Here is a 563,859-nt window from a genome sequence, read left to right as displayed (position 1 = left end):
TCGCTCACAGAGCGGGGGCCAGCGCTCTAACCAGTGTAAGTCATATTCCTGATACCAAATAGTCCGTGAACGTCTCGGGGCCATGATTACACTGGTTCACTTCAGGTAAGTAATGTGTAAACGATTGGAGTACAGAACCAGATAACATCTATATTGGCACTTGTGTCGCTTTGTTGATAGCGATCCGGTCGGAAAGTCGAACGCTCTCGACGGGGGTTGATGAGATGAAAACTAGCAAGCACGTGTCGACAGCTTTTTTAAAACTTGTTAGAATTAATCGCTCGTGTGTCAATCTGTATCTATCTGATACTGATTGATAGAGATTAGAAATATTAGAACAGAGACAACAATTTAGTAAGTAGGTAGTATTCTTTGATCACAAAAGAACAATTCAGTTCTGTTAAACATACAGGCATACCCAGAGGGGAAACTAGGCTATATAGGTATGTATTCCTTCAACGAAAAGCTCTCCGGCTAATACGTATAACCTTCGGTTTGAAAGTCGCAGGCTTCACCGCTAGTTTTCGTCATTGCGTTACTTATCGAACTGAGGATCTGTCAATCTGAAGGCAATCAGCCGCCGCGGGGTAAAGTTATTGCAGTTTGGGCGGGGTGGAGTTAAGCGTATCCCTTCTGTATGAAATATGTAGGTAGGTACCAATTCTGTGCCGCTAGGTCGCCAGTGTTTTTTTTAAGTTAATTATACAAAGTAGCAAAATTTAACAGCAGATATCAAAATAGAATGGGTATGGACAGAAACGGTCGATTAACAATGAGAAAAAGTCACTTGGTGATTTATAAACAATGAAATCGTTATCAACTGCGTTCTATGCGCTTTGTCAAATACGGTGCGAAATTGCGTTTTCTGTTTACCTTGGGGCCGAAGATAGCGATAAACAAATATAAAACATTCCGATTATTGATACAGGTGTTATCATAACATTGTTTGGAAATAAATGTTATACATATATATGTGTGTTTCTGTTCGTAGCATTGAGTTAATGTCTAATTACGAAGCTGGGTTTTACATTGTTTTTTGAAAGACCACTAGCTTTTTTCCGCGACTTCGGTGGCTTATGATAATGCCACACATCATCCAAGCGCGATTTGAAGTATGTAGTCGCGCAAGCTATGCTAGGGGATGAGAACCATTTACCCTAGACCAAGACCAGTTTTTAAACTTTTAACGCACATGTGAACGATCGCACCAAAGGTAAGGTAAACGTACAGGGGGCCGATTTTTTAATTTCGACCGCTCGATTTCATGTATTTCGTTTAATAATATCTCCACTACTAGGCATTTAAATTCTACTAATAGAATTGAAAACGAGTGGTCAATACCACTCGATTCCAAATTTCCATCGCTCGTATTCCAAAAATTAGCATTTCGCCGTTTTCCACTGATTTTCGAGTGACGTAATCGAGCGCACGAATTTCAAAAATCGGCCCCCTGGTGCTCGACGCGGTCCCAGTACATGTCATCTTGAAACTTAAGTCATTGTCAATAGACGTGACAGCAAGGTGTCATCTATTGGGCATTAGCATGTCGAGAACTAGTACGTTTACCTTATGGATAATTACCTATAATTTAGTGTATGTTTTTACCATTGTATGTATGTATCAAATATAGAAAGAGAAAAATTAAATACATAAAAGGATTAAATTCACGTTTTGATGTAGTTGGCAGTGTTATTCACTGCCGTGCTACGCTCGTAGACCTACATACACACATCGTAGCTGATTGCATGATCTTCCTCCAATGTAGCGAAAATGCTGCGTATTATAGAGAAGTAAAAACGACAATTTGTCGTGATTTAGTGTTTAAGTAGGTACTTACTTGTGAGGAACAAGAGAAGGTAACAAATGTGTGTTAGTAGTCACACAAACCCGACGCCAAAACGTCGTTGCTGAAAATTGTTATAAAGAAAATAGAGCGAGTAGAAGTTTTATATGTAAAAATTCATGTTCATAATGTATGGTGGCGGCTAGGTTCATGTGACTCTTAATAAAAAATAAGGACCATGATGATGAATTGAAGGGATGTTTACAAAAACAACATAACTGCTTATTGTAGAGCGGTTGAGACTTTTTTAAGAACATTGTTAATCGTTTCAGGTGTCAACCAGTGTAGTCAGTTATGTTGTTTTTGTAAACATCCCTTCAATTGTTCTCTCTCAATTCGTCTGTGCAACAGTTTAGGCATAAGTACTATTATTTAATATATGCTGTAGATGGCGTTGGTTAAGTCATGAACAATGTTCTTGCCAAATCCATCGATCTTGTAAGTCTTGTAACATTCGATGACAGTGATAGGGAGGCAGATGGACCATTTTACAATTTCAGTACAAAAAAAAGTACACGTCGATGTAGTATTAGGTTACGGGCATAACTAAATAGTTGGTACATAATATGTACAAACTACGTTTAACGGCGCGATTCGGGAAATGAATTAGAGATTAACTAGATACGAGAATAATATTAGACCTTTTCAGGTGGTTTCTGTTGATTTACTTGGACCTTTGCCACGGTCTCAATCTGGATATACGATTTTACTATTTTTTTTTAGATATGTGACGTCCCAGGGGTAAAGGTACCTTATGGCGGTTGGCGCTTACGCTATTATTAACGACGCTCCAATATTATTGCGGCGCTATGCGACGTAAGTGCCAGCCATAAGGTATCTTTTGCCGTGGAACGTCACATATCTTTACTATATCGTATCTAGTTAATCTCTAATTCATTTCCCGAATCTAGCCGTATCTCAAGCACAGATTTAATTTTTCATTACTGACAAATAAATAACAAATCCGAAACCGGCGAAATCGCAAAGTCGAAACAAAAATAAGTAATATTATTGTTCCCAGGGCCGAGTTTGTGACATGATACAGTGAATTGATTGCGAAGGCAACAACAATAAGTTAACATCCCACGGGCTGCAATAAACGCAGGCCGTAGCCGGTGTGCAAACACGGGGCGCAGAGGAGCGGCTTATCAATCGCTCGATTTGACGTTTAGTGGCGCGGGCGACGGCGGGCGGCTCACGGGCGCGTGCGCGCCGCGGGCGGCACGCGCCGCACGCCGCCCGATTCCGAAACACCCTTTACGAACTAATATCAATAAGCGGTATAACTGTAACTAGGTATTTAAAGTTTTACATTATGAATTCATTTGGGGCTTCCTACAAGCGAGTAAGTAAGTCTGCCCGATTCAAACTTTAAGATACGTCAATTAATAGATCTAGAAACGATATGGATTAGATGTGTCAGTGTCAAAAGTGACGTTTTTGTTTGAAGAACTGACGCATCTTAAAGTTCGAATCGGGCCGATGTGAGGCGCCGTGCTAATTCATAAGAAAATTTTAATTACTTACTACTTAAACTGGAACGTTCGATACGAGTGAAGCAAATAACGTTTCTGAAACTGAGAAGCAAATTAAATTGATCTGAACGGAACCATTTGGCACATATGATTGAAGTTGCTATGTAATACATTCTATCATAGTGGTGTTGTAAAACGGCATGGAATTTTCAAGCGAGGAATTTGCAATAACTGCGCGCAGACCAATTATTACTCCGTATATGGGTAGTCAATTGTTTAATTATGTAAATTTAAAAATATGCGGTTAGTCGCAATGTTGAGTGATATTGCATTTTTCCAAGGTTGATTTAAAATATAATAATTTAACTCGGGCAAATCCTAAATGACGGAGATTACTACGCGTGGCGTATTAATTCGGGTAGAGCCGAGACGTCATTATTGGAGGGAGTTGGCACCCGCCGCAAATTAAATATGTAGTATCTGCGGGTCTTTATACGCAGCTATATGAATTTATTATCGAACTATTAAATGTGTATGAGTAGCACACCACTATATATAATATATCAATAACTGAGCGTCGAGCCTTTACAGAAACTGCTGCATTTTGGGCAGTTTGTTTTTTAACAAGCTTTTATTAGGTCGACCTGGATGTAACTAACTATGTAATGGAATCTAAGGTAACTAATTTAACCATCTTCCAAGGATCATAGCGTCATGAAAATTGGCAGCTGTATGTAGTTCTGATGACAATACAATAATATGGTACTGTCGAACTGATCTGATGATGGAGACAGGAGGTGGCCATAGGAACTCTCGACCTGTATGTAACTAACTGTAATGGAATCTAAGGTAACTAATTTAACTATCTTCCAAGGATCGTAGCGTCATGAAAATTTACAGCTGTATGTAGTTCTGATGACAATACAATAATATGGTACTGTCGATCTGATCTGATGATGGAGACAGGAGGTGGCCATAGGAACTCTGTGATGAAGCAACGCAACCTAATTGTGTTAGGGGTTTTTAGAATTGTCTCGATGAGTATTAGTTGTCTGTCGTAAGAAAAGTACAGTCAGCGATAAAAGCTTGTACCAAAAATGAAATTTTTGCCAAAAACTTATTTATTGTTCACGGCATGAAAACAAGAGAAAATTGGGCTTGTAGCTGGCGCAGGTCGCAGGTTACCAGATTATACATAAATATTCAAATATTGCTGGAAAGGTTCCTTGTAATCAGTAGATATTAGGAAACTTTCCATTTCCCTGGAAACATAATATTATTCAGTGTTAAATTAAAGGCATAGCTTTGTCTATTAGTGCTGTTAGCGTTAAATATTTTTTCATTTCCCTTAAAATGTAGATCACTGTAAATTAAATGTAAGTTTTAGTAAGTATATTTCTTTCATTTTGTTCTAATTATACAACTAGAACAAAATTTCCAGTATCTACTCGGGTTCACAAAGTTCCCCTTGATTTTTTCTGTTTGTGTCAAGCTTCAACAAAAGTTCAATCGTTGTTTTTACTTTTCCGGAAGGGAATTTTTCTCCCTCGTTGAAAAGCAAAGTGCTGAAGGGCCAAAGGTACATTGAAAATCAAAAATTGTACCGTCTGTTTTTGTAATTTAAGAATCCCGAAGCTTAGTCTTGGGCTTTTATATACAACTGAAAAATATGTACCTACGCTACGCATGTGTTTACTATGATACTATCTAAGCGTGGTGCAGAATTTATAAATCCGGAATGAATATAAGGCTTTCGGCCCGATTCGAACTTTAAGATAAGTGAATTAATAGATCTAGAAACGATATGGATTAGATGTGTCAGTGTCAAATGTGACGTTTCTTCAAACAAAAACGTCACTTTTGACACTGACACATCGAATCCGTATCGTTTCTAGATCTAATTGACCTATATATTCAAGTGCGCTGGGCTATAAACGTATTCGAACGTATTTACGAAAGGCGCTATGAAATACAAAGCTTTTAAAACATACGAGATACGAGTAAATCGTCGAGTAAAAATAAATTAAATAAAGTCGTCGAAGCATTATCAAACATAGCTCGAAATAGAAGTGCTTGATTTCGTATTTCATTTCACTACTTTGGTTCTATTGCGATGTCACACCATTTGTTTTTAAAAAACAATGTTTAATAGAGGTCCTGTACTTCGCATAGGTCCACCCCGTTGGATGTCAAGCTGTGCAGCATAAGCTGCAGTGGGGTGTCTTTGCCTGGCATGCGCAGCTCACAGACTGTCAGACTGTCACCCTGCTAATCCGATTACGGTTGCATCTGTGCACAACGCTATATCAAAAACAAATCTGTGACTTTAAACATGTATCATTGTCATTGCATTATTGAGTATCACTTAGGACGCTATCCTTTATAACCCAAGCAAATAGATCCGAAAAAACAAAACATACAAAATAATCTTGATAACAATTAATAACCTCCTCCTTTGGGATTTGGAAGTAGGTTAAAAAGGGGTCATATTCGGAATACACTCGTATACACCTTCAATGGCCTTCTAAGGTTGTTTTAAATGTAACAGAAAATCTCGTGTGCTCGTCGGAAGTTATTCAAGGTCAAAGTTCACACAAGACGGTTTTTTGCGAATATCAAGGGTAGGGACAAGTTTGTATTGTACATATGTATATCCCATACATGCCATATGCCTAGTGTCTAGACTTTGAAATTTTGCCCCCTTCTCATATTGGGCATTTGCCATAGTGAATAAGAAAAACTCTTTTCACCACACCAGCTCGGAAAGGCTTACTTTGCACTTCAAAAACTGATAGCAAAGTATCATTTTATTCACATGTGAGGCAAAGTAATCAAATGCAAATTTTGAGTTGTTTTCTTATGTTTGTTGGTAGAATTGACTTTTAAATGATGATTTTGGATGATAAATATTAAAAACATTCATTTGGATTTGATTTTGTTTGATATTTTACATTAAATATTTGCTTCGGGTTGGTGTGGTGAAAAATGTTGTGTTTCACTCGGAGGCAAATTTTGTTTAACCCTCGTGCTTTGAAACCCTCGCAACGCTCAAGATTCCATTTTCGAACCACTCGCTACGCTCGTGGTTCAACTTTGGGATCTTTCGCTTGCTCGGGTATCAATATTAGCACGAGCGGTTAAACAACAACTTTGCCCCCTTGTAAAACAAATAACTTTCAATGCGTCCGTTCCCGAGATATTTAGCGATGTGACAGACAGGCAAAAGGACAGAGTCGCACCATAAGGGTTTCTTTTTACCTTTTTGGTAGGGAACCCTAAAAACGAATCGACATTATGACCATTACCTACTTTATATACCTACCTACGTGTAAAATCAAAAAGCACCTAAAATGTTTGCTAAAAGGCCGAATTAAGTCTCATCTAATCAGGATTAATAAAATTTACTTTACTTGTCCCAAAGACTTCATTTTAATATTTCAATAGTCAAATTTAAAAGGAAAAAATACTACGTCTCAAATCTTGGAAGTTCGTGAGGTGACCCGCGGGTTATTAAATAAAACCATTTAATTTTATTTCAATAAATTAACTCCAAGGATTAATAAAATGGTAATCGACCACTCACTTTAGGAGCCCCAGCGTTCATTTATTTAATATTCAGAAAAACGGTAGCACAGACAATTCTCGAGAAATTATATTACTTACCTTAAAATTTAATTCACAATCTTAGCTAATTACCTACACTACCTATAGAGTTGCTTTGTATGTATAAGTAGGTAGGTATGTACTAGTATTCAGAATTCTTGCGTCCATACCGTAATCTAAAGGGGCCCAATGATTAACAGTCCGCCGGACGGTATCGGCCTGTCAGTTAGAACAAAATTTTGACAGTTCCGAACAACTGACAGGCCGACATACCGTCCGGCGGACTGTTAATCAGTGGGCCCCTTAATAGGGGTTTTTTTATAGGTACATTTTCAGCAGGTACCGGCGTGTGTGCGATATGCGTAGGTATGACGTACCTCCTGCAAATTTCATAATAAAGAATCGTTATTACAATTAAATATAAGTGATGTATAAGTATCTATTTATGTCTGTAAAAGGTTGGGGGTGTAAAATGTCTGTAAAGGGGTTTAAGAGGGTCCAATCGCCTTGGGACCATTTGAGTAAAAATGTTCCAGTGGTAACTCCGATAGACATGAATAAATATCTATAATGGGGCTAAGCGAGCATATTGTAAAGGCGTTAAGCCCGGGCTTATCCCGCCAGCGATAGTGGTGTGTGCGCGTTATCCAGGGATTTAGGCGGTCTCTGCCAGTCAAATCCGTGGGAAACTTGCTTCAAGCCACTGCTAGAATACTCGCGTTATTATACATATATACGATCAAGATACTTAATCTTTTTCTAAACTATTAAGTTTAAATTCTAAACTATAAATTCATGTAGATGTACTGTTATGTACGAGAATGTAGTTTTGCAAGCTCATTAACCCCTAAAATGGCTTGACAGATTTTTACACCCGTTTGTTTACACATAAGAAAAAAACCGGCCAAGTGCGAGTCGGACTCGCAAACGAAGGGTTCCGTACCATTATCTATAAAAACGGTCACCCATCCAAGTACTGACCCCGCCCGACGTTGCTTAACTTCGGTCAAAAATCACGTTTGTTGTATGGGAGCCCCACTTAAATCTTTATTTTATTCTGTTTTTAGTATTTGTTGTTATAGCGGCAAAAGAAATACATCATCTGTGAAAATGTCAACTGTCTAGCTATCACGGTCCGTGAGATACAGCCTGGTGACAGACAGACGGACGGACGGACGGACGGACGGACGGACGGACGGACAGCGGAGTCTTAGTAATAGGGTCCCGTTTTTACCCTTTGGGTACGGAACCCTAAAAAGATCCAGTTTGGCAATGTGATGACATTAATGATGTTAATGTCATCAAAGATAGCTTAGACGGACTCTCGTAGTTGTACCTATAGTATTTTTAATTTTATGCAAGATCTTCCGTGGATTATATCGTGGATGCGATACCCGTCTTATAATCTCAAATAAGCTGGTTAGAGGCAACTGAAAGCAGGTCACGGTTTAGGGTGGCAGACAATGCGGCGTGACAGTAATTCGGCGCCGAGTAATTGATGACAGCATTCGCGAGCACGTTCGGTGCACTTGCAGCGCAGCGCAGCAAGGGTTGGATTATTAATTTCCTGTCACATTTGGCGTTAACCATGCTTTATTGCTATCACGAACGCTTGGAACAAATGAGTCCTAGAATGTGCTTTTATAGAATGTCACCTAAAAGCCAATCTATCTTGAATTTTCAATTATAATCTTCTGTGTCTATTTACTAACTTGCGAAAAGAGAAGAGTAGTGGAATGTATGGGGCCCCATACATTCTGCGACTCTTCTCTTTCCGCACAGACTCGAACATTTAAACATTAGGTAAACGTACTAGTGCTCGCTATGCTAATGCCCAATAGATGACACCTTGCTTTCACCTCTGTTGACAATGACTTAAGTTTCAAGAGGACATGTACTGGGACAGAACTAAATAGTTTTTTTTTCTATTGTCACGTGTTATAAAGGTTTCAACTTCAACAAAGCACGTACAGACACGTCTTTCAATATCGTTACGGACTAAGTGCCAAAATTTTGTATAGGTACACGACCTTATTGCCCATATATTAATGTAGGGCGGACGGCGGAGTAGAAAGCTAGAAAGGATGTAGGTAAAAATTTAGAATGCTTTATTTGATCAACACATTGTACGGTGTGCGTACCTTTCTAATGATGCTTTAAATCCTATTAGTAGGATTTAATAAAAATAAACAAATACTAGAAATAGTCAGTATATGAGTTTAATGCATGTTGTTTGGATTTAGGGTACAATTTTGCCCGTCAGTGTATAATAATATAGCGTTGTAAAGCCAATAGGGGTTGTTCTCCGGGGCGTTGTAACAGGTGCTGTAATGCTGCCCGGGACTGATTACCCTTAATGTTTGGGGATGAGTTGTAGTTATGGATTGCATTAATAAAAATGTAGTTAAAATGTCTATGCAGATTACATATTGATCTGTATGCGTATAGTTGTTAGCGTATGTTAGGCATTAGAAGAAAGATGCATATAGCCAGAAATTAAACAGTCACCAGCTTCTGCCCGCAACTATATCGGCGTAGGATGATGATGATGAGTGATAAAAACTACCCTATGTCCTTTCTCAGGGCCTAAAGTCCTAAACTGTATCCATATAAAATTTTGACAAAACGGTTCAGTAGTTTAAGCGTGAAGAGGTAACAGACACACTTTCGCATTTATATTATTATTAGCTTTTGCCCGCGACTTAGTCTGCGTGGAATTAGTAATTTGGATAGCTTAATTTTTATTCAAATCTGGTTTTTATTCCACCCTTCTTTTCACCCCCAAAAGGAATGACTAAGTAATTGGTATTTTTGATTGGTACGTAATGAAAGGTCCCATATTTAAGAAATTATTGTTTTCTTTTATTTCCACTTCTTCCACGTCCACGTCTACTCCCACTCATTGCACGTTGAGGCGAGCATTTAATTTTAAACAACTTTGCCCTAATAAGGTAGTCTTATAAAAAGTTCGTCAATTTAGGTTTTGCCTATTTGAGAATCCTACTGGGATGAGATTCGAGACACCATTCTCACAAACGTGAGCTTGGGCGTTGTTTCAATTACGTATTCTAGTCGCAGCGCATTCTAGTCAAACGCTAAGGTAAATTAGGTATATAAACGCGCTTTCATAGTAGTTGCTACGCATCTCGCGGTACACTGGTTCACTGAAACGTTCGATTTGCCTAAGCAAAGAGAACAGTCAGCCTAGTTTGTGTTGGTGTGTCCAGGTCACACGCACGTCGGGCTGCGTCTGTGTGCGCCCCGGCGGCGTATCTTTGCGCACGTGGCGCCCGTGTCGTCGTCGCGCGATATTAAACTAGCTGCTGTGGCTCTCAAACTGTAGCATAAATGCTTAAGACATTGGAGTCTTTTATATCTGTACCTTTACATAAAATTATGTTCATATTTTACTAGACGGGCCCGCAGCTCCGCTCGCGTAAATGAAATAAAGAGTTCGTCTTATGTTTAGTTAAATACCGACATTATTATGTATTCAACCCTGCCATGGTTTAAAACTGTGATAGGGATTTCTTATTTGTAGCCGTTATTTGGATAACTCTATCGCAAATTTGACAAAAAATGATGTGATTTGATAAAAGGCAAGATTGTATTTTTTCATCTACACGTATTTATTTAAAACTTGTTTCAAGATAAAATTATTATTTGTTCTTATAAACCTAGTTGCAAAAACCGTTCATTAGATTAATTTTCGCCTTAAGACGAATATGGACGACCACCGCCCTTAAATCGCCTTTTCATACAAACATAGGTAGTCTAGTCCTCTCGGTTTTGCGATAGCTCTCGCCAGTCGCCATGGCCGAGGTTGAGCAGGTCTTGAGCAACTACGTCGCTTCAGCGGTACCTAGGACGTCCACTCGGGCGTCTCCCATTTTGTTGTCCCAAGTACCTGCGCTCTCTTCACGGCACGATCCTCTCCCATTCTCTCTAAGTGTCCGAGCCACCACTGAATGTAGCCGCTTTTATCTCTCAATATTTCGCCACTATATCGGACCACATCCTTATTTCTATGGCAACAAAATTATATTACGATATTTGGCTGACTGCTGACTGTACATTTGCTTATTTTTATCAGGTCGCTCAATAATATCTGAACATGCACTTTAATCTACCTACATAACTTACTATCAACTTTGTATTTTTGGCCCATCTCAGCATTCTTAGCCCGTTCCCCGGACTAATGGCAATGTTTACCGAAGCCGTGAAAGTCAATCTGAATAATATCACTGAAAAATAAATTTAAAACAACAAAATACAAATTGATAATAATAATATAGTAATTACTTTGATTGATAAGAATGATAAGTCATATATGACATAAATCACTCGTATGGGCTCTATAGACTAAGGTTGAGGTTGACAGCACTTTTTATTTTACTTCGTGTAAAAAAACTCAGAAATACCTGTATACCAACATGACAAACATAATTTAGTTTACTTTAACTTACGGATTATTTGGTCTAATCTGTAGCACCGCCAAACGAAAGCAACCGAGAGTTGCCGAGAAATGGCCGATGTCGTAAAATGAAGATTGTTATGAAAATTTCTTTTCCTTATTGTAAATTAAATACGCATCGGAAGCGATAGTTTTTATGCTCTAGTTCTATTCCCATATGTAGATAATTTATTTGAACAGGTTTTTCTTATCATACGTGCGTCGTATTCGAGAAACGTGTCAAAAACTTTTTTAGAAATTTGTAAGGCGCCATCTCGCTTCTTCCCTCGTTTTTTATCCCGTTCTGGTTTTTCAATTTTATATATATGATGATTATTAACCTACCTATTCGAATTTAGGGACGTTGATTAACAAAATTCCTTGACGCTTGCCACTGCCAATAAATGGCTCGTAGTTTTATCAGTTTGTATTACCTAAATAAAAAGTTGACTTACCGCTATATTATTATTATTTTCATACAATTTGACAATAGTCAATGATCACGACTGTCGGTTAACTAAATAATTATGCTCACAGCCACTCATAGAGCTAAATTCGTGCTAAAGACTGACTAGTTTGTTGTGTGGAATGTCGTTAACAAGATTTCTTGACTATTTAGTACCCGTACCATGAGTCACTGTATGACAGTGTCAACACTGATACGTTATAGTCTAGTAAATTACTAATATTTATATCAGTACGAGCGAGATGCATAGAAAGTAAGTTACCTACGTAGATGTTAGCGTATACATTATACGAGTATGTCAGTTTTGTTTGACACTGTCAATAACTCGTGGTAAGGGTATATAAGGCAAAATCGTGCCGACAACTTCGCACAGTTGCAGCATCTTTGGTCCTCTCCCCCAGCCGCGTAGCTTGGCGTACACGCTCGGTGAGATCGCGCCAGAAAAATTTAATTGTGAAATACGAGCTCCACCCCCGATCCGGACCGAAGTGGACCCAAAAATCTGCGGAGTGCCAGGTGGGCGGGCATACACTTTAATCACGACCCGCGAACTCGGATTTAAAATATCATCCTCCGAAGTTGCTGAAAGTCTTCAGGCGGACCAAAAACGGAGGAAGTACCATATCGTGACGCATCCATAATGACGACATCTTTGAATAAGATGTGTCCACCCATTTTTATAATTGACTGTATAATTTGGTATAATGAATGCCTACACTTATCTACTCATAAACTAGTGAGTAGTGATGAATATCGTTCCCTACAAAATAATTAAAATCAACTAATATCTGAGATCTAGAAATCATCAGTTTAAAAGTGTTTCATTTAGTAAAGAAACCCGGTGGCGTATCCTGATTGTAATATCAGGTTTGTTATGAATATGATCTTGATCTGTTAGTGTCAAAATTGACGTTTCATTTTGAAGAAATGTCCAGATCAAGTCAAATTCATAACCTACCCGTAAACAGGTAGGTAGCCATATACGTATATATTGTGTACTTCAAAATGAGGCTCCCCTCTGACTGGTAACCTAAGCAACCTGAGCCTTACATTGGGGTAAGGTTTGGAGCCAAGTATTATGAGCACGTGGCGGCTGTAAGCTTTATTATGCCCCACTATAAAATGAGCAGTTTTTAAGAAATAGTTAACTTATGGTTAATAGTAAGGCGTTAAGTACAGGGCCTACAGGCAAATAAGCATGTGGCGCATGAGGTGGATGAAGAGCATTAAACTGTCCGCTTCGTATCGAATTATTGGGTCATACTCGTACTGTCACCTGCAATAATATGTTACTCTTCGAAGGCCGCAAAAATATCTGACACGATCTTATTTGTAGAGCCATAAGAGTGTGTCACATATTTTTGCGGTCTTCGAAGAGCAATAACATATTATTGCAGGTGACTACACATATTGTTGTTCTCGTTCGCGTCCTTTCTGTAGACGTCGCAAATTTAAGAAATTCAAAAGCAAGTACCTAGTTACAATATACTTGTTTCACACAATGTTACATGCAGGTAATTGACCGAGCGCGCGAGAAACGCGAGCTAAGCGTCTAGCTGTGTTTCAGCTTCGCCAAGAATGTCCAGTATTGCATTTTGTCAACCGATTTTCGTAAAATCTTGTAAGCAAGTTCTATAACTAGATAAATGAACCTATAGATAAAGTTTTTGTTGATTGGCGGATTTGAATTCGCTAGGTCTAGAGTCACTACTAGTAGCTAGTCTACTTTTATAATATAAAAAAAATATCCTACCTAACATTTATTTTCGTCATATACCATTATTCAGGATTGTATGGAAAATCATTGGATGATTTTTTGGGATTAATCGATGACCAAAGCTAAGATTGTTTAAACATAATATGTGGGGATCGTTATCTATCTACGATTATATGTATTTTGAATTATGTTTCTTGTGTTTGTGAATATCATAAATTCTCGTTGGATGACTAGTAGGCACCTAGATTTTAATTATCCACATTAAAGCAGACGAGGAGACAGGCATATTGTTAGGGACGACCACACGTGTGCCTAGGAATGCATCCGTGGCATACACAGCCGCAGCGTAGGGTGCAGCCGTAGGGTGCATAACAATAACCTAAATTCACCCCAGTAACATATTGCGACGCTGCTCGCAATATTAATTCAATCTTAGTCCACGTGATTACGATTTTTCGGTAATTTAATTAAGGTCCTGCCAGCGGAGTTTTTCATAAATCGTAGCGCTTTTTAGGTCATAAACATCATAATAAATTCATTTTTAGATCATAAACATCAACATAAGTTGCTAAAAAATGGAATAGCAAACTTGAGGCCTTTCTCTCGTAACTTTATCGAATCGAAACCTGATTAAACAACATCCTCTCGATAGAAAAAAGTCACGAACGTGGGTCTTAAACGCACCATTAAAAGTAACGATTTTTAACAAAAAAAGTTAAATACATACATTAAAATTAAGAATGATAATCAATAAATTGCCGACTGTCTTTAGACGATTCTAACAAGCCTAAACTCAGTGAGGTTATGTTCTTATATTACAGAGCTCCTATAGTATCATGAATAGTATAGAATTAAGTTTAAGTGTAAGTATTAATTTGTTACGGTTTTGTGTAACCCGTGCGAAGCCGGGACGGGTTGCTAGTAGGAGGATTTGATTTTGATAAGAACCAGATTATTATTTATGTTGTACCTACAGGTCTACCGTTTAACTGATGAGGCGGTTGGTAAGAAGTTATGATGATCAGCTATGTAAGTACCTGGGTGAAGCCTTGCCTGTATGAAGCTGATTTGTTAAGTAGTAAAAATGTACAGAATATTATTATTATTTAAAGAAATGTACCAGTTTTAGTCCCAAGATGTTTATACTAACCACTGCGAAACCTCTTTATCAACCGCCTGAGATACGCGGTAGAACCATAGCAACCCATAGTAAGTTTACATATGACCCAGTCCCAGTTTCTGTGCCGTTGTGCAAGTGTTTGTCAAAAATATAAACATAGTTACGCTTATTATACACATCGACTTATCCAATAGCAGCGTGACATCACCTTTGAATCGTGTATCGGGTGTCACATTTCGTTTTTATTATGTGTACCTTCAGGGCTCTAAATTAGTCAAGGGCTATCAGTCACGGCGGAGGCCAGGGGCGCGGAGGGGTGGTAACTAGGCGTGACGTATTATACGCAATGTCACGGGTTGACAGGCGATTTGCGACGCGCACGCGCACTCGGTGCAATGCAACTTGCCACAGCCGGTGCGTGTACAGTCCGCCTCGAACTATGTTAGAGCAAGGAACAAGTTGCAGAATAATTAAGTAAGTAGGTAGGTAAGTAAGAAGAATAATAACCTAATAGGTTTCTATAAAACATGTCGCGCATCAGTGTCTAAATAAAATCCAATTAAGTACCCCACGGTAAAGTTAAACCCGAACAAGAAGTCTTTTTTTTGTAATCTTATTTATTTTATAAGCCATACATCTTATGATTAAGTCGGCAAGAACAAGAAGTCTTGATTTTGCATATTTCAATAGGTAGTAGTGGTAGAAGTAGTAAGAACACCCAATCTCCACTGTTATTGTAAAGCCAAAGTATTTTTTTCTATATTATGTGTATGTTATTTCTTAGCGCTTAAACCGCTGAACCGAGTTTGAATCCCGGAAAACGGCATGGAATAGTTTTTAAGAGGAATTTATTACGTACGTGAATTCGCGGGCCGTTACTATTAGTTTAATTACTTATATAATTACATGTGCATATAATCCTCACAAACATTCCATTTGTAGTCCTGATATGTAATATTAAACATTAATATTAGGTATTATCGAACGAGCGAGCGAAGCGAAGCGAAGCGAAGCGAAGTTCTTACATTCGACTTTGAACACGCGGCTGGCTAGCGGCACGTCCCGGCATTTCGATGTTTTTAAGCTGAACTGTCAGAAGATAGTTTGATACTCAAGAACTTAAGCAAATTTGTTCTAATTTAAATGAAGTTGGGTAAACGTGTAGTCGAGGGCATTATATTTTAGTCATTAAATTATGAGCAGGCCCGATCAAGGGGTTATTGAGCTAGAAGAGCTTAGAAGGCCAAAAAGCTGTTTGTAAGAGGTCTTGCTATTCTGGTCATTTTTTTGCAAGAAACATGGTCGAGTTTAGTATCAAATGAAAGTGCTCGACATACACTTTTATAATATCGTTTTTAAATTTACCATTTATAAATAATTAGCAAGATAAAATAACATAGAATAAACATAATATATGTATTTGACATTTGACAGGAAATATTTCGGCTTAGCACAGATACAGTTTATTTTAATCTCTATGGTGGTGACTTAAATCCAGGGGAGGGACAGCCATATACGAAGCCCTTTATTCGAAAAAATAGCGCCATCTATATTACTTAACGCTAAACTTGTAAATGGCGCTTCAAAATTGATCCAAAAAAGTAAATCTTGTCGGTAGAAAAAGGCGCGAAACTCAAATTTTTTATGAGACCATATCCCTTCGCGCCTACATTTTTTCTACTGACAAGATCTGCTTGGCCAACTATATTATACATACTATTCTTTGCTTAAATCTATCAGTTAAGGGCTCCACAGACCTTGCAATAAATCCACGCGATCTTTGATCCATTGCCGCCTATAGAGCGACATAAAATAGTAGAAATTAAATAAAATGGAACTCAAAAATGTCCATACTAAATTGTTGCCATGTGTAAGCATTTTACGTCAAAAATGTGACAGTTACGTAGAAAGTGGCGCCCTCATTTATTTTCTATTATTTTATGTCGCACTATACGAGTACCTAAGTAGGTGCAACAAAGTCAATCGCTATATAATTTTTGGTTAACCGCGAGTTCTCAGTTCGGGGCGAACTACTAGTTAGATTACTTTTAAGTCAAACTGGTATATGCGAGGGCATAAGCGATTTCGAGCTCGACTGTATTTATTCTCAGTTGCACGCAGTATTAGGGAGGGTGTCTGATATATGCGTAAGGTACTTATACGACGGCACTTCCAAGCCTAACAGGGCCTGAAAAGGCTGTATTATCTACATCAGTCTCTACACGGACTTCGGAACAGAAATTACCTGCATGACACACTAAAGGCGCGATTCCACCAGTGTGCGGCACTGTACGACAAGCATTTTTATGCTGAATATGCTTGTGCCGCACACTGGTGGAATCCCGCATTTACGAGTATACATGAAAATTACATCGAGGACGTTTTCTATTTGCTAACTCACAGTCGCGAGCAAATACAGAAATACTAAATTTTTCCTCCCAGGGGGCTATTCATAAATTACGTAATTTCAAATTAGGGGGGGGGGGGGGGTCTAGACATCGGATGATGGTAGCATGACGTAGGAGGAAACGGGGTCATTCGAAGCATGATTTTTGGATGATGTTGGTCAAAAATCGATGACGTAATTTTTGGACAGCCCCCAGGTGCAATATAAGTACAATACGCATGTATAGTACAAGCTATGTAGTATGTATAAAATAGGTAATAAAGTCATAGTATTTATTTCTATATTCTATTTCTTAATAGTGTCAAACTATGCAATATTTATTAAATTAGAATCCTACGAAACGCACGTGTGCCACCCTATATGAGTAGTAGACGCATACTCGTAAAATTTCGCCATTGTGTCATTACGTCACGTGTCCCGTGTCCCCCACCCTCGCTGAAAAGAATATGGCATAAACTATTAGGGCATCCGGAACACAAGACGCAAAGGAATGCGTCAAAATTCCAGCTGATTCAACGGGTTTTAATCAAGGCATACGGTAACTTACGGCGGTAGCATTCTAAATGAGCTTACATCCTCTGATAAATCCTGTTTCAAATTTTTTTTACCGATAATATAAACAAAACACCCAATTCATCCGGTATTTTGTTTATATTATTTTATTTGAAACTTATCTCCTCAAATACAAGTTATTAGCTATTTGAGGAACAAGCAATTATTATGGGGTCCCTTTGTATGACATAATTATTGAAAGTCATAATGTAATGATTGTCAGATTATCATTAGTCATAATTGACCATAGTTATGCAGAAAGCGACCAAAGCCATTTTTTGCTGAAGTGTGTTAGCTAGTCTGTCATAAAATAGATTTTTTGAACTATATTCTGCTCAACCCGACTAATTTTTAGCAAATGATTACACAGATTTATAAGAAAATGCTCAAAACAATCAACAACAAAAATGTGTGTTCAAACTGGTTGAAAGCAGCCAACTTGGTCGAGTTGGTCTAATTTTTCCACTAACATATCTATGTTTTAATCTGCAGAACACAGCCAAACCACTCACGGCAATCTGGCCGGTTTCAACAGTACCAATGTTCACAATATTTAATTCTGCTTAAAACGACTAGGTAGACGGTCGCTTTCATAAAATATAGGTTTTGCGTCTTAGCCGCGAATTGGTCTTTTTCTTGTTTTGATATGAACAGGTAGACCAAGAAATAGAAGACGATATATATGAATACAATGTGCAAAATTTAGATTTTAAAATAACAAATGATTAATGATATCCTTATTAAAAATGCCATCTAAAGAACTAGGTAAGCATGTGAGTGTTTCACGTTATTTACATACAATCATTTTGTTTCAAGAAATGATTATGGTAATAAAAGTTATACTAACCAGTTTTTTTTACAGGTGAGTAGTTCATTGATTGCTTGGCAACATAGATATTATTATTTTGATTTATTTGATTTTATACAAAGGCCATAGTCGGTTTTCCATAGTAAGTTGACCCTTAAATCAATTTGATTCGGGTTTTTTTTGTGAGTACCTCTTATGGTGAAGGATATTTTTGCTGAGTATCAACATCCTACTCGTGACAGTTTTTGACTTATGATTTTATTAATTTATTTCTTTAATGTGTTGTTTTTCGGGATGTATTCAAGCGATTTGCTTAATTCTTTTACGTAATGTTTTTTATTTAGGTATGGATCGATACTCAAAAAACGAATACCAGTTGTCATATAAATAAACCGGGCAAGTGCGAGTCGGACTCGCGCACGAAGGGTTCCGTACCATAATGCAAAAAAAAAGAAAAAAAAAAACAAACAAAAAACGGTCACCCATCCAAGTACTGACCACTCCCGACGTTGCTTAACTTTGGTCAAAAATCACGTTTGTTGTATGGGAGCCCCATTTAAATCTTTATTTTATTCTGTTTTTAGTATTTGTTGTTATAGCGGCAACAGAAATACATCATCTGTGAAAATTTCAACTGTCTAACTATCACGGTTCGTGAGATACAGCCTGGTGACAGACCGACGGACGGACGGACGGACGGACGGACGGACGGACAGTGAAGTCTTAGTAATAGGGTCCCGTTTTACCCTTTGGGTTTAATGTCGTTATGAAGGAGTGACACCTCTAATTTTGTATACTACATTGAAAAACACCGATTGAGTACAGAACTTGACCACACACATTGCTAATTTTTGACAGGAAGTACCGTTTGGAAAATTTTGATATTAAGGCAAGTAGTAGGCCAATGTCTGGCCTACAACTAGAAAAAAATTAGAGGTTATTTTATTTTTACTTCATTTTTCTTTTTTTTTATATGACAACTGGTATTCGTTTTTTGAGTATCGATGCATAGGTACCTAAATAAAGAACACTATTTAAAAAAATTAAGCAAATCGCTTGATTACATCCCGAAAAACAATACATTAAAGAAAAAAAATAATAAAATCATAAGTCAAAAACTGTCACTATAGTAGGATGTTGATACTCAGCAAAAATATCCTTCACCATAAGAGGTACTCACAAAAAAAACCCGAATCAAATTGATTTAACTTACTATGGAAAACCGACTATGGCCTTTGTTAGCGGTCTTTGCCAAATTAAGATTAGGTGTAATGATAGTTTACAAAGAATTTCTTTTTTTTGCATTTTTTGTTTAAAATATATTACTTATTAAACTTCGATGATTTACTGAATACAGCCACCTATAACCGTTTCTATAAAAATACTAAATCTATAACATTCATTTCTATAAAAATAAATTGAAAGTCTCATATCGTACCTAATTTAGCAGACATCGACTACAGTTATGGTCGTTTTCAGTGAGTAACGATATTATAAGGATATATTCTGCAGAAAACGACCAACTCTTTTGTAATCAAGTTTTTTCCATGAAAAGTCACACTAATGTTTGTGAAATCTGTTTAATATCCTGCATTATGTTGATATCTGTCAATGGACATCATTTATTTCCAGGCAAATACTAAGGGAACTTAAAAAATAAATAAACTGAAAACGTCCATAATTCGAACCTGATTTTTTATTATTGGTCTCTTTTTGCATCATCATCATCATCATCTCAGCCTATATACGTCCCACTGCTGGGCACAGGCCTCCTCTCATGCGCGAGAGGGCTTGGGCTATAGTCCCCACGCTAGCCCAATGCGGATTGGGGACTTCACATACACCTTTGAATTTCTTCGCAGATGTATGCAGGTTTCCTCACGATGTTTTCCTTCACCGAAAAGCTAGTGGTAAATATCAAATGATATTTCGTACATAAGTTTCGAAAAACTCATTGGTACGAGCCAGGATTTGAACCCGCGACCTCGGGATTGAAAGTCAGCCGTCATATCCACTCGGCCACCGCTGCTCTTTTTGCATAACTACGGTCAATTCTGAAACCGTTAACTTATCAGGATTTTTGTAGGATCACCTATAGATATGTTAGGTTAGGTTTGTTTTATTGCTATCCTGAAAAGTTACGCGTTTCTGAGAAAAACCAAATTATGACTTACGAAAATATGGACAAACAATACATTATGACTTAAAACTTTATGGGAAACAAAAGAGACCCAAATATTGTACATAGGTACGAGTAGGTAGTAAATAAAAAAATGCTAAAAAAAAGCATTTAATATATATATCCTATTACTTATTGACATCCCACACCGATTGTTACATATTTAAGGGTCAATTTCACCAAACGAGCATTTTTGTCTAATTCCCATGGAATTTTAAAATACCAACATTACACAAAAAAAAATATGCTGATAATTTGATAAAAAATATAATAAACTTTAATTTTCTTATGGGGTAAAAATATTCATAAAACTATAAAAGTTATTTCAATTTAAAATTTTGGTCAGGGCACGGGAATTAGTGTGTCCATGGGAATTAGATTTTACTAGCACGGAAATTAGAACATGGCCCCGGAATTGTTTTCTTAACTTATTTTGGTAGTTAAAACTATTATTTATGTATATTTTAATCTACAATAATATACTGCAACCATACTGAAGCGGCATCGAACATATTTACCTTCTTTAATTTTAGTTTCGGACGACAAATCTACGAAAGTATGATACACTAAAAACTACGTATTTGACTAATCGTTTCCTTTATTTTAATGGCAACTAATCTCTCTTTCTTAGTAAAATGTACATATTTCAAAACAATACTTTGAGTAGTTGCGTAAACTTGTCCGCCTTACATACAAAACTATTAATTAAAAAGTGTCATTATGTATCTGCATGTAGATAGGTACAAAGTGTATGATCTGGTATATGACCGTATAGGAAATGATACTAAGAAATAAATAGGGGCACAGTGAGAAGAAGTTATTGTGTAAGTTAATCTGAAGAAATCGAATATGCTGCCTTCATAAATTCATAACACAAAAAATTGTTTGACCACATATGAGGTAAGGTGGGGTAAACTATCTCCATGCCAAATATCATCAAGATGATATTGGTTCAGCGGTTTAAGCGTGACAAGATAACAGACAGACAGACAGAGATACTTTCGGATTTATAATATAGTAAGAATAGGATATATTTAATTATTCTTGTATTAGAAAAGCTAATTTATAAAAGCTAATCTATTAAACGAGTAATTCTTGTATATATTTCGGGGATCTCGGAAACGGCTCTAACGATTTCGATGAAATTTGATCATATATGAGGGTTTTCTGGGGTGAAAAATCGATCTAGCTAGGTGTTATCTCTGGGAAAACGCGCATTTTTAGTTTTTAGGTAGGTATATGTTTTCCGAGCAAAGCTCGGTCTCCCAGATGTTCAAACTTTATACGGCATACGCTGTCAGCTGTCTAATTTACAAAAAAGAACATTGCAAATTTGATTCATTTTGTTTTATGTAACCTTAGGTACAGTTATTATAATATGTAATAATTCCAAAAATAGTTTTATGTTTATATAATATTTAAATTTTATAATATGATCAATGAATAAGGTAAGGTGGGACAAGACTAACAGTACGAGGATTCCATACAAGTGAGTCTTACCCCGGTGTCGTCTTACCCCACCTGACCTTACGTATTGCCCGGGTTATTCGGGTCCACCCTGTATGTACTATAGTACTTATACTAAAAACCGTTCACAGATGTTTGTGCATTCTTTAAGATTTCCTTAAATGTAAAATACAAAGATATACGTCATATTGTTATTACATATAATGTACATATATTCAATGCCAATATACATATATATGTAATAATAATATGACGTAAACATTGCCAATTAACTTACAGTGCCCCCAATAAAAGATTTGTTGACAATATATGTAATACTTTCTAATTCCCGTGCCACTTAATCAGCTGTTTTAGGTAAATATTCCATGGGAATTAGGGCACGGAAATTAGAATTCGTAATAAAAAAATTCGCCAAAAATTTAAATCGTGTTTGACAAAACTGTTATGTTATCGCTTACATAAAGATACAAAAAGGGCTCCTAAATATGACAATTGTTATTGAAAAGCTATGTGGGAAATAAAATTTATAAGGGGCATCGAAATTAGAAAAAAATTTTCGCCCACCCGGATTCCGAAATAATTACGCGATTTGCTCGAACACGCCGCGGCTTGACGTACATCCGCTTGCTTTGAGAGACAGCCGAATACTGCCAGTACAGGTGAGGCGGGACACGAGGCGGTTCAAATACAAACGTCGGCTGTCAGAGCCCTTTGAGTTTTGCCGACGAAATTGTACTCGCGCGCTCGGACAAAATTTAAACATCGATCACGAGCTATTTACCACAATGAAGTTAATAGTGTATGTGCTCAGTGATAGTAAATATCATCTAGTTTAAGTATTTGATACGAAATTAGTGATACTATGTACAATTTTTCGTAGGATTTTTCATTATGCTCAAAAGTAGATTCCGGACAGGGCACGGGAGTAGTAATTTGAGCCTTTATGTATTTTTAAGTGTACTCTATAAACCAATTAATCAGTGAATTCATATGGAACTCGGTGTGAAAGTGTGACTTCTTTATGTAAAAAAAAAATGGTAAGTATTATCTGATGCTAACCCCCGATTTTCATCACGGACAGAAAAAAAATCGTGTTCAGAAATTGACCCTTAAGATTTGTAGGCTAGGCCTTCAAAAACGAACATTTTACTACGATGCCTTAAGTAGCAAGGCGTCTGTAAAATATTTCACACAAATGCCTCAGTGGTCCGGCAAACTGGAGAACGGGCATTTCTGCTATGAATTCACTTTCCTTTTCACAACTGACCGAGAGTACGCAGGACAATAGTCTCCATAGCGCTAATAACTTAATAAGTAGGTACAGCCAAATTATATTATTATATGCCCAGTGAAAGTTCCTGTTTAATATTTTAGTTGTAGTGTTAATAATAAGCCTTTTAAAAATATTGAGGCAATTAATAATTCAATGTTTCCAACCGACCAAAATCTCGAAAACTATTTGAAAATGACTCAAGTTATAAAATCATGCAATATCTAAATCTAGTTATTTACTTAGTTATTTACAAGTATGTATGTACCGTCTAGTCTTAGTATACCAATATTATGTACCTACGTCTGAAGTCTAAGTATAATACAGAGTATGTAAGTAAGTAGGTAGGTTTTGATTATTTGTACGATAATGTCAATAAACGCAATAGCAACGATATTTCGTATTATCAATGGCTAACCAAACTCGATATCGGTGTTTATCTAACTTTATCGCGGGCACTCGAAAGTTGATCGCGATAAAATCGCTCCAATTGATTTTTCCGGCGCAATCGAGCTTTCCACGCAGCCGGCTAATCCAATCATGGTTTTGTTTCCATTAGGTTTCATTGTGCCTTACCCATTCTGATCGCGCGCACTATCCTCTAGTCACCCAGAGACCTATAAAAAGCCTTTTATTCCATCGTATTTATGCAGCTTTTTTGATCATGAAAATCATGGTCAATATTGAAAAAATATATTAATACCAAAAAATATCCTAAAATACGAGAAAGTTTAATTCGACGTTCGTTACTTAAGTATAGTTACACTCAACAATTTTTATTTCTAATAGTCGTTTACCCTGTAATAGTATTTTATAAGAAGTTAATAAAAGTTTCAGCTGGTAATGTGTCAGTAACGACACTGTCGAAAGAGTTATTGGGCGTCAATAAGCTCCCGTGAGTGAATAAACATTTGGGTAACGGAGACGCCGTTTGACACGTCATCGGTTCCTAAAATTAGTCATTTACTTAAAATATACATTAAACTAAGTTTATAATACCGGCAGCGATTCACTGTCGTATATCGCTGCCTTAAAATATTACAAAGAAAAACCGGCCAAGAGCATTTAATGGAATATGCTCAGTTGCTTAACTCTTAACTTAACTCAATAACTAACGACATCTACTAACTCTGGATAATAAATACCCTTCGAGCAACACCGGCTTCCGACACATCGGAAGGGAGGGGCCCAAGCGATATCTTACCGTACAAATCTTTCTGCCATTTTTTGCGGGGGGAAAGGTGCACACAGTCGCACTTCAGACACACTTACATACAAAATCCAATCTGTAATGACGACACGAATACATAAAAAATGACACACGTCAAAGACAAATCTTGCAAACCTCGATCTCTTTTTGTGTACGGACGAGTCACAAGTGTCACAACACGCACACTAACACATTTTCGTCGTAGTGTTCTGACAGATGAGAAGTCGGATTTGTCGCTCGACCGATCCGCAATTTGTACTGAGCGAGCAAAATCAATAAATCGAACAATTACATGAGACTAAAATATAATAGTCGATGGTGGAAGCCCTAAACGACGGCGTTGCATAAACAAAAGATTTCCTTTAGCAGGATTGGTCCTTAGGACCCAAGGATGGATTTAAGAAGTGGAGCCACCGAGATTTTTGATGTTAATTTTTAGGGGGGGGGGGGGGGGGGGCTCTCAACTTTATCTTGATATCTATATCATTTTAGTTACTAGGCCAAGTTTGGTATCGTTTTTGTATAAATCGGGGATGCCAAATTCATTTATGATATCATTACGGCACCATTCCGAAGTAAAAACACATAAAATATGAAAAAAATACATTTTTTGAAGTGAAAACTTCTTTAGCGGCGCTGAGCACTTTTTGAGGTGGGGAAAAAATGATAAACTCGATTCGAACGCGTAACGTAACGCTGACGTCATGTGTCACGGACAATGTTATTCACCAAAGAACTTTAGTCATAACGTATCATAATCAGGTCAATTATTTAAAACTGGACTTTTATATTAAGCAATAAAGCTCAATGTTCTAATCTTGTACGGGCTGAAATACAAGGATCTCACAGTTACATAACTTTATATCACTCCAATATAATTCAATAAAGCTATATCTTGATGAAATATCTAATAAAAGTGAACTCTAGTACTGGTGAATAAAACTCAAAATATCATGACCAAATAAATATATTTAGATGCGAGGTCTGCAAGGTAACTTTACAATTTCTATTCGAATTTTTACACACAATTACAATTAACGCTACAATTTTAAGCTCACTGGCCAGCAATTTTGGAACTAAAGTTTTTCAATAGAAAGGAGGATGGGTCAATTATACATAGTGCTGCAGTCATTTTGGACTAGTCATTGAGTTTTCACTTCTGTCGGCACTCCCGGAGTGCAACCCGTTGTTTTTTTTTATTCCTTTTCACGCTCAAACTGCTGAACCAATTTAGTTGAAATTTGGTATAGAGATGGTTTTAGTTCCAGGGAAGAACATAGGATACTTTTAATCTCAAAAATAATCCGTAAAGGGTGTAAAAAGGGAGGTGGAAATTTGTATGGGGATTCAATAACCGCTGAACCGATTTAGATAAAATTTGCTATAGAGATAGTTTAAGTCCCGGGTGAAGTGGATTATGTATTATGTATGTTGAATTAAACACATATTTCGCACTGGTTCTTTATTTATATAAAATACGTGTTTTTGGTACAAATCTAAATCGAAAAGTCATCTTATTTTTATATGTCATTGTTTAAATGTCGAAAATCAATAAAACTAAATCAAATAAGGTTTTAATACCGAACATTCTCGGCCCTTTTAACAGAAAATTAACTTAAATTATACTAGCTATTCTAGCTAATTAATAGGTAACAAAATAATTTTGTTTATTGGCCTAATGAAAACACCTTTCTGGGTTCTGACTTGGACAGACCGTACTAAATTGTCCGATGTATTTTTATTAATAGATATTATTTTACCCAGCGGCCAACAAGCAGGTGGAGTAGCTTCATCTTTTAATAAAACAATTTGTCCAATATCTAAATTGGTCCTTCTCTGCAGCCACTTGCTTCTTGGTTGCAGCTCACTCAAATAATTATTATAAAACTGTACCCAAAACTTTTGTTTTATTTGAGAAATTTTTTGATACATATTTAATCTATTTTCCGCTTTATGAACAATACTAGGCTCAGGAATATCTGAAATTGGAGATCCAATTAAAAAATGAGCCGGTGTTAGGCAAACAATATTGTCGTTATCAGGAATGTCAAAAACTGAGCATAAAGGCCTTGAATTCAGAATACCCTCAATCTGAACAAGAACTGTGTAAAAAAATTCATAAGTCAATCTGACATTACCTAAATATCTTTTCAATAAACTTTTAACAGACTTAATTCCAGCCTCGTAAATTCCACCCATGTGGCTGGCAAGAGGAATTGTGAATTTCCACTCTATGCAACTGACATTACAATAGTCTATTACTTGACTATATGAAGTATCATTTTTAAATAACTGATACAATTCATGAAGCTCGTTATTTGCTCCTTTAAAATTTGTAGCATTATCCGAGTACAAATGTGTACAGTAACCTCTGCGACTAATAAATCGTTTCAAGGCGCAAATAAAGGCTTGTGAAGACAATTCTGTAACTAGCTCTAGGTGTATTGCCTTAGTTGACAGACATATAAACAAGCATATATATCCTTTAGTGTACTTACAATTTCGAACCATAGAATTTCGAATATATACTGCTCCGCTAAAATCAACACCAACATGTAAGAAAGCTCGTGTTAAAGTGACTCTTGGAGCGGGTAAGCTAGCCATCTGCTGCTCACAGGCTTCAGCATTGTATCTGACACAGCGAACGCATCTGATGTATGACTTTTCTGACTTCCATACGACCGTTAATTGGCCAATATTTTAACCTTAGTCCGAAAAGCGTGCCTTGTATGCCTATGTGCAACAAACGAAGGTGAAACTGTTCTATTAACAGAGTTGTCACGTGTTCTTTACCTGGTAACACTATCGGGTGTGCTTGACTGTAGGGTATGTTAGAATTTTGAATACGACCACCCGTACGAATAATATTATCGTCATCAAGAAAAGGGTTGAGCTTACGTAGAGGGCTTGACTTGTAAGTGTGTAAGGTACGAACGTCAGTGTGTTTATTCTCACTAGTAGTACTATTCGAGTTTATGTTATTTGTGGACTGTATAATATGTGATTTCAATGTGTGTAACTCTTGGTACTCCTTAGAGAAATGTACGCGCTGAATCGTTTGAATTATGAAGTTGTGTGCACTTTTCAGTTCCTGTGTTGTGAGAAAAGACACAACTTTAGTCAAATTACGCATGGTATAATAATATACTCCGCCTGGTACTCCATTCCCGTCTTTTCTAGGTCACCTAACTGACACGGGCTTACGTCATCATGCGACAGCGCTATATGATAATATGCGATAGCGCTATATATAGCGGCCATGTTGTTGTGACGTAGCCCCGTGTCACTCTGGGAATGGAAGACCATGTTTTATTAGACTATGAAATTACGTAAGTTATTTATAAACCTAAACATGTAAGCTAATACTCTAGTCAGTTTGTTAAAGTTAGAATGTTTCTGAAAGTATGTATAGAAATCATCCTGTATATTTTGTTGAGTACACACAGTATGAGCGGTGCGTGGCTCGATCACTTCATCTTCTGCTCATCGTCAGTAATCACAGGTGATGATGTCATTGGCCATGTACTAGGATCTCGAAGCAGCCAATCTGGACCGTTCCACCAGAGTGAGTTGCTCTGTAAGTTCTGTGGGTAAACTCCTCGTGTGAGTAAATCAGCAGCGTTCTCTTTGGTATTGACGTAATTCCACATTTCAGACTTAGTCAATTCTATAATCTCCATTAGTCTATGAGACACAAATGTGTGTAGTTTTTTGTATGGCGACTTAATCCAGTGTAATACAATCTGTGAATCTGTGAATAATACAATGTCATGTATTTTAAATTTGTCTTTGAATGCTCTTCTCAGCTTGTCAACTAGGTGTGCTAACAATAAGCATCCAGATAGTTCAAGTCTTGGCAATGATTGAACACGAATTGGACTGACTCTTGTCTTCGCCATAACAAGACTGCAGGTGGGTTCTTTGTTAGGATATGTAGCTCTGAAATAAACAACAGCACCGAAGGCTTTCGCAGAAGCATCACTGAACCCTATCAAGGTTATCCACGTTGGTATCCACTTCACTCCCAACGTCTTGACAGCTGCGCTAGGGGTAAAATCATATACTGTGTCATCATTTGTAGATACAGCATTTGTAAGTAGTTGAGGCTCATTCGTAGTCCATTTATGAAGAACGAAGTTTCCCTTTTGTAAAACTTCTATGAGTTGACTACAAACTTGTTGCGCCTGGTCAAGAGTGTCTGCTCCAGATAGGAAGTCGTCCATGTAACATTCAGACTCAATAATGTCAGCGGCTTCTGGATATTCTTCTTTATGTTGTCCAGCTAACATGCGCAGAGTCCGGCATGCTAGATAAGGCGCGCATTTTGTACCGTATGTTACAGTTTTTAACTGAATGCATTTTAAAGGCTCGGACTTCGAATCTCGCCATAATATTCTTTGTAGCGGCCTTTGCTCTTCTTTGACCAAAATAGTCCTAAACATCTTGACTATGTCGCAAGTGAACGCATATTTGTACATTCGAAATCTGAGTATTATGTCAAGTACGTCATTGTATATGTTCGGTCCGTCTAACATTATGTCATTGAGAGACAATCCCGACGACGTCTTGCTACTCGCATTGAAAACCGTCCTTAATTTTGTAGATCGACTTTCTGGCCTTAAAATACCTAAATGTGGCAAAAAGCACTGTGGCACTTGTGTGTGTTGAAAGTCATCAATATACTCAGCATGACCTAGCTCAATGTATTCATAAATGAACGCCTTGTATAATGTGTAGAGCGTGGGGTCTTTTTGAAACTTAGACTCAAGACTTAATAAACATCGATAGGCTTTTTGAAACGAATTACCTAAATCTTGAACCTTTTCGTTTTGTATAGGCATTTCGACTACGAAATGTCCAGTCTCAGCTTGCACTGTTGTGTCAAGAAATAACTGTTCGCAATATTTTTGCTCAGGTGTAAACACGACCTTAGGACTTACCTCTTCCTGCTGCCAAAACCTAACTAATAAATCATCAGTCGTAGGAGAGTCAACAATGTGTAAAGCAATATGAGCGCTATGTGTCTTATGTGTGCCCGATATGCATTCTTTGAGAGGACCTCCAACGACCCAACCAAAAACCGTTTCGATCAGTAAAGGTTTGTTATGTCCAAGGCTAATCTTATTGTTTAGCAACAACGAATAGAAATATTCAGCTCCTATAAGAAGGTCTATCTCGTCAGGTTCGTAAAATGTAGGGTCTGCAAGCAATTTGTTAATTTTTGCAGGAATGTTCCATGTACTTGTGTTTATGTGTACATGAGGTAGAGGAAGGGTTATTTTATCCATGACAATAAATTCAAGACTCGTTGTAAAGTCAGAATGTCTAGAGGCTATGTTCGCTTTCATACATAATTGCGTTTGCTTACCTGTCACGCCAACGCCGTATATATGGTGGCTATCGTGATATAGCTTACTGTTCATCCTCTTGAGAAGCCTGTGAGCAACCATATGGATTTCGCTTCCATTGTCCAACATGGCACGCGCAGGATGCCATGATCCTGTCTCATCTTGTATATTTATTATCGCTGTAGACAAAAGAATCTGTTTATTAGTGTTTACCACATGCATTGCAGTAGGCGTCACTATATTTTTTTGATATTGTGTATGTGTAACGTCATTGACAGTTGTCGGTTTCGTTAATGTATGTGTATTGTGTGTCAGCTGTTGCTGTGGTAGCTGTTGCTGTGGCAGTAGTTGCTGTGACAGCTGTTGCTGTGACAACTGTTGCTGAGTCTGCTGTTGCAGGGAATGCTGTTGCATTGAAGTCGTAGCTGACTGTTGCTGCTGTTGAGCTGTAGATTCTGTAGCGATAGCAATGTTCGCACGTTTAGGGGGAGGGTTAGCTAGGTGAATCAAACTATGATGCTTACCGTGGCATGTAGAGCACGACTTTTTGGAGCATTTATGTTTGGCAGTGTAAGGCTGTAAGCAATTGTAGCACAAAAACTTGGATTTTATGTAGTGTATACGTTTGTCAACTGGCATTTCCAAAAATTGTACACATTTGGCTATATTATGTTGCCCTTGACAAAGAGTACATATTTCATTACAGTCATCAGATGTAGAGACGTGTACGAGCTTGGGGGTTGATTTGGATTGAGGAAACTTGTCAGATTTATTGTCATTCATAAGCTCGAATGCTGTTGCACGCAGCTTAAGGAAATCTAAAAGCTCCTTTATTGTAGGAATTGAAGTCTCTTTCCTTGTCAACTCCCATGCCGCCCTCAGAGAATTGTCTAATTTCTGAGTAATTATATAAACTAAAAGTACATCCCATTGTTGCACTGGCAGGTTTAAAGCACTTAGAGAATCAAGACTTTGTTGTAATACATTTAAGAACTCTTTTATGTTAGATCTGTTAAGTATAGGAAAACTCATAAAGCTCTTTAAGTGAAAGTTTACAATAATAGTTTGGTTTTCATACCTGTTTTCTAGTATACTCATAGCTTTACCGAAATTTCCGTCGAGAATCAGAAGAGAGTTAATCAAACCCGCAGCTTCGCCCTTCAAGCAGCTCTTCAGATACTGCATGCGTTGCAGCTCCGGCACGTTTCCTCCGTCCATGGCACACTGGAACAGGTTTTTAAACGCAGGCCACTCGCGTATGTCACCGCTGTATGTCGGAAGCTCTAATTTTGGGAGTTTGTACACCGGTTGACTTTTTGCTTTGATGTCCTCTTCTTTTTTCTCCAACAGTTTGTTAATGAGCGCTCTAGTTTGGTAATATCTGGACTCCATGATCGATCGTTCCTCGTCGGCTTTCTTCTCGTCTTGTTCTAAGAGCTCAATTGCCTGTTGAACTTGATCGAATTTCTCCATTTGTGTAGATAAGTCGGCACATCGCAACTTTATCTCATCTATGTTCAAACTATCTTTGTCGGATGAATTCAATCCAGTAACGTAGTTAACGATTCTGGTCACCTTACCTTTTATTATACTTCTTGTACTTTTTAACGTTTTATATTCTTCCGTGTCCGTCATTATGTGTGTAACTGTTGTTACGTATTTCGGCACGAAATATTCTTATTTATGCACTGTTGGCTCAAGTAGGACCAAAAATGAAGTGGATTATGTATTATGTATGTTGAATTAAACACATATTTCGCACTGGTTCTTTATTTATATAAAATACGTGTTTTTGGTACAAATCTAAATCGAAAAGTCATCTTATTTTTATATGTCATTGTTTAAATGTCGAAAATCAATAAAACTAAATCAAATAAGGTTTTAATACCGAACACCGGGGAAGAACAAAGGATAGTTTTTATTTCAAAAATAATCCCTTAAAAATTAAAGGTAAGGTGTAGGATTGTATGGGAAATCAATAAACGCTGAACCGATTTGGATGAAATCTATGTCTACATCTTTGATTTAGTCGAAAATGATACTAAAATTGACTTAGAACCTAAACTTAAAGAATTATAACCTCAGACGTCGCAAACGCTTAACGCCGTGGTTGACCTTTTTATGCTCTGAGCACCATCAACTATAATAATTGTGTTTAAATGTAATTAAACGTATGATATGTAAAAAAAACATTACAAGTGAAATGTAACACCTTCTTTTTGTAAATTTGATGTCCCCGACCTCTTTTTACGACAAAAAACCGAGCAATTAGGCATTTTTTCTGCTGCTGTGTTCACGCGCGCGTCTGGACTCGGTCTAGTGAAAAATCCGAGCGCAACTAGTTTTATTACCCGCGCTAGATCAATTGATCTTGTACCTAGGCAGAGGGGAAATAGTGTGAATGCCGCCTCCCTTCCGTTTTGCTCGAAGATAATACCTATTATATGATATGTAACTTCGCCATACTTAAATACTGCTAAAGCTTCCAAAAAAGGCTTATTTTCCTTTGTAGGTTAAAAGGGCAGTTGGCAATCGCTGTCGTAAAAACTATAGGTGCCTATTTGTAATATAATAACTTCAGTAATGGACTAAAATTACCCACTGATATTTGTAATAAACTAATATGGCACCTTCCGGAACTCGCGACCCTCGGTGCCAAACGTCACACTCGCTGCTTTACCGCTTTTTAAATCGTAACGGACAGCCTTTGCATCAGGATATATAAGTAAAATATACACATACACGGGTGCATTTCTGAGCTCAAATTAAGTAACTTCCCCAAAGAAATTTTGGAGACAATCAATAATTTATTTTTATCTGATATAGCTCCTACGAGCGTGTACATCTTAGGTCCTGTTTACATATTGATTAGTGTTTAGTAAGAGTTAATACAATACATCTCCAATGATCGATGTTCGAAATGATATTGATAGTTATACTCGTAGTTTTCAATTGTTTGGTTGAGTTAAATCCGCTTCGCGGGGTTCCTATTTCTGGGCGGTTTGCCCTTCGGGCATCTGAAGCTACCTAACGAACCTAACCTACCTACACTTTTTTCCCCAAAGTGTAATGTTGTCATGGACGTCACACGAAGTTAATAGGTTAGGTTCGTTAGGTAGCTTCAGATGCCCGAAGGGCAAACCGCCCAGAAATAGGTGCCCCACGAAGCGGGGTTCCGTCTAGCTAAGTTGTGAACTAAATGTTTTTTGAAATGAAACAGTGCGGTGAGACCACATGGTAATATTATCGCCTAAAAAATAAAAAGAATGCGAAAAAAACGACTTGGAAAGTATTACAATGTTAAGGACCTATGCAGTCTGAAATAAATATATTGAATTGAATTTAATTAATTATAGAGAAAGGAACGCCGGTGAACACATGATAATGGTGACATCTATGAACGAAAACAAACTCTAGTGGGGAAAAATGCGACCGGGAATAATGCTACGCGGAACTAACGCTAGTGGGGAAAATGCGACCGGGAATAATGCTACGCGGAACTAACGCGTCTGGGGCACTGATCTAAATTCTCGCTGTGTGTACCTTCAGTTACATGAATGGAGCGATGGCTACGAAAACCTTAAAATGAGACTCAAAACTTCAGTAACGGACTAAAATTACCCACTGATATTTAAACTGATCTTAAAGATGGCTAAATCTATCGTAATATTTTATTGTATTGTTATTGCCCGGCAATTTAACGGGTACTTTTATTGAATCGCAATTCGAAGAGATCCCAATAGGTGTCAGGACATCCGACGAATTGTAAACAAATTCTGAAGATACAAACTTTACGTGAGATTACGTACTGGTTCATAAAGCGCAACTGGAAGGAGCGAATATTTTGACATGTTTTGATACTTTTGATATTTATTTAAACATTTCTAACCTTATTAGTGTGGTGAGGTCAAACACAAAACGGTGACAACGTCTTTCCTGTAGACATACCCAACAGTTAAGGCCTATAACAGCATTTTTTTTTATTTATCCCTTATCTACATGATATGGTATGTACTCCTTTTATTTGGATAAGTATGATAAAATCATTACCTACATACCCACAAGCTGTTAACTACAGTCCACAGGAGAGTAAACTTGTGTGTTCGTCAGTACTGTACAGTTTTCTCTCCTTAACACAATTGGTACTAAATTAGGTTGACGTGTTTTGTTTTTTAACAGACATAGTGTAAAATTACTAAATAATTCGTCACCAAACAGGATTTAATAAATTTTTCTATACTTGTAACTAGGTATTGGTACCGAAATAAAGCAATTGACTTTGAAGTGTCACGTTCTAGTAACTTCTATAGCTTGGTCTAAGCAAGTAAGTACCTACTTGGAAAAGTTTCAGTCGGCTGTACCGGGCTCCATGAAATTCATTCAATTTCCGTCAACAAGAGTGAATGACAAGGACCGCACTGGAAGGGTTCAATATTTGAGGGAAATGCGAAATGGCGTTTCGAACAAACATAGGTAACAGTGTGGTGTATGTACCTACTCGTATTTTTCTTATGAGAATGAATTGTGGTCACCACAATTACCAAAATCAGCTCAGTAGTAGTACTCACTAGTAGTAGTAAATAAGGGTCGTGTCATTGATGAGTTCCTTTCAACTTGTAAGTAAGGTATGTTGGGGTAATTACGGATATAAGGTAAGTGCAAATATTTCAGTTACGTATCTATAAGGCTAACGTTTATTTTCTATTGAAAGCCATTGGTACACCTTCCAACACTATATTTCTTGGCTGCTATAAACACACTTATTAGTTAGTCGCATATATTTTAAGGGTTAGGGTTCTTCGTAATAGTAGGTAAAATATTTCAAAACTTAGGTATATTTTTCACAAGTTAGCCTGATTAGCGTTTATTGTAAATATTATTGATTTAATACTAGGTACTTGTTTTATATAGGTTTGTCTAATTTCAAGTGCAAACATCAACATTTATTCAGCAAATAGGCCACAAGGGCACTTTTACACGTCAAAATTGAATTTACATACAAGCAAAAATAATAACAATACATCAACAATTTTATAAAATACAACTAACGATTACATAGAGATGTATATGGTCTCTTCATGTCCAATTACATAAAAAATACAGATACAAAACACAAAATCATCTAAAAAAAAACGATTCGGATGAAAATATTTATCGGCACTAACAATTTAATATTAATGGTTCTCAAACATGATTCTTTTTACATTCTTTTGATATACATACTTTCATTGGTTTATCTGTTTATATATAAAAAAATATCCCAATTTACCTTAATACTGATACTGCTGGTTTGTTAATAAACATATTAAAATATAAAATCGATATTAACAAATATTTTATACCTAATTTTCTATATTTATAGATACTATGGTATAAGTAAATATTATAAGTCTTGCTGTAATTTACAATTCTACCGTTGTGTAGAGTGGCTTGAACTATCGTCGAGGGGGAGAGAGGGGTAGTAATAAAACCTGCCCTCGGGCATCGGCAATCGTTTAATTTGTCGTCGGCGAATCGTTACTAAACAAACACGATAAATTGACGATGAAGCTGGGCGGGGGTGTCTCGAAATGTCAGACTATGCCGAAAACCAAGCACCGAGACGAGATTTACATCTGACATTGTGAATATCGGGTGGAACAGAATGAGGGACTTTTATGCAAACGGGGAATTGTTTAGGCCACTTTGGATTAAGTTTGTTTGAGTTAAACCAAGAAAAGTCTGCAACGATTTTGATAGCACACGCAGTACAAGTGTTATTTTAAACGTCAAACTTCTATGAAATTATTCTGTATGTTTCAACCCTAGCCAGTAGATCTAATATACTCTTTGAAGAGTTTGAAGTAGATCCTATGAATGACATGACATGTGTCAATCTTTGTAGGGATATCACTGATACTATTTTAGTTTTTAATACAGCTTAGATCACTTTAGATAACACTATCCTTTCAGCTAAGTCTCTAGAAATGTATCATCCTGTACTTAATGTACACTCGCGTGCAAAAGTATTGCATCACTTTGCATTTTTTCGTCCGCACCCAATATATTTGTAAACTGGTTAATTTCTCTAAATTATTTTAATGTAATCATGTTCCTTGAAGTTTTAGCTTTACGAAAAGTAAAAAAACATGGAAATCGGCCCAGTATTTTTCAAATTATCGGCATTTTCCCGATTTGTGAGCGGTTTCACGTTATCACGCGCACGAGTTGCGTTACCCTTGACCCTTAAAACGGGGGTAGAGAAGGGGTTGTTATCAGTCACTTATCAGAAGTCAATGGTTACATATCTCCGCGTATTTTCCCGTGAAAAAGACCTGGAAAAATGGAAACCACTGAAGCTGAAGTCCGCCAAATCATCCAGCCCCTGCAAGCGGGGCCAACGTTCAGTAGCTGCCGAGCTGAATTTAAGCCAATCTGCAGTTTGCAGAGTTTACCAGAGGTTCCAGGGGACTGGATCCTTTACTTCAAGACCAAGAAGCGGCCGCCGAGAGTGTACATCAGAGAGGGACGACCGCTTCTTTGACACAACATCTCTCCGAGATCGACACCAGACCAGCATTGCCATCCAGCAGCGTCTGCGTGAGGTACGAGGAGTGGCTGCCAGTGAGTAGACAATAAGAAGAAGACTTAAGAAAGCGAACTTGACACCCAGGAGGCCCGCAGCGGTGCCCAGATTGCTGGCGCGACACCGTACAGCCTAAAGAGAGTTTGCTGAAAATCACAAGGACTGGACCATTGAGCAATGAACCCCAGTTCTCTTCTTGAAAGAGTGCAGAATGTGTTTGAATGGGTGTGACCGAAAAGGAAGAGTCTACAGAAGGCCAGAAGAACAGTTCGCTCAATGTTTCTTCTCCGAAAGGGTCGCCTATGGCGGTGGATCCGTAATGTTCTGGGGCGGCATTTCCTACGACGGGCGGACAGAACTGGTTTTCGTGCCTGGCGGGGGCCGTGACAGTGGATTGACCGCTGCCAAGTACATCACTGATATCCTGGAGGAACATGTTGTTCCTTATGCCGGTATTTTTGATGAGGGGTTCATCCTAATGCAGGATAATGTCCCGTGTCATACCGCTAGGGCCACCGCAGCCTACCTTCTCGAAGTGGGCATCGACACAATGGACTGGCCAGCGATGAGCCCGGACCTTAACCCCATTGAACACGTGTGGGACTTCCTAAAAAGGAGGGTTCGAAAGCGGAATTCTGCCCTGGTCAATGTTGAGGAGTTGAAGGGAGCCTTGCTGGAGGAGTGGGACGCTATTCCTCATGTTCACATTAGAAAATTAATTACGTCTATGAAAAACCACTTGGTTTGTGAAAGGAGGCCTGTGGGTGGCAATACCAAGTATTAATTTAATAATAATAAACGATATTGTATTAAAAAAATGACTTTTATTCTCAAGTTTCCGGATTTATTTTTGGAGCATTATGCGACTACTTTCAGTTTTATGATTTTTTATAGTCTTCAGATTCGAAATTTCATTGAATTTACCATTTTTCTAATGCGTTACATTATAAGCTTTCAGTTGATACCAAAATTTTCAGAATCGGGTATAGAATTACAAAGATATTGTGTGCGGACGAAAAAATGCAAAGTGATGCAATACTTTTGCACGCGAGTGTACTTATACTTTTTTACTAAAAAGTTAATCAGTATGCACCATTACGCACCACGATTGTTGGGCCATTTAGGGTCCTAGTTAAATTAGTTGTTCAATACTTACGCTATAGAATTTCCATTTAGCAAGAACCCTAAATGGCATAACAGTCCCGTGTGGTGGCAGTATGTATGTAGCACTTTTTTTTTTTAATTACTGATGTCATGATAGTTGAACGATGTATTAATTACAGCAAAAAGAATAGATAGTATAGAGGGGTCATGTCATTGTAAATTTTGTAGTCACTGTAAATTTACTGCCATCTATCGACACACGACTAAAACTCAAAATGAAAACGTATAAAGTTATCAAAAAATGTATATATATGGATAAATGATTTTATTATTTTTATATCATTTTGATCGATGTTCATTCACTGATATCTATGTGTTAAAATTGTTAAATATGAAACAGTGTCGTCACGCCATCTAGCCGAGGATAGGCTAAAGGTGTGTGCGCCATCCATTCGAGAATGACTTTTACTTGAATTCCGAGGCACGTTTTTTCCTTAGACTTTATTCGTCTTATACGAAGTTACATATGTCTTTGATTACAGTTATGACTACTTATGACAGAACGCAGATGTTAGTTATGGTTGTTCCATAATTTTGAATATTTTAAAAGCTATTTGATACCTACTCTCACAATGATCCCTTTCACACGATGTTGGCAAATTTTAATATTTTTTAGTGTAGTGGCCGTCGTGTATAAAATAAATTTATTTACGTCAACTTTCGCCTTCGGTTTACACTTACAATTTTTACTTTATTCTTTACCTACTGGTGTTTATACGTTTGTTTGATAGTTTATTTTTTATATGTAGGTACCTACACCTGTGTACACATATTTAAGCATTTTTAATAGTCATTTAATCTTTATTTTTACTAACTTCTAGTTCGGATCATGCCGAATTTGGCCTACGATTCGATAAGCATACTATATATACGATAAATTTAATCATATTTCTTACAATCTCATACATATATTAGATTCCAACGGACACTTCTTAGTAAAGAAAATAAGTTAAAGAGTAATTAAACCAAATCAACACATTCCACGCCATTACATAGAATCAATGACATTTCATAAATGGACGTCCAGAGCCAAACAAAAAAGTATGGCAGCAAAATACTTTTCTACGATGTTCCTGTCGATGCTAATAATGCTCACTTCACAGAAAAACATTCATACTACTAACGACATACTGTTTTAAGCACTAAGGCCAAGCGCGCACCACGATTTTAATTTTTGCGACACGATTTTAGAATCGCGCTGTAATATATCGCAGAAAATTCACTGCGCGCACTGCGATAAAAAAGTCGACGATTTGTTCATTCTCAACATGGATTTCGTACCAGTCGTTTGTCATGAAACGTGTCTTTAATATGCGTTCGCCGTATAACTTTGAGTATTTATACCACAAAGGTGATCTCCTTCTATTTCCATAATTAAATGGTCAACATCTAGCGTCTCATCTTGAGACTCCATCGTAGAAGCAGTTTCCGACATGATGAGGCTTGGAGAGCGAAGTGCCGACTGAGGTCCGGGGTGCGATTTTATTATCGCAGTGCGCGCAGGGCCATACAACTCCGTATGCTGCAATTCACTTTGCGACAATCGCGTCGCGAGCAGTCGCGGAAAAATGTGACAAATCACAATTTTAAAATCGCTGCGATTTTTTTGTCGCATATGCGCGCACTGCCATATAAACACATACGTTACATTTCTGCGACTAAATTATCGCGCGACAAAAAGTCGTGGTGCGCGCTTGGCCTAAGTATCAAAATTGTAAAAATAACTGCGATACAGTACAGTAAAAACTTTTTATTCCAATGACTTTAATTGTAACATACCCAAATGACCTACGTCAAAAGTGAATAGCGAACGAATATGGAACGAATAGAGTTGCTATGTGTTTTCATATTAATTATTACATATTTATTTTATAGTATTGTATGAAATCTACAAGAGCACCAATCCATCCATCCAGGAGCAGAGCATCCAGCGGGCTTAGCAAGGTTGTACGACAAGGTAGTTATCACGCAATAGGTGTGGATAAAACGGCCGTTATCGTCGGTTTTATCATCCATACTATGGTTGCAGACGATATATGGAGTTATCCACATTTGACAGCGGTAGATGATAGAAGACAATTTGCATAACATGGTCGTTGGATAAGATGTGGATAATTTGACAGATTGACCCATTTTGACAGTTCAACTTAGTTAATTTTAACTACGTGCTTCTTAGATGACGATAAGCCTTGTCGTGAAAGCAAAAGTAGTGAATAATCATATTTTAAGGTATAAATTACAGGTAAATATCAGTTTTTCTATGATTATATTGAGAGTTATTAGTTACAATGTTCCGCTGTATATAATATTGTCAATATTTTCTTCGCAGGGAAGTCAAATTTTATTATTCCTACTCGCGGCTGCTGTTGAAGAAAAATATCGTAAACAGCTTTAAGAAACACTTGCAGCCCATTTGATATGACGGACGAAGAGTTTCGGCATATTTACAGAGTGCGTAAGGAGTGTGCAGTGCATTTACTTATGTGCCGAATTTAACGCCGAGCTTCAAAACGGTGATGGGTTACCTACCAAAACATCTCAAAGGTAAAGCTATAAAATTGCAGTGTTTCTTATAAAGTTAATATGTATTCTATGCATAGACCCTATTATATTTGAAATCATTGATTCTATGTAAAACAGACGTCTTAATGACAATGCTACTAAACTCTTCAATACTAGGTACCGGCCTCATTATTATATGTAAAAGTTAGTATGTTAAGATATCTGTTGTACAATCTCTTACTTATGCTACTAACCTACTAACAGAGGTTACTTAAGCTACTATTTACTTCAACATTCATATCCTAACCTCCAGGGGGAAAATCTACTTGACAAAATTAGATTTACAGTACCGGTCAATAACATATCACCTTTGTGTGTTTTTGTATGAACTTGTAGTAGGTTAGTTTGTAGATTTCATATTTTACTAGTCATTTTATATAAATATGCATGTTTTTCCAGAGATGAGACCTAGCTAGATTGATTTTTCGCCCCCGAAAACCCCCATATAGCAAATTTCATCGAAATCGTTGGAGCCGTTTCCGATATCCCCGAAATATATATACATATAAATAAATAAATATACAAGAATTGCTCGTTTAAAGGTATAAGATATTATGAATACTGAAATACTGTGAACTACAATAAGAGACTCAGCATATTACTAAAAAAGCTCTTTAAAAATAATGAAGTTGACCATACATTAAAACAAAAAACCTCTATGAAAAAATCATTACATAGACCAATTTTTCTCATCGCTGGACAAGGAATACTACTAAACTACCTAAAGCTGTGGAAGTCACTCACAAATATAAAAAAAAGTTATACCGTAAAAGCATGGAGGTGATATATTATTGGCCGGTACTGTAATTAGGTACTTATTTGTTTTAGGTTCTAACAGTATACACCACACCAGCAGCACACCTACACCAGCAGCAGCAGCAGCAGCTGCTGGTGTGTAACAGTTACACCTGCTAGCTGATGGCAATTAACTACCAACGTGGGACTAGTCAAGATCATGGCTTGTCCATTGGAGCACTACTGACTGGATTGGCCACACTACTGTAAGCCTGAACCTCGAGCAGTTCGTAGATGCTGTAAACAGAAGGTAAGTTCTTTTGAGCACTGAATTAAGTATTAGACATAAAAAACTGTGACTTTCCACAAGGACTGTCTTAGTAACTTTTCCTTTTTTGAATAAGTATGAGTGCGGCTGTATTATGCATTGAGATATGTACCTACCCATTGTTTGATAGTTATGTATGATAAGTAGTTATCTCTGGGATATATAATCTGGGAATGCAATACTTATTAGGTTTAACTAAGGCACCTAGTTCTAATGTGCTGCCTTGTTTAATGGATATTATTCCTGGCGATTGTTTAGTATATATCTTGAGTGCACTAGACTGCACTCATGTGAAAATACTTACTCCATCGCTGCCACATGAACCTACTTTTACTTATTTCCTTCTCTTTCTTCCAGAAAACTTCTCGTGGATCAAGGGAAAAATTAGAGAAGACGCTCCTAAAAAACTTCCTAAGCATGCAAGCATGCACAAAACCGGCTCTTAATAAGCTTAATAAATACATATTTCGCCTATTACTATGTTTTACTATCACACAAATACCTACCTAATTTACCTATATTTCTATACAAGTAGAGACTAGTAAACATTCAAGACGGATAATCTTCACACAGAACACCATTCCCGGGCATGCTTCAATGTAGGTGTCACTTATTCTTATTTTTCATTTTAGCCTTATGCGTACAAAATTTGTGATATTATAGCTTCTAAATGTAAAATCCGACTCATATGCAGTATAGTACAATGAAAGCATAGGTAATAAAAACATTTTAGGCACGTTCTTACTTAAGAGGAAAGGGAGATGGCCGCTTCCGCTTCTCCATACAAACGTAGTCCTCATTTTCCTCTCTGGATATTGACATTATGGAAAATATTTTTACATAATTTAATGTATATTAACCATATAGCTATGCCCCTACGTTCGAATTTTTGATTATTGTAAAAATTAGGAGCGGAAGACAGATTACATACAAATTTTTAAATTCTTCTAACTCTTATAATAATTAAAAATTTAAAAAAAAGAACAACCGTAGGGGCATGGCTGTAGTTGATGTTGATATGATATACAACAAATTGTATCAAAATATTTAATGTTATTATCCAGAGAGAAAAATGTGGACTACGTTTGTATGAAAAGACGCGTCTTAAGGACGCGTCTAGTGAGTCTGGCGGTGAAAAGGTCAAATAAGAATATTCCTAAATGCTCTATTATGCTAATTAATAAGTCTACTTTAGTGACTATAACTGCGGTCAGACTCAATACGCCAATAACTAATGTTGAATATTAAAAACTATGTTAAATTCCATTTAGGTAGATATAAGAATGACAATTCTCGTCACTTGTGGTGTTGTCAAGTCTTTTTTGTTTACTAAACTCTATAGATAAGTTAACAATTTCGGCTCTGTGCTAGAGAGAATATTATAAATGGGTAAATAAAACAACTATTGCCAAAAAATTAAACAAAGTTTATTTACACATTAAATGTAGGTGTACAAACAAATCATTGGCTGCCGTACCCGGTGTGAAAGTGCCCATCATGCCAGCAGCTTTATCGCTGGATTACTATGAAGTATGAACAGCTTTTGTACCAGGAACGTCATATGGCGCCCGGGGCAGGCACCAAATTTGCGCCTCCCCCCCCCCTCTCCGAAACGAAATGGGACCAACCCCTAAGTCGCGAAAAAAAATTTGGCTGTTTCATACATTTTGGCTGGTTCAATTTCTATGGGAGGGTAAACTATTTTTTTCGCGATTTCGAGGTTGGTCCCGTAGCAAAAGTTACTCAGTATAATCCCAAAACCTCCCTGGCAACGGGAATGTAGTTATTTTTTAGCCATCCTGTATAGTGTATAGGAAGCCTCAGTAGTCCACATATCGATGAATGTCGTCGATAGACAACATGTCACAGATATGCAGCAGCAGCTATTGAAGCAGGTTCCGTCAACTACGGCTCATATGCGCCTGCCGGACAAAGGGCTATCGATCCACTTGCATAATAGGTAGTCTATTGGACAGTCCATAAGATGGTAACTTCGACAGGAGACCCCTAACGTAAGACGCGCTAACACTGGACACAACTCTGAAGCACTTGGCCCGCTCGCCTTATAAAACGAAAGCATAGCAACTCCCGCCGAATATCCCTCTGCTTGATAGAAGTTTCTGGCATAGAGTATTCACACTACGGGATGGTGGGCGGTAGGGCGCTACCGTCGTCTTTCAAGGTCGAGTTCGATGCAAAAAGAGTTCCTAAAAGATCGTCTTTCTCTTTTGCGCTGTGGGCCAGATTACCATCCGCATTTCACACTTCACAGTGGTGGTAAATACGACTGACAAAAGTTTCCCTGCTGCCTCAGTTTCGCCACTGAGCGGGGGCCCTTACCATTCTGTCTGATTCGACGGCCTAACTTACGTTGTAAAACGCTTAATGATAATACTAATGAACTGAAAAGGTTGTTTGTTGTTTTATTTGTGGATAGGTATGACACATATATATATTTTTGGAATGGTCTTCTCACTAGCTTTTATTTGATATCCATATTATTGTAGTATTGCTATTTCATAACTGCTCATCTATAAGTTTCGTTTCCAATATAAATAGAATGCTTAACGGCGCAGAAAAGATCAACATTCCTCTCAGACCTCCAACAAAAAGGGGCCAAACTGAAAACCAGCGCTGGACGCCAGTCTAGCACATGCTGAGCTTGGTACCCACGGCCAACATGTCTTGCTAAGTGTAATTACCTATGTATAGAGTAGACAATAAGTTAGTACTTAACCTAGAATAACTTAGTACATACTTATCATAGAATTTATATGTAGGTACATATGGTTTGTATTCCTAATATTTTTTCTACCATCAACTTATCATGTTTTGGCAATGGAGCATTCCATGCAATTGTCTACCGTTTGTCCCGTAGAAATGCAGATTTTCTGGAGATTTGCAGGTATAAGAGTTTCCTTTTCTATGACAAATGGTCAAACATGCACGGAAAATTAATCGCTTGCTTTAAATGGCGAAAAAAAAAGTCGCAACACAGGAAATAAAATGCGTTTGTACGGGACAGCTCGTGGAATGCTCCAATAAAGTGATTTCATTTCATATCATAAACTGATGAGGGCATTCAGAGTGTAGCCTTGAGGTTGCCAAGCCAAGCAACCAAGTCAGGTGTCACGGTCTTCAGGTCCTCAACAGGCCCAGGAGTGGAGGAGGAGTGGAGTAGGCAGCGTTGGAAGATATGCTAAGTGGTCTGCATTCTGCATTCGCAAAGTGGGAAAGCCGTCTACCTCCATTTGTGTGGCTGAATTGCAGCGGCCATGTCCGGTTCTCAGGCGGCACCAGATTTTCCGAGGAAGGTCAAACCCTTTTGGTTTTTTAGTTGGGTCAGATATACAGCAACTCCGAGCTGCCGAAGCTGACCATTCCGCTATCCACCTATCCGAAATATTAAAGCTGCTCAGGCTCCCAGCTGTAGCACAGGGTCGGCGGGCAGTCGGGCGGCAGAATTCCTCGTGGACAGGCATTGTGGGGTTATTCGTGATATTCTCAGCCTCCCTCTTCAACGCCTTGAGTCGTCGGATGTGAGGAGGGGCAATGTGACTCAATGCCGGCAGCCAGTGGCGGTTGTAGATCGGATAGTGCCTGAGATGCATCGCATGGTCTCGTTGAGCTTAACGTCCAATCTATGGGTATGTGCACTTTCAAGCCTCCAATATGTTATGACTGAAACAGAAACAAATTATATTAGATGAGGTCAGGCGCAGGCTAGTACTTACAGCGGTTCATTGGCAAATTATGTGAAATTAATGTCACTTTTAGAAAGCTCTCGTTTTTAAGCCAGGGGGATTTTTTTGTTACAGTTGTCCAAATTATCGATTGAAAATAAATTGAATTTTGTTCTAGTAATTATTTATCCGTTATTAAAGTTGTATTATGTATCAAGTGTAGTTCTGTACCACTTGCGTCATAAAAACAAACCAACCAACACCTTATTTATCAAAATGTATCTCAGATATTCTATGCTAGGGTAATATACGACACAAACATACCCACACACATACATAGGCTGCTAAAATCATTCCCATAGTCAGGTATAGGTACAATAGACCACTTTACCAAACACAAAAAAAATATTCCAGCTGCCAGCAGTAAAGAAACCAGCTTCTACTCCCAAGCCCTAACAATATAAATAAGTTTTTGGCAAAAATATAATTTTTGGTACAAGCTTTTATCGCTGACTGTACTTTTCTTTCAACAGGCAACTAATACTCCATGAGTCCATTCTAACAACACCAAGCACAATTAGTTTGCGTTGTTTTATCACAGTGTTCCCATGGCCACCTCATGTCTCCATCATCAGATCAGCTCCATGTCATCATAATATTGCAATTGTCATCCGATTTACATATTGTTATGTATGCAAAATTTCAGCTCAATCGGAAATTGGGAAGTGGGTCAAACTTAGCTGTCAAATGTATATGGCCAGCTTTAGTGCTAACATAACTGTTCCTAGTATTCCTATATTACCTACATGTTATAAGTAAGAATATTGTACGAGTAGGTATTATATTTTTTATAATCTTAGTAGAATAGGTACTAATACAATTTATTTGTATTGAATAAGGCCGGCGCCCCACTGCTGCGCACGCTACATCCACGGCCCACGTTTTAATACAAACCGTGGGCAAGCCCACGAAATTTTGTATAGGAACGTGGGTCGTGTACATAGCGTGGGCAGCAGTGAGGCGCCGGCCTAACTCTTGCAGGGAATTTGTAAGTTACTTGTGGGTATGGCTACTTTATTTATTTAATTTATAAACTTTATTGCACAAAAATATAGAATTACGTAAAAATGGCGAACTTAATGCCAAAAGGCATTATCTATCACCTACTAGTCAACCATAGAAACAAATATGTGACGTTCCACGGCAAAAGGTACCTTATGGCGGCTGGCGCTTACGTCGCATAGCGCCGCAATAATATTGGAGCGGCGTTAATAGTTAATAGCGTAAGCGCCAACCGCCATAAGGTACCTTTACCCGTGGGACGTCACATATAAACACTAAAGGTTGGTGCAAAAACCAATCAAAAAGCAAATGCAGTAGGTATATCTTAGATATACATACTAACATAAACATACATATATGTTATAAAAATAAATGTACTAATATGTATATGGGATGATAGACACTAGACGAGACATTTAGCAGATAACTACCGAGCATGACTACTCAAAAAACAAATTTTCTTGGGGCTTGTCTTACAGGTAGAGGGAGTGCATTCCATAGATAGGTTGCCTGAACGGCAAAACAATCATACATAAAACGGTTATGAAGAGGAAGGACTTAAAGTTTAAGTGAGCGGGACATCCGGAACGGGCATAAAAACTAAATACTTATTAATAATATTTTATCTTTATGTCTTAGATTTATGGCATAAAGTGTGTCTTTTTCTTTTTCAATAAACTTTTATTCTTGCTACAAAACCAGCTTCTAGAATATACAAACAGAGTAAAAAAATATATAAGTTTTTAAAGTGAGGTCTATGGGTTTCAAAGATTTTAATATTTGTTAGAACCCTTAAGTATGCACTTTTTATGCAGTGTGAATAAATGTACTTATGCATAGGTACTGTTGTAGTGTAACTTTTACACATCCTTGTTGCCAAATCAACTTCCTGCAATTATAGTAGTGATAGAACAGGTTTTTAACAAACTTTTGTCACTTAGTAGAACATAATAGATAGAATGAGAAGAAATAGATATTAAGTGTCAATAATATTAAAAGGCACCAGAAACTTTTCATGATTTTAGTTTAAGAAAGGTGTACTTACATCTTCAATCCTTTCTTCTAGATCTTAGAACTTGTGTGCACTGTGCAGCATTGCATTTTGTATCTCTGGGTTCCGAGAGGCTCATGAATCTCCCTGTAGGTGTAGGCGAACAGGGGATGCTGAGTTATATATTTGGCTAGCATTTTCTTGTGCGCCGAAGCATCGACTGAAATTAAACATATTCATGACAAAACCAGTTAATGATCAAACGAACTATAACTTTTTCTATAAATAAATTAGAGAAACTTACATTTTGGGTGGCATTTCCTTTAGTTTACACAGCAAATCAGTATTTTTCTTCGACTTGGTTTGTATTTTCACTAAATTCACTGAATCATGCGCGTACGCGATGCTTGTCAATGTCAAGTGAATTGTCAGTTGAGAAAACACGATTATCCGTGCATGTTATAATGTAAGTCAATTTGTATAAAGCTGTCACTCATTTAAACATTTTTCAATTTGGAAGTGTAGTAATAAAACTAACTATTCGTTTTCAAACATCGTCCGACACACGTCCGACATTTTAATAAAGCCAGGCATTAAATGGATTTTTCATAAACTCTAGGCATAGACAATCGTGGTCACTTACGAATGATAGTGGATAACTTTATACGATATCGACGTGGTATTCTTATCGTAACCCGTAACCATGTTCAGCAAAACGATAAAAATACGACTATCGTTAAAAGACGACAGTAGATTCCACGCGCAATATGATATAACCTTGCTAAGCCCGCAGGGATACAATTAGCTTTCACCGGCTTTCCCCACTGAAGTCGTTTTTTACTTCTTTAAAATTGATTAACTTTTTTAATAAAACCTTATTTGATATCAGGGTATGAATATGAATAACACGAAAATAGGTTAAAACTTAAAAATACATAAAAGTAAAGGGAAAAATATATATCTATCTTTTTTTTATAAATTACCTAAGTATATGATTAACCTACAAAAAAGGAATTCTAACTTTTTTGAAATAAATTAAGTTTATTACCCCTTATTTAGTTTATTTGCCTTTTAGGCAAACATTTGTTTTTAAAACATTCATTTTTGGAATGAGTTACTTATCGAATTCATTATAACAATCCTGTGATTGTTACTGCATTTCTTCTCTCTGGAATTGAAGTACTTAAGTAAATATGTTTACTTAAAGTGATTTGTTTTACATTTGATACTATAACAATTTTTACTATAAAAAAGCTCTAGTTGTTATAGTCTATTCCGGTTCGCATGCTATGTCTTATTCATTTAAGGAAGTCGTATAAAATATATTATTTTATTAAAAAAAAATGTATTAACCTAATACCAACTCATTCGATTGTTGTTCCTTGACAGCCTTTAAACGCCCAATACTCGTATCATCGATATGTTTACACTATTTACGGAACCTTATTTCCTTGTAATAAGGCATAATAATATTCAACATGGCCCGATTGTATCAGCAGAATTCCTAACCTCAAAATCGTAGAGAGTTTCCGCTTTTATAATGTTCTGTGAAGTGTCCGTGAATTTCTAATAACTATCGGGACTTTCATTTCATGTTTGGAGCCTAACAATATATCACCATGTTTAGCGAGTGTTGGGCCAAACTTGTATGGGAGCGGAACATCATCAATAATTGATTCGAGAATTGAATAGATGACTAGTCTCACCTTTATCTCGATTTGGTTATATACGCCAGGAGAACCGAGAGCGTCCGTGTCAAAAGTGCCAATCCAATTACTATTCCATTTTCAGCTTTACATGAACAGATGCCCTAAAACGATACAATTAAAACACAGTCACCTACACCACCCAATAATATCGAGAAGCAACAATCAAAGCGGTTCTTCTTTCATATGTATTTAATTACGTATCTCAAAATATTTACCTATTCTCCGTCAGTTCGCAGGGGTTTATAGGGAGCGTGCTTGAACTATTAGGGGGCAGCACAGAAGCCGTCAGATTATTGGAGCGAGGCGTAAATTTGAAATTTATGCTGCCGATGTAGCCTAGATGTAGCCCACAAGATGTCAGAACCTACTATGCACAAGAAAACGTACGAGAACGGTAGATGGTAGCACTTGCTTTGGCATTGTACAATTGTACATGTTTATGTTTCCGATTTAGGCCATAAGATGGCAGACCCTCCAACGTGCACGGTCCCTTATAGCGCGATAATAAAATAATAAGCAGAGTTTCGCGTAATATTTCCTATTTAGAATACCAACTAAACAGTCCTTTGTTTTTTAAGTTGTAAGCATATACTTACTATTCTCTTTGGTTGTAAGTAATGGCTAAGCATAATTGAATAGAAAAAAAAACTTCTTTCAAGTCATTTGTCATTACATACTAGACAAGTTGTATTTTATTGTTGGGTGTTAACATTATTTTCACAAATAGACTACATTGGATTTTTAAATGAATTATTTTTAAATTTTATTACCAAAATGTTAAAAAACAGAAAAATTATTAAACCCTAGATGCATGTGTAGTCGTACTGCATCCCGTTAAAGGAACCTCCGAAAATGTCAAGGTAAGTATGTTTATTAAAATACGTATAAAATTTTATGGATTTTTTGTCAATGTCGCTTAATGGTATGTAGCCCATAACACCTAGAGTCTGCATTAAAACATTTGAATTTTAAATGCACATGCACCGATTATGCAGCGACTTAAGTGTTGAGTGCCAAATATAAACGTCATAATTTATCCTCTTTCCTTCGTGAAAATATGCTTATGCTTAATTGCTTATTGATTGCTCATTGATAACTCGTGATGACTTGACTCCCGCGATACAGGCCATACATAGTGCGGGGTTCACTGCAATGTGCCTAATGGCGGCACTTTCGCACTGTCACTTGCTAAGTTGGTGCATGGTTACCTTCATCATTATAATTATCACCGGCCAGCCAGTCCCAGTCTCTCAGCCACTTTCAATGATGCACTCAGTCCTGTTAGTGCCGCTGCACTCTTACGCCGTTTTTTGTGTAGTTGCTGCAAGTGCGAGAGTCATGGCCGCAACGGCAGCGGCACCGGCGCCGGCGGACGGCCGCTGATCTGCCTGGTGCCCCGCGATGGCCCCGGCCCGGCCCAGGCCGGTGTCTCCAAACCTCCAACTTCTGGACCCTCCGGACACAATAGCGACTTCCGGCTGCTTGATGATGATTATATTAAGAAAAACTTTAAGCTGCCGCAGAGAGCGCTATATTTGGATCCGTTTAGGTAATAAAGGAGCTACTTTGAAACTAATAATCCTATTTAGTTAAGATAAAATTACTAGGTAATAAATCTTAAATAGCTGGGTTCACACAGAGCGAACATACGCGCGAGGCAATTTCCTCTCGCACAAAACGGCCACTGTAGACGTACCTCGGCCGAGGCGGCGCGCGCGAGGCACGTCGTACACTGGCCGTTTTGTGCGAGAGGAAATTGAATCGCGCGTATTGCTCGCTCTGTGTGGACCCGGCTAATGATATTTCTTAAGACGAAACAGGAGCTGAGTTTTAAATATTTTAGGTAAATATACCCGTCTCGCTAACGGAAGCGGCACCTAAAAGTAGTGCGATAAGGACAAGGCGAAAAATCCTGCGTAAAAATCTCAAAAATCGAGGTTTCGTACTCCTCTGTTTCCTCCTCCAAAACTTAACCAATCGTAACCAAATTTGGAAATCTAAATGATTATGAAATTATCTGTGTCGGACCGTTTTGCTTTTTTGGCTAATTGATATCAGTTTTGAATGCCACGCCTCTCATTGCGGCACAGTCAATTAGGCCATTTTGGCCATTTTTGAAGGGCTCTAGCGCCTTAAAAAACAAAAATATCAAAAAAAGCAAAACGGTTCGACACAGATATTGACAATATTAATCTGTGTTGAAAAAATCATTGCTCTAGCTTCAAAAACCACGGAGGAAAACGAGGAGTACGTTTGTATGGAGAAATGACCACTCCCGTTGGCTCTTAAGGATAGTCGATGCATGAAATAATAGTAAGAGAAATAGTAACATATTATATTGTTAGAATCGAAATCTAGAAGTCCTTCACTTGCGCTGTTTTGAGCTACTTTGTGCAAATTAAAATACAATTATGTAAACATGCTTGCACTTATATTTCAGGAAACCTCTTATCACGTTCCCAATTGGAGGCCCGCCCAAGAACTTCAACATGGCACGGAAGAATAAAATCAATCAAATGATCTTGGATGGATTTTTGGATCCAAGCGAGGCTATATCGGCTCCTAGTGTATTTGTAAGTACACTCAACCAAATAGAACTCTGGGTTGCATATGATTAAAATCAAATTAGATTATCAGACGAGTGGTTACAACAATAGGTAGGTACTTACCTAATGGTTTTTCCGAGTTGAACTCCGTTCTGCTACCGGGCATCTGGGATCTCAGAGCTTAGATATTTACGACCACCTTGGCCGCTCCGTTATATCTGATGCCGATGTATAATAGGTACAAAGTAAATAAAATTGAATAGAAATTGAACAAAATAAATGGCATCTACCATTGTCATAGTGAAACACTTTCACGCCCACCTGTACATTTACATTATTTTATAATCATTTTGTCAGATTTTGACTTGTATTTTGTTGTGAAATTTAAATGGATCGACCAAATTAGTTAATGTACAGTCAAGTGTAAAAATGTGGGTGCGTGCAACTACTCAAAAATATGTCCCATAGTTCTTAATTCGCTGACATAAGAGCTATGGGACATATTTTTGAGTATGATGAGATTGATGAGTGCATCCATAGTTTTACACTTGACTGTACCTATACTATAATTTGTATTTGTAACCCAGCCTTACGCAACATCGCATGCTAAGAAAAACAAGGCCGCAGAAGAAGAAGAGGAAATCATCTACATCTTGCAACTGCCAGATATAGAATCTCGCTGCCCTGCACATAATCAGACTATACGAACTCCCAGGTAATGTACCTACCTACACATTACGAAAATCCACTCCGATCCTACGTCCAAACACCTTAACGTGCCGTAGGTTCAACCAGCAGAGTTTTTGAGAAATCGTGGCGGTTTTTAGGGTTCCGTACCCGAAGGGTAAAAACGCGACCCGCATGCACGTGCAACGCGCATGAATCGTGATAGCGTGAAACTAGCCAAGACAAATCCTTTATAGTATCCAGATATTCTACACAGCACAGAACTTGACACCCATATAGATCTAAATTTTTGCACTAGTGCGATAATTTGCATATTACGTTACTATGTAGAAAATACTGTAAATACTGTATTACTGTAAAACGTTGTACGATACATGTGCGAATAGGTAATTCGCAACTCGTGTCGATTTAAAATAATCCCGTCGGTCGTGTTTTAATTTATCGCCACTTCTTGCGAATTTCCTATTTTTCGCCCTTGTATCGTAATGTACTATAAGAGAACTGGACGAAAGATAAGCAAACAGGGGGTAGATGCAAATATGGCACATTATAAAGTCATTTTATATTTTTAGCTTATAGGTAGGTAGCACTGGCAAAGTTTTCAAAACGACACAAAATAAATCACTCATAAAACAAATGCATTTCTTTCATTTACTTCTTATTCTTTCTTTTCTTTTTCTTTTATTTTATTTTGGGTAGTCATTGCCATCTAGCTGTAACACATGTCGTCAGCAATAATACAGCAAGCTTGCGTGATTCGCGTTGCGCCATGGTTGCACCTCGTATTCTACTCGACTGCCATCTACCGGACGATTTTGATTCTACTACGGCCTTTTAATGATAATAAACGCGCAAACTTCAACGCAGATGACACTATAATCGTTTTGTTTTCGACGTTTGTGAAGAAACGGAAAGCGAAAAACATATTTTCACCACACCATCTCGGAAAGGCTTACTTTGCACTTATACTGATAGCAAAGTTGCATTTCATTCACATGTGAGGCAAAGTAATCAAATGAAAATTTTAAGCTGTTTTCTTATGTTTGCTGGTAGAATTGACTTTTAAATGATGCTTTTGGATGATAAATATTTAATAACATTCATTTGGATTTGATTTGGTTTGATTTTCTTTGATATTTTACATTTAATATTTGCTTCGGGTTGGTGTGGTGAAAAATTGTATGTTTCACTCGGGGGCAAATTTTGTTTAACCCTCGTGCTTTGAAACCCTTGCAACGCTCAAGATTCCATTATTCGAACCACTCGCTACGCTCGTGGTTCAATTTTGGTATCTTTCGCTTGCTCGGGTATCAATATTAGCACGAGCTGTTAAACAACAACTTTGCCCCCTTGTAAAACAAATAACTATTGTTCATGGTTTTTGTTCATTCATTCTTATTGATCTTACTTTTATTTATTATAGGTTTATTTGGCATTCCTGCAAGAAATCAAAAAAATCAGTCCACGTCGGTGACATGAAACAAGGCGGCGGACCTTTGAACAGACCAAAGCCTTGGTTACTTAGCAGACACACAGACTTCGATTTACTATCCCAATGGTAGTTATTTGTGAAAAAATGTAAATAAATGAACAATAAAATATATTTTACAATATAATAAATGTTTTTTATTATTGTAAGTTCATGTATTCTTTGGTTCACCTATTCCTACTCAGAATCAAGAGCGGCATTGATTCCACTAAGAAAAAGTTTACCAGCACAGATTTTTATTAACGGTTTCACAGATAAGTAGACGGTTTACAGAGGTGGTACGGTCACATCACATTAATTGTTGATCCATCTAAGGTTCTAGCTACTCGTAATTTGGTTATCAATACTAACGGTATGAAATGTCGAATGTAAAGTAAACCCTAAATGGCCGAACAACTGTCCGTGACTGTACAGTCAAGGAAATAAAATGTAGATACGGACAAAGTGCCAATAATATTATGTACACACTACCTTTATGTATTGTATGGGCAATATGGTCGTGTAGACATATATTTGGCACTTTGTCCGTGTCGATATTTAATACCTTGACTGTCCACTAATTGGTACCTACAATGTTTTACTACATACTATAGTGCGGTCCAATGCAAGATTTCATAGGTCCGCCCGCCATACTGACATCGGAGTGCCTACCGCGAAAACCAAAATTCGCAAATTGCGGGGATCTTTCTCATTTAGGTACTCCAATTAAGGCGTAATTAGAGTGACAGAGAAAGATGCCCGCAATTTGCGAAATTCGATTTTCGCTGTCATAGCCCAGAATAGAATGGCCAGTGGCACTTTATTTTACAGCTCACCACACCAGCTCAACTCAGTTGTCCGAAAATTCTAACTACTTACCATCCGAACAGACTGAGGTACTCAAAAGGTAATAGTATGTTTATAATTTTTATAAATATTTGGTTGAAATTCGTTGAGATCCACCTGCCATCCAGACGCTCATGATTTTATATTTTTGTGACTGTACTCGAGTAGGTACAGTCAGTATCAAATAGATAGTGACGGCCAAAGTGGCCAAATTATATCGTAACACACCTTTGTTACCTTAGGAGGATTTGTTCCAAATTATTTGGCCACTAATTATATATTTGATGCTGACTCTACAGCTCCTAGTGAGTATTATATTCTTTGCTCTACAGTAAGTAGGCGTGACTAATATGAGAAGACCAATATTCCAATAGTGGCAAGTCCGTTTACTTATATCCGATCAGTAGGTAGACCTTGTGGATTTATCGCCTCTAAAAACCCGTATATAATTTCATCGAAATCGTTAGAGCCGTTTCTGAGATCCCAGAAATATACAAAATTTGCTCTCGTTATCTGCCTCTCTGTCGCTCACCCTAAGAGGACCTCTTTATCTGCAGTCTCTGCACTCTAATTAAGCCTTAATTGGAGTTAAAGAGAAAGATGCCCTCAAAAATTGCGACTTTCGGTGTTCGGTAGGCGCTCTGGTGCTGCCTCCTGCAGTATACGCACGGTACTGACCTACTAACCTTTTTATTATAACTGACATGAGATATTCATACTTTTCAGTTCATTATTCAAATATCACATGACGCGCATGACCCCATAAAAATTCAGTTGTTAAAGAAAATGACATAAAATTTGGTGTTCGTGATAGAAAATTTTCAAAATTTAATTATTTAAATCATTAAACATATTAATTTAAAACTTTTAAGTAAAAATCCTCTGCTTTTTAATCTCATAATGGCAACAAAAGAACTATTAGCGAAACTTCCAGATATGTAAGTATGAATTTCCGTAGACCGGGGTGACTTTGGAAAATTTGGGGTTACTTTGATAGATTTAAAACGGCCATAGAATAGGGAGTATTACTGCAATGTTCTGCCGCCAGAGTGCAGCACTAAACATAGAGTAAAAGCATAGACTAACTTATACATACTAGGCCTTAAACAGTTTTTGACAAGTTTTCACTATGACATTGATGCATCAAGGCGGTTTGTTTACAGGTGGCCTACCGCGAAACGCGAAAATCGAAATTTCGTTATCTGCCTCTCTATCGATCGAATAAGCAAGAGTGATAGAGAGGCAGAAAGGGGCTATTCATAAATTACGTCATTTCAAATTAGGGGGGGGGGGGGGTCTGGACATCGGATGACGGTAGCACGACGTAGGAGGAAACGGGGTCATTCGAAGCATGATTTTTGGATGATTTTAGGGGGGGGGGTCCAAAATTGACAAAAATCGATGACGTAATTTATGGACAGCCCCAAACCGAATTTTCGATTTTCGTGTTTTAGCGGCAAAGCAGGGGACTCCTTGAAATTAAGATTAGATAAGGTACCGAAGACAAAAAATGCTTACGTTGAAACTAATTACCTTAATGAATGACCCTTAATTAGTTAGGTTGTGTCGCCGAAGGCAACCTGACGTGACCCCTACCCCAAGAAAAGATAAGATAAGGTAACGAAGACAAATAAAGCCCACGAAGATACTAAAATGACATAAACAAACCGATTAATGGTCACGTACGCTAGGTCAAGTCTTCCGCCTGCTCTGCTATTATTATTATTTTTTTAAGTTTAAGAAAAACTGTCGACATTCGTACTTTTTTGGAAAGCTGAGGAACTGAGGAACTCATTTCTGTATTTTGTACGCGAAGTGTCATACTTTTTTTTTAAAGTATTGCCTTAAAATGTTACAAAGTTTGGGGAAAATTACAAAAAATTGTGACTTCAAAGCCTTTTTTTTGGAAAATTTTGGAAAGTTTTGGCAATCTTTTTTTATTTCACGTAATCAGTAGTTTATTGGCTATTAGATGAATGCTTTTTTTAATTCCAAATTTGAGTAGTTTTTTCACATTTACCACTTTTTAGTCAAAGGCGGGTTTTTTAAACAAAAACTATAAACTCAAATAACTTGAAAACCAATGAGTTTTGACCCCTGGTTGACTGGACTTAAATCATTGCAAATGACCCACAGAATAACCCCTTTCAAGGAATACGGCGATACCTACTGTAAAAAATCTCGCATAAATATATATTATGGCTTAAAACTAGAATTTTAAAGTCGCCCCTGCATTTGAAAGTCACCCCGGTCAATGGTACTTGCTCAACATTGCATACCATGCCAAACAAAACTACTGTAATACTGTTTGTTCAAGTCAGGCAGTGTTTGGCCTGGCAGGCAATGTTCAGGGGGTTTAAAGAGTTCTGTTAATGAAACGGATGTATGATGCATCTTACAGTATGTAGCCCGCCCGGCTCGATCCTATAAAACGCGTTTAAGACTAAGTAGTCATTAAATCTCGGGCCATATTTCTGGAGTCATACCTACCTTGCCTCTCCTCCCTGTACCTACTCCCTAAGTGCACTAACTTTTATTACACCGCCCTAACCGAGAAATTAATAGTGTCTAAAACGCGTTTGATAACTAGGTAAGTATGTATATAAGATATGAATTATTGTAATTATTTTAATTCTTATTTAGAAAGTTATACTTAAATATAATTTACTTTTAGTCCTGCGGGCGCAGCACGGTTCCATTTTTATCGACTATCACTATGCGCGTCCCTTTCGCACTTACATACTTTTTAGAACGTGACAGGCATGGCGACAAGGGATAAAAACGCGACCGTGCTACGCCGCCTGGTTTCCTTATAATAATAATCGTAGATATTTATCGACGTGACAGGGTGACAAGGACAGCGTCTGTCTTTTTTAATTGCACTGTGATAGAAAGTGACGTTTTGCTTTATTACCTATCGCCTATCAATATCATCAACATGCATTATAGCCTGGTTCACACATGACACAGAACGAGGATACGCGGGAGGCAATTTCCTGGCGCGTATGCTCGCTCTGTGTGGACCCGGCTAATGGAAAGCCCCGGAAAATTGTACATGATAATGTCAGCAACGAAACTTGTTTGCTATATTATATTATTGAAATCAGGAGTCTTGTAACTGTTCATCGATGGAGGTCATAAAATGTTACTAGAGGACAGGTTGTGGGTCTCGGTTTGATTGTACAGAATCGTTATTAGATTTTTATCGGAGCAGCCAAGGCGTTCATAGATATCTAGACGTGACAGTGTATGTACAATGTTGTTCAAAAGTACCTAAGTATATGACTTTTGAACAACTTGGACGCTCCAATACTTCTGATTCCGAGTGTAGTTAGTACCTATTTAAATTAGAATAAAGCTTGCGGAAACAAGTGCTATGTGATGTCTAACATTGTTCATATCAAGGCGGGATTCCACCAGTGTGCGGCACTGTACGGCATATTCAGTACAAAAATGCTTGTGCCGCACAGTGCCGCATACTGGTGGAATCTTGCCCCTTTATAAATGAGACAACTTTGGCACTTTTCATGTTAGTAATTTGGCATTCCTTTTTCTTTAAAGTTTTTCTGGCCTGTCACTTTACCTACACCGATGTACAGCTGAAAAAAGACGCCTGTATCTATTTAGATTCCGTTGCTCATGAAATCATTGACCATTTTTTAGGGTTAGCCCTACTACTAAAGTAAGGACGCTAAGCACAAAGAAATTCAATGGAACAGGCGGGTCAATGGACGAAATACTTCGTGCTTGGCGACCATATTTTATGGCTCCTCTACACGTTGGGCCAGCGCCGGCCACTCCAAGGGACGCATTCATGCGTTAGAGGGAGCAAGTGATAGAGGAGCCATTAGACCATTCATCAAGAATATTGTAGAGGAGCCATTAGACCATTCATCAAGAATATTGTAGAGGAGCCATTAGACCATTCATCAAGAATATTAACTGTAACACTTTTTTGGCGGCAGACCATTGGCAAAACCTGGTTTTGATGCTCTGAATATGACAGCGCCAGTATTAATATCGATGAACCCAGATGGCAATTGGCAGAAAAGTAAACCAGACTGTTTAGACGAGGAACAATTGAAAGCTGTAGTGGCATACTTAGTTAAGTCTAAAGCTGTAACCGCAGCTCAAAGCTATTGCTGCCAATGCGCTTCTGAAGAGGTAAGTGATATTTTTTGCCTAGACCCCTTACTGATTTATTAGACAAAATTCACGTATGTTTCACGCTAACATTCATTCAGTAAAAATATTGTCTCCTTAATCGTCATACATATTTCCCAAAAATATACAAAACGAAAAACGTTGCGCTAGAAAAGTTAGAAAAAGTGTTTAATGTAATTTTCTTGTGTGTATGAATAAAAAAATAAACTTAAAGTTACCTCTAGTGTTGAGTGTGCTCAGAGCATAAAAAGGTCAACCACGGCGTTGCATGAACAAGAGATTTCCTTTGGCAGGATTGGCCCTTAGGACCCAAGGATGGATTTAGAAGTGGAGCCACCCAGATTTTTGATGCAGGGGGGGGGGGGGGGTTTAAGCGTCGGCGACGTCTGATGTTAATAATTGTTTAAGTTTAGGTTCTATGTCAAGTTTAGTATCATTTTCAAGTAAATCAAAGATGTAGGAAAACATAGATTTCATCTAAATCGGCTCAGCCGTTATTGATTCCCCATAAAATCTTACACCTTCCTTTTCACTTTAAAGAGATTTTTTTCTTGAATAAAAACTATCCTATGTTCTTCCCCGGGACTCAAAATATCTCTATAAGTACCAAATTTTATCTAAATCGGTTCAGCGGTTATTGAATCCCCATACAAATTTCCACCTCCCTTTTCACACCCTTAAAGGATGATTTTTGAATTTTGAATTTAAAGTAGGCTATGTTTATTCCCTGGAACTCAAACTATCTCTGTACCAAATTTTAACTAAATTGGTTTAGCGGTTTAAGCGTGAAGAGGAATTTAAAAAAAAAGTATTTTTTTCATATTTTATGTGTTTTACTTCTGAATGGTGTCATTATGATATCAGAAATGAATTCGGCATCTACGATTTATACGAAAACGATACCAAACTTGGCCTAGTAGCTTAAATGATATAGATATCAAGATCAAGTTGAGAGCCCCCCCCCCCCCCCTCTAAAAATTTACATCAAAAATCTCGGTGGCTCCACTTCTTAAATCCATCCTTGGGTCCTAAGGACCAATCCTGCCAAAGGAAATCTCTTGTTCACGCAACGCCGTTTTTTAGGCCCAGCACCATCCGCTATAACTAGAACATGCCATTTGGAGGACGAATTTTTCGTAGTCTTTGAGAAACAAAGATGGGTGGTAGGTGTAGTAGTTATGATAGTTAGATAGTTTTTTTTTTAAACAAGAAATTGGTCCTATAAATAACCTAATTTTATTTTTGAAGGAAAAAGTTGCGCCAAAAAAGACCTTTTATTGATTTTTATGTTTTAAATGATACTCATTGCTGTAGCGAACCGTCACCAATGACAGATGATGATAACAATAAAACATTGTAGTAGTGGTGGTTCAGGTGCAAGTGATAAAAAAAGTAAAAAAGGCGGGATCGGAAAATACTCACTGAATTGGATAGTGTTAATTGTGTTTGACTAAAAAATACAAGAAACACGTAGGTATCTACGCTCGCTATAAAAAACCGGCCAAGTGCGAGTCGGACTAGCACACGAAGGGTTCCGTACCATTATCTATAAAAACGGTCACCCATCCAAGTACTGACCCCGCCCGACGTTGCTTAACTTCGGTCAAAAATCACGTTTGTTGTATGGGAGCCCCACTTAAATCTTTATATTATTCTTTTTTTAGTATTTGTTGTTATAGCGGCAACAGAAATACATCATCTGTGAAAATTTCAACTGTCTAGCTATCACAGATCACAAGATACAGCCCGGTGACAGACGGACGGACGGACGGACGGACGGACGGACGGACAGCGGAGTCTTAGTAATAGGGTCCCGTTTTACCCTTTGGGTACGGATCCCTAAAAATGAGTTCTTCTAGTGAAGAAAATGATATTCTTACGCTGACGCCTACCGAAATTCAAGAGACAGCACAGGCAGTGGCTAGTAATTTGCGACCAGAGAAATCGCGGGCTATTACTGTATTTTATTAGTAATGCAAATCCCACCAAAAACATAAATGCAAAAAGGAGAGCCAAGTTCAATACAAAAATTATGCTTGGCTGTGGGGTTCGCCGCAAAAAGAATGGAGATCTAAATGAGTGCCAAGTTCTATGCAAAATCCAAATATGTATTTATAGGAACAAAATAACATTATAAACAAGTATTGAACTCTATTTCTTTGCTTTATTGGATGCCTATAACAATTGCTGTTATTTAAAAAAAATGTGAGATCTTAAAGTAGGTTAGATTTGACTTGGCCAGTTTTCATTACATCAATCATTTTATAAAGTTATTCAACATATATATATATATATTGTAATTGTCATAAAATCTGGCCAAGCCAAATCTAACCTACTTTAAGAACTCACATTTTTTTAAATAACAGCAATTGTTATAGGTATCCAATAAAGCAAAGAAATAGAGTTTAATACTTGTTTATAATGTTATTTTGTTCCTATAAATACATATTTGGATTTTGCATAGAACTTGGCACTCATTTAGATCTCCATTCTTTTTGCGGCGAACCCCACAGCCAAGCATAATTTTTGTATTGAACTTGGCTCTCCTTTTTTACATTTATGTTTTTGGTGGGATATCAATACTTTTTGTAAAGAAAACTAGGCAGGTATTGAGATTTAATGTTTTTTCTTGTGTTTCCGCTCTATGGTTTTTACTTCTGTTCTTTGTATAATTATGTGGTGCCGCGCGCCGCCGACGACTCACCGTTGGCTGGTTGTTTAGAGTGTATTACAAGTTTTTTGTATGGGGACAGCACTCATTTTTCGACTTAACTTTATTTCTATATAGCAAATATAATAATACATATATTGGGGTAGTTTCAAAAATCTGCTTGTAACGGTTCCAACGCTACAATAAAAAAAATATTTTTTTGCATGGGGACCCCCCCCTATTTTTTAACTTTTTTTATTTTTAGATTTTTCCCTACGCTCACACACAATTACCGAGCTGGATTCCAAATTTCATCCTTTTAGGTCATCTGGAAGTAGGTTAGGTTTAGGTACTATATGTCAGTCAAAATAAAAATTGTATGGGGACCCCCTCTATTTTTAAACTTTTTTTTATTTTTAGATTTTTTCCTACGCTTACACACAATAACCGAGCTGGATTCCAAATTTCATCCTTCTAGGTCACCTGGAAGTAGGTTAGGTTTAGGTACTTATATGTCAGTCCCAATAAAAAATGTTTCTTTTTGTATGGGGAACCCCCTATTTTTTAACTTTATTTTATTTTTAGATTTTTTCCTACAGTTACACACAATAACCGAGCTGGATTCCAAATTTCATCCTTCTAGGTCATCTGGAAGTAGGTTAGGTTTAGGTACTATAAGTCAGTCAGTCAGTCTTAAAATTTACGACTTTTTGACCTTCATATCTTTATAACCGTTTGAGCTAGCTTCATGAAATTTGGGCTTCTAGATGTCCTTATGGATATAATTAAACACACGTAGTTTTATGTGTTTACGTTAAAGATGTTTTGAGTTATAGAAGAGTCAAAAGTGGCACCAAGTGGTTCGTGTAATAGTACACTCGGCGCTGGCTAGCCAGTTCCTTTGCTTGAACTTGGCTTGACACGCTACCGCGTGTCTAGATGTTTTCTTATTTCCTCGTAGTAGTCGTGAAAAGCACTATGTAATGCCTCGGCCGGAAACGCTAAAGATAAACTCACTCGTCCATCTTTTAGCGGTTTTCCGTCCTCTCCTACAATGTACTATTTCAGCTGTAGCACCTGAACCAGGGTGGATTTCAAAATCCTGCGAAAACTTATGGTTCGGTCTTTATAAAAAAAAAACCGGCCAAGTGCGAGTCGGACTCGTGTTGCAAGGGTTCCGTATATTACACAATTTTTAACAGGGTTCCCCTCTTCTGGCATAATATTGTTTGTCAGAAATACACTTCGCATAACATGTATCGCAGAAACACTTTTAGTAGAATGATAATTAGGTATAAATATTACTTTGCATTATTATTACTAAGCATACAATACATTTTGCAGCATATTATTTAGCAGAAGATTACTTTTGCTGACTTTGGTTTAGCATTGTTTTATGTACCATAATCATCCTGCAGCATACTTTCGTTATGGCATAATGTTTTTCTACTTGCAGAAAAGTGGATTACGTTAAGTAAGAACTGTGACCCCCAAACAAAATTGAACCTGTGCCAGATAAGAAGATTATGTTAGGTTGTAACTGCGGCCTCCTGTATAAAACGAACAGCTCCCAGAAAAGTGGGTTAGGTTAGGTTAGAACTGCGACCTCATACAAAACGAACGGCCACCAGAAAAGTGGGTTAGGTTAGGTTATGTGATTAACTTTAAAGCATTTTGATAACTTTATGCTACCTAAATATTATGCAATACATTTATCTGCGAACTCGTTTAAAAGACAATTATGATCATCAACAGTATGCCAAAATATGGTTCTGGATTTTACAACTCTGCGAAATGATTGTATGCTGAATGATACATGGGAAAGGTAATTCTGCCAAACGACATTTCTGCCAAGTAACGTTATGCAATACAAAAATATGTCAAAAATCATTCTGCAACACATTAGTAAACCTTTTTAACAATGTATTTTTTATGTGAAACGTGAGTGAAATCTCTTTAAAAAATCCGTAGGGGTCGGATCAAAAACTAACTTAAGTCCGACTCACGCTTGACTGTACATTTCTAATAGGTTTTCCTGTCATCTATAGGTATAGACCTATTTTATTTTTTTTTTTCAAAATTTTAGACCTAGTAGTTTCGGAAATAAGGGGGGCGGGGGGGAATGCTCATTTTTTGCCTATTTTCTTGAATTACTTCTAAACTGTTTATTCGAAAATTATAAAAAAAATATTTTTGAGATCCTTATAATAAGCTCTTTCATTTGATATGTAACATGATATAGTTTGAAAAATTTTATTTTAAAATTTTCTCATTTACCCCCCAAAAGTGGCCCCTATGTTTAAAATTCATTTGTTTACGTTACATGTCCGTATTTGGGTAACAAACTTACATATGTGTACCAAATTTCAACTTAATTGGTCCAGTAGTTCCGGAGAAAATCGGCTGTGACAGACGGACAGACAGACAGACAGACAGACAGACGCACGAGTGATCCTATAAGGGTTCCGTTTTTTCCTTTTGAGGTACGGAACCCTAAAAACTAGTAGGTTGTGCGAGTTGCAACTTTTTTATATGTTTTAAGAACTATTAATCTTCATGTTCCTTCAATTACCATCTCCAATAACTTAATAGTTATTTTTATATAAAATGTTTTATGTGTCTAAAATCATCACCGTCTACCGGAAAAATCTAAACCTTATTGTTTGCAGTGAAAATTATAGCATACCTATCGTACGATTGCGATTTTTCTTTTACTTATATCTTTTCCATGTTGTTGTTTAACACATGGGAAAATATGCAATAATTCCTTCACCGAGAAAGTACATTTAAAAATATTTAAAATTTTGTCACGAATATTCGTCAACACCGTCATGGTAATGTCAATGTGAGCTTATCTCCGTGTATGAACAACGAAATACCGCTAAAGCTCCTTGCCCTATTTTTCACTTTAATATAGAATGCCAAAAATGATTTCACTATAAAGTCACATCATTGAATCGTGAGAAATATTACAAACAAATTTGTAAAACGTAGTTTGTCACAACAGAGCATCATCACCGTTATGCTTTGGTTTAAAAAAGTTACAAATGATATATTAGAAATAATTATTGAAATGAATGGCAAACTACATGAAGTTTATTGTGTAGCATAGACATTAACTACTATTATTCGTATTCTAGAAATAAAAACAAGAAACTCTCAAATCGTCAACACCATACCCATCATCACCGGGAAAAAATGACGACCGGTGATGATTTCATGTGTATGGTGATGACGGTTCTCAGAAACTTTTCTAGTTATTTTGCTATAATTCATTATGATATTAAGCTGTATGTTTGAAAAACGTTCTCTATGTCTTCTAACACTATATAATGTCTACCTTATAAATGTAGAATACATTTAGAAGAAGATATGACTATTTTTTTCACACTAGAGGATGGTTAGTTTTAAATAACATTTTGACTGAAGTAGGCAAAATTTAGGTCACTTAGAACTTAGAACATACAAATGTTTATTTTTTATTATCTAATAATGTAAATCGTGCAACTTAGAGTCTGTAATTGCATGTTAGTCGTGTTAAAACAAAGTATTTAAACAAGCAACATATATTAAGTTTTAAGCGACCATAGGCTACGATACTGGCTCACTATCGTAATGGCCTTATGTTTTTTGATAATATTATATTAATTGATGTATATAATTACAGCAATTAATAATTATACCATTGGGTAGTCACCGGACCTAATACCCAATACCCAATACCCATTTTGTAACTTATGACATGCATTACAAGTAGGGGTCTTGCAACTTATAAAACACTGATTATTTATTAAAGTTTAGCTATTAAACAATATATATATGGATTTAACTCATTATAGCTATTTTTAAAGTTAATTTATAAAACAACAAAAATACAAACTTATGCAATGAATCAAATTATCAAAAAAAAAAGTAATATATCATAAAAATTAAGCTCACTGGTAAGCCAGCAATTTTATAATATGATATAAATAAGTACCAAGTTATGCAGTACATAAAAGAAGATGCGGGTTTAAACTGATAATAAGAGTACAATATTGTTAATATGATTAAACATTGAAAAAACCCAAAAAAATAAATGAATACATAAATTGCCTATTTCGGAATATTTTACTTTCTTTTTGTTCAATAATATAAATTATTTAAAATTATAAAATAAAAATACTTGTTATATATTTATTTATATGAATAAAATAAATGTATTTTTTATAATTTACTAAAAATAATTTATGTAGCTAGTCTTATGTTCAAAAACATGTTATTTGTAATGTTTATTAAAGTTCTAAAGCTTTACAATTAAAAAAAGTTTTTGTTTTTTTAATACGTTTTTAATACATATATAAATTAGTTCCCAAATCGTCATTACCGTACATGCAGTGACATTACCGTCTATAAAAGAGTCATTACCATACCATGATTGTCATCACCATCTTGCATTTTTATTTTCCGAAAGCGATAACTTCAAATATAAGCCACAAATGATTGTATAAATACCATAAATATCCTCAATATACAGCCCCCTATTACTTTACCCAGCTAGAATCGTGTTAAATTAAACATTAAAAAAAAATATTTTTTTGTATGGTGAAATTTTTGGTGATGAAATCCACCCACCACCACTACTACAATGTTTCATTGTTATCATCATCTGTCATTGGTGACGGTTCGCTACAGCAATGAGTATCATTTAAAACATAAAAAACCGGCCAAGTGCGAGTCGGACTCGCGTTGCAAGGGTTCCGTATATTACACAATTTTTAACAGGGTTCCCCCTCTTCTGGCATAATATTGTTTGTCAGAAATACACTTCGCATAACATGTATCGCAGAAACACTTTTAGTAGAATGATAATTAGGTATAAATATTACTTTGCATTATTATTACTAAGCATACAATACATTTTGCAGCATATTATTTAGCAGAAGATTACTTTTGCTGACTTTGGTTTAGCATTCTTTTATGTACCATAATCATCCTGCAGCATACTTTCGTTATGGCATAATGTTTTTCTACTTGCAGAAAAGTGGATTACGTTAAGTAAGAACTGTGACCCCCAAACAAAATTGAACCTGTGCCAGATAAGAAGATTATGTTAGGTTGTAACTGCGGCCTCCTGTATAAAACGAACAGCTCCCAGAAAAGTGGGTTAGGTTAGGTTAGAACTGCGACCTCATACAAAACGAACGGCCACCAGAAAAGTGGGTTAGGTTAGGTTATGTGATTAACTTTAAAGCATTTTGATAACTTTATGCTACCTAAATATTATGCAATACATTTATCTGCGAACTCGTTTAAAAGACTATTATGATCATCAACAGTATGCCAAAATATGGTTCTGGATTTTACAACTCTGCGAAATGATTGTATGCTGAATGATATATGGGAAAGGTAATTCTGCCAAACGACATTTCTGCCAAGTAACGTTATGCAATACAAAAATATGTCAAAAATCATTCTGCAACACATTAGTAAACCTTTTTAACAATGTATTTTATATGTGAAACGTGAGTGAAATCTCTTTAAAAAATCCGTAGGGGTCGGATCAAAAACTAACTTAAGTCCGACTCACGCTTGACTGTACATTTCTAATAGGTTTTCCTGTCATCTATAGGTATAGACCTATTTTATGTATTTTTTTCAAAATTTTAGACCTAGTAGTTTCGGAAATAAGGGGGGGGGGGGGGGAATGCTCATTTTTTGCCTATTTTCTTGAATTACTTCTAAACTGTTTATTCGAAAATTATAAAAAAAATATTTTTGAGATCCTTATAATAAGCTCTTTCATTTGATATGTAACATGATATAGTTTGAAAAATTTTATTTTAAAATTTTCTCATTTACCCCCCAAAAGTGGCCCCTATGTTTAAAATTCATTTGTTTACGTTACATGTCCGTATTTGGGTAACAAACTTACATATGTGTACCAAATTTCAACTTAATTGGTCCAGTAGTTCCGGAGAAAATCGGCTGTGACAGACGGACAGACAGACAGACAGACAGACAGACGCACGAGTGATCCTATAAGGGTTCCGTTTTTTCCTTTTGAGGTACGGAACCCTAAAAACTAGTAGGTTGTGCGAGTTGCAACTTTTTTATATGTTTTAAGAACTATTAATCTTCATGTTCCTTCAATTACCATCTCCAATAACTTAATAGTTATTTTTATATAAAATGTTTTATGTGTCTAAAATCATCACCGTCTACCGGAAAAATCTAAACCTTATTGTTTGCAGTGAAAATTATAGCATACCTATCGTACGATTGCGATTTTTCTTTTACTTATATCTTTTCCATGTTGTTGTTTAACACATGGGAAAATATGCAATAATTCCTTCACCGAGAAAGTACATTTAAAAATATTTAAAATTTTGTCACGAATATTCGTCAACACCGTCATGGTAATGTCAATGTGAGCTTATCTCCGTGTATGAACAACGAAATACCGCTAAAGCTCCTTGCCCTATTTTTCACTTTAATATAGAATGCCAAAAATGATTTCACTATAAAGTCACATCATTGAATCGTGAGAAATATTACAAACAAATTTGTAAAACGTAGTTTGTCACAACAGAGCATCATCACCGTTATGCTTTGGTTTAAAAAAGTTACAAATGATATATTAGAAATAATTATTGAAATGAATGGCAAACTACATGAAGTTTATTGTGTAGCATAGACATTAACTACTATTATTCGTATTCTAGAAATAAAAACAAGAAACTCTCAAATCGTCAACACCATACCCATCATCACCGGGAAAAAATGACGACCGGTGATGATTTCATGTGTATGGTGATGACGGTTCTCAGAAACTTTTCTAGTTATTTTGCTATAATTCATTATGATATTAAGCTGTATGTTTGAAAAACGTTCTCTATGTCTTCTAACACTATATAATGTCTACCTTATAAATGTAGAATACATTTAGAAGAAGATATGACTATTTTTTTCACACTAGAGGATGGTTAGTTTTAAATAACATTTTGACTGAAGTAGGCAAAATTTAGGTCACTTAGAACTTAGAACATACAAATGTTTATTTTTTATTATCTAATAATGTAAATCGTGCAACTTAGAGTCTGTAATTGCATGTTAGTCGTGTTAAAACAAAGTATTTAAACAAGCAACATATATTAAGTTTTAAGCGACCATAGGCTACGATACTGGCTCACTATCGTAATGGCCTTATGTTTTTTGATAATATTATATTAATTGATGTATATAATTACAGCAATTAATAATTATACCATTGGGTAGTCACCGGACCTAATACCCAATACCCAATACCCATTTTGTAACTTATGACATGCATTACAAGTAGGGGTCTTGCAACTTATAAAACACTGATTATTTATTAAAGTTTAGCTATTAAACAATATATATATGGATTTAACTCATTATAGCTATTTTTAAAGTTAATTTATAAAACAACAAAAATACAAACTTATGCAATGAATCAAATTATCAAAAAAAAAAGTAATATATCATAAAAATTAAGCTCACTGGTAAGCCAGCAATTTTATAATATGATATAAATAAGTACCAAGTTATGCAGTACATAAAAGAAGATGCGGGTTTAAACTGATAATAAGAGTACAATATTGTTAATATGATTAAACATTGAAAAAACCCAAAAAAATAAATGAATACATAAATTGCCTATTTCGGAATATTTTACTTTCTTTTTGTTCAATAATATAAATTATTTAAAATTATAAAATGAAAATACTTGTTATATATTTATTTATATGAATAAAATAAATGTATTTTTTATAATTTACTAAAAATAATTTATGTAGCTAGTCTTATGTTCAAAAACATGTTATTTGTAATGTTTATTAAAGTTCTAAAGCTTTACAATTAAAAAAAGTTTTTGTTTTTTTAATACGTTTTTAATACATATATAAATTAGTTCCCAAATCGTCATTACCGTACATGCAGTGACATTACCGTCTATAAAAGAGTCATTACCATACCATGATTGTCATCACCATCTTGCATTTTTATTTTCCGAAAGCGATAACTTCAAATATAAGCCACAAATGATTGTATAAATACCATAAATATCCTCAATATACAGCCCCCTATTACTTTACCCAGCTAGTAATCGTGTTAAATTAAACATTAAAAAAAAATATTTTTTTGTATGGTGAAATTTTTGGTGATGAAATCCACCCACCACCACTACTACAATGTTTCATTGTTATCATCATCTGTCATTGGTGACGGTTCGCTACAGCAATGAGTATCATTTAAAACATAAAAAACCGGCCAAGTGCGAGTCGGACTCGCGTTGCAAGGGTTCCGTATATTACACAATTTTTAACAGGGTTCCCCCTCTTCTGGCATAATATTGTTTGTCAGAAATACACTTCGCATAACATGTATCGCAGAAACACTTTTAGTAGAATGATAATTAGGTATAAATATTACTTTGCATTATTATTACTAAGCATACAATACATTTTGCAGCATATTATTTAGCAGAAGATTACTTTTGCTGACTTTGGTTTAGCATTCTTTTATGTACCATAATCATCCTGCAGCATACTTTCGTTATGGCATAATGTTTTTCTACTTGCAGAAAAGTGGATTACGTTAAGTAAGAACTGTGACCCCCAAACAAAATTGAACCTGTGCCAGATAAGAAGATTATGTTAGGTTGTAACTGCGGCCTCCTGTATAAAACGAACAGCTCCCAGAAAAGTGGGTTAGGTTAGGTTAGAACTGCGACCTCATACAAAACGAACGGCCACCAGAAAAGTGGGTTAGGTTAGGTTATGTGATTAACTTTAAAGCATTTTGATAACTTTATGCTACCTAAATATTATGCAATACATTTATCTGCGAACTCGTTTAAAAGACTATTATGATCATCAACAGTATGCCAAAATATGGTTCTGGATTTTACAACTCTGCGAAATGATTGTATGCTGAATGATATATGGGAAAGGTAATTCTGCCAAACGACATTTCTGCCAAGTAACGTTATGCAATACAAAAATATGTCAAAAATCATTCTGCAACACATTAGTAAACCTTTTTAACAATGTATTTTATATGTGAAACGTGAGTGAAATCTCTTTAAAAAATCCGTAGGGGTCGGATCAAAAACTAACTTAAGTCCGACTCACGCTTGACTGTACATTTCTAATAGGTTTTCCTGTCATCTATAGGTATAGACCTATTTTATGTATTTTTTTCAAAATTTTAGACCTAGTAGTTTCGGAAATAAGGGGGGGGGGGGGGGGGAATGCTCATTTTTTGCCTATTTTCTTGAATTACTTCTAAACTGTTTATTCGAAAATTATAAAAAAAATATTTTTGAGATCCTTATAATAAGCTCTTTCATTTGATATGTAACATGATATAGTTTGAAAAATTTTATTTTTTAATTTTCTCATTTACCCCCCAAAAGTGGCCCCTATGTTTAAAATTCATTTGTTTACGTTACATGTCCGTATTTGGGTAACAAACTTACATATATGTACCAAATTTCAACTTAATTGGTCCAGTAGTTCCGGAGAAAATCGGCTGTGACAGACGGACAGACAGACAGACGCACGAGTGATCCTATAAGGGTTCCATTTTTTCCTTTTGAGGTACGGAACCCTAAAAATCAATAAAAGGTCTTTATTGGCGCAACTTTTTCCTTCAAAAATAAAATTAGGTTATTTATAGCACCAATTTCTTGTTAAAAAAAAATGTCCAAACCATTCATTCATTCAGTCAGTTCATTCGATTCACGCTTAAGGCGTTTTTTACTTTTGTAGTTGTTTGTGGTTTTTTAGCAAAAAGGCTTCTAAGTTTAGAGTCAGTTTAAAGCAAACAACAGAAAAACGCCTCTTAAAAGTGATAAAAAAGTAAAAAAAGGCGGGATCGGAAAATACTCACTGAATTGGATAGTGTAAATTGTGTTTGACTAAAAAATACAAGAAACACGTATCTACGCTCGCTATAAAAATTAGTTCTAGTGAAGAAAATGATATTCTTACGTTGACGCCTACCAAACTTCAAGAGACAGCACAGGCAGTGGCTGTAATTTGCGACCAGAGAAATCGCGGGCTGTTACTTATAGTTATGCAAATGTTTTCTTATTTCCTCGCAGTAGTCGTGAAAAGCACTATGTAATGCCTCGGCCGGAAACGTTAAAGATGGACTCGTATTATTTGAGGGCCTCCACTAACGTGTCGGCCCTCAAACTCACTCGTCCATCTTTTAGCGGTTTTCCGTCCTCTCCTACAGTGTGTGTACTATTTTGGACCACTTTACTAAGCACTATTAGGTATTTGTATAATTTCTAATATCAGTTATATCCATTTAATTTTAATATATAGATAAACGGAGGTGCATCTAACTACGTACCGGTTATAATGATGCCACTCTATCCAGCTGACCAATGTCCATTCGATATGGATTGTGAAATCCAGAAAATGAAAGAATCAGAACCTAAGAAAAAAACGAAAGCTAAGGCTGTCGCTGAAGCGGAAAAAGATGACAAAGAGGGTAAAAAGAAAAAGAAACGGGGATATGTAATGCAGCGACTCAATGATTTCGATTTGCTATCACAGTGGTAATTTTTATATGGTGTTGTCATGTAAGTATGTCATGAGAAAATATTCAGGAGTTATGAAATAAAAATGTTGATGTTTTATCTTTTCAATCCTTGTGTATCCTCATCCTCTTCCTAGGACTGTCCCGCTGTCCCTGCATTTTGCCATGGCTCAGCTTAGGAGCTCTGGAATTCCTCGTTATAGGTACCTACACCGTGGGAACGAGTAACCCGACAGATTTTAAACATGTATTCCTGATCGCATATAGATAATAAATAGTACATTATAATCGAGGCTCAGAAGTAGCTACTTGCAGGCTGAGGATTCGTTTTAAACGGACGACCTTGAATCCGAAGCCAGCAAGTACCTTCCATTCCAGGCGAGTCATATACATTTATAGTGCTTTTCTCAAAAATGGTGCAAGAAATATAAATATATTTGAAATATTTTACACAAGCAACGTTCTTACGTTTATAATATAGATGGCCAATCAAATCTTATCAGTAGAAAAAGGCGCGAAATTCAAATTTTCTATGAGACAATAATATCCCTTCGCGTCTACATTTTTAAAATTGGCCCCTTTTTCTACTGACAAGATCTGCTGTGAGAGTCAGGATCGCGGGTGTACCTAAATAAAAATAAACAAAAAGCATACCATATTTTAGTACCTAATTTGTACTATTTGGTACCTCCTTTAAAAAAATTAGTACCTCACGGTATTAAAAGTTATTACCAAAAAACATTACACCCGCCATTCTGACAGTCAGAATGGCGGGTGTATTTTATTACGCAATGATCCCGCGATTATTGATAAATTCTTTAAAAGCCAAATTTTAGTACCTTTTTAGTACTTTCATTTTCAATTATAAATTGAGCCATTTTATTTGTGGTTTCCGAGTTTTACTCATTTTACACTTTACATTGCTATTACAATTTTGCAGGCGCTGTAATTTTCCACCGTATCGATTTCGTTTTTAAGAAAAAACGCTACGCTACAACTATTGTTATTACGCCAGGATTTAGTACCTTTTACGTTTAATTTGTTACCTTTTCACGATTAATCTGTTAAGTTCTATTAACTATGAAAATTACGTCTTACAAATGGCCAGGCGCCATGTCATAGAATTCTTCATATGAAAAAATTCTGCTCTTCATTGTGCTTGTAATTGTGTACCTAATACCTACTTTTAAGTATATGGTGATTAATGAAATAAAACCCGCAAATTATGTCTGTTTGTCGGTATATGACTTCTCGTCCCGTCGATGTCCTTTTTAGGGTTTCGTACCAAAAAAGTACAAAAGGAACCCTCATGGTGCGACTCTGTCCGTCTGTCCGTCCGTATGTCACATCGCTAAATATATCGAAAACTACGGAAGCTATCGATTTAAAATTTGGAATGATTATTTGTTTATGAATTTTTAATAATTATGGAAAATGCCCAATATAAAGAGGGGGCAAAATTTACAAGTCTATAGTTACTAGGTCGAGTAGGATATCATTTGAAAGCGCTCGAATTGAACATTACAAAACATTTCTTTTACACACTGAAAAATAAATTTATATTTGAAGGAAAAATGTGAAAAACAAAACTATTAAGTCAATGTGGCCAAATCCGTCAGAGGAGTAAATCCGTCCAACAACATTTGCGACTATTCTAACAACAGTATACACTTGCTGACTCGATCGCTAAAGCAGAGAGCATATTTAATACCAGTAGTCAAAAACAAGATCACAACAGTAGTCAGAAACAGCGCTCAGTCGCCAGTAAATGAAAAAAAATAACGCTATTAAAGTTCAGGTGCGCTCCGAACTTGATATCGAGCTAAGTGTGCTGCTCTGTTTTGTGAAGTTGGGATGAGACGATGTAAGTTAGGCCTTAATAATGGCTTATTTAGAATTTTAGACGATGCGAGAACTCGCATGCGAGTTTCATTACACTGCGGTTTTTGATCGGTCGGTTGAATTGGACGTAACCAACAGTCCGCAATGTAACTAAAATGCATGCGAGTTCGCGCGCAGTCTAAATCAGCCCTTAGTATGTTTATTATTGTTCGATATGCATGTTTATCGGTCTTTTTATCCATTTTACATTATAATCTCTTGGTGAGAAACCATGGGTGGTTAAAATTTGTGTTTACAAAACTATCGAGCGGACAAATCCGTCAATTACGAAACGGGAAAAATCGTCATGTGCCGGAATTTCCCTATTGCCAACCTTTTTTGATTTGACTCACTTAGGTAAGTATAACTCATATCATACTCATGCAGTGATGCGAGATTTTTACTGAATTGTCAAATTCCTCATATAAATTCGTGGTAGCTTTCGTACATCAATCTAAGATATCTGTGCTGTATTATTTAAAATTAAAACGTAGATTTTATTTTTAAACTTTTTTTAAAGGTTTAATTTAAAAATAGAACGGATTTGCCCCAAGAATATATTTGGGAATAAAATCTAAATTTAACCTTAAATTGAGTTCACTAAGGTTTAGTTTCGATTAAGGGTATAGTGGTATTTATGTTCACTTGACGTAAGTACCTACATGTTTGTAATACGTCACGATACAAGAAAAATCGTTGGTTGACAGAAATGCCCCAAACCCTAGGGAAAATCCGTCAACTGACATGTCTTTAAAAAAAATCATATTTAAATAACCAGCAGTACTAGGAGTTTAATATGAGTACCTTTATATAAATAAATAAAATATATAAATAATTAATATTGGGGACATCTTGCACAGATCAACCTAGCCCCAAACTAAGCAAAGCTTGTACTATGGGTGCTAGGCGACGATATACATACTTATATAGATAAATACATACTTATATACATAGAAAACACCCATGACTCAGGAACAAATATTAGTGTTCATCACACAAATAAATGCCCTTACTGGGATTCGAACCCAGGACCATCGGCTTCGCAGGCAGGGTCACTACCCACTAGGCCAGACTGGTCGTCTATATCTCATAGGTTAAATAAATGCTTAATCTATTACAGTGATAAGGTTTATTAAAAAGTTAATATCATCATAGTTATGACCGGCCAAAGTGAACTTAAACTATGACGGAAATGCTCTCATTGACCTTAAACCCCCCCCCCCCCTAAGTATCCCCGAAAAACCAACATACATACAGTGAGTATTTTAGTTACTAAACGTGTCTGAACACCAAAAATTTAGTCGAGAAGACTAGTAAGTAGGGAATGCAAATCGGTTATTTTCGGTTATTTTTTGTATGGAAATTATCGGTTATTAACCGATTTCGGTTTTCATACAAAAAATAACCGATTTGCATTCCCTACTAGTAAGAGTGGTGGAGTGAGGCCACGGGGAGGCTCACTCGCCAGAAAAAATAGAACAAAATGGATCCATTCGACTAATTTACTGACTAATCTACTCGACTAAATTGTTGGTTTTCAGACACGTAATACTCGCAACTCGCCACTCGACTATGTAGTCCGAACTAGGCTAGACATTGATACTCAAGGCGGTTTGTGTACAAGTGGCTTAACCGCGAAACGCAAAAATCGAAACTTCGTTATCTGCCTCTCTATCGATCGAATATGCAAGAGTGATAGAGAGGCAGAAACCGAACTTTTGATTTTCGTGTTTCGCGGTAGGCCCTGTGTTGGTGCTAGTGACGCCCTCTACGCAGAGTTTTGCGTAATATTCCCTGTGGGGTCGCTTTCCGTGCCATATTCATACTCAGACACAGCGACCTTGTCAGAAGAAAAACTGTACCAAGACGATAGAAAAACATCATGTAATAGTTAAATGAAATAATTGCTTGTATTTCTAAAAGGTATGTATTTCAATCGTATGTCTTAGCAAAATCAACGGGATCCCACAAAGAAGTATATTCATCACACTAATATACCGACAAACAGACATAATTTGCGGGTTTTATTTGATTAATCAGTAATCACGATATACTTAAGAGTAGGTATAAGTACACGGTACGCGGAATTTTTTCATAGGAAGAATTCTTTGACATCGCGCCTGGCCATTTGTAAGAGGTAATTTTCATAGTTAATTGAACTTAACAGATTAAACGTGAAAAGGTAACAAATTAAACGTAAAAGGTACTAAATCCTGGCGTAATAACAATAGTTGTAGCGTAGCGTTTTTTCTTAAAAACGAAATCGATACGGTGAAAAATCGAAGCGCCTGTAAAATTGTAATAGCAATGTAAAGTGTAAAATGAGTAAAACTCGGAAACCACAAATAATGTGGCTCAATTTATAAATGAATATGAAAGTACTAAAAAGGTACTAAAATTTGTCTTTTATAGAATTTATCAATAATCGCGGGATCATTGCGTAATAAAATACACCCGCCATTCTGACTGTCACAATGGCGGGTGTAATGTTATTTGGTGATAACTTTTAATACCGTGAGGTACTAATTTTTTTAAAGGAGGTACCAAATAGTACAAATTAGGTACTAAAATATGGTATGCTTTTTGTTTATTTTTATCTAGGTACACCCGCCATCCTGACTCTCACGATCTGCTTGACCAACTATATATTCACAGAAAAAAGAAACAATTGAAAAAATTTGCTTTGCCGCCTGTTTTTTTTGTTATAAATAAAATAAAGTGTATTTTTCTGCCGCAAATACGCCAACCTTTATTATTATTTGAGACCATAGACCTGTTTCATATTTCAGTGTTTGAGACAGCTAAATAGGCGCGGTACCAACATTATAATAATAAGTAAAATCTGACAAAAAAGAGTAGAAATTAAAAAGTGGCAATACTGTAGTGTCGTCCCTTTCTAATCAATATATATTATATAAGAAAACGGGACGCCACTACAGTATTGCCACTTTTTAATTTCTACTCTTTTTCTGTCCGACTATACTAATATCGGTCATTATCGGCGGTTGAATTCGGCGAGCCAAATTGGCGTTTGCGTCCGCACGTCCTGATTCGATCGGGCAATTTAATCAGATTGGGAAAAATTGACTAGTCGGGATACGCCTTTAATCTAATTGAGCGTGCGGACGGTTTCAAGACTTTCAAGCTATACCCCTAAACGAAAATACTAGAGTCGGACCAAAAAAAGTCTGCAGCGGATTTGATAGCCCACGCAGTTCAAGTGTCATTTATACGTCATAATTTCATAAAAGTTTGACGTAACACTTGCACTGCGTGGGCTATCAAATCCGCTGCAGACTATTCTTGGTCCAATTTTAGATTTATGGTGATATTAGAGCCCTCTAAATTGAAAAAAATGCCGCAGAACGAAAATACTGGCCTCACAAATTGGTATTCTTGCGTTCGCACCTCCATTATTTTATCGGTAATATCGGTCATAATCTTTGCTTCCATAGACAAAATCGTTGTCGTATGCATATCGTGTCGTGTATGCCTGGTTTTTATTTAAAGCTCATTTTGTTTATGCTTCCATAGACAAATGAAGCAAAAATTTGTAACGTCTATGGTTCAAGGCAGACAACAAAAAAACAAAATGATTATGGTCGATGGCCGACCACGGTGTTTGAAGTCGAAGAAATTAATTGGTGCACATTGCATATTTTTAGTTTAGTAATACATTGAATTATGTTGTTTCAAAGAAAATGAAGTAAAACTTATGAGATTACCGGCAGTGTATTCAGGTATGTTTTAGTGAGTTGGACATGTGGATGTGTGATTGGGAGTGCAGTTTCTCAACCCACTTTATGTTTTTACACCATTATCGTATCAAAATCCCAGACAGAGCTATTTTGCTCAGGATGCGTTTCTGCGCATGCAATTTATCCCGATACCTATAGCATATTCTTAAGCATCCGGGAGCGGCCCTGTTTTTCTAATCGAATGCCTAGGTTGTTCGAATTGAACTTAAAACCAAGAAATTGTCCACACGTTATTTAGACCCTGTGCACGTGAATCCTGTGCTCGTAAAAAAAAAAAGTTCTCACGGTCGTTTCAGAGTCCTTTAGAGATTTTTTTGGTGGAATAGTGAAACGTGATTTATTTCCTGTGTTCTCGTAGTAGGAATGTGCAGCGTTGTAATATGGAGTGACAGTCACGTACAGACATGTAATATTATGAAATATAAAATTTGCACAATTTCGTTTCTTACGTTCTTGCTTTTTTCTTGTGAAATTATTGTTTGTAGCTGCATTTGTTGTCTTGAGGCATAATGTATGACTAGATTAGCCTTGATTCTGACATTGAGCCTACTTAAGAAACATTCTGTTAGTCCTGCCTGCAATGGCCTTGCAATGCATGGTCTTGTTTCTTTTTTCATAATGCACAGCTGTAGTAACAAAACCAAACAGTATTATAGACATGATAACAACAGATATTGGAATTTAATTAAACAGTTAAGTGCATTGCATTTAAACACTTTAGTTTTCTTAATGTAAGTGCTACTACTACAATTGTTATTGTTATTATTTGAAATTAGAACACCTAATAAATGATAGTGAAACAATATTGTTTGTTTATAAGTTAGTTACAGCTTTTTATGTCTTGATTTTAACTACCTGGCTATTATATACACTGGTTGCATTAGAATAGATGTTGATATGAGTGGAGGAAATAATATCTGTTAATTACTTTTTCAGCACAATTGCTGGCATGGCAATTTACCGCCAATAGAGTTATGAATTTAGGAAATTATTTCATTATTTCAAGTAAACTATAGCATTAAAAGTAAAGTACTTTTGGACAACAATACATATTCAGATTTATTGTATACCATTTATTTACAGTTTATTTATTAGCCTTTCACGTTTTTCAGTCCTTTGCCATCATTATGTCCAAAGTGGCCACGCAATCCCTCTGATGTCATCTGAATTTACCATCTGTATGTTGGTTTTCCACTTCTGCTATTGAAGTTAATCCACTCTGTCACATCCTTGGTCTACTGTCTATTTAGGCTCTCAATATATCACCTAACCATTACCATTTTATTACAATTTAGTTAGCCGATACTACATGATGATTAAACATTAAATACCTTGACACAATAAGAAGATTATTTTTTTTAGAAAAAATACTTGTTTTTCCTTTATACTTTTCAGGATTAGAACTATCATGTCATTCTTTTATCTCGTTCGCACTTGCGCCAGTATCATTGTGAACCTCTCGTGAATGACTTCTCAGTCATTCACGAGATTTCATCCTTAACAGTTCTTAGTTCATGACTTTGGAAATTGTATTTCTGTAACATGGGAGATTCGAATATTTTAAAATGAAGTCAATTTTGGCAAAATTGTAAGGAATACTTGTTAGCACATTGGCTCAATTATTTTATTGGTTCTTAATAGAAAACACCTTTTCACCTCAGTAGCTCCAATGAGGATACTTCGCTGCTTAAAAACAGTAAGCATAATGAGATTTTGTTCACTCCATGAGACAAAATGACATTGGATTGACCTTTACATTTGAATATCATTCATAGTGCGGGGTCAACAAGTGCGAAATACTTGGATTCTATTTGATATGTCACTTTCACATTGTTAGCAAAAAGAAAAGTTATTTACATCTCGTGTTTTTGATTCTCTTAAGAATTAAATTAGAATTGTTCGCTTGCATGGGACTCAAACTAACTACTCGAAGAAATATCGAACTTTGCTCTTTTGTTGCACAAATAACTTTTTTCTTATCATTGCTATTTTTGTGTTTACTGTTTACTAAGTACATGTCTGAATTCAAGTAGGTATAAACATCACTACACCTTATAAAACAAAGTCCCCCGCCGTGTCTGTCTGTTTGTGTGTTTGTATGTTTGTTCACGATGAACTCAAAAACTACTGAACGGATTTTAATGCGGTTTTCACATATCAATAGAGTGGTTCTTGAGGAAGGTTTAAGTGTATAATTTGTTAACCCGTGCGAAGCCGTCGGGCAGTCGCTAGTATGTATTAGCTACTCATCATTTAGCTGTATTATTTTGTACGGAGACGGTCACTATAGGGACCGTGCGCGTTGTAGGGTCTGCCATCTTGTGGCCTGAATCGGAAACATAAACATATACTCACGCCAAAAACCTGTTAACTCCTGTGCTGCCTGCCTGCCCTATACTTCATACACGCTCCCTATCTTACGAAACCAGAGCTCTTAATTAGTATTGTTTAATTCAAGGATGAGTCACGTTTGTTATTATGATTTAGAAATTGCTTGCTATCCGTTTACCCCCTAAAAACCTTCAAGGATGAGTCACATTTGTTATTATGATATAGAAATTGCTTGCTATCTGTTTTGCCCCCTAAAAACCTTCAAGGATGAGTCACATTCGTTATTATGATTTAGAAATTGCTTGCTATGCGTGTTCATAACACTTAAGTCGATATTTATTTAAACACTAGCACTGGTACGCTTTTGCCTCCAAAAACCGGGCTATGCATATTACATAAACACTAATAACTACCATCTATCCATGTTGTTCCCAGCAATCTTGCTAAATAAACATAATAGGGTTGTTAACACATGTTGAATTGTATAACTAAATCTAGTTAAATAGATAGAAAATATGGATAGAATAGAAAATTTATCACAATAAATTGGAAACTTAAATAATATATGGGGATAATAATAAATAAAATATTTCCTTAACAACGAGTGTGGGATGCATCGTGATGTGGTGGCAGTAGACAGGAACCTCACGCCACTCTCCTTGGCAAACGAGAACTGGCGCAAACCTGTGGTATTAAGTACTGCGGATCGCAAGGCGGCATGGGAGAGTAAGGTGCCCGTGTAGCACTACAAGGCCCTCACGGGACCCGACGTGGACCTGCTCGCATCGGTGAACTGGTTACGATTCGGGGACCTCTTCGGAGAAACCGAGGGTTTTGCCTGTGCAATTGCGGACGAAGTGATGATGACGAACAACTATCGGAAATATATCCTGAAGGACGGTACGGTCGACATTTGTCGGGCATGCCGCCGTCCCGGAGAGTCACTCAGGCATATTATTTCCGGTTGTTCTCATCTTGCTAACGGCGAGTACTTGCACAGACATAATCTCGTAGCCAGGATTATTCACCAGCAACTTGCTCTTCTATACGGCCTTGTGGACCGCGAAGTACCATACTACAAGTACTTACCTGCGCCTGTTCTCGAGAATGGTCGTGCCACGCTCTATTGGGATCGATCTATCATCACTGTCAGGACTATTGTAGCTAATAAGCCTGACATTGTGATAATAGATCGACCGCAACGTCGGGCCGTGCTCGTTGACATCACCATCCCCCATTATGAGAATCTCGTGAAAGGCGAGAAGGACAAGTCCAGTAAGTACCTAGACTTGGCTCACGAGATAACCGCCATGTGGGATGTTGATTCGACGATCATTGTCCCGATAGTCGTTTCAGTAAACGGTCTAATAGCGAAGAGTCTCGACCAACACCTTGAGAGACTCTCGCTAGGTGGTTGGATCAAGGGTCAGATGCAGAAGGCGGTGATCTTGGACACGGCGCGGATAGTCCGCCGGTTCCTCTCTCTGCAGCCCTGACCACCGGTAGCTTGGGCCTTGCCCCGCTGCTGGCGGCACCCTAGGTTAGGTTTTTTATAATGTGTTTATATTATTTTTTATTGTTTTGTAAGTGTTTTTATATTTTACTTTTATATTCATATTATAAATAACCTAACTTAAGATGAGAAATAAATAAAGAAAATAAAATACAAGACCTCAAAGTTAAAAAAAAAAAATATTTTTATTCAACTTCTAAAGAGGAAAAAAGTGATGGTACTATTCGAATCCTTACATTTTATTAAAAAAAATATTGTAATGCAACAATATACATAAACGCAATATTTCACCGACAAAATCGCAATTTCCTTGTTTTCCATACATCGAAACGGCTTCTAACGTTACGTGGTGACGTCACGATGTATTGCCATTTTGTTCGAAGCGTTTCGTCAGTAAAGTGCGGGTGCCAGAATTTGACAATCATTTGTGACTTTTGTATTGCTTTAAGACAATGGGTCCCATACAGACATTTGATCCTCAAAAGAAACCTGATCGATTGATACCATTCATAAAAAAAATGACAAATACACTATTGTGTTCGCTATTGTGTTTTCAGGGTTTCTATTTTTGTAAGGTTTACTATACAAACGTAATAACATTTTTCAATATAATTGTTTCAGGTTGCTTCGGATGTCCTGAAAGAATTGTAAGAACCATGTGAGTTTAGATACGAATAATATTGTAATTAAATATTATATACCCAGAAGGGGATAAAACATAATTTAACTAAATCAGGCCCGTAAAGTTTTTTAAATAAGGGGGTAACTAATTTACTGTTTCCTTTGCAGAGCTCACGTAATACTCTAGAATGGATCCAACATGTTCTCATTTTAATTTTGAAGCATATGAAGGGGTTAATAATGTCTCCTTTGACACAGAAAATAAGACTGACAGTGAAGCCTGTGTGGTTGACAATGAAGCTACATCTCAAGATAATTCCAAGCATAAGATAGATGATATAGAGCGCCAGGACTTCGATGAGGAGAATAGAATAATAAATCATTGTTCTAGTATGATTGTGGATGGCAAAATAGCCGCGAGTCCACATTACTCTGGCAACCTGTCCAGTGCGAGCTCCAGTCTGGCGTCCAGCTCGGAGACCATATCCGCCTTCCCAAATATTATATCCAATGACTACAGTTTACCTGGTTGTAGCAAAACAGAAGATTGTGAAGATAGTAATGCGACAATAAAAAATATGATACATTCTCGAAAACCTGCAAGCACAGTCGAGGAGCCTCCGAGGAAAGAAGCCTACAAGCCTGACTTTATGCAAAAACTTCTTAGTAGTGGTGTCCAAGAGAAGAAGGACTTTCCCAAAGGAAAGCTGTATAAAGCGGAGCAGATGGGTGAGAGTTCTTGCGACAACCATACACCCGACGTGAGCGACCTGGAAGCGACTGGCGGGCCCTCGGGGCGCACCAGCTCCAACGCGTCCAGCATCGGCAGCACCGGCTCGGACACCAACAAGGAGTTCACCGTGCCGTCCACCTCCAACGCCGACAAGTTGCTAGGCCTCAACGACACCAGGAAGAATGAGCCGGGGAGCTCCAAGTCATCTGTAAGTTTAATGAACATCGCTCGTCTCATTCGTTTATTTCTTATTTATTATCATTTTGAATTTGTCAGTGGTTCTTTGTTCATCTTTTGACATTATATTTTCTGTCCAAATTCTGTATACTTGTCTCTCTCTCTTAACCTTTTCGCCGTCATTGACTTGATATAAAGTAAGTACATTTCGTGCCCCACACGCCACGACTTGACACGTTGAAGACACTTTATTACTTCATTGACGTGGCGGCGAAAAGGTTAATATGTCTTATTTGTCGTATATCGTATCATTCGCAGGTTATAGATTATTATAAGATGAACAAAGAACCACTGACAAATTAAAAATGATAATTAATAAGAAATAAACGAAAATTGAATAAGACGAGCAGTGATGATACAAATGTTGGTACAATTAAACCACAGTTATTATATTAAGTACAATATTGATTACATTCTAATTACGTATTGTTTTCAGCCCTACATGCAGCCATTTTGCGATGGGGATGATGACTCAGATGACGACGTAATTGAAGAAACGTGGTGTACTTGTTTATCATCTCATGAGGTATTTCGTTGCTCTGTATAAATCAAATAAGTAATAAGCTTAAAGCATACTCGGTCAGCTTTCAATCACTGATCTGAATTATAGATAATCGTAATATACCTATATTATAAGTAACACATATGACTTCCTCCTAGCCTAGTCGGTAATGACAATGACCCTACCAACTACGAAGGGGTCATCCATTAATTACATCACACGTTTAGGGGGAGGGAGGGGTCAAGAAAATGTGACATGTTGTGACAAGGGGGAGGGGGGAGTCACAAATTTTGTGACGTTACTTTAACTTCATCAGTAACCGAAAATTTATTTAAATTATTTTATTCGCTATACAGTTAAATAACAAGATAATCGTTTTTATTCGTTCAATTTTATTTCTTAATCAGTTTTGGATGATAAAATTACTTATATTTCTTTTGTCAAAAATATGTTGATATAATATTAAATAAATATTTGCCGATTTCGTTGAAGAAATGTGACGTCACACCAGGGGGGGAGGGGTTTGCCAAATGTGACCAAGTGTGACAAGGAGGGGGGGAGGGGTCAAAAAACCTAGAAATTCGTGTGACGTAATTAATGGATGACCCCGAAGCAGGAGGTCCCCGGTTCGAATCCTATAGATGTGTTCTAAGTATATAAGTATTTATATGTATCTATACGTATACATCGTCGAGTACGTACAACACAAGCCGTAGTGAGCTTATTGTGGGATTAGCTCAATCTGTGTAAAATTGTCCAATAATATTTATAACAAATAAAACGCTTTCGCGAGCAACATAAACATTAAAAAAACCGGAATCATCATAACGCAGAAAAAAATCACGTTTGTTGTATGGGAGCCCCACTTAAATATTTATATTATTATGTTTTTAGTACCTATTTGTTGTTATAGCGGCAACAGAAATACATCATCTGTGAAAATTTCAACCTAGCTATCACGGTTCTTGAGTTACAGCCTGGTGACAGACAGACGCCCAAACGAAATGAACTAACGAAAGGGCTACTTTTTTACTTAGGTACTAAAGTTTACTTTTAATTTAGACAAATACAGTGTATATGCGTTTTTGTAGTACATCGGTGGCTAACAAGCTTACGACCCACCTGATGGTAAGCGGTCACCGCATCCTATGGACGTCTACACTCCAGGGGTGTTACATGCGCGTTGCCGACCATTTTAAAACTTATACACTTCTTTTTTTGGAGATCTCCCTACTGTAGCCTCTCCTTGTGCCTACGAGCGGTAGAGAACACAGACAAGGAGGCAGTCTCCTTAGACTTAAAGGTTCAATATCGCGAGTGAGTTTGGGATCGTAGACTATTCATAGGTACTTACAGCGCGCCTTTGGACTGATTCAAAGGGTCCAAGATGGCATCCTGGTGCTCCTGCCCAAAGGTGACAGCAGTACTCAATATATGGGATCAGACTTGCTTTGCGACTTACATAAAATACATATAGCAGTCTACCCCAGAGTAAAGTATCGCCTCCCTTTATTGAGCACACCGAGTTTTTTTGGATACGAGCGCAGCCTACCCTGCAAGGTGGCTACGAAATTATTGGACGTCACTGATGGAGATGTCAACACCGAGGCTCCCAATACTCCCTGACATGGGAAGGGTTGTGCCTTGAAAAATGGGGTTTTCTTAGCGGTAAACGCGCAAAATTGAGTCTTGGTGGGATTGAATTGGACTAAATTGTGCCGATCCCACACCGAAACTCTGGATAGAATCCTCTCTATAACTGACACAGGTTTTTCACGACATTCTAGTATCACAGAACGAGGGATGTTGGTATAATCCCAAAACCTCCCTGGCAACGGGAATGTAGTTATTTTTTACCCATTCTGTATAGGAATCCCCAGTACTGTCGTCCGCATATCGATGAATGTCGTCGTTAGACAACATGTCACAGATATGCAGCAGCAGTTATTGGAGCAGGTTCCGTCTATTACGGCTCATATGCGCCTGCCGGACAAAGGGCTAGCGATCCACTTGCATAGGTAGTCTCTTGGACAGTCCATAAGATGGTAACTTCGACAGGAAACCCCTAACGGACAAGACGCGCTAACACGGGACACAACTATGAAGCACTCGGCCCGCTCGCTTTATAAAACGAAAACATAGCAACTCCCGCCGAATATCCCTCTGCTTGATAGAAGTTTCTGGCATAGAGTATTCGCACTGCGGGATGGTGGGCGCTAGGGCGCTACCGTCGTCTTTAAAGGTCGAGTTCGAGGCAAAAAGAGTACCTAAAAGATCAGCTTTCTCTTTTGCGCTGTGGGCCAGATTACCATCCGCATTTCACACTTCACAGTGGTGGTAAATACGACAGACAAAAGTTTCCCTGCTGTGCCTTTGGCAAGGCGGAGAGGTAATCTAATAAAAGGTAATTTGCCCATTTTGGCGCCCCCCCTTGGACGGCGCCCGGGGCACGTGCCCCCTCCAACCCCCCCTAGTTACGCCACTGCGGACAGCGGAGTCTTAGTAATAGGGTCCCGTTTTTACCCTTTGGGAACGGAACCCTAAGAATGAATGTAGTAAACACATTGTAGGTAATAAATAAACCTGTCTCTTTCCAGGACGACGAGGATGACGAAGAGCCAGAAATTGATGAGAGACTTTGGGTAAGTTAATGAGATAGCTTTTAAAATGAAGATGCTACAAATGACTATGCGTCAAAATAGTCCAAAAACCAACAGAGTTGAGAGTTATCTCATTTAATAGGTCTTCTTATCTACTATATTTTATACATTAAGTTGAATTACATTGCAGAACTGAAATAATCAAGTTTTAATATAGAAATGCGCATATACTGTTTCCTTCGATCGGTCAAACCATTCGGCCGGCGCGGTGCGCGAACACCTGCAGCAATTCATTTACTTACTTGGACTCTATTGCCTAGGTAATAAGGGTGACGACATTTTGACTAAAATACCAATATCTCACTTCTGCAATGGAATTCCGCTTGGTGCCCACGGAATGAAGTACATAGAAATGCCTATCGAATGACATAACTCTCATCTCTGTTGGTTTTTGGACCAGGATCCATACAAAGTTGCACATGGTCCTTGGTTTGCATTCGCTGCTTTTGTTTTCCATTATGCGAGCGAGAGTGTAGCACGTATATACATTATACAATTATACATACCACTAAGGTTTTGAAGTCATCTAAGCATGAATATAAATTATGGGGGTTTTGAAAACGTAATATTGCAGTCTTATAGGCAATAAACTAGAGTCGGACCAAGCTAACTCTGCATGGCAATTGCAATGAATAAGTGTGGAAATGTCATCATTAATATCAAACATCTATGAAAATACGACGTTTATAATGACACTCCTTCACTTTGTTATGTTCAATTTGGTGCAAAGTTAGCTTGGACGAACTCAACTCATTATGGAATATTGTTTACAGTAGGTAAGTTCATCTGATATAATTTTACAATAGTTTTTGGAAGAAATTAAAAAAAAAGTATGATTTACTTAATTTTCAAGAATTCTGCAGCTTGTATATACATCCGGTCCGCTATTCTTATAGTGAAGCGTTTAACCCGACTACATTTACAAGCACCTATAATAAAATATCTCTCAATATTGTAATGTTTCGGAACAAAAAAATAATAGACACCGGAATCTATAGTAGTCATTATTAGGCATTTGGTTACTTTGGCTCTATTCGAACAAGCTACAAGTAAATACCGTATTGTTAATTATAGGGACAACTTTACTTAGCCGTTTTTTTTGGTATTATATTTTTATTTCAAAATTACGCATGTGTTTAATTAGTGCTTTAATAAGGAACACATTTCGTCCTGGGACCTCGACGTAAAGCATATGGTTTGGACAAAATTTACCTAATCCTCTCGAGTAACAATTACGACTGCTGACAAATACTACAAGAAAATTTGCGGTTTGCGAACAAGACAATATCACACAAAAAAAAATCGTACTATGTAAACAGCAATTACACAAACATCTGGACATAGTCTAAGCATTTCTTTTCGTAAAAAGAAAAGTTTAGGATCTGTGCATGGTGGCCTTTTAGAGAATATGGCATGCTACTTACGACAACTATGACTTTGACATCTAATATAACTATCATGGAGTGTTTCTATCGACCAGCTCTAGCGATGGATCAACGCCATGAATGTCCGTTAGGCTTTGATTTTAAGCTTATTCTTCTAGCTATCTCCGTCATTACGCTTGCATCAGAAATTGAAGGGATTCCAAAACGTGGGGTGAAAAATCGTTTTTATGTAAATAAAAATTCACCACATTTATTCCGCAGCTGCTCAATTGAACAGTCATGAATAACATAACATAACTTAGATAACATATTTTGGCAGCCTATTAACCTGTTGTTACTAGTGATGTGCCGTTACCGGTAAAATACTGAAGGTGGGAAAATTCCCAGTAATGTTACCAGTAAGATTCCCAAGAATCAGTAATTTACGGTAATATTCAAATTAAGTAAATGTCAACATAAGTTGTTTTACATTAAATCATTACTTGTCAACAAATGCATCATACGAAGTGCAAAAAATCAACATAGGTTTACTTTTCTAGTAAATTCCCAATACTACTGGGAATATTCCCAATGTTACTCGGTATTTTACCAATATTACCAGGAAGTATCCCCCTTGTCTGGGCAAGTGGGCATAGTCAAAACCAGTTACCTACTCATTGAATAATACCAGAATTTAAGTAAAACTAAAACGAAAATGTAAAAATCACATTGATTTAATAATAATCGTCACATTTTTATTATGAGTAGGTACAGTACAATGACATTGTTTTTATACGTTAAGTGGTAATTTTTTATAGCTTAATAACAATGATATAATAATATTCTTAAATATTTTCTTATTGTTTTCTTGTTTATATTTATTTATTTCGTTTATTTCATTTATCTCATTTATTTCCTTTATTTCATTTATTTTATTTGTTTCGTTTATTTTGTTTCATTTATTTTATTTGTTTCATTTATTTTAGTGACAGAAAAACGCCCGCAATTGACGAACTTGCGGTTATAGCCCAGTACGGGATACAGCGTAATACTACATTGCTTCGCAACTCCGCTAAGATTGAGTGAAAGAGATAGCTGATGCTACGAGTGGAAGAGACGTAAAGATAATTAAGCCATTTCTACATGTTTAATTAAATTAATTCAATTATAACGTAAGCGTTCAAGTACGAGTATACCCGCTTTTGGGAATATTACCGGGAAGAATGGTAATTTACTGGTAATATTCCCAAATGGTAAAATACCGGTAATGGTATTTTACTCTCGGCACATCACTAGTTGTTACTTTAAATCGTACCAAAGAGTCGGTAGGCCTGTCCGGACTGTATTTGCTATACGGTATTAAAATCATCATAAAGTACCTAAAATATCAAAAATTAGCAATGTGTGTGGTCAAGTTCTGTACTCAATCGGTGTTTTTCAATGTAGTATACAAACTCTTCGATTATGTTTGCGTTTTCTTATCAGGTTGTCGTATTTAAGAGTTAAACGCCAATGACAACTTAATGTATGTATACTACATTGAAAAACACCGATTGAGTACAGAACTTGACCACACATATTGCTAATTTTTGACAGGAAGTACCGTTTGGAAAATTTTGATATTTAGGCAAGTAGTAGGCCAATGTCTGGCCTACAACTAGGAAAAAAATTAGAGGTGTCACTACTTCACAACGACATTAAAAAATGATTTATTTTTTGTTTAGTTCATTTTTCTTTTTTTTTATATGCCAACTGGTATTCGTTTTTTGAGTATCGATGCATACCTAAATAAAGAACACTATTTAAAAAATTTAAGCAAGTCGCTTGAACATCCCGAAAAACAACACATTAAAGAAAAAAAAAAAACATAAGTCAAAAACTGTCACTAGTAGGATGTTGATACTCAGCAAAAATATCCTTCACCATAAGAGGTACTCATAAAAAAAACCCGAATCAAATTGATTTAAGGGCCAACTTACTATGGAAAACCGACTATGGCCTTTGGACAATGTTGGTAATTCCTGATGTCCATCCTTTACTACTTAAATATTTAACACTTTAAACTCCAGCGTTTTGTACCCGTTTGTGTAATTAAATATTTAAGACTTAGATTACCTACTTAAACAGATAAGGCCACTAATATGCGAAATGTCAATACTTAAATAATATTATAGTTGTATCGACATTAAGCCTTCAAATATGGTGTTAAGGCCGTTAATATAGTGAATATTTGGCAGAGAAAGAGGCGTTACGAGCCGCCCCCGCCTCAGTACGCGAAGAAGTTCTGCCCGGACGGCAGCACGAGCGCGCCGCCCGACGGCACCTGGCTGCAGGCGCTGCCGCCCTCCTCCATACCCGCCACTCTTCAAGGACCACCTGAAATTAAGAATTGGCTCAACAGGTACACCCGGCCGCTAAATTGCATGGCCACTTTATGAATTCATTCATTTTGTAGCTTGCTGTACATATACCTATACTGACTAGATATGAGCGCCGCGCCGGCGCGCCGCCGCCGCCGACAAAATTTTCGCGCCGCCGCCGCCGACGATGCGCTATCGGCGTGGCATCGGCGTGACCTTGTTAGATACTACTACTTGCAAAATCAAAAAATATATTATACAGTTATTGAGTTTAGATCTTTAACGGCGCCACTCCGAATAGTTTATAGACATTCAAAAGGCATTTTAGGTCCATATAATTCAAAAATATCGATGAGAAATGCAAACTTTTCTTGCTGGTAGCCGCGCTAGCGCTACTAGTCTTAGGGTAACGACACTAATATCAATAGATATGGGACTTTGTTTAAACTGAATACGATGGTCAGTTGTTGATGGATTCGGGAACTTATAGATTTAATTAATTGTAACATTTCAAATAATTTTTTTTTTTTTTAATTGTAATATGTATAAAAATAAGAAACATCTTCAATGTTGTGAGTCCGTCTTTTGTAATTTTTTTGATGTGTAATAAAGTTTAAAATAAATAATTAAATAAATGTTCATTATGGCGCTCAGCGGCGGCCTTTGGGAGTGGCGAAAGGAGCAATCGCCCGAGGCTTGCAAAATAAGCCGAGCAATTTTTCTTAATATTTTTGATCTGGAATTAAGCATGGTTTAACGTTTTTAAAAGGTCTAAAAAGGAGTTAAATTTTTGCCTCGCCTTTTAAAACCCTTGGTAATTGGTTCTTGTCCGATCTTAGCTCCACTCCACCTCGGCCTTTGGCCTCGCACGAATGCGCCCGCAGGAAAGCTCCATTTCTTCAATATGGCCTCGGACTTTATCGGCCTTTGGCCTCGCTTACGCTGGACCCCTAGTTCAATTCCAAGCTCTGGTCTCTTGCAGCTTGGCCTTCGGCCTCACACAGAAGCGCGCCTCAATTGGCGCTCCAGGCTGACCCCATCTTTGCAGAGTTCAACCGTCACCCAAGCTCACACTTGGCATTCGATTCTAAGCTTTATGCCTGCAGCTGATGCAGCTCAACCTCTGGCCTCGCATGGGGAGGTGTCGGAATCAGGTCTTCCGAGCTAGGTGGTGCTCGGCTTTGTCCACGCTTTTAGACATAAATCGGTTTTGTTGGATCGATATTGGTTAATGACGGAGCTCGATTTTCCTCACTCCGGCTCTTTGGACTGTCAAAGTTTCCCTGATACAGTCTATCCTTATTTTTTACTTAGCACAAAGGATAAGGGCCTCGCAAAGATCTTTTGGCCGGAGCATCGCCAAGATTAAGACCGCCTCTGATACCGTTTATCTACAGTTTATGCGATATAAAAATTTTTTTCGTACGGTCAGCCAAGAAAGTGTTAAACCACTTTCTAGGCTGACTGTACCATTATTTAATAAATTTTCCTTGAAATTAAAAAATGCACCCGTTTTATAACGTTCTTATGGCAAAAACGTGTTTTTTCGGTAAATTTTGGTTTAAATTTTTTTTTCATTAAACAAAAGTCTTTCAAGGCCACGCCGCCGATACGCCGCCGCCGCCGTACAGGGGTTTTTTAAGAGTTTTTTTTTAAACTTAACACATTCAGTGCCAGCGCGAGCTACGCGCTCTGAGCGTATAGTCAATAATATGGGAAAACCCGTATGTAGCGAAAAGCGCCTACGAACACCCGCGAGAGAGAACCCGCCTAGCGGGTCGCTGGTAGTGAATGTGTTAACCAAACTGCTCGAGTTGTAAGAAGCCATGGAATAGGACCAATCTCGGTTTTTTTTATTAGTTATCCAGTTAACATTCATTCAATTTGTGAGAGATGATTTGAAATTAACGTTGATCATAATTATTATCCTTGAATCATTCAGCCTTGGTGAATAAATAACTAACTAACAGCCAATAGGAACCGTCAATAAAAAAATTAACTTTTATAATTGGAATTGTATATTTTATAGATTCCAATCGTGGTCGAATGCCGAGAAAATTCAAGCGATAGACGCTCTGATCGGGCGCTGCGCCGCGAGCCACGTGCGGCACATGATGAAGGCCATCGAGCCGCTGTTCCAGCGGGACTTCATCTCGCTGCTGCCCAAGGAGCTGGCGCTGACGGTGCTGGGCTACCTGCAGCCCAAAGACCTGAGGCGTGCCGCGCAAACTTGCCGATACTGGAGGTAACAGCTTCTACTTGCTAGTTTACTTTTGGCGGCGTGACTCGGTTGTCACAGCTTTGCTATTGGCCGCATGCCGCATGATGTGCGCCTTTTTCCCCAGGGATCCTATTGAGATATTTAGTACACCCCATTATGGGATTCGAGATCGACCACGTAGTTTCTAGTCTAAATTTAATTCTAGTTCCGACTATTCAATCGCTACATATCCAATTTCGGAAATGTCATACCTGTGGTATAGGAGGAGCCGAGGCCGAAAAATCGAAAAGGCCGCATTACCGCTTTCACATATTATAATATGTTAAGACTGACGTGGTCTCTTCTAGGTTCCTTGCCGACGACAATCTACTATGGAAGGAGCAGTGCCGTCGCATAGGCATTACGACACTCAAGAAGATGCCTCGGTCGCTGCCGCGCTGCGTCAGCCCCTGGAAAGCGGCCTACATGCGCCAATACCTGATCGAGAACAACTGGCTGCACAAACCGGTCAACAACCCCATCATGATGAGAGGACATGATGATCACGTCATCACTTGCTTGCAGTTCTACGGAAATCGCATTCTTAGCGGCAGCGACGACACTACGCTGAAAGTGTGGTCGGCTATTACGGGAAAGGTAAGTTTCCATTTGCATACGTCAGTAACTTTCAAATGTGCTTGAGTGTTCACAGAAGTCACGTTTGTACTAGTTGAAGCCACTTTAGATGTAGAGTAGCACAAAACATATGGGCAAATACAATAAAAAGTTAGATGCATTTTTGTACGCGAAATCATCATGACAATTACTTAGGTACATAGCCTGGGCTCTAGGGCGGAACTGATATACCCCGGGATCTCTTAGGTTGCTATTGGGAATCACTTAAAATGGGGATTTAATTGACAGTTAGCTTGTACACAATTGGTTATGCACCACACACAATCAACCAACTGATTAACGTTACAACACACGGCGGTTGCCATTGAGAATCGTCTAACTTTATAAGCAAGCAAATTTTGATAACGTTATTATATTGACAGACGGTTCGGCTTGAGGCGTACAAAAGAACTGACAGTAGTAGTCAAGTTTAGAACTGTTTCTGAATGTTCCGGTTCCTGAGATTGGGAGGTGACATCGGGACGATAATGTTGAAATCTGGCGACGTGCTGCGTGTACATAAAACGTGATAATGAGTATAATATGTGTCCTATTTCAGTGCCTGCGCACGCTGGTGGGGCACTCGGGCGGCGTGTGGTCGTCGCAGATGGTGGGCGACCTGGTGATCAGCGGGTCCACGGACCGCACGCTGCGAGTGTGGGACGCCAAGACCGGCCAGTGCCAGAAGGTGCTCGCCGGGCACACCTCCACGGTGCGCTGCATGCATCTCTACAACAACAGGTCAGTTTACAACTACAACTACACCCAATTATATGGATTACCCATGTGTTGATTTTAATATAGAAAAAGACTGTATACATATTTTAAAATTACATCAAGGATCGGCTTATTCTGTCAAAGAGCCTGGCTTGATCAACAAAGAAATGAAGCATTATATTACATTTTTTACTTTGAGTTGAGATACAAATATAATTTCATTTTGTCATGCTCATGAACTTGTAATTTTATTTTGTCATACTAAAAATTAGTTCTATTTGCAATATACTTAGAAATCAAGATTTATTCGCGTATGGTGTGCAGTATACAAAAAAATATGTTTATGACAGTCTGGTCAACGAGGAAAACTGCACTCTATTGGTTTTTTTTTGAAGTTTGCCATTTTCCATTACTTATCCCTTGTGACCCTTATATACATATAACACATACTCACTATTTTTTTTATATATTCCTATATGTATACTTAAAATACACAATCTATATTTAGTGCATAGTAAAGTTAATGAGCTAAATGCGAATGTATACGTATCGTAAAATAGGGTAAATTTAGGAAAAATCGGGTTACTTTGATAATTTTAAAATGTCTACAATTATACAATTTGTAATAATTTTTATTTACTCGAACTGTTCGAATAACTAGTTCATCATCATCATATTATTTAAGAGTAAGACTTGTCGGTAGAGCAATTTCCACGGTTGCCGGTACGCTGCCTTCTCAGGGCCGTCTTAAACTATGCTGGGGCCCTTGGGCACATAAGAATTTGGGGCCCTTTTGGAAAGTAAAGAAAGCGAATTAAACTTACATTTTTCTACTATGATCTTCTATTTATTATGGGTAATCAAATATACTCTTACTATCTGATCTCAGGGCCCCCTGAGGATGGGAGCCCTGGGCACGGGCCCCGTGTGCCCTTATGGTAAAGACGGTACTGTGCCTTCTCTTTGACAGCCTGATACTACTACTTTAACTGATATACAATATGCTGATAAGCGAACTTCTTACAGTAATACATACTTGGTCTTGCAATTCTCAGAGAGGCGAATGTTACACGAGTAATGCATTAATGCTTTCGAGAATATGCCATTATCTCTGAATCTATGCTGATTCAGAATATTTTATATGACATACTAGTCATTATAATACTGCTTTTGCGAGTGTTCACATTATACGCGATACGCCCTCGCTTTTCTGTTATTTGTTGCGCTATAAAGTTGGTATTGAGAGTGATTGTTTGTGTGGCAGGGTGGTGTCCGGGTCGCGCGACGCCACGCTGCGCGTGTGGTCCATCCCCGAGGGCCGCTGTCTGCGCGTGCTGGTGGGGCACCTGGCGGCCGTGCGCTGCGTGCAGTACGACGGCAAGGTGGTCGTGTCCGGCGCCTATGACTACTTCGTCAAGGTGTGGAACCCCGACACCGGCGAGTGCCTGCACACGCTAGCGGGACACACCAACCGCGTCTACAGTCTACAGGTAACGTTATATTAAACCTATTTATGACGTTCCAGATGTAACGGTATCTAATGGTGGTTGGCGCTTACGCTATTATTAACAACGCACCATTATTAAAGCGGTGTTACGCGACGTAAGCGCCAATCGCTCCCCGTGGAACGTCACATTTTATTGCAGACACATTATTTTCACTCATCATTCTGTTTCCTCCTCTTGAGCTACTATAATCTGTGTCCTCTCATGAGACTTTCAGCTGTATTTTGATTGTTGCTTATTCCTACGGTCTCAGTACGTAACATATGTCCCATCCTCATTATTTAGACACATATAGTTACTCTAGCTGGCCTAACCTTTGAATTATTTTACGCTTTAACTGTCGCACTTTATCGTTGTTTTCCATTAGTGACCGAGCTAGGGTGTTTGGATGACATTCAATGCGTTCTTTATAGAATTTAGTATGGCGGACAATTTTCTGCCTCCTGGTATTCTTAGGTGGTATTGAGACAGCAAATGTAATTCGTACGGCACGGACCAGGAAGCGTTACTATATGCGCAGTCCTTTATTTTGGAACCTCTTTTGGAGTGGCATACGAAACCCCATATACCCCCCCTAGTAAGTCTACGTGCAGAATCTAACTAATATACAACAAATTGCGTACAAATATTTTCCATAACGTTAATATCCAGAGAGAACAATTAGTACTCTCTTAAACCACGAATGATAACTACTTATATTATCATTGTTTTTAATTCACTTAAAAGGCTTATACCACAAACTTTAATTATACTAGTATTGTAATTTTTTGATATTGATTGAATGAATGCGGTGCAGTTTGACGGCGTGCACGTGGTGAGCGGGTCGCTAGACACGTCGATCCGCGTGTGGGACGTGGAGTCGGGCCAGCTGAAGCACACGCTGACGGGCCACCAGTCGCTCACCTCCGGCATGGAGCTGCACTCCAACATACTCGTCTCCGGCAACGCGGACTCCACCGTCAAGGTGTGGGACATCACCACCGGCCACTGCCTTCACACGCTCTCAGGTTAGTGTTACTCTCACATGTTCTTGGATATCACATTTTTAAACGAGTTATATGTTAACGATTGCGAATCCCATATTGACATGCACTGTTGTAAAAATATTTGATATCATCTAGTGAAATGTTTGAGGTAGATGATTTTAATTTGCATCACCTGGCAATTTTCTCACTTCCAGTTATTTCAAGCCGTTTGTAAACTCTGACTCCATTAAGTGTTATAAATATTCATATCAGATTCCGTATCCCTTATTTAGACCCATTTTCTTGGTTGGCATCTAAATATTTGGATATCATATACATGTTAAAATTGATAAGTAGGGCTTAAATTTTACAGGGTATTAAATGTAATATGTATTTGGTGTGTGTAGGTCCTAACAAACACCAATCGGCGGTGACGTGCCTGCAGTCGAGCAACCGGTTCGTGATAACGTCGTCGGACGACGGCACGGTGAAGCTGTGGGACGTGCGCACCGGCGAGTTCATCCGCAACCTCGTGGAGCTCAGCTCGGGCGGCTCCGGCGGCGTGGTGTGGCGCATCCGCGCCTCCGCCACCAAGCTCATCTGCGCCGTGGGCTCGCGTAACGGCACCGAAGAGACTAAACTGCTCGTCCTCGACTTTGACGTGCCCGGCGCTTGTCGCAAGTGCGACGAATAGCATCGACTCAACCGACGCTTGATGCGTCGCTACGTCAACCTGTACGCGCCGTGGAACTTCTAAACGCGTCGTCTGTGTCACCCTGTTTTGTCCGTGCATGGGACGGCGAAAGCGACTCGTGTTATGCGGGTGGTTATTCATGCTTACAATTTTAACCGTCGCCACACTCGCCACGAAACAACCATCATTCCTATAATAATAAATAAATAACGCCAGGCAATCATACACAAATGGACTAGGTCCCGAATCATGACCTAGAGATATAGTATAAGAAATTAATGACACAATATACGTACAAGTTGCATTTATTCCTCGAGTAATTATTAATTTGTTTATTGTTATATAGTTTCCTCCGTATGCAATTATGTTAGTTTAAAATCAATCATGCACTAAAGTGATTTAAACTTATAATTTGAAATAATGTATATTTACAAAAACACTTGTATTTTGAATATTTGTCATGGGTTTAGAGAGGCATAAGTTTAGATTTCACGTTTTGGCCGATCCATGCATGTGTACAAACAACACTTAAGATGTCATCACTGTCAAATTAACAGGCCTGTGATGTGTTCTCGTTGTATCTGTGGAGTGTGGACGATGCACCGTTTTATACAAAGCTACCCACCGGCCGGCTCTGCGTGCGAGTCTCAGTAGTCTAGCGCGGACGGGTCGCCTGTTCGCGGAACTCAAGTATCCATGTACTCAACTGGTAAACTAATTCAACATTATTACATTATGTAACAAGTATAGTCCTTAATATTAATCATTAAATTTGTTCACTCGATCAACATGATGGCTTAATGCCATCATTATTGCCAAATTTCAAATGTATGCTTCATTATCCCAAAGAATTATAAAAGCATTGGGTAGGTATTAAGTTAATTACTATGCATAATTAAAAATATTTGACGACGGTTCTGTTACAAATACTGCTCTATAGTACCGCCTCGTTTAACAATTTTTGGTTTTAGTTAGCATTGAACTGTTACAAGATTTTTTTTTATAAGTTCACTATTCTGCGCGTTGTAGGTAATTTATTGGAATGCCAGTCTTATTATGCCCTGTGGATTAACGCAGTGTCCATGCCACTACACTTTTCAGAAGTGGTAGGGTGAATATTTTATGTTAGTGTTTTATTTTTTGACAAATATATTTGAAAAAACTTTTTCATTTCTAAGCGACTACTACTGTAACAACATTATTTCTAATTACGTCTTCTATAATGACACCATGCATATTAAGTTTCTTACTGACAAAACAATGACAATATAATATGCCACAATAAATAATAAAATAGCACAGCTGTACTATTACGAATATACGAATTTCCACTGCTTGCGTTCAGTAAAATTTATGTGTACTTTAGCACGTTTGAAATATGGTTATCAGAAATATTCTTTTAATGGTTATCAGAAATTCACGTTGTTGTAACGACTTAAGCATAAATCAGAATAAAGCGTGCTGCTTATATGGTAATTTCGTTAGATGGCGTTTAGATAATGCCCATTTCTGTAGGTCCAACACATCTTGCTTCGTCTAGCACAATTTCCTACTCGTACATCAAGCGCGTCTCGACAGAAAGTCGCGCGCTACAACTTGTCCTAGGCGTGCAGGTCTAAGCCGGGCCCACACAGAGACTGGCAGTGTAGACGTGCCTCGCCTGAGGAAATGCCGTCGAGGCACGTTCGTCGTGCACGAGGAAATTGCCTCGCGCTTATGCTTGCTCTGTGTGGACCCGGCTAATGTGAAATGATTACATTCAATTGTTAATGACATATTAACTCACATTTATAGACGGGTCTAACGCGAAATTTATTCAATTGTTAATGAGTTGGGGAATTTGATATACATTGGCACAAATGTGGTAGTAGTCGCAAGGAACTTATCGATCAGCATAATAGTATTCGGCACGCCAGTTGTTGTAAAATTGTATTCTTGTTCTGTTGTATTTACTTCTATACTAATACAACAGTATTTCATTGGTAATCGTCCCTTATCTATATTTTCGTAATTTATTACACCGTAGGTAATAAATTACTTGTCTTTTAATATTGACCCTTTAATAGGTTGTTTATGTCACTGCTACATAATAAAAGGCATTAACATACGAGTGTGGGTTTATGTAAAGGGGCCCACTGACAAGGGGGAATCGGCCTGTCAGTTAGAACAAAAAGTTGACAGTTCCGAACAACTGACAGGCAGATACCATCCGGCGGACTGTTAATCAGTGGGCCCATTAACGAGCTAAAAGCCAGTTTCATAAAACATCACACGTGTGCTGTAATGCCTGATTATGTAAAGTTACATACACTGCTTTGTCTTCACACATATTATAAGCTCTCTATGATGTGTTCAGGTACCGCATGTAACGACCGCCACTGCAGCATTTAATGACACTGTTTGCAATAGACATTTCATTTCGAATAAAATGTCATTAATAGTAATGAGGTCAAATCAAATTCCTTTAATTATCAGAGTTGTTCAAAATTTTAATGTAATTATCAAATCGATATCGATGTAGAGTTAGAAAAGACCAAGAAAAGTCTGCAACGATTTTGATAGCATACGCAGTGCAAGTGTTATTTATACGTCATAATTTCATAGAAGTTTGACATTTAATACAACACTTACGCGCGTGTGCTATCATAATCGTTGCAGACTTATCTTGGTCTAAATCTAACAACATTATCGCAATAATAACATTTTCACAGATAATTAATATGTTCTATCAGAACAGTGATATTTTATGCTGGCTGGATTTTGCGGTTTTTGTATGCACGATAGAGGGTTTATGATACGAGTATGTGTGTGGATAGAGTATCATATTTTCCATCGTTGATATTTTATTGCGAATTTCTTTTGACATGTCATGTGTTAAATGTTTTTTTTCTTATTTCAATTGACTTTGTATGATTGTTTAAATTTTAGTTTGTAGCTATAATACGTTAATAATGCTAATGCGATGTGTTAAATATTATTATTTTCCCTTTAATTGATGGCCAGCAATTTTTATTATTTAAAATCCTAAACATAGTCTGGTAAGATAAAATAATAATGTATGTCTAATTGTAAACTTGATAAACAATTCCGACTCATAATAATAATACCGAATTAAGCTGTAAACAATGTTGAATAGTATCGGTGTCAGCCGCACCGTGCACCGTGCTCCGCGGCACGGCAACCGCTGTTGCCGCCCGCTCGGCGCCCGCAGCCGTGTATTGTTGTGTATATAAATTATAATCATAAAGTAATGTGATCATTGGAGGGCGAAGTCAACGCCTCGGTTCTATGATGGCTGATTTAATTAATAATTAAACAAAGACTGAAGCATAGGTATAGCGTAATATTTAAAGTATTAATGTAGTTACTCCTATGTACTACCGATCATCACACTGGGTATACCTTTGTTGACTCTCGTCATCATTTTGTTCAAACGTGTTTCGGTTTAGTTTTGAATAAAAATGTATGTATATTATTATGTTATATGTTGTTAAGCTTTCGCGGGGCCGTGACTCCACTTTGGTAATTATTGAAAATGTCACCTAGTTATGTCTTAGATTTAGTTTCTTTTGCATTCTTTCTCTGCCCAGGTACTGCGCAATAACTTATGTAAAATGAATAAAAGTGATATCGACGATAAAGCGCCTGTATATCGCGGTGGTAGATCTGTCTGTAGGTTTGCATAAGTAATCACCATCATCATATAGTCGCCGCGCGGCGGCCGCCGGTCGTACGTACACTCATTGGTGTCGTACCTTTTACCAAATGAGTTAACGACATAAGAAATGATTCTTCTCCGCCAGATTTCACTCGGTCCCCGGTTACTTGTGAACCCCCTTTCTTTAACAATCATTTCCATCTTTAATTTGTCTTTTGGTTACGATGAAAACGATTGTGTACCATTAATATTTAGCTGCGTACGACGGCAATTAACATCGCCTTGTTGTTATATTTCTTTTGTCTTCACTACTTTGCTTTTATTGTACGATTATTAAATAAATCTTATTGTTTTCAACACTTATTTAGTATTATTTCGTGCACCCTTTACCTCGTTTATGCTAGAAAAAGTTCTAGGTATACTCGTGGCATTGCCACGTATGGCAATGCTGATCCGCTGTGCCAGATATGACCCAGCCTTCTGGTCACGCGTCAATTCCACTAACCTGCCCCAGTGCCCCAGAGTTTCAACCCCAAACGGCTCAAATATGCAACCACTAGCATACTTGCGCCGCTTGAGGAGCTCAGCCGAATTGGCAGCTGAGCCATCCTTCACTGCGGTGTCATGGAGATAGATGAGGGTAGATATTCCATATAACGTATCTTTAGACCATATAGGTACTCGCAACATGTCTGAGAGCACGGCGGTACACGATTTTCTCCAAGCCATTCACGGTATTATACGATTCCATTTAGCTGTACTACATAGTGCTGCCACCTAGATACAATACAGTGAACAAAACTTGTGCTAGTTAAATTTTATTCTTGAACATAGCTTTATCAGCTCTGTTTGTATCGTCTGGTGGCGATAGATGGCACAATGGGTGCCGATTAGTTGTTAAGTTGTTAACCAATGATAGACACGCGGCCACTAGATGTCGCTTTAAACTAGAATTTGAGACTCCCGCGTGTTGTTTATAGATGGATTACCACCAAAAATACCACCCTAATACGAAATTGTTACCATTAAGCCCGCTCCAAACTCGTGCGCGAATCGCGGCGCGAAGCCGCGAACGCGAGTGTAGAGTCTTAATTCGCGGATGTGCGAATTAAGACTCCACACTGCGGGAGCTTTATAAATACCTACTAATATTTATTATAAATGCGAAAGTTACTCTTATCTGTTTCTTTTTACGCTTAAACCACCGACCCAATTTATCGATGAAATGATATTGGTACATTATGGAGATAGTTTATGTCCGAGGAAAGGAAACAAAATAATTTGATCACGGAAATCATCATATAGGGGCCGTGCGCGTTGAAGGGTCTGCCATCTTGTGGCCTGAATCGGAAATTGTTTGGAAGATTATATTTAATATAAATAAATAAAAAATAAATAAATAAACATGTACCTACTCGTATCTACATCGACACTTGCACGCCAAAACAAGTGCACCCCTGTACAGTTCTCGTACGTTTTCTTGTGCATAGCGATCTTGTGCTTCTGCCATCTCGTGGGCTACATTGGAAGCATAAACTTCACATGTATGCCTCGCGCCAAAAATCTGACGGCTCCTGTGCTGCCTCCTACAGGGCTATAACCGCGAAAATCGAAGTTCGCAAATTGCGGGCATTTTTCTCTGTCATTCTAATTACGCCTTCATTGGAGTAAAAGAGAAAGATCCCCGCAATTTGCGAATTTCGGTTTTCGCGGTAGCCCCTCAGTTCATACACGCATACCTATAGGACGTAGACGAAGTTGCTGGCAGAAGGTTTATATTATAATTTGCTTGGTTTGGTTAATTAAGGAGGTATATACAGGGTGTCCAGTGGCAAATTTCCGATTTCAAATCCAAATAATTTTCGAACGCGTAGTGCCAAGGAGACGCAGAGGTTTAGTTTCGTGAGTGTTGCGGATTAATTAGTGACAATGGATCGCTGGCCAGCAGAGCAGCGTGCTCGTGCTATTGAGGCGTATCTAAAAACGGCTTTTTATTCAGTACTGCAAGACCCTGATTTTATTTTTTTCTTCTAAAACTGTTACGGATTTAATCTGTCAGCTGACCGTAGTAATTTTTCTGGACCAAAAAATTCAAAACAATAAATTATAATCAGAATGGGGCTCCTAGGCGTAAGTTGCCATATTAATTTTAATATACGCCATACTGCGATGCACCGTCAGCTAATCTTATTGAAAGCTCGGTAGAAAATATGAGATTCAAAAAATGTTATCCGCATTCATCAACTTTTTATATAAGTATACAGTTTTGGTTTATATATTTTAGTTTTTTTTTATCAAATCTGAAATCGGAAATCTGCCACTGGCCACCCTGTATTATAATTTGGGTTTCCGTTATGATACGAAGATTCAAGAAAAACTTATGTTTTAAAACATACTTATATGTATTTCGGACTTTTGTCAAACGTGAATCTTAGAAATTTATCTATGTTTGAAAAAGTTATCTGGGATGTCAGATACTTTAGGCGGCTTGTTTTAGCCGCTCCATGCTGACTGTAAGTACCTCAGGGCGGGACAGGTAGGCTACTCATATATTGGAAATGAAACTATATTATTTTGCTCTATTTTTATGTATTCATTCAGACAACGGTACACGGTGACAATAACGAACTTAAACATTTTACATCACTAAAAGTAATCGTTTGAGACAGTTAAGATAGGTACAGTTTGAAATTTATGAATGATCTGATCACTAAAAGACTGAACGTTGTTACACGGCGAAATTGTGAACTACATCGATTTATATAAACTGTTAAACACCAATATTTATTAATAATTGTACTTGACACAGATACCGATAAAAATTTGGTTAAGATTGTGTCTGGCCGAAGGAACAAACCCAAATCTATACAATATCTGAAAAATATTGTATAAGGTACATACAGCCCGATTTGAACTTTAAGATACGTCAATTAATAGATCTAGAAACGATATGGGTTAGATACGTCAGTGTCAAAAGTGATGTTTTTGTTTGAAGAAACATCACATTTGACACTGACATATCTAATCCATATCGTTTCTAGATCTATTAACTGACGTATCTTAAAATTTGAATCGGGCCGTAAATGAGAGTAATGAACAAAAAGCTTAGGATAGGTGCCTCTTCTATACACGACATAAAACTTAGCAGTCTCGTTACAATTAGTACCTACGACTGTGGCACAAATCTGAGTACCTATAATAAACAGACGGCCTCGCCAAGATGCCAATCGTTAACGCCCCAATGAACGAAACGCTAATGTCTCTCTGTCGCACTTATATGGAAGAGTGATAGAGAGACATTACCGTTTCGTTCACTACGGCGCAAACAATTTGGCATCCTGGCTATGGCGTCTGTTTATTATACTCAGATTTGTGTGTGTAGAAGTTAATAACTGAGGTAATATTTCACAGAAAAAAAATGTAAAACGTCTATTCCGTTCGGTCAACACAACTCTGGTTAGCAACTGCAATACATTCTATACTCATCGATAGTAACTAAGCCGTTAATAAAGATATTTTGTAAAATAATAAACATAATAGAAAACTAATTAATAAGGAACACAGGCGTTGAAAATAAGAAAAATCTTAACAACTTTTAATTGAAACCGTAACATAATTTCTATAACGACGATAATTATAGCGACCTATATCATCTTCTATATTACAATAATAAATGAACAAAGACGTATTTGTTTCTTTTAAAGTGACGATACCATTTTTAAAACATCAGTGTCTCGGTGTGGATTCTCCTGTGACATGAGGTAGGGTAGGGACTATGAATACTAGTAATATTACACTGGGTGAACTAGCTGGAAATTAAACATGGAGGCTCCTCTTCACGTTGGGCCAACGCCAACGCCAACGAGGGACGCAGCCATGCGGTAGAATGAGATAGCAATATCACTTGCTCCCTCTAACGCATAAATGCGTCCCTCGTTGGCGTTGGCGTTGGCCCAACGTGAAGAGGAGCCTTGACGGCCGGCTGACCGGCCTGTGCTGCCATGGGCACGGTGAAGGGCAAAGGCCAGTCAATTTTCGATACTTGTACGGGGCAATATCGGCAGCTACGACATTCCACCAAAGAAGAAACACTTTGCTCTATCACAGCTTGCACCAATGATTATAAGAAGGTTTATATTAACATCACAGGAGAACCCAATATTTATTTGTAATGATATGCAATCTAAAATCTTTTGTTGCACTGAAAGCAATAATGGTAAGACTTAAGAAGGTTTTGATACCTACCATCAACGTCACTACTTAATCTAAGCAGATCATATTGATCGAGAAATAGGATAGGAAATATGTAATATCTGATTCAATCTTGTTACATTTTGGTAAATTTCCATGTTTGATTGTGTATGTTTAGCAACATAGGTAGGTATCAAGTTTAATGATAAAATAACTATTTATTTTGAGCCCACAACGGCTTAAAACATTATGTTATTATAAACTAAAGAAATAAATAATAAATTGTGATATACAGTTTAAACTTAGCAATAGTGTCCTTTACAAAGGGAACATTTTGAGAAAGGGTAATTGTTCTTTATATTAAAAATATTTTAGTTTTTATTATCACAAATCAGATAAGAAGGGATAATAATAGTATCATGTTGTCATGTAGCGCCAGCAGCGGAGCTTCGCTCGCTGGTGCTTTGCTAGTCATCGTATTCATCATGGATATTTTAAATTATAAATTAATGTCTAACATGTATACATTGTATATTCTAACCAAAACCGCCCTTCGTACAGGGAACGTAAATGTGCTCGGGAGAGTGACTAGCGCTCCGTTAGGGCCCGTGGAGCCAGCGAGCCGGGCCGCGGAGTGACCTTTGCCAGCTGCAGGTTTGGGGGCTAATAATATCAAACGTAAATACTACACCAATCCTTTATCTTAACAAACCTTAAATGATTGAATGAATACCAAACGAGAATGGGATCCATCTCTTACTCGCAGCTTATGTACAAGTTTAACAAGTGCACATACTACTATACTTATACATACAATAGACTGGAAATCTCGGTACTTAAAGACTGGCTACATCACGCTGGTTTTGCGTTACGAATTTCTGCTAGTCTATGTGACTGAGAAATAATATTTATTAGAGACAGTTAAAATATCAAAGAAACCGGTTCTGAGTTCTGACAAATAGCACCAGGGAGGTACGTTGGTTACCTATATGAAACGCATGCGAGTAGGATCACAAAAGCGAGAAGCCACGCCGAGACGCGACACGGGCTCGGCTCGACGCCGGCGTCGGCGGCAGCTGCGCGCACATTTACGTTCACTGTTCGTCAACTGTGTACAATAATACTACATACCAGTAAATTTTACTTATCTATCACGAAAATAACATAGTTACTTATTTATGTAATCGAAATGTATATACTTTTACCAGTACAATAAATTAATTAAAGTTTAATTATAACTACAGAATCCACGTGATACGAAATGAACCTTTAAAGATTCAGTTCAAACGAATGGCACTTTGCTATGTCTGCATTGTTTCTCAATGGAATCAGGTGATTGTATACAAAGAAAAATATAGAATTAATTTTGATGCCGAATATTCAGCTAACGCTTGCCTGTCAGGGTATTACCACATCGGCCAAATATATAATTTTATTTATATTTTTCTATAATAATAGTCATATGTATTTATTTTTTATATAATAATTTTGAATTTTTATTAGTCTAACGTTTTTATAGTTAAGCACGTGAGAGCGCGCGGCTCGCGACGGGCGCGCACCGAGGCGCAGCGCGCGCCGCGATCCGCGCGCCTCGTCCGATCTTCGCCGCACCCGTCCCGACACTTACTGTGGTCAAAAATTTGGAAGGCACTTTCTACTTTTTTCAAAAATTTTAAATTACTTTTTGAACACATTAGCCTAGACTTAGACAATAGAAAATATGCGTAGTAACATTTACCAAAATTTACGCAATTCATCCGAAACGTATAGGCCATTATATAACTTTCTTTTTTCCTATATTAAACGTTATTTCCAAAAGGATAGCCAAATAGTTTCAACACTAGATCTGAATCGCAAATGTACTTTTTAATAATTTGGTCTTTTTTATACACTAATTCCAAACTTGAACCGAATCGATAATCCAAATCCCAAATAATAGTGAAGTATCAAGGCCACTTGGAGACTTATTTTACATGCTTACGCGTCCGCGCCGGGGTCGAAGCCGCCCCGCCGAACGCCTCGAAGGTCCGCCAACGAACGTTTCTAAATCATGGTATACCCTTGCGGCAAGAAGGTCCGTACTCTAACAATTTCCCACCAAAACTATGAAACAAAGCAACTTTGCGTCCAGGAAGTTATCGATAAAACAAAATTTGTACATATACACCTCAGAGCAGTCGAGTCGCTCCGGCGCAGCCGAAGGGCCAACTCCACTGGCGAATCAATTCAAGATCGTAAGTAGATTAAATATGTCGTCGCCGTTATTTTAATTTATTCTGACTGATCGCTACTAATAGTCACATACATTAAGTAAGCTAATCTAAGAAAATTGAAATGTTTAATCTAGCTACACATAGGTAGGTCATCAGCAGACGCTCGAATTGTTTAACATCCAATGCTTGGCGATTGTGCTCTTACAACTAATCGGGCTCCTGCCTCCGCACGTTAACTGACGCAAATCAAGCTGAAATATAACGCGGAATGGACATTGCCCAATGTGAAAACGATAACGGTGAGTGAACAAGCGGCCCCGAGGGGCGTTAATGTGAGGAGATGTACGGAGCCCTGCACGTCTAAGTTAGCCTAACATTTGGAACGTCACTACTTGCTAATCATACATCTATTTTACATTTGGCGATCACTAAGTCTACCGCGCCGCTCGCCCGCTCGGCCGGAGAGAGTAAAATGCCACCCGCCATACTTCCATTTTAACAACTATTTTAACTTTGTAGGATTATTCTACACACAGTATACATTATAAAATAAAATATGTAGGCATCCACCGGTAGTCACTTCCTGGACTAGTATTACCTATATACTCTTACTGACCAACAAGTATTACTTCGTTATGAGTCTATTCTACCATTTTGTTACTGACAACATGAATGAATAATAGTGTCTTGTTTAATGAAATGTGAGGAAGCCCGCTTAAGTCGACTGAAGAAAGGAATAAAACGCGCGTGTGTACACTCCCAGAAAACGTGTGTGGTTTCGTTACACTTGTCACTGGGCAACAGAGTATAGGACTTAGAGCCGGAATTCTTTACCTCAAAACCGTTAGAGTTAGACCAAGAAAAGTCTGCAACGATTTTGATAGCACACGCAGTGCAAATGTTATTTTAAACGTCAAACTTCTATGAAATGATGACGTATAAATAACACTTGCAATGCGTATACATGCTATCAAAATCGTAGCAGACTTTTCTTGGTCTAACTCTAATATAATCGAAATAATTACAATAATTGCTATGTAATGTAGTATCTAATAAAAGTTTCATCTTGCTTTAATGTGGAAATTAGCCCTGTAATACCAGTTTTTTTGTTTTACCTCTAAAACTCAAAATCTTGTTAAAACTCGTCCGTTCACACCTTTTTCTGGCGTTTCGCTTGGGATTAGATTCGAGCTATATAGGAAGTGAATAAAATAAAAATGTATAACTAAAGCAAAGGAGATGGCATAACATAAGCTTATGGGCAAGCCGAGCATGGGCAAGCTGAGCGGCGAGCGAGAGTGCGCGGGCGGCGGCGCCGGGCGGCAGGCCCGGCCACCGCCGCGGTGCCCGCTACCACTGCTAGTTGATAAATTGACATCGAACTGACGACGAAAGGATACATCTAGATTTCTTGTAACATTATCTCTAATACTATTTAATTTTTGTCTTACACATATTTTGATGAATAGGTATACCGAACAGTCTTTTTTGAATCGGGCCAAATATTTAAAATTTTGATTTCCCTACACTCATGATTGCGTCTAATTTGTATTGATAAATAGTAAATTTAAGCTTACACAGTACGTTTGACATTCTACTTATGAGTAGATAATAATAAAACAGTGAGGTGGAGCCGCGACCGAGACAGTTGTCACTTCAACTGCACTTCTGCCTGCCACTTCGAATTACTGCGGCGTCTTCGGCCTGTGACCCACCTTTACAGATATTGACAAAACTTTATTTCAAAATATCACTGGAACACAACTTTTTAAACCACAAAGTAAACAAAATAAGTTTAAACTAAAATAATCTTAATAGAAAATTGAATAACTAAACAACAAGCATTATATTGCACAGCGAGTCCACTTGAAAATAAATATGAATCAACATAATTCCGTTACTCTCGATCGGTCGGATGGTCTCATGCCTCAAGACATGGAATGCGCAGCCACATCTAGAATACCTAGAAGTATCCGACAGAGTTGCGGTTCGGAACGAAATACGGATAAGCGGGCAGCGGCGGCGGCACGCCGACCGGTGCGGTCGGCGGCGTCTGCGGGGCCGCGCCCGCCGCCTCGCTTCAGATATTCTCCGCTCGCGCCTCCGCGGGCGGTGGCTCCATCTTCACCGGCACCGGTGACGACAGCTCTTTGCCGTTTTTCGCGATCGGGATGGGGGTCTTCGGAGGACCCATCTCTGTAATCTCTGCCACGTCGCGGTCGTAGCGGCTATCAGGTCTCGGTGAAGCGAAGGGTCGGAATGGATCGGTCGGTTTTGGAGGTTCCAACGCGTGCCCAGGAGGGGGCGGAGAGCACAGCGGCGACTCGAGACCGGCCGACAGCGGTGACGGAAGCCGCGGCGACTGCAGTGGCAGCGGGGGCATGCCCAGGTGCGGCGGGTGGTCGGGCGGCCGCTGCGCTGCCACCACCATGTTGCACATCTGCCGGCGCAGGCCGTGCGCCACGGCGGCCACGGCGGCGGCGGCGGCCGCGTTCGGGGACACGCCCCCCTCTCGCCCGTTACCGCACGCTACAGGGCCGTAAGCATTTGGCACCGTGATTCCATCCTGAAATGCACATACATCAACGCTGTAACATTTTGTCCATTTCAGTACTGTTCAAAGAAATTACAACAAACGTTAGTGTACAACTAGGGTCACACGCTAATCATTATAAAAGGTAATACAATAATGCATTTGCGCAATGCCTAGCTTAAAACAACACAATACCGTCGCATAGCGGAATTAGTTTGATAAGATTAAGGCGCCGGGAGTCGCAATGATCGATACTGACCGTGATTGCGGGATAGACAGGCAATGTCTCCTCCTTGATGTGGTGGGTGGTGTGCGCGTGAGTGTCGCGGAAGACTACGGCGCGGATGACGCCGCGGATGTGCTCGTCGGGCCACACGCCAAGCAGGATGCGCTGCGGCCGCCCGCGCCCCTTTGGCCTCAAATCTGCAACGGCACCCAATAGTAAAAGGTGAACAGACCAAATACCATTACAACCCCCAATACCAGGACTCCCTGACCACGCGGATGTACTTAAAGAACTAGTTAGGCTAAGTGACTGTGCGATAGATATAGATAGGACTAACTAAATGTACATAGATATAGGACGCATGTTCTCCCGTTTGTGACTTTTCTAGTGCCCTTAACCTAGGTCATCAGATAATATAGTTTGTCATAATTTACGATTTTGTAGCCGACTGTACCTAACTTTTTTAAGTCAAAATAATTGTAAATTGAACAGTTAGGGCAGGTTTTCTAGACCATTTTGGCGTAGCATTATGAATCTGGTAGCCGTGGCAAGGTAATACCAGTGGTCAGCCTATTAAGGGTCACACGAACCCCGATACAATAAAGTATGTATTTCCATAATTATCTTTACCCAGACGGTAAAAAATGATTTTTTGTTCTTACTTCAGTTCAGAACTAAATCTCCACTAGTTGTATAATTAATGTTGTGAATACTATCAGGCGGTCTAGCATGAGTTGCGTTGTCCCGCGCGACTCCATACATCAAGCGCGACTTCAAGTATATATAGACTCGCGCGCGAGAACGCAACTTATGCTGGACCGCCAGATATAACTAAATCTTATTTTAGGAACAGCAAACAATAGTTTACTTTTTAAAGACCTCTGTGCACAGAATGTCGTCACATTTAAAGGGCTCACTTAAAACAAACAAGGGACCAATGGTCAGCCATTTCAAAAAATTACTGAAATAGTGGTTTAATCATATTTAAATGAAAAAAGTTCATATTGATAAAAACTTTACAAGTCCTTGATTTGATCGTAAAAAAACGCCTGTATACCTTCCTCTGAGTGGGTCGTTGACGGTTTTAGCATCAAAGAAACGAAACGTTAACGTCGAATTCCTCAACTAGTTCAATAATTAGTAGATTTGTCAACCAGTTTATTTCGTAAACTTAGTTAAACTAAGAGTCCAAACGGGTTTATTGGTTACTATACTGGTTAATTACTTATTTTGCGCACACCGCAAAATTTCAACAAAACGCTTGATATTGGCTTGGCGTTAGTTTCATTTAATTTTACGTTAAAATTAAACTAGTTAAAGCAGTCTCATGAAAGGTTTCGTTCCTTCACGAGCGATCTACGGTTGAATCAACTAGTTCGTTGAACCAACGACCACAACTAGATTAAGGATTATCTTAATTTCTCCGCTTTGGATGTTCAGCCGGGGGATACTAAGCATTGGACTTGTATAAAAAAGTAGTTCGTGACAGTCACCCGCCTCATTATTATAATTTTGGTAAGAAATGCAATTTTTGACATTTTTCAGATTGATCAAGTATTCACTGTGTAAGTACTAAGTATACAAATAGAATAGAAAACAAAAAACCGTCAAAGAAAGTTCTAAAAATATTTGCGCACATTACGTTACCGATCATGTCAGAAAAAAATACTAGTTTTAATTATTTTATTGCCTCATGACTAGCTATTTCTGAACAGACTTCAAAGTATTTAGAGGAGGATCTTAAAGAGGTTTATGTTTTTTTGTGATTAATGCTATCGTTTATTCAAAATCAATCCAAAGACCAATATTACTAACTTTAGAAATAAGAATTCAAAAGTTGTCAAAACTTTATTTCCTTTACCTACAAAAAACAGGAAACAATACAAAAGAAAGTTTGACCTCCGATCACTGGCTGACGACTTGTACTCATTTCTTTAGTTTAACCTATATCTAAACCAATGTTTAGAAAATTAAAAAAAAAACAACAGTTGGATCAAGTACAGTCACGTGAATCAGCGGACAGATTTAAGGACTTGAAAGATGCTGTAAAATCAATTAAAATGTTAGCAGTCGCTTGATTAATATGTTTTAAATAATTGGTGTATTCCCATTTGTCCCCGCCCCACGTGACCACCACCATACATGAGGTGGGGACAAATGGGAATGTTTTGTATAAAAATACCTATTGCCATCTGTGCCCGGCGGGACAAATGGGAATACACCAATTATTTAAAACTTATTAATCAAGGGACTGCTAACCATAAATAAATATGACACAAATTTTACGAGTATAATGAGGACGATTAAGAATTTAAAGCCTGGGCCTTTAACGGCAGGCCTTAAATTTTTTTAAAAGTCAGGTGAGGTACGAACTCCGGGGTAAGAGGAACACTTGAATGGAATCTTCACACCGTTCCTCTCGCCTGGGTAAAATAAACTTAGTAGGTTCCCTTACCCTACCTGACTTTAAACACATTGCCTTATCGCCTTTAATTCACAATGTTATAATAAAAAAATCATCATTTAACCTTAACCGATTCGCATAGCACGCTATTTCGCTAGGCTTAGATTAATCAATATTATAATGAATGAAATAGTTCATTGAAATTCGCACTTAGCTCATTGTAATTACAATACCACCTATAAAATATCATTCTGAACAACAGGCAAATAATAGTACAAACACGATTTTAATAGTACTAGATATAACCAAGATATAACCAATCAAAGCGTCTCAGTATCTTTACGGTAGGCAGGTATATTTATTATACTGATTATAATTAGGCAAGTCGACAAAAATTTCGAAAACAGCACGGTATTCGAAATTGATTAATAGGTACCTATTTGATAATGCAGACCTATCCTAGCAGGGCTAGGCGTGCCTGTAAAGACATGAGACGCTTGATAACTTAATTCCTTCTCAAATCCCAAACACGACTAAAAAACTCTAATTCTATATCTTAGATGCGAAAATTGCTGTTCGTCAAATTTACAAATAAGTAACAGGTTACCTACCTAGTGTCGTCATACGATACTGGTCTCAGAAAGCACATATCTAGATCAAGATGAAATTATCGATTATTTTATAAGAACCTCGATAGTAGGTAATCATATTTCTAATTTTAACATCTATAATGTCCATTAAACAGCCCAATTATAACTAAACTTCAAAGACACGTCGTAGCATACAACAACACTATTACAGAAATGAAAAAAAAAAAACCGTCTAAATAAAACACGAAATACCATTTTAGTATCTGCGATATAGAAATAGAGTTTTATTACTTTTCATGTTTTACTATCATTCGATTTTTATGTAGGTATGCCTATCTGTCGTATTTACCCCAAATTAAAAAAAAAAACAAGTATCACGATAATGGATGCCCATCGGCTACGCAAATTGACCGCTCAATTTTATTTACTATATTATTTATTTATTTCACTGTTTTAATTATATATATTTTGGCTGATAGGTACTTTGTTTAATTATATAAATTTATAAAATGTATAAGCCATCTTTTATATTAGGGTTCCTTTTTTTTAAATGCCATTAATGGTGCCATTTTCTGCTAAGTTCATGTTAATTGTACTCAGAATTACGAGCTCTTTGCTTAATAGGAAAAAAAGTTTATAAACAAACCTGAGTTAACTCGGGGCACATTCTAGGTATTTGATATCGATAAAAAAGATGTCGATATATAAGACTATGACTTAAGGTAAGTTTTACTTTTTATGTACTTTCAGCAATAAATGAAGATGGAGTAATATTTAAGAAATAATAAATAACGATATAAAATGATTAGAATAAAATATTTAGTGCCAATGTAGAAATACTGACATTGTTTAAAAATTAAATAAATTCTTCGAAAAAACACCTTTTTCGAATTTAAGAAGTAGCCAAAGTATACAAAGCGATTTTGCATAAATATATTTATTTTGTAGAACATTTATGTTGACAGTAACATCGATATATTTACTTGTCGATGAAATATTTTGCTACGTCACTTTAGTATAAGTGCCCCGAGTTATCTCAGGTTTGTTTATAAATGTTTCTCCTATTGTGTTACATTTTTCCATAATTATACTAACTAAGTACATTATTATATTATACAGTGTACCTAATGTATGTAACATAGGTATGATCCGTATGATATTAACGTAAATCAGGTTTAAATATGCAAGTTATGGAAATATTGAGACACCCTTTTCTCGTATTTTCATTTAAGCTGTGAATTTGATTAGATTTAATAGAAAAGTTGCAGAAAACACACATAATAAAATTGGCAGTATTTATAACGGATCCTACACGTGACAAAATTATTTTTGTGTTACTTTTATGGTATCCTAAAAAATGCATGTTTTAAAAAATGCATGTTTTTAATCGTGAAACATGAACGGAGGAATAGTTTGCGTAGCCGGTGGTGCAGTGGGGCAGAGGAGGCGGACTGACCTGCGCCGCCGTCGGCACTGGGCCCCAGCATGTTGTGCACGCGGTTGGCGTACAGCACGAAGGTGGGGTAGGGGATGTCGTACTTCCGCGCCGCCTGCGACAGCGACAGGCCCTCCTTCAGCACGGAGAAGATGGCCTCGGCCATGGTCTCTGGCCGCCAGGACTTGAGGGGCCCGCGCTCGCGGAACCGCAGGTTGTGCACCAGGCTCTGGTTCGTGTTCCAACACTTCTGCCACATCGACTGAAGTTGGTACTGGTAGCTGTCTGCTGGAAAAACAAACGGACGATATAAGGATTTGGATTATGAGGTTGCTAACACTTGCGGGCTTGCCTAGCACAAAGATTTTGTGGACTAGTTAATATTAACTATCATAACGAAAACACAAGAAATCTGGAGGGAATAATGGGCCAGTTGCACAAACCATACTTGTCTGAATCACCAATGGTTTGGTGCTGCTGGCCCTATAGATGAATAAGGTAGGTACCTAGGTATGCATTTTTATTGGTAATGTAATTATATCTGAGACGTAAATACTTAGTACAGTATACGCATTCCACAAAATAGTAAAGTGATAAGTATACACCATAGTCTAATAAAACATGGTCTTCCATTCCCAGAGTGACACGGGCCTACGTCACAACAACATGGCCGCTATATATAGCGCTATCGCATATTATCATGTAGCGCTGTCGCATGATGACGTAGGCCCGTGTCAGTTAGGTGACCTAGAAAAGACGGGAATGGAGTACCAGGCGGAGTATATTATTATACCATGGTATACACTAAATACAAGCAATAAGCAATATATTTATTTCATGCCCTAAGGAATTCGAATTGTATTTAATTGAGAAACATTACTATGGTACTAAACCAATCATAAAAGTTAAAAAAAATTACTTTAACTACGGCACGTTAACTACTAATAAAAATACTTTGACTTTTATTAGTAGTTAACGTGCCGTACAAAGGTCCTCACTTAAAATATTATCAACTAAGAAGAAACACCATGAAGCATACATTATTTATTAATTCCCTATACATACATATAAACTGACCTTTCGGAGAAACCTGTGAAAAAAAGAGAAGCTCATTTGTTAACTTAAGTCAAAATAAATAAAACTCCTGGTTCCATGCCATTTATTGTCTTTTATCACAATTCAAATTAAATACATGTATCAAAAGACTAGGTACAATACATAAAGCAAAAGGGGCTTAAATTGTATAACCCAAGCCCCTTGGACGGTAAATTTGTATGTTCTTTTTCTACATAGGTACACATACTTCTTATACTGCTACAATTAAGTCGTCGATATTTGACAAAACTTTGTTGGTATAGTAGACAAAATAGGATTTTATTTTTCAATAGCAATATATAACACTTTAAACTCTCGCGTTTATACACATATTTAATTACACAAACGCTTTCCGTGACCACAGCTGGTGCAACATATCTGAAACGTCAGAATTTAAGGTAAAAACAATGAAAGTATATCGCGGTAGACCCGTTTGTGTAATAAAATAAGAGCAATATAATTTAAAATGTAACCCTTTATATTCCTGGAGCTCTTGCAACCTGAATCAGGAAATGAACATTTAAATCACTGCCTTTTCAGCATTATGGGATATTTCTTGCAGTTACTCGCATATCTTTTTTTATTTATTTCTCGACGAAGCAAATATGATTGATACACTTAACAAAGGTAGCGGTCGATTTAAATTTAAATTTATACCTATATGGTCCATTCTGTATATATATACAGAAGTGAACAATCTTAATTATTAAATACCTAATACAGTACCCTTATCCTAAATTTATAAGCATGCAAACTTTTACTGACTGACATTAGCATCAACCCTGTCACGTAAGTAACTACCCAGTAACTAGTGTTACAACTGCAGTAACATCTACAGCGATGATTTTTAATCGGTGATCGGGAGTAGAATATTATTAATATCTGACCCAAATTAAACAGGTCTAGGTCTAGGTCTCACGCAATTATCTCATTGTTTAATTAATTAAAAGTTAAAACAATTAAAACCACTAAATACATGGTTATCCTTATCCTACGTGAAGTAACTAGGTACGATACGTTAAGTGCCATCGATATGGCGGGAAATTTGACGGATCTAAACTTTGTCTATGCATATGACAATGACAAGTTATTACTCATAAATTATCAATTGCCATTAAGTTTGTAAAGAGGCTATAACTCATAGATACCGATTAGTAGAGTGACAAGGATTTTAGGATAACATTGATCTCAAAATTAAAACTATGATTAAAAAAAACAAGTTTGTTTACATGTAATTACGACTTCGACGTGATCTACATCAATTACTGAATTAGAAAAAAATGTTCCTGATCACCGATTAAAAACCATCGTGTATATATAATAAGCAAAAGCAAGTAATAGAACTAGCTTATATAAAATGCAAATAACACATAATTCAGTCTCTTTCTTATAAATAAATAGTATATCATTATTTCGATAAAGATAAAATTGTTGTTAATAGTACCTCCTGTGCATTTTTATTATTTTTAACCGACGTCGAAAAAGGAGGATGTTATCAATAGGGGATATTACTGCAATGTTCTGCCGCCAGAGTGCAGCACTACCGACTCAGTAAATTCATAGACTAACTTATACATACTGTGCCTTAAACTGTTTTTTGACAAGTTTTCACAGACAATAAAATATGACATTGATGCATCAAGGCGGTTTGTTAACGAGGGCCTACCGGTAAACGCGAAAATCGAAATTTAGTTATCTGCCTCTTTATCGCTCGAATACGCAAGAGCGATAGAGAGATTAGATAACGAAATTTCGATTACCTTGTTTCGCGGTAGGCCATGTGATTGACGTGACGTGTGTCAATGTGGTTTGTTTACCATACTAATGTAGGTATGTGCCACAAAGGTGCCACCTACGCAGAGCTTTGCCTAATATTCCCTATTCGACCGTATTTTTTTATTATAACTAGGTATATTAAGTAGATGGATCGAAGTTCTTCAAATAATCGATTAATTAACCATTCAATAGTAAAATAGAACACAAAAGTTTGTCATGGATACCAAGTCAGGGAGGTAAGCAAGTAATTAGAATTGACAATCATAATGCGCAAGAGGTGCGCTTCACTGATGCGTCGCCTGCGCGGCAGCCCCAACAGCATTCTGAGCGTGTTTATGGAGCGCGAAAACGGCCCCATGCTCAGCCGTTGGCAGAGACTGCATGCAGTTATTGTTTAGTTTTTAGTTTTACTTTAGTCTATTTTTATGTTATACTAACACTAGTAATAAGGTTTTAATGTTCACTAACAATGTATGGACCTTTAGTCTGAAATAAATGATTTTTATTTTATTTATTTTTTTATTTATAATACTAATAAGCGTAGGCTGCATATGCAAATATTTACAAAACTATGTTCATACAATGTCGTCCGCCAAATCATGAAATGTATAGGCATATCATGTAACGCCGCCATTTCTAGAGATGCCTAAGGTTTGCTCTGGGCCCTCTTTAATAAACATTACGAATTGTAAATTGTAGATTGTACCTGACAGGTTACAATTCTACAAGTTTCTGTTTAATAAAAAATTTAAGTTACAAATTTGTATTAGTGGAAAATTTACAAAATTGTATAATTGTAGCTACAATTTTACATAATTCTGTTTAATAAACATTTTCACCTTACAGGTGATTGTTTACAATTTTGTATGGAAATGTACTTTATTAAACACATAATTGTATTGACAAGTTTACATATTTTGTAAATTGTAATATAATTACGACAGGTGTTTAAAGCTGTGTCAAAACTTGATTTGAAGTGTGCTTTACGATCTGAATAAGAAAAAAACATGGTTCTAACAACAAGTAGTGACAGTAATAGTGAGGATAGTGATAACGAATACGTAATTCAACGGAATCGGCGAGTTTTTCGTAAAAGGATACATTTTACTTTTGATGTAACGGATTTTTCGTTCAACGTTAAATTTCGGGAGAGCAAGACTACTGTCGAATATTTACTTTTAAAAATAGGGCATGATCTTGAACAATTTTTGTGTTTTGGACTGGATGGGCTATCTTTGTTATAAATACTCAACGATTTTAGTTGTTAGACAACTTCGTGATTTTCATTATCATGGGTTAATTTTTCGCTAAACCGGCCGAATAATATATCTTTATTCTCGTATATTAGAGATAAAATTGTAATATTGTTGTTGTTCTCCATGATTTCAATAGGTAAACCAATTTAATTATTTCTTAATGAGTAACAAATAAGTCTACCCTCATTTATTAAGAACTTGTAGAAAAAACTTACATTTTAAGTAAATTGTACCTCACAATTACAATTTTGTAAGGACAATATTGTCATTGGAAGCGACAGGCGTTTTTTACATATGTAAACGTTTATTAAACAATGTTCACAATGGTAATAAATGTAAGTTATTTACTTGTAAGTTTCTTACTTATTTGTAGGATTTATTAAACAGTACTTCTAGATAAGTTTAACAAATATGTTACTTTTTTACAAAATTGTCGAATTGTAACGTTTATGAAATAGGGCCCTGACATATCATGATGTGCATTATAATTCATACGGCAGATCGATGAGATCAATGCATTTGTCGATATTCCTAGTTATAAATATTTATCGTAAAATACATAGTTGCATGATGTTAGCCGTGTTTTCAGCATGAAAAATGCTGGCGTCACAAAAAAACTTCTATGCAAAATAATGAAGAAATAACTATTAACTACATTATAAGTGAAATTTAAATAAATTCTAATAACTATAAGTTATTACGCTTGACAATTTTGTTGCAAGGTAATTTATGAGGTTGGCTTCACCATAAAGATTTTTATTTTTATTTTATATGTAAGTATTAAATATTTTACCTATTTTTTTTTGCTGTAATCTTAGATACCCTATTTATGAGATATGCCTAAACGTCGCTAAGCAAATCGTCATGGCGAGCGATATGGCGGGTGGTCGCTAGCCAGGTCACATGAAATGGCGACGGTAATTGACAAGCGTAGGAATTTCATGATCTGGCGGACTTTACGATCGGCCGACGACATATACAACTCTCCTAAGACTCATCGTCGGTACCATGATGGGATTTAAATTTAACTACCTTTGTTGAATTTGATCCTTCGTAGTAAAGAGACACTATTGAATGCTTTTTACAGAAGGCCCACCACCATCTAAAGCCAGTAAGGCCGACAAATGCAAAACCAGGTTCTCTACTTCTTCGCAACTTTTCTACAAATGCTAATATATCTGCTAATGATTTCTTTGTTCTTCTATTGTAGGGAGAGACACTGGTTTCGCAACAGTAATCTAGAACGGCTCTCTCCTCGCTGGCCCACAGGCCCGCTTCGTCGAGGACGGCCATTCGTTTTGATTTTCCTAAAATATTGTCATAAAGAGTCCCTTTCGGTATTCCATAGTGCGTGGCGGCTTGTGTGAAGCGCATCTTCTGGGTGACGACTGCTTGAATGGCTTCTTGGAGCTGAGCTTGAGACCACGTCGGCGCCTTCAACTTGACTGTATGACCGTGGAATTCTAGTCGACAGATAAAGCAACAACACTGACATAAAATCCCCATCCTACAACCCATACCGATTCAGTTATAATATATTTGCGGGCTTTATTTTAAATCAATATTATAATTTGCATAGGTGCACAAATACTACTGTGATTTCCATTGTAGGTATATTGTTACTTATGCTACATTATGTTAAAGTATAAACTATCTGTTCATATATCTTAACAACATGTCAGTGTTTTCAAAGAAATTCATTTGAGTTTCCCTGCGTGCGGAATTTTTCCCACGCCGTTACGACAATACAATCACAACAACAAAGTACTACACTTATCGTGTTTGAATACGAAGTGTGCTATGTATGCCATCGTTCTCGGTACGGATTATAGATATAGGGAAAGCAAGCAAATTATTCACACAAACTATTTATAAACAACCTAAATGTGTATAACGGTCACTATTCGATCACTTTCGTCCATGAATTCCACTGGTTAGCAAAGTTATAAGAAAACACTTTAAATTCTATATTGATATATACATATACCGTAAAAATCCTTTGGAGATTTTATACAAAATGTCCAAACAGTGGTTACCTTGAGGGCAGGATAAGGAGGTGGATGAAACTCTCGTATAATGACCGTATTGGCACTGGCGTAAATATTTGAGTAATTAATGATGGACGTATCGTTGACGGAGATAAAAAAAATAGCGAATCTCACACACTCCAGCGCAAAATCTCAAGTGACAATTACGTAGGTAATTATTTGCATGCTAGTAGTAGGTACTACATCCATAGAGTTACAAAGGATATTAACTGACCTGCGATGGATGACGTGGAGGCCCCGAGCCATGCGTGCGAACTCTCGAGTAACTTAGCCTGCGGACAAAAAAAAAACATTATCTACTATATTGCCACGGCGATGAAATCATAGTGCTTTCACATACTTTCAATTTAACAACATAAATAAATGAGGAGTCAGGATTATTGTGAACCTCGCCATTAGCTACCTACCATTTTAATAGGTAACTAACATAATAATAACATCAACGGCCCGCAGGGCAGCTTGTGGCGAGCTGTTGGGGAGTAACGACCCCACGGACCCGAGTGCTCCCGAGAGTCGGTCAGGGTCTCCGCCTCCGGCGTGTCTTCGTCGGTCGGAGTGGACCCCAAGGGGACCCGCAGGACTCTCAGCTCTGGCTTGCCTTCATTGGCCGTCCAGAGAGGAGTCGCTAGAGAGATGGAGTGTCGCTCCAGGGGTGGAAGTGAAAGACGCATAAGACGCGAGTTGGCACAGTGGCTGGTAACAGCCACTGGGTAGAAAGCGGCGCACACCTCTCGACACCCCTGAGCCGCTCACACCGATGTTGCTCCTGGTCGTCTTCGCGACGGCAGTTTCAGGGGCCCCATCTAGTCAGCGGCAACTCACCACCTGCCTCGATAACGTGTTTTAGCATTGTTATGGCAGGTGTCCGGACTTCTCTACAATAGCCCAGTCTCATTGTCCACCCAAACTTCAATCAATAGACCAGTATAACTATTCACTTTTTCTACAATAGTCCCAATGCCTGCTGAGACCCGTTCATGGGTGTCTATTGTTGCGCCTGTGAACGGGTTCCAGCAGGCGTTCTATATGACATTAAAGCTCTCCAAAGGGCCTCTACGTGTTGGGTCTATATCCCCACGCAAGCCTATCAAAAGACCGGGATTTATAGGGTCGTGATATCTAAGGATATCAGCGTATCGATGTTCGATTAACCTTTCGTAATGCCTTGTCCCATATACATACGTATCACACAATTTGGACTGTAATTTACAGTTTCGAGGTTATTAATTCAGTAGCAAATATTTGAAAAAGGCATACGAAGGGTTAAGTGAGACTTATTTAAGTATATACTAAGTGCTGCGATGCCAGCTAGCACTAGCAGCTACCCCGCTAAACGAACAGTTTTTCAGTATTATTTATTTTAGGTCGTATTTATATGTACGCTCTCGCTACGCTCTCTGTTTTTATCGCACACGGCAGGCACTATTTATTTTTTGGCCTTTGCACCTTAAATATACCTAATGTTAAAAAATCAATTTCCTAAATAGCATTCATTCAATGTCATCTCTAATAATGTCACTGTTATTCGAGGCTAGTTGGATTTGAAATACAGAAATCCAATGCAGACAAAAACCGCAGGCATTTTTAAATATGTCTGTTTGTCACTTTGGCGCGGGCACAACAAAAAATTCCGTTTCAACGACATCTGGCGGCGCCCGGCGATGTCACTGTGGTCATATTTTCGATAATTCCATTTGTTTGACGCGTGACAGGCTGTTGTGTAAATTGTAAATACTTTAATATTTTTAACGTGTATCGGTCAGTATTGGTTAACGACCGGTTTCGTGCGTAACGCAAATGACGCAGCAACATTGTAGTGTAGAACTTGTGGAGGTGCAAAATGAGTTTCTTAGTTGAACATTGGTACATTTTTTTTAAAGTTTAGTTTCAGGTTTGGCGATGAATTTTTCGTGTGTGTTTTAAGTGTTTCGTGTTCCATGTATGCATAATACTTAAGCTTTCATAACAATGAAACAATGAAAGCTTAAGTATGGTGCATAATAATTAATATATTTTTTTACATTCTTATTGCATACTACCTACAATGGGAAATACTATTTAAACCGCTCATTGATTAGGATTACGTATGTATACCGGTCAGATGAAAAAGAACAATTGGATAGTTAATTTACATCTCCTCGTCGTATAGAGGAAGTTTACGATTGCGTATTTTATCGATAGCTACTGTATTCCCGCCGAATGCTGCGCGCGCGTTTATTTACCTTTACTCGCAGTAATTGTTAGAGCAAAGAGCGGCATTTCTTTGTGCTCCGCGTTACAACTAAACTTTATCGAAGTTTTAATTGTGAACGCAGACAAAGGACGGTAGTAAAATAGCTGTTATAATACAGTACGAACTGAAGATAAAATGTTTTATTAAGTTGGGCAGGCGACGCCGGGCGCGTCATTAGTCTCTCGTGTTTACGAAACGCGCACGTGCACTGAGTACCGGTCGGAGCGCTGCGATGAATTGTTTGTTTACCCGAATAAAACACTAAAATCCAATTCAATAACAAAGAATTAAAGATCCCGAAATAAAATTTATTGTTCGAGTACGATAAAATCGATTTATTACGCACGGCGCGAGCTCGCGACCGCCTTGCCGATAATATTAGGTACACTCGCCTGCGTCAATATAAACTGAAACAATACGCCGCTGCTCATTACACGAGGGTGTGTAAAATTAATTGTTTCCAAACACCACCGCGACGGGTTACTGAACTATCGACTTGAGATATCTTCGTGCGGTGCCTGTACTTCATACAATTAAGGATCAGTCTAGACCCAAATTTTTGACAGGTGGTAATGAGCATGGTTAGCCAAAATGCCCAAACCATATACCTAAGTAAGTAGGTATACCTCAGCTTTCCATGAACTATTCCAAATATATACCCTGTAAGTATGTGGTGATTGTTAGTCGAACATTGTTTCTGAACTAGTATCCCCGCATTAAATAAATTGCGACCTAATAAACAACGTATAACGTATTATGCCATCAGCACTAGAAAAATAAATAAAAATATCAGTAGTTTTAGTTCGGGTTAAGTCGGAAGTCCTGCACGGCTCCGCCGAGAGTCATGTTCATGTCAAAGGTCACTCGAGTCACTTTTCCATTATACTAAAAGCGTGGAAGCGTTCGTGTCAAAGAATGCACTCCTGTTTAGCACAGTTCGTAACTCTGGATAGCTTTGAATTGATTTTTCATTTAAGCTACGTTTGATTTACGTAATGCAGAATTTTACAGGCATAATAATGTTTCATCTAAGTTGACAATATTCCAAAAATGAGACTTATAAAAACAATTTATATTGATTGAAATTATTGTAAAAACGAAATTCTTGTAAGTAAAATCGTAAATGAGTTTGAGTCACATATCAATAGTACTTGGATGATTATATCAATAGTTTCATTCTATTAATAGTAGTTTATGTGACTGCTACATCATGAAAGGCATTAAAATACGAGTGTGGGTTTAAGGAACGAACGAAGTGAGTTTCTTGAAAGGAGTACACGAGTGTTTTAATGCCTAATTATGTACAGTTACATATCTAACTATACTATTTTATCTACACACATATTATAAATTCTCTATGATATGCTATGCTATGATATATTATATTCACTAACCGTATGTTACAGCCGGCATTGGGGCATCGTTGATCTCTTACGAGTCCAAAATATTTTTATCGCTCATTACACACGAAAGTTTTGCTATAATTAGTTAAAAAAAAATTATACTTACAAACTAGGTCTGGCTACTGAAATATTACACAAATGTTTGGCGGGCAATTCAAATAATCTTGGGCTGGTCACTTTGTGTAGTAGGAATTATAGTTTTGATACTAGAAAATATTTTTAATTTCTGTGCACACGTAAGGTACCTAAGGATATACGTTAAATATACGTTGACGTGCACTCAAAGTCAGCTCACATAATTTCTACCACTATGTAAAGTACAGTCAACGATAAACACATATGTTAACACTTTCTCACCATTTACCTACCATTGTAACAAAGCGAAAAATGAAATGTAGTGTAAATAAGACCTAGCTCGATAATACCGTAATATGAATCCATCACCAAAAAAAAAATACATAAGTACTATGCCAAATATGCTAAATGCTAAGTATCAAAATATTTATCTTAGAGCACCAACCTCCTAATTTGTTTACATTTCTTTTGGAGTTGTAAACATTGCAGTTTTTCGTTATACAACGCTACACGTCGACTTCGCACATTGTCGTAATTATTTACGAGCTTTAGTACATTGTAGGAGAGGACGGAATACCGCTAAAAGATGGACGAGTGCGTTTGAGGGCCGACACGTTAGTGGAGGCCCTCAAATAATACGAGTCCATCTTTAGCGTTTCTGGCCGAGGCATTTACATAGTGCTTTTCACGACTACTGCGAGGAAATAAGAAAGCATTTGCATAACTATAAGTACTAGCCCGCGATTTCTCTGGTAGCAAATTACTAGCCACTGCCTGTGCTGTCTCTTGAATTTCGGTAGGCGTCAGCGTAAGAATATCATTTTCTTCACTAGAAGAACTCATTTTTATAGCGAGCGTAGATAGGTGTTTCTTGTATTTTTTAGTCAAAATTCCGTAAGTATTTTCAGATCCCGCCTTTTTACTTGTTTTATCACTTTTAAGAGGCGTTTTTCTGTTATTTGCTTCAAACCGACTCTAAACTTAGAAGCGTTTTTGCTAAAAAAACCACAAACAGCTACAAAAGTAAAAAACGCCTTAAGAGTGAACTGAATAGATAATTGTTTAAAAAATATGATCTGAATGGATTGGACATTTCTTTTTTTTTAAACAAGAAATTGGTTCTATAAATAACCTAGTTTTATTTTTGAAGGAAAAAGTTACGCCAAAAAAGACCTTTTATTGATTTTTATGTTTTAAATGATACTCATTGCTGTAGCGAACCGTCATCAATGACAGATGATGATAACAATGAAACATTGTAGTAGTGGTGGTTCAGGTGCTACAGCTATTGCCTACTTACCAGCTTGGTTTTAGACCATCTATTGCCACATATCCGAACAGTGGCGTGAAAAAATAATAGTTTGCGGACCTCACTCAGTATAGACATTATTAATATTATTTAAAATAAACCCCAAACAATTTGAATGAATGACATAAATTGACAACTGACTTTTACCTTTTTTTAAACCATAGACAATTGGTGATACAACAACGAAATATCTGTCAACAATTTTTGGCTAGCCAGACTCTAATTAAAAGATTTACGTCAAATGGCGGTATATGAAAACTTTTTTCAAGCATGTCACGCATCCTAGTGGCTTTTTTAATTCAGAGACAAAGTCGGGGGCCGACTGCCATATCGTTCGGTAACAAGCGAGATTTGGCAAAATTGTTTGCAATCATTGACAATTCATTACGAATGAAACGTCATCTCGACTGATATTGAGTAGAAGCCAATTCAAATAGAAGTTAGACCAAGAAAAGTCTGCAGAGATTTTGATAGCCCACGCAGTGCAAGTGTTAGGTATTTTAATATTTTAAACGTCAAACTTTTATGAAATTATGATGTATAAATAACACTTGCACTGCGCGGGCTATCAAAATCGCTGCAGACTTTTCTAGGTCTAACTCTACCTTTTTTCTCAGAGATGTTATAATTTGATTGTAATTATAAAATCGATTTCCATATTATTATTACGCTACAATAACATTTCCATGGATAAGAAATGTGTTGTAACAAAATAGTTTATCTTAATGTTGGCCGTTATTTGCGGATTTTGACAGCATCATAGAGGGTTTATGATATGTGTGCAGGAAACCTAAAATAAGGAGCACTGAGCCATGTCACTATTAAGTGAAACAAAACAAATTCAGTATAGTTTAAAAGCACCAATTTACAATTCCCCGTGCCGTTACCGCTCCGTTTCGTGTGGATATTAGTACGCGGGGCAGGGTATCAGTTAGTAGGCGCTTAGGATATTAATAAAGGGGACGCTAGGGGAGTCGACTGGCGCCGGCCTTATGCAAACTAAATAAAAAAATCATATTCGTAAATAACTATTCCATCACCGCAGTGAAGACTGACCGACAATTATCAATTCTTTAATGGGTTCAACAATCGCGTCTTCCAAATACGGGACTTCGTCCGACGTGATTTAAAGTTGAGCATTGTTTGTGTGTACTTGCAGGCGTACTCTATCGACGGCAGGTAAACCAATTAACTACAGGATTTTTAGAATGTCTGCGCAAAATTGAAGGTTAATTTCGGTCCTTTCGGCTTTTCAGTTTGGGAACATTCACAAACAGAAGAGCGGCTGGAAAATGACCGTTGATTACGAATCAACGGTTAAGTACGTATGTACATGTACTCTCTTTATGGAGGAGAAGGTTGCGGGGCTCGGTAATGCGGCCGGAGTCCACATGTGGCGGCATTACGCGGAATGCAGAGGCAAGTGTTAAAGTGCACGGCGGGTAACTTCCTCGTGGTAAATGAGTGCAATCCGCGGCTATTCGGTCATTATTTATCTTATTCCGCGCCGCGGCCTCTAATCGAAACTATGCTGCGCATGAAGCGCAATAAACTTCCGCATCGGACCGCAATTACGCGGATATGTGCGCAATAACTTCAACTTAATGCTGCCCGCCCTGTACTCTAATTATTTTATTCAATCACTTTAATTTATGGAAAAATAAGAAATTAATAAAATAATATTTATGTAGTTATTTGTTTTACAAAGTTGTTGTATAACCTCTTGTGCTAATATTGATGACCGTGACCGTAGCTAGTAGTTCGTAATGTGGAATATAATATATATAATTAACAAAAAAAACGAGGCTGCCGATCATTTCAAGCAGATCAAATCTTTGTGGTAGTACTAAATTAAATCTTTGTGGTGAGAAAGACCACATATGTACTTATTTGCAAAATAATTTAAATAGAAAAACTTGCGAAAGTTAAATGATTTATTATAATAGTTGCGCGATTTATTTGTGCTGCGAGAGGCGAAGAGTGCGCCGGCGGGCCGGGGCGCGGCGCTAAGGGGTGAAGGATAAAACTAATCACACATCCTCTCCGCCCGCAGGCCCGCGGCATGGTGCGAGCGTAGGCGGGAAAACCAATACCGAACCAGGAGGCCAATTGAAAAAACTTACAAAATTATGCCTTTTTAGTATCTTTCGCCTGTGCGTCTCGCTCGTGCCAATACATGTGGGTATCTACCGATCATTTGTTTATCATTTTGACATAGAAACGTAAGCTCGAATTGATCTCTTGTTAAATTTTTATTTAAGTCACAAGATCATACAATCTAATCCAAGTTACGCTCTCATTTTAAAACGACATCCTAATAACACACATAGTATCTATTCTAGATAATATGTTTGCGTTGCTTCTACAAATTGTCAAGTCACCTGTGAATAAAATCAAATGACAAAAGTGGCTATGTGGTTGCCAGTACGGCTACCACCAGTTTTGACATTGACATAACGCTCACGTTTACGTAACTTACTTTCTATGCATCTCGCTCGTACTCGCATATGCGAGCAATAGTGCAAGCGAGATGTACAGAAAGTAAATTACGTAGACGTGAGCGTTATGTCAATGTTAAAACTGATGGTAGAGGCTCAGGTCACGTTGCTGCTATTTATTAATAACCGAATTCGAATACCGACTATTTTTAGGATTAAGCACTGACAGTTACAGTTGACAGTAAGATATGTGGTAGAGTAAGTACGTTTAATATAAAAAAATACAATCGGGGGAATGAGGTGGCAAACTGACATTTTATCACGCCAGGTGTCGCCTCCATAATGTAGTTGCTGTCACTGCCAAATGACATACATTTTTTCAAATAAATTGTATAATATATTCTCCTTTTTCTCCAAAATACTCCAATATTGTGCGACAAATTGTGGAAATATAGGATCTCCCTTTTTTCCCAAGGACCCGATATGCATAAATCGGTGAGAAAAAGCGTTGAGTACCTATCAAAAACTAAGGCAAATGACAAATACCGTTTTTATAGGCTGCATTTTAAGGACGATAAATATTTTGGAAAGAGTAAATACACAGGTAAACTAAGTTTTAATGAAGTAGTAGATAATTTAGGGCATAATGGCTGCCACCCATGCTGTACTCCATACGCATCACGACTTTGTGTACCTATCTGATGTGTCGTAGGGCTTCTTGTACATCCAGGTGATCCAGGTGATTCAGGTATGCACCAAAGCTTTGTTTTCGATTGAACACTTGTAATACGTATAAGAGGAAAAACTGCACGTGAGCGGCGTGAGCCTTCGAAAATTTGAATAAACGGTAAAATACACAAGATAACCTCAAATATATTAAGTGATTATCTTTGTATCAAATCAGCCTTTTTTCCACCAACTGTAGCAATTCTCCTTCGAAGCTCGGTTTGCAGTTCCCGTACAGTCATAAATTAATACATTTTTCTTGATAAATCGCAAGTATTAGTAAAAAATTCGCAACCATACGCTTGTCACAAATCGTAAATAATGACGGATTGCTGGGGCGACATCTGTCCTAACCTTTCAGTGTGCCTCCTCATTAGGAAATTCAGACATTTATACTTAGAAATTAAATTGTACAAACAAAACAGTAAATACTTTGTTTTACTTATTTATACTCCGTCAATAAATAAGTAAATCAATATAAATATGTTATCGAGTCATTAACTTCAATAAGAATATGGCATTGACGTTGGGTACGAAGAGTTCCAGGCTTGAGCTTGCAGTTAAGGGGCCCACTGATTAACAGTCCGCCGGACGGTATCGGCCTGTCAGTTGTTCGGAACTGTCAAAATTTTGTTCTAACTGACAGGCTGATACCGTCCGGCGGACTGTTAATCAGTGGGCCCCTTCAGACTCCATCCCGCCGCCCTCTCCGCTCGTGTCCGCGCGCGCTCCCCGCCCACGTCGCTTCTGCATTATCCATTTCCACATTACTGTCTTTTTGTTCTCCGTTTGATTGTTTAAACGTGCGTCGATGTGGTATCCACTGGTCGTTATTTTTTCCATAGAGCTTTCACTTGAAATGGCTTCAGTCAATTGTGGAAAAATGTTACTCTTATTGTTTCTGAAGAACAATAACTGCCTTCATTTTATATGTTTACAGCGTCTGAAGGGTCGATAGCCACTTTGCCTCTCTATTACACATTTTTCCCATTGTTCATAGTCCAACGGATTTGCTTTTGTTGTTAGATCGGTATTTAAATACGTATTAGACGGTTTCCGCTCCATTTCTTTTGTTCTTTATTGTCTTTTTCTTATTTAGGGTTTTGTGATTCCGGTAGTTTGCTAAAGCTATTAATGTATTGGTGCTAATTGTACCGATAATTAATGATGATTCAGTAAGATATATTTTCTATTGCTGTATTTACGAATCTTGACCGTGCATTTAAGGAGTCAGCTACGTATTTGCTTACATCTACATCTAGTCCAGATCCCAGACTAATGCATCCTTACCTATTCGGAACAGTGGCCTACGCCACGCTCGGGACGTGAGTCTTTCGGCATTCTTGGCGTCGGCAGTTGGGCTTTTAGAACTTTTCTCTAAAAAATTATAATTTGATGGAGACAATGCTAGTATACCCTTTGACATCGGCCTGGGTGGCTCTCAACCAGGGTGCGTCTGTACCCGAAAAGCCGTTCCTCCAACGGTAAAATTTTCCTTGGGAAAGGGGCCATGACCCGCACTCCGGGCTATTCCTGGTACAAATACAAAGGTTGTCAATTGAAATTTAACGCGGTAACGCGGCGAGTGTGATGGACACCTTTGCACCAGGTGTTGCGCGGGGAGGCGTCTTTCAGTAGTTTTAAGTATATGTGTGTATGTATATTTCATTTTGGAGGTATTCATATTTCTTAGATTTTATTTAGTTTTCATTAAGTATAGGTATATTTAGTTAATAATTTATTTGTGTTTTTTTTTTGCAAATAAATACTACCTTAGCGTTTAAGTATTATGTATATACGTAATGATATATATATCTGCAAATGAATTCAAATCCAAGGCTGAAACCACATTAAAACGTTATAGCTATTAAGAAATGGAAACATGCATATTTAAAAACGTCACAAAATTCATTGTTTATGGGGACAGGTATAATTTTCCGCTATTCATACTGTAATACACTATGGTTTGACTCGTCGGACATGTTATTAAATAATTTCGATACAAAAAAGACGTCTTATTTGAAATAACACCATAATCGTTTTACTTGAAAAATATACCTCTTGTGTATTTTATTAACTAGTAGGTATAATGATGGTATGTGAAATCATTTTCAAGGTACACTGTATATTTAAATAATCAAAAATTGTATGTTGACTAAGCCAGGTAGTATAAAGTATTTATGTATATGGTTTTAATGGTAACGTTACTGTCGTTATAATAGTGAATTTAATACACAAGTGTTTGAAGTGTTGATTTGTAACTTATGGATTACCTAATAACTAGAGGTTTGTTTGAGAAAAACACGAACATCTATGTCACCAATGTAGGTATTGTAGGTTGCAGAAGACAACCATAAAAAGACCACTACTTACTCTGTACTCCCTGTACGTATAGAGTGTTGTATTCTCCTGTATGGCAACAGTGAGTAAGATTGGCACTCCCGATGTTGCACTGTAACATACATATACGTTTAAAGGGTCGGCAGAGCGCATGTGACACCTCTGAAAGCTTCTATAGGCTACGGTGTCCGCTTACCATGGCGAGGGCGGCCCGTACCGTAAGCTTGTTTACCACCGCCGGAGTATAAACCTCGAGTGAGCAGGGCAGAAAGGCTGCGAGGAGGTACCGATATGTTAATTGCCGGCGCAGCCGCCGACGCGGGACAATATTTAAGTCAAACATTAGTAACGCGTACTTATGCAAAACGACTTGGAATTTATTTGACTTGGGCGCAGTTTCGGTGTTAGCGACGATGTAAGCAAGACAAACATGTTAATTTTCACCCCGGTTCGCTCCACCCCCGCCCCCGCCCGACGCCTCGGCCCGCCCGACTATAACTTCGCCCTGAGAAGGTGAATTGGCTCAATTATTCAATACAAACTTAGGCCAGTGTTTGTTTTGACAGTTAAAAATGTAGGTATGTCTGCTTAATTAACGTATAGATGAGCTTTCCGGTAACGACACAGGGATTGCGGTATAGGTAGTGGTATTTAATACAACCAAAACACGTAAGTAGTTACGCGATGGGAACATATCGTTCAGATAATCTCACGCCTTTAATAATATCCGTAGGTAACTGAGATTTGGGGGCTGCGGTTTGGGTGCGGTAGCTCGATGTATTACGAGGACTGCAAGGAGCTCAAGGCAGCGCGGGAGCTGCCGGTACAGGCCGGTACCAGTTAAGCAGGCCACTGACGAGCCTTCCAAATGGATGCCGTTACAATGGATTCATCCAAATGGACGGCATCCTAATATTAAACATTGTACGTTTTTGACATTTACGGACCGATTTTGGATTGCAGCCACCTATTTGGACTGTTGGAAGGATCGTCAGTGGCCACCTTAGCGTCTGCAGTTAGCTCGAGGCAGCTCAGCGAGGACAGGCATGCCTAATACCTCAAATTGAACGTAACACAATTACTAATCGGCCGCACGACGCGAACCGTCAAATGTTCCGCCCGCGCATGTTTATAATTAATTTAGAACATTAGTAGCACGCGTACGAACGACTCACTGTCTATTGTGTTGTGTTTCCATATTGTTCGCGAGAACGCCCCGTTCGCTCCCTGTTATGTTTAAATCGTCCTCGTATTTTCCTTAGCAAACGAACTGCGCCGTCTCGGTATTTCATCCAGATCCATCACGCGCCTAATGAGATGTGGAGGTAATTTATAATATCTTCTGTTTTTCAACATGATCGGGAGGGGCCCTTATTCTGTATGTAGGTATTCATATATTCATACTAGTTAAAACGTTGCTCGCAGTCGTAAAAATACAATAACAAAAATCTTTAAACGATAGGTTCTTAAATAAATTAAATTTATATCATATGCACATTTCTAAAAATGTGTAATGATATTATGGAATTTATACCTACCATTAGTATGCATAAGTTCAGTTTGCGTTCGGTATTCCTGTGTTATAAAAAAATAATAAGTACACACCATTATCTAAATATACATATAATGGGAAAGCAGTAAAAATAAACAATAATAGGGTAAAAAGTGAGCAACACAAACGTGCAAAAGTTAAGCGGCAACTAATTAAAAAACAAAACGAGAAAGCTTCACTTTGGCGTCGGGAACTGGCTTTCCCGCATTAAACTCGTTCTTTTTCGTGCGCTTTCGCTTTCGTCCAGTTAATGAGGGTGAAGGACCTTCATGTGTTTTTGACGCTATAGCGCTCTATTTTACTTAAAATTCATTCATTCAGGATTGACATTGTCATACAGCGAACGTTTGTGCTAAGACACATGATGCCGATTTGTTGTTATTTTAAATTAAGCGAACTAAGTACCTTAGTATGCTTAGCGGCTATTAGCATAATCCGCTGACATATTTGCCCAGCAACAAAGTAGGGTACAACAAAAGGCATGAATGGCATGATAATTTAATGAAAACATCGTAAGCCCGTCCGTCGCCAAAAAAGTCTGAGAATTGCTGTATTGCAAGTATACGTACTTAAATGAAATGAGATACTGTCTGTATGTACGCGGCGCGAGCGAAGCGGAGCGGTGGCGGTGCACGCGAGCGTAGTGGAGAGGGTGTCGCGACACACGCGTCTACGACTCGCGTAGTCGTCATCTCAACAATACCGCCCTGTTTATATTCCCGGCCCATTCCTTTGAACTCGCATGTGGGCCCGAGGAAACGTAAAATAAACAGAACTTTCTCGTAATGTTTAATTAAATTAATCAGTCGGTTGATTAGTCGATGGTTCGCCGGCGCTGGCGTAAACAAAGCGCGGCGCGGCACCGCGTCGCCGGGCTTTGATCTCGGGAGACTCCTCGCGCCGTCGCACCGGCCCGCCGTATTGTTGTGCGCTACGTACGGCCGGGCCCGACCGCCGACACCGACGCATCATACTTACTACTACTTTTATTATGCTCGAGCAACTGTCCACGGCTTCGTCCGCGTGGAACTCATTGAGCACACCTATGATATTAGGTACCTACTATTGACTCAACGTATCATAGTTATATCACTATGTATGTAAATACTACTATTTTATGGGAGATTTGTAGGTGTATTCCTACGCGACCATCTTACTGCGACAGGTGTAGGTATTACTTAGTTAAATATATAGAGATCAGTCAGCAATACTATCCGCGAAGTGCTCAAAAAATAATAACTAATCCTCATATTTATTACTGCTAAAAAACGAAATATAAACATACAATCTGTGAGCGAATCTGCAAGCATTTTGGTTTTGGCCGTTTGGGTCAACATTTTCCCACGTTTCTTCCCACCAACCACAACGGGAAGAAGCACATCAACTTTGATCTCACTAGAGTCTAAACTAAAAGTTCACTATACATATTTATCCAAACCGTCACATTTTTAATATTATGTATTAGCAGGATAATCGTTTGCAATCATATGAAATAACTGTTTTAACCCCATTGTAGTGAATTTATTATAGATCCGTGTCGGGTGTGGGTGATTGACGCCGGAGCAAACGGCCGACAGTTGCAACGACACTGCGAGCAAAACGTTTCGGTCGCGCTCACACACCGCCTGAACTTTACACTTCCCTCTGACATTTTTAGTTGTTCAAATTATTAATTGCATCATATTTTTCACGAACTTTGTTAATTGGAACGTTGAAGCATGTTTAATGAATTTTGCGATTAGCTGTCTATTTTATAAAGTTAATTTTAAAATAAATTCTCGCCTGAACTTCTTTATTTTTGAATGTTGAAATTATAAATTATCTAAAACCTATTCAGTAATGTGTTTCTTCATCAACTTTATGAAGTTGTTGAGCACTTTAAAAAGTGTCAGTTTATCTCGTTAATAATGTACACATAAACGTATTACGTGTACAGTCAGAATCATTAGTAGCATATGAAAGAACGCGCCAAAAGTATTTGCCATCCTGGAATTCTTTTCCAAATAGAGATATATCTCTACCAGTTCCCGATCGTTAAGCTGTTAAAGGATGGTAGATTCTTTTGACGCGTAGTCCGATCCGCTAGGTTACTTTTAATGCTCACTTTACAGGGAGCTGCGAAATTGCGTGGAGAAATTATGAATGAATTCATTGATAAATTCGCCATGCCCTTTTATGGCTGATGGTACAAATGGCGAGTTTTCTTTGAGACTTTCATTAAATATAAAGAATCGATTGACAAATGGGAAACATTTAAATTATTTAGCCAGTGGATTTAATAAAAACATGTATGGTGAACACTCCTAAGTATAATGGGCGTCTAACCGATAAAAGGACATAATAATATGAAAATGAAAGCGGCACAGTCCGCAGAGGCAGCAGATAATCTCACATTTGTTGTGTATTACGGACAAATTAAACAAAATGTATTATTAGCGGACAGTAGAGACGAGGCGCCGCGGCGGCGCGGCCCATGTTCCCAAATACATATTATACTTCTAACAGACTTCTAATTATTTGAGAACTTTTTTTTAAACATATAATTCAACTTTACTTTGTCGGCAAAAACATTCAAATTGTAAAAACACTTGATGTGCGATATTACTTGTTATTAGAAAACCAACTACATACTCGTATACCTACATTATGCCTTTTTTTCTTAAAATATAGCTTTTTTTGCCTTTTTCTGATCTGTTGATAATGTAGGTGGGCATCGGATTGTGTTCGAAAATTTACATAATAGCGACTTGGGGTGGAGATTTTCGTATTAACAAAAATAACTAAAAATATTTTTCTAAGCTTATTAAAACATCCATTTCTTCATACTAAGCAAATCTCTCAAGTAAATTGCGTAGGTTCATCTTTTTTGGAAGAAGGCGTAGTTCTGACCTACTTGTTAGAGGCTGACATTCTTTTCTTATCCTTCTGTAAGGCACAAGCGTTTGTACCGTCAACATCAATGAAATGGATGCGGATGGAACAATGAGCCAAAAGTATCTGCCATCCTGGAATACTCTTCCAAATAGAGCTCTACAGTTCGCGTTCAACAGTATCTGTCACAGTCTAATTATTGTACATAAATTAAATAGAGATATATGATAATGGTTGATAGTTTTGACTCGTATAGTTTGATCCGTTACTTTTGATGCTGACTGTATCACTGCGAACAGTGTTGATGTAGTTATCGCCACCTACTGTAATTCTCGGTCTATAGTCCTGTGAGTTTCATCCGATCTGAGGAACCTCGTCCTTAGGAACTGGAGGCCTAGCCAAGATGGGCAAACACTGATTGAATAGAAAAAAACCGGTCAAGTGCGAGTCAAACTCGCGTCCCAAGGGTTCCATACTGCACACATTTTCGAAAGAGCGAGCAATTTCTTACAACTTGGAACACACGGCTGGCTAGGGGCACGGCTCATTTCCATGTTTTTAACTGATCTATCAGACTAGTTACGCAATAACTTTAGTAAATTTGTTCTAAACTAACCATTTTTTTTTAAATTAGTTCAAATATTATGTTAAACATAGTGCCTACATTCTTTTTGCTTTGGTTAGGTGTATCTCTGTTATTTCAAGATAACCGATATACGTCTGACACAGCCGAGCAGTTCCGCCTTCTCATTTAGCTACTTAAACCAATTATTTGTTCTACGAGTATGTTTGAGCACTAACCTCCTATAGCTCATCCTTTGACCTTGCGTGGAGGCGCACCTCTCTCGGATGCTTCAGGCCTTCGGCCCCACGCAAAGCTTGGCCTTCGACCTTCGCACTAGTTGTCCATACCACGTTTCACGTAAACAATTGCGGTTGTGACCTGTGGCCCTGATACAGCCTACCCGCAATTTCTATTCTTAAGTCCGCTTCACGCTTGTCTGCAGACTTCTTATAGGTTTTCCAGTAATCTATAGGTAAAGACTAAAGAACTATTTTTCGTGCTTTATTAAAATTATAAACTAACTAGTTATTATAAAAGGGTGTGTAATGCTTAATATAATTATAGAAAAACTATCATACATTTGTTATAACGCCATTTGATATATTATTGTATGTTATAATGTAATTTTTATTATACGTTTCCTTTATTATATTGTGATTTCATCTAAACTGTCATTGATATAATGACTAATGTAATATAATTTTCAAATAGTATATAGACATGTTTTATAATGACATTTGTTATATTATATTTTTGTATAACGTAATACTTCATACAATTTTATCAAGTATAAATACATATATTGTATAACATTTTTTGTCATATTTCATTTACTGATAACGTAAAGTATGTAACTTTTTATAATTAGTACGCAGGCCTACTGCTTTTACTAGCTATTTTATTCTAGGGAGGTCGCAGTTCTAACCTAACCTAACCAATTTTTTTACGGTTTTCGTTCTGCGGGGGCTGCAGTTCAAACCTAACCTAAACCACTTTTTTGCTAGAGTATTTTATTCTACGGAGTGTCAAAGTTCTAACCTAACCTAACCCTCGTTTTGTTAGGTAGTTATTCGTTTGTGCGGAGTGGCAATTCCAACCTAACCTAACCCATTTATGTCATGCAACTATTATGCCACACAAATAATTATGTGATGTTACTTGTTATAACAAATAATATGCTTTAGAATATGTAATAATTATGGGAATGTATATTAGACGAAGTGTAAATATACCTTATGACCATTAAATACCAATAATAATATTATGTATACCGTTCATTAGGTATTACGGTAGTATGCCATTTATAACGTTATTCAAAATAACGATATACCCATTATAAAAACCTTTTTCTCTGGTTTTAGTTTTAACTCAGGATTTACCAAAATTCCCGTTATATAGTGATTCTGTTCTGTTTTCACCTTAATAATCCAAGAAATGATAACGATTAGTTTCATAATATATTAAATGTGCGTCCGATTTCATAGAGCGGGCCCAATCGCTTAACAGAAGATAAATAGATAGAACAAAATCGACGATATTCTTTGCAGGAAGCATGCACATGTCGGAGACTCCGGGCCTTCAGGGCCTTCGACCTTCGCATTCAGACACTTGTTCTCTGTTTGAGCACTAACCTCCCGCAACTCGGCCTTCGGCCGCGCGTTTCAATGAGCCTCTGCGGGACGCTTCGGGCCTTCGGCCCTTCGCGTAGCTCGGCCTTCGGCCTTCGTAATAGCTGTCCACACCACGTTTCACGTAAACGGCTGTGTCCCTAAACACGTCCGACTCACGCTTGACTGTAGTTTTCTAATAGGTTTTCCTGTCACCTAGAGGTGAAGAACTATTATGTGTATTTTTTTCAAAATTTTAGCCCCAGTAGTATCGGAGTTAAGGGGGGGAATGGTCATTTTTTGCATATATTCTTAAATAACTTCTAAATTATTTATTATAAAATTATAAAAAATATATATTTGAGATCCTTAAAATAAGCCCTTTCATTTAATATGTAACACGATATGGTTTGCAAAAGTTTGTTTTATTAATTTTCTCATTTTGCCCCCAAAAGTACCCCCTATATTTAAAATTCATTTGTTTTCATTACATATGTCCGTCTTTGGGTCACAGACTTGCATATGTGTACCAAATTTCAACTTAATTGCTCCAGTAGTTTTGGAGAAAATAGGCTGTGACAGACGGACAGACGGACAGATAGACGCACGAGTGATCCTATAAGGGTTCCGTTTTTTTCCTTTTGAGGTACGGAACCCTAAAAATATCGTTTTGACAGGTGCAAAGATAATTAACTCAATTGATCATTTCCTTATATATTATTTCACTTTTGATTGGCGTTTTTATCAACGATTGTCACTTGCCTAGGCTTAGGGCCCCTGATAATATAGTAGCGAGGTGGCAAAACAATGCTGACGACAGCTTACGATCCTCTCATGCATCGATTAAGGTACCCGTGTGACAGCAAAGCTAATCATTAGCCACGCCACCATAATATGTGCGTTCGCTTCTCAAAGAAATACGAGTATGTGAAGTTTTCCCAAAGGGACCCATTCATGTTCTTCCGGTGTTATTCGTATGGGTACATATCAATTCGTACAATTTTCCAAGTAAGTAATTTATTCAATACACTTCTGATTCTAACAAACAGTAAGCCATGTTGCATATTTATTAACACATTCAACACCAAGAACCCGACTGTCGGGTACACTGTTCGTAGCGACTACGCGCTACATACGACGAAACCGTGGCTACGCGCTACGAGCGTAACCCGTAGCACTTAGTGGTATTGAATGTGTTAAGCGAGCTTATTCTCAAATGAGCTTTAGCTGGTATAGATAGACGCATCGAGGTGACATAAAACGTAAGTATTTCAGAATATCGAAAGAGAAACTATAGATTGGTGAGGAAATGTTGAAGGACAACAACTGTATCAAACATTAAGTGATTGACAGGCCTATTCGGATTTCGAGATAATCAGAAGATCTTGAGACGATTTAGAGATCAACTAGATCTACATTAGATATCGACTAGATGTGACTTGGATATCTAAGTCATAACTTGTCGAAATCGTTCAAGAGGACCTCCAGAATCGCGGAAACGTCAAATTTGACGTATCTATCTTACAAATATCTTTAAATTATCCGTATCGTTACTTGTTGAAGTCTAGTAGAAATCTAATTCATTTTCCGAATCGAGCCGTATAACTTTATGAGATAATATAACGTTAGTTGATATAATTGCACCAAAAACTTCATAGGTACCTATTATGAAGAGATTAAATACATATATACCTATGTATCGTGCATAACAGTGTCGGAGCGGACGGAGCGGACACCGCACCGGTGGAAGCATGGCCTTATTTATAAGGCAACAGCCGACCCTCGCGACAGTACGTGTTCAATGTGCGAATCAGAACCCAATCTAATTCTGTAATCCGGGTGTTTCCAATCTGTCGAAAGATTGATCAAAACCTGAATAGGAAATGACCGCTCCATCGTCGGTGCTAAAGAGGGTACGAGCATGAAATGGATTGTGCAGAACATAATCATGTATGTTTTATGAGAGCAATCTCGGGCGACGGTTTAGGTGGCAGAGTCGACCGCGAAATCCGATTTGAGGTTTTGAAACGCGAGGCGGTTGCCTGTGAAATTATCTGGTCGTTTATTCAAATTAGGACACGCGTGACGTGTGATGTAATTGGAGAAACGGCGAGGGTCTTCCTGGCGTTCGGGTGAGCGCGTCGGCCGCGGCAGACGCCGCGCGCGCCCAGCCGCGCGGAAAATTGCCGAGAGAACAGTGAAAATTGTGGATATGTCGGACCACGGCAGGTACTCAACAATGAAACATATTTGCGTAAGTAGGCTATTGAAATCAATTGCGTATCGTTAAAAAGATCTGCTGCCGGAGTAACGGAACACATGATCAAATCTCGAAACTCTGTATCCGCTACAATGCCTATAGGTAAATACGTACAGTCAGCTGCAGAGAAAAGTGAGGGGGAGGGGGGCAGCATAGAAGTTTGTATGCAAATGTACTAAGCGAATAGTATTGCTGATACTACGTAAATGCTAGTTTGTTACAAAAAGAGATGCCTCTGCCTGCAGAGATACTAAGCTAATAATTTTTCTTACCGTAGGTACATATTTAGTTACATATATATGCGCCAAACGTCAACTAAAACTATGTATATCAGATCGATACAGAAGTTCCAGTATTCTTAATCGAGAAAAGAGGCAGAAGTGGTATATGATTTTTCAGATTTACTAATACATAATTACGAATATTAGGTATAAATAAATAGGTAGGTACTTACACGCTAAATCTAATTAATATTATTTATGTGAGCTTAATAAATGTTTTTTGATTCGAGCACCAGGATTACATACTACTAATTATGCAAGTAATTATGGCGATGGATGCAATATTAACAGCATTGTGTTCATCGTTTCACAGCGAACAAAAAGAAACTTGTACTAGCCAGTCTTTGTGAACATTCTATTGGAAAGTAACAATCATTAACATCGTTAAAAAGGAAAACATCTAAAAAGGCCAACAAGTAGTCGAGAGCAAGCGAGATACTTGCACTAGTTTGCATAAATGCATTAAGCAAAGGACGGGCGCAGCAATCGCTGCGGCACGTACGTACGGTCGGCACCGTAAGTGCCATTTAAATCCTGAGAAAATACTCCATTACTCACTCTGCACGAATCTTTGGAGTTGCCCCAATATGCATAAGGCAAACGTACTAGTGCCCGACATGCTAATGCCCAATAGATGACACCTTGCTGTCACTTCTATTGACAATGACTTAAGTTTCAAGATTACATGTACTGGGACCGCGTCGAGCACCAGTACGTTTATCTTATTAACCAGGCTTTTTAACCAGCTTAAAATTTTTGAAAGAGTCGTTCCTCAATTATGAAGTGTGAGTTTTTTCTTCAGTATCCCCGATTTCTCAAAGACGGGTAGACCGATTGTTTGTTTGAAAATGACGTACGGTGCCAGATGTTATTATTATAATTTCATCATGTTTAATTTAATTCACCTACTCTCTAATTGTTTACTTAATGTAGGTACTGTTTTTTGTCTATTAATAGTTTAAACTCACTTTCTCCCGCATGTTAGCTTGGTTTTTTTCTATTTTATTTTTATTGTATTTTCTCTGGTTGCCCTGAAAACCAGCGCCATGACTAAGTATCTTAGTCATCGGCATATGCTGAGTGGCATCCATTTTGGTGTTAGAATATATTAGAATAAGATGTATTACCTATATCTAGTCCATATTCATACCATCCTTGGCTCCCACTATGTTTGAAAACAGATCGTTTTGTTTCTTAAAAATACCTCCAATGTAGGAACAGACACTATTTAGGCTATTCCTCGGTTGCGTATATATTTCCGAAACAAAATGTAGGTAGTCCATGTCAGCCCGACTATAAACTATCTCTGTGCAAAAATCACTTTGATCCGTAGCTGCAATAGGAAAAACGAACGCACAAAAACACCAAGATAGAGATTTTTATTTGGCTTGAAATATCCTCTTTTAACACCTAACAACTAGACAGTAGCGCGTATCAACTAATTTGTTTGAGTTTGGTGTAGTAACTACCTATTAGTAGATCTTGAACACTTTCTTCTATTCCAGTTCATGAAAGGAAATTAACGTACCTAATATAACTGTTGAAGGTGTTCATGTTTTTGTAGTTTGTATAAGCACTTATGTCACATTGTCCTCATCGATGGTCAAGGATCGAATAAGACTAACAGCTGTAAATTAGGTACCTATGTAGTAGTTACGATTAGGGTGTTAGTTAAGTATTTAGCTTAACAACTTGCGAATAATTTTAAATAATTATACGCCCGCTTGCTTACTTATGTCACATCTCAAAGCATTAAATTTTAAGTAAAAAGTCCCATCGTCCGATAGTATAAAAATAAAATTGGTACGTAGTTGAACAGTGATCACTTGTTCAAGCTCAATCTTGGGCGTATTCATATAATATTAATTAGAGATGCAACGGATAGTTGTTCGGCCGGATACCGGATACCGGATATTCGACCTGACCATCGGCCGAATATCCGGTATCCGGCCGCCGAATATTCGGCCAGCGGAACTATACCTACATTGCGGTTTTTCAGGTGCGCATTCTGCAGGTTTTACCTGTTTCCTAGTGAACGTTCGCGCGGACTCATTTCTAGGTTCGAAATGAGTGCGCGTGCAAGTCAGTGGAATGATTAAATTGTTTTAAAATAATAATCAAGTACGATTATGACCGTGTCTCTTTCTTAAATCCCTATTATTTACTCCCAAATCAAGCATTGTTACTATCCGGTATCCGGCCGGATACTAAGTCACTATCCGGTATCCGGCCGGATAGTAAAATAATGGCCGGATAGGCCGGATACCGGATAGTAACCGAATATCCGGTGCATCTCTAATATTAATCCAAGAATGACGTGAGTTATGCACGCTGCGGCCCCCGCGCAGGCTGAACAATTTCAAACCAATAAATGCTACCGAACAATGAATGGTTTGATCACGAAAAAATCATCTACAAGACAGTCGTGCCCCGGCGTTTCACGAGCGAATACGGTAGTCGTGTACGCGGATCAGGCCGGGTGGGAGTTCATTTTATTTTATTGGCACGCTTCGAGCGCCGACAGGCCCTGTTTTACGGTTCTGTCACTCGCCGTCGACGGCTCGAGATGCCCACTCTTCACTTACCTAAATCAATACATACTTCAAGCGACAATCACGCCCGCTGGTCGAGTTAGATACCCTGCGGCTGACTATTGCTTATTCGTAGCAAGATAGTTACTCATACTAGGGATTCATTATATGTACGAGTATGATTAAGGGGACGTGAAGGAGGTTTTAACATATCATTTTTATATTAAACAATATTAACAATAAAAGGAATGATTCGGATGACACTATGCTTTATATATATGCGAGCTAGATGTATAAGAAAGTAACTTACGTAGACGTTAGCGTATATGTCAGTTTTGACACTGTCAGTGACTCATGGTACGGGTACTGCTCTACATTAACATGCGTTGTTACAAATACCGTGCGTGTATTATGTTTTGTTCAAAACACAAGGGCAATATTTTATAAAATATACAACAGTTTAAATGATAATTTATACTCCATTGTTATTCATTGATGTTATTATATGTATATTTTGCCATTGTTTCAAATCAGAGCATATTTCATGCAATTTAATGTTTAAAGCTGTGTTCCAGCACATGCGATAGATTTATTCTTAATACTCTAGACGATGAGTTATTCTTTTCTTTTAGTACTTAAAGTTGCTAAAGTTAAATAAATCATATAATACACTTAGCTGGTGTAATGAATTAAGAAGTGTCAACAAATAAAATTTAAGGAAATTCAACAATGCTAAACTTTTCCTAAACGTATATTTAGAACACGATGCATAACCGATCGCTTGTATAAATAATTCAATGTACAGTTTATAACGTTACTCTAGAATCCACTTATATAGATACATTATTTAAATTTATTGCGTCGATTTGAATTTTATACAGTTCGCATAACACATGCAATCGATACGTTGACGTTCATCCCGCGTTGTTTATCATTTCAAATGATATCACGACCGGCTACATAAACATAAGTGAGCCATATGGAGACTTACGAATAGGCCACAGAATTAGCGAGACATCTTCAGACGGATAGTTGTAACATTTTATATGAATGTAGATATTGAAGAAAGAAAATAGGCGAGAAATTAGTACATGATTCGGACATGACTGTGTGTGAAGCTGAAGGGGATACATTTCCTGGACGTTCGGTTGTTTCCAGGTAAGGTAATGATGGCGTGGCATGGTATTGACGAGTAGCTTGCGATAGCGCGGCGCGGCGTGGTGGACGTGCGCGCCGCGCGCTCATATTGTTCGCCCGCCTCGCCTGTGATCCATGCATTGTAAACGCACACAAATCGCGTACGCACACATCGACTCCGCTTGTTTATACTAAGGACAGAGGTCGCGTGTCGACGGTATCATGCAACGACAAACGACAAAATAATACAGAATCGCCCTCGATGAAAACATGCTCAAGACGCACTGTCAACTCAAACGTAGGGGCTAGAACGGTGGCTAAATTATAGGCATGATTTATAAAATGTGACATTATAAAGTGCTCGTCCGGTGAGGTACAATTCGAAAGGTTGTGGGTGTCAGCGGGAACTCTCAATCACCTGCCAGTTTGGATAGACTGCTAACTAGTGTGACAGTTTAAGTTTCGTGCGCGCGGCGGAACGACATTGCTAACATGTCGTTAAATGTCATGTCATTTTACATTTGGAACGTTTTGACTTCCTCTGGGAACATTCCGGACTTCCGGTTGACATGTCGCGTACGATTGCTAAAGTTAGACCAAGACAAGTCTGCAACGATTATGTTATTTTAAACGTCAAACTTATATGAAATTATGACGTATACAATAACACTTGCACTGCGTATGCTATCAAAATCTATGCAGACTTTACTTGGTCTAACTGTACAAGCCTTCTTCATTTGTTATCTAACTACCTATATACCTCGTATTTTTAGCATCACAAAAAGACTACGCGATCTTGATGTATCTATTTATTGAAAAACACTTTTGAAAAATAAGTTACAGCAAATAAATTTAAACAATTATAAAGCAGATATGTTATATACATTATTTTGGTTTCCTAAGTAATAGGTACTATTTTTTAAAGCGTTATTCAATAAAAAGACACGTCAAGATCGTGTAGTCTTTTCTATACCGTTTCTACGCGTTACTAGCCAAATCTAGGTAGTTCCTTAAATAAAACCTTCAATAATTATAACGGCTATAACGCGTAAGTAATAAATGATGAGCTACTTAAAACTAATATCACTACAAAAATAATGTTACACTACAGTCAGTAATTATGTTTTAATAAGTACCTACCTATATTTTAAGTTAGCACTTTATTAATACTAGCACTTTTAGGAATGAAGAAATTAAAATCGACCTACAACCCACAAGACATCTCAATTATGAATAATTTCATATTGAAATAAACTAATAAAGAAGAATAATTGTTGGTTTGGAAGAAACAGGTGTTCAATGTTCCTCGATAATTATAAAAATAGCAGCGCCTTCTTAGCTCATTACGGCGATAGTAGGGTGCCGTAAGAACACGCCGAATATTATAAGTATTCAAAACACCTTCCACGAGTAGCCGCCGTAAACAATAAAGCAAAAACAATAAGAGAAGCCGTTATACCAAAATGAATAGTTAGCAAGCAACCGAAGCATACGTATTAGTCGAGTAGAACGAAACGAAACATATTGGATTACAACAAACGATAAATAAAGGCTCCAAAATAATGTTTTATATGTAAATACGGGGTATTGTTATAGTAACGAGACTTGCTAAATCACAATATGAAGTTGATTTATATCTCTCCGCTCGGCTTGCTGCCTACATGGGAGGGCCATAAAAACCCTACCGAAACGAAATGCACACCTACACCTACCTCGAAAATCTATAAGCACTGCAGTTCCTTTGTACTTTGTAGGTCGGTTAATTGGGCATTTTACAACGCCACAGCTAAAGCCGATTTTATGCGACTATTACAATTCCTATGTGTGAACGACATTGATGCAAAGAGGCGATAACAGGCGATGTCCTATTCTAGTTTTAATTAAATTCTTCCATTATATTGCTCCAATTAAAATTATAAGGTAAACATTATTTGTGAATAACGTGATTATGAACGAAACATAAATAAGTAGATATCTTCTTCTAGGATTCTTCAATATAGGTAAGTACCTAGAGAATGAAGATGTAGGTCAATATATAAGTCACCTACTAGTTTAGGGCTCAGGCATGAACACCAAAGTAAATACTAAGTTGTCCCTTTACATCACAAAATACCTAATTGTAGTGCTAAAGTTTCTTGCTCATGCTATTAATTATGAATTTTACTTACGTATTCAATCTAATTGTATGTTAATATTGTCCGCCTCGTAATTGCTTCTCAGAAATATTTCCGCACAGAACATTTTTGTACCCATGTGGCGCAGAAGAAAAGGTAAAGCTTTTTGAGTAGTAGGTAACTAGGTAGCTTTATAGGTTGGGATGGGATAAGATAAATATACAGGATAATTTGACTGCCTCAAGTCGGCTGATTGAATCATGTTGTACATACTCCATTGCAATGCGTTGCATGTCCATTACTGCCCATATCAGTCTCATAAATTTCGCTTTTGACAAAGCGTGTGTAGAAATGTGATGTGCTGATGTGTGAAGCGACACTAGCGGAACATTTTATTAGGCGGGCGGGCTGTAATCATGTCGCTTCGAAGTACTAGTAAACAATAGCGGCGACCCGTAGGAGGTAGCTAATCATATTACCGAACTAATCACGCGCCGCGCGCCCGAGGAAATTCACTAATATCCTGCTCCAACTGGCGACCGACGTGAAAAACTGGTTGCGCTGCCTAACGTGTGTGCGCGCCTCGCGGACCTTCTGTAGACCACGTGCATGCATGTCATTGTGCTCATACTGCTCATCCACTTTTCCCTAAGGTATTTTTGAGAGCTCCTATGTCTAAGAAGTTTGGCATTTAAGTAATGGTTAAATAATATCATTTAGGTTTGTTTAAAACAATTTAACGCCAGAGATGTGCGTTCCACATTTAGAGGATCTTGATCAGCTGTTGATGTCAAATAAAAAAATTGCTACCTCGCACAACGTATCAGCATTGCGATACAGCGAGGAAATGCCGCCAGCATCCTTGGTACAATGCCTCAAGGGCCTATTTTAGATTTAAGCTAGTTATTAATTTCGTTTAGTAGTACCACTGTATATATATTGTAAATAAAAAAATAAACCTTTTATATGATATTTATGTATGTGACTTTTTCATGTAAAGGAGTAGGTATGTTGGTGGTAATGAGGTGATATTGATATACAGAATTAATGAGAAATCAATCTTATCTAAGACCAACGATGTTGACACGCTATATGCTTAGCTATTTCCAGCTAGTGATAGTGCTGACTGTATCACATTACTCACCCGTCGTTGAGTTTGTTTAGAATAGGTACATAATATCCCATTTTAGTATCTAAGGAAATAAAGCATCGAAGACGTACAACTGCATGTGCATTATGTAGTAAAGGCAAAAGTACTAATATTAATCATATGAGGAAAGTTCTGCATAAAATAGCAACTAATCGAGTTAGCAGCTGGCACTCAGTCGGAAAAACGGTCGGGAAATAATCGGGAGACAAATCGATGCGGAAATTGCGCCATTGGACGCTATGGTAAACGGCCGGTGACGTGTCAGCCGGAGATGAGGACCGTAATTACTAACACCGACTTGTAATAAAAATGTGCACAAGGCGCTTTGTACGCTTCCACAGCAGAGCTTCACTTCATTCTCAAGCGGCTTTTGTTTTCTACTCACTTCTAGTTTTCTAGGCAAAACGACGCATGAAGGCTAGACATGCTAGCTGCTTTGTTAACGTCTACATCTTGTATACTTAGTTTGTATGCACGCGAATAAATAGACGTCCGCGGTACTTCTTATAAAAAGCTATTAGCGTCTCGCGCTTGCAACTTACACTTGAGCAGTGAGACTGCATCCGCCGCTCACATAACTAAAATGGCGAACGGTTATTTGTATATTGCTCGAAAGATATCTGCACAAAATTACTAACGCGGAGGTTCATTGCACCCTCGAAATAAATTCCGGTGCTGGGAGTTTCCCGCGGAAGGTAACATTGAACGAGGTGAACGCAAGTAATTCCAATAGTAGGTAACAAAACATTACCTTCCTCGTTTGTTCGCGGCCGAAAGGGGCGCTCGGGTGGCCACGAGGGTTTGGGGAAGGGGATAGACCCGGCTATCGCACACTTGATGCTATCATAATGATTATTAACATGTGAAGCTCCGTACCAGGCACCAAGGCTCACTTCGCCCTAGATGTTTGACATCCCTCAGTTATTTTAATACAGGCAATTAAAGGTTCCCGCTGGATACAAAGTTCGCTTAGCAAAGTTTTCGATTAGCAGTCTGCGGTTGTCTTTAAGTGGATTTAAAATTGCTTGCTGGATTCGTGGCAGAACTCAAATTTACCTATAAACTGTTTAGTTTTGAACAGGCACGATGGGGCTAGTTCTACCGTTTTTTTTGTTTAGTACCAATTCCTTGATTGGTTGGAGGTTTAAATGTCGATAGATTCATAAATTTACTTAATAGATACCTTAAGTCTAAAAACAGAAACTATGACAATATGTTTAACAAAATATGTATATGTATTAAAGATGATCGCTTCCCTTTTTGATATTGATTTGTTATTACTTAATCAATTACTATTTAAATCACTAGATACTTAAGAGGTGTTAAGAGATCCTGTACCCTTACCATGAGTCACTGACAGTGCTAACACGGACATATACCTACGCTAACGTCTGACGTAATTTACTTTCTATACGTCTCGCTCGCACTTTGCCGGCGAAGTCAACAACGACGCATATATTCTTAATATTGAACTTTGCTCTCATTTCACATTTATGTTTTTGATGGGACATCGTTACTTTATGTACAGAAATTATAAGCATTCACCCTGAATACATTGTTATTTGTTTAATTACTCCATTATTCACCTATAGGTACTTTCGTACTTCACTTTGTTGATACTAATTATCAATAATTTTCTGTTTTCATATTTTCCTTTATATACCTACGCGTAACTGTCTACCTTGATGCCAAAAATTAAGCTTTTAGCCATCTGGAAGTGGGTTAGGTTTTTTATCTTTAAGTCGGGTCAGTCTTAAAAGTACTGGTTTTTAAACGTTAATTATATCAATCACTGTTTGAGCTACATTTATAAAATTTTAGATTCTACTAAGGGACTGTAAAGAAACGTGCCAAATTTCACGTATGTAGCTTTAATATAGGGTTCGATTTGTGGAGGGGTTCAAAAGTAGCTCAAAGTGGTTCGTGTAATATTTACACACGGCTGCTGCGACGCCAGTTCCTTTTTCTTTGAACTTCGCTGGACGCGCTGCCGCGTATCTCGAACGGTATTTCAAAAAGTCAGTACTGTCATAAAGAATAATAATTACAAATCGACCATCGATGATGATGTTGACACCTTTCGCCTGAAGATGCCACGGATCATTCAGTTACTTATGATTGGTCATTGGGTATCTATAAAGGTACCAATTACGAGTACAAATTATGTAATATAGGTTAATGTAATAATATTATGTAGGGCACGTAATGAAATTAGTATAACTATTAAGGTCATTAATAAAACTCTATTTTTCAATAAATAATTATGTATAATTTCATAAAATATTTTGCTAAACATCAATTTAATTTCTTAAAATGTGAGTTTGTTGCTTCTTAGTCTGAGGTAGGTACCTTCGAGTATTATAGAATAGCGTCGCTGGTGTGATACGAGTATGTCCGGGCCCACTGTAACAATGTTTTCATTGCGTCCGCGGCAATGCCAACCACAACACGCACCCCGAGCAGATGAATGACGAGCTTTTAGTTATCAGGTAGATTATACTTCTTTTATATGTATTATAAAAATTTCCTTAATTTAAATTGATTATTAATATTTGATAAAGCGCCAAAAAATGCATTTAGTCTTAATGGCTCTTTATTTTTTAGAGACAACCTTCGGCAAGAATCTCCATTTAGCGATATAGGTAGCTAAAATTGTAAGGACCATGTATCGGATCACATCTACTCTCCACTTTACACTTTTAAGGGAAGTATATGATTACTTAAAGCAGTATGTATGTACGACAACGTGGGTATGTCTGTATCGTGTGATCCACCGCAGCATCAAACTACTACTGAGCCGATTTTAGTGACCGACTTTGTCAATCGATTATCGATTTATTTTTTGACGTGGGTGACTGGCAATATATTTTTTTTAAATTGCCTAAGTATCTTGTGTCCCATTGCTGGGGAAAGGCCGCCCCTTTCTTCCGCCACTGTTTGATGCATTCACAGTTCGGTAATATTTTAACCGACTTAAAAGAGGAGTCACTTTTATAATTAATTTAAAGTTTTTATACATGCTACAGATACCTAAGTATAGAGATTGGATTTAAATTTATCAATCCTATGGAGACCTCATTCAGTATCCAGCAATTCAATTTATTATTATTACTGTTATTAGTATTTTTAAAGATTTATAATTTAGGTTTTTTATTCGTTTATCTTGACCCCATAATGTCATTTGATTTTTCTATGTATACTATAAATAAGGAAAATATAGGATTAATTAGAAGTACCACATGAAAACTCGAGAAATAATACTGTCCAATTTTGATGTACACGATCCATTGTGCGGCAGATCGTGTGCGAAGTAGAGCGAATATCAGAGGGAAATCTTTACTAAGTGCGTCAGGCTATCCATTAACGTGCCACCGCAAGCTATTACAAGTTGTGAGCTCCGGTTTCTTCCCTCTGCCTTTATTATATACGTCAACCCTTGTAAGACAAACTGGCGAGACCGCTAACCTTGTTCTTCATTTTAAATTGCTAATAACGTAAAATATAAGTATAAATAATTTTTAATTCCCATCATGATCCTTGAGATGTTTTACAGATGAAGCTACAATAAGAACCTACCGTAATAAATCATTTCATCCCAGCTTAATTTCTTAATAGAATTGTCCACATCAAATTACATCAACTAAACGTAAAAAAATTGTCTAAAAATTTTTCATGAGGTATATATTTGCTAACATGAAATGTGTGCTGATGTTTTGAGTCAGACTTGGTGTCAATGTGAGACATGGATCTCGCAATTAAGCATGATTATATAAAAATATTTTAATAACTAGTGGTTATTGAAATGAGTTCGGGCTTGGATGTTTTGAAGAGCAGGATGATGGCTTGTCCCCGCTGACGTTAATATTCATATAGAAAATATTAGGCGAGGGGGGAGGGAGCGTAGGTGCTAAGGGTGGGCGTAAGGGGGGGTGGTGGCGATTGTGGCCCCTCGCGCCACGCCAGCCAGCATCCACTCTAACACGCTCTGCGCGCCTTTAATGAACTTTATGTCACTGTTCCCCAATACGAGTACACTTTTCTTTGCCGCTATCGTATCGTATGTTAGTTTGAACAAAGCCCAGTGTGAAGTCGCTCGGAAGGGGTAAACGCGAGCCGGCACTTTTGCCTTTTCTTATTGTTCGGGCGACGCTTTTTGCAGAGTCAAATGGGTCGCTGAAAAAATGGTTGACGCGCCGCCGTTGCCGCCGTAACCCGTTGTGGGGCGTAAACATCCTAACTTTTCACGCGTACGTACCTAGGTACCTACACGGTTGATGCAGTCTAGGAGACGTTTGCGGTTCGACATACTATGTTCCCTAATTTAATCCTATTCCGGCAGTCAAGAGGATCGACTGGTCATCTAAATAAATACTCATCACAGATTTCAACAAAAAAATTTGAGTTTAATTATTATGTAATTTACACCCACATTCAAATCATACATTGGTTGTATGTATTTTACAACTGTGGGTATATTTTAATTAACATCTTAACATTGTTCGTGCGATCAAATCCATCATCGTGGTGAACAAGGCAAACCTATCTGCATTCAGTGACAACCAATTTATTTACAACTAATTCTTAAAAAAATATACATCGTTTTAATGCGTTTCCGCGTGTATAAAACGTGATTAACCAATTAATATGTTGCCATAAATATACTCTGTTTGCTTCAATTCTTTATAGTATATGTATGTATATAACCCTTAACCCTGGCTGGCGCAAGTGGCGCTAAGTGATTTATAAGATAACACAGTACCTATCTGATAAGTAAGTAATTGATTATTGAAATGATTACATCCTAGTATTAATAGGTCAAGTTTTACTCATTAATTTACTATTAAATTGCATTACCCTTAGGTACTTTCTATTAAATTATTTTTGAACGCGTATAATTTAAACATGTAAACTGTGCTGACGTTGGTCTAATAAATAATATTTGGGCGCAATACTTTCTGCGCAGTAAGTATATAATGATTTAATGATGTTTTTGGTTTGATTCCCTATTTTTGACACGCAGTTAAAAAAACTGACTTATAGGTGAAAGTAATTATGAAACGAAATTCGAGGTGTAACGGAAAATAGTGTGACTTAGCACAAATCATGTCATGTAGTACGGTTTGTTTGGCATGCACTGGCAGGGGGAGCGGAACTAGGGGGAAGGGGTACCGCAGTTAGATCGATTCCTATCTGTGGTAATTAGAATCCGCGTTAGGTATACTACTGACTAAGCGAATACAAGAGTTCATTATAATATATTTTACTAGTTACTTCCGTAATCTGTCTGTTGAAAGTAAGTACTATTAGGTCAATTTGTCCCAATATCGGCCATCACAATTATTACGACAAATAAGTGCCTGATGTTAAGACAGATTGCGTTTTTTACATAGAAACATAAAATAAAACGTTACCAAAATATACAAGACTACACATAAACATAAATAAAACTGACAATTTGCAAAACCTGAAGCCGACACAGGCGTATAAGAGCTCTTTTCAATGTAACTTCAATAAAGTATATCTTATAAATTGAAATTGAAATTATTTATTTCAGGCACAAATCCCATATAGTGTTAGTACAAATAATATAATTTAACTACCTATATCTATGTTAGTGTACAATATGGTAAAGAATAAATACCTAAAACTACTTAATACTATTTATTTCGACGATTTATTTGACATGTGTAGCTTCCTCATGGATAGCTCACGTCAAAATTGCTTAACCTTTGTAATACTATATCTGTGTCTGTACCTGAGGAGAGTAGTCTGTGCCGGGCGACCTTGACCTATCCAGTATTTTGATCATTGGACGCTAGTGCAGAAACTCGAACTACGTATAGGTATATGTACCTATAGTGTGGCGCATGTACCTAGTGCATAGAGTTGGGCACAAGACCGTTAATCCGTTAGTTAACAAAGTTAATTTTTCGAGTGACGGATTAACTTTAAGTTAGATTTAAAAAATGTTAATCGATATGCCGTAAGTTCACAGGATCGAGATAGTTTTAAGTGTTGCGTACGATCGCTGAGCGTCTGAAACGCTTTCTTCGAGATACTCAGCATCGACAATAAAACGACCGTATCATCGGTGTAAATTAAGGGGCTACCCGAGGTTTTCATCGATTTTTGACAAGTTTTGAATAGTATCTCCTTTTTTGCAATACAGATAGAATTATAAGACAAACGGTTATCGGTTCTTCAATCTTTTATCTCCGGTTTTGTCCATCGGATTTTGAAAGAAATCAATACTTATTTTTTTATGAATTTTTTAAACTTTGTCTATAAAAACACTTTTTTCGTATCTAGTTTTCTGTAAAGGATCTTACATGTACGAAATCTATATATTTGGGTTCGTCTTTGACGTCTCGAAAAACGTGTCCAGGGTTTTAATATTAAACTGATTAACACAAAAGTTATGGCCAGAAAACCAGTTTTTTAGCCTAAAATTGTTCAACTTCGATGCCAAATATCTCGAAGACAATGAACTTTGAAGTAAATATGGGATATTATATTGCTTAGTCGTTGCTGTTAATACAATAAGCTACAAAAAACATTAGAAAACTAACGGATTCAGATCGAAGGTAGCCCCTTAAAGTCAATTTGTAAAATTTGGAAGTAGAAATTTATTGTTACCTACATGATCGTGACTGCTGTGTATAGTCATGAAAGTAATGCGAAAAAGAAACACTCAAAAGGATGTAATAAAAATTAATAGACTAGCAATACCGAACTCGGGTGTCGAAATCGTCTTACAACAGATTAAAAAAAAATATTTACACTCACGACGTGTATTTATTAGATTGAATATTAACTCGCGCTCAATTGGTTTCAAATGTAAGCAGTTCTTAAAACATTTATTTACATACAATATATATACAGTGGTACTACTAAACGAAATTAATAACTAGCTTAAATCTAAAATAGGCCCTTGAGCAGTTCTTGAAAATCTAGCGTCTTTCTATCACTTCTTCCATTTTATTACATATCCATAAGTATTATTGATCCATACTTTAGTTTTTATCCCCTTTTATTAACCGACTTCAATTTCATGGAAGGAGGAGGTTCTGTATTCGGTTGTGGCTATCCGACATCCGTAGTCCGATTTGAGTAATTCTTTTTTTGTTTGAAAGCAGCTACCTCCGAGTTGGTCCCATTTTAATTTGGTTCTGTTCTGATGATGGGATCCATGAGGAATTGAGGGAACTCCTCAATTTTTAAAGGCACATGCATGGTGTTTTGGGCGTTTTCTTAAGCAACTCGAGCATTTTCTCCCGAAAACCACCAATTTGATGAAGTAGACCTGATGATGATGATTATTTTGATGATAATGATGATGATTTCTTTAAATTTAAGTATGTTCAGCGATTACTCCGGCACCTGTGATCCGATTTGAGTAATTCTTTTTTTGTTTGGAAGAAGTTACCTCCAAGGTGTTTCCGTATTATTTTTGGTTCTGGTCTGATGATGGAATCCATGAGGAATTGAGGGAACTCCTCAATTTTTAAAGGCACGTGTTAAGTGATTTCGGGGTTTTCTAAAGTAACTCGAGCAATTGCTTCCGAAAACCACCAATTTGATGTACTGCAACTGTAGCCTTACCACGAGTTTGCCATTGACACATTCGCTAACGTCTTATGCATCTAAATGTAACTTTTTATGCATCTCGCTCACACTAAGGTTAGTACGAGCGAGATGCATAGGAAGTAAGTTACAAACATGCTAGCGAATATATCAATGTCAAACTCGTGGTAAGCTGGTAAGGCTACTGATCGGGGATTAGGGTTAGGAGTTAAGGGGTCAGGGATTAAGGGGTCGGGGAACGGCGGTTGAAGGGTTGCTGGTTCAGGATCGAGGGGTTCCTGGATCAGAGGTTGATGTGCTGTGAGGTTGAGTGATCGGGGGGCAGAGGGATTGGGTCAGTGGCGGGGCGGGCGGATGGATTTAGTTGACAGGAATTATAATTCCCTAGACGGACTCGAGAAAATTTCTGGTTCAGGGTCGAGGGGTTCCTGGATCAGGGGTTGATGCGCTGTGAGGTTGAGTGATCGGGGCGTTGAGGGATTGGGTCAGTGGCGGGGCGGAGGATGGATTTAGTGTAGTAGTGACAGGAATTATAATTTCCCAGACGGACTCGAGAAAATTCCTGATTACATATTTATTAAAGAAATAGGTAGGTACACGAATTTAGTGTTAAACATGATCTTGTTTTTCATTCATGCGTCGCGCTCTTAACAATGCGTTAAAACTAAAAATGGAAAAATAAAAACTTTTTACAAAAAAAAGCAAACCGACTTCAAAAAGGACGAAATAAAATATTATCCTTTTTGAAGTCTATGCGTTACCAACTGATATGTTTGAAGTCGGTGCCAAGCCAAGTAGTAACAATACCAGTCAAAAATAATCAGCTTTATGGCTATAAATATCCATTAGAACTGTACTAATAACTATTACAAATGTGTAAGTAATTCTGTCTGCCTCTTTGTCGCCTTTTCATGGCTAAACAACTGAACCGCTTTAGGTGAAATTTGGCAAGAAGGTAAATTTCTTGAATTGTTTTATATTTTGAAATGTAGTCCTCTGGATAAGGGACGGGAAATTACTCAGTCCCAATCTCACACTTGCGTGCTATAGACTGTTGGAGCATTAGTAAGAAATGCTCTTTAAAAAATACGACGGAAAAAAATGCATTGGATTTCCACTAATGTGCCGACAAACATGGTACAAACTGCGCCAAGAAGGTTTGATCGTGTGTTCTGAGGTGTGTTCTTAGATACAATCTACGTCAAAGATATGTTTACACTTTTGCACCTTACTCCTTTGTAATAAGGCGAAAAGTGTAAACATATTTTTAACGTCGACTGTACCTACAGAAAGTACGTTCATTGTCGTCGTGTAAGGCAATCCAACGTAGGTACATCCTTATCGAATCGCACCAAAATCATGGTATGCTTCAAAATTTGACTTGGCACCGACTTCAAACATATCAGTTGGTAACGCATAGACTTCAAAAAGGATAATATTTTATTTCGTCCTTTTTGAAGTCGGTTTGCTTTTTTTTGTAAAAAGTTTTTTTTATATCGGTACGTTTAGTGTACATAATATAATTATCTTAACATTTTAAACTGTCTATTTCAATTGTTCATGATTCCACAATAGGTTTGCCAATAAACATCTCATATGTATACTAATATAAATGCTATGCAAATAATTATGTTAATAGTAGTCCTTTTCTAAAACAATTGATTGCAGAATTCGAACATGTACCTATTCATTGATTTCAGTGCGTTGAATATTTGTGTGAATGCTGCGGGTAATTATATTGCAGCGCGCGGTCAAAAGCCCACCGGGCGGTCCGTGCGCTTGCTGCGAGTACAAAGTCCGGACGAACTCAATGATGTTCCAAATCCCAAGCAAGACATTTTCCGTCAACTGTGTCTCTTTGTACGGCATGCAATCAGCCGCCGGCGTACCCAGCAATTATTCAAAATACATCAGGCAATATTAGATAGGTGGGCGGCCGATGCGTTTTGCATTGCGAATCCGACGGTCTTTGTGCTAGCGGCAACCCTAGGGAGTGGTCGTGTTTATGCGCCGACGTCGCCGGCAGATTGTGGAACCGGCCTTTTGCTGAATTGTCTGTACTCTTGGGGATAAGCCACAGCACTTCGGTCACATCGTTAATGATCGCTAGCAAAACTACGTTACGTCCGGGCTTAAGTCGCAGTCGCTTGGCTCTCCTCGGCTGCTGTCGACTACTTGTCGGCCAATCAAATTCGTTTCATTAAGTTACATTGGTTTGAACCAACGTAACGTAGTGCACGTAACATAGGTCTTACATGAAATAATGTAATACAAGATAATTTAGACTATTTGAGACTTTATACTAAGTTCTTAGGTTCATTATATTATCTTATCGTGTGACAGTGATGATTACCTAATTGATATTATTTCACGTATCTTCACAGGTGAGACTTATAACCAATTTTTACAAAGTGAGACAAGCATAATATTTTTTTTTAATCCTCCGTATTAAAACGATCGTAGCGTAATAGGAAAATCACACGACATACGTCCGTTCAGAAAAGGAAGGCTGCTTCTCGGCGATAACTCGATGCGACTTCCCGATATTGTCTAGAAATCTATTTAAGTACGAGTAGGTATTCGAGCGAGTGTTCCAAGTCAGTTACAAATTACATATTTTTGTGAAAATGAATTTCAATGGCCGTACTTTATCTGGCAGAAAATATGACCTCAATCAAATAACCGGTAATGCCAAGAGAATGTAGAGTGTATTTGTCAAAATTGCCCATGAAAACGAAACGGTTCAAACAGCCTAAAAATTACGAATTACTAAGGAACTAGACATCGGCGTTACTCCCAATTCTGTACAATATTAATTTTGCACTTCAGAAATTTACTGCATTCGTATTTCTTCACTTTAGGTGTTTTTGACATTGGAAATGTCTTTTCGTTCGCTTCAGTATAGGGTCCGATTTCACGAAAAAGTGCGATCCCCTTATATCTCGGAAAGTTGTGAAGATATGATATTAAAAAATAAGCTCAAAAGACGCATAATCACGAGAGCTGTAAGGTGCAAAAATAATTATTCGAGAAAGTCAAAAACGAAAAAAGTTATGGTCGAAATAGTGAAAATAAAATTCAATTTTTTCCGAATTTTAGATTTTGGTGCTCGATAATTTGGAAACAAAGATGATATCAAAAATTTGAGAATAACGGCTCAAACACAATGGAAGCAAACAAAGACGATCGGGTTAAGGGTTTGCCCTGTAGCCTAACCTTAAAATAGTCAAAAAGTCAGAACGCACTATTCGACAATCTATGCATTCTTGTGGTGGTGGAAATAGAAATAGAGATAGAGGTAGAGGTAGAGGTAGAGGTAGATGTAGAGGTAGAGGTAGAGGTAGAAATAGAAATAGAAATAGAAATAGAAATAATTTTATTCGTGAGCACAAACACAAAATAAAAACTTATACAGAGAAACATAAAAAAGAAAAAGTGCCACGAAATGGTCTCACCTCAGCATGTTGCTGGCGGCTGCTAGCAGATAGCTGATGCTGAACCCTGACAGTACCTAGTGGAGCTCGGGTTTAATACAACATAAGCACACGCTGTTTTGGTCATCGGACTCGTCTCGATGAGCACTTAGGAGAGTAGTACCCAAGATAGAGCTGATGCTGAACCCTGGCTGTACCTAAAGGAACTCAGGTTTGTTGCAACATAGGCACACGCTGTTTTGGTCATCCGACTCGTCTTGATGAGCACTTAGGAGAGTAGTACCTAAGATAGAGCTGATGCTGAACCCTGGTTGTACCTAGCGGAACTCAGGTTTGGTGCAACATAGGCACGCGCTGTTTTGGACATCCGATTCGTCATGATGATCACATGGTAGAGCATTACCCAAGATAGCTGATGCTGAACCCTGGTAGTACCTATTGGAACTCAGGTTTGGTGCAACATAGACAAACGCTGTTATGGTCATCTCTCGTCGCGTCAAACTGCTGTCAAGAAAATTTCATATCTTGTAGCAAATGGGCCGCTGCCGATCAAGACTCGAGTGACGATAACGGCGATGTGGCTACCACTTCTCGAGTTGACTACGGATTTGCCGTGTAATAATTTTCTTGTACTTTGAACATTAATATATCCTGCTTATTAATCGAAAAATGAAATATTGTACTTATACTTAGGGGTCATCCATTAATTACGTCACACGTTTAGGGGGAGGGAGGGGGTCAAGAAAATGTGACATATTGTATCATGGGGGAGGGGGGAGACACAAACTTTGTGACGTCACTTTAACTTCATCAGTAACCGAATTTTTTTTTTTAATTATTTTATTCGCTGTACATTTAAATAACAAGTTTTTAAAAAATTATGACCATATTGTGATTCAAGATGGTGGATATGCACTTTTTCTTAAAAGTCTTTATGGTAGGTACTCGTTCCCGAAGTTTTTAGGGGTGCTGATTTCGAAATTGATGACTAATTTCAAATCCAAGATGGTGGACACTTTTTCGTTAAAATCGTTCAAAAGATCTCTTGAAAGACAAAAATAGTGTTGGATCCAGAGCAACAAGAAAATAGAATCTTAAGCGTCGTGAGAGGTTCTATCTAGCATTGATTCTTGAGAATAGGAAGGTATCTGAGCGCCTTACCCGACATAAAGTTAATATTGCTATCAATGCTCTAGTTTTGTTCTTCACAAAAGAATAGTATAAAATCTGCAGTAAATATGTATACTGTTTTACCAAAATGTTTGATGAATGAGTTGTAAATAAACTCATTCATCAAACATTTACGTATATACTATGCTCGATATTAAAAAATAAGAAAAATATTACTCAATGACATTAAATCTTAGTAGGTACGACCTACCACGAGCTTGACACTGTTCTGTAAATAGTTATTTAATTTTATCTTTTGCCTCACCCCAAGGGGTTTCTTATACAGTCAACTGTAAAAATATGGGTGTACATAACTCTTATGTCAGTGAATTAAGAACTATGGGACATATTTTTGAGTAAGTTGTCTAGACCCATATTTTTACAGTTGACTGTTGTATATAATTGATACTACACATTACATAAATTTGAATGCAAATAAAGAAATGAAACGAAAAACTGACCTGACACTGACATAATCGCTAGCGTGTGCGGAACTCACTTTCCAATCTTTTGATGCAGCTAACTCGTACGGGCATTAGTGCGAGCCCTTAGCTTAGTAGGTAACTACTTAATTAACGCAGAGGTTAGCTGTTTCGGTCTCGCGGCTCAATGCGTAGCTCGCCCTCTGGCCTTCGCAAAACATCCAAACTCACACCACACACACCATGGCGGTATGCAGGCTCAACGGTTCACCTTAACACATCCATTCGTTCGTGTCAGATCTCGACCAGTTTTGTACTTAAGGTCCGCATGTCAAATCTTTGCAATAACACACAACAACATAATCTGCAATAACTACAACACAACTCCATAATTTGTAATAGATGCACCATTGTCCGGTCGTCGATTGTCAAAATTATGTATAGGTAGCACTACATATTTACAAAATAACTAATATGTGAGATGTCATAAAATTTATTTTCTGTTCGTAGAAACCAATGTATTGATTAGTATTTAATAATAATAATTTCAGCCTGAATATATACATCCCACTGCTGGGCACAGGCCTCCTCTCAGGCGCGAGAGGGCTGGGGCTATAGTCCCCACGCTAGCCTAATAAAAAATAAAAAAGATATTCTACTAATTAAAATACGCAAAATTTACTTCAGACAATCAAATGAAACAGTTGGTATCTAAAAAGAACTACGTACTTATGCAGGAATAAATGCATTATACTGTTTGTGGTAAAATCGAAAGGTTCTAAAATACACGTACCTATTTAAAGGTATTTAAAAGCGAGAGAAAGTGCTGGGTGAAAACAAGGAAGTATAATAGACTCAGCCAATATAAAAGAGTTCGCGCGCTTGCTAGATATGAGTTGCCTCCCGACCCTACAGCGGTGTGTGCCTATTCCTCCTAGATTGCACGCTTATTCGGATATGAATGATCATTGGGAAATGTTTGATTTAACTTTAGGTCGGCGTTGGCTGCTTACATTAGTATTCCCTTTGCGCAGTTTGTAGCCGTACCGCACATTATTTGTATACACTAAGCATGAAATGTTGCCAAGCAAACGTGTACTATTTGCGTGGAGGTTTAGAAAGCAGGCGCGGGGTGGGTTGTCGGCGGGTCGCCCTCGCTTTGTGCACACCCTCACCCCCATGCGTACACAGATGAGGAATACCCGCATCACCCACTCTGAGGTTTCAATATTCCATACCGAAATGCATTCAATTGCATCGTTTTTGGACAAATAGAAGAACAGACCATTTCCATAAAGAAATATTTCTTAAGATAATTTTTTTATAGCCTACCTATTGTCACTTATTTACTAATAATGATGTTCACTCACACTGAACACTTGTTTGGTTATAAAAGCAAAATAAGACTCAAATAAAAAAAAAACATGTATATTCACGGGGTAGCTTTAGTTTAGATATATCGAAAAGTATCAGGCACTCTGTTAACGCGTATCGTGCGCCCGTAAGCGACTTAATGTTGAATTTTTAACGAGTGAAATGGCCGTGGATAAGCGTGTTTGCAATAAATTCTGTATTATTAACGTTTGTATTTAAATAGCAATACGGCTTGTTTTTGCCGGAAACTGGCTCATAAAGTATGAGCTACACCGTTGAACAATTCATGCGATAAAATTGTACACCAAACGTCTGCACTACGAGTGCTAAATTAACAAGTATATCGTTAATAACCGGAAGAGAACGAAAGAACAGCGCGGCGCGTTCAATATTATAAAACTTTCATACTTTTAATACTTATCTAATCTGACAATATCTAATTATCATTTCGCTTTACAAATAACTTCTCTTAATATAAAGCGTATTAATGCAGACTAAGTACCTTACAAGTGTCTAATGTTTATTTGAAGTATCATGTACAACGAGCTGCAAAAGTGCACTTTTAAGACATAGGTATACAATTTCTTTTTAATTTAATACTAATAATACCACCACCAATATTAGTTTGCCCGTCCGTGAGTAGGTATACCATAGTATTACATGATGTTGATGACTGTACAAAAATTGAAGTTAATAATTATCAAAGATTAAATAAATAAAAAAGCTATAGGTACCAGTATTAATAGTAAATTAAAGACAAGTTTGTATTAAACAAACATAACTAAATTAATCTATCTGGAGAAATCAGATTAATTTAGTTAAGTTTGTAGTTATTATCTAATCTAAAGTATTAGAAGCAGAACGCGAGTTTAACCAATTGTCTATATATAATTTATTTAGCGGTAAAACTCTCGTGATCTAGTAAATAATAGCAGGCCTGTCCGTCTGACAGGACTTTACATCGGGAACGGCTAATTATGCAAGGCTGAATAATTTATAATGATTTATATGACAAATAGGGAAATTACGGCGGCGACAGGATTGTACAACTATTAAGCAATTTGTCTACTATTAGACACTGGGTTGCATAGTGGATCAATTGAGATAGGTACAATAAAAAAAAATAGGCCAGATACAACTATACATAGATTTATAAGTAAGAAAGTCGAAACTATGAAGAAACTCAATCTTACCTTTTTCAGCTAGGTAAGAAATATTCTAAACCTATCTAAGGTCAAAGATAGATTGAGTAAGATGATGACGAGATGGCGCTGTACAGCTCAATCAGGTAAATCTGATTGTCAAAAGTTGACGTTTGACAATTCAGTGACCGCAAAACCAATGTTGCAGTACAGCGCCATCTGTTTTGGTGTCAAATTAAGGGGCACGTTTTTTCTTAGACTCTACCTCTCTATTAAAATCAATTCTCTTTGCTAAAGTTAAACGTTATAAATAAATATAATAGATACATTTCAGCCTAAAAGCGTAGAAGAAATCGTAGTTACTTCGCTACCGATGACTTATACTTACAAAAGTGTTTATTAGCCGTTCATACCTAATAACGGTCATTATAAAAGCACAAATGCGTGATGTATGCAGAGAAAGCCATACCATAATACAACCATGTTTAGGTTTGATTGCACGCATAAGAATGTGGGGACTAGCGAATATTGTAATCTGCCAGAGAGAGAAATTCGCTCGCGGGAGGAAGCGAGACCACTACATTGCAATTACCTTGCGAGATTGTTGAATACATTTACATTCAGTTGATTGAAATAATAATGAAATTGCTACGGCACACTCCGTAGGATCGTACGCGATATTTAAATTAATAATAAAATCATAATATTACATCAATCGTGCATGCGAGCGGAGCCGCCAGTTGTTACAATGTTATTTTGATTTTTACATTTTAATTTAATTTGTTATGATATATCAGATATTTATGAATACAGGGTACATGAGTGGTTATTTAAACCAATTAGTATAGTGTTCAGATAGTGATATTTGATTAGGGCTAGCCGTTATTAGCTAGCATGGCATCTCTCCCACACCTTCGGTAAAAGACAAAAACGAATGTAAATAATTCAATGCCCGTATTAACAACTGCTTGCGGTGTTTATACGAAGCCAGATATTACGGTTTTTATTCTCGCACATCGGACCTACAATGGTCGTATAAATGGCGCGATAAAGACAAGATAACGTATTCGTTAACTTCTGATGCGAATTGACGGTTATGGGTGCTAAATCGTAATAGATGCGACTAACAATATAGCAAATATAGCAATAATGAAGTATACATTATGAAATTTTCTTAGCACCATAATAACGTGTATCTTCCTACCTATACTAACTAATTAACCTATACAATATGCTAATTTAGTACTAATTAATTTACTTATTTTGCATGATATGATTATGTTTATATTTGTGCTTGTGGTCTCGACGGTCTTGTCTCTCTTGTGTTTGCTCTCGTAAAATGTGAATTCGATTTCCATTCATATTAAATCAAATCAAATATCATTTATTATCAGGCAACTAAGGCCATAGGCCGTTGTTTGCATACTTAAATTACAATTACGAGTACGTTCTTCTTAGAGTATGAGGTCTGTACTTATCTTGTATAAACGAATCGCAAAACGTGCCATTTTCCGGATGAATTATAATTTTGAGTCGAGCACACAAAAATAATATAAGAAAATGGTGGGCTACATTTTTTACATATTTGATACATGTCAACTGTAAATTAACTGATGTAGCTAATACCCGATAGGCCGGCGCCACTGTCGTGCACATAGTCAAATTAGCCAATAAAACAAAACGGTATTATAGACACTTATGTCCGAATGAAACTTTTTGGAGATATCACTTTGTTATTTACACGTAAATTTTGTAAAACCGCATGGTCTTGCGCAACTCGACACGACTTTCCCGAACTTTATAGGTACATTCATTTGAAGATTCCCAGTATTACAAGCTTTTTAATTTCAATTACACTACTTTTACGTGATGAGTAAGTTTTTCGTCCCTGACCTTGGTTAAGAAGGTCAACAAACCTGACCCATCGGACGTATCAAAAACTATTCGAACGGAAAAATCGGGTGAGTCGCCGACGGGATGGCGAGATGTGGCCACTCGGGGTAGAGCCGGGGGAAGAGCGCGGGAGCTCGCGCCGAGGGAGCCGAGCTCGTCGGCGCGATGTCGCGAGCGACCGTGACCTAGCTCAAGTGTTGGGCGGGTCACGCCGTCACGTGGTCGGGCGGGCGGCTTCAAGTAACTGCGGCCGTTCACCCTCACGTGGAACCGAGCACAGGCGACGGCGGAAGCGCACGCGGATACCCGATCCAAATATAACAATAACTCCACCCCTTAGGCAGTATCTGGTCATCACATCCTACCACAAATAAACTAAATACATTCTGATTTATCGTTATAAATTAGCCTAAATAGACAATCAATTACCGACAACAAGATAACATTTAATGCGTGATTGTGTTTAAATATTGAATTATCACGTATAATCGTGTTTGTGTAAGCGTGAAGTGGTGAAAGCAGTTGTTTCCGATTGGGCCGTGCCGCTACAGACAGGCCTTGACCCGCGCGCAGACACCATACATACACGCATTAGAATAACCCGGTGTCGCCCGACTGGGTAAAGCTTTTCCGGCAAACATTGTACTAGTTCTGAAACTAAGTAGTTATCACTTTGGACTATGTGTACCTTACCTATTTTATTTCCTTTCTTGGATAATACTTGGATTTCTTACAATTCATCGTGACTTATATGGTACGTTATTGTTGTTTTCTTCTTTTATTTTGCCTCGAATAAACGCTCTCTACTCTACTCTACTTATAATTTTAGATTACGTTTCAAACGAAGGCTCATAAGACGTTAAGAGTAAAAGGGATGATAGTCCTCATTTTCCTCCCTCGATATTGACATTTTGGAAAATAGGTATATTTACAGAGTTTTATGTATTTCAGTCATAGCTATAGGTCGCGCCATTTGATTTTTTGTGTTTTTAATTATTGTAAAAGTTAAGAGTGAAAAACAGGTTTCATATACATTTTCAAATGCTCCAAACTCTTATAATAGGTAATGGAAAATCAAACGGTCGGGCATAGCTATGATTAAAATACATCAACTTGTGTAAAAATATTTTCAATAATGTTAATATCCAGAGACGAAAATGGGGACTACGTTTGTATGGAGAAACGGTCGTAACCTTTCGTCTTAATTAGAGAGAGACAATGCTTGATCGTGTTGGCTTACCCAATAGGTAGCTAATCTATAAAATGCTGAACCCATAAACTTCTTGGATAAGTACTAATTGTGTCATTCAATAAATTAAAAGTCAAATAAGTCCTTTGAACAATTATAGGTATTTATGCAAACACTATCAAACGTACAAACAAGTTAAATATTATAAACTTATTCAGCGAGCCAGGAGTCAGACAATGTACTTAATAAAAAAGAAGGTTGAATAAATTGTATGCAACTAAGCAGCGTAACACAGTATAGGGAAAAACTATTATAGTAACTAAGGCGAATATTTATTTTAAGGATTTGTTAGAAATATATCTCCGGATATTAAATTCTATAAGTATTATTGCGACTCGGAAACTGAAACCAAATAGCATATAATTTCACGTTTCTGCTTACATACCCACATAAAAAGCATTGTCCTTCCGTACTGAAGCGACAAGCAACAATGCGACAAAAACAGCCTCTGTCGTGTTGCGTAGATTAGTTTGTCATCTCGTGGTCGTGCGACGCATTGCGATGTCGCGTGGCCGCGTCGTTTAGGACAATGAGCCAGGAGAATATGGCTGGACAAGGCCTTATGCTATTTAATAGAATACCTTGTAAGAGATGATAATTATTTATCTGTTTAATTGTTCGAGTCACGAAGGAACACCTAACACTAAACAATCTTTACATTAATTAAACCTATTTCAAAATGTATATAAAAGTATGCAAACGAACTTTGGAATCTAAGTTTGATCCCGTTCGAAACTAAGTACAGTTTTTATTTTTAAATATTTCTGTGTATAATGAGTTTTCTTTCAAAGAAAATAATAAATAAGCATTAAAATAAATTACGCAAAACGTAGTGCACTTCAGAAGTTAGCATAAAACGTGTTTTAAAGGCGTTTGGCCATAATTTCAAGTTGGCGTTGGATTGTGATAATTATGATTTCAAGACGTTTATGAATGATCTGCTGATATAACGGGTAAGTATCTCTTATATATATATATATATATACATAACTTTATTTGTACAGATGTAGTGTATGATTATATTCCATCGTATTTTTACGGAAAATATGAACCTGTATTGATATTACAGTCAGTCTCGGTACAAAAAGTACCGAGGTTGACTTAAGTAGCATGACAAATACGAACGTCTCCGAGAAAATACGATGGAAAAACAATTATGCACTACATCTGTATAGATAAACCAAGGCATCGATGTACAATTATTGATGAAATACGTAGTATTTTGTTCTATTTAACTATTGTTAAGTTTTTACACTATGTTGCATGGAAATATTCAATAGAATAGAAAAGAGAAGAGAGAGCGTTTATTTGAGGCAAAATAAAAGAAGAAAACAACATGTAACATAACTTAACATATAAGCCACGAAATTCGTTCAGGCTAACGTAGGGTTGTCATAAGTGTAGGGACGTCGACCAGGACAAATATTATTACACACGGGGACATTGCCCGGTGTACGGGAACGTATGCCAACCTGCAACCTTAGGCTAACGCCAAACGTCAAATGTCAAACAACAAACGTAAAGGACGCACTTATTGGGCAGAAGGAGATGGATATAAGGATGTTTGCCTCATCTGTTGCCTGTGGCACAGTGGCGCCCTCAATAAATTTCTACAATTTTATGTACCACTATTATGAGGTAACTAGAGTAAAGGCATCAATGGCGACACATTGCTTGTTACGGTCATGTGTCGGTCGTAGAGTCGCATCCGGATGCTCCGATATCCGGAGGCAAGCCGCGAGTCCCGCCAGCGCCTGGTGCCTGGCTACGAGACGACGGCCAACTTAGAAACCTATTTATACGTGTAGAAAGATAAAGACGAGGATGGCACGGAACGCTAACCACTAATAAAATTGTCGGGGCGCTATTTGTATTGGGCTAAATATATCCTAATTTGGGTAACATTTAAAGCATAAATACATTTATAAGATCTTAATTAAATGCATATGGCCAATGCCTTTCAATACCAATACAAACATGAATATTAAGTAAGAAATGACACATAGAAGACATAATAAGAATAAGTTATGCCAAACAAACTGCAAAAACTGGATTTTATCTCGGGTAGTCAGGAGGTCTCTCCAATCCAGAGATTAGATTCGAGAGACCTCCTGACTACCGTGACTCCTGACTGACTGAGGTTTTTCTATTGGAGACAAATTTCTGTATAAATGGCAAATACACAAAAGTGGAAATTCCATGTAACCTCAAAGTGAAGTCAAATAAAAAAATCTTAAAATATTGAATAATAGAGAAATTAACAAGGTATTAAGTAGCTTATCAAACTAAAAGAAAAAAACTATGTTAACGAGAAACACCTCATAAATTCTCTCAAAAGACGCTGTCCAAAATGTGTTAGGAGATATATAATATAAAAGGCGTAAACTTAAATCCACCCTTTTATTATAAATACGATTGTATTTCATTTTAGAGAATACAGATTACTTTCAAAAGGCACTGCTTAAAAATTATCACAAAGTAAAATGGAAAAGCCACATAATGTGCTCCCACTTTTTTTCCGAGCCACTCCTTGTGTCATTGTTATAAATAAAATGGTGGAAATGACATGCGGTAAATTAAATATTATTCATCTCTAGATATATTTTATACATTTTGTTGTTCTGACTATGAATTACACGGAATTACATTCGTACCTACGAAATAAATTAGGTATGTCAGACAATAATAATTATATTTGTTTAATAATATCAAACGTGCACCCGTAACTGGGTAAATAGCAAAAAAAATAAGGACCTGCAATTAATATTAACTTAAGTTAAGCAGTTTCTATTTACCTAAATTACATGCATGGAAGTGTGTTGGTGTATGCTATAAACTTATATGTGAATAAAGTACAAGTGTGTAGGTAAGTACCTACATATATATTTATAGAACTAGTATTAAGTTTTAGTACGACATAGCAAACGATAGAAGTTATGCAAAGGCACTTATATGTAAGTAATTAATTTAATAGCGTAGCGTGTTACCTGGAGTACATAGAGAGAAAATCTTCTCCGGCGCAGGAATGTAACTTAAGATGGGAGTAAATATATAATATAACAGGTTTGATAAGTCTAGTGAAGTATATAATAATATTCCTAAAAGATGTAGTAAGTCACTCAAAAACATAATCTCGCTCGGGCGGTAGGTAATTGAAAATGAAAACATATTGATTGCGTAATAAACAACCCCTACGCTGCATTAAATATGTGTAGTTAGATACATAATATTTATTACATCTGTTGGTTAATTATTAAAACAGGTAACACCAATCTGTCCCGACACCTTTCAAGATTGCTCTGAACGTTCCGCGAACCTCTCAAAGCTAATTCCTTGAAGGGTTCCCGTTGGCGCCGCTGACGCCTTCCCGTCATCCAGCCCGAAAAGCACTTCCCAAGCGCGTCAAGCACTCGAGTCGGGGGCTGTGGGGGGGAGACCTCCTGCCGCCCCTTCACGCCCCACCCGAGTTCGAAAAAAGGCGATGCACTTCGAATTGTTCTTTTTGTGTCGACGATCGATCGTTTCGGTAAAGGAGTGAGTTTTTATCTGTCCGTCCTGCAGTAGGCTACTTCACACGTGGCGAGCTAATTGGGGGTGCGTTCTGGAACGTTCTATCAGAAAATAGGCTGACACGACGCGGATTGGTGCAATTCTGGCAGTAAGATGCGGCTAATAGAGTGTTAAAAGTGTCTACCTATCGTTATTTTAAAACTTGGAAATTACGTAACCGTATGAGTGACGCTGATATCGTAGTATTTTATCTACTTTCTTATACTTCAGTACTTACAACATGTATAGTTCGATCCGGTATAAAAGAGAGACCAGCAATATCCTTACCTGAAAAATAAGAAAAAAACATAGTCAGTTTAAGTCGTTGCAATAAAATTATACAAAGATATGTACGTAGGTATTAAATAAGAAACAATAACTAGTCAATAAATCGTGTATTTATTATGTAAATATTAGGTTTTACTTTGCAATGTATATTCCAATAACTACTAAAAATTGTTGTTTTAAACGAAACACATGACTTAAGTGCATTAAGTAAAAAAGTAGATACGCATCGGTGCACCACACAAAGTAGGTAGTTATAAGAGAGACTCACAATAATATGTAAGAGTGTAGTGGCAATAAAAATAACTTGGACTCACAGCGCCAGTAAACTATATCGCGTGTAAAGGACGCTACATTCCGTTACTGCTTACAGATAGTATATTTAATATTAACATTTCCGGTTTGAACGTATGTGTACAGTCAGAATTGAAAATACCTAGCGGATTAGACTACACGTCAAAAGTACATGTTTGCAGATACTTTTGAACGCGAACTGTAGAGATATATATCTATTTGGAAAAGTATTTCTGGGTGGCAAATACTTTTGGTTACCTAGTTTCATCCGCTACTATTGATGGTGACTGTATTTTTCATTTGTATAGCGTTTATAGATTTAGAGAAAGCATTCGACAAGATAGATTGGATAAAAATGATGAACATTATGAAAAAAATAGGCATAGATTATAAAGACAGACGAATATACACGCATTATACAAGGAACAGGAAACTATAGTAGAAAAGGGACAGCAAAAAGGAAAGGCGAAAGTAAAACAGCACTCCCTGTCTTACTCGGGGTTACATCAGGGTTCTACACTCACGATTAATTGTTAATATATTTATTGAAATTGCCATCAGAAAGATTGTTGATTCAAGAAAGGGGGGTGTAAAAATTAACGGGGAAAGGTCTAATTTTGTTAGGTTCGGAGATGACATAGCAGCGATAGCAGAAAATTCTATAGAATTAGAACAGCTTGTAACGGAAATGGACAACATATTTACAGTATTTGGACTTAAGATCAAGATCAATAAAACAAAAATATTAATAACATCCAAAAACAAATACAAAATAGATCCTATATAAATCACAAATACAGTAATTGAACAAGTAAAAAATCGTAAATCATCCAAATCGGATATCATCACACGTATAGCCATGGCTAAAAATGCTTTAAACACTAAAAACACATATTTAAAGTGAAGATATCCCGAAACAACAGAAGTGATTTATCAAGACCTACGTCTGGAGTATAGCGTTATAGTATGAAGCGTCCTGGACATTAACCCAGCGAGATAGAGACTGATTGAGCGTTTTTGAAATGTGGACATGGAGAAGAATGGAAGGTATATAAGCTCGAAAGAGAGGAAAACAAACACGGAAGTACTAGATTTGGTCCAGAAGAGATCTCTGCTGAAAACGATTGAAAATAGAAGAGGAAACATGTTGGGGCACCTGATACGGCACGATACTTACATACATAAAGTCTATAATTGAAGGGAGAATAGCAAAAAAGAGAGGCAGGGGAAGACCGAGACGTGCGTTTTTGGACTAAGCTAAAGAAAAAATCTACGTAGTGTCGTATCAGGAGCTAACGAATAGTGGCAGAGCTCATGCACGAGAGGGATTCGGCTATAATATGTAGTCTTCACGCTGACCCAAAATATCTGTCCTATATGAACATTGTTTTTATACAAAATTAATTCCTTAGCTTCGAGAATGTACTCGCTGCCATGTATTCTACCTCTGTTTATAATAATTTATTATTTAACACATGTAAATCTAGGATTTACGTAATAAATACAATCTTTATTTTTTGCTTATTTTGCAAACTTACTACTACTAGATACTCGACAATATTCTAAATACTGCCCAGAATATGCACGAAATAAATATACATAACTGTTCATGCTGTTACATGCAAAACTGCATATCCCTTTATAAATCTTAAAACTTATCAGTGCATGGGTCACAAATTGGTTTATCTTATTGTTTTTCTCGAGAACACTAAATACCTACCGTATTATAAAAAAAAGCTATAAAACAATGCAATGAATCGATCAGTATGCAACTTTGTTCGCAATAGCTTGGTCAATTAATTACATTGTTGCAAGTTGCAATCCGGCTTCTCTAATTATAATTAATGTCGGCAGTAGCATTAATTCACTATAAATTAATTATAATCGACAAAAAATCTAGCTTGTTGCGTAGTCAGCCAATGTTTCTCTAGAAATAATAAATAGCGTGACTGTTTTGCGGCGCACGGTTCTCGCTTCTTACACACTACACTCGCAGTTTCAATTTGATCCGCTAATTCATTATAAAGTAGTCAGACACGAATATCTACGCTAACATCATTTAAATATAATAGAAAAACTATATAGGTTTATATAATGAAATGCTTCAATTTATATTATACTCGTATCAGATAAAATATATGTGACGTTCTCAATCAAAAAGTACCACCTTGTCGCTTACTATAAGGACGCTCAGACAGGTTATTCGTATACAAGATACAAGCAAAATTCGTCTTTATGGTAAGCGACAAAGTGATACCTTTTGATTGAGAATGTCACATAGGTATGTAAATAGCTATCTTAACGAATCAAATACAAGCAACCTTAATATTCCGAAAGAAAAAGAAACAACATAACATAAGATACCTATACAATATCCATATACTTATCCCAATCTATAACTAATAAAATAAAATAAACTGTGTCACCTTCTTTGTCTTGGTGAGAATATATTAAATTCATCATATAGGTATATGGTATCTATTAGGTATTCAAAATACTATTACCGCAAGAACTTAAATTGACTTAGAAACGCATCATCGCTAGGTATCACTATCGTAACGATATTAAATTTAAAATGCATTACATGAATGTGTGCAAAATCATTGTTGTGAATAAATATTTCCCGAACCTCCAGAGGCACCATAATGGGAGACGGTGGCGCCATGCTTTCCAGTTTAATTAAATGTGGAAACTTGGTGATCTTTCTATAGCTAAGCAGAATTTAAAGCACTTGTAGGCAACGACTTTATTTTTGGGACCAAATTCGGGATCGATCTGTGTAAATGCCTAAACATTTCGTAGTTTGGCTTGAACATAACTCGCCCCAACACGTTGACCGACTTGGTTGATAAGGACATATACCTTACTGTTATATGCGTGATAAAGCGGCCAGACAATAATTTTACCTACGTAGTATTTTTGTCTATAAGTAGTTTTAGTTTTAAAATTACACTAGATACCGGAACACTTTTGTTAAGGTCGATGACCTGAATACAAGCGAAGGAAAGATAGCAAATACACATTATCATTTTCATGTGTTATTCATGCATTTCCAAATACCCATGAATAAATACGCTACAGGGTGTAACAATGCTTCGTCATCAGCGCATTACGAAATAGAGGAAGGAATACAGAATATAAATAAAATAAGTTTCAGGCCGTCAGACTGAGGCTGATTTATCGTTCGTAAATTACAATTTGGTGTTCCTACTAACGCTACGTCTTACGTAGGCGAACAACGCGCGAACGCGGCGCGGCGCGGCGCGGCGAAAGCGGCCGCCGCCGCGCCGCGCCGCGCCGCGCCGCCTGACATTCGCGTGCAAATCGCGCCGCACCGCGTTCGCAACGAGATCGCTTACGTAGGACACTTCTATGGGCATCAAAGGATTGATTTCGCCGCGCCGCGCCGCGCCGCGTTCGCGCGTTGTTCGCCTACGTAAGACGTAGCGTTACTCGTAATATAATGTTAACTACGTGTTACGTTTACAATGAACAATAATATTGGTTGACACTTGATACTCAAAATTATGAAATTACCGTCCATTTTCATCATGGTTTATTTAAGTTTGTAACCATAACTACTTTAACAGGAATAAAACTAAAAAAAAGTAAAATTATATGGTCCCGATATAACAAAATGTACAGGTTTTTAGGTATTTTCAAAAATAAATAACGCCATTGACAAGAATAAAAGGGTGGTGAGCAACTTATTTTTTCTAAATATGCTACCAAACTTTTGAATAAATCCCATTACAATTCGTCCTTTAATAGTAGTTTATATGACTGTTACATAAAGCTGTTAATAAGTACCTCAGTAATACCTCCATACGAGTTTTGTATTAAGTAGAGATCACGCAAGTAATTTGTAGGGACCTTCGCGATATGTCAATATGTTCGTCGCAGGTCGCCACATTTTATGAATTTTGAACAAAAGTAAGGTAAGTTACTATTAAAGAAAGTCGTAAAAAGCCGTTAACGGAGTATAGGGCTTACAGAGCACTTGTCAACTGCACGAATTAGGTACGTGGCCACTTCCGCCGTGGCGTGTTTGCCTCCGCTCCTAGCTGGTTAATTGCCGAAACAATTAAACCATTTATCAACAGTACGAATTTTAAGCGTCCGATTTCATTCGACATACGCACCACGCCTACGCGTCCTTAATTATGTCACGTGGCCATGGTTCTCATAGGACTTTTTGGTACATGATTATATTGATTACTTGATTAATAAGCTTTTACAATTTTCGCACTTTTTTAAAGGAGACGGTACATAATCGCGATAATTAGCGATATTAAATATATAAGAACGGGTCACGTAAAAACGCTCGACATGTTTCACTCCGTACCGAGGAGTGTCATCAGGAGCTTGCCCGTTCTTAATATATTTAATATGTCTGTGTCTCACGGAAATTTGTTATTATAATTAGCAATTTTTTATTTAATTGATGAAGAATGACAGTAATGAACAACACACGGGTTATTTGAACTAAAGTCAGGACGTTAAGCACGAAGGATTTCGTACATTCACCCGCCTAATATTTACTACGTATCTCCATCGCACGCGCATAATGATTTAATGATATTATTGCTATGCAGGTTCTTGCTTCCTGCGTGACAAATTAAATTGCGCATTTGTAGTAGCAATTTTCATATTTTTAGTTTTTTTGCAAAAATTGTTACAAATTTTTAATGGTGCGTTGGCATAGCTCTAAAAGCTATGTCGTGATATTTCTCTATCGAGGGAAAGATGTTTAATTAGGTTCTAGTTGATGAAGTTACTAGAAAAACGCATCAAGATTGCTATTCATATTTTTTGGCAACCGTAGTAAGATCTAAAACAGCGCTACCATATTTCAAAAACTCTGCTGGCTGAATGCACTGCACCTTAAGAAACAAAACAAAAATATCTTCATCTAATAAGTAGGTATGTATCCATATCAAGAGTGTAACATAAATTGCTCAAAGTATTCGAAGTAAATCGCGTGAAAACATTTGTCTATCGAGTTTGCACTTTAGTAGCGGCTGCAGTAGGATGACGCACAATGTCCGGAGGTAAAGGCATTTTTTGGGTGGTGCACGGAGGGCGAGTGTAAACTAACAGTGATACAGGTTGCGCAATAATTGGCCACAGCAATTAACAGTGTCGCGGTCGCCCGCTGCGACCACCGATCGGATGGTTTGATTCGCGCGAGTTTTTAACCGCACAAGCACCTGCGGGGTTAGTATCGTCCGATACCTCGCCGATAAACGGATACACGTGTGGAAGAAATGATTCAGCCTGAATTGTTTTTAGACGATTTCAATCATATTTCGTAACAATAAGGCTAGCTTTATTAACTAGCTAATGGCTAAAAATGTGCTGTAATTTGGCCATGTAGTTTTTTTATTAATAAAAATATGATAATAATCTAGGTATTTATGTCTTTTCGTGTAGGCTTTGAATCGAGCACCGAAACAGTAGCGATTGAGATTTTGGTAACGTTTCAACATTTAAATGATACAATAAATTCGCATTATCGCCTTCGCGCGAACGTAATTATTTCGGGCGGGACGCTTGATTAATTAACTGGATATTGTTAAAGTGATAAAAACCAACAAGCTACAGCATGTACCTATTATAAACGAAATTGATTTTGGTTTTTAGCACAGGTTTCATTAGAGTAATACCAGATTATTTAATTATTTTATACAAATATCAACATTCGAGTCCAAGTAAAGTGTCAATGCCGTTTACTAATAATCGGCTACACAAGCTATAATGTTATTATTTATATTACGTTTTGACAAAACTAATTTAGTCTTGTCAAGTTTTATAAATAAGAGAGGAGTGTAAGTAAGTAGCGTGTTCAGTAACTCAATCTGATTGAGACCACAGAAGGCGAGTTCATACAAATGCACGGTTGAGCTGGTCGCATACGAGCCACTGGTCGCCTCTTGCCACTCGTATACCCCGTCAACGTCATGTTACTGTAGATATGTCAGGGAAGATCTGCGTAATTGAACTAATTGATTTGCTTTATTGCGGTGATTGGCCAAAAAACGCATTGCCTAGCACCACAGGCACTCGCAGAGAGGGAAGTAACCTTGGGACACTTGTAATAGTGGGACTCAAATTACGTAAGTATAGTTCAAACGCTTTGCATTGGACAAACGAGTAATATTACCTAAGAATAATAAATGAACGTAAAGCCATAATTTAGGTGGGGAATCAATTGTCAGCCGGAATAACCAGCTACGCTGGGAACGGCGGGTGGAAAACTATTCAAACTATCAGAATTCATTGCACCACCGCACTTAACGAGGCGAGTAATAAAATGAAATCTATTCGTTGTTGTGGAAATGTATACAGCGGGACATCGAGTTGATTGCTGCCATATTTCACGTTTCACCGGGAGCCGCTGATGCCGTGGCCGCGCCGCTGCTGTCACGGAATTCCATCAGCTGTTTCATCACCCGTTGCGCTGGTGGACGGAGCTTATATTCGGGCGCGGCCTAATATCAGAAATATCCTTGTCTTGATACCAACTTAACACAATGTTTACTATTCCATACTTACCTATGTAGGGTAGACCGGGGGCAATAGTACCATTTTTTGGATAATGGTTCCTAGTTCAGAATGTATATGAGCTGAACCAAAACTGTACGTACATATGAAATAGTAGGTTATTGATTTACGTATTTTGAGGGTAATTGTTAATAAACGGTAACAGTATGGTAGAAAATCCCGTTTTTCGTCAATGATTCCTTGTGGTACAATTGACCCTTCGTGCGGGTCAATAGTAACATAAATAATTGGAACGTAAATAAAACCCAAATTGTTTATTATATAAAGGTTTATTTATTATTTTAGAGCTTAACTGTAATCAATATTTTCAGTTAAGAATGAGAATATTCAAATACCAATCTAACTCTAGGATTATTTAGTTTTGAATAATATGACAAAATATTTCTCGTAAATACTTACTTTGATCACTCGAAAACAAAAATGGTCTCTTAGCACCTCCGTTCCCCGTCGTAGCGAGCGGCCGACTACTGAGCGAGTCCAGACAAGTATTGGGCTTTATCGTATACCCACATATTCATATTTCGTTGTAATTGTGAAGATAATAACGATGGTACTATTGCCCCGTGGTACTATTGCTCCCGATCTACCCTACCTATTAAGGACCATTCGGAATGATACAATACAGCTACGTAAGTTAAATCACGTTAAATAGACCAGTGAAAACTGATAATGAAATCATATTTAAATAATGCGCACGACCAAAAGTGGCTGAACTTCGGAGCTTTTCAACACCGTTCGGGATCAAATATTGACCTCGACTCAACACGTTACATTTTCCCGCGAAAAACATTCACACACGAAATGATGACAAGCTGTGCCCGAACAGGAACCGAATAGCGCACGGTTTAGTTCACAAATTAGTTTGGCAGCTGGAAAAAATTAATTGGATCACCAATCCGGCTGGCCGCGTTTTTGCCGTTGATGTATTAACATTATTTTATTGGGACATCGCCCGCCGATTGCTACGATATTGTTTTTCGAATTTCTCGTAAACAATATTCCCATTCGTGAATTAAAAAGCTGGTAAACCGTGGCGGCAATATTTAATGATAGTGCAGCTATACAATTATGATAACAATAAGTGTGGAAATATATGTATGTACGTATTGTGTAAATTGTTTTTAGGAAGTACAGTGGAAACTGGATAAGTGGAATCGCGAGGGACCGGCTGTTTAGTTCCGCTTATCCAGGTTTTCCATTTATCCAGTTTTCCACTAAACCAGGTTCAAATAAAACGTTTTCTCACTCACAGAGGCTCTCGCTAACAGAGGTTGTGGATGCTAGTAATGTCGCTTATAGAGGTCACGTATGGTATGATCAAGACTTAAATAATCATCTTTTATTAAATATATATGTAGATATGTATGTATTAACAAAAATAGGTATGTAATCCTGACTTTAAAAAAAGCAATACTGTAAATAATCCACAGTACCTACTCGTATACAATTTTCAAAATTACAAAAACTAAATCACTCCTAATATTTATTTATGCAAGAGAAACCAGTATGGTTAAATAAATCAATGTACCGATTGTACTTTAATGCAAAAAAAACTGAACGATGTGTGATCTCATACAAAATACGTAGTTAAAACACGAACCATAATGTTAACGAAACAAACTACCCTCCTTGTGACGGTTTATTAAAAATACAAATTTTATAACACCGAGCTATTCCACTCATAGAGGTTTCGGAGACGGCTGCTTCCAGTTACAGAGGTAAAAATAAGAAATTTTCGAAATAATGGATTCCGCTTATAGAGGTCCCAAAATTCCACTTATAGAGGTAATTCGTTGCCAAGGGACTGGAACCGAGAACTTGGGTCCACTTAAAGAGGTTTTCCACTAACCCAGGTTCCACTTATCCAGTTTCCACTGTATAGGTGGTATTTTTGAAACTAACATTCTAAACGTGAAGAGGATAGTGGACGACCACTTCTGCGTAGTAGTATAAACGTAGTCCCCATTTTCCTCTCTGGATATTGACATTATGGAAAATGTTATTTACACAATTTATTGTATATTAATCAAAGCCATGTTCGCTTGATTTTTTTAAATATTATAAAGGCTCCGTCACATTGACGCGGAAGCGTTCCGGGGCGGTCGTGGAGCGGAGCGGTAGCAAGGCGGTGATCTCACATTGAGCGCGGTCGGCGGATTGAAAGCATTTTGATCGTGGACCCGCGTTGCAACCGCGTTGTAAGTAACCTACGGCTACGGGTAGACAGGTATTCTGTAATATTAGTGTCTTAAATCATTATAGAATAACACACTCAATCAGTTTCTCCGTAACATCCGTCATTGCAAACGATATTGTTATTTAATTCGTTCCGAATAACCGCTCCGCCTCCGATCTGCGCTCAATGTGACGGGCGAGTGGCCGCTTCCGCTCCGCGTCGGTTCCGCATACGGTCGGCGGCACAAGGGCGGATTGAACAGGATGCCGCGCCTCGGCAATATGGCATAGCTCATAATGCTCTGTGCATTCCGAGTTGCACAGTACCACCCGCAATCCGTGTCGATCCGCTACCGCGTCAATGTGACGGAGCCTTAAGAGTTAGGAGCGTTAAACAAATTCCATGCAAATCTTTAAAAGCTCCTAACTTAAAATGTACATTAACTTGCGAAAAATAGTTTCTGTAATATTAATATCCAGATAGGAAAACGAGGAGTTTGTATTGAGACCCAGTCACGTGACTTCATCCCCTTTCACTACATTTTATAAAACAAAGTCCCCCGCCGCATCTATCTGTGCGTATGTAGGTTCGCAATAAACTCAAAAACTACATAACAAATTTTCTCGCGGTTTTCACCTATCAATAGTGATTCTTGAGGAAGGTTTAAGTGTATAACTTGTTAAGGTTTTACAACCCGTGCGAAGCTGAGTCGGAGTCTTAAATAATGAAATAGTGTCATACCCAACTTATTACTTAAATGCAAATAAACAAATCGTTCCACAGGCAAGTATCACCAATCCATAAAATACCTACATAAATAACAGACACATAAACAAGAACAAAACATTCATTCATGAAGGTACAAGTTCTATAAAACACAGGTCAAATATGTAAAAATGCATGTATTAATAATTAGAAATGTTTCAGGTACAATGTTATTTCCGATTCTCGTCTCGATGCACAGACAGCCAATAACGGAAAACTGGGCTATCCGGGTCTCTGAAAATAGTTTTTATAATAGGAATAGGTAAACAGCAACCACAACTACAGATGTGCAAGTTGCGGATAGTTTCTAAAAACTTGGCAACTTCAAGAAAATTTCACAGGAAACAAAGAAAACTTTCATTTTGGAAATGGAAAATTTTGATTACTGTACAAAATTATGAAAAGTTTCCGAAACTTTTACAAGTGGAAATTTTGCAAGTTTGTTATCTTTCGAATGGCACAGCAATAACAACAACCAAGGCATTTAAACATTTTGAGCGATTTTTACAATCTTTAATTCATTTTGAAAGCGCTGGACTAGGCCTTGAATCTTTACCTATATGATCAGCAAGTGTATTTAAACGTCAGCGAGCCGCTTACAAACCAAAGTTGATTTTAACTCCAATCCAGTTTACGCGCAGTAAACGTTTGCAAATGACATATCAATTTCTCAGTGAATTCAGTTGTACCTAATTCGATTTAAGCCCGTGTATCTTATTCATAGCCGAACTCGAGTAGTATTTAGAACGCGGGCAAGAATAACATTTGGACATTTCCCTTATTCTACAACACAAGCCTTCTTGAGCTTACCGTGGGACTTAGTCAATTTGTGTAAGAATGTTCCTATAATATTTATTTATTTATTCTGGTCCAACGTCCAACTAATTCGACAATAATAATTATCTAATTCTGCAAAATACTTCACACAGATATTGATGTAAACTAAAGCGACGTCAGACTTATTTTATAATTTTTTTATTGCTATTTAGTATAACCTATGCGTTAGTATACTTAGGTCTTTTCTAGTGCCCTTTCTTTTTATAATATATAATAATAGGGCAATAAAAAACTTATTCGGTTCGCTATATTTGTTTAAAGCGTTATTGTGTTAATTCATTTTTTTATAAACAGTTAATACAGTCGGAATACCCAATTGGCGTGAAGTGGCCCAGAATAGGGTGCTCTCTTGTGGCAGAGGGCAAAATCCTTTTTGGGTCACTGAGCCAGTGATGTATGTATGTATGTAATACGAGAGCTCGTACAACTAAAATCAAAAGTTTACCTAAGCATTCAGAGCATACTCGTGGCTTAAGTAGGATTTTTTGTCAGACTATTACCTTTACTAGGCGACGATCTTTCGTAGGCACAGCTACGAAGTCTACGCCGTAGCCCAGGGCAAGAAATTCCCGTATGTAGTGAAAGTTTGCTCTCTGCGCGTGGACGAAGCTAATGAGGCATAAATATGATATGGGGCCTGTCTTACTGCCTTAGTCTCTAAATATATGTAACATTAACATGGAGTTGTCAGGGGAGCTTGTTTAAGATTGATTGTAGTTATTCGATATGTTTCCAATATGATACTGATCTGTCAGTGTCAAAAGTGATGATCAAATAACTTAAATTTGAATACGCCTGTCATAGAAGATCATCGTTTACTGATAGATTTTCTGGAGTCCTGCTAGAAGAACTTTGCGCCTAGAGGAACACAACACAACATAAACTTTTATCGGCCGCAATTTGTTATTTAATATCCAGTTAAAATTTTTGTTTTAAACGACATATTTAAGTTTTAAACGAAAAACTTAAATGGTTATTCCTTTCCAACCACTAAAAAAACAATAAAAAATTTAATTACATAAACGAAATCAAAATAACTTAATTTCATTTATTTTTTAATAAAGGGAACCGCCTTCAATAAACCTATCCATTGAAAAGCACAGAATAATACATACAAACATACGGGTCAAACTGAGAACCTCTTTTTTTGAAGGCGGTTAATGAGTCACGTTAACACGGTCGAACATCAATTAGGTTACAATGACATAATTATGTGTATGAACTCGCCATAGGAAAATAGGTGCAAAGTCAAAATATCACGATTTGCCATTAAAACAAGTTAAATTGCCTTGTTGTATTAAATACAATAGCCATGTCGAGAGACATTTGTAGGTGAGGTGGAGGTCAGTACTGCAATAGTAATGTCACCGATCGTTAATACAGAACCCATAAAACATTTTGCCCGGGTCCCGCCACCGGGCCAATGTCGACTGTCAACTGGAAAACGCAATATACAGCGAGCAATACAGTCGCAATTGTGTCGACCACGGAAAAAATCTCGCGCTGCTAAAGTGAAAAAGCCACAACGAATTGGAATAACGAATTTCAAATCCAATAACTCGATCCCGTGGCGGGATTCTTTTGCTATCAGCAAGCGACGAAAACGAGAAACTAGGCTTGCCAATGTTTCGCGTAGGTATACGCTGGCGCCGCCTTGCACGTCTAAATGTAAGCATGAAAATTAATCAGGAAACTGAAATTTTACGTATGAAAAAACAATTAATCAATATTAGAAAACGGAAGGTACGTTAAGCAAAGCAATCGAGGTAGATAAATACGTTTAAAAAAATGGCAAAGTAGTATAGTTGGCATGCATTTATTTTAATGAAGGAAATTGTGGCTGTGTATGTACGAAAATTGTCTAAATGAGTGATTGAAACCACACCCGTTAAACATAGAAATGCTTTTGTCCAGGAGGCAATTTTAACCAATTATTGACAAAGTGCAATTTATGGTTAATTTTATTCACTGTTTTAAAGTTTGTATATAATTGGCAGGCCAATTCGAATTTTAATTACCTATAGATCTGTTTCCAATATGAAACTGATATGATACTGATCGTCAGTATCATATTGGAAACAGATCTAATAAATAAAACTAGAATTGTCCTGTAATTCAAAGGCCTATAGTTGAATAAAATATCAGAAACATTAGCTACCTAAAAAAAAACACATACACCCGAGGGCCTAGCCAAGATGACAATCGTACATTGAACAACACCAAACAAAAATTAAAAAGAATCGGGATAACAGATGCTACGAAAAGTCACATGACTATTTCCTTACCTAATTACATTATTTAAATTTCGATTGGCGTTTTCTATCAACAAATGTTATCTTGGCTAGACCTCCCCACGTCTTTGATGTCGCCAACCATTTTATCATAATATCATATAATAATTAGTCTAAGTACTTAGACTAATTAGTCTGCCATGCAGTCACAGTGGACGACACTTTTGTATGGAGATTTAGACAGACACGGTTGCACGGTCAATGGGGTTGGCCGGTCGAAGTATTTAGCAGATGGCGCCATCATAGCTTGCCATGTCAATCCCTAGAATTGTCTATTTTTTTTTGTTTTTTAATGCCCTGGATACCAGTCCTTTAAGCCAAATCTCATAGAAAAATGGGCCAGCTATGATGGCGTCATCTATGCAAACCGTTGACAGTTGCCAACCCCATTCCGTTTGACGGTAACAATCTCTATCTCTCCTCTCTCTCCGAAAATACCTGTGTGTACCTACAAGTATTTTATGTATAATTAAAGTCCGTGCAGCCGTGTTGCAATTTATTTTAATACATAGTATATTATGTACTTATTGGTGGCGATATTAATGGAATTGCGGACGATATAATCTATTATAGTTCGTTTTTTTTAGCGTTAGAAAGAACTTGAAAGAAGGTAAGCGATCTTGACATGTCTTATAATTGAAAAACGCTTTTTAAAAATCAGTAACTATTACTTATGAAAGCAGAATAATATAAATGATCGTATTAGATTCATAATTGTTACATATTTGCCGTAACTTATTTTTAAAATGTGTTTTTCAATAAAAAGACACATCAAGATTGTTTACCTTATTTCTAATGCTAAAAAAACGAACTATAGGGTTTTGGTAACTCGGGTTAAAATTTCTTTAATTGATATCATATTTGTCTATTGCGACGAAATTTTCAATTCGGAAATAAATTACACTACACTTTCATACCTGATATACAATCAGCAATCCGATATTCGTGTCTCATGGAACGAACAGAAAACGACCAAGATCAATTAAAACGTGCCCGTTGTACATACTCTACATACGTACACTACGAACGGATCGTGCATTCTCATTGCTAACAAAGCGTAGGCAAATCATCCGCACAGGTAAACTAGTATAACTGTGACCCCCAATACACATGACATCTACTCGCAGTAGGAGAGCGCACGTGTATGTAGGAACTGGTTCATCGGAGTGCTCGGCTAGCCTGCGCTTGGCCTGCGAATGGAATGACACCCCAGGGCGCGAAATTAAAAGCTAGGGAACTTCGTTATAGTTTTGTCGTGTGAATTGAAAGAAACTTGTTACGTCGTCGATATGATTCCAATTTCAAAAGCGTATCCGACACCTTGATTGGATCCCGATGTATACAAGGCTCAATCGGTCGCTACGTGATTCTTTCCTTTTACCCATTACACAGATAGGTGCAAAACTGAATGTATTGCTCGAATGAATCCCATCTTCATCGTCCATCCCCCTCTCCAAAATAATTCATATAATGCACACAAGATTCACAATTTAAAAAATGTACATCATACATACTTAACTCACTAATAGCTTCAACTTTTTCTTGTAGCATTTGCCTAATTGTCCATGTGCGATATGATACATACATACGTCCTATTACGAGAGTTTTGACAGCATAAAATACTAGAACTAACAAAATATACACATGTGAAGCAACTTAATATGTGAGTGACACATCTTATTATCCCAAATTACATTGAAAATAGCTACAAGTATTTCAAATGTCCCAAATTATTAATTACAGTGTTGTTAGTCTTGTTTAACTGTCCTTCGTAGTAATAAACGCCCTTAGCACAACCTACATACACGATATTGAATTAAAAATGATTGGAATACATAACAAAATGTCACGCTCTACTGAATGTTTCCATTGCACAGTACCTACCGTTGCAATATAACAATAAGATCAATAAGGTTTTAGAATGTTTTAGAATTTGACGGCCTCCTAGCCTAGTCGGTAGTGACCCTGCCTAAGAAGCAGGAAGTCCCGGGTTCGAATTTTCGTAACGGCATTAATTTGTCCACGGCATCAAGTCCGCAAACACCCATATGCCTTAATGCGACGTTTATGACAATGTTAAAAATGTTGGTGTTTCTTCAATGTCGGTACATATTTGAATTATAGGTTTGACATAGTAAAATTGGACAATGTCACATAAGTCTATAACATTCATAAATAACCTATGAATCGAAGCTTGATGTTGTTTGACAGAAGCACTGCCGTATTCGAACTTCAAGATATTCACAAGAGACGACACGTACTAGATCCATTCTAGATACGTTATAGTTTAGATATCAACTAGTTCTCTGTTGCAGCGCAATTCGGGCAACCAATGTCATCTTACGTTAAATAGAGTAAGATATCTATTAGATGTGAATTGGATCTCTAAGTCATATCCTGTGGAAATCGTTCAATAGTATCTCCAGAATCGCGCAAATGTCAAATTTGACAGGTAAGATCTTAAACATATCGTTATCGTATCTTGGTGATGTATAAAAGATGTCTATTTCAAAATCCGAATCGGGCCCGCAGTATCGTGCTGACCTGGTAGTGTGGGAACGCGTCGTAACGGGAGGTAAACACATTGTCCTAGTCATTAACATTTATCCGAGCTAACACCGCGCTACACAAATAGCGGGAAAACAAAGTTTGTTGAGTAACGTGGTTATTACGACAAGTTTATTAAATAAAATATCGGCCCCTACTTAGCGAGCACGCCCGCGCCGCCCGACGCGACCCCGCGCGCCGCGCCGCCCGCCGCCCGCGGAGGCGTCCAACTTACACAAAACTATTGCATATTTTAGTGAAACGCGCCGTGGATCATAATTTATTCAGATTCACATTTCCTAGTCTTGGAGCGCGATATTGACTCTACTTACATAATGCATATAAAACAACCTCCAGGTACGTAGCTGACAAAGGGATCATACTATAGCGCTAAAAGTGTCACGTGAATGAACATGAGTTTCATATCTCGACTGCATAATTTGTCACCTGCCATGTTAAGCTTGGTAACGACGATCTCCCTTAAATTATTATTAATGAACTGTTAGATAATATCATAACGTTACTTACTAAAAGGAATAGTGACGCAATATATGTAGTTGGTTAAAATGAATTTGAGTGTGACGCGAATGTAATTTATTTGTTTAAACTATATTGCACGAAATATAATTGTATAAATGGCGGACTTAATGCCTTAAGGAATTCTCTACCAGTCAACCATTGGGTCAAACAGGAACTTATAGTTAGTGCAGGATTGTAAATATCGAGATTGAAATCAGTTTTTCTTCACCCTCGTTAATTATCAAATTAATTTGGGGGGCGCATGTTCGCATCCGCAGCGAATAAGACGGAACCAGCAGGCAGGGCAGTAAGAGGCGAACGGGGAGCAGCAGTCGGTCGGCGTCAGCGTACATTTTGCATGACGCCGTGTGCGCCGACGGTACGTTGGAGGGAGAGGCAAGAGCGAAAGAGACACGCTCTGGATCTACATTTAAAGCGCATTGTAAGCAAACGCATTATTAATGTAACAGTTTTAGTTGTCGGAGAGCAGCGGCGCGCCCGGCCGCCAAGAGCGGCCCGGGTTCTACATGTATCATGCATACGCTATTCATATTTGATTCCTTTTAATTCCAGACGACTTTCGTTACGAAAACGCTTCATGTCGGCGTTTCATTTAGCTCCACCACGTCGCTATGCAGCTCCGGACCATACTCGATTTCGATTAGTTGTAGGGGAGGCATTGCATGAGATGTACAAGTATAAGCGTATACTGTGTTCAAGTTCGTACTGAATGTTTCGTCCATTTATGAAAGTGCATTATTATCTGAATCTAACTACCTACTACTTATATTATTTCACGTACCTACCTACAAATTTTACGGATACCTTATTTTATATAGCAGCAACTGTCTAAGAAAGATAATGTTTGTATCCGCGTTATTCTGGAGCTACGTATCTTGTTATTTTTAGTACATTGATTGATATTTTCATAAGCAACGTATACAACAATTTATATACAAAAAGTAATACTAATAAAAATTAGGATATTTATAGCCTATTAAAAGCTACACAAGTAATTCCACTAAGCAGACTGACTTCACTTACTGTAACTAAAATATTTTTTTGTACCAAGTCATACACTTGTATTAAATTAACCATGAATTGAAATATAACAAGCAGGATAAAGCTACTACACGTCTTTGAAGTTATACTTAGTGCAGCGGTCGGCAACCTTTTAGCAACCAAGGGCCACATAGCAGTTAACGAAGTGGACGCGGGCCGCACTTTGTTAATATTTATGACTTTATCAGACATTGTCATTTGTCAATATTACATACAAAATAGCCAGGGAGGCTCGCGGGCCGCAAGTGAGAGGTTCGCGGGCCGCTGGTTGCCGACCGCTGCTTTAGTGTGTATTAAATATGTATATTTACCCGTTCTTAATATATTTAATATAATATGTCTGTGTCTCACGGAAGTTTTGTTATTAAAATTACTTTAGTGGGTAATTGAACAACTATTAAGCATAAATATACTACAACCTAATTATTATTAGGTTGTAGTATACTATTTCTATACGGTCGACTAATAGTCGACCGTATAGAAATAATAGGTACTTACTTACATAAACGACCCTATGATGAACTTGCCACCAATAATGGGATGTATACCATAAATCTTGTAATAAGCTTTTAGACACTGGCAATATTTTACCATAAATAAGAGCCATACAGCCGTATTCGAACAATGAGATACGTCAAATACTAGATATTGAAACGATATGGATCGGATATGTCAGTGTCATATCCAATCCATATCGTTTCAATATCTAGTATTTGACGTATCTCATTGTTCGAATACGGCCGATAGAGCTGCTTAAGTTTGATGTTTCATAAATTTTCTTCTGTTTTAAAATAAATGGCGCCATACTCGTACTGACCATGACTTCAGAAAAAAAAACATACATAGTTTTATAGTTTGGCCCAGGCCTGTTGCATTTCAAACATAGACAGAGAGAAACATACTTTCCGTGTCTTACGCTAGTATTAGCACCCAAAAGAATGGGTTAATCATCGGCTATCAGGTATAATTTTCTGGTTCTCACTGACTGACAAGTTGTGTTTGCGAAACCCAGACTATTATATAGTTTGTTAATTATATTGAAACCAATTGCAGTATAAGAAGTAACACGTCGAAAACATAGAGGACGAATAGGAATTTTAACTTTTAACCCGCAACGCGGTGGAAAAATTACAGGTACAGTCAATTAATTTAATTTCCGACCCATTTCGTATCATGTCACAGTGACATTCAATATGAAAGTCGCTGGAGACCTCATACTACTGTCATTGTGACAAGGTACAAAATGGGTCGGAAATTAAATTCTTTGACTGTACCTATCAGTGAAAACATCAAAAATACTCCAATTTTTCTCTTAAATATCTCATGATTGTTGTCGTTACTATAATACCTACTAATGGGAATAGATCCAAAAACAAACGGGCCCGGTTATGGGGTTAGTATTTAAGTACGGTAGAACGGAGTGACTTTCAAATACAGGGGCGATTTTAAAATTCTAGTTTTTGAGCCATAATATATTTTTATGCGAGATTTTTTACAGTAGGTGAATAAGAATATATAGTAATCTAACTTGTTACAGGAACATTTTCTGTAAATAATGAATAATGGTAATTCTATGGCCGTTTATCAAAGTAACCCCAAATTTTCCAAAGTCACCCCGTTCTACGGTAGTTCTCAATTGCATCTATTACTTTATCGCAAACATGGTCTGTGGGTATGACGGCGCGGCGATCGGTCTCGCTTCAATTACACCTGCTAATTCCTCCCGTTTAATCTGGCCGGGCGCGCCCTCTGCCGAACGGATCCGCAACATGCACTCCTGCCTTAATCGTCGCCGCATTAAATATTACATTAGGCGTCGCATAGCGCAGGCGCGGGCTCGTCTCAAGATGACAAAGTTCAGACGTACACTCGACTCGGCACTTATCAATATTTAAGGTTAAGAGCAATTCAAAACGATAGTAATGCATGCGAAGGTTTTAATGAAAAGTATAGGTTACCTATGCTGATTGAGACTTCCCTAAACACGATCATATTTTCTCAAAAAATATTGTTATCTGAATTCTGTTTATTATGGTCAGCGCGTAAAATTGGTATACAATTTTCGGATGATCTCAAACACACGATCCAGCCAATTAGCAAAACTAATTAGTTGTTAATGGATAGTAAAATGAGGCTCGATATGCGAAGATAGTTTTAGCGCTCCACGAGGCACATTGCAAGCAGGTCCTCCCGCTCCCGCAAGCCTACGTGCACAAAGCACCGCACTTCACAATATACTCAAAAACAAATCGCGGCCGAAGTGCGAACTACGCCGGAGTGCAGTTCAAATGACTCGACCCGCACCTACGTACCTACATAAGTTATTAAAAAAGTGTGCCTTTGCCGTAGGTTTTAATAAAAATAGGCGTCTCGCGCTACCCTTTGTCAGAACATCAGAGGAGCTTGCACCATACCTCTATTAATGTGAGGGCTGCCTCCAAGACGTAGGCAGGGCCGCATCCAGACTATTAATTAATAATTAGCACCTCTGCTGGATTCTGCAGCTTATGGTACGTTGGTATATTGTCCCGCCCAAGGATATTAGGCGCTACCATAATGTTAATTGCGTATTTTTACTTTCGTATGTACACTTATCTAAAAGGGACGTTTAATGTTAAGGAAGGTAAAGTAGGCATTATATGTGTGTACGTAAAACAAACCATTAAATAAGACTAATATAATAAAGTGCCCTGTATGCAAAGGGCTTGTGCACAAATCACGCGAGGATCGATAGCGGGGGTCGGGGTCACGAAAAAATCACGACAGATCACGTTGGGGGAGGGGGGTATAAGAAGACCTCTCGTGTATTTTTCTACAGTGAACGAAACTGAGAAAAAATACCTTCCACATGAGAAGATACTTTTTCTCGGTTTCGTTAAACATAAATTTTCACTCCGCACTTCAAAATAGCGCGTCTATTTTACGAAATTTTGCAGCGCGTGTACTGGACCGGTCGGATAGAAAAATTTCACAAAAATACACGTGAGGTTATGTGGGGGAGGGGGGGTTGCCAAATACCTCACGAAATATCACTAAGGGGGAGGGAGGGGTCAAAAGGTAGCGAAAACACCTCACGTGATTTGTGCACAACCCCAAATTCATAGTGCCCATACAGATTTCTTATTCTTCACACCAAATTAATAATAATAATACAAACACTCATGGTCATGTTTATTTTGATTTGTGTTTAAGTATAAAAATATATTTTCTTATTTAATGCATATCTAAGTATTCAAATTCGTCCCTGCGTGGAGAGCGCGCGCGGGAAACGATTTTCCTCAGTTTTCCTATGTTCTATATGAGTGAATGTGAACATAGAACTAAGGTCCTTTTTCATCAAAGCACGTCACATTGCGACGTTTGGTTTAGACTCGTGGCACAAAATAATTTACGTGAGCGCTCCGGAAAATACTTTCTCAACGGATTGAAATAACTATTTATTATGAGAATGATATACTCATTGCAATCTTAGATGTAACATTCTGCCCACGAATAAATAAATAAATATGTTTCCTGTTAGTGATATATCGTTTATGCGACTGATGATAGTAATGAACGGAATACCTGTGCTCGGTTCAAATGCATAATATACGATCGTACCCACTTGAGTGCGACTAACACAGAAACAACGGTAAGAGGGCCCACTCAAGATTTGCAAGTGAAACGATCGGCCGCCGGATGTGTCAGTAATGATAATGTTTTTTCATGGGGGTCATACAATTTGCAGCTTTTTTCATCCGACATAATCTTAACGCGTGCTCGGCGCTTACCGCGCGTGCGACCTGCGGCCCTCGGCGCGCCGGCTACGGTCCACAATCGCGCGGCCCGTTACTCCACACATCACTTAAGATATTAATGAGTGCATCCGTAATAGGCGAAACATACATATGAAATTCAAATTTGTAGCGGGTCGGGAGCGAGCTCTTCTACATATTTTAGTAGGCAGCAGAGTGTGAATTTGAATCTTTTGTTAGCATTTAGAACGTCAGTTTGCACTGGAAACTATGTTTAACCGCATCCAGATGTATGTATTTTGTTTGTATCCAGCCACTTGGACAGTGCGGTCGCCGCCCGTGTTCATCGCCTCTAGTCGCAGCTCGTCTCCGGCCCGCGGCCCCGAAACGTGACAAACACGCGAACGTATAAGATTTATAGTTTCTATACAAAAGCAATTAGTGAAAGCGAAAGAAACGGGCGTCGGAAAAGTCATTGGACATAATTCATAACAAACAGAAATAACGGAAAGCCCGTTCGGCGTGGGTAGGCAATGAATAATTCTCTACTGTGAGCACCCTGCCGACCCCCCTTCTCGCCCCAGTCGCGGCACCACGAAAAAAGTACACGACCCGAGTTTTATAGTCAGGAAAAAATAGGAGGCGCCCAAAATATCTATACGGCGCATGCAAAAAGTAGAAAAAACTACAATCCCGCTCGCATGAATAAGTGAGTGGACCTTCATATAGAAAAAAGTAAGGCAACAAAAATAAAAGCGGCGTCGGTGAGGGGTATGTGTAAGAGTAGATAGAGACTGTGAGAGAAGTGCAGCGCGCGGTCGCGCGGCATTGTCACCTCGCAGCCGGCCCGGCCCGCTGCGGCGCCGCGCCCGTCGCCGCTGCCCGCAACACTCCTGCTCCTCTGCTTTCATCACGGCGTCCCGGCGGCCCGACTTCTGCCCCTAACCACACATATCCGCTGCAATAATTATCTATAAACTACAATATCTGACGTTCAACACTCACATTATTTGGTAACTGCGAGTAAATACTGTTTTTACCTGTCATGTGTTTTTTTTTGTTTATAAATATAGGTACTTACAATGTGTTGTATCATTTAGTATTTTTAAATATTTTTGTTTTCATTGACGTATATTTTAAGCTATTAATGAATTTGTTACTAACGTATGTAATACGTGAACACGTATCTACGCGTCGAAGGTAAATTGGCAAAGATAACGAAAACATGATATCACAGCTTTTGCAAAAACAAAGGTCAACGACTCGTCATCTCAGTACTTAATCCTGTAACCAAAAAGGAACGCATTCCTGTTTTCAAAATTAGCTCATGCTGCAAGCCCGGCGTTACGCTATGGTATTTAATCACTTTATTAAAGCCATAAACTCGGCGGCCACTGGAGACCGGGCTGCGAAAACAATGGGTACCTACCATATGCTTGTAATAAAAAGTATCGATTCATAATCGAGCCCACCGCTCACAAAATGTCACTTCTGATATAATTACTGTAATGTCGACACGAATCGAATAAATTCATTTGGCTCTCGCGTCCGTCAGCCACGATACGCGATTATATAAAAATAAACCAGCAAATCTGCCAGAGCGCAACAGTAACAATGCTTAATTAAAAAGGTGGTGGTAGTTGGGTTTTGGTGTTTAATGAGTTAAAAGAAGTAAGTTGGCCTTGAGCGCGCGGCGCTGGCGGCGTGCGCGCATAATCCCAGCAGCGCGTCAGCGTCAGCCCAGCCGGGCCAAATCAGATGTCGACAAGTGGGTTTTTTCAAACAGGATGAAAAGTTGCTAAATGAACAAAAAACAATTTGCTTCGGCGGCGGCTAACTTCCCTTTTCACACTCACGTTTACACGCGATCCCTTTATTATAGGACACCATTAAGTGCATTATTGCCGGCGACAGAAAGCTTTTTAAAGTTTACGGCATTATTAACTGTGTTGAGCACTGTTTAAATACATTATGTTACTCGTTATTATTGCTATTTACATTGTTTAATACCACTTTACTTAATACGTTACGTCTTCCATTTTACCTTCTTGTATTGGATTGTGCTAAATAAAGATATATGTAAATGTATGTGATCAGACATTGTAAGCAAGTGATTGGCCGTTTATGCACCAAATTTGCAATTGTTTGCTCACAATGCAAGAAATGTCCTCGCTTTGCCTTTATCTACAACCTGAGTACAAATAAAGGGTAATTTAGCGAACAAGAAAACACGTACGGACCTATTAAAGTCGCCGTTACGCTGCATTCATCATACTATTTTTTCCCCCTTTATTTCCTTCTTACACGGGCTTTGAAAAGGTTAATGGTTCGATTCAAGTTTCGTATTATTAACCGCGTTTCTGAAACGTTCGAATAAAATTGTTTAGAGCTTTCTCGCAACATTCTTTAGGAAAAAACAAAGCGTCGCGTGCGTTGCGGAAAGAGAACAAATAGAGCGAACCCCTGTTAATTTTCTTCGATTGTCAGTCGCTGATAGCTTTTATGATACGGAGTGACAGCATGAGCATTAGAATCACGAAATTGTTTGCAGTCAGTCTGGAGCAGGAAAGGGTCTTATCCCGCAGAGGTGGAAAGGCGGTGATTCTCAGCGTTCGTTCTGCCCTAAGAAAGTGGGCCACCGAGCAAAAACGGCTCGAATCACAACATCGAAACGCTCGGCACCCACGTCATTAAACCTACCGCGACAGGCAGACACCTCTGAAGAATGCACTCTTAATAAGTCATCAGCTAAGTAGCGCTCCCCACGAGGTGTCGGGAGAGGGGCGCGGCGCCGGGGGCGGAGGACGCTGGAGCACTCCTCTTGGCACCGGCCTCGCAAAGGCAATACCGATCACCTCAACTAAACGTGACCTTGCCTTTTATAGTTTACTAATAGGACACGAAATTCACTTCCAGGTGACAGCTATAAATTATAATACAGTATTAACCATTTGTTACCTACTCGGGTGGCAGGGGACATGAGCTCTCGATCTTCGATTATTTTGCAAATGATATTTGCACGTCAAAAACTAGAGAGCTAAAACCAAAGGCAAGGAGCAATAAGAATAGAATATAGGGGCTCAAAAAGGAATAATCCGGACAGCACCGGGGTGGGGGCGGCGCGGCGTTCGCACAAAAATGACACAAAGTATAAATCTGCATACAGTAATGGGGGTAGTAGCCTCTGAGAGGCTCGCAGTATGCGGAGATCAAAGTGCAGTGGCTTTTCTGTGTTACATTTGACTTTCAGTTATAAGTGATGAAAACTAATTTTACATATTTTTAATAACTAAAATATTACTCAAATACGAGTAGGTAAGTAAACAATAACATTAACAGAGATCTATTCCGAATTCGTGATAATTAATTATGATTACGTATAATATATATAAAACTAAAAAACTAATTGGCTAAACAAATTACTTATATATATCAAAATTTCCACAATCGGCACAACAACAATATGTTATTTCTTCTTCAGATTTCAAGCGCTAGTGGCGTAGCGGTAAGAGAGTGCGACTTGCAATCCGGAGGTCGCGGGTACAAACCCGGCTCGAACCAATGAGTTTTTCGGAACTTTTGAACGAAATATATTTTTTTACATAAAAACCTTTAAATTGATTTATTTAAGTTTCAGGTAGATGGTAGATAATATCATTTGATATTTACCAGTCGCTTTTAGGTAAAGGAAAACATCGTGAGGAAACCATTAAGGACGGACTAATCCCAATATAAGGCCTAGTTTACCCTCTGGGTTGGAAGGTTAGATAACAGTCGCTTTCGTAAAAATTAGTGCCTACCCCAATTCTTGGGATTAATTGTCTAGCGAACTTCAGGCTCTCATGAGTCGCGTCTAAATTCCGGGACCACGAGAGGAAGGTGATGAAGATTTGCAAACTTTTATTTACTTTCACATGATCTATTTAATAGTTATGTTTTTATCAAATAATGTTTGTGTGATACATTTCAGTTCAGTAACTCTGGGGACAATATAATGTTATTATTGTTGGGCTCTGCAATAAATCAATAATGCATCGTTTTGGCTCGTTTTAATAGTTTGGATGAATATTTGAAGACTATTTTGTTTTATTTCACGATTATCTATATTGCACAATTTGCACAACGTTGTATTAACAAATACTTTTGAACACCAAATTATGGTACGAGTAAGTGTTAATTTTCGCCAAGAATTAAGTTAACGTCAACGCAAACAGCCAACGGTTAATACTAATAACGAGAACGAGTTATTCTTTGGCGAGGACGTCACGCAATAACGCGACATCCTCATTGTTATAACGCATTGTTCTCATTAGAGGGAATTACTTGCCTCCTCACAGTGCACTTCGCATTATACCGCAAGTGTCGCAGTTGCACACCCTCCCACTTGAAAAATATCAAGTCAAATAACCAAGAGCCCAAGAACCACGCCAGTGCCGCTTGCATTCCTGCTCCGTTACATGCCGATAGACACGTTACCTAGTCACTACGATCGTAAATACGCCCAGTCACTACGATCCAATAAAAAATTATCAAAAGCGAACACTTACTTTGTAATTTCGCAGATGGTTATAATAAGTAGGCACTCCAATGAATTTTGCGGAAACTTTCAATGGAATGGCAAAGGTTAAGCGAAGTGCACCTTTTATGTAACTAAACTAATTGGTGGCAGACGAGACTGGATCAATATTAAATGAAAGCTAAGTGAATTCTAGCCCACGTCGGAAATGAATGTACACCGAATGACTCTTTGATACCAAATGATTACCAATTCAAAAATAAGGATTCGATCAAGAGATGCTGCGGGGATTAATTAGAAGGCTCCCATTCAGACACGGATTTTCGAGTAGAAAAAAACATATTTAATTAGTGCTGGAGACTTTCGTTTGTTGCTCGATATGGCTTGTTTATCAATGGCTCTCGAGTGCCGCTCGCTCCCGTGAGAAACCACAACGCAGCTGTAGTAAGAGTGTAATAAACTAAGTGGAGAGATATCAATCCGATATTTTTTCAAAGATGAAAAAGAAAAACAAATTATATCGTCGCCAGTAGTAGGTGCCTCGCGATTTGTAATTAGGTGGCAAGTTACCGGCTCTGCTGAGCGACTACCCACTTCGTGCTCCTATCAACTAATTACCTAATACATTTATCTTTCAACGGAACTGTAATAACGGAAAGTGGTTTATAACTATCGTCTCATTACTCTCATTTAAGAAAAATAATCAGATGTGATATGTGATATAAATATACATAACTAATATTCATGGAATGAATAAGGTATATGTTTTTTATACCTCGTCGGTGGCAAACAAGCATACGGCCCGCCTGATCGTAAACAGTCACCGTAGCCTATGGACGTCTGCATCTTCGTTTGGGTCCTTAAATTTTGTAAAACTCTGTCTTGCTTCACTAAATAATTCATAAGTAATATAGGATAGGTATATTCTATTAATAGTTATTTATATTGAAAACATGATAGAGTTATCACGAGGAAGGCTCGCTTGTTTGGCCCTCGTGGCGTCACCGTCTCGGCGCTTAATGGACTAAATAATTTATAAATATCAAACATTAATCGGACTAGGGCGTCGTTTTTTTAATTGGTCACGTCCATAGTATCGATTTTGTTGAACACCCCTCTGGCAACCAACCCTGGGCGGCCATAAAAATAAACAGCATTATATTTTGGACGTTCGGGAACAGAGCGAATGTCGCTCCCTCTCTGTCTACTTTCTTCGTCCTTTTCTTTTTAATTCGGCGTATTTTTATTTGCTATGATAAATTGTAACTGCGGCGGGCAGTGGGGTGGGATCCCACCCCGGTAGGTACGCTTTTGTTTCGGTAATTTTTTATGTCTGCTGTTGCGCTTAATTGCGTGGCGCTAGGCGGAAGAGTATTGTGACGATATGGGTCAGAGGAACGGGTCCATACGCCCGCTGTGACCTGTTTTGACCCGCTCTTGCAACTACTATCGATCTATTAACTAATATTTGTCAAATAAATTTCCCGGAGTACGAATACTTATAACATGTAATAAATATGTAACCACAACGCATTTGTGCCCATGATTCAATATTCTAGACATTCTAGTTCGAGTAATTAAATATAAATAAGTAACGCAAGAAGACCGAGACGATACATCACATCAATGAACATCCGGTGAGGTGCGAATAAGTGTCACATAGCCGCCTGTGTCGCGGCTCGAATGACCCATTCACTACTAATAGTTTTGATACGCGATCATAATATCCTGAATCGCATTATATTGTGTTCACTTTTTGCTGGAAACCGTATAATAAAGAGCGTTTAGTAATCAGCTCTCTTATTACTTAGAGCAAATTAATCATCAGGCTATTTGCCTTACGGCCGATAAAACCAATATAATGAATTGATTTTTTTTGACGCGTTATGAACTTAAGATACGCTATGCGAAGTCGGTAGGAACGGCAAAATATGCGATTTAGGTAGTTCTTACTTGTTCTAAATTTTCGATTTTAATTGAGAGAAAGGAAGTACAGGTGCTATTGCGTGTGGAAATTCAATTACAAAGGATTAACGAATGTATTATTTTCGGAAAAACAACATGTCGAACTGACAGAGTTACAAGGAGCGTAGTTTTGTGAAAAATATTACACAGTAATGAAAGCACAAAATTTGTGAACTTTTAGCATACGGCGACACGGTGTTTGTAGTGCAGTAAGCGCGTTAGTGGCCGTCAGCGGGCAGGCGGCCGTGTCCCGGGCAGGCGGCGGCGACGTAGCCAGGGCAAGTGGAGTAACCTGGCGATGCAATTTACCTATTGCTTTTGAATCAACAAAAAGAACACTCCGCTCGGCGGAGCGTAATGGAGTAAAAATGAAGTTTTCATAAAATAGGCTCGGGATTCCTTTCGTACAGTCACCTGCAATAATATGTTACACAACAAAGGCCGCAAAAATATCTGACACGATTTGTAGAGCCATAAGAGCGTGTCACATATTTTTGCGGTCTTCTAAGAGTAACATATTATTGCAGGTGACTGTACCTGTGTTAAGTAATAAAAGTTCTCTTCAGTAAATGTGTAGGTATATTGTACATACAATTATGTCGAAAATTAGTGTGTATAAATAGCTTGTCCCGGCACCGGAGGCGGTAAAGGGCCGTATTAAAACAATTAAACAACATCTGTTCAATCCGACTAATAACGCGATATCGCTACTTTTTATAAACATACTAATTACTGGTAAAAAAAACCATGGCATGGTAAATAAATGAGCTAAACTTAGTAAGGATTTTTACGGGTACAATGGTTTAGCGACTCAAATACGAGAAATATATGAATGAAAAATGAGGTGTGCGTAAAAGGCTTATTATTGGTCACAATTCAATAAGTGGCAGGCGACAGGCGCGCGCACGCGGCAGCGGACGCGGAAGCGAGCGCGGGTCGGCATCGGCTCGCAGTGATACGTAACCCCATTAAAACTGCTTCAAGCGCACCCCTCCTCATGAAATATTAAAAATTCAATTGCGCTTCTCTTTATTTTAACTCCCCCTCCTCCGCGACACCCATTTTTAATGTATACCTAAAATATAAATAATAAAATATGTTAAATTTTACATATTTTACATTTTAAATGTTGATATTACATACCAATTGTATTATATGGTAGTCAGATCGAAGCGCTGCTGCTATGGCTCCATTGAATAACAAAAGCAGCTAAAGGCTCGGCCATTATGAAATTGTTAGTGCTCACAATGGTCACATATAAGCTGTATTATTGGTTACTAAAATAGTTAGGTAGGTACAATACGCTGGAAGTTTTGTTAAGTGTTGGTTATTTGTTAAGAGGACAGTGGAAGACCGGTCTTCCATACAAACGTAGTCCCCGTTTAGCGTAAGAGGTTTCGTCTTCAGGCGTGTCATGGTGGCTGACAAATATTATATTAAAGAATATTTATGTAAAACGGTACAAATAAATAAAAATTTTATATCGAAATATTGAAAGATTTGACTAGAAGCTAAAGCTACATATTCCTCGTCGTCCATTGAAAACTATGAAAAGTTTAAAAAAATTATTACATTCCAGAGCGTTAAAAACAAAACGAAAGTTTATTTAGCAACAACGCCTAGTTGAACACGACGACTGCAAAGTTTCCGCGTCGAAGTTGCCAGGTTACCAACAGTTTTTAAAAGCTGCTCCATACAATACTATAAAATGTATTATGTGCTGGCGTTGCAAATAGTGTAGTGCTTATTTCGGATAGAAATGTATACATATTAGTGCAAAAGCCACTACAAACTAAATTATAATAAGTGTTCTCGCTTTGAAAAGCGAAAGCAATTGTATGTGTTCTGTATTTTACCTTTTCAGGGCTAGACTTCAAAGCCGATTTTATACAACATAGCAATTACTTAAGTAGGTATGTATTACTTAATTTTTGAGTATCTTAATTTGGTACGGCTTAATGTTACAGATCGAATCCCACACAAGCGTAGCGGCGGGCACATGGCAGTATGGTATAGAAACGAGTTGCTAAGGGTTAGATTGTATTTAAACAGTTATCACTGTCACTCATCAGCATTTAAAAAAAAGACAAAAAATTTAGTAAATGCCTTGTTTTGTGTAAAAATTGTAGGTAATATTAATTAATTAAGCGATGATTTTCGAGATATACACCCATGGACAAATTTAGAGGAACGCAAAAAAAGATAATTACTACTTTTGAAATTACTTTAGGTGTTGTGACCCAGTATAGTCCGTCATGAATTAATTGTATGGCAGGTAAATAAACAGCATTAGCAAAGCGCTGAACCTACTGTCTAGACAGCGTCTTACTGAAGTCTCGTGATATCAGAAGTTCCGCTACGTTATATTTATAACATATATCAGCCGGTAACAAGAAAGTGCGACTTTGGTGCAAGTTTTACATTACGTAACGGTGCACGGTGTCAAGTCACAGTGAAAATAATTCGAATGTAGCTTATTAGTACATAATAAGAATTTAAAAAGATAATTGTTTTAAACGAAAATAAATGAGCATTCATCACGATAAAAACTTTGAGAAACCACTAGCACAAGCACTCGAAGTTGATGAACGATGATGTCGGACCGCGCCGCACTGTAGTACCGAACACTGTTTGTCTATTTGCACATTATAATGTCGCAGATGATTCGATCCGGGCTAGACCGCGACTGTTTCCACGTACACCATACAATCCGGTACACACTGTATGCCTGCGCAAGTGCGCACCCACGCATAGTCTACACCCGATCTCCGCACCAATGCGATGCGATTAAATACGGAAGGAATATTTAATCTGCTTGTCCCGGAATATTAGTTTCGCGAACGACTACAACCTATAGGTAAGGTAGGTATATTAGATAATATTTATAGAGGCTACTTAGCTAGGTTTCATTCTTGCCACTTAAATACATATTTAGTTAAAAATACCGTACTAAATAGCTCTTCTCATGAAGAAATTAGCGGAAAGCAATTATAATATTAATAATCATTAAAATTAATTTTGTGATCAGCTAAAAAGGAACCCAACAATCACTCCGAATTTAAAGTTATCACAAAACATTAGAGAAGATCTATCTGAGAATACCACGTACGAGGGAAGCGAGGAAAATATGTTACATATGTGAAGGTACATACGGATTCGACTGCTACAGTTTTGCAGCTGCAACATTGCATCCCTACTTGATGCGTTTGTTTCTAATTTATTTGTTAGGTACACAGTTAATGATTACGTATGATTTAGGAACTTACGTACATGTACGTACAACCTTTTAAAACGAGTGAAGTATGTTATATCGAATCAGTCGTCCATATACAGGACAGTAAACCGGTTTGTCGGACTCCCAAAAACACATTCGGCCCGACGCGGGAAGGAATGCCGCAAGGCAGAGTCGACTGGGCATAGAAGAGCAGGAAATCCGCCATTTTGCTAAATGCCTTATCGCATATTCCGATTCTCGTGCGATCTGCGGTGGGATTTTCGAGATTTTCAGGCCTCGAACTGCCCCGGGCCTTGTTAAGAATCCCACCGGACGTTCGGTGAAAATTAGAATTCAGGTTGAATACGAGCAGACGCAGTGTATGCGAGCGGTGAATTATGTTAATAACCGATAACTCATATGAACTCGGCTACTCCTGTTATACAATTTACTAATTAAACGAATTATTGTAAAAACATTAAACAAAATTATGAATGGAGAGATTTCTATTGAGCTGTTCTGATCATGATTATTAGGATTTTTTTCTACTCCAGCACTCTTATTTGTAGATTTAAAGACTGCCAGTGAGTTTGAAATCAACTGCATATGAAGTACAGCGCGCGGGGCCCCGGCGCAGCGCAGTGTTCTTAGGAATATTCATAAAATACTATGCAACAGTTGTTTTTTTTTTAATTCTGACTTCAAGGCAAAGATCTACAAACAATTATTTACTTTGATGTTATTTATAATATTAGGTGATTGCTGCTGTAATAGAAAAAATATTGCGTCCAACGGTAGGTCTACCTAGGTCTTCTTCTTCAATTCTCGTCTAAAAGTCTCTTAAACTTCGGCCCTTGAACTATAAGAACCCTTATTATGTACCTGTTGCTAGTTATGTGTTATACTTAATTTAGCCATCACAATAATTTTTCCACATTTGTCAAAAGGTAACTCGCGTACAATATGATGACGTACCTATTCTATTATACTCATATACAGTCAGGTGAAATAGTATCGGATAAGACGACGCAACTACAGTACATTAAATATTATATATCCTCAAATTATATCTTTACAAAGTAATGCTTATGCATGTATGTGGACAAATACAATGAGCATAAGCTCATTGTATCCTTATACCGGTTGTATAGTCCATACAACCGGTATAAGGATACCGTACATTCGTACATTGTTCTGAACTCATTGATGTCCTTTTATCTAATTAACGTTGCATCGAATTATGCGAAATTATATTACAATCGCTATAATATTAATAATGACAGGAAATACGCCAGCATTTATTATTAGTTGCGTGATCGTTCACATGTGGTACCTTATTGTGTTCTACACATAATTTGCCATTATTATGTTTATTACCATGGCAAATAGTTACAGGAAACCTGTCGCTAATGTATTGGTCTTTATGACTCAGTGGTATGTAATAACTTGATGAGTTAACCTCGTCTTAATTATATCAAATCTTTGGTTTTTACAAAAGTTATTTTAATAATAACGTAAGTGAACATGTACTTACCCCCATATTCATAAAACTTTACAATCCTCAAGGTAGTTAATTTATGTTTTATCCATCCATGTTTTGTACATGTCTTACAAATACAGAAGTCAAACCTGATAGATTAAAACAAACGATTAATAGCTAATTCCAGCTTGTAGCACGTTTATGAATGACGCCATGACCATGAGTGACAATGTGAAACAATGTCGTATTGAAAATTCCAAGATAAAAATTCTTTGTCATTCACATTGAAACAAAAGAGGTGTAGCAGCGTTTAAATTCGACAATAGTTGTATCCTTACAAACTAACTGACGCCGTTCAGGCGCAGATACAGGGCGCGGAAATGACGTGTCTGTCACTATCTTCACGGCTCGAAATATAAAAGCTGATTGAACATAATAGGTAGAGTAGAGGTAGGACACGCGTTCCACTCCAGAACATACTCGCAGCGCAGTCAAACGACAGAAAAAAATACACAAGCGGCAGGTATCATCTACCTAACGTAATTTGAAAACCTATACTTTTTGGTGGGTACTTTTATTTTAAGTGAAAACTTCTTTAGCGGCGCTGGGTACTTTTTGAGGTGGGGAAAAAATGATAAACTCGAGACAGCGTAAGGCGATCACGTGACCGTAAGGTTTAGATGGCCACTCATTTAGATGGCATTTAAATCAATAAAGAAAAACTCAATGACAATAAATGAAAAAGGTTCTAATCTTGTACGGGTTGAAATACGAGGATCTCACAGTTACATTCTAACTTTATATCACTCAAATATAATTCAATAAAGCTATTACATCTTGATGATATCGCTAATAAAAGTAATATCAAAATATCATGACCAAATATATTTAGATGCGAGGTCTGCAAGGTAACTTTACAATTTCTATTCGAATTTTAAACAATCAACGCTACAAATTTGAATTTCGAATTTTAAACAAGCAATTTCGGAACTAAAGTTTTTCTATAGAAAGGAGGATGGGTCAATTATACATAGTGCTGCAGACATTTTGGACTAGTCATTGAGTTTTCACTTCTGTCGGCACTCCCGGAGTGCAACCCGTTGTTTTTTTTTTACGTACTTTGAGTAATTTTTTTACGTTTTAATTCAACTAGTAAACCGACTTGACTTCATGTCTCATAACTTCACTAAGACACCTAATTAAGTTATATTTTTAGAATAGGTACCTAGATAAAATTAACTTTTTGTTTTAAAAAACAAGATGCGAAAGGAAACAAGATGTTTTAAAAAACAAAAAACCATCAAATGCAAAATGAAACGAACATTGATATTTGAAAAATTATAACCAAACTTAACAGTAAATTAGATAGAAAAATCTGCCTATTAAATAACATAATGCATACAAGATTGAATAATTTGACGTTGAATTAATTTTGTGGCCGGTCAGGCGATATTAGATTCGAGATATGCAATGTTAGACCACACAACATACTTACGTATAAGTATAGCGCGTGTGTGCAGACGACCCTCCCAACCGCAGCAATCTATTTTCAATTTCGAATGCTTTGGCACAAGTAGTATTCGTCTAACTCGCTAACGCGTACGTGCTTTCGATGCATTTGGTTATGCATGATATCGACAGTGTGACATTATAAGCAAGTCGCTATGCGTTTTAGTCGTTAGATTACTGCTTCGTTTCGATAGGAGAAAATGACTAGTTTTAACGCAGGTACGTATATGAATAAACGAATAACTTTTTGTCTCTACAGCTCTTTTTGAAGAAGTCATTGAGCTTCAGGTTTATGCTACTAACGTGTTTCCTATACAACTACAGTTACCTATTCAACTTGGAATAGATATTAAACATTCTCGTCGATTATTCACATATAGCAATAGTAATAAATATTTATATGTTGCCTGAATTATACTGTATAACATGCTCTAAAATACTTTAAATATCAGTAACAATAGGCTATAACTATGTGATTTGCCACGAACATTATATGAGATAATTTATTTCAAAATATTTAAATATTAATAAAAGGTACAAAATTGTGTGTATTTAATATTATATTATTTATATTCAATTCATATACAGGTTGGAACATTTCTAGAGACTGAGCTGAGAGGATAGTGTTATCTTAGTGATCTACAATCGAGTTATTATAATCGTAAAGCTGGATTTAAAAATAAACAAATTCATTAAAATTAAATATTTTTATATCAGTGAGTTAGTTACATTTTAAATTGAGACATGTCATGTCATTCAATAGGATACTTGCTAGGGTTGAAACATACATATAATCGCACTAATATTTAACAAACTGTATCTCAAAACGGTTAGAAATATTAACGTGATTAATTCGAGTAAGTGAAAAATAAAGTACGTAGCCTGAACGATTCTCAGTTTGCGTACAAAAGTCCTTGGTTCTGTTCCACCCGATATATTAAATTTTATGTGATAGATTACGTGATTGAATGTCTTCAGGTACATTTAACAAGTATGTATGTATTCAAGTATATTTTTATTATACCTACTGATAAATATTTATATAGGTAATAAATTTAGTGATTGTGATATAACTACACATTTTTTTTTTCATAAAGCCTTAACAAACGTCTCTTTTTGATCCAATGGTATCGTTGTAGATAATATCTTAAGGTATTAAGGAGGAAGATTAAGTATTAAGAATATTAATATTAATATTTGTAGTTTATTTTCTCTGAGATGCAATAAAGTTTGAATAAAAAGGAACGAATATTTAAAATATGTGTGTGTGCTCCTGCTAATATTTTGTTGTACTTAATACTAGTAAATTCGCTTCTATCGCTACTATCACTAATAAAAATGAATAAGTATGAAATCTCAAATGCAACTATATCTTTGTTGTGTTCGACACATTTTGCGGTATTCAATATGAAATTTGTCTAAGCACACCACCCCGTTGCCCAAAACACCGCCTCCGAGTGCCGGCAGCCACCCCGCGCCCGCGCCCGCGACCAGTGGAGGCGTGCACAGCGTGATTCACTATTACCTTTTGTTATTAACAAGAAAACACCAATATAACACAAAATTAACATGAACTAAACATAGATTCAAAAATATATTAATTTAGTTAGTATAATTAAGAATAATAATACTTTTAATAAAAATGATATAATAAAAATAAATAAATTAAAATTTATATTTTTCTTAGGAGTTCGTTATAAGTTTGTTACATACGCAATATCGAATGTTCCTAAAACTGAGCTCGTCCCTACCACCCAATGTTGTCACCCAGAATGTTGTGGATGCAGATTTTTTGACATTCTCGGACGCGGATGCGGATATTTGAAGCCTCATGGCATATTTGAAGCGGATGTTAGGATTTGGTACTTAAAAAACGTCAAATATTACATTATAAGCATTTTTTATTTTAAAAAAATGAAACGTTTAGTATTTGAGCAAGAACATAGGTGCGTTTTATTTAATAAACAGTAACTTGGCCGACTTTTCGGGATCTAGACGATTTCGTTATATATAATGACGAAATTCCTAGCACTTACGCCGCCGGCGCCGCCGCTAATACGTTCCTGTTACCGACTTGGTCGACATCCGCATCATGCGGATGCTCCGCATCGATTTTATGCGGATGCGGATGCAGATGCGGATGTTCCGCGGATGCGGATGCGAATATTCGCAACATCTCTGCAGTACCACCTACCATATGTGCAACAAAAATGATTAAACATAACAGGTAAAATGCGTTACTCTTCCAGCTGATATCTATGACGACCGGTCTGGCCTAGTGGGTAGTGACCCTGCCTATGAAGCCGATGGTCCCGGGTTCGAATCCTGGTAAGGGCATTTATTTGTATGATGATACAAATATTTGTTCCTGAGTCATGGTTGTTTTCTATGTATTTAAGTATTTATATATTATATATATCGTTGTCTGAGTACCCACAACACAAGCTTTCTTGAGCTTACCGTGGGACTTAGTCAATTTGTGTAAGAATGTCCCTATAATATTTATTTAATATTTATTTATCTTTCGTAGACTCTTGGCTAAAAACGCATTGATTAGTTTGAAATGGTACTGTGAGGCGGGGTGGTGCGTCGCCCGCCGTCTATTTGTTTTGCCATAGCTTTGTCCGGCTAGGGACATGCAGGTCATTAATTGTTGTGAACGCCAACTCCTAATCGATAGCGCGCAACGTTCGATTCTAGTTTATATTAATGCTATTTGCGCTAACCCCACTGTCAGTCTAATGCGTTTATTTCTAGTCTTGTTGTTTAATTTAAAATATCAACTGTTGAACTAGAATTTGTCCATTTTTAACTCGTCGCTTTTAAACTACGAGTAAATAATGTATACGGGTCAAAAACTTCTTTAATATGAATTAGGGTTATGCGTCTTTCCCGTGTACATAATAAATTAAACAAACTTAGTCTACTAGTTTTCGTACTATTATATCTCTATTCGGTTATTCTTCGTTGTTATAATTTCGCCTTGCCGTGAAAAAAGATAGAATACCTATTTAAATAATAACCAGTGCATTTATTTATCCCGCTGTTCTGAAAACATTTTTGATGATGGATAAAATTTATTTCGAAGTAGTGTGGATATTTAAAATTAATGGGGTAGTTTAAATTTCTTATATTTGATTCAATGTGTGGACTCATTAAGCTGAAACGTTTTTTTCATGTTTGTACTTAGTATGAACATATGGTTGCAAAGGTTGACGTTGGTATACGTAACGTTATTTATGTTTTAAATGACTCGTGTTGCTAAAGAGTGGTCGATGGTCAGATACTGCCGTATTCGAACTTCAAGATATTCACAAGAGACTACACGTACTAGATCCATTCTAGATACGTTATAGTTTAGATATCAACTAGTTCTCTTTTGCAGCGCAATTCGGGCAACTAATGTCACTTTTACGTTAGATAGAGTAAGATATCTATTAGATGTGAATTGGATCTCTAAGTCATATCCTGTGGAAATCGTTCAACAGTATCTCCAGAATCGCGCAAATGTCAAATTTGACAGGTTAGATCTTAAACATATCGTTATCGTATCTTGGTGATGTCTAAAAGATGTTTAATAGATGTCTATTTCAAAATCCGAATCGGGCCCATAAACTTGAGCGGTGAGGTGCGCCCGCCCGCGCCCGCGTGTCACGCGCGTCCCTGTCCCCGACGGGTGGTCGCGATTCTAACTAGACCCCGTTCGGCTCAATAACATTCTTTCCTTGCCTTGCGCCACACACTATTTAGAAAACTTTTAAATTCAGAGTAACTCATCAATCTCATCATTGTGATTTGTTTGTTGCAAAAAACTTCAAAACTCTTTGTTTAAGTAAAGGCATATTCTGATAAAGCGTAAACTGTCTTTGTTCTCTCGGTGTTGTCGTAAACGCGAAATGTAACACGACCTGGTTATTGTTTACCAAACCCAAGAATAATGTTGCAATTGCTGCGCACTTAACTAACCAGCATTTTTTAACGAGTCTCCCTCGACATTCTAACAACTTTTGTCCTAAAATCACTTGCCTTAATCGTTTTGTACTAATGGATATTTAGTTAACCTAATGATCAATTATCATAACAGTTACTTGCCATAGTGTAATTGTACCCCTAATATTCATTATCCTTAGCTTTGTTACCATAATGATATAAAATCCATTTTTTTTTCCTAAACATTGGTTTTCATACAAACTTTTGTCCTGAACTGTTTTACCATTACTATTGCCCTAATGGATATAGCCCTAATGTTCAAAAGCCATAATGATTATTTACCATGTATTGATTGTCCTAATAAGCATATTATAGTAATAACATTTTTGCCATAACAACGAACTAATGTGTGCCAAATTGTGGCCCGAAGAGTTAGCTTATGTTAAAACTGCGACCTTCATGAAATGAAACTTTTTATGCTCTAGTGCAGTAAAGTAAAATCATATATTACGATTCTTATTGTCTTAGCAATAAAGTCAATAACCTGCCATACAAACTCCCACTGCTCAGCTGGCGGCGAGCGCAAGTAGCGCCCTCTACTCTCCACGCGGCCGTACGCGGGATCTACGATTTCTCTAGTCTTCAATAAATATACTGTAAAATAAATTTAAATATTTGATAATTAATTACGAACTGCATACATGTAAGCATTGCATTTGTAATAAGTAGGTCTTTAAACATCATTGAAAATTGGATGCTGATACGCAATAATGAGTCATCCCACATCCATTTTGCAATAAAATGTCAACTTTAAGCGTCAAGTTTTTGAGTTGACATCTTATTGCAAAATTAATGTGGGTTGACACATTATTAATTGCTTAACAGCATCCAATTATCGTAAATGTCGTCAGGTATTCCGGACAAATAGATACGTCTGCAGTGCTTTGCTGGCTCGTTCAATATTGTTAGAAAATACAGTATTTTTTTATTTAATTTAATTAATTACGAGTATATAATAAATAGTTAATGGGTTTATATTTTCATTTGTTACTCCTATTACAGGATACAGCCTGTATATCCCGTATATGTCCACGTGCTGGGCACTGTGTTCTCTCCAGCGCGAGAGGAATTGAGCTATTAGTCCTCCCGCGCTAGTCCAAAATGAGCCGGGGACTTTACATGCATCTTTAAATCGCAGATGTGTAATACAATATGCATACGATTTCGCACACCGAAAAAAAAATGCAAACAGATAATTTCAATTTTAATCAACATGTTACGTTTTATTCCTCATGGCAAAACATGGTGTCAAAAGTAAGGAGGAGGATTTCAATAAGCGGTGTAGTTTTTTTAATTATTATGCCATACTTAAATAATTGGTTCAAACAAAATATAATCGGGCCAACCCTAGGGCTAGGCGACGGACGGCATAATTCATGAGTACGAATGTGATTAGAATGATACTAGTTAATGCATGTACACATTTTCGTTTGATAACGCACACAACGCCCTGCCACTTGTTTATTGCAACATAAAGCATTTGTCCGATAACTCGCGTGCACGGATGGGCTCAATTCAACTTATTATAATGACAGAACGTAACATGATAACAGTGCAAAAATTACAAGTTTGGTGATACCTTAACCATGTAAAAATTCATACTAAATTGCATTCCTGATGACCACAAACAAATATTCATTGAATAACAGGTATTCATAATGCACCGCTGATCAGTTTAAATGCCTTTTCTTGGTTTTTTTAAATTTAAATTAAGTATTAAACAGGAAACGTATTTATACAGGGTGATTTCGGGGTCGTGATCCAGAACCACTTTTTCTGACTCTGTAAATATATATGAACGATTGCAGACGGTGTTCCTTGTATCTCGATGAACAAAATGACACTTATTAAGTTATAATGGTACGTTTCATGTACTTATTTTCAAATAAAGTTCAATTAAGTCACAGGTATTCACAAGACATTAAATCATCATCATTTTGGACCCACATGTCATGCATTCTCCACATTTTCTTCAGGTTTTTACCATCTGTTGTATAATTATGAAGAAAATAAAATATATGATATATTTATTAGGGATAGTAAGGTCGCGCTGAGTGCGTCATACGACATGGGAAGTGTACGCCGACGAGTCATCCACGTCGCTCACTAATGCCGCTATAAGCAATTGAAAAGCAATTCGTTAATTAATACAATTGCCGTGGGCTACGCTGCGCGGATATGCCCCAATTACCTACGGGATATTATCGATCCATACCAATATCTCAAACTCGCATCCTATTTGGTGCGCCTACGTCTGTGGCTCGGGCTCCGAAGCGCTTTTAATAAATTGATAATTGAGCACGCCGTGCGAGTGATTTGTCGCGTATAACTGGAAATTGCGAAGGCCCGGATGCACTATCGAAACTATTATTCTGCATTATGTGCTTGTATGAAATCCATAAACTTTTTGAATATTGGCAGTTTAACGAAAACTCATACTAGGAATACAATTTGAATACAATTCATGACGAAAAGGATTTTTATTTTTACTAATTTTTATTAGAATTCTTTAACCGAACTAAACTACACCTCGCTATTCTAAAAATCACATGTTACACATAATTTAATTTATATATTTTGGTTTTTAATCGACTTCGAAACGAATGAGGTGCTCTATTCGTCAGGATATTTTTATTTATGCTGCTGATTCGATTAGTAAAAAATATTTTTCTTGCTTTAAACTGTATGTGTCAGTGAAACCTTAATTATAAAGGCCTTTTTCATATGATGACGAGATCCTGTAAAAATTGAGGGAACCTCTCAGTTAATATAGATGCACCTACGTGTATTGGTAATATTTTTTAGACCATTTGCTCTGGAAAATACCGTCAGCATACCATCAGCCAACATCAGGCACGTTAGATTGTTTTGTGAAGTCAGTGGTTTTTTATGAAAGCTTATTTTCCCTTAGCAAAGTTGAACGAAGTCAGTGGATGTATAAAACGGCAGGAGAACGCTCCAATAGCCCCTAACAACATCACATGTCAGGCGGAGTGTCGACTACATGATTGAAATTGTCTACGGGCGTGTATCACGCAGGCTACAACTCTCGTAGCGAGCTACGGAGCTACGGGCTACGGTGACATTCCGTAAAACTCATTCATACTGTTATTATAAACCAATCAAACATTTTTGTTACATGCCTACTCGTATTGTAATTCGTGTTATCGAATAAAATATTTAATCTACTACATATTTAATGAAAAGTGAGCATTTTCTTCTGAGCCTTCAAAAGTATAATTAATAACGAAAATATCTTGCGGCAAAAAAAATGACATGAACGCACATCATATTTACCTAATATATTACCCGTGATACAAAAACGAAAGAAATGTTGATATGTTTGCTGTTTGTTTTAAATTAAGACCTAGCTTAATAAACCTATGGTTATTTCATTTGTATAATCCCTTGAACAATTGTTATTATTTTCGTGCCTAAGTAAGTATAGATCTAGTTTATTTAACGAACACAGAGAGATTAGTTTCAAACATAAGACATAAATAAGAAAACCATAAATATTTTAGGCCAACACCGTGTCTATACTCTTAGTTCTATACACACAACCTATGCACTACACCAGCGGTCGGCAACCTTTTAGCAGCCAAGGGCCACATAGTAGTTAACGGAGGTGACGCGGGCCGTACTTTGTTAATATTTATGACTTTATGAGACATTGTCGTTTGTCACTATTACATACAAAATAGCCAAGGCGCCTCTCGGGCCGCAAGTGACAGGTTCGCGAGCCGCATGCGGCCCGCGGGCCGCAGGTTGCCGACCGCTGCACCACACTATGGCGGCAGCGCCGGGAGCCGAATGCGCAAGTGATACCTTGGTATCTAAAGCCGGCATTACCTAGGTAGGTACCCCTAATTTATCGATGCACAGTTTATGTACGAGCGGCTTCCAAACTTCTAGTCGATGCAGTTAATGCCAAAATGCCACGGCAATAATTGGACGGCATTAGTATAGGCAATCTAATAAATGAGACGATACTAGTCTGAAGCCACACTACAACCCAGGTGCAAAAGTCACTTACCACTTTATGAATGGAATTCATTCATAGAGTGGGACTTTTGCAGCTCGATTTACCAGGTTTTTAAAATAAAGTGTTTTTCTTAAATCACATTAATTAATAATCATATTATAGCGAGTATATTCAACATAAAAAGTAGGATACCGGAGACGATTCTATAGTGGATTTAAGGGTCCATACCTCTAAAGGGAAAATCGGAACCCTCATAGGATCACTTTGTTGTCCGACCGTCCGTCTGTCTGTCAAGACCCTTTATCTCGGGAAGGCCCTGGTATCGAGTATGAAATTAAAACAATACACTCAGGTCTACAATCCCTTGAAGTTGTGAAAAATCAAACTTAACGTTAAAAAAAATACGGCCGTTTATGCCGCATATAACGTATATTCTGACACTCAAAGGAATCAAAATTTTATAAGGTCCGTTATGTTGACCTAGAACTGTGAAATTTGGCAAGTAATTACGTCTTACACTACAAGCACAGGAAAAATATGTAAACTAAATGTGTAAAAAAAAATGTTAAATTTGTATGGTACCCTCGTTGGGCGAGTCCGACTCGACTTGTCCTGTTTTATTATTAAAACCACAACGGAGTGAACCTAATTATTAACGCTCGCCTTTAAAAAAAGCTCCTTTATGTAAACATTGAATATCCACATAATTATTACCGCATCAATGATTTGTCTCCTTCTTTTTTTGTACCCCTCCACCACCACCACATCCATTAAAATGAATCGACTTATAGGTAAATATATGAAAACATTTATTTATACGTTGTATTATTTGTTTACATATCTGCTAGCCTAGTTTTATTCCAATAGTAAACTATAATTAGGTGTGGTCAATTGGCTGTGAAATGAAAACCCTGGTCTAAACCACCACTTCTTCGAGTGCATTATTAGTTAGCAATTTCAACAAGCTTTGTGTCGCCGCCTCGCATCAAATGCGAGCTCCAGACTCGATAAAATCGCAACTCGAATCACTATCGATAGAGCGGTGTCGGGGACTACAAGACAAAGCGAGGCTAATCAGGCGCATTTGTTCGACAAACCCGGCACTCGGCTCCCTGCGGGCGGGAGCGGGCGCGGGAGAGGGAGCGGGAGCGGGAGCGGGCGCGGGGCCGCCCGCCCTCCCACTGCACGCTCAGGGTTGCCAGATCGAAAGGCGCTATTATCGGGAAAAAATATCCATTTATCGAGATTTTGGGACTTAAGTCGGGAAAAAAAAACATTCAAATTAAAGTAATCGTATTAACGATATTTTACATTATTGGCACTACGTCAGCTGCTCTGCCCAAAGATGTTTTTATATAAAAATAGTATAAATTCTTTGAGATCTTGAACTAACAAAAAACAATTCGCGGCGGCGAGCGGCTTGACGCGGGTCGTTCACTCGCTCGACGACAGTTCAGAACTTGAAATTATTGTTTTATAACGTGAAGCTGTTTTTCGGGACAGTTTTCACTTTGTCGGGAATCGCGAACACATGCTAAAATTCGGGAGAATCCCGCCATATCCCGACCATCTGGCAACCCTAGCACGCTCCCGCTGATGCAGATAATTAACGGGACCTGCCTATTGTTTAGGTGTCCACTTGCAAGCCTCTATTATTTTTCCATGACTTTAATTAAGTATAAATCTCAACAAAATGATGTCTTGACATTACACATTATTACATTATTATGATAAATAGTTATTTGTTTTACATGGGGGCAAAGTTGTTGTTTAACCGCTCGTGCTAATATTGATATAGCAAGCGAAAGAATCCAAAATTGAACCACGAGCGTAGCGAGTGGTTCGAAAATGGTATCTTGAGCGTTGCGAGGGTTTTAAAGCACGAGGGTTAAACAAAATTTGCCCCCGAGTGAAACACAAAAAATTGCACCACACCAACCCGAAGCAAATATTAAATGTAAAATGTCAAACAAAATCAAACCAAATCAAATCCAAATGAATGTTATTAAATATTGATCATCCAAAATCATCATTTAAAAGTCAATTCTACCAGCAAACATAAGAAAACAACTAAAAATTTGCATTTGATTACTTTGCCTCAGATGTGAATAAAATGCAACTTTGCTATTAGTTTCTGAAGTGCAAAGTAAGCCTTTCCGAGCTGGGGGCCGATTTTTGAATTTCGAGCGTTCGATTTCGTCACTCGAAAATCGGTGGAAAACAGCGAAATGCTAATTTTTGAAATACGAGCGATAGAAATTGGGAATCGAGTGGTATTGACCACTCGTTTTCAATTCTATTAGTAGAATTTAAATGCCGGGTACTGGAGATATTATTGAACGAAATACACGAAATCGAGCGGTCGAAATTCAAAAATCGGCCCCCTGGTGTGGAGAAAAAATACTTTCTGGTTATTTAATGTTTTCATCTTTGAGAATGATTGTACCTAATGAGAAACATATTCCTTTGATCAAATATGGTTTATACGAGTATAATATTGAGCTTGAAACAGAATTCGAAACATTGGCACAGTCAAAATGGGCGACATGCATCGAAGGACATACATTGAGTCAGACAAAATGCTTTCACCGCAAGTGCACCGAGCTGTATGTTGTTGAGCAATTATATAATGAACAATTGAACATGCTATGAATACTTATGCGTCTGTATAATATAATTAGGGGCACCACTTAAAGTAAAATCGCTAATAAGCAGAATCCCGCCGTATGTTTATATTTATAACAAACAATTAGTTATTAAAAGGAAATTTGGCTTTCCGATACCTTTATGTTTTAAACTTCTGCTTTAAGTATTGTATTATTCTGATTCTTCTAAACTGCCCCAGGATAGAAGATGAATAACAAAAGTTAACTAAGGAGGCTTGTTGGTACACAATGTTATATTAAATCATGAAAACAATTCTAGCGTCTAATTTTTACTTATAGTGATATATTCAGTATGCAGTCAAAATTTTCTACGTCTATCTATCTACATAAATGAATACGTTATGGTTATCACAATTGTGAGTGGCTTGAATATCGAATCAATCATCGATAACCATTAGATAATTACTTTGCAAATAATATGACTTTATTATGGTAATGCACAATTTAGTGTATTGTTAAACCTATAATAATCTTAATCTGGATTACCTAACCACGATAAATGAATGATAATTGTATATTTTAATTATATATAATAAATAATATATGAATTGTACAATGTGTACCTTTATGTAAAACACCGAAGTCAGCGTCCATTCATCGTATCACTATTCATTTATACGACTCTCAGACCAATTCGAACGTACACTGACATCAGAATGATATTTGAATCATGTTACATATTTAGTTATCGTGCGTCTCGCCCTCACCAATACTTGTACGGACAGGTACGAGCGAAATGCACTATGACTGAATGACATCAGATTTAGACCGGTTTCAGACTAGCGTTTTATATGAGCGTACGTAAATGTAGGGAAATCTAACGCGCGTGTAAGCTCGTAACGCCGAAAGGACCGTAACCTGCGTGCAGAAAAACACACTAGTTTGAAACCGCCCTTAAAAACGATTTACTATAAAACACATAACATACAAGTTTCTTTTCCGAAAGTAACATTCTGAGATGAAATCAAAAGAGGGGTGCGAGACGAAACATAAAACCTGTATAAATAATTCAGTTCCCCCATTACGTTGTCGGAGGCGGGTATCTTAGAAGGAAAACTACGCGTTTAAATATTTAAACACCGGCGTTATATGTATTGCAATTTTCATTAATGAATAATATGGATTCAGGTGGGGCGCGAGGGACCACCTTCGGCCGACAGACAAACACTCATACATAACTTATGTCAACAGTGCGCTTCTATTCGGCTGTTAATCTAAAGGGAGTACTAATACGGTAAGCTATTCATATTGGATGAGAAAACGGACGGTAGCCCTATAATATATTTATTACGTCATTGTACGCGACTCGCTACTGCATTGACACACATGTTCAATGTAACGTCCTCAAATACATTAAATTGTCTTTTAATGTTTACGATTACAACTACAGATAAGTGGAATCTAGAACGATCAAGAATTTCTTAATAAAATAAACTACTTTTTTTAACAATGTAATTTACCAACTTGTCAAACAGTAACAAAAATGGTTAGAAGATCGTGTATCGAAAGTGATATCTAGGTAACCGATATTTGAATAATATTGGAATCATATCAGTTAGCTATCATTCGCGCGTTAATTTCACTCAGTATTGTATTAGTGCGAGCGATAACATATACAACAAGAAAAAAGAGATACTTACATAGGAAATGGGTATTTAGAAGTTGCTGCGCGTCGCATATCCAGCTTAAACATATGTAAATGTAAAACCAACAACACATGCACTGGGTAATTAATGGGCGATGGTGATCACTCGAAAACGTTCTAATTGAACCATGATAGTCGTAATACGTTTTACAGTAAGAAGAACCAGCCTTATTCAAAATATTCCTTAACGAAAAACAACGTTAAATTAAAGAACTATTGATCAGTGCCTTCAACCAGCAGCGTTTTTGAAAAATCGTAGAGCTTTTTACAAGCTTTTTATTAACTTGTAGTGACACATGTTAAAAGCTTATTATTATCTATGTAATATATAAGTAGGTACGTTTGTAAGGGTCAAATCTTGCAAGTAAAATTTGACACACTTCCCGACTTCCAATGAAGCTGAAAATTTGCATACATAATGTAAGTCGGATGACAATGCAATATTATGGTACCATCGGGCAGATCTGACGATGGAGACAGGAGGTGGCCATAGGTAGTCTGTGATAAAACAACGAAACCTAATTGTGTTTGGGATTTTTATAATTGTCTCGATGAGTACTACTTGCCTGGGGAAAAAAAAATACAGTCAGCGATAAAAGCTTGTACCAAAAATTAAATTTTTGCCAAAAACTTATTTAGGTCATAATTCATAATACGGTTACCAAAACATATGAATTGTAATCTTGAGGCCTATTTCGAAACCTGATTAAACAATTTTCGCTCGATAGAAAAAAATTCCTGACATAAGACTAAAACACACCATTAAAAATTTGTAACTATTTTTGCCTAAAAATGCGTAAATTTATTTTTGATCAAACTCATCCATGTACTTTTTTTTTAAATTACTTTATAAAATATATTTGCGCCCGGCCGTCCGCTCAGTGCTCAGCGACCTTCGTTCGCAGAAGGACCTGACATAAATAAATGAATAAACAATATTTATCAGAACATTAGAAAAAGATGAAGGTGACAGTGCGCCGACATTAGTCCGATTAATTCACCGGCCATCAAAGAGGTCCTTTGAACGAAAGGCCCTGTCATTCAGTATCGGCTCGTCTATAGCTCAAACTTTACACATTGAACGACAATAGAAACTTCGCATAAACGCCACAATCGACAACAATGCTCTGTTGGTGTCTATATCCAGTGAAATAGCTGTTCAAAAACGACTTTTATTTCCATTGATGGTGGGTTCACAACTTTGACCGTTTTTCCCGATTGCTACTTAAATAGATTCTCTGATTGTTGGCATTTAAAGGCATTGATGGCTAACCAGGTTTGCAGCAGAGGATGAGGAGTGAATGCGTCGCGCGACACGGCGCCGCCCGATCCTGTGTTCAACATCATTATTCTGCCTCACAATGTTACAACGGACTTGGAACCTTTAAAAGGCCCGCTTTTACTTTTAGCTTTAACGCGTTCAACAAGAAGACGTATATGTTATGCAAGTTTACCAAAGATACGTACCTAAATTACTGACGAATGATTATTTTTAATAATCAAGTTATTGTAACTAATATTTACAGACGAGACGTTGAATTTATTTATGTATTTGACGACCTGTCTGGCCTAGTCGGTTAGTGACCCTGCCTATGAAGCCGATGGTCCAGGGCTCAAATCCTGGTAAGGGCATTCATTTGTGTGGTGAGTACGGATGTTTGTTCCTGAGTCATAGCTGTTTTCTATGTATTGAAGTATTTATATATTATATATGTATATCGTTCTCTAAGTACCCCCAAACACATAGAGCTTACTCTAGAGATTAGTAAATTTGTGTAACAATGTCCGATTAAATAAAAGTACGAGTTACTACCTGTTATAGATCTGTATGCTTAATGAAATTGGCTCTTAAAATATCATGCCAGATTAGTAAGTATCACAGATGTTTGTATGTACTGTGAAGGTAGAAATATCGTATCTATTAAGGCGTACCGATCATACAGTCAAAACATAATTGTGGTAAGTTGTGTCCTAGTCTCCTAATGTTTGGCGTCTTCACAAGAACAAAATCGGAACTGGCTTATTAGCAATTTAATATCGTACTTATTAAAATATCATAAAACCACTTTCGAAAAACGCTCAAAGATTAATTAATTTATCAACGTGATACAGGGAGACCCATACCTACTTAAATCCGAATATTTTTCTTACACGTCTTTTACAAAATAACATTAAATATTAAAACTATAATAATTTAACTAAATCAAATGGCTTACTATCTTCAAAATGTTCTCCTTTTTAGCTTGTTATATAGAAACGATAACGCTTGGTAAAAATTATGAACAATATGCCGCAGTAAAAATGTAATAACGTATTTTTGGGCTACCTATAAATATACGCGTAATTTTGAATCTTTAAGAAATCTATTATGACATGACATGGCCAAAGTACAGAATTCACGGTATGTATTCTGTATAGAACAGTAATTTTACATTATAGGTAATTGCTGGACATGCTCAGAGCTAAAGTCCTGTCTCCATACTGCGCTAACAATTCCGTATTGTGTATGTATTTGGTGCAAATATGGAGGTTCATTTTGCAATTCAAATTGACGCGTAGGTAGGTAGTGGTAGGATAACATCATCTGACAAGTTTGTAATCTTTCAGTCTAAAACAACCATAATACCAAAAACATATTATACAAATGTGACTGGATATAGAATATAAGTAATATCCAGATTTAAATTAAATTAAATTCGTTTGTCTCATACGAATAAAATGGATGAAATATTTAAAGCTTCGATCATTAAACACTGTCGCTGTGTAAACATTGATTAGAATCATGTCCGTTTAGCTCGGGCCAATAATTGAATAGCCTAGTTCGTGCTCATTAAACCGCAATCTAAGTTAGGTACCTATGCTTATTTTAAAGCAGGCAGTGGCGAGGGACGCATCACGATATTCACGATACATAAGTGCTCTGTAGACATGTGTGTAATTGGCGGTCACTAATATTGTAGAGGCGGGCTGACCGGAGGACGTCTACCGCACAACACCTATGTCACATTGAAGGAGGCAATATGTGCGAAAAACTAATTATACTATAGGTATTAAAAATACTGATAATATTAATTAAATGAGGAAAATTATCATGAAGTCATATTAAAATTTCATACTAGACCTAGAGCCTATTTATCCGGCTATTAGTACAAATTTAGTATATCATAAAACTTTAACGGTCAGTTTTCTAGAAACCCAAGTAAGACCATGTCGTGTAGTGCTAGGTAGCTACTAATAGAATGATTGGCTACATGTCCAAAATCAAGCGAAGCTAATTCGTGGCTCGAAGCTCGCTCGGTGCACTGCAGTGCGCTTGCGTTAACAAATCAAGTTTGCTGCGGCGTATCCCTTGATAATTTGTTCTAATTGAAATTCAAGTCATTGACATGGCCAACGGTCGTAATCGAGTTTCTCGGGGCACGTTCTCTGGACATCTGTTTCGGCGTGAGATCGGATGCCAATTTCGCATGCTACCTAATGATGTTCATACATAATGTTATAATCACAATTTAATGATAATCAAACATGTATTTATTACATTGTAACATTTATAAGCAGCATGTTTTAAAAAAACTAAGGAATAGTTTCAGGTACAGGAATCAGCAAAATCAAGGAAATAGCAAATGTGTAGCAAGGAAATAGATATAGGTACTTACATATGTATAAAGTTGTAAAATTTTTAGTCTAATCACATTATAGTCTAGTGAGTACTTAGCTTAGTGCAACTATGAATTGAGTTGGTATGGTCTCATAGTCACTCATGATACTAAATAATTACTGTAAGAGAAGTAAATAAGTATAACTTAAGTAGCTTTAGGTTATATATATATGAAGGATGCTCGTAATTGTGATTTCTCGCACATTATTCATCCCAGAAAACGTTTAGAGAAAAATCTTTCTTAACCATTTCAATGGTTACATATCAGAATACCGAAAACTGATTTACCTAATGTTGAATCACCTATGCTTGATTCACCTATTTTTAAATTACCTATCGATCTTTTTACCTAAACATTGACTGACCTAAGTTTATAATACCAAAGCTCAAATAACCTAATGGACGAAACACCTAATGCACGATATACCTAATGCACGTTTTACCTACTGCACGTTTCACCTAAAGCCGATATACCGAATGCACGTTTCACCTAAAGCTATTATGCCTAATGCACGAATCACCTATAGCCAATATACCTAATGGACGATACACCTAAAGCTGATATACCTAATGAACGATGTACCTAAACTTGATTTACCTAATAGACGAAATACCTAAAACTGTTAAACCTATCGAACGAAATACCTAAAGTTGATATACCTCCTGAACGAATTACTTAATGTCGATATCCCTAAAATTCATATCATTTTGCCGAATGATCAAGTGTTAGTAGTTTCGTAGTTCGTTTTAGGTAGTAGAATGATTTTGTAAGTCTAATACAAAACACAAAAACTTTATTTTTGTAAGTTAACATCATGACGATGAAACTGAAGTCGGTTTTGGCACTGTTTGGTCACAGTTAACCTAACACGCTCCTCCTCGCTTTACTCGTCGTCGCACTAATCTCGACTCTGTCAAATGACTAGACCTTATATTATATAAAAAAATAGTAAGCCAATTGAATGACTTGGCTAAAAAAATTACACCAAATGTTCTATGTCCTAATAATATTCTACTAAACAATAATTATATTTTTGATTTTGATTTTAGGTATTTCGTTCATTTAGTGCATCGACTTCAGGTATTTCGTACATTAGGTGTATCGAATTTAGGTATTACGTTCATTAGGTATGTTAACTTTAGGTAATTCGATCATTAGGTATACCGACTTTAGGTAATTCGTGCAGTAGGTATGTTAACTTTAGGTAATTCGATCATTAGGTATACCGATTTTAGGTATTTCGAGCATTAGGTATATCAACATTAGGTGTTTCGTGTATTAGGTATATTAGCTTTAGGTATTTCGTGTAATAGGTAAATCAGTTTTAGGTATTTCGAGCATTAGGTGTTTCAACTTTAGGTAAATCGACCATAGGTATTCTGAGCTTAGGTAAACCAATTGTAGGTGAAACGTGCAATAGGTAATTCGTTCATTAGGTGTTATGAGCTTAGGTTAATTGATCATTAGGTATTTAAAAAAATAGGTGAAACGCGCATAGGTGATTCCACATTAGGTAAATCGATTTTCGGTATTCTGATATGTAACCATTTCAATCGCTTGCGCAATTCCAGAAGGATAAGATTTTCAACGGTAATGTGACCATAAACCTGATGAAGTGATGACAAAGGTAATAACAATATTATCAGAATATAAAATGCAATGAAAATTGACGATCTACTATTTTTTAATCCAGATTAGTTTTACATAATACGGAATTTTATTATAAGTAAGTATATCATATCGGTATTTATTAGCGTCCGTAATAGTCCATACACAGGTGACATTCAGATTTACTTAAAATACACTACAGCTAAGTTACTGTTGCGGCCTTGAAGCAGGCCATGTCACTATCAACTTCCTTGTGCCACCTTCAACAGATTTGACATCACTCGCAGTGCATAAAGCTCGTACTTATACATTAGCGTGAGTTACACTGCGAGTACCTAACGTCAAATTAATATCAGATTCACAGATGTTTAAAGTTCGAGTGCGGCTCCCGATCGGGTCCAATTGTTTCAACCATTGGAGCGGCAGGTACATGCAGGGTTAAAATGAGCATTAGTACCTATATGGCGTTTGCAACGGCAAAACATTCGTGGGAACGGGTAGATGGGGCGGGCCGCGGCTAGCCGCTGTCGCGCCACTCTGTCATCGGTTAGCAGTGAGGGCTAACAGGTTGCCAGGTTTCGCACTATTTTTACGTGTCCCGCGCGCCGGCCAGGGATGTGACCAATTGCACACACCTGTTGTTTTCAACAATCACGATTATGCCCTTTTTTGTCGCTTCATATAATTCATAAGTAATCACAGTCATATCGATAATTTAAAGTTACGTACCTAAAAATAAACTTAAAAGGTAGAAGTAAATCCTACTTTATTTTAGGAAAGGTCGGTTGCACCAAATCGCGAAATTTTACAGTAAGGGAAGTTTCATAGTTCACCGGTGAGTAACGTTGATCAAATTTGGTTGGTGCTACTAAAGTACCTAGTTGTTTTATTATACAGCAATGAAATATGATTGCATTTTTTTAAAGCCTACAATTATCATTTGGAATAACTAAGGATAAGGTGCGAAGTGGAATCATTAACACACGTACGTAGTAGCAGGTGCCACATCGCAGCATTCTTTCCGAGTAATTTACCTTTATTTGTTCTACAATAGGAATTAAATTATTTATCCATAAACATGTTTTGTAGATAATTATTGAGCCGTGAATTATTTTTTAGATTTTTAATTATTCTACATTTATTCTAACACTACAGCACTAACTTTTAACTTAAGCTAGCAACCCGCCCCGGCTTCGCACGGGTTAAACAAATTATACACCTAAACCTTCCTCAAGAATCACTCTATTGATCATTTTAATAACAAAACTTCAGTGAGACACAGACATATTAAATATATTAAAAACGGGTCACTCACGTATTTTAAGTCGAAAAACGCTCGACATGTTTCACTCCGTACCGAGGAGTGTCATCAAGAGCTTGCGTTTACGGTGACGGACCGACGCTGACTGCGGGCCGCGCAGCTCTCCGCGCCCGATGACTCGGCGTAGGCGCCGGTGGCGGCAGGGGGGGCGAGAAACTACCCTCATTTATGGCATTATTGTGAAATGACACTCCTCGGTACGGAGTGAAACAAGTCGAGCGTTTTTCGACTTAAAATACGTGAGTGACCCGTGTTTAATATATTTAATATCACTCTATTGATAGGTGAAAACCGCATGAAAATCATATAATGACATAGGGATATCAGACGATCTTAACAACGCATCCCACAGGGGCGTAGATGCCCACGCAGTGCGTAAAATAATTCATTGAAGCCATAGTATATTCGACCACGCGGTGGGACTGGTGGGTCATACACTGCAATCAAGTGCTGAACCTCGCCTCACACTGCCGTATTCGAACTTCAAGATATTCACAAGAGACGACACGTACTAGATCCATTCTAGATACGTTATAATTTAGATATCAACTACAGTCCGTGAGATCTTAGAAGAACCTTCGGGTCTCGGCTATAATCGGACGTAATCGTGTATTAGAAAATGACAGTTTGAATTACTTTGGTTGACGAATTAGTGGCAGTCCAACACCCAAAGAGTGCAGTCGTTTTTCTCGTCTTGAACTATATAGAGCAGTTAATACCACCATAATATATTCGTTATTATTTCATTAGATATTTTAAAATATTGATTTTAATGGAGACACGTTTCAAAAAGGGTACATCTGTAAATAGTCAATCGCGGGAAATTGTATATAATGTATACAAATATTTTGCGAAGGAAGCGGCAACTTAAGAAGAGCGATAATTGTAAATATTTTAATAAACTTCAAGACCGGGTGATAGAACCAACAGGCATTTCAACAAGTACTTTAAAAATAATTTTAAACGATGCCCACCAAAAATCTCCATCTATGCCTTTTGAAACGCCACAGAGAAAGAGACCAAAAAAAGATTATTTATTAAATTTAGATAGTTTTGATTACGACGTAATCAGGAGAATGGTATATGACTTTCATTATAGATTCAAAGAACTCCCTAATTTGAAAAATTAGCGATTGAAATTAATAGAAGCGATAAATTTCAAAGGTTCTACGTTCACGCTACGAAAAATTTTACGAAAATTGGGATTTCGGTATTGCAAAACCAAAGATAACAGAAAAACTTTAATGGAAAAACATGATGTGCGACTTAAAAGGACACAATTTTTAACTAAAATAAAAAAATGTAGAGAAGAAGGAAAAGAAATAGTGTATATCGATGAATCGTACATACACACTTCGCACGTTAATGGCAAAGGCTGGTCAGACTCTAGCAACGCAGGGATTAAAAAACCAATTTCCAAAGGGCAACGTCTTATTATAGCTCATGCCGGCAGTGAAAATGGTTTTATACCTGGTGCGTTGCTTATGTACAAATCTACGGACAAAACGGGAGATTATCATAAGGAGATGAACAGCGAAAACTACGAGAAATGGCTTAAAAATCAGCTCATTCCAAATTTGCCGCAAAACTCCGTGCTAGTAGTTGATAATGCCCCATATCACAACAAACATACCGAAAAGATACCAAATTCTAATACCCGGAAACAAGATATGATAGATTGGTTGAAAACTCGCAACATTCCAGTAAACACCCGACTAAACAAATCCGATATTTACGAAATTATCTCAAAACACAAACCAGAACATATTCAATATTCAATAGATAAAATAATGGCTAAACATGGTCATTCTGTTCTGCGGTTACCTACGTATCACCCAGATTTTAACCCTATCGAAAATATATGGGCTCAAATAAAACAACATGTAGCCTAGCGTAATGTTGATATGAACATGACAAGCATCAGGAATCTTCTCCAAGAAAAGGTTAATATGATCGGTCCGGAAGACTGGCGAAAAGTTTGTCAGCACGCAGTTAAATGTGAAGAAAATTTCCGTAAATACGAAAATAGAATTGATAACTACAGTGACCAATTTATAATTGATACACATGACTCCGATAGTGATGATGATAGGCTCACACCATAGCATTAAAAATGGTAATATTAACGCAATTTTCTAATCATGAAGTTTTACTTTTATATTATAAATTCAAATCTACTTCTCCTTCTTCTTGGTCGTGACCTCATGACTGAGGGACGTGACTTTATTGGGCTATTCTTTCTGTCACTGCTCTCCAGGCCGTTCGATCTTCAGCCATTTGTATAGTTGCCTGGAGTGAAGTCCTGGTAACGTCTTGGATCACATCTGTCCATCTTCTGGGTGCACGCCCTCTACTCATTCGTCCATCGACACTCCCAGTAATAATACGTCTTTTAATGCGTGTGCGTGCCACGTCTGATTGTATGATCGAAGAAAATCCAATATGCGATAGGTATTCTCAGCTCTATATAATTTCTTCCAGAAGCGATACATGGTGAGATGACATTCTGTTTTCAAATTTACCTCCGGTCGAAATTCAAATTCTGATTCCATTTTATTTAAATTATGACAATAAGTCTAATCGCAATATAGTTATCTAGCAAAATTTAATTTAAGTGCCTTTAGATTAGGGTTTATTTCATGTTGATGCTAATTGTCCACTTAACTTTTTACGATAACTTCAAAAAGTTTTATCAGCTATTAAGAAAGCAGAACAGCAGTATCACCTTCGTACGTTACCGCCGATAACCGAAGTCTTTTTCTAATTTTTTTTTTTTTACGTTAGATAGCGTAAGATATCTATTAGATGTGAATTGGATCTCTAAGTCATATCCCGAGGAAATCGTTCAAGAGTATCTCCAGAGTCGTGCAAATGTCAAATTTGACAGATTAGACTTAAACATAACGTTATCGTATCTTGGTGATGTCTAAAAGATATCTAATAGATGTCTATTTCAAAATCCGAATCGGGCCCATAGACTATGCATAGTAGCGTAGCATACATAACCATGCAGTTGGTCATCTTACACTTGCAAGTGCTTCGTTTCATGCGCCTAGTATACGTGACCATGCAGTAGACATGTCGTGAATCAGTATGATCTACATATTCATATGTTCTCTTTATTATTTAGCAAATTTTCCTCTACTCTGGTTAAGTAAGAATCATGCAAAGCTAAAGCATGCAATCATCACTACACCTTATAAACCAAGTCCCCCGCCGCGTCTGTGTTTCTGTGTTTGTATGTATGTTTGCGATAAACTCAAAAACTACTGGACGGATTTTCATGCGGTTTTCACTTATCAATAGAGTGATTCCTGAGGTAGGTTTAGGTGTATAATTTGTTAACCCGTGCGAAGTCGGAGCGGGTCGCTAATACTTTATATAGTTACACAAAGGAGTTTTTAATTAGCTACTTACATAAATATATACACTGTAAATTCTGTTTATTTTTATTTCTGATAAATGTAACTAGCTGTAATAATAATAATAATAAGGCCCTCACGGGACCCGACGTGGACCTGCTCGCATCGGCGAACTGGTTACGATTCGGGGACCTCTTCGGAGAAACCGATGATGACGAACAACTATCGGAAATATATCCTGAAGGACGGTACGGTCGACATTTGTCGGGCATGCCGCCGTCCCGGAGAGTCACTCAGGCATATCATTTCCGGTTGGTCTCATCTTGCTAACGGCGAGTACTTGCACAGACATAATCTCGTAGCCAGGATTATTCACCAGCAACTTGCTCTTCTATACGGCCTTGTGGACCGCGAAGTACCATACTACAAGTACTTACCTGCGCCTGTTCTCGAGAATGGTCGTGCCACGCTCTATTGGGGTCGATCTATCATCACGGACAGGACTATTGTAGCCAATAAGCCTGACATTGTGATAATAGATCGACCGCAACGTCGGGCCGTGCTCGTTGACATCACCAGCCCCCATGATGAGAATCTCGTGAAAGCCGAGAAGGACAAGTCCAGTAAGTACCTAGACTTGGCTCACGAGATAACGTAAACGGTCTAATAGCGAAGAGTCTCGACCAACACCTTGAGAAACTCGCTAGGTGGTTGGATCAAGGGTCAGATGCAGAAGGCGGTGATCTTGGACACGGCGCGGATAGTCCGCCGGTTCCTCTCTCTGCAGCCCTGACCACCGGTAGCTTGGGCCTTGCCCCGCTGATGGCGGCACCATAGGTTAGGTTATTTATAATGTGTTTATATTATTTTTTATTGTTTTGTAAGTGTTTTTATATTTTACTTTTATATTTATATTATAAATAACTTAGCCTAAGAAGGATGATGAATAAAGAGAATAATAATAATAATTTAGCCGGCGTAGGGATGTGACGACCCCATCGCCCGCTGGTTTTACCAGTGCAATCAGTCAACGCAGGGCAGTTTGTGGCGAGCTGTTGGGGATTAGCGACCTCACGTACCCGAGTGCTCCTGGGGAGTTCTGTTACCCGCAAGGAGGGTGGGTGGGACAGGATTCTCTGCCTCTGGCTTGCCTTAGCCGGCCGGCCAGAGTGGAGTCGTTAGAGCTATAAGCTCCAGGGGTGGAAGTGAAATATGCATAAGACGCGAGTTGGCACAGTGGCTGTTAACAGCCACTGGGTAGAAAGCGGCGCACACCTCTCGACACCCCTGAGCCGCTCACACCGGTGTTGCCCTTGAGCCATCCTAGATGTCGCTTTTTGTGGGGGCCCATCTTGTGAGGGCGAGTCACCGTCTGCCGGAAATAAAATTGCATACCGTTTTATTAGGCAGGCGTCCGGTTTTTTACCCCATAGCTCAGTACTTAGTCCATCGCTTTCACCCAATAACCTAGTTCATTTTAGATTCCATCAACTCTCAATAGCCCTTACACCCTGGCGGGTGCTGCCTCTGCGTGCGTCCCATGACACGGGCAAGGGCAGCATCCGCTCGGTGTACCCCTTACATTTCATTAAAGTGTCAAAAGGGCCTCTACGTGTTGGCTTCGGCTCCGCGCACGCCTCCCAAAGGTCCGGAACACCATTGTTCCGTGATGGGAAAGACATAATTTAGCCTATATACGTCCCACTGCTGGGCAGAGGCCTCCTCTCAAGCACGAGAGGGTTTGGGCTATAGTCCCCACGCTAGCCCAGTACGGATTGGGGACTTCACATACACCTTTGAATTTCTTCGCAAATGTATGCAGGTTTCCTCACGATGTTTTCCTTCACCGAATAGCTAGTGGTAAATATCAAATGATATTTCGTACATAAGTTCCGAAAAACTCATAATGGCAAGTAATATACATGTATAAGTATTTAGGAGCTTACGGCAGGTCGAGCCATCGGAAGGGCAACGCACGCGTATAGCTATACAATCTATACATTTGTCTTAGTCCGAGAGCCACCCCTTCTATCTCCCCTACGAACTTGACCCAGATACGGACACGATCAGAGTGATATAGGTACACACCTGTCATGTCTAATCCCCGTTAACATCGGCAAAGTTTGTATTATAAATTGATTTTAGCAATTCCATGTGACTGATAAATGATAATCAAATATTAATGCGCGATTTTGACTAATCTACGTCGCTGTACCACAGTTGTAAGGTAATCATTTTTTGTTCGCAGGGAAACGTAAAACGGGTAAAAAATACATGCATTAGTGTAACCGAATCTTAACTATGTGTACCGCAACTATCCAATCAGCCATAAACACTCCATGGATATTTTTCGCTGCCCTATTGCAAAAAGATAACGCTGGTTTGGCAATAATGTTTTGATTCAAAAACGGCGTGCACATCACTATAGATCGAATGAACTTTGAGCCGGTGTGATTGCGAATGATCCGCACCGCGCGTACTGAGCCAATTAAGCGCTTTTTACGCGTGCGAGCAGTGGGTAACGCACGGGCCGGTCATGCCGCGGCGCACCGCCGCGCGCCCTGCTCCGCTGTGCCATTGCGTTTGTGTACATTGCGACTGGAACAAGTATTCGTGTTTTTTCACGCGCGTGTTTAATTAATGCGCAGTTTATAGTTTGGCACTAGATACCCTGAGATCAAATGTTCAAACCTGCTTTTAACATCAAGTTTAATTGAACTCGTTGAGGTCTTTCCACAGGTACACACATACAGTTAAATATGCAGAAGAATAAGCATAAAGCACTGCGCAAGATGCTTGTACATATATATGGCTTATTATTAACCGGGCAGCTAAAATATTAAACAGGAACTTTCATTGGGCATATAATAATATAATTTGGCTGTGCATTAATATTTTAGCGCCAATAAATTTATATTAGCCTCAAATATAAGCATCATATTAATAAAAAAACAGCAGCAAAATCAAGCCACCCGAATAATTTATAGAGAACTTGAAATGACTTATCATGGCTTGGCGTCTAAAATAATAAGTTGGCAACTAATATTGTAAAGCGATCATAAAATTTGGTTATCATCTAGTTGTTCACATATAAGTAATCATATTGAGCATAATTATCGTTTCAGGTAGTATTTCAATACGAAAGCAGCTAAATTTAATGAATATTAGTCATTATTTACACAAAACACCTCAAATTAATTTACCAATGCGTAATGATCAGTATACTTATAGTCGAAATTCCTAATCATTAAACACCTAATGGCCATTATACCATTAGATCTTTCAATTTTTAATTACCAATTTCCATAGTTACCAGTGTGTTGTGCCAAAGTCAAAAGATAGGTGCGACGACGAGCGAAGCGAGGAGGAGCGTGTTAGGTTGACCTTGTAGTGACCAAACAAAATATTTAAAAAGAACTTAATTTTTGAATTAATAGATAGCCGTTTTCTTTTTTAAATGTGCTTCATAAATAGTCTCCACTATAAGAATTCAGTTGCCAAATAAATACTTGGTATCTGCCTAAAAATAAACTGAAGCTGTAACGGCATTAAAATACAACAAATATTGATATATTTTAAGGCTCCGTTTTTGTTGCCAAACTATTAATTTTAGTACCCATATCTATTTTTTTAAACTACCCGAATTCGATTAATTAGTTGACCGGTTAAATACGTGCCCATATACCGGGTGTGGCCTGTAACATGAGCAAAAAATTAAACTGTAGGCTGTACTCCTCATACTGACCAACATTTGTTCAGCGACTTTTAAAAATAACTTGGGGTTTGATTTTTAATACACTTTAAAGTTTATTCTAAGACGCAATGTATTGCGAATTTTGTCATGTTTAAGGCGTGACAAGCAACGTCAATCACAATGATATGGCGGGGCGATGGCATCCATTGAAAATAATAATTATTTTGTATGAAAAATAGGGAGTCGAAATACTTCATAATTTTTAAAAGTTGTAGAACAAAAGTGTCACCGTTTGAGGAGTACAATCTATGTTTTAATTATTTGCTCGTGTTACAGGCCACACCGTGTATATTATCATGATAATATATTATGTTCGTGTTCAGGTCAGTATGAGCAGTGTGCACCTCGATTGTTAGACTAAATTTACGAGTAGGCAAATTTTGGCAATATACATATACGAGTATGAATAGGTATTGTACACTTACCTACCGATTCTGCATCTGGATCGTTCGGTGTTTTAGGCGGTAGGTAACTGGGTAATTCGTTTTACAGGTATAACTGGCACCGCGCGTTTATAAAGGTGACATTCAGATGTCACCTGCAGCTGCATTAGTGTTACGACATTACTGCTGCGGCCTTGAAATGAGTGACGGTCGCCACCACATTACTGCCGCGATTATTTATGACGTTCAATCTTGTCGTCATGGAAAAACCACACATGGCAGAACGGTCAACATTTATAACATCTACTGCAAAGTGATTCAGCTTAAACTGATTGAACTAAAATATTTGCTTTGGTAGAAAATAATTGTATATTTATTATTTATCCATACTAATCCATACTATAATATTCTATTATAAATGAAAAAGCGTCTGTCTGCCTGTTACCTCTTCACGCTTAAACCGCTGAACTGTTTTAGATAAAATTTGGGATGGCGATATTTTAAGGTCCGGGGAAGGACATAGGGTAGCTTTTATCAATCATCAATTCATCATCATCATCTAACCATCAGACGAAGCGAAGTCGCGGGCAGATTTTAATGTAGGTACCTACCTAATTACATTTTTATACACGTAATTAGACCTGTTTCGTACGTAATACTAGAGTCATTACTCATTATATATTCAATACATTAGATTATTTAGATATTATAAATTATTTCCATCCATTCCACCGTACTAGCGGACCGTAAAATGACTGGAATAATAATAAGGGCCATAAATAAAGATATATTTTTACATCCCTATTAGCTAATATTATAAATTATAAATATGAAAGTGATTCTTTCGGTCTGTTAAATCTTCAGGCCTAAACGCTGAACCGATTATGATGATTTTTTTAGGAGATAGTTTGAGTCTCGAGGAAGCACGTAGTAAAAATTTTCATTTCTACCTCTTATATTTCAAAATAAAACAATATAAATAATTATATATAACATATAATATAATCTAAAGTACTGGGAAATACTACATATATATATTGGGGAGGCCGGTGCTCCTCTTCCCCGGGTGTCTCAGGGCGGGACATCGACAAGATACTTACCGACTTTTAAAGTCGAGAAAAGAAAAACATAAAAATTATAGTATAAGTAATATAATATATACAATAATTGTAGTAGGAGATGATACACCTCTACCTGAACTCTATAAAGTTTTGGTCTTATGGAAATTATTAATGGACTGATTCTGATGGACACGGCATCGGCAGAAACGTTCTCAGACCGTTTTTGTACTACCTGGCTGATTTTCGGTATTTCCCGACCATTTTTAATAAATGTCCAGTACGTAAGTATGTACCTATGTTTCATACATCTCAGTGAAAAAAATGTGCGATGTATTATCAATTTATCACATTCAGCCGCTTAATCTTTAGCGGTGCGCTTTTGTTTAACCTTGATGATGTATTTATTCCAGCGTAGTCAATTTGTACCTGTGTTAAAATTTCAATACACCAAGGAGCAAATTGACTAAATGTGGTTAGAACAAACCGCCTTTAACGGCAATTACTAGCAAAAACCAATCGCATTAAGCAGCAATCACACCAATTTAAATGCCCCGTCAACAGTCCATCAATATGCCGGTTTAACCGGAAAATGATGAATTAAATTCTGTGTAAAAGTCCGTGATCGACGTACAGCACGCGTGGAGATTCAATTAAAATATCAGCTAGTGTGGATGGATTTGACGACAATCGCATGGCCAATTATCGCAGATGATATTATCCACCGCTGTTTCTCGTTATTCGGCGTCGAGCGAATCATGGTGGTGCCCGACCGACTTCGTCAATCGGCCTATCCCTATTGATAAAAAAATGCCTATTAGGTATATATACAAGAATGCATTCCTATCCTAGTGGACGGCTGCTTCACCATACAAACGTAGTAGGTAACTACTTTCCTCTCTGGATATTGACATTATGGAAAATATTTTTAAACAATTTTATGGATATTCACCTAGCTTCGTTTGACTTTTTTCAATTTTTGGATTATTATACAACTTAGGAGCCAAAAACTTACGAGTATAATAAATAAAAAACCTCAAAAATCAAACGAACCTTCGTTTGCTTTTAACTGTGGTTAATCGCGCGGTCATCTTTCCTCTTAATTTGGTGTTGTCAATTGTAATAAGGCGTTACTGCAACAAGGGATGCAATTAGAAATAGTTCTTAACGACAAACCACAATTTGGTAGGTACCTTTTAACATCATTAGTTCCGGTAATTTTGAATGGAATTCGTAACTACATCACACGTGAAAATTCGTTTGGTTTACCTACGGCAAATCACCCCAATTACGGCGACGGCTGGTCTAATTTCTTTCTTACCAATTATTACATAAACATACACCATAAAGTTCGAACATCATCGAATATTAGCAATCGCAACGAGCAACGGCGTACATGAAATTCCAAAAATAATCGATCCCCACCCCGCACATTAACGGCGTCTGTTCAGAGCAGGGGACTCATCGTTATCGACCAAATTTTTATTATGCATATTTTTTAAATTTATTTTTTGTTTCGCCCCCGTCCCTAACACCGGCATTGGGTGACTGCATGTGGCAGTATTAAATCAATACCGGCTGAGGCGACTTGTTCTATTTGTCGGAATGGGCGAGCTTTTTGGCGAGTCTACGGAGCACGTGTCTGTATGACTGTGATTTCTATCTAATGGAAGGCCTACGTTATGGAATTCTTGTACAACGTGAAATACCGCGCTACAAAACTTTAGCTTTTTGCCTTGAAAGGTTGCTAATGCACCGGCGGCTGCATTTTTTGTTTCTAGATAACGAATGCATAGGTTCATGTGCTTTTAGTGCATGTTGCATTTTCTTGCTTCACTACATAGGAGACAACATTGTCATTTGATATCGCCCGCCAACTGTTTATTAATAAGTAATGCGAGCATTATTATAATAACTAATGTCAGTGTACATTACTAAGTAAAGCTTTTATTAACCTTTCATATGTGTGTGGTGGTCAAAAATCGTCGGTACAAACCTCGGTTGTGCTGTATATTTAGTGCTCTAAACGATTATTGTCTGCTTACTATTTAAGTTTTCTATATATGATTCAAATTTCGACTGGCCAAAAACGGTGCAAAGGTGGCCAAAAACGGTACTTCTTCCATATTTGTATTCATTTATAAACATGTGTTTAAGTTACACGTAGGTATACGCATGTACTATCGATATAGCTGGTGTCGGCCCAGCACAAACTTCTACGAAAAGCGTAGGTACTTTAAAAAGTTACTTATAAGCATAATTATAGTCGCAGGGAACTCGCTGTGAGCACGCTCTGTGATCGCGCCGCTCACAACTGGCCCCTAAATCGCCAGTGTGATAATAACGCCCTAACAACCTCTCACCATATTAGACAACAAAAGTTCAATATACGCAAAATACGAGCCCTACGAATTAAATTGGTGCCTAAAAAATCAAATAAATATAGTCTTAATTTATACACATTTACGTTATAACTCATTAATTTTTATCTAGAACCGAAAGATCGTAGAACATGTTAACGTGAATATCTAAATCGCCTTATCTCAGTCTTCTAACATTTAACTTGTAATAATTAGCGCCAATAGGATGAGTCAGGGCAAGCAGCGGCAGCGGCGAACGGGAAACGCGGCAAAAGCGAGCGATTACGTGTAACGGCGTAACGAGCTCGTGTGGGCAAGTTCCGCCACCTTTATTTTGAAATATTAAATAATCACCTTAACAACGACGTCCGCGGCTGGTTCCTGTCACGGCACACGTAAATCGAGCAAATTGACCCTTTATTCTAGTGACTGAAGTGGACATCTACTGTGTCAAGGTCGTTTATATGCCTGTTCATAGGTCATTTGAAAAGAACGGAGTACCTAGTGCTAAGCACACCCTAATGCTACCGGCACCTAAGTTAAAACAAACTCAAACCTTAAATTTGACAAGTTTAGTGGTCTCAGGTAATGCCCAAAACTAAAAATAGGTTTCGGCTTCGTGTCTAATCAACTCTATGATTGGCAAAGTTAGACAGTTAAACCCGAAACATCCTCCTCCTTGCGTCGTATTCCTCAGTATTGAGAGTCGTGACTTCCCCTCTGCATCACTTTCTCTCGTACGATCTACCCGAAACGTACGAGTATAGGTAATAATCAAACTCGGGTTTGATTATTTGGGTGCAAGAGCTTCGCGCGATGTTTATCTTCTTGAGAAAAGCGCCAGATAGGTAATATATATGTCAATCTTGAGTAGTAGAGTTTTTATGTTGTTATTGTGTTCTCTTGAAGTGCAATAATATTTTAATAAATTTTATTATATTATTTATTATTTGTAAAATACAGATATTTATGAATAGTCCATTTACTTATTTCCTGGAGATCAAATTTATCTAATTATGGTATTTATTAATATAGATTACTAAAAGACATAAACAGGAATATAAAACTAAAACGTCTAAAACTAACTACAATTAAATTGATGTACTATTGTAAATACTATTAGCAAAGACATATGTAACTTCGTATAAGATGAATAAAGTCTAAGGAAAAAACGTGCCTCGGAAATCAAGAAAAAGTCATTCTCGGATAGATGGCGCACACACCTTTAGCCTATGCTCGGCTAGATGGCGTGACGACACCGTTTTATATTTAACCATTTTAACACATAGATACCAGTGAATGAACATGGGTCAAAATGATATAAAAATTATAAAATCATTTATCCATATATATACATTTTTTTGATAATTTTATACGTTTTCATTTTGAGTTTTAGTGGTGTGTCGATAGATGGCAGTAAATTTACTGTGACTACAAAATTTACTATGACAGGACCCCTCTATACTATCTATTCTCTTTGGTATTAGGTAGTGATATCGGGTAATTATTTCCAATAACAAAGCCTACACCTAACAAACGTCTCTTTTAGGCCCAGTGGTTTACTGATAGAGAACGCAGGTATTAAGTCCACCATTTGTACTTATTATTTTAAGTGCAATAAAGTATAAATAAATAAAATAAATAAATAATGACTCTTTTCACTAAATATTTCGTCCTTCACATGGGAATTTTCAATGGCCCTACACCGTCACGTTCAACGTCTCCTCAATTTGATTATTTTGTAATTTAACGTTGTAAACTGTTGTGTTCAGTTTTCAAGGCATTTCGACCGGGCCGGCCTACCCGTCTCCCCCCTACCCATCGGTTTCGGCGAGGACTTCGCAGACGCGGAAATGTCAAGTGCCTCACGTGTAGCAAATCGCATTTACCAATAAATAATTCAGGGGACAGCGATGGTCAAGATTATTTTCTTTAATACCTTACAAATGGAGAGTCCAGTCATAAAGCCGGGCGGGTAAACCCGACTCGCCATTAAGGGCAATTTAACTATGATAATCGTGCATGCGACCGTCATATGAGCTCGTTATAAATTACTGAACATTGTGATTTCACATATTCTTTCACAGGATCGAGATCAAGTATAAGTAACAGGCCTATTCGGATTTCGAGAGAATCACAAGATCATGAGACGATTTAGAGATCAACTAGATCTACATTAGATATCGACTAGATGTGACTTGGATATCTAACTGCCGTATTCGAACTTCAAGATATTCACAAGAGACGACACGTACTAGATCCATTCTAGATACGTTATAGTTTAGATATCAACTAGTTCTCTTTTGCAGCGCAATTCGGGCAACCAATGTCACTTTTACGTTAGATAGAGTAAGATATCTATTAGATGTGAATTGGATCTCTAAGTTATATCCTGTGGAAATCGTTCAACAGTATCACCAGAATGGCGCAAATGTCAAATTTGACAGGTTAGATCTTAAACATATCGTTATCGTATCTTGGTGATGTCTAAAAGATGTCTAATAGATGTCTATTTCAAAATCCGAATCGGGCCCTATGTCATAACTTGTCGAAATCGTTCAAGAGGACCTCCAGAATCGCGGAAACGTCAAATTTGACATATCTATCTTACAAATATCTTTAAATTATCCGTATAGTAACTTGTTGACGTCTAGTAGAAATCAAATTCATTTTCCGAATCGAGCCGTAGGTATCCTAATTGAAAATTAGTAATAGCTTTAAGTTTCTATCGTAGTTACAAACTTGATATTTTAAATGCAATTATTTTACCTACCTATTTTAATCATTGCCTAAACTGCCAGTTGTGGTAAGTAGTGAAGTGGTGTGGTTACGGTGAAGGTGGAAATAAAGATTAAATATTTTCTGGGCTTTCCAAACCAACAAATATTTAAACCAATGGGGCTCCACGCAAAAAAGATTGAGAAAATCGTTGCAATCATTTGCAATTTTTCTTTGTTAGATTTTACCAATTATTAAATAAGTAGGTACATATAAAAATACAAGAAAATGATGATTATTACCAGCACGAATCAGTGTCATTCATTACTTACCTTATGTAATCGTCAGCTTGGCAGTTTTAGTTACCTACTCGTAATACCTACTTCATTTTGTATATAAAAGAAAAGTAAACAACGAATGCAAACCGTTTGAGGTTAGACCAGTATTTAACAAGTAGGTAATGTCACCTTTAATTTGGCTCGTTTAATTACTGAAGAATGACGATTGGTCGGGTTGCCTGCGGGCAAGATACGGTCGCACGGTAATAACACGGCAAATGCGAATATGAAACTAAAAAACAAAGTGAAGGAGAATATAATCGAGTAGGTCGGCGCATTAGTATCCAGTCATAATTGTACGACTGCTTCGATGAAGACGGCCTACTACTTAGTAGTAATTTGATACTACTTAAGTGATTGGAAAATAGAAAATAATAGCAAATCAGCTTGCCTTGACATATGAAAAACTTTCCCATTGTGTGCAATTTCTTTGATACTAATTCTACTACTATCATTACGAATTCACTTGATTCACTTTTAATACACAACAATTTAGAAATCCTGTCAGTTTCAGTACTCCTATAATCTGTGCGGAAAGAGAAGAGTCGTAAAATGTATTGGTTTCCATATATTCCACTACTCTTCTCTTTCCGCACAGACTCTAGCTTAAAATATTATTACCTAAATAATGTTTCATAGTCAAAATCTTCTAAGTATGAATCACTGACACACTGCTCACTAGATCACTGTATTTTTTTTTATATTGAGTACCTAATACATTTTGGCACGTATTTAACCGGTCAACTAATTAATCGAATTTGAGTAGTTTAAAAAAATAGAAATGGGTACTAAAATTAATAGATTGGCAACAAAAACAGGGCCTTAAAATATATCAATATGAGACAACATTTTAATGCCGTTACAGCTTTTGTTTATTTTTAGGCAGGTACCAAATATTTATTTGACAACTGAATTATTATATTGGAGACCATTTATGAAGCACATTTTAAAAAGAAAACGGCTATCTATTAATTCAAAAATAAAGTTCTTTTAAAATATTTTGTTTGATCACTACACGGTCAACCTAACGCGCTCCTCCTCGCGTCGCTCGTCGTCGCACCTAACTTTTGACTCTTGCAGAACACCATGATAACTATTGAAATTAGTAATTAAAAATTTAAAGACCTAACGGTATAATGGCCATTAGGTGGTTCATGATTAGGAATTTCGAATATAAGTATAGGTACTGACCATTGATAAATACATTTGTGGTGTTTTGTGGATTAGGTTATTATATGTATAAATTATTTTAAAATGGAGTATTTAATGCTTATGTATATAGGTATCTTAGGTATTCTGTATATGTATACATATATAAACAACCAAATTTTATGATCGCTTTACAATATTAGTTGCCAACTTATTATTTTATGGCTCCTCTACACGATGGGCCAACGCCGGCCACTCCAAGGGACGCAGCCATGCGGTAGAATGAGATAGCAATATCACTTGCTCCCTCTAACGCATAAATGCGTCCCTTGGAGTGGCCGGCGTTGGCCCATCGTGTAGAGGAGCCATTAGACGCCAGCCTATCAATTCAAGTTCCCTATAATTTTTTTGGGTGGCTTGATTTTGCTGCCAGATTTTTAATAATATGATGCTTAAATTTGAGGCTAATATAAATTTATTGGCCCTAAAATATTAATGCACAGCCAAATTATATTATAATATGCCCAGTGAAAGTTCCTGTTTAATATTTTAGTTGCCCGGTTAATAATAAGCCATACATTTTTTACCACACCAGCTCGTAAAGGCTCTCTATATTCTTCAAAAACTGATGAGAAAGTTGAATTTTATCCACAGGAGTGGCAAAGTAGGTCAATGCGAATTTACTTTTAATTTAAGTGATGATTTTGAATAATAAATGTTTAATAGCTGTAATTGGGAGCAAAATCGAAAGAGAAAATGACGTTAGGGCCGGTACAGACGGACTGCAACACGACTACAACTTTTTCCATCTAATAGGTATGTTTACACTACGAAAAGTTAGGTGCTACGTTCAAGATTCTAACTTAAAGAATATTTCGCTTGCACGAAACTCAAAATAAGCACTCGGAAGAAATACCGAACTTTGCTTTTGCTGCACAAATCATCATCATACTGTTGGCGTTTGAGTAGCAACATATGGTTTGTAAGGAAATAAGTATTTAAATTGCAATTTCATTTTGACGATAATACTTTGAGCATGGAAGCATGTAGGATGTATTTTTATTCATTTTAACTTTTTTATTCCTACTTAATAAATTGTATACTTTTATGTAGTACTTGTCATAACTTGAGGGATTCTGTGGCCACAGAAGAGAGTTTAATTAATAAGAGGCCATGCACGCGCTTGAATTCAATCAAAGTTGCTAGGACCGACTGTAATTTTATAGTAAAATTAGTTTTGTGATAATCGTGTGCCCCTTTGTTTTTCAAACTTAGGAAATGGGAGTCCGGCTACTGCAAGGTGGGTTCCGTACCATCACTTCTTTATACTTAATGTATTTTTTATTACATAATATAATCTCATTCGAAACTCACAAGCATCTTTAATATACAACTTGAATATAATATTAAAACTAACGTAAAAAGAACTTAAATATACCTACCAAAATTTAGTGCCTTGAATGTATTGTTTTTTTAAGCCTTAACTTTTACAACATTTTTAGTTTGTTATTATTGTTATTATGATATATATATTTCGTTTTATAATCAAACTTTATGTTTTACTGAGAAGCCGTCCATACCTATAGAAGAGCTGCCTATTTCTATTGTCTGTATTGTATAATTAAACTTAATATTGGTTACTCCTTATGTCATATACAAGTATAATATTCAGAAATAATTATTGGTGATTGATGATATGTGTATGACCACTATGAGCTAATTGAGGGTCATCTTAATGAGTTAGGAGCCAATAGAAATAAACACTAAAAATACAAAAAAATGCCAACGATTACGGTTTAAGTATAAAATACAGCCAGCTGACAAACGGATACTAGAGGCTCACTATACGGTCCTGTTAGCACCATTTGGGGATGGAACCCTAAAAACAACAACTTATGTGAGGGGCACGAATCAATCGAGCCGATTCGCACGTGCAGGCAGACAGCTCGCTTCTGCGCAGAGCGCGCGTTTATGCGCACTGCGCACGCACAACCATGGCTGCCGCTCAACCCTACTATGAAACCTAAAATTCTCATTATTCTTCACCCCCTTGTTCATTCACACTCCGCACAATTATTGTCTCGCTCGATTATGCAAAATATTCGTTAAAACAATTAGCAGGAATAGATTAGGTAGGTACGCAGAGTATTTTTCTTTATTTCATTTGATCTTGGGTTACGTATTTTACAATACGGTTTGGTATTTTACAATAAAATTGGCTCCCATATCACCTTGCAATTGGTGTTTTTTATTTTTATTTTACAGATTGTTTATATTTCATTGTTGGTATTCAATGGTTGAGGAATTATTCAACGTATATCAATAGATAATTAGAACCCGGACACCTTATACTAGTAGCTGTAAGAGTAAATAGAGCAACATAATACCACTTCCCCACCACACATAATAGAGTTAGACCAAGACAAGTCTGCAGCGATTTTGACAGCGCACGCAGTGCACGTGTTATTTTAAACGTCAAACGTCTATGAAATTATTACGTATAAATAACACTTGCACTGCGCGGGGTATCAAAATCGCTGCAGACTTTTCTTGGTCTAACTCTAACCACAATCACAAAACTCATCTCATATTCTCACGCAATAAATTACTGAACGGAATTTCAAACGTCACCTACCGTTGTCATGTATGATGAGACCATCGGTATCACACTGTACTATTTTTAAATAATTCTCATTAATTATTTAACATTTAACTATGTTTGTAATATACGGCCGAACTAAGTTTCTAACAAATTAAACTTGATATCAATTTCAATTCTAATTAGAACAACTACTTAAAATTGTATCTAATAAGTCCCCAGTTGTAAATAACTAAACAAATGAATAATTTACGAATTGGGGATATAATGAATGAATTTTTAGAAATAGTCCATGGTGTACCTTACACTTAATTATACGGAAAATAATGATGATTCAATTTCCTTTTGCAGAGTTGGTCCTTTTGACTTACAGATTGATTTAAGAAAGCGAGCCAATCAAATTTTTTAATGCAAAATTGTGAATCAATTCCCCTAAAAAATTATAGATCGGAATCGTCAAACCATGAAGTTTGAACGATATGGCGGATGGTCACTATACTCACTAGTCAAGTCATTAAATGGCGGCGTTTCATGATATGCCTAGGAATTTCATGATCTGGCGGATCTCAAGATAGGCCGCCGACAACGGCATTTGGCCTTTGACCAACTCTAAAGGGCGAGCAGTACGTGCTTTGCACCTACCTACTACACGAATCCCTTACGGGATTAGGTACTAACTAGACTAGAGAGATGGTGTTTTGGCGCTGTCATCTATACAACTAGGGAATATTAACTTTTGAATATTTTGATTTGTGTTTATAAGAGGAAAGGCCAGCTGAGCCCTTTCTCAGATTTGAGTACTTTAGGTTAACATATCCGCCGCGCTGACAGGGTGACTCCTAAAATTAGTGCGATAAGGACAACTGCAGCTCCGTCAAAAAATATCGTAAATAACGTAATTAACTCAGAAATCGAGGTATCGTTTTCCTCCTCCAAAACTTAACCAATCGTAACGAAATTTTGGGAACGGAATGAGAAAGAAATTATCTGTGTCAGACCGTTTTAATTTTTGCGTTTATTGTTGCCGATTTTGAATGCTAGGCGTCTGTTTATTTAGTTGTTTACGGTGTATTTGGCCTGTTTTAGCGCTGCTTCAAGTGACTAGTTCTTATAAAAACAAGAATATCAAAATAAGCAAAATCTACAGATATTGAAGTCATACACAAAATTATTCATCTAGGGCCAAACTCCTTAGGGAAAAATGTCGAGAACGATTGTATGGAAAAATGACCACTTATCTTTCCTCTTAAGTAGCCACACTACATATTGTATATCAGTTATAAACTGAAATAAGTAGATGCCATATACTAAAGAAAATGTAACCGGCTAATCAGTATTCAAAAATCTCGTTACAACTAAAAGGATTCCAAAAAACCTCCCGGCGGCGTTTATTACCTCTATAAAAGGCATTGAGCCTGTGTTTCTGTGTACCATAAAGCTGAGAGTAAGTTTCGCACTTACGTCAATCAGTGCGTAGCTTAAGCATATCATAGTGCGCCAACCGCCGGATTAATTTAATGAGAGGGTCTGACTTCAGAGCTCACATTCATGTATTTTATACGATTTTATTCAAATCTCATAATTAGAACACTTGCAAGCAATATGATATATTTATGCACTTTGAAAGGGCTCATTACTCGTACTGTAGGTAAGATGTTAAAATCTTGTCCGTTATATGATGTAGTGCTGACTCTTTAGTTTGCGAGTTTCCTTTTACATCCCTGCATTTTAATGATGTCGAGCCACTCGGGGCGGGAACAAAAAGCGAGCGCATCGCTCATTTGGTAAACGGATTCTCACTCATCAGCCGCTGCAAAAGGTGCAACACATGACAAACATTTTACCGCGCCATTATCCGCGCGAAACTCGCACTTTGGCGCGCTAACCTAAAGCGTTCCGCCCTCAATGATCCACTACTGACTACGCAGACATTTCAACGCGTCCTAAAACCACAAATTAAGAGACAATTTACATCGCACGTAGCGTAAGCGTATATTTTTTTCACTCGGAGAATGTAAGCGGCAAAAGCGAACGCACAGATAAAAGCGGTTACACGTGACGCCTCCAGCCTGTTATTAAAAGATATGCAGCTACGCGTATATAAACGTAAAGACATTGTGAATGAAACAGAAGGCTCTGCACACGGAAATATGAAAGGGGTAATTGCGGCTACGTTCACAAAAAGCTAGCTGAAAACTAAAAGAAGCTGTTAGCGCTTAAGTCTAGAAACAATCCGAGAGGCGTTTAACATATAGCTGCGGCGTGTAGTAGGAGCGCTCGCCGTATTTATTCAGAGCGCCGTGAGCCCGCGGAGACCGCGCGGCGGCACGGCGACGCGCAGCGGCAGGACCTCGCGCGATACAATGCACACTTGTCGCACAATGTGGAGCCGCAAGGATGTGGAGAGCGCCGTCAAAGGACGACACTAATGATTTCAACATTTTTACTCACGACAGTGAACATGTTTTAAAGACATCGTATTGCATGATGTGTAATAATTATAATCAATCTTGGTGGTAATGCTTAAGATCTTTTAGCTTGAAATATATTTAAAAAATTACACTTACGTGATATTGTGAAGCAGCATGTGTAGCACAACGAGATGATAATAGTTTTGTGCATAATCTACAATTGGGCTGCATTATAGACTTACCTGGAAATAAAAATAAACACTATTAAATTGGGTCCAATCGTACACATATTACTTATTACATATTACTTATTGACGTATTGAAATAAATATAGTAACACAAAAGTATTTGACAGTGGCGGTTTCAGTCGAAATTAATGAAGTGTGATCTAATTGGATACATTGGAACTGTACCCGTATTACGATTCACTGATGACAGTGTCAAAATTGACATATACGCTAACGTCTACGTAATTTACTTTATATACATCTCGCTCGCACAATATGCCATAGAAAGTAAGTTACGTTCACGCCAGTGCAGTGCCAAACTGGTGGTAGCTGTAGGTACTGAACTATGTAGGGCACGCACTTAACTAAGTACCTACCCACCTAGACACAGTTTTACGCATCGTTATTTAAATCTATTTTGCACAAAGTTTCAAAACATTCCCGTCAAGCGACAACAATCACAATACGCCCATTATGTGTGTGTGTACCTACCGGTGTGGTCGTTCTACGTCCCAAAATTAAATTACTTAAATGCAGAATTTTACATTAAGTTTTTTGTCCACTCAAAGTATGCCCTGGCCGTTGGAGATGGACCGGGCTCTATGTAATTAGACCAATTTAAATCTTAATTAATATTAATTGTCCGACGTCGGAACGAATCTGTCGTATAAAGACTGTCGGGGATAAAAGTATTCCACTTGAGTTAAATATATACTTAATTGCTTAAGATGTTCTTACTGAAATATAATGGTTAAATCACATTAGTAGTGAATGAGGTTGGTGTGCGTGTCCAGGCGCGGGCCGCCGCAGGTCGCGGCCGCTCTGCGTGTTTGGACAGCGCGCAACCAAACGGCTCAAGACTTTTCCTACTGAATGTACGGTAAAATAACACTGACTTTTATCCTTGCCGAGTTCATTGTTACCACAACACAATACGTTGCCCTGTTAGTTCTCTTAATACGGAAGTTAACATTTATTATTCTATTAAATTACAGTCATTACTGTGAAACGGTCTATTATGTGACTATCTATGAACCTTCACGCATGAATTCTTTATGTTCGTAGATGATAAATACATTATTTACGTACCATAACACACTTAGCTGAGTATTCAAGTTTTCTTCAGTTTGATATAAAACAAAGTAAGCCTACGCCGTTGAGTATAATTATAATTCAATCACTAAGATTTCATTTAAGAAGTTTGTTATGTGTACAGCAATTTTTAACTAAATAATAAGTAAGTATTATAAGGTACCAGAACCAGAGAATATTAATTATGTAACTTAAAAATAAAAATGTGGGATTTAGGCATCAACGCAGACAGTCGAAAAGCCGATTAAAATGTAGCACAGCACAGGATGTCGGCGACCTCCCCCCGCGGGCTGCTTATTTCTCTCACTCCGCCCTACACTTTCACCACTATGTTATTATTGTAATTTACGGTCCGCCGTTTTAATTGTTTTTATAGTGGTGCACCTGTAGTAGTAGTACGCAGTACTACTAAGAAGGTGGAACAGATGTCGCCTTTTTGCAGCAATAACGGCAAGTTTCTTGCGCGTCCAGACAATGTAGTCGGTTTACACACACACTTGCCCGCTCGCCTCGAGCCGAGCGCTTCACACGGAATGCAGGAAAGGAGTTACTTTATACATTGCATTACGTCCAATTGACGTATAAAAACGGATGATTGCCGACAAAATAGAAAAATAATACCTTTTTCAAGACATAAATAGGTAATATTCATCAATGTTGGGATGACACGCTTTACTAGACAAGGTGTCTGTTTTTTTTTTAGAATTTAAGTGAACTCCGCAGAAGTAAACTTAGGCGCTTTACGTGGTAAAATTTTAAAGAAGGTAAGTAATTAGAGAATATCAGAATATTATTAATAACTTTACTTGAGATTAATATTCATTGTAAGTATAATAAATACGTATAAAGTACTACCCTATAGATACATAATATTAGGTAAGAATGTATATGCTTCTAACGAGCTCTCTCTATCAATATTTTTTCTAGTGATAAGATAATTTTTGATAGATATTTATAAATATCAAATCTCACTTAAGTCTAGTACTATTAATATGTTATATTATTATGTTATATTAATATGTTATGTATTGGTATAAGAACCTAACAAAATTGGGCCATAGTTATTGCCAAAGGCCAAAAAAAAATATTTAATTTGAAAAACGCAACAGAGCAATAAAATTCGTAGTTAATTTTTAAGTGCGTGTGTGTGAAATTTGATGAATAACAATACAAAATGTAACATTAAACAAAATGAGCGGCGCAACAGTCAGCCACTGGTTCGCTACGGTATAATGAATAACCGGGGAAAATGGACCGCAACGTAAAATGGACACAAATGAAAAACAAACAATACCAAGAAAATTGTCGACACATAAACAGAGTTCTAAGCTCGCTAAGTGCGGCGTTAATTATTAGTTTAAGTATTCATAAAAACGTTCTCCTTTACACCGACCCTCGAGGCGGAAGCCGGCAAAAAGTTTTATTTCGTCTTTATGGTAGCGAGACAGCTGGCGTTTGGGCGTCCCACACACGGGCAGTCAGAATATGCGGAACCCTGCGTTTGTTTGCACCGGACGTCAGGTTGCAACAAGCAATAAATAGGTACTTATTCCTTTATAAATATGCAGGTACCCTTGTATTGTTTTGTAGAAAGTAGGTATAGTAATATTAATTAACGTGTCATTGTTACCGTTAATTAATATTACTTTACGTATTAGTAGATGATACCTGTTTTAAAATTTAAAATAGTCTATAATCCACTACTAACTAGTTATTATTTATGTACACTCAGCATCAATTAGATAGTGACGGCCAAAGGTATTGATACACGTTCTTATTTCTATGGTAAAAAAGGTGTGTTACGATATAATGTTTAGCCACTTTGGCGGTCACTATCTATTCTAAGCTACTACATATAACAGCATCTGTGGTTGTGCAGTGCATCGCATTTGACATAAATGGTACCACATATATATATTCACCAATTCTCTTCTCGTAATATTTATGAAGGACGTACAGTCAGCTGCAGGCAGAGACAACTGATATGTTACCGTAAAAACATGTTTTTAGTGAAAACGAGTTTTCCCTAGTTAAAACTAGTTTTCCGAAAGCCTCGGTGAAAACTAGTTTAAACTGGGATTTTTCGGTCTAAACTAGTTTTCATAAAGTGCCTCAATTTAGTTTTGACTAATTATTTAAAATAAAATAATTGTTTACTTTTATTTAGTTTTGACTAATTGTTTTAATATTATTTCAGCGAAAACTAGTTTCCACTAGACGTACAAATTACACAACATTTTTGTTTATTTCGTTAAGAGTATAATCACACAAAAAAGTCGCTGCCTGGTCACGGTTAACTTAACACGATCCTCCTCGCTTCGCTCGACGTCAACTGTTTTTTGACAGGTTTTCACTGACAATAAAATAGGGCATTGATACATCAAGGCGGTTTGTTTACAAAGGGCCTACCGGGAAACGCTAAAATCGAAACTCAGCTATCTGCCTCTTTATCGCTCGAATATGCAATAGTGATAGAGAGGTTAGATAAAAAAAATTCGACTCTCTCGTTTGCGATAACCCTCAGATTGTGACTGATTCTGGTAGTGGCGCCCCCTACGCAGAGTTTTGCGTAATATTCCCTATTTTCCAAACCAATATTTAACCAAGGCACTTCGTGAAAAAAGTTTTGCCTGAAAGATCCCCGTTAATACGCGTTTTCACCGAGGCGTTGCGGAAAACTAGTTTTGACTAGGGAAAACGCGTTTTAACTCACAATGGGTTTGCGGTAGCATACCTATATACTTATGTTACTTTACTAGTTTCGTGCGGGTTTTTTCTCACCGGTTTATGTTTATTTATTCACTTTTCTTGAATTTCAGTAAATGTGACGTTTTCAATCAAAGGGTTGTACCACATTGTCGGTTGTCGATAAGGTTGATTTCAAATTGAAGCTATATGGAAATAGCGCCTTATTGACAACCGACAATAAGTACCCTCTTGATTGAGAATAGCACAAATTTAATTATAACTGGCCAATTTGTAAACGTGCTAAGAAGTAGAGTAAGCGAGTGAGTACAGTCTACGTCAAAGATGTTTACATTTTTCGCCTTATTATAAAAGACTAAGGTGCAAAAGTGTAAACATAACTTTGACGTCGACTGTACCGTCTGTACAGTATGACAATGAATGGGGCTGGCGTGGTCAGATCAGTCGCAAGCGCAAGTCGCAGCGGGTGCGGGGCGCGGGCCGCAATCGTCCGCCTGCACACGAGACGAGTGTTATGTTACGGCTGCTATGTTGTACGGTCACTATTTAAGTATTTACAATGTACGATGTTATTATTCAAGGGTACCGCTCCAATGATCACAAGACAGTCTTTTCAGTGCGATCACTATTTACAATGTACGATGTTATTATTCAAGGGCACCGCTCCAATGATCATCAGACAGTTGTATTTTCATAATGCAATGCAGTGTATAGGAGAATGTGTTCATTGAGTTTATAGCGAATAAGAAAGTATGTAGTAGTTTCTTAAAATAGATTACCTAAGTAAAGCAAACGAATTTATTTTTTCGTTGAAACGCACACTCGCGACTGTAATAAAGGGTGTTTAATCATTTGATATTTTTATAATTCATTCCATTACAACGGACGAGTTCGTGATAAATGCACTATATTTTATTTTTTGCCGCTGGTCAGAATAACAGGGCTTATAAATAAAACATTATAAATGTGGTGTGGCGGCTTGTCACCAAATGATATACTACTGATGGTTCACACTAAGGAAAAATAATCGCGTAATAACGTCTCGGGGAGAGTCCATTAATTTTAAAAACAATATCTCTATTAAATACTTCAATTGATCTTGATTTTAACACTTTGATTTAAGCCGCCTTGACTTTAATATATTTTTGATAAATAAGAACTAAAAGAACATTATTATTTTTGTTGAAATGTATAAGTAACTATTTAATATTTATGCAAAAGTAAGTATTGTGGTTATCAATTTTTGTTCAAATATCTGTTTATATTTTAACCGGAACTGCAAAATAATTTAGAATTAGAATACTTAAACTAAATCTAATTTTAATGGTTCCGTAGCTGAAAATTCAACAGCGGATCCTTTTTATGTTCGACATGCCTATATGTCTGTATTTCTGTATGTTATAGGCATTTTATTCAGACACCATAAGATATACAATTTACGCAGTTCTCTGATTTTCGGAATGGAGTATCGCTTCGTCGATTAAGTTTTTAACATCGACTTGCCAAGCTATTAACTGCTACATTTTATAAAACATTCCAAATATTATGTATACGCATGTATAATTTATTACCTAGAAAATACCTACCTATAATTACGTAATGCGGTAAGTATGTATATTGCCATCATCAAATACGTTAGATATACACACTATATAAGAATCTACTTTAAACAAATAGATACGCATATCTAAAAAGAAAATCGTTTTGCAACGTACAATGAACTAGTTTAATTAGTCTATTGTTCGCTGAAGCGAAAACACATTTTACTTGGCGAATAGATACGACGGCTTGAACAAAAACGTATCAATACCTTCGAGCAACACGGGAGGGAGGCGGCATTCGCACTATTTCCCCTCAGCCTAGGTACACGATCAACTGATCTAGCGCGGGTAATAAAACTAGTTGCGCTCGGATTTTTCACTAGACCGAGTCCAGACGCGCGCGTGAACACAGCAGCAGAAAAAAAGCCTAGTTGCTCGGTTTTTTGTTGTAAAAAGAGGTCGAGGGCATCAAATTTACAAAAAGAAGGTGTTACATTTCACATGTAATATTTTTTTTACATATAATACGTATAATTAATTACATTTAAACACAATTATTATATTTTAGTCTCACGTACTTAATTGTTGGATTTATCGATTTTGCTCGCCCAGTACAAATTGCGGATCGGTCGAGCGACAAATCCGACTTCTCATCTCTCAGAATACAATAAATTTCTTCGACGAAAATGTGTTTTGTGACACTTGTGACTCGTCCGCACACAAAAAGAGTTCGAGGTTTGCAAGATTTGTTTTTGACGTGTGTCATTTTCTATGTATTTGTGTCGTCATTACTGATTGGATTTTGTATGTAAGTGTGTGAGAAGTGCGACTGTGTGCACCTTTCCCCCCGCAAAAAATGGCAGAATGATTTGTACGGTAAGATATCGCTTGGGCCCATCCCTTCCGACGTGTCGGAAGCCGGTGTTGCTCGAAGATAAGAACCGTCGGTGAGAGAATGAAGTTAAATAAAACCTTACTTATCATCTTTTACCTTTAAATTACATCGTCGTCCAGCCCAGTAAAGAAAATTCATACTTAGGTAGTGTTCTTCATTATATTTTGGCACAACTCTAAACCGGTACGTCAAGAGTAAAAATATGGGGGTGGACAACTTACCCAAAAATATGTCCCATAGTTCTTAATTCGCTGACATAAGTGCTATGGGACATATTTTGAGATGATTTATACACTCATATTTTTACACTTGTCTGCATGTACAACCGATCATGATATAAAAATGGTTGAAAGTATTTACGTATATCTCTACTTTATTTAGGTAAACTTTCTTCAAATTGGAGGAGCTGGGGTACTTACTTATTTAATATTTCCGAAGCAATTATTTTCAAAAATGTTTTATTTTTGTATTCAAACAAATATTTTTTCTTAAATAGCTGAAGTTTGAAATTTTTTGGACATTTAAACTGTACAGAGAACACGTCTTCATAAATATTCTACTTATGAAAAAGTTTTATCTTGAAAATACTTAACTAAGTAATTTAGGAAAACCATTTTTGACAGACTCAAACTAAACAAAAGTATTAAAAAAAAGTCATTCATTAAAGTCACAACATTAAAGGTCATATAAATACTACACCTGATGTAATTTTATACTACACCTTATTTATAACTACTTCTAGTTTGTCATAGATAAATACTTTATTTTATACTTTTGATTTTGTTACATACTAGTGAAGTTACGAGTATTATTAAATTAAATTAAATATCATTTATTATCAGGCAACTAAGGCCCATAGATACATACCTTACAAACTAACATACATAGTAAAATCTTACACGCTAAAAATTATTTCGGCGACACGTCAATATTACGGCGGGATTATTGCAAGGATCGGACTGTTTAGTGGGCGGCGTGTTTAAATAGGTATCGACTGTTTTCTGTTTGTTTAATGTGCTTAATTATTTATAAGATTAATACATTTATAAATCCATAGGTAGGTATACAATAATGACATTAATGACATAATGTACAATGGATTATCAAAAGTAAATTTTATAGAAACAATGTAGTCAATGTACCTATTTCTATGTATAAATAATATTCAAAACGAGCATATTGCCCGGCAAACGCAGAATAGTATAAACCATCAATATAGTCATCATCATCTTCCTCGCGTTGTACCCGGCATTTTGCCACGGCTCATGGGAGCATGGGGTCCGCTTGGCAACTAATCCCAGGAATTGGCGTCGTCACTAGTTTTTACGAAAGCGATAGCCATCTGACCTTCCAAACCAGAGGGGAAACTAGGCCTTCTATTAGTCCGGTTGCCTCACGATGTTTTCCTTCACCGAAAAGCGACCGGTAAATATCAAATGATATTTCGTACATAAGTTTCGAAAAACTCATTGGTACGAGCCGGGGTTTGAACCCGCGACCTCCGGATTGGAATTCGCACGCTCTTACCGCTAGGCCACCAGCGCTTTTTAAACCCTCAACATAAAATATTTAAAAAAAAACACGGTTATTTTAGTCTGCTATGGATTATGCGGTCTTTTTAAAACGAAATATTATAAATTACGTGTGTTTTAGATAATTTATTTATGTACGTATTATATAACAAAGCAATACATTAATTTATATTTTCACTGGAATTAAAATAAAAAACATAAATGAACCAACAATTACGCCGCAATTGTTCCAGCAAAAATTAACGTCGTGGCAAACAATACATTTTTTTGTATTAGTAGATGAGCCGCACACAAACGCAGTAACAATGTAACGGGCGGCGCAGGAAGGTCGCGGCTATTAATAAAATGTAATAAAAATAAAATGTAATTATAATTATTTGCCCGCATTCGTGCCGGGCGCGGGCACGTATCGATAGCAGTGGAATAGTGAGGGGAACAATAAAATATACTTTAATTAGAGTCGATGTTGCCGGTTCGGCAGGACGTCGACCCCGAGCGCACGCGCGATCAAGCCCCGTAGACAACATGCCAATCGCTAACGCACCGTAGCGAACGAAACGCAACTGTCACTGTCACACTAATATGGAAGAGTGATAGAGATACACAAAGCGACTCGATGGCGAAGCGCAAGCGTTTGTCACCTTTGCTAGGCCGCCAGGACACATCGTCTTACAGATGTACCTAGTGCACAATTATTTTCCTTCGTATTTTCACGGAAACGTACGAACGTGTCTTGCTATTTCAGTCAGTCTCGCTACAAAAAGTACTGAGGTTGACTGAAGTAGCATGACAAATTTTAATACGAACGTTTCCGGGAAAATACAAAGGAAAACAGTTATGTACTACATCTGTACAGTTTACACACATCATCGCGTGCGGTAGGTACCTGCCTACTACATACGTACACATCACCCATCAGGAGATCACTTTTCCAGGCAAAGTTTCACATAATAACCTACTACTACTACTACTAAGGTTTTTCGTAGGAACAAAATTCAAGACACGTTCCCTTGGCCTGAAGACCTGACCGAAAGACAAATATAGTAGTGGAAAGTGCATAATATATCATGCGAGAACATAAAGGATTGCTATGTGTAAAGAATTAAAATGATATTTGACGCATAATTCCCAATAAACGCTTTACGCGGTTGATCAACTATTTAAATCCAATGACAATAGCTAAAATGCAAGACGTACTATACTAATATTATAGTATTTTACTATATTCGGCCTTCGTATACTTTATAAAATACTAAACACATAAAGTACGCTAAAATACTTTATTTTAAACTGAAACTATAACAAGCAATCATGTGAAATGTAAAACGCGATGTTTTAGCAGCTTACCTGGATCACATAAAAAAAAGTTTTAACTAAAATTCAATTATGTATTTTGATATCTCGACACTTAATTACCATAATGCTTTACCTATACAACAGATTTAAAGATGCTAGCTTGGATAAAAGTAACAGAAAGCAAAATTTGAATTAAGATTAAAAACGACGTACAGATCCAGTCGCATATCAGAGTTAATGAGCGTCAACTCAGTGTCAAGGGCACGGAGCACGCGTCAGCGCAGGACGAGATTTCATTAGCGGCTCACACGCTCACCGCGCGGCACTCACTACCTCACTTCCTCACTACATCAGTTCCTCACTCTCACTACATCACTATCTCACTCGATGCTATCACAGTAGGTACATGTACCGTACAGGCACCGTAAAATGTGCCGATTTTCTAAAACCTCCTTAGCTTTTCTGCCCTCAATTAGGTCCTAAGTACTATTTATTTTGATGTATCCTCGTTACAATGTGTACGTAATTTTATTTAGAAATAGGTTAAAAATAAAAATAAAAAATACGTTTTGTACTTCTCGCCTCTCAATTTTTCCTTAATGGGCGGTTTGAGAGCGAATCTAGGTATAGGTAACACTTCCCTACAGTGAAGAGTGTAAAAGCATGTTCTATGTTCGAGTTCCATTTAGGATTAAGAAGACGTATAAAAAAATTGATGTTAATTTGATATCAATCTGAACCTAAGGGTAATCGGCTTGCACTCATATCAGTGCGCGAATCGTCCATTGGTGGGACATATAAAAAACATAAAACCTAAAGATATTTTTAAAATTCTAAATTCTTAGATATGCCTCATTTATTAACATATTGTCAAATATTTAATTTGCTGTTAATGAAAACAGTAGCACTGGCTGAAACGATTTGTCCAGTTATCGGCTTAATTTAATATAATTATCACGTTACAACATCAACGCAACGCAACACATTGTGATCGTAACTCAAATACGTTGTCCAATGGAAACTAAACTAATAAATCAACAAAAACAAATTATAAAACGCTCACAAAACCGTGTATTCCCGTAATGACATACAAAAATTTAACGTGCGAGCAAAGTCACCCGTGTGGAACGATGCGACTCCCACATACCTCATTTGTTACAAGCCACATTATAATCACATATTGTGTCGAATATTAAATAGAAAAAGCGACAATAGAAATAACGAGTACAAATAGGCATCTAATAATGAAATTGTATTGCATATAAATATACGCTTATTACGAGTTTCTCGGTTCGACGGACCGTTTAATAGTGGCTGGGTTTATTCGTCCGGCATCCCGGGCGCGCGCGCAGTCGCGCACCGCGCAGCCGCTAGCCGCCGCCGCGCCGCTCCGCAGCCGCACGCAGCATCGCCGGGGCCGGCACTCCACCAGCCACGTGTAGCACGTTATTCTTATCAGCTTTTGAGAGGAAGCGAAGACGAGGTCAAATTGTCTTATCTACCTAATTGGGCACTATTTCTACGGATATTGAGGTTGCACTTATATATACTGGTTGACCAGAATCAAACGGGCGGCAGTTCTCAGCAAGGCCGGAGCTGTCCTCGTCGTCTGCCGACTAATCGCAGACGAGCTTACAGCATTCGGTTACTCCTGGTCGGTCGAACCTCGGCCACGCTCGAAAGCGTTGGGAACACTCCTTGCATTATTGATAATGTTTATTGATATGCTGTCATCTCATTTCATTTTATTTTTTTAGTAAGCCACTTTTTGTGTATTTTTTAAAATATTAATAAATTGGAATAAATTAACTTAATTGACGTATCATACAGTCGTAACATATTTTTATGTTGAATATATGTACAACTCAAGTAACACAAAAGTAGCTGAATATTGTTTGAATAATAGAGCATGCCGTACTGAATGCTGAATAAGGTAGCTGTATATCTTCTGTATAAGCGCTAATACAGACGTTATACAGAAGGTTTGGGCGCAAAGTGGGCATGCCCACGCCGCTTAAAACTGAATAACAGTAATGTAATCGCTGTATAAGTGTGTGCCCACACATTGGATCGCTGAATAACACTTGTACATATAGAGGCTGTCAAAAGCTTCTATACCGCTTTTAAACCAAAGTTATCCAGCTTTGTATAGAATTACTCAGTTAGTCACACGTTATGCAGCTTTTGGTTCAAAAGTGCATTGTTACATAAAATATATTCAGCTATTTGTGTATGATTTGTCTTCCATTTTAATTTGTGAACTCGTGTCAAAGTGTAGTTTCTGAAGTGAACACAAAATAAGGAGGACATAACCCATATATTGATTTGATGTTTACATAACATCAATTTCATTGCGCATGCGACTTTACTGTAAATATATATATACATTTTATTTTAAATTTTAAAGCGCCGCGTAAATAATGCACTGTTTAGAAAGTAAATATAGAAAATTTAATAGTCCACTTTTAAATTTGTAATTATTTTACGGTGTTTAGATGTTTTAGTGATAGAAAATGTACTTTAACAAGTTATGCTACGATAAAACTAGTTTTATAAATGAATATAAATGGGTTTTTCAGTTCATTTTAAATTCCTATTTAATTGTAGAGGTTAGAATATGAGCAACCGTAATGGCGTCCGACTGTGCTGAATATAAGCTGCTGCCACAGCTATTATGTGCTAAATTTCTGAATAGGCATTCACATTATTCGCGTTACTAAGCTACATGTTAGATAATAATGGTTTTAGAACAACAAGTTTTGAATAACATCAGTATAATAGTAATTGTTTTCTCAATCTTAAAGCCTATTAGGGTTCTCTACACAAATGGTAAAAACCACATAGATCCTCACTAGTTTGATGAGAAACATTATAGTTATGTAACACGGGCAATATTCAATCCTACTTCCTACTAATATTATAAACGCGATATAATATTTAAGTTATATGATAAATCTGGGGGCACGGCAGATTACACAGTTATTTTTTCCGTTATCAGTTCCGACAAATATGTAGTAGGTAAAGGTACACGCAAAGATGTACGACGTGAGTACGAAGATGTATATACTATGAGTATGGTATGGTTACGAGTATGGTATGAATATGAATATGGCATAGGTGCGAAGGTGCGGGTATATTAGTAGCGGATATCACGGGTATGAGTACAAGTATAGTTTGGTATAGGCAGTATTGTTTAGGTATGAGTACGAATATAGTGTGGGATGGGTATGAGTAGACCCACTTGAAACCTAAAAACAGTCCGTTCAAAATCGACAGAACCGATTTCGCTATATTTTAATGGGGGTGATTATTATATTTTTCACATACCCAGTCCAGTCTACAAGTTTTTAATGCAACAATATCAATAACTAGCATTTGACACCTTGTTTGCCAACTAGCAACAACCTTAAATGGCCATTGGTAAACCTTATCTCGTTGCAGTAAGGTATGCAAATGGTCGGTTAACAGTATTTACGATGGAAGCTAGTAATTGTTTACGTAAAAATAACCAATCGAAAAGAATTGTTAAGAAAACTAAACCTCGATTTTTTTTATAATGATTGGATTAAAGAATAAATACGCAAGATGCGTTCAAAATAAAATAAAAACAAGCTCAAGCTCAAGGCAATCAGGCTCAAGTGGCACCGTTGACCGTGTATAAAGCTACGGAACCCCCTCCACCGCGCACTTGTTGATACTAAGCAGTAGTTTGAATAGCGTTTGTCATTGCGTTCATTTTGCAGCTTTTAGCAAGAAAAGATAGTACATGTGTACTAAAATCGCTATAACTTCAGTATAAGTGTTGTTTTAGTATTTATTATTCAGACGTTATGTCTATAAAAGCCATAATTAACCCATATATGCAGCTACTGAATAACAAATATGATTTGGATTTCATTACAGCTTCCAGTAATAGCGTCCACCTTTATTCAAAAACTAGCATTAAAACAGAAACTGCAACCGCTTTTATACAGTTGAAAGTCTCCACCGACGCTTCTTTTCAGCATTTAGTAGCCACTATCACATTTTTCTTAATATTGTCTGCTTAACATCTCACAACACACAATATATACAGCTAATTGCTGCTAATGCAGATATTATGCAGCTTTTAGTAACCACAAATGCTTTAAGCTGAATAATGTCCGACTAACTGTGTAAGAAATAAGTAATATTCAGTTTTAATATGCAAAACCGATACTATGCAGAATTTATTCAGCATTAATTGGTATATAGGCCCTACTAGGCCCACATATTTCTTTATTCCGAATTTAGTAATTTCCACCGCTTATACACAAAATTTATGCAATCATAATTTGAATAAGATGATTATTTTACTCCTGCTTGTGTGTTACTTGGGAAGTGACCAATTTAACAATAAGCGAGTGTTAAAAACGCTACCTGCTACGAATGTCCTAACTATATTCACGATCACTACATCTTATAAAACAAAGTCCCCGGCCGCGTCTATCTGTCTGTATGTTCGCGGTAAACTCAAAAACTATTGAATGGATTTTCATGCGATGTTCACCTATTAATTAGAGTGATTCTTGAGAAAGGTTTAGGTAAATCATTTGTTAAGGTTTTGTGTAACCCGTGCGAAGCCCGGGCGGGTCGCTAGTTATAAATAGGCAGGTATACTATACAAACAACAAGCACTTTCGTAGACATATATTATGCATAATTAAAAACATCATAGAAGTAAATCGACTTTTTCCGTTAAAACAATGTATCTATGTTATTAAACTGCTGCCGTTAATTTAGTCAATTAAATGTGTATACAATACCACAAGTATCACGTCGGGCTAGCTGTCAACAGCAAAACTTATCGCATGCGGGCACATCCTTATGTGGGGCATTCTTTTCTTGTAGGTAAAAATGCTTGTTATCCTCCAACATATTTATATTTCACGCGGCCCGTGTGCGCCATTCATATTTTTTATATAATAATATTCTCGTTTAATTGGACGCACGTCCATGTATGGTCACGCTTTGGCGGACCACTCCATACAAGTTTGTAGCCATCTACTTCTACCTGTCTCTCATCCATAATAATTGTAATTAGTGCAGAGACTCAATTATCCGGATTCGCGATGATCCGGGCTGGCACCCCGCACTAATATCTGCCTTACCCGGTGTCAGTACGTGCACGAGCATGACGCACTCATAATTAACTGTATTTTATCAGCGAATCTGTGTACTAAGGTAACATCTTTGTTTACCGTACCTGATCACTACAAGTACCTAACAATATAGCCGAAGCAAGGTGGCACGCTGGATGTTGCTTATGTTTAATACCAGTCTTTGCAAATGTGATTCCAGACCCGTTAAACATCATGAAAGAATATAGGTACATATTTACATGCACTATTGTCAGGATGTCGCCGTCGACGGATACGTCTGGGAGGACATCAAATCAATCAAACATTTAAGCATTTTGTATCATAACCACGACATTTGTTTGGGGCAAAGTACCTAAGGCTCCGCACAATTTTCAGTACCAGTTAGCTGCCAGAACACGCGTTGGCAAGACAAGAACCCTCGAATGCCAAATTTAACCGCACATTCTGATTATACATAGCTTTGCACGAGCGATGCACGAGTTTCTCAAGTAGGTAATTATTTATTGTTATTAATACTAAAATAAAAACAATTCCAAGTTAATTATTCGTTTATCAACCGAGTCATGACTATGAGACAACTTTAGTACAAAGTACCTCAGTAAATGAACCGACGAGAAGTTTTCCATCAAATGACGGGACATAATTACTGTTGCAAGGCCGCTTTCAATTTAAGACGATCAATAGTTTGAACGCAAACAAAGTTTCCCATCCAGACGGTACCCAGCAAAAAGCACTTCCTACGGTCGCCTCTTGTATTTTTAATATCGCCCCCTGCTCCGACGCCAGCTTTAACATAATATAAAATTATAAACGATATGAATCACGATAATGTTGCGCGGGGCTGTGTGCGTGGCCAATTCACAAGTTTGCCGGGGCCGGGAGGCTCCCCCTGCCCACCACTTGCCACCCTACCCCCTCGCAGCGCGGGCAAAAAGAAAACTTTTATTTTTATAAGACAAGAAATTTATTATGGCTGATGCCCGATGCCGGTTTCGCGTTTCTTCGGAAATAGAACGTAAAATGTTGCCCGCATCGATCCGGCGAAGGCGCGGTTGAGTTAAGGTTATGACAGAGTATTAGCAGCTTTAAGGGTAGTTTCACGAGCTATACGAGTCATTTCAGTCCTCATCTGGCCGGCTCGAGGAAGCGACTACGAGGTAGCTGTAACCACCAAGTCAACAGTGAAGCAGTATGCGAAAAAACCATAGCTGTAGCATAAGTACATATAGCAATAGTGCAAGTTCCGCGTCACAAGTCCTTATAAAATTGAAGTGATCTACATTTTATGCTCCATTACCTATTAAAATAAGAATTTTTGTAAAGCTTTGCTTTGGGGTTAATAAAGGTGAGGTCAACAATGCTCGCAAAAAAACACATAATCATGTCAGGGCATTTGTAAATTTTGTAATGCCAAAGGGCGTATCGTATGAGATATTGGTACAGGTTACGTACTTACCTACTGCAGAGTGCAGTTACACACCCCGTTTTTAGGGTAAAATTTAAATGCGATTGGGTTACTGCGTTGCATTGCTTGCACCGATTTAACAATGACATTGTCAATGGCTTTGACATTTTTGCGATAGTGTAGCCAGCAGCAATGCGGCAATGCAAAAATAATTTATCTAGTACGTTGCCGCGGGAAAGACATCGAGCGAAAGACAGCAATGATAATACAAGATAACATACTGTAATGGAGCCGGCAGCAATGCGGCGTGGCAAAACAGTTGCAGTTACAGCAGGAATTTAACCATTAATGGACAAAGTAGGTACTGCAGTCGAGATCTAACACGGGGTTTTTGACAGTTCCTAAATGACGTAGGTATGCGTATTGATTTTTTGTAATGAATATCGATTTCATAGGTATTTGGGTTACAAGTTCAGAAAGTAACGGGGATGGAAAGCCTTTAAGGGCAAGATGGAATGTAAGTACCTACTAATATTGTAATCATATCTTTAACGTCAAAAGCTAAAGTGATAAATGAATATTTAAATTATTATTACAATAGCTTAATATTACATGCAATTACCAAACGTTCCACGCTCATTCGTTTCAAGCTCGCTCGCTTAACATTGAATTGATGCTTTCCATCTTACCCGCCCTTCTATCTTGCATTCCGCTGGGCTTCATTAGGGTGGTTGCACATCGGACACAAATGCACGTCGTACACGAACGTCAGATACTGACCGTATGGAGTATGGATAAAGTGCGCACACTGTATACATTTATTTCTCCCTCCAAAGGGCTCTGATCACGTAAGTACATATAATTATACATATACCGAAACTCAGCATCACCTAATAATAAATAAAATTATTATTCTGGATTAATTAACTCGCGTTTAATTTGTACAGTCTAGTTTAAAAATATGGGCGAATATAAGTTACTCAAAAATATGTCCCATAATCTTAATTCGCTGACATAAGAGTTATGGGACATATTTCTGAGTATGATGTGTGCACCCATATATTTACACTTTAATAATGTTTGCACTTTAACATAAATCAGTATTCCCTTTTAAACACTATCTGACAATTTTCTAGAAAAAGTTATTAGGTATAACCATGAACTAAGACCAGAGGATTTAGAAGCTTGGTGTATACAACTTGTCATTACACAAAGCCATGTACAGAATATTATAAACTATGTCCATTAAGGACCTTAGTAAACTTGTCTAAGTACTTAATTTTTCTAACACTGTTTAATGTTCGAACACGTCAACACCAAGAAATGTAATCGGTGATCATGAACCAATTTTTCTAATTCAGTCATCGATGGCGATCACATTTATCTATAGGACCACCCCGAAAACACAAAAAAATTGTCTATTTCATACATTTCGGCTGGTCTGGTGTTGATATTTTCTATGAGTCAATTTTTTTTTCACGATTTGTGGTTGGTCTCATAGTTAATTGTGATCGCCATCGAAGACTGAATTAGAGAAAAAAGTTCCTGATCACTGATTAAATTTAATAGTGTATAATTCCAACTACTTCTGTTCGATTTGGACATCGCAAGTGTCGCAACCACGCGTAGCGTACCTACGTAATGTACGTTTAGCTATAAATCCAGCTGCAAAAATGCGTGGCTACTTTATGTATGAATTCCATTCATTCATAAAGTAGCCATCTAATATGTCCATTTTGTCGCTCGCTGTGCATATGAGCGCGCTGTTGTACTACTTTGTAGATCGGGCCCCTCCGGCGTATTCGTAATTGTTCTCAGGGGTAAATAGTTAGAGTCAGTCCATGAAAAGTCTGCAGCGGATTTGATAGCCCACGCAGTGCACGTGTTATTTTAAACGTCAAACTTCTATGAAATTATGACGTATAAATGACACATGCACTGCGTGGGCTATCAAATCCGCTGCAGACTTTTCTTGGTCCGACTCTACGAAAATTTGCATAATGATAGTTATCATTATAATCCATAATATTATAAATGTAAAAAGTAACTTCGCCTTATATTCCATTTTCACGGCTAAATAACTAAAGAGATTGACGAAATTTGGTACCAATGTACCTAGTAAAAGCTTAACCCCTATTAGGAATGGACATGTAGGGGAGCCGGGGGCTTAATGTAACAGAGGTAAGTTGTAACGCTCAATTTTGACGGGGAATTAATAACATTTTAATATTTTTTTTGCTGAATGACTTTCTTATAACTCGAGGAATAACGTAAACACCGCCATTGCCCCGGCAGACATCGAAGCGAGTGGATATGCATACGAGCTCTGTTTCGACCAGGTATTGAAAAAAAATTACGGGGTAAGTTGTAACAACTCCCAGATTTCAAAAAGTGTCTGGTGTAATGCGTAAACATTTAAAATTATTTTATAATCGGAATTAGTGCTTAGATTACAAACCCTCATACTAAGAATCATAAAATTATAGATATTTTAGACAATACAGGCCTTTTTCTTATAACTGTTACAACAAGCCCCATTTACGGTGTAAGTTGTAACAACTCCCAGTTTTTCAAAAAGTGTCTGGTGTAAAAGATGCGTAAACATTTAAAATTATTTTTTAATCGGAATTAGTGCTTAGATAAATACTTTACAAACCCATACTCAGAATCATAAAATTATACATATGTTAGACAATACAGGCCTTTTTCCTAAAACTGTTATAACAAGCCCCCGCTCCCCTATACTTTTTTCCGGGTAGTCGGAAAGAAAATAGAAGACCCTACTCGCTAGATCTTTCATCAATAGAGCAGTTTGATAATAAGTAAGATGTCTTGGTGGCTTAGTCGTGTTTCATGTATAAACACAAATTAAAGTAAACCGCAGACCCGTTGGCAGTCGTTTATCTTGTTATAATGGCTCCTAATTACAGCAGCGAACATACAAATTGGTACAAACAATTACGCATTAATCTTATTTTTATTCTGAATATAATGAATTCGGAGTCTATACGGCTTACGTTGCAGCAGTGCAGCACAGCAGAAGTTAGGAGCAATACCATGAGCCATGAGTCACTGCTGACAGTGTCAAAATTGTTAATTAGGTACTCTAACGTCTACGTAATTTACGCAGATGCATAGAAAGTAAGTTACGTTCACGCTAGCGTTTATGTCAGTGCCAAACTGATGGTAGTTGTACACTACAGGGCCGAACGCGACCGAACGTCGCCGAGCTCCCGCGTAATGGCAGTGCAAGCCGCAGACATTGTCGGTAATTACTGGTGCCGCTATAATCGCGCTTAATTACAACTATACAACTCACAATCGCGCCCGTTTCAAGTATTCATTATTAATATTAATTCGCAATAAAAACAGGTTTGCTCTCGATCGGGATGCCGTACAGCTGGGCGCCACCGCCGTCGTCCACTGCGGCTCGCATCGCAGGCGACAATTCGCTACTATGGACGAGCTGCGTGCTCGCTTCACGTAATTTCTACTCGAGTGCGCAAATGTAAGTACATTTGTCAAGGCGTTTAGCTCGACACCTTTAGATCGCGCTGCGGGCTGTCCCGCCGGGTATGAAGTTACATAATCCGTTTTGCGCATTGTTAATGCCAACCAATTACCGCAAAGTTTGCCACAGTTTGTACGATAACTCGATTGTGTTGTTTATCTGGCGCGTTTTACCTACTTTTATTTATCTACGTCAATAAAAATCCTATTTATTACGTCGCCGCAACGTTTTTCATAACAAAAACATTGAAAATTTACGAAGACAGACGGAGCAACGCATAAAAATTACGTTTACTACATAAAATTTCATACAAAAATTTTATACAACATTTTATTTATCATCTAAATCGGCGTTTACGATGGCGAACAATGCCGCGCTCCGAACCAAACAAAAGTGGGACGCAAATAAAGAAAACAATAAAATTAGAATACATAAACACATAAAACGGCATCCAGAAATGTTCCGCTGCGGGGCCAGCGCATGCGCCCCGGTTCGCACATTACATCAAATAAATTAAAATCTACTCCGACTGTACGCCTGAGCGAAGGGCTGACGTTGGTTTCAAGTCGCCACTGTACTAGAACATGAGTTCAGTCTAGGAGAAGTGTTAGGAAGTTGGTGACCTAATCTGATAGACATTGACATCGAATGAGTAGCACGTATATGTACGAAAACCAGCGACATCGCCAAATTTGTGATTATACTAGCCGCAAAATCGAAAAACACAATGAAGTGACATCGTTACTGTTGGCAACAGTGGCCATATTATGGTCGCCATGTTTACGAGTAGTCGCCAAACAAGTCGAATTGAACCTGAGAGCGGCTTGCCGTCTGCGTCGATGGCTCTAATATAGTTAGAAGCTACCGTAGAACCAACGTTTCAACGTTTAATTTAAATTGGTGTGCAAAAAGGGATCGCTTTACTGAACCACACTCAGAAGCGAAAAACGGGTCACTTTGTATATAAATTCTATACAACCTCGACAGTATTGAATGCTCATTGCTTTGCTATATTTTACTACTGCAAAAAGTATTCAAATTCGTTGAGATCATTTAACCTAATACGAGGGCTACAAGTAGGTATATGTATATGTAAAATTATTTTTTGTTTGAAAGGAGTACATCACAGTTGGTCTTATCTCATTGTTATCAGTAGAATCGAGCAAAAGCTCTTGAAATATTACCTACCTATACAAGCCTCTATTGCCGTGGATATTTTTTATAGTAATTTACAATGCACGAATTCGTAACACAAAAAGCACGCATAATCTGATCTAACAAATCAGTTCTTTTTTGGTTAAAAAATACTGATGTTAACTAATTAATTGTAACTACGCCCCAACGGCAATCTCGTACAGAACTTTATGCACGTAGATAAATTAGATAATAGATACGAGTACGGTATAAGTTATGCTAGAAAATTGGAATTACAAACCCACGTGTAGAGTTCGTACCGGTCTGTATTAAGTACAGAGGAATCGAATGCTATTATTACAGCTAGACGTATATTAGCCCTAGACAAATTACTCCATTGTCACTTCAGTAGGAATTATTAAAATGAAAAAGCAGAACGTTTCTTTATTAGAGCGACAACGTTTTTCTGTCGCCTTATTCCTCAATTAGTTATAACAGGCCTTATAGGTTATTAAGTTAAAACGATATAAGTATAAGTATATACATAAGTATATCGGGGTCCCTTTGTTTCCCATATAGTTTTAAGTCATAATGTATTGTTTGTCATATTAGCGATAGTCATAAAACTGAAACCGTTAACTTTTCAGGATTTCCTTTAGTTAGGTTAGGTTAGGTTTGTTTTATGGCATTCCTGAAAAGTGACGCGTTTCTGAACCAAATAAATTGTGACTAACGAAAATGCGGGCAAACAATACATTATGACTTAAAACTTTTCGCGAAACAATAGAGACCCATATATATCGTTAAAACGATATAATATATGATAATTTTACATTAACAATTATTTATGCTTAATCTTCATGACTAGAGTCTGTGCGGAAAGAGAAGAGTCGTGGAATGTATGGGGCCCAATACATTCTGCGACTCTATTCTTTCCGCACAGACTCTATTAAATTATAAGTAGGCGGGAGTAATAAATCTTCACTGCTTACTACATATTATACATTAATAAGAATCGTATAAAATACAAACAAAATGACGAAGCACCTTATAACAAAGAGTTCTAAATAAACCCTGAAACAGATATGTATACTATTTATAGAGCACCGGAATTCCTCCAGTTTGATACATTATCTTTATTACTTAAGGTTCGTGTTCTTTTCTCACTCTCACTGAGCGTATAAGCGTGAGCGAGATAGATGTGCGTGGTCGGAACCGCGGATATGTTATTACATTTTAATTTGCTGTATTATTAAATTGTAAAACGGGACTTAATCGCGTATTTAAGTTTTAAGATTTACCTCCGACGTTTCGAGGACTGCATTGTCCCCGTGGTCTCGGAGAAGACTGGCTAAAGTTGACATCAATATCTTCTAGCCGCGCGAGTTTATCGAACTACCCGCATTTGGACTTGTTTATCAACTTGAACGTTTTGCGCACTATGGATGTAGGGAAGTAGGGATAAGAGATTGACAACTCATTAAACCTTCTTTAAGGTGCAGAAGGTTCATAGGTACTTACAGCCGTTATTGAAAAATCTTAGCGCTTTTTTAACTTTACTTCTGGACTTTAGCTCGAAATTTAACAATTTTTGAACAAAAGCTAAAAATATAATTATGAACAATCTTCTAAAAATGCGTTATTTTATTTTTGATCTACTACTTTTTTCTTGTTAAAACTTTAAAAAAATGAAAATTCAAAGACATGATAGGTGCCGCGATCCCTACTCGCTCACCCTCAGTGAGTGAGAGAAGAACCTGAACCCACGGGCCTTAAGTAGATACTGGGCTGTTTATAAACTACTGGGGTCCGCAGTTTCATAGTTTCCACACGCTGCCTGCCGCTTTACTTAAACGAGGTCCAATGTACTGTCAAGCTTAGGAATTTCAACTGTACGATTCTTTCATAAATAACTTATAAACACATAAAAATATTTATTAGGTAGGTACTCTGTAAAAAAAATCTGTGCCCGCCACAAATGAACCCACGACCTAAACCTCCAGGGCTAAAGCGAATTATTTGGATATATAAATACTATTTATGAATTGTAAATAAACAATCTGATTCCTACGTGTGATTGGTGCTCTATTGCACTGACTAGACCAATCACAATGTTTTATTCGACTGCGATGTGTGTGATAGTGATACCAGCGAAATGTCCACAAAATTAAATGTTATATATGTACCTACCTAAAATTTGTTTGAGTACCTATTACTTATAAAATATATCTTGTACATGTATGATGACGATGATGCTCTCCTGACCGATTTCTGCCCCAGCGACTGTGTGCTCTGGACTAGGCAATTTTTAGCTCGTGTTATGTACATATATACAGTGCAGTGCAGTATAAATGGTTACTATCACGTGTAGGTAGGTACGAATACTTCACATTTGGATACGAGATTTGTAGTAGGTAATAGGGACTTAATTTCGATTAGGGTGCGGTGGGCCTAGACCGATATGACACATTTGCTGTTCCATTTCCCATCGACCTACCTTATGCAATTATCTGTTATAATCTGTGACATTGTTATAATTCATACGATAATAACATAGGTACACGAAAACTTAAAATAGGATCGAATATTTGATATATCGTCATGGGTTCACCTTACCTTAACCGTACTCACAATACCTATATCAATCAAGTTAACTATAATTTGTAATAACCGGCATTTTCCTAAATGTATGAATACCACTAAAATATTTAATGTTGTAGATGGTTATGAAGCAGTATAATATTATAGAGAACAGAACAACACAACCGATGAAGTTTAAATCATTAATAACCTTATACTTATAACAGTAAAACTGCTTTTGCATTGGGACCTGTAAAATGTATTCAAACGCTTATATTACAAATCACGGTATAGTCGGGAAGAAAAGTGCAAAGCAGTGCAAAGTGTGTTTACATTTAAGTCTTTTCTTTTTATAAAATAAATAGGTAGATAAGATGTAAGTTGTATCTAATATTTCTGATAACTAGGGTTATTGATAAAATGACAACGAAAATACTACAAGGCTCAATATATAACACCAGCGAGTAAAGTGCCGTGCCGTTAATATAAAAAGCGCTTGTAGGGTTAACGTCCCAGCAAGCGTGATGGTCATTGGTAATACATATTTAACATATTACACGCTATTATAATTGCTTTAAATAAACAATAAAATTACGTCGCAAATTGATTATTGGCTATGCGCAGTTAGCGGCAAGTAGTTAACTGCATCACGACTATTTGCAAGTCCGTCAATGTTTTTGATTTATAGGTTCAAATAAATCTTCAGATGGACGATCAGATGGATCTTTATTAATTTTAGAGTTGGAAACAAGAAGTGCTGGGCTGCCAAATGGTTAGTTAGGACTTGTCTCTGCCATTGTACTTTCACAAGCGCGTATACAACGTAGACTTGTATCAGATAAAATTATTCAAATGATACGATCTATTGTGTTTCAGCAACAATGATAAATAATATTATTATCTACATATCTACCTATTATGTATTGCAAATAAGTATGTAAGTAGGCTTATCAAGCTGTACCATAATAAATACATGCATAAAATTTTGTAAGTAACCTAATTTGACCATTCATTTTGAGCACCTAACACGATATGAAAAAATTAACTACATTGAATACAACATAATTACTAAGCACGCACCCTAATCATAATAATAAAGTCATAGATCGAAAGAATAGACACTGTCATTAAAGACAATAAAAGATACTCAACGTAGAAACATAATTACCCTAACAAAAAACCAAATAGCATTGTCGTGTGTTCTTTACAACTTCATCTCTATACGTAGAACTCATACAGACAAGTATGTCCTCGATACAAAGCGTTGCAAAATCTTCTCAAACTCATGGATCAAATCATAACATTTAAATAAATTGTAAATTACAATGAACAGTATAAGTCATCGACCTCGGTGTCTCAAACGTCTAATAGCACCCACACATGTAGAGACAGTATCTACAGACCCCACGCAGACTGAAGAGTGCACTTGTGTGCGTGCACATTAATATAAGGCAATAACATGTTCAAATACGGGATCGCAAATGAAATCGACCTTCGCCACGTAATGGAAGCAGTCGCTTACGTTTAATCGTATAATCAATGAGTAAGGAACCACAATTTATTGGTTGTTCAGCAGTGTCCTCACGGCACGGAAGACGTGTGCGGTGACCCGGGCGCGGGCGGCTGTCGGCCGAGGTACGACGGTCGCTCATGTTCGTTCAGGCCCGCTCTCTGCAAAAACGCCGTCGACAAGTCACAAGTTTGTTCCACGAGAATAAACTTCCAACTTGCCTGATAACAAATTCTGTTCAATTTACGTTTCATTGTAAACTTTATTGTTGTATGTCGCGTTCCTTTTTCTCGAGCATTTTGTTTTCAAAGGTAACCAAATTTTATTGAAAATTGTCGGGGTAAGAAGATTTATTGCCATGAACGAAGGGCTATTTAAGTTAGGTTTTATTATTACATACGTCTGGTTTAGCTATTTGATTAGGGTTGGTAAAGCTATAAACATTGCAGTGTCGACAATTGGTGCAGGTAATTGCAAACTACAAATATAAATAAACTATATTTAATTTAATTTTACTTTTTATCTATGCTACTAGTATGTACGCCCACGCGGGCCTAAATCGGATTGGGAACTCACATACACCTTTAATTCGCCGATGAGCAACATATTCCTTTACCGAAAAGTATCAAATGATATTTCTTTCAAGTTCTGAGAAACTGAATGTACGAGTCTGGGTTTGAGCCCGCGACCTCGTGATTGAAAGTCGCGCCTCTTACCGCTAAACCGTCAGCGCTATTCATCACATTAAAATACATCATAATATCATCATGCCTTGCTTGCAGTAAGTAGTATTAACAATACCGATATTGTTTTAAACATGTGCATTAACCACAACTGCTCATAATATATAAACTAAATATATGGATCCACAAGCACTGGAATAATCATTGTTCGGTAATTTTATTTGCGTTCTTTGCATTGACATTCAAGGTACATACTATACACGTAGTATTTATTAACATTGGCAATGTTCCCATCTGATAAATAAGATACTTCTTCATTCGCAGGCTGTTTAAAAAATGTGCGAATCATTTATACAATAGGTAAATAATACAATGTTTTGTATACTTAAGTCTCTACATTTCCCTCGTAACAATTGCTGTCACAGACCACTGGACCCAGGTTAGGGCTGTATATATTATATTTACCGATATCCATTTTTTATCGTTATCGTATAACATTAATTATGAACCGGGCTTAACAAACAAAATCAAAATTTTCCAAAAAACGGGACTGAACCCTTGGTGCGCTTGTCCGATTCGCATGTGAACGAAATATTTTAATTAGGTACAACGTTCACTAAGAAACCCTAAAACTAGTATAGTCTTCACGTACTTAGGACAAACATTTCACACAATTTATTTATAAACGCCCCGTAATAGTTGTACAGTTTTTCGATTAATACCGAGTAAATGTATAGATAATAAATATGGTAAGTGGCCCGCAGCGGAGCGGGCATAATGAATTCAATGTGTAAATTATAATTACACTTATTGCCTGCAATATAGCGAATTTCCGTATAACTCTTAAGCAGAAGTTTGGCTTATAACTACTTATATACTCGTATATCTCTTTTTTTTTATCAGCCTATAGAAGTGTCCCACTGCTGGGCAAAGCCTCCCCTCTTTCCCGCCATTTGGTCCTATCCGATGCACACTCCCGCCACTCTTTACAAAATGTGTCAAGGTCGTCCCGCCATCTCCGTTTTGGTCTTCCTCTGCTCCGAGATCCGTCCTGTGGGACCCACAGACCCAGGACATATACCAATAGTTCTTTATACTTAATGAATTATTCAATGATATTTTTCTAAAATTCTCGTGTAATATAGACACCTAAACCATCCTCAAGCTCAAGAATCACTCTATTGATAGGTGAAAACCACATGAGAATCCGTACAGGAGTTTTTGAGTTTATCGCGAACAAACGCACAAACAGACAGACGCGGCGGGGGACTTTGTTTTATATAAGGTGTAGTGATATCTATGTAGATATACTTTATTACATTACTTTAACATCTAATTAGAAACACTACTACTACCGGTAGAATTTTTAACCTTTAACAACATCTTTACTAGTACATATAGTTCAGAAGAAAGGTTCAGTTGGAAGAGCAGGATAAAGACAGTGATAAACTTTGTTCAATCGAATCAGATCCAAAGCTAAGACACTTGAGCAGCACCTTGAACTGACGAGCATGAGGGAAATTTACAAATCGAAAATATAACAGAATCTCAGAGTATTATGCAAAAGGAAATCCGAGAAACATACGTAAATTTATGTTAGTACTTACATAAATATTTGTGAAGACATACCTAATTACTTTCTAGCCCTACATTGTGGTCTACAATATTTCCAAGCTTATGCATTAAAATTAATACATATAATGGTGTATGAACGACCGAGAAAGTAGTTCGCCTTAAGAATTTACTTGAAACCTTGTTGTTTTGTTCGCAGGCAACTATTTATACTGTATTGATAAAAACTAACTTATTAATATGATGCGCGTTGCGTGAGTGCGGTTTATTGTGCGGCTCCGGCGCACTCGCACACCTATCAGCTCTATCTATTATCTTAAATAACCATATTTTATAAAAATGCAACGACGGTTACATTGAGTTAATGAAATGAGTATACGCTTCGTAATGTAACCATGCTAGTTTATTTTGTAAAACAAATTAACACACCACTACACCAAGTACCTCTTGCCAATTAAATAGAAGATATAAACAACACTTTGAGAAGAATATTCATTTTAGGGCCCCGTAGGCGAATAGTGACAACCCTATATCCCTAACCTAACTTCTGTCAGTCTGAATAGCTTACTGATCTTAAGAAACGTCGTAGATAGATGTTTAAGAATTTCGTTTGTTTCAGAAGGCAATTAGACATTCAAATCAACCTAAAATAATAACCGACCAAACCTTTCTGTATCTACTAACAAATAGTTTCCGGCAATAGGTACCTGTCATTCAATACATACCTACTGTTTAAACTGTATAACTGCATAACTATGCAAATCATGCATTAAAACATCGTTATTTCATTTATTAAAATCTCAAAATCTCAGTTCAGTTTGGCTTCAGCTCATCAGCATCGAGTAACCTCAGCGCATAAACATATTGAAATCAGTGCATCCAGCCGCTATAATATAATTTACTTCATTATAAACGTCATCAGTAGACTTTTAATTAGCAACAATTATGCATATTTTAAATCGTGTCGTCCATTAATAAATATGTGCGATTCCATGTCGCAGGAAGGCAATTAAGAGGTCTGCTACAGTGTCGGCGGGGTGCGGGCCGCCTCGCCGTTCGCACAGCGCTCGCCGGTGTAAAAATATCGCCACGGCACTCACTGCCGTATTCGAACTTCAAGATATTCACAAGAGACGACACGTACTAGATCCATTCTAGATACGTTATAGTTTAGATATCAACTAGTTCTCTTTTGCAGCGCAATTCGGGCAACCAATGTCACTTTTACGTTAGATAGAGATACATATCTATTAGATGTAAATTGGATCTCTAAGTCATATCCTGTGGAAATCGTTCAACAGTATCTCCAGAATCGCGCAAATGTCAAATTTGACAGGTTAGATCTTAAACATATCGTTATCGTATCTTGGTGATGTCTAAAAGATGTCTAATAGATGTCTATTTCATAATCCGAATCGGGCCCTCAGGTGACTCAGGGCAGTGTCGCCGACGCCGGTCGTCGGTGTCGCTACAGTGCAGTCTGCAGTGTACGCCGCACCGCAACGTACACGGAACCTTCGTACATTTATCACCTAAGAATTATGAAATATATTAAAAACGGGTCACTCACGTATTTTAAGTCGAAAAACGCTCGACATGTTTCACTCCGTACCGAGGAGTGTCATCAGGAGCTTGCGTTTACGGTGACGGACCGGCGCAGACTGCGGGCCGCAGCTCTCCGCGCCCGATGACTCGGCGCAGGCGCCGGTGGCGGCAAGGGGGGCGAGAAACTACCCTCATTTATGGCATTATTGTCAAATGATGGGTTGTACACAACACTCACTACGTCATTCGTTAACACATTCAATACCACTAAGTGCTACGGGTTACGCTCGTAGCGCGTAGCCACGGTTTCGTCGTATGTAGCGCGTAGTCGCTACGAACAGTATACCCGACAGTCGGGTTCTTGGTGTTGAATGTGTTAATGGTTCGTCCACACTCCCCCCCCCCCTTACCCGTGCCGCCACCGGCGCCTGCGCCGAGTCATCGGGCGCGGAGAGCTGCGGCCCGCAGTCTGCGCCGGTCCGTCACCGTAAACGCAAGCTCCTGATGATACTCCTCGGTACGGAGTGAAACATGTCGAGCGTTTTTCGACTTAAAATACGTGAGTGACCCGTTTTTAATATATTTAATATGTCTGTGTCTCACGGAAGTTTTGTTATTAAAATCACCTAAGAATTGTACACAATACCTATTGATTATTGATTTACTATTTATATAACCGATAACTACTTCTCTTCTTCTTCCTCGCGTTATCCCGGCATTTGCCACGGCTCATGGGAGCCTGGGGTCCGCTTGACAACTAATCCCAAGAATTGACGTAGGCACTAGTTTTTACAAAAGCGACTGCCATCTGACCTTCCAACCCAGAGGGGAAACTTATAAGTAGGTAAACATTCAATAATATTTACGCCAGCGTATTAATTTATTACCATGTATTTAACTGTGGAATGAACTGTCGCCTGCGTTATTTCCGGACCGTTACGTTACGACCCTCAAATCTTCAAGAAAAGAGCGTACTCCCATCTTAAACGTCGGCAACGCGCTTACAACCCCTGGTGTTGCGGGTGTCTATTGGCGACGGTAATCACATACCATCAAGCAATTCGTCTGCTCGTTTGCCTTCTAATCATAAAAAAACATTGTAGGAAACCATTTGGTGCGTCGAGGCAAAAACTTTCCTTAGCTAAGTGGGGCGCCGCCTGCGTCGTCGAAAAGGTTAAATATCGTGAACCAAAATTCACGAATTACTAAAAATAATTAAATAAAAACCGGGCAAGTGCGAGTCGGACTCGCGCACGAAGGGTTCCGTACCATAATGCAAAAAAAGCCAAAAAAAAACGGCAAAAAAAAACGGGCATCCATCCAAGTACTGAGGGCCTACCGCGAACCACGTTCGAGGTGTTGCTTCTCTGTCGCACTTGTAAATTCGTACGTAATTGTGACAGGGAGGCAACACGTCGAAAGTGGTTCGCGGTAGGCCCTCTGACCTCGCCCGACGTTGCTTAACTTCGGTCAAAAATCACGTTTGTTGTATGGGAGCCCCACTTAAATCTTTATTTTATTCTGTTTTTAGTATTTGTTGTTATAGCGGTAACAGAAATACATCATCTGTGAAAATTTCAACTGTCTAGCTATCACGGTTCTTGAGATACAGCCTGGTGACAGACGGACGGACGGACGGACGGACAGCGGAGTCTTAGTAATAGGGTCCCGTTTTACCCTTTGGGTACGGAACCCTAAAAATCAACCTTATTTCAGTAGGTACTAATATGGTTCACTATGGCTATGAACTTGTGGTGATAATTAGTGAATTTTGATTGTCACCTGACGATGTATGATTTGCAAGAAACGTATACCGGCCGTCGCAATGTCAACCATATATATGTATTGCAATTTGAAACGTATGGACCGTGGTATTTTTAACAGAAAATGTTTCATAGTTTTAATTAAAAACGAGAAAGGGAGAAAATGTTTAAGGATGTGTATTTCGCAAAATATCTATAATATAAACTTTGACAAGGGTTATTTTGTACGTATCGAGCTTTTACTTATAATGTCGCTGTCGCCTGACATAAAGTAGTCGAGTATACTAGACTAGCTTAACTAATTGATAACATAATGATAATAATATGTACCCACTTATTATGTTCATTATAATGTTCCTACATTACTTAAAGTTAAGTAATCGAGCGGTGTTTTAAGCTTTTTATCAATGAGTTTTAAATATCTAATTAGTGCAAAATAAATACCTATGCCATTTAAGTTAATCATACCGTAGTATATGTACGTTAATACAACTTCAATGCAATTAACTGTACAATTCCTTAGTTACAACGAAAAATGCATCGCTAAATAAACAATTTCAGCAATAACAATAACACTATATCGAAACGTGTTCCTACAACAAAACACAACATTCTGAACCTTAATTCGCGCAATAAATAATATAGAGCCAGTCTTCACTGCAACTTGAATATAAATCGCCTAATTAAAGTTAAACGGCAGGAATATTAACCAAATACAGCGTCGGGAGCAGCAAACAACATTGTAACACTCTATAAGCATAATAAGTATCTACCTATATATATAATTAACTAGATATTTTATTTATATACGATGGATTCTTGTCGGCTTAGTGAGTGTGTGTAATGTTAAATGTTTAACGTTGAACCAAATGCAAGAACCGGTAGGTACACTTGTATTGCATTGCATTACATTGATAAATGCAAATGTATTATTTAAATACGTACCTACTCTATATTGCAGGTGACTACTTTTGAATCAATCGATTAAACTTAGCACAAACACAAAACGCCAGGAATGAGGAAAGTCGAAGGCCTGGCACCTTCGATTAGCTGTAACGTAGCCAACATTTTTGGTAAGTGTCAAATTTTGATGCTCGAAAGCCATTGTAGGGGTAAGTTTTGACATTAAAAAGTTTAAAATATTAGCAATGTCACGAGCTGGCTAATAATATTGTGAAATGGTGTACAAGAGTTTTATTGTTAATTAAGACGTTTTGCAAATTGTTACAAACTTCTATATACGTAAATAATAAAGATTAACACCTATCGCTAATATTCCAATATCATTTTAAAAGTGATGGCCTGAAAGAGTCCAATTTTATTTATTCTAAATACCTATGGCCAACATTATTAAGTTATTTTTTCATATATTATGATAAAATTGTTCAATTGTAGGGCAGGATTTATGCAAGGGGCCCACAGATTACCAGTTCGCCGGACGATATCAGCCTGTCAGTTAAACGCAAAAGGTGACAGTTCCGAACAACTGACAGGCTGCACTGAGAAAAAAAACTAACAAAAACACACTTAGAATTACAAAAATAAAACTTAATCCGGGGACAAGGAGAGTCAACTAATAGGAACAAATTGACTTTTGCAATTTCCATTTAGTAGGAAATACAACTTCTATATTTGTAATTTGAAGTATGCTAGAGTAATTTCAGAAATTTGGTTTTGTTATTCCGAGAGGTGCTTTAGCAATATCGGAGGTGATGACGTCATGGGTGAAAACTAACCGTTTTGTAATTCTAAGCGTGCTTTAGCAATATCGGAGACGATGACGTCATAGGTTTTACTAAACTGTACTGCGATTCCAAGCTAGCTGTTGTTATTCTAGAGATAATGACGTCACAGGCAAAAACTAAACTGTTTGCAATTCCTCCGCCCTAGCAAACGGGCGCCGCGAGAGCATGTCGCGCGCGTGGTAGCTACCCGTCTCTATTTCTGTCTGTATGAATAAAAAAGCATTTGGTAGTATATCTCTGTACTAAAGAGGCACTATAAAAGCCTGTCGAGATATTCTACCCATTCCTTTCTTATTCATACAGTCAGAAAGAGACCAGTATTTATTACGCGCGCAACATGCTCTCGCGGCGCACCTGTGCTAGGGAGGTTGGAATTGCAAACAGTTTAGATTTACCTATGATGTCATTATCACTAGAATAACAACAGCTAGCTCGAAGTTGCAGAACAATATATTCCTGTAGACACCAACTACACAGTAGGTCGCGGGTTAATATGTCCATGGCCCACAATATATCCTAAATTTATTATTTAACTTAAGTATGTTTTAAACAAAGAAGACACGAGACACGCCCGCCCGACATCCGACACAATACTAACTCTAACCAAATGAACGTAGCAAGTAGTAAATTTTACTAAAATCACTAACATTCGTTTCGCTGGGTTGGTATTACAAAACTCGTTTAGTGATTGGTACAACAATGAACATAAACACAACAAGTCTATCTACTAAATACCAGTAAACTTTGTAATGTCGCTATAGTAACAACTGAATTGTTATTTTAAATGGGGTAATGTTATTCCCGCGAACTCGTTTTTTAGATATTACAAAACAATGTAAGTGAGACATTTACTAAAATCATAACTTGAAATCACAGATGCTTTTTTCCAAAAATCACAAACTTTACTAGTAAAAATCGGAGAATTTTAGTAGTAATAAAAATGGATTGTAACAAATACTGAACTTTGTTTAATGCTCCATTTACTAAAGTCTGTTTGCTGAAATTAGATTTAGTATTACTGAGCTGTTTGTAGAAATAAATAAATTTTACAGAAATAGTGAAACTTCCATGATTACTACTAAAACTTCATTTTTTCCCCCAGTACAGAACTGTTTATTAATTCCTGGTGATGATTTTTCTCTCAGTGTGATATCGTCCGGCGAACTGGTAATCTGTGGACCCCTTTATCAACGACTGTCTTCCACTGGCAATCACGGCCAAGTTCTTGGCTGACGCCGGCCAACATTTGCCAATGAGTAAGCAAGTATGCGCGGCATAGTATCGTTTTCGTCACTTCGTAGATCCGATTACATGGAGTCCCAATCCCCTTCAAATCAAATCAAATCCCTTTAAGAACTGGAATTCTGTATGACAAGATAGGTTGGTAAGATAGGTTTGAGTGGGATTAGGATGCAAATTTCCACACCCTAGTGAAATTTAACCTGTTATGCATTGCCTGACGCACGATCAAGCATAAAAATTAGTATTTTTCTTTAAATTCTAGGCAACACTAACACAAAATACGAAACTTATGCTACTCACTTATTAAAAACAATCGTTATTATCGTTTATATACTCCGCAACTCCGCTTTAATAGACTTAACAACAAAGTATTCTAGCATAATATTATAACGAAGTGTAGGTATGCAAAGTACCTATATATTACCAATGCAATTTATATAAATTATTTGTAACATAATACGTCCGTTTCTACACGTTTGCATATTTAAATGAGATATTAATACAGAACATCTGCAAGTATAAGTGCTCGCAAAATAAGTGTGTTATCTCTGAACTAAACTAACCAAGGTAATGGCTCTCCGACCCAAAACGAGTCTCGGCCTGGGACTCCAGTTGCTCAAGCCACTGTTGTCTTGATCCTGGCCTGGCCCACTTAGCCATGCGTGCTGGAATCGTTCGTGTTCAAATAATTAAATCTACATGTCTACTGCAGACCTTGGCGTTGGTCTGCCCAATGGTGTTATTTAGCATACATATATGACAGGAACAACAAAGCTGACTGGAAACCGTGTATTACCGCAAATTCCTCAGTTAGTTTTTTTTACTCTAACCTTCGATTTGATGTTTCTCGTTGGTAGTTCTTTCATTTATATACCGACTAATTTTCCCGGAGTATCTAACTTTATGAGTATGGAATATGGTCTATCTATTTGTTAAATGCTGTCAGTATGCTTCTTGAAATCCACAACGAATGCGAGCATCCATGCGTAGTCTAGGTGGAATATCAGATTAATAGTACCGATCGCTATGCAACTTCCAAAGGTAAGTATATCACTAGCGATTCCGTGTTTAGTTCCAATCGTTTGGTCCAGCTATTAATTGTGGTCTTTAATTAATTAATTTAAGTTAAATTTTACGTGTATTGACGAGCATTTTTAATATCATTTCATACCAGTGCGATTATGAATTTCTACACGAATTATAAGTTTCAAAGTTCTTTAAGACAGGATAATTATATACCATAAGTATACCTCTAGGTATAGTTAATATTTTATCATCGCCAGGACCAGGCAGTTAATTTTCGATTACGACATATACTTACTTTTGTATGTCGGATCATATTGATTTTAAAATCTCACAAACGGTCATAACAGACATAACAATATTAGTTGGCATCAGCACATGATTTATCAGCATCGGAGCCGACATACAAGACGATCAGACGAGGCCGCGGCGGCCGACGTGTGCGACTGTCGAACAATGTAAAACCCGCTTTATTTGTCCGACGAACGAGACGACTGACACAATAATGCTCTCAATGAGTCACAATAGCGAATTAAGTATTATTTTAAATTGACGTAATTGAAAAATATGCAGCCGGTCGCGCGCTGGGCTCGTATAAATTGATTCATGTATAATATTACGCAGGGCCGGCGGCCGGCTGGCGGTCACGAAAAGGAATAAAATAGACGTTATTAACTTTACAACATTGTATGCCGTTGCAATTGTCTTGCGTATAATAATAATCAAGTACTTCTTTTCAGTTGAACACAAATAAGTAATTTCTTGCGTTGGGAACAATAATATAATTGAAGTTATACCTAAAATTGTATAAATGCGAAAGCAAAGGATGACTCACTTTATACTGGACCGTGTCCGGGCCGGAGCTTCCGGCGCTTACTTTTCTATGACATGACAGGTGATCACGTGATGCTTTCCATAGAAAACGATGCGCCGGAAGCTCCGGCCAGGACATGGCCCGGTCTAACGTGAGTCATCCTTTACTCTGTCTGTTACCTCTTCACGCTGATTCCGCTGAACCAATATAGATGAAATTTGCTATGGAGATCTAAGGCCCGAGAAAGGATATAGAGTAGTTTTCATCAATTCATCATCATTAGATAAGAAGGCAGAAGCTAGTACAGTCAACTGTAAAAATATGGGTGTACAAATCATCTCAAAAATATGTCCCATAACTCTTATGTCAGTGAATTAAGAACTATGGGACATGTTTTTGAGTAAGTTGTCTACACCCAGATATTGCTACCTATTAAAATATTCAAGGCTTAAATACAATAGAAAATATGTAGTTAAGTTAAGGGCATTTCTTGCGCTTACAAATAAACATAAGTAATTATAATTAGTAGAGTACTTACATTTATATTTCATAACCACAATAATTTGTTACCTACAAGTACTTAAGCGGATGTGATGGGAAAAATAACATAATTGAACATATACCTAAATAAAATACCTAGCCTGTTTGTTACCCTATCTATTTGCTACCTATTAAACTATTCAAGTGTTCATCACATCAGGTTGAGCTAGCCTGCTACGTCTAAATACATGCATATCATTAAACAGGCACTTACCTAGTCTTCTTTTACTGGGTTTGCGCTGCTTGTTCTAACGGCTTATCTTATCTCTGTAACATTCTATTATCCTAAATTAAAGAAATGATATTAGATATCATATTGTTAATTGAATAACAATACTAACAACCATCTATTGGTTTCTTTTTACCGATTAGATCCTCTGTTGTTACCTACTCTTAATTGTATTTCATTTTCTGTGTATTGTTTAGCTTAATGGTGCACAATGAAGAATATTTATTATTTACTTTGAAGAATACAAAAAGAAAACTTCATTTGAAAACTGTGTTCAAAGTAGAATAAAAATTGTTGCCATAATCGTTAAAGGCATGCTGTTAGCATTTATTTAGCTATTCATTTGTTGATTCAAAATTACCATTTATTATTATAGATTATAGGAACTGAGGAAACTAGAGAAAACGGTCCAAAAGAGAGAATCAAACCAGAGGACAGTGTCTCACTCGCACTTCGCAGTCGCACTAAGTTTTGTGTTGACAAAAAATGACATATTGACTTAGTGTATTTAATGTTAGCATTATTGCTAATGACGTTATGGCTTCCTTCATCAATATAAGATGCGATCCTCTAATGAATTGGATTAAGGTGGTGGTACTGATGCTCGACGCGGTCCCAGTACATGTCTTCTTGAAACTTAAGTAATTGTCATTGTCAATAGAGGTGACAGCAGGGTGTCATCTATTGGGCATTAGCATGTCGCGCACTAGTACCACCACCATACAAAGCCTCAACTTAATTAGTGACACGTGAATTTAGTGAAACTTAAAGCATTTAAATAGTCCGCCATGCTATTTGTCTAATTTATAATCTAATCTAGTAATAAAATTTACAAATGAATAATTCGTTTCGTTATGTTATAATCGACTAAATAACATGATTTGAATATCATTCTGATGTAAGTAAATATACGTTCGGATTGGCCTGCAAGATTCAGCCGTTTTAAGATTTGACATAAGTTGTAGGCTTATTATTAGGGTCCCGTTGGCACTATTGGGGTACAGAACTTAAAAGGTTGTAAAGATTAAATTATATTGGACATACGACTTTTCTACAATGCTTAGTGCTTGGAGACGACCTAGGCTAGACTCCTAAACATTGCACGGGTGATAAAAGGCGAGTAAAACCTTAAGATTAATTTAATGACATAAGACACGTAATATGTATGATTAGTCAAGTGCATTACTAACGAGTGCCTAACAGATAACATTTTTAGATACAAAGTATGCCCGATTTTTTTTTTGTACAGAACGTCAATGTACTCGTAGCATTAATAATTAAGTTCTTAAGATCTGCAACCTATGAATTCTTTTCAATGTATTCATATTTGATATTACAAAGAATACCAACATGCATTGCTTTTTAGCGTATTACGCTATTACGTATAAGAACTTATTGTTTTAATAGGGCACCAGGTGGAATGGAACATATTAATATGTTCTTATAAAATAACTTACATTAAACTTTACAGAAATACATCATTGCGCAGGTGAAACAATGTATAATTCAAAAAGGTAGACCATTTTCCATTAATCTACTCGTAATTTATATCAATATTATTATCCGTCATTTTTGTGAATCTATCGTATACGTCTGTATTTATTGACGATTTAAACTATAAAACTCGAATAATCATAACATTATAATGCATGACAAATGATACGTTACATTGTTATTAAACTTATCGTTTTTTATTATTCGTGACTCCAAAAAATGTTAATAATACCGCGAGCGGCTTATATTGGACGTAATTACAGTATTTCGTGGTTCGCTTCGGTGGGTTTTGGATCGGTCCGGTCAGAATATCAGCAAGGGTAAATAAATACCGGCCCTGACGCCATTTGGCATGGTTCAAATGTATTGTTATGTTTTCGATTATGACTCATAGATTGCCCGAGGCTACGGGCCGGCGCACACTATGCTCCCTTTAGTTTTGTGCGGGTACAAATGATAATGATAAAGGTAGACCATTCTCGGTAAAGATGGCCAGACTGATGTAATCTTGTTCCTCGTATGATCGAAATTGGATTTCCGGTGAGGAGTATGCTGATCCGAGCCGGATCGAATGATGTGACCTACCGGAAGGAAAGACCATGCCGTAGAGCTCGGCCAGGCCATGGATTTTATTCAGAATTGCTTGACAATTTAATACTTTCAAACGAAGGTCCCGTGGGTTCAGGTTCTTCTCTTACTCTAACTAACCAGAGGCCCGTTTCTCAAAAGTTTGTAACTTGTAATACAAGCGGATGTCACATGTTGATAGCTTTTGTTAGAAAGGGACTTCCACTTGTATTACAACTTACAAGCTTTTGAGAAACGGGCTAGGCAAATTTTCCTAACGATTGTAATCCATATTTGGCGTTCCATGACTAAATGGGTCCTTTTGGTCCATGTGCATAAGGACCCTTCTCTGATGGAAAGCCACATATATAATTCTACAGCACGTACCATCTTTTTATACCATCATACAATACTTAAAGTAAAAACATTCATGGCATTTTTGATACCGATATTTCGATACCGGATACTTTTTCGGCAATAATAAAAAATGATTGAATCCATCATATTAAAATAATGTTCATTAATTAAGCGTTAACACTATTATAATTAAGTGCCCGAGGGTCGGGAAAAGTGCGCAATTTTTGTAAGTTACGGAGTGATTATTTCCGAAAATGTTTACTATATAAAAACAAGTTAAACATACCTTTATGTACTATTTATAAAGCTGAAATTTCTATCGAATCATAAACAGGTATGATAACTAGAAAATACATGTATGTACTTCCCGATTACATTAAGACACTCAATGATAATATATTATGGCTATGTCTTACAGAGGGAGTCAGCATCAATAGCAGCGGATGACTCAACGCACCAAAAGTATCTGCCACTATGGAATACTTTTCACTTCAGTTTTGGTGATTTATGTAGATATCCTAAACCCTAAACAGAGATTGAACAGACTGAAGTCCTATGAAGTAAAGCCGAGTTTAGTAATTTTGTTTGTGTGAATCAACACTCGTTTGCCACGATTCAATGCAAAAATCAGTACTAATCACTTAGGTTAGCGGCGGCCGCACGCGCTGCCCGTCGTTACGTTGCACCTCATACGTAGAATGTCCGTACAAGCACTCAAGGCCAACAATAATTATGTCAACTGCATACCTATATTTTTTGACATACTGAGCATAAAAAATTATAGACATCTTTGGACCATAATTCATATTAAATATACCCAATCGTACATGATACGACTCGAATTACTGCATCTAATTACACACTCATGCATCAGTGCCCCTAACTCGTACACTAGCAACCAGATACGTCGCGCTAAGTGTATTTTTATAAATGAGTGTAGGTACTTACAACTTGTTTGAGTTCTTCATAAATATACTGTTAATTAATTAAAGAAATGTATTCAATTTTCATCTTAGTATCCCTTTGTATATAATAGGTACTACAATGCTATAATTTGGTTTAGGGTACCTACCCTACACGAAAAGTGTTTTTAGGGTTCCGTACCCAAAGGGTAAAACGGGACCCTATTACTAAGACTTCGCTGTCCGTCCGTCCGTCCGTCCGTCCGTCCGTCCGTCCGTCTGTCACCAGGCTGTATCTCACGAACCGTGATAGCTAGACAGTTGAAATTTTCACAGATGATGTATTTCTGTTGCCGCTATAAAAACAAATACTAAAAACAGAATAAAATAAAGATTTAAATGGGGCTCCCATACAACAAACGTGATTTTTGACCAAAGTTAAGCAACGTCGGGAGTGGTCAGTATTTGGATGGGTGACCGTTTTTTTTTTTGTTTTTTTTTGTTTTTTTTTTTTTGCATTATGGTACGGAACCCTTCGTGCGCGAGTCCGACTCGCACTTGCCCGGTTTTTTTTTTTCTTCAATTCTATGGCGTGTGGTTATTGAAGATACAAAAATAATATAGGTAGGGCCCAGTTTTGTTTTAGTCCCACAGGCCAATTCGAATGTGACATGAAAATTATATCTAAAATAAACCTTACTCAAAACTATAACTACTAGTATGACACATTCTTTACGTATAAAGCTAAAGTATGCAATTTTATTTCCGGTAATTATGTTATAAGTGTTATAACAATAAAAAGATAATTTTTAATATTTTTCGGTATGTAAAACGGAACTCGATTGCAATAGTTTGACTCTACTTATCGACCGCATCGATTCCGCTCCTGTCAAATGGTTTCAGTCGCGTCCAATTGTGAAGGTATGTTTACTTAAAAAAAAAATCACCACCCACCCACACATTAATAAAAAGTGAATAGGTATTTAATTGGCAGTCATAATATAGGCTATCCGTATGATATAATAGAGCCCACGTGTACTAGAGGCTCCTTTTTAATCCACAGTGAACTCAAACGGTGTGGTAGTAAAAACTCTAACGGAATTTATTTTAGAAATCGAGAGGCAAAAAGTAAATAGTGAACCCGAATCGTGGATAAGGAAAACAAAGCGTCGCAGGTTGGACAAACAGAAATGGGTTAGACGACGTCTGCCCCACTCACATGCTTTACAATAAATAAATGTTGTATGCGCGAGACTTACTGTACGACTATTGGTTAAGGTCACAGAAAAGATGCTATTTATTAGTAATAATTTTGAGGTATATATAAAATTAACACAAAAATAATAAGGTAATTTTTACGGGCTATGTTTTTATTTTGTTTGGGTGATGGTTTAAGAAGATGCAAATTTTACAAACAAAATATACAAATTTTCGATACCCAGCTTTGCGCTATGAAGTATGTAAGTCGTAGCATTCTACCTATAGTTCCACGCAGTAAAAAAATGTGATATTGCTGTTGACAAGCAGCAAATACTTACCCTTTTGCGAGCTGCCGAGGTAAATACGATTACAGTTACAACTGACTTTACAACTTATTTACTATATACGGCAGCTAAACGTTACTTGCAACCTTTTCATTGTACATAACATCCTGTATCTTGTGTAAATAATTGAGGGTTAGACAATGTGAGTGTATTTTTTAGCCGCGGCCAACTAAACAAACAAGCAGACAGATCAAACATGCGATGTTTTTGTGAACAGATTTTTCTCTTCGCTGCGATACTGTCGCACCGCGCCAGTGAAAGAATACAAAGCGCTCTAGTATTTCTAATAAAATTTATTGTGCTCGGCAAATAATAAAGAATAAATAATTAGATTCTCCTTTTTTCCACGACATAGCGTTACTAAGAGCTACTTAATGATTGCGTGATATCTTATAATTAAAGATAATCCAATTAAATTGTGTCTGAGAATTAATGACATTATAAATTACTTTAATTCGCTGTAAAATAATGATCGTTTCTACTACCAAGTTTAAATCGATAAATTCTGCCACTCCGTTAACTGTACAGAAAAACTATTAAGTAAAAGTTATGTAACAAAATGTTATATATTAAATAGAGCAACTAATAAACAAAAAATGATTATTATTATCCCATGTTGTCTTTTAATAAACAAGTGACGCGCCTCAAAAATATACATCACCTTTTAATCACCTCCGTTGATTATTTCGATCCTACAGCTTCTAAAGATTTCTTTTAAAATTTATGTTTATATGACGCTTAGGCCTAGATCTTAAACTTAGAGTAGGTATTTTAAATATATATAATAAAATATCCATATTGCGATTTGACGAGTGGGCCCACCTTGTGTTCTGCACAACAATTGGAGCGGTTTTTAGGTAAGTACCATTAAGTATTCGCTTCATCCTTAAAAATAATCATCTCATCTCATTTAGCAAGGAAAGGATGATGTTCCGCTCCCATACAAATTTGGCCCAACACTCGCTAAACATGGGTGGTATATTGTTAGGCTCCAAACATGAAATGAAAGTCCCGATAGTTATTAGAAATTCACGGACAATTCACAGAACATTATAAAAGCGGAATTTCTCAACGATTTTGAGGTTTCTGCCTTGTTAAATATTATTAAGTATGCCTTATTACAAGGAAATAAGGTGCCGTAAATAGTGTAAACATATCGATGATATTGGGCGTTTAAAGACTGTCAAGGAACAAAAATCGAATGAGTTGGTAGTAGGTTAATACATTTATTTAATATGATAATATATTTAAAACGACTTCCATAAATTAATAAGACATAGCATGCGAACCGGAATAGAGTAGGTACCTATAACAGCTAAAAATTGTTATAGCATCAAATGTAAAACCAATCACTTGAGAACTTGATACAAGAGAAGGAATACAGTAACATTCACAGGTTTGTTATAATAAATTAGATAACTCATTCCAAAAAAGAATGTTTCAAAAACTATGTTTGCCTAAAAGGCAGCTAATAATAAACTTCAAATAATAAACTCAATTTATTTCAAAGACGTTAGGATTCCTAAGTTGTAGGTTTATCATATAGTATTTTTAAGTCTACATAGTTTAAATATTTGTGTTTTAGTTTAGTTACTTTTAAACCAATTTTTTTGTTATTCATACCCTGATATCAAATAAGGTTTTATTAAAAAAGTTATTCAACTTTAAAGAAGAAAAAATCGATTTCAGTGGAGAGAGCCGGTGAAAGCTAATTGTAAATTGGTGCTCTTCTAGATTTCATACAATACCTTCAAATAAATATGTAATAATTAATATGAAAACACAATTCATAGCGACTCTATTCGTTTCATATTCGTTCGCTATTCACTTTTGACGTAAGTCATTTGGGTATGTTACAATTAAAAATATTAAAATCATTGGAATAAAAGGTTTTTACTGTATCGCAGGTCGTTTTGCAATTTTGATACGTAACGCTTAAAACAGTATGTCGTTAGTGGTATGAATGTTTTTCTTTGAAGTGAGCATTATTAGCATCAACAGGAACATCGTAGAAAATTATTTTGCTGTCATACTTTTTAGTTTGGCTCTAAACGTACATTTATAAAATGTCATTGATTCTATGTAATGGCGTGGGATGTGTTAATTTGCTTTAATTACTCTTTAACTTATTTTCAGTACTAAGAAGTGTCCGTTGGAATCTAATATATGTTTGAGATTGTAAGAAATATGATCAAATTTATCGTACATATAGCATGCTTATCGAATCGTAGGCCAAGTTCGGCATGATCCTTTACAGTGACAACGCCCGTGTCAAGGCCGCGCCAGTAATGTAGCAACAGTAATGCAGCTGCTGTTACCATCCTAACACCTTTAACATTGTGACAGAATTTATGGCTAGACTAGGTAAATGGTTCTGTTACTTAGTCGGTCTATAAAAATGTAAAGCATGTTTAGAATCTTGTCATTATAAACGAGAAAATGTGTTGCGGATCGCCACTACATATCGAGTTTTTAGTCTACTATAACAGAGTAATAAAGTGTTCGTTTTGTTGGGCCCACTCAACATTTTGTTAGTACTTAAGACAACGCAAAAGCTAAAATAAAGATTAATGTTGTCCTGGAACAGAAATTACTATAATCACTAACCCACAGATACAACATTCAAAACACGATTGCAATGTTATTATTGTGTCGAGAACAATAGATTATTATTATAATATTATAATGAGCACGTGAGTGAGTGATTATTTGCATCACCGACGAAAGTATTCTTACTTCACCTGCTGCACGTGATACAAAAAAGTGCGCCTTAACGATATCTACACAAAGCATGTTTTTGTATAGGGATACTTTAAGAATAACTCTTCGTTGTGATGAGTAGTGGTGTATTTATATTATAGGAAAGGTGATGACTCATATTGACATTATCCCGTATCTTTGCTAACTACAATGTATGTACCTACTACTATGTACCTATTAAGGACTTTGATTAACGGCTAAATTATTAAAAAAAAAAAACAAAGTTTATGATATGATACCTTATTTGGATGATGACATTTTCAATTCAAAAAGATGATTAATGTTATAACGAAAACAGTACATATACGGGGGCTATACATTCAAGGGTCAAGTTGGGAATTGGTCACGGTCGGATGCGAAGGGACATGCGACGAACTATGGTGTTGACACCAGATACGAGTATCTATAGATGTACTCGTGCATGTATGCCTGTGTGGCATTAGCAAGTGAAATCGACCTAGCAATTGTAATACTGGTTCATCTTATTAAACAGGTAATCATTTCTCACGCTAGTCTTCAATGATAATCGCCGATATACTTAGTACGATCTCTTTATATGAAATAAATGGAAAAAAATTACTATGCTACTAAGTTTTTTGTGCTAAAATAAGTGTTCATCATTGTAAATAAAATACTTGTACAGTAACGGATACATATTGTCAATAAAGTTTTTGCTATAACGAGAACGAGAACAGTACAATCGTGTGTCCTTAGTATTTTTCGGTATAAATAAATTGTTGTATGCCCTAAAACGTGGCAACCGTACCGACTGCACGGGCTGCAGTGTTCGCGGCACCCCATTATAATAATCTGCGAAAACGGGACAGCAACATTATTAGAAAGGAACAATCGTTGCCATTACGCCGAATAAAGAGAAAAGTTATTATATTTTTTATTGGAGAGGGCCGCCACCCTCACCACCAAGAGGGTTATTTTTATTTTATTTGAAAAGTTTATTTTTCATTTGTTTTAACTTGTATTGTTTCTATATGAGGGGCGAATATTGCGCGGCAGCACGCACGCACTCAATGACTCACTAATGCGTGCGCCGTCATTACATTTTATATTTAAAGTTTGCGAGGAAACAACATTAAAATGAGAAAAGTTCCGCGAGTATTATAATATCAGTAGCTGTTTTGGACGCTCTCTGCTTCCAAATTCGTTATAACGGCGCGTTGTCCGACCAGTTTCTCAAACATAACTCAATATTGTGCAGCGTGATTTATTTATACATAAAATATAAATATGAACTCATGAATCTACTTTGAGCTTAGTCAACTTTTAAACACCAATTAAGAGCTAGGTGTTTCACAAATACGGTTTTTAAAAATATCCTGTTATTTTGGAATATACCTACTTATTGACATTGGGTAAGTGGTTGCTTTTCCATATAAGCATGGAATTGCTCTTAGTAGTCCATGATAGTTCTAAGCGAACAATACTCAACGCGTAAACAGAGGAAACGTGTGGCGACCACCTCGGGCAACCTACCGCGACCACTTACCGCCCTATGTTAGTATTTCTTTTTAACTCTCGACCTGTGGTAGTCTATTTGGTCCCGAGAATTTAAAGTAGTTCACGTATATTTTAACAGACAAACCCGAAAACACAGGGCCCACAAGACGGAGTATCGCGCCAGCTATTGACCGCTGCAGCGGGCGCGCGCTGCCCGCGATACAATGGGGTGGGTAAAACGTATCTAATTGCTATAAAAACATTCGGCCCTCCAACACACCACGTTTTTAAAGTGATATTCTCAAACCATAAAGATTTCACATGGGTCTGTGAAATATTTATCATAATATTATAAGTAAACTTAAAGACTGCCTGTTCGTTGTATTGCTACGCCACCCAAATAGTCTTGATATTTTACATATGCTAAATAGATATTTTCAATTACAAATGTATTAAAAACAGATCTTACTGATATTCTAACATGGTTTCGTGTCCCTTTACAAAGAATAGGTAAAATTGACTCAAATCCACAGAAATATTTTGTACTTATGCACATATGTAGCCTTTGGATAAATGGCCAAAAAGACTTTGGATACCTATACGGACCCTCCGGGGTAGCTCGTGTGTAATATTTATTCAGATACCTTAGACAGTGTTAAAAATCATGCGGTGAGTAATAATCCGCTAAAAATATAATATAAAATCGGTATTTTCTCCTATTTCAACAATAAAACACGATAACTAGCAACATTTGCTAGTCGCATAGGTCGTTTGATAAGCTTCGGGTGGGAGTTAGTCATCGGGCGCAGTATCTCGCGCCGAGCCAGTATCAAAGTATCGCGGGCCGTGCTAATGGGGTTTCAATTAGGCAGCGGCGCAGGCGCAGCCCGCGCGGGCGCAGCTCCTTTCACACTGCCCTGAACTGGCTCTTTGTTTGAGAATACATTTAAACACTGTTGGTTTGATGCGTCCGGCTTAAAAAAATAAACAGGCTCACTGACTTCAATATTTGAACACTAGTAATAATTTATGAGAGATGTCCTTTCTTAGTAGCCTCCGCTATGTTTGGGGATGATAAATAATTCAATAGGCTACAAAATGTATACGTAATAATTTAAACACAATTGTCACCCTTAATTTTGAAAAATGTATATTTTCAGTGTGTTATCTTACTCTTAAAACAAGACATCATAAATAAAACCAAAAATAACATACGAGTACATAGGTAGTAGTAATCTTGAAATGTTTTCATTTCTCGCACTTACAATTTTATTATTATTTAAATTATATTATTGTATGTATGTGAAAGTGATATTCGTAAAAGTACTATTCGTTGCATCACTAGTTGAAAGCTTTGATGATATCGTAGTTCTGTTGTTGTTGTAAGTTCGTGTACGATATTCGTCAAGAGATGTGTATTGACGAAGACGAACGCCACTAGTCGCTAGCTGCTTGCGTGTTTGTAGTAGCGTTACATTGGCCGTCGCAAGGCAAGCGCCGGGTAAATAAATAGCTACTTAGCTTACACCATTGGTTATGATACGCCTAATCTATTGGTCAGCATGACCGGCGTCGCCGCCAGTCGCCGGCAATTAGAATCGACGCGTCAAAGGCTCATTATCTAGGGAAAGAAATCGTAAGCTTATAAGTGAATATTTGATCTGAAGTATTGTTTATGAGCGAGTTACTGAGTTATGCTAAGTGTAGGTAAGCATCATACTAGTTTATCCTGTTCGAGGCGTTATAATATGTATTGATAATGAGATGTAGTATGCACCTGGCTGTGTACTGGTATTCTCTGGTTCATGTTTATTTTCGCAGTAGCTTTACATTGGAGAACTGTCAGAAAAATGCTTGAATTATTTTGCAATCGTAACCAATGCAAATTTGCAATGGCAATTATTATTAGAAAAAAGTTTCATGCTTTCGAAAAATGGGCAAAAGTTTACTTCCATTTTTTTCATGCCTCGACTACACAGCACACAGGGACTTCCAGCAAATAATATTTCCTTCACCGGACGTATGAATCACGTAGTATTTGAGCGTATTATCGGAATGTATCCACAGTAGATAACAGTTAGATATTAATTGCAGGCACGGAGCCCGGAGCCCCGCCCCGCGCCGCGGACAGTTCAAACATCAAACTGAGCAAACAGCCCATATAATGCGAGGACAAAACGATTCTTACAAATTCCTACTATTTTTAAATAATAAGTACATATCATACTTTAAATGAATACTCGGAAAGTAGCAGACTGGGTAGTGTGAGCAATCTTTAAATGAATACTCGGAAAGTAGCAGACTGGGTAGTGTGAGCAATCTTTAAATGAATACTCGGAAAGTAGCAGACTGGGTAGTGTGAGCAATCTTTAAATGAATACTCGGAAAGTAGCAGACTGGGTAGTGTGAGCAATCTTTAAATGAATACTCGGAAAGTAGCAGACTGGGTAGTGTGAGCAATCTTTAAATGAATACTCGGAAAGTAGCAGACTGGGTAGTGTGAGCAATTTAAATGAATACTCGGAAAGTAGCAGACTGGGTAGTGTGAGCAATTTAAATGAATACTCGGAAAGTAGCAGACTGGGTAGTGTGAGCAATTTTTATTAGTTACCGTAAAATCAGGTAAGTTTATTCCATAACTTACAACTATGGCCCTAATTCAAGTTCCATTCAAATATGTATAAGTATTTGTCAAATTATGTTGAGTATTTAATATAGAGGGTGTATATAAGATCCAAAATAAATGTAACGAGTACAAATCATAAATTCTCGTTAAGAATCACCGTTAAAAACTGGATCATAGTTGTACTTAAGGACTATAGTTAACTGATTTTACGGTATATAAAATGTACAAATGAAACAATGAGAAAATAGGTATAACGTTACAGTTTACTTGAGTATCGAGAGGGACGAGTTAATAATATAGTCTGCTATTATATTTCGTCAGGTGACAACCAAAAGCCACTAATTACCTTCTAAAAAAAATTTGACAATATCGACCTTCTTTTAGTACTAATATGTTTCACTATGGCTATGAACTGGTGGTGGTAATTAGTGAGTTTTGCTTGTCACCTGCCGATTTGTAAAATTGCAATCCTCAACAATGATAATTTTGAAAAACTTCATCACTTGAAAAATAAACATTAAAATGCTTGTTTTTTTATATCGTCTCGGTAAAGCAACGACGTTGATGACTATACTTAATAGATAGATACTCATATGAGTTAACAAACATATGCAACCTCGTCGACATACGCAGATTTAAAATAGATTGTAATTTTCGTTTCCGGCTTCTACTCGTAGTTCCAACTAACGGAGACCCGCCTCTGTTCTGTCCTGCCTGGGAAGCCGCTGTGGCAACAATAGGGCCAAATTAGTACTATGGTGACCAGGACCGAAGCGCGTAAGTAATACTTAATTAAAACTACCTTAGTTATAGAGGGACATCGAACTGACATGAGTAACAAATTAACGCTTAATGTCTGTTTTATATACTCTGTTCAGTAAGATATGAAGTTTATCCAAGGTGGTTTCATATCCATCATTACCAACATCTTTAGGAAAGTTGGTAACGATCAACCTACGTCAGATCAGTCAGTAGAGTCAAAAATATATTGAGTAATATTTCAACAATGCACACAAGTAACGGAAAATTACCGGCACCATTAGAACACATTTAATAAACACTGGCAGATTTCGTAAAAATTTAACAAACATAAGAATGGGTGTTATTTTTAGATGAAATTAACGCACATTACGAGCGCCGGCCGCTTTCAAGACGTGAATCATCTCGAAAGCGGCGCGCGGCCCAGTGCGAGCGAGCCGCTTAAGGGGCCCACTGATTAACAGTCCGCCGGACGGTATCGGCCTGTCAGTTGTTCGGAACTGTCAAAATTTTGTTCTAACTGACAGGCCGATACCGTCCGGCGGACTGTTAATCAGTGGGCCCCTTAAGTGCAGGAGGCTCAGAGAACGGAGTTTTTGAAAAGTCGTAGCACTCTTGACATCACAATACGGTTGCCAAAAATTTAGTTAGCAATCTTGAGGACTTCAGCGATTCGAATCCTGAGTTTTTGATTGTTTCGTAGAAATTCGTTTTGAAATTTGGTTCGATTTGTTCGATGGAAAAACATCACAAACATAGGTCTCAAATGCACTTAAAAATATTATAATACATATAAATAACTAAAAATATGATAATTATTTCTAAAACAAAACAATACCATATTTGAGGGAACTCAACGAATACTTTTTTAACACACAATAAAAAATCTCAGAGCACGCACATCCATCTCGCTCACGCTCAGTGAGAGAGAAGAACACGAACCTCCTGGGCCTTAAAGCCCTCTGCCCGCCACAAAAACTTGTACTTTAATTTGACTCTTTTTTACGAGAATGTGTAAGTTATGTTATGTCTTACGTCTTAAAAAGGCATAATACAAAAACTAAAGTACTTTCGAAACCTATCCTTGTTTCTTACAATAAAGTGTTTATTACTTCTTAGATTTGATTTGATAGGTTCGTTATTGTGCTCTATTTTAAGTACTATGTACTTAGAAGACATCAATAATATTAGAGTCGCTCGCACTAGCACCGCGACCAACTTACGCGTATGGATGTTCCGAACCTATTTTGTTGCCTTTGGTCATCGTTTGGCTAAAAAATGTTGTTTTCTAAGCGCAGGTAGTAGGTGTGTATTAAATAGATAGGTACTCTAAGACTACTTAATATAATGGGTGTAATATAGGACTTATCTTAAAATAGTTTGAATATACTTAAATTTTGTTCTGCCTTTGTTTAATATTATTAGGAATATGAAACACAATGAAATCCTATTATTTACCGTTATTAAATATGTAATGAGACTCGTAGACGATGATGGCTTAAAAAGCAGATAACCAGAAGGGTAGGCCGGCTAAGAGGAGTAAGCGCTAATCGCATAATTATAATAAGTAAGTTTATAATTATTATAAACAATACTAATTCCTATTACCCAAAGGTAAACTTTAGCCTGTCTACGAAACGTCAGCGCATTCCAACTTTTAGGGATAATCGATTAAGTTCAGTTACAGTTAATATTACCTAGCGTAAAGAGCGTGAAATTTTCATGATCATATTGAAGGAACCTTAAATTATGGAACATAAAAGATGATCGGGAAAAAATACCACATGTTTCTCCTTTTTTAGGGTTCCGTACCTCACAAGGAAAAAACGGAACCCTTACAGGATCACTTTGTTGTTCGTCCGTCCGTGTGTTTAAACCCTTTATCTTGGGAACGCTTGGAGGTATCGAGTTGAAATTTAAACCATATACTCAGGTCTACGGTCGCTTGAAGCTGGGAAAAAATTCAAACTTCTAAGCACAAGATACGGGCATTAGAAAATGGGGTGATCCAGTGTCAACCATCTTACCCTAATACTGACTGAGTGTACAAAAATAAACCCTTATAAGTTGTAAGTAACGCGATTCAGTGGAATTATGCTAGTGAGGTCACGTGAATGAATAAATTGTGTATTCGACATGCCTACATTTCCAGCAACTATATATGTTAACAGCACATCATATACTTAGTATAATCTAGCGATAAGCGTAATTATATTATAATAGATGTAGAATAATTGCAGTGGTTACGTTGCTGCAAACCCGTTCGAATAAAAACTAGTTGGTTGGCGTTATGCAAAGCAAGCATATTTGGACTTGGCGGAAATTCTCTTGGAATGTACCATTTGCACAAGCAGATATCCATCTCTCTTAGTTCACAGTTCGTCAAAATAAAGTATGTCATTAGAAGAACGATATTGTTGAAGGTGAAACAAAGTGCTTAAATAGCTGCTTTCAAGTGGTCTACCTAAACACGAAAAGTATCAGAGTCGGACTCGCGCACGAAGGGTTCCGTACCATTACGCAAAAAACCGCAAAAAAAATCACGGTTGTTGTATGGGAGCCCCTCTTAATTTTATTCTGTTTTTAGTATTTGTTGCTAATTATAGCGGCAAAAGAAATAGTTACATCATCTGTGAAAATTTCAACTGTCTAGCTATCACGATTCATGAGATACAGCCTGGTGACAGACAGACAGACGGACAGAGGAGTCTTAGTCATAGAGTCCTGTGTTTTTACCCTTCGGATACGGAACCCTAAAAACCCTTAAAGGTGACAGTGACACCGCCCACGTCAACGCTGCAGCAGTACGTTGCAACAGTAATGCCGCTGCCTTCGCAATCAGAAACTAACCTAAGGAAAAATACAATCACACTGGTAAACAGGCCACACGCAGCCAAGTCAGAGTGGAAGGAAAAGAAGCCTAGTTTACAGAAAAACATATTAAAATAAACACTAGGTACCACAGAAAACGTATATAGAGTTTTCTCGAAATCGTCGCCCAGTTCTAACGTCTATGATAACTCAATTAAGATTTAATCCATAAAATCTCAAGTGCGAACTTTTGCACTTATTTTCCAATAATAACAACGCGAATTAATTATTTTGTCTTGTCCATATTTTCGCACAATGGTAAGAGTATACGATAAACTGTTGGATAATTGTTTTAGATTGCGTGACGCTGTGGCGCTGAGCCTTAGGGCCGATATCTTTTTTTTTACTGAACTTGCTTGCAAGTTTTTCACTCTTGATTACATTAAAATATGTAATTAGGGCGAGCGAAGCGAGCCCTATCACTATTCGACAATCTATGCATTCTTGTGGTACACTTTACGGAAAAACTATCGCACTGTTAGCTTTGAGATTTAACATAGTTATTTAAATTTATGTCTAGATGTGTTATCAAACATAAAAATATCATTTTATAAACCTAAAAAAATAAAATAAAAGAATAACACTTTGTATTACTACTAGCGCCATCTGTTGGAGGAGTAATGAATTAACATTCGTGCCAATGTCAATTATTTGTTTTTCTAGCGGATGGCGTTAGTAGTAAAAAATAAATAAATAAATATTGGACATTCTTACAGAAATTGACTTAAGCCTTAAGCCCCCCATTCACACTCCTACCTTGTAGTCCGCCTCGTACTAGTCCGCCTCGTTGGGTAGGATTGTGTATGGGGGTTGCGACTACGAGCCGTCCTACCGTTTAGCCGTTTGTAGGACGGCTCGTAGTCCGCAACCCCCATGCACAATCCTACCCAACGAGGCGGACTACAAGGTAGGAGTGTGAATGGGGGGCTTTAGCCTCACAGTAAGCTCAAGAAGGCTTTGTGTTGTGGGTACTCAACAGTGAACGCATGTACTCAACTACTCAGACGATACCTATGTGGTGTTTTCAAATTAAATATTGTTGATGGCGTTTACGCCATTTAGTTTCTGTGAATACTGAAACATTCAATCTTGCTGTATATTCACTGTGGAGGTAAATTTAAGGCCTGTCCAGACGGGAGCAATTTTTCGCCGGTCTGGTTGAATTGTCCGGTCGGGTCGGGTCGGGTGGTGCGGACGCAAGCTCCAATTTGGTCACTTTCACCAATTTTAAATTTATGTTAATATTTGAGCGCTCTAAATTAAAAAAATGCCCCCAAACGCGAATACTAGCGTCACAAATTGGTATTCTTGCGTCCGCACCCCATTTTATCGGTGATATCGGTCATAATCTGATCGGTCTAAGATCTGAAGCTGAACCCTGGCAGTACCTGGCAGAACTCAGGTTTGGTGCAACATAGACCCGCTGTTTTGGTCATCCGACTCGTCATGATGATGACTTGGTAGATCAGTACCCAAGATAGCTAATGCTAAACCCTGGCAGTACCTAGTGGAGCTCGGGTTTAATACAACATAGGCACACGATGTTTTGGTCATCCGACTCGTCTTGATGAGCACTTAGGAGAGTAGTACCCAAGATAGCTGATGTTGAACCCTGGCAGTACCTAGTGGAGCTCGGGTTTAATACAACATTGGTCATCCGACTCGTCTTGATGAGCACTTAGGGGAGTAGTAGTAGGGGAGTAGTAGTTAGGTGGAGTAGTGACAGGGTTCAGCATTAGAGCTGATGCTGAACCCTGGCAGTAGCTGTTGGACCTCAGGTTTGGTGCAACATAGGCATACGCTGTTTTGATCATCTCACTCGTCTTGATGAGCACTTAGGAGAGCAAGTTATACGTGTGTTTACGTGCGGAGTAGCGTGATTACCGCCAGTAGGTGTCCAGACGGGATATTTTATCGCTTAATTGTGTAGTGTGGACGCAAAAATAAATTCAAGGACATTGGCTCGCTGACCCAACATAATGAAGGAAAGCCTGCTGCCATACAAAAAGTACTGGGCGATCGTGTGGGATGTACTAAGCGCTTATGAAATTGTATAGGTATTACGTGTAGAATTGTAGATGATATTGGCAATTTGATTTTGTCGTCTGGCTGGGAATGGAGAAAGTAAAAGCTGTAACAGACAGGCGTACCGGACAGCGATCGGGGTCCGGTTAGTATATTTCTTTCTTTCTCTGACTTATAGCTGCGTCCTTAACGGATTTATTACGTACCCACTCGATCGAACATGGAACAAGCCTCGGACTAGATCAAAGTCGCGGTCCGGTACGTTTACCCTATGCGCGCACGAGCAACTTTGTCGCCGCAACTTTGTGTTTTGTCTCTGTCGCACTTGACTTCGACACTTGAGTGCGACAGACACAAAACACAAAATTGCGGAGACAAAGTTGCTCGTACGCGCACCCTTAGGTAGAAAAACTCCGCGAGCCCTTTACAAAGCTCCGCTTTTTGCTAGTCATTAATAATACACATGAGTGGTTCATCGTAATGATTCGGTATTAGGAAATTGGAGTAACGAGTACCTAGTACATATTTACCTCTGAGACTAAGTAAACGTCAAACACTTATGGATCAATCTTTATTTGCTCGTTGGTCTATGAGATTTCATTGTCAGTTATGAGCTCCGTGATATTTTTTTATTTTTGCATGTTATTTGTTATGTTAATTTATATTAAGTTTAAAGTTGGCAGCCGGGGTTATGTGCGTCCGCTGCCGGCGCCTGCGGTGTGGAAGCAGACCTTTAATTAAGTCACCTCACTAGTACTACGGTCACGTCGATGAACGTGTGTACAGCTTCATCGACAGTCTTATTTGTAAGACTAGTCGGTAGTAGTTAGTAGTGTGAATGAAATAATAGATAGACTATGACAGAGACAAGGTGGATTTATCAAATATTCTATGATTTTATCCACTCATTCCAGAACCAATCACTCATTCGCAAGTTAGTCAAATCGTATAGGTAAGGAGGTCTTCTTAGGTATCACACCACCTTTATTTATTATTTTGGCACTGCACCTATTAGTGCTCGTTGTGGTTGAAAACACCTTAACCTGACTTCGCAAAAAATATTCACATAATGTCTGTTCTATAAAATCTTTAAGTATGAGTGTTCAGTACGTAATTTATCTGCAAGGCATATTGTCGCATGGCTACGTTCCTGATAGAATCAAAAGAATACCCTACTTATTAGGCCAATCGAATTCGATTTTTGATTATGGTGGGTTCCTTCTACATTAAGTGGTTTAGCAATCCAAGCAAAAATGTATCTTTCTCGCATTACACGCATTTAAGGTATTAAAATGATATCCATCTTGCTGGGAATTAATTCCTCAAAACGCTTTTTTTGGGTCTAATTTGATTGGCTTATATCCCCACAGAGACATAACAAACTTCTCATCTGATGAAACAACCTCGTTTAATATTTTATTTCTACTTCAACGATCCGTAATTATTATAAACTAGAAAAATTTCAATGTGTGTTTCAGAATGAAAAGCATGCATTTCTGCTGAGTAAATACCATCTGATCTGCCTTCAAGCACGTGTTCGCCGCCTCTTAGCGACGCGGCGCGGCGCCGGGCACCGGCTCTGTCAGCGGCCACTTAAGTATAATACCAAACTACCTCAAGCCTCTTTATACACATCTACCTACTGTTAATATGTTAAATGTAAATTAGATGTGAACGACGTAAAATACGTAAAATGTTTGCGCCGCTCGACTCCGGTAATGATAAAAATATTCATAAGGGATATTTTAATTATAATTTCATCTGCATACGAGTTATTTAATCCGGCGGCGCTCGCGCAGAGATCAATCGGTACCGCTGATCTGCCGTTAGTGCGCCGCGAATCCCATTCGCCCTGACAAATATTGTCGACAAGTCCAAATGTCATTTTGTATAGGTAATTAATATAGGTACCCAGTCGTCGAGATGCGGAAAACTGCTCGTGCTACAATACAATACAACACCCGTATTTATAAAATACTGGCCTCCGCCCGCGACTTCAAATTCTATCACGCGTGTAGAATTCGCCAAACACTGACAACCCTATTTTCCTTCTCTAAGGGGTAGTAGGATTATGTGATTGCTTTCCTAGTGGAACTCTACTACATTTGAAGAAGGAATATAATTATGACATTCAAGCCGTCAGCCGTTTAGGTTATGCGTTGCCTTTCTGTATCTACGAGTAGGTATGTATCAGGGTGGTAGCAGGACTAATTTATGCATATAGATAAGGTTCACTTCTACATTTCCCGGGAAATTTCCCGGACGACCGTCGTATGAGAAGGCGAAAAAATTTGAATGTATTCCATTTGCTTTTAAATTAAAATGCCTAATTGGTTATTTGCGTATACCTACATAATTTATGTATAGAAAATGTAGGTGTTAAACACGAAGTAAAATTAGCATTATAATCGCCGACGACGACTAGGTAGACCTATTCGTAGAGGCTTTGAATCGTGTGTCTGTCTGACACAGAACTTTAGACGTAGTTTAGCGAAAAGGATGTTCTTATTGTCATTTAAATTAATGACTTTCCTGTTTACAGATAATTTAATTGTTATTGACAGTTTTATGGTTCAATCCCTTTCCCGAAGAAATTATGTCCCTGTTCAGATGTTGTTGTTAAATGATATAAGCTAATCGGTAAAACACTTTACCCTTATACTGGTTTTGTTAGATCCAAAAAAGAGCAGTTGACTTACTTAACTTAGCTAAAACACGAGAAAAAAGACACGAAAAACCGCACATAGGTAGGTACGCCAAATAATGGATTAGTTAGGCAATGCATATTTTTCAATCGAACCTTACCATCCGGCAGTTTAGAAAGCACCGATCGAGCTGATTGCTTGCGCATCGACCATTTAGCCTGAGTAATTAGTAAGCAACTATAATAACAGCTCGTTCGTAAATTACTTTCCCCACAAACCGACCATTTCTAGGGATAATAGCCGTTGCCCGGCGACGCATCGATGAAATGGTCAACGAACGATGAACGCGTACACAGTACCTAATAAACCGGGGTAGTGACAATGCGCACGATCAAAGCGTAAAAGCAGGTGAGACCCGATGGCGCGTGCGCGGGAGCCGGACTTACAAAATGCAACGTAACTATCGACATTCGACTTTTGTGCCTCGATGTACTTTAAAATAAACTATAATCTATTTCTTGAGTAATAAATTGGTTTTAGACTAACCCTTAATTCTCAAATAAAAAAGTTAGCATGAAACAACTTTTCTCTACGGACATTATCAAGTCTACCTACTGTTATCGTGACTGGTTCAAATGGGGTTAAGATTAAGAACCCCCTACCTTATAAGTCTTATAACTTTTAACTTACTGGATTCAACTGTCTTTTGTTTTGGAACCAATCAAGTCTATAGTCAATTCTGCTTCGCTCATTTGCAAATCAATTTGTTTTGAACCTGCAACTCGAGCACACGGAAGCTGGAACCGAAACAATTGCAGCACCATCTGTGTTAACACATTCACTGCCAGCGACCCGCTAGGCGGATTCTTTGTTCGTAGTCGCTTTTCGCTACATACGGGTATTGCCGTCATCTCGGCTCGCGCTGGCACTGAATGAGTAAAGCTTTGCGCATTTATCCTGATAGTAGAATAGGTACTATTAATAATTGCCTTTTCGTATTAAATAAGTACCTGTAATATTAACATTCAATTTATATATCAAACGTAATCGTATATTTAGTATTCTAGTCTAGTAAGGAAATGTTAAATTTTACCAAATAATAGGGTTAAAAATAAATAAACTAAAAACCGAGGGATTTCTTAACTAACTTATCGATCCTTAAAATATTGTGAGTTTTTATTATTAGCTTCGAACGCAAGCTACTTTTTGTTCTAAGCTTCAACAGCTTTCTTGTAGGGTTCTCCCCTTCTACATTAATTATTGTTATAATTATTGACAACCAGTTCCATTGTTAGTGGATAACTTTTTTTGTTTTGACGTTCCACCTAATTGCAACAATTTAATTGTTTTATGACAATAAGAAAGTAACACTAATTTATCACTAGATATATAACTATGCAAGCCTTACTACGCTATTACCTATTGTAATTTAGGTCCCAATATATGTCAGGTCAATGTGTCTAATAACTCCGTCCATTAGCGTTTTTGTCGAATAACGAACAAAATTGATAATTTCATCGACAAAGCAGCGATTACTTTTAGTTTCAGCAATCAAAAACAAATGTTTTTATTTCCTATGATTGCAAATCAAAGATATACTTATACCCGATGACGAAATTAGCCACATGGGCCATTTTATTTAAAGTTGTCCCCTACACTTTTTTTTTCATAATTGGGATTTTTTATGTTATTTCTACTCAGAATCATGAGCTCTTTTGATCCTAATAGGAAAAAAAAGTGTCCCAAGATTTCCATACATTTTTCGATCTTTCCATTCCGAAACCGCCATACAAAGTCTATGAAATAATGGTAACGGCATGGGAAAAAAACCTTGGGACACTTTTTTTCTCCTATTAGGATAGAAAGAGCTCGTGATTCTGAGTAGAAATAACATAAAAAATCCCAATTTTGAAAAAAAAGTGTAGGGGACAACTTTAAATAAAATGGCCCACATTGACCTTCTAACGTTTAACTGAGGCCGTTGGTAAGAAGTTATTATGATCGACTACGAACCGGTTGAATATCTTATGCTGATTTGTATAAGGTACGTTAAGTTAGAAAATCACATTACTCTAAACAAAGTCGTCAATCATCGAATTTAAACACCCCACACACACGCCCGTCGTGAACGGTGCTCGCACTGTTAGTGCTTGAGAAAGGAGACCTAGGCTCTCCGAAACATGTCGCGCGAGTGACTAAAACAAAATATTCTAAACCGTAAAGTTATTCAAAGTCGTCAATCGTAAATGAAAGTATTTCTTTTTATGAAATATATATTTTCTAGGTTTTTTTTTGTATAATTAATAAAATTATACAATTTCTCGCTAAGGCGTATTAAGTAGTAGGTAAGTAATTGTTATTGTTAAATAAAACTTCACAGCACTATAATTGAGTCGCTTTATTGGCAAACGATTAAATAAATAATTAGTACTTGTCGGAAATTAGCAGTTTTTGTTTGAACTATAATAATTAATTATTTTAATAGCTATCACCATAAAATAATATGAAATGCACTATGGTTGTAAATAATGTTACTGGAATTTCAAACTGTTCGTAACTCGAGCTAACAACCGGGCTACAATCGAAACCAAGATAGCTTTGATAAGCGGTGTATGCTCAGAGATTATTTGAAGATCATCTAAATCATCTTAAACAAATACACTAATGACGGATGGACTTATTCGCCATCATGATGATAATGATTATGATGAATTACATAACATTCATTCGGAATTATACAATTAGGTAGGTACTATGAAACAGGGCTACACACGTGGAATAGAATATTTTCACTTTGCAGCAGGATACCTATATGTATATTTAAAATTACATAATTTGACTAAGGTATTTTTTCATTGAAAGGGTGTATAGTATACAACCAGTTAACAATGATTTCAGGACTGTCAACTAGGGCCCGTTGAGTAATAAGATGTAATAAGATGGCGGTCGCGGGAATTCGACATTATCAGGTCATCACAAGTTTGCCACGAGACCACTTTCCTCTTTTTAAAACTGTGTTTCTAAATATACACGGTGCTTTTTCAAGTCAAGACAAACATTGCGAGGTAGGTAAATATTTAGGACATCCTACAAAGAGTCTAAAACGCATATAATAATTGTTTGGTTGTGGTTTTAGTACTTATTTCTAGCATTTTAAAGTTGTACAGCAAGATAAATGTTTTTGCTTCAAAATAAGATCTTCATAGTCTGTTAAACTCGATCAATTCGATCATACTTACATACATAAATCAACACGTCGGCAGGTACAGTAGGTAATTGAACGTGTTTCATTAATACATTCCAGTGTTACATAGTGTTACCAGGCGTAAGACTACGAGACCTGTCAGGATTTTAGGCCATTGGTCAGATATTTATGAACCCGAAATACAAAAAGGTCAGAATTAGGCTTTACACGGAAAATCTACCCAGTAACAATTGAGCTTAATTTGAGCTCATTTTGACAATACTGTAATACCTACCTCACTTCGTTTAAGTTATATCAAAATAAAATTGATTGTATATAGTTCATGATTTTTACAGCGACTATTCAGGTGTTTTTAGATTAGTACATTCTCTAGACAAACCGGATCTAGATCCGGTTTCGTAGAATGAAAAAAATATGTAGATAGGAAGTTTTATTTGATTTACGCTTTGTTAAATAAGGCCGCTTTTAAAGTACCGCAAACACTATAACGTTTATTACTGACCCCAACGAGGTTCTTTTGCTTAAAACAATGAATGTATATTTCATCATACTCGTATACGCTGTTGACACAACAACGGTCACAAGAATCGACATGTAAACACAAGCTCGCTTAATTCGTATGAAATAGCGCGTCGAGTATGTTATCTGTGTTGTTTTAAATTAAAACTATAAAGGAGATAACCGCTGTGTACCTAAGCTTAATCACACGCCTAAAAAGAGAATAGCCGACATTTATGTTACACAAATTGTGAAAGGCCGCATAGATAACACAAATGCATGTCAAATTGCTATTTCTTAATGTTACTTAAATAGGTAGGTACACCAGGCCGGAAAAATTATTAAATAAAACACGAATGGCAACCAATTATCATTGAGTACTTGTTTCGAGTTCAAAGGTAATTATAAAGAGTTATGTACCCGACCTGAAGAGTCCAATCCAATATGAAAACACATCCACAAGCCATATATTTGCATAGAAAGTTTAAAGCGACATTTCCACATTCATGCACTGCAGACTTAGGAGAACTGCAATAAGGATACCTTCTAAAAATCCCAACCACTGACTGCCAGTCACAAGGTCTACATCGTCAGAAAAATTTAAAATACCTGCACTTTTCGGCACTTGCATGAAATTCACAATGTATGCTACTAAAGCATATTTTTTGTTAAACAGATTGTTGTTTTGTTAGTAAGTATGCTTAATATACTCATGGAACCCATCTATTCTATAGCGATGCTAACGCAGATGAAGAAAAGAAATGCGTGTCTAAATGATCTTAAGCAAACCGAAGTGATTCATCGTTCAATTAGAACAAATAATTCCGTTAGTTTCTCGAACGGCCGGTATTGTAGCAGTTAACGTTCCGCTGAAAATGAAATGCTACAGTCAAGTAAGTGCCGTGGTTCGTCGACCGGGAATGACACGGTCAAATTTAAATTTCGACTCGCAGCTATAGGATGGCTGATCATTCATTCATGCAGGCGACTGCGACATGTCACTTCGCAGTGCATAATGCACTTCAAACTTCCAATTTACTTATTCGCGAGTGTTTCTTTTCACAACTCTTTGAAAGCTGCGACTGTAATCGTAAACAATCTAGGGAATGGTGTTGTACCCCGGTCATTCACAGTCTTACCTTGGTTTAATGTAGGTACCTAACCCTAACGTTAATGTCGTTAATATTTAAATTGAGATTCGATGCCTCCCTCGTAACATCGATGTTACGAGGGTGGTTTTAGAAGTAACTTCGTAACATCGATGTTACGAGGGTGGTTTTAGAAGTAACTTGGTTCGATAGAAAGAGATGGCGTTAAGAGTTAGCTAAGACTTCATCATGGAGTACACTTCCTTAGAAATAATTATTTAAAAACAAAGGTTCACACGGGAAAATGGAAAAAATTGGAATTCGTCGTGTAATACTATTCTTATTTAATTTATTGGAAGGAAAAACACCAAAATAAATTTATGAAAGGATTTTATCTACATTAGGTGAATCGTGCCCTTGCTACGAAACTGCTCGTCTTGGGATAAATGAGTTAAAACGTGGCAGAACGAGCATTGAAGACGCCCCACGGTTTGGAGCCCCGAAATAAGCAATTTCTCCAGTAATCACTGATCAAAATGCAGAAGAATAAAAGTACGAATTAGATGAAGCTATAAGCATCTCAACTGAGTGAGTTCTTTACATTTTTCATAATGAGTTACCTACACATGTAAAAGCTTTGTGCAAGAGATGGGTGCCGCGTTAATTCACTCCAGAGCAGGCATATTCCCGTGCGAAAATCGACCGACATTTTGTTGCTGCTTGAATGGAATCCAATAGTTTTATGGCTCGTTTTGTGACAATGAATGAAAAACTGGATACACCGTAGATATTCTGGAAACAAAATGAACAATCAAAACAGTTACCCTGGTACCTTGTGCATAGCCGTTGGTCTCCGGCTCGGAATCGATATATGCACAGACCACACTTGTGCTTCTTGTGGGGCCCAAGTGGACCGGCTTGGCCACCCCGGCCTTTCCTGCTCCTCGGGCGCCTGCCGTCTGTCTCGCCACGCTGCCCTCAACGACATCCTTAGAAGGGCTCTTGTCAGTGCCGGCGTCCCCGCAGCTCTTGAGCCCCGGATCGCGCGGGACGATGGCAAGCGCCCGGACGGGATGTCGTTAATCCCATGGAGAATGGGCCGCGCGCTGGTGTGGGACACTAGCTGCGCCGACACGTTGGCAGCGTCCTACATCCAAGCAACCAGCAGAAATGCCGGGGCAGCGGCGGACGCCCGAGAGCGAGCAAAGGCCCATAAATACAGCTGTCTCGGCGCCAACTACGAGTTCGTAGCTTTTGTCGTCGAGACACTCGGACCGTGGGGTAGAGGAGCGCGTGGGCTCCTTAAGGACCTTGGTAAGCGGTTAAGGGAGGCAACAGGGGACTCTCGCGCGGGCAGTTTTCTTGCGCAAAGGATTGCCATCGCTATACAGCGCGGGAATGCTGCCTGCGCGATGGGCACCTTGCCGAGGGGCCTAGGCTTAGAAGGTAGGTTTTAGGGATTTTTTTTTTGTTAGGTTTAGTTTTAGTTAATTTATTTTATAAGGTACTTGTATTAAGTTTGTTGTATAATTGAAATAAATGTAAAAAAAAAAATCAAAACTGGAATATTTACATATGGTAACATTGATCACCCGGCTCCATAGAAGGCGAAGGTTGTTCCTTCTGCAGGAAAAGTGATGGTGTCGGTATTTTCTGACTCAAAGGAAATAATCCTGACTGACCTTAAAAATAGTAAACCATCAAAGGAGCATATTATGCGTCACTTTTGGATAGTTTAAAAGCGGCAATACGGGAAAAACGTTCTGGTACCACCAAAAAAACAATTGTTGTTCCTTCATGACAATAGGCTAGATGACAAATTTTCATTTATGATATCAATCGATCTGGTTTGTTTTTAGCATCAAATGTCTATATGGGACCCATTGCATTAAAGATTAAAGCAATACAAAAGTCAGAAATATTAAATTAAAATTTTATATTAAGTAGCACAACCTATAGCCAAGTAACTATTTCACCGCCCCAGCTCGTAAAGAGCTCGTAAAGCTCTCTCTCTCTCTCTCTCTTCATTTTTCCAAAACTGATGAGAAAGTTGTACTTTATCCAAAAGAGTGGCAAAGTAAGTTGATGCAAATATTCAGTTGTATCCTCATGTTTTCTGGTAGAATTGACTTTTAAATGATGATTTTGAATAATAAATATTGTAATAGGTAGCGTTCATTTGGATTTGATTTGTATGTTTTACAGTTAGTATTAGTTTCCTCGCGTTGTTGTGATGAATAAATTTGTGTTTCACTAGGGAGAAAAGTTTATTTAACCCTCGTGCCTTGGAAACACTCGTAAAATTCTCAAGACTCGCTACGCTCGTGGTTCAATTTTGGAATATTTCGCTTGCTCGTTTATCAATATTAGTACGAGGCGTTAACAACAACGTTGCCCCTTGTAAAACAAATAACTATTATAAGTAATATCATAAATTCTATCATTCAAGATTATTTTCACTTATATTGATTGGTAAGTAATTACTGAAAGAACTTGACGTATTAAGGGTAATTATATTGCCGAATGCGTCTTATCTAGCGCAAAATCAGAGCTATCTATCTATCATCAGAGATGCACAATTACATGGAAACATTATGGCCATGCACTTTTGCAGCTGGGTGTAAATTCAATTCCGTGTAATGGCTACTCCTCTCTATATCGACATCAAAACTATGCAAAGGTTTATACCTATACATAGGTAGTTGTGATGCTGGTGTCTGTTATCAGTTGCAGAGATTTATATCTCTGCAGCTGACTGCCACAGCGCCAGATCACTTCGTTACATCTGGTTTTTGATCCGACCCCTTCTACGGATTTTTAAAAACGTTCGCTCAAAACAAAAGCCGTACTAAGCAAAAGGGCATAGTACCGTACCTTCGGGGCACTTATGTCCTTTTTATAGAAAGATAAGATTTTCAGAAAAACTTCATTATAATGGCTCAACCGATCAGGTTCAACAATTATTTTCGCCGGAAATATTTTCAACTTTTTTTACGGCCAGATATAAAGTTAGATGGGGTGGCACACATATTATTAGATTAATTTCAAAAGTACCTGCCTATATAAGTATGTACCTTACCTATTCACTTAATAGAAAAACTTTTTTAGAAACCTTAAATTTGTTAGACTTATCAAATAAATGATTGTCGTTGATTTTTTCATTTAACCTAAATAGGTTATTATGGAATGGAATGAGAATATACTTTTTTTTTTAATTTAACTTCTACAGTAAGTAACGGCTCACAAAGTACATCCTTGCTTCAAATTTCATAAAAAAATAGCTTATAAGCAGGTTGTTGAATGAAATGTCTGCAACATACTGACAGAACCCTAAAAACGCTGATTTAAAAAACATTAGATATTTCATACATTCAGTATTTTTTCCCTACAATTTAGGTCACAAACACTTATTCAAAAGGACAATAATAAATGCTATTAAGTGTTCTTCGTAGCTGTCGTTTAGCTTGTATTGTAAGTGTACATTAATTATTTATCGTGAAAATTGTATGGTATTAAGACCTAAACTAAACAATAGCCTATTCACGTATTATATTACCTAAATATGTATGGCGTATTGCTTTTACTCGACTTCCGAACTTCGCGTCAAAACGGGGACTTAATCTTGTTACAAGGATAAAACAAATTGTACAAACCTTTGAGAAGTTTTATTTCTGAGTCTGAAGTTCATCGTTATTAATTCCGTTATTTCGAGGAAACATTCCAGTTATACTTAGATAATATTTTTTTAATCACTGGTATTCTAATTAGCACCATTTTGAAGATACAATAATTCATTATTATTATTTTGTCTGCCTTTACCTTTGTTTGTTTTGCATCTTTTCGAGCGATGGTGCCATATCTTTGGCCTACTCTCGGGTAGATGGCGATACTTTTTGAGATTTAACAAATTTAACACATATCAGTGAAAGAATAAGGATCAAAGTCAAATTGCGTTCTAAAAGTTTTAATAATTTGTGTCGAAAGATGGATAATCCATCCTACTGACTACATAATTTACTTTGACAATATTCCTCTATTTCAAATTCTCTTTGGTCGCATTACTGCATCACTTGAAACGAAAATTGTCCTCTTAGTGAGTCTTGGGCTAAGGGCGATTTAGAGATGCTTCGCTAGACAAAATTTGTTAGTTTAAAAGGGAAGTATGGATTTTTCTATTACTGTAAAATCAGGTAACTTTAGTCCACGACTAACAACTTATGGTTCAAAGTTAAGTTCCAAGAAAATATCGCTGGCTCAATATTACAAAGCTCTATGTTACATTTTCAAGATAGTTGAAATTCGACTTAATGTCACTATGACAATGTTCATATTTAAGAGCCTCTACCATCAGTTTTGACATTGACATAACGTCTACGTAATTTACTTTCTGTACATCTCGCTTGCACTAATATGCGAGTACGAGCGAGATGCATAGAAAGTAAGTTACGTAAACGTGAGCGTATATGTCAATGTTAAAACTGATGGTAGATGTACAGTTCGATAAAAGTGAAACATAGAACCCTGTTATATTGGGCCAGCGATATGTGTAAGTATTTTTCAAATTATGTAGAGTACCGTCATATGGGGTGAGTAGGGATTGCGAGGAGAGTCGGGTTATGAATGGGGAGAGAAGGGATGCCAGGGGGGTGAGATGGTTTTTAAAGGCTACTGCTACCTAAATAATGCATTCCTATTACAAATGGAGCTATAGTAATATACATAATAAAAAAAATCGATTCAACGTTTCAAAATCACCTTTTGTATGAAATCCCTTCTCACCCCAACTACGAGGGACTACGGGATGAGGAGGGATTTTGTGTTTATCGTTAAAGCTATGAACTGGAACTACCTAAAATCATAAAAAAACTAAAATACAAACGGCCGGATTTTTTATTAATTAAATTAAGTTTGCATAAAATGTAAAAACAAAATGTTATCGAGGTTTGAATGTCAGTTTTGTCCCTACTCACCCCATTTTACGGTATATAATATAGAAAGAGCATTAATGTATCAAAGCTCCAAAATAAATGTAATGAGTACAAATCATAAGGGCTCGTTAAGAATCAACGTTAAAAAGTTAAAAACTGGACCATATAGTTGTACTTAAGGTCTATAGTTACCTCTGATTTTACGGTACCTTTTTTTAGTAATTTTAAATAAGACGCAAATAAAATACGATTACCTTTTTAATATTCGGCGAATACAAATATATTATTCGCGGCATCACTAATTATTTACATATTGAAAACATTTTATAATTTGGATGTTTTATGCTATAATTCTTTAACAACTCTTATAGCATCAGTAATAATATGAAAAGTATTGAATAAAACACAGCCACAATTAAAAGGAACAAAGTTATAATTCCTTATTAAATTGAACACCATTTCAATGGGAAAGAGTTGCGAAATGAACTCGTATCGCGGTCACATAGAGACCAACTGTACCTACCTAACCGCCAGCACGCGTCACGTCCCAGTAAACTATAATCTTAAATATAAATTAAGTATTGCAAGTGCCGTGAATTTTATAACGTCTACATATTTTTAATTTCACGCACAAATAAAATATTAATTAAAAACAAATCTCGCATTACAATACAAAGAAAATTAAATACATTTATGCGTTTTAGATTAATCAAATAAACTATGTTTCCATATTTTAATCTATACCAAGCATAAACGTAGACCGTGCATGTATAAGTAATTGTTGGTACCACGTTGGTATATATTGACTATCCATCCATAACAGTTTTTTTAATGTGAAAGTAACACTGTCTGTTGCATTTTCACGGCATGTAGAATGGTTATGCTTAATAAATTAAATCATTATCGCATGATATACCGGGTGTGTCCTGTAACAGGACCAAAAATTTTTACTGTAGGTTGTACTCCTCAAACTTACCAATATTGGTTCAGCGACGTTTAAAAATAACTTGTTTTTATTTTTAGTACACTTTCAAGTTTATTCTAAGACGCAATAGGCCAATCAAATTTTTTTTTCCAGGAATAATTTTTTTTATATGTACAATCGTGTTAAAATCTGTAATTTTTTTCACCAGTGTCTGATCCACAATGAAGCGCTGGTGGCCTAGAGCGGTAAGATCGACTTTCAATCCGGAGGTCGCGAGTTCAAACCCCGGCTCTTGCCAATGAGTTTTTCGGAACTTATGTACGAAATATCATTTGATATTTACCAGTTGCTTTTCGGTGAAGGAATACATCGTGAGGAAACCGGACTAATCCCAATAAGGCCTAGTTTCCCCTCTGGGTTGGAAGGTCAGATGGCAGTCGCTTTCGTAAAAACTAGTGCCTACGTCAAATCATGGGATTAGTTGTCAAGCGGACCCCAACCTCCCATGACCCATGAGCCGTGGCAAAATGCCGGGATAACGCAAGGAAGAAGAGAGAGTGTCTGATCCACAACAACATTGTAATTGATGGCGGGTCCCTTCTACATCGAGTGGTTATATCAATCCAAGGTAAAATGTATCTCCCAAGGCCCCCAAAATTTATCCACACCTCCTGGGATAGAGCAAACTCGGATTATACGAATTCAGGACCTAATGAAGGTATTAAAATGATTTCTATTAGCTTGTTGGGAATTAATTCCTCAAAACTATTTTAATTATTTGCTCGTGTTACATGCCACACCCGGTATATGTCTAGATAACACAGTCATGCACTAAGTATAAATTTAATGACGTCATACCTACTCCTGGACTACCTACAAAGTATATTAATTATTAATTTATCACAGATTGGTCTAACACTTATGTATATCAGGCGGATAGTAAAGTTGCGCGGTGATTTTTTTGTCGAAGGTAACTGATCTTTGGGATTAAAACTAGTTTGTATATTACATACAATCTTTACTTACTTAACATAATACAAAAAATAATAAGCTTATGCAGCCATGCCTTCAACCAGTATGTAGCTGACCATAACAGCTTATTATCGACTGCCTCAGCTAAACGGTAGACCTATTGTAGCTGGTCCAAGTTCCAGGTACGCTGGGCTAGCTTGGATTCGCTCCCATCATCCCCCATAAAACTTCCAAATAACTTAAATAGTAATGATATTACCCTCTACGGTAGGACATAACATAGCTTACATTCTTTGAGTATCTAATATAATATAGGGAAAACATTAGTACCTATATCCAAAGACATATGTAACTCCGTATAAGATGAATAAAGTCCAAGGAAAAAACGTGCCTCGGAAATCAAGAAAAAGTCATTCTCGGATAGATGGCGCCATAACTTTGGCCTAATGCTCGGCTAGATGGCGTTGACGACACCGTTTGATATTTAACAATTTTAACTCATATCAGTGAAAGAACATGGGTCAAAATCATATAAAAATAATAAAACAAACAAAAACATTTATCCATAGATATATTACATTTTTTAAATATTTATTTATATATTTTAATGTCTAGTTTTAATCGTGTGTCGATAGATGGCGGTAAATTTACTGTGCCTACAAAATTTTCTATGACAGGGACCCTCTATACTATCTATTCTCTTTGCTATATCTAAGCAACAAAATAAATAAAAACAACAAACAAAAAACATAAAAAAATGTAACGAGTAGGCAAGTACAAATCAAAAAGGTTCGTTGATAATCAACGTTAAAAATTGGACCATATTGTATTATAGGACTATATACTTACCTAATTCTACGGTATATATTTGCTACACATAGAAGTAGGTATGTATTGCTGCGATACACGTCAGTTTCAATAAATGTTGCAAATATTTCATATAATGAGGTGACAAAATCCAAGCACCTACTAATTTATTAAGTTATAGGATTTACTACGATAAACGTAAATATTACAAAGAGATTTCTAATTGAATTACGGCGTGATAAGTTATAAGAACAAAGAACTTAAAGGATTCCGTCACCACCATTAAAAGGTTAGGTCATAGAGACTTATTCACGAAATAACCACGAGAATAAAGCGAAATGGACCGCCAGTGAATCATGCCATAACAAACATAATTATCGTTATCTTTACGACCAATGAACAACGATTGTTTCACCAACGTCCAGTATTTTATTTTAAATCTTTGCCAGCACTTGATTAAGTAGTAATTAGGGCATAGGTTTGTATAATAGGTACTTACAGTTACACAGGCCTGATTCATAGATTTTTATATCGTATGGAGTAGGGAAACAAGTATAGAAAGACCTACTGGGTATGCATATGTACGAACCCCGATGCATATGTTTTCGTCTAGTCAGACCATTTTTTAAAGTTCTCGCGTTTGTACAAAAATAATGTTTTAATTTAAAAATCACTAATATTTAATGCTTATACTAATGTACTTTAATTTTACGTGGTAATATTTTACAATAACTAAATCCAAATACGAGAAATAGCGTTTGTACTGAAAGAAAAAAAAAACGATTTTTTTATTTGACGTACGTACTAAGGAATCAACACGGCTCTGCCAATGTACCTACTGACAATTTTGTTTCGAGCCCATGCATGCAGCAGTGCTGTAGGAGAGGACAATATGATTTGGACAACGTTTTTGAAAAGTACCTACATTTTTTCAGCAATAAAAGTCTCATGCAATTTTATTATACGATCAAAATTAGATTAACCATTTATATTATGGTTCCCATTACTGGGTCATATTATATTCATGTGTAAAATTTTATAGAATAAACAAAATTGTTGTGTGGAACTAGACGAACTAATTTGCATTAGGGCTCGTATACCACTGCGCGCCCATATGCGTTTAGTTTTCGCATTAAGAATAACGACGAATTCAATATTCAGTAGTCATGGTGGTTCACGTAACCTGCTGGTACTTCTAAGGGGCTGTCCATAAATTACGTCATCGATTTTTGACGATTTTTGACCCCCCCCCCCCCCCCTATAATCATCCAAAAATCATGCTTCAAATGACCCCATTTCTTCCTACTTCATGCTACCGTCATCCGATGTCCAGACCCCCCCCCCCCTAATTTGAAATGACGTAATTTATGAATAGCCCCTAAGCGGCTCCTAGCGACATTACCTTAAACTCTTCAGCAACGGAGAATTAATGTACCTAAACTAAATGTTATGGTTCTTTTTAGAGCCAGCCTTATACATATAAGCCAATTTCGATAAGTATATGGATGGCCCGAGTGACATGACAAGAGCTACATTTTTACCGACTTCTATAAGAGCCTCCTCGTTATACTTAGGTATACCTATTTTATTGTTTATCAGTTGGTTAGAATACGAATGAAGAAAAAGCTCTCTGGACCGATGGGACACAGCTATAAACTGATTGATAAATGAAAACAGGAAAACACATAACTTTAAAAAGAGTTAATTTAGAAACCCTTGACTTAGGTATTTTCAAAAGTAATAAAATAATGAACCTTAAATCCACATCAATATTTATTTTGGTAATATATGCGAACTACAACGATAACATCTAACTGGTACCCAGGTAGCAAGTTATAATAACGCACTAGTAAAATTGCATTGAAGCAATGTACTTAATAATATTATTTTGAATGTTAGCTGTGCTGCTGGTTAGGCCGCACCAAATAACGCAATAAATACACGCGCTTATCTCGACTCCTTCGCCCATATTAACTTAACAGAATTAATCGAACAGCGACTACAATAAATAGTCTTATCGTTCGGCATAAATTAATCTCGAGGCTAATACATATTTTTTAGATGTACTTTTTTAATTACGCACGTTAATTGAAATACGTACGGCACGTGTATATTTGCACAGTTAATATCGCACGACTTATACATGGAATTGTGTCATAAATGCATATTTACCTACTAGATGTACTTTGAAAAGAAACTAATCAACATTATGATGATGAGAAAGAAATAATTAAAAACTTGTGACCTTCCTTATAAGTAGGTACACGTATATAGTATTTTATTTTCAATAAATACGTGTTATAGGTACAGTGAAACCTCGATAGATGTATACATAATATACAAATATTCTTTAAGGTATCTATGTAAATATTTGTAGCGTTCCATGCCTAGAGGGTCCTTATGCACCATGCGATTAAGGACCCTTCTCTGCTGGAAAGCTACATTTGTGAGCTGTGGTCACCTATATAAGTGGCTAAGCACCTTGTGTACCTACCTAATTATCTAGATTATCCGTTGGTGATGCTCAAAAAAATAAATAGGTAAATAAATAAGGTATTATATTTATATCCCAATGCCGCTGAGTGCGAAGGCAATTCATAATTTTCACACGAGTATCGACCTATATTTTAAATAAAAGTATCACCCTTTTGTTTCCCCCAACAGAAACGCCCGTTATATTCGAATTCAATATAACACAATACATGTTTTCCACAGTTTCATATTAGGTTTATAATTTTAGGGTTGCGTAGGTACCTCAAAAGGAAGAAACGGAAGCCTTCTAAGATCACTCTTCTGTATCAGAGGGATGGAAAGACGGACATGTCAGTCATAGCCAAGCCAATTTGCTTCGAAACTACCGAACCGATTAAGATATGTAAATCTGTAACCCAAAGACGGGCGTGTAAATAAATGAATTCTAATCTAATCATCGAACAACTCATAAGATTAAATTAATAATGTCTACTTTGCAAATATTGTGTTGTAAATGGAACTCTTGGGGCGCGAATCCGGCTCACACTTCGCCGGTTTTTTATTGTTTATTGCTTTGTTATTTCCTACAGAACTCAAATCGTTCAGTTATAAAAATATATTATTAAATATACCAATCTTTTTAAACTTATGCACTATCAGGTGTGCGGCGGATCCTGACCTAAATACTCGTAGTATTAGTAGCTACTTTGTACGGCACTCACTCGGCATCACAGAGGTATCTTAAGGGTCAGGGAATCTGACCACTAGCAACATAATTATATAGTTATGACGTAAGCTTGTGTCGCTAAGCTTGTGACTAATTGTCTCCGAATTACGAAAGATATATCTATCCATCTATTTATCTATCTATCTATGTTATACCTTTAAAGGAGCAATTCTTGTTTATTTATATATATATTTCGGGGATCTCGGAAACGGCTCTAACGAATTCGATGAAATTGCTATATGGGGGTTGTCCGAGGCAATAAATCGATCTAGCTAGGTCTTATTTCTGGGAAAACGCGCAGTTTGGAGTTTTTATATGTTATCCGAGCAAAGCTCGGTCTCCCAGATATTACTTATGTATACATGAATCAAATTCCAATCATAATGCTTTTCTAATAAAGGCTATTAATTATTAATATTTGTCTACGTCTACCCCGATCATAGGGCAGGCCAAAAAAGAGATGGCCGGATATCGCGAAAGCAGATATGAGCGTAAACGGGCTCACACGAGAGGACGCCCAGAGTCACGCAAAGTGGAAAAACCGGGCAAGTGCGAGTCGGACTCGCGCACGAAGGGTTCCGTACCGACAGAACAGAAATACATCATCTGTGAAAATTTCAACTGTCTAGCTATCACGGTTCGTGAGATACAGCCTGGTGACAGACGGACGGACGGACAGTGGAGTCTTAGTAATAGGGTCCCGTTTTACCCTTTGGGTACGGAACCCTAAAAAGGCAAGTAGGAAAGCGGACCCTTGCAAAGGCCGCGATAACGCTAGGTAGAAGAACAAAATTGTCTACGTCTATTTCAATTTTCTTTAGTTCGTAGGTATAGAGTTCCATTTATTACTATTTAAGGAAAACATTATACATACCTACTGTATAACCATTTAATAGGTAATAATAAATCATAATCAATACCTCACACCTAGCATGTTGGAACGCGAACGTGAGAAAGCATCACGCATTCTCAAACCCACACTTTTACATAAGACGACTTGATATATAATGTACCTATCTTCGTGGTAAATTTTGTTTCTTATAATAAATGAAAAATAACCGACCGACTAGTCCACACAGCCTCTATAGATAAGCCCGCAAACGTTCTACCTCTGGGAAGAAACTTCTTTGTAAGATGAACACGGATTACTTTGTTATGGATGTTTTCTGTGTATTTGGGTAAATAAAAGCTTGTAAAAATGGGCGAAGTTGGGAACGGGTGGCGAAGTTAGGTTATTTTCGGAATTTTATTTATACGCAGCTCTAATTATTGTGAATTCAATTGATATACGTGTGTTTCTTAATAAAATTATTATAGGTATTAATAATTAGGGCGAAACTGGGCACCAACGGTAAAGTTACAGTTACCGAGAGCAGCGTTGTCGAGGGTAGATGTGGAAACGTCAGTGGCGAGTTGGCTATATGTTTAAAGTCCAGTGACACCTCTCTACCCTTAGCCCTCACATCGGTGTTGCCCTTGAGCCATCCTAGATGTCGCTTTTTTTGCGGGCCTATCTTGTGGTGGCGAGTCACCGACGGCCGGAATAAAATTGTATACCATTTTATAAGGCAGTTTTTATATCCCTTATATAACCCAGTATTTAGTCCATCGCTTTCACCAAATAACTTACTTCATTTTAGATTCCATCAACTCCCAATAGTCCTTACACCCTGACGGGTGCTGTCTCTCGTGAGTCCCAGGACACGAACAAGGCAGCATATGCTCGGTCTACCCCTTACATTTCGTTAAAGTGTCCAAAAGGACTCTACGTGTTGGCTTCGGCTCCGCGCACGCCTCCCAACCCGAATCGTTGTTCCGAGATGGAAAAGACAGATAGGTACATACATTACTAATAATATAATTAATTTGTAGATGTACTTTGTATTAATTGATTTATAAACTACCTACCTACCTTATGAAATATGGATATTAGGTTACGTACTTATTTCTTCTTGGCGGTGAAATTGTAAGTCTACCTCATTGTGCTGAAGCAATAGTACAAAAAGTTGACTAGGCGTTCACTCGTAAAACTTTTAAACTGCCTATTACAATTTACCTTATACAAACGTGTATGTAGTACGTGAATAATGCAAACATTCACTTATCTATGTTGATTTCGTCGGTAATTGTACTGAAACAATATCCTTTTGTTAACAGAAAGACCTAGTTTTGGTCTCAAAACACTAAATTATACAACACTCCGTTAACAATAGCTAGTGTTTCTACCAAGTTATATTTTAAACGAAAGCTCTTGTAATCCCGGAGATTTAACTTTGTAAACAGCACAGTAGCAAAGTAAACGCACTCGCCAGCATTTGCTTAGTTAAACCTGGTATTATTTGGCCTATTTACGCAATACTTAATAATGAATTTGTTTGTCTTAACTAAACCTTACGATAAAGTTATGGAGATATGAATTGTTCAAAAGAAAATGGCGTCGTACATGGCGTATTGGGGCAGTAAGGTACTTACATACTTGAAATATAAATTTTATTGAGCATCACAAATACGTCAATTTTCAAGGATGACAGAGGATTAATGGACTAACTAGGTAAGTATAATCTGTATAATACTTTGACTCAGGTAATTTGGTAATAGCAAGTAATAGTAACATCTGCCACTATTAAAAACAATATCTGGAAGACCGAGCTTTGCTCGGAAAACATATAAAAACTCAAAAATGCGCGTTTTACCCGATATAGCAAATTTAATCGAAATTGTTAGAGCCGTTTCCGAGATGCCCGAGATATATATATATATATAAATATATATACAAGAATTGCTCATTTACAGGTATAAGACTAACAGTTGGGTGGTCACGGTCTCCAGTGTATCGATGTGTAATTGTACAAGTATATGTTGCAGTTTGTTGCAGTTAATCTAACCTTAAAGAAAGAAAAAAAACCGGACAAGTGCGAGTCGGACTCGCCCACCGAGGGTTCCGTACTTTTTAGTATTTGTTGTTATAGCGGCAACAGAAATACCTACATCATCTGTGAAAGTTTCAACTGCCTAGCTATCACGGTTCATGAGATACAGCCTGGTGACAGACGGACGGACGGACGGACGGACGGACAGCGGAGTCTTAGTAATAGGGTCCCGTTGTTACCCTTTGGGTACGGATCCCTAAAAAAGTAAGCTTAGGAGGCTCACTCTATAGGTACCTACACTATAATCCTTACACTTGCATTCACACAATACAAACAAGTAGCTATGTACCTTTTTTTTTTTTTTTTTTTTTTTATAGCCTACTTTGGTGTCCCACTGCTGGGCAAAGGCCTCCCCTCGTTTTTTCCACTCGACCCTGTCATCGGCATTTTCCCACCATTTGGGGTAGAATGCGTCCAAGTCGTCCCGCTATGTACCTTAAATTAACTAAAAACGTATATATACCTACCTACACATACCTATGTCTATAATTTTTCTTATAGCTCTAAATACATTTTAACTCAAATCTAGATAGGAATGTAAACAGTACGGCTACCACCAGTTTTGACATTGGCAGATACGCTCGCGTCTACGTAAATTGCTTTCTATACATCCCGCTTGCACTAATATGCGAGTACGAGCGAGATGCATAGAAAGTAAGTTACTTAGACGCTCGCGTAGCTGTCAATGTCAAAACTGGTGACAGTGGTTCAGGTTGAATATTGGCCCTGTAACGGTAGGTTAGAGATAAACTGGGAAAAATACTTGATCGTAATTCGGACTTTAACCGAAATAACCGAATAGCCCATTAACACATTCACTGCCCCCAACGCACATGTGCGTTCACCGTCATACAAGTTTGTTCCTAGGCCACGCCCCCTGGCAGTGAATGCGTTAACATTTATAGGACAATTTCTATCACGAGCTAATTTTATTCAAGAAGTAGGTAGGTAGGTACATTTAAAATTGAGTCCATATTCGGAGAGATACATATACTTTTAAATTTTAAAATTAATTAAAGTAATCCATTCCAAGGTAGCAGTTTCTTTTACCCAACCTAACCCTCTAAGATTGGTTTACGCAATATAGTAGTAATGTATTTAAGTTTACCTTATTACAATACTCGAACGAACAAGCCGAAAAACTAGTCTTTACAGCAGATAGTACAATATATATACGAGTACATTTGATGAAAGCATAGGCATTCCTTCAAAAAATACTCTTTTTGTTAAAAAAACATTTATGTTCTATTCGTACCTAGTTAAGTAGAGTTTCATTAACACATTACCTTATGACATCCTACCTATCCTATGTGTCGAAGCACAAGGCAAAGCAAGATTGTCCGAAATAAACTTTCACATTAACCGTAAAGTAGTAAAGTCTAAAATAAATTTAATTACGTAATGCGATACGGAGCAGAAAGTTTTGCGTAGGGGGCGGGCGGGGGAAAACTTTTACGAGCGCGTGGACGCGCGGGGAAGGGGGGCGCAACCCTTCGGGCCGAGCATTCTAGCAATATACACTAGTACAGGTTGCATCCGTGCAGTACAAGAGTCAGGAGAATCTCGATAACGCTTAAAGACCTAAGCGAACAGCGAACAAAAGAGACATCAGCATCACTATACCTATTAACATATCATTAGTGCGAAAAACACTTTAAAAAAAATCTTAGTCTTCCATCATTCGATATTTTCCAAGCTAGCTTTTCGGTGAAGGAAAGCATCGTGAGGAAACCTGCATACATCTGCGAAGAAATTCAAAAGGTGTGTGAAGTTCCCAATCCGCATTGGGCTATCGTGGGAACTATAGCCCAAGTCCTCTCGCGCATGAGAGGAGGCCTGTGCCCATTAGTGGGACGTATAGGTATAGGCTGTTTTTTAATTTATTTTTTTATTTTGTCTTTTGAACTTAGTTATTCTACCTGTCTATCTATATCTACGAGTAGGTAATTAACTTTTGTTTAGTTATACCTACATACTTGACATTAACTGTACAATGTACCAAAAAACATATTTTTTTATTATCCCTGGAAGTAGTTAACTAAATCACTACACACTCAATCAGTCAATAAACATTTCTATCGTTACGCATTTGGCATAGACATTGCAATTAGGCTTTGATTAAATTTGGTAATAACATTAAAACAATTACATTCTGCAAATCATTTACTCGCCAATATATCTAGCCTACTAATGCGGTCTTCATTCAAATTATTGCAATATTAGCTACCCATGCATTTAGTTAAGCTAACCGCGGCCCACCTACCTATGTCGATGACGTTAAGGTTCAATAAAGTGTAACTACGCAACATATTGCGGATTAAGCATATTGTGAAAGTTAACAGGGTACCTTCGTCATTGTTTATCTTAGAAGCGGGTTGAAAGCGATACGTTTCTGAAGCAGAAAAGTGTTGTTTCTTCTTTGATCTGCAGTACTTACCCATCCTATGAGCGCGGGTGGAAAAAGGAAAATATCAATTTTTTCCCAACTGGGAATGAGAATAATGAGATAGATAATTTGTATTCGCGCCTGTCCGCGTTTTACACGTCTAGACTTTATTATAATAAAAAGTTGACGTTGTTGCCGTTGAACTTTATTTTTTTTTCAAAGTGTTCGCGTCGCCACTGTCGCCAGTACACTATATAGGTACTATACCTATTAGCTACCTTAATCTTGATTTTTTTTGAGCAACAACGAACACAAATTAAATTAAAATACAAGTTATATATATACCTATATAGGTAGGCCGGGATATGGCAATTCGTGGATAGATTCGATTTTCGAAAGACGAATGCACGAATTGCTTTTTCTGCCGAGGCATGTAGGTATCCAAACATGCGAGGAATTAAGGCAACTAATCAATTATTTAAGCATCAAAGCATCACTCGAATCGAAACTTCACATCAAAAACAATTTCTCTCCTTAATTATTTTTTAAAAGTTTAAGGGTTAACACAACTCATACCGCCATCTTAATTCAAAACAATTATGCTATAAAAGGTATAGTATGGCAAGCAAATTTGGTCAGTAGAATAAGGCGCGAAATTCAAGTTTTGTTTCGAACAACGACCCTCCCTACTCGCCTACATTTTTTCATTCAAATTTGCCGCCTTTTTTATTACCGGAAATGGCTCGTCAAGCTATATATGGGCACACTGTTTTTAACTTTTTACACACCTGAGATCCTTAAATAATAAGTATTCGCACGGAAGTACACCGCGGTTTTGTAAGAACGAGACATATGTACCTAAGATATATCGCCCTATCACACTAACCTAGCTTGAAATGATACCCGTACCGGGTCGTGTAGACGCGGGTTTAATGATTGGCTGTTTGCATTAATTTTTCTTATAGATTCTTGTTCTTAACAGGTAATAAGTTTTTGGCTCAACTTTAATTTGTGGTACAATCTTTTATCGTTGACTGTACTTTTCTTTCCACATGCAACTAAAACTCATCGAGACAATTCTAACGACTTCAAACACAATTAGGTTGTGTTGTTTCATCATAGAGTTCCTATAGGCACCTCCTGTCTCCATCATCAGATCAGCTCCATGGTACCATAATATTGCATTGTCACCCGACTTACATATGTATCAAAATTTCAGCTTCATCGGAAACCGGGAAGTAGGTCAAATATCAAATAACTTACAAGATTTGATTACAGAGAGACAACGGGACGGGTGAAAGTAAATGAAAGCTTGTAAAAAAACAATACAGTCATTTTTATACAACTTGCCGACCACTAAAACAGTAAAATAATTTTAAGTTGGCCATAATCCCGTGTATAATAAATACTGCTTTTGCTACGATAAGGTGAACATTTCCTAGCATATTGGGGAAAACTAAAACTAATTTATCGGACGAAATTGTATTATATTAATAAACCAGTTATTTCATTTATTTATTGTCATAATAAAGTTTCTTTAACGTAGGACATTATCAAATTAACGTTCGCAGTCGAGAAACAAAAAAAAAGTGCAAAATGTATTTTAAAGGAAAATGCTCACTCGCACTGTGACTAATTGTGAAACGGATTTAATTTAACATTTTCAATATACTTAATAATATTAGAATTTCAAATAGGTAAGTATGAAGGTACAGTCACCTGCAATAATATGTTACAAAACGAAGGTCGCAAAAATATCTGACACGATCTTAATTGTAGAGCCATAAGAGCGTGTCACACATTTTTGCGGCCTTCGAAGAGTAATATATTATTACGGCCGGGCCGTTTGGTTCTATTACTATTTTCTTACTCTCTTTTGGTAAATGCAATGAAAATTATTTTTGGTACACATCCGAAAGTCTTATTTTCACTCGCAATACCGTACCCGTAAAAAATAGGTTACTTTAACTTTTAAACAATTATTTATTTTAATTTGGAATTATTTTGATTACGCGATTTCGTCTACTAATCCCCGGAATTGAAATGATAAGAGCGTATAAGATGCCTATTGTCGCTCGAACTATGAAGTTTAACTAGGAACTTGAACTACAATGTGCGCCATCCAACATTGGCTGGCAATCTAGGCGTTCCTAAGGGTGGTATTCCATCTGTCCAATTTCTTTGTCCTACGTGTATTTTGTCTCGCATTTTGCTTAATGAGAGAGTGAGACGCAATGACATTGGACCAAGTTATTGGACAGGCTAGTATTTTGCCATCATAAAACTCGTCTATATCGATAGTATATCGATTACAAAGTCACGTCAGAAAAGGAAGGAAATATACCAAAATATATCGTAATACATATGCCGAGCTTAAATATATTTTTATAACAAGGTATCTTAAGATGCGTTGCTATAAGATATATTATTCATTAATATAGGTATCAAAATATATAGGTATTATAGCTGAGTATGTGGACTCTGTCAACAAGTACGTAAAATATCGTAAGTCGCCTTGCTATGGGTAACATAATATATTTTGGTATATTAATATGTATAAGTATACAGTGTGGAAAAAAGGAATGGGCCCTAGAAGGAAAGTACCTCAAAACCTTAAGTTAGGTCATTTTACTTAAAGAAAACATTCTTTTATTTTTAAAAAGAAACAAAACTGTATTTAAAGTTTTTTTCATTCGCTTCCCTCGTCCGGGAATTGAAACGACTAAAGATTAAAAAATAATAAATATTAGATTTTATGGATATTTTGTACGACAGACGAGTGTAAGACCTAATGTTTACTTATTGGAGAAATTTACTAGTCAACTAGTGGAATAAAATAGCAAAACCTTTTTTCAAATTTATAGTAGGTTCGATTCCCAGGCGATACAAGCGAATTGAAAAAAAATTGTGAATGCAGTTTTGCTTATTTAAAAAAATAAAAGAATGTTTCCTTTAAGTAAAATGAGCTACCTAGCTTAAGTTTTTAAGGCACTTTCCCTCCAGGGCCCATTATTTTTTTCCACACTGTATATTATAGCTACATCTGTGTGTAGCAACTAATGCAGCTTGAGCTCAAAGTTCAATCACCAATGCTCCGACAATTTGGCATGTTTTAAGTTACGGCGGCAATCCATTGAGCGGCGGCAAGCGCGCCCGCCTCCTCTCCCGCGGCGAAACCCTCCATGAAATAAAAACATAGCGTCGACGTCGTCTCGTATCATGTTAAACTAAATGTAAAGACGTTGCTTTTTAACATACTATTACATGTTGTACTTATTCCCACTTGTGGCCTTAAAAGGTAGAATGGTTAATAAATTGTTTCATCCAAATGACTCGCAGTGGCTACTTAGTTGCAACTGTTTAATTCAACCCTAATTAAGTTTATCCGTTACAACTTACCTCTTTTTACAGGCATTCCTGGTGGCATTTAGCAAGCACCTGGCGAGGGGCGAGAGGGCCCCGCGCCGCTGCCCAACATCGCATTTGTTATTTGTACCTACTCAACCTCACCGAATAAACCCTTCTATCTATCTACCTACCTACTTACTTACGTATACGTTCATTCAGGTTTTGTTTTTAGATAGACTCCTCAACTACTTTCATCTTTAGAGGCAATCTATGCAATGTAGTGTAATTTGTATGCTCTATTGATTTATTTGTACCAACTTATGAAAAGTACAGTTATACTTATTTAGTTTCATTTTAGATTGGTAAATAGGTAGTAGGTAATTTTAGTGTCCACCTACTTTTCCTAAGAAGCACCAACATGAGTAACATAAATAAGTAGGTAGAACCTGAAAATACTTATTTCTTTCTTACTTCTATTGAACTAAATAGGTTAATATCTAATTATTGAAGGTGAGAATTAGGTATTCCGCAGGTACACACATTATGAATCAACAAAATCTATAGATACATATAGACATAGATGGGCATGTACGGTAAGGACCAACTGGGAGGCAGCGCAGAAAAAGAAAATTGACTCACCCGTTCCTCTTCGCGGATCATCTCGGCGATGCCGGGCCGGATGTCCACGTCCTCGGCCAGCAGCGGCGCCGGCGGCGCGGGCGCGTGCGCCGCGTGCTCACCCAGCAGCTCGGCCGGCGTGCTCGGCGAGCGGCGCGGGCTCGGGCCCGGGCTGCGCTCCACCGACCGGCGCCGGACCTTCGCCGGGGACTCCCCCTCGCGGCTCACCGGCCTCTTCGGCGCCCTCTCCGGCCCGCCCGGCCGCAGCACCGCGTGCTCCCCGCTCACGTCCGTCAGACCCCTGATCTTCAGCATCTCCGCCACCTTCAGTAGCGCCGTGATCTGATCTTGCGACACATTTATCTCCCCGCGGTACATGAAGTCCACGACCGCCTTCAGATCGCAGTACTTTATGTCGCGCATTATTATTATGGGGTGCCGGCATGGGTTGTCCATGAAAAGCGTCTGGAAGTACGGGCTGCAGGCGGACAGGACCACCTTATGGGCTTTCAGGCTCTGTCCTTCACAGGCGAGGGTGACGTCCACGAAAGATTCCGTCTGAAGAAGCTGGTCGAAGCAGTTGGCGAGGTTGCTTTGGTAATTGTTCCATCTCAAGCAGAACTGCTGGGGAGACCCATCGGCGGTTTCGCGGCCCTCCATCGCCGCCCCGGGTTCGTCCTCGGCGGGCATTTTTTTATCAGTGTCGAACTCGCATCTGCAATGTTACGCGGAATTAGAACGCGCGATACGTGCGCAACATGCGACGGCACGCGAGGCACTGAGCGGGTCTCGCGGGCGACGGCGCCGAGGGGGCGGAGCGCGTGGGCGCCGGCAGGCCAATGACGAGCGCGCGCCGCCTCCGCCGCCACGCCCCCGCTCTGCGCCCCGCGCCCCGCATCGATCGCCCGCGCAGCAGCGCGCGCGCACGATGCACTCTACGCTCCCTGCGTCCAACAGAACGACATCATTACGTGCGTGCACTAAAACAATTGTACTATAAAATTCATCATTGTATCGAAACAATGTAATTTATTACAAGATATCAATTTATTCAATGAATGCACAAGTATTCCTTACCCGTAAATATGTCCAGATAAAGTAGTTTCATAATAGTGAAAATGATGAGTAGCCAAACCGTAATTACATAGAAAAAAAAAAATTGATTTGTGACGTCCCACGGTCAAAGGTACCTTATGGCGGGTATGGAGTTATGCATACCCCAGTAATCTACAATAAATAAGCTATCGATAACACAAAAGATCAACCTTCTAGGTTGCGTAGTTACAGAGATATGATTTTTTGAAAATAATGTTGTGAAATGAGCAACTTTACGATAGAGAAGTTTTAAGTTTAGCCGCCTAAAAAACTATGTTCCTGAAGTAAGTTACATAGTTGACTACAAATAATAATGCCTTATATATCTGAGATTAAAAAAATATTGCGACTTGTTCTGTAATGCAAATAGAAACTTTTGATATCGACTGATTTATGTGTATACTAACCAATCTCTTGAAAATAAAGTTTTATTTCATTTTCACGATTGATTGCAATGAGCTCTCAAGATTTAAATTTTATCTATTAGAAAACGACACTAACAGACAGTTTAAGCAAAAAACAATACCGATTTAGAGGTGAAAATGTATTTTCTGACTTTTTCATATAAAATCACAAAATTGAATATTTTTACTTTTAATGTGACACACAATCAATTTTTCTGAGCACATATGAAAGATATTCTGTCATTCAAATGAAATAAATCCTAAAACCCCAACTAAATACTATATTTAACCCCTTATGCCACTTTAAACTTACATAACAATAACAGTATTTGCTCCATACATTTACGAAAAGGTACCTTATGGAAATAAATCTAATAATACATCACTACAAAATATCAATCATATTATAGTTTATCTTTTATGAATAGAAAATATTATTTTACATTAAACTGCCCCCAATTTAATTAGTTCTTCGTCATAATAATCTTAAAAAAGACCAATAATTTGTATGTAATGAAAAGGTACCTTGTGGTCAAGTTACATGATGAGGCATGATGATGATGGAACAGTTAGGATAAACTAATAATATTTTGGGGTTAAGATGGTATAAATCGTCTATTTCTTATCAATAATATATTTCGGTTGCTATTGAAGATAAGCGGCATTGAGGTTCAATGACCTCAGATATTCCATAAGGTAATGCGTCGGGTATTGGCATTTTTCAGCAAACCAATGGCTGATTTGCTGCATGCGACCAAACCAAATGAAGATTATTCTAGTTAAGAAAGACTTGACGAGAGTAACTTTGGTATAATAGCAGTCTACTTGGATTTGTGATGTCGGTCTATGTACGGTTATAATATTTGCGAGGCGCCCCAACCAGAACTGAAATTATCAAATTAGTTTTGCAGAATGCTAATACAGTTCTCTACCAAACTTCTTTTCCCGTATTGACTAGTTTTTTTGGGAATTTTCAATCTTTTTTCCATAAGGTACCTTTTCTACTAAACTCTGAGACGACATTACTAGGCTTATAACTAACTTATAACAAAAATAAAAACAGGTAAACAAACGTTAGGCATTAAGGTTTCAGATCACACAATAAAAAAAAATTGAGCATTTTTTCACCTCTTTACAAAACATTTAATATCTCCGAAACTAGAAACCCTCATAAGGTACCTTTTCCCGTGGAACGTCACATTTCATCTTGCAATGGGTAAGTTCACGCATTTTCCCGATGTGACTATATATATATAGGTCCTACCCACCATTTATTAAGTGGGTTTTTTTTATATGGGTGGGAGCCGTATTATATTGCAGAATAGTTGGCGTTGCAGTAGGTAGGTAGGTAATAAGGTAACCCAACCGAAATCGAAGTAGGTATATAAGTTTTAATTTTATATCCCACATGTTAATAAAATTGCAGTTCGATTGCCCAAATCAATACCTACCCAATCTGAGATCTGCTTTTGTTTTAACAGTTAATCGTAGGTACAACATTTTACAGTAGGTACCTACATATGTTTTTAAGTTAAGTATTCGACATTAGTTACGAAATGTGCTAAATACATTTTAAAATTTAAGATCAAACCTTCGCAAATTGACAGTTGCTGTTTCTTGCATTTACCTAACAGTCTAGGGCCTAGGGGATGCGCAAGATAACTTGCGCGCGAAAAATATAGATTTAACATACTCCTCATAAATTTGCATATGTAGTCACCTACAATAATATGTTACTCTTTGAAGGCCGCAATAATATGTGACTCGCTCTTATGGCCCTACAATTATGGTCTCAGATATTTTGGCGGTCTTCGTTGTGTAATTAGGTATTGCAGGTGACTGTACCTACCCCGAGCTTATATGTATGTAGAGGTACCTATATGAAAATCGATTCCTTCTCAAGGAGTAAATTCCAATAAGTATATGTACCTAGTACCCACAAGTGCAAACTAGTTTTCCATTGTGTGAACGTAGGTTGAGTCGGACCAAACTAACTCTGCATAGGGTTGACGTGAGGATTTCCCCTGACCTGTCAGGATTGCGGGGGACTTGGTGAGTATCAGGGTTTTTCAGAAACCTCAACTTACAGGCCTATTCGGATTTCGAGATAATCACAAGATCTTGAGACGATTTAGAGATCAACTAGATCTACATTAGATATCGACTAGATGTGAGTTGGATATCTAAGTCATAACTTGTCGAAATCGTTCAAGAGGACCTCCAGAATCGCGATAACGTCAAATTTGACATATCTATCTTACAAATATCTTTAAATTATCCGTATCGTAACTTGTTGAAGTCTAGTAGAAATCTAATTCATTTTCCGAATCGAGCCGTTAACCACTACAATTTAGCTAAAAGACTAGCGACCCACCCCGGCATCGCACGGGTTGAACAAAACCTTAACAAATTATCCTAAATCTTTCTCAAGAATCATTCTATTTATTTATAGATGAAAATCCGTTCAGTAGTTTTTGCGTTTATCGCGAACATACATTCACACAAACACACAGACGCGACGGGGGTCTTTGTTTTATAAGGTGTAATATGGAGTTGGGCAGAGGAAAAAGGTGATGCTGTAACTACAGCATATTAGGGTGGCGAGTTATGGGGCTAGTAGACTAGTGGCTAATAGTGGCTTACGTAAGGTTTTGGAATAAGGAATTTATTTTGGGTGAAATGAAAAATCCAGTCCAGGAAATGTCAGAATTTTTAGGGTAAGTCCGCACGGAAAGGGTTCCGTAGGTACCTCAAAAGGAAAAAACGGAACCGTCATAGGATCACTTTGTTGTCCGTCCGTCCGTCTGCCTGTCTGTTAAGGCCTAGCTTTTATCTCGGGAACGCGTGGAGGTATCGTGTTGAAATTAAAACCATATAGGTACCTACTCAATGTCTTACAGTCCTTTGTAGCTGTGAAAAAATTAATGTAATTAATAATTAATTAAATAAGTTAACGTAAAAAACAGATACGCAACTCGTGTCGATTTAAAACACTCCCTTCAGTCGTGTTTTAATTATCGCCACTCATTGCGTGTTTCCTATTTTTCGCACTTGTATCATATATATCATGCATGATTTATGTATCCATGCCAAATTGCAGCTTTCTAGCACTAATGATCACGGATCAAAGCCGCGGACGGACAGCCAGACAGACGGCCATGGCGAAACAATAAGGGTTCCTAGTTGACTACGGAACCCTAAAAATAGGTTAGTCTTTAAGTACCTACTTTTAAGTCATTCGATTGATAATCCACGTCAATCGCATATCGATTATTTAGACGGCCTGCTAGCCTAGTCGGTAGTGTAGTGACTAGTGATGTGCCGTTCCCGGGAAAATTCCCTTGGTGGGAAATTTCCCGAATACGTTCCCGGGAAACTTTCCATATGAAGGGAAAGTAGGGGAATTTTGAAATGGCGCATAGGTATACTATTTTATTATCAGAAATTCAGTCAACACTTAGCATCTTAAACTTTTTTTTAAAACATTATAAACTGTATCTCATCCGCCTACGTAAATTCCCTATACTCTCGGGAAATTTCCCATTCTTCCCGGGAAATTTCCCATTCTTCCTGGGAATATTCCCATAGTTGCTGGGAATGATTCCCCGGCCAAAACATTTTTTTTACAATAATACTAGGGATTGCAGACCCGGTACTTTTTAAAAGAACCGGGATTTTCGGTACTAGGCAAAATTGGAACCGGGATTTCCGGTACTTTCGGTACTTTCTGGACTGCCTTCAAAAAACTGTTTTTAATCTTAATTTTCAGTAAAAAAAGCGTAAAACGACCATGAATCTTTCTCTAAACATTGGCGCAATATTAAAAGTACCATAGTCAAGGTACACATACTTCTTTTTTACGATAATATGTGTCTTTATATAAGCCACATAATCATTGCCTACATTAACTGTGATATTTAGTGCCTCTGCGTACTCAGCGTACTATACTACTAAATAATATAATTTTGGTTTAATCCTAATCTACATGTCATATTTTTACTATCTACAAAATTTTATCGTATATTTTTTATCGTTGAAACACTTATGTCCTTAAAGTTACAAATTACGCAATTTTATGTTGTCTGCATTGTCAAACCCATTGACTATTTTTGTTTTGATTTTAATATTGTGGTCAGCCGTAAAAGTATTAGAGTCAGTCTTAGATAGATAAAACATATTTCTTTAATAAATATGATATTTCATGCTAAGTAACAGAAAACAGTCAAATATTTTACCGGAAATGTTAGTCCCGAAAATTCCGTAAGTACCGGGATTTTAATTTTCAAATCCCGGTCTTTGTTTGGCACTAAATCCCGGGAATTCCCGGTACTTTCGGTTCCGGTATTTCCCGGGAGCAAACCCTAAATAATACGTCATTATTCAACAAAATCGATACAAATCATCACAGTTTAATCATTGTCTAAATAGGTTAGGTACTAATAAGAATAGTGGAGCTCCGTAAGCTTTTTACCAAGAAACTCTTCTACATACGAGTGTTAAGGACGGGTTCTTGTGAATGTTTTTGCATTACATTATCAAACTATCCAATAAAAAAAATCTGTAGCCATAATTTTTTGGAGATTAAATTTTTTTTTTTATAAGTAGGTATCTATTTGTATGGAGAAAATTTCGAAATGGTCTGACTTCGCATTCAGGTAGAATGTACAATGTACATTGGGGGCTTAAAGTGATGCCATATATATTTTTTTTGGAATATCCAAATACTTATGTTATAAGCAAATCCACTTTCCAAGTTTTTTTTGGGAAGTCACTTTGCATTTTACGGTTTTTGGCTACTTTATTTTACTAAACGCAGTTACTTATCGTTATAGCTAGCTTTAATTAAAATTGTAACTTAATTTGTTTAAATATTCCCCTGTTTGGGGAATATTCCCGGGAACACCGGGAAATTTCCCAAGAGTTTCCCATATGGGAATATTCCTTGTTTCCGGGAAATTCCCACGGCACATCACTAGTAGTGACCCTGGCTACGAAGCAAGAGGTCCCGGGTTCGAATCCTGGTAAGGGGTCATCCATTAATTACGTCACACGAATTCATAGGTTTTTTGACCCCCCCCCTTTGTCACATTTGGTCACATTTGGCAAACCCCTCCCCCCTAGTGTGACGTCACATTTTTTCTACGAAATCGCCAAATCGAATTAAGTAAGTACCTAAGTATTATTAATATTTTATCAAAATATTTTTGACGATATAAATATTAGTAATTTTATAACCCAAAACTGCTTAGGAAAGAAAATTAAAAGAATAAAAACGATTATCGTTTTAAAAACTTGTTATTTAAATGTACAGCGAATAAAATAATTTAAAAAAAAAATTCGGTTACTGATCAAGTTAAAGTGACGTCACAAAGTTTGTGTCTCCCCCCTCCCCCATGTCACAATATGTCACATTTTCTTGACCCCCTCCCTCCCCCTAAACGTGTGACGTAATTAATGGATGACCCCCTAAGGGCATTTACCTATTTGTGTGTTTATCACAAATATTTGTTCCTGAGTGATGGATGTTTTCTATGTATATAAGTATTTATGTATAATTATATATTATGTATATCGTCGTCTAGTACCCACAACACAAGCCTTATTGAGCTTACCGTGGGACTAGATTGATCTGTGTAAAATTGTCCTATAATATTTGATAATGATAGGGGTTGAAGCGTGGGACATAACATAATAAGTCTGAAACGCCGAAAGTCTTTCGTAGGAATTCATTCAGGCATTCATTAAAGTCTACATTAACAATAGTTTAATTGGCACCTTTGTAGACAACTGGCAGAGGGATGTTTGTGTACCTACGGCGGCGGGCATCCATTTATAATTTAGATTGTTAAGTAGGTGCTTGAGTATTAAGGGACTGCAACCCGACTGCACTTTGTATGGGAACTGCACGTCAAGTGCAACGTCGGCGTGCCGGCTCTAAGTACATGTATGTATCTAAGAGTAGCAATAAGAAAATTATGTGTAAACCACCATAATTGTACATCAGATACAGTGCATAGTCTTTATCCGTTGTATTTTCTCGGAAACGTTCGTATTTGTTAATTTGTTTGTTTGCTACTTCAGATGATAGTACCTACTTACGTTTTGTACTGCGATTGACTGAAATAACATGAGTTCGTACGTTTCCGTGAAAATACGATGGAATAAGATTATGCACTACGTCTGTACTACTTTTTATAGACATTGAATCATACCTACTTAGCTATTTCAATATACATATTCACAACCAAGATTTTTAAAACTTTTCACGTGCAAGAGCACGTGAAAAGTTTTAAAATATCTAAACGTTCTAAACACAAAACAAACAGTAAGAAGAACGTTAATATGTATAGGTATGTAAGTACATACATATTTATACCAACATGTACATATATATTTGTGAAGAATAAGTACATGAAGCGCTGGTGGCCTAGCGGTAAGAGCGTGCGACTTTCAATCGCGGTCTCGAGGTCTCGGGTTCAAACTCTGGCTTGTACCTAACAATGAGTTTTTCGGAACTTATGTACGAAATATCATTTGATATTTACCATTTGCTTTTCGGTGAAGGAAAACATCGTGAGGAAACCGGACTAATCCCAAATAAGGCTTAGTTTCCCCTCTGGGTTGGAATGTCAGATATGGCAGTTGCTTTCGTAAAAACTAGTGCCTAAAATGCCGGGATAACGCGAGGAAGTAGATGTATACATACATATTTATTAAGCATGGAAACAAAACCAACTCAATCTTAGCTTCTCAATTAACCACAAACGGAATTTAAAAAATAAACTATTCCCCAAAAATAACTCCCAACTCTCTGGCTGTCTGTAAGATGCTTTCTTGTTATGACTACAGTTAAAGAAATAGGTTGTAACATAAAATTGTTCCGAGAACACAGTTGTACCGTGTTTAACTAAAAACTGTAGCTGCACCTATTCGTACAAGAGGGGCCTTTGTTAACAAAACAAATACTGCTTAAAACACTCCGATATAAATAATGTCTAATCCAGGGAATGTATACTTTCGTTTACATTCTTTGAAAACTGACTAACAATAAGTAGGTATTACATACTTTGCAATACTTCATATTTTAGTTATGTTAGTGTTATAAGAGCATATTTAAAGCAGCAGTAAGCAGATTATATGTAAACAGTTGATGAACTGACACTTCATTTGAATTCGTTTAAGTTTTGTATTCTACTTATTCTATATGTCAGACGCGTATAGGTATCACGTAGGTATGTAACTATGTATCGATATTTTAGTATTATGTCACCACCTGTGAGTTCCTATAATTGGCTTCCTGTATCTACTATAATTTATATGTTAATGTCATAGGTAGCTGTTGGGTCTCCAAATGAATAAAATAAAAAATAAAAATGTATTACACCACCAACTCTGCTGCATTCCTTAGGTTTTAATAGTACCTATTCAATTGTACCTCGTCCCTAATTCCCTAACGATGAGTTTAATCGAACTGGAATATATATAGTTCTTAACTATTTGTTATATCGTATATAGGTAGGTTGTTTTTCTTAATTGTAATTTGTGGTTGTGTTTAAAAATCATCATCATCATCATTGGCCACAGCATCTTTGCAGATGATAGTTGCAGCGACTAAAGAAGGTATTTTGAGGAGGTAGTCTACAGTCTGTTTAAAAATAACCCAGCCCAAATAACCATTAATAATAAACCCCACTGCTGGGCACAGGCTTCCTCACTACCTCACAAACATAAGAGGGATTGGGCTCAGAGCTATAGTAGGTACCCTGCTCCCAGCAGGTTGGGTACCTACTCGCATAGGTACCTACACATTCGAATTTTGTCACGGATGTAAGTAGGTTTTCTCAAGGTGTCATTTTATTTCAAAAATAATTTAATATGTATAATTATGCTGTTTTCAGTGATACATAAAACTGTATGAGCTTTTAGGAACACTAATAAAACGCCAAACCAACGCAAGGTGTCATTAGACTAAAGGTCTAATATCCAATTAATTAGACGCGCGTTTAATAGAGTAATGTCACTACATTCATCAGTGGACATAAAACACGGAAACCCTAAATCAAAATGACGTTCATAAAAGAAGCTATCTGATACTTTTTCATTATTTTACATCACTCATAAAAGTATGTGACGACAACGCGAGCTGTGTTCTGGTCACGCGAACATCACTTAAATTGTAGAACATAAAATGACCTAAATCATAACTGGCAGTAGTGCCTGGTAGTCTAGGCGCTTATTAATTAAGTTATAAAAAAGTCATAGCCAAATTTACATATTTATGGTGCAATAAAATTATAGGTGCCAGCGTGGAACGTGCGTGTGGATGCTTACAACTGGGGCGGCCATTCAGGTAGAGCTTTCACACGTCGCCCACTATATACAGAAACAACTTAAGGTCCGGTAGGTTCAGAGAGCAGAGGTTTTGAAAAGGCGTAGTGCTTTTTTACATCACAATACGGCTGCCAATAACTTAATTAGAAATATTGAGGCCTTTCTCTAATTGGCCTTGAACATTGCTTAATCTTTTGATATCTGTTTTTGTCTATACAATTCATTTAAGCAACCGATTTTACTTGTTTATTGTTGGTAATTTATTAATAAATTTATAGTTGTATTTACACGACTTCTGTCCGCATTAGCTAATAAAATACTGATTACTGGATATGATACCGATCATTGCCCATAAATTCATCACCATTTATTTTTCCGGGCTCTGCATTCTACAACATACATAACTTTAGTTATAGGTTACTTACTTCATAGTCATAGCCGTACTCAGTTCACAATAATTCGCATATTCATGTTAGCCGGCCTGATGGAATGACCTCCGTTACGGATAACTGCCGCAAATATAGTTACTTTTTTGCACCCAGTTATGGTAATTAAATATGTAACACCCTCATTACAGGCTGCCCTGCGGCTGTTATGCCTTAAGTGCCCAAGCAGATGGCAGTGAATTAAAATATATCGTATACTAATTACTGTGCACGGTGTTTTTATTGAATTTCGTTGACTTCGGGGTAGGTATATGGCTATAGTTCGTTTTTTTTTAGCATTAGAAAGAACTTGAAAGAAGGTAAGCGATCTTCACGTGTCTTTTAATTGAAAAACGCTAATTAAAAATCAGTAACTATTACTTATGAAAGCAGAAGAATATAAATGATCGTATTAGATTCATAATTTTTACATATTTGCCGTGACTTATTTTTTATAAACGTGTTTTTCAATTAAAAGACACATCAAGATTGTTTACCTTTTTTCTAATGCTAAAAAAACGAACTATAAGTAGGTACATTTAAGGAAACTAAATGGCACATCTTTTACTATATTAAAAAGCAATTAAATGCTGAATTTAACGTTATTTTAATATGGACATTATATTGAACTCAACCAAACAATTGAAAACTATGACATATCAATGTCATTTCGAACATCAACCGTCCGACTTGCGTTTCGTCGCAAATGTAAAACTCGTGTGTCGTACTTACAAAACACTAAGCAATGTGTAAACTTGCCCTGAGGCAAGTGTAAGGCAAGTGTAAAAACACGCTCGAAGGGGACATACCTATACATTTCACGATAATTATTTTGAACATGATCGGTTGAGCCATTAATTAATGAGTATTTTACAAAAACCGGCTTTTGACATTGGAAATGTCTTTTCGTTCGCTCCAGTATACGGTCCGATTTCACGAAAAAGTGCGATCCCCTTATATCTCGGAAAGTTGTGAAGATATGATATTAAAAAATAGGCTCAAAAGACGCATAATCACGAGAGCTGTAAGGTGCAAAAATAATTATTCGAGAAAGTCAAAAACAAAAAAAGTTATGGTCGAAATAGTGATAATAAAATTCAATTTTTTCCGAATTTTTGATTTTGGTGCTCGATAATTTGGAAACGAAGACTGATATCAAAAATTTGAGAAAAACGGCTCTGGACAATTTAGTCAGATACAATTTGAGCCTAAAACAAAGACGATCGGGTTAAGGGTTTGCCCTGTAGCCTAACCTTAAAATAGTCAAAAAGTCAGAACGACATTTTTCACAGGACATTTATGACTTCATGTTTCGCAGAGTTCGTTATCGGTGTTTGTTGTGAATTATCGGGATTATGACGGCAGAATAACACTTGCACTGCGTGGGCTTTTAAAATCGCTGCAGATTTTTCTTGGTCTAAATCTATCTATCCTGTTTGAGACGGGCGTAGACAATCTATGCATTCTTGTGGTGGTGGAAATAGAAATAGAGATAGAAATAGAGGGAGAGGGAGAGGGAGAGGGAGAGGGAGAGGGAGAGGGAGAGGGAGAGGGAGAGGGAGAGGGAGAGGGAGAGGGAGAGGGAGAGGGAGAGGGAGAGGGAGAGGGAGAGGGAGAGGGAGAGGGAGAGGGAGAGGGAGAGGGAGAGGGAGAGGGAGAGGGAGAGGGAGAGGGAGAGGGAGAGGGAGAGGGAGAGGGAGAGGGAGAGGGAGAGGGAGAGGGAGAGGGAGAGGGAGAGGGAGAGGGAGAGGGAGAGGGAGAGGGAGAGGGAGAGGGAGAGGGAGAGGGAGAGGGAGAGGGAGAGGGAGAGGGAGAGGGAGAGGGAGAGGGAGAGGGAGAGGGAGAGGGAGAGGGAGAGGGAGAGGGAGAGGGAGAGGGAGAGGGAGAGGGAGAGGGAGAGGGAGAGGGAGAGGGAGAGGGAGAGGGAGAGGGAGAGGGAGAGGGAGAGGGAGAGGGAGAGGGAGAGGGAGAGGGAGAGGGAGAGGGAGAGGGAGAGGGAGAGGGAGAGGGAGAGGGAGAGGGAGAGGGAGAGGGAGAGGGAGAGGGAGAGGGAGAGGGAGAGGGAGAGGGAGAGGGAGAGGGAGAGGGAGAGGGAGAGGGAGAGGGAGAGGGAGAGGGAGAGGGAGAGGGAGAGGGAGAGGGAGAGGGAGAGGGAGAGGGAGAGGGAGAGGGAGAGGGAGAGGGAGAGGGAGAGGGAGAGGGAGAGGGAGAGGGAGAGGGAGAGGGAGAGGGAGAGGGAGAGGGAGAGGGAGAGGGAGAGGGAGAGGGAGAGGGAGAGGGAGAGGGAGAGGGAGAGGGAGAGGGAGAGGGAGAGGGAGAGGGAGAGGGAGAGGGAGAGGGAGAGGGAGAGGGAGAGGGAGAAACACAAAATAAAAACTTATACAGAGAAACATAAAAAAGAAAAAGTGCCACGAAATGGTCTCACCTCAGCATGTTGCTGGCGGCTGCTAGCAGATAGCTGATGCTGAACCCTGGCAGTACCTAGTGGAGCTCGGGTTTAATACAACATAAGCACACGCTGTTTTGGTCATCGGACTCGTCTCGATGAGCACTTAGGAGAGTAGTACCCAAGATAGAGCTGATGCTGAACCCTGGTTGTACCTAGCGGAACTCAGGTTTGGTGCAACATAGGCACACGCTGTTTTGGACACCCGATTCGTCATGATCGAGCACATGGTAGAGCATTACCCAAGATAGCTGATGCTGAACCCTGGTAGTACCTATTGGAACTCAGGTTTAGTGCAACATAGACAAACGCTGTTATGGTCATCTCTCGTCGCGTCAAACTGCTGTCAAGAAAATTTCATATCTTGCAGCAAATGGGCCGCTGCCGATCACCACTTCTCGAGTTGACTACGGATTTGCCGTGTAATAATTTTCTTGTACTTTGAACATTAATATATCCTGCTTATTAATCGAAAAATGAAATATGTACCTATACTTATGCGCCACGGCGACAATTATTCAAACTTGGATACGCGTGTGGAAATTTTGCAATTTGTTTGTTCACATGCGTTATGTCCCGGATACTTGTGTTAGTCTAAGAATAAAATAATTATCATTCAACGTTGTAGTTTTATTTTGTAACTTTTTCCTTATCCAGACTTTCTCGTCGCTCAGCGATAATATTTTTTCGAATTCCGTAGATTCATTTCCAATGTGCTCGATAGTCGTGTGAGGCACGAAATCTGTGAATTTTTTATTAAAATGACATCATTAAGTGCCGCGCAGGTATTACGCCCTTGTGTTTGTAAGGTTTTTTCATATCATAGGAAGGTACGGAACCCTCTATTATGCTTGGTCCGACACGCACTTGTATAAAAGAAAGTTTCTTTCTATGCAGGAATATTGGTATATTTTTTTACAAAATGTGAAGTTAGCCGCTTCGCTCGTTTTATTCTCACCAAGAACAGGTTTTAGGAAAATAAACATTTGGCGGGTGTATTTATAAAGCCTTTAATTGTCTTGGTTGTTAGTATGTATAACATTTCCACGAATTTGAAACAAAAGGAATGTAGTATAATTATCATTTTTGTACGACTAAGATGATATACGATAACAAATGCCTATTTTTAAATAGGGAGATCTCTAGACATCCTATTAGACCGGGAGACAGTGACACATTTTACTGGGTCATTTGTACCAGTGTGGCGGTTCGTCAGGGGTCTAAGTACGTAATGAAGGAAAGAAAAATGATGGTCATAGCGCTGGTACCGGCGGCCCAATCGCGTGGGGGTTAGTCGAACGTGTCGGATAAAATACGAGTGTCGAACGATTTGTTCCACAAAAATCCTCGTATTTTCCGATAGTCCATAAAAAAGAAGTAGGTGGTAGCGTAATGCCATACTTCTCCGGTGTGACTTACAGCCCGCCATACTGAGGCGAACACATTAATTTAAAAAAAACAATTCAACCATTTGTGCCAAGCTAATTTTTGCACAGGTGATCATCGTCGAGCAGCCATTCATGGACATCACCATGCCATACTCTTCGGACGGTTCCAAATGGCCACCATAGGCAAGGGAGTTAATTTTTTTTTGCTAAACGATTTGTACCATCTTGAAATTTTTTTTCAACACCTGTAGGAGGTGGCAAATGTGTACAATTTTTTTTTTTTCAAAAAATTTCTTTCCAAAAATTTATATGCAATACTGGTACAAATCGTTTAGCAAAAAATAAATAACTCCCTTATGGCGGCCATTTGGAACCATCCGAAAAGTATGGCATGGTCACAGACCAACCCCTATAGACCGAGCTTATAGGACGACTCGCGGTCACCGCCCGTATGGTGTATAGGTCAAATATAAGATTGTTCGCGCGCCGCTCCGATCAGTTGCGCCCAAGGTTACGACCTGTTAGCAGTGTGCACGAGTCTAAGAAAATAAATCGTAAAGTATTGAATTCATTGTGAAATCATGGGATATTGCAGCGTAAAATGGTGTGGCAAGTCATCTAAGACATCTACTTACGAAACAGATGGAATAACATCCCACAGGAAAGTCAAATTCATTATTTCATTGAATAATGTTTCTTGTCCGCGGGGTTCATTTTATACTGGTCGTAAGCAGAGGCGAAGTATGTCCGTCCCTTTTCGTCAACTTGAAAATGCAATGCGCTATCCCTTTCCCTTTCGACTAGTGATGTGACGATGATGGTTTTTCAGTTGCGGAAACTTCGTGCTTCGTCATACCGTATTGTTGGTACAATAGACATAATATATAGGTAATATGTTGTGTAAGTTTTTTAGAATCCTCTAGGCCAGCGGAGCAGTTAGGCCGCATGTCACGAGATGGACCTGATGATGAACTCCAAAGAAGTGCGAGGGAACTCGGTGTTGGTTTGTGATAGACATATGTTGTATGGGTTTTTTAGAATCCTCTAGGTGAGCAGTTAGGTCTCATGTCACGAGATGGACCTGATGATGAACTCCAAAGAAGTGCGAGGGATCTCGGTGTTGGTTTGTGATAGACATTGTTGTATGGGTTTTTTAGAATCCTCTAGGTGAGCAGTTAGGTCTCATGTCACGAGATGGACCTGATGATGAACTCCAAAGAAGTGCGAGGGATCTCGGTGTTGGTTTGTGATAGACATTGTTGTATGGGTTTTTTAGAATCCTCTAGGTGAGCAGTTAGGTCTCATGTCACGAGATGGACCTGATGATGAACTTCAAAGAAGTGCGAGGGAACTCGGTGTTGGTATGTGATAGACATATGTTGTATGGGTTTTTTAGAATCCTCTAGGTGAGCAGTTAGGTCTCATGTCACGAGATGGACCTGATGATGAACTTCAAAGAAGTGCGAGAGAACTCTGAGTTGATTTGTAATAGGCATATGTTATTGGTCCATCTGAATATGTTTTCAATACAACCTTCTATGACCTTAATAAAACGGACAAAAGAAAATAATTGTATGAGATTTTGGCGACACTTTTTTCTCGTATCGAAAGAGATTGCGATTCTGAGTGGAAATAATATAAAAATTCTAAACTTTAAACAGAAATGCCCTAATATGTTAAGTAAACATTTCAGTTACATTGTGAAATTATTTAATGAAATATTAAATTAATCAATATAATTATTAAGTAAGTTTACTCTAAGTATACTAAATTGGTAACAATTTTACTACAATAAATTTCGGTACCACTGGTAACAGTACCCACTACCTGTAATGAACATGTCCCATCCCTACGCTTACACGTGTCAGCGCGCCGTGTTTGGAACGACCAATCGCAACGCCGTGAGCACCCCTCCCGCACCTCACAGTTTGGTGATTTGCGTCGGGAACAAAATGGCCAATATTAGGTTTCTAGAGGCGGTGTTCTGTGGGCATGGTGATGTCCATGAATGGCTGCTCGACGATGATCACCTGTGCAAAAATTAGCTTGGCACAAATGATTGAATTGTTTTTTTTTTAATTAATGTTTCGCCTCAGTATGGCGGGCTGTAAGTCACACCGGAGTAGTATGGCATTACGCTACCGCCTACTTCTTTTTTATGGACTATCGGAAAATACGAGGATTTTTGTGGAACAAATCGTTCGACACTCGTATTTTATCCGACACGTTCGACTAACGCCCACGCTATTGGGCCGCCGGTACCAGCGCTATGACCATCATTTTTCTTTCCTTCATTACGTACTTAGACCCCTGACCAACCGCCATACTGGTACAAATGACCCAGTAAAATGTGTCACTGTCTCCCGGTCTATATACCAAGAGGCTTATCTGTAATAAGGTCAATAAGGTCAATGTGGCTAATCCCGTCATAGGGCCTATTCCGTCCACAACCGTATAGTTCTATGATTTTCAGTCGTAGGAAAAAAGCATTTGCTTTTGATTGCTGAATAATTTAAACTCTAAACAGGTTATGAATTTAATTAGGTGGGCGATTATTGTATTTCGATCGCTCGATTTTGTCACTCGAAAATCGGTAGAAAACGGCAAAATGCTAATTTTTGAAATAAGAGCGCTTGAAATTGGGAATCTAATGGTATTGACCATTAGTTTTCAATTCTATTAGTTAGTAAAATTTAAATGCCTAGTAGTGGAGATATTATTGAACGAAATACACAAAATCGAGCGGTCGAAATTAAAAAATCGGCCCCTGGATTTGTTCTGGATATGATATGATATGTCAGTGTTAAAAGTGATTTTTCTGGTTGAAGTAGGTAATGTCACTGGTACGTGCACTGATATCAGAATGACATCTAACTACCTAATGTCATTCCGTAATGTGCAATTCGCTCGTACTTGTCCGTACATGTATTGGCGCGGGCGAGACGCACGATAACTCAACGTAACATGATTCAAATATCATCATCAGGTATTATTATGATCTTTTTCGTTCTCTGGTTTATTATTTCATTTTTAATGGAACAATCTAATAAAACTAAGTTTTTACACGTTAACTAAATACGTGATTCAATCCTACGTAACTAGCATAAAATAATTAAAAATATTGGGACATTACGGGTTTTAAAAAAACCGGATCCTGACAATGAATGTAATTCCTTATTTTATTTAATACACCCTTCTACATTGTCTATGATATACTAGTTTATAAGGGCTGTCTAGATTGTCTGTGGTCCCTCTTACAATAACTCCGCTACACTCAGCCGCACGTATGTTTTCTTAATTTCCTTTTATTTAATTATAATAATGTCTGAAGACTCCTGAAGCTCTGATTTAAACTTTCACGATTATTAAACATTATCAAACTGCACAACGGGACTTAATCGCGTATTTAAGTTTTAAGATTTACCTCCGACGTTTCGAGGACGGCGTTGTCCCCGTGGTCTCGGAGAAGACTGGCTCAAGTTGACATCAACATCTTCTAGCCGCGCGAGTTCTTCGAACTACCCGCACTTGGTCTTGTTTATCAGTTTGAACGTTTTGCGCACTAGGGATGTCACTCTGTCGACACACAACACTAACGATATTCGATTTATCTCCTGAAGCTTTTATTTAATCTCCACCACACCACCCACCACTGCCAGGGCTCATCAGTACCTAGCCCTGCCTGTAAGTCACATAAAGCCAGTAGCAAACAGCGGCCGCCAACAAAAGTTGCGTCCCGTGACAAATTAAAGATACACGTATAGATACCTAAACTTGTATCGTGTACAAATGAGTCACGTTATAAAGTTAATGGCTGTTATAAAACAAACGAACGTTGTAATTAATCTCATTATTATTCAGCATTTTAGTGCACGAAAATTAATGTAAACAAGTGGAGTTATTAATTATTATATAGGTACTTAGTGGAAATTTTTAAGCTGACCGTGTAGAACTATGAGAGCTCATAGTCCTAAACGGTCAGCTTAAAAAAATTCAAATATACTTACCTATAACGATTTCGTCCTAAACAAAAAAAAGCAATATTTTCGACACAATTAGTGAATGTTGAATCTAATTTGGCTTAAAGGGCGTCCATAAATTACGTGAAGGCTTTTTGAGGATTAGAAGGAGAATTTTAAAATTATTTATAAATAAAGTGCTAAAGATAGGGGTAGCTGTGCACCCACGGCGTCCTGCGTGCATATACCTCATACACCTCAGTTTTTCATATTTTCCGGATTTGCGAAAGTGTCAACATGACATGCGGTTAATTAGAAAGGGCGACAGACAGACGATGTCGTGATATGTCCGAACACGAGAACAAACGTTTTGTCCAACAAACTCGTGTATATATTTTATCTCGATTTACAAGATGTTGATTAAAAAATGTTGTAGCGCCGTGATAGAAATTCATATTTGATTGCCACAAATGAGGCAATAATTACTTATAAAGTTTGCAAGTGAATGTTTTGGGAATAATTATATTACTCAAATACTCAGTTTACTCAAATAACACATCAACTGGCTCGTAATATCACAATTAATTTGGCAAGCACTGAATATTCTTCATTCTGTTCAATTAATCATCTACGTATATATTAATTGCTCTAGACTTTAGGGTCTCCGCATACAGCACTAGCGAAATCACTCCCATAGTCAACAGCTAGCCAGGACGATTTTTTGTGGTCGATATCTTCAAGGAAATTTTCAGCGAAACTATATGTGTAGTTAATTATGTAACCGTCCGTTATTGGGCTAGTTACTAGGGATAATAATTATGAATATAAGGAATAAAAAGTGAAAAACCAACGGCCGTTATGACAACTGCTTTCAATAGTTTCAAGGTATCAGCTTTCAAAACAATTTAATATATACCTATTCGTTAACTATTATTCAACCTATAGCTAATATTCTGAATGGAAAGGAGTGTACAATCACCTTATACTAAGAAAGAGGAGCAGTCGCCCCTCCCAGACTTTTACATTTCATTCCATAAATCCATTTTAATGGAAAATCGATGATATAATTCAATTACTGGATCGCCACAGCAACGCCACAAATCGCATTTTTCTTACAGTCCTTTTGTTTCTTAAAAAAGAAAACAAAGTCGCTTTGAAGAAAAAATGTAAGTAATAAAATTGCAACGAGTCATTTGCTAAATGGGTTGAGTAGGTAGGTAGTTATTGTTTACGCTCTGAAGACTTGGCCAGGCTGCGCTTTTATTATTTCGCAATGAAACAAATATTCATTACCCGCGTTAATTCATGCAGTGAGATTTGTAATCCGAATTACCGGGCACGGCAAACGGCAAGGCCAAGGCTTTCTGGGCGGCTCCTCAAGATTGCGGCGTCCGTGTGAGCTCATCATTGGGCGCAGTCTTATTGCTAGGACACCTATCCATATCCCACGTAAGTAGATAGCCGAGATCCATTTAGCCAATTTCCTAGTTCGGCATATAAACCGACATCACTAATTGAACATTCCATGAGTAAAAAATAACTCACAATAAATTAGGTACCTATAAGTTTTTTATATATTTCTTGGATAGGAACTCTAATATTCGTTGGCAGTACCTAATCAAAACCTCAAATACGTACCTACTTGCTTACATCTTACTTTGCATTGGCCAAATCGGATTCATTCCGGATCAGACCGCATAAGAATTTTCCGAAATTGGTTCATAATAATCCAGGTCCCTAATAAAAATACAGTGAAATTGAAAACCACCCTTTTTTCAAGAATGAGTTTTGCTAAACTAATTGAACAAAAGAAAAGAAGTTAACAGATAAATGGAAAGTTTATTGGAACAGAGATGTCGGGAGGTTAGGAAAACAATCGAAAGAGGAGTGTGATGAAATGTACGAATGTTAATAACGAGACCGCGGACCGCCACTCCGGTGGGACTGCGAGCGCGGCGCGGAGCGATGAATTCATTGACGCGGTATATTTTTATACGTTGGTTGATTTAAACTAACACGATTTTTACTCATTGGATATTGACAATATAAAATATAAATAAATATAAATATTATAGGACAATTTTACACAGACGACCTAGTCCCACAGTAAGCTCAATAAGGCTTGTGTTGTGGGTACTAGACGACGATATATTATATAATATACACATATCTACAAATACTTATATACATAGAAAACATCCAAATGTGATGAACACACAAATAAATGCCCTAACCAGGATTCGAACCCGGGACCTCCTGCTTCGTAGGCAGGGTCACTACCGACTAGGCTAGGAGGCCGTTATAATATTAATCTGGCTTGAGAAAATCATTGCTCTAGCTTCAAAAACCACGGAGGAAACAGTCGAGTATGTTTGTATGGAGAAATTACCAATCCTGTTGGGTCTTAATACTAATACCGGACTTAATCGCGTAAACTTACGTTCATTATATGTATATGGCCTGACGTTACATTCGTGGTCACAGGCAGACTGGTTTTACTTCTGGCGTAAATTATATAGAGTTGATAATTTCAGTCACATATGTCAATTCAGTTAACGGACTGTGTGTGTTTCTGACTTATGACGCAATTGTTTCTACTATACAACAAAATAAATCATTTATTTGAGCTATCGTTTTGTTTCGCCCTCTTGGCCGCCTACTTAAATAAAGAAGCAAGCCTCTTGACCTCACCCCTTTAGATTTTCATCTAGGTACTATAAATAATAACGTTCTCAATTCGGTTTCTGGCTTTTTTTTCGTGAATGTAGTTGGGATAATCCCACATCCAAGCCAGCAGGTTCCGCGGCGCACGCTCTCCACCGTGACTTTTGTTCCCTTTGTGACGGGTTCACGTTATTATTAAAAACAATAAATCGCTGAGGGCGCCACCTACCACTATTGCTTCGCTTTCACATCGCAATAAGTGTGCAAAACTCTGCAGTGTAATTTATTTTTCTGTTAATAAACGTTTATTTAATTCGGCACTCGACTTTTTAATATTTGGCAGGTCAAATTCAACGGCAGTACCTACGGGCTACAAATAGTACAATTAAATGCATCCTCCTCAGTAATAGTATTGTGTTACACATATTCTGTAGCTGGAGGACAGACACGAAGGTTGCCAAGGCACAGTAATGTACGCGACGTATAGTCTGTATGTGTTTATTTGCAACGTACATGTATCTTCTAATGCGCTATCATACCTTTAGGTACCTGTTGCACAAAATACTATTGACAAATAGTATTTAGATATCATTTATGTCAATAGTATTTTGTGCAACAGGTACATAATAAGGGTTTTTAATATTCAAGGGCCTTAGAGATAAACTAAGACAAACGAGACGTAGTCGAGTCTTGTTAAATTAATTATGAACCGTTGCAACCAATACATGAGCAGCAGCAGCCAATACATAAATGTAAATAAAATTGCAGTAAGTACGTATACAAGAGTAAATCAATTTGGTTTGTAGATTTTTGCCTAGTTTTATGAAAAGTATATTCGGTTAAAATAAGAGCCGCAACATTTCGATGTGTCTAAGATTCCCACGTTACAGGCTGATCTAGTGTGGGGATCATAGTACAGCTTCTCTTGGAATGCTAATTTCTTGAAATTTATACATTTTGAATTTTTCGAATATTTTATGAATACTCATAAGATGACTGCTAAGGTCTTATTATGATCCTATTGACAAGCGCCACTGCGCCCCACGCGCGGCGCTCAAATGTAGTTGAATTAGATAATATAGCTGTCAGTCATTTAATTGATAAATTTAAGTGTCGTAAATTTAATTGATAAAATTTCTGACGTGTCGGAAGCCGGTGTTGCTCGAAGTATATAACCCATATTCATTGCTCCTTAGTGAAAAAGTTAAAGCGTAGCTACGTTAGCTACGTGGTTTATGGAATAGAAGAGCGTTACCTATTTAGGTATAGTCAATTTTTTTTAAAGAAGTCCAAATTTTACTTAAGAATAAGTCCTACCATTAGGACAGTTTCAAAATATCTAACTAAAATTGTTCAATGATTCTCGAGGTATAAACTAGTATAAAGCAATAATGGACTTGTATAATTATTTCAAATGTGGACAGCAAATATTGTCAAATACGAAATTTATGAAAGTCTTATGATATGTGTAATGTTTATGATTACGAGTACTGTCAATAATTTAAGTTGAGATTTTAATACACCTTGAAGTTTTTGAATTTTTGAGTCAGTAGTAAAATATTACATAAACCGAAAAAAAAAATCAGTGCCTCTGTTAAATATTTTTCTAATAACCTACGAAATTATACTAGGAGCTGTTCACGCGTAATGCGCACCGACTAAGTACCTATTTTAAATAGGTAGTAGATAGGTACTCGATGTGACGGTTGAAATTAATTAGTGACCAGAGGACATATTCATGTCATTGTGACGTCCCGGTTACAATTACATAATTATGTATGAAAGGACCTAATAATTTCATTGTACATATAACTTTAGTGTAATTATTCGCAACATGGTCAACAGCATTCAGTTGCATATATTCACACTAATAAGTACTCTAAACAGTTGTACTGTCGTGTGCAACGGTGCTAACATGACATTAAATTACGTCGCAATCAAAATCGCCTAGGAGGCGTACTCAGATTTTTTAAATATGATACCGATTCGACATTCATCTCAGTGCATTGTGCTCGCACTCATATGTATGAATCGGGTCATTAATTATCTGTTTATCTTCAGCTGTAACTTCATAACGTGAAAACATTTCGAGGTGAATCATTCGCTATTAAACGTTCAAACACAGACAGTCGATTACCTAAGAAAAAACGGAACTGCCGGACGTGGTCAGGCAGGTTTTTTTTAGTAATATGACGAAAGTGTCAAATAATTATTTAAGTAAAAGTAAAAACATTGATGCACATCCCAAAGGTTGTTCGTACAGCCTTTTTGAGCGGGAATGACTAGTCTCAACCTAGTCTATGAATTAGAGGAGTTGCGATATATTAACATAGTAGTTTAATAACCCTTGTTAATTCTAGCCCGTGGGTCTCCATTAATGTTATTTTAATGAGTAAAACTGATGAGATAAAGTTAAATTTAGCGAAAAATAAATATTTGAAATTTTACGAGGATTATTCGCACTTTATTAAATTATCTATCAAATACAAAGTATGGTTGAAGTTGCACGCGAGTGTACACCACAAGCGCACTGGGTTATTATTAATAACGTTGGACAGTGTAATTAAAGTTAACACATAGTTATGGCGGCTCAGATTGTAATTCCTCTTTAGGTTTGTGTTTATCATGATAGCGGAACGATGTCACCGGGGTTCCACCTGCTTTATGTGACGGCGATTAGTGTTTATAGTTATCTCCCTGTAAATCAGCGTTCATAATTAATTAACGTGAGAGTCTAGCGAGAACTACAGGCTGATGCTGGAGACGGATCAAATATGAGTACATACATATACATACATACCTACATATATTTCCCGGAGGGGTAGGCAGAGACCACGGATTTCTAATACTTGCTACAATCCTGATAACTCTTTCGCTTCCTTCACTTTCATAACATTCCTCATACACGCTCGCCGCTTAGGGTGCTCTTGACCTGGCCTTTCTTCAGGATCTGATAAGAATCTGAAATATAAGTATGACTTGAAAAATGTATTAATTGTTACTTGATAGTTTTTTTCTTGTTAGTTTCAATCTTATTGAATGTAGCCAAGCGTTTATTCCGTAAATACAGGATGTAACAAAAATAGTGGGTAAGGTTGGTCGCCTGGAGAATTCAAAATAACTATTAACACCCGTCTAACTATTGAACCGTACAAATAATTAAGAAAATAAAGTAAGTAATACTTAGGTACTTTCAACGAAAATGATTTGGAAGATGATCGGTTGAGCCATTAGATTTTTTTTCAAAAACTTCCTCTTATTAAAGTGCCTCGCAGATACGCCCTTTTGCTTGTAGGGTTCTTAGTATGTTGCTTTGTTCGTATCGTATGAAGAGGTACTTACGGTACCCTCCGTTATGCGTGCTCCGAAACGCATTTTTTAAATACCTAAAAGTAGAAAAATCCAAAATATTAAGTTTGAACGCGTCCATACACCTACATAGTAGGACAATGGAGCCTGCATAGCATTGGTTAAGAAATATTATTTTTGCTATTATAACAGGATTTGACTTATTATTATAGAGCGAATATTACTTATCTGAAATTGGAAAATGAACATGAAACTTGCACACATAGGTACAATATTAATATGCTTTAGACCGTCAATTTACAGGTCCAGTTTGCAACATAACGTGCGGTAATTAAACAAGCAAAGCTTAACAAGAAAACCGAGGTATCGGACTAGGCCGTCAAAAGCACGAGGCAACATTTACCCCGCCTCATTCTGAACGCATCTCAAAGCATTTAGCCCGCTTTATTGGATATGGCGTTTTCATTGTAGGTAACACGCCTTTCCTTCCACCACACTGCTCGCTTTTTGGTCAATGCATTCATTAGCTAATAATGAAAAGCGAAATACGTCGAGGTACCTAGCTTAAGTCGAAACAAGTCAGGAGCTGTCAAGAGCTTTGAAGGATTTTAATAGCACATACTTGGAATGAATTGCTGATATTTATTGAAAACCTGAATTGGGAAAGATATAAAAATTACAAAAATACTGATGGTCGATGATGCTTTTTCATGGCAGCTTTTGATGTAAATCAAAAATACAGTAGGTAACACAAATGAGTTTTTAAAGTGGCTAAAAAACCGTTTTGAGGAATTAATTCCCAGCAAGCTGGAAATAATTTTAATACCTTCACTTGGTCCTAAATGCGTATAGGTATAATCCGAATTTGCTCCATCCCAGGAGGCGTGGATAAATTTTGGGAGCCTTGGGAGATACATTTTACCTTGGATTGACAAAACACTCGATGTAGAAGGAACCCACCATCAATTACGATATCACAACCAGAAAGTTAGTTTTGAATCAGACACTGGTCTTTTTTTCGGATTTTAACACGATTAAGTATACAAAAAAAACCGGTCAAGTGCGAGTCGAACTCGCGTCCTAAGGGTTGCGTACTGCACACATTTTCGAACGAGCGAGCAAAGCGAAGTTCAACTGTTCATTCAATTGTTCCACACACGGCTGGCTAGGGGTACGGCTTTTCCGTGTTTTTTAACTGAGCAATCAGATGATAGTTACGCGATATATTTTTTAATTTTGTTCAAGTATTGTGTTAAGCATAGTGCCAACATTTTTTTTTTGCATTGGTTATGCGTATCTCTGTTATTTCAAGATAACAGGGCTATAACTGCGAAAATCGAAGTTCGCAAACTGCTGGCATTTCTGTCTGGGCCCGATTCGGATTTTGAAATAGACATCTATTAGACATCTTTTAGACATCACCAAGATACGATAACGATATGTTTAAGATCTAACCTGTCAAATTTAACATTTGCGCGATTCTGGAGATACTGTTGAACGATTTCCACAGGATATGACTTAGAGATCCAATTCACATCTAATAGATATCTTACTCTATCTAACGTAAAAGTGACATTGGTTGCCCGAATTGCGCTGCAAAAGAGAACTAGTTGATATCTAAACTATAACGTATCTAGAATGGATCTAGTACTTGTCGTCTCTTGTGAATATCTTGAAGTTCGAATACGGCAGTAAGTCACTCCAATTACGGTTTCATTGGAGTAAAAGAGAGCAGAGCAGAGCTTGGCCTTCGACCTTCCCACTAGCTGTCCACACCACGTTTCACGTAAACAATTGCGGTTGTGGCCCTGATAGAGCTTATCCGCAATTCTTATTCTTAAGTCCGGCTCACGCTTAATTGCAGACTTCTTATACGTTTTTCCAGTAATCTATAGGTATCGGGCCCAATCGCTTAGCAAAAGATAGAACAAAATCGACGATCTCCTTTGCAGGAAGCATGCACATGTCGGAGGCTCCGGACCTTCGACCTTCGCATTCAGACACTTGTACTATACCTAATTGTTCTGTGTTTGAGCACTAACCTCCCACAACTCGGCCTTCGGCCGTGCGTTTCAAAAAGTATCTAGGGGACGCTTCGGGCCTTCGGCCCTACGCGTAGCTCGGCCTTCGGCCTTCGCAAAAGCTGTCAACACCACGTTTCACGTAAACCATTACGGCTGTGTCCCTAAAACATCCCAACCGCGTTTTTTTTTCTTAAGTCCGACTCACGCTTGACTGTAGATTTCTAATAGGTTTTCCTGTCATCTAGAGGTGAAGAACTATTATGTGTATTTTTTTCAAAATTTTAGACCCAGTAGTATCGGAGTTAAGGGGGGGAATGGTCATTTTTTGCCTATTTTCTTAAATAACTTCTAAACTTTTCCATATAAAATTATAGAAAAAATATATATGAGATCCTCAAAATAAGCTCTTTCATTTAATATGTAACACGATATGGTTTGTAAAACTTTATTTTTTAATTTTCTCATATTCCCCCTAAAAGTGCCCCTTATGCTTAAAATTCATTTGTTTTTATTACATGTCCGTCTTTGGGTCACAGACTTCCATATGTGTACCAAAATTTAACTTCATTGGTCCAGTAGTTTTTGAGCAAATAGGCTGTGACAGACGGACAGACAGACGCACGAGTGATCCTATAAGGGTTCCGTTTTTTCCTTTTGAGTTACGGAACCCTAAAAAAGAAAAGAAATTCAAAGTGGCGGCCATTTTTTACAATCTTTAACTACGAATTCATATTAAGGTACCTTTCGGATCCTCAGATACCTATCAATTTTTATCATGATTAGAGCAAATTTTCCGCCGGACGTATCGTTTTTGAACTAACTACTCGTACGTATCGAGCAAAAAACTGATAAAGAGCAAAAAATTTTCACAAATCCAGGAATGGAGCTAACTCGGATTACACTCATTTAAACCAAATGAAGGTATTAAGACGATTTCCAGCTTGACTGGCCTATATGTATTTTGAACGCATACATATTTATGTTTTTAGACCCCGGTAGGTCTGTCAACTACGTCCAAAAGAGGGGTACTTATGGGCACTATAAATTTCATCTCGATTTGTATGGTAGAGCAATAGGGCACAGCGCAGCGGATGTCATTCCAGATCTAAAGCAAAGCCTAACTGGGGAAGTACCTTACAATAAACCGCAGCCAAATACCTAACACTAGACCAATAGACTAGTGTTGAGTTCCTACCGGTGAGTAAGGTTGCCAGAGCTCAACGTTACGAGGGTGCGGAGTGTTAGGGTCGGCAACGCGCATGTAACACCTCTGGAGTTGCAGGCGTCCATAGGCTATGGAGACTGCTTATCACTTTGTCCTGTCGAGTAGGACCCTGATAGAATATTGCAACTTCACAGAATTCGTAATACATGTGTAGGTACCTACATCATTGCAGCCCGGGTAGTAGGTAAAGGATTTCCGAACGAGAGGCGAGTTAGCCAACCCATGTTTCCGCTGAGGCGAATAAATACCTACAGTGAAACCTGGTAAATTGGAAACCTCAATAATTGCAACCAAACCAAGATCTGGTCCCGGTCCCTTGGAACCGAAGAACCTTTATAACTAAATTATTGAATCGCTTTAAATTAAATTCAGATTCTAGTGTTTTTTTTAATGTGGCCTACATCGCATCTAACACCTGTATCATTGAAACGGGTCGTATTTAGTACCTCTGTACTCGTAATTCGAATTGGAATAATGTAGCGAGCAGGAAAAATGTTTTTTTTTTACCTTAACCCTCGTGCGTTGTAATGGTCAAAACGCTCAAGATTCCACTTTTCGAATATTTCGCTTGCTCGGGTATCAATATTAACACGAGGGGTTAAACAACAACTTCACCCCCTGCGGCCCTGTAAAACCAATAACTATTAGTTACTTGTAGAGTATCTTATCTCTCGATCTTAGTTTTAGTATGACGATCATTTTGAGATACCTACTAGATTTTTTTTTGTTAGACATGTATTCCGTTATTTATTTAGTATTTTAATTTGACGATAGTTCTCAAATTTCTTTTTAACTTATAAATTGTTAGTTTTCGTAATTTGTATTTTGATTATCATTGTTGAGATTTTATAATTATACCTACGTTGGCATGCTAGCTAAATTATTGACGATCATAATGTAAATTCATATAGATTAGCGTAAGAATAATTTATGCTGTAATTTATCATTATGAAATAAATAAACTAAACTGTAACATTGTAACATTATAGTTTAGTCCTCTTTTTGTTTGTACAAATAAATTACTGTCAACTAGGTACTTACGTACCTACTTAGCGAATAAAAATAGATAATTACGTGCACCTGTCTCAATGTGTTATTGGTTATTGTAGTCAGGATAATAGTGCCTATGCCTACACGTATTGTCTGTTAACATCCGGTCTTAAAAAGCATTACTGCATTTTAGTTTTGAAAGTTTTTATTTTATTTCCTGTTTTTACTAAATCTACTACATACTTACTCATGTGCTAAAACTTTATATTGAGTACCTACATTCTATTTTAAATAAAGGTGTTTTTTAAAACATACTTAATTAACTCGTATAGTTTATACTGCAGTTCTAGTAAAAGTAGTTATACATACTTAGTTCAACAATATTTTCATCATTAAGGAATATCTTTAAGAAAAGGTATGAACGACATAGGTACCTACTATCTTACTTGCTCTATACGACTAACATAACACGATCCCCTGCTCAGAATAGGTGGGCCATCATATAAAGTTGTACAAAAAACCAATTTTTATATACTTTGTATGACGGTAACGGAATAGAAGGAATGAAAAAGACATGGAAATGGGACAATATTTTTCAGGATCGAATGAGCCTCGTAATTCTGATTAGAAATAACATAAAAAATCCCACTTAAAAAATAAATTGTAGTGTACAATTTTAAATAGGTAATATGGACGGGTATAGAATACCAGCACTTTTTTTTTCATAACCCGACTAGTGTCAATTATAGCATATTTTTTGATTTATGGAATCATTAAAAAACGATTTTACTCAAAAATGGATATGGCACAAATAGGGTTGCCAGATCGAAAGGCCCTTTTCCCTATTATCGGGAAAAAATATAATTTTGGGACTTAAGTCGGGAAAAAAAAACATTCAAATTAAAGTAATTGAATTAAAAACAACGATATTTTACATTATTGGCACTACGTTAGCTACGCGCTCGACGCGGGTCGCTCGCTCGCTCGACGACAGTACGGAACTTGAAATTTTTGGTTTATAACGTGAAGCTGTTTTTCGGGACAATTTTCACTTCGTCGGGAATCGGGAACACATGCTAAAAATCGGGAGAATCCCGCCAAATCCCGACCATCTGGCAACCCTAGGCACAAACGTATTCTCAGCCGACGATATTATGAGGTAAATAGTAAATACCTACAGCAATAAATAAAACAAACAACATGTTAGGGTTAACATTACTTGAGACAATCAAACACATGAGTTGTTACTTCAGAATATTTTGCGTTTATTTAGGGTCCCTGTTCATAATTGAGCAAAGAACTAAAGTTTTCATTTGTCAATTATGATGAACCGGATTACAGTGTCTTAAATACTTACATTAAAAATTTAAGATATTCAACTTTAAACAAGTTAATCGGTAAAACTTGTACAGACAGCACGGTTTCACTTGCTTAGTGAAATTGTCATAATTCTCCAAATTGTGATCACATCACATTATAGCTTCTAGGAACCAAATAAGTGAAGAGTGCCCTTTTAATATAGGATTCTAAATAACATTTAGTTATGTATGTTTCTATTAATTCAGTGAGTATCGTCGATAGACGAACCATCTGAAATCCCTCATTCATATGCGAGGGCCGGTGGGCTAGCCCAGTTAGAATTAATAATGCCTGCCGGCCGGTGCTTGCCGTGTTATATTTGCTCAATCAACCGTCGGCCCCAATCAGGAATTATCGCGAAGCGCTTACATCGCATCGATCCGTCGCAAGAAATCTAACTTTGTACTGAGTCGAACACCCTCGCTTCATCTCCATTGCTACCTAACACTCGTACTAAACAGGGGTTCCACTCGTCTAGAACTGTCATGAACAACCCCTACTTATTTGCATGGAGACTTGGTCAATTTGTATAAATCCAAAGACAGCGAAAGAGTTGCCAATTAACTATCACGAGTAATTGATTCAAAAATGACTTCTCACGCACTATCAATAAAATTGACATGCACAATATTATCATTTATTTAGCACAGTAGGTACGCTTTACACTCAGTGAGAGTAAGAGAAGAACACGGTTCACATCAATCGGGCTAGTAGGTATCTATATTTGATTAGGGCAAGAAGAATAAAAAGTTGTCAAGACATTGGATTAATACGGATAAACCGAAACGGCAAATCCGCATATGATGATTCTTGTTTTAAAATACCGTAAAACGGGGTGAAAAGACACGATTTTCAACTTCAAGGACGATTTTCGCCAATAATCCAAATGATAAAAGTAATAATTTTGATATCATTTTTTGAGTCTTGGTTAGTTCTTCAATTTTGCATTTGTGAAATAAATTTTTACCTACCCAATTCAGAGAAAATCAAAGAAAATTACCTGTTTTCTCCATATCCTTAAAACGGGTCGATAGACACAAGAAAGGGGTGAATAGAAATATTAAGTTTTAGCTGTCATAGGTCATTATTATGTGGATACTCTATTGGCAAATGGTATATATATCTGTTAAACAGCTATTTAACACAAAATTATTTTTTCGTGTCTTTTAACCCCCAAGGCGTGTCTTTACACCCCTTTGTTGTATCTAATCACCCCCTATGGCGTAACTGTTCACCCCATATGCGTGTCCACTGACCCCTTTAACACGTAAATTTGCTTGTTATTCGTTTTTTGCAAAAAAAATGCTTTATTATAGAGAAAATTAGTGATATTATTTATTATTTAGGTACTACAGATACTATATTACCAGGTTAGCTAACTTTTACTTAGTTAATGTCAAAAAATTTGCCGCTAGAACAAAGTTCAGACAGGCTTCATTTCTTACCTTGGCGAGACCTTACTTTAGAGTCAAAAAAATCTAACTTTTAGGCAGTTTGATTACGTTCTTTTGGTATCAATGTAGAGAATAAATAGTCTACTTTATACGCATTCCAAAAAATCTAATTTTAGAGATGTACGTTTTTAAATATAACAACTTGAAAGAAAAAGTTCAAAATTTCTCTATTCACCCCGCGATTTCTGTTCACCCCGTTTTACGGTACATAGGTTTACCTAGGTACCTACTTAATTAATAAGCGACCGGACTGGCAAGTCAAATCAGGGCCATGTTGCATAACAAACTACAACTAATATTACAAGCGGAACTCCTTTTCTAATTTCACTTATTAAAAAAGGAGTTCCGCTTGTAATATTAGTTGTAGTTTATTATGCAATACGGCCCAGGCCGTGGCCAAGATGGCAATCGTTTATATTAGACAAACGCCAATCGATAAGTAAATGTGTATCGGGGTAACAGATGCGGTGCTAAGTCATGGTATCATAATAAGAATGCTTTTGGCGTTTTCTAATTGCCATTTAGGCCTCCGGGGTGCTTAGCCAACGTGCCAACCGTTAACGCTACGTGGCGTAGCGTATACTCATCTCTCTCTATCATTCTTCCATATTAATGCAACAGTGACTGTTGCGTTTTGTTCGAACGATTGACATGTTGGCTACGCAGCCAGTTACTTTAACTGAATATCAAAACGATTTGTTAGTATGAAGTTGGTTTGAGTGACTAGCGTTTAATGACATATTTCGGAGGCATAAAACAGCCACCCAAGAAACATCTCATACGTAGGTACTTATTTTATTGCACCTCAATAGAAAAATTTATTAAAATAATAATTTTGTAATCCGTTGTTCTAATGTTTATTTTTTGGTTCTTTCGATATCCTATTTGATTAAATGCAAAAACTCGAGGAGCCGAACGTAAGTCGCGTCTAACAATAAGTGGACACGCAGCGCGTTAATACAGACAATCGGACCCGTTTTAAGACACTTGTCGCTTCTCACGTGCGATGCATCGCAAATTACACGGTTTGTCGTAACATATCTAGACGTGTGAAATCAATAACTACCTACTCTATTCCCAATCGCGAATAATGTGTAAGTAAAGTAATTTTTCTATCCGTTTAGACTAGATTACTAGAACTATTTATATTGGTACCTAGGTGTATTATGTCAAAGTATTTTCCTTGCACTGGCGAGGCAAAAAAATCTGCCTGTACAACAAAAGTTGTTATGCGTCTCGTACTTGCATCCTTTGTTTGCTAATCTTTCAGAATGAGCACTTGCGAGAAAAAAATAGTCTTATATTGTGAATATACAAGATGCTTCATCCAGTTGGGCCAGTGAGGGAAGATGAAAAACTAAGAAATAGTCACTTCGAGACAGATGTGAGAATTGATGTAATTTGGAATTTATTATCGTTCTTTGATATCCATATTATTCTATAATGATTATTATTCGACTGCAATTAAAATAGAATCAGAAAGTATCTTAGCACAACAATCTATGACACTCATCTATGACATGTTAATGAATAGAACATAATAAGTATCTATACTTATTCATTAGTCATTCAATTATACATTTTCAACTGTGAATATAAAAATAATATAGTATAGGTACAGGGTGGAACATGTCTAGGGACTGAGCTAAAAGGATAGTGTTATCTAAGTGATCTATAACCGAGTTATTATAATCGTAAAGTTGGATTAAAAGGTAAAACAAAATCATTAAAATCAAATATTTTTATATCAGTGACAACCCTACAAAGTTGTCATGACCTGTCATTCATAGGATCTACTTGCTAGGGTTGAAACATAAGTACATATTTTTGCACTAATGTTGAACAAACTGTATCTCAAAAACGGTTAGAAATATTAACGTGATTAATAAGCAGAGATCGGACAAATTAGCGTCATTGCTCGCAATAATGTGGACATGACTCCAAAATTGAATAAAGCATTAATCTTTTAATTAATTTCTTACCTGAGGTTTAATTTTGATTGCTAATCAATAAATAACACAAAGAGTTCTTATAATGTAAATTTATTCAAGAAAATAATCAGTATCATTTCCAAAGTTTCTGTAGGTACTCATTTTTTACATCAAAAATATATTTAAGTGCTATTTATTGACCAGGGAACAAAATTAAATCTCAGGTAAAAAAATAATTAAATGATTAATTATTTAATCAAATTTGGAGTGATGTCCACATTATTGCGAGTAATGACGCCAATTAGTCCGATCTCTGTTAATAAGTGAAACTAAAGTACGTAGCCTAAACAATTCAATAGTTAATTATGTTTGTACCAAGTGATAAACCAGACGGCTTTGATTATGAGACGATGGTGTTACGAGTATGAGTACCTAATTGATTTTCGGTAAAGTTCGTATGTTACTTTAATTAGTGATCTTTTTTGTTTTAATTTTTATTCCTAGTTTAGTGTTCCTGACAAGCCTTCTTCGGTCACTTTCCTGCTACTTTATACATCATCTCAGCCATAAGACGTCCACTGCTGAACATAGGCCTCCCCCTTGGACCTCCATACGTGCCGGTTGGAAGCGACCCGCATCCAGCGTCTTCCGGCGACCTTAACAAGATCGTCTGTCCATCTTGTGGGTGGACGTCCTACGCTGCGCTTGCTAGTCCGTGGTCTCCACTCGAGCACTTTTCGACCCCATCGGCCATCTTCTCTGCGTGCAATGTGGCCTGCCCATTGCCACTTCAGCTTGCTAATCCGGTGGGCTATGTCGGTGACTTTAGTTCGTCTACGGATCTCCTCATTTCTGATTCGATCACGTAGAGAAACTCCGAGCATAGCCCTCTCCATAGGTCGTTGAGCGACTTTGAGTTTTGAGATGAGGCCGATAGTGAAAGACCACGTTTCGGAGCCGTAAGTCATCACTGGTAACACACATTGATTAAAGACTTTCGTCTTGAGGCACTGAGGTATGTCGGACGAAAAGACATTACGTAGTTTCCCGAACGCTGCCCAACCGAGTTGGATTCGGCGGTTGACCTCTTTCTCGAAGTTGGACCTACCTAATTGGACTACTTGTCCTAGGTAGATGTACGAGTCAACAAATTCGAGTACCGAGTTCCCAACAGAGACTGGGATGGGCACAACATTGGCATTTGACATAAGTTTCGTCTTGTCCATGTTCATTTTCAAGCCCACCCGTTGTGAAACTCGGTTGAGGTCATCGAGCATCATGCTGAGTTCCTCCATCGACTTTGCCATGACTACGATATCGTCGGCAAACCGAAGGTGAGTGATGTATTCGCCGTTGATGTTGATGCCAAGTCCTTCCCATTCCAGGAGCTTGAAGGCGTCTTCCATTACGGCAGTAAACAGTTTCGGAGAGATAACGTCTCCCTGCCTTACGCCTCTTCGCAATGGAATCGCCCTCGTGCTCTGCTCCTGTACTCGGACCGACATGGTGGCGTTACTATACAAACACTTCAACACTTCGATGTACCGATAGTCAATATGGCATCGCTGAAGAGACTCAAGCACCGCCCATGTTTCCACCGAATCGAAGGCTTTCTCATAGTCCACAAACGCTAAGCATAATGGCAAGTTATACTCTTCGGTCTTCTGTATAACTTGCCGCAGCGTATGGATGTGGTCTATGGTACTATAGCCTTTTCGGAAACCGGCTTGTTCGGGAGGCTGGAAGTCATCAAGTCTGTGTTCGAGACGGTTCGTGATGACCCTTGAAAACAGCTTATAGACATGGCTCAGAAGCGTGATGGGTCTGTAGTTCTTCAATAGGTTGTTATCACCTTTTTTGAAGAACAGCACCACCTCGCCTCTATTCCATGTTTCAGGCGTTATGCCCTCGGACAAGACGGAATTAAAGAGCTTCTGGAGGACTTTAAGTACCGGTGTTCCACCCGCTCTCAGAAGCTCTGAAGTGATTCCGTCTTTGCCCGGCGCCTTGTTGTTCTTAAGCTGCTTCAGGGCCATCCTAATCTCGTACAGACTGATGTCCGGGATATCTTCGGTATAATGTCGGGACAGCTTGGCTCTTGGATCTCCTACCAAGCTGTACTTTATACATAATAGGTATATAATAATATTTTAGCAACATAATTTAATCGTGCTTAAGTAGCATTTCACAAGGTTGATTGACCTTTTCCAGTGAAAAGTTCGTGCTAGATTTGAAAAACTTAGAGGCTTAGAACGTGTAGGCATAATATTCCGTATACGCATAATCAATAGACATTTTGTTATACATGTAACAGATTGTCTATTCAGAATAACGACGTATGGTTCAATCCCATTTTCATTGCGGTTTGATAACAGTTGTACATAGTTAAGAATATATTATATTTTATCTATAAAACTAATTCCGTTTTTTAACAGACTTTATCGGGTTTGACTCCGTGCATGCGAGTGTTGGGAATCTATGAATTCACTTTTTTCTTATTCCTAAAATAACATTAATAAATCCTAAGAACAAATGACGAAATCTCTCATAATAGGGCACTATTTGCTCATAGTACGTATATTTATAGGATATTAAGCGTGGCTTACTTGAGCAATAACTGGAAGTGCTTCGGAGTAACGAAATCAATGACAGATCAGCAAGACGCTTCAGTCAGCAACGCAGCACCGCGGCCGGCGCTCCGCTGCTGCCGCCGCTCTGTTGCCGCGGCGCCGCCTGGTGCACGGAGCGCGAAACCAGCACGGACCCGCTACCACGCTGCACGAAGTGACGGTTGCTGCACTACTGCCGCGTCCCGGGCTTGAAGCCGTCTTCGCTCAGTAGATCGCTACTCCTAGTCGGCCACCTATTACAGTACGACAATAAATTAAATAAACATGTTATAATATAAATCATTGACACAGAAAACATAAATGGGTAATAACTGTAATAACATTCATGTGAAACATTTAATGTAAACTACCTATTTATGAACTTAAGTTTTTTTACAAAAACTTGTCCCTCATAAGTTATGTATAGGGTAGACCGAGGCAAATCGGATCACTGGGGAAATCGGATCAAAATAAGCATTTCTGTAAAATTTGAAAGATCACGGTTAGTTACAGCCAGTCAATCAGCGTCCCGCGTTTGCTATGTTCCTAACGCATGTCGCCACAGTTACTGTCATTGTAAAAGACTCATGCGTCGGTCACGGTGACATTTCCCGATGAGTCGCTCGTACAGGTGTATTGTGGTTTTACCGCCGATGTAAAAAATGTGCAAATACAGTCCGTGATAAAAGTAAACGCAAAAGGCTAAAGGTTTGTAATTGTTGTTACTTATTGTTAATGGCGCATAGTGTTTCCTGATTTGATTTTGTTTTTATTGTATTTAAAGGTATATGGGGTTATTCGGATCATCTGATTGGGGGCGATTCGGATCACATTAGAAAACAAGGTTTTTGGACGTTTTTTTGGCTTATTTTATGTTCGCATGTTTTAGATGGTGCGTACGTATAAAAAGAAGAGGTATCAGGGGGAATGGTCGGGAGAAAATATGACTACAGCTGCTAATAAGGTTTTAACGAGACCGCTGTCCCTACGTAGAATCTTTTGTTACCAACAACTAATTTTCTCATATGGGGTGAATCGGATATGTGTGATTTTTCATGTTTTGGTTTGCAAAAGTTTACAGTTTTTGTTTATTTTCATTTAAGTTATTCGATTTTTGTTTGGTAAGTGGCCATTAGCATGTTTTGGATTTGTTGTTAATATATATAGTGGCATATAGGAGTGATATTATGTTGCACTTTCTGTAGGTGGCGTGATAAAAAATTTAACTGGAAAGGAGGAATAAAAATAATGGTCAAATGCAACATTAAAGATACCAATGATACTTGATCTCAATTATTTGACCTTTGTGATTCTTAATCATATGATTAACATTGTTAACCATTATTAATTAAGATTTTATAACAGAGTTTTTTTGATCCGTTTTACCCCTTAAAATGGGGCGAATCGGATTTTTTACGAGGTTTTGTATTTTATTTTTCATAAATCATATTTAAGCTTTATTTTATGTCAGAACCTTGGATTCCGTTCATTAATAAACAATTTATCCAACTGAATTTTAATAAAAACAGTATCATCTTAAAAAAAATATTTATTGACCGTCAAACAAAAAATGATCCGATTGCCTCGGTCTACCCTATCGTACATTTTGCAGCATTTTTGGTGCAGCAGAGTGGTGTTAACGGAATTGGTATAGATAATTTCAACTGAAATGGTAAATTAAGGTTAATATCAACGTAATAAACGCTAATTAATCATTAGGGTTGAAATTATTTATGCCAATTCCGTTAACAACACTTCGTGCACCAAAAATGCTGGAAAATGTACGATCCCTGCTCATAACAAATTTTTCAGTCATTCTTAATACCTACGCATAAATTAATGTTCTAAGACCGTGAATAACGATCGAATACAAAACGAATTTTACTCTACTCGAACTTTCAGAATTCAACCTTCAACTTTTGTACCAAAATAATAGGTACTTATCCTCGTACATTGCTTTAATTTTCATTGTTTTTATACATTAACATCAGATACCACTATTCGTTCTGACGAGTCATTTAAAACCACCTCAGCAATGCCCATTCACACTGAGAGGTCAAAGCTATATAGCCCTTTTATCAAATGAGCTTTAAAGGTAAAAAAATAATATTTAATAGTGAGATTAGTGAGCACTCGAACTCCTCTTTGTATAATCTGACATGCAATAAAACATTAACCTAACTGTAAGAAGCAAATGAATTTCCAGGACCTACTAAGGCCAAATGCTTGCATTTACGTTTCCATTAGTTTATATTGAGTAGTACTGTTAGACGGACGCCGCAATTATTCCGGGGCTAATCGAATTGCCGTGTCGGTCGGCAGCAAGACGCAAGGAGATGCGCCGGACAGCGTCGCGCACCTGAATGCCTGTCTCCTCACGCACCCCGTACACATCCATTCAGAACCCTAATTGATCTAAATCTAATCACCTCATCTATTTATACTCGAATCCATTAATCACTCCAATAAGAATATTATTTAAATTTTTTACGGAATTAAATTGAGCTAGTCTTTAAATTTCCTAGAAAGTTAACTTGTTTTGTGTAAACGGAGTATGTTTTCAATGTACCTCCTTGCCATATTATGAAGTTTTCCAAGTGGATTCATATTGATTCAATGTAAATACCTATTACCTAAATATGAAAACAAAACACCGACCATTTCCCCAAGAATAAATTACAAAATATATTATTTCATATCTTTAAAATAATGAAAAAACATATGTAGGTAAATACTCTACTAAAATACCGTTAAGCTTTTAAAAACAAACTGTGGTCATATTCTTGCGCAAACCAAATCCTTAATACCGATCGAATTAGCTCTAGCCGCAGACAATGCTGCACAATAATGCCGGCCCGGCTGTGTTAGTGCATAATTTTATCAATTCTCTCTGCACCCCACACTGTGGCCTACTTAGGGACCTCGGCCCTCGCGGGGGGATGCCACAAGAGCCCTACATCTATCGATCTAGAGTATCCGGTCACACTCACTGTACATTTGACATGTAAAGTTTTTATTATTTTATACTTATTCAAGAGGGTTTCAATAATTTATAATTTTAAAATTATCTTATTTATTTTAAAATAAGTGTGATGTTAACATGATAAACCAGATGTAATTAAGTCTCCCCGAAAAACAAAGCGATATAAAAATACTTTTGTAACCTAGAATAACGTTGTAATTACCTAATTAAAATATTTATTAGTTGTTTATGTGACAAGTGTGGGTTCATAAAAGGATCACACGAGTGTTTTAATGAAATTTGTGTAATAAAATAATGTCCTGGACCTAGCATACTTAGGTATTTATTAATTATAATATCGATATTGATGTTATTATTATGCATGAATAACATTTTTACAAATAAGAAATTTGTTCTAACAAGGTTGTCATCTACATATATGCTGGTCATAATTTGCTGTTTGTTTGAACGTATCATAGAGGTTTTATGCTATGTGTGCAGATACAATTTGATTTAAAACCAAAGGCGGAGTCTGGATCCTATCAAAAACGTATATGTATTGTAAGTACTTATACTTACATTCGCATGCATGCGGTTTTTTATAACATGTGTAAATAAGTAGTTTAATTATTATGGAGATGAAATAAAGTGAAACACAGGAAACCTTTTTACCTAATAATTATTACATCCTAATAGTATGTATATTTAGGCATTCATTTCCTAATTATACACCTACAACCTCCGCATACTGTTAAAATTTAATACTAGTTAAAGCTTGTGCATGCGATCTTACTCGCACCAATGCATACCTAATATCGAATAATTCTCGTCCACAGATATTACGAGAGTCTTTTCCTCACGCAAATATTGACTTGCACTCAGCTGGCAGAAGGAAAATGTATTTATTATCTACGGAGTATAAATTCACTATGCAATTTAAACAAACTAAAGTGTTTCTTATTTCATTCGTTAGTTGGTTGTGTAATGGCGGGTGGCGCGCTCAGTGAAATGAAGATAGCGTTTTGCGAACTCATCGTTTGCTTGCACTGTTATCTCCAGGTAATACCTATAACAAATATTTGCTTACTTTTTTGTAACACCAAGATCATACGAATGTCATTCTGCTTTTGTGTAATGTCCATAGACATAGGAAAGTCATCAATACCAGAGTATAAAATTTAATAACTGTCTTTAAAATGATTTAACTATTGACCAATAAGATGCATCCTTGACAGCTAAGCGTTAATAGGTACATCTATGTACACTCAGGTGCAAAAGTACATATTTACACTTTTTAAATGAATTCCATTTAATCACATTTTGTACATGTTGTTAAATGTATCCTTTGTGAGATAAATAAAATTATATTTTAATCACGTGTCCATGCAATATTGGAGCTCGTTGAGTCAATTATCTTAAACAAAATTTCTGTACTCAAAAGTTAAGAAAATTCCACTGGAACTGCTTTTGGGCGATGCGAGTAATAACCAGAAATACATACATATCACATTATTTCAAAGAAAGTTATTTAATAAAGCTACTTTCTAGAACGCAACACTGATAGGTGAAAAAGTGAAAGAAAGGACAAGAGTCATGAATAGACATAAGCGAAACCATATTAAACAATGCCCATCAAATCTAGCTAAAGGCTGTTCACCTTATTGTCATTCCCGACACGTCGACAATCGTGCTCCGTTCCACGATTCGCGCTCGTGAGTCCGAATCTGATCGTGTATGGGGAGCCTACTACGCTACAACCTGTCTTGTCTGTCAAAGTCTAACGACTTTTACCGTTTTAACTATGCATATTCGGTCCCCTTTAACTTGTACCAGGTAAGGGTTACTTTCACGGGCTACGCGTGGCTACGCTAAGCCCATTGTAGTAAACAGTACAGTCTGGTAGGTAGTGTGCGTGGACACGAGGCGCATTCAGCCCGACAATAGAACAGTAGCAGTTCAATTGTTCGTAAAGAGTCGTTCATCGTCTCTTCAGGGTTGCTCCATACTAATAACTTACTTTAGCAAGACACAGGCGAGACACCTGCTCATTTAATAATTAATATCATATACATTTATTGTTAGAATTTGATAACTTGAACATGTTGACTTTAAAACGTAACTACTCGATATAATGTGGTTACACATACTCTGGTTATCTATCGCGGTTGACCTTGATTTCATAAAACGAATTTATTGTGAAATACATATAAAAACACTTATTAAACAAACTCGAATATTTAGTTTCGGAACAACTCATCATGACCTATCGTTCTACGACTATTAAGTAGTTAATTAAATTAACCCAGTGAACGCTTAGAACCCTTTATAGGCGTCGTGAGTTGTCGAGCCTGACCATAACAACGCGTAGGTAGTCCATATCACTGTCAAAAGTACCTTCATGTTATCAACAAGTAACGTTGTATATTTATTTTTATGTGCGTAACATTTTTGTTCGTCCGTTTAGTTTAAATTAAATACTATTCCTATCTAGAGATTAAAATGCAGTTTTGTCCGCTGATTTCAAAGAACAGACATGGCTTTTAAAGTGGTAAGGCGAAAAGAAATATATTATCCAATTTATATGAGAATAGCACAGAAGGGAAGGGTAATACCTATCCGTAATAGGCTAATCAAATTAGATTTTTCCGAAGAATTAATTATCAGTAAGGGGTCATCCATTAATTACATCACACGTTTAGGGGGAGGGAGCGGGTCAAGAAAATGTGACATGTTGTGACTAGTGGGAGGAGGGAGTCACAAACTTTGTGATGTCACTTTAACTTCATCAATAAATCGAAAATTTATTTGAATTATTTTATTCGCTATACAGTTAAATAAAAAGTTTTTGAAACGATAATCGTTTTTATTCGTTTAATTTCATTTCTTAATCAGTTTTGGGTTATAAAATTACTAATATTTCTTTTATCAAAAATATTTCGATAAAATATTAAATACATATTTGCCGATTTCTTTGAAGAAATGTGACGTCACACCAGGGGGGAGGGGTTTGCCAAATGTAACCAAGTGTGACAAGGAGGGGGGGAGGGGTCAAAAAACCAAGAAATTCGTGTGACGTAATTGATGGATGACCCCTAAGCTGGAAATCGTTTTAATACCTTCATTTGGTTCTAAATGCGTAATTCCAGGTCTTCCTGGACTCTTGTGGGTCTTTATGCACTCTTGTGCATAAATATTTGCTCTGTTTCAGTTTTTCGGTTGTAGATCGAAAACGGTAGGTACTTACGTCCGACGGAAAAAACTTGTTCTAATCATGATGAAAATTTATATCTGAGGATCCGAAAGGTACCTTAATATTAATTCTATGGGGTACGTGGCATTGCTCTGGACTTGTTGAGATCATACCTGTCCAACCGGAGCCAATACGTAGAATTAAATAATATTTCAAATGAAGATGTAATAAGATCCGATGAGAAATATGTTAAATTTGGAGTTCCACAAGGATCAGTGCTAGGGCCGTTACTATTTATAATATTTATAAATGACCTGCCTGATATGTTAAGCTATGGCACACCGTATCTTTACGCTGACGATACAAGTGTTATTTTAAGTGCAATATCTGTTGAAGATTTAAATGTACATATGCAAAATTCCTGGGCGCAACTTACTAGATGGTTTGCAGCCAACGGATTGAAAATGAACTGCGGTAAAAGCTTTTATATGGCATTACGTAGGAGCACAACAAGTCCTGATTTTGACTGTGATATCCCAATCAGTAAAGCAAAATGTGTGCAATTCCTAGGCGTAGATCTTGATCCGTACTTGAGATGGCATGATCAAATCGATAAGATTAATATAAAATTAGCCGGGGCTTGTTATGCTATGAAAGCCCTAATGAACATTGCAAGCAAGTAAGTGTTATTAACTATGTACTTTTCATACTTCGAAAGCATAATTAGATATTGTATTGAGGTTTGGGGAAACGGAACTAATATAAATTCACTTCTGATTAAGCAAAAAAAAGCCCTAAGAATACTTGAAGGGTGTCGTGCTATACCTGAGTTGCACCGTAGTATATTTATAAAGAACAAAATTTTGACTGTAATTTCTATGTACCTATACAGGATATGTGTTTATGTGTTCACCAACAAACACTTGTACGCGGAACAGGGTGCGACCATCAACCATTATAAACTGCGAAATAGAAATAGGTTACTCTTAAATGAAGCACATTATGACAATTTCAATAAAAGCTTAAATAATACTGCCATAAGAGTATACAATCTATTGACCGACGAAATTAAAAGTATAGAAGATTTTAAAACTTTTGACAAAACAGTTAAGGAATATTTTCTGATCCGTCCTTTTTACTCCATAAATGAATATTATGATAAGTTTTTTGACCAATGTACCTGACATCTCTTTTATGCTATTATATTAAGCCAACGCATTTTGTTTTAATGTGTAATCTGATATCTGATATGACTCATTATTATTATTATTTATTTGACATGGTTTTTTTTTTTTGATGTTTATATTAACGTTGTAGAAATTTTATTTGACCACTGTACCTGATATTTGACTTAATGTTGTTTTTTTTTTGATCTAGCTATGTGTATATTATTATTTCTGATCTCTGTATTGTTGTGACCTCTGTTTTAAAAATTGTATTTGCATGCATTTGTATGTGTTTTTGATGCAAATAAATGATTGTAATTGAAATTGAAATTGAAATTGAATTCGTAGTAAGTTGTAAAAAAATGGCTACCATTTTGAATTTATTTATTTTTGGTTAAATCATGTTAAAAATCCGATAACGCCTTTTTACCAGTGTCTGGTCCACCAAACCTTGAAATTAATTGATGGTGGGTTCTTTCTACGTCGAGTACTTTAGCAATCCAAGGAAAAATATATATCCTAAGGCTCCCAAAATGTATGCACACCGACAGACCGACACACAGCATTGCACATACCATTTATGTACTTAATCCAAGTTTGCGCAATCCCAGGATTTCCAGCTTGCTGGGTAGGTATTAATTCTTCAAAACGCTATTTTTGGATCTAATTTGATTGGCCTATAATTAAAATTGTACGGTATCGGAGAGCATACGGAGAAGCCCGCCGGTTAATATTGCATGGAGGGCGGGTGCGTGTGTGCTGTTTGTGATCGAGCAGCGCGCCGCCGCAGCCTTTGTGCGATCTTACGTGGCACCGGCCACTGCCCATTGTTGCCAGAAGGAAGGAAAAGCCCCGATCATACACCAATCAAACTTTTAAGACACGATCAATAGCCACCCTCAACTCAATGAAATAGCTCCTGCAGTACTTACTGGTAAAAAAAAATACCCAAACTCTGCCTACACTATGAAGCTAGTGGGCAAGCTAAAATATAAATACATTTTTATCTACGAAAGTTTTTTTTTTATACATAATTACCCGAAAGGCCTGAGCTACCGCAAGATCCACAAAAATCAATTTTAAACCGGAAGGTATTTATTTTATTAATAATGAATTTCTTATGATTTGTAACTGTGATTATTTAAAATTTTAATAGTCCGAGGGAAGGTTTGGATTCCTTATTCAGTCAGCAGCAGATTTTTTACCTGAGTGGGTCCAAATTTATCTGAAGAGATTCCTTTCCATTTGCTTTCGTTTCCTGATCATTTTGATAAATATCTTCTTATGTTAAGTGTACAGTGGACTACATATAGATGTATCTTTTTTTAGTCAAACTGTAATCTTCTTCTTTTTAGGGTTCCGTAACTCAAAAGGAAAATACGGAACCCTTATAGGATCACTCGTGCGTCTGTCTGTCCGTCTGTCACAGCCTATTTTCTCCAAAACTACTGGACCAATTAAGTTGAAATTTGGTACACATCTGGAAGTCTGTGACCCAAAGACGGACAGGTAATAAAAAAAAATAATTTTAAGCATAGGGGGCTCTTTTAGGGGGAATATGAGAAAATTAAAAAACAAAGTTTTGCAAACCATATCGTGTTACATATTAAATGAAAGGGCTTATTTTGAGGATCTCAAATATATTTTTTTATAATTTTATATGAAATAGTTTAGAAGTTATTTGAGAAAATAGGCAAAAAATTACCATTCTCCCCCCCTTAACTCCGATACTACTAGGTCTAAAATTTTGAAAAAAATACATATAATAGTTCTTTACCTCTAGATTACAGGAAAACCTATTAGAAATCTAGAGTTAAGCATGAGTCGGACTTAAGGAAAAAAACGCGGTTGGGCTGTTTTAGGGACACAGCCGTAATGGTTTACGTGAAACTCGGTGTGGACAGCTTTTGCGAAGGCCGAAGGCCGAGCTACGCGTAAAGCCGAAGGCCCGAAGCATCCCCCAGTAGCTTTTTGAAACGCACGGCCGAAGGCCGAGTTGCGGGAGGTTAGTGTTCAAACACAGAACAATTATAGTGCAAGTGTCTGAATGCGAAGGTCGAAGGCCCGGAGACTCCGACATGTGCATGCTTCCTGCAAAGGAGATCGTCGATTTTGTTATATCTTTTGTTCAGTGCTTGGGCCCGATACCTATAGATTACTGGGAAAACGTATAAGAAGTCTGCAATTAAGCGTGAGCCGGACTTAAGAAAAAGAATTGCGGATAAGCTCTATCAGGGCCACAACCGCAATTCGGCTGCCCTAAACAGAAAACAAGTAACCCAGTTTTGACAAATTTTTGAGGAGAGCAAAAAAACGTAATTTGTCTGTTTTGTTAGGTATTTGGTCTAAAATATAACATCTGTTTATACCATTATGTTAAGGGCGATAAAATTAAGCTTATACAGACTTTATTTTTTTATATTCTTGTATATAAAACTTTGTACAGGCGTAAAATGTTTTCTGTGTAGTTTACTGCCCGAAAATCTCAGAACTATAATATTTCATAACTACACAAATTCAAGTATCTCGTGTTTAGCTTTGAAATAGCAAGCACTTTAGCTTCTTAAATACTAAACATATTTGGCTCTCCGCTCAATAACTTTTCAAATTTTCATGCAATTCTGAAGGAAATGGTATCAAATGAAAGCTAATGACATAAGCTACCGATAACCCATTTTTGTTTCTTTCAGGTTTGTCGACTTCAAAATTTCTGTACCATAATAAAACGCTTGAAAAAATTATATTTTTTTTATATATATTTAAAACTCATTTTCTCTTGGAAAATATACTTTTTTTTATTAGTAATTGATGTTGCCATCCTCAGACCTTCTGACACATGGTTATTAGTACCTATTTCATCGATTTTATTTATTGCCAGCGATTATTTTGTGATACAATGTCCCATTCCTTCAACAAACCCTCTGTCTTAGTAGATGGGTGTTTTCAAACTTCTAAATTAACGTAAACAAGATACGGTCGTTTATGCCAAAATACGTTAGTATTCGGCAGTCTCAAGGGAATCAAAATTTAAAAGGTGCCTAAGTAGGTATGTAGTAGGTAGCTAGGTCAACGGGAAGTCCCGTTGACCTAGAACTATGAAATGTGGCAAGTAATATTGTCTTACACTATAAGTAGAGGGAATAATCTGAAAACTATAAAGTACCTACAAAAAAAGAAATAATTTAAATTTGTAAGGTGGGCGAGTTCGACTTGCACTTGTATTTTTTATAGTCCTATTTGACAGATGTCTTTGATAGGAATGAGGCGGGTGCATGGCATGGTGAGAGCTGGTGAGTCCATAAAAATCAATATTTGGGGACAATCTTTCACCCATTGACCTAGCCACAAATTAAGCAAAGTTTGTACTATGAGTACTAGGCGACGATGCCGACGATATACATACTTGCATAGATAAATACTTAGGTACATAGTTACTTTATTTACTATTTAACTTTACTTATGTAACAAAGTAAATATCTAATTAAATCCTTCAAGTCAGTTTTACCTATTTCTCATAAAGCAATATCGATTCTTGGCTATGTTACCTATTAATATGGTAAATAATTGGTGGTTCTCTTTAGTGGCTAGAGTTAAACCAAAAACTGCAGAGATTTGACAGCACACGCAGTGCAGGTGTTATTTTAAACGACAAACTTCTATGAAATTATGATATAAATAACACTGGCACTGAGTGTGCTCTCAACATCTCTGCAGACTTTCCTTGGTCTAACTCTACTAATAGACTCCTCGAGATTGATCTTAGATGATTCACTTTACCACATAATATGTCTTTATAAAAATTCAATTTCTGGATTAAATATTTCCCTTTTGGTCAATTGAATCCAGTGAGTTATTGTTTGTTTCTATTTTTTTCCAAAACCTTTGGCATGGATACGGTATGATTATGATTTCCTCTTTCTTTGACGTAGGCGTCTATCTCATGCATTCTAGTGTTCTGTTTTCATTACTGTAGCCAATACCTACAGATAATTTTAATTATTTTAACAACACTTTTTTCTTTATACTTTTTTAAATCTCACAGACTCTTCACGTGTTAGCCTTTGACACGAATATTGCTAACCAAATTTGTTCACTATGTATATGTTTAAACAAGGTATTTTCTGTATAACTATGTAACTAATTTCTAACCTAAATTGCAGATTGTGTTGGGAGATACTTGTTTTACCATTGTAATAAACTGATTCGCAGTTACGAACATCTACGCTAAACTCAAGTATCTCAGTCAACTATATGAATTACAAGTATCTCTGTTTAGTTACTTGAATTTAGCGTAGAAATGGGACATATATTTGGATTCAGCGTAGAATACAGGGTCAAAAAAAATACTTGGATTTTAAAAACATGAATATTTTAAAAACTACGCATTATTTTACAATTATGTTTTTGGTGAAAGATGCGCCTGAAATTGTAGATTCCGAAAATCCAAAAAACCCGTTTTTGAAAAGTTCTTAGTTACTTGATTTCTGCTTAGGGCAGCCGAATTGATTTACGTGAAACTTGGTGTGGACAGCTAGTGCGAAGATCGAAGGCCGAGCTCTGCGTTGGGCCGAAAGCCTGAAGCATCCAAGAGAGGTGCGCCTCCACGCAAGGTCGAAGGATGAGCTTTAGGAGGTTAGTGCTCAAACAGAACAAATAATTGGTTTAAGTACGAGTAGCTAAATGAGAAGGCTGAACTGCCGTATATCAGAGGGTCTACCGCGAACACCGAAGTTCGCAAATTGCGGGGATTTCTCTTTTACTCCAATGAAACCGTAATTAGAGTGACAGAGTGTGATGCCAGCAATTTGCGAACTTTGAACAAAATTAAAGATAGCCAGCCGTTTGTGGAAAGATTGAATGAACAGTTGAATGTAATACTTATGAACTTCCCTTTGCTCGCTCGTTCGAAAATGTGTGCAGTACGGAACCCTTGGGACGCGAGTTCGACTCGCACTTGACCGCTTTATTTCTAACATATTTGCGCCAAGACGTTCTATATTGGGTTGTCGAAACCGTAATACTTACAGTTTAAAAAAAAATTCACAAGAAAATAATGTCGCTCCAATTTTAATGAGCAGAATAAGTATGTCGAAACCGAATCCACCGGGCGCGCCTATGACGCATGATCGTACAAACATACAGCCAATAAACTATTACTTTATTATACCGACGCCCTCAATAATCATTAGGCTTTGTTAAACATTGGCTCGTCGCGCTGGCTTTACGAGTATTTACTTTCCTGCAAAACGATGTCCATAGTCCGTATGCCAGTGAGTGGTGCTCCGCGGGATTCAAGTTACGACTACCAAGCACGACTTTTCCCAGTGTTTGCAAAAGCCGTTCAATATCTGTTTTACGTTGACAATAGGACATGCATACAGGTATTTCGGTATATACCGGAAATTAAGAGGATCAATATGGAAATATCGGAATTCCGGTTTTGGATTGCTTTTAGTTTAATAATAATATCTGGGAGACCCAGCTTTGCTCGGAAAACATATAAAAACTCAAAAATACGCGTTTTCATAGAGATAAGACCTAGATCAATTTATCCCCCCGAAAACCCCCATATAGCAAATTTCATCGAAATCGTTAGAGCCGTTTCCTAGATCCCCAAAATATATATATAAATAAACATATAAATAAATAAATAAATAAACAAGAATTGCTCGTTTAAAGGTATTAGATAAAATAAATTAAAAATATGACTAAAACTAGAATTGTAAGAAACTTATTATTTCTGAAAAAGACACAGATACACATAAGGACAACCGGGATAAATGCCTCTTGTGGTAAATGCGTGGTATTTTGAAGATATTTTTGAAACACAACATTTTTTTTCTTCATTTATAACTATAATAGCTGTCTGCGTAGAGAGGGTTGCAATAGTTCTAAATGTTCCGTTTAGAAGAAATCTTTAAAAGCCGCATTTACCTCAAGTAACACATTTATACCGGTTGATCTTAGATTATGTAAATAAAGATGTAGATATGTGTAGCAAAATATAGGAAACAGACTATTTTCCCTAATTATATTTTCATTTTATATTAAGAGTTCTTGTGCAGCAAGCCCGATACTCGTATTAATACACATCGGTAACTCGTGGCATTTAGGTAGCACTTAAAAGATTAGTGATGAGCACACATCGGTAACTCGTGGCATTTAGGTAGCAGGCACAGACTAGTGATGTGACAATGTTCTTCCTATACGAGTCGAAAAAAAAAACCACTAAAAAACGGGAATTAATTAAACTAATCTTTTAAGTGCTACCTAAATGCCACGAGTTACCGATGTATACTCGTATATGTCGCAAACACCTTGCGATATCGGTAGAGCTCGTAGCGCTTGTCACCCGCGACGCGACACGCAGCCACACCAAACAACTTCGCTACAAACATGCGTCGATAAACACGGCACGAATGTAACTACAAAGCACGTACTGCCGAACGAATAGGTTCACCGAGCAGTACGCAGTACCTACATTATATAAGTAATTAGACTGATATAGCGATTAGCAACAGGGTATTATACTGTACTTATTAAAATAAATTATTTTACACCATGCATGAAATAAAGCATCAGATAATTATTAGAAAAACACAGTTCTATTTAATAAATCGGATAGAAATATAAAAAGTAGGTGAGTTGACCGTGACGTCACGTTGTAATGTTTCATATAAATTCCATATTAGCAAATCGTTTTGACAGTTCTAAAAAAGTAACTGATTTGACTAATAGGAAAATACCCTATTGTTGGCTATAACAAAAAAAAACATATAAATGTAATTTACAAAACAAAACTTGTTGTTTGTTTTATGAAGGGGCAAAATTGATGTTTACCCAACTCCTCGTGCTAATATTGATACCCGAGCAAGCGAAAGATACCAAATTTGAGCGTTGCAAGGGTTTCAAGGTACGGTTATAGAAAATTTGCTACGGAGGGAAACACAAAATTTTTCACCACAGTAACGCGAGGAAAACACTAACTGCAAAACATTACAATTCAAATCCAAATGAATGCTATTGAATATATTTTCATTCGAAATCATCACTTTCAAGTCAATTCGACGAGCCAACATGAGGAGTAAACTCAAAATTTTCATCCAATTACTTTGCTACTATTGTGGATAAAATGCAACTTTCTCATCCGTTTTTGACGAATACCCTTTATGAGCTGGCGTTACTAAAACATACATATATTTACTGCTAATTCTAAGCTCCTTTTTGTATGTTGATTGTAAAATAAGTACCTACAATCAGTCATCAGTTAAGTATATCATCTAAGTAGTAAATGTCTTTGAAGTTCTCGTCAATATAGCAATAAGGTAATTTAAGTAAATGAAATACTTAATACAATGATATTGGTCTGTTCTGAGACCTTCCCGCGAGGCGCGCACGGCGCACGGTAGCGAAGCTGCGAGGGGGCGTCAACAGGCAAATTGGTTTTTTTATCAAATTATCCTACCTGCATGGTAAAAGGTAATCATTTCGTAATTATTAGTCTTGCCTGCACTTGTACAGCTCCGTTAAGTATATATTTTTTATTTCTTTTCGATTTTACCATCACAACTGTTGAGAACCTCTTTCTTGAATTAAAAAGTAAAATATAAAATTACAAATATTACGAGCTGGTAAGAGTTTGAGTTTTACGCGAGTATTTACGAGCCCTTTTTCCAATAATTTTAGGACCCTATTTAGTGCAGCGGCCCAAGGGCCTTATACACTGTTTGATGTGACTGGACAGTATCCTACCGACGAGTGGTATCGTTGTGTTCGGTAGAGTTTACTGAGTACGAAATAACAACTCGTCACTTTCTAAGACCGTGGAGGGGTTAACTGTGACGTCACAAAGATGGCGGTCCCGGGTTTCAAAGTTTAGATTGTTACTCGGCAAGTTATTATCAGATTTTAAAAATTGAGGTGTCCTGTGAAAGCTGATGAAATGTATAATAAAACATGCTATATAACTAAAAGTGTAATTTAATTATTTTATTTTTTATTTGCAAAAATACGAAAACTTTACATTTGTCTTTTTTTTTCTCACCCAAAAAACACAATGAAAACGGCCACTTAGATAAAAAATATGTCATATGAATAATTTAGGTAGGTGATTAAGCTACACGTTACTTCTTAAATTTTGTGAATCTGATAATAAACAAGTAAAATACGATGATTATACCGCGGGCGCGGCGCAGCGAACCGCGCGCGCTCGGTTACTTGGAGGCGCGGGCGCGACTGAGAATGCTGTATACTGTATATCAAAAACAAATTAACATTTTAAAACAAATGCTATATCAAATGTAAGATATTTAAATAACCAATAAAACGTGGTTATAAACTGGAGCTTGTCATCTTATACATAAGTATATAGTAATAAACATAAAATAAAAATCCATAGAAGTATTCACTTTACTTTTATATTTAAAAAATAACGATTATTAGTGAGAGTTATCGAAAATAATTATCATTATGAACCAAATTCATGTTATTAAGCATAAGTTTAGTGTCCTGGCAAGCGATATATCTATAACTTAGAAACTTAAAAACTAAAATAAAATAAATAAACCATTTATTCACGGAAACAGCATTTACATAATAGGTACTACCTCCGCCAAACTGTATAACAGTTTGTTGGCAGAAATAGGCTCCTCTCTTTACATACTATTTTAGGCTATTTTACTTATTTAGGTATTTAAACTATTTTAGATACTAGTATAAGTTACAAATATAAGTTCAATATAACATGACATTCTTTAACTTACGTTTATCCTAGCTACATATTGTTTTAACATGAGTTTTTTTTAATTTAGACTTAAATACATTTTTGCTGGTGCGTCTTATATTCCAAATATGTAAGGGTAAGTATGTTATTATAGATTTTAGGAACGAAAAAATTCGATGTTGTAGATGTAGTGTACGGACGCCCGGCCGGAAGCACGGGCTGCTGATCACGTGTAGCGTCCATTCAGCCCAATTCCCTGAGGTTGGAGCTGCAGGTTACTGTCCCGGCGGCATTTCCACACCATTCTCCTCAAATCTTTTTGTTTTCCAGCAGAACAGATGACATCTTTAAGTTCGACGTCCTTTAGTTCGTTTTCTTTCAGTGTGTCTCTACCGAATGTATTATATCGCGGTGCCGCATACATAGTACATTCTGCTAGTAAGGTACTCCTTACCACAGTGTGGACAGGAGGTTTCTCTACTAATTTCCATTATCTTAAGAGGTCTGTTGAGGGTGTTATGACCAGTAATGATACCCGTCAGTAGTCTCAGACTGCTCTTACCTAGTTTCAAAAGTAACATCCGCTGACATAGGCAGAGCCGGTTCCGGACCCATATATTCCGTCTCCGCCTCCATCCTCGCCAACAAACTGCAATCGCAGTTTGGCGAGGAATTAAATTTGTGACAAAATTGTTGTGTACTTCATGATAATTAAATTTAAAAAAAAATCCTCGCCAGTTCGTGCGCCGTCTCATTTCCCGGCACTCCCTAGTGTCCTAGGTACCCATGCCACCGTGACACTTCTTTATTTGCCTATCGAGTTAAGCTCCTCTCGACATTCTCTCACAAGAGAGGAGGTAACCTATATTTTCTTCAGTGACTTTAGTGCTGCTGACTATCTGTATATATTACAATAGCGCCTTCTTATACCTCTGCTTAGAACACACATATCTGCACAGTGATATTGATACTTGCTCTCCCAGTTTAGGGATCACTATGCTAGTTTCGTTGAGCTTCTTCTTGAGCCATTCGTAAAGCAGATGGTCGTCGGGTGTCCGACTTCCACCTTCCAGTTGTCTCTCTTTCCTATATTGTACCCTGTATTTCTTATCAAATATCTCCTGCCTTTTTATTAGGTCGGTATTGGCCATCAACATCTCAAATTTTGATAGTGCCTCTCTTTGTATCAGCGCGTATCTCTTGTCCACGTAGCTTCTTCTCCATTCCTTACATGCTTTTCGTTCTATATCACTGTTCAGTAGCTCTTCTCCACCCCATTCCAAGCTTCAAACCTAGTATTACCTCCAATTGCATGTGTCGGGGTCGTTCTCATATCCCATATAGCACCCTGGGTAGTACATATCACCGCCTTGTAGATCCAGCGGATTTCTACTTCACTCGTGTCGAGGTTCCTCTAAAACTCTAAACAGTGGATGCCCAGAAAGCAGCGGTGTTGACAGCCCTGAGCGTCGCGTCCCTCAGGTCAGATTCCGAGCATTGACTATAGTGCCCTTTTGCATTGACATAGTGTTCTTATGGCTTTTGCCGTCTGCTCCTTGATGTGAGTTTTGTATCTGATCTGAGCGTACTGTCTAGAGTAACTTCCAGATATTTCAGGTCATTCACCATTTCTAGTTCTATACCTTGCATCTTTATGGGTTTCATCTCTTTTATTCTTCTATTAGTGAATAACACTAGCTTTGTTTCGACGGATTGAGATCCAGTCCTCTCTCTCTATACACGTATATCTCTTACGACCCTAAAAACCGTCCCTGTCACTAGTAACACTCCGTCGTCAGAGTAAACCTGCATGTACATACCCCCTCTGTTGAACTCTTTCACCATTGAGTCTAGCAGTAGGCACCACATCAGGAGGGACAGACACCCCCCTTGTGGGAACCCTCTTCTTGGACTAATTGTTTAATCTCTAATCTCAGCTGGGAGGCTACTTTCGACTTTGAGCCTTGACAATAATGTACTCAAATATATCTTGTGATGATAAATCAAGTAACTTTTTACGTCAAAACGCCGTCAACTGTGTTTAGTCACATTTATTAGATTACCTTTTCATGCTTGGCATATAAATCATATAATACAATGAGTCCAATCGACACTGAAGTGACTACTTTTTGGATTTTTATTGTTTGCTTATTTCTATATACTTATTATTAGATGACAAGCACCAGTTTATAACCACGTGTTATTGGTTATTTAAATATCTTTCATTTGATATATCACTCGTTTCAAAATGTTAGGTAGTTTTTGATATACAGTACAGCATTCTCAGTCGCGCCCGCACCTCCAAGCGCGCGCGGTTCGCTGCGCTGCGCCCGCGGTATAATCATCGTAGTTTACTTATTTATTATCGGATTCACATAATTCAAGAAGTAACGTGTAGCTTAATCATCTACCTAAATTATTTATATAAAATATTTTTTATCTAAGTGGCCGTTTTCATTATGTTTTTTGGGGGAGAAAAAAAAGACAAATGTAAAGTTTTCGTATTTTTGCAAATAAAAAATAAAATAATTAAATTACACTTTTAGTTACATAGCATGTTTTGTTCTACATTTCGTCAGCTTTCACAGGACACCTCATTTAAAAAAATCTGATAATAACTAGTTTTTACGAATGCGACTGCCGTCTGATTTTCCAACCTAGAAAAAAAAAACACGGGTAGGTATTGCTCTGCACGTATCCCAGTTTTATGACCAATAGACCTCCTGGGAGTGCTACAATTAGCAGTCCTCTTGATAGTGTGTAGTGTGTATACCTATAGTGTTGGTAGATATTCTGTTTGTGATTAGAACTTTAGTCTTTTTAAATTAGTACAGCGGCCCAAGGACCTTATACACTGTTTGATGTGACTGGACAGTATCCTACCGACGAGTGGTATCGTTGTGTTCGGTAGAGTTTACTGAGTACGAAATAACAACTCGTCACCTTCTAACACTGTGGAGGGGTTAACTGTGACGTCACAAAGATGGCGGTCCCGGGTTTCAAAGTTTAGATTGTTACTCGGCAAGTTATTATCAGATTTTTTTAAATGAGGTGTCCTGTGAAAGCTGACGAAATGTAGAACAAAACATGCTATATAACTAAAAGTGTAATTTAATTATTTTATTTTTTATTTGCAAAAATACGAAAACTTTACATTTGTCTTTTTTTTCTCCCCCAAAAAACATAATGAAAACGGCCACTTAGATAAAAAATATTTTATATAAATAATTTAGGTAGATGATTAAGCTACACGTTACTTCTTGAATTATGTGAATCCGATAATAAATAAGTAAACTACGATGATTATACCGCGGGCGCAGCGCAGCGAACCGCGCGCGCTTGGAGGTGCGGGCGCGACTGAGAATGCTGTACTGTATATCAAAAACTACCTAACATTTTGAAACGAGTGATATATCAAATGAAAGATATTTAAATAACCAATAACACGTGGTTATAAACTGGTGCTTGTCATCTAATAATAAGTATATAGAAATAAGCAAACAATAAAAATCCAAAAAGTAGTCACTTCAGTGTCGATTGGACTCATTGTATTATATGATTTATATGCCAAGCATGAAAAGGTAATCTAATAAATGTGACTAAACACAGTTGACGGCGTTTTGACGTAAAAAGTTACTTGATTTATCATCACAAGATATATTTGAGTACATTATTGTCAAGGCTCAAAGTCGAAAGTAGCCTCCCAGCTGAGATTAGAGATTAAACAATTAGTCCAAGAAGAGGGTTCCCACAAGGGGGGTGTCTGTCCCTCCTGATGTGGTGCCTACTGCTAGACTCAATGGTGAAAGAGTTCAACAGAGGGGGTATGTACATGCAGGTTTACTCTGACGACGGAGTGTTACTAGTGACAGGGACGGTTTTTAGGGTCGTAAGAGATATACGTGTATAGAGAGAGAGGACTGGATCTCAATCCGTCGAAACAAAGCTAGTGTTATTCACTAATAGAAGAATAAAAGAGATGAAACCCATAAAGATGCAAGGTATAGAACTAGAAATGGTGAATGACCTGAAATATCTGGAAGTTACTCTAGACAGTACGCTCAGATCAGATACAAAACTCACATCAAGGAGCAGACGGCAAAAGCCATAAGAACACTATGTCAATGCAAAAGGGCACTATAGTCAATGCTCGGAATCTGACCTGAGGGACGCGACGCTCAGGGCTGTCAACACCGCTGCTTTCTGGGCATCCACTGTTTAGAGTTTTAGAGGAACCTCGACACGAGTGAAGTAGAAATCCGCTGGATCTACAAGGCGGTGATATGTACTACCCAGGGTGCTATATGGGATATGAGAACGACCCCGACACATGCAATTGGAGGTAATACTAGGTTTGAAGCTTGGAATGGGGTGGAGAAGAGCTACTGAACAGTGATATAGAACGAAAAGCATGTAAGGAATGGAGAAGAAGCTACGTGGACAAGAGATACGCGCTGATACAAAGAGAGGCACTATCAAAATTTGAGATGTTGATGGCCAATACCGACCTAATAAAAAGGCAGGAGATATTTGATAAGAAATACAGGGTACAATATAGGAAAGAGAGACAACTGGAAGGTGGAAGTCGGACACCCGACGACCATCTGCTTTACGAATGGCTCAAGAAGAAGCTCAACGAAACTAGCATAGTGATCCCTAAACTGGGAGAGCAAGTATCAATATCACTGTGCAGATATGTGTGTTCTAAGCAGAGGTATAAGAAGGCGCTATTGTAATATATACAGATAGTCAGCAGCACTAAAGTCACTAAAGAAAATATAGGTTACCTCCTCTCTTGTGAGAGAATGTCGAGAGGAGCTTAACTCGATAGGCAAATAAAGAAGTGTCACGGTGGCATGGGTACCTAGGACACTAGGGAGTGCCGGGAAATGAGACGGCGCACGAACTGGCGAGGATTTTTTTTTAAATTTAATTATCATGAAGTACACAACAATTTTGTCACAAATTTAATTCCTCGCCAAACTGCGATTGCAGTTTGTTGGCGAGGATGGAGGCGGAGACGGAATATATGGGTCCGGAACCGGCTCTGCCTATGTCAGCGGATGTTACTTTTGAAACTAGGTAAGAGCAGTCTGAGACTACTGACGGGTATCATTACTGGTCATAACACCCTCAACAGACCTCTTAAGATAATGGAAATTAGTAGAGAAACCTCCTGTCCACACTGTGGTAAGGAGTACCTTACTAGCAGAATGTACTATGTATGCGGCACCGCGATATAATACATTCGGTAGAGACACACTGAAAGAAAACGAACTAAAGGACGTCGAACTTAAAGATGTCATCTGTTCTGCTGGAAAACAAAAAGATTTGAGGAGAATGGTGTGGAAATGCCGCCGGGACAGTAACCTGCAGCTCCAACCTCAGGGAATTGGGCTGAATGGACGCTACACGTGATCAGCAGCCCGTGCTTCCGGCCGGGCGTCCGTACACTACATCTACAACATCGAATTTTTTCGTTCCTAAAATCTATAATAACATACTTACCCTTACATATTTGGAATATAAGACGCACCAGCAAAAATGTATTTAAGTCTAAATTAAAAAAAACTCATGTTAAAACAATATGTAGCTAGGATAAACGTCAATATGTCGGTAGGATACTGTCCAGTCACATCAAACAGTGTATAAGGTCCTTGGGCCGCTGTACTAATTTAAAAAGACTAAAGTTCTAATCACAAACAGAATATCTACCAACACTATAGGTATACACACTACACACTATCAAGAGGACTGCTAATTGTAGCACTCCCAGGAGGTCTATTGGTCATAAAACTGGGATACGTGCAGAGCAATACCTACCCGTGTTTTTTTTTTCTAGGTTGGAAAATCAGACGGCAGTCGCATTCGTAAAAACTAGTTTTTACGCCAATTCTTGAGATTAGTTGCCAAGCGGAGTGGACCAAAGTCTCCCATGAGCAGTAGAAAAAAAACCGAGACAAAGCTAAGAAGAAAGATGAAAAAGATCTGTACATTTTTACTTCATGTCTATTTATTAATAAAAAACGTGGGCGACGTTATGTAAGTTCTTGGGCAGTTGTGAACTAACCTTTCCTAGAGGAAGTATAAGTATGTGTGCTGAGCGCTTGCTGACGTATTTTATGGCTCAGGTAGTGAGTATCAACCGGAATTGACTTCGTATGTGTAGGTACCACCAGCGCCGATAAGGGCACGACTTGGCTCGAGTTGCCCGCGGCCACACAATCGATTACCATAAAATCGTTGACACAGAAGCGTAAAATTTCAACTTTGAATTCCCCAAAGCCATTGGCGGTTTACTTGTCGCGTCGATGCGTCCTCCTTCCCCATTGGTTGATAACTTGATATAATTTAAATATTGTCACCTCACCGACGGAGGTTGTCGCGTTATCGCAATTTATTTCACGAGGGAACATGATTTAATTTTCCGTCACCCGATACATTAACAAATAGATATTGAAGGGTGTAAAACTCATGTACGTATGATTTGAACAAACTCGTTTTTACATACGAAACGAATCGATTTTTGAATGTGTCTGTTGCCAGCAATAATTTCGTAAATATAATAGGTAGTTAGGTACTCTGGGTAACTAATAGCTAATAATCATGGTTTGACGTAATTGTTGGTTATTTAGGCAAACCCCGAAGCCGAAAGATTTAAGTGTTGTTTGTTAGGCCTGTTCAACGTTGACCAAGAATTAAAAATTACACTAATGGAAATAATGGAATGCAGTTGGGGAGTAACACAGTCAAGAAATATTGACAATTTTTTTTATAACTTTTGTATAATCAATAGTTTTAGGAGGTAAACAGTAAATTTTACTGAATACTGTCATTATAGGGATTTAGGCATCCGAATGCGATATTTCTTGGTTTTCATAATCAAATTTTATTCATAACCCGGCTAGGGATAGATATGGCAATTTATTGTAATAATGAAAAAGTTACAGCTAGAGCGGCATTAAATTATTTTATGGTTAGTTATTGATTTGACATTACTCGCTGTTCTTGAATAAGGGTAATATTCCATTTCTGACCGCAGCTGCACTACTGGTACTGAACGCGTCGGTGTTATTGTCAATTTTCATAGTAAAATGAACAGTAGTGCAGCTGTCTTTGGAAATGGACTGTCACCTTAATGGTGGTGCGAGTTAGATGCCCTGCGAGTAACGACAAATCAGAATCAAATTAAGAAGTGATTTTTAAAGCACGGATGCCGCTCCAGGTGTCGCCAGCGCGGCAGCGACGTAGGCGCGCTACGGCGCGCGGCGGGCGGTCTACGCCGGTTCCGCTCGGATATTGCGACTCGAACCGCCCTCTGCGCCGCGTCGGCCCTCCGACCTAACCTACGACTACAAATATATGTGCATCTCAACTTTTCTTATGTATAAATTAATGGTTATTCTAATAATAACTTATTCTAAAACCTGATCCTGATGTCCTCCGGTACTACTTTTTGTGCAGTGTTTATTATTTATAAAGCTGTCGCCGACGCTGACTCAATGGCACAGTCAGAAACGCGCTAATATCCGCAGCCTAGTCATCCTGGATCTGTGGAGCATTAGCAAGCCAACGACTGTACACAAAAACGAGGTTTTTTTTAGTATCATCATGAAAAAATAATTTGTAGCTTACATAACATAGGTTGCTCCAGCATCTTAGGACATACAGTATAGGTAAATGGTAAAAAAACTCAGACGTGTATTCCAAAAGAAATTCACGCTTAAACTTCACACAAGGAGTGTACGGGTCGAAGGGTTAACACTGCTCGTACGAACCTCTGACGGTAAGGAGTGTAAGGACACTAAGTATCTATACTCTTTTAATAAATAAACGGGTTGCACTCCGGGAGTGCCGACAGAAGTGAAAACTCAACGACATTGTAACTCAAAATATTAATAACAGCGCCATCTAGAGCAAAATGTCTGCAACACTATGTATAATTGAGGTTAACGCCATCTAGCGTTATTTCGTCGCATTACTTGAAACCCCTATTATAGGTTGGTGTAGGTGTTATTTTTATTCTCATAAAGTCAATAAAAAAACACAATGACATTGTCCGTCACACGTGACGTCACGCAAGCGCCCTGCGCTGCCTAAACGAAACAGCAGGCTCAGGCATACATTTTCGCCGCGCGGTAGAAAGGGAGGCTTACGCATTACGTCTTACGCTGTCTCGAGTTTAACATTTTTTCTCCACCTCATAAAGTGCACAGCGCCGCTAAAGAAGTTTTCACTTCAAAAATAAGTTTATTCAAGACCAATAAAGGATCAATTTCGTTAGTGGCACATTCACGTTTACATTCCGTGTTACATTTATTCTGTTTTACATCTCTGGGTACCGTACCTATACCCACCTACGGTACACAGAAATGTAAAAAATGGCATTTGGCATTTATGCTAATGCTAACTACAACAGTAGTGTAAGCACCGAAAAGTACGCAATCCTTGTCTGGCAAGGTACCTAGACGTTCCAGTGCCTGACATGCCCAATAGTTGACACCATGTTGTCACTATTGCTAAGGAGTATAAGGTTAATGATGTTAACTAGGTATATACTTATCCAGTCCCAGTACCTATATGTATACTGGAACAGTGAAAAGCACTCGAAAGCTACGCTGAAAAAAATAGTTTTAAGCTGAATCGTTTCGTTTAAGGTGAATAATATATTCAGTGAGTTAAGGATGACTCACGCTAGACCGGGCCGTGCCCGGGCCAAGGCGTCCGATATGTCATTTTCTATGACGGCTGATGGGTGATCACGTGGTGTTTTCCATAGAAAACGACGCGCCGGAAGCTGCGGCCCGGCCCCGGCCCGATCTAGCGAGAGTCAACCTTTAAGGTCAGGTTTGTCTATAATGTGTGGTATAATATTTTTCAAACTAGAAGGGTAGGATGACACCTGTCATCTCCATATAATTTATAACCTATAAACGCCAAATCTCTCAAAATTGTATATGTCGCAGTCAAAAGTGTGAACTGGTCAAAAGAACTTTTAACCGACAAAAACAGGCAAAACTGCTTTTGACTGAGCATGTTGGTCAAAAGTAGTTTTGCCTGAAAATCATTGGTTAATAGTAATTGTGACTGTTACTATCAGTCAAAAGTGCTCGCAGAAATAGGTAGGTTAGGGTTATTTTTTTTTTGCTACGCCCTAAAAACGAAACTGTTCCCAGAGATAGGTAGGTTAGGGTTATTTTTTTTTGCTACGCCCTAAAAACGAAACTGCTGCCAGAAATAGGTACATTATGATTTTCAGGTAAAACTACTTTTGACCAACACATGCTCAGTCAAAAGCAGTTTTGCCTGTTTTTGTCGGTTACAAGTTCTTTGGACCAGTTCACACTTTTGACTGCAACATATAGAAATGACAGGTGTCATCCTTCGAGTTTGAAAAATATTATAAGTGGACGGCGTACGAGCCCAATTCCAAAGAAAAACAACAAATCAATGTAGGTACAGTTTAGCCACTTCAGGCACATGCATAGGGGAGAGGGGGGTAGCTATCACCGGAGGCAGCTTAGAACAAATGCGTTTAAAAATGTATTTTTGATGCGATAATGATACAAATCCATATTTTGGGCTTGCAACATCGACCCACACAACTGTCGCCTGACATATTTGAAGTTTGACAGAACATGAACGAACCAGTAGCTTAGTTTGTTTTCAATGCTACCCGTTAGCGGTATTTGTGCAGATTTGTAAGGTTTCTCAGGCTGTATTTGAAGGAAGTGGATTGTGAAACTTAATTCATTAGATAGAACAATCTATTATGTTTAGTGACGAAGGATGAATAATCAAAATTTGCAATGTTTCTACAAAATAACGACGTTTATTTTTTTAAGTAGGTGTTGGGGTAGTTATGAAAAATAAATAGGAGGCAGTTTTGATTTGCAATCTGTTCAAAACTACCCCGGCCATAAGAAATGTTCATATCTGCCCCGATATTGACTGGCATTTAGGTATATTAACTGAAACCGTAATAATATTTTAGTTATTTTTTAGTAAATGCTAATAATGCATTTACCTAAATTCCATGAACTAAGTGGTTCAGTGCTTTTTGCGTTTAGTCATGTTTAATATAATATATATTAAAATTTTGTATTTAGGTACAATAATATTACAAAATATTAAATTATTATTCTATAAATAATTAAAACATTACAGTCTATTGATTTATTTGTTAACAGGTGAAAATGGTAAGGAATTATAAAAATAAAGAGAATCACAGGGAACCAAAATATAATAAATACTCATATAATCCGCTGTTAAAGCATTATTGGGGTAGTTTTGAAAAATGGTATGTGCAAAACTGCCTCAAGGGGGTAGCTTTAGTAAGATTTCAATACTTTTCAAAGGTACCCCCACTGAGGCACCTTTGAACACTCCAAAAATACATGAATGTACAAAACTACCCCATCTTTGTTGTTACTGCAAATTATACGAGTAAACTGTTAACACGATTATTTCTAGTGACAAATTGAACCAAGTACAGATAAAAAAACCGCGTATATCTTGATATTATTGCCGTTACAGCCCATTTTTCAAATCTGCCCCATGTAAATTCAAAGCTACCCACTCTTGGGGCAGTATCGAACATTATTCCCCGAGTTGCAAAAATCTAATTTGTACTATTATCTTTAGCTTTATATATGTGCAAATGCAGTAATTACATAGGTTAATAACGTAGGTTGTTGTGTAGAGGCTTAAAACTGGTTTCAATAAGTAATATTTTGAACTATGACAATTAATGTAAAAAGTGTACCAGGCTACCCCCCTCTCTCCTACTAGAATTTAAATTTAAAAAAATCCCTTAGGAGTATTTTTTTTTGTATGGGAAAAATAGCCCTATCGCGTATGGTCTCATATGAAAGGGCTTTTTGAGACGATTCTAAAAATATACCATATCATTACATTTAATTTTCTTTTTTTATAATAACATAAATAATTTTCAAAAAAGTTTGGGCTCCTCCAGATACGATATGCCTGTTTTTTTTGTACAATATGTCACAAATGATACGTGATATTATCATTTTAACCTCAAGAAAGCAAGTTTGAAAATAATTTCAATTAGTTTTTTTTTTTATTGTAACGCACGAGAGAATTCACGGGAGATGCCTTACGAGTATCTCTTCTACGTCAAAACGCAGGTTGGGTGTCTCCTACGAGTACGAGTACTTATGCTTAGTATTGTCAGTAGTCACTCCAAAATAATCCATTGAACAAAACAATACGCAGGCAGCGGGTACGGATGCCTGGCCCGTCTGTTGCGGCTGGGCTAACGATTTGCGTGATAAATACGCGCTCTCAGCGAATGATTTGAACTTGGGAGCGTGCTTCAATTTGCACATAGTTTAATATCCCAATGGATACAGCGCCGCCGGTGTTTGGACGGCTCGCGAATTACAGACGGTTTACCGAATGTTGGCTGTAATCACTCTAATCAGACGTATTCGGGACCGGTGCATCGTACCTACCCGCCGTGCATCGTACGTCCGAATGAGGTCGCCAGACTTTCGCACTAATTGCGGATGTTCGGAATGTTTATCACCTTGTTCAATATTGAATGTCAATTTACTAAAGCGTTAGCTATATGAACAGTATGTAACTGTAATATAAACTTTAGGTTTACATTTTGATGAATCCTTAGTTAAATTCTTTTATTTAATGATTTAGTTCTTTGGCAGTCTTTTCGTTGAAAGCTATTACAAGATTTTTCGAGTATATTATGCACCTATGTATAACGTAAGGGTCAAATCTTGCAAGTTAAATTTGTACCTCTTCCCGGTTTACGATGTCGCTAAAAATTTTCATACATATGTAAGTCCGGTGACAATGCAATATTATGGTACTATCGAGCTGATCTGACGATGGAGACAGGAGGTGGCCATAGCGACTCTGTGATAAAACAAAGCAACCTAATTGTGTTTGAGGTTTTTAGAATTGTCTCGATGAGTATTAGTTGCATGTGGAAAGAAAAGTACCTACAGTCAGTGATAAAAGCTTGTGGGTACCAAAAATGAAGTTTTTGCCAAAATATTTTTTTTGTGTGAATCGGAAAATTTCACCAAGTCATAGAAAGTTAAATACGGTGATGGATAGGTATATCGAACATGTTACTCGACTTGGGCTCTCGCGACCTATCGTTAAAAACCTGATAAGTTTTTATTATTTGATCCGATTTTGCCAACAAGTAAATCACTATGAAGATTTGAAATTAGGCTGCAGCTTGACATGTCTATTTGTACCCTAATCTAATAAAAGTTTCATTTAAGGGAACGTAAAGGGGCCCACTGATTAACAGTCCGCCGGACGGTATCGGCCTGTCAGTTGTTCGGAACTGTCAAAATTTTGTTCTAACTGACAGGTCGATACCGTCCGGCGGACTTTTAATCAGTGGGCCCCTTTAAGCCTGGAAATTACGACGTAAGATATGGTCATCGCGCGGGTTGTAACGTTATACCTCAATAACTCTGAAAAATATGTACTTCCAAATAAAACTGCACGTTACGACTTTTGGCTAAATAACTAGCTATTTCATACTATAATTATACTGCTGGGTCAAAATTATTGTCGTTGTCTTATTTTTGACCACACTGTCACGCTTCTATTTTTGTCTTTTATGAAATAAATAAAAAAAATTGAGTGATATTGCATGTCTTTCTAGCTGTAAATTATAATTCTCTTGAGAAAAATTAAAAACTAAATTTCACCCCATACGAAAAGCTCCACGCCGTCACATTTTATGGGGAAAAAAAACAAGACAACGAAACGAATTTTGGCCCTGTATGGATATGATGGTCGTTCTTGTCTACGTGACAGCGTGATAATCAAACAAATCGACAGTTCGGCTTCCGTAAAGGATTATCAACAGAAGATGCAGTGTCGACGCTAACAAAAACAATCTTAAAGTGAAAAAACTGGAAGCATATGGAATCCGGCAAAACATTACATTGGTTCTTCAGTTACCTGACTAATAATAGGAGCCAGTGCGTTAAAATCGGAGAGCACTTAAGTGATGTAAAACCAATATCGTTCGGTGTACCACAGGGCAGCATTTTAGGTTCCACTCTCTTTCTCTTATACATAAATGACATACGAGTATCCCAGTAAAAAATGCCGATGTATTGTGTTACGCCGACGACACGGCTATAATTTTCCACGGCCCTTCTTGGGATACTGTCATTGACACTGCCGAAAACGGAATTTCTCTAGTATCCAACTGGCTGAAGCAGAATCTCCTCACCCTGAACACATCAAAATCCAAGTTTCTTTGTTTTCATAAAACTTCTGCATCATCTCCAAGACTTCAGCGTAATCTTAAAATCCATAGTCCTAATTGTCTTTCCCCTGTAACTCCAGCTCAACACTGTAATTGTGACTTCAAGTCAAGAGCTAATTCAATTAAATACCTCGGAATTTTAATAGATGATAAACTTAACTTCAGAGGGCATATGATTGCTGTCTCAGGAAGAGTAAGGAAACTGATATATACAATGAAAATACTCCGTGAGTCTGCTAACCTTTCCCTACTTAAAACAGTTTATTTGGCCCTTGGACAATCAGTAATAAACTACTGTATTCTGGCCTGGGGAGGCACCACATCGACAAACCTTTTAAAACTTGAAAGAGCACAAAGAGCAGTTCTAAAAGTAGCCCTGAGAAAGCCGATTAGATATCCCACTGTTAATTTATATCGTGAAGCTCAGGTACTCAGTGTCCGAAAGCTATATTTATTAAGAGTCGCGTTACATGTACACAAATCAGTCTTAAACTTGCCCCAATATAATACATTACTTAAAGACCGATTATTCAAAATAGGTATTTTACTCAGTCAGGACTTCATTTTCACACCGCTTCGCAATTTTCCTGTATCCCCGTATTTACAATCGCTTAATTAGGCTCTATAAATTTCAGGAAAACTCAGTAATTTAAACAATAAAACTATTATTAAACAGTTTGATGCACCTATCCTACTCAGAGACTGAAAACCTCATAAGGATACCATACTGATACAGACCTTCATACTCATATGGACATAAACATCCGCACTAAATCACACACATACACACACAACACATCCACATTTACAAGCACCCACACATACACACACACACAATCATAAATTAGACTAATAGTAACTTAAATTTCTTTTTATTATGTTAAAAGTCATTTTTTTTCCTTCTCAGTTTGTTTTACTTTTCTTTCACAGTGTTCAGTATTACCTGCTGACTAGCTTTGTATACATTTTACAAATACTTTATAATTATTACATTTACTGTTATATATTTTTTAGATAGTATTCTAAATTGTCAAGCTCCTCCACAGGACAGGCGTTTCCTAGTGTGGAGGTCAGTAAAAACTGTACCTTTGTGAATATTCATTAGAAAATAAACATTTTATTCTTTATTCTTTATAAAACGGCGTCCGTCACTTTCTATCCCACGGTGTTAAAAAGTGACAGTTACTTTATCACGTGGATAAAGATGGATAAAGGTATCCATAATACAGCAGCCAGCGTAGGCGCATGCGTGGTATGCACGATATTCAATTCCAATTAAATGAGAATTAGACATCAAAACTGACAATCATAATATAAATTTCTAAGATTTTACCATGTGTAAATATTAAGTGAAATTGTGTATTGTGAAATAAATAAATCATAACATATCGTATCATGTTATTGTTTTTTTATTCTATCGAACCAACCATAACCAAGTCAGTTTTGGTTGGAATCTTCACATATTTATAATCTTGTTTCCGTGTATTTTTTTTCATGGCCTTTATATAAACGTGTAGCTATTCAAGATATAAACTACAACTTTGCGTTACCCCCTCTTGACCTGCCTATCAGCCGGTAAAATGCTAACGTGTATTACCTATTGTATTGTATATTTACTCTTGTTAGTTTTTTATTTCATTTTCAACAATCAGAAAGCGTGCAAACTTCAGCATGGAGTAGTCGTGCTGGTCGTCCGCGGGACTTCTCTAAACAATAATTGCGAGGGAGAAATAATAATGTCGGCGCAGCGCGGGCCGTATCCGCTAGCAATAAAAATGTAAAACGCTACCGATAAGCGACGGCGCAAAGGCTCGAATGTGAAACGGTAGGGCCGCCCCGCCGCGCCGCCACGCGCTCTATCGACAACAGGGCTATAACCGCGAAAATCGAAGTTGGGAAATTGCGGGCATTTTTCTCTGTCACTCTAATTACGCCTTCATTGGAGTAAAAGAGAAAGATCCCCGCAATTTGCGAATTTGTGTTTTCGCGGTAGCCCCTCAGACTCCATCCACGCTCAACAGCCTATTTTATTCGGGATAACATTCGTTTGATCATATACAAATCAAACGGTGTAAAATTAGATGAGCTTCTTGATCATAATTTTTTGGTGGCTTAAACCGTTGAGTTTTATAATAAGAACCAATCTAAGTAGGTATGTATTGCCATTCAGCGAGGGAATGCCGCCAGCATCTTTGGCACAACGCCGCGGGGGCCTTATTTAGATGTATTTTAATTTAGATTAGTTTAGTCTTTAATTTTAGTGTAGGTAGTTTTATATATAAATTCAATATATTCGGTGTACCCCTTACATTTCAATAAAATGCAATGAATATAATACCATAAGTGTGTATTTAATTTTCTATAAGTAAGAAGAAAAGAACAACAGTTCAAACTAATTTATTCCTCGCTTTCCTCGTGGCCGAAATGTGGCATCCTCAGTAACTGCTTCGGAGTCTAGTCTGTTATTAAATTTTCTCCTTTATTTATACTTTATTGCACAAATTTACAAAAAAAAGAGTACAATTGGCGGACTTAACGCCTTGAGGCATTATCTACCAGTCAACCATTGGGCTAAACAGAGACAGTTAGTTTGGTGCAGGATTGTAAATATTGGATATGAGAATAGACGATATATATATATATATATATAATAATTATGTACCTACAGTGAGACATCACGTAGACATTTAGTCTCGAATGCTTTCAAATAAATGCTTACGCAGCTTGCTTTTGAATGAAAGCTTGCTCTGAGCTTGTCTGATAGGCAGAGGGAGAGCATTCCACAGACGAATTGCTTGGCAGGTGAATGAGTTGGTCATGGATCCAGTCCGATGAGGGAGGACAGCCAGCATCAGACTACGAGAAGCACGGAGAATGCAACCAGGACGGGCTGTTACAAACTCAAATTTAGACCTGTGATAACTGGGTGCAGCTGGGTCAAATAAAATTGAATACAGAGTACATAAAATTCGCAATGACCTGCGACCTGCGTTCACGAATTGGGAGCCATTGAAGTTTACGGCGAAAGGCAGAGATATGGTCATATTTGCGGAGGTTAAAAACGAAACTGATGCAATTGTTAAGGAAACGATCAAGTTTGGACAGCGAGGCTTGTGTAATGTTTGTGCAACACACATCAGCGTAGTCAATTATTGGTAATATTAGGGACTGAACAAGTAAAATTTTTCGCACTCAATCCATAATATATACTGACTATGACTATACAATATACCCAAAACTAAAATTGCGTAAAATATGATATTTTATCGATACTGGTTCGGATTTAAATTGGCTACTGCACTACGTAAGCGGGCTGTTTGAGTTTTTATGTCCGGATCAAAACCGCTAGGTATTTTGTCACACAAAATATAAATGTAGCCGACTTCCTTCCTTCATTGGTGCAGTTTATCTGAGTGATTAATTATGACTTGTACTGCTGCGTGTTTGGCTTTCAGCGGCTAAATAAGTATTTCAATTCAACCTGTAGGTGTAGGTACAGGGGGAGTACCTAGTGTACAATTATTAACTATCGGAAAATGGATATGCCAAGGATACGCAATCGTCGAAAAATCTCTATTGTTTGTATTTATTGCGTCGTTAAAACAAACAAAAAAAGGATTTAATTTCAAAACAAAAATACATATGAACCATCTCCTCTATTTTTGCTGATACTAGAAAGACCCCTTAAATCAAAAACGATTAAAAAATATAAAAATCGATCTATGGAAAGATCGTGAGAAAGTAATAATAAACATATCAATTTGGCGATCGATCGGCTTTCTCGTGATGCCCAACTGTTTATTAGATGGCAATATAAAGGATCGGCTAACTATAGGCAGCGTGCGCAACGGCCATATTTATTGAAATTACTTACAATTTGATTGTGGAGGGTAATGAGGGACTCGCAAGTCGGTAGCTCGGCTCGACTTAAAATTAAGGCAGCTTTTTGTTTGAAACTGCATGAATTAGATACATTATATGTAGACGATTTGCATGTATTACGGCTTGCGGTTAGCGGACGAGCCGCGAGCCGGTACCTATGGTTTTACGCTACATTGTTGACATTGTTTGTGACGAACGATTCGGTCATCGAATCAGGGCGCGTGCCCACGGCCCGCGACACCCGCGTAAGTTGACCCACTCCCGCTGACAAGAGCTACCTACTAAACTAAAATCGTTAACAGATACTAGGTATTTATTATCATTATATTCATTTTATAAGACACAGATGCATCACCCCTTCACATTTTTCATTGTATAATGGCTCTTGGAGTAAATTTGTTTATAATAAATGATTTCTATAAACATTACTTTTTTCATTTCGCTGCTCAAGTTACCGCCACGGGCATATCTTTGACGTAGGTACGTAGAAAGACTCATATCATATATCGATTGCAATCTACTGTGTGTGGCGAAATAGTTGTTTAAGAGCCCATCAACGTGCACACTAGCGTCACTGCTAAATAATCGTGATTATTTAAAATTAACAAAGATATTTAAAAAAAGGCGGCCGTTACGTACTGTATTTTGTATTTAAGTACCTTTTTAATACATCAAACTAGTTTTTATGTTGCTGGATTCGTCGATCCATGAACTCAAAACAAAAACGGCCGTTTTAACTTTGGACGCATAGATTGACGAATCCAGCAACATAAAAACTAGTTTGATGTATTCATAAGGTACCTCAATACAAAATGCAGTACGTAAAGGCCCTCTTTTTTTAAATACCTATCATTAAATTTAAATAATCACGATTATTTAGCAGTAGCGCTAGTGTGCACTTGATGGGCTCTTATACGTTCGACCGCCGTTATTTCTTGTTTATGATGTCTGTTGCTTTTAAGGTAGCTATAGAAAAGCGAAGGCTGTCTTTTATTGGATATTCTAATATCCGAATAGACGAATAGTACGTTTAGAGCGGTTTACAAGACCAAATTGAACAATGTTGTAGGTCCATTGGTGGCATTGGTCCATGGATAGACATCCTGATATTAGCGGTTACTTTAACTTGTGAAGTTTAGAGAAATTGTACGAAACTACTATGTAGGTATGTGCCTATTTATACATTTCCAATCGTTTTTCTATATTTCGATTTAGGACCCACTCGATCAATATATGTCATTGCAAAAAGACTCAACTTACTTAATCAACGAAAATTGTGTACAATTAGTAGGTACGTAAAGTCCTACTTTTATTTCATAACAAAAAAAAAATATCTAAGTTAACCATGTGACAGTTTAACTTTATCATATTAATATTTTTTATTCTTTATAACTATATCAGTTGGCATATCTAAGTTTAGAATTTATCATTACTTAAAAATATTGTTAAAGTAAATGAGTAAAATGACCGATGCAAACCCAGTTTATGGTAGGTATTAGGTAGGTAAGTACACCAAATAAGTATACCTCGGTGGGCCATCATTATGTGTGACATAAAGCTAGTTCGGTGGTTTCCCGATTATAACCACATACTTTTGCATGTTCATTATAATTTGAATAATATAGTATTATGCCAAGCCAGAATTTTGAAAATTATTGTAAATTTGCTTACACGCTTTGAAACTCCTCGCACAAAGAGCGTGGAAAGCACAGTGGCTGATTACAACCATTAGGTTAACCTAAGTAGCGCGTCGGCTACCGGCTCCGGTACCGGACGGGTGCCGCGGCCGGACAGTTGCCGGAGCCGGTACCGGAGACCGGCCCAGGAAGCTAAGAAACACAACAAATGTAAATATCCATTTAAATCCATTTGCATTATCACTGAATGAAAACATTAATGAATTCCTAGAACTGTTCGAAGTGCGAGCCTTCCAGATCTCACAGACGCACCAAATGAGACGTTGGTTCAACCTTTTATCAAGCCACCAGGTATATTCTTATTCAATTCTTTATTGCAGATAACAGATGATCCATATTAAATTAAAATAATTAAAATTACGTACACAATAATAAAACAATAAATAGGTACACTTAAAAATTATTAAAATAATAAAATTAAAAATTAAAATTAAAATATTCAGTCTTACAGTAAAAATAAAAATAAAAGGTACATTTTGGAATTACAAACACAAAATAAATAATAATAATAGTTAAAATTCAGTCAATTATTTACATGCAAACTATTCCAGTGTCTCGCTATGGGGGAGTCCCAACAGCTAGCGATCACACTCAGAATGCCGTTGTTACTCCCACGCACACGGCGCATGATGGAGGCGACCCGCTTCCGAACAATGGCATGGAAACCGTCTACTCGCATTTCCGCAAACATGCCCGATGCGCTGCAGTACCTGGGCAGTCCCAACAGCATCCTGAGCGTGTTATTATATTGCACCCTTAAGGCACTGACTGCCCGCTGAGTATAGTTCACCCACAGCCAGCACGAATAAAAAGACTGGCAAAACGCCTTAAACAAAGTAATTTTAACTTCATTACTGCATCGCGCAAACCTGCGGGCCAACATATTCCCCCGAACAGCCAGCGCCCTACGCTCCCTCTCAATGTCCAGCTCATCCGAGAGACACTCCGTGACCCAGTGACCCAAGTACTTAAATTTAGCGGTTCTTTTTAGTGGTACTCCATTCAACATAATATTCGGGACCCTATCCACTTTAAAACCGCGCGACTGAAATACGAGTACCTCACTCTTCGTCGTGTTGTACTTAAGTCCATGAGCCACCGCGTACCTCTCACATTTGCCAAGCAGCCTACTAACTGCACACGCAGAGGGCCCCAACAGCACCATATCGTCGGCATAGCTAATATTGTTCACCATTTTACCTGCCACACAACGGCCAACCCTGGTGCTGCTGAGATCCCCTATCAAGGCGTTCACATACAGATTGAAGAGTCGAGGAGATGATAATCCACCCTGCCTCACTCCACACTTCAAACTGTACTCCTCCGATAATGCATCTGCCCATCTTACGACATTCACCTGGTTCTTGTACCAATAATCAAAAATACCGATCACTTCATCTGGCAAGTTTGTTTCTGATCTTAGTTTATGCCACAGAAGCTCATAGGACACCATATCAAAAGCTTTAGATAAGTCCAAGAAACACGCGTATACTGGATAGTACCGGACAGTATGCTTGAGACTTAAAATAGCTGCATCAGTCGACAGCCCAGGCTGAAAACCAAACTGAGCATCATGCAATTTAACATATTTACTAAGCTGTCGATCAAGCAGACCGTCCAGTACCTTGGCAATGGTAGTAGCTAGTGATATGGGCCTATAGTTGGAACTATCCGAATAGTCACCGGTTTTATTTTTGATTATTGGCACCACCACCGTTTTCATACACTCGTCCGGTAAGTAAGAGTGCCGTATACACAACGTATAAAACATGGACAATAATACATAGATATATGAATAATGCCCGTTAACTACTTACTAACTACAAGTTGTTCAATTGTAATAATTATGCAGTTTATAACGATGCAACTTTAAGCACATTTCGCGACTGCAAAGTGACGCTGGTGCCTACATTTTGCCATATGCGGTAATGAATGATCGCTGCCTCCGCCCGCAAAACGTAACATTGTTACCGACTAACTAACATAGTATAAACTATTAACCCTGGTGCTTGCAGGTACAGTAAATCAAGGCGAGAACCACAGGGGCTAACGGATGGCAAATATTTTACTGTAATTTCTGATTGACGTTTGATTCACGACCTCCGTCCATAGAAGGGGGAAGTCATTTAATTACCACCTATCCGCGCTACGGCATACGGCAGCGCTCGATAATCTGATTTAGTGCGCGTTTAACTAACTAATAAACAGATGCCTTTCTATAGGCGGACATACTTCCAGCAGACACTGAAGAATTTGGTTTAGGTTTTAAAGCGATTTGAAAGCTTTTCTATAATATGAAGTTACTTAGCATAAGTGGTCAAATATGTAGTTAGACCGAGAAAAGTCTGCAACGAACTTCTATGAAATCATGACGTATAAATAACACTTGCACTGCGTGTGCTATCATTTGCCATCAACTTTTCTTGCTCTAACTCTATTTGTGTTTTGATTTTTAATTCCCTGGCGTAGCTTTACGTCTCAAAGCAGATATGCTTAATGAATATGAATAATAATACAAAAACCGGACAAGTGCGAGTCAGAGTCGCCCACCGGGGGTTCCGTACTTTTTAGTATTTGTTTTTATAGCGGCAACCTACATCATCTGTGAAAATTTTAACTGTCTAGCTATCACGGTTCATGAGATACCGCCTGGTGACAGACAAACGGACAGTGGAGTCTTAGTAATAGGGTCCCGTTTTTGCCCTTTGGGTACGTAACCCTAAAAATGGGAACAGCTGCTATCTAAGTATGTATGTACAATTACCTACCTTCTTGAGTGTGACTAGTGATTACTAGAAAAGCTAATAAATAGTATAAGTATGATTGAGAGATTGATTGAGATTGAGATATTTATTGATAAAATTATAAATAATTTTACACGTCGCGCAGCATAATATATACATAATTATCACTAAATTAAATTATTACTTAGATGCAATTTATTAGGTAAGGTAGATTTGAATTCAAATACTTAGTTACATTTTTTTTTATATTAAATTAGGAAATACAGCTTCGTATAATAAGGTACATTCTTCAGTTCTTTTTACATTGTTTTAATTCAGTTTTTATAAATTATATCATTTTGTGATTTCAGCGGTTCTCAACATAAATTCACTTATATTATATCAAAGAGAATGTGAAATAGAGAGTTACTGTCATAATACATTATGTAGCTATACCTACATTTTCTGCCAGCTTTCGACAGACGATTAAAACTGTTAGAACGCCATTTGACTTTGATCATTATTCATTCACTGATATCTGTTAACTTGTTAAATATTAATATTAACGCCATCTACTCGAGAGTAGGCTGAAGGTTATGGCGCCATCGCTCGAAAAGATTGCATCATACCTTTGGCCTATAATCGAGTAGATGGCGTTAATATTAATATTTAATAAGTTAACACATATCAGTGAAATAATAAGGATCAAAGTCAAATGGCCTTCTAACAGTTTTATCTTCTGTCGAAAGATGGCAGTAAATTTACAGTGGCTACATAATTTGCTTTGACAATCAGTCTCTATGCACTCTATTCTTTGGTTATATGAAGCTGTAAGTAAATATCATCTTTATAAACCAAGTATACTTTAAGAGTTATTGAGGTAAGTACATAACGTTAAAACTCTCACTATCGCCATTTCTTCCGCCGCAAGTTTCACGCAGTACGTCATATATCTATTGTTCCTTTCTTATTTCCTGGTTTAACACCCTTTCTTAAAGATTATGTTGACGACCAGTCTGGCCTAGTGGGTAGTGACCCTGCCTGTGAAGCCGATGGTCCTGGGTTCGAATCCCAGTAAGGGCATTTATCTGTGTGATGACACAGATATTTGTTCCTGAGTCATGGTTGTTTTCTATGTATTTAAGTACATATTTATATATTATATATATCGTTGTCTGAGTACCCACAACACAAGCCTTCTTGAGCTTACTGTGGGACTTAAGGCCTGGCCAAACACACAGCGCGACGCAGCGCCGCGTCCGCGCCGCGCGACCGCGGCACATGCTAACAGGTTAACGACGTCAAACAGACTGCATCCCGCCGGTATCACGCCCCGCTTCTGTCGCGCCCCGCGCCGCGCGGCCCCTTGCGTCCACGCGGCGCGTGCGCAGCGCTGCGCCGCGCGGACGCGGCGGCCCGCCGCGTCGCGCTGGGTCACATCAGTCGGATCGAACTTTAAGGCTCCTCTTCACGTTGGGCCAACGCCAACGCCAACGAGGGACGCAGCCATGCGGTAGAATGAGATAGCAATATCACTTGCTCCCTCTAACGCATAAATGCGTCCCTCGTTGGCGTTGGCGTTGGCCCAACGTGAAGAGGAGCCTGGCAGCGAGCGGTGCGCCGAGTTCCCGCGCGGCAGCGCCGCGTTCGCGCGCGCGATGAGGGCGTGTTGAGAGCGTGAGGCCGGCGCGATCCGCGCGCGCCCTGTTTGAACAGGCATCGCGTCGGCATCACGCGGCGCGGACGCGGCGCTGCATCGCGCTGTGTGTTTGGCCAGGGCTTTAGTCAATGAATTAGAATGTCCTATAATATTTATTTATTTATTTATGTTGCACTTGTTTTTAGGTAGGTATACCTTATACCGAATTCAAAACATAGAAGTACTTATTTTATTTTACAAATGCTCACTGTAGTGTGGTTGAGGTGATTTCATATTTAAGGGTAACATTTTTCGGTGTAACCAATGTCGTAATAATCGTATGAAATAAACGAAGCAAACGCCTCCCATTAAACTCCACTAAATCGTAAGCGTCACAAAATTAGTTAAACGAATGCGATATTGAATTACGTCTCCGCAGGCGGCTCGCATGTTATTTTACACAATTTAAAACGTTTTAATAACGTATTAGAGTCGGTAGAGGGCGCCGTGCGGTGGGAAGGCGGCGCAGGGGCGAGGCGCGGGTTGCAGCGCGGCGGCGTCGCGCGGCGCGCCACGGGGCGCCGCGACCATGTGCACAAATCCAATCTGGCGGTTTGAAGGCGTGTTGAACTTTTAAGCACTCTACTAATACTTATTGAACGCGGCGAATAGCATTGAAACAATTATCAAAAAAAAAACATTTTGTATTCCTCACACAATAAGTAAATTAATCCACAAAGTAGAAGGCTTCGCAAACATTTTGAGTTGATAGATTTGTCCCAGTTAAAAATTGTATATCTCGTATTTCTAGCAATTAAATAGCAAAGTATTTTATAATTATAACAGTGTGCTGTGAATTAACTTATTCTGGGTGTGGAGTATGACGTAAAAGCACGCATGTTACCAACAAATTTGTAAAATATCAGTTCTCTTAAATTGCAAGCGAGCGCCTTGTGCGATTCACGCTCGAACCGTATAATTCTATCTCATAAATTTCACTCACAAATAATACATATTCGAGTGCAAATCGGTGTGATTGATGCCGGGCAGTCTAGGGACAGGGCGCTGGGCTCGCTTGTGTTATTATGCAAGCTAGCTGTTGACTCCATACTTGGATTGCTAGATTGCTTATTTAAATTATTTTGATATAAGTAAATAAGTAATAGGTAATTGGCAAGTAATTAAATACTAATTGGCCTACAGCTCCTTAGGCTGTGTCTTACTATTTGTTTCTTCAATCGTTATGTTCCTTATACTTATTGAAGCAAAACGAGTACCTAGGTAGGTGTGCGTGGCGGACTAGAGTGTACCTTATTTGGAATGGTTGTCTTTTAGATATCTCTTCGTACGAACCTAAGTGGAAAAGTTATATATAAGTTATATAATATGCTTCAACCCAACCTTACACTGCATGACAACATTGGCAACCCACAAACAAAGGACTAAACTCCGACTTGTTGTAAGTAGTAGGTACCTACTTATATGTGTAGTTAGATACTTAAAATAAAATAGAGCAGTGTTTTTCAAACTGTGGGTCGCGACCCCCAGGGGGGTCGCGGCACTTGTCCAAGGGGGTCGGCTTTGAAAGAAACTTATGGAGAGCAGATTTCATTTTATTTAACTTAGAAATAATCCAATCCTTTAAAATTTAATGGTCGTTAACGTACATATCAATAAAACAAATCATTATTAGATAGATAAACTGTATTTATTAAACAGTTAAATAAGTTAAGATCTGTTAAGCCAGTCAAATTAGATTTTTTCCAGGAATTAATTCCCAGCAAGCTGGAAATCGTCTTAATACCTTCATTTGGTTCTAAATTAGTGTAAGGGATTGCTCCATTCTGGAGCTTTTTTTTACCAGTGTCTGATCCACAATAACTTTGCTGGTAGTGACATTAATTTTGACGATGGGTTCCTTCTACATCGAGTGATTTTGTCAATCCAAGGTAAAATGTATCTCCCAAGGCTTCCAAAATTTATCCACACCTCCTGGGATGGATCAAACTCAGATTATTCGCATTTAGGACCAAATGAAGGTATTAAAATGATTTCCAGCTTGCTGGGACTTAATTCCTCAGAACGCTTTTTTGGACCTCCTGGCCGTCTAGCCAAGATGCCAATCGCTTACGCTCCGTAGCGATCGAAACGCAACTGTCACTGTCACACTAATATGGAAGAGTAATGGAGAGACATAATGCTTTTCGTTGTCGAAGCGATAGCGATTGTAACCTTGGCTAGGCCGGCTGATCCGTGATAGTTGGACAGTTGAAATTTTCACAGATGATGAATTTCTGTTGCCGCTATAACAACAAATACTAAAAACGGAATATACTTAATAAATATTTAAGTGGGGCTCCCATACAACAAACGTGATTTTTTTGCTAGTCCGACTCGCACTTAGCCGGTTTTTTTTTTGTTTTGATATCGACCATTGATGAAAACGTCAGCTCGCATAAATATGCAAGTAGCAAATGGGATCAAAAACTTTAAGGACTCCTTTTGCTAGATGGGAATATATAGCCATTCTTTTAACCCAGAACGCATCAGTCGAGACGGATACAAACTCCAATTTTAGCATTCTATCAGCTGCAAGTTCCAAAATGTTTCTTTCACTGTGGCGTCGAAATCGGCCAGCTCAACGGACTTATTCAAAAAAGTATTTAAAATCCAACATTTTCCATCACCAGTGTTTCATTTGAGAAATAACGACGTTCACGGAGTTATCTGATGATATACCTTGAATTATTTTAGCCATGCAAAGGAAAGAATCAAACTGTATAGGTACTGTGTAAAGATGTTGTCCCTAACTCAAATCTTAATTTACTCAATAATATGTAAGTCGTTTATATACGGATTTTTGCTCCCGTGATAAAAATAAAATACCATCCTATAAAAATAAATATAGAGTGCGTTCCAAAACGCATATGTAGTTACTCGGACATAAGTGAATGATAGAAAGGTCCGTTCCAAACACTGGTCTGTGGTTCCAAATTTGTTAGAGTCTGTGCGGAAAGAGAAGAACCGCAGAATGTATGGGATCCCATACATTTCACTACTCTTCTCTTTCCGCACAGACTCTATATACATAGATAGAAAAACGTAGAAACGGGGTTTGGGGGGGTCGCGAAAAAAATTTTGTGGTCATAAAGGGCCGTGACACCATAAAGTTTGAAAAACACTGAAATAGAGCAATGCGTTTTAAGGGTAATTTGACTTAAAAGTGTAAGTTTGGGTTAAAACCCTTTAAATTTTGGGTTATTTCTATAAGTACTTATAATCACGAGGACTATCAATTTAAATAAAAGTGTCCCAAAAGAAAATTATTTTTGTGACGCATTTTGTATGGACTGTCACAAAAGTGACACCCCAAATTTGTATAAAAAAGTAAGGACGCATTTTTCTTTATTTCAATCATTAGTCCTATAACCTGAGAGTCTAAATAACCCGAAATTTGTTTTTTTTTTAATAGCCTGTTATAGTGTCCCACTGCTGGGCAAAGGCCTCTCCCCTTGATTTCCACGACTCCCGTTGTTGAGCTTTTTCCGGCCAGTTATTAATGAAGGTGTCTAAGTCGTCCCGCCATCTCCGTCTGGGCCTGCCACGTCCGCGCTTATTTTGCAGCATCCACTTACTAGCCCACCTATCCGGATGCATGCGGCAGACGTGGCCTGCCCAGTCCCACTTCAGCCTGGCGGTCTTCTCCCCTACGTCAGCTATGCGTGTTCTGGAGCGCAATGTAGTGTTTCGGATGCGATCCGTCCTTGTGACACCTAGAATGCTGCGCTCCATTGCTCGCTGTCAAACGATTGCCGAAATTTGTTAGTTTAAAAAAAGTAAATGTAATATAAATAAATGTTTTATTACAAGCGCTTTTTTTAACTTGCAATGTACATATGTAGGTCTACAGTATGTAACTATACAGTGAGCTGCGATATTGCATGGCGAAATTCTGAATCAATTCATTGATAAAGTCGCCATGCACTTTTACGGCCGATGGTCGGGTGATAATGCAATATTATGGTACAATCAAGCTGATCTGATGATGGAGACCACAGGAGCTCTGTGATAAAACAACGCAACCCAATTGTGTTTATGGTTGTTAGAATTGTCTCGATGAGTATTAGTTAGTTGCCTGCATGTGGAAGGAAAAGTACAGTCAGCAATAAAAGCTTATATAAAAAATGTAATTTTTACCACAGTCTTTTTTTATTCTAAGCTCATTAAAATTAGGTACAGTGGCGTTCAAAAGTGCATGGATAGATGTCGACCGTAATGCCTCAATATTACGGTTGAAACATGCCCATGTACTTTTGAACGCTAGTGTACATTAGTTTTGTTGTTGTCACATTTGCATTCATGGGGCAATACCGTACTTTGGCTTTTTTTGATACACGCTTTTATTGCCGGCTATATCTTTTGACTTTCGCACGTCTATCAATTCCTCGAGATTTTTATACCCAATATGAACCTAAATTTTTTAATGTGTTAGTTCTTTTGTTGATGTCGTACATTGGCCACTTTTCGACCTCTTAAGAATAACCATATATCATCCATCAGATTTATTTTATCATATTAAATACCTTGAGGTCATTCAGACACGGATACTGGTGTATAAAACTACACAATTTGAATAACATTTGTATATTTGTAACATACGATATATACGAAATGAATTAGGTACCTATATGTAAGGTTTGAATTTCAACTTGATACCTGGACACGTCCCCAAGATAAAGGGTCTTGACAGACAGACAGACGGACGGACGGACAACAAAGTGGTCCTATAAACGTTCCGTTTTTCATTTTGAGGTACGGATTTACGGAACCCTAAAAGAGACGGCAAATTGAAAAAATGTAAGCGCGAAGGATAGATAAAAAATACAAACTATGTATAATTGTATATCGTTAGCAATACCTACTTATTATGAGAATCTAAATATTAATAAGTAGATAAGGTACAACAGATATGAAATTATTTAAGAAAACAGCCGTAAATTGAATATTCTCACCAGCTTATCTCAGAAAGTGTCCTGAGCTACAATTAATACTCGTACAAAAATATTTCTTTACCTATAGATTACGTAAGGTCTGAGTTCACTCTGAGTCATCCTTACAAAAAAAATAAAACTGTGTAGGTAGTAAATATTTTTTGTAATAAACGTAATAGATCAAAGTCTTTACCCCGTTATTCATAAAACTTATCAACCCTTCGTTAAATTTCGTCCCTTTCTAATAAACACAAATGTAGGAATGACAAATAAGGACAAACCATTATCAATGGCTTGTTATACTTGACAGCCGTTAATGAATAAGTAAATGAAGCGATATTACCAAAGCTCAATCGAAGCTAGTTTTTTATTGAATCCCTAAGCCGTTTTACGTGCGAGTTCCTAAGCATTGGTATTCTCGTAATAAATACTTCACATAAGATAAATAGAGTGAAATTACAGTGTTATAAATAAATTGTTGTGAGGATATTATGTGCCGGGCGGTCATTACTGTCCGCTTTGCGAGGCGACAGCCGATCAGCAGTGCAATTGCATTCTAACCACTCACACCGCTCTATGCAATAAACGTTGAGAAACAATAGTTACCTATCCTGAGAAACAAACATTTATGTACGTAAAGAACTATTAATTTGGAAGCTGTAGGTAATAGTAACAATATATTTATTATATATTCAGTTATGTTGTAAATTACACACATAAGTACCGCTAGGCTTTTTAGGGTTTACGGAACCTGTCTGTCCGCCTGTCCATTGGCAACTTTGCTCCGTGATCGATACCTATATGAAGGCTGAAATTATGGATAAAAAACCGGCCAAGTGCGAGTCGGACTCGCGCACGGAGGGTTCCGCACCATCAACAAAAAATCGAGCAAAACAAGCAAAAAAAACAAGCAAAAAAACGGTCACCCATCCAAGTACTGACCCCGCCCGACGTTGCTTAACTTCGGTCAAAAATCACGTTTGTTGTATGGGAGCCCCACTTAAATCTTTATTTTATTCTGTTTTTAGTATTTGTTGTTATAGCGGCAACAGAAATACATCATCTGTGAAAATTTCAACTGTCTAGCTATCACGGTTCGTGAGATACAGCCTGGTAACAGACGGACGGACGGACGGACGGAGGGACGGACAGCGGAGTCTTAGTAACAGGGTCCCGTTTTTACCCTTTGGGTACGGAACCCTAATAATAGGGTCCCGTTTTTACCCTTTGGGTACGGAACCCTAAAAATCAGTTACGCCGACAAAGTTGTATAATAAAAACAATAGTGTGGGGTGTCGTTAGATATTTAGGTCTTTTATAACGAGTCCATACCTACTCGTTTTAAAAGACCCAAGACCCATGTTTTCAGGAACCATTTTTTGATGAACATTAATATTTTCGGAAATAATCACTCTGAAAGAAAAAGAATTGTGCAACCGCTTTTAGCTTTGAACCAACTGAACCAAGGGTCGTGGAAGTAAAGCTTAGTAAAGACTTTCAAGGAAAACTATAGCGAACATGACCAGTTTTAAGTTTTCGCAAAAAGTCGTCTAGATGGTAACTGGTGACTACCACGGAACCCTACACTGAGCATAGCCCCATATGCTCATGGCGGGTTTTATTTTAATTTAAGTGCAAAAAAGCTTTTTATGAAATACTATTAACAATTAAGAGGTACCTAAATACTTAGTATGCAAAAGGATCATTCTACGCATGTTTGAAAAGCTCATTTGGAATTTTGAAAAGTAGTACTAATATTTATTGCAGGTCTAAATAGTAAGCTATTAGGAACCTATAAATATAATCAACAACGAGGGAGTGAATGGATGAAGAATTTGCTATTTTCCCCGGTTTTTAATTGAACCACTTACAATGGATGACAGATGAATATTTGTTTACATTTTCATTCATCAATTGCCACTATTAGTAAGTAGGTACTTGTTCTAAGGAGTATTAGGAGTCGGTAGTCAAGCTCGCGGGCCCTGCTCGACTTCACTTGCACCGTCCCGGCGCGGCGCGGGCGCAGCCACAACAGCCTGTCATTAAATTTTAGTATTTATAAACATAAAATATAATTTCCCCGTCAGATGGAATTTATTTATTGTACAAAAGCAACGAGCCGGCCGCAACGTGTAATTTTTATCGTATTAGGGAGGAATCCTTGCTAAACATTTAATATATTGTTGCGAACAATAAATATAATAGTTGCCGTGGAGAATTATGATTCATTTGACACCGGTTTGTTTATACCGTGAATGTACATGTAAGTACATACTTTGATATATTTAGTAGCCAAGGCAGACATATGGTACGACCATAACTTTATTGAGATAAGACGAACACTTAGGACGAACCAAAAAGCGTGCAGGAATCTTAGGCAGCAAATTGTAGCACCAATGGCAAATGGCACTTTATTAAACTACATACATATATAAGTGCCTATTTAGAAGAAAACAATATTAGCTGTTTAGAAAGAATAATATTTAGTGGGAAATAAACTATTGTTAAAACAGTTTATTAAAGGCACGTATTTAACCGGTCAACTAATTAATCGAATTTGAGTAAGTAGTTTAAAAAAATAGAAATGGGTACTAAAATTGATAGTTTGGCAACAAAAACGGAGCCTTAAAATATATCAATATGAGTTGTATTTTAATGCCGTTAGAGCGTTTGATTATTTTTAGGCAGGTACCAAGTATTTATTTGGCAACTGAATTATATTGGAGACCATTTATGAAGCACATTTTAAAAAGAAAACGGCTATCTATTAATTCAAAAATGAAGTTTTTTTAAAATATTTTGTTTGGTCATTATTACACGGTCAACCTAACACGCTCCTCCTCGCTTTGCTCGTCGTCGCACCTATCTGTTGACTCTAGCATAACACAGTGGTAAGTAGTGGTAACTATTGAAAATAGTAATTAAAAATTTAAAGATCTAATGGTATAATGGCCATTAGGCGTTTCATGATTAGAAATTTCGACCATAAGCATATTGACCATTACGTATTGGTAAATTAAATTAAGGTGTTTTGTGTAAAGAGTGACCAATATTCATTAAATTTAAACTGCTTTCGTGTTAAAATACTACCCAGCTGAAACGACATGCTCAGTTATGACTATAGTTGATTACTTAGGTGTGAACAACTACAACTTGCTTTACAATATTAGTTGCTAATTTATTATTTTAGTCGCCAACCTACCACTTTACACACATAAGTTATAATTTTTTTGGGTGGCTTGATTTTGCTGCCAGTTTTTTTAATAAATATGATGCTTATATTTGAGGCTAATATATTTTTATTGGCGCTAAAATATTAAAGCACAGCCAAATTATATTATTATATGCCCAATGAAAGTTCTTATTTAATATTTTAGTTGCCCGGTATATAATAAGCTTTTATTAAATAATCGTTGCGTAACCATACCTACGCATAAAAACATAAACGGTATACGAGTATGAGAACCTCCTCCTTTCTTTGAAAAACAGTTAAAAATGGAGTTGTATGAAACAGCTTACAGATCACAGAAAATGTTATTAATAAGGCTATCATTGTATTCTGTGTCACTGATCCAATCCTTCATCAGCTCGGTAGATTGGAGCTTTTGTTGCTGCCTCTATGCGCAAACGAATTTCTCTCGAAAATCTGTGGAAAACAGCGAAAGGCTACCTATTTTTGAAATACCAGCGAAAGAAATTAGGAATCCAGTGGTATCGGCCAATCGGTTTCAACTCTATTAGTAAGATTTAAATGCCTAGTAGTGGAAATAGTATTGAACGAAATACACGAAATCGAGCGGTCGGAATTCAAAAGTCGGAAGTTGGAATTGGCTTTGAGTGTTTTAATTGGATGGCAAGGGCTGGACGATCACTTGATAAAGCTACAACAACATACAAGTCAATTTAACGGGTGTTCGGGTGTATAACGGCGTTTACCGAGGCGTCTTGGTCATTGTTGCCGCTTTAGACTTGTGAAATTGATACTTGCAGCTTTTTAAAATGCCCCCATTGTAATCACATATCGGAGACTTCAATAGTCTCCGACTGGTACAATATCCAGAGGCAATAATATAATACATTTTTGACGTGTTAATATTGCACCGCACTAGATGACGACAGTGCGTGAGTGCGGTGTCCGTTGCCTCTGCGATAAAGGATTGGGTTGGGTTATTATATTATTTCGTGTTGTTGTTGTTTTTAAGTTCTTCGCCTTAGTGCAAATGACTGCCTCCTGAAGTCTGCATGACAGGAGGGTTTAATAAATGCTCACTTTAAGGACATAGAGTCAGGCAGCCATTTGCTAAAAATGATGGATGCCTACGCGGGCCACCGCCACCGTTCCGGGCAGGATAGGTTGAGTGGCCAGTATCCAGGAGCTATCTTTGACATGGCTCCTCTACACGATGGGCCAGCGCCGGCCACTCCAAGGGACGCAACCATGCGGTAGAATGAGATAGCAATATCACTTGCTCCCTCTAACGCATAAATGCATCCCTTGGAGTGGCCGGCGCTGGCCCATCGTGTAGAGGAGCCAAAAGGTATGAGGACGATGTACTTAACGATTTTCCTCAACCAACGTATCGAGTTTTTTTTAATACAGTGTAAAATATAATTTCGAATGTCGAACAATGACAATGTAAGCGGTACATGCATATTTATTTGAAGATCTGAAACAGATTTGCTCAAAATGGGATCCAAAGTGACCTATCTCAAATACAGGTACTTAATAGTGACAAAACACCACACCAGCTGGTACAGGCTCTCTTGATACTTACTTCTAAAACTGATGAGAAAGTAACACATTTTCCACAAGAGTTAGCCAAGTAATTAGATGCTAATTCTGACTTGTTTCCTTATTTTGGCTAGTGGAATTGACTTTTAACCCGTGGAGCGCCCCATGCAGTATCACAGTAGTATGGAACTCCTGCAGCTACTGCTGATTTTGTATGATAAATATTTAATAGCGTTGATTTGGATTTGATTTGTAATGTTTTACAGTTAGTATTTTCCTCGCGTTGGTGTCGTGGAAAATTTTGTGTTTCACTCGGTGGCAAAGTTTGTTTAACCCTCGTGCCTTGAAACCCTCGGAACGAGCAATGTTCGATTTTCGACTCTACATTCCACAAACACAGCACAGCATACAAAATACATCACCGTGATATTGATATTATATTAGACTAAGTAAGTCTGTAGCGATTTTCATAGCCAACGCAATGCAAGTGTTATTTATACGTCATAATTTCATAGAAGTTTGACGATTTAAATAACACTTGACTGCGTGGGCTATCAAAATCGCTGCAGACTTTTTTTGGTCTAACTCAATCTAATAACTACTTCTATATACTCTTCGACTTCCATGAAGTAGGTTAAAAAATAGGTACCTTCTTTTATCTAAAGTCGGTTAAAAAATTAGAGACACTACGAAAACTACACGGATGTAAATATTTGTCAAACTCGAAGGGTAATAGGATGACACCTGTCATTTCAATACAATTTTGCGAGTATTGGAGTTTTTAAAATAGGTTATAAATTATATGGAGATGACACCTGTCACCCTACCCATCGAGGTTGAAAAAATACTTATAATATAAGACTCAACACTTTCATGAACGTAGTCTAGTAACGCCATCTACTGTACAGTGGTGGCAACCATTGCAAAGCTTGTCGAGCTACAAACCTAAACTGGCTCTAATTCACTTTGGAGAAGAGAGATGGAGCATGGAGCATCAGTCTTACTGCTAAAATTTAGCAGCTAAACTGTTATTATTCTATTAATTATTTATACCTAGGGGAGGTACTTAGGGGATCATTGAGCAGTCGGGAGGCTCGGGCACCCCCTTGTAAAAAGTCCTGATTTCCAGGAATTACTTACTACATCTAAAGGGTCTTGACCGACAGACGGACTACAAAGTAATCCTACAAGCCTTTAAGGATTCCGTTTTTTCCTTTTGAGATACGGAACCCTAAAAATGATAAAATTAAGTACCACTAAAACTGCGAGGTTTACGAATATGCTAGGATTACATAAAATAACATAGGTATATGTGTAATAAATTGCACGTGTTTTACCTAAAAAAAAACATTGTTTGACACAAAGAAAAACATAAATGAAACTAAATAGGTAATTACTTTCATTTGTTTTTCTTTTTTGAAATTTCGGCTTGTTTTTAAAACCTAAGTATACTAATTTTAGTTTTAGTAAAATTGAGTAGGTACCTATTTTTAATATGACTGTAATAGGTATAGTTGCTTATGTGACATGTTTTAATAATGAATAAATTGTATATAAATTGTGATTAATGGTTATTTACTCCTCCCTCCTTATACATATTATGCTATAGAAGGCTATAGGCCTACGTTTCGCAGCTACCTATAGTTGCAGCGGTTTGTTGCAGTGAATAAAAAAGGGTAGACGCGCAAGTTCGTTGTCACCGTCAGTAGGTATTATGAAGTTTATAATATTTAGCAACTAATGGATCATTCTAATTTATTTTTTTGACGACACGTTTTTAATACTGTATTGTAAATCAAATCAAATCAAAATTCATGTTTGAGCGTGATGTCACAGTGTTTTATATAAAATGTGCTGGGTATCGTTATCGTTCTACAGTTTCAATCATCTTTAATAGAAACAATCCGACTTCACAAAACAGTTTGAACTGTCATTAATATCATTTACGACCATCTGATTCGCTCATGTTCTAATGTGTGGGGAAGATAAACAAATTAAGTACCTATATCCAGCTTGAAACGAATAGGTGTAGGTGTACCTACCTATACCCAAATCATTTGAGGCGTTTCCTCGATTCCTTATGAATATCATCATCACAACTGGATTTTGACAATAGTGGGTTGTAGGACCAAAGTATACCTATGTAGGTTCCATATACACCGTGTTTTTTTTATTTCCGTTAATTTCAAGGGTGCATACCTGAGCTTAAATCAAGTAACTTTCCCAAAGACACCGATATTCTAATTAACTCCATTTCGAAGATAATCAATATTTTATTTTTTTCCTATAAGGCCTCTACAAGCTTGTACACTTGCCTTAAGGCCGGTTTACATATTGATTAGTGTTTAGAATGAGTTCATACATTTGCTACTAAACTTAAGTAAAATCTCGGTCGATCGATGTTCGAATTGACATTGATATGTCACAGATTTCAATTGTTTGGTTTAGTTAAATGTAATGCCCGTGTTACAACAACGCTATATGCTACATTTAATTACTTTTTAATATTAATTTTTCTGAAAAAAAAAAGCAAAAATTTTTTTTTTTTCAAAATTAACTATGCCATTTAGTTTTCTTAAACGTACTTAACCATACCCCGAAGTTAACGGAATTCAATAAAAACACGGTGTATAATATATACATATAAACAAAAAACAATTTTCCTATTCGGTTCAGAAATGACGGAACGGAGTGCTATGGTAAAAAACATATACTTAACCATTGAGAATCTCCTGCTCATGATTATGTTAAAGTCGGTAAAAAAGGAAGCTGATTTGACCCTGCGAAGGCTTCACGAAGCGATGTGCTGCCGTATCATGACAAACGCTGCTGTATCTCTAGAAACCATGTTTGTGAGGTGAGGAATCAACTTAGAAGTTACAATTCGTTTTTGAGAGATACCTCGAGACCTTGTTGTCAAAATATTTTAAAAAATTTAATACAACCGAGTCCGCGTGCCCCGTCTGCACAGCACATGCTCTTCCCCGCGACGACTGTCCTACGTCCTACCTGGGAAGGCGGCGCGGCGCGGCGGCGCGGCGTCCGCGTCCCTTTCGCTCAAGGCCGCGACTACCCGACAATCCGAACTACGTCCACACACCTACGTTATACGACACACTTTCCCGTGCATATCAATGCCGGACAAATGAACCTTGGTCAATTTCAGTTACAACATTTAGGTAAATGATTGGTGCCTATAGATGTTAAATGTTTTTTTAAACGTATCGTAAACTTAACCTACATGTAGGTACCTAATATAATATTTATTATTCGAGTCTTACTTACTTACATCCATTATTATTCCTCTTTATTTATTTTTCACCTTAGGCTAGGTTTTTATAATATGGATATAAAAGTAAAATACAAAAACCATACAGAATACGTAGGTTTTTAGGTAGGTACGTACTTATATTATACTTGCAGTTTGAAAACAATTAGGTATATTTTCATATAAATAATTGATTGAGGTACTTAAGCAGGAGGAATCCAAATTTAAATAAATTGTAAATGTAGACTTGCTCTTGACGGGCTGGGAAGGACAATGGGTCTGGGTCTGGGAAAATGTTCCTACCCTAGATTTATATTTAAGTGCCTACCTACTATTAGAATAAAATGTACCTACTGGTTTCCTTTTTCTTTCACTACGATCAAATGAATAGGTACCTAATTTTTTTATATTTTTAGGTAAGTACCTTGAAAAGTCAAAACACACACAACGCACTAAAGGTGACTACGTAAGTACTTAATTTGAATTTAGAATCATATGACAAGTGTAGGAGGTACAGTTTTGCTGTCATTGTCACATGGGCCACCATAACAACAAAATAAAAGCCACACTTCACGTCTGTTTGATATCGAACATCACGCCAGACCCCAACCTGCCTCTCTTTTGTTTACCATATGAAACGAAAGAGATGCACACATGCCCCATCGAAAAACGAGCCTTACGTGCACTGACAGCAACAAGTATGTTATCATTTTATAGGTATACAACCGTCATGAAAGCGGTATATTTGAATATCAAGCACAAATATTACGTACCTTTCGAGGTGGTAGAAGAAACTGGCTCAATTACACACGACACTGTTAGTTTAGAGAAACGTTTGGTTATTTGTTTGTGTAGCGCAGGCGTCGGCGCTGGGCCTTGAATCATAACGGAATATAATCCGGCGTCGCCGGCGGCCGGCGCGGCGGCGCGACCGCAGCGCCGCGGCGCGCCACGGCGACCCCGCACAACAAGCCCCGTGCTCCCTCTCCGCAAGTCCGCACCCGAGCCTTTGCGACCACAGGTCCTGCCGCGAAAATTGAAAATTGTCTACCGGGTCTCTCCCTCTCTCAGAGAGTAAACGAATGAAGTGGCTCGCGGTAGGCCCTCAGAGTAACTGTGACCTCAACTCCAGTGTACTATGTTGTATACTTTTGTATGCTTAGTAGGTATACTTCTGAATATACTGGTTGGCCTGGCCCAAGGCGTAGGCTAAGGCGCTATTGGAATAACCCCGGCGCGGCCCTGCGTTCTGGCCGGCCTGGGCTATAACCGCGAAAATCGAAGTTCGCAAATTGCGGGCATTTTTCTGGCACTCTAATTACGCCTTCATTTGAGTAAAAGAGAAAGATCCCCGCAATTTGCGATTTCGGTTTTTGCGGTAGCCCCTCTGAACGCAGCACTAGCACACCGGACCTGCCTTTTAGTCAGCCCTCTCGAAATAGTTCTGTTTTTTACGTTACAAGCGAAAAGAAGGAAACTCGTAACGAGTGGCGATAAATTAAAACACGACCGAAGGGAGTGAGAGACGTGTATTGTATTCCCTACGTTTTACAGCACATACCTACGGCCCTTTAAATTACATAGGCGCGGAAAGTGCTTATTCCCGGACTAGTGCGGGAAATTGGCACCATATGTACATTTGTACAACTGTTGCATTTCTGCGATAATAAATCGTAGTGCGGGCTTGGCCTTATAGTATACCTACTGAGAATAGTAGATGGAATGAACAATAATAGCTCTGTACACGGTGGCTAAAAAAATTACCCTCCCATAGAAAATGGACCAGCCAAAATTTATGAAACACCCACATTTTTTTCGCGAGATTGGGGTTGGTCCCATAGTAAAAGTTGCTCAGTATAATCCCAAAACCTCTCTGGCAACGGGAATGCAGTTATTTTTTAGCCACCCTGTATATTTAACAATTTTAACACATATCAGCGAAAGAACAAGGATCAAAGTCAAATGGCGTCCTAAAAGTTTTTATCTTGTGTCGAAAGATGTAAATTTACTGTAATACAAAATTTGCTTTGACAATAACGCCTCTATACCAAATTCTCTTTGGTACATGGTTTTAATTTTAACTCGATACCTCCACGCGTTCCTGATATCTGGAGAGACAGACAGACCGACGGACTGACAAAAAAAGGGATCCTATAAGGGTTCCCTTTGAAATATCGTCACTACTTTGAAATAAACATTTTTGTTTTGATTGAGAAAAAGATAAGAGTTTCAAACGGAACCCTTATAGGCTTACTGGCTTATAGGATCACTTTGTTGTCCGTCCGTCCGTAATGTGAGTGGCATTGGCATAGCACCCTTTGCCTGGTAAAGGGAGAAGCCAACTTTCAATAGGATAGGAGTGATAGAGTAAGCACAGAAATCAGTTTTGAAATGATAACAACAATGATGAAAAAATATTTTATTACAACACAATTTTTTTAGAAAATGGGATTACATCGCTTATGACGAAATTGTAGCATAAACATTAACACTAAACATACCTAAATTAGATTAGAAAAATCACATCTAGAAAAACTGCAACAGTAACACGCATTGCATTTCAAAACTTAATTTTATATCATTTTAAGTTACTAATATTATTACAAATTATTAATTAATCGATTTTTATCGCTAGTGTCATCGAAACGGCCCATTCACAATAGGATACGTAACACGAGGTAGCGTAGAACTGTCATCCCCCGCATACGCAAGATTAATAGTTATTTTAATCAGTCGATTTCGTATTCTATTTCGACAAACTTATTCAGTATCGTAAATGTACAACCGTCTAATAATTAAATAATACAATAAATCACAAGTCTCTAATTCGGGTCAAACTAAACGGATAATGCAGCAGCCAATAGAGTGTGACCCGACTTAGAGGCTTTGCGAGCGGGCGGCGAGCGCGCTGCGCCGGCAACGGCGTTCAACACCGCCGCGCGCGCCGCCCGGCAACCTGCATCCGTACCTCTTGCTTTGCCAACACTACTTCTTACCTACGTCACTCGGTCGAGAGCTATTGTAGTTTGATCATATGTAATAATTCCAAGAAGTTCCATGTGATCAAAGATGTGACTAATTCAGAAATATTTGAATACTTGGTGATAATGATAAGATTTAAGAACATACTTTATCGGATATCTTATTATTATTATGTGAACCTACATATTAGAAAATTATACAGACATTAAATACGTTCATGAATCAAGACAGCACAGACATGATATTCATTATATTGCAATGTAATTGAAATACAACAGATTATACATAAATACTAAGTTATAATGCTATTTCTACACATAAATACTGTGCGATATAGATAGTATATGGACTCTTACTAAATCTCTTAGCTTCACTATTTATTTGCAATCGGCAATTGTACATAATAGAATAGAATACTATATTAATTATTCAATGACATTTTTTAAGAACATGATTAACATGGTTTTGTTGCGTTATATAACACTCAATTTTAAAATATCTATATTTTCGTTGAAAACAAACCTCATTATTTTATGTCAAAGCTCGTCGGGGGTATTAGCAGAGGTCGTAGCCTCATTGTTATAATAATTTGGTAAAACAACCCGATCTAAGAGAAAGCTGTGACCTGGCAAATGAGGGGTTGATAAAAGCGAATCTCACATAGAAACCAACACCGGAACATTCTACAATGTTATTTCTCATAGCATTATTAATCAGGGCTTGGACAGCTCGGCTCCGGTGGCCGTCGTAGACTGAAGGTTGATGTTAATTTAATGTGCGATCGTTCCTTTATAGTTTTTAAGTGGAGTTAGTGCAAGCTTCAAGCCTCGTTAGTCACACAGAATATCGGGGCGTAAATTATATCTCACCTAAAGGTTTGCACGTGACAAAGAGATGCAATTAAAAACCTAGGTATATAATAATTCGAAGTCATTAATTTGAGAGAACAAGAGTGTCCAGAAAGTAAAACACATTCCAATTCATAGGTTGTATTAGTGATAAATGGTACAGTAAAAATGTACCAAGAGTTATTTGAAAATTGCCTCATTCGACAGGCAATTTAAATTGTGTTTATGCTTAGTGATCGGCTAATGAGATGGTCTGTAATTTTTTTTTGGTAGGACGATTTTTGTCGAGTGTAATAATAAGAAAAAAAAAAACTATTGTGACAATATTTACTTACTTTCTGAACCATTCATGAGTACAGATGTACCGTGCATAATTGTTTGCCATTGTATTTTTTCGGAAGCGTTCGTATTAGTCATGCTACTTCAGTCAACCTCAGTTCATTTAGTAGCGAGACTGACTGAAATAGCAAGACACGTTCGTACGTTTCCGTGAAAATACGATGGAAAATAATTATGCACTACATCTGTAGGAAGGTACGAACTGTGGATAAATTATTGGAGGATTGATTTTTTGTTGTAATTATGTCCGGTATTGATGAGCTGTAGTGAGAATACTGTTTTGTTCATTTCTTGAATAGTTTGTTCCACTGCATACAATGTTTGGGTGGGGCTGTAGAAGTCGATGGCTGCGGGAGGGGCTGCGCCCCCTGGGGTGCCGCAGTCTGGAAGCCTACATGACAAAAAAGTACTGTTAAATTACAATCCGGCTGTAAGCGGCAATGCTACGGTCCGATCGTGTTAGTTGAAAAAAGCGTGCGTTCAACGTTGAAATGTTCAGCAACGCTGTAGTCCTCCTGGCACAGGAGCGCCGCGACAGTATATCTCGCGGGCGGAACCTGTCGCGCCGCTCCTGTGCTAGACCTACAGAGGGATGTATAAATATACAATGGTGATAATGTGCTTACCTTTCTCGACCAAGCTTTGCAAGATATGCTTGTGTCGGACCGACTCCCAATTGGCGCGGGGCTACTCGGCTATATCCTGCCCGCCGCCTGCGGTGCCCGTCTTGTCAACAATGCATGAACGCGCTACAGATGCGAATAACCTGAAATAATATATTATATTAATAACTATCGTCATGTGCAGCGGATATAGTTGGTGCACGAAAAGATTGGGAATTTATGCGCTTTATGTTAGTAAATTGAAGTTTAACATTTACTGAACAAAGATTTAAAAAAAGTTGAATGTCTTAAAAATAAAAAAATGTACAGTGGTGTGATTTTCTGACCCTGGGCCGTGGGCGTTGGTGGGTCTGCCATCTTGTGGCCTGAATCGGAAACATAAACTGGACACTTCACGCCAAAGGAAGTGCTGTCCTCTACAGTTCGTCAAGTTTAAGCTTCCACAATGTAGCCCATCGGAAGCTTAAACTTGACTTACACTTCGCGCCAGTAAACAGGGGGCTCACGTGCTGCCCCCTACAGTTCATGCACGTTCCCTATTTTTATTGTCTCATGAAGATAAAAAAGCCACTTACTTTTCTATCTCTGGGGCGCAGTGGACGAATTCGTGTGACCAGAACTTGTAAATTGGGTTTTTGATCAGTTCTATGAACGTGATCAACAGGCCCCACGGGTGCGGCCGGTTGACTATGAGCCTCTCAAGCAACATTCTTGTGATTTGTTCCTGCACCGCTTCGGAGTTTGCCTCAGCGAAGAGATACAGAAGACAGCAACTGAAGTAGTGTGTGTGACTGTTGGGATATCGGAGTTGATTTGCGATTGCGTTGAGGAACAAGTATCTGAAACGTAATGGCATGTTAAAAAATAAACAAGCACTTATACTCTGTCAAACCATTTCCGTCAGTAGAAAAGAGCGGTAAATTTTAAAAATGTAGGCGCGAAGAGTTGTCGTCCCATAGAAGATTGAATTTTTCGCCTTTTTCTACTGACAAACTTATTTGACCAGTTATAAATAAAGGTTTGCAGATAATGTGCTTAAGTGTCCTATTTAGAATGACTTACCTCCCCTCGTAATCGAAGTCAACAGTGAAGTTTTGGAAAATGTCCATGTGCGCGGAGTGCGCGATGGTAGACATGTTCGGGGTCTGCCCCTTGGAGCGGATGTGCGCTATAGCTTGAGTGCCCACGTACAGCACCACGGCGTTCATGAGCTGGCTGTTGTAGCGGCGGCCTGGCTCATTCACCACCTACAACCAATTTTATACCTACAACTTGATGGACCGTTCATATGAATATACATTAACAAGCCGACAAGATGCATGTCAAAATAACTTCAACCGCCAAAATAACATTTATCAAATTAAATTGTTACATAGGTACATACAACATAAGATACCTGCATGTTGCCTCTAAGTTCCGAGAGGAACGTGACCGGTGCCCGTGCTTTTAGGTACGCGTCCAAATCTTTCTTGAACTGCGAATTGGGAATCATGGTGGCGTAGTTGATGACCGCGCGGGGCGGCAGCGTGATCTCCGCCAGCAGATCCACCTTCAGATTCGGAGTGAACGGATCGGGTAGCCTCATGTTTCTCGGGAAAGCGGACAGAATCAGATTTCTCATCTGTATGCAGTTAGGAGGTATCTCATCACAGAACCCGTAATGGTAGTCGCACAGGAACTCTGGGAAGTCGTGGAGCAGTACGAGGAGCACCTTGAGGGTGCCCTTGTACAGCATCATGACCGGCGCGGCGAGCTCCGTGTTGCGTAGGAAGGGATCCAGGAACTTGAACAGGTCGATCAGAAGCGTGGAATACATTCCCCAGCCCTGAAATTATTTTTTCATGTGACATCTTGGCATCTCATGACTCCCTAACAAAGCCGCAAACGAAAGTATGTAGACCTAGCACCTACTACCTACACCTATACATACTTACAAATAAATTCACAATATTGTAATTTAAAACACATATTTATAGGTAAAATAAATATAAATAAGGTCAAGACTTGTCCTGGCCTGTATATAACACCATTTTGACACGTACACTTTGATTGCCTAATCACTCTTACTTTGGCTTTACTAAGACGCCTTAGTGTCTACGTAAGTGGTTGAGATTTGCAATACAATGAATGTTACCTTCTGCTGAGGAGTGACAGCTAATACTCGGTTGATGAACGCGCGGTGTGCGACCATCTCGAGCCAGGCGTAGCAGAAACCGGGGACGACGCTCGGCCGGATGATGCGCAGCGTGTGGCAGAACGCAGTAAGAACCTGTTTATACAATTTATACAAATTTACTGCTGATTCACTTTTCCAGCTCTCCATTCTACACCTCGTTTGTAACATTGCAATTCTTCAGAATGAGTTGCAATCCGAATAATTAAGCATGTAAGGCGGCTAAAGCTAAGTAAGTAAGTAGTGTAAGGCTATTGCACGCCCATGTCGGGTAACTGTTGGGACAATGTTCTTGTATAAATGTCATCTTCTGTACACAGTTTGTGAATAAAGTGTTTCTTTTTTATTCTATGAGGCGCAATAAATTGCCTAATTTAAGTTGTTAAGCTCAACAAAAAGACATTTTCCATTGGGTCACAACATTAATACAAGCGTACGTAGTAACTTTCGGCGCTATCGCGTCATACTGCAGTGATGTAGGATTACTTAAAATTCGTAACTGCTTAAAAACCTTCAACTAAATATAACAAACATACACAGTTCTAAATGTTCATTGTTATTGATAAACCCACATCTGTTACCTCCTCACAAGCTCACGCTCGTGGTTCTCAGGACTTACCTGGAAGTTCATGGACTCTAGTACTGGTTCGGCCATGTTCATGTCAAGGAATAAGATCAGCAGCAGCCGGTGGTATGGCAGCTGTTGAAAGTTCGTCCCGTGCTCGTCGTGGTCTTGCAGCAAACAACCGGCAATAATGCCCAGGATCTACAAATAAAGAAAACAATGGTAATATTCTATTCTTTACATTATAAAAATAAAATTTAAAAAAGATTTATTTTCGTAAAATATACACATGTTTATAAAGTAGGGGATAGTGCTGTCCGGTAAGCAAAATTTGCCTGTGTTGGGCAACACCGCTCTTCCTTAATTAACAGATTGTTACACGAAAATTTCAAGTACTAGTTTAAGTAAGTCTAACATATGTATACAATTAAGATCATATATAACAATTGTTTATAGAACTAGGGAAATATCTGGGTTGTCAGACATGCAGTAATAAATAAAGGAATAAAGGAGCCAGTGTGTGTGTGTGTGTGTGTGTGTGTGTGTGTGTGTGTGTGTGTGTTGCTGTATATGTATGTATGGATTGTATGTATTTACTTAGTTTATAAAGTTGACGTGTGAATTTCTAGTAAGTTATAGTATCTGGTTAGTTTTGTAAGTCTTCTATTTCATTGTAGCTTTTTGATTTTAACCATTTTGTAATTGTTGATTTGCAATCGTAGTAAAGTTTAGGGTAAATATTTAGGCACCTATTGACTTTGTTGTAAATGTGACTAGACTTCAAATTGTATTGTGAGCGTGCAAACTTGGTTTTAGTTTTAGTTATATTAGCAACGTTTTTTATTGTCCTTCTAGAGAAATAGTCGGCACTGTAGGAAAGGGTTTTATGTTTTTTTAAAGTAATTTGTAAAATATATAGTTTCCTTATTGATAATACGTCGCTTAGTTGGTATAATGATTCTGTAGGGTAACGGATTTTTTAAAATACATTGTTTTTAAGAGTGCACGCTGAGCTCTTTCCAGACTAATGAGTCGCGTTTTAGCCGCCCCACCCCAGACAGGTATACAGTACACCAAGACAGACTGTACCAGGGATGTGTAAATCTCTGTTAGTATATTCCGTTGTTTTGACGGGGTTGTTTGTGATCTACTTGGTACAATATGCCTTACTGTGTTAAGCGTTAACAGATTTAGTTTTAACCATCTAGAAATCTGAGCTAGAACCTTTTCAGCACTTGTTTTTGCTTCCATCCAGGTTTTACCGGAGAAGACTATGGCTGTATCGTCAGCGTATCAGAATACTTTAGCATTAGTTATTGCCATGTCACAAAGATCGTTTATGTAGGCCAAGAACAGTGTTGGTCCTAAGACGCTACCCTGCGGAACTCCATACGATACATGCTCATCGTTGCTAACATGCACACCCAGCTTAACTCGTTGCTTCCTGTCCGAAAGGTAACTTTTAAATAAGGACAAAGCAGTTCCCTAACCCCCATCTTTTCAAGTTTTTGAATAAGGATAGGGATAGAGACGGTGTCAAAAGCCTTTTTTAGGTCTAGAAAGACTGCCAAGCATTTGTTCTTATCATCTACGTTATCTACGACTACCGAGGTGAGAGCTGTTATAGTATCTTCCGTCGATTTCCCCTGCCTAAAGCCAAACTGCGATTCTGATAGAAGATTAAATTTTGTAAAAAAGTTTAGTAGTCTAGTATTAAGAATTTTTTCAAGGATCTTCGACACTGCCGGCAAAACAGATATTGGCCTATAATTACTGACATCGCCTCTATCCCCACTCTTATAAACAGGAGTGATCAGAGATTTTTTTAGAGAATTAGGGAAAATTCCTGAGTTTAAACACAGGTTTATGAGGTGTGTTATGACTGGAACTATTTCTTTAGCTGTATATTTTAGAAACTTTGTTGACACATTGTCCCAGCCAGGTGCGCTACTAGATTTCAGACTGGACAGAGTGTTGAAGACTTCATCCTGGCTTACAGATAATAGGACCAAAGAACTGGATTGAACAGGTAGGCTATTTATATATGCGTTTAAGTTGTCTTGAGGATCAGGGCTAATTTTTAGGGCTAGCTCTCTCCCGATATTCACAAAGTACTTATTTATAAAATGAGCTGATTCCGATGGGGTGGTTTTAATGTTTAATAGTTCTGTGTTAAGTTTATTTGGGTTGGTAGTATAAGTTAGGGTCTTTATATTTTTCCATAGAAGTTTATTACTATGCATTGAGTTGGCTAATAGCTCCTGTTCGTATTTTCTTTTTAATTTTTTTATCAGATTATTACAATAATTTCTGTATCGGGTGTAGGTTATTTTCAAAATTTTATTGTCAGGGTCATTATTAAATTGTTGTTGGAGTTTATTACGGTTGCGGATACAACGCAGGATCCCGGGAGTGATCCAGGGCTTCATTATACGATTTTTACAAGGTATAGAAGTAGTAGTAGAGTTCTTTTCTACTGTTTCATTTAATACGTGTATTAATCGATTGGTTAAATCGTCGGGGTCATTAGAGAGCAACAGATTAGTTAAGTTTTTTTCTTTTAGGTATTTCAGAGCGTCTTCAAAGTTTAGTGTTTTTTTAGTTTTATTTACCGGTGGAGTTGTACATTTATTTTTTGACAGTGAGAGGAAGGTTGAATAGTGATCCGATGTAGTGGTTTTTATAATAGCAATGGTAGGAGAGTACTTAATTTTATAAATTTTTAATATAAAATGGTCTAGGCAATTCTTTCCCCTAGTCGGTCTCTTGGCTGGCCAAGAGTCCAAACGTGGATAACATGTTTAGGTAGTTATTTCTATTTTTGTACTCATGCGAGGGTTCTAACAGTTTGGGTCTTATGTTAATGTTAATGTTAATGTCACCTGCGATGATTATGTTACTGCTCGATTTTAATAATTCTAAATGATTTTGTAGCGACTCAATAAAATTATCTGCGTTCACAATTGATGGAGATCTATATATGCCCAGAATTGTGTTATTTAGTACCTCTAGCTGTAGGCAAGAAGCATGATTTAATTGAATTTCCGTGACTTTATGTTTTAGAATAGTTTTTACATATATGATTATATTAAAAAATATACTTTATATCAACTATATTTCACCGTAAAACTCGCAATACAAACCTTGTTTAGCAGATTTAGTTTGGGCGTCGGGTTGCCTCCGTCGGCAGTGTTCTTGATGAGCAGTGACACAAGCTTGATGAAGGAATCACACATGGCGTAATACTTCTCCCGCTTGGGCGGAGACGGCGGCGGGTTGACTCGCTCGTCGTTGATCTGTTGGTGCACGTTCTCAATGCACATCTGAGTCGCGATTCGGAAGAATCGAGTTATCATATCGTCCGATTTCAATATTCCGTTCATGTTCATTCGGTGAACATATAGATTGAAATTCTGTGCAATCTCTATCTCTGTTAGGGGGCTAAGTAGAACGTTTCTCCATTCGCGGAGAAGATTCTCGGTTTTCTCAAGTAGGCCCGGTGGATCGTCGTAATCACGTGCCTAGAATATTTATAATAATTTTAATGGGTTCAGAATTTGTAACAACAAAATAATACTAGCACGAAATACGATAAACTAGTCCCCAACATTTGAGGACTAGCCATTTGTTTTAGTTAGGATTACATTTAGTCGAAGTATGTAAAAATCAAGGTAAATACATACCCGTACTTGTAAGATGCCCGCATGAATGTGCGCGGTGGGTCCCAGCGGCGAGCGCTCGCCGAGGTAAGCGCTCGGGTCCTGGTTGACGCGGATCATTTCTATGAGGCTGCCGAGCCCCTCGGGCGGCGGTTGGCGCGAGTGTGACATGATGCGCACCAGGGTCTCCGTCGTGTGGTACAGGTCCGACTCATTCGCGTACATATTGTTCCTGTCGTCCACTAGGTACAGCTGCACTAGCTGCATGGAGAATGCGACGGCCATGTAGTTGTTACCGTTGTCCATCATGTGTGCCAACGCAATGTCGTACTGTTGATACGATAAAAAGGATGAAGAATTAATTCCCTAGGCTAGATAAATACCTATTAGTATATTATGCATACATATTTTTTAAATAACTGCAGAACAGGTTAGCTTCCACTATGAGTCTTAGACTCGTAAAGAAAACAAGTAAAAGCAGCCATGTCACTGAAAACTGAACCGCCATCGCACGTTGAATATTTACAAATTACTTAGTGACAAATCAACTAAAAGGAAACTGATAAGAGTCTAATATGACCGACTTCCATTACATTGCCCAAATATTGCGAAAAACAATGTTTGATTCGATTTAGAGATGTGTTACCTGTGGTAGATTGATAAGGTTATTTCTGATGAGACAGTCGACCGCCTCTAGGTTGTACTTGAGTTCCTCCCTGCACTCGGTGAGACAGCAAGTGATCTGCTTGGTGGTCCACACGTGGCCGTAGACGCGCGCGTCCTCTAGAAGCTTCAGCACGCGCAGGTGCACGTCGCGGTAGCGCGTCATCATCTCCACGTGGTCGCTGCTCGCGCCCGGCTGTACGATGTGCCCGTCCAGGAGACCTTCCACGGCCTAAAACATAAACATCATTCATCAATTATTCCGACTCTCGACTTCACACTCAGAAAAACTATGAGCTTCAACTCCTGCATGCAAAAATGTCCTGCTGTTGACTATACATTTTTTGCGGCGTAGACCCGACCTCTTTTCCTAAGTACACCTTTAAAGGTAAAGTATTTAAACATATAGGTAACTAACATGATTGACCAAAATATATACAAGGTGCCCATGAGGAACCCGAAAGATTTTAAAAGCGTATTCCTGATCATATTTCAAGACTAAAATGTCCTTAAAACTTTTCTAGAATTCGCTTAGTTTCAGAGCAAATAAAAAAATATATAAAATATGATATTAGATTACCTTCTGTAATAAAGTACATCCGGATACAATGTCCCGATTCCGTCTAGCCAAAATAAGGCACTCGAGTAGGGAGTGCATATTTGCAGACTGTACTGCCAGAGACGCTACTGCTATCGAGTTCGCTAGGAAGACCTCGGCAGCCGTGATAAGAGTGCTCATTTCATCCGTGCCGTACACCTGCGTCGGGTTCATGACCTGGCTGAAAGTCAGCTGCGGGATCTGTTCCTGCTGCTGCTGTTTGGGGATGAACATGCCGGCGTCGCGGACAGGCATGAAGCCGGGTATATTGCAAGCGAATTCTTCGTAAACGGCGATTTGCATATCAGTCGGCCCACCGACGCGCAATCGCACGCGTTCCGGGATCCTCTCCGTCTGATATGTCAAGACAATCGGGTCGTAGTATCGTCTGCCTTCCTGGCGAGCGATTTTTCTCATGTCGTAGTCGTTCATTAGTCTTTTGTCGAGTTCGGGTAGCGCTTTTTCGACTGCCGTCTTTTGGATAAAAGCGCAAGCCAATTCCATATTTTCGGTAGCGAGAACTGCTGCGGCGCTATCCACTATCTCCTTCTGAAATACATCAACATTAGTTAAAAGGTAAAGGTTTTAATAACGTAATTAAAATAACAGTATCCTTAAAACAGTAGAGTACCTGTTGGGGTGTTGCAGGCATCAAAGCCGTGACAAAGGCGGCTTTCAAGTTGGTGCTAATGGTGCTGATGATTTGTTCCCTGCAAGTTATCATCGCCATACCCGCGGTAAGATTCCTCGTCATGTGATGAGCACAAGTGCGCATTCGGACTTCATCAGGGTCAAGCGCGAAATCTTTCCTGATGATTTGCTCACAAGTGGTCAGCGCATATTTTATGGATCGCTCAACTACGGGATGAATCCATTCTTGGATTGACCTTTCTATGGCAGGCTTGACAAATTGCTTTAGGTGTGGATAGTTTTGGAAGAGAATGATGTGCGGATTGAAGCAAATTTTCTGTCCAAATGCAGAAGTAGAAGATACATTAACATCCAAGTAATTGAAGCGAGGCTCAGGCAAACCAAGCACCCCGATCATACTAGGATCGTTAGCCACCAGGCCACTGGTCGGCGTCGGCGCGGTGGCGGCCATGTCCTCCTGCGGCAGCATCGGAGGCTGAGGAGGCATCAGTTGCATCTGAGCACTCTGAACTATGTTTTGGGTCACTGGCATAGGGTTAGTTGCTTCCTTGTTAGGTTTTGGTTGAGAAAGTTGGAACTCAATCAACCTTAGTTTATCTGAATCCTTAAGATATATGGAAGGCTTTAGATCTGCGATGTCAAGGCTTAAGTTTTTGCAAAGCACTTCTATTTCGAACTTCAAATTTAGTTTGAGATCAGGCTCTTGATGTAATTCAGCTAATGCGTTCATTAGAGCCATCGTCCAGGGATTTGGAGGTTTGAACACTACGCTTTTTGCACAAGACTCCAAAACCTTGGCCACGAATGGCACGACGTACAGAAGCTCCTGCTGTCCTTTGTGATAAGCTTCGAGAAGGAGTGCTTTGAGGTCAATGTCCACGTGAAGAATGGGCTGGTTGCGGGCCAGCGTCAACATGCCGAGCCAATGCCCGAGGTTCTTCAGCAGCGAACGATCAGAGAAATTTGCGATACCTTTGTCGGAGCGCAATAATACTTTGATGTTTCGGTAAGTTTCTTTTGTGACCATTCTGTTCACGTCGCGTATTTTGAGAACGTCAAGGAAATTTGAATACAGAGCGTGAAAGTTAAGTTCTATCGACGCTCTCTTCATGACCAGATACTGCGAAAGCCATGGGAAGTATTCGTCTGTGATGATTTCTTTGAGCTCTTCACACTTCGTCTGCAGGTTGAGCTGGCTGAGATTATTGAAAATAAATGCAGATTTGTCTTGAATAGCTTCAGGTGGTGCATTTATTTTTTCTTCCTTGTCTGTGGCAGTCAAAAGAGTGTCAATGTTTGTGGCGTTAGCGATAGAGGGTCGGCTCCCCATGCCACCAGCGGCATTAGTCACCTTCGATATACCGGAAATCGCCGACGGCGCACAAACAACGGCCCTAAAACAATGTAAATCACATCATGTAATAAAGTAAGTATAAGTAACTTAGCATAATCATTTAAAAAAAATATTTGTTATACAAAAAGCAAACTAACATAATGCTAGCCTATTAGAAGTATTTGAATTATTTTCCAGGGGGCGCCATAAGCCTTCAGTAAGAAGTGCATATACTTAGTTGGTTACTAAGTTCTGTTATTCGATTTGCAACCTCTTTCTTTCCGTTAAAACAAATGGTACCGAAAAAATAAAAAAATGACATAATGTGGTGGATTTGTGAGCTATAATTTTATACCACACAACATTTATCTCGTCGTATTTATAATGAATTGGGGCCTAAAAGAGAATCGTGTCGCTGTGATTGCGTTGCACAAATGTGGGCACCCGCCAAACATGATTTTGAAGTTGCTTGAAAACCTGAAAATCAACAAAAAATTTGTTTATCGCACAATTAATAGATACAATAGTACCCTGAGCTTCGATGACCGCAAGAGAGCCGGAAGACCACGCACCGTTCGGACCCCAGCTCTGATAAAGGCAGTGAAGGCGAGAATTGCAAGAAACCCCGTCCGCAAGCAAAAGTTGTTGGCAATACAGATGTCTGTGAAGAGAAGCTCCCTAAAAAAAGTTATCAATGAAGACCTTGGACTACACGCTTACCGCAGACGAAAAGGTAATTTGCTTAATGGACGATTAAAGACTATGAGGCTGGAGAGAAATCACGTGCTACTGAAGCGGCGCACAAAATGGCCACCGAAAAATACTACAGTAGAATCCGTTTACTATGACTCCGCTTATACTGACCAACCGCTTACTATGACGTAATTACTGTGCGAAGTTTGGTTTTCATATAAAATTCTTTGTGATAAATTCGGATAAGATGACTTCGCTTTTAGTGACAAATCGCTTACTATGACCTAAAAATCCTATTTCTATGAAATTATGTCCGGTTATACTGACACATTCGCTGGTTTTCATGGCCGTCACCACGTCTTTCCTTGCGAGGACGTTTGGTGCGTTCGTGGCGTGTAAGGTATTTTAGTTTTGATTCTCAGTGACAAGTTGATATTTGTTACAATTTTAATAAAACTCATTTCTCACAAAGGAATTTGAGATTAATTTGGAAAACATAACAAAAATAAGAAGTTGTACAACTATGTTTTATATGACATCCGTTTAGTATGACGTGTTTGTCACTTCCCTTCGATGTCATTATAAGCGGATTCTACTGTATTTACAGATGAAAAAAAATTCACCATCGAAGAATGTTGTAACCGCCAGAATGACAGAGTATATGCAAAAAACAGTCAAGAGGCTTGGAGGGGAAACTTGAATAACTCATGCGGCTGTTCCGAGACTGCAACGAGGCCATCATCCCTCTTATGTGATGATTTGGCTGGGAGTGTCACACTCAGGGCTAACACAGGTTCATTTCTGTGAAAAAGGTGTGAAAACTGGGGCCAAAGTTTACCAGGAAACCGTTCTCGAACCAATAGTGAAGCCTTTAAGCCACACCCTATTTCAAAACCAGTCGTGGGTCTTTCAACAGGACTCGGCTAAACTAAGATAAGGCAAAAACAACTCAAGCCTGGTTTCGAAGGAACAATATTGACTTTATTGCCCACAAAGACTGGCCGTCCTCCAGTCCGGACCTGAACCCGCTGGATTATGCCATATGGCAGGTTATTGAGGAGAAAGCCTGTGCTAAACTCCACACAAATCTGGACACCCTCAAGCGGGCCATAGTTAAGACAGTGACGGAATTAGACTTGACAACTGTGCGTGCTGCTATTGATGACTGGCCTCGTCGTTTGAAGGCCTGTGTCAAGGCCAGAGGAGGCCCTTTTGAATGATATTCTCAAATGTAAATCCTGATTTTATATACTTCATTTTAATATATAGTTTATTCTACTTTCGTTAGTATATTTTATGTAGTTAAAGATTATTACAGTAACAAAACTTAGTAACCAACTAGGTACTTGGAAAAATTCGACCTATGCCGCTGTGGCCCGGTGGCCTAGTGGCTCAGGCACCTCCCGCGATAGCAGAGGACGCTGGTTCCATTCCAGCCTGGGGCACTGGAGGCCTTGGTCACTTTTTCTTAGTATAAGACATTTATTTCAGTATATATTAACCTTCCTTTTATATATTGTGACCATTATTAGCAACATGCATAGCTCACAGAAGGTATAAGTAAGTAGTAATATGTTCAAAATAATAAATTGTAAGTTACCTGTAAGGGGCAGACACAGTGACCACCGCACTCTGAGTCAGCATGGCCGCCAGGCTCGTGGGCAGCACAGCTCCCTGTGGTTTAGTAGGTGGCTCTTGGCTTTGCAATCCGAACTCGATGTATTCTATTAAGTGTGGAGGGAACTCGCAAAAATGAGGTATAGCTCTAACATGCTCACAATATTTGTGATAGTCTTTAAGACGTGATTTAAATCTGTCAAGAGCAGCTATACCGAAGTAGTACATTTTGGATCCCTCTGGCTTCCTTAAAGCTTCAAGCACAAATCGTAAAGCTAATCCCAGCGAAACGTAGCTTGGTACTAGTCCTTTTTCTATGATTCCTCCAAAAAGTTGAGCAGTAATGTGCAATTCCTTGTCTGGATATTGAGGGAAAAACTTGTACTCTTCAAAGAGGTTACGTAGCATACATGAAAACACTTCTCGTTCTCTTTTGTTTGGAGATTCCTGGAATTTCTTCAACATGTCGAGTACTTCATCTATGGACAACGTTGGATGAGGTGGATGGTTGTAGATTCTCTGAAAATAGCCATTGGCTTCATCCTCAATTTCTTTAGAAACATTCTGCATCATTTCCGGAAAGTGTATTGGATCTGGAATACGCGGTTTGTCCATTGCCGGCGCTTGGCCCATTCTGGCCAATGCTCCCATGTTAGCCACGTTCGTGTTGTGCTGTAAGGGCATCATTGCGAAAGGACTATTAGGTCCAGCACCCATAAGTCGAGAAGGAGATCCCGGAGTAGTAACTAGAGGACCAAGATTACCGGGCATAGCAAAAGCTGAGTTCGCCGGAGCACCTAAGTTCATACTCGCGACGGTCGGGGTCAAAGTTGCTATGGAATCAACATGCGGGGTAAACAACTGACCACTCAGGCCAGCAGGATTGAAGGGAGTTTCCAATACCCGTGTGTGAGTTGGTCGAGCTATACCCGCAATGTTTTGACGCGTCTTGCTAAGTATTAGCGTCTGACAACTAGTAATCACATTGTAGATTGCTTCTTGTAAGTCAGGTTGAACGTTGGGACTACAGAGCTGCAAGCAAGCTAACATAGTAGCGATTGTTTCGTGCGGTAGCTGCGCAGCTTTCGGAAGCTGTTCTTCCGGTCCTTTCCCAATAACCTGTGGACATCTTCTTTGTAAAAACTTCACCATAGCCGAAACAAATGTCTCTCCATGGTCTCTTATTTTGTCGGTCAGCCATTTGTCGAGCTTTAAATATTCACGTCGAGAGGCCAAACAGGCCAAGTCAATAACGAATGGAAACGATTGCACATTCAATAAAAGAGACAGAGCTTTAAGATCTTGTGCCACGTCTAAGATTCGGGATAGCTTTGATTGGTCACTCTCGCCTCTTATGTACCAATCGGCCATAGCATGCATTATTATATGTTTTATATTAGGATTCTGTGTATGCCAAGCATGGTGTAATATTATTGCTGAATTCGGATGGTTACCTAAGAAAATCGGTATCAGCGTTGTCAATAACTCTTGTCTAAAAACAGTAATTGGTGGACTTATTTGCAGTAAAGCCAGTAGCAGGATGTCAGGACAATGCTGCAGAGGAAACTTGAATAACTCATGCACTTGGACATAATAGTCGCGGTCAGCGGCATACAGTAGCAGTTCTACCAAGTATAAACAACGCCAAGTCGCTATTTCTTTGTTATCTGTCTCTGGAGGTGATTTTAATAAATCAATTGACACTGGATGAAATGGATGGTCTGCAAAACTGAATATATCTGGATGTTTGAGGATATTACTTATCAAGCTAAGCTGGCCCTCTAGATTAGTCCACCTACGACAAAGATATTCAACAGGAAATATATTTGCGGGATATCCTGCACTCTGAAGGCCCAATCTTAGGATAGTGAATAACAAATTAAGGCCTTGCCTATCTGGAACAATAAACTCGGGATGGTCGAGTTGTAGAATTACTTCTTTCCAGTTTAGGTTTGAAGCCAGTTCTTTAAGAGTTTGAACAAAAACTTCAGCGTTCCAAGACTCCCCATGTCCATGTGTAATTAGGTCCTTTTTGGCTTCATGTCCCATCCAAAAATTTCCAGGTGTTTGTATTTGCGGGCCCTCGGCTGTGGCGTGATATCGAACCATCATCGAAATAACCCTGGCCACGTCTATAGCTGTGGGCTCTCGAGCACCGAAGTTTAACATGTTGTTTTTGCATTCCTCGACGGATGCGGTGAAGCTGTAGCCGATATCTCGGATTATATCTGCGAATGAGTTGTCCATCATGGCTGCAGTCATGTCGTCGGCCGTGGTCATCTCCTCGAGGGGTGTCTGTGTATCGTCAGGATACAGCAGTGGCGCGAGTATTATGGGCACTACTTCGCGCGGAAAGTCACTTCGTAATCGTTTTAGAAACAAGTCCTTAGTCACAGCTGCCAAACGAAAATTTTCGTGAGCGAGACTCGTCAGAAGATTTTGCAAAACTTCAGGGCTGCATTCCTGAAGGCCTGCACGCTCTACTTGATGTCCTCGCTCTGAAAGATAAAGACGATACACTTATGTACATAAGGATTTAACTTTAATGATTCCAGGCGGCTTAGTACGGTCGCGTTTTTATCCCTTGTCACCATGCCTGTCACGTTCTAACAAGTACGTAAGTGCGAAAGGGACGCGCATAGTGACAGACGATAAAAATGGAACCGTGCTGCGCCCACAGGGTCAACATTTTACCACGTGTCCAAAATTACTTCTTAAATAACAAGTTAAGTAACAGCGTCAGTCCTGCCAGCCTGCGGCTGTCGGCAATTATAGACCTATTTTACAAAATCTCGCTTACCCTCCTCGTTGCACAATGATCACAATGTACTATTTACGCTTCATCCCTTCTTATAACTTTTACAAATAAATTAAATTCCTTGACTTGTTTTGTAATAAAAAGGATTAGTCATGATAGTTGTATTCAGGTTTTGAACCTGCCATCTTTTAAGCACCTTCTTTTTTATATTTATTGTTGTACCAATTCATTAAAATTACTATTTCACAATCACATGCAATAATTAATAGGATAATGCCACAGAAAATATAAACCAAAAACATTTCTTTGTCTCTTTTCAAAACCGGAATAAAAAAATAACTTGGTTCTTGTTATGCTAATAAATATATCTATATTTATAGCTGGTCAAGCAGATCTTGTCAGTAGAAAAAGGCGCGAAATTCAAATTTTCTATGAGACGATATCCCTTCGCGCCTACATTTTTCAAATTTGCCGCCTTTTTCTACTGACAAGATCTGCTTGACCAGCTATATAATACCGTATACCTATGGCCATTATTTACTCCAATTGGAAAAAACTAGCCTATGTTAAAAATACATCAGAAGGAACAATTACTTAAAAATAAATAATTAAAATGAAATAATAAAAACAAAAAGAATATTATTAATATAGTTTGTCAAAGGACTGTCTCATTTCAATCATAGACAGAGAGAATCATACTATCTTAGTCTTACACTAGTACTAGCACCCAAAAGAAAAGGATGAGTATAGTTTTCCTGGTTCTTACTGACTGACAAATTGGTTTGACCAACTATAACTTGTTTTAGTAGCTATCATAAAATTACTGTGGTATTATCCTAACCATCACCATACTACCTACTACCTACCAACCTTAATTACAGTTTACAACTACATCTTACCTGCGTCGAGATAGCACTGCACGAGTTCTAGAAATCTCTTTTTCAAATGTTGCTTTGCAAGTGATACAATTTCAGGTTTTGATGAATTCTTCCTCAAAATCAATGAAAAGGCAACATCCTCGGCAGTGGTTAACTTTAGCAATCTTGTAAGCCGGTTGAGTAAAGTATTTGATGGCTTTAATATCTGAAAGGAACATTACAATAGAAGCATAAGGAAATACTGGCTAAGAACTAAATACAACTAGTTTAAAAGCATTCAAGTCATTGCTAGTTACAGGTTGCCCAATAAACTTGTGTTTGTGCGCATGGCGTTCTCAGATTACGTCTGCCACCCTGAGCAGTAGGTACAGTCCAGAGCAGTGTAGGTACAAGTAGTAATATATCTCAGTACCTACATATATGTGTGTTGTCTGTTAAATCCATTGGCCTCCAAGCCAGCTGCAGTTAACAAAATGTTTTTCAATATTTCTTATAAAATTAGAATATTAATGTTATGTTTAAAGATATTTAGACTTAATCGAAGTATGTTACATACTTAAATAGAAATGAAATAATACGTATATGCATCCTTAATTAATATTTAGGTTGAAAGCCTAACCAATTAATGATTATCTTAAAAGGCTGTAAAGGCTTACTGTTAACATTATACATAATATAGTATGCATATGAATACTATGGTGATAATTGAACAACAATTGGCGTTTATGGGCAACTTATCAAATCTAATGCTACACACTACATCTAACTAAGCATTTGCATCTATTGATTACCTTTTGTAAAGACCGGGGTGGGTTATCAACCAAGCAACAGACTACAGTCGCTTTGCCGGGGTGGTTTAACAACGAAGTCAGATGCTGGGAGAGAAGTGAGGCGTGAACACTACTGCCCGCGGATGACGACGACCTGTCAGTGTCCCAGGTGGTTTTAGCTGCTTCTGCGAGAAGGCACCTCAGTAGTTGATTTTCAGCTTCCAGGCCATATAGGTTCACAAGCTGTTTAAGAATAAAAACATAATTAGGATGACTAAACTACAATATAATCATCACAAATATTAATAAAAAGTTACATATAACATGCTATGGATATATTCTAGTTGCCCAGTTCCAACCATTCTTAAAAGGTATAATAAACAGAAATTGCAGTAAAATGGCATAGCATTTTCTTTTATCAGTTTCATACACAGTTATGATTTTAATACATTACAATACTACATAACACATTAAAACATTCGCTGAGCAATTTGAATCTCACAGTAAAAAAAAAATACTGGCTTGGCACAAGCTAATTTTCTTTAATTACTCGTATTTTCCTTAGTAAAATTCCCAACTGTAGACAAACCTCTTAACAACAAATCAATCTTAATTAATAGTTAACCTAATAAAATGGAAACAATGAAAAATCTTACTACATATTTTATGAATTTGCTAGCATATCTATTAGGTACCCCGAGATACTACAAGAACTTTATACACTGTCATTTCTTTGTGATTTTCTTATAGTAACTTTACATTTTGGCAAATGTATGTTGTGTAAAATACATGCATGTAGGCAACATAAAATTAAGAATGACAATGATACCTCATGTTAACTATGATGATTACTATAATAATTTTAAAAGTTTAATGTTGTGAAGTCTTTGTTGCCTGACATAAAGTTTAAACTGATACATGATCAGACCTACAACTTCTTCGAGCAAAAACCAGAGACTGACAAAATAAATATCGACGTAACTGTTGTCAATATGTACCTACATAACATAGGTACCTCAACTCTGTAAAGAATATCTAACATTGTTTAAGAAAATATCTACCTACCTACAAAGTAGTTAGTAGCACATCTTCTTTAATATATTAGTAATTTTTAAGGACTTTCGGGTGCTTACCTATATACAAGTTTACTTTTTTATAGTCAGGTACTATATGTATGTCGATTTGCATTTGATTTAATATTCTTGTAAGATTTTGGTGGGTTATACCATACATCAGGGTTTTTGGTGCGGGAATGTCTTACACTAACCAAAAAATAGGTGTAAACTGTAAAAACCAATACTATTTTAACATTATGAGCTTACTACCTATTTTTAATTCATAGTTTAGGAATTATTTACAATAAACTAAGTTATGAACACACAAAATCATTCCTACACCAAAAACCTCGATTTATGGTTATAACTCATTAAAATTTACTTTTATATATCTATCTTTGTAATACCTAACTAATAATACAATTACTGATTTCATTACCAAGTTGTTTGCCACCTACACCTGATGTATCATTGTCATAAAGATATTTCAGGTAGTATCAAGTTAATTAAATCAATATAAAGATTATGATATACTATTGGCAGTAAATAGATTAGTTTTGGAATTTATTGTTAGACAGTGATTTTCAACTAAATTAATGATTTCTTTCAACATATTATTCAATAAAAAAAGTGATGATCCTTTATATTTGTAATCTATGCAAGCACATGTATAGCAAATCGATGGCTGTGTGACTCAACCTCGTATATGAAATATATTGACTTTAGGAGAACACTAAAAACTATTTTTTTTTGTGTTATTGTACTGAACAAGTAAAATGTTTTTTAATAATTAGATAACTAATTCGACACTATGATGTATTCCAAATTGACAATAGCTAATTTATAAGTATTTCATTAATATATGACGATTATATGTCTATACGAGTTTGTGTTATACATTTAAGATACTTTAACATGTTATACGTGTTTCTGCCAAGAGATCAATTTACTGTATTTTGTTGAAATAATGACTACCGACCGCTTAAATTTCATATATACTTCATAAAACTCATAAATAAAACATTAATTTGTAAGGTTTATATATATTTAATATAAGTAATGTAACAATGATGATGATGAACAAAACAAAACTGGTCTTCTCTTCAAACTAATACTGCTATGATAAAAATTTAATGCTCTTCTATAGTTCGTTTTTTTAGCATTAGAAAGAACTTGAAAGAAGGTAAGCGATCTTGACATGTCTTTTAATTGAAAAACGCTTTTAAAAAATCAATAACTATTACTTATGAAAGCGGAAGAATATAAATGATCGTAATAGATTCATAATTGTTACATATTTGCCGTGACTTATTTTTAAAATGTGTTTTTCAATTAAAAGATACATCAAGTTTGTTTACCTTATTTCTAATACTAAAAAACCAACTATACATATTATTATAATGCTTGATTCGTGGTTCGGTGTCAAAGGTCTATGGGAAAATAGGACTATATGTAAAGTATTACAATTTACACACCATTTTACGTCATATGAATAGTTGTAATGTATTGCCATGTATTCCTTAAGTGGCTCGCCATTCATTATTTCTATATCTTCCCCAAACCATTCTACTTCATAAATATCCTTTTTTTACTAAATTTATTTCGTTTATCACAAATGTGCGAGTTAATAAGTCCGTGTTCTCTTTTGAAAACGTAATCTACAATTGAATAACACGTATTTAATCAAATTAATAAATGGCGACAACAAATACAATTTATGGTAATGACATAAATATGGTAGGATACCCTGTTTACGAGGTTGTGTCATAAACATATATTTCAATACCAAATACGTGTTTGGGTTTTGAATAAACCTATACGTAAAAAATGTGTTTCACCTGTATGCTTTTGCCATAACGTGAATAGTAAAATTTTACATAGTTTTGTATAATTATTTCATTTTAGCTAAAATTTCATATACGAGGTTGAGTCACACAGCCATCAAAATGCATGTTTGGCAATAACCAGGGCCCATACATGTCATGGTGTTGACGGAAAAATGATGACACACTACATAGACTATGATTCCAAATAGTCTAATAACACATTTTTAAATTTTTTTCAGTGTATTTTATGTAACAAGTATTAAGAAATCAGAAATTATTTATTTGCATTGATACAATATATGGTGTTACAGATCTTGTACCTAGCTTGCATGCAAGCATGCAAATTCATCATTATAATCATAAATTTAAATAAATATAAAATGTCAAATTGAAATAATTGAAAAAATTAACATAATAGGCATATCACAATACAATTAATAACTAAATATCACTAATTTGAATATTGCTGGTATTCGAGATATGACTTTACGCTGGAAAAACAATTGTTAATTTTTTTACGTGTTAATAATATTTAAAATGTTATAAAAAAAAGTCCCTGTATGTTAAATTACGTCATTTTTGCGTCAACAGCATGAAATGTACAGGCCCTGGCAATAACAAACCACCCTTAATTTTTTGACTCAAATAAAAGGAATCATTTCAGTATCTAGAATATTAAAACAAGCTTTAGTGAGTTCAATCTTTCTTGGTGTTCAACTTAGATCAACTTACCCATTCATCATGAATCTGATTAGGAAAAATTAGAAAAGTCAGGGCAGGTCAAGTAAGTTTTTTGTACAATGTTGAATTCAGGATTAACAAAACAATGAAATAATTTATGGTACATTGTTTTTTTTACATTCTATTTAAATTCCCCATCCCTAACAAAATTATAACCACCACGACAGTATAAGTGCGACATAAATGTACACAAACTCTTGCTCTAAACATATACCATGTATTTTCTGTTACAGACAAAAAAGTAAGAATGCTGAAGCATTTCTTAACATTTCACAAGTTTAAAACCAATACAAATGTAAAATTTGGTTATACTATAAACACACAATGTTTCATTTTTAAGAGTGAATGATTGTATGATTGAAGGTAAACCAACCAAAGTCCACCAATTTCTGTTGTTTTTTTTTATACATCATAATTTGTTCTATAGGTAATTTATTCACAGACTATTTTTATTGATTTTATAAACTATAAGTCTAATTGCTCATTTTTCACCCAATTAGAAAAGCCAAACGCAAAAGATTATCAGCACACAAACAAAGTATTAAAACCAAATAACTACAAGGAACAAAACATAGTGGCTAAGATTTTCTGATTCAATCATACATGAACAATATAGTTCAGAACAGTTTTCATAAAAAAATAATAAGGTTACAGAACTTGACCTATCCATCTGTATGGAAAGTTGGAAACAACATTTTTGCAATAGGATTTACCTACTTCGTAGGTCGAATTCAATTTCTTAGCACTGTTGCCCGACGGAGCAATTACGTCACTAATTACAATGATACAACACAAAATAGGTTTCATAAATAGCACATTGCAACTGCTTTCCCAATAAATCAGTGCACGAATAGTCGTTATAAATGAATTATTACCAAATGGGCTCGTGGCTTTCCGTACATGACAATATGGCGACATTAGAAAACAAAGAAAATGTTCAGAGGTTTAGATGAGCTGCCTTACCTTAGTTAACTCTTGACTGGTCTGCTTAAAGTTCTTCTTACTTAAATTTACAACAAGATAATTGATTTGCGATAAGCTAAACGTTAAAGAGTCCAGGTTCATAGTTCCATTAATGCGAAACCGAAAGCTTCAAACACGTTTGAAGCTTTCTCGATTTTTGACGGATTACTACAATAAACGTGTGTTCTTTGAGAGTTTTTTTACGAAATAACAATAAGCCTAAGGCCAACATCACCAATAATATTGTTCACTTCATTAAAATCAACATAATTTAACACCCCACACTGGAAAAATTTCCGTGCTGCAATTCTGCACGATGACGAAGGCACTCGTGTCTCGTCTCGTTCGTTTCGCTAGGTTCGCATTCGCAAGGAGGCCCGAGGCAGGCAGTCCGTCGAGTCGACTCACCCAGCAATAGTGCCAACCTGCCAAATTATTAATGGTGTTGCTGCTTTAAATTAATGTAATATATTTAAATTAAAACCCCCATCTACACGACTAGAGTCGGACCAAGAAAAGTCTGCAGCGGATTTGATAGCCCACGCAGTGCACGTGTTATTTATACGTCATCATTTCATAGAAGTTTGACGTTTAAAATAACACTTGCACTGCGTGGGCTATCAAATCCGCTGCAGACTTTTCTTGGTCCGACTCTACAAACTAGTACAAACCAAGTTTCAAAGGTGGACCAAGCTAAACTCTGCATGGCATTTGTAATGCGAAATAGTGGTAATATCATCATTAATGTTAAATTCCAATGAAAATATGTAAATGACAATATGTTTATCATGACACCCCTCACTTCTGTAAAGGCCCCCTGGTACACAATGGGCCATCGCCGGCCACTCCAAGGGACGCATTTATGCGTTAGAGGGAGCAAGTGATATTGCTATCTCATTCTACCGCATGGCTGCGTCCCTTGAAGTGGCCGGCGATGGCCCATTGTGTACTGGGGCCATAACAGATGGGTGTGCCGGACTGCGACCTTAGTCCGGTCCGTTGCATGTGCGATTGTGCGATTATATGAAAGAAAGGTGGTCCGCCGTAAGTTCACTAGGGAATGCAATAACCGGTCAAATCTCATAAACGGTTATGACCAAAAAAGAGGAACCCATAATCGACTGACAGTGGCCAAGTCTTTGTTTTTCAATAAAACACAAAATATAGGTAAAGTGAAAACATGACCATAGGCCTCATAGGCACGAGCGCTTTTAAGGCCTTAACACACTATCGCACCGCATCAAGAGAACCGCATAAGTAAGAGCGAGAATGAGGTATCGCTTTCTCGCTCTTACTTATGGGTGCGTCGCACAATGACCTTGGTGCGGTGCGGTAGTGTGTTAGTGTTACGGCTATTAGAAACGGCATGTCGGGGAGTAAAGTAGCTAACACACTATCGCACCGCACCAAGGTCATTGTGGGACGCACCCATAAGTAAGAGGGAGAAAGAGATATCGCTGTCTCCCTCTTACTTATGGGTGCGTCCCACAATGATCTTGGTGCGGTGCGATAGTGTGTTAGCTACTTAATAGTGGTAACAGACTATCGCAGCGCACCAAGGTCATTAAAAGAAAAAGATAAAAAATAGTTTATTCAAGTAGGCATATTACAATGCGCTTATGAACGTCAAATAAACCTTTACCGGCTCCAACCGTACACCTCTGCCCCGAGAAGATTTAAATCCCCCCTCAATTGGAGGAGGGTATCCCAATATGGGACCGGCAACAAACTCGGCGGGACACATCTTTTCAAAACATTATTACATCTTATAATTAACATGCATTACGAGTAATTAAGAAAAATACAATTTAAATTACTATAGAATTCATGCAATTATACTCAGTGAGTACATAACTTTATACAAATACGTAGCTCTTTGGCCAAGCGCGCACCACGACTTTTTGTCGCGCGATAATTTAGTCGCAGAAATGTAACGTATGTGTTTATATGGCAGTGCGCGCATATGCGACAAAAAAATCGCAGCGATTTTAAAATTGTGATTTGTCACATTTTTCCGCGACTGCTCGCGACGCGATTGTCGCAAAGTGAATTGCAGCATACGGAGTTGTATGGCCCCGCGCGCACTGCGATAATAAAATCGCACCCCGGAGCTCAGTCGGCATTTCGCTCTCCAAGCGTCAACATATCGGAACCTGCTTCTCCAATGGAATCACAAGATGAGACGCTAGATGTTGACCGTTTAATTATAGAAATAGAAGGAGATCACCTTTGTGGTATAAATACTCAAAGTCATACAGCGATTGCATATTGTTTCACGACAAGCGACTGGTACGAAATCCATGTCGAGAATGAACAAATCGTCGACTTTTCATCGCAGTGCGCGCAGTGAATTTTCTGCGATAAATTACAGCGCGATTCTAAAATCGTGTTGCAAAAATTAAAATCGTGGTGCGCGCTTGGCCTTTCAGAAAACATATCAAATTCTTACAAAAGGAAAAGAAAATAAAACCAATAAAAGAAATAAGAATACATATTATATGAATCTGACTGATTGTTATGAGATGCTTTCATACAATTTGATGTGCTTTCTTAAGCCCCCTACAGGTCTGGAGGGGGCTTTACCTGAGCTGAGTCACCTTTTACTTTTAATTGCTACTTGTCGTTATTACAGTTTCTGGTTTGGACCATGCATGTTTGTCTGTCAAGTAGTCCTCGACTCTGTAATAAGCCTTCAACATCAATGACTTTTTTAAGTAATTCTTAAGAGCTGGAAAGGGTAATCTTAAAGCATCCTCAGGTAACTTGTTATAAAAATGAATGCATTGCCCAACGAATGACTTCTGTACTTTACGAACACGAAACTTTCTGATAGCAAGCTTGTTTTTATTTCTAGTATTATAGCAGACAGCGAAATCGACTCCACACTCGCGTTCGCGGCTTCGCCCGCGATTCACGCGCATAGTCTGGAGGGGGCTTAAGACATGACTAATGACTCTAAGCCCCCATTCTCACGGGAGCTTTTTCAACGCGCGTTAAAAAAGCGCTTGAATCTGTCTGCACTCTAAATTCGATTTAACGTCCAAGGCTTAAAGTCGAAAATCCAACAACGTTTGATAAAAAGCGCCACCACTGTCGTGTGAATACATACATGGTTATCCATTTGTGCCATTCAAACGCTTTTTTAACGCGCGTTGAAAAAGCTGCCGTGCGAACGGGGCCTAACGGATGTTCCCCATAAGTCTTCCGTTTTCTTTAAATTGAGTGACTTGAATGTTTTAACAATAATTGCTGAATCTACTAGATTAAACTCAAAGTTAATATTACATTTCTTAACATTAACATTGTGCGACGCACCCATAAGTAAGAGCGAGAAAGCGATATCTCTTTCTCACTCTTACTTATCGGTGCGTCGCACAATGACCTTGGTGCGGTGCGATAGTGTGTTATGGCCTTAATAAAAAGAAATCAAAATTCTATTACACCCCGACCAAAGAGAATATATAGTAGTATACGAAGTTAATATGTCTTTGGCCCCATTCGCACGACAGCTTAAAAAGCGTTGCGTTAAAACCCGACGTTGGCGCTTTTTTACCGTTTCCAATATTTGTGTTCATATGAACGCTTAAAAATCACTTGTGAGTCGTACTGCCTCGTACGCATCTCAGAAAAGCCATACTTTTTTGCTATTACTACTAATATAGCTTGAATATTTCAGGAATTTGTAAGCATAAGTTGACATTTTTAAGGTGAAACTAATAATAATCTTGACGATTGACACCAAAAATTGACACTTGACAGCCAACTGACAGCAGCTCCGGCGCTTTTTCAACGCTTGTGAGAACAGATAGGTACACGGATTTCCGTATGGTCTATTCAATTTGACGCCAACGCTCAACGCCGAAAATCGAACAGTGCTCGATAAAAAAGCGCCGCGCTTAAAAACCGCCTTCGTGTGAATACATACATGGTTATCCATTTGTGTCATTCAAACGCTTTTTTAACGCGCGTTGAAAAAGCTGCCGTGCGAACGGGGCCTTTGACTCCGACTAAACTTAAGCCCTTGCTGCACGATCGCCGACAAGCCTTCTAACCAACTTCTAACCGTCTGACCTTGGTCTGTCCTTGGTCAGTTTTGGTTAAATTTTGTTGGAAACAACTGTCTACACGGTCCGGGACGGACCAAGGCCTCGCGGTCTGGGGGCTTGTCGGCGACCGTGTAGCACGGGCTTTAGCGTGACATTGAACCAACCTTGGACCGTCGAAAGCATAGATATATAATATTTAGAGATGACGTCTCAGCGAGCTGTCAGTGGGACCACTTTTGTTTAGTGTACGATTAACAATGTGGCCCACCTTGCTGTAGCCATGTCGATAAACTATCGACATTTCTTGCAATTTTAATTTTACTTTAAAGGTTTAACGATACCTAAAATGAACAAAACCGCTTTTATTCTTTATTGTGGTTATCAAACCACAATTTTATCGTCACGCCCCAGCAGAGGGGCTACTGCGAAAACCGAAATTCGCAAATTGCGGGGATCTTTCTCTTTTACTCCAATGAAGGCGTAATAAGACTGACAGAGAAAAATGCCCGCAATTTGCGAACTTCGATTTTCGCAGTTATAGCCCAGGGAACTAAGGGAAAGTTCAGATATTTAATTAAAATACATACTTAAATATCTACTAAAATATGTGTTCCGCAATAATATAATTATTTTATTATATTATAATATATTCATTATCCATTAGCATTTCAATTATGTTTATGTTTAACGAAGATATTGAAGCTCCAATTAATCGCTATTTCGTTCCGCTGTGTAGTGTTTATCGATATATAACATGATTAAAATCGACTTTTCACATCCCTAAAAGAGCAAACATGTACGTTTTTACGCACGCATGCACAACCTGGGTCTACCTAAAAGGCCGTAACACACTATCGCACCGCACCAAGGTCATTGTGCGACGCACCGATAAGTAAGAGCGAGAAAGAGATATCGCTTTCTCGCTCTTACTTATGGGTGCGTCGCACAATGACCTTGGTGCGGTGCGATAGTGTGTTACCACTCAAAAACGGGACACCTTGATTTGAAGTCCATCTTGTCAATAGTATGGTTGTCCTTTTTTGACAAACGGCATTTTTAAAAGAGCAAGGAGAGAGAAATTATACTAGTTGCTGCGCCGTCAAAGAGAACGGACAGCGTTGGGGCCTTGGTCGAAAGCTTGGTTGCCAGCTGTGTAGTACGGGCTTTATTCTCATTGAATGAACAGAAAAATGTAGTTGCATTCCGTCAAATTCGTTGCTCAAAATCATATAAACGTCAAACTTACTTTGCTGTGCTTTTTGTGCTCTTCCTTTAGCAGTAGCTATATATTTTTCTGTGCGAGTTTCGCATGTGTTAAGTGAGTTTTTTGTGCATATTAGTTTATATCATTTACATTCTAACTATTAGAAAAACAAATTATCTGCATTCATTTGCTCTGTTCCTTCGTTTTATAAATTATATCAACCAAAATCGATTGGTAACCTCTTAAATTCTAGATTCTTCGAATGTTTTAAATTTATTGTATTCTTTATTACTGTGTAGAAAGTATTAGTTATTTTCTGTATACTAAATTTTTATTTCTATTGTCACTAATCGTCTGTTAAAATTCGTGAGTGCAGCTTTGGTCTCTTGCACAGTATTATATAATGAAGTCAAGTATGCTACTTCTATTCCTACCTTATACTACAAGAAAAGAAATGCACACATTAACCTAATTTTACATGTACATTGTCTAACTCTACCACATTATGACCACATTACACTAAATGTTAAATTAATGAACTTTAAATTTAGATATATTAGGAAAACTACTTTTGTTGTTACAGTTATATGGCGATACTCAAGTTCCTGCAAAGGAACCTGGTGAGCATCTCATTCCCAACTCTCACTGCGACTCTTATTTGGCTGGACTATAGTCACACCAGGAAGTGGAAAGCCTTGCAGAAACATAACTAATATGGCATTGTTTGGCATCACAACCCGCTACGTCTGGTTTGCAGTTCCATTAACTGGCTTCTTGATTGGCAAGTTTGTGGACGACCAGGAGACATTGAGAATGACCAACTTCAGAGACAAGTCTTGTTTGTATGGTCCCAACAAAAATGAATGTGACCCACCATCTTGGCCCTGAACTATGTCTCCGAAATATGTAGCGTAATGTACTTGTATCAAATATAGTGTGTTTAAAGTAAGTCTGCATTCTTTATTATTTATTACAAGCTTTTATTTACTTTCACCTGACCGTTGTCTGTCTGTCTGTCTGTAATCAAATCTTGTAAGTTAAATTTGATCCACTTCTTGGTTTCCGATTGAGCTGAAATTTTGCATGCATATATAAATCGGATGACAATGCAATATTATGGTACCATCAAGCTGATCTGATGATGGAGACAGGAGGTGGCCATAGGAACTCTGTGATGAAACAACGATACCTAATTGTGTTAGGGGTTTTTAGAATTAATTGTCTCAATGAGTATTAGTTGTCTGTCATAAGAAAAGTACAGTCAGCGATAAAAGCTTGTACCAAAAATGACATTTTTGCCAAAAACTTATTTTAATTATTTTTGACTTGCTTCTATTTTTTATTGTAAACCATAATGGCGGGAAAGATGGGAGGCCTTTGCCCAGCAGTGGGACACTCCTATAGGCTAATAACAAGAAACCATAATTACATATCATGTAATGTAACCCTCGCAGGGGGAGGCCAGAGGATGTGCAGTGGGACCTGCTTACTCTTCTGCCACGTTTTCGGGTTCTAGGTCTAGTGTGAGTATTTTCCCTGCAGTGCTGAGTCCTGTGTTTCTTTCCCTTCTTTTAGTAGTTTGCTTCCCATACTCAAAGAGATGTCAGCTCAGTCTTTTGCTTTATTGGGCTCTCCAATTTGTTTCAAGGTGATTCTTCTTTTCATTTTATTATTTTTTTGTTTATTTAATTGAACAACAAGCAAGTTTACAGTGCTTACTAGGCTAAAGCACTTACATATTACACGGTATGAAACTATAAATTAAGCCTTATTTTGAATTTTAACACTATTAATTTTATACACATTGTGTGTCAAATTTCATTTAATTGCCTACTTTTATTGCAACACTATTGTTGAGATACAGCCTCATGATAACACATAGTGTGGTCTAGTGGGTCTTGACAGACAGATGGACGGACAGACAAAAAAGTGATCCTAAAAGGGCTCCGTTTTTTCCTTTTGAAGTACGGAACCCTAAAAATTGTTGATATTTTTAGGATTAGTTTAGCAAACATTTCATCCCTCATTTTGGGGTTACATAAGAAAGTATGATTTTCTCTGCCTGTGCTCCACTGACGAAACAACTCTTGCCAAACTATACAAATGGACCGCATTAGTGCCTATTACACAACCGGGGTTTACAATGCGAATCTTTTAAAAGCTTTTGATCTATTAGTTCTGTTACTATTTTATCCCTAACTTCTTGTCTGATACTGAGAGAAGTTTTAGTTATTTTATAGATAATGATTTTTTCTGCTCTATCTTGCCCGATTGAGGTTGACCAACACACATACCAAATGGGTGGATAGAAGAAAATGTTTTATGTGTGTGAGTAAGTGCATGGCCTGGACGGTTTACAGTAAGATACGATTATTGGCTAGAAATCTTCGCGATCCCCATAGGATAGGTAACGTTTAGTTGCAACCTATATTGTTTTTTTTAACTTTTTACAAAGGGTTTCTGAGTCTAGCGTTTTCAAATTAAAACATTAGTGGGTCTCAATTACTTTTTAATACATAATAAAAATATAATGACAATGAGACAAGTCGTAAAAGCTACTTTAAAACCTACTAAACCATAAATAGTTGGAAAACAGAATGTCCCTATATTTGTATTAATTACATACACTTTTTGGCCATTGAATACCACACAATAATCATGGGTGCCCATAAACCGAGTCCAAAGAATACGGCAAAGAAAACTGTTGCTGCAAATCTGAAATTTAAAATATTACCTATAAGTACCAATATAAAGACTGTATACGATAAAATCTGACCATGCATGATAAAGTAAACCTTTTAAATGAATGTGCATTTTAAAGCAGCACTTTTTTAAGATAACTTTTGGATATCAAACTACATAATAAAAATACAAACAGAATAATGGATGGTGGTCTGTGATTTTAAGCATTAGGTACACTCGGGAGCAAAAAAATCGACTCAAGTCGCATTTTTTAGTTTTAGTCGTGTTTTTCGAAAACGGTCAATATTTTAGTAAAAGTGAGATTGCAATATTATTGTTTATTTATTAAGCTATCAAAAACATTAATAACCCATAAAATCGATTTGGTAATTTTCAGGTAATTGTTATTTTTGTAGAAAATGAGATTTTACCTGCTTTGAATACGCACGAGTTGAGCCCCTTTGAGAGCCATAAAAACCGATTTAACCGGTTATTTCTTATCAGTCGCTTATCAGAAGTTGACCTGTGCATATCTCACGCAATTATTCACTGGAATCACCTGGATAAAATGGACACCACCGAAACTGAAGCCAGCCAAGTCATCGTCTTGCTGAATCAAGGCCTTAAGCAGCGTGAAGTTGCTGAACAGCTGAATTTATGTCAGTCTGCTGTCTCCCGAGTCTACCAAAAGTTCACATGGACGGAAGGCTTGCTCAGAAACCTGGATCTGGCCATCCCAGGTGCACATCGAGGAGAGAGGACCACTTCATTGTTGCGGCCAGTCTGCGTGATCGACACCGTACCGGCGTTCACATCCAGCAGCAGCTGATACAGGACCGAGAGCAACCAGTTAGCTCTTGGACAGTTCGGTGAAGACTTAAGGAAGCCAACCTTACCCCAAAAAGGCCTGCCACAGGGCCCAAATTGACCGGGAGGCACTCGGTTCTCCCCTCCATTGATATCCCCGCCCAAATCATGCCGGAACCTCCACCGTAGGCAGTCGCCTACGGTGGAGGTTCCGAGACAGTCGTCTCGGAGATGCAGTATGGCGCAAACCGTTCTCCAGGTCTTCGGTACACCCGTCCTCTTCTGTAACTGCCATGGAAACACACCCTGCACTCATCACTGAAGAGTACGCGGCTCCATTGCCCGTACCAAAGAGAATAGATAGTATAGAGGGGTCCTGTCATAGTAAATTTTGTAGTCACAGTAAATTTACTGCCATCTATCGACACACGACCAAAACTCAAAATGAAAACGTATAAAACTATCAAAAAATTAATATATATATATGGATTATATTATTTTTATATAATTCACCCATGTTCATTCACTGATACCTATGTGTTAAAATTGTTAAATATGAAACGGTGTCATCACGCCATCTAGCCGAGGATAGGCCAAAGGTGTATGCGCCATCTGTCCGAGAATTACTTTTTCTTGACTTCCGAGGCACGTTTTTTCCTTAGACTTTATTCATCTTATACGGGGTTACATATGTCTTTGCCCGTACGGGTTCAATTTTCATAAGTCGAAACGAAATCCACACGAGCGTCCCGGTGCCTCCCTGTCAGTTTCGGCGCTGTAGCAGGCCTTTTTGGGGTAAGGTTGGCTTCCTTAAGTCTTCGTTGAACTGTCCAAGTGCTCACTGGTTCCTCACGGTCCTGCATCAGCTGCTGCTGGATGTCAACGCCGGTACGGTGTCGATCACGCATCAGACCGGCCGCAACAATGAAGTGGTCCTCTCTCCTCGATGTGCACCTGGGACGGCCAGATCCAGGTTTCTGAGCAAGCCTTCCAGTCCATGAGAACTTTAGGTAGACTCTGGAGACAGCAGACTGACTTAAATTCAGCTGTTCAGCAACTTCACGCTGTTAAGGCCTTGATTCAGCAAGACGATGACTTGGCTGGCTTCAGTTTCTGTGGTGTCCATTTTATCCAGGTGATTCCAGTGAATAATTGCGTGAGATATGCACAGGTCAACTTCTGATAAGCGACTGATAAGAAATAACCGGTTAAATCGGTTTTTATGGCTCTCAAAGGGGCTCAACTCGTGCGTAATCAAAGCAGGTAAAAATCTCATTTTCTACAAAAATAACAATTACCTGAAAATTATTTAACCAATTTTATGGGTTATTAATGTTTTTGATAGCTTAATAAATAAACAATAATATTGCAATCTCACTTTTACTAAAATATTGACCGTTTTCGAAAAACACGACAAAAACTAAAAAATGCGACTTGAGTCGATTTTTTTGCTCCCGAGTGTACTCCACCGAACCTATTTTTTTTGTCTAGCGTCGTTTTAAAATTTTTATTGGATAATCCAAATTATACCTTATTACATTATATTATCTATCACAATAGGTAACATTTTTTTAATTGACTTCAGATTGAGGTACCTAGTTCGGAGATGTTTTAACTTCGGTGTTATTGCCTTTTTGACCGAAATGGTTGGGGAAAATGTGCTTGGGAAAGAACTCCTTCCTTCCTGACTACTTCAAGTAAAAAAGAGTTACACCCTTACATAAAGTTTGGTAAGATGACTTTCTAATGAGCGTAAAACAGCTTGTGAAAATATAAATACCTACCTAAAATTGTGGCATTGTAGCAGGAAGCGATTGAAGATTATCAGAAAACACTGACAAAAAAATTAAAGCTATGATGGAATATATTCGGCGAAAACTCACACTCCTACATTGTACTATGATTTTATTTTTATTTGTATAGTTTTATAATATATATAAGGTGTATTCGGGTATTACCGAATGTCGGATAATTCCGAAATTCAGATGAAAATCACCCTTAATTCCATCATAATAAAAGTCTCTTTCGGAATTATCCGACAGTTTTCGACATTCGGAATTACCCGAGTAAACCTTACCAACATAATATGTCTATAAATAAAAGAAATGCTTGAAAATGTGCATTCGGTAAAACGATATACCTGATCCTGATCATGCATGGCCGGATTGTGTAGTGTACAGTCTTTACAGCCAAATGCATCAATAATAATTACCTAAACCAAGTTCTGTTAGAGCAGAAAACCTATTTACCAAAGCTTGGTCATCATATCAACGATAGCCGGAAGGTTCGTGAGCGTCTGTATAGGCATCTGGTAGCTTTTCAAGCCTCTAGATAGACTACATTAGTCGATATTGTAGCTGTTAGTGCCACCATGAGCGTGGCATTTGTAAAACCTCACTCAACGTATAAAAAAAAACTTCTTTTTACATGCGCTTGGGCGTTTTCAGAAATAAATATTGAAAACCTGATTCTTTCACATCTGGACGTTCTTGGGCTCATTCTACTCAAAATCGACAGCATTCTCCATCCCACCATTAAAAAAAGATGTCCCAAAATGTACATTCCATTACGCCACGTTTTTGTATGAAAAATGTTGCACTTGTATGTGCGTGACGTAGTGGAATGTACAATTTTCATACAATTTTTTGGGACATTTTATTTTATCATCAGAATTGAATATGCTAGTGATTCTGAGTTGAAAAAACCCAAAAACACCGGGATCTGTGAGAATCGGTTTTTCGATATTTATTTCTGAAAACGCCCGCTTCCGTACACATTCCCTGGGAAGAATTGGGTTTCATTCAGCCCGCCTGGCAGTACTGTAGCAATTATAATCACTAACTGCAGCCAGCTGCAAGTTACAGTCGACGTCAAAGATATCTTTAAATTGTTGGCCTTATTACAAATAAGGTGCAATAGCATAGCAATAGTGTAAATGTAAAACATATCTTTGACGTTAACTGTACGTATATAATCAATCGCTCTTGATTCCTGTCTTAAAAAGAATGAATCGCTCCTTACTGTTCTTATCTTACCGAGTCTTAATTTTAAAGGGCATGTTATCGAACGGTTGTGGAGGAGTTTCGCTATATCGCCTCACGCTCATAACTGGCGGTCCGTTTGTGATCTTCACGAGTCTCCTGCAGCATGTCGCACCTCCAACAAGGGAACGAAGGCCTAAACGAGAGAACATCTGTGCAACAAATAAATTACTTATACTTTTTCAGACGTAGGTAGTCTCCAAATCTGACAAGCTCAAATCGAGTTGATGTCGGTTAGGCATCTGTCAGTTTTACAATTTTACTGTTCATAGTTAATACAATTGTAGTTTGCCAGTATTGCTGTAGTCGTGAAGGTCAATAGGGTCATGACATACCCGACGAGTTGCTTGTCCGTTAACGCTGGTTAACATTCATTGATTCATGATTTTATATTTATACATTTTAGTGTAAAGTCTAAGACAAATTCGTGTCTTGAATTTTACAGTTAACGTAGATGGCGCTCAACAGCTTCGTACATTAGGTAGGTAGGTAAGGTACCTACTCTGGTTGTCAAAAGTTAAAAGTACAGTATCTACAAAACATTTGGAAATGAAGAACGCCTTCTTTTTAAACTGTCTAACTCGGGGGCACGATTTTGAGTTTACATATCTTTGTTTTACAGTTATACTTATACCTACCGAATCAGATCTAGATCCATAAAATAAGTAATATGAGCGAATACCTAGTTCGAAACTAATAAGCAAAGACATATGTAACTTCGTATAAGATGAATAAAGTCTAAGGAAAAAACGTGCCTCGGAAATCAAGAAAATGTCATTCTCGGATAGATGGCGCACACACCTTTGGCCTATGCTCGGCTAGATGGCGTGACGACACCGTTTCATATTTAACAATTTTAACACATAGATATCAGTGAATGAACATGGGTCAAAATGATATAAAAATAATAAAATCATTTATCCATATATATACATATAATTTTAATTAATAATACATATAATTTTATACGTTTTCATTTTGAGTTTTAATCGTGTGTCGATAGATGGCAGTAAATTTACTGTGACTACAAAATTTACTATGACAGGACCCCTCTATACTATCTATTCTCTTTGCTAATAAGTAATTCACTACGCCATCTTACTGCAAACAATAAAATTAAACTTAAATATAAAAAAAACCCTATGAAGTTAATCGTTACATGGCGCTATCTGGGGTGATAGCGTTGGTTGAAGTCAGCCGTTTTTATTTCACTCACCGATTGAAGAGAGGGCGCTAGTGGTTCTAAACCACCGATCAGGAGATTAGAAAGGGGGGCAGAATTCATATAGAAAAAAAATGTCAAAGGGAGAGAAGATAACTTTAACACAGCAAATAAGTGTAATAAGTAATAAAAGAGGAGTGTCCTTTCAAAAGAGCTTATTTTTGTATAGTGTTTAGTCGAGTTTAGATTGGTTTAAATTTCGCCTTATGCCGAAAACGTTTCAAATATATTATTTATAGTTTTACTATAGTATAAAAAACCAGGGGGGCGATTTTTGAAATTCGACCGCTCGATTTCGTGTATTTCGTTCAATAATATCTCCACTACTAGGCATTTAAATTCTACTAATAGAATTGAAAACGAGTGGTCAATACCACTCGATTCTTAATTTCTACCGCTCGTATTTCAAAAATTAGCATTTCGCCGTTTTCTAGCCATTTTCGAGTGACGAAATCGAGCGATCGATACTCAAAAATCGCCCCCTGAACTATTTATTTTATGTTTATATTATCTGATGCAGGATATTTGAAAACGCTTCTTTAAAGAATAAAAAAATTAAAACAATTTATAAAGTGCGATGCACATTTTATCATATGGCGTCAGTTATCGATACGGAATAACATATAGGGTTGGGGGTATACTCGTAGGTCGACTGTGTTTCTTAATGTTAAGTAGAAAAACCAAAAAATCTGCCCAAAAAAGCCCCGTTTTATCCAGTTTTCGGGTTACTACACTTACTACCTGATTACCGACATCCTGTATAATGTGTAGGCACTAGGCACATACTGTGTGGTGTGAGCGAAAGCCCTGCGAAGTTACCTATTTACGAGAGTTCGTTAGGAAGTATTCTGTTGACGATCGTATAGTACCTACCTGTATAGCGACTAACCTGTCTAATTTAACCAATGGCTGCGACAGAGATACCTAGTTGATAAATTATAACGTTGCCGGGAATAGTGAAAAATACTTAAAACGAAAAATAAAAAAGTGGTATTTTATTTCTTTTATTCATTTCCAAATACAATAACATCTATACAATGCGTTTTCTACGTCTAAAGACTTATTAAATCGACACATGCAATAAATTAATTATTTAAATTAAAATATTAAATAAAACTCAACGTGAATAAATTAATTTTGAAATACAGCTATTGACTTCGAAATTGATCACAAATTAGGTAACTAGTCGTTTATAACAGTATACAATACTAGATTAAAATAAAACGATCATTCGCGCTCCTACGTTCACTTATGATTCTCTACTGACAGACTAACTGATGATAAATCAGTCAATCACATTTATTTGAATAGATATTACAAAATTAAATAGTTTATTTTTATTTGAATAGATGAATTCGGTGTACCATATTAACATACGGTGTTAAAAAAGAATACGCAGTGACAGAAGACTAATGAAGTCATTCTTATAAAGGTAAGAGGAATTAATTTCGTGTACAGTCGACGTCAAAGATATGTTAACACTTTTCGCCTTATTACAAAGTAGTAAGGTGCAAAAGTGTAAACATATCTTTGACGTCGACTGTACCACCTTCTTCAACTAGAGTCTTCGCGTGTGCCATGCAGACAGAGCCCCAAAGATGTTTTCATTTCTTGTTTTATAAAACACCTAAATCTGTAATAGGTACAGTGTGGCCCAAAACTCAAAAATAAGTTGACAAATATTTATACAACAGCATACCTACCTATTGATAATTTTAACAAACGTTTGCTTTTTTGTAGCAAAGCTAATAAGGAGAATGTTTTTTTGTAAAATGATTACAGTTTTAATTTTATAAGACTTTTTGTAAAATACATGTAGTAGGTAAGAGTGAAAATAATACATTTTGTTTTAAAATTAATATAAAACTAAAATTAACTACAATTAAGATAACTAAATCTAAAAAAATTGAAAATACCTACAAAATTAGGCAGGTCGAGTGCCCATCACGCAGGCAGCGTTCCCGCGCTGGATTGCTATGGCCAATCTTTGCGCGAGAAAGCTGCCTGCACGAGGGTCATCTGTGGCCTCCCTTAGGCGTTTGCTGAGCGCCTTGTGGAGCCCTGTAGTAAGAAACTTTTACAAAAACCGGACAATTGCGAGTCGGACTCGCCCACCGAGGGTTCCGTACTTTTTAGTATTTGCAAAGTATTTGTAATAGCGGCAACAGAAATACATCATCTGTGAAAATTTTAACTCAACTGTCTAGTTATCACGGTTCATGAGATACAGTACAGCCGGGTGACAGACATACGGAAAGACGGACAGTGGAGTCTTAGTAATAGGGTCCCGTTTTTACCCTTTGGGTACGGAACCCTAAAAAATGATAACTTATTTTTGGGCCATCCTGTTATGTACTTAGTACTTACCTACGACTCCATTAGTGCTCTTTGATAGGTAGAGTAGGTGTTTAGTTTAACCTACGTTAGTTGACGTTACTTTTGTGAAAAAAGGACTGATCCTTTTCATTTTCGATCTCCTGCCATAACATTAACTGCTGCTTACTACAATCACGCCTTTGATATTGAGCATTTTATTGCCTTTGGTAACATTGCACATATACTACTACTTTACAATTTTAACTGTTTTAAAACATATAAAAGTGATATTCGACAACTCAGTTATACAGCAGTTTTATCCTGAAAATTGCCTCCATAATACAACTGCTCGCTAGCTAAGTAAAGCCTTCGCCCAAGGTCCGATTGACGCTTTGCGCTGCGCACGATGGTGCGTAAGGCGGGATTCCACCAGTGTGCGGCACTGTGTGGCACAAGCATATTAAGTACAAAAATGCTTGTGCCGCACAGTGCCGCACACTGTTGGAATCCAGCATGCGTCAAATAAAAAAGAACTGTTTTCTGGTACAATTTGACGCTGTACCAACGCAGCGTACTGTAGTAACGTCATCCCCAGAACCTTTATTTAAACAATAGACACAGCCGGACGTTGCAATCATAGCCAACATGATTATAGGTATAGGTACCTACTAATCCGATTTTGTTGGAATGTCAGTAGCATTCATATTGCGATGATAATTATTTTCATCACTCTATAAAGTAAGGACGCTAAGCAAGAAGAACTTCGTACATGACATTAACCCGCCTGTTCCTATCTCTATCGCACGGCTATCATCTATCTATATGTGGCGGCGATCAATATATGCCACTGGAAGCCAATACAGTGGAACCTCGATAGCATGAATCTCAAGGGAAACGCCAAAAACTTCGTGTTAACGAGGTTTCGTCTTATCGAGTCAACAAAATAAGGGAGGTTCGAGAGATTTCGAGTTACGAACGTTTGAAAAATTCGTGTTAGAGAGGTAGTTATAGAAACGCAGAAAGTACAGTCTTTATAGTCTGTTTCGAGTTACAGAGGTTTGTTAGTAAATAACTTCGAGTTATAGAGGTGGTAAAACAATACGACTATTTTTTCGAGTTGTAGAGGTCAAATTTAATTTTTCGAGCTACTCATAGAGGTAAAAAATGTACTGAATAATCGTGAAGGGAATCGCTGCTTACTTCGTCTTACTGAGGTTGAATATTTCGAGTTATGGAGGTTTTTAGGCTCTGAAGGGAAGGAAATGGCATTTTATTTCGTGTTAACGAGGATTTCGTCTTATCAAGGTTAGAGTTAGCGAGGTTCCACTGTATAATCATGCGCTTGCTATAGTAATAGAAAATGGCGGATCAATGTACGAAATTCTTCGTGCTTATCGTCCATACTTCATTATAAATTATAATATTTATAATATAACTAAGTTAAGTAGGTAGTTAGTAATCCATACAAACGAAATATGTATTCTTACTATAACTGCGCTGGATTATTGGCACTAGCGATTGATACATTGAGAAGTGTCACACTAAACATAAAATTTCTACGATAATAAGACGTTATATAACTTGTTCTCTTCCAATGTTTGTTCTGTCATACTCGGTGCAGAGTTAATATAGCGGAGTATAATTACTTAAAGTATTTTCTCTGGCCCAGGCGTTCCCAATCTTTTTCAGTCCGCTGCGCACTTGCAAGTTTAAAATTTCTGGGGCGGCGCCCTAACCTAGGCTATCCGAAATAGCTAGGTAACATGTTTAGGAGGATTCTCTACTGTCTAGGGCGCCCAGGGCGCTGCGGCGCAGAGTTTGGGAACCTCTGGTAGCCTGATTAAAGGATAGCGTTAGATGCTTTTATCCCTCGGCATCTTGACTGACGCTATTAACCAGAAGAGAGAGACAGAAGCCTATTGTCTTTGGTTTACCTATGTTTCTTTAGATTTAGCATATCACTAATGACATGTTTTGTTTTTAATCGATTGCAGCGCCTTCTGCGTTAATATATCACACGTTTAAAAATACCTACGGATGCTTTTGTGGATTCCATTAACTTGAAGAGATGTTCCTTAGTTAATTCATATGTTATGTTATATGTGTTATGTTCTGGTAATGGTTCAATTTATCGTTTTGTGGTTTTTATAAACAGTTCCACCTTATAAATTAAAAGTACAAAGAACAAAATGCCTAAAGTAACGCCTAACTCCGTACTCAGGCCGACGAGAAGTTCAGTTACAGTCCTCATCACTAGTTCCACTTCTTAAATGCATAGCATGTTTAAAATGCAAATTTATGATTGGTTGTTTAAAACAGAAGTTGTTAACTACAAAGTATGCTCATAAGTAGTTCGTAGTTATCTTAATTCTCATGGAACCCATCATCAGAATTAGATTTAAACAAATATTATTTTAGTTCCATCTGGAAAAGTGTAATTAAAAAAGAAAAAAAGAAAAACCGGGTTTAAAACTAGTTTGAAATGCCATTGAAAATATTTACAACCATAGTGCATATCACAACAAATGTTTAGTCAACAAACATTTAACCTCAATTAGCAATTAGCTAATAATCGTTTGTCTTATTCTAGGTATTTAAACTAATAACTGTGTAAGGTAATAAAAGGCAAAAAAAACATCCATAGTCACAAAGCATCGGATATCGTGAGTGTTGTGTGTAGGCAAAGTGACAACCCTAGCGTACAAGTGAAATCAACATCGAACGCGGATAGTTCGCAAATCACGCGCAGCTAGAAGATGTTGGATACAATTCCTCGCCAGTCTGCCTGTGATCACGGACGCAATGTCACGTTCGCAACGTCAAGCCAAATAGTAAAAGTAAGTGCACGCAATAAGTCCCGTTTCAGTTTTAAAATTAAACGACTACCTATTATTTTCCAGGAATTACTAGAGTTAATGGAATCCAAGAAAATTACCCGGAATAAGTTGATATAGGTATATGTTACTATGTAATTAGATGATAAATATCAAGCAAGAGAACCCAAATTCAGGCAAGTTAGGGGCTATTCATAAATTACGTCATTTCAAATTAGGGGGGGGGGGTCTGGACATCGGATGACGGTAGCATGAAGTAGGAGGAAATGGGGTCATTTGAAGCATGATTTTTGGATGATTATAGGGGGGGGGGGGGGTCAAAAATCGCCAAAAATCGATGACGTAATTTATGGACAGCCCCTTATAGGTATTTAACAGGAAACCTAATCTTACTAAATCGATACATGGACTGAGAAATTAGTTTGGTGTTTACAGAAATACGTTTTCTCACTGGAATATAATTTATATACAAATTAGCTAAGTAAATAAAATATAATAATTTATTTTATTCGGTGAACATTACATACTTAATCAATTTGTAAAATTTTCATGTTTCATAATTTTCTGACACTTTTTTATTATTTTTTAGTGTAGGTACAGTCGCCATCAGATATATCGGAGGGTCCGAGGTGCTCAAAAATATCTGAACACGCACTCTAACGCCTTGACAATAGAGGCGTGTTCAGATATTTGTAAGCGCCTTATCCGCCCCGATTTATCTGATGGCGACTGTACTTCTTTGCACTGCTATTAAATTTTATGTCACATCCGATGTTCTACTGTTTAAAATACAATACTGACTAGGTACCTACAATATCACCAACCAAACATTACAGCGTGAGGCGGTCGTCGTCAGTAGTTAGGTATAGTTACCGAAATATTTTTGTCACATCTTGCAACAACTATTTCAATGAATTGTCAAAGAAGCTTATAAAACACTGGAAGTTGTTAGAACAGAAATCTGAAGCAAAGAAAATAGACCTTAAATGACTGGCACGCATTTATTACATTGCAGCTTATTTAATAGCTATTTTGAAGCTATTACAGCCTAATAGCTGAGATGTACTGTGTATCCTTTTCCAGAAACCGACGGCAATAAATGCAAGCCCGTAATTCAAGGTTGCACTGTAACGAGTATGCTTCATATTTGTGGTGCAAGTTCCAGTGTCTTTATAAACTTCTTGCAAATTACCTTTACGTCGTTGCGCCCCAAAACCAAGTCATCGCCACTTCGGAACCTGCTGAAGTCTATCGATATACGCGCGAATACGTACTTACTTATTTTCCTTTACCTACACGATATTCAATTTATACATTAAAAAATAATACCATTAAAATTTTATTGTAATCCTAAATAAATAATTCTACTTAATTAATGAGTATCTATTATTTACAACATTCTTTGATAAAAGACTAGTCTTGCGTTTCACAATTCACTCCTTATCTTTTCTCACAATAAAACAATTTAACTAGTAGGGAAGTTGGCAACCATAACTTTTTGTCTTTTTACTCGTCTTTAGGCGGTTTGATTATAGACATTACATAAAAACAAAAATGTAAGAAGAGTAACCGCAAAATTATTTTCAGCTCAATCAAAATACGCAATGGAAATATGAATTACAGAGACCTTCCGCGTAAATAATCTCAACGAAAACCATAATTTTACATTCTTGTTGGTTGCATAGTTAGCTGTAGGAATCAATTATTTATTGGAACAAGTGGTTGTGGATTCGAATTAGTTTATTTGCGAGCCGAGGATCGATTTGTATTCTTTTCCTAGTCCAATAAGTCAAAGGAATAAATACACATTTATTTTACATATAATTCTTACAATATACAAAATACCCTTCACAGTCAACAGCGTTACATTGTCGCTAATTTCCCCCCCACAAGGTTAATTGCTAAGGTTTTTGTTTGTTTTCCAGTCAATTGAACCTTATCAATACCACAGACCAGGTGCACCGAGAACCGTCCTCGAGGGCAATATAACAAGTGTTTGGCAAAATATAGCTAATAACGAGTTAAAAGTTAACCGTAGGTACATAGACAAGAGAAGCGTAAAAATTGATAAATAATAATTAACAAAAAGTGTATCCATATTACTGTCGTCGTTTGGTGTATCGTCGAATTATATGGCTGGTCATGCGTAGTGCGGATACGAGCCCAGATGCGACGTCACGTGGGGTGGGGCCATAGAGTGGGGGGAGTAGAGGTTGCTCCCCCCACCGCCCCAGTTGCTCCACGACGCCGACGGGAAAATCGACGCTGCAACAATAGTTTGCCAGCTTAACTTGGTAGAAAGAGGATCAATACACGCCAGCGACATTGTTAGTTATCAACCACCCGATGTATGGTAGTAAGAGAGTTTTTATTATAACTGTTCTACATGTGAGAATAGCGATTCCATAAGTAAGATACACAATATGCTTAAAAACACAACAATAGAAGTCGATATAATTCACAAAAAGATACACTCGCATAAAGTATAACATATATTCTGCATGACGCACCAAAATGATTTCAATTTACTTAATTTGTTAAATTACCATTGGGTAAATAAATTACTGAAACTACTATATTTGTCTAAATTCTTGACTTTATATTTCATCAGTACATTTAATCTTTTTGGGTTTGAATATAGTTTAACATAGCCTTCCATTAAGTCAAGAGTGCTAAGTCGAGTCTTGCCACTGACAACCCGTTTCGAGTACCGTGCCAATATTTGCACAAGCGAGTGTACCGCCGTATTAGCACTGAGAAATGCAGATTCCCTCAAGTGCGTACTGCGTTTGAAGGGTGCATGGCATTAACTCTATCATTATACCACTTACAAGTATGTTGACATGTTTTTTTAGCAGTCGCACTTTCAGTAAAGAAATGATTTTGGCACGTAACATTAGTTCGCATTGTGAAAAGTCGCTTAGAGCAGTTATTATAATAGTGTATTTAGTTACCTGTTGATGTCGGCATGGCTGCGTGGGGAGCCATGAATGACGAGAGCTTTGCCGAATGATGGTAAGAGCTCATGAAAAGATCACTTTGATATTTATATGCCGGATCGCTCGCCGCCGGTTGTGTGGCCGCCGCTAGCCCTTGGAAGTCGAATTTATAGGCATAGCGTTTGCCATGGACCTTAGTCATGATGTTCTTGTCATAGTAGTATCTGGACAAAGGTGAAACATTAGAAAAAATCTATCAAAACAACAAATTATTCGAAATAAACTGTCGCTCTAGGGTGAACTCGCACAGCAAGGAAACGGGTACCCGACAAGTCGCTTAGCCACACGCTTCGATCTAGGTCTATGTTACCTGAGAGCCCTGCTCAGTTTGTCGTAATTCATGTTGGGCTTGGACTTGCGCTCGCCCCACCGGCGCGCCACCTCGTCCGGGTCGGTCAGCTTGAACTCGCCGTTGGTGCCCTCCCAGGTGATGCAGCCTGCGTTGCTCGAGTCACTCAGAAGTTCCAACAGGAACTGCCAGAGTTGTATTTGACCTGATCCTGAAATTAAAAGCGTAATTAGTAACGTACAGTCAAATTTGTATCAGGTTACTGCTAGCTGCAAAAAATAGTGGCAGCTATGTCGCAATCGCAATCCTATTTGTTTCGCTACATTGTCGCCTTGCGCCCAGGGATTTGATAGCACTTAAACGATTTTTAAAGCGTTTAAGCTACTTTTGTTAATCGCTGTCATTAGCGTGGTGACTGATTGCCGTCCCAAACCCTATCATTACCACACATAAAATGAGCATTTCACCGCGCCCCGGGCGACTTGCCCTCGATATTTACTCGTAATGGTTCAGATTCATTCAGACACCATTATACTGAAGACCCGATATAAAAGATATACTTAGAAACTGCGCATCAGACTAAGAAACAGATGTGCGTTTGATTTTTTAGATATAGCGCCACATATGTGGATATGGGTCTCAAGGTAGGTATCTACATTTTAATCCCCTGTAATCCAGGCTTCCTTAAATTTGAACTTAAACATTTTATTTATTTGAATTACGTTGCTACTCACATGCAAATTCGTGAATGTTGGGCCATAATTCTCTTAATATCGTGGAACGATCATGGAAAGTAAGTACAAAGAAAAGTGTAATGTTGGAATCACTTTTGGAATCATTTGCTTGCTGTCTCAATACGAGTATAAGCACGAGAAGAAAAGGACAGGTTTGATTCTATACCTAGTTACTAGGTACCACATAAATAATTAAAATTTAGCGTTGTTAACCCGCATTTTCAATAAGTATTACATGTTGTAAACTTTAATGAATGTGAACAGAACAAATTGTGGCGTAAAGGATCCCTTGCTAATAATTTACGGGCACTCAGTATGAAGTGTAAAATGGCAGTAATGCCCCTTCAAGCTGTGCTAGATGCGGTCGGCAAGTGCACCACCAAGCGTGAGCTACTCGTAGCACAGGCCACAGATGCTTTATTACGATAGTTTTGCACAACTTTCAGTGTTTACTTTCAGGTATTATTGTTCAAAAAAACCGGACAACTGGGAGTCGCACTCGCTCACCGAGAGTCCCGTACTTTTTAGTATTTGTTGCTTTATAGTGGCAACAGAAATACCTACATCATCTGTGGAAATTTTAACTGTCTAGCTATCACGTGAGATGATTCATGAGATACAGCCTGGAGACAGACAGACAGACGGACAGACGGACAGTGCACGGAACCCTAAAAAAAGTACAGACTAGGAAGTTGCGTGTGTCACTGATTACTTGATTAGATACCTACCTTTAACAAATGTTAGCTTTTTTATAGTGGTACTTGTTTGATAAATGATATGAAAGTGTGGTGTACTGCCATCTCGCCGAAATATTTTTCGCCTAATTTCACTTCCCAACCAACTTATTGCAGTACTTTTAGTTGGCAAACCAATACTTAGCATATTATTATTTAGCATAATTTTTATTTGAACACAATTTTATTTAGCAGATGTTCATTTTACCACGATTCATTTAGAAAAATAGTTACTAAGCAAATGTTTTATTATACCTATATTGTTAAATAACGTTTGCCCAAATTGAAATTTCGCATACTTTTTATTGGATCACAACTATATTTAGCATTTTTTTTATGACCCGTAAAACGAAACTGCTCCCAGAGATAGGTAGGTTATGGTTATTTTTTTTAAGACCCTAAAAACGAAATTGCTCCCAGAGATAGGTAGGTTATGGTTATTTTTTTTTATGACCCGTAAAACGAAACTGCTCCCAGAGATAGGTCGGTTAGGGTTTTTTTTTGTTGACCCTAAAAACGAATCTGCTCCCAGAGATAGGTAGGTTAGGGTTTTTTTTTTGATGACCCTAAATACGAAACAGCTCCCAGAGATAGGTCGGTTAGGGTTTTTTTTTGTTGACCCTAAAAACGAATCTGCTCCCAGAGATAGGTAGGTTAGGGTTATTTTTTTTTGATGACCCTAAAAACGAATCTGCTCCCAGAGATAGGTAGGTTAGGGTTATTTTTTTTTGGTGACCCTAAAAACGAATCTGCTCCCAGAGATAGGTAGGTTAGGGTTATTTTTTTTTATGACCCGTAAAACGAGACTGCTCCTAGAGATAGGTAGGTTAGGGTTATTTTTTTTTATGACCCTAAAAACGAAACTGCTCCCAGGGATAGGTACGTTATTCACAATATTAGGCGAAAAATAATTTATGCCTATCAATACATTCGACATAACAATAAAAGACATTTTGAAACATGACCAACTAAATATTTTGCCATACGATAATATTGTAAATAATCATTTGCGACATGTTATATATGCGAAACATTGGTCTGCCATCTGATAGTTTTGCCAAATTATACTATGGGAAAAATAGTTTGGGTAGTGATAATTTGCCATACAATTTTCGGCCACATATTAGTAAACCATGAAAGTGTATTTAAGAAAATCCCATACTTATTTTTTTTATATTCAAATAGATTTTTTATAGTACGCGCCTGTGGCAAGCAGTCACCGTAACCTAAGGATGCCTGCAACTCTTGCATATTTACGTGAAAATGTAGTTTATGTAATGTTATGGTCCCGTCAAGCTAATCTGTCGATAGAGACGGAGGCTGGCAATAGTTTCGATGTATAGTATTTTTTTTAAACGAAGGGTGGACAGTGTCATCTCCATACAATTTACAGGTAACCTTAAAACGCCATATCTCCCAAAATTGTATTGAAATGACACCTGTCACAGTACTCTTTGTTTTTGAAAAATACTATAGCAGTAGATGACTGTCGAAAAAGTAGGTGAGTTGGTCAGGAGTTGGTGATAAAAGCTTGTTGTACTTTTCAGAGCAACGCCCGTTTTCTTACGTGTATTACATTACATACAATTCCAACTAAATACTTAATAAGTATCAGATAATGTCAAAGTGATTGCATACTTTACCTGTTATTCAAACTCGTTGCCGATTAAACTATCAGATAGAACCTTTCGAAAGAAGGCGTAGAAAGTGAAGCATAAGCTACTATGTAACGCTTGATCGAAGGCCCGTGTAAGGAGAAGATTTAGTATTCGACATTGGTTTATGTTCGGGGTGACGTAGGAGCATGTCGCGATATTGGGCGGGCTTGTTCAAGCCCGCACGACTGGCGAGGAGGCCCAGTCGAGTGTAACGGGCCGTGCCCGACCGGCGGAACAGAGTGTATTACATTTGCTATTTATACGTCGCTGATACAATGGAAAAATAAAGCTTATACTCTCGAGGAACAGCGTTTTCTTTTTGCGCTTTCAACGAAAGTTAGGTACATGTGCTGTGCAGCGGCTATACTCGTACAGGTGATAGGTATCATGCTGTATTAAAATCGTGAAACTTATAAATGCAGCGCATCTATTTATATATATATATATGTAGGCCCTTATTAAAGGATAACTCACGTTAGACCGGACCGTATCCGGGCCGCAGCTTCCGGCGCTTACTTTTCTATGATATGACAGGTGATCACGTGATTATTTCCATAGAAAACGATGCGCCGAAAGCTCCGGCCCGGACACGGCCCGGTCTAACGTGAATAACGTAGAATAAACCGGACAAGTGTGAGTCAAACCGGCCAAAGTTTAACGCTCGCTGTACATAATACTAATCTTACTAATAGACGGGAAACTACGGAACCCTATAGTGAGCGTGGCCCGACATGCTCATGGCCGTTTTTTATTATTATAGCATTTATAAAGTAATAGTGATTGAGGTTTAAATCACGGAATTTAACTTACCTAATATAATATAATATAATAAATAGATTGAAAGAACAGCGATCTTTACACTTACCTACCCCCAACTGGACACGCTACATTGATCATAACATCATTGACCAGTAAGGTAGGTAAACGTTTCGGTTTTGTAGACAGACATTGATATAAGTAGATGAGTAAAAGTGAATAGAGATATATACATGTGTCATCTATTATTAGATATCTATAGTATAGTAACATGTAAGCAATAATAGTCAATGACGATTGCACGATCTTGGGCCACACTCACAGCTCGCCTTGATCTATTGTTAGATCGTGACGCGCGTATGATGTTGATGACTGACAGTACCTAAGGCGCCTGGGATATCTTATCTTATACCTTTAAACGAGCAATTCTTGTATATATATAATACAGGGTGATTTCGGGGTCGTGGAGCAAGCGAGCCAGACATCATACAGAATTCAAAGATGAGCCTAATGATGTAGTTAATTATTGTTTATCACCAATAATGATGATTATTTTCCAGATGACAAGTAGGAAAAAACTTTTTTGCATACAATTTGGTCACCCTACTCAATGTGACGTCTTGTCGCTTTCCATACAGCGTATGTCAAAAGTCATAGGGTGACCATAATTATTTTGTATAACATTAATTTTTCTTGAAGAATAAGAAAAAATTAACTAATTATATTTTAATCAAATACTAGCATATGATAATGTGGATCATTTACAGAGTCAGAAAAAGTGGTTCTGGCTCACGACCCCGAAATCACCCTGTATATACATATATATATATATATATATATATATATATATATACAGGGTGATTCCATCCATCCATCGGGGGTAAACATCGATTAGGTCTTATCTCTGGGAAAACGAGCTTTTATGAGTTTTTATATGCAATCAAGCAAAGCTCGGTCCCAGATATCTCATCTTCTATTAAGTTTACTGAAAATCGTAATTCAAGACCAAAAAAAGTAAGACAATGTTGCCACTTTTTACTAGCGCGTCTTGTATTTACGTAAAAATAAGTAAAAAAAAGTACTTTTTTTAAATCGTAGGAGTAAAATTACCAATAAATAAATTATCTTAGCGTGTTAATTTTTAAAAGGAATTTACTATTTTACAGTGGCAACATTGTCTTACTTTTTTTGGTCTTGAATTACGATTTTCAGTTTAGATACTTACTTACCTAATATATGTTCTATTATTTATATTAGTGACTGTATATTGTGAAAATGGCAATACTTAGATAAAAGTTTGTATTATAAGTCAACATGATGGGCGAAGAATAACAAATGTTTTACTATGATCTTGTAGATGATTGCAGCAGGTGAACAACAAACAGGCCCAAGCGTGTGGCGTGTGAGCGATTTTGTTATGGAAAAGTTAGAAAAGTCAAGACAGGTAAATTACACGGTACGGGAGTTCGTCCATGGGAACTTCGGCTCGTAATTAGAGTTCGGGTCTGCCACGTGGCTTTAATTGTCTTTATGCGTTTAAATTGCTGACAGCCAGCGGGGAACTCATTCAGGGGCACATTAATAAAAAATAAAGTTATATGTTTTTAGTAAATAATCGTACAATAGTATTGAGTAGAAAACATAGAACTTTCAGAAATTATATTGAGAGTACCTATAATATAAATAGCTTATCAATATCATCTAGATTTATCAGTATTAAATAATTGAAAAACACTTAAAATCTATTACGTACCTACACATTTATCTACAAAAGTAATCTATACCACCCTTTGTTAAAACTCTAACTGTTATAAGTGACTTAATATTGATAAAATATCAGCAATTTACATAAAATAAGGTGGCATGATAAGTGACTGCCGCACCCCTATCCGACGAACCGTCGTCGTTAGCCTATTAACATTTGACTTTCATACAGGTTTACAAACTTAAATACATTATGGAACAAGCTATATTACACCTTTTGTTCGTGTAATAAGAATTTTTAACTTCGAAAATAAATTGATGGAATTTTAAGTACCGATTACAGAGAGATAGTGCATACAGTTACGTGGCGTACTGTTCCCACACGTACTGTGCTTTATCGGCGATCTATGTTGCATGTGGCAGAACAATTTGATTTGATTTACTTACAATTTAACCTTAGCGAGTAGTTTTAACAAACAGTGTCACTTTATAGGTAATATATTTTAACTTGTTAGACAACTGATTTAGGGCAGTTTATATTTTTCAGCGAGAAGATAATTGATAAAAAACGACTGTTTAGGACAATGTTTGTTCGTGAAAGCTTGAAAACAAGCTAAAGTAGTTCATGGATCATTTAACGCGGTGCGCCATACACTCGTAAGCCTGAAAACCCTTGAATGGGGTTTGTTATCGCAATCTCGCGTGCTCGCGCCGCGTGAGACCTGGTCACCCTACTTTCTCAGAGGTCAGCCTGCAGGTCACCCCTGGCCACTTTCACCTTGCCAGATATGAATTAGTCAGGATTGAATAATGAGAAATTGATTTCGGTCGTTATTTTTAAGGTGTCGTTTTTATTGTTTTTAAGCAATTTCAATTGTTAAAAAAGGTGCCGATTGAGTTTTGCTGAGACTAAAAATCCGATAATTCCGATCTCTTTATCCTTGGACCAGAGTTCGGCTTTATAGCAAGTACACAGTCGATGTCAAAAAGTCAAGTCGAAAATGTAAACATATATTTGACGTCGACTGTACCTACGGCTCTATTAATTCTGAAAGTATTCTTTTCTCAAAAATGGACGGCAAAGTCGACTTTTCCGTTTAAAAAATTGGTTGCGAAGCGCGTAGTTTATGGTCAGTCAAAAATTAAAAAGTTAAAAACATTGCAGTCTCGATTTTGGGACTGCAATGTTACATACAAATTCCATTATTTGTCGTGTTCCAAACTTTTTAAAAGTTGAAATGGCCATATGAAATGGAGGCACAGGCCTCTTAAAGAGCCAAACAGATGATGAGTACTTATAATTGACCGAAGCGAAGCGAAGGTCTACGTTTTGACTCGGGCATTTTGCTTTCGTATGTCCGGATGTTCTCCTCTACAGGTCGCAATTCTTAACCGATTCTCGTGAAATTTTGTGACCGAATTTTATGACTAAATAAAATTTTTTTGTCAATCCGGTTTTTGGAAATTTTTAAAAATGGCGGAGTCGTGATACCTGGCGCCTAAACAAATAGTCGTATCGATATCATAAGACTTTTTTCTTTTTGAAACATGTTTACAGAGTTAATAGCAAAAATAGCAGAAAAAAATTATCGCTGGTTTAGGCGGTATTTAGATATTTAATTTTAACTAATTTTAATTTGAGAAGGAGTTGCTAAATTTCGTCAACCCATCTAAGAACTATTTGGCTCAGTTTGTAAACGTTCGCTTTTTCTGTTTGCACAGAGGGTCTGGGTTCGATCCCCAGTAATTGTATGCTGGGATATTATAACTTTTTGTATTTTTTTACACATAAATTTCGTATTGTTTTTCTTTAATTTACTATACATATTTAAAGCTCTTAGCACCATGTTATTTCAAGCTCTGCTCGCGAGGTCTACAGCTCACAGAGCCACTAGTTATAATGTTGGTACCGCCACTATTTAGCTGTCTCAAATAGGTTGGCGTATTTTCGGCAGAAAAATACACTTCTATTTTTAATTAAAAAAATAAAAAGGCGGCAAGCTATTTTTTTCAATTGTTTCTACTTATTTCTGTGAAAATATATACGTAAGAACGTTGCTTTTGTAAAATATTTCTATTATATTTATATTTCTTGCACCATTTTTGAGAAAAGCACTATATATGACTCGGCTGGAAGGCTACTTGCTGGCTACGGATTCAATTAAACGGACTCCCAAGGTCGTCCGTTTAATACGAGAATCCTCAGCCTGCAAGTAGCTACTTCCGAGCCTCGACAATAATGTACTAGAATCTCTCTCTTCAATTAAATTGCAGGTTCAGTTGGACAGCTGCCGATTAATTGCTGGCTGGATTTCCAATGCCTATGGAGTACTAGACGATTTATCTTTTTTATTTTACAAAAATTACCAAGTACTTTGTATATTAAATTACCTGAATTCGCCAGACGACTACTCGTTGGACCAAACATTTGATAAGGATCTGGAACAAACAAAAAAAATATTAACAATGCATTTATTATTGTATCAATCGTGTTTCTTTGTAATTTTATATGATTCATTTGTTAGACAATCATCTCACCTAATTTTGACGCTTGCCTTTCTCTGAAATAATTGATCTGAAACCATCTAAGGTGGTGGTACCTACTAGTGCTCGACATGCTAATACCCAATAGATGATACCCTGCTGTCACCTCTATTGACAATGACTTAAGTTTCAAGATGACATGTACTGGGACCGCGTTGTGCACTAGTACCACCACCTTTATGTAGTGATATTATTGGGCAAATCACTATGATAATTTGCAATGACAGCGAAACTTTTGAACTGGTCATTCAGTAGGAACTCCAATACTATTTAGCGTTTATTCCAGGTCTTGCATCGTGTCTCTCTTGGCATTCCTAACACTGTAGAGATGGTTATCTCTAGATCCTGCTTTTCACGCCTGTGATACATAGGCCTAGACGCTTCGAAAGATAACGTTGCCCCTGGCGACCGCGCCGACAACAGCGCCCACGAAAAAACTCCGATACAGTGCATAGATTGCATTTCAAACAGGTATAATGAGAAGGGGACCTGCACCTAACTGAATTTGCATAGATAGGCCTGCGGTAAGTTTCTGACTGTCGTTTTGCGAAGGAGTGCATGCCGTGGATTCCATGCTACTAGTAGAGTGGTAAGATAAGCCTCATTGCGATGATCGTAGTAGATTTACTTTCTACAAAAGAAGTGTTTAAGGGCGCCACACTAGCGTCTTTTGAGCGTCGGCGTCTAGTAAGTGCTATGGAAAATGGCGTCGCTGCACAGTTGCGCCAACGTTGCGTCGAGCAGCAGCCATAGAGTTGCCTAGACGTCGACGCTCGGGAGACGCCAATGTGGGGTGGCTCTTACAACGCTATTATATTACTACATATTACTTGAAACGCAAGGTACATATTTTTTATTTTGTATTGTAGTCACTGACCAAGATTGAATTCGCCATAATAGACCCTGATTACAGACAGAGATTGTAAAATATAATTGTACTTGCCCGGTCTTTTTACATTCGAGATCATAAACGTTCTCCTTTATCATATTCATTAAAAGCGTAATACACGCACTAGCGGCGGTTTCTATGCAAATTATCAATACAATGAAATTGAAACAAAAGCGTTCCCCTAACGACAGTTTGCGCCTTTGTTAATGTTATAATAAAATAGTAATTTTTAACGACACTTGAATTAGCTCCCGGATTGTAAAGTGGGGTGTTTGTGACGAATTTTCGGTAGCGGGGCCGATGTATTTATAACGACACTAGTTCTGGGGTTGTGAACATTTGTTGGTCAAAAAAAAATAACGCATTTAAAGAATGAAATCACATAAAAAGCAATATTTACTACTGATTTTAAAAAATGCACCTTGTTATTATGGTGCTATTCTATGCAATTTTCGATCGAGCACAGTAGGTAAGGTACAAGACACTCCGAGTGAAAATTATTTCTTTTCACGCCACTGTTCGGAAATGTGGCAATAGATGATCTAAAACCAAGCTGGAAAGTAGGCAATAGCTGTAGCACCTGAACCACCACTACTACAATGTTTCATTGTTATCATCATCTGTCATTGGTGACAGTTCGCTACAGCAATGAGTATCATTTAAAACATAAAAATCAATAATTTCAATTCATAAATGAAATTAGGTTATTTATAGGACCAATTTCTTGTTTAAAAAAAAGGAAATGTCAAAACCATTTATTCTTTCATTCAGTTCATTCAGTTCACGCTTAAGGCGTTTTTTACTTTTGTAGCTGTTTGTGGTTTTTTTAGCAAAAACGCTTCTAAGTCTAGAGTCGGTTTGAAGCAAACAACAGAAAAACGCCTCTTAAAAGTGATAAAAAAAGTAAAAAATGCGGGATCGGAAATACGTACTGAATTGGATAGTGTAAATTGTGTTTGATAAAAAATAAAAGAAACACGTATCTACGCTCGCTATAAAAATGAGTTCTTCTAGTGAAGAAAATGATATTTTTACGCTGACGCCTACCGAAATTCAAGAGACAGCACAGGCATTGGCTAGTAATTTGCTACCAGAGAAATCGCGGGCTAGTACTTATAGTTATGCAAATGTTTTCTTATTTCCTCGCAGTAGTCGTGAAAAGCACTATGTAATGCCTCGGCCGGAAACGCTAAAGATGGACTCGTATTATTTGAGGGCCTCCACTGACGTGTCGGCCCTCAAACTCACTCGTCCATCTTTTAGCGGTTTTCCGTCCTCTCCTACAATGTACAATACAATGTATGTATGTATTATTCTTCATGTGACAAGGTATTTCCGAGGAAAGTTAAGCCGTATAATTGAACTAGTAAATCTATGGTCGCCAAATTACTTAAATCCACAGATATAGAATTACATTAACGCTACATTCTAGACCTGCGTTAAAAACAGCGCATACCTAGCTTACATATGTGTCGCTTAACTTCAAACTCGGGTAAGTACATCCATTCGACCCTCTCAGCAAATATCTACCATATTACCTTTTCTTAATACCTGACACACAACACACAACACACACTTAAAATCTGACACATGGATTTACCCGAGTTTGAAGTTAAGCGACTCATACCTGTTAGGTATTTCCTATATATTTAGGAATATAGGTGCCTACAATAACATGCCCCAAATTAGTTAAATACTAACCTGAACACAGATTTACAATGAAGCTTACGCTTGAAGATGATTGAAATGTGCATATGGGAGGCCATTAGTGCCATTACTTATATGAACATTTCGTGAGCGTGAAAGAAGCAGGCTACAAATGAAAAAACTCTACCACTTTTGAGCTACACAGCGGCCGCTAATGGCCGCTTGAATGTAAGGTTAGTTAGCGGACTGGAAAACACGAAGAACTGCATGTGTTCAGGAGATACGGTGGGTCTTGGAATATACTAAGTATTACAAAAGCAAGTAATTTAATCTCATATTATTTCTAAATTCAATATGTCCAATGACACTGGACATTAGGGTGTTTCATTTTTCCGAATTTTCGTTTTTCATCTGACTTTGCTCGAATTCTTGTTCTAAGTAATAAAAAAATATTATACGTTAAAAAAAAAAAAAATCGGTCAACATTTAGAGGTTGCACAACATCAACAAAGATTATTCAAATAACCAACGACTCTACAGCGGAGGGTAGAAAATGGTTTAAGCGGCTACCATCAAAGCGGAGAGTAGTGTGATACTGAACCTTCTACATATAAATTTTAAAATTAGTAGTAAACTTGGATTTTGGTTACTCGATAAATGTTCTAAATAATTAAGATTTTTCAGTTTTTCCACCTGTTTCCAAAGGAAAAGTGCTTTTATCGTGTTTTAGACGCAAAATTCAGTTTTCTCATTCGATTTTAGTATCAATTCATTATATTTTGTAATTTTAGAACATAGTTCATTTTCACGCAATGTATGGGGTTCTCACTCTACCTTTTCAACTTGTGCAACCTCTAAACGTTATTCGATTCTTTTGAAAATTGAAATAGATAGTTTTTAGTGTGGGGAGACTCCATTGGTGAGCAAAGTCAGGGAAAATATTTCAACTTTTTTTTCTCCATACAAAAGTGAATCACCCTATGACCCTACTGGACATCATTCCGATTTTCGACGCACTTTTGCTATTTGATAGAAAATACAAATTTTGCACATTGTAGATCTGTGAGCCTGAATAACAAAATTAACCCTTTGACTGGATTTTAGCTAAGCTACAGAACGGTACCGATGGAGACAACTAGTTGACGGAATCAAACGGAGTCACAATCCCCAGCAATGAGGGATCGATTGAAGAGAGAGAGAGACTGGATATTAACTTATTTTTTTTTATATTGGACATGATACCAACAACTGATTTTCGCTGCCGCGCCATTCGCCGACGGCAAGCCAATTTACTCGTATCCTATATACGAGGTAGCTCCAAAGGATTTTTCTTCCTCCGGTTACCCATGAGTCACGACGGACTATAGGAGGCCTGCAAGGAGTCAATATGTTTCAACTTGTCGTAAATATTCACGGCGTTATCAGCTGTACCGAGATGTACGCGTGTGTGCCACCAACATTGTACTAAAAAGGTAATATTTGCTTCCAACTAGTCAACATCTCACGCTAATAATGACGTATTTGTACACGCGAGCGCGTCCGTCTGGCTGTTCTACGTTTTCATAAAACACACATTACAATAATTTTCTTTTTACCCCATTCCGCCAACTGACGACTAAATAAGTGAGGAATGCTATTTAGTGAGGCCACTTAGTTAACATGAATTAATGCAACTTTTTCGCAATGTTTTCACTTATAATAGTGTTGCTCAGACTCTTTTTTTGAATAAACGAAAGTGTTGAATTCAAATATTACAAATAAAATGCCATACCTACCTTAATAGCTCACCATAAATATATAGGTTTTACTAATACGATAAGGTGTAACGCAAACCTCGATTACAATTATTGAAATATAAAAGTATATATTTATTTTCATACGCTTTTTATGCGCTAATACGTAGTAATTTAAAAAGGAGAAAAGTCAGTGCTCGTCTAGCTGTCAAATCATCATTTGCTAGATAAAAAATGAATTTGTAACCACTCAAAATGCCTAGCGTAGCCGTGACTAAGCTTCTAACAAAAGACACGTTTGGAATCAAAAATGTTCACAATAACAGTTAAATCGAGGGTGGTTAAATGGCTCCGTTGGAGGGGCGAGGCGCGATATAATCGAGATGATTATGATAAATGACTACTTTTATGTGGGAGCGAATTGCAAGCGAAGCCGACCCGAAGCGGATTCTCGAGCTCCTTACATATTTAAGTAAGAATGACTGAAAAGATCTATCACAATCGTTGTCAGCAATTGCCGCGAATTTATTTGCAACAATGCGAAATTCATGTCTTCGTTTACGTTGTAACGGAGTTGAAATCTAGTAGACATGGACAAGTTGCTCACAAATGCATTCTCGTGCATGTTGCATGTTATGCCTAGCGATAAATGTGCCCTGCTACGGAAAATCTAAGCGTACTGTAAATCGACAAAACGAAAAAAACTGGCCAAGTGTGAGTCGGACTCGCGCACGAAGGGTTCCTTACCATTACGCAAAAAACGGCAAAAAAATCACGTTTGTAGTATGGAAGCCTCACTTAAATATTTATTTTATTCTGTTTTTAGTATTTGTTGTTATTAGCGGCAACAGAAACAAATATGTACATGAAATCTGTGAAAATTTCAACTGTCTAGCTATCACGGTTCATGAGGTACAGTCTGATGACAGATAGACAGACGGACAGAGATGGACAGAGAAGTCTTAGTAATAGGGTCCCGTTTTTATCCTTCTGGTACGAAACCCTTAAAACGAGGATTCAGTTAAGAATAGCTGTCGTTTTAATACTTTTAATTTTCAATGTGCGGCTCTACAAAGTGCGGCAAATAGATATCTGTTATTTATTTATAAGGTAATATACAAATATTAAAAAAAAAATAAACTAACTTATCTATAAAATAAAACGAAATTAAAACTAAAAACTAATACTAAATAAAATAAAACTAAATTAAATTAAAATATGTCCAAGAAATTGGGCCCCTTATCTGTTTATGTGACGGAGAGTTAATGTTACATACAACGTCACGTTTATCATTAGGTATTATTGATGCGAAATTTATGATTTTTTGGATGGATTATGTTATGAGGGCCGCGGAACACACTCCGGGAGTGCACGGCTGCACGCTCAACGCTGCGACGCTACCAAATAAAACGTTGAGTAGTAGGTACTAAGATAATATTTATAACATATTATTTTTCTAACATTGAAGAAAAGACATACCTACTTAGGTACAACCGAATTAATAACCTCCTTCTTTTAGAATTTTGAAGTCAGTTAAAATAGTATATTACGATACAAGTCCGAATTATCTATTCGCACATGTATCGTACAACGTTTTACAGAACATATGGCCCTTTATATTTTCGACATAGTCACGTAATGTGCTAATTATTGCACTAGTGCGGTAAAGTAGCACCATATGTAGGTGGTATGGTACTGTAAATTGTTTTCCTACACAGAAACGTTTGATTACCCATCGCGCGTTAAAACCTGCTGTACCATTGCGAGTTTTTGCTTGCTCTGCCAATGTCATATTGTAGAACAAATAATTTATTTATATTTGAATTAAGAATAAATTTTCTATTAACAGCAATCTAAATACCTATAATCAATACAAGTTCAAAATGCTGTTTTATTCTTGAAAACTAGCCTAGAAGTTAATTGAAATAAAAATCTATTCGACACCTGTACATAACGTCACAAATCAAGTTATATCCCGTGAACTCGCAAATAGAATTCTGGAAAGTGATTACGTTTTCAATTTGCGATCGAAATTGGTAGGACGAACGGCCCGGCCTTCAGTTTCGAGTTATGCCTCGCTATGATTGTTTTCGTGTATTTGCTTGAATGGGTTTCCGTTCGAGTTGTCAAATTTGTGTTTGGATGAACATGCCTAGTTTACTAGTGTTATCGTACGTAATGTTATACCTATACGGCTACCACCAGTTTTGACATTGACATAACGCTCACGTTTAAGTAACTTACTTTCTATGCATCTCGCTCGTACTCGCATATGCGAGCAATAGTGGAAGCGAGATGTACAGAAAGTAAATTACGTAGACGTGAGCGTTATGTCAATGTTAAAACTGATGGTAGAGGCTCTACTTATTTATCCTACGCTTCAAAATATCTAGTTGTTCTCATATCTGAACTGACTCATGTCAATCCGGTGACTATAATTTTCAGTAATAACACTAATAACATATATGTACAAATCTATGACTATAATGAAGTTTACAGTACATATGGTGCTACTTTACCGCACTAGTGCAATAATTAGCACATTACGTAACTATGTCGAAAATTTAAAGGGCCGTATGTACTGCAAAACGTTTTACGATACATGTGCGAATAGGTATTAATACGCAACTCGTGTCGATTTAGAACACTTCCTTTGGTCGTGTTTTAATTTATCGCCACTCGTTGCGAATTTCCTATTATTCGCACTTGTATCGTAATGTGCTATTAACACAAACTATCTATCTAAGACTGTTTTATAGTTATGTATAAGATTAGTTAAATTTAAAACATGTAAGTAGGTACATTCAGTACTTACTATATATTTTACAATAGGTAAGTACGTGTATACGATTAATGAATTTGTCCATTGTAATGCGACTTCGGACTTATATCATCTCTTTTTTTAACATTTCACACAGCGATGTCTCGTTTTTATTTAGCGAGTCTGTCTAACAATAAGTCTCCCGCGGCGCGGCATGCTCTGTCGCTTCCCCGCGCGATCTCCGCTATACATTCCCATGGCAAACACGGCGCCCTCACTGTTTGCTGTCCTACAAACCTTCTGCTGTACCTACCTAAATATTGCTAGTAGTGAAACAATTACAATGAGATATCTCTTAAGGAAAACTGCCTTAAAGTAGATACTTGTATTTTACAATATTTAAGCCATTTGGTAAATAAAATTACCTGATTAAAAGAGTACAAAAGAAAAACCGAGACCTTAAAATGAAAAATATACACAAGTCCATCAATGTTCATTTATCCTCATCGTTACTCTGTACCAGATTCGCATACTGTTTGTTAATAAGTGAATCAAGCGGATCGCACCCGAGCCGAAGCCCTTCAGCAAGCTTTATGGAGAAGTGATTGCTGCACACCAAATGAACCTTACGATGTTAGCCTTTTCTACTGTAATTATGCGTCCATTACCAACACTAATCTCGCTGATAGAACACACTTCCATCACGCACAAAGCGAATTAAGCTTTATATGCACGCAATACAGTATCTAATGTAACGACCGTCAAACCAGACCACCGAGAATGGTATTTTTTGACAACATCAAAATCGTTCTTATTACTTAAGCATTAAACCTAAAATCGCCAGTCATGCATGAAGGTAAGCCGAAAGAGACTCTAAGTCTTACAGGTTTACAACGGTTTTTGATTTTCACTGAGCATAATGGTAGGGTGTAGCTAGAGGCTTGAAGGAGTTTAACGCGTGACGCACAAAAGGCCAAATCACGGCCCTCCCGACGGCGTCAAAGAGCGAATTTGTATTCCAATTATGACACCACCATGGACATCCGTCGATCAATAATAATGTTGGTCACTTTTTATTTATTTTCGCCCTTAGTAGGGTATTATACTGTATTTAAAATAAATTATTTTACACCATGCATGAACTACAGCACCAGATAATTATTAGAAAAACACAGATAGGAGTTATTTTTAAACACAAGTTCTATTTAATAAATCGTATAGAAATATAAAAAGTAGGTGAGTTGACCGTGACGTCACGATGTAATGTTTCATATAAATTCCATATAGCAAATCGTTATGACAGTTCTAAAAAAGTAGGTAACTGATTTGACTAGTAGGAAAATACCCTGACTAATAAAACTGACGTAAATGTTAACAGACGATTGCCGATTGCATATCGTCAGGTGACAAGCAAAAGTCACTAATTACTAAAAAAAACTTAAACAAAAATCGACCTTCTTTTAGTACTAATATGGTTCACTATGGTTATGAACTTGTGGTGGTACTTAGTGACTTTTGCTTGTCACCCGACGATATATGTAATAAGTTCACAAGGTCACACTATACATACCTAGGAAATATGGACAGTCAAAAATTAGAAGAAACTACCTAGTTATGAGTTATGACTTATGAGACTACACGTTGAAAGTATCTATCTTTCTCTAATATTTAGCTTTACAAAAAGAGATACATATATGTCTCTACATTATTTGTTGCCTAATTATTACTACGGCAGAAAAATTTAGAGACGACTATTAGACGGTGGCGATATTTTTGGCGCGTCATCGTCATTCTATCCGGTATTATTGATGTTGAGGGATAAGTTCGCCTTTGTACTAATGACGAATGTTATTTTTCCTGTTTTGTTTTGATTTTTGTACAATAAAGTGTTTTACTACTTACTACTACTACTTGACTATCCAAACATACTAATTACAAAAGTAATATAAAAATACTAGAATAATTACGAACACTATGAACAAACCGATGCGTAATTTCTGGGCAGTAATTAAATTAAGTATATGCGGTACTGAATCAGCGCAAGTCAGTTCCGAAAGTAAAATACTGCCTGGCAGACAATGAAGCAGTCCTAGTGGAGGCCATAAAATAATAATAAAAGGATAATTAATCGATTTCAGTACATTACTGCCGGGTAGTCCCCTAGTCGTAGTCGTTAGTGCAATTTCGAGGCCCCTATAGCATTAGCTATTTGATTGCGATTCGCCGTGCCCCAATCTCGGATTCAATAAAGTCTCCCCGCAGATATATTTTGACATTTCTATTTGTTAAGACATATGATTATTGGTTAGTAATTGTTTTCTGCGATCAATCGACCGTGATGTTAGAAGTCGGCCGTGGGTTTTGATCAAACGAGTTCTGATTCTAAGGAGTTCTCTATATACCATTTCACAAGCGAACTCGTACCAGATTTAGGGGCGATTTTTGGATTTCGTCACTCGAAAATCGGTGGAAAACGGCGATATGTTAATTTTTGAAATACGAGCGATAGAAATTGGGAATCGAGTGGTATTGACCACTCGTTTTCAATTCTATTAGTAGAATTTAAATGCATGGAGATACAACTGAAGGAACTAAAAGAATTCGAGCGGTCGAATTTCAAAAATTGGCCCCTTGGTCAAAGCAGTTACTCCTTATTATCTTTGATTTTGATATTTCATTTTTGACCTTGTCGTGCTACTAATGATAACTATGTATTGTTTATATTATTTATCTATTATTTATTGTTAAAAGTTAAAAATAGGTACGTGGATGTCTTAATTATTATTATTTATTATCGGGATAGTCTTATCATGAGAATGTTACACTTTTTCTTTATTACATCAGATCAGACAGATCTAACTAAAATAAAAGCGAGTAGATAATATATTTATCGACAGCATTAGTACCCGCACACGTTAACGACAATGTTGTCCTTTGAGGCTCCGCTCGTCGAAATAGCGTTTTGATTTCCTTGGGTTTTTTACTCCCTTGTTTGCATGAGTTGTTTGCCTTGTCAGCAGGTCTCAGGGTGGGTCTGATCAAACGTTGCCCAAACATTTTTTCTAATAATATTATTTTATATAGAAGCAATTAAAGCTCGTGTCAGAGTATCGTGGCTAGGGTGTCGAGGTGATGGATATTGACAGGGTAGCTCCCAAAACAGGTAAAAGATCACTTTCTTTATTAAACAGTAGACACATCGCATTGTTATTAGGGTTCCCATGAGTAATTGTACTGTAACGTCCGTTTGAATTTAGACGTTGAAAGTTTTAGATCTTTTTGTTTTATTGTAGCATGCCATACAGTGTTTTAGTAACAGTCACGCACTCGATTTGAATAAATATCAGAATCTATGTTTTGAGGCGCCTTCCTGCTGACTATCACGACCGATCACGAGCGTTTGACAAACATAATTTTGTGCATTCCTACTGATGTAAATATCGTGTTTAATGAAAGTAGGTAAGTAATTTTGCTGTCAGCGAGGCATTTACGAGTACGGTACCTGTTTATATTTTTAGAAAGGTATTGATTATAATACTTATGATGCATACGTGCATTAACGACTACTTTACACTTTTTAAGTGTATAAATATGGAGAATTTAAATATTTTTTTATTTTATTATTATTTTTATTATTTATTTATTTATTTAAGCAACAAACAGTCTTTTATAGTTATATATAACACTGGAACTTTTTCTTAAAACTAGACTTACAGTTTCCTTAATGAAAGTATTTTAACATCATCTTTATTAAAGTAGTTTTCTACATAGTAAAACAGAGATATTTGTGCGCGCAACAACAAAACACAAAAAAAAAAAAAAGGAAAATAAAAATATAAGAGTATTATAACAACCTTATGGTATTGCTACCAATTGTTTACAAACTGAAATCCCGAAAAGGTTTTGTTATTTATTAATAAATAAATTATAAAAAGCAGTAACAAAATAAATAAAATAAAAAATAAAATATATGGCAAAATAAGTAAATTATGCCAATAAAATAAGTAATAATCTAGTTGTCTTATTAAAAACGTCTCTTTCAATGGTGAACAGATACGACGATATTCTCTGTTCATAAATAGGAAAGTACTGCTCCTTTTTAAAACGAATACGTTACAACGTCCTCATTTTGCTAATAGCTTTAGTCTTTTATTATTAAACCGCCTATCTTTGCTCAAGCAAAAGCCGAAAATCAGAGCCCCACGTACCGAGTAACCCGAGTCCGTGACCCCTGCGGTCGCCGGCAGACACGCGGCTGACACGCGGGCAAACACCAATGTTTTCTAATGAAATCGAGCCGAGCCCGAGCCACCCGCGCCACTCTCCGCCCGTCTCCATTTGTTCTGCTTTTCTTAATAAAAAAACACGCCAGTTATAGTTTATTAGGTACACCACACCTGGCTGCCTTACCCGTATATTGTTTCTTGAACCTACAGTTGTCACGAATAATATTTTCAGCGTCACGAATTTCTTACGCATAAGTCAGAAAAAGTCAATAAAATAATAATAAGAGAGATCTAAAAGAGCTCTTTAATTTCCGTGTAAAAATACCTATATGATACAGTATAACATATAAGTAGTATGATAAATATCTGTGAGCATACGTAAAACACTTATGGCACGATATTGTTCAACACACCTACGTTTACCGTTATTGAACGAAAAAATATAGTTGTACGCCATTTTCTTTGAGCAATCAGACTACATTTTCGCTGAGAAAAAGATCAAGGGGTCCATGAACAAGAATGCGTTGTTACAAGCTTTACTTAACTTGCAATGTTTGCATGTATGTATGTGTGTATGTATGTATTTAAGCTAAATTAGATAGACGTCCCATTATTCGATTGAGCTGAAACTTCACATACCTACATGTAAGTACCTACATACTCGTATATGCTGATGGCCACAGGAGATAGCCATAGGAACTCCGTGATAAAACAACGCAACTCAATTGTGTTAGAGTTTGTTAGAATTGTCTCGCTGAGTGTTAGTTGCCTGTTGAAAGAACAGACAGTGAGAAAACCTTGTATGAAAAATGATTTTTTTGGCAATAAATGTTATGCGCAAGGGTACAAACAATATAATGCTTCTATGGTTTAGAGACAATTTTACTATTTCTTAACAAACACTTAGACCTACTTTACCTACAGTATACCTACCAACCTATTAAGTTCCGTATATCGTCTTGAAATTTCGAGAGGCGAATGGATCATTTGTTCCATGATACTAGTAGGTGTCTTAATATTCTAAATAAAATAAAATCCCTACATACAAAGTTTCATTTGATTTTTTATGTTGTCCATTTCTTTAGTACCTACAAGTAGTAGATACTTACTTCATCAAAATAAAATAATTAGTATAAATCATACAGTGTCACTATAAACGCCAAAAAATCTATGTAAATTAGAGTATTCAATCAGTACGAATATTCTAAATTAAACAAAGGTCACGCTTAGCGAGCATTGAGTTATAGATGAGTACTTACAGGCCTATTCGGATTTCGAGATAATCACAAGATCTTGAGACGATTTAGAGATCAACTAGATCTACATTAGATATCGACTAGATGTGACTTGGATATCTACCTAAATGCCACGAGTTACCGATGTGTAGTCATAACTTGTCGAATTCGTTCAAGAGGACCTCCAGAATCGCGGAAACGTGAAATTTGACATATCTATCTTACAAATATCTTTAAATTATCCGTATCGTAACTTGTTGAAGTCTAGTAGAAACCTAATTCATTTTCCGAATCGAGCCGTTAGTACCTAAGTAACTCTTATTACATTATTTCTATTAGAGAAGAGCTCATAAGACAAACCCGTCACGTATTGGAGAGAGCGTACGCCCTTAACTGGATGGCTCTCAAGATGTGGCTTAATAAGATGCCTCTTCGTTAGCCACATTAATGGGAATTTAGTCGAGATTAAATCATTAGCCTTCATCATTAGCCTTTTTATTTTGGCAAGGAGGCTTTTTTTTGTAATTACAGTACTTATTTTAACAAGACAACCTAGAATTGTTCTCCGACTGGTTTTTTTTAGTATACTTAATGTATTTTCTTTCACTCTATTGAATTACATTTTATTTAATAGGCATTAATAATTTTTCACTTTTTTTAAACATAGTTATACATAATTGTATGAGGCATCATCATAATGGTGTAAATTGCACTTGCCAAGTCCAGTGCACTTAACGCTCATTGGGAGATAAAATCACGAAAGAGAAGGCACTCCAGAATTAGGTATGTTATCAGCTTTAATCTTTAATGAAATCGTTGCAATAAACTATGTAACTATGCAATAAATGATATTAAATTTGAATAAACTAAAAGTTAAAAAAAAGTATAATTTAATGTAATTTTGAATCATTAAAAAAAATCCTACGTTATTATTTTAACGTTGCCTTCCGTTTAATTTTCAAACAAACACGAACAGTTCAGAATAAAAGTGAGGCCCTTCACAAGCTGCGACCCGCGTCCGGGTCGAAAAGAATATGTTTGGACACAATAAAGTCGAGACACAAATAAGCTTTTATGTGCCCTGGGTAACTGACCGTGGACAACAAACAGTGAGTGTTTGGCGAGCGCCCCCGCGCCCGGCCATGCCTAATGGCCGAACAAAATTTATAGTTCGTTAGATATTCCAACTTATCTAACGTGGTAGCTGAAATATTAAGCTACGTAAAGAAAAATCGGTGTGATCAGGTACGCACTGTGTTAAAGAGCAGCCGGGTGGGGTAATTCGGAATAGTGTTACCTACAATCGCAGCGAGTGTTCAAGTAGGTAAGTACTACATACGTTTTTGGCAAAAAAAAAAACATTTTTGGTACACTGTACTTTTTTCTGCACAGGCAACTAATACTCATCATCGTAACTGTAGAAAAAAGTGCATCTAACGATATGTGATAATTTTTATTACTATTACAATGACCATTATTCGAATTTAAAATATATTACTCTATGGTTTCCAAATCGATCCAGACGATAAATAAAATTCTATGGTTGTCCAAACGTCAGTTTAAGCAGTTGCTTTCATTATTAGCAACTAAGGCCAATCACCACCACATATTGATTAAATAAATCACTTTAATTTTATGAACACAAAACAGAGATAAAACAGTAGGTATGTATACACGGTATCACTTTCAAAACTGATCAAACGACGGCCAATGAACTTTAAGAGTTACCGATTTGACCCCCATGTATGTTTAGCGAAAATGGTTTTCGATAATTGTACGTAAACGAAGTCGCGGAAAGAAACTAGTTTGAGGACCTAAACATAATAATATTAAACATAGGTATATGGAAATAATATTTATGCTAACTTATTAAAAGCAGTTTATACTCATGTGGTTCATAAACCCATTCAAATGCTACGCTGCGTAGCAATCCGTAGCCCGTAGCATCATTCATCCACTATATGGCGAAAATCGAATAATGGTACAGGCTGTACCGTACAGCGGACTTTGAGGAACATACCGATTTGATTCTTTTTCATCTAAATTCTTTACGAGCACAACTCGAACGTACATTTTGACATTAAAAAGATATCATAATATATCATTTAAGGGTTATGTAGCATAATTTCTAAAATAAGTTTCCTAAGTACGAAATTCCTAAAGACAGAACATCGAAAATCAAAATGTCTAATGTACGAAATTCCTAAAGATGCATGTCCTACGGTTAATCAACCTAAGTTTTAAATGTCTAAAGTACAATACTGCTAATGCACGAAAATACTAACGATCTTTTTTCCTACGTTCAGTTGACCTAAGTTTAAAATGTATAAATTGCGAAATTTCTAACGACATTTGTCTTACGTTTAGCTGATCTTAGATTAAAGAGTCTAGCGTACGAAACTTTCATTCAAAAAACATTTGCTTTACAACTTAACTAGACGGAGCCCCGCTTCGCGGGGCTCCTATTTCTGACCGGTTTGCCCTTCGGGCATCTGAAGCTACCTAACGAACCTAACCTACCTACCTCCCTACGCTTTTCCGAGTAAAAGTGTACTGTTTTCATGGACGTCACACTAAACTAAATCAATAGGTAGGTAGGTTAGGATCGTTAGGTAGCTTCAGATGCCCGAAGGGCAAACCGCCCAGAAATAGGAGCCCCGCATAGCGGGGCTCCGTCAACTCAGGGTAAGAAGGCAATGTTCTTGGAAATATTGATTTTCAATATATTGTCATTAGGCTTTTTGAACGTAGCAATTTTGAGCACTAGACATATTGACTTTCAAAGTATTGTCCTTAGGCATTTTATACAAAGGAATTTTGATCTTCGAAAATGAGATCGTTCGATTAAAAGTGTATTAGGACATGCATCTTTAGGAATTACGTACATTAGACATTTTTATTTTCGATGTTCTGTCTTTAGGAATTTCGTACTTCGGAAATTTGATTTTAGAAATTATGCTATATAACCCATTTAAGTAGTTATCATTCAAGCGTGCATTAAGTTCGTATCTATTTATATTGGCGCGAGCGACATGCGCGGGCGATCGATAGCAAAATAACATCATTTTGATGTCAAAATATTCTAGATATTTTGCCCGCGCACCAATTTGTGCGTGCGAGTGAGATGCACTGAGATTTATATCAGATCGATGACTTAAGTCTAAATACGCCTTCTATGTTCTTCTCGGGTCTTGCTTGGTTATGTAAAGTGAAGTGCACTTACCAGGCTGACGGAGATGCGCGTGCGCGTCGAGTGAGGACTTCGACATCGCGGACAACGAGTTGGTGCCATAGCCTGGAACAATCCACCAAACTGTTACCCCCTTATTCATAAACGCGCTACAAACCTCAATTAGCTAATAATCGTTTGTCCTTATCTGTCATTTTGACTTATGTATTTATAAGAAAGGGATAAAACATAATTTAACTAAATCAGACCCGTAAAGTTTTATGAATAAGGGGGTTAAAATTATGCACATCAATAAGTATAATATTTCACACCAAATAAACTATCACACAAATCAACAATAAACGAATATACACTGATATCAGTATGACATCTAACTGATGTCATTCCGTTATTCGCTCGTACTTGTCCGTACATGTTTTGGCGCAGGCAGACGCGTGATAACTGAATAATATGATTCAAATATAATTCTAATGTCAGTTACGTTCGATAGGTATTGGCCTGTATTCCTATTTCGAATATATTACGACGGAAAATTGTCATATATATGGTGCGGACAAATCGCTGCCCCAATATTACAGGGTTCTATGGTTCACTTTTATCGAACTGAAATTTGAACATTGTCATAGTGAAATTATCTGCCCGATTTGAACTTTAAGATACGTCAAGTAATAGATCTAGAAACGATATGGATTAGATGTGTCATTGTCAAAAGTGACGTTTTGTTTGAAGAAATGAAAAAAACCGGACAAGTGCGAGTCGGTCTCGCCCACCGAGGGTTCCGTACTTTTTAGTATTTGTTGTTATAGCGGCAACAGAAATACATCATTACGGTTCGTGAGATACAGCCTGGTGACAGACGGTCGGACGGACGGACAGCGGAGTCTTAGTAATAGGGTCCCGTTTTACCCTTTGGGTACGGAACCCTAAAAAGCAAGTAGATCGTATTGAATGACATGGCATGTGTCAATTTAAAATGTAAATAACTTTGTAGGGTTGTCACTGATGTAAAAATATATTATTTTGATGATTTTGTTTTACTTAATCCAGCTTTACGATTATAATAACTCGATTGTAGATCACTTAAGTCTTAGAGGATATAACCAACGGAGACGCCACGTCTAAAATTTTCGGTACAAAATAGTCTGCCGTTTTTTGCGGGGGAGGGGCACATCAAATGTATAGGTATGTCATGTCAGATAAACGTCAGTTCATACATATGGTTGACATGTGGTTGACCATTGGCCGCCTTTTTTCGACAGAGGGGAACGCCTGTTAATGGCGGCTCCAAGACTTAAGTAGATTACACTATCCTTTCAGCTCAGTCTCTAGAAATATTCCACCTGTATAAGCACGTCGGCCTGCATCAAAACGATTGATGACCATTGATCATTGACACATGATTCATCACTGTCAACATCACGGAGTCAACGTTGATGAGAAACGAGAATTTTATCTAATTATTAAATCTCCGTCATTGTGACGACTTCAATTAAGTTAAACTTCAGAAAATGCGGCTACATACAATGCATTTTTGGATGTAGTTATTGGAAATTTGAGAAACATAAATTTTGAGTACTTTATTCTGTATTCAGGTAAACACTAAGTATAAGTATACTTATTCGAATAGTAGTACATAGTCATAATTCTTGTAGTATTCAACAGCTTGGGTACGGTGACAGCTGTCATCCCCATATAATTTATAACCTTAAAACGCAAAATGTGTATTGGCTGTATTGCTGTCACCGTACCCAAGCTGTGTAATTGACTATACTTTTTCAAAATATTAACCAAATAACTCCCCTCGACGGTACCTTTATTTGCCTCGAATATCTCTTTATATAATCATGTTACGTTTCCTATGAAGTCATTTTCGACAAGCAAGTCTACCAGAAATATGAATAATAAGTGTAAAATCTTCGCTGGTCGTATTGTAATGGTGTTAAGTAGAATTGAACTGGGTTTATATTTTAATTTTAATTTTAATTTAACTGATTTTATGTTGTGCATTTAAATTTTATTAATATAATTTTTAGTATTTTAAATACATATTAACAATAGATTTTAAGTCACTATGTACCTAACCCCAATGGATCCTAGTTATCTGAATAAATAAATAAATAATAATTATTATTATATAAAAAAAAAAAATTAATAAAAAATTTAATAAAGTTATTATATTATATCCAAAAAGGTGACAATGTGTACAGTCGTTAAGAAATAAGAAAACCACGGCGAGTTTTCTGAAATCTGTCTAAACTATCAGAATTATGGGTGTTAAATTGCCATAGTTATTAAATTTGAATATAGAGATTTTGAATGACACTTGATTTTATACATTTCATTGAATATCTGAATTAAAAATTTGCAACTTGAGTAACATTAGGTAATTATAAGATTTTTTGAGCTTAGTTTATTGTCCCACTGCTGGGCAAAGATAAGATTATTTTATCATATAAAATTAAAATTAAGTATATGGAAGTTGCAAACATTAATAATTTAACCTAATAAAAATATCAAAATCTGGTGCGTTTTTTAACGGTTCGTAACAATAAGTAAGTTAAAAAATAAATAAGTTAGTTAGCATGAAAATGTTCGAATCGTACAAATACATCGAGCTGGTGATTCAGTAATTTATGAATTTTATGATACACACTCACTCGGGATACTCAAGATTCACGCTGCAATGAACATTTGAACAATGTCGTCATAGGATTTGTGTTAGTAGTGTTCAGAAAGAAGAATTATGTTAGGCTAATCACCGAATAATCTTAAACTATTCTTAGATAGCATTGGCCAATTGTGAACAATGCCGCTGGCTACGGGGGATCACGTGTATTAGCAAATTGCACTGTATTCACTTGGCAACAAAGTGCTTTTCCAATTGGAAGTGTACGTGGAAGAATTAGATTGTCTCTTTGAAGTCTGCAATCAGATTTCACGCATTGTTAGTGTTAGAGCAACATGGTGGATTTCTTTTGATTTTGGTGTTTTTATTCGGCTTTTCTCGCGCGGTCTTTGATTTTAGGCCTTTAGGGGTGTGTTAGTTTTGTCCGTAAATATTTGTCGTTAACTACAAAAAATTGTGTTATTTTTATGGTACTTTCTTTCGTAATGCATCTATTGTTTTTTTACCTAACGTCAATGTGGCTAATACCGTCATCGGGACTATTCCGTCCACTAGCGTTTTTCTCGAACAACGAACAACATTGATAATTTCGTCGACAAAGCAGCGATTGCTTTTAGTTCAGCAATAAAAAGGAAATGGTATTTATCCTACGATTGAAAATCAAAGAAATATACGCTCGTGGACGGAATAGCACCTATGACGGAATGTAACTACATATAATAATCGTATTGCTCATTATGTGGTGGCCATCCCACAAAAGTATGAACTGGCCATATGTCATATTTTGCGATGTCAAAAAAAAAGAAAAAAAATAAGTCGAATATCGCCCCCGGCGATCTCCGGACGATGACATCAATCATGCGAAACACAACACCTACTTGTGATGACGGCGCACCGTAAATGCACTATCCACTATCTTTACGAACAACGTAGGCGGTGTTGCGTTTCGTGGGTAGTTTTTTTTCGGGTATTTACACTTTTAGGGATTTTACATTTCTGGGAATCTGGGAATGTATGTAAAATAGTCGAATATAAAATATGTATTTCATTAGTAAAGCCTCCTAAAATATTAATGGATAGTAAAAGCCATATGCAACATAAGTATTCCATATGTCCAAGGGTCCAGCCAACCACTTCAGCTGAGTACGTCGTCACTGATCAATAGCATCGAATTTAACAAAGTAGATAGGGTCCAAAAATACTACGTGTTCACAAAATGCCATTTAAGTTTTCAATCTGCGAACCGCAAAGTTATTTTAAGGCGTGACTGCAACCAGCAAAACAATCGGAAGCCGGTGTCGCAGGCCCCTTAAAAATACAAATTTAATCCGGCGTGTGAGGGCCCGTCACCACCACAAATTAAATTCTCATTACGCAAGATCAAAGGATGCTCGCGCCAAAACTGTTTGTCAAAGGCGGCGACTGGAACGCGCTGCGCAAACATGCCCGACAGTAATCAAATCTACCGCAGACTGAGCTATCACCCTGCGTATGTGTAAGGACCATGCAGGGATTTATAAATTAGGTTCTAAGTTGTATTTTCTGTAACCGAAATTTAAGGACGTCAGGGAACCATTTTGAAGCCGGCCATGACGAACTAAACGAAGTTAGAGCCGTTTTAACATAATGATTTAATGATTAATTAATACCGAAAGATCTAGTATCCCTTAGATTGAGACCAAACCTTCGTGTCTGTCATGGACGTTCTTAACAGGCCGCGTAGCCAATCGTTAACGCTCCGTAGCGTATTGTAGTCATGTCTCTCTATCATTCTTCCACACTAGTGCGACAGTGACAGTTGCCTTTCGTTCGCTACGGAGCGTAGTCACCCTTTCTATCACTCTTCCATATTAGTGCGACAGTGACAGTTGCGTTTCGTTCGCCATGGAGCGTTAACGATTGGCATGTTGTCTACGCGCTGTTTTGTTAATTACCTAATGTACTCGTACCTTCACTCACCGAAGTACCTGGTTATAATTTCTGAATTGCAAGTTTATTTTGAAATTATGTTTACCCATGTTTGAAAATGACAGAATATATTTTCAACAATATATGATTTGAATTAATTGTTTATTGTGGTAATTTTACGTTGTAATCATATTTCAATCGTTTGGCACTCACGTTTAACTCAAACGAAATGAAATCCCTTTTTTGCTCCTCTACTTACCTACGTATAAAGACGTATAATATTCTCCGCGTTCGCGCTTCAGAGAATGCAAAACAATGGGGTACTCAAAGTTTCCCTCCAAGCGCCTCCGGCATTTTCCCTGTTCTGCATCCTCCTCTACGATTGAGCTTGTTTGTAAGGGCAAGCGAGACGGAGGATTGTGGATGAAAGCCACTTTTAGCTAATTTTTGCCGTCGCTGCTGGCTTCTTCTCATTTCGAATCTAACCATTGTGCACTCGAGCGCAATGTGTAAAAAAGATCATAAAGATTTTAATCAGAAAACACTGATATTAAACAGTATTCTCTATGACTTATTTATACCGTATTATAATTAAGTAATTGAACATTTTGTAGTACAATAGTTAAACATATTCATGTAAGTAGGTACAACATTTTTAACATCAAAAACAAGGCAATGCAATAGTATTTTTAACACTGTCCGCTAAATACAATATTGCATTATAAGCGTGGTTATACTGTTCTAAATTGTATGGAGATGATAGCTGTCACTGTACTCAAGCTATATGAAAAATATTATAATTATGAATTAATCATAATCAAGCCTTTTAATTACGCAATAATGATATGCGTTTAAACGTGCCACCACCTCATTCTCGGCAAATAAGCACCGTTTAGTTTTAAATAACGCTATAGGTCAGTTAATGTTAGTTAATGTCGTGATTGCAGGGGGAGCAGAGCTTGGGGCTCACTGCTTTGGGGAACTATTTTGATGTCAATCGTTTTGTCTTTTGCAGTTTTATTTTTCAAACTCAACACATATTTTATAATAATATTTGCAATGTTTAACCGGTGAGAGCATAAATAGGTGCTCGTACTAATTTAGGTGCCATATAACTATTACGTTACAAATTAACCGCGGCTAGGCCCGGCATTACAAATTACAAACGCAAGTCTACGGTTTACTAGTTTTCGCAGAATTTCTTACAAATACTCTTTCAATAGAAAATCAGGTGAAATTTAGCACTATAAACATAATGATCGACATATTAGAGAGAGGTTTAAGAATCGACCTACAGTATTATCAGTCCCCGGGGTGCGGCGACTAAATCATTTACAACTTTTGTGCGGGGCATTAAGTCGTCACGGTTTGACGCCGTGGTCTCCCGGGGACTATAACGACTTATCATTACTTTATTGATATCCCTGGATGCTGTTTAACATAGGGTCAACTATCTAATAAATATTCCTTTAACGTAGATAGCGTTACAGCGGCGACAATTTTTTTTTAAAGATATCAATACTTTGCCTAAATTGTTGTATAGGTGTGTACACATTATTTCATGTGGATTCATTATGCTTATTTTATTTCAGGACATACTTAATTTTTTTTATTAATATTATCCGTAACATTTCGAAAACATTAAACGAGATTATCTTCAATTAAATTTGGACAAATATCGAAGTCGAGAGCTGGCACCGGCGACAATGCGTGCCGAGTGAAGCATGCGATGCGATAATGGAGTCCCTCCGCTCCGCTCGCTGCGCTATATGATGATAATCATCAAAATATTGCATCACTTACCGAAATATTGTAAGTGTCAATCAAAGAATTAGGTGGGTATTGTTGGGCCGGGGCGGCGCGTGCCGCGCGCGCGACCGGCGCGCGCCGCCCAAGCTCGCGTGTTATAATTTTAGGGACTATTGTTTTGATTTTTACGCTGAACGAAAAATTTTACATGACATGGTTACGCGTTTTACGAGTGAACGAACTAAAATTGTTGAACTATATCGACGACTGAGAAGCCGATCAGCTTGAATAATTAACTTCGTGACTTTAATTTAGCGTAATACTCTTTGTAGGTTGTAATATCAAATTAGGTAAGTATTTGTTTCTTTTTGCATAGTGGATTTAGGTATTATAGGTTTTCATAGGCTTTTGCCATTAAATTAATGTGTGTGCATCATTAAATTTAGGCGTGCTATTCCCAAAAGGCATGTGACCGTGTGAAACGACTCTTTAACTTAAATACAGTAGATAATTTGTCTCACCTTGTGATCCTTGGGATGATGCATGTGTAGACCAAGTGCTTTTGTATGAGGCATCTGAAAAACACGTTAACATATAAAACTAGCACATCTTGAGGTTTAGGAGGGCTTATTAAATGTAAACCTTTTGAGAATTTGGCAACAAGTAAATAATAGTGGGTGGGGTAAATTATCATTTTGCAATTTAATCAGTGCCTTAGTTATGTTTTAAATAGCTATATCAGTTGACAAACTACAATAAAACGAGTATGTATTTGCAAACTTACATTTTGTCAGCTTAATATCTACATGTATGTATGTAAGTAATAGGTGCAAATAGGGGAAGGAGGAGTGACTCCGGATTGTTAAGGAAATTAGATCATGATTGCTTATTTTGAATCGATATATTTAAACAAGTTTTATTATCAATATCATCCCGTACTTAAAAAAAATGAGATCAAATCATTACTTTAGATATTAATCTTCAACTACCTACTAAAATTTATCAAATATCTGATTCTAGTATCGGGTGAAACCGGACACCTACCATAATTTTAATGAGTTAAACACTCAATACTATAATAAACGACCACTCTGACAAAATAAGTTTAAAAGCATTAATTTGACGTTTTTTGAAATACGAGAATTATGATTATCAACAAAATCAAGCGTAGGTAGGTAACCAATTTTATTCATAGATATTTTTGTTGAAATGCAGACAATATCAAAATATTTGAGATCTTGCCAAAGAATTAACATTTTACAAGAGATAGAATAACTTTTATCAGCTCTCCTTTTTATTGTAGATTGGTACGAGTATATTCTTCAATGCGAACTAAATTTTAGATTAAGTAACGAGTTTATTGAGAAAAAAATATTAAATGTCTGAGTTGTCTGACGGCAAATATCTTGCTTTTACCCACTAAAGGGTTAAGGCGAGTTGTTTACTGACTGAGGGCCTGCCGCAAAACCCGAAAATCGAAATTTCTTTATCTGCCTCTTTATCGCTCGAATATGCAAGAGTGATACAGGCCTATACGGATTTCGAGATAATCACAAGATCTTGAGACGATTTAGAGATCAACTAGATCTACATTAGATATCGACTAGATGTGACTTGGATATCTAAGTCATAACTTGTCGAAATCGTTCAAGAGGACCTCCAGAATCGCGGAAACGTCAAATTTGACATATCTATCTTACAAATATCTTTAAATTATCCGTATCGTAACTTGTTGAAGTCTAGTAGAAATCTAATTCATTTTCCGAATCGAGCCGATAGAGAGGCAGCAAACGAAATTATTATTATTTTTGTATTTCGCGGTAAGGCCTCTGTTGTGCTAGTGACGCTACACGCGCAGAGTTTTGCGTAATTTCCCTATTACGCAATATATTTGTATCTGTGAAAACTTGGCAAAAAAAACTGTTGAAGTGCTTATTGCTGACCAATGAGTATTTCGGAACGTATGTACGAAATCTCATTTAACTCTCATTTAATATTTACCTGATTGCTTTACGGCGAAGGAAAACGTCGTGAGAAAACCGGACTAATCCCAATAAGGCTTAGTTTCCCCAGCGGATTTAAAGGTCAGATGGGAGTCGCTTTCGTAAAAACTAGTAATCGTAAAAACATTCGTCAATTCTTGGGATTAGTTGTCTAGCGGACTCCAGGCTTCCATGAGCAGTGGCAAAATGCCGGGATAACGCGAGAAGAAGAATAATTTACAAATGCATTGGAACTGTTGCTTTATGTTTTTTTTTTATGGATTAAGTATTTTTGAAACGTCATGCAACGCCATCTGTGTTAAGCTTAACGTAATTGAAGGTAATTATTGTATTTCGCGCCTCAACACATTGCTTTGATGCAACATATTGTTATTATTAAATATCTTGATCACAAAACGTCCGTGTCAGGATGCAAAAAGTTATGAAAAAATTGTTTAGAAAAGTACCTACTTTCTTAACTTTATTTTGCTCCTGTTTTATAACAACGCATTCCGTAAACCGGGGTTACTTTGATCAATTTTAGAGTTTGGCACCATTTTTTGACGATCTTAATATACCTAAAAATATGAAATAAAAATATAATAATCGGTTTTTTCTCTTCTTTCAGCCTGCCAAATAAAAAAAAATGAGGACTTATATTTTTTTCAGAAATAAATAAAAACAACGCGATCAAAGTTATATTGAGAATGGGGTTACTTTGAAACCACTAATTTTTTTGCTGACAATTTAAAGTAGACCCGCTAAAAAGCTTGTAAAAAATAAAAAAAATTAAAATCGGTTAAGTACTTTTTAAGTTATTTATATTTTTAACGTGTGGGGTTACTTTGATACCATACCAACAGATACAAATTAAAAATTTTAAGCGCTTATTAGATTATTTACTATAAATAACGTAGGAATTTAACTTATCATTGCACTTAGCAACAGATTTTTGAATTGCAAGCTTTTCCGTTTCAGTAAATTTGGTCTGTGTACCCGGGTTTTTGATATGTTGCCTTTATAGGTACTTATTGAATAAAGTTCTATAAAAAATATTGTATGCTTTCGATGCGGCATGAATAGATTTTGTGCCCATGTTTGCGAGTGCATCATTAAGTTGTTCTTCTTGGTATTTTTTGTAGTCTCGTTACCCGATATTGTTTTGTTATCTCTGGCATTATTTGTACTCGTATACAAAAAACAATGCATATTTATTTATTGTAGAATTCATACGCTGGGCTGGTGGCCTTACGCGCGTATAATAAAGCAAAGCCGCAGGATAAAATATAGCCAATTTCCACCCAGAAACCAAATTACATACAAAAGAAACGAGTAAAAGAATGTTTAAAATCAGATGAGCAGTTCCGGAGATCAACTCCTACATACTCGTACAATTACAAACATATAATTTTACAACCTCTACCTCTTCCACTGCCTCAAACGATACCTATTATTATATGACTACTGAAAAAATATAAGTACACAAAAAAATCGTAAGCTGCCAAAATAATTCATGGTGTTACTTTAATCTTTTGATCAATTTCACCACGTATAAGTGATCAAAGACACCCCGACCCATGGATTCCCCGGTAACGTGCGCAGGTGGAGGTTGTCGTATTCAGGTTTTTTTTAATAAACTCGCGAATAAACACTGATTAACCTAAGACACTATAAAATTTACATGTATTCATTCTTGACACAAATACAGTCAAAGTTTTTGAACCAATAAAACCAGGAAGAAAAGCGTACTCGCCATTAATATTTTTTTTCTAGACGAAATAATAATATTACACTCGCATCCGCTTACTGCGCGGTGAAACAACTATCAGTGTTGCCAATAAAGAAAAAATAACTGCGAAATTATATTTCAACTCGTTAAAACAAGGACTTTAGTAGCGGAGAGAAGTTGCTATCAAAGTCGACCCGCAAATCAAAGTAACCCCGGTTTACGGTTCTTCTTTTTTTAGTCTACCAAACATTTTCACTCAACGCGCTTAAGGTAATAAATTATATAGTTGTTTATAGTAAATAAACCTCAATTAAAGTCTGTGCGGAAAGAGAAGAGTCGTAGAATGTATTGGATCTCATACATTTCACGACTCTTCTTTCCACACAGACCCTATGAATCTGTTCACTCTCCTTAGAGAATGCAACAAACTATAAACCAAATCAAAATATAACCTTTTTACCTACCTAAACATGATTCCAGTTTCATTTCAATGTCAGATTTTATCTATTTTCTTTACTGTATCATTATCACACATTTTACGGAATAGTAGGAATGTATGCGCATTTAATTATAAAAGTTTTTCATGGCAGATTCAAGTATTCATTGCAGATTTTCTCAAAATTCCCATTATAGGTGTTTCGTGATTCTGTTTTTACCAACATAATCTAGATAAGATTAGAAGGATTTATTCAAGGTCCGTTTCAATTTTAAACGCTCCAGTTGGTATGTTATGGGCCGAAATGTTTAACAATCAATTTCATATCACCTTCATATGTATAGTTGAGCGTTTTTTAAACAATGTAAGTACCTAAATATAAAATGGAAGACATTTTCTGCAGCAATACAGGGGGGCGATTTTTGAAATTCGATCGCTCGATTTCGTCACTCGAAAATCGGTGGAAAACGGCGAAATGCTAATTGTTGAAATACGAGCGATATAAATTTGGAATCGAGTGGTATTGACCACTCGTTTTCAATTCTATTAGTAGAATTTAAATTTTAGTAGCGGAGATATTATTGAACAAAATGCACGAAATCGAGCGGTCGAATTTCAAAAATTGGCCCCCAGCTGGCATTAATATGGTCGGAATTAGTATATAAATATATAAATAGGTACTTATTAGTACCTACATTCTTCTTACACAAATTGGATAAGTCCCACGGTAAGCTCAATAAGGCTTGTGATGTGGGTAGAAATGAAATAGTATGAAAAAAAAAATAGTTTCAGCGAAATTCCGCAACATGGCGCGGGATCATACTTATATTACTGGTCAGGCTTTACTCGTATGTATGTATGTATCGTCGTAGGTTCGCTTATTTTGGGGCTAGGCCGATGGCCGTGTAATATTGTTCTAAATAATAATAATTATTATTTAACCATTCACATTAGAAGAAATAATATAGATAGTACCTATAAGGAAAAAAATGCAACCCAATATGCCCTTTCCGAAGACACCGAATCGAGAAAATGCAAAAACACATGTACCTGCCTAACTTCCACGACAGATAATGTAGGTACTCGGCAGTTTCAATACGCCAAAAATACAGCAAATGGCTTCAAATGATACAAGGTAGCATTAAAGGCGGAGGTGGTGAGCTCTCAGAGGTGTCAATAGCAGTGAGGGGTCGCGAGCACCCTCAACCCTCTCCGAGCCGACGGCCGGCAATTGCCGTGAGCCGTGCATTTTGCCGTACTTGACGCCCTAGAAGTCGGCTTCGCGCGTCAATATTCGACTGTTTCAATTTTCACAGAACTTTATTTAAAACTGGTTTGTGTATTTTAGGTGTATTAAATTTTAGTAGATTCTTGTGGATAAATTAGACATTAACTATAAGTTTAAACAGTGCATTGTATGTCATCATACTCATCATCATTCACTTTGTATTACCTGCTATTTATTTTATTCATGAATCTACCCACACACCCATACAATTTACGTAGCATCATAAACACATGTTCAACCATATTTAGCGTTAATGCCGTAAACATGAGATTGTGAAAGAAGAAAAAACTCCTATTTTAACTGGCAGAGGCATGTTAAAATATAGTATTTGGGTATATGTAGGTAAGCCAAAATATAAGATAAACCTTTTCATTACTTACTAGATTCATTTTGGACCTAAGAGAATGATCGACACCAAACTTACGAGTACACTTCGCATTCTGTGAATTTGGTGTCTTAGTGTTTTTAGTTTGTACTCTAGCGAAGAAACAGAGAATTATGTTGGTGTTTATAACGGGTACCTAATCATTCTCCGAGAAACTTTTAGCAGATTATCGATTCGCCGACAACGATTCGCCGAACATCGTTTCGCAGAGTCATTTATTTGTAAATGTAACTTTTGGTCGACTAACGTTACGTAGACTCTTGGTTCACATACCGTTCAGTTCGCTTCTATCTGCCGTATTCGAACTTCAAGATATTCACAAGAGACGCCACGTACTAGATCCATTCTAGATACGTTATAGTTTAGATATCAACTAGTTCTCTTTTGCAGCGCAATTCGGGCAACCAATGTCACTTTTACGTTAGATAGAGTAAGATATCTATTAGATGTGAATTGGATCTCTAAGTCATATCCTGTGGAAATCATTCAAGAGTATCTCCAGAATCGAGCAAATGTCAAATTTGACAGGTTAGATCTTAAACATATCGTTATCGTATCTTGGTGATGTCTAAAAGATATCTAATAGATATCTATTTCAAAATCCGAATCGGGCCCTATGTAGATTAGCAGAACTATTATTGGACGATTTCCATTTGGCGGAGTAATCGTTTCGTTTAAGCAATGTTTAGTCGAATAACGTTTCACATTTTACATATAAGTCGTTATTTTCGAAACAAAAAGCTTTTGCAATAATAAAGAAAACCCACATCCAAAAGGATGAAATAAAATATAATCCTTTTTTAAGTAAATGATGATTTATAATAAATGCTAAAATTATTATATTTATATGTTTTTTTTTAATGTATCCTCTTGTTAGTTGACTACCTAAGAATCACATACATCCTGCTGCCGTTCTTAATTTATGTCACAAAAAAACTAGTACCGGTACCTATAGAATACCGTGATTGCTTCTGGTTTGGGTTTTAATAAATTTTTAACCTAATTATGAACAAAAGCATAGGTAGGCATATTGTATCTAAGCAATATACATTTTGATTTTATGGTCATTTGTGTACCTAATTGAAAATAAGTAGATAATTAAATGTTCTAAAACCATGTTCATCAGACTCAAACTATAAGTTGTTGTGTAGGCTAGTCATGTCCTAGTCTAGTCATAAATAAGAGAGAAGTTCTGCTATATGAATGCCAAATGAACATTCGACCTATTGTGTTTCGACCAATAGTTTCTCGGGTAATTATGACAGTTACTAAATGATTATTCTACGAATAGTAAATATGCGTATCAATGTTCTGCTTATTGACTACTCTCGCAAACGACTATTATGCGTAATGAGATTCGGCCAATCGTTACTCTGCCAAACAACCCGTCTGCGAATCGTTGTCGGCGAAACAAAAATCAGCGTATTTTCTCGCGGAATATCAATAGGGCACCGTTTATAACAAAAGGAGGACTCAAATGTAACTTCTTTGATGCGTGTTTTTTTTTATATTTTAAAATAAGTACACTAAAGTGCACTAAAATTAAGTACACTAAGTGGATAGTAAGTACACTAGTAGGTACCTAGTAAGTACACTAAATTTAATCTATGTAATAAAGCTTAATTTGCTACATTTTCAACTTAATAAACTTTGTTCGCGTGATTTAGTGCCATGAAAATGATGACTTTCTTAGAAGTAGGTATTAATCCATGCACTCATGAATGAGCAAATACTACAAGAAAATGTGGTTTTCAAATATTCTGCTACCACCTTAAAAATAAGCAGTAGAAATGGCAGTGTTTAACGCCTTAAGTCAATATTTTTGTAATAATTTTATTTAACATACACATGAAATTTTTCTAGTCATGTCCAAATTAGCCGTTTGTGTTATGCAAAATTAAGAAAATGCCAGTAAAAATTATTTACAATTTTATCCACGAGTAATAGGTACTGAATTACTTCATTCATAATTAGGGATTAAATGAGTTCAATACTTCTTTACGTACCCCAGTATTAATTACCTACAATTTATACAGTGTGTAAATCTAATATGGGCAATAATTTAAATAAGATATAGAATATTAATTCTACGATTACGATTCTATTATTCACGGATTACCGTGTCATCATTAATTAAGAACCTATTTTTAAGTTGCACTTAATTGACACACCGTAATTAATTTTAAAAAAATTATCGAGCAGCAATGTACTGCAAACATTACGAGACAAACATGATATGACATTACGAGATACTAAATTTTTTTAGTAACTGCCAACAAGCGTTGACATTTATTTTACTTTAAAATGCTCGTATCACGTAACTTGTGTGTTGTTTTACATTGCGGGCCGAATTATTTTGTATGGTTAATATTTTCATTGTATTTCTAAGCAAAATTTATCTCATTATACTTTTAGGTCCTATTATACAACCGTTTAAATATTCACCATATTGGATTTACACACTGTATTTTGGAGTCACTACTCAATAAACCACTGTAGCCTGTACAGCTGTAGCACAGTCTGTAGGTACTTATTTCTATTAAATACTCGATTTTTAAGAAATAATTAGATGTCATAATGATTTGTTTACACAACAACTTATTTTGGTAGATACTGCTCCGAGAGATGCTGGCATTGGATATACGGAAAAGTTGCAAGTAAAATAAATTGAAAAACTTAGCCTAAAAATCTAGTTATTAACATAAATATTTGCACAATACTACATATGTATACAGACGTAACGAAGAGCTTGTGAACGTTGTCAAACGGATGACTTCAAGACATTTTTAATAGAACCGTTAGGAAACACAACACAGCACAAACAAACACTTCACTCACGTCACTTATTGATAATTATAATAATGATATTCACCCGCAAACAGCATAGAGAAGTTGGTAAAGGTGCCCGACCGACTGAGGTAGTCGGCGGAGCTTTTAATATCGAGCATGGCGCGGCTCACGAGCTGTGCTGGCTCATGTCGGAGTCTAGCGGTCGGGCCGGCGGCGGCGGCACACTCGGCGGGGCCGCGCCGGCGCCGGCGGGGCGGGCCCCACCGCGGCCCCGCCCCGGCCCGCCCCCGCGCACCCCAGCGACCCACCCCGCCAATCGCGCGCCACTCCGGCTAATCTTTATCTCAGAAAAATAAACAGGGTGGGCGGGAGATAATGACGAGGAGTTCCTACGGCGCCGGTAATCAGCAGGCTTTGTGGCCCGCGACAGCCTGTTAGCCACCGGCTTATAATGCCGACGGTTTGACAAAAAATTAAATGCGCTGCGAATTTCGATTTTCGATTTCGCGCTGTTTTTGGGGCTCACGTATAAACGGCGGACGATTGCGGACCGGCGAAGAATTGGGTGCACTTGCCCGCTCGGGGGCACTCGTTTGTCACGGCCGCATATTGTTTCTATTTTTTTAATTCAGCCATTCGGTATTTTCATTTCGACACAATGACAGCGGCGGCCGCCGCTTTTGTGCCCGGTTTCATTTTTTAAATTGTTTCACTGTCCGGCGGCGGCTATCTTGATAATTGTCCATGTAATTGGGCGAATTTAAGCATATTGTATTTTGAATTCATTTTGTCTCTGATTTGAAAAGGATAGGCACACACAATATAGTAAGCATTGTATGCAAAATAACTTAGGTTGGAGCTAATAGTGATTTTAAAAACCTAGATTCGTAGACGGCGCCGGTAGTAGGCCGTAGCCGGTGCCGTGCTACGCCTACGCGTGAACGATGCTACTACGCGCGGCCGGCGGCGGACGGAGCGTGACGCGCTGTCCACTTGCTAGGTAGCCGGCGTAGCACTATGTTAGTAGTAGCAAAGACATATGTAACTTCGTATAAGATGAATAAAGTCTAAGGAAAAAACGTGCCTCGGAAATCAAGAAAAAGTCATTCTCGGATAGATGGCGCACACATCTTTGGCCTATGCTCGGCTAGATGGCGTGACGACACCGTTTCATATTTAACACATAGATATCAGTGAATGAACATGGGTCAAAATGATATTAAAATAATAAAATCATTAATCCATATATATATATTTTTTTTTGATAATTTTATACGTTTTCATTTTGAGTTTTAGTAGTGTGTCGATAGATGGCAGTAAATTTACTGTGACTACAAAAATTACTATGACAGGACCCCTCTATACTATCTATTCTCTTTGGTAGTAGGTAGGTATACTAGTCCCGATGCAATGGAGTTCCTTTAGTGAAAATCAAACACATTTATTATAATTTCTTTTTTACACAATACAATAGATCAAACGACTCAGTAATGGGACCCATAATAGGTTTAATCTAGATAAATTAAGTAATTTGTTTCGATCCGATCGAACGTCCTCTCCTACTGCACTTCTGCATGCATGGGCTCGAAGTAAAAATTGACAGTAAGTAGGTACATATTGGCAGTGCCGTGTTGCTTTCCTTAGTAAACGCCCTTTTTCTACATCATCTGTTAAATTCCTACTCGAAATTATTAAGGAAAGGAAAACAATTTTCTTTCGTTTCGTACAATTAGTATTTCTTGTATCTACATTTTATTATTGTAGAATATTTCTAAAAAGAATTAAACTACATTAGGATTGGTATTAAAGTTTATTAATTTTTTTGATGTAAAATTTTATTTTCTGTCAATAACAATATGACAATAACATTATTTTCTGACAATAACAATATGCTCTCGAGACGAGAATATATGCAAGTATAAGTATACGGCTGCATGGCCAAAACGCAAGAAATATTATATCAAGTTGCCTCGTGTCGAACTGACAGCAGCACGGTCAGTGGTTCAAAACCAAAATATTGCTTTGCTAATCCGCCAAAAGATAACGTGCTAGTCAATCAGTGCTAACCCGTTATACTTACTTGCGTATTTTTTACATGCAAAGTAAGTATAACGGGTTAGCACTGATTGACTACTACTAGCACTACGACTAGCACGTTATCTTTTGGCGGATTAACGAAGTAATATTTTGGTTTTGATTAATATGGATTTCCGCAAAGTAACGCCTGATTCTATTCACTACGATAAGTAGTTGTTTACCAACAATGATTTTGTTTCGCAAATCCTCCATTCGCTAATTTTGTATTCCGGGAGGCGACACGCAAATTGGAACGAGCAAATTTTACATATTATTTTTGTAGCATTTCGCAAAACTTTGTGACAGGCGATATTCGTATTTGACGAGAAGAGGGTTTGTACTTGGGACTGTCGATTGCCAGGGAAATATATAAATGCCCAGAGGAAAACGACGTGTAATCATGTATCAATAAATAAATACTTTCCTATGTTTTCTATTGTAATCTATGATTTTGTAGGACAACTGACCTTATAGAAACTAGTTATAATTATGTTCATTAGAATGGTAACTGTGTGCTGATTCATCCTGGTTCATCCTGATTCAATTAATTAATCCTTTAAATTACTATAGGCCACTCATTATTTTTCATCACACTTGCTCATAAAAGGTAGATTCACGCCGGTTTAGCGGGAGCAAGAGCAAATAAAATCAGTAGAAAGAAAGACAAAATGTGCCACAAAGCCAAGTAGTTGAAGTAAGAAGATTAGAAGTCAAATATTTATTTAAAATCAAGATCTGAATGAGTTTAACATAAAACATACTTACTGATGTTTATTATATTAATTTTTCTGTTTATACATTTTTCTTACATACAAAATTAAATATACATATTAAACAAACACTTAAATCGTTGCTGTATGCCAAATAAGTCCCTGCCCTTCATGTTTTAATAAGGTATAATTTGGTTTATATAGCTAATTAAAACGATTAAAATATTTTTAACTGGAATATGTGGTAAATTTAATTTAAATGGAATAAAATGCTTGATTCTGATTTAAATGGAATAAAATGCTTGATTCTGATTCTGGTAAAGACTGTCAGAAGACTGTGGACGCGCTCAAAGTCACAGACAACCTAACTTTATATTATCTTTCTAATTGACTATATAGTTTGATAACCACAAATTATTAAGAGAAAAGTGGTGCGTGACCGGGTTTCATCGTGAACAGTCTTTATTCACTTTCGTTAACTATTTGGCAATATACCCCCTTTATTGCACTATGTTCTATTTGGCGTTGCAATCAAATAGAAAATAAATATACGTTAAAATCTAGGTATAATATACCTATCTGATGTTTGCAAGTAATCCTGCCACACTGGACTGTTTAGGACTGTTTACAAAACACATAATCGTGAGTGTTACCCACTTTCGCTGAATGATACAAATACTGAGCAAGTTGTTTGGTGATTTTGTGTTGTGTAAGTCACACGCAGAATTTGGCTCTAAATTGCTTTTCCTTTTCCTTAGTACCTAACGTTAGGGATTGAGTTAGGAACATTGAGTAGGTAGTACAAGCAAACATTAGGCTCAAGTAATCTACTTCAGGGAAATGAAGACACTATTATTTTTAGTTTGCATTGAATTCACTTGGTTTATGTGAATAAATAGTTTTAAATTGTTATTGTAAAGTTTGTAAACATTTGTTCAATTACCTGTCCCCTTAAATTCACATACATGGTTTGCAGTTTATAAAGTAAACATGGGAGTTATTAATTAGTCGGCGATGGCTAACTTAAGACGGCACGGCGTCGAACAGGGTGCTAATGGAGAGCTATAGCCCCGCCGCGACCCTCGGCCGGGCTCGGTACGGGGAGGACGCCCAGCGCGCCCCCGCCGACATAAAGTGTCATCTGTGATCTACTCTACGCGGCTCATATGGTGTTCATTTACAAGTAGTAAGCGCCACTTGCACCGGTTAACCCCGGGTTAGTGGGATGGTGCAAGTAGCGCTAATTGTAATATCAAGTATGTTTAGTAGCTCCAAAAGATACGACTTGGCAGTTAGGTACAGAATTTACTGAAACTACGTAGTTCACTTACAAAGACACTAAGTACATATAATAATATAAATTAAATGAGCGACAATTACTTATACTGTCTTATTGGCCAATTTAAATATTAATGTGTAAAAGTTTCAGACAACATTTTTCAAAAACACACTTACCTACTTATTACCAAGTTACTGACTGTAGGTACTCAATGGTCGCAAACAATTAGACTCCTCAAAACGTATTATTTGAGCTCAATACATCCTCTGGATACGTCCAGAGTTCAGCTCGATGTTAAAATTTAAAATCTACTTATAAGATTTTTAGTATTGTTAGTTACAAGTGAAGTTAATATAAGTGTTAAAAAGGGCTCAATTAGATGGAGCGTTCATGCATTCCCAAAATTGCGCCCTCGAGTCAACTGAGGGCCGTAAAAACTTAAGTGTGCTCCGTACTAGGGGCGGTGATGGCCGCGAGTACAGATAATATAGTGCAAAAGCGATAGCTACTTATCAGCAAGTCGTAAAAAGGGAGTCACGCAGAACATAGCTTAGTAGCTGGATATAATAAATGGCCAGCATGACATTCTAATATGTATAACACTTTAAACTCTCGCGTTTTGTACACATCTTCAACTCAACTCAGCTCAACTGCCGGCCTAGCCAAGGTTACAATCGCTATCGCTTCGACAACGAAAAACATTATGTCTCTCTATCACTCTTCCATATTAGTGTGACAGTGACAGTTGCGTTTCGATCGCTACGGAGCGTAAGCGATTGGCATCTTGGCTACGCGGCCTGAATCGTCGGAATTTAAGGTAAAAATAATGAAAGTAGGTATATCGCGGTAGACCCATTTGTGTAATTAAATATGACGTTCTAAACATATGCCGATTTATAATTTGTACCGAACGCAAGTTGTCTGACTGCTGAGAGTGCTTAGCTTAAAAATATTTGTTCTTCTTCCTCGCGTTATCCCGGCATTTCGCCACGGCTCATGAGAGCCTGGGGTCCGCTTGACAACTAATCCCATGATTTGACGTAGGCACTAGTTTTTACGAAAGCGACTGCCATCTGACCTTCCAACCCAGAGGGGAAACTAGGCCTTATTGGGATTAGTCCGGTTTCCTCACGATGTTTTCCTTCACCGAAAAGCGACTGGTAAATATCAAATGATATTTCGTACATAAGTTCCGAAAAACTCATTGGTACGAGCCGGGGTTCGAACCCGCGACCTCCGGATTGCAAGTCGCATGCTCTTACCGCTAGGCCACCAGCGCTTCTAAATATTTGTTCATCTTCTGAAAAAACCGAGATATTGGTTGTTAATTTTAGTGCTTGCATAATTATAGCATTATATGATAGAACTAGCGACCCACCCCAGCATCGCACGGGTTAGCAAATTATAAACCTTCCTCAAAAATCTATCGATAGGTGAAAAACATACAAAAACGTCCGTAAGGAGACGTCAGGTACCTCAGATCGCGAGAACCCAATATCAGGAGCTCAAAGTAAGTTCCAGCGGGGTAAATACGATATCAACAGTGAACCTGTTTAATGAGTTTTGAGTCCTCCCTTTGGCGAGATGTACATCTGCCGTCCATTCGCTTTGATCGTGCCGCAGCACACTGGCATGGCCGCTCAATTTGCAGCAATCGTTTAGTGCTTGGAAAATAATTGCACAGACTTTTATTGCAACCTCTGTTTTGCTCGTTTAAACACCAAGGACAATTTCAAGTACCGTAAAATGGGGTGAGTAGGTGCAAAACTGACATTCAAACCTCGATAACATTTTATTTTTACATATGCAAACTGAATGGTGTATATAATAAATGTTCCGGACGTTTGTATTTTAGTTTTTATTTTATTTTGGGTAGTTCCATTTCATAACTTTGACGATAAACAGGAAATCCCACCTCACCCCGTAGTTCCTCGTATTTGGGGTGAGTTGGGTTTTCATACAAAGGTGATTTTGGAAGATTGTTGGATCGATTTTTTTTTATTATGCGTATTACTATAGCTCCATTTTAAATTGGAATACATTATTTTTGTAGCAGTAGCCTTAAAATCCCATCTCACCCCCCTTTCATCCCATCTCTCCCCATTCAGAACCCAACTCACACCGCGAATCCTACTCACCCCATTTTCGGTAGTCTTTTATATTTAAATAATATTTGTAATCTATTAGCTAATCTAACTAATTTGTCGGTAGAAAACTTCTTGCTAATGAGCAGACATCATATATTTTATAGCATTTTCGGTGCAGCGGACTGGTGTTAACGGAATTGGTATAAACAATTTCAACCCTAATGATTAATTAGCGTTAAATACGTTAATATTAACCTTCATTTGCCATTTCAGTTGGAATTATCTATACCGATTCCGTTAACACCGCTCCGCTGCACCAAAAATGCTATAAAATTTACGATGTCTGCTAATGAGTGACGCAAATGTATTCTTAATTTGTTTGGCTATTCGTAGCAAATAATGAAACTAAAGTACAAGACCGTGTTTTATTAAAAACCAACTGTGCCTCAACAATAAGTAACATGTGAAAAACTTAGTTATAGCCCGTTTTGAACTTTTGAATGGTGTGGTGAGGTGTTTGGATAGAGGGCCTATATCTGAAATTTGTAATTTGAAGAACCGCGTTCCATAGTCTCTTGGAAAACCTTTAGAGGGTGTTCATTGAAGGCTTGGCACCGACTACTAACGTATCAGTTCCTAGCTCATATAAAACGGGATAGTATTTTATTTCATCCATTTTGAAGTCGGTTTAACTTTTTTTAAAGATTAATTTTATTTTTGCATTTTTAGTTTTAAGTTTTTTTTATGTACTTAACGTATTTTTGTCCTTCAAATTAGTTTCAAGTTTCAAGGTGTGGATCTGAAGCCATCACTTGAGGAGTAGAAAATTGAAATACAATTAAATTGACGGCAACGCTCTTGCTCTTTACGAGTATATTGGTGCGGCGTAGCGTCACGTAGCAACGTAGCGCTCGGCGTAGCACATGTGCTACGGCCAGGCGGCTGCTGTTTTACCCGCTAAACGCCACTTGCTTCAACCTACTAACCCGGGATTAACCGGTTAAACCGTTAACCCAGTGTCAAATTGTATTGGTAACCATGGTAACTCCAGGTTTAACCGTTTAACCCCGCGTTAGTGGGATGGTGCAAGTGGCCCTAAGTGAGACACACTGACACAGATGTTAAATAAACACAGCCAGTTTTTATACATACTATGCACTTAAAATAAATCTTATAATAACCATTGTAAAAGCCATGTACTAACATTTTATTACCTTAGTCAGCAAGGTATACTTTGCATTAATAATCATTTATTCCTCTATTTAGTTCACATAGTAAATATTGTGATTGCTAAACAATTGTGTAAGTACTTAATGGATTGTATCAATATTACTAAGTACGGCAAAGATTGATGGTGTTAACTCGATGCTTCCCACTTCCTGATAGCACCTTTAAAACATTTAGCCTCGACCAGGAGCGCATTGCAATTAAAAAAAACATCTCAAGACTAAGAAGTCTTTTGTGTGTGTGTGTCTCATCCACGTGGGGGCGGCTGCGTGTGTGCGTGGTGCGCCATGATCGATGCCGGGGCGTCGCTGCCGCTCCGTGTCGTTTCCGGGCGACGTTGCCGCTCTCATCCTTAGGCGGCGTTAAGCTGAATTTGTGGATTAAGCCTCTTTATAAATCTAAATGAAACTGTTACTTTTTTGATGTCATTTTATAGCGATACAATCAGCGATGTCAAGCTTAATGACAATACTGTAGGCAAAAGACTTAGTTGCACAATGTACAATCTTACACTGCTTTGTCGACAATGAATCACAAAATTAGGTTGCTTTTAAAGTGACTTAACCATTAACAAGTAATTTTTTGGTTGGTTTACAATCATAAGTAAGTAAATGGCAACTAAGAAGTTACCACGAGCGCTCGAGTCGGCTGGCGATATGTGCCGAGAACGATTGCTAACATAGCATTCCACAGTTCGCGCCGCTTAATCCGCACTTAATTTAAAATTAATACAACCAGGCGGCGCACAGGAAATGAGCTTAGAGTTGCGGGAGAGGGGAGGGGGGGAGGGCGGCAACTGGGGGAGGTACGGGCTCCGAATTAGTTGGAATCGTCGATATATAATTCGATAACCGTCGCTTATTGCGTGGCAAAGGCGAGGTTCGCGATGTTTGCCGCTTAACCGTCTTACAGATTGTTTTTTTCGTGTCTCCTTGAGGGAAATGGGTTTTTACAACTCGGCCCCGCCGCCGGGATGCGCCGTCGCTCCCAAAGCAGGAAATGATATAACAGAGGTGACGCTGCTTGATAAAGATTTCCTTCATTTTATCGAAACAACAATTCACCTTGTGTTGTATATACACATTCATTAATAAGAACAGTTAGTGTATTTTTACAGAGCTTCTATTTTACACAAAGCTTCTTAGGTAGAGAAGGCACACAAAAACCTATTTTAAATTTGGTGTTTCTACTGAATTTGCTATTCAGTTGAATAACAGTTGAATTATTTTTTCAATGGCTCTTACAGTTTAACGCGCGTGGTAGGCCAGTGCTGTCGTTTTTAATATCCGGCAATAAATCATAAAGACAGTAAAACGTGTACACGCACAAAAACAGAGTATGGAACGTAATTACATAAAAGTCAAAACTACCACAGGTAAATGAACACTTGTAGGTAAGTGTTAAATCAAATTGGTAACCGGCTAGCATAGTAGGTAATAATTGTTGCTTTCATAGGGTTGTTTATTGAATGCTTTGAGTTGTTACAGTATTCGGCATAGAGTACTAATTGCAAAAAGAAAATGAATAAACGAATGAGTGAATGTGCTCTGTATGTATTTATTATAAATGCCTTGAAGACACTTTTTTGTCAATCTTGCAATTGACTGTCTATTTGCAGTCATTAGTTAACCTATACGACATGTTCACGTGTGTGTGACTTCAACCAAAGAGTAAAGTAAGTATAATACTTCAACTTATAAATTCCGCTAAAGATGTATACCTACAATTTTGAGAAAAGTAGTACTGTATAGTATAAGTGTAAGTACCCATTTCGATTTTAGAAAGGGCACATTTAGGAATATAGAAGCACAGCGACGTGATAGGTACTCAAAAAAGGGTCGAAAAATACTCTGGACGTTGCTCGTTAGACTGTCGGACGCTTATTAGTAAAGGTCTCCTGTTCTTGACTCGAATTTGGCCGATTGCTATCGCCTATCAAAGCCAGCGGTCCGGAATGTCTGTTGTTATATGACTACATTATAGCAGGTTTATCGTGTGCAATACAACGCTCCAGTGAATTCTACAGCCGGGGATCCATTAGGTATACCTGCTGGATCCATCCATTGATTTTGTATTTACTATGCGTATGCTGACAATACAACTTTCAGGTTAGTTACTAGATCATTAATTCATTATAGTCATTCTAACACAAATACAACTGAATACACCTGAGCGACGGCAGGTGACACGTGTTTTGAGAAACTTAAAGATCATTTATATACGCTTAGTTAGGTACATTTTAGACTTCATAACATTAATACATATATAAACCTGTAGGCATATATGAAAATTATCTAAATGGTTGAAATTTTGGATAAGAAAAGTAATGGAAAAAGAAACCCGAGTTCGAAACGTTCCTATTAATATTGTATTTTAAATTTATTATACGTGTTATAATCCGTCGAAATAGTTTTATTTCATAGCGGTAATCGAAGACAATATAACGTAACGTTATCTAGAGGTTCATCTGTGGAGTTAACAGAGTAGAAGTTCCCAAGATTCGCAGCAGTTCTCTTTATAGACAAAAGAACATGACTGCGTTCCATTGAAAAACTTTGCACAGAGAATAGTTTAACGAGTTCCCAGAGCTAACACTGGGAACAGTTAATTTCTTGCTCTGAGAATTGCACTCCGGGCGTTCGAACAATTCGTACCGACTATAACATTCCATTTCTTGCTCTTCTTCACTTGAAACACTTTATGAGTGTTTATGCGCGAACGATGTATCATTTGACCATAATTTTGGGAAAAGGATCAAACCCACAATTTTTCAAACTGGAACTGTTGCATACGTTCTGTAAAATTTGAACTTTCTGTCAAAAAGAAAAGTAAGTAATTAATATAAATTGTTTTTTTTTTGAGACTGGATCCTTTTTCTAAATAACGTCCATTTGTTATTTATAGCAAGTGATAAACTGAAGCGTCGTGAGAAATCTGCATACTTCTGCGAAGTAATTTTCTAGGTGTGTGTGTGTAAATTCCCGGAACTGATTAGGACGAGAAAAAGTTATGAAGTGCACAAAAATATATATATCCGTATGCAGAGATAGCTGATAGTTTTACTTATGTAGCAGCTCAAATGACATAATAAATTAAATGACAAGTATCATTAACGCGTTAGATTTTTTATACTCCGTTGTTTCACTTAAATATTTATTTGGTACTTGGCTGTAACCTCTCCCTCTTTGTAATGATATGTAGGATATAAAAACGTCCAACAGCAGCGCAAAGCTCATGTAAATCTGAGAAGCACATAAAGGATCTATACTAATTATATTATCAGCTACTAGATTAGCGGTAGGAAGATATAAAGGGTCCATTGTAGTTGCGGCGGCAGCGTCGCCGGAAATGCCCCCCCCTCCCTCCCCATTGCCGACGGAAATGGCGGCGAGGAGCGGAGACAGCGACATCCGCCGAGGTGAAGCCAGCGGTAGTGGGTTCAGTCGACACCCGGCCTTTGTTCCCTAAGCACCTAGCCGACAAAGACCCACTTTTGGTAAATTTGTGTTATTGGCGGCGCCAGGACGCGACGGACGGATTGCCACGCGACCTATGCTAACTTGTTAGGGTTTTGATCTCGATTCACACAATTCCCATTCGTTTTAAATAGTATTAATCTACTGAAGGTTATTTTAGATTAATAAGTCGGAAGGAAAAAAACTCATGTGTTTTTTTACACAGAAAAAATCTTTTGCTGCCTATCGTTTAAATAATTAAAATAGATTAATAGTACTAATAGTAGATTAAAAAATACCTATTTAGTAGTATACTAAGGTTTAGTACTTAGTTTAGCAGGTACCATTTTAATAATTTTTCATAATAAGATGATTTTTAGCTAGGATCGCAATAAGGAGGCCACAGCCCCAGCCACAAGGAGTTAGAGTTAGACCAGGAAAAGCCTGCAGCGATTTTGATAGCCCACTCAGTGCAAGTGTTATTTTAAACGTCAAACTTCTATGAAATTATGACGTATAACAGTTGCACTGCGTGGGCTATCAAAATCGCTGCAGGCTTTTCATCGTCTAACTCTATGTCTTTGTTCATTTATACTAACACTACTTCTAAAGTCCCATTTAGACGGTTCAAGAACTTACTTGCATGCAATATTTGATACATTGCTAACTAGGTACTTACAGAGCACAATTAATTCAGTCGACCAACTAAACACCGCAATGTAGGTTATATTAACAAAAAACACCGAAAACACTGTACTTTGGTGTTAGATGGTGTCATACTCATGACCATTCATGACTTAACCAAAGACAATTTCAAATAAATTCTCTTTGACTTAACTCAATAGGGATTATTACTGCAATGTTCTGCCGCCATAGTACCTACAGCACTATGTTGTTTAGTAAACCATAGAGTAACTTATACATACTCGGCCTTAAACAGTTTTTTGACAAGTTTACACAATGACATTGATGCATCAAGGCGGTTTGTTTACAGGTGGTCTACCGCGAATCGCGAAAATCGAAATATCGTTATCTGCCTCTCTATCGATCGAATAAGCAAGAGTGATAGAGAGGCAGAAACCGAACTTTCGATTATCGTGTTTCGCGGTAGGCTCTCTGATAGCAGTTGTGACGCCCTCTACGCAGAGTTTTGCGTAATATTCCCTATTCATTCTCACACCATAGGCAAAATTTGTTACTTACGCTGCCCTCTTTTAGACTTTATAGCAAACTGAAAGACTTCCAGGACACTAATAACAAACTGGATACTGGCAGCGCCCTCTCTTTCAAATTCCATGAACTATTATCTCAACCAGGGGGTGAGCTAGCCGTACGCTACTTTCCGAGTATTAGCATCATTTAGCCCTCTTTGTACAAGCCGTGTATTGTGTAACTTGGGTAACAAACAGGCTCTCTTTATCGGTGCCCCTTAATACACCTAATATTAATTGTCAGAATATGAATTCGCATTTAACGGATTTGGCATAACATAATTGTAATAACATTGAACAGGCATAATAATAAAATAGCATAACACTTATTGCGCATAATAAGAATCCGCATACTTGAAATATATATTATGATTATTATGAATAACATAATGAACTATAATTTTAATTGTTACAAAATGAATTAGAATAATTTTATAAAGCGAGCGAATTAGATGGATCACGGCAAAACCAACTCGGTTACGTTATGTTCGATGTTAGATATTTTTACAATACATATATGCTTCTTTACCGCACTAGTGTGATAAGTAGCACATTACGTGACTAAGTCGAAAATTTAAAGGGCCATTACCTATGTACTGTACGATACGATACATGTGCGAATAGGTAATTCGCAACTCGTTTAAAGGAAAAAATAAAATAAAATTTAATTATAATATTATATTCATTTGTAATTATAATATTTTTAAAAGGTCATACACAATTTCAATCAACACTTGTCTATTAATTTTTTTTTATTTTTTTTTATTTTTTTTGTTCTTGTCCGCTTTTAATTTGTACGTCAATTGCGATTCTAACATTTCCTTCAGGTAGATATATTTAGTTCCCCACGGAGAGTAGGATATATACCACTCTCGAAACATTTCATAGTCAAAAGGGTCCACGTAGTTAGCTTCGCTGTCCATAAGTACAGCGTTTAAAATTTCTTCAGGTCTAAGAGGCTTATAGTATAGCTGGGCTACACGATCTGCGGAGAGTACGTTCACCAGCGCACGTTTGATACTGTTAACGTCATATCCTCGAAGCGTCTGCGCCGTGCTGTGCACATTGAAGCCACGAGAAATCCCGTGATACTTCATTAAAACTTTCATTAAAACCAAGCAAATGCTTCCATAATCAGATCGTGGTATTAGAATGAGAGAAGGAAACGCTTTAGACAATAAGGCCGGTTTAGCGAGCCACGGTACGGATGCTGTTCCCAAAACCATAACCTTGTCTATAGACGTTAAAGGTTTTACGATCTCTTTAAAGAAATCCTTCGAGAGCCGCTGAGGATTAAACCACCTATCTTCTTTAGGTACAGCTTTATAGAAAAGTTTGTCAGCATTATCAACTAAAATGACGGTGGGCTGCATTAATCGACTTATTTCGTAAATGTACTTAAACATGGTTTTTAGGGCTCCTCCAGGAAATTTATTATATACGTTGGTAGGCGATAGATCTATCAAAATCGAGTTTGTCTCTGTTGCAATGGCGTACACCAAAGTTCTTTTTCCACTTCCTTTGGGGCCTACAAGCAGTTGCGAGCGAATTGCATTGGGACATGAACAGCCTGAAGTCAAAAGGCATAAAACTTTCACTTGCTCTCTGACGTCACCCAAACATGGAGGTGGAAAAGAAGGTGTCCAGAGAACTGCTCTCATATCTGCAGCCGCGTAATTCACGTCACCCCAGTAATCGTCAAGTGTTATACGAGGGTATTTCCGAATAATACCCTCATCAACTAATCTTTGAAACATCTTCGCAGGAGGGATTTTACTTTGCTTTGGGGGAGGTTTTTTTTTCGGTTTTTTTCTTTTTTTAATAATGGGTAGTTCCGTGATACCGGCAGCTTCGTAGTCTAATTTAAGAGCGGTTTTTAACAATTGTAATTCTACCCTCATCATTTCGTCGACTATAGGGCGAAGCTCTAAATTTATGTCTTTGTATGCAGTTTCAGTTATGAATTCCTTCACAAAACCTCTCATAACATCCAATGGAGCATCTGGAGTGTCAACATCCTTCCATTGGTTTTGATATATATTCCAGGCTTCCTGGAGACCATCAAAGTTCTTGCCAATAGAAATGTATACCCCAGGATCATTATCAGGGTTTAAACGCTGTTTTCTGTAATTTATGAGTCTTTTTATCTCCTTTTCTTTTGCTTCTAATGCTAACCGTTTTTTTTCTGATTTTGCTTCAAGTTTTTCGGCTTTTATTTGTTCAGGACTCTTTGGGTTGCCAGCTTCAATTTTTCTTCTTTTCATTTCTGCGTCTCGCCACTCTATGTATTCTGGGACTGAAAACGTTTCTCCCCGTACTACTAAAATAGAACCTCCTTCATCTGGCCACGGATACTCATCAAATTGACGGACTCCATAATACCAGTCACTAAACCATTGTTGAATTTCAATAGTAATGTCTTCCATAATATCATCTTTCCTTAGCCTTAAAACATGAGTTTTCTCTTTAACATTTGCTTCCATCCATTCCTTAAAATATTTTTTACGAAATTCACGTCGGACATTTCTTACTTTTTCAAGTTCGGGTTTAGCTGATGGAGGTAACCAAGAGGGAATAGTCATTCCAAGCAGTCTTCTTCGTTCATCCTCTTTAGTTCTCTCCCTTTTTAGTAACATAAAACGTCTGTATACTTGTTGTATCAAGCCGGATGCTTTTATACGAAGCGATTCTCTTGCTGCAGGCTTTTTTAACCCAGCCAGTTCCAAATACAAATCAGTGTCCGTATTATACTTTTTATTTTTTTCTCTGGTGATCTTACGTGCTCTCTCCATGCGTTGAATATTCCATAAATGTCCATTATATACTCTTAAAAATTCTCTTTCAGCGATTTCTGCTGGTGACAACTGTTCAGATCCTTCTGAATCAGAAATTTCTTCACCCATTGCCAATTTTCTACGGATTTCTGCTTCTTTTTCCTCTCGTATTCTTTCCTCTTCTGCTTGTCTTTCTTCCTCTAAGCGTTCTGCTTCAGAAGGAGTCGGCTCTGGGTCACCTAATCGATTACCAGCAAAAATTTCGTCTATTATATATTGCATTTCTTGTTGACGTACCTCAAATGGATAAAAATAAGGAGTAATTATTTGTATATCTTGAGGCACTAAAAGCAATTGCTGTAATGCATTTTCGGGGTATATATATTGAAATGCTTCTATTTCTTGTAATGTCCATTTTAACTCGAGAATGCGACATGTTAAAGCATCAATAATTGTTTTTATATAAGGTCTTCTTTGAACTTGTTCCATCTGATCGTAAGAATCGCATAGTTTGTTGTATAGGGCGCAATATTTGCAGTACACCCGTGCCACCAGTTCCACGGCTGTAGCCTGCGGCTTGATGCCGAGGAAGGTGTTAGCGAACTCCTGCAGGCGGGCATCTTCTGTTAAAGCTGTATTGAAATCATTTTTAATTTGAAGCCACCGTTCGTAATAATCTTTGTTAGCCATTTCGTAGATTTTGTGATTAATTAAAAATAAATAATCTATGTACAAAAACTATGAATAAATAAATGTTATAAAAATAATGTCATTACTAAGTCATATTTGTTACCGACTTTCTAATGACACATTTGACATGATTTTTAGCAGAGAGTATTTATTAGGTGTAGGTCAGGAAACGAATGGTTAAAATAAAGTTGTAGAGGGAAATGCTAGGAACACAATTTTTGACTCCGTAACTTTATTTGGACTAGTTAGGAGGTGAACGTATCAAAAGTCCCCGGCCGTATTTGAAGGTCCTATTTTTCGGTTTTTCGATTATATCTCGGAAACTATGCATCTTAGCGACATGGCCAGGCCACTTATACAAAATGAAAGTTAATTTGATTTGTTGCCAGTTTAATTCAGTCAAGTTTTTCGATATCTTGAATAGTTTTTGAGATATCCGCTCTTGAAAGTTTATTTAGGGCTCTCAATTTTATCTTGATATCTACATCAGTGAAGCTGCTAGGCCGTATTCAATGATATCGTTTTCGTATAAATCGGTGGTGCTGAATCCATTTATGATGTCACATTGACACCATTCCGAAGTAAAAACAAAATTAAAGTCCCGGGACAGGATAGTCTTTATAACCAATATCATCTTTTGAGGGTGTGAAAAGTGGGGTGAAAGTTTGTATGGGGAATCAATAACCGCTGAACCGATTTAGATAATAAATTTGGGATGGTCTACATCTTTGATTTAGTTGAAAATGATACTAAACGTGACTTTAAACCTAAACTTAAACAGTATTAACTTCAGGACTTCAGTTTCGGCGAAGAAGCTGAATTCACCCCACACCCCATTTTACACCTTTAAAGGACGATTTTTGAGATAAAAATACGATCTTATGTCCTGTCTCGGGACTCAAAACATCTACATACATACATACATATAATCACGCCTATTTCCCGGAGGGGTAGGCAGAGCCCACGGTCAAAATATCTGTATACCAAATTTAAATTAAGTCGGTTCACCGGTTTAAGCGTGAAGAAGAGTTTAAAATAATAAGTTTTTGGCAAAAATTTCATTTTTGATACTAGCTTTTATCGCTGACTGTACTTTTCTTACGACAGACAACTAATACTCATCGAGACAATTCTAAAAACCCCTAACACAATTACGTTGCGTTGTTTCATCACAGAGTTCCTAAGGCCACCTCCTGTCTCCATCATCAGATCAGTTCGACAGTACCATATTATTGTATTGTCATCAGAACTACATACAGCTGCCAATTTTCATGACGCTACGATCCTTGGAAGATGGTTAAATTATTAGTTACCTTAGATTCCATTACATAGTTACATACAGGTCGAGTGTTCCTATGGCCACCTCCTGTCTCCATCATCAGTTCAGTTCGACAGTACCATATTATTGTATTGTCATCAGAACTACATACAACTGCCAATTTTCATGACGCTACGATAGTTAGTTACATACAGGTCGACCTAATAAAAGCTTGTTAAAAAAGGTATTTGTTTAAAGGTTATATGTTTTTACTTCGCAATGGTGTCAATGTGATACCATAAATTAATTTTCACCACACCAGCTCGGAAAGGCTTACTTTGCACTTCAAACACTGATAGCAAAGTTGCATTTTATTCACATGTGAGGCAAAGTAATCAAATGCAAATTTTGAGTTGTTTTCTTGTGTTTGCTGGTAGAATTGACTTTTAAATGATGATTTTGTATGATAAATATTTAATAACATTCATTTGGATTTGATTTGGTTTGATTTTGTTTGATATTTGCTTCGGGTTGGTGTGGTGAAAAATTTTGTGTTTCACTCGGGGGCAAATTTTGTGTAACCCCCGTGCTTTGAAATACTCGCAACGCTCAAGATTAAATTTTTCGAATCACTCGCTACGCTCGTGGTTCAATTTTGGAATCTTTCGCTGGCTCGGGTATCAATATTAGCACGAGCGGTTAAACAACAACTTTGCCCCCTTGTAAAACAAATAACTATTGTCACTCCCGATTTATACGAAAACAATACCAAACATGGCCTAGTCGCTTCACTGGTGTAGAAGTCAAGATAAATTTGAGAGCCCCAAATAAACTTTCAAGACAGGATATCCCGTAAACTATTCAAGATATCGAAAAAAAAATACAAATTAAACCGATAGCAAATTTAATCAGCTTTCGGTTTGTCTAAGTAGTCATGTCGTTAAGGCGCAAAGTTTCCAAGATGAAAAACCGAAAAATGGGACCTCTTAAGCCCTCTCCCCCCCGGCTCAAAGGCTACGGCCAGGGACTTTTGATATGTTCACCTCCTATCTAGTCCAAACAAAGTTACAGAGTCAAATATTGTGTTCCTAGCATTTCCCTTTATACCTTTTTATTGCTTGGTCTACAGCGATATAGAGTCGATGAAACTATTTTTAGTAGACTCTGTATAACCAACTTTAAAAATGTTCGTCTACACATATAATCCTTTCTGCCATTTATTATATCTATTACCTACATCTGTTCATGCCAGTTTTAGTAAAGCGACGTACTGATATGAAGGTAGTGCATAGTTATCTTATTATCCAACGTATTTTCACGGAAACTTACGAACGTATACTGTCTTGTTACTTCAGCTAGTCTCGGTACAAAAAGTAATACTTAATACGGTACATTGACTGAACTAGCATGACAAATAGGAAAGTTTCCGAGAAAATACGATGGAAAACAATTATGCAGTACATCTGTAATTGGTGTTGGAGCCAATCTTAGTAGAGATTCTCATTGAACGAATTCCTAAGTGTGATTTAGTTAAATTCTTAGAGCTTACGGCTCGAGTAACATAAAAAACGAAGTCTAACCAGTCGTACTCAAATGCGAACAAGAAATATAAGAGTGTTAAACTTAGTTATCTTGTATCAGCAATATATACTATAGATACGAGTATACAGTTCCTTACTAAAATTTATTCCTCATCTTCTACACTTTTCAGGAACGGTACGGTTAAAGAAAGCAAGCGCTAAAGAATATGCTACTTTTAACCACCCGTGGCTCCAGTGCTTATCTAATCTGAGGATATGTTGTAGATTAGGTACAGTGGCGTTCAAAAGTGCATGGATAAATGTCGACCGTAATGCTCTAATATTACGGTTGAAAAATCTCCATGCACTTTTGATCGCCAGTGTACACCACCTGAACAATTATTAGGCTTGCCAAATGAAAACGACTTGTGAAATTCTATGTTTTTTTGACTGACCAACATGATAAAACTAGGTAAAGACACACATTCGATTACTGTTTAAAAATAGCTATAAGTACATAAGCTGGTTATGGCCATAGTAAATAGTTTGTAAACTTGAACGATTGTAATTAATGTAAACAAATATACTACGTAAATTACAAAGTAGGTAACGAACGAATTATCCAATTCCAAAGTACATAGGTATTTAATTATTTTTCCTATGGAATCGATCTTGGGGTTTAGTGTAAATTACGCATCTGTGACCACGTATGATCAATACAAATAAAGAATATGAAGATGAATATGAATATTTAGTGTATGTATGTATACCGGGTGTGGCCTGTAACACGAGCAAATAATTCAAACATAGATTGTACTCCTCAAACGGTGACACTTTTGTTCAACAACTTTTAAAAATTATGAAGTATTTAGACTCCCTATTTTTCATACAAAATAAATATTATCTTCAATGGACGCCATCGCCACGCCATATCATTGTGATTGACGTTGCTTGTCACGCCTTAAACTTAACAAAATTCGCAGTACATTGCGTCTTAGAATAAACTTTAAAGTGTATTAAAAATCAAACCACGAGTTATTTTTAAAAGTCGCTGAATAAATGTTGGTCAGTATGAGGAGTACAGCCTACAGTTTAATTTTTTGCTCATATTACAGGCCACACCCGGTATATATATTCGTATAAATCTTGGGTTTCATTTTACAGCCCGGTTTCATTTACTCAAATCGAACAGATATCGATACAAAAATAGTCACATTAAAAAAAGTAAGGGTGTTCTCTGACAACAATACCCACCCCCTAGCTGGTTACAATAAAAATGTTTTAAGTGCGCCTCCGTACGTTCCATTGAACATGAGAATCGACGGCGCACGCGCTGCCGGCTACTTCCGGAGTGTGACGCGTGCCGCGCGCCTTTCTGCCGCCCGCGCCGCTGTCCAAGTGATACCCGACCAACGATCTAACTTACGACTACGACACGACACCGACATGACTGTATCAACAGGCGGTTACTTCGAGATTAGTAATTGTAATTACCGTAGTAGATAGTCACAAAACTCTTTAATGATACCTACCGCCAAAAACATGAAACCTAGCGATGTCCGTTTTCAATTTTGTCGTAACTAACTCTAATTTGGCATATTCGCTTTATACAGTCAGAATAATTTATGTCGCTAAACATAGATTATAAGGAAGACGACAGATAATACCATTGAACTCTTAGCACAATCAGATTAGGACTAACCTTGAAATCTCTAGAACACTCCTGCAATTTGGTATGTATGTTAATTAAAGGTCTCTTTTTTTTCATGTCCACACTATTTGACATTTGGGGACCTCGAGGAACCGCCACCATCTTGGAGAATGTGTACAAGCTTGGAGAAATTTGCATTTTACTCTGAATCTAAGTTCTGATGTAAGGCAACATTAAAGCCGATTAAATTGTACAGAAAAATCTTCGACACTTTTGCGGGAAAAATACGTGTTCTTAGAGAAAATACTTGCGAATCCAGATTTAGCGCTTATACCCTTTCAGGGGACATTCTCTTAATAGAAAAGTTGGAGAAATATTAATTCTACTTTTATCTATTCATTGATGAAAAAATCATTTATTTACATACAATATATATACAGTGGTACTACTAAACGAAATTAATAACTAGCTTAAATCTAAAATAGGCCCGTGAGGCATTGTACCAAGGATGCTGGCGGCATATTCATTTGTACATGATCTACCCCAATATCAACATTTTACTCGACTGTGACTTAACCAGAAAGTAGGGTTATAAATCTGGATTCAGCAAGTATTTTCTCAAAGAACATGTATTTTTTCCACAAAAGTATCGAAGACTTTTTTCTGTACAATTTAATCGGCTCGGCATTTTCCAAGATGGTGGCGGTTCCTCGAGGTCCCCAAATGTCAAATAGTGTGGACATGAAAAAGAGACTTTTAATTAACATACATACCAAATTTCAGGACTGTTCTAGAGATTTCGAGGTTAACTAGTCCTAATCCGATTGTGCTATATAATTTATGTTTTACTCAATTGTAAGTGAAGGTCTTCATTAGGTACGTATTATGAATTACAAGGCACTTATGAATGTCAGAAACTACCACCGGTTTCAGAAAATATTATAGTAATAAAATACAGTTTTTGGTAATAAATAAATCAGTATTATAATTTATATTAAAATTATTTTTAACGGGTCACTCACGTCACGTAAGTACATACAATTATATCGTAATATTTACAAAAGGAAAAAATTGTCATGTTTTCGTGGTATTTTTCCACCACTTCATCAATATGTCCAATATGAACGTCATAAAAGGATTTTGCATAATTTTATTAAATTCGTTTTCCCTGGTTCTTGTACTTGTATTACTTAACAACTTCTAGGTGTAAAACTTTAAAAGTTGACACAAAAAGCGCTCGCTTGTCTCTTGCACCAGCCGGGACTGTAGGTTGTCCGAAATGCAACCTAACAATGATTTATTTGGTATCCCTCCTATGTATTCATTACGGGTGTAGAAATTTAAGCCATTTATTTTGTTAACTCTGTCTCGGGCAATAAAGTTTGCTTGGGGTTGGATTAAAGGGATCACGGCACATGAATAGTTTGTAATCTTAATGTTTGTATTGAGATTATTTTTAGTTCATTTGCATAACGAGGCAAACGTTGAATTTTAGAATGGGCTACAAATGGTTTTTAGGGTATGGCATTGCAGATGAAAGATAATTAATAATATGGTAAATACATGTTACTAAATACAGATAACGTATTTAACGGTAAGTAAATACAGATAACGTTCTTCCAGTCCTCATCTAGTTCGTAATTAATTAATTATTAGGCGCTAAATACTTCACATTGTCTCTACACCTATGTAGTGTTTTCGCCACATACGGAAAATATACATATGTGATGTATGCTACGTAGTGCTACCATGGTAGCTTAGCCATGAATGAAGTTTCTGGTCCTCTCGTCTCTGGTATGAATTATCAAATCCAGACCAATGCTCATCAGTGTTAGCCTACTTTGAATAAAATAAAATAAAAACTAATTGTACGCTAAAATTCTTCCAGGAACATGAACGATTGAACGATGTCGACTGTTAAATACCCTACTGATTAATTCCAACGTTTTTTTTATTTAGTGCTTCATTATATAGACACTTTAGCGGTGTAAGTGTTTATTTATAACTACAATATTTTATGTACCATCACGTTTCCCACGAACGGATCTCTTCATTAGCGTTCATAAAGCGGTAGGTACTCGTTAAAGCGAATCCGTGACAAATTAATGCCGACTCCAGTGATCGCCGCCGCCCAGCCGGTTAGCGATCGTGATGCGCCGGAACCGAACGGCAGAATGATTGACTGCCCGATACGAGGGAGCCTGCGAGCGCGACGCGAGCTCCCCGGTGCTACAAACGCCATTCACACTCGTCCGCAACGTTTACTCGATTCCGAAGCATCGAAATTATTTTTTTTTGTTTTCATTGCATGATAGGACATAATATTATTTACCTGACAATATTTTTTATACAAGTAGCATAAAATGCAACATGCGTAATGGACTCAATCAGTTTTACTGGTTTACACTGAAATTTAATAAATATTAAAGCGTTTGGTATAAATATTCGTGCAGGTAGCTGTCGGTCCCGGCGTAGTTTTGCCGACATTTAAGTAAACTAAAATCAAAATCTTTAGAATATTATTATAGGAGCCTATCTTACACTAACCAAAAATAAAGGTATATACATACATATACATACATAATTGTATTTTAGTTTATGCCTGTGTCTACTACTACCTAAGTATCTACTAAGTATCTAAGTTTTATACGGTTATATCATCATCATCATCAGCATCATATGGTTATAACTTATTGCATTTTATTAGATTAATTTAGCTAGTCAAAAGGTTTAACGCGACAAAAAAGTAAACAAAGTACTGAGTATTTTGTGTGTACAGATCACATTTTAAATTACCACTACTCTCCACGACCCATGCATGACTTGACAGCTTAATTAAAACATTATTGAAATGCGGCAACAATTGCGAAGATAAGCGTGTCCCATTACACCAGCGCAGCAATTACCAGGATAGTTCAACCCCACATCTTTTGTGGACCGCGGGAAAAAATCAAAGCTCGGCACGGTTGTCACCGCGAATCGGCATCGCTTCCCGCGCACGCGCAGCCCGGCACTCGCGCGCAGCGCACCCCTCCCCTCGCCACTCGACATTGATACTACACCGTAAAAAATTAAGCCACACTTACTGGTGCCTATTATTCTAACAAATTAAGCAATGAAGTAGTTAAGTTAGTGATGTCAGGTTTAGAGCTGATTATGCAGGCGACCATTCTGTTACACACCTAACTAATTTAAACAGCTTTAACGTGCCATAAAAACAAAAACATATTATTTTTCACTATTCTAGAGACTATAACAGTTCAAACAAAGCAGAGAGAGATAGAGAGAGCTGGTCCTGTTCTTTTTTTAGCCTACTTTGGTGGCCCACTGCTGGGCAAACACCTCCCTTTGTTCTTGTTCTCATATACCGTAATCCCAAACTAGTTCTTATATTATCTAAAACGTTTTTGTACATATTTTGTTAGATGCCTACCTATATTTACATATATCAGCAACCTCGTCGAGTATAAATATTATGGTTCGATTATTATTGTCTCCTCAAAATAGTATTACAATTTTACGCAATTTTCAAAGTTTATATTATTCCTAAAATTATTCTGTGACCCAAGGGTCACCAGGGCCATTATATATATAAATAAAGAGCCTTTTAAAAATGCAATTGAGTTTTTCACCAAAAATCTCTTCAATATCGAGGGTACTTAATTAGCAGCAAAACATGTGACGGCGCGTGCCGCTACTTACCCACCGGGCCGAGGCTCATAGGAATAGGTTCCTTACTACAATAATTTACACAATTAAGCAAATTAAGGTCTTTTGAGTATAGAAAAAAAATAAACATAGAAACATAGGAGATCTACGCCAATTATGTAAGCACACTTTAATTCTATTAAGACGTTAAATAGGAACCTCTAATAGGACGATATGCATCGGGGCACTAAAATGATAAAAGTCACAAATATAGAAAGCTCACAGCCCGTAGTCCTTAACCGCTTCACCAACCGAAATGAATATCCCTTTGAAGTTAGGGAGGTAACTTTTAATTGTCCGACAGCGTCGGTTCTTTCAGATCCTCCTCGAAGCTTTGACCACACGCTTGGCTTGACAAATATAAGCGTCTTTACGGGGTAGCAACGACAACTTAACATGCCAACTATTTTCTGCGTTATTAACTTTTTGAGAGACAAGTTAATTCTAATATATTTTGTAGGCTTTTGATCACTGGTGTGTTGTTGTGTAGGATTTTTTCATCCCCTAAGCGAAAGTGACTTTAAAGCTGCGTAAGGTTATTTTCTTAGCTTAGCTTAACTGGGGATGAAACAAAATTGTAGATTGTACTTTATATTGATTTATGAATTTTAACAAAGACATAATGCCGTAAAAATAATCTCAAGGAGCCTAGATTATAGTTGCAAGGGTAGCCTAAACCTTATTAGGTTAAAGTTGCCTCGATAGAAAAAAAAAACAAGAAAGACATGTCTAATTTTCTTAAATTTTAATTGTATATCGTTACCGTGCATACCACAGCAACATTATTTTAGTATAAAGTAGGTAAAGATATACCCGAGGAAGCCGACGGATTTGACTAGCAAAATTTTAAACATAAGTATTTATTTTAATTTGGTATTGGTATCTATCCAATTGAAATAAATCTACATATCATGCCGGAAAATGTGAAAAGGAAAACTAAAACAAAATTATTAGCGTATCTACCTCCTCTACATGCTACACGTAAAATGGGGACGATTCTTTCTCGCTTGAACCCTATGGTGTGGGGTGTCATTGGATAGGTTTTTCAAAACGAGTAGTAAGGGTTTTCAAAAACTATGCTTTGATTTTTTATATATCCTTTCGGAGCGGCTATTTCTGAAAATAATAACTTGAAAAGTTAACGGTTTTTTAGAATTATGACTAATGATAATCTGACAATCATTACATTATGACTTTCAATAATTATGTCAAACAAAGGGACCCCTTGGCCTATAAGGTGTTAAAAAGGCACTTGCTACGGATAAAATTAAGTAGTTACCTATCTAATTCTACCTGCAAACCAAAGTATATCTAAAATCCCTCAAAGCCGTGGAACGGAAGGAATAACTAACTTTTTTTTTAATGGAATTAGTGTCAACAATTACCTGAACATTTGGTGGCACGTAGAGAATCGGACAGCGTCGGTGTGGAGTAGCCCTTTCCAAGACCACTGGCCAGTTTGTCTGATCCTGGGGGTAAAGGTACATTTTATTTCACATTAAACTTTTACCTAATGTTAAAACACGCAGTTTTTTTAATTTATACCAGTGGCAATGATGGCCACCTACGAATTCATTATAATTAACTAATTCAATGAGAATGATATTTCCATTCCAATTCTCATATTATATAATTTCGTTCCAAAAAATTGTCTGATCTGAGATATTGTCTGATTCACAAATAATAATATATAATAAAAAAAAAACCCTCTCCCACGCTTATGGCGCTACGACTCTACGAGTGAGTACCCATTATTCCGCAATGCTCTGCGCAATATGTTTAGAGCTATTTATTTGAAGAGAATAAATATGTCGCGCACTTTTCGGGTGGTCACGGGCAGCGCATAAATCTCAAAATGAAGGGGAAGAGCTCATCATTACTGGTATTTCTATCGAACAATTAAGTATACATTGTCCTGGCTACGGTTCCCATGAAATGGTGAGCACAACATGCTGATGTGACGGATCTATAGGGACTTAAGTATCAAGAGGTCAACATGGTAATTTAATTCTAAACGCAACGGTAGTAAGTTGTTATTTGCTTGCGCTTCTTTCATTCACCCTTCCATTAGATGTACTAGCATGCGCTTGCCGATGTTTACGTCGTGCGCGGGCGCAAAGCAGCGCGCCATCTATTGTCATTGCTAGAGAGTTAAAAATGATATCACTCGACGTAATGCGCGCACTATTATAGTGCTGATTTATACAAGGTTTGCGCGTGAGTGGCCATTGATTGTGTAGTAATTGTTTGTTTTTGCAGTGGGACGGGGATGACTCTGTGAGAACGCTTTCAAGTGCGGATTGACTTATTGGCTTAATGTAAGTGTTTAATGATGTGTTTTGTTGTTTGCTTTTATTAGGGGCTGGTTGATGCGCGACATACGGTTTTTTGTCCGCCAACAGCTAGTAATATGTTGTTAATTTATTCTTAAAGCTATATAAAAGTTTTTATTAATTTACTTATCTTATGGCGTTACATAGTAGGCAATACTATAACTTAAAGCAGAAATCCCATGTATTACTTATAAGCAACTTATAAGTCGACAAATAAAACGTCATCAATATCAACGAGTCATATCATGAATACAGATATGTTTTCATTTGGATTGGCTGTTCCCGAAAGTTATTAATATTTATTTTTATTATTTATTTATTACAGATAAATCACAATTGCGTAATATTTTGATCCAAAATCATCGTTAAACCAGAATGGTTTGTCTCGATACTCCATTCCGCACGTTATGGTTTGGTGACGCAAATTCCTACATGTTTGATACATCGATCAATTATATAGAAACCTATTTTGGGCAATGACATGACTAGAAATTAGGTTCGAGTAACCATAATCTTACAGGGTACAATACGCAACACTTCCCACTACACTTTATGTATGTAGATAAGTAAGTAACTATATATCATGTACGATGTATGAAAATTACAAGTTAGTGATTCTTGAGTTCAAATAGAAAATAATGACCTTTAATCCGGCATTTTTAGCAATCCGGAGGTCGCGGGTTCAAACCCCGACTCGTACCAATGAGTTTTTCGAAACTTATGTACGAAATATCATTTGATATTTACCAGTCGCTTTTCGGTGAAGGAAAACATCGTGAGGAAACCGGACTAATCCCATTAAGGCATAGTTTCCCCTCTGGGTTGGAAGGTCAGATGGCAGTCGCTTTCGTAAAAAGTAGTGCCTACGTCAAATCATGGGATTAGTTGTCAAGCGGACCCCAGGCTCCCATGAGCCGTGGCAAAATGCCGGGATAACGCGAGGAAGAAGAGAAGTATTAGTAAATATAATATAAGTACGTACCTACATATATCACAATATATGTGTGTTACTGTTTTTACTTATGTTCTCGTACGTAAGGTCCGTAATAAAACGAATGTTTCAAACTGACATGGATCATACGACTAGTGAAAATTTACAAGTTCCCTTTAAAATTGTGCTATAGTCTACCGGGCGGGCCGTCTACACTAATGAATATAGATTGTGAAACAACAAACCGACCCCAGCCCTTTCGCTTGCAATAAACATTAAAAAATCAATAAGCTCGTATCAGGCACGTTATGAAATGATTTATTGATATATATTTTATCGCGATAGTATCTAAAGTACGGCATCATAATTGATGACAATTGGTGCGTATACTGTGTAGATACGGTGGGCGATAGGCGCGTGAGCGGCTCTGATACTCCTGTCGGCGTACCCTCCCCAAAGGACTAGTGTAAGTGTGATTGTCTTTTACATATAGCTGTTAAGTATCCGGAGATCAAACTTATCCTGGTTCAACTGAGACGAGCCTTCGGCAAGCGACAGAAACTACCTCCCTGCTGGGGCGTTCCGCAATCATTCCTGTGTTAACAACTCTTTAGAGCTCTTGGACTTACATTTTAATACGGCGCTCTTATTACCATTGGACTTGGCGCGTGGATTTTTGCTGTTATTTGAATATTATGTAAATCGCTCTCAATTTAATACTTGTTCTTATGCTCCCTTTGTGCTAAAATGACTCTAAGCATTATAAAAATAAATTATTCTCAGAGAATTCACCCGTAGTGTCATTAATATGAATTCTTGACATCATAACAAGCGTCCATAGGTTGTTATGTAAAATTATTTTATTAGTATTTATTTATTTATTTTTTATTTTATTTATTTGGAGAACCAACAGCTATGACAATACCATAGAAATTATAGTGGATACAGAAAGCCAATTATAGGAACTCACAGGTAGTAGTACTAGGTACTAAAAGGTAGCATTAGGTACTAAGAAGGCTAGTCACTAGGTTCCTGGTTTTTAATCTTTTTGGAGTTCCGTAGTCCAAGGGAAATTCTTAATAGGGTGTTAACAGGTAATAGTTTTGTCATATCAGTGTTAAGTTTCGATAGACGTTTTCTACCTATAGTTTTGAACGATTGTGCTCTCTGGACTTATAATGAATCACACTCTAAATAACTAAGGTCCAAAGACAAATTGAACTTAAATAACAAATATACAATGACACATGTATCTCTAGGCTCTGTCTTGTTAAAAATAAATAACGGAAAATATAATTATTTATAACAAGCACAATGTCGATAAAAATGCAAAGGCATATTCAAAAGCAACGGCCTTTTGTTTGAAAGTATCGCCGAGGGTGCACAAAAAAGAGTTGGCAGACAAAAGAGCAGATCTCGAAAAAGAACTAACATTCTCGTCGCTGAACATTAATAAAAATGTAAATGCAAGGCAAATAATAAATTTTCATTATTTTGAAACGGTGGCTCGGGCGAAACTCCCAGCGCAGATGTTCTGTCGAATACTGAAGCCTCAGGAGTCAGGACCCATCTTATGCCGAAAAATTTAGAAAATATATCATTATCCTTTCGGTATTACGTATTCATTAGTTAGTATAATTAAAAAAATAATAATTTGAGATTGTGTTTGATACTGTTTACATAATCCAAAAGACCAAACTAGTAATACCTATTATAAGTATATACCTACTATAAAAGTAATGAAACAAACACCCATCGAATGAGCCATTTAGTTTACTTTTGAAAAAATAATAATTATATATACCTGGCTGAAAGATTAATTCAAACAACGTTGCTCAGTTAAGTTGCACTGCCATGAAATGAATTCGTTCCAACCTACAATTGAAAATTGTCTCTTCCAACTCGTGCCTCGTTAAAGCCCGGGCACCGGCTCGCTTACCCTCGGCTAAGTTTTGAAATAATGAAGTCGGCGGAGATAATAAAATTTTATTTTTGCGTCACAAGTAGTATTTATTAAGGCTGTGTGCCGATGCGATGATCTCTAGGGCGGTTAGTGGGCGGGCGCGTCGCCCCGGCAACGGCGGGGTAAAGTATTCCGCACGCCCCGTTTCGCTCCCTTGAGAGCGATTGTTATCTATGTAGAAGATGCTTGCTCCCCACCTTGCCTTCCGTCTCTATACCTACGCAGCATCAGAACGCTTAATCTGAAAGGGTTTCAACTTTCTTCTGACGATAGCCTAAAGTAGACCCTGTACCCAAACTGCTAAGATCGTATTTTCAGTAAAAACTTGGTCATATTCGCACGTGAGGCAATCGATATTATGGTTCGTGAATGCCGTTCGCTGTATGAAATTCTATCTGTAAAGGCAACGGAGGACTTTAGAGATGAAGATATCCGAGCTGAAAGATTGGCGGTATAAAATTTAAGATGACACTTATAGGGGCAAGGCTTTCCAATTTATCTTTCTAAAATTGTACGATTACTTGTATAACTTTGGAGCAATATCTACATTACTGACATGAGAAATTTATTCAACTAGTGTTTTGTGTGTTTTATGTTGTACTCGTAACTACGAATAGTTGTAATTCCATTAGGTACCAACTTACCATTGTAACTTCGACGAATACCTATTTACATGAAGTTACTTGACAGTAGGTATCAACGCTTTGTTGTAAATATTTCGCTATGCATGTAATTACTTAGAAGGATATTTACCTAGAGCTTTGCTTTTATCTATAGCGCCTAGCATAGAGTCCTCTGTCCTGGTGGTCCTGCCGAAGCCGAGGGCGGTGCTGGTGGCGTCCTGTCCCAGCTGTCCGCCGTAGAAGTCACCGAACGCCGTCGCCGTGCCCAGCAGTCCGGAGCGATCTTGCAGAGCCGCTTTGGCCTTTTCTACGCTCTGTTTCAGCTGCTCGAAGGTTGATTGGTGAAGCCGGTATGGAGGCCATTCTGTGGTCGGCCAGGGCTCCTCTTTAAGTGCACTACGTTTCAGTTCCAAGGCCCCGGCGTAAGAACAGCTGCTTTCGTACATTGCAGCTTTGATTCCTGCTCGAAGTGCCGTGGCTGTGGCGCACTTCAGTCCACGGAAGTCCACCCTGTGGAAAATAATTGGTGTCAATAGACGTAATAAAGCTAAAACTGTACGAATTCATAAAAATGAGGTCATTAAATAAGTCTATTTTAAAAATTATTTTATGAAAATCTATGAACTACGTAATATTAGTTAGCAATCGCTGTTTAGAGTGGGTATGGATGCATAGGTAGGTACAAAATTAATTCGCGTTAGACCCGATAAACGATTTAACACTGCCAAAAGCTAATTCATTTCCATATTCTTTATTATTTCACAATATTTACATTTATTAATAGTATTCTTTTCTAATTTTTATTTCTTTTTACCATTAATAATCGAAGTAACGAGTTGACCTTCCGAGCCATACTCGTACCGGGAGCAATAGGCGGAAACTATTTTCCGTCCGACGCGACGGGCCGTCCTCGGCCTTCCATCCATCCGATAATAGAAAACGACCAAGTGCGAGTTTATTTAACTCGCGCACCGAGGGTTCCAAACTTTTAATAATCGTATACAACTATACAAAAAATACAAAACATTTTTTTGGTACAGGACTGCTTATTCCCAATTTTGAATCGGCTCACCTCATGTCGGATATCCTTTTCCGTTTCGGGCGCTTTGTCTCGTTCTTATTATTTTCCGTGGTGAAAGATGACAGGTGGTATCACATGCTAGTGATAACCACCACTACAAGGAACTATTTTCATTAAACTTTTATCACTAATTTATAACACTTTATGATATAATTTGGTTGTTTAAAGTTTTGTCAAATTAGCACTTGACTAATTGTAACGCACTACGTAGGTGATTGCTTTTCACTTTACTTTGGAACCCGTTTTTACTGGTATCGTTTATCGCGTGACGTTATTTTCGGACGGATAGGGATAGTATCGTCATTTTTTCTATACTTGTGTTACAAATGGATGTAGAGATGATTATTTGACAGAGTTGTTGCGTCGACTGTAGCCAGCGCTTGCGCCGTGCGCCAGAGCGTTCAAATTGATTGCATCCGGCATAAGGGAAATGTGTCGTATAACCAATTTATATGCTTGATTTGACCACGTACGGGAATTGACTCTTTAAAATGCGCGCATGTTTTACTTCTAATGAAATATCATAAAATTTGCGAACCCGATATATACTTAGGTGTTGCACCATGGGGTGAGGTCAAGCAATAAGTATAACAACACGTTTTTAAACTGTCAGAACTTTTTTTAAATTTTTTGGTGTCGTGTCTATAGTTTTTTTTTCTTGTGTGTGTTATTTAATTCGGCATTCGTTTTATTCAGCTTTATAATACATATTTTAAATGCAAAAAGTAACTCTGTCTGTTACCTCTTCATGCTTAAACCGCTGAACGACCTAATTTAGATGAAATTTGGTATGGAGATAATTTGAGGCCCGGAGAAGGACAAAGGATAATTTTATATCAATCATTATCATCATTCCACGTAGACGGAGTTGCGGGCAGAAGTAGTAAAGGTAGATACTCGTATTTAGGTAACTATGGCGGAGGCGGCGGCGCCTGCGTCTTATACCAAGCTGATACTAAGCATAACGCAATATTTTATACGTATTTATTTAGACAAGATAATCTTAGAGAAAAATAGTTTTCAATTTGTAATCGTAATTGTGGGATTTGTAGTGATTACGAATTGAATTCCTTAAAATATACTATGGCTTATTCATTTGTATACTATCATGCCAAAATGTGGGTAAGTACAAAATGAAGTGAAGTAGTTGATCGCTCACGAGCATCAGCGCGCAGTAATGGCTCGCGCCACTTTGTCGCAGGAAGTCTCTAGATTACCTTATTATATGCGGTAAAAAGTGGCATCCGTGTTCCTCGGAGATGATCAAGTCTACGCTACAATGTATAGCCAACAATCGGGCAGTGTAACGCTGCTGAAGTATACATTACTACTCGTACGACAAAGTTACTCAAAACAAAACCTTGAGTTTGGGAGGGTAAAATTACTGCGGGATAAATGTTAACAGAAGTAACTTATCACGAGGCAAATCGTGCGCGAAATCGGTCCCGGGTAGGGATTTTACTTTCTGCCTCTTACACATTTATTATGCTCTGAATCTGCTCTCGTACAAAACGATTTATAAAACGAATGTAACTATGTATAAAAACGGCCGGAGTGAAATAATACAATGAAACAAATCAGGGAACGAATCTTGCCAAAACCGGGAAACACTGGTTAAATTTTGTAAATAAAGGTGTTACTACAAGCAAACACAAATACTTAAGTACTTATACAAAATAAATCTGAGACACTTCATATTATGTAGTTTCTTTTACGCTAATCCTTGGCTACTTTTTACTTAAGACATACATACAAGTTTACATACATATTTCGCAGCCGTGTCAACATTGCCCGCTTTTTTCGAAAAACACTAATTTTCTGGGATTATTAATAAAGGGATTAACACATTTAAACAATAACGAATAACGAGAGAAATTAAATACATGGGGTCCAAGCGCTCATGTTCTTTTTAAAGAACTGTCGAAAAAGCTGGCCGATACTATCGGTAACCAGAGAGCTGGCAGTTTTCTCTCGCAGCGCATTGGTATTGCCATTCAGCGAGGGAATGCTGCCAGCATCTTTGGCACAATTCCGCGGGGGCCTTTTTTTAGATTTATTTTAATTTAGATTAGTTTAGTTTTTAATCTTTTTGATGTTATTCATTAGACTGTATTAAATACAGTATACCTATACATATTTATCAACAACAACATACTTTGGCGTACAAACATTACCGAAAGTTATTCGAAAGTGATAACCTTAAGCCGTATTTGGTGGTGGGAAATGTTGCTATTCATAGGTCAGTAAACCCAAGACCAGATTACCCACAGTCAAAAATTTTTGACTGTACTGTAGACCTTTTTAATTGAAACCTCAATAGAAATAATCTATGCTTCATGTTTTATAACTGAAACCCGGAAATATTTGTCAAAGGGTTCTATTTTTTTTTACTTGCAATACTGTGCATCCATTTTTTAGGGTTCCGTACCCAAAGGGTAAAAACGGGACCCTATTACTAAGACTCCGCTGTCCGTCCGTCCGTCTGTCACCAGGCTGTATCTCATGAACCGTGATAGCTAGGCAGTTGAAATTTTCACAGATGATGTATTTCTGTTGCCGCTATAACAACAAATACTAAAAAGTACGGAACCCTCGGTGGGCGAGTCCGACTCGCACTTGTCCGGTTTTTTAACAATTCTTTACCCGCAGAAATATACTTACCTACCTACCCTACATTTGACAAGTCGCTGAAAATTTCCAAGTCAAGTTAAACACATTTGTGTTACATAGTTTTGTCACAAATATGTATAACCTATTTTCTACTAAAAATAGTAGTGTTACTATAGCTGTTTATAAAATCTACATAAACGAATTTGTTTAAAAATGTGTCTTTGGGTAAAGGCAAAGTTCGCTAGTTTGACGGTAATCATTTTCCTATGTTATACCTACTCAAGTAACAGTTGTTAAATTCTAAGTCTTCTAAGTAAAAGGGGTTGTGCACAAATCACGCGAAGTGTTTTCGGCTACTTTTTGACCCCCACTCCCCCTTGGTAATATTTGGTGAGGTTTTTGGCTACCCCCCTCCCCCCACACAACCTCACATGTAATTTTTTTTTAATTTTTTCATTCGATCTAATTTTAAGATAAATAGTATTGTACTTATATAGAAAATCTTGTTTATTTTTCTATTTTCGTTAAATAAACTCGCTATTTTGAAGTGCAGAGTGAAGATTTATGTTTAACGAAGCCGAGAAAAAGTATCTACTCATGTAGTAGGTTTTTTTTCTTGGTTTCGTTTACTGTAGAAAAATACACGTGAGGTTTCCTTATACCCCCCTCCCCCAACGTGATTTATCGTGATTTTTTGACCCCCCCTCCCCCTATCGAACCTCGCGTGATTTGTGCACAAGCCCAAATGTTAAATTGAGTTGTATTGTTTACGTTTACCTACGTTTTGCGTAATAGTTAATAATAAGCGGTAGATTGGATAATATTAACAAACTAAGAATAAAAAAACGAGTTTTCCAAAAGAGCAACCTATTCAAAAGCAATATGAATACGGAAGAATTTTCAAGGAGTTGATATTTATTAAGCATGTTATTATTTTGTTGTTAAACGAGCGCTGGTGGCCTAGCGGTAAGAGCGTGCGACTTGCAATCCGGAGGTCGCGGGTTCAAACCCCGGCTCGTACCAATGAGTTTTTCGGAACTTATGTACGAATTATCATTTGATATTTACCAGTCGCTTTTCGGTGAAGGAAAACATCGTGAGGAAACCGGACTAATCCCAATAAGGCCTAGTTCCCCTCTGGGTTGGAAGGTCAGATGGCAGTCGCTTTCGTAAAAAAACTAGTGCCTACGTCAAATCATGGGATTAGTTGTCAAGCGGACCCCAGGCTCTCATGAGCCGTGGCGAAATGCCGGGATAACGCGAGGAAGAAGAGATGTTATTATTTTGTTATGGCTCCATTACGGCCAGTAATGCTGGTTTAACTTGGCACACTCTTCGAGCTTGCAGTCATTCACGCCCGCACGCAACCACAGTCCCGTTGTTGCACACGACAGATGCAACACATTCTTTGTTTGTTTTGTACATCGGAGAGCGTCAATACCTACCAGCTCTATTCTACCAGCAACTGGGTCAGATAACTTCAAATGTCAAAGTTAATGAGATGAATCAATACCTAGTTCTGCTCGTGAAAAACTGGAACGGAAATGGAAAACTCCACTACAGCTTCGCCAAATTTGGGACAGTTAAATTGTGTTTCGCAACCTCATACGAATCATTATACATACTAACAGACTAATGTGCCAGTCAAATTAGATCCAAAAATGCGCTTTGACAATGAATTCCTAGCAGGCTCATTTGGGCATTTAGCGTTTAATCCAAAATTGCGCAATCCAAGAGGTGTGCATAAATTTTGGGAGTCTTGGGAGATACTTTCTTACACCATCAATTACAATGGCACTACCAGCAAGGTTTGGTGGATCAGACACTGATGAAAAGGAGTTTTCGGATTTTAACATGATTTTACCAAAAATGAAGAAATTCAAAAATGCGCCCGTTTTACAAACTTCGACTAAAAGAATTTATATTATGATATTAAGGTACCGTTCGGATCCTCAGATTTTTACCATGGTCAGAGCAAATTTTCCGTCGGAGGTACCGTTTTCGAGCTACATGCGTAAACTAAAATAAGTTTTTGGCAAAAATTTCATTTTTGGTACAAGCTTTTATCGCTGACTGTACTTTTCTTACGACAGACAACTAATACTCATCGAGACTATTCTAAAAACTCCTATAACACAATTAGGTTGAGTTGTTTCATCACAGAGTTCCTATGGCCACCTCCTGTCTCCATCATCAGATCAGTTCGACAGTACCATATTATTGTATTGTCATCAGAACTACATACAGCTGCCAATTTTCATGACGCTACGATCCTTGGAAGATGGTTAAATTAGTTACCTTAGATTCCATTACATAGTTAGTTACATACAGGTCGACCTAATAAAAGCTTGTTAAAAAAAAGAGCAAAAATACATAACATAATAGAAACCTTAACGTGATTATCTATTTATTTAGATATTTATCCACTATTCAGAAACTCTGTTTACCTACTTGTTTATGTGACCTAATTTAGCTACTTATACAGGGTGCCTAGTTATTAATGCATAACATTCTATAACCACCGACAGACCGACCGACAGGCTGGAAAATGCACTTACAGGTTTAATTAGTAAAAGTTTTGTGATTTTCGAGATAATCCAACTTTTGTTTTGTTGTCATCTTGGCTAGGCCCCCAAGGGCAGATCGTGCAGAAATTCGTAGCGGTATCATATGAATAATATTATAATGATTTACACCTTCGCAAAAGCCTTATAACATTATCCATAAACGCGCTACAAGCCTCAATCAGCTATTAATCGTTTATCTTTATCTGTCGATTTGACTCTTGTATTTGTAAGAAAAGGATAAAACATAAATTAAGTAATTGAGGCTTGTAAACTTTTATGAATAAGAGTTTTGATTTTCTTAATAATTACAATACCAGTGATTTTGAGAAATTAACTTAGGTACTTATTCTCATGAATGTAGTTACCCTTGAAGTTAACGAAAGTTCTAAAAGCCCGGTGCCGGTGTATATAACTAAAAATAATTGGCTAACAACGGTCAACATTGTAAAAAAGATAACAGGATTTATATGATGCCGTTGCTAGTTAGGAAGGCAAATGTATTCGCGGCAACATCACCGCGTATTACCATACAGGCATAAATTCAGCAGCGCTGGTGCCAGGCTAGCATGTACATACTAACTGGTTGAATAATATTCGCATAAATCAACATGGAATTAATTATTGCATTCGAGCACTCGTTGTACATGTGCAGAGTGAACTTGCTGATCTATAATGTAATTTTGGTGCTTACGGTATAGTCGGCATTGCTGCTCTGCTATTCGTTTTCAGCAGAATTTATGAATTAATGAGGATTTTCAAGCCTTTATTCAAGTGTCGAATAATTGTTAGTGTAGAATCTCTAGAAGGGTGTTGGGTGCTTAAAGACCGTATCGTTAAGTATAGGGACAGATAAAACCTTGTCTAACTGTTGGCATGTGTATTATTTTGTATTACTATGTTCTAAGAGTTTGATCTGAGGGTATTTTAAGAAGGATCTGATTTAAGAAAGTTTGACATTTTTTTTTATTTTAGAGCTTTTATGATGCTTTTAATATCGTATAGCAAATATAGTCCGGACAAGTCTATCGAGCTGAATTTGAGACTATTTCACCGACTCTTTGGTACGATTTAAAGTAACAACAGGTTAATAGGCTGCCAAAACATGTTATCTAAGTGTCCTCTTCATGATTGCTCAATTGAGCAGCTGTGGAATAAAGGTGGTGATTTTTATTTTTACATAAAAACGATTTTTCACCCCACGTTTTGGAATCCCTTCAATTTCTGATGCAAGCGAAATGACGGAGACAGCTAGAAGAATAAGCTAAAAACCAAAGCCTAACGGACATTCATGGCGTTGATCCATCGCTAGAGCGGGTCGATAGAAACGCTCCATAATAGTTATGTCAAAGTCAGAGTTGTCGTAAGTAACATGCCATATTCTCTAAAAGGCCACCATGCACAGATCCTAAACTTTTTTTTTAACGAAAAGAAATGCTTAGACTATGTCCAGATGTTTCGCTATACGAATCGTGTGTATTTGCTGTTTACATAGTACGATTTTTTTGTGTGATATTGTCTTGTTCGCTAACCGCAAATTTTCTTGTAGTTTTTGTCAGCAGTCGTTATTGTTACTCGAGAGGATTGGGTAAATATCGTCCAAACCATATGCTTTACATCGAGCTCCCAGGACGAAATGTGTACCTTATTAAAGCACTAATTAAACACATGTGTAATTTTGAAATAAAAATATAATACCAAAAAAAATGGCTAAGTAAAGTTGTCCCTATAATTAACGATACGGTCTTAATTATTAAACCGCAGTTTGACTTCTGATCCTTGTACGAGGGTTACCAGGCTTCAAGAAACCTGTTGTTGCCAGGCTGAAAAACGGTACCTACCTTAAATTTCCCTCTTACAATTCTTCATCAAAATTGGGGGCAATCACTAGTATTAAGGGAAAAGTATCAATAATTGAGTTTATCGATGTAGGAACTCATTACCTGTCATTAATTTTTGTCCCCAAAATTCCGATGTCTATAGGTACATATCAATGAAGCTATAATCACTTAAGTCCGATTTGTGAAAAGTCCGATTTTTTCGACGGAGAATGTTTGAGTACCTATTGTAAAGAGAAAATTTAATAGCTGGTGGGAGGAACGGCACCACATTTCAGTCTCACTGGTCTGACAATGTCAGCTTTCTTGAAGCCTGGGAGCCCTACTATACGAGTACTATAAGCATCAGAAGTAAGTAATAATAAATAACAAACGATCTAATCATTATATATAGAGTCTGTGCGGAAAGAGAAGAGTCGTGGAATGTATTGGGCCCCATACATTCCACGCAGCTTCTTTTTCCACACAGACACTATCTGAGCGTTTTCCAAAAAAAAATGTACACTTCATTCATGTCTTCAAATTATTGACTTCTTGGGCTCATTTTACTCAGAATCATTTGTACATTCACGCCTCATACGTGAAAAAATGTGTCCAAAAATTTTGTATGAAAAAATATTTTTCCAGTGCGTCACGTTCATACAAAATACAAATAAAAAAAATCTTCATGCAAGAATGTGACTATCTGGAAAGGAAATCTTGGGACACATTTTTTCATGTATGAGGCGTGAATGTACAAATGATTCTGAGTAAAATGAGCCCAAGAAGTCAATATTTTGAAGACATGAATGAAATGTACATTTTTTTTGGAAAACGCTTATTTACGACACTGAGACCCTGCACTATGTATGTAGTTGAATGACATTTTTTGATGGTTGATTTGATAATCATGGATCGAAAAACCGCCCGTCGTTTTGAAACCATAACCCTTCCGTACAAAAGAGACTTCCTTATACCAATGTCATTGTCAACGATTAAATATACCTCAATGACATCCGTAGACCATATGTGAACGAACATTTTCGACTCATAAATGGGTCCTAAATTATGGTTATGTTTTCAAAATGACGGACTTTCCGATTTCCGAAAGATTATGTTTGAGAAAGACTTTCATTTCTAAAAAAAAAAATGATTTATTCAATTTTTATTTCTTTATTCTTCTTTATGCATCTATAACAGTCATAAAAGTACATTTGTACAGAATTAAAAAAATAATACAAACATACATTAATTTATTTATATATATACCTATATAGTCCGTAACTCTTTAATATGCCCTAGCGATGAGAGCTCGTTTTACAACGGTTTTAAATTTTGCATCCCTGAGCTTGAGCTCACAACACTCACAACTTTGTACATTTTCCCAAGACGGTATTTTTTGTTTTTACAACTAGGAAGAAACTTCAAGCTTACCCGAATTTAATTTTTGGTAATCTATGGTTTATCAGTGTTTGTTGAAAAATTGTAAAAAATTCTCATGATTTCATGACATATTATTATCTCAAAAATACATATAAGTGTGGACGGCAGCGTTAAAATGAAATTTTTCTTGAAAATGTATTCTCGTGTCTCCCGCACCCCTAAGATATTGGCAACAGAAAACCAATCGTACCGTCTTTACGTTAGTTAATATAATCTCTGGGATGCTTGTTTGCGTCTCTTAAAATTTCAGATTTTGGAGACCAGGTGGCGTTTGATCCCCGTGCTTAAATTATTATACACGCATCCCAGAGACTGTAGGTATAAAATTTTATTAATGTCACTATTATCTAAACCCCATTTAAAACCTAAAATCTGTTATTTGCTTCACATTATTTAGACCCAGCAAGGAGAATTTAGTATAGAGGCGTATTGTCAAGGTAAATTTTGTAGGCACAGTAAATTTACTACCATCTTTCGACACAGGATTAAAACTTTTACTTGACTTTGATCCTTGTTCTTTCACTGATATGTGTTAAAATTGTTAAATATGAAACGGTGGCGCCATCTACACGAGTATAGGTATGGCACCATCTTTTCTGCAACGGAACTACTTATAGGTTCTGTATTCTAAACATGCTTAGGTTCATTGCATTTGTCTTGAGAAGCACTATACCCATACATTATTATAGTGACATATTAAACTGTTTTTTACAATTGGTTTTTGGAAAATGTTATTTATATTCCTACATACCATACACACTACTTTACTAGTATGGAATCATTTGATGTCAGGTTTAGATGAGGGAGATGCTTACTTTCAGACGGTTGAACCTCAGCAGTAAGTAGATAGGGTAGGTACGATTACCTACGCGTATGTATATTTTGGGAAGCATATTGTGATCGAGACAATTTAAGAAGTATTATGATGGGTCGGTCATGGTTGTAAATTAATGTTTACACTCAGTTTTTTGACGTTATATACATAGGTACAGTCGACGTCAAAGATATGTTTACATTTTTCGCCTTATGGAGTAAGGTGCAAAACAAAACATATCTTTGACGTCGACTGTACCTACCTATATTCAATTGTTGGTTGACTGAAGAAATACCTAAAGTGACTCACCTTTACTTAATTGATAGCTCCATCCTTGGCACTAGGTGAAGGCTTAGCACTCTGCACACGGTCCATCCCGCAGCGTCGCGGCCGGAGGCCGCGCGATCGTCCGATTGTACCGTCACGGGAGGCCACTCGGAAGGGCTACGTCCGTCTTATTTGTCGTTGTTTGCGCGGGAAAAAAATAAACAAATCAATATATCGGAGGCGCAGGCGAGCGTTCGCGGACAGGAAGCCGGGATAATAGCGAGGCGCCTCGTCCGGTCGTCGGAGACGGAGGGCGGGGGATGTGCGGGGGAGTGCTGCGGAAGTCCTCGGCCACGCCCTCGGGCGGAGCTTGCGTCGCGTGCGCGGATTATCACCCCGAGGGAGATGCGACCGGGGAGATTCGGGGTAGTAAGGCCTCAGATGCTTCGCACCGACCCACTGATTGTGCTCTGAGCATCACACAAAACACTTGTCATTATTGGCTACAGGTACGATACGGTCACTATTATCAAGTAAACATTTTCTAACATCCAGTGAAAAAATAAAATGGCTAGAATAAACGTTAGTGATATGATATTTATAGTATGTAGTGCTCTTATCAACATGCGTGTGCTAACTCAGGGCATAAATTCACAGTGTAATAAAAAGTAACAGTGGACTGACGCCTTTGATGTTTGCGTAAATGCCGACACCGCACAAGAACACAGTAGGGTTGTCACAGACTTTTACACAACTGCCCAAGATTTACACTTGACTTACTATAAGACACTCTAGCCCTGTTAGTAGTACCGAGCTTACTAACAATAGCGATGTATGCAGCTCGGGTGCGTGCGAGCCACCCCTCGCCTCTCGCACCCCGCACGGTTGCCCTGTCTAGACGGCTTAGTCGAATGACTGTATTGTTTTATAGACTGTGTTAAAGTGATGTAGCATGTGTAGCGTAATGTCGCAACTCTTTAGAGTAATACAGTATTTTCAATGAGCACATGTAGGTATAAATATTATAAATATATTATGTATATATCATTTGACGACCGGTCTGGCCAAGTGGGTAGTGACCCTGCCTATGAAGCCGATGGTCCCGGGTTCGAATCCTGGTAAGGGCATTTATTTGTATTATGATACAGATATTTGTTCCCGAGTCATGGTTGTTTTCTATGTATTTAAGTATTTATATATTATATATATCGTTGTCTGAGTACCCACAACACAAGCCTTCTTGAGCTTACCGTGGGGCTTAGTCAATTTGTGTAATAAATGTCGTATAATATTTATAATATTTATAATATTATTATAATATCAACATCTTATTTATCGATATAAAATCCCTAGAACGTGCTTCAAGTTAGCACACATACCTAAGCATACAAGTATCAACTTCTTTCTATCATGTAAAACAACCTAATTCCCGAAAAATGCTTTGCGTGCCAGATTGATAGATGCTATATGGTTGAACACATATATAAATATCCATATAGGTATATACTTTGCTGTAAGTACATATTACAGACGCATTGTCCTAAAAATAAAAATAAATATTGGAATATTTTATAGTTTTCAGTAGGAACTGCCGGACTAAGCTAAGTAAGAAATTTTTATTTTCTTATTAAGCCTTTATTTACCTATTACCTAAGCTCCAAAGCAGTGAACAAAAGACACAGAGTGCGTGGTTTTAAAACCTAACTTTTTTATAAAGCCTAAGGGCCACTTGCACCATTCACTAGTCCGGGGTTAACCGGTTAAAATTGGAGTTACCATGGTTACCAGTACAATTTGACACTGAGTTAACGGTTTAACCGGTTAACCGCGGGTTAGTTGGATGTTGCAAGTGGCGCTAAGAAAGATAATGACCATGGAGGGTTAAAAGAGCCTATATATTCTAGTAGGTAATATAGGTAAGCCAAAAGAAGCGATATTGCGCAAACATTAGCAGTGGTAGGTAATTAGCGAAGCTCAATGAAAGCGTGGCGAGGGCGGGGCTCCCTCTCGCCGCCTCTCGCGCTGTAAATGTAGGTTTAAGCACTCTCGACTTCGTGATTTTTACAAATCCATTTAATGGCGTTGGAATGACACGACCTTTTGCATTCAGATGGTATAATTAAGGGTTATTAACAGCTATAAATTATTCTATACGCGTTATTTTGAGTAACTAAAAAAGCAATTATGTAGAAAGTTGGTTTAAAAATGTTAAAAATTCTAGCCTGCTGCCGAAGGAGTGTCATAGGGCCTGTCTTGTACTTATTATATGTACACACTACCTACCTACCTACCTATGCTAGAAAATAATATAATCGCAACGCTAAATTGCAAGCCGTTTTAACATTAGGCGGGCCACACGCTTGTTTAGCACTATCGTGGTATAAAACTCGCCTCGAATTCCAGAAGGCCGGATGTGAAATAAGTTTTTGACAAAAATTTCGTTTTTGGTACAAGCTTTTATCGCTGACTGTACTTTTCTTTAGCTTTACACCACCCGCCTCATCCGGCATAACTTGACAAAATTTCAGAATACACAAACTCATATCATACAAAATCTTATCCTTGCGAATCTGAATAACCTGATTTCGCACGGCAGCATTGCCAAACCAAAGACATATATTATGTAACTTCGTATAAGATGAATAAAGTCTAAGGAAAAAACGTGCCTCGGAAATCAAGAAAAAGTAACTCCGGATAGATGGCGCACACACCTTTGGCCTATGCTCGGCTAGATGGCGTGACGACACCGTTTCATATTTAACAATTTTAACACATAGATATCAGTGAATGAACATGGGTCAAAATGATATAAAAATAATAAAATCATTTATCCATACCATATACATTTTTTTGATAATTTTATACGTTTTCATTTTGAGTTTTAGTCGTGTGTCGATAGATGGCAGTAAATTTACTGTGACTACAAAATTTACTATGACAGGACCCCTCTATACTATCTATTCTCTTTGGCCAAACTGCACTGAAAGCCCTTTCTGATAGTCCGACCAGATCTCTCGGTTTTCAACACCGAGACCTGTAGGTTACTGGGGATGATAGATATGCAGGTGCGATAAAATAGTTAGCCTTTTGATCTTACGATAGGAAGTGATCTCTGGCTCGATCTTTAGGAACGATGGAGAAAGGACCCTGATGATATTGGGATGTTCGGTTGGTATAATAGAAGGCTGGTTCTCCGGGGTCCTGCGGGAGTTAATCCCATCGGAAAATTAGTTCAGCGTGTCCATCTTAATCACTATTTGTCATTCGTGATAATGACCAAAGAGAATATAATCACTTCGTATACCTAATAACAGTAATAACTTCATAATCACCCAGCAAGCATTTAGAATACCTGATAACATTTCTGCTCTTAGCATAATTGACATGAAAATACCTATTGCTTAATCACTACACTTTATAAAACAGAATCCCCCGCCGCGTCTGTCTGTGTATATGTATGTTCGCGATAAACTCAAAATCTACTGAACGGATTTTCATGCGGTTTTCATCTATCAGTAGAATTATTTTTGAGGAAGGTTTAGGTGTATAATTTATTACGGTTTTGTGTAACCCGTGCGAAGCCGGGGCGGGTCGCTAGTTATTTTATAAGTATGTTTTAAATAATGCGAGTCCATAGAGTCATTAAATATAAATATTTTTATGTGCCTTTACCGCTACCTGTCACCTCGGGCCACTATGTCGGACCACCGTGCGAGTCTAACGCTAGACGTTGTACCTATAAGCTCAAACGGACAGATTAATTACAATTACATACTTTAGAGTTAAAGTGGCGTACCTAATCCTCACAATATCTAAGTAGGTATATTATGCATGAACTATTTAACTTCACTTTCCATGCGCTTGTGTACAATAGCATCTTCCACAAGGAGCTCTAATTTGAACAAATTGCTTTGTCGAACACCCGTCTAGAACAAAGCATCAATTTGATTAATTGACAGGCGCCTCAGCAGATTGATTTGATGCAACACCTGGCCGAGCAGGGCGCGGCCGCCGCGCACGCACCAACCCCTCGGGCCGCATACTCTCTGTTACTCACAACCCTTACGAGACACCTCGCCACACGTGACCCGTTATGACTCTCACCCACAACTAGGCCACTTAGTATACATCGCTGGGGCAAGTTACACTATATATACAGTCGAGTACGGAATGTTTTGCGAATAAGTACATAAATACAAAAAATGTGTATGTTCTAACGCGACTTTCTTAATTTACATAACAATTTTGAGAAAAATACACGTCAAACTACTGTGAGTAGACATTAAATCAAAGATTAACTTACCACAAGGACAGCCCACCTAACTCCAAGTAGGAAAATACCTATTCTTAACCTTTTGAGCACTAAGTACTTAATTTAATTTAATCGTACTTGACGTAGGTATCTAAGTGCACCAGACATCAAATATCAAATAATCGCCAGTCGTCAAATTAAGTATGAATTACTGCTCTAAATTTATTTGAAGTCAGTACAAAAACAACAAGTTTTAGATTTGAGCTAGTTTAATTAACAATTTGAAGTAAAATAAAATTAATCTATCACTTTTATACTCTAATTGAAAGTGTCTCGGCAAAGAACATTATGTACTTATGTATTGTGTGAAATGGTGTACTTTCGTTTGGGCCAAATACCTTTCGCCAAATTTCACTTCCCAACAAACTTATCGCAATAGTTTCATTTCCCAAAGGAACTTTTAGCAAAGTTACACTTCGCATATAATTTATTTGGTCAAATTATCACTTGGCATAGTTTTACTTTGTCAAATGTTGTTAGGACAAAAAAATATTTAGCAAACGTTTTTTATTGGCTAATATTATATTCCAAAAAAGCCGTTAAGTGGGTTAGGTTAGGTTTGAACTGCGATCCTCACAGGATCGAACAAAAGTGGGTTAGGTTAGGTTAGAACTGCGAGCCTTACAGAAACGAAATGCTACTAGAAAAGTGGATTTGATTAGGTTCGAACTGCTATCCTCACAGAACCGAACTGCTATCAGAGAAGTGGGTTAGGTTAGGCTAGAACTACGACCCTTACAGAAACGAAATGCTACTAGAAAAATGGGTGGTTTTACCTCCTGTTCTACATAGTGCACCATCTACACCGGCTCCCATAGAAATCGGTTTCTTTTTCTTAAAAATTATAAATTATGTTTATGGTGCAACTAATCACATCCGTATGCGTAAAACATAACCAAAATGATAAAACAACCAAGGTCGGGATTAAGTATTTCAAATAAAAGCAAAAATAAAAATATCTATTGGTATGTAAATTGTATGCCATCGCTGTATGCTGTTATGCTTAATGATACATTTGACTAAATAATATTTGGTAAAATGAAACTTGTCCAAGTAATTATTTGCTAAACAATAACTTGCCAAAAAAGATTATTGCTAACTGAAAAATTGCGATAAGTTGTTTTGCCAAACATTTTTTTGGGAAATGATAATTTGGGAAACATAGTTTGGGATGTGATACTTTGGGAAACGTTTTTGGCCCATTCGTTAGTAAACCGTGTGAAATACATGAAATATTAATCAGTTGTACGAGTACATAACGAAAGTAAAATAGTCATGTATAAGTAATGTTCACATTTCAGATCTCTTTTGTCGGGGAGTACGGAACGACGACTATTCGTCAATTACCTACGACGAAGTGTGCCGGTCCTGTGGTCAGTGTTCAATAGACGCGCGGCACCGGCGGCACCCAGTCGACCTCGTTGTCCAGCGTCGTGTCGATGACAGGCCGGTAGGAGATGGTCACGTTACCCGAACACAGGTCTACATTGGTGAACGTGTGTTTCCGCCAATGCTCCTCTATAGGCTTCTTTGTCTGGAACAATTACAGTTAAAAAGATAGAAAACGAAGAGAACGTTTAAAAAAACAATGCAATATAAACATTAAGAGAGCGCTCTCTTTCTCTTAACTCTGCGCTTGTTGTACATATGTAGTTACTCTCTAGATTTACAAGCATTCGCAAGTTACAGCCACGTAAGTATTAAAAACACATTGAAACCTACTTTGATAGTCCCTTCCCTTAAAATTAAAATGAGCTAACTATATGTCTATATCTAGCTATCTATGTTGTTGGCGAAATAGTCTCGAGCCTGGTTTGAATAAGCTCATTAGGAGATCGAACATGTGGGCAAGCTAGATACATTATAAAGAAACACATGCTTAAAATAAAATGAGAGAACAATCGAATCCCCTATCTTGTAAAAATATAATAAAACTGTAATAGTAGTGTATAATTAATTATATATGAATACCTAGACTCCTTAACTCAAAAAATCTTTTTAATTTAAGATTTGTAGTTAAGTTTGTAAATATGCATGTTTTTTTTATGAAATAAACAGATTTTTTTGATCCTCCTTCAAGTGTGGATTGTGCCTACCTGGCCACTAGTGTCCTTGCTGTAATCGAGCTCGTCCAGCCTCTTGGGGTAGTCGTCTCGGAAGTGCGCCCCGCGGCTCTCAACACGGTTGCGGGCCGCTGCCACCACCTGCACGGTCAACGGGTATAGTTCAATTATTTATTATTATATAAAAAAGCATAAACAAATAGGTATGTAAGATAAAAAAAATCGTCCAAGCGTGTGTCGGACCATGTCAGTATGACTATGTATAAATAAAAACTTTTACAAAAAAAAAAGAAAACCGACTTCAAAAAGGATAAAATAAAATATAATCCGTTTTTAAGTATATGCGTTACTAACTGATATGTTTGAAGTCGGTGCCAAGTCAAATTTTAAGCATACCATGATTTTAGGGCGATCCGATAACAATGTGGCTATATGTATGTACGTTGGATTGCCTTACACGACAGCAATGATCATACTTTCTGTAGATACCTAAGAACCCACTGTCAATCCACCTTGGCGCAGTACGTACCATGTTTGTCGGTACTAGTATAAAACCAATGCGATTGCCCGATATGTTTTTTAAAGAGCAATTTTTACTAATTTTCGAACTGTTGGGATTGGGACTGAGTTATTTCCCGCCTCTTATCCAGAGAACTTGATTTCAAAATATAAAACAATTCAAGAACCATCTACAGGGCTTTAACTTTTTACCTGCATGGCAAATTTCACCAGTTTACATGGCAGTTGTTTAGCTGAAAAGGTGACAAAGAGACAGACAGAATTACTTTCAGTATTATAAGACCTATTAGTACAGTTGTAATGTGATTTATAGATATAAAGCTGATTATTTTTGACCAGTATTGTTACTATTTGTCTTGGCACCGACTTCAAACATATCAGTTAGTAACGCATATACTTAAAAACGGATTATATTTTATTTTATCCTCTTTGAAGTCGGTTTTCTTTTTTTTTGTAAAAGTTTTTATTTTTCCATTTTTAACTGTAAGGCATTGTTAACAGCTTATGAGTGACGCATGACGCATGAATGAAAAGAATAATGATGCGTCTCACTAAATTCGTAATCATTCCTGTCACTACAGTGCACAAACACAAAATCCATCCTCCGACCCGCCACTGACCCAATCCCTCAACCCCCAGATCACTCAACCTCACAGCACATCAACCCCTGATCACGGAACCCCTCGACCCTGAAGCTTGAACCACCAACCCTTCAACCGCCATTTCCCGACTCCTCAGTAGCCTTACCATAAGTCTAACACTGACATATTCGCTAGCGTGTGCGTAACTTACTTTCTATGCGTCTCGCTCGTAGTGGCATCCTATTAGTGCGAGCGAGATGTATAGAAAATAAGTTACGAAGACGTTAGCGAATATGTAGTGTCAAACTCGTGTTAAGGCTACAGTTGTACTTCATCAAATGGGTTATTAACGGGAGGAAATGTTTGAGTTACTAAAAAAAACAACGATGTCGCCATACTCGTACCTTTAAAAATTGAGGAGTTCCCTCATTTCCTTATGAATTCCGTCACCAGATTATAACCAACAATATTATGGGAACACCTTGGAGGTAACTTCATTCAAACAAAAAAATAATTACTCAAATCGGACCACGGGTTCCGGAGTAATCTACACTTATAAAATCATCATCATTTATCATCAACAATCATCATCATCAGGTCCACTCCATCAAATTAGTGGTTTTCAAGAGGAAATGCTTGATTTGCTTAAGACAATACCCAAATCACCATACATGTGCCTTTAAAAATTGAGGAGTTCCCTCAATTCTTCACGGATCCCATCATCAGAACAGCACCAGATTAATGTGGGGCGCTCTTGGAGGCAGTTCCCTTCAAACAAAAAAATAATTGCTCAAATCGGACCACGGGTCTCGGAATAATCGCTGAACGTCGTACATTTTAACAAATCGTCATGATTATCATCAAAACAATCATCATCATCAGGTCCACTTCATCAAATTGGTGGTTTTCGAGAGAAAATGCTGGAGTTGCTTAAGAAAACACCCAAATCACCTTACATGTGCATTTAAAAATTGAGGAGTTCCCTCAATTCCTCATGGATCCCATCATCAGAACAGCGCCAGATTAATGTGGGACTACCTTGGAAGTACCTTCTTTCGAACAAAAAAAGATTTACTCAAATCGGCCCACGATTCTCGGAGTAATCGATGAACATACATAAAAAAAAATTAAAAAAAACATAGCCACAACCGAATACAGAACCTCCTCCTTCTATGAAATTGAAGTCGGTTAAAAAGAGGTTTGTACTTATAAACAAAAGCATCTCGTCGAAACAGCGTATCTTTTCGGCATAAGTTACGTTCGGCGATAACCCAGATTGTTGGTGTTTGTCGTTTTTTTAATGTGAACGTTGTAATTGGGGGAAAATGAATAGGTACCTAATGGTAGGTTACAGGATGCTCGGTACGTACCTACCTACGGACGAGTCGCACTTAACACAATTATTTTGTTTAAGACAAGTTAGAACTTTATTAATACGATATAGCCTCCTTAGTCCCGATGTCCTTATAAAAGACAAAATCAAATTGAATTTTGAACTGTAACGGAATAAAATAATGTCAAATTCAAAACTGCAAAAAATACTCTAGGACTTAGGAGGATAGATGAGGATGATGAACTATAATCCCTGAAGGCCGGTCCGACCTGAACCGCTAGTTGCAACATGTTCTGTAGTTCCAAGGTTTCGATCACGTCGGTATTCCAGTTGCATCCTTTATCCCTCACGTATACAAGCCCGAATGCGTTGTACCATTCTTGGATCTCTTTATGAGCTGCAATACATTAAAAAGTGTTTATATACAGGATACTTCATCGAAATAGGGCGGTGAGGGAAAGCAAAAACTATAAGAGATACAAGTACCCGGTGATAATAAACATCGGTCTTTGGAAAGACACAATTGGCTGTGTACGATGATTTCTGAACACTGGCATAGAGAAAGTAAGCTTAGAGTGCTCACTGCTGTACTGTAGCTATAGGCTACTTTAAAGCGCGCGGTTGTTTTATGCGATAACCGCAGCGTGTATAGTTTGAATAATCTCAGGTGAATTTTTCGGGCTCGGACCCTAATCCGTTAAACAAAAGATATTGTTTCCTTTATGCAGTGGTTACAATGCTTACTGCTAATAGCCCCGACGTAAGTAACGGGAACAAACCCATTCAAAAAGCAAATTTACCATTCTAATTATATGGTTCAAATTCTTGAATCAGCTTATTCGGAGATAACACGTTTTTGCTATCTCTAAAAACAAGACCACCCTAATTGTTCTCTGAACAAGCTGTCATATGAATTTGAACCTTAATACTATCACGATAGTTGCTTTTTAAACTATATGGTTGCTTTGGCACGTGGCTGTAGACCGCTCTTAAAAGAAACAAAGGCTTTTGTTTAACGGATTAGCACTCGAACTCGAAAAATTCACCTGAGATTATTCAAACTATAGTTTGCTCCTAATACAATTCGTTGATAAAATTGACAAATACCTTCATCCAATAAACTTTGGGTGCGGAATACACCACATTTAGACTGCATAGTAACTCTCATTTTCCCTCTCAGTTCATGCGGGCCCAAAGTGCCGGATGCCGATCTGATTCTATCATAGTTGTCTAAGGTTACATCACACAAGTTCTGAAAGGACCGATTGTTAATATAATTTATGTTAAAATTTAATAGAAATTATTTTTTGGATGCCATTTATTTGAAATGGTTCATTGGAATTTATTTGCAAGTTCTTTTTATCTAAGTCCTGATAAATATTTCACTGACCAAAGATTAACCCCCTTATTCATAAACGCGCTACAAACGTCAATTAGCTAATAATCGTTTGTCCTTAATCTGACATTTTGACTTATATATTTGTAAGAAAGGGATAAAACATAATTTAACTAAATCAGGCCCGTAAAGTTTTATGAATAAATTAATATATAACTAGGTAATAATGTTAACATCGCAAAAAAAAACAAGATCAATTTACGATTTTTAGAGACATCACTGTGAAGTGACCACAGGTACTGATTTTTAAAAAAACTATAGGGCGGCGTCACAGCCATGTACCCCTATAATTAAGTACGTAATATTTAGATAGATAAGATATTAAGCATCCATGGGTACTTAATAGTATTTAATTAGAATTACTAGTTAAAAGCTAAACTCACATCTCTTAAGTCTGGCTGCTTCTCTCCGGGCACGGCTATTTTCGCAATGTTGTTCCCTATAGCCCTGCCAAACACCACGACGTCGAGGATAGAGTTGGCCCCGAGCCGGTTGGCCCCGTGGCAGTTACTGATCGCCTCGCCGGCCCCGTGTAGGCCCGGCACTACGACGTCGCTGCCGTTCTGATGGTGGATCACCTGATCGTATAGAAAATAGGATTTAATGTTTCGTATTAACAACGAACTAACCACGTTTTGTGACTATACATATATTGATAATGGCAAAAAAAAGATAAACTTATATGCGTTCCTGACTCCTGACGTACCGCGAACACTTAGGTAGCTGGACTCAGAAATTCCTTTAACGATTTGACATTCCTTTCTATTCATTCGATTTCGAACCGTAATTCTTAAAGTAGAGATGCGTTTTTGTTTTAAGTATGATGCCAAGTATGTTGCCGCTACGGACTAAAGGGTTAACTGTATTTTCCCCTAGACAAGAACAAAATTACATTGGTGGGGAAGTAGGTAGTTCTGACAAAGGTTCAACAGATCTTTAAAAGTACACGTATAGATTCTATTATGTGTCTGTACAGTCAACTGTAAAAATATGGGTGTAGACGACTTACTCAAAAACGAGTTCCCCATACCTAGTTGTCCCATACCTAGTTCTTAATTCACTGACATAGTTAAGAGTTATGGGACATATTTTTGAGATGATTTGTCGCATATTTTTACAGTTGACTGTAAAAATATGGGTGATGTTTTTTACTTATTGCCCGTGTCTACAGGTCAGGGATGGATAAAGAGATGATAAGACTGTTGCCTACCTTTCTTTTTAGTGACCAATATTGATATTTGAACAGTCACCTCTCCTTTGTAATTAATAGGTATTCCTCCCATGGTGTAGTGCACAGTGGGCAGCACGGGCACCGGTTCCGTGTACACGTCGGCCCCGGTGAAGGTCTTGGCCGTCTCCGCGATGCCTGGCAGCCGCTTCTTGATGGTCTCCGCCCCGAGATGGTGGAGCTGGAGGTAGATATGATCTTTCTTGGGTCCTACTCCGCGACCTACATTACAAAATCGTCTGTAAGAGTCACGAAGTTGCTTCTCTAGCCAAAAGGTTGTATTTTATAACAAATACTTTATGAGCATCAAAGCCGTAATTCATAAAATGTTACAATTCAGTATTCTGATAGATATTTTGCTTTGAAAATTGTCTATAAACTAAGTGCTTGTATATATTTCTCTCTAATTACCGTCACGAATTTCCGTAGCCATCGACCTGGATACAACATCTCTACTGGCTAGATCTTTAGCATTTGGTGCATATTTTTCCATAAAACGAACGCCCTCGCTGTTCACGAGGTAACCACCTTCGCCACGAGAACCTTCGGTCATGAGGCAACCCGATCCGTACATACCTGAATATAGTATAAACATGCTATAATGGTATTATTTTGGTATCTAGACCTAGGCTAGAGCAAGGCAACGCCCGAGTAGGTGGTATCCTGTCCTGATATCATTAATATACATACCTATGTATAGGTAAACACAACTCATGATACTGCCAGTGGGGAGACACTCCTGACTTAGGGCAAACTCGGTTCCGTTCGGCTCAGTATTGCTCCGAGCAAATAATTATTAGGGTTGACACAACTTGACGTCCCTTTGCGTGCACGACCACAGATAATTACTTGAATTTTGACAACCCTAAATAGTCGAAACGGATAGTACCATAAGTTAGAAAGGGGTTACTAATGGATTACCGAAATATTTTTGCCAGATTTTCATATCCCAAACAATTTATCCCAAAAATATAAAATCCAACTAATCATTTCCCAACTAAACAAGTCGAAAAAAAATATTTTCCAAGAGAACGATATGCAAAAAAATATTTTGACATTTCCTTACTTTGGCAACATTTATTTTACCAAATTTTAATTACTCGAAAGTATTAGTTGGCAAAGAATACAAAAACCATAACAAAACATGACAAATGTAACAGTTATCAAAAAAAGAAATTGCCAATTTTTATTTGAACAAATTTTAATTTCTCCAAATGAGTACTTACCAAAGAATACAAAAACCAAAACTAAACGTGACAAACTATTGTATTTTGTCATTTTCTTATTTTGACAATTATTATTTCACATTTTGTTATTTATTTAATAAATACTTTAAATAATTCCAAATTTAGTAATGGCAAATATTACAGAACAAATGTCAAAAATTATTATCTGTAGGGTGGCTCATTTATGTTTTTTTTTCATCGATAACAATCCCTTTTTATAAAGCAAGTGAGACCTGGTAGCCGGTCGACGAAGCCCCGCTTCGCGGGGCTTCTATTTTCTGCTCTGAGGAACACAAGGTAACTAACGAACCTATCTAGGTGGAAATATACGTAATACTGTAGTGTCTTTTAATGCGGGGGGCTTCGCCCCCCGAGCCCCCCTTTCGGGGGGCTTCGCCCCCCGTCCCCCCTTTTGGTAGCTTTCGCGTGGTTTAGACTAACGCAACATATTCTAAAGTATGACTTAATTAATAATCGTTAACAAGTGAGACTCGGCAGCCGGTCGACGAAGCCCCGCTTCTCGCTTCGCGGGGCTTCTATTTTCTGCTCTGAGGAACACAAGGTAACTAACGAACCTATCTAGGTAAAAATACAGGTAATACTGTAGTGTTTTTACAATGCGGGGGGCTCCGATAACAATCCCTTTTTTTAAGTAAGTGAGACCCGGCAGCCGGTCGACGAAGCCCCGCTTCGCGGGGCTTCTATTTTCTGCTCTAAGGAACACAAGGTAACTAACGAACCTATCTAGGTGGAAATATACGTAATACTGTAGTGTTTTTTCAATGCGGGGGGCTTCGCCCCCCGAGCCCCCCTTTCGGGGGGCTTCGCCCCCCCGTCCCCCCTTTTGGTAGCTTTCGCGTGGTTTAGACTAACGCAACATATTCTAAAGTATGACTTAATTAATAAAAAAACAATTGTTGCATATTACAATCCCCTTTTTTAAAGCAAGTGAGACTCGGCAGCCGGTCGACGAAGCCCCGCTTCTCGCTTCGCGGGGCTTCTATTTTCTGCTCTGAGGAACACAAGGTAACTAACGAACCTATCTAGGTAAAAATACAGGTAATACTGTAGTGTTTTTACAATGCGGGGAGCTCCGATAACAATCCCTTTTTTTAAAGTAAGTGAGACCCGGCAGCCGGTCGACGAAGCCCCGCTTCGCGGGGCTTCTATTTTCTGCTCTGAGGAACACAAGGTAACTAACGAACCTATCTAGGTGGAAATATACGTAATACTGTAGTGTTTTTTCAATGCGGGGGGCTTCGCCCCCCGAGCCCCCCTTTCGGGGGCTTCGCCCCCCCGTCCCCCCCTTTTGGTAGCTTTCGCGTGGTTTAGACTAACGCAACATATTCTAAAGTATGACTTAATTAATAAAAAAACAATTGTTGCATATTACAATCCCTTTTTTTAAAGCAAGTGAGACTTGGCAACCGCTCTAAGGAACACAAGGTAACTCACGAACCTACCTAGGTAATAGTGGTTTTTTGGGCAGCTTTCGGGCTGTTTAGTTTCCCAAACCAAACTAAGCACCCACTTTACCTAACCTAGCCGTAACACATTTTTAATAACCTAATGTTTTGGATAGACATAATTTGTCCAGTAGTGGTTTTGCAATACATTTGTTTGAACAAACATTTTTTAAGTAAAGATATTTTTGGAAAAAATAATTTTGTCCAGTGATTCATTTGACGAAAATAAATTTGAGCGAACATTTATAGTCTAAGTAAAACATTTGGAAAAAAAACAGTTGGTCTTATAAAAGTTGCAAAGTAATAGTTTGGGAAATGATCATTTGTCGGAATTTAAGTTTGTTAAATGTTCATATGGGAAAGATTGAGTTGACAAACGTGCAGTTGGTAAAATTTGGTTGGGAAACGAAATTTGGTCAAAAAAGTTTCGGTAAATTAAAAGGATCCCGTTAGAAAGGGATAGCACGATTCGACCCTGAATCGCTGTCAAACTTCGGTTTTGTAGGAAGTGTCCTTTCTGTACGGTAGTGATATAAGATACGATATGTGATATAATATATGCGAATAATTCGCAAGTATAAATAAATAATAAATAGTTTGCAAGTGCATCACGAATAGGGGGAATCTTTCGTTACACACTATGGTTCTTAAATGCATGTGAAGCACTGGTTCGCGACTTGATATTGATGATCTTAAAAAATGGGTTGTTCCAAACTATTTATTGCAATGATATAATTCGATGTCATTATTATCGATCACCGATAACGTAGGTTCGAATTAAGGTGATTATTTTCTTGGTACCTAATTACGAGTATTAACACTAACAGTGACACTCTCGGTCTCCACAGATCATTGGTGGATCTTTTATGTATATTTGTAACAAAAAAATTGCGGAGCAATTCATAGTTATATTATTATGTGAATTGTCTTCATAGCCTTTTAGTAAAGCATTGAAAGATGTGTTGTAACGATACCAGTGGGATGGAACTGTATAAACTCCATGTCCTGCAGCGGCAGGCCGAGGCGCGCGGCCATGGCGCAGCCGTCGCCCGTGCACGTGTGCGCGGCCGTGCACGAGAAGTACATGCGCGGGTACCCGCCTGTCGCTATCACCGTGTTCTTTGCCTGAAACCTGCACACAAAATTAGTGTTCCTCGCGTTATCCCGGCATTTTTGCCACGGCTAATGGGAGCCTGCTAATCCCAAGATTTGACGTAGCTACTAGTTTTTACGAAAGCGACTGCCATCTGACCTTCCAACCCAGAGGGGAAACTAGGCCTTATTGGGATTAGTCCGGTTTCCTCACGACGTTTTCCTTCACCGAAAAGCGACTGGTAAATATCAAATGATATTTCGTACATAAGTTCCGAAAAACTCATTGGTACGAGCCGGGGTTTGAACCCGCGTTAAGCCACTGCGCTTTTTAGGCCATTGCACACAAAATACAGTAAAAATATTAGCATGTATACCCCGGTTACCCTGCATATGCCTTCACGACAAACAAAGATATCGGAGACAGCAAAATACCTGTGTATACTGGAATCGTCCATGTCTATGGCAATGGCGCCAACGACAGCGCCGTCCTGGTACAGCAAGTCCAGCACGAAAAACTCCGAGAACAGGTTGATGTTGCTGAACTGAGTGCTGTAGCCGTACAGCGTGTGGAGGAGCGCGTGGCCCGTGCTGTGGCACAATATATACAAGTACATACATGCTAGTGTCCGTAGTGTGAGTAGTTTCTTATAAATTTATGAGTGAATTGCATAAAAATTGTACATAGTTAAGCATCTGTAATTACCTACTTAGTCTAAAGTTAATTGATTCCATTGTGTTACTAAGTTGGATGCATGAAAGTGTGTTAGCGTATGCTATAGACTTATATGTGTACGAATTAAGTACAATCAAAGAGAATAGATAGTATAGAGGGGTCCTGTCATAGTAAATTTTGTAGTCACAGTAAATTTACTGCCATCTATCGACACACGACTGAAACTCAAAATGAAAACGTATAAAATTAACTAAAAAATGTATATATATGGATACATGTTTTTATTATTTATATATTAGTATAAACCCATGTTCATTCACTGATATCTATGTGTTAAAATTGTTAAATATGAAACGGTGTCGTCACGCCATCTAGCCGACCATAGGCCAAAGGTGTGTGCGCCATCTATCCGAGAATGACTTTTTCTTGATTTCCGAGCCACGTTTTTTCCGTGAAGAATTTTATTGCTATGTAACAAACACCTTTGCCACTATCACTACATATTATAAAACAAAGTCCCCCGCCGCGTCTGTCTGTTTGTATGTATGTATGTTCGCGTTAAACTCAAAACTACTTAACGGATTTATCTATCATGCGGTTTTCACCTATCAAAAGAGTGATTCTTGAGGAAGGTTTAATGGCTTTATTCATAAATGCGTTACTGGCCTGAATTACCTATGAATCGTTTGTCTTTATCTGTCATTTTTACTAAATCTGGCCCGTAAAGTTTTATGAATAAGGGGGTTTTAAGTGTATAATTAGTTAAGATTTTGTGCAACCCGTGTGAAGCCGGGGCGGGTCGCTAGTTTAAGTTATGATTAGGTACCTAATACCTACAACTACATTTAGATGTGCAATTTTGTGTTGGATGCAGAATCTCAATTGCTCCATCTTGTGATAAAAGCTATCCTATGTCCTTCCACGGAACTCGAACTATTTAATTATTTGCATCTAAATCCGTTCACCAAGCGTGAATATCGGCGTTTCATGAATATGCCTAGGCTTTCTTGATCTGGTGGATTTTACGGTCGTACGCTGACATACATAGGTATAGAAGTCTGGCTAGCCAAATATTGTTGACAGATATTTCCTTGTGGTATCACCATTAGGGGATGTTACTGCAATGTTCTGCCGCCAGAGTGCAGCACTACCGACTCAGTAAATTCATAGACTAACTTATACATACTGTGCCTTAAACTGTTTTTTGACAAGTTTTCACAGACAATAAAATATGACATTGATGCATAAACGCGGTTTGTTAACAAGGGCCTACCGGTAAACGCGAAAATCGAAATTTAGTTATCTGCCTCTTTATCGCTCGAATATGCAAGAGTGATAGAGAGATTAGATAACGAAATTTCGATTTTATTGTTTCGCGGTAGGCCATGTGATTGACGTGACGTGTGATGTGTCAATGTGGTTTGTTTACTGTATGTGTCACAAAGGTGCTACCTTCGCAGAGCTTTGCCTAATATTCCCTTTTGTCTATGATTAAAAAAAAAGCTTAAAGTCAGTTGTCAATTTAAGTCACTCATTTAAATTGTTTGCGGTTTATAAGGGGTTTATTTTAAATAATATTAAGAATGACTATACCGAGTGAGGTCCGCAAACTACTATTTAAGCTCTTAAAAAATTACGACGATGTGCGAAGTCGACGTGAAGTGAAAGCGAAAACAATTTAGTAGGTCGGTGCTCTATATATTTTGATACTTTAAGTACTAGTTCTAACATTTGCCTATAACTTTGATTAAGTACGTGAATTTATTAATACCTGAATGTCATCAACAGGACAAAAGTGTGTAAAGAAACGGATAAACTAGAAGTTCTGGAAAATATCAATAAAATCAAAACACTGGAACGTAAACATGTGTGTTTATCGTTGGCTCTACTTTACAAAGTGGTAGAAATTATGTGCGCTGACTTTGAGTGTACGTCAACTAATATTTAATTTATTTCCTTAGGTAGGTACCTTACGTGTGCACAGAAATTCAAAAATATTTTCTAGTATCAAAACTATAATTCCTACTACACAAATTGTGACCAGTCCAAGATTTTTTTGAATTTCCCTCCAAAACTTTGTGTAATATTTCAGTAGCCAGACTCTACGACAAAGAATATAATACTCACTAGGAGAAGAACGATAACTCCATACAAAAAAATGTCCCTTTCAAAAGTTCGTTTATACTACTAGCGCTCTGGTAGGATACCATTGTAATTAGAATTGACAACTCGTTTAGCCTAGCGGGTATTGGCAGTAATCCAGTTCAGGGAGCTAATGGTCCTGGGTTCGAATCCCGGAGAGGGAATTTCTTTTTGTATTTTTTTCTTTTTTGTTGGGGTCAGGTTTTTAAGAGCCCATCAACATGCACACTAGCGCCACTACTGAATACATTAAACTAGTTTTTATGTTACTGGATTCGTCAATCTACCCGTCCAAAGTTAAAACGGCCGTTTTTGTTTTGAGCACATAGATCGACAAATCCAGCAACTTAAATACTAGTTTGATGTATTCAAAAGGTACTTAAATACACAATACAGTCCGTAGCGGCCCCTTTTTTAAATTTAAATAATCACGATTATTTAGCAGTGGCGCTAGTGTGCACGTTGTTGGGCTCTTAAATTAGCATATCACAAATAAATAAAAAAATACGTTAAAAGATAATGATTAGGTACTATATTTAGAAATTCGTCAAATATAAAAGGTAACAAAAAGTTACGTATTAAGATATAAATATTTTCATTCCTATTAGCATTACTGTATATATGTTAGGAGTATTACATATGAATACATACATTGATATGGCAAATGGTTACAAGTTGTTATTACATCTATCCGGTTATCGGACATTTTCTGCTTCACAGCTCCGCGCGGCGTTCTTGATCACCGGGAAACTAGTCTGGATATGCGGCAGATACGTGCCCTTTGAGCTTTTTCCAAGAAATCATATGACGGCCCAGGATTATAATATATTATTATCTCACGTTCAAGCCATCAATTTGATTGATTCAATTTCTAAAACAAAATAGTCACAAATTAAACAATATAATCTAACTTCCTAATTACCAACGTCGTTAATTCCTAGGGTCTAAATTTACCAGCTCAAACAATGTGAAGTTTTACATCTATGATGAATTTTGATTATAATTTCGGACGCGATATAACGTCCGCGGGTTTACGGGGATAGTAAGATTAAATTATTATATTTGAATTTGGTAATTTAGTACGCTCATTTTTATTTAAATATTAATATATTTCTTACCTTGAAATTATCGCTGTTTCTGGTTTACTACAACGGTTTCCACACACATTAGGGCTTTTCATAATCCGGATAAGAATTGTTGATAAAGTCGCCATTGCCGGATACAGCAAGGAAGGAAGAGAGACAACGGTTTAATTTTAACTAAGCCTGTCTGTGCGAAGACGCATTTAGATATGTTGCTCGTACATATGAATAGTTTTTATTTTAAAAATTAATAGGAACCTAAATAAATATATTTCAAGTGAATAAATCGTTTTATATGAAAACTGATATGATATTTTTGCGTTAAATTACTTTACTGACAGCATTGACATTACAGACTTTTGTAATGACCTATGTTCTTACCGGCCAGACCCAAATCAAGGCCTATCAAAGAGGCCTATTGACAAAGTTTTTTTTTTAATTTTATTAAGGAGGGTAGAGGCACGTCTACCCTTCGTAGATTTTATGAACATAGACAAAGACAAACTGAAATATAATAGATAACAATTTACATATATCAAAATATAAATAATAATTTACATATGACTACTTCATAAAATACAAATCAAAATATATATGATAAAATAATTTCATTTGTTCCTAGAAATCGTATATACAAAGCCAGTTCTAGCAATGTTGCTGTAGTAAAATATTTTTATGTTAATTACTGGCAATCTCGTCTGGGAACGGACAACACATATACAATTTTGAAGGGTCACATCGTTTCAAGGAAGTCAATAGGCCTTGCTCTACGAGTATAATATTCAGTTCGGATTACGCCAACGCTAACGCCAGTGCTGCCACAATACTATTTACGTTCAAGGGAGGGACTTGCACGGAAAGATACAATAGTTAAGTTACCCCATACCACCCCAGAGATGGCGTTAAAGTGCAGGAACGGTGTGTCATTAACTATCTAGTTGGTCAAGTGTTCCATAGATGGCGGGTATTTATAATATTAAGTGAAATTCCAAGTACACTTTTATTTGGCAACATTGACAAGTGGTTAAAAATCTTACGAGTATGTGTAGTCAGCAGCAGAAGTAGCTAAGCAGGTGAGGTGTTCTAAATTATGGAACATAACTCCGTTGATAAGAGAATAATTCAAAACGTATGATACCGGTCTTCTGCGGCGCAGGTCCTCTTTGCCACTTTCTTGCCCCTGTGTGTGGTGCCACCTCCAAATTGTCTCTGATATATCTTGCCTTCCGCCGTCCTCGAAAAAGGCATCCCCATATTTTCCAGTTCATATACAGCGTATGGTGCCTCGCGAGTAAGGTAATGGATTGAATCCTGTTTTCGAATATGGCTAGTTTAATAATTATTTGTTTCACTCGGGGGCAAAGTTGTTATTAAACCGCTATACATTAACCGCTATATATATTAATACTGATAAAGCACGAGGGTTTCAAAGCACGAGGGTTAAACAGAATTTGCCCCCGAGTGAAGCTCAAACTTTTTCACCACACCAACCCGAAGAAAATATTAACTGTATAAGATACCAAACAAAATCAAATCCAAATGAATGTTATTAAATACATATTTTTCATTCAAAATCATAATTTAAAAGTCAATTCTACCAGCAAACATAAGAAAACAACTCAAAATTTGCATTTGATTACTTTGCCTACATCATGTGAATAAACTTTGTGCAACTTATGCTATCAGTTTGATTGTTCAATCACGAAAGGTTTTTACCAGTTGGTGTGGTGAAAAAGTTTATTATTAGGTACCCTTACCAAAGAGACTAACCACACTAGGTACTAATGCATATGTATAATATAAGTCTGTACTACCTACTGCAAATTTTAGTAATTTTTCTTATAGGAATTGAGGTCTACTGTTATTAAAGATGTCCACTGAAACCCAAAAGGTATTGTACAGGAAGCTGCAAAATTGCATGAACACATTATGAATGGAATTCATTCATAAAGTGGCCATGCACTTTTGCAGTTGGATGTACGCATCACAATTACGGTGCACTCCGCGAGCGCAGACGTAGCTCGAAGATAGCGGGGTGGGGTTGCGAATGAGGCGAGGGATCGAAGTAAGCGTGCACTACGCGCATGGACTCTACAGTTAAGTTGCTTAAGAAGTTCAGAACTTTTATTATGATCTCTACAAATATTAAACAGCCTCAAGATATGGAAGTTTGGATTTTTTAAGAAGAGCAATGTAGGAGTTTTTTTACCTGTCAGTCTAGAGTTAGACCATGAAAAGTCTGCAGCAATTTTGATAACATACGCAGTGCCAGTGTTATTTATACGTCATAATTTCATAGAAGTTTGACGTTGAAAATAACTATCAAAATCGTTGCAGACTTTTCTTGGTCTAACTCTATAAGGAATCGGTTTTCACCTCAGGAACCGCTTTTGTACCATGTCAATGGCAACGGTAGTCATTTATTATATATTATTTGGGATTCCATATTACAAAAGCATAGTCGAGATTATGGTCTTATAAGGGGCCCACAGATTACCAGTTCGCCGGACGATATCAGCCTGTCAGTTGTTCGGAGCTGTTAAATTTTGCGTTTAACTGACAGGCTGATATCGTCCAGCGAACTGGTGATCAGTGGGCCCCTTTACGATAACCGTAGAGGTGCGGATAGCACTAAGTAGCGGAATAAATTATTTACTCCTAACCTGATCGCCTAACCAATCAGAACCTTTGACTGTGTCATAAAAGTGCCAGCGCCAGTCGTCCTCGTGCATACTGCCTGAAAATGTCAACACAAAAAGTTGCGAGTTTTAGATCCTGTTATCACTCAGAGGGCTCACTTCCCTAAACGTCAATCTGTCACCATTTAGGTAATTACTATGTAAATGAGACTGTTTATCATGGAGTGCATGTTAAGTACACACGCTCGTACTAATTATAAGTATAAATAAGTGCCTCTGTGTTATAACTATCGCTACAGCATGATTAATAGAATGAAATACATACAAAACTTTTATAGTATTATTTGTTTAACAAGGGGGCAAAGTTGTTGTGTAACTGCACGTGCTAATATTGATCTCGAGCAAGCGAAAGATTGCAAAATTGAACCACGACTGAAACGAGTGGTTTAAAAGTGGAATTGTGCTCGTTGCGAGGGTTTCAATGGTTTAAAGCAGGGACCGTTACCGGTATTCTGACTACAGGTTATTATTGAGGTATAACCGGTGTAATTTGAATTTGGGTATTTATATCACTTAAGCTCCGAATAGAGGTATTCGAATACCGGTATTCAATAGTGTTACCGGTTTAGCCAATTGACAACAAATACCACTATTTGATAGTTTACTCCTAAAGCTATTACCGGTAATAAGTAAGTGCCAATACCGGTTGTAGTAGTACCACGATTCGTTCCTTCGCTACTCGTCAAGGACGTTGTCCGGCCCGCTTGTAAAGTTGTAAATACTTAAGATCCGGATCTTAGAATGCCCGTTTTCATGTTGGCTGGTAAAATTAGCTGTTAGGTGATGATTTTCAATGATAAATATTTAATAGCGTTCATTTGATTCATTTAATTGTTTTTTTTTTGTTGATTTAATTGTATTTTATTACGTATGTAGTTTATAATCTCAAATATATGAGCGCCGATTAGACGTGCGCGCCGCCGCCATAAGGAGTCCGCGCGCCGCCGCCGCCGCCGGTAGATTAAAATGCGCGCCGAATATTTTTTATAAGACAGTATTATGCAGCGTTAAAATATGTAATAGGTTATAGTCCGATAAGAAATAGTTGAAATGGGCGCCACTTCCTACGTAACTCTCACATTTTTGACGTAAAATACTTACTTAAACATGGCAATAATTACGTACCTACTTACGGAAATTTTTTGGTCATTTAATTTAATTTCTACTATTTTATGTCGCACCAACACCATACTAACTATTTATTATGTGGCAGTACGATTTACATAAAAATGTGTTGTATGTACCATGTACCTATGGGTAAAACACATTTACAAAGTATAATGTCCAGTGTTTTAACCGTTGTCGATTACAGGGCACTAGTGCCAAGTATGCGAAGAGTAAAATTATCACGTTTTCTGGTAGTTTTTATGAATATGAATTAAACAGAGGTATTTTAGGTGTTTCAAAATCTTTTAAAAAGTCATTACTTGTCGTATTGCAACGTAATGAACCAAATAGATAAAAAAATATTATTACGGTTTTTTTTTCCTGTGCGTTCATCAAGACATCAAGAGACAGACCCGATTTCATTTGAGAAATTTTTTACGAAAATATTGAAAAAATTGCATGCATTGTTGTATACCATTGCTCAGATGTTGCTGCATCCTACGATACCCCGCTAAGTTTGATTTAATGTTAATAAAATGACGCCAATGACTGGTAAATTTTTACCACCTACGAGCTATAAAGCTTTTGGAAAAATATAAAAATAATAGGTTTTACTTTAGTTCATAACATAAGTTGACATTATCAGTAAGTGTATTTGTAATTAAAAATGCAATTATTCTATATTTATTAAAAAAAAACATGAATTTGACAAAAAAAACCTTATGCATATAAAGTACTGTATACTAACTAGGCAACGTCCAAAATACTAGACGTCTTTTCATTATGCGGCGTATCTTTTTATTTACACCGACTGGCAACATCCAACATATTTGACATACCTATGTTTTTTTCGAAACTATTATAAATAGATTTTTTTCATGATTTTTCTACAATAAACAACCACATAATAAGATAATAACACCAAAAAAATGATACTAACACAGTTTTTTGAGATTTTTTTCCCTTGTCGATTTAAGGGTTAAGCATGGCTTTTCATTATACGTCTTAATATTGAAAAGTTGAAAAATTCCACGCCGCCGCCGTGGATTTTTTTCTGGCGGGCCGCCACCCAATTTTTTTCGACCGGCGCGCACGTCTAGCGCCGCCCAATAGGCATTTAGCCGGCGGCGGTTCGCCGGTCAAAATTGGTTGGCGGTGGCGGCGAATCGGCGGCGTAGCCTTGAAAACTTGGTTTATGCGAAGAGAATTCAAACCTTAATTCATTTAATTTCATTTCATTTAATTTATTGAATTATGGTAGGATAAAAGTTTTTCATGACATTAACTGTAGATAAGCAGCATAATGATCATCTCTTTATATTGTGAGGTTACTGTTAATTGAATCTATCACTAATTCACTACACTTTATAAAACAAAGTCCCCCGCCGCGTCTGTCTGTAACTATATGAATGTATGTTCACGATGAACTCAAATCAAAACCTACTCAACTGATTTTCATGCGGATTTCAGCTATCAATAGAAAGATTTTTGAGGAAGCTTTAGTTTAGGTGTACAATTTGTTAAGGTTTTGTGTAATCCGTGCGAAGTCAGTGCGGGTAGCTATAGTCAAATATAATAGTTATTATATGTACGTATCGCCAGGAGAGGTGAATGATTACACACACTGCTCGCACAGACCACCTACTAATCGCAAAAATAGTATGAATGAATCAATGAGTGAATGTGACTTAAATGTACGATATTAAAAGCCTATAAAAACCCTTCAAGAAACTTTTTTGCAGTTGATATCAACTTGATATTGGTACGAAATACGGAACCCTAAAAAGAATATTAATTTCAAAAATGTCTCAAAAATTGTATTGAACAACTATTTACAACTTATATTGCTCAAAGGTTAACTGGAAGAGATCCCTTAAAGGCATAAGTTCGCCTTTGTACTAATGACGAATGTTATTTTTCCTGTTTTGTTTTGATTTTTGTACAATAAAGTGTTTTACTACTACTACTACTATATTAAAGCAGAAGGAGTTGAAAATAAAGTTCCAGTTAATCCTTGTTTAATATTCGCTGAAAGTTGTTGAGCATTAGACTTTTCTGAGTGAGCACTCTATGTATTTTTTTCTTTATGTGGTTAAATGCACGTAATGATTATTTTTAGATATAATTTTAATTTATATTTTTGTTCGGTAAATAAAACAAAAATATGATATGAAAAGTTTTCTTGATTTCTATTTAAAGTTAATTGTTTTTATATAAAGTACCATCTCTTAAAATATCGGTACCTAATTTGTTAGCACGTTATATAAAAGCAATAAATTCCCGATCAAACTAATCTGCATAGCATTTGCAACGACAACGTGTGTAAATATCATCGTTAATGTCAAAATTCTATGAAAATATGACGTTTATATTATAATAACACTCCCTCACTTTGTTCTGTTCAAATCGGTGCAAAGTTAGCTTAGACAGACTCTAGTATCTAACAAGGTCACGCCGATGCCACACCGATAGCGCAGAATTTTGGCGGCTGCGGCGGCGCGAAAATTTTGGCGGCGCGGCGCTCATATTTCATATGGAAATGTTTTCTGGGATTAATTATTTTCATTAATTCATTCATTAACCTCGTGCCTTGAAACGGTCGCAACGCTCAATTTTACAGATTTCGAACCACTTGCTACGCTCGTGGTTAAATCATGAAATCTTTCGCTTGTACAGCGATCAATATAAGCATGAGCAAAAAGAATAGATAGTAAGTTACATATGTCTTTGGCATGAGGACTTAACAACAACTTTAACCTCTTGTCGCAAAGTTTTTGGTTACTCTTTGATCAAGTGCAATGAATACCGGTATTAAATACGAAAACCATTACCGGTATACTGAATACCTGTTATTATTGAGGTATTAATGAATACCGGTATTTCATTATGTCAATTAGTGTACAAATAGCGATAAAGACAAAAACGGAATGACAGCAATACCTCTAATGCGAATATAGGTATAACATTTTAACCGGTATTCGTTTGACAGTTTTTATACAGGTATTTAATAAAACCGGTTATACGGTCCCTGGTTTAAAGCAGCAGTCGGCAACCTTTTTTTGCGTAGTTTTAGTAGCGTAGTTAACGATGAATAAGTTGACGCGGGCCGCACTTTGTTAATATTTATGACTTTATCAGACATTGTCGTTTCTCAATATTACATAGCCAGAGAGGCTCGCAGGCCGCAAGTGACAGTTTCACGAGCTGCATGCGGCCCGCGGGCCGCAGGATGCCGACCGCCGGTTTAAAGGCACGAGAGTTAAACAAATTTTGCCACCGAGTGAAACGGAAAACTTTTCACCACACCAACGCGAAGAAAATACTAACTGTAAAACATAAAACAAAGTCAAACCAGATAAAATTCAAATGAACGATATTAAATATGTATCATTCAAAATCATCATCTAAACGTCTATTTAATTCTACCAACCAACAAACATAAGGACATATGTAACTCAAAATGTATGTCAAATTCGTTTGCCACTTTTGTGGATAAAATGCGACTTTTTCATCAGTTTTTGCACAATCAAGAGAGCCTTTACGAGCTGGTGTGGTGACAAATTTGAACATATTTTAACTGTCACCTACTCTGTGAAATTTCAGAACCAGCGGTACATTTTCCCATATCGTCGGGTGAGAATACGTTTGTGCCTTACGCCACTTACATGGTTTGCAGGAGAGCGAAAAAAACCAAAAAAAAGAAAAACAAATTTTCGGAAGGTTTTACATTTAGGAAATATTGAACGTATAATCATTTAGGCATATATGTTTACTATTTATAGTACCAAATAAATATTGTAAATACAGTGGTAATCATGAAATAAAAGCATTTTTATTTTTGCCATATCCGTTTTTAATGAGTACCTAAATGTTAAACGTATAATGTATGACATGACACAAAAGTTGTGGATATGTCACACGTTTGTGATAATTTTCTGTTGACAGAGTGTAATTATTATCCTATAGTAAATTGCGGATATGGCACAACATTTTTCAAAAATGTTTTTTTTTTCTAAAACCGATTAATGTCAATTATAGTTATTCTTATTTTAGGAATCACTAAAAAACGATTTTCTCAAAAATGAATATGGCACAAACGTATTCTCATCCGACGATATGTGTAAATACATTTCAAAAGTTACCTATGGATGCATTCATCCCACCCTGTGCAGCTATAGTGTGCGACCTGGTCGGGAAGAGCTTAGACACCAAGGCCACGGAGAATTTGGCCTGCGCCAGGCCGATGGCGGAGCGGAGTCCGGCGCCGCCCGCTCCGATCACCAAGCAGTCGTGCTTGTGATGTTGTATTGTTGTTTTCGTGCGACTTAACCATGGACTTCCTACAAATAATAAGTTTTTGGCAAAAATTTCATTTTTGGTACAAGCTTTTATCGCCGACTGTACTTTTCTTTCAACAGGCAACTAAAACTCATCGAGACAATTCTAAAAACCTTAAACACAATTAGGTTTCGTTGTTTTATCACAGAGTTCCTATGGCCACCTCCGGTCTCCATCATCAGATCAGCTCGACGATACCATAATATTGCATTGTCACCGTACTTACGTATGTATGCAAAATTTCAGCTCAATTGGAAACCGGGCAGTGGATCAAATTTAACTTGCAAGATTTGATTACAGACAGACAACGGTCAGGTGAAACTAAATAAAAGCTTATAAAAAATGAATGATATTCTGGCTTTGTCAGTAGAAAAGGGCGGCCAATTTTAAAATGTTGGCGTGTAGGGTCGAGCTCCCATACACAATTTGAATTTCGTGCCTTTTTCTACTGACAAATTGGTTTTCCATACTATACTTTAGGAAGACTTTCCCAAAAAATTTTAAGTTTATTCCCTTTCCTGCTACATTCTTGCTGACGATGGTAATGAGTAGAAAACTTTAACTATCATACCTAGTGGGCTTGGAAAAGGGCTTAATGAAAACAATGATACGAAAATTTTGTTGTGCAAAGAGTACCTATGATATACAATTGTATACTTAAGTATCTCTTTGATTTATATATAGTTATATTGAGCCACTTTACCTGTACGTAATATTTGTAACCGGAGACGATCCTTTAAGACGTTTAAATGTATCTGCGAATAACATAAAAGGATATAAAAGCATCCCTACGCTTAACGTTCTACCTACTAATTACCAAATTACAAAAAAAATCATACCCGTGTCTTCCACATTATTGTTGTTTGACTGATAAATGTAAGTTTTATATTTATCGATTCTCAATAAATAATAATGGTTATTATAGGTAATAAAAATTGACTTTGACTAGTCAAGTCAATTTTGACGATTGATGTAATTTTAAGCCAGTAACAAGTTGTTAACAAGCCAGCAAACTTCTATGAAAATTATGACGTATAAATAACACTTGCACTGCGTGGGCTATCAAAATCGCTGCAAACTTTCTTGGTCTAACCTAAAGATAGTGCTAGTTACTAGCTATAAACTAAACCTACTAGCATGTTTAAGCATGCTTTTCTACCTATATCATAAAGTTGCAAAAATGTCCCTCTGTAACTTCAAG

The 563,859-nt window shown here is 37.4% G+C and overlaps 9 protein-coding genes and 1 long non-coding RNA gene across 13 annotated transcripts; 4 read left to right on the top strand and 6 right to left on the bottom strand.

Moving 5' to 3' along the window:
• The first annotated feature begins 49,569 nt into the window (after positions 1 to 49,569).
• LOC134805106 (uncharacterized) lies at positions 49,570 to 53,552 on the top strand. The gene is made up of 5 exons (XM_063778407.1): positions 49,570 to 49,577; positions 50,036 to 50,266; positions 51,158 to 51,290; positions 51,851 to 51,978; positions 53,374 to 53,552. Exons 1-5 carry the CDS (start codon positions 49,570 to 49,572, stop codon positions 53,510 to 53,512), a joined length of 639 nt encoding a protein of 212 aa, XP_063634477.1. The 3' UTR covers positions 53,513 to 53,552.
• A 1,489-nt stretch (positions 53,553 to 55,041) lies between these two features.
• Positions 55,042 to 71,741, top strand: LOC134804343 (uncharacterized). Its single transcript, XM_063777350.1, has 3 exons — positions 55,042 to 55,202; positions 58,230 to 58,428; positions 71,416 to 71,741. Exons 1-3 carry the CDS (start codon positions 55,165 to 55,167, stop codon positions 71,653 to 71,655), a joined length of 477 nt encoding a protein of 158 aa, XP_063633420.1. The 5' UTR covers positions 55,042 to 55,164; the 3' UTR covers positions 71,656 to 71,741.
• A 5,371-nt stretch (positions 71,742 to 77,112) lies between these two features.
• On the top strand, positions 77,113 to 100,365 carry LOC134804755 (F-box/WD repeat-containing protein 7-like). Its single transcript, XM_063777970.1, has 12 exons — positions 77,113 to 77,253; positions 81,737 to 81,773; positions 81,905 to 82,677; positions 83,143 to 83,232; positions 85,806 to 85,850; positions 89,470 to 89,633; positions 91,622 to 91,837; positions 92,161 to 92,449; positions 93,027 to 93,208; positions 94,449 to 94,674; positions 95,486 to 95,696; positions 96,062 to 100,365. The coding sequence occupies exons 3-12, from the start codon at positions 81,925 to 81,927 to the stop codon at positions 96,346 to 96,348; spliced, it is 2,463 nt and encodes an 820-aa protein (XP_063634040.1). The 5' UTR covers positions 77,113 to 77,253; positions 81,737 to 81,773; positions 81,905 to 81,924; the 3' UTR covers positions 96,349 to 100,365.
• A 7,779-nt stretch (positions 100,366 to 108,144) lies between these two features.
• LOC134804797 (protein bric-a-brac 1-like) lies at positions 108,145 to 322,356 on the bottom strand. 2 transcript variants are annotated; one of them, XM_063778041.1, is made up of 5 exons: positions 321,582 to 322,356; positions 119,988 to 120,045; positions 113,620 to 113,883; positions 109,203 to 109,366; positions 108,145 to 108,976 (listed from the first exon to the last, which is right to left on the bottom strand). In XM_063778041.1, the coding sequence occupies exons 1-5, from the start codon at positions 322,248 to 322,250 to the stop codon at positions 108,491 to 108,493; spliced, it is 1,641 nt and encodes a 546-aa protein (XP_063634111.1). In that variant the 5' UTR covers positions 322,251 to 322,356; the 3' UTR covers positions 108,145 to 108,490. The 2 variants fall into 2 exon arrangements, with proteins under 2 accessions (XP_063634111.1, XP_063634110.1); XM_063778040.1 differs by having other exon boundaries at positions 113,620 to 113,886; positions 321,582 to 322,355.
• Positions 322,357 to 411,831: 89,475 nt separating this feature from the next.
• On the bottom strand, positions 411,832 to 435,519 carry LOC134804697 (CCR4-NOT transcription complex subunit 1). 2 transcript variants are annotated; one of them, XM_063777837.1, is made up of 16 exons: positions 435,163 to 435,519; positions 430,599 to 430,820; positions 429,829 to 430,012; positions 426,155 to 428,669; positions 422,509 to 423,922; positions 421,860 to 422,426; positions 421,263 to 421,511; positions 420,641 to 420,946; positions 420,101 to 420,478; positions 417,012 to 417,158; positions 416,354 to 416,488; positions 415,616 to 416,044; positions 415,282 to 415,466; positions 414,795 to 415,058; positions 414,223 to 414,362; positions 411,832 to 413,987 (listed from the first exon to the last, which is right to left on the bottom strand). In XM_063777837.1, exons 1-15 carry the CDS (start codon positions 435,262 to 435,264, stop codon positions 414,284 to 414,286), a joined length of 7,176 nt encoding a protein of 2,391 aa, XP_063633907.1. In that variant the 5' UTR covers positions 435,265 to 435,519; the 3' UTR covers positions 411,832 to 413,987; positions 414,223 to 414,283. The 2 variants fall into 2 exon arrangements, with proteins under 2 accessions (XP_063633907.1, XP_063633908.1); XM_063777838.1 differs by having other exon boundaries at positions 421,860 to 422,423.
• A 4,854-nt stretch (positions 435,520 to 440,373) lies between these two features.
• Positions 440,374 to 441,361, top strand: LOC134805009 (uncharacterized). Its single transcript, XM_063778292.1, has 2 exons — positions 440,374 to 440,526; positions 440,996 to 441,361. Exon 2 carries the CDS (start codon positions 441,127 to 441,129, stop codon positions 441,298 to 441,300), a length of 174 nt encoding a protein of 57 aa, XP_063634362.1. The 5' UTR covers positions 440,374 to 440,526; positions 440,996 to 441,126; the 3' UTR covers positions 441,301 to 441,361.
• A 1,543-nt stretch (positions 441,362 to 442,904) lies between these two features.
• LOC134805004 (uncharacterized) lies at positions 442,905 to 447,170 on the bottom strand. The gene is made up of 2 exons (XR_010146231.1): positions 446,937 to 447,170; positions 442,905 to 443,127 (listed from the first exon to the last, which is right to left on the bottom strand). It is a non-coding gene; the product is annotated as an uncharacterized LOC134805004 (long non-coding RNA).
• A 6,924-nt stretch (positions 447,171 to 454,094) lies between these two features.
• On the bottom strand, positions 454,095 to 535,902 carry LOC134804835 (DNA-binding protein D-ETS-3). Of its 2 annotated transcripts, none has more exons than XM_063778107.1 (9): positions 535,441 to 535,902; positions 524,933 to 525,312; positions 520,338 to 520,421; positions 487,218 to 487,271; positions 480,447 to 480,518; positions 464,580 to 464,627; positions 456,624 to 456,813; positions 456,269 to 456,477; positions 454,095 to 455,579 (listed from the first exon to the last, which is right to left on the bottom strand). In XM_063778107.1, exons 2-9 carry the CDS (start codon positions 525,246 to 525,248, stop codon positions 455,455 to 455,457), a joined length of 1,098 nt encoding a protein of 365 aa, XP_063634177.1. In that variant the 5' UTR covers positions 525,249 to 525,312; positions 535,441 to 535,902; the 3' UTR covers positions 454,095 to 455,454. The 2 variants fall into 2 exon arrangements, with proteins under 2 accessions (XP_063634177.1, XP_063634176.1); XM_063778106.1 differs by lacking the exon at positions 535,441 to 535,902 and adding an exon at positions 525,875 to 526,086.
• LOC134804744 (IQ and AAA domain-containing protein 1-like) lies at positions 508,104 to 510,857 on the bottom strand. Its single transcript, XM_063777947.1, has one exon. The coding sequence runs from the start codon at positions 510,813 to 510,815 to the stop codon at positions 508,104 to 508,106; it is 2,712 nt and encodes a 903-aa protein (XP_063634017.1). The 5' UTR covers positions 510,816 to 510,857.
• A 4,005-nt stretch (positions 535,903 to 539,907) lies between the features above and the next one.
• On the bottom strand, positions 539,908 to 563,589 carry LOC134804775 (succinate dehydrogenase [ubiquinone] flavoprotein subunit, mitochondrial-like). The gene is made up of 14 exons (XM_063778004.1): positions 563,498 to 563,589; positions 563,362 to 563,413; positions 562,463 to 562,660; positions 557,178 to 557,251; positions 555,653 to 555,825; positions 551,050 to 551,205; positions 550,497 to 550,654; positions 547,242 to 547,406; positions 546,853 to 547,052; positions 545,986 to 546,180; positions 545,314 to 545,458; positions 544,476 to 544,603; positions 541,807 to 541,914; positions 539,908 to 541,244 (listed from the first exon to the last, which is right to left on the bottom strand). The coding sequence occupies exons 1-14, from the start codon at positions 563,510 to 563,512 to the stop codon at positions 541,092 to 541,094; spliced, it is 1,920 nt and encodes a 639-aa protein (XP_063634074.1). The 5' UTR covers positions 563,513 to 563,589; the 3' UTR covers positions 539,908 to 541,091.
• Between the last annotated feature and the right edge of the window lie 270 nt (positions 563,590 to 563,859).

The sequence above is a fragment of the Cydia splendana genome, chromosome Z, assembly GCF_910591565.1.
Source record: "Cydia splendana chromosome Z, ilCydSple1.2, whole genome shotgun sequence".
Lineage (NCBI taxonomy): Eukaryota > Metazoa > Arthropoda > Insecta > Lepidoptera > Tortricidae > Cydia > Cydia splendana.
Note: the sequence above shows the minus strand (reverse complement) of the source record. Positions and strands in the feature narration are given on the sequence as shown.

What these genes read in the sequence shown, in the direction of transcription:
- LOC134805106 (XM_063778407.1), top strand. An exon ending in TATCGGCTCCTAGTGTATTT is followed by an intron (nt 51,291 to 51,850) that starts GTAAGTACACTC and finishes TTTGTAACCCAG; the next exon opens with CCTTACGCAACATCGCATGC. An exon ending in CAGACTATACGAACTCCCAG is followed by an intron (nt 51,979 to 53,373) that starts GTAATGTACCTA and finishes TATTTATTATAG; the next exon opens with GTTTATTTGGCATTCCTGCA.
- LOC134804343 (XM_063777350.1), top strand. Translation starts at nt 55,165, where the DNA reads ATGGCAACAAAAGAACTATTAGCGAAACTTCCAGATAT. An exon ending in TTAGCGAAACTTCCAGATAT is followed by an intron (nt 55,203 to 58,229) that starts GTAAGTATGAAT and finishes TTTTGGCGGCAG; the next exon opens with ACCATTGGCAAAACCTGGTT. An exon ending in GCCAATGCGCTTCTGAAGAG is followed by an intron (nt 58,429 to 71,415) that starts GTAAGTGATATT and finishes TTTAATATATAG; the next exon opens with ATAAACGGAGGTGCATCTAA.
- LOC134804755 (XM_063777970.1), top strand. Translation starts at nt 81,925, where the DNA reads ATGGATCCAACATGTTCTCATTTTAATTTTGAAGCATATGAAGGGGTT. An exon ending in CGGGGAGCTCCAAGTCATCT is followed by an intron (nt 82,678 to 83,142) that starts GTAAGTTTAATG and finishes TATTGTTTTCAG; the next exon opens with CCCTACATGCAGCCATTTTG. An exon ending in ATTAAGAATTGGCTCAACAG is followed by an intron (nt 89,634 to 91,621) that starts GTACACCCGGCC and finishes TATATTTTATAG; the next exon opens with ATTCCAATCGTGGTCGAATG.
- LOC134804797 (XM_063778040.1), bottom strand. Translation starts at nt 322,250, where the DNA reads ATGCCCGCCGAGGACGAACCCGGGGCGGCGATGGAGGGCCGCGAAACC. An exon ending in TGATCCGCGAAGAGGAACGG is followed by an intron (nt 120,046 to 321,581) that starts GTGAGTCAATTT and finishes TTTTGTCCGCAG; the next exon opens with GCTAAGTTACTCGAGAGTTC. An exon ending in CTCCACGTCATCCATCGCAG is followed by an intron (nt 113,887 to 119,987) that starts GTCAGTTAATAT and finishes TTGTTTTTCCAG; the next exon opens with CAGACAGCTACCAGTACCAA.
- LOC134804697 (XM_063777837.1), bottom strand. Translation starts at nt 435,264, where the DNA reads ATGAACCTGGACTCTTTAACGTTTAGCTTATCGCAAATCAATTATCTT. An exon ending in CACCCCGGTCTTTACAAAAG is followed by an intron (nt 430,013 to 430,598) that starts GTAATCAATAGA and finishes TGTTCCTTTCAG; the next exon opens with ATATTAAAGCCATCAAATAC. An exon ending in AACTAAATCTGCTAAACAAG is followed by an intron (nt 417,159 to 420,100) that starts GTTTGTATTGCG and finishes CTTTATTTGTAG; the next exon opens with ATCCTGGGCATTATTGCCGG.
- LOC134805009 (XM_063778292.1), top strand. Translation starts at nt 441,127, where the DNA reads ATGGCATTGTTTGGCATCACAACCCGCTACGTCTGGTTTGCAGTTCCA.
- LOC134804744 (XM_063777947.1), bottom strand. Translation starts at nt 510,815, where the DNA reads ATGGCTAACAAAGATTATTACGAACGGTGGCTTCAAATTAAAAATGAT.
- LOC134804835 (XM_063778106.1), bottom strand. An exon ending in AGATAAAAGCAAAGCTCTAG is followed by an intron (nt 520,422 to 524,932) that starts GTAAATATCCTT and finishes CTTTACCCCCAG; the next exon opens with GATCAGACAAACTGGCCAGT. An exon ending in AGCCATGCCGACATCAACAG is followed by an intron (nt 455,580 to 456,268) that starts GTAACTAAATAC and finishes CTATTGTTGCAG; the next exon opens with CGTCGATTTTCCCGTCGGCG.
- LOC134804775 (XM_063778004.1), bottom strand. An exon ending in GTTACAAATATTACGTACAG is followed by an intron (nt 562,661 to 563,361) that starts GTAAAGTGGCTC and finishes TATTATTTGTAG; the next exon opens with GAAGTCCATGGTTAAGTCGC. An exon ending in AGCAGCCAGACTTAAGAGAT is followed by an intron (nt 545,459 to 545,985) that starts GTGAGTTTAGCT and finishes CGGTCCTTTCAG; the next exon opens with AACTTGTGTGATGTAACCTT.